General features: G+C 54.9%; 7 protein-coding genes and 2 long non-coding RNA genes across 84 annotated transcripts; 5 read left to right on the top strand and 4 right to left on the bottom strand.

Moving 5' to 3' along the window:
* Window positions 1-5306: 5306 nt before the first annotated feature.
* Window positions 5307-16096, top strand: COX19 (cytochrome c oxidase assembly factor COX19). Its single transcript, XM_004045002.5, has 3 exons — window positions 5307-5453; window positions 7375-7486; window positions 11213-16096. Exons 1-3 carry the CDS (start codon window positions 5372-5374, stop codon window positions 11289-11291), a joined length of 273 nt encoding a protein of 90 aa, XP_004045050.1. The 5' UTR covers window positions 5307-5371; the 3' UTR covers window positions 11292-16096.
* A 10371-nt stretch (window positions 16097-26467) lies between these two features.
* On the top strand, window positions 26468-90026 carry ADAP1 (ArfGAP with dual PH domains 1). Of its 2 annotated transcripts, XM_055346741.2 has the most exons (11): window positions 26583-26867; window positions 44882-45012; window positions 54083-54174; window positions 60230-60312; window positions 82180-82292; window positions 83094-83240; window positions 87236-87319; window positions 87695-87757; window positions 88419-88490; window positions 88657-88885; window positions 88969-90026. In XM_055346741.2, exons 1-11 carry the CDS (start codon window positions 26786-26788, stop codon window positions 88995-88997), a joined length of 1125 nt encoding a protein of 374 aa, XP_055202716.1. In that variant the 5' UTR covers window positions 26583-26785; the 3' UTR covers window positions 88998-90026. The 2 variants fall into 2 exon arrangements, with proteins under 2 accessions (XP_055202714.1, XP_055202716.1); XM_055346739.2 differs by lacking the exon at window positions 44882-45012 and having other exon boundaries at window positions 26468-26867.
* Window positions 90027-91982: 1956 nt separating this feature from the next.
* On the bottom strand, window positions 91983-111033 carry GET4 (guided entry of tail-anchored proteins factor 4). 7 transcript variants are annotated; one of them, XM_063708331.1, is made up of 10 exons: window positions 110733-110876; window positions 105317-105403; window positions 101624-101702; window positions 101106-101187; window positions 100235-100384; window positions 96707-96845; window positions 95399-95539; window positions 94612-94687; window positions 94456-94528; window positions 91983-93095 (listed from the first exon to the last, which is right to left on the bottom strand). In XM_063708331.1, exons 3-10 carry the CDS (start codon window positions 101696-101698, stop codon window positions 93007-93009), a joined length of 825 nt encoding a protein of 274 aa, XP_063564401.1. In that variant the 5' UTR covers window positions 101699-101702; window positions 105317-105403; window positions 110733-110876; the 3' UTR covers window positions 91983-93006. The 7 variants fall into 7 exon arrangements, with proteins under 7 accessions (XP_063564401.1, XP_063564400.1, XP_063564398.1 ...); XM_063708330.1 differs by having other exon boundaries at window positions 105317-105406; window positions 110733-110873; XM_063708328.1 differs by lacking the exon at window positions 110733-110876 and adding an exon at window positions 109387-110637 and having other exon boundaries at window positions 105351-105406.
* Window positions 111034-112478: 1445 nt separating this feature from the next.
* On the bottom strand, window positions 112479-169140 carry SUN1 (Sad1 and UNC84 domain containing 1). Of its 50 annotated transcripts, none has more exons than XM_055346675.2 (24): window positions 168987-169020; window positions 153652-153733; window positions 153152-153248; window positions 146766-146954; window positions 143628-143812; window positions 142541-142567; window positions 142253-142432; window positions 137643-137840; window positions 136657-136740; window positions 136227-136337; window positions 134781-134879; window positions 134217-134310; window positions 133594-133652; window positions 133309-133451; window positions 132643-132852; window positions 131253-131339; window positions 130007-130050; window positions 128391-128520; window positions 125971-126225; window positions 124889-124973; window positions 120766-120881; window positions 117752-117919; window positions 114707-114799; window positions 112479-114166 (listed from the first exon to the last, which is right to left on the bottom strand). In XM_055346675.2, the coding sequence occupies exons 3-24, from the start codon at window positions 153226-153228 to the stop codon at window positions 114050-114052; spliced, it is 2751 nt and encodes a 916-aa protein (XP_055202650.1). In that variant the 5' UTR covers window positions 153229-153248; window positions 153652-153733; window positions 168987-169020; the 3' UTR covers window positions 112479-114049. The 50 variants fall into 50 exon arrangements, with proteins under 50 accessions (XP_055202650.1, XP_063564390.1, XP_055202648.1 ...); XM_063708320.1 differs by lacking the exon at window positions 168987-169020 and adding an exon at window positions 154657-154837; XM_055346673.2 differs by lacking the exon at window positions 153652-153733 and having other exon boundaries at window positions 168987-169136.
* LOC134758889 (uncharacterized) lies at window positions 130026-140991 on the top strand. Its single transcript, XR_010134581.1, has 2 exons — window positions 130026-130083; window positions 139688-140991. It is a non-coding gene; the product is annotated as an uncharacterized lncRNA (long non-coding RNA).
* Window positions 169141-203023: 33883 nt separating the features above from the next.
* Window positions 203024-262292, bottom strand: DNAAF5 (dynein axonemal assembly factor 5). Of its 2 annotated transcripts, XM_055346668.2 has the most exons (14): window positions 261663-262292; window positions 259314-259523; window positions 259028-259212; window positions 247935-248059; window positions 247413-247531; window positions 234933-235165; window positions 232484-232696; window positions 227502-227645; window positions 225402-225570; window positions 218334-218481; window positions 214618-214768; window positions 213670-213826; window positions 208550-208741; window positions 203024-203980 (listed from the first exon to the last, which is right to left on the bottom strand). In XM_055346668.2, the coding sequence occupies exons 1-14, from the start codon at window positions 262255-262257 to the stop codon at window positions 203844-203846; spliced, it is 2778 nt and encodes a 925-aa protein (XP_055202643.1). In that variant the 5' UTR covers window positions 262258-262292; the 3' UTR covers window positions 203024-203843. The 2 variants fall into 2 exon arrangements, with proteins under 2 accessions (XP_055202643.1, XP_063564387.1); XM_063708317.1 differs by lacking the exon at window positions 259314-259523.
* PRKAR1B (protein kinase cAMP-dependent type I regulatory subunit beta) lies at window positions 261261-443321 on the top strand. Of its 6 annotated transcripts, none has more exons than XM_031013428.2 (11): window positions 261261-261388; window positions 277718-277916; window positions 308555-308725; window positions 311960-312051; window positions 382357-382418; window positions 383576-383622; window positions 394660-394818; window positions 408141-408201; window positions 413335-413456; window positions 441167-441248; window positions 441922-443321. In XM_031013428.2, exons 2-11 carry the CDS (start codon window positions 277740-277742, stop codon window positions 442092-442094), a joined length of 1146 nt encoding a protein of 381 aa, XP_030869288.1. In that variant the 5' UTR covers window positions 261261-261388; window positions 277718-277739; the 3' UTR covers window positions 442095-443321. The 6 variants fall into 6 exon arrangements, with proteins under 6 accessions (XP_030869288.1, XP_030869287.1, XP_055202644.1 ...); XM_031013427.2 differs by lacking the exon at window positions 261261-261388 and adding an exon at window positions 261672-261768; XM_055346669.1 differs by lacking the exon at window positions 261261-261388 and adding an exon at window positions 261946-261963.
* Window positions 443322-467452: 24131 nt separating this feature from the next.
* LOC109027843 (uncharacterized) lies at window positions 467453-471763 on the bottom strand. The gene is made up of 5 exons (XR_002006933.4): window positions 471681-471763; window positions 469959-471237; window positions 469020-469466; window positions 468401-468599; window positions 467453-467825 (listed from the first exon to the last, which is right to left on the bottom strand). It is a non-coding gene; the product is annotated as an uncharacterized lncRNA (long non-coding RNA).
* Window positions 471764-471966: 203 nt separating this feature from the next.
* On the top strand, window positions 471967-495140 carry PDGFA (platelet derived growth factor subunit A). 14 transcript variants are annotated; one of them, XM_055346659.2, is made up of 7 exons: window positions 472073-472264; window positions 473584-473713; window positions 475133-475225; window positions 480207-480311; window positions 481533-481720; window positions 491168-491294; window positions 493831-495140. In XM_055346659.2, exons 1-7 carry the CDS (start codon window positions 472193-472195, stop codon window positions 493839-493841), a joined length of 726 nt encoding a protein of 241 aa, XP_055202634.1. In that variant the 5' UTR covers window positions 472073-472192; the 3' UTR covers window positions 493842-495140. The 14 variants fall into 14 exon arrangements, with proteins under 14 accessions (XP_055202641.1, XP_030869282.1, XP_030869280.1 ...); XM_031013424.3 differs by having other exon boundaries at window positions 475133-475229; XM_055346667.2 differs by lacking the exon at window positions 472073-472264 and adding an exon at window positions 472372-472701 and having other exon boundaries at window positions 475133-475229.
* The last annotated feature ends 590 nt before the right edge of the window (window positions 495141-495730 follow it).

Below are 495730 nucleotides of genomic sequence, written 5' to 3'. Positions count from 1 at the left end.
AGCGAGACTCCATCTCAAAAAAAAAAAAAAAAGTAACTGTTACTGGGGAATTGACAGTACTCATCTAACGGCTGCCTGTACATGTTGCTTGCTCTGGGGGGCATGGCCGGGTGTGCATATTTGCATATTTACATTGTTTCCAATCTTAGGCTGTCACAGAACATCCTGATAAAAATATCTGTGTGCATACTTGCAAGGATGGGCACAGTTGCAAGGATATCTTAAAATAAATTCCTAGAAACCAGGTGGCTGAGCCAAGGCATTGTTGCTTTCTGATGTCTGGTGGACCTCCAGCGCCCTGCAGAGACATGTGCCAACTGCAGCCTGGCTGCTCAAGGGGAACTTGGGACTGTTCTGATCAGACCTGATTGGTCCAGGCCTGCCGGACAGATACTCAGGCCTGAGCCATCTCTGTGACTAGGAGGAATGCAGTGCTGTGATTGGCTGGCTCAGGTCCTGCCTGCCCCTGACATCAGAGGCAGGGTGGGTGAGGTGGGTGGGTAGGTGGGCTCCCCCGGAGGGGGTGGAGTCAGACAGACCTGGTTCCAAACTCAGGCCCGCACCTGTCAGCTGTGGCAGATGGCGGCTTCCAGAGATGGCCGCACAGATTCTCCCAACCACACTGTCTTTGCGTAACATAACACTGCGCTTCTCCCTCCACAGGAGGGCTTGTGGTCTTCCCCCTTTGTGACACAAAGTAGCAGAGGCCAGAAGCCGTGTTTGCTCATTCCACCTGTGGAGTTTCACGGGACGCTTTTGCAGTGTACTAGAGATCCACCAGACATCAAAAAGGAACTGTCCCTTGGCTCAGTGACCCGGTTTCCAGAAATTTAGTTTAAGGCATCCTTGCAACTGTGTGGAAAAAAGTGTGCGCCCTGCCTCAGTGACTGGGCGCACCCCCTGGAAGAATGTCCCAGAGACTGAGCAGGCATGGCGCAGGTGCCCATGGCTCTTGCTTGAATCCCTGCATTTTTTTTTTTTTTTTTTGAGACGGAGTTTCCCTCTCTGTTGCCCAGGCTGGAGTTCACTGCAACCTCCGCCTCCCAGGTTCAAGCGATTCTCCTGCCTCAGCCTCCAGAGTAGCTGGGATTACAGGTGCGTGCCACCACACCCAGCTAATTTTTTGCATTTTTAGTAGAGACAGGATTTCTCCATGTTGGCCAGGCTGGTCTTGAACTCCTGACCTCAGGTGATCCGCCTGCCTCGGCCTCCCAAAGTGCTGGGATTATAGGTGTGAGCCACCACACCCGGCCAAATCACTGCATTTTTTAAAAAGATAAGGTCAACGATCCTAGCCCTTGCCTCCTCCTGCACATAAGATAACGTCTGACAGGATCAGTGGCTGTAATCTATGACGAGATGGACTCTTGCACCGAAACTTTGACGATCGGATTTGGCTCTAAGATACCCCCTGAGCAGGTGCAGAGCCTCCGCCACCTGTTGATAAGCTGTGGCCCGAAACATTGCTTTGGAGCAGTCGAACTGAAACTCTGAAACACCCTCCCGGATTGCAGTGCTCAATAGGAATCTGAATAAAACTAACTTTACTTCTTCGAAAGCAAAATTTTCCTTTAGTTGACTCCTTGAATCTGAGTGGGCACTTGTGGCCACAGTGGAGGCTGGATCTCAAACAGTGATGCACCTTCCTCTTGGTTCCCCGGGACACCTGTGCCGTGGACCCAGCCGCCATGCTGTGGGGAAGCCCAGCAGCTCGTAGAGGGGCCCATGTGGAGGGGAACCCAGGCCCACGGAACCGTGGCCAGGCTTCCACACGACACTGAGCCCACCCGCCTGCCAGCCACGTGCGCCATCGTGAGTGGATCCTCCAGTCCGAAGTGGAGCTAACCCGGCCGAGGCCTCGTGGAGTGTCTCCACCAAGCCCTGCCCAAGTGCAAGTTCACAGGTAATGACTGCTGCTAAGCTTGGGGTGCTTTGTTATGCAGTGGCAGATAACGCGAACACGGCCATGTAAGCTTCAGCAAGGGCTGTGACCCCTTGAGTCTGTTGCTGTGTGTCAGATGAGGATAATAAGACCTACTTAGCTGGATTCATTCATCTTCGAGCTATAAACGGAGCATGTCCAGCATGCCAGGCACTGCTCCAGGCTCTGGGGATCCGGGTGGAAATGCCTGCAATACCTTGATTGCTGGGGCTCAAACAAGGTTCGTTCCCTCCTCTGAGCTTTTCCTTTTTTCTTGTAGACAAGGTCTCACTTTTTTGCCCAGGCTGCAGTGCAGTGGCATGATCTTGGTTCACTGCAGCCTCGACCTCCCAGGGCTCAGACGATCCTCCCACCTCAGCCTCCGGGGTAGCTGGGACCACAGGTGTGCGCCCCTACACCCGGCTAATTTTTGTATTTTTTGTTTGTTTGTTTGTTTTGAGACGGAGTCTTGCTCTGTCGCCCAGGCTGGAGTGCAGTGGCGCGATCTCGGCTCACTGCAAACCCCGCCTCCTGGGTTCACGGCATTCTCCTGCCTCAGCCTCCTGAGTAGCTGGGACTATAGGCGCCCACCACCACGCCCAGCTCAGTAGAGACGGGGTTTCAGTGTGTTAGCCAGGATGGTGTCAATCTCCTGACTTCATGATCTGCCCGCCTCAGCCTCCCAAAGTGCTGGGATTACAAGTGTGAGCCACTGTGCCCAGCCCAATTTTTGTATTTTTTATAGACATAGGGTTTCAGCACGTTGTAGCTGGGACCACAGGTGTGTGCCCCTACACCCGGCTAATTTTTGTATTTTTTATAGACGTAGGGTTTCAGCATGTTGCCAAGGCTGGTCTCAAACTCCTGGGCTCAAGTGGTCCGCCCACCTCGGCTTCCCAGAGCGTTGGGATTACAGGTGTGAGCCACCGCCCCCAGCCCCTTCCCCACTTTTTACACCGGTGAACTGCTCATAAAAATTCTTTCCTCTTCTCTCCCAGCTAAAGATCTCATATAAAGCAATAATCATTTGCCAGGTGACAGTCAATTAAAAGCCGGTTGTCACCTCCAGGCCACAGGTCCCTCGGGGCTCCCAGACAGAGAGGCTTAGGGCAGCCCCAAGGGAGGGGCTGTCCTTCCACTGCTAAGCGGCTGCTGCAGTCAAGTGAGTGAGCGCTTCTTTGCTGGGTAATAAAAGCTCCCATTGTTCACAGCCCTGGAAATGTATTAATGAGTAACCCAGTGTGTGGGCCCCTGGTTCTAACCGGGTAAAAAGAGTTGTTTATAGGACAGGAACAAGGTGCAGTTTTCCTTTTGTAGTTTTCAGTGGGCCCAGAGCCACAGGCCAATCAAGGCCCTGACAACTAGATTTCTGCAGCCCTGGGCCCTCCCTTGGGGCCTTGGCGTGAGGTCCCCACTGCCCTGCGGTTCAGAAACATTTAGTGCCAGACTTGCAGCTCAGCTCTGGGCACACGGAGCAGAGTCCGACCTTGGGCGCAGGAATCTAATGGTGTGCGTTGCAGAGGGGCAGGCTCACCAGGGCCCAGCAACGGGGAGAGCTGGGCCAGGCTTGAAGAAGGGCAGGCCCCGGGGTGGGGGCTGTTGGGCGGCCTTGACCAAGCCCTTGTCTGCAAACAACCCCTGGGAAGTTGCAGGAACTGGCTCCTAAGCAACAGTGGGTTCAGGTGTCACCAGGGTCCAGAGGGGGGGCCAGGCAGCGAACTCGGTGTTGCTGGGGACCCACTGTGCTTACCATGAGGGCCTGACCAGTGATTGTGAAATGGGTGGGATGGATGAGTGAGTGGAGGCTGGAGCTTGGGCCACCCATGGCGCTCTAAAAGGGCCAGTGTTCGACTTCCTCATGGCCAGGGCATGTGGGTACAGGTTCAGGGCTGGGAGAGACTCCGTGGGTGGAAGCTGGGGTCTTCACTGAGCCCTTTCCCACGACTGCTGTTGCCATGACAACATCGACACGCGAAGGCCGGGCCTTACCGCTTACAGTACACTTTCATTCTGCCCTAGGTTGAGCTGTAACTACCCTCCACCCCCATTCGTATGGTGAAGCCACTAGGACCTTAGGATGTGACCTTTGCTTTGGAAATAGGTGCCGGGTGCGGTGGCTCATGCCTAGTCATCCCAGCCCTTTGGGAGGCTGAGGTGGGCAGATCACCTGAGGTCAGGAGTTTGAGACCAGTCTGGGCAACATGGTGAAACCCCGTCTCTACTAAAAATACAAAAAATTAGCCGGGCGTGGTGGCGGGCGCCTGTAATCCCAGCTACTCGGGAGGCTGAGGCAAGAGAATTGCTTTAACCTGGGAGGTGGAGGTTGCAATGAGCCAGGATCGAGCCACTGTACTCCAGCCTGGGCAACAAGAGAGAGACTCCGTTTTAAAAAACAGAACAAAGAAATAGGGTTGCTGCTGATATAATTAGTTAAGATGAAGTTATTGGGACGGCCCCTAACCCAACATGACTGCTATCCTTATAAAAAGAGGAAATTTAGGTTGGGCATGGTGGCTCATGCCTATAATCCCAGCATTTTGGGAGGCTGAGGCAGGAGGATTGCCTGAGCCCAGGAGTTAAGGACCAGCCTGGGCAACATAGGGAGACTCCATCTCTATGAAAAATACAAAAATTAGCCTGGTGTGGTGGTGTGTGCCTGTGGTCGCAGCTACTCAGGAGGCTGGGGTGAGAGGATCGCTGAGCCCAGGAGGTCGAGGCTGCAGTGAGTCGTGATCATGCCACTGCACTCTAGTCTGGGCAACAGAGCAATACCCTGTCTCAAATAAATAAATAAAAATAGTAAATTTGGACATGCGCAGGACACCATGGGAACGTAGGGGCCGAGACCAGGTGGTGCTTCTGCAAGCCAAGGAACCTCACAGGCTGGCGGCCCCCAGAAGCTGGGAGGCTGGGACTGTCCCCAGGGCCCCCACTCTGCCCACTGCTTGGACTCCGGGCCCCAGGACTGAGAGCACATTCCTGTTGTTGAAGCTGCTCGGTGGTGGCACCTGGCTCCAGCAGCCGCAGGCAGCGAGTCCACAGGCTCTCCTGTCCCTCCTGTGCCGCCTTCCTCCCCGGATGGGCCCCGTGATGAGGTCTCTGTGCGATGGGGAAACCGAGGCCCCAGCAGACACCTGGGATGCAGAGACGCCGGCACCGCTATGTGTCCTCGGGCAATTCGCTGAACCTTTCTGGGCCTCGGTTTCTCACCCATTCCAAAAGCTGATTCTGCTACCGACTGCTGTGAGGGTCCCAGGGGACGGGAAAGCCCGGGCAGCGCCCACCGGCGCTCAGGAGCTTGCTGACTCCGAGGGGGTGGGGCCGGGCCTGGGCAAGGGGCGGGGACGGGGCCTGCTCGACGTGCTCGGCGCTCCCGGGTTGCCTGCTCGGCGCTCCGCTGGCCGCCCTGCGTACGCTCGCAGGGCGCTCGCAGACTCCGGAGTCGCCAACATGTCGACCGCCATGAATTTCGGGACCAAGAGCTTCCAGCCGCGGCCCCCGGACAAGGGCAGCTTCCCGCTGGATCACTTAGGTGAGCGGCGGAAGGTCGGCGGGCAGGGGTCTGGGATGGGGGGTCTGGGTCGCGGCCCAGCGCGGAGCCCTATGGGGTGTCGGCATCTAGCACGGTGCAGGCGGGGAAACTGAGGCACGGCGGCCCCGCCCCCCGCCCCACCCAGCCCTGGGTCACTGCTGCGGCATGGACCCTGCAGGTGGGAGCTGGCAGGACCGTGGCCCCCGTGACGAGGGCAGTGACACCGACTCCCTGCGTCAGGCTTCCGGGTCTCCGGCTCCGCCCTGACTCACCCGGCGGGCTGTCTGTGTCCCGGGTTTGCAGAGCGGGGCATTCGGCGGCCACGAAGCCCGCAGCTGCAGCCGAGGCTTAGACGGTGCCTAGCGATGTCTGCTGCAAAGCTCAAAAGTGCTGCTGATCTCCCACTGCTTCTGGCCGTATTCCAGTGTGGGGTTAGTCGTTAAATTGCCTCCGTGGACATGAAGGCTTCGAGAAAGGATCTGTGGGCCGGGCGCGGTGGCTCACGCCTGTGATCCCAGCCCTTTGGGAGGCCGAGGTGGGCGGATCATTTAAGATCAGGAGTTCGAGACCAGCCTGCCCAACATGGGGAAACCCCGTCTCTACTAAAAATACAAAAATTAGTCGGGTGTGATGTGGCTCGCCTGTAGTCCCAGCTACTCGGGAGGCTGAGGCAGGAGAATCGTTTGAACCGGGATACGGAGGTTGCAGTGAGCCGAGATCGGCCCACTGCACTGCAGCTTGGGCGACAGAGTGAGACAACTTCTCAAAAAAAAAAAAAAAAAAAAAAAACGATCTGTGAATTACTGTTTCTTTCCCAACATTTTATTGTGACATTTTCAAATAGCAAAAATGAAAGAATTTTTACCCTGAACTCTCCTGTGACCATCACCTAGATTGCACCTTAACCTTGTACTGGGCTGACTTTACCTCGTTGTGGGTTTTTTCCATTGTTGTTTTCAGCATGTTTATGAAGGAAACAAGTTTGGGTTTGATTGTTTTTGTTTTGAGACACGGTCTCACTCTGTTGCTTAGGCTGGAGTGCAGTGGTGCAATCATAGCTCACTGAAGCCTCGGCCTCCTTCCTTTCTGGGCTCAGGGGAGTCTCCCGTCTCATCCTCTAGAGTAGCTGGGACTATAGGCGTGCAGCGCCACACCCAGCTAATTTTTTTTTTTTTTTTTTTTTTTTAGAGATGGGGTTTCCCCATGTTGCCCAGGCTGGATTATTTATTTATTTATTTATTTATTTTTGAAATGGACTCTCACTGTGTCACCCAGGCTGGAGTGCAGTGGTGTGATCTCGACTCGCTGCAACCTCTGCTTCCTGGGTTCAAGCAATTCTCCTGCCTCAGCCTCCCGAGTAGCTGGGACTACAGACACCCGCCACCATGCCCGGCTAATTTTTGTATTTTTAATAGAGATGGGGTTTCACCAAGTTGGCCAAGCTGGTCTTGAACTCCTGACCTCAGGTGATCCGGCCATCTCTGCCTCCCAAAGTGCTAGGATTACAGGCGTGAGCCACCGCGCCCAGCCTGGATTATTTTTAGGAGACAAGGTCTTGATCTGTTGCCCAGGCTGGAGTGCAGTGGTGTGATCAAGCTCACTGCAGCCTCGAACTCCTTTGCTCAAGCGATCTTCCTGCCTCAGCCTCCTGAGTAGCTGGAACCACAGATGTGTGCCACACCTAGCTAACTTTTAAGGTTTTTTTTGGTAGAGATGGGGGTCTCACTGTGTTGCCCAGGCTGGTCTCAAACTCCTGGGGTCAGGTGATCCTCTCAGAGTGTTGGGATTACAAGTGTGAACCACTGCGCCCGGCCTGAGGAAACAAGTTTTGAAAGGAAAAGCAGCGCAGCTCTTAAGGCTGTTGTGTGGTTGCATCACATTTCACTCTGAAAAGAACATGCTGTTTTCTTTCTCGTTCTAGGTGAATGTAAAAGCTTTAAAGAGAAATTCATGAAGTGTCTTCATAACAACAATTTTGAAAATGCTTTGTGCAGAAATGAATCAAAAGAATATTTAGAATGCAGGATGGAGAGGTGAGTACAGCTAAGCGTTATGACTTCCACCTCCCACTACTCCAATTAAAACTTTTTTTTTCCTGAAAGGCCATTACAGTGTGTCTTTTTCAGGCCTGGGATTCAGCTTGTGTTTTTCAGGACTGTAGAATTGTTTGCCCTCGAAATGGAGGCTTATCAGATCAAATTGTACCAAAAGCTGTTTCACAATCTTGGGAACCTCTTCTTGAGTGATAGCGTTATACATGATTGCATTCCTGAGAGCATTTTCTTTCCACATTTGGTTGCTACCGACCTGTCATTAAGGTTTCCAAATCGTGCATCATAAAAATGCTAACTGAGTCAAAAGACTGAAGGTCGTGGGTACACAGTTTCTTTCTTTCGCATTCTCAGATGTTAAAAATATGCACTGGGTTGTTTTGCTCCACTTTGAGTTGTTGGGAATGTGACAGGGAGGACAATAGACTATTTAAGAAATGATGAAAGATGAATGATTCTTCCTGTCGTAACCAGAACTCACCAACGCTCACTTTTAAACAAAACAAATGCGTTCGTAGCTATGATCCCCACAGCTTTTACTTAAAATAAGAGCTATTCTAATCCCTTATGCAAAAAAAGCATGTAGCATATAATTATATGATGGTGGTGGGAGCTTTTATTTTTGCTTTTCGAGGCCATGATTAGCTCACTAAGCATTTCGGTCTTCAGACAGCTGTGTGTCTGGTGAAGACAGGTTGACAATTCACCCATCCACTTTGAGCTCTTTTCATTTTCCCATAACATACTCAGACATTTCCCTCAAGGCAAAAATCCCTTGTGCCTTTCCGGCCACACAGGTGTGTTCGGGGTTATTCGTGTGGACATTTGGGGCCATGAGGATGATGGGCCTTCTCAGCGGTGTGGACTTCAGTGAGGCCACGTTCTGCCTTTGGGGCTGTCGCTTAGGCTCTTCCAGGGCTCACATTTGTCCAAGGGCCACACTGAATCTGTCTCTTACCATCTCTGATTGTTTAAGTAGCACGCTGGCTGGAGCCACGTGTTTAAATTAGTCTTAAATTAATGCATCTTTAGAAAACTGGAACTGAGAATTTCTCCATGGCGCTGCCAAGCTTTAGAGATGGTGTGAATTGGGCTGTGTTCATGTGAGGGTGTGAGCAGGCCTCCTGCCTCATGCTCAGCTTCCACTTGAGACTCCTGAGGACAGCTAGGAGGAAGGGAGCCAGGGCCAGTGCCTCAGGTGCTCTCACAGATTGGCCAGGCAATGTTTAGGCAAATGTTCGGGGCATGTGTTCTGATTTCATTGTTTTTTTATTTTTATTTTTATTATTTTTTTGAGACGGAGTCTCACTCTGTCGCCCAGGCTGGAGCGCAGTGGCATGATCTCAGCTCACTGCAAGCTCCGCCTCCCGGGTTCACGCCATTCTCCCACCTCAGCCTCCCAAGTAGCTGGGACTACAGGCGCCTGCCACCATGCCCGGCTAATTTTTTGTATTTTTAGTAGAGACGGGGTTTCACCGTGTTAGCCGGGATGGTCTCGATCTCCTGACCTCATGGTCCACCCACCTCGGCCTCGCAAAGTGCTGGGATTACAGGCGTGAGCCACTACGCACAGGCTTTTGTTGTTTTTTGTTTTTGTTGTTGTTTTTTTTTTCTTTTTAAAAATTCTGCTCTTTCTATAAGGTCAGTTATTTTGACCGTAGAATTTTGATTGGTTATTTGTTCACGAAAATCATCAAACATACAGAAGTTGAGGATAGTCTACCTCCCATAACCAGCACCCAACCTGTTTTTAGCCATTTCTTTTCTTCCTTTTTCCTTCTGTGCTAAAATCCTAGACGTTACTTTACTCCCACCTCTGTGTGTGTCTGTTTTAGAAAATGGACCACAATGGAGTTTTTAAAGTTGTCTCTTGAGGACTTGGACCATGTTAGCCTGATGTGAAAATATAGGTGTGTTTCAGATGACCACCGTGGTCTGAGATCTCAAGCCTCTGCGGTGATTTAGAAGTTCGCGTCCTGTCCTGGGGATTAGTTTTAGGCACTGGGTGTCACACAGACACCCTGGTGGAGCAGCCTCACCCGCTGCCAGCAGCACAGAGAGTGTGGGGGCCTCAGGGGATGATGGCTGGGCCTCCTGGCTGGGTTGTGGGGAGGGTAAAGGAGGCCATCCCTGTAAAGCACACAGCAGGATCAGGGGGCATGTCACCATGTGTGAGTTCACATGATAGTAACTATTGTCCTGAAGAGTGTGGGGCCCATAAAGAGTCATGCCAAGTCGTGAATTTCACGCCTCTAAGATGGCTGCACTGCGATAAACAGCTGGGAATTATTTTGGCAAGAAGTGGTGGCTCACATCTGTAGCCCCAGCACTTTGGGAGGCCAAGCAGGAGATCACTTGAGCTCAGGAGTTCAAGACCAGCCTGGGCAACATAGTGAAACCCTGTATCTACAAAAAATTTCTTAAAAAATTAGCTGGCTGGGTGCAGTTGCTCACGCCCGTAATTCCAACACTTTGGGAGGCTGAGGTGGGCAGATCAGTTGAGGTCAGGAGTTCAAGGCCAGCATGGTGAGACCCCATCTCTACTAAAAATATAAAAATTAGCCAGGCATGGTGGCAGGCGCCTGTAATCCCAGCTACTTGGGAGGCTGAGGCAGGGAGAATTGCCTGAACCCGGGAGGTGGAGGTTGTAGTCAGCCGAGATCATGCCACTGCACTCCAGCCTAGGCAACAGAGTAGGACTCCGTCTCAAAAAAAAAAAAAAAAAAAAAAAAATTAGCTGGCCGGGCAGTGTGGCTCATGCATGTAATCCCAGCACTTTTGGAGACCAAGGCGGGTGATCACATGAGGTCAGGAGTTTGAGACCAGCCTGACCCATATGGTTAGACCCCGTCTCTACTAAAACTACAAGAATTAGCCGGGCGTGGTGATGTGCACCTGTAGTCCCAGCTACTCAGGAGGCTGAGGCACAAGAATCACTTGGACCTGGGAGGCGGAGGCTGCAGTGAGCCGAGATTGCACCACTGCACTCCAGCCTGGGCAATAGAGCGAGACTGTTTCTGGGAGAAAAAAAAAAAATCAGCCATGCATGGTGGCATACACCTGCAGTCTCAGCTACCCAGGAGGCCGAGGCGGGAGGATCACTTGAGCCCAGGAGTTCAAGGCTGCAGTGAACTTGAACCGCTGATCACACCACTGCATCCCAGCCTGGGAGACAAAGTGAGACCCTGTCTCTTAAAAAAAAAAAAAAGATCAGATAACTGTCGACCTGAGTCTCAGTTCCATCTGGGTGGATGGCAGCCTGAGGTCTCCTCTGCCAGGGTGCCGTGGACGGTGGCGGGCACAGGTTCCAAGGATTAGGGCGTGAACACCTTTTGGGGTCATTATCCTGCCAATCAAGGCAAGTCTGAGAGGTCAGCGTGAAGCTGTTGTCCAGATACATGTTTTAGCAGGATGTGGGGAAGTGTTGTGCGCTGGGGGCAGCGGGTGCAGCTGCCCCTCTTGGGCATCCCAAGAGGCCCCAGGCCTTAGGCCCTGGGACATCTCTAGGTGGTCATGTCCTCATTATCCTGTTGACTCTGCACAGTGGGGAAGGCACCAGCCACGGGGGCCGAGGCCGAGGGGCCACTCTCCCAGGACGTAGATGGAGGTGGCAGGACCCCCGGTGTGCACTGAGAAGCCGGGACCTGCAAGGGCCCCTCTTGTCCTCTCTGCACCTTCCGCCCTGACAGCTTTCTCTTTTTCTTTTAGAAAATTGATGCTACAAGAACCATTGGAGAAACTGGGATTTGGAGACTTGACTAGTGGAAAATCAGAGGCAAAAAAATGAATTTTGATGAGAAGACCCCTGGGCCGTGTTCAGTGGTCTCTCGGGACGGAGGGCATCATCCTGCCTCTTAGGTCGGCGAAGGCCTGCGTGTGGTGTCCTTAGAAATGGGCTTCAAATAGAAGCTCCAGCCCTGTGGGGGCGTCTCCTGGGTAGGGAGTGGCGTCCTGTTTTCCCTTAGGAGGGTGTTTCTGCATTGAACCCCTGAGTGGGACGGCATTCCCGGCAAAGCTGGGAGGGAGGCGAGCGTGGGGCAAGACCCTTGTCTTCGAGGCCGGGGCCCTCTTGTATGGGGCGGTTTTATGTTGCAGTCCTCTGATAACTTTCTGAGTTCAAAGAGGTAAATGCATAAATTTCAGTCCCTTCTGAACACATATCAGAAAATTACCATTCCCTAGCAGGATGTTTTCGTGTTTGTATTCGTATATGCCAGTTCATTTCCTTTAAAAAAAAAAAAAAAGTGGAACACAAAGTAGGAAGTGAGAACCTTCTGGCTAGGATGGATGGAACACAAAGTAGGAAGTGAGAACCTTCTGGCTAGGATGGATGGAACACAAAGTAGGAAGTGAGAACCTTCTGGCTAGGATGGATGGAACACAAAGTAGGAAGTGAGAACCTTCTGGCTAGGATGGATGGAACACAAAGTAGGAAGTGAGAGCCTTCTGGCTAGGATGGATGGAACACAAAGTAGGAAGTGAGAACCTTCTGGCTAGGATGGATGGAACACAAAGTAGGAAGTGAGAACCTTCTGGCTAGGATGGATGGAACACAAAGTAGGAAGTGAGAACCTTCTGGCTAGGATGGATGGAACACAAAGTAGGAAGTGAGAACCTTCTGGCTAGGATGGATGGAACACAAAGTAGGAAGTGAGAGCCTTCTGGCTAGGATGGATGGGAACACAAAGTAGGAAATGAGAGCCTTCTGGCTAGGATGGATGGAACACAAAGTAGGAAGTGAGAACCTTCTGGCTAGGATGGATGGAACACAAAGTAGGAAGTGAGAACCTTCTGGCTAGGATGGATGGAACACAAAGTAGGAAGTGAGAACCTTCTGGCTAGGATGGATGGAACACAAAGTAGGAAGTGAGAACCTTCTGGCTAGGATGGATGGAACACAAAGTAGGAAGTGAGAACCTTCTGGCTAGGATGGATGGAACACAAAGTAGGAAGTGAGAACCTTCTGGCTAGAATGGATGGACTTCTTGATTCTTTCTGGTTTTGCCTGAACACCAAGTAGCTTCATAATCAAAGGGTCATTTTCTGGTTTGTATCAGACCGTATTTATAAAGTTGGGTATTTAATTTCAGTAACTCCCGTATTTTAACAGAAAAAGAACCTGAGTCCATTTGCAGTTAGGCTCACACCAGCTGTCTTCTGTGCCAGCCAGCTCCGCCCGAGACCCCGGCACGTGTTCGCAGCACAGCCTGGCAGGGGCCCCGAGCGGAGTTCTCAGCCCGTCTGTGCCAAAGTTGCCTGTGGGTCACGGAAACCCGGCCCATGTCCACCCAGTGCGTCAGGCCAGCCGGGGCCCAAACCTGTGGATGGAACGCAGGTGCCTGCACATGTGGGGCCTCAGCCAGACCTGTCTCCTTCCCAGGCACTGTCGGAAAGGGGCTGGCTCCTGTCTGGTCAGTGGAGGACGGTGGCAGGAGACGGGGTGGGGAGATCCAGGTCACGTCCTCTCTGGCGACCCTGGCAGTGGCTGTCTCCAAGCCCTGGCAGGTGGGGCCACCAACCTGGCCGACCTCGTCCCTCTGCCTGTGGGTGGCTGAGGCTTCTCAGCCCATCTCCAGTTCTCTGCAGCAAAGGCCCTCTGTTTCTGTCCTGCAGTGGTGGCCCTTTCGTGGTTAAACCTGTCCCTCCCCTCCTCACAGAACTGAGTACCTATTGCGGCTGGGCCCGCCCAACCCTGTGTCCCTGCACCCATGGGTTCTACCACCTGATTCGGCTGCAGCTGTCACTGTCCCGTGTCTGCTCTCTGCCAGGCTTCTGAGTGCTGCAGACGTATTCACATATCACCGCTAGTTTATGGAAAGTCTTGTTTCTTATTAGAATATTTTGTGTAGGCACAGGGTTGCCCCAGCACTGTTTATAGCGACCCCAGTGTCCTCACAGTGCACGTGAGCCGTGACGCAGCCACCGTGGAGTCGGCGCTGATGCGGTGTGGCCACCTGCCGTGAGCTCACCAACGCAGTGCGGCTATATGGCGTGAGCTTACTGTGAAGTGGAGACAGGCAGGGACACAGGAAACTACAAACGAGAAATCCAGATGGAGGAGCTGGAGCTGATGGGCATAGCCGGCCGCGAGCCCCTCCCAGCACCCCTGGGGGTGGAGTTCTGGCTGTCATGGCAGAGGGATTCACATGCTCAAAAAGTAAACGAACCAGGATGTGAGGGGAGCACAACAGACCATGCCGACGGAGCTCCCGGGCCCGGGCCGGGGCCTCTTCCCACCGCACTCTGACCGGCCGTCGGGAGTGCCCGGGCCCGGGTCGGGCCTGCCTCTCCGCTCGCACCGCACTCTGACCCATCAGGAGTGTGGGGAAGACCGTTGACCAAAGGTGGGAAAGAGGAAAGATACTGTACTCTAAGTAGTAAATTTGTTTTTTGCGTGGACGATTCTGAAGCTGTATTCTGAGATGGAAAAAACTAGAAATACATCGTGGATGATGAGAGCCAGGTGTATCGAGCTCCTGCTTTTCTAACATACAAAGGTAACTGGATAGAGAAATGGAGTGATTGCCCTCACCTGGCCAGGGTGTGCTCCGAGACCCCAGCAGGTGCCTGAAGCCGCGGATAGTCCCGAATCCTGTCCAGGCGGTGTTTTTTCCTGTACGTACCTGTGATCAAGTCTGAGGTGTGACAGCAAAACTGACAGAACTTTGTGCTTCCCTCTTCAAAATGTCACAGATGGGCACTATGTTCTTACTGGAGATCTTAGCAACCTCGGCATCTGGCTGTTTTTCTTATAGGTCAGGAGTTTCCACCTTTTCCCTTAAAGGAAGCGCTTGGCAGCTTCTCTGGTGTGTCTGAGTCGCCAGCATCACCACTGTCGTGTTCTGGGGCCATTCTTAAGTAAAATAAAAGCTTCTTGGACCCAAGCGCCACATCACCGCGATGGCTGGTCTGATCACCGAGATGGCTGCTGAGTGCCTGGCAGGCAGGGTGGCGTGGACGGCCCGAAACGCTGGACGGAGGGAGGGTTGACATCCCGGCAGGACGGCTGCTCAGAACAGCACAGAATCAAAAACTCATGAATGGTTTATTTCTGGAATTTTCCACTTAGTATTTTTGGACTGTGGCTGACCATGGGTAACTGAAACCGTGTGTAAGGGGGACTGTTGTGAGGGGCTGTGCACAAATGCTTCCCAGCTCTGCCCTGAGGGCCTGGACGCAGTGACCCGTGCACTCAGGGTCTTGGCCCTGATACCATTCTGTAACCAGAAGGAACCAGGGCCAGGCCAGAGAAGGTATCAGATGAGCTAGAGAGTGAAGAATTGCTGGGATGAGGAGACGTTGAAATAACACGGGGGGATGGGAAGGAGCACACGGCCAACCTGGGGCAGTGTGAGTGTGAAAATAAACAGGCTGGGCGTGGCGGCTCACGCCTGCAATCCCAGCACTTTAGGAGGCCGAGGTGGGAGGATTGCTTGAGGCCAGGAGTTCAACACTAGCCTGGGCAACATGGGTGAAACCCTGTCTCTACAAAACAAGAAAAATCAGCCGTGCGTGGTGTCACCCGCCTGTAGTCCCAGATACTCAGGAAGCTGAGGCAGGAGGATCACTTGAGCCAGAGGTTAAGTCTGCAGTGAGCTGTGATTGTACCACTGCTCTCCAGCCTGGGCAACAGAGCCGGACCCTGTCTCACCAAAAAAAAAAAAAAAGAAAAAAAAAATTATTGTAATGGGCTGTAGCCCACAGAATAAATTGATATCCAGTAGTCTATACAACATAAGTAATTGGGTAAACATGTCAGTCGGGGGAGGGCCAGGTCTGTCTTATTAATTCTAATTTAGAAGAAATTTTGGGAACAGGAAATCGCTGTTGCAGAAACCACACTGGTGACAGGTGCAGATTACAACCCTCAGCGGGCCGGGCGCCGGTGGCTCACGCCTGTAATCCCAACACTTTGGGAGGCCGAGGCAGGCAGATCACTTGAGACCAGGAGTTCAAGACCAGCCTGGCCAACAGGGAGAAACCCTGTCTCTACTAAAAATACAAAAATTAGCCGGGGCTGGTGGCGCGTGTTTGTAATCCCAGCTATTCGGGAGGCCGAGGTGGGAGAATTGCCTAAACCAGGAGGCGGAGGTTGCAGTGAGCCGGGATTGTGCCACCACACTCCAGCCTGGGCGACAGAACCGTCTCAAAAAAAACCCTCAGTTGCCATGAAGTGAGTGGTGACGTGTGCTGTGAAGCCGGTGTCTGCTGTCTTGAGAAACCTCCCCTTGAGATGCACAGTGACCTCCGCGGAGACAGCAGTCACGTCACAGCAGAACGGCAGAGGCCCCCTTAACCCAGCAGCCACTGCCGGGAGCGAGCTGCACAGGCCGCACCGACCTGGGGGTGTCCCTGAGGGCACGGTATCACCTCTGGTTCTCTTGCCCAACTGCATGGCCTGAATGTAATCCCAAGGAGACAACAGACACAGACCCAAACCGAGGGGCCTTCTGCGAAGTGACTGGCAGCGCTGGCCCAGTGTTATGTAAGATGTTATTTGGGGAACTGGGTATACACACTGTCCTATTTTTGGAACTTTTTGGAAGTCTGAAATTATTTTGAAATGAAAAAAATGCTTTGTGTGAAACTGTAGTGGAATAGATTGAGTCGATTCTCGTTTCGAAATAACTTCAAAGAGTTTCCAATAGGCATGATGCCGGCATGAATGGTTTCAGCAGGTCACAGGCAGAGAAGCCGGAATCCCAAAATAGCGCCATTGTGTGGACAACCTGACTCCTTACAAACGCGCAGTGGCTTCCCAGCGCTGCCTTTGAGTTTCTGGGTCTGGCTGCTGAATGTGTTGTGCTTAAGAATCCAGACACCCTGCTGTTCCTGCCAGAGCTTCTCACAAGATATTTCGGGTAGTTCATCATCTGTCATGTGCAGAATGCATTTTATTTCTCATAGACGCTTGTCATGATAAGCCGGCCACATTATTAAAAGGCTCCCAAAGACAATTTCCAGAGTGTTTTCCAGGCGTTCCCCTTGGGCATGAGGTAAACCGGAGGTAGCGTGGTCGCAGGCCTGGCCCGGTGTGGCTTCCCAGGAGGGGAGGTCTGACCTGGAGGCCCAGAGCCCCCCAGGGTCGGGTCTGCAGCCCCAGGGCTGATGCGCGGGGTCTCGTTTGCACAGGCCATGTAGCCGGAGCTCAGCACTGGACCTGTTCCACCCAGGCCTCAGGAGCAAGGCAAACTGCCTTCCTGAAGCTTCCTGTATCGGTTCCTCTGGCCACACTAACAGATTACTGCAAGCCCAGCGGCTTAGAGCACCGCAAGCATTACTATTCCAGAGCAGAGTCCAAAAGGGCCCAGGCCAGACACGATGGCCCACGCCTGTCATCCCGGCAGTTTGGGAGGCCAAGGTGGGAGGATCACCTGAGGCCAGGAGTTTGAGACCAGCCCTGGCAACGTAGTGAAACCCTGTCTCTACAAAAAAAAAAAAAAAAAAAAAAATTGTTTTTAACTTACCCTGGTGTGGTGGCATGCACCTGTAGTCCCAGCTACTCAGGAGGCTGAGGCAGGAGGATCACTTGAGCCTGGGAAATAGAGGCTGCGGTGCATGATGAGGGCACCACTGCACTTAAGCCTGGGAGACAGAGCAAGACCCTGTCTCAAATTACAAATAGCCCAACAGGGCTGTGTCCTCTCGGCAGGCTCTGGGGGGAACCTTTTCCTGCCTCGGCAGGCTCTGGGGGGAACCGTTTCCCGCCTCGGCGGGCTCTGGGGGGAACGTTTCCCGCCTTCTCTGGAGTCAAGGCACCTCAGTCAGGGCTGGGACTTGGTCCAACCTCCAGCCAGCAGTGCAGCCCCTTCCGATCCCTCCGACCCCTGCCCCTGTGCTCCTGTCTCTCCGGCTCTGACCTCCTGCCTTCCTCTCAGGACCCTTGGAACTGCACCGGGTCCTGCTAATCCTGGACCATCCCCATCTTGGTCCCAAACAACCCGATCTGCCACGTAAGCACCATGTTCACAGGTCCCAGGGGCCAGGATGCAGACATCTTCAGGGACATTTTTCTGTCCCCACACCTGGTTGTGAGGCATGTGGGTGGCTCAGTCTTGGCCCGGGGCGGCAGCAGGTCCCTCTGGTCCCCTCGTGGCTCTGGACGGCTGTGCACCTTGACAGGTGTCCCCACTCAGAGGGGAGGCTGGGGGCTTACTCATCCACTCTGAAGAGCCAGGGAGCGGGGGTCATCCCTGAGGGCACCGGGGTTGGTCTGTGGGGCCACCTGCCAGACAGGGCCGGACAGAGCGTGGTGCTTTGGGGCGGGGGATGGGAGCCCACCCCCCTTAGCCTGCAGGGGCCGCGTGACCTTGGAGGAAGCAGAAGCGCTGTGGTGGGGGTGGCCCCTGCTGGACGGCGGCAGCACCACGGCACCCTCGAGGGCCACCTGCAGAGGTAGAGCCAGGTGCGTAGCTGTCGGCTGCGGCGGGGACGGTGGCTTGTGCAGCTAGGCCGGTGCTCCAGGAGCCACAGGCTAGGGCCAGGGTCGTGCGTCCTGAAGCCCCAGGCCTTCCTGACTGGGCAGCCCCCTCCTACCACCTGCCCCCGCTGACACCTGCCTGCCACCACCCTCAGACCCCCACTCACCCCCCACCGCTCCTGCCAGCTCAGTTTTCAGGGGATATGGAGACCCAGATGTGGCCCAGATCAGGGCAGCACAGGGCAGGTGCCTATGAAGTGTGGGGTTCAGTGAGGGGCTGCAGGGGCTGAGCCAGAGCCTGGGCGGGGCAGGGGTCTCCCCACTGGTGGGGGCTGCAATAGGGGCTGGGGGAGGATGGTCCAGGTAGGGGCCCTTTGGGCAGCAGAGCCACAGACCCTTCCTGGGGTCCCAGCTCTTCTCAAGGCAGACATGGGAAGGCACCAGCCCTCATGGGCGTCCACTGGGGTAGGGATCCTGCTTCACCGAGGCCTCTCTTTGAGGGGAGTGGCCTGGACGTGGAGCTGGCGGGGCTGGGATTCTCTGAGGCCACCAGTGCAGATACCAATCCCTGTGTCACAGACCACCCCAAACTCAGGGCCTCACAGCATCTTCCGGCTCCCACGCCTGTGGCTCTGGGGCTAGCTGGGCTCAGCCGGGTGGTTCATGTGCAGGTGTGAGGAGGCTGGAGTCACTGAGCTCTGCCCTTGAGGGGTGGGTTCCAGCCCCTGGGTGGGCAGGGCTGGGCCCAGCACCTCTGTTCCTGGGCTCTGTCCGCCTGGCCTCTGCAGCGTGGAGGCTGCAGGGGAGCCCGGCTGTGTATGTGGAGGTGGGGCAGGGGCGAGGGGCAAGGCAGAAGCTGCATTCTCCTGTGACCCCATGTCAGAGGTTACAGGCCACTGTCCTGCACGGGCCGGGACGGTCACGGCACCTCGCCCACATTGATCCTTCACGGGCCGGGACGGTCACGGCCCCTCGCCCACAGTGGTCCTGCACGGGCCGGTACGGTCACGGCCCCTCGCCCACGGTGGTCCTGCACGGGCCGGTACGGTCACGGCCCCTCGCCCACGGTGGTCCTGCACGGGCCGGTACGGTCACGGCCCCTCGCCCACGGTGGTCCTGCACGGGCTGGGACGGTCACGGCCCCTCGCCCACGGTGGTCCTGCACGGGCCGGTACGGTCACGGCCCCTCGCCCACAGTGGTCCTGCACGGGCTGGGACGGTCACGGCCCACATCGCAGGTGGGAGTGAGAGGAGTGTTACGTGTTAAACACACTGGGGAGGAGGGGTGGGAGGGGAGGGAAGCGCTGGGAGAGGATAGGTGTGTAGATGGTGGATAGAGATGATGGCAGTGATGGATGATTCTCAGATGGCAGATAAACAGATGACAGAGGTAGAGGACAGGGAGACTGCTTGATGATGGATAAACATAGAGATGACAGTTCATATAGACACAGATGACAGATCGCACAGATAGATGATGGACGGATGGACAGAGGGGGATGGTGAGTGGGGGGGGGGTGCACAGGCAGGGCCCCCTGGGAAAGGCAAGCCCCGTCTGAGACGGCCTCCGCCTTTCCTGACGCGCGTCCACGCCTCCCTCTCTGTGAGGCTGTGAGGCTTCTCCAGCCTGACTCTGCAGGGTGCTGTCTCGTGCCTGCCTCTGGCACAGACAGGCCTGTGGCTCATTCCCGCAAAAGCCCCCATGAGATGGGTGACTCAGCCTCAGTCTCCCTGTCTGCTAAAGGCATATGGTATCAGCCCGCCTGGGCACTGAGGGCTGGAGTGGACTCTGGTGTGGGTGGAGGATTGTGCCAAGGCAAGAGACTGAAGGCACAAACTGTTTCAGTATAATAAAGAAAATAGTTAGAATAAGAATAATCATAATACAAATTAGACATACAGATGACCATGGACAATTATCAATCATGATTATAAACATTATTAATCATTAGCTTTTAATGTTACTCTTTGTCGTATTACTAACATAACCTAGGAATAACCTGCGGGTATAGGGTCAGGTGCTGAAGGGACGTTGTGAGAAGTGACCTAGAAGGCAAGAGGTGAGCCCTCTGTCACGCCCGCATAAGGGCCGCTTGAGGGCTCCTTGGTCAAGTGGTAACGCCAGTGTCTGGGAAGGCACCCGTTACTTAGCAGACCGCGAAAGGGAGTCTCCTTTCCTTGGAGGAGTCAGGGAACACTCTGCTCCACCAGCTTCTTGTGGAAGGCTGGATATCATCCAGGCCTGCCCGCAGTCATCCGGAGGCCTAACCCCTCCCTGTGGTGCTTCAGTGGTCACGCTCCTTGTCCACTTTCACGTTCCTCCCGTACTCCTGGTTCCTCTTTGAAGTTCGTAGTAGATAGCGGTAGAAGAAATAGTGAAAGTCTTAAAGTCTTTGATCTTTCTTGTAAGTGCAGAGAAGAAAATGCTGACGTATGCTGCCTTCTCTCTCTGCTTCAGCTACCTAAAAGGGAAGGGACCCCTGTCCTGTGATCACGTAACTTGCTTCACCTTGTCAATCACTTAGAAGATTCGCCCTCCTTACCCTGCCCCCTTGTCTTGTATGCAGTAAATATCAGCACGCCCAGCCGTTCGGGGCCACTACCGGTCTCCGCGTCTTGATGGTAGTGGTCCCCCGGGCCCAGCTGTTTTCTCTTCATCTCTTTGTTTTGTGTCTTTATTTATTACAATCTCTTGTCTCTGCACACGGGGAGAACACCCGCTAAGCCCCGGAGCGCTGGACCCTACACTCTGGGGCAGAGTCAGCCTCGTGGGCTCAGCCCATGCAGCCAAGCAGGAAGAGCTGCTGGATTCTTATTTAAACACGAGAGAAATGGCCTTCAGAACGAGAACTTGCATGCACAGGGCTCACGTGAACGGCATGTCCTGCGTGTGACCGCCCCCGCCATCTGACCCTCTGTGCCTGGCTCCTGTCACTTCGCACAGTGTTTTCAAGCTTCGCCTGTGTCGTGGTGTGTTCATGGCTGAGTCGCACTCTGTGGTGGGCACAGACCACTCTTGGCTTATCCACCCATCAGCTGGTGGACGTTTGGGCTGTCTGCACTTGGGACTGTTCTGAGTAACGCTGGCTGGGCATGACGGCTCACGCCTGTAATCCCAGCACTTTGAGAGGCTGAGGCAGGTGGATCACCTGAAGCCAGGAGCTCAAGATCTGCCTGGGCAATGTAGCAAGATACAAAAACCCCCACAAAACTTAGCTGGGCATGGTGGCGCACACCTGTATTCCCAGCTACTCGGGAGGCTCAGGAGGGAGAATTGGCTTGAGCCTAAGAAGTTGAGGCTTCAGTGAGCTATGATTGCACCACTGTACTCCAGCCTGGGTGACAGAGCAATACCCTATCTTGAAAAAATAAATAATAAGGCTGGGCGCTCATGCCTGTAATCCCAGCATTTGGGGAGGCCGAGGCAGGCGGATCACGAAGTCAGGAGTTCGAGACCAGCCTGATCAACATGGTGAAACCCTCGTCTCTAGTAAAAATACACAAATCAGCCAGGCATGGTGGCTCGCACCTGTGATCCCAGCTACTCAGGAGGCTGAGGCAGGAGAATCGCTGGAACCCTGGAGCGGAGGTTGCAGTGAGCCGAGATCATGCCACTGCACTCCAGCCTGGGTGACAGAGCGAGACTCTATCTCAAAAAAAAAAAAAAAAAGAAAAGGGAAGATGCTGCTGAGAACACTCGTGTCCGAGTGCGTGTGGACGTGTTTTCTGCCGTCCTCGGGCGCATACCAGGGAGTGGGTTTCCAGGGTCCCACGGTAGCTCCATGCCAGCCCGTTTTCCAGGGCGAGTGCACCGTCTTACACCCACCAGCGCTGTGGGAGGGTCCAGCTTCCCCCATCCTCACCCGCACTGTCTGTAAATCCTAGCCTCCCTCCACCGGCCCCCCGCCAGGTCTTCACTGCATCCTGGTGTGATTGGCGTTTCCCTGACGACTAATGGTGCTGAATATTTCCGGTGCCTGTCGGCGGCTGTGTGTCTTCCTTGGGGAAGCATGTGTTCAGATTCTTTGCCCTTTTTTTAATTGGTTCACTTGCCTTTTTATTATTGAGTTGTATGAGTTCTTTATAAGTAACTATTTCTTGAGGCTGCACCAATTTGGGTGTGAACTTAAACACTACTGCCCGATGGTCACTGCTGAAAGGGGCCAGGGCTGGTGGGGGGAGAGCACCTCCCGGGGTCCCGCGTCGGGTCTGGGCCTCCTCCCCATGCCAAATGCGTGATTCCTGCCCCCGAGGACCCTGCTGGTCCCAGGCCTCAAGAGATGGCACCTGGGGAGACCTGGGCCGTGACTGGAGTGGTCAGGCCAACGCCAGCTGCCCAGCAGGGGAGGAAAAGATGGGGGATGGCAGGACCCCTGCCCGGGCGCAGTGCCCAGCTCCATACCTGCCACCAGCCCCTCGGTTATGGGGACGGCTCTCCACGACCCCCTTCTCCACTCCAGACCCCATCTGTGTTTGGAAAACCAAGCAAAAGATATGTTCAAATGCCCCAAAACCCAGTAAGCCAACCTGTGCACCCACCTCCCTGGCATGACATCTTGGGGAGGCCCCTAAGGACTCCAAAGGGGTTTCCGGATCTAGCCCCACTCCCAGAAAATCGTGCCGAGACCACCTCTGGTCCTGGGTGGTTCCCCCTCCCCTGCATTTTGGGGCGCAGTGGCTATTTCTGGGGAATCCCCGTGTCTCCTTTAAGCCCCTCCTGAGCAGAGCTCTTTAGGATCCGTATGCTGCTGAGCTCCTACTCCAGGTGCCCGAGGGGTGGCAGGGCCCCCACAGCAGTCAGAAGGCCCAGGAGGGTCTGCGCAGGGCCAAAGGCACGACGCAGAGGACAGGGTGGAGGCCGCAGACAGTGGGCTGCCCTGGAGGGGGCCGGCCACACGGGGGCCCAACATCACGACCTCCATCCCCACAGCTGAGGCAGGTAGAGCCAGGAGCTGCCCACCCCTGCGCTGAGCCTGGATGTTGAAGACCCCTCCTTGGCCTGCAGGGCGGCCTACTGAGCTCACGGCCATCGTGCCAGACGCTGTCCAAGCGCAGATAATTTGACCGAATTAGCCCCGGCCCCTGTGCGGGGTGGAGAGGGAAGTGAACCTCCACAACCTCCCCTCCCCTGAGGCAGCTCCTGGTTGAGCAAGCTCGGCTGATTGTTGGGCAAGACGGTCGCAGAGCGGGGCCCAGCCCAGCCTCAGTCCATTTGCCCCTTCCCTGGGGAGAGCCCCCCTCTGCCTGTGCTGAGAGGCTCACCCCGCAGCTGCAGGCCTCGGAGGGGCCAGCTTCCAATCAAAGTCGCCTGCAGGCCTACCATGCGCAGGCCCCATGCTCAGGGGACGCTGGAGGAGCTCGCCCTGCTCTCAGGAGCCCCCTGCCCAGGGCCTGCTGCGTGGCCGAGTGGTCCCAGGAGGCAGCTGCCTCTGGCTCTGGACTAGGGAGACGCTTGAGGAATGAGTGTCAGGGTCCCTGGTGCAGCCGTGCAGGTCAGTGACAAGCGGCAGGAGGCTCAGCAGAGCTTGTAGGCCACTGGGCGTGAGCAGGAGCAGGCACGCCGCCTGTCCAGGCCCCTCGCCAGCCGCTGCTGGCCGGAACAGCCTTTGACCAGCACTGGTCTGGGTCTGGCCTACCCTGAGCTACGCTGTTACCTTCCGGATTCTTCCTGAGTCCTGGGCTCCCCTACTGCCCCGCCCAGCCCTGACCACAGCCAGTCGGGGCAGCAGGATTTCAGGACGGCTGCGCTCTCAGGGGTCCAGGCAGGTACTTGCGGATCTCGGCCGAGCAGCCTCCTCTTTGGAAGAATCCCCCTCAGCCCCGACATCTCTTAGATCTGCGGGGCTCACCCACCTCTGTCTCATCCTCACGCCCTCCTGCCCCCTGAGCAATGCCACAGTTCCCTTAGCGGGTTGGAAGGACAGAGAAGGAAAGACACTCGCCTGCTGGAGCTGCCCCACGGAGGAGGCCCGGGAACAGCAGGCAATAGATGGCCTTGGCTTGTGCCAGAAGCTCTGGCCTGTTGGGCACCGGCTCCCCTGAGGCCTCCCTGCTCCCTTTTCTATGCTTTGTATGATGGCCTCCCCGTCTTTGGGGACCTTGGGTAACGGCTGTGTTAGGGTGTGTTGCTTTGTTATATTGTTTTATGTATATTCCAGTCCTGAGGTGTGTGGCGTCCAGCAAGGGATCGAACCTCCCCGTGCCTCAGTCTTCCCAGCTGAAAATGGGGCTTTAATAAGAAAATACATGTTGGCCGGGCGCAGTGGCTCACGCCCATAATACCAGCACTTTGGGAGGCCAAGGTAGGCGGATCACGAGGTCAGGAGATCGAGACCATCCTGGCTAACACGGTGAAACCCCGTCTCTACTAAAAATACAAAAAAATTAGCCGGGCGTGGTGGCATGCACCTGTGTCCCAGCTGCTGGGGAGGCTGAGGCAGGAGAATGGCGTGAACCTGGGAGGCGGAGCTTGCAGTGAGCCAAGATCGCACCACTGAACTCCAGCCTGGGTGACAGAGCAAGACTCTGTCTCAAAAAAAAAAAAAAAAAAAAGAAAAGAAAATACACGTCAAGCCAGGCGTGGTGGCTCAGGCCTGTAATCCCAGCACTTTCAGAGGCTAAGGCAGGCAGATCACATGAAGTCAGGTGTTCGAGACCAGCCTGGGCAACATGGTGAAACCCTGTCTCTACCAAAAAATAAAAATATACCTGGGCGTGGTGGCACCCATTTGTGGTCCCAGCTACTGAGGAGGCTGAGGCAGGAGAATCACCTGACCCCAGGAAGCAGAGGTTGCAGTGAGCTGAGATCGTGCCACTGCACTCCAGCCTGGGCGATAGACCAAGACCCTGTCTCAAAAAAAAAAAAAAAAAAAAAAAAAGGAAAAAAAGAAAAGAAAAGAAAATAGAAAATACAAGTCAGGCTATTTCTCCTAATACCTAGTGCAGAGCTGCTGCTATTAATGTTCGTCTGTCTTTATTAGGCGACATTCTCCAAGCTCATGCTGTGTGGTGGATTCCGAGCCTGGCACAGGGACCCAGAGATGAAAATGCCACCTGTCCCCACCCCAAAGCCTCTCGTCTGAGGGAGGAGAAAGACCCGTGTGAACGGTTACAGGGAAAGAGCACGTGATGCCACAGGGCACATGATCCCAGAGACACAGACCAAAACGGGCTGCCGCGTTCCGCTTCAGGTAGACAGAGCTTAAGCAGCTCCATGATTCCACGTCGGCTGGAGCAGGGGGACAGGTGCCTTTGGTGGCACTCTGGTCAGTGCAGCCTCAGTGGAGGCGATTCCACATCCCATACCATTGCCCCAGCGATGCCACTTTGAGAGCAAATCCACACAAAACTCTTGCAAAGATGAGGTTGTGTAGACCGTGATTCTGATGCATTCAGAACGCTCTAAATGCCCTTATGCCAGTGACTGGGTGAACAAGTCATGGTCCAGTTGAACTTTTTTTGAGTTTTTTGTTTGTTTGGGTTTTTTTTGTTTTTTTTTGTTTTTTTGTTTTTTTGTTTTTTTTTGAGACGGAGTTTCACTCTTGTTGCCCAGGCTGGAGTGCAATGGCGCAATCTCGGCTCGCTGCAACCTCTGCCTGCCAGGTTCATGCGATTCTCCTGCCTCAGCCTCCCAAGTAGCTGGGATTACAGGCATGCGCCACCACGCCTGGCTAATTTCTTTGTATTTAGTAGAGACGAGGTTTTACCATGTTGCCCAGGCTGGTCTCAAACTCCTGAGCTCAAGTGATCCACCCGCCCGGGTCTCCCAAAGTGCTGGGATTACAGCCGTTAGCCAAAACCCTGTCTCGATAAATGAATAAATAAATGAAAGGCTACAGGCCTCAGACGTTCGTTCCGGAAGGTGCTGAGGAATTTGTTAACAGTGGTTGCCTGGAAGGCAGTGGGGAGAGGCTTTCCTTTTTCAGTCTGGTATGTTCCAGTTTGTTTTCAGCCGGGTGTACTGCATTAACCGTGCAAGAAGAAAATGGAAAGAATTTGAAAAGACGCTGGGGTGTGCAGAGGAAGGGCACACGAGTCTGGGAAGAGGTGACATCAAAACCAGGTTTTTTGTTACCTGTCAGCCCCCATGTGAAGTCCCGGCGGGGCCCCTCAGCCTGCCTGAGTGGGAGGGGTGCCCAGAGGGTCCCATCTGTGGGTGGTGGGCGGCTGGGTGGGTCTCAGGGGGAGGCTCCGTCTGGGCCCTGTGTGGCCTCAGTGCCCTGGGACGCTGGCGTTTGTCACCTGCTGGCCGTCCCTCCCAGGCAGGGATGGTGTGAGCGCCCTGGTCCTGGTCCGTAGCGCAGGACACGCACACCTGCCTTCCACGAGCACCCCCATGCGCATGGTCTTGGGGGGCTCGGCAGGTGCCCTCTGCGCCCCCCACGGTAGGTGTGCAGGCTCCGTCCCACCGCGCGCGGCGGCACGAGGGTCCCACCCAGGCCGGCCAGGTTTTGGGGCGGCCTCGCGCCCAGGCAGGTGGGACGCTGCGCGCGGATGGGGGGCGGGCGGCGGGCGATTTCCCAGCGGGTCCCCGGGGCGCGCAGGCTGGGGGCGCCGGAGCGGCCGAGGGAGGAGGCCACACGCTCGCCTGCACCGCTGGGGGCCGCCCGCGGGCCTTGCCGGCCAGAGCGCAGCGTGCGCCCCGGGCCCCGCGCCGGCACTCGCTCAGCGACCGCGGCGGAGACACGAGCGGCGGCGGCGGAGCCCAGAGGGCGGCGGGAATGCGGAACCGGCGCGCCGGCTGAGGCCGCCCGGGATGGCGCAGGGGCGGCGGCGGCGGGCGGCCTGCGCGGGGCCCTAGCGAGCCGGGCTGACGCTCCCGGCCCCGGCCCCGGCATCGGCATCGCGGGCGCATCGCGGCCATGGCCAAGGAGCGGCGCAGGGCGGTCCTGGAGCTGCTGCAGCGGCCGGGGAACGCGCGCTGCGCGGACTGCGGCGCCCCGGGTAGGTGTGGGCCGGGTGGGCGCGGGGCCGGGTGGGTCCGGGGTGGGCGCGGGGTGCCGGGCGGGTCCTGGGTGGGCCCCGGAGACCGGGCGGGGGACCGCGGACGCCGCGGGGGTGGCGGCGCTGAACACCGGGCCGGATCGGCGCTCGGATGGGGCCCGGGCCCGGCTGCACCTGCGGGGACCCGGACGTCTTCCCGGGCGGGGCGGAGCGGGGGGCCCCCCCAGGACCCCCGGAAACCCCCCTGCCGCCGCCTCCCCTCCCCCGCCGGGCTGCGTGTCTGACGGTCACCGCGGACCGCCCGCCGCGTTGCGAAAGCTCGGGCTCCGCACAGAAAGAGGAAATCGGGGCTGGCTGCAGGGAGGGAACGGGCCGCCAGCCGGAGGTCTCTGCTGGGCTGTGGGGTCCGCCGGCTCCGGGGCCACCTCGCAGTGACGTCATGCCTCACTCCCTTCCCGCACCGGGGGTCCCTGGGTGTGAGCGGCGCCCCTCCCCCCGGCTCCCTGCACCTGGCTGCTCCGGGGCGGGCGCCAGGACAGGTGAGGCCTGGGAGAGGTGGGGCCGGACGCAGGTCCTCGTCCACCTGCCGCCCGCCCGTTCGTTCTCCCGGCCGGGCATCCCTGACTCGGTTCCCAGGTCTGTGGGATTTCAAGGCACTGGAGTCCAAAGGCGCGGAGTCCCTCCCTTCCAGGCCACTGGTCCTGTCATTGGCTGTGAACGGGGCCCAGTGCCCAGACCAGCCCTGCCCTGCTCGGGAGCTGTCAGCCCCAGGCCGGCTGCGCTGTGGAGAGAGGGCTCCGCCGGAGCAGTCCCGCCACCCCAGGCACACCAGGAATCTGGGGGCCAATAGTCTGAGCCCCTCGGAACAAACCTAAACTCACCAGCGGTGACTGAGGCCCCCCGGGAGGGAGCGGGGGAAGACCTTGCATTTGCCTCCAAGGCCCTGGTTCAATATGCAGCCTCTGGACACCCCGGAAAAAGGACCTGATTCCCTCTGGGATGGAGGGGTCTCTGCCAGCCCCAGGTCGTGGTGGCTGCTGTCCAGCCGCAGCTTGGCTGGAAAGGCCACATCAGGAGCTGGGGTGTCCCAGAGGGGAGATAGCGACAGGCTTTTCTGGAAAGACAGGCAGGACCCACGGCCTTTCCATGGTCTCCTGAGACAGGACGGCCACAGGGCCAGTGCAATGGTGCGGTGGGGGTGGCCCCCTGGGCTGGCTCACCCCAGACTCTCTCCCCACAGACCTTTATTTCCTCCTGTTCAGGAACGCTCCCCAGGAAAGCCAGTGGGAAAGGGCCTGGCCTGGGGTTGCTGTGGCCCACGGGGAGGGGAGCTGGGCTTGCCTCTGAACCTCTGCTCCCTGGCCACACAGCCTGGGAGCAGCTTCTCTGGACTCAGGGCCCCTCTCCAGCCACCCTCTGGGCCTCCCAGCCTGGCAGGAGGAAGAGGGGACTTCCTTGGCCTGTTGGGTCCTTCAGTGGCCCTCCCCTCCCAGTGGGTGCAGGTGTGCCCGGCCCACCTGCTAAGCTTCCAGCCTGGCCCACCCCTCCCAGTGGGTGCAGGTGTGCCCGGCCCACCTGCTAAGCTTCCAGCCTGGCCCACCCCAGAGCTGTTCTCTGCCCTCCCCATGCCCCACGCTGCCGGGTAGAGAGCCGCACCTCTGCCTTTTCAGAATCGGTCCATGACCTCAGTGACTTGTCTCCTCTGTCAGGTAGCGCCATGGAGGGGTTATGCTGTGAGGGGTCACTCTCATTTCACAGCCAGGGAGACTGATGCCTTGCAAAGGGAGCTGTCTTAGGGGACATGAGCCACACCTGGCCACTGTGCTTGTCCCCGCTCCCCAGGGCTGTGGCCACAGGGTGGAAAAGGCGGTGTCAGGAGGCAGGGGGCTGCCAGGCCCCCTTGACCCCATGGCACCTCCTCGAGGGCTCTATGCTTCTTTGCTGATGCCGGCTGCTCTGGGGCCTTGTGTTCCTGCTGTGGCCCAGCTGGGTGACAAGGAGCCACTCCAGTGTTGATGGGGGTTGGGGTGGCCGGCACATTCTGCTGTCCTCAGAACACTGTCCTGTGCACTGGCTCACAGCTGGTGCAGACCTGGACAGCAGGACATCAGACAGTCCCAGACCACCTCTAAACGCCAGGCCTGGGGCTGCTGGGGTGGACTTGAGCAGGCCCCACCCACTGGCCGTGTGAGGGAAGCAGTCTTGGGGTCTCTGCGGCCCCCACAGAAGCTCCTTCCAAACTCTCCCCATGACCTGTCCCAATAGTGGGTTCCCCTGACCTTGAACAGGGGGCCTCACCCAGCGGCTACCCAGAGAGCCTCTCATCACAGGCCTGGCAGGTGGGCGAGTTGGGGCATGCCTGGACCCACTGTCCTGCAAGACCTGGGTGGGGGTCTCCATCCTGGAAGGGGGCTTGGGGGAGGGAGGGGTGCCTCCGTACATCCTTGGAGCTGCCTGCCAAATCGCAACAGAGGACAGGGACTGGGCGTGGTGGCTCACGCCTGTCATCCCAGCGCTTTGGGAGGCCGAGGCCGGAGGATCGCTTGAGGCCGGGAGTTGGAAGCTGCAGTGAGTCGTGATCACACTCCAGCCTAGGCCAGAGTGAGACCCTGTCTCAAAAAAAAGAAAAACACACACATTGTCCTCTTTGAGTCTCAGCCCATCTGATGCCCCAGAAGGACTGGGGTGTCTGAGCTCTTTTGTTCTTTTTTATTTTAAGGTCTCGCTCTGTCACCCAGGCTGGAGTGCAGTGGCACAATCTCAACTCACTGCAGCCTCTGCCTCCAGGGCTCAAGCAATCCTCCCACCTCAGCCTCCTGAGTAGCTGGGACTACAGGTCCATGCCACCATGCCCGGCTAATTTTTTTTTTAAGACAGTTTCTCGATGTCACCCAAGCTACAGTGCAGTGGCACGATCTTTGCTCACTGCAACCTCCAACTCCCAGTTTCAGGAATTTGGCCGGCATGGGTGAGGGTGGGAAGAAGGCTGCTGAGTGTGGGCGGGGGCTGGGCAGACTCCCTTCACTCCCCAGCGGCCCAACTAGGTTGGATATTTTTTTTTTTTTTTTGAGACGGAGTCTCGCTCTGTCGCCCAGGCTGGAGTGCAGTGGTGCGATCTCGGCTCACTGCAAGCTCTGCCTCCCAGGTTCACACCATTCTCCTGCCTCAGCCTCCCGAGTAGCTGGGACTACAGGCACCCGCCACCACGCCCGGCTAATTTTTGTATTTTTAGTAGAGATGGGGTTTCACCATGTTAGCCAGGATGGTCTCCGTCTCCTGACCTTGTGATCTGCCTGACTCAGCCTCCCAAAGTGCTGGGATTACAGGCGTGAGCCACTGTGCCTGGCCTCAACTTTCTGTCTCTATGAATCTTATGACTCCAGGGACCTTGTAGGAGTGAAACCATGCGGTATTCTTTTTTTGTTTTTTTTTGAGGCAGAGTCTCGCTCTGTGGCCCAGGCTGGAGTGCAGTGGCACCTTCTCAGCTCACTGCAAGCTCCGCCTCCCAGGCTCACGCCATTCTCCTGCCTCAGCCTCCCGGGTAGCTGGGACTACAGGGGCACGCTGCCACGCCCGGCTAAGTTTTTTGTATTTTTAGTAGAGATGGGGTTTCACCGTGTTAGCCAGGACGGTCTCGATCTCCTGACCTTGTGATCCACCTGCCTCGGCCTCCCGAAGTGCTGGGATTACAGGTGTGAGCCACCATGCCCGGCTGGTATTCATTCTTTTGTGACTGGCCAGTTTCACTCAGTCTAACGTCTCCAGGTTTACAGATGCTGTGGCGAGTGCTGGGATTTCCCTGCGTGTGAAGACAGGATCATACCCTGTGTGGATGAACCACGTTGCGTGTGCCCGTTTGTCTGCAGGCGGACACTGGGCTGCTCCCACCTCTGGGCCATTGTGAATCGTGCTGCGTGAGCACGCGGGTGCAGATGTCTCTCTAAGACCCTGCTTCAGGTTGTTTGGGTCCCTACCCAGGACTGGAGTTGCTGGGTCCCATGGCGATTTTGTGCTTACCTGGTTGAGGAACTGCTAGACCGGTTTCCCCTACCTGGTTTTGCACTCAAGCCACAGGCCAGCAGGTCACACGTGCCCGCTTCCTGCCTGCCTGCCCTGCGGCCGGGTGTGGAGGGCTGGTGTGGGCGATGAGCTGGCACTCAGGGCTGGGAGGAGCTGGAGGCCTTTCCCTCTGTCCTGCGCCTGGTGCCCAGGCCCTGGCCAGGCTCCCCCCGACTTCAGCCTAGACTGGGCCCCCTCTCCAAATGCACCGGAGCTGTGGTGTGGGCCAAGGTTACTGCTTTGTGGACTCCTTGGGCCGCTGCGCCGGCCGTGACCGCAGCCAGCTTCCCCGACACACAGATGCTGTGAGCTAGACCTCAGCTCTGGACATATCTCAGGTTAGGTGTGGCACTGCCCCTGCCCCCAGGCCCTGTGCTCCTAGGCCACTGCCGTTTTAGACTCAGAGGCATTTGCCAAGCCTTGCTCTGTGGCAGTACCTGGCAGGCAGCCGCATCCCCCAACTGCTTCTCCTGTCACCCGTCAGGTGGCTGCGTGGCCCCATTTTGCAAATGAAAGAATGAGGAAACAGGAAGGGACTTGGCGGGGTCCAAGGTGGCTGAGGTGGCACGTGGCCGTGTGGCCAGGAGGTATGTGCTCATGTGCCCGGGGGAGGCAGAGGCCCACAAGGGCTGAACTCCAGTGGTGCCCTACCCTGGACTCCGGCGGGCAAGGCGCCTTCCCCCGCTCCGTACACGTGTACTGAGTGCCTTGCCCTGTGCAGTCACTGGGGCTCAGGGAGACCGGACCAGACCAGCCCTTCGCTCTCAGCATCTGCTGTTCCTTGGTGGGGAGACAAAGACAGACAGATGGTGATGGCACTCGGGGACAAGGAGGGCCGAGGGTGGAGTAAGAATTGTGAGTGAGGGCTGGGCACGGTGGCTCACGCCTGTAATCCCAGCACTTTGGGAGGCTGAGGCGGGAGGATCACGAGGTCAGGAGATCAGGACCATCCTGGCTAACATGGTGAAACCCCATCTCTACTAAAAATACAAAAATTAGTTGGGTGTGGTGGCGCACGCCTGAAATCCCGGCTACTCGGGAGGTTGAGGTGGGAGAATCGCTCGAACCTGGTAGGCAGAGGTTGCAGAGAGCCGAGATCATGCCACTGCACTCCAGCCTGGGCGACAGAGCGAGATTCTGTCTCAAGAAAAAAAAAAGGACGTAGAATCTTGGATGCCCCGTAAACGCGTTTTCAGGAAGGAGTACTGGGCACCTGTGGGCTGGGAGGTGGGTCAGGGAGGAGCAAACTGACACCAAGTCACTGTCCAGGTGGTGGTGGTGACAGCTTGGCAGGTGAATGAGAGGCCAGAGGGGGTTGTGGCACCTGGAGATGCATTTGGAGAAGTTCTGCTAAGACCGGGGCAGAGACGTGCAGTGGGAGCTCGGCCTGGCGTGCAGGGGAAGGCTTTGGAAGTGACTGTTTTCCTCATGGAGGACGAGGCCAGGCCATGGGCCGGCGGGGACGGAAGCTGAAACTCGGGCACCATGGAGCGCTTCTGCAGGGCGTGTTCCGTTCAGAAGCTCAGGCCTCGGTGGGTACAGAGGTGGGCTCCGTACTGAATGACGGAGGGAGGGGTGAGGGGCAGAGGGCATTGCACTGATGGACCTGGGATCCTACCCGGGCAAGGGGGCAGGGCAGACATGGGGTGAGGAGGGAGGGACAGACATGGCTGGGTCAGGTCCTGCAGATTCAGGATGGGGGCTGGGGCTCGGGGGTTGTGAGCGGGAAAGGCCCAGCTGGAATAGAGTGGGTTCAGGGCAGGCCGTGGGGTGGCCAAGGTGTGGGGTGAGGAGCAGGTCCCTGGCAGTGCTGGGTCCTAAGTGGAGGAGGGAGACGGCCCCTCCGGAAGAGGGAGTGGGGTAAAGGGGCTGGTGGTGTCGGGGATGGGGGCAGCCGTGCACCTCGCAGGTCAAAGGAGAAGCGAGGAGGCCAGTGTGCCCAGAGCCAGGGCGGGGAGACGGGGTCAGAGGTGGCTGTGAGGCCACACAGGGCTGGGGGACACTGTGAGGGCTGCGCTGTGACTCTGGGTGGGATGGGAACCATGGGAATTGTGTGAGCCGAGGAGTGTCCCAGCCCACGACGCGTCACAGGGTCCAGGGCAGGTAGGGCCAGCGCGGGAGCGGGAGGTGGGTGGGACGCTGCTGCAGTGACCGAGGCCGGGTGGCGGTGGCTAGGCCTAGGGTGGGGCATGAGTTTGGGGAGGGTCAAAGCCTGGATCATCTTGAAATATTTGCTGGTCAACGGGATGTCGGGGTGTGGTGGGTAGAGTAGAAATGAGGACACCCAGGCCTTTAGCCAGCACCTCACTCCCTGAGATGGGGACGTGGGAGCAGTGTCCAGGGAGATGGGAGGGACCTGCGATGTGAGGCTCTGTGAGAAGCCGCGGTGGCCGCCAAGGGGACAGCAGCCGCACGGGCAGCTCTGGAGGAAAGAGGCCCGAGGTAGAGACAGGGGTTGCCAGTGTGTGAATGTCTCTCTCTCTCCTTTTTTAAAAAATCAAGGTCAGGCGTGGTGGCTCACACCTGTGGTCCCAGCACTTTGGGAGGCTGAGGTGGGAGGATCACTTGAGCCCAGGAGTTCAAGGTCAGCCTGGCCAACATGGTGAGACCCCCATCTCTAAAAAAAAAAAAAAAAAAACCAAAAAATCAGCCAGATGTGGTGGTGCACACCTGTGGTCCCAGCTACTCAGGAAGCTGAGGTGGGAGGATTACCTGAGCCCAGGAGGCCGAGGCTGCAGTGAACTATGATTGCACCACTGCACTCCAGCCTGAGCGACAGAGACCCTCTCTTAAAAAAACAAAAAATGAAAAAAACCAAACCCCAAATCGAGGTGCAATTCATATGAAAAATTAACCTTTTATAGAGAATTTTTTCATAAGGATGGAGTCGCAGCGTCTCACTATGTTGCCCAGGCTGGTCTCGAGCTCCTGGGCTCCACCCGTTCACCTTGGCCTCTCAAGGTGCTGAGATTGCAGGCGTGAGCCGCCCCGCCCAGCCTCAAGTTAATCATTTCCAAGTGAAGATTCAGTGGCATTTAGAACGTTCTCCATGCTGTTCAACCACCACCTCTATCGAGTTCCAGAAATAGGGTTTGACAGCTGAGACCAGATGGGCCGCAGAGGAGTTGGCCCCGTGCGAGGGCCCTGGAGAGCCTGGAGGGGCGCGGGGTGGGGGCCCTAGAGAGTGGGCTCCGGGGCAGGGTGGGTCCAGGGAGGATTGGGGACGGCCTTCACCGTGGGGTTCCCGCCATGGGGCTGGAGCACCAGGAGGGAGAGGGGGTGGGAGGGCAGGGGCAGGGCAGAGCCTGGGGGGGGTCCTTGGGGGATTCTGAAAATGGACTGTGTCCGGGTGCTGCTGGGAGGGATCCAGGAGAGGGGCACGTGTCCCTGAACCGGGTAGGGGCCAGCGGATCTGGGTCCTGGGAGGGCCTGTTCCTAGGGCCAAAGGGCCCCATCCTCACAGTGGAATGGGACCAGGGCCGCCCGTGAGTGTGAGGGGGTGGGGGCCTGGGGCCTGGGCAGAGAGGAGGTGTGGGCTGCCAGCCCACCCAGGAGCTCCAGAGGTCACTGCCTCGCTGGCGGGGATCCACCGGCCGGCAGGAGCCTGGATCCCTGCAGGGGCCACGGGTAACTGGGAGACAATATGCGGAAAACACAGAGGTGGAGTTGGAGAGTGGCCTGGGTCTCGGCGTGGAGTGGGGCGCTGTGTGCCTGGGGCCTGGGTCTCGGCATGGGGCCGGGCGCTGTGTGCCTGGGGGACAGCCATGCATGCCCCACCTCACGTAGCTGTGAATGGTGGTGGGCACCGGAGCCCCTCCCACAAGGGCACCCTCCCACCTCGGCAGCCCCTTGCGTGCCTGGCCAGAGCCAGCTTCCAACCCAGCCTCGATCGCACCGGGATCTCTGCTGTGCATCAGCCTTGGGAGGGCAAAGGTCTCTGGAACCAGGGCCCCATGGACAGGCTTGGCTACTGCCCTTCCCCCGGCCCGTGCCCCAGCCTGGGCCTTGGCTTGGGGGACACGCCTGCCCCACCTAGCTCAGCCCAAGAATGTGGCTCACCTGCCCAGGTGCCCCAGACCAGCTCCGGAAATGGTGAGCGGCTGAGTCACCTCGGGCGTCCTGGGAGCAGGTAGGGCAGCGCGGGGCTGGGAGGAGGGAGGGAAAGAGGCTGGCGGCTGTGGGCAGAGTCTCCGAGGAGGAGGCAGCTCCTGGAGACGGTGCTGGCAGCCTGGATGTTTGTGGGGGCTGGAGCCTTGGGCCTGCCCCTCCCCGCCTGGCACTCAGGGCCTCCATCTCCACCACCACATCAGCCATGCTGCAGCCACCCTTGGGCCCAGTGTGCACCTGCTGGCCTTGTGGCCTGTCATGGGGGGAACACAGGCCGTGGGTGCTGACTCCAGGCATTTTGGAAGAAAATTCCACAGTCCTGGGAACCCAGAAGTGGTCCTGGGCAGTAGCAGGGCCGGCCCCACGGTTCGGTGTCCCGAGTGGGGGGCGCAGCTGGCGTGCAGCCCAGGCTTAGGGAGAGGCTCTCCTGCTTGGGCCTGTGGGGGCCCTGCTGCTGGGGCGTCAGACCAGCTCCCCTTCCACCCTGGAGGGTCTCTGAGAGTGCGTGCCCCGCCCCTTTTCGCTCCGATGGGCTGCGGGCATTTGCGGATGCAGGCAGGCCTGGCCATGCCCAGCAGCCTGAGAAGGAGGCCTGCCCAGCCCAGCCTCAGTCACTTGGAAAACAGAAGGGTCAGCCCGTCCCTTCTGCCTTGGGGACCAGCCAGGCTTTTTCCTTACTGGAAGCTGGGGGACTCTAGCTCCCCATCTCCCTGCACACACACACACACCTGCACACACACACGTGAGCCCACTCTGCAGAGCTTCAGCATACTCAAATCAGAAGGCCACCTTCTATTTCAGTGCCTTCAAGGGCTTGCGAGGTCACTGTCCCAGAGACCAGAGGCCTTAAGACATTGCCCAGAGTCACCCCACCCCCGGGCTCTTCCCTCCCAGGGTCTGAATCTTTCTTTGAAACAGAGTCTCAGGGTGGGTAGAGTGGGGATGGTTAATGGGTACAAAGAATAGAATAAGATCTAGTATTTGATATCACAACAGGGTGACGATTGTCAACAATAATTTATTGTACTTTTAAAAATGACTAAAAGAGTGTAATTGGATTGTTTGTAACACAAAGAAATGATACACGCTTGAGGTGATGGGTGCCGTGTTTGCCGTGATGTGATTATTTCACATTGCATGCCTGTAGCAAAATGTCTTGTGGACCCCATAAATATATACACCTCTTTTGTACCCACAAAAATTAAAGATTAAAAATTGTTAAAAATAGGCCGGGCTCGGTGGCTCAGGCCTATAATCCCAGAACTCTGGGAGGCCGAGGTGGGCGGATCACCTGAGGTCAGGAGTTTGAGACCAGCCTGGCCAACATGGTGAACCCCGTCTCTATTAAAAATACAAAAATTAGCCAGGCATGGTGGCGGGCGCCTGTAATCCCAGCTACTTGGGAGGCTGAGGCAGGAGAATTGCTTGAACCCGAGAGGCAAAGGTTGCAGTGAGCCAAGATTGCACCACTGCACTCCAGCCTGGGTGACAGAGTGAGATTCTGTCTCAAAAAAAAAAAATAAAATAAAGTTAAAAAAATAAAGAAAAGTAAATAAAACAGGGACTTGGTTAGGCGAAGTGGCTCATGCCTGTAATCCCAGCACTTTGGGAGGCTGAGGTGGAAGGACTGCTTGAGCCCAGGAGTTAGAGACCAGCCTGGGCAATATAGCAATACCTTGTTTCTACAAAAAGTTTTTTAAAGTAGCTGGGTATGGTGGTGCGCACCTGTAGTCCCAGCTACTCAGGAGGCTGAGGCGGGAGGATCACTTGAATCCAGGAGGTCGAGGCTGCAGTGAGCCATGATTGCCTCACTGCACTCAAGCCTGGGCAACAGAGCAAGACCCTGTCTCAATAATAATAATAATATAATAATAATAATAATAGTAATAATTCTGATGAGGTCAATTTCTCTTCCTCCTCTCTCCCTTCCTCCTCCTCTCTCCCTTCCTCCTCCTCTCTCCCTTCCTCCTCCTCTCTCCCTTCCTCCTCCTCTCTCTTCCTCCTCCTCACTCCCTTCCTCCTCCTCTCTCCCTTCCTCCTCCTCTCTCCCTTCCTCCTCCTCTCTCCCTTCCTCCTCCTCTCTCTTCCTCCTCCTCACTCCCTTCCTCCTCCTCTCTCCCTTCCTCCTCTCTCCCTTCCTCTCTCTTCCTCCTCCTCTCTGCCTTCCTCCTCCTCTCTCCCTTCCTCCTCTCTGCCTTCCTCCTCCTCTCTCCCTTCCTCCTCCTCTCTCCCTTCCTCCTCTCTTCCTCCTCCTCTCTCCCTTCCTCGTCCTCTCTCCCTTCCTCCTCCTCTCTGCCTTCCTCCTCCTCTCTGCCTTCCTCCTCCTCTCTGCCTTCCTCCTCTCTGCCTTCCTCCTCCTCTCTCCCTTCCTCCTCCTCTCTCCCTTCCTCCTCCTCTCTCCCTTCCTCCTCCTCTCTCCCTTCCTCCTCCTGCCTTCCTCTCTGCCTTCCTCCTCCTCTCTCCCTTCCTCCTCCTCTCTCCCTTCCTCCTCCTCTCTCCCTTCCTCCTCCTCTCTCCCTTCCTCCTCCTCTCTGCCTTCCTCCTCCTCTCTGCCTTCCTCCTCTCTGCCTTCCTCCTCCTCTCTCCCTTCCTCCTCCTCTCTCTTCCTCCTCCTCACTCCCTTCCTCCTCTCTCCCTTCCTCCTCCTCTCTGCCTTCCTCCTCTCTGCCTTCCTCCTCCTCTCTCCCTTCCTCCTCCTCTCTGCCTTCCTCCTCTCTGCCTTCCTCCTCCTCTCTCCCTTCCTCCTCCTCTCTGCCTTCCTCCTCTCTCCCTTCCTCCTCCTCTCTTCCTCCTCCTCTCTCCCTTCCTCCTCCTCTCTCCCTTCCTCCTCCTCTCTCCCTCCTCCTCTCTCCCTTCCTCCTCCTCTCTTCCTCCTCCTCTCTCCCTTCCTCCTCCTCTCTCCCTTCCTCCTCCTCTCTCCCTTCCTCCTCCTCTCTCCCTTCCTCCTCCTCTCTGCCTTCCTCCTCTCTCCCTTCCTCCTCCTCTCTCCCTTCCTCCTCCTCTCTCTTCCTCCTCCTCACTCCCTTCCTCCTCCTCTCTCCCTTACTCCTCCTCTCTGCCTTCCTCCTCTCTGCCTTCCTCCTCCTCTCTCCCTTCCTCCTCCTCTCTCCCTTCCTCCTCTCTGCCTTCCTCCTCCTCTCTCCCTTCCTCCTCCTCTCTCTTCCTCCTCCTCACTCCCTTCCTCATCCTCTCTCCCTTCCTCCTCCTCTCTCCCTTCCTCCTCCTCTCTCCCTTCCTCCTCCTCTCTCCCTTCCTCCTCCTCTCTCCCTTCCTCCTCCTCTCTCCCTTCCTCCTCCTCTCTCCCTTCCTCCTCCTCTCTCCCTTCCTCCTCCTCTCTCCCTTCCTCCTCCTCTCTCCCTTCCTCCTCCTCTCTCCCTTCCTCCTCCTCTCTCCCTTCCTCCTCCTCTCTCCCTTCCTCCTCCTCTCTCCCTTCCTCCTCCTCTCCCTTCCTCCTCCTCTCTCCCTTCCTCCTCCTCTCTGCCTTCCTCCTCCTCTCTTCCTCCTCCTCCTCTCTCTTCCTCTTCCTCTCTCTGTCAGTGGATTCTGCCTTTGGTGTTGTATCTGAAAAAAATCTTTGCCTAACCCAAAGTTACGGAGACTTTTCTCCTGTTTTCTTTTAAAATTGTATGGCTTTAGGTTTTACCTTTAGCACCATGATGCATTTTGGGATAATTTTTGGATATGGTGAGAGGGATGGTTGTTTACTGTGTTGTGGATGATACCGGATTGTTCCAGCACTGTTGGTAGGAAAGATTGTTTGCTCTCTCCAGAACTGGCTTTATATCTTTGCCGATAATTAGTTGTCCACATATGTGTGGGTTTATTTCTAGATTCCCGATTCTGTTCCATTGATCCATTCATCTGTTTTTGTGCCAACACCACCACACTGTCTTGATAACTGTAATTTTTTAATGAGTTCTGAAAACAAGTAGTGTTAGTTCCCCGTCCTTGTCTTTTTTCTAAGTTGTTTTAGCTATTCTAGGTCCTTTGCATTTACATATGAATTTTAGAATCAGCTTGTTCATTTCTATTTTTAAAATCCTGTTGAAATTCTGATTGGGATGGCATTGAATCTATAATTTGGAGAGAATATATGTGTTATTAATGTTGAGTCTCCCAACCCATGAAAACGTTATCTCTTTCCAAAATCTGTAGGTCTTCTTTAATTTCTCTGAGCAATATTTTGTAGTTTTCAGTGTCCTATGTTTCATTTCTCATCACATTTATCCCTCTTTCATACATTTTATGCTATTATAAATGGTATTTTTAAATGTTCAATTTCTGAATGCTTGTTGCTAGTGTATAGAAATACAATTGATTTTTGTATATTTATCTTGTATCCTTCAACCTTGCTAAACTTGTTAGTTCTCATAGTTGTTTTTAATAGAATCTTTTATATTTTCTACATAGACAATCATGTTGTCTGTTAATGAAGATAGTTTTAGCTCTTCCTTTCCAATCTATATGCTCTTTATTTCTTTATATTGCCTTATTGCACTGACTAGAATCTCTAGCTCAACGTTGACTAGGAGTGGTTAGAACAGACATTCTCGTCCTGTTCTTGATCTTGGGGGAAAGCAGTCAGTCATTCTCCCTTGAATATGACATTTGCTGTACATGTTTCATAGATCCTCTATATCAAATTGGGGAAATTACCCTCTATTCTTAGTTTTCTGAGAGTTTTATCAGGATGTTGCATTTTGCCAACATTTTTTGCATCTGTTGAATCCTCTATGTCAAATTGGGGAAATTCCCCTCTATTCTTAGTTTTCTGAGAGTTTTATCAGGATGTTGCATTTTGCCAGCATTTTTTGCATCTATTGAAACAATTGTATGTTTTTTCTTTTTTAACCTGTAAATATGGTGAATGACATTGATTGATGGTCAAATGTTAAACCAACCTTGCATTACTGGTAAAAACCCCTGTTGATCACGGTGTATTACTCTTTTTATATATTGTTGGATGTACATCTTTTTATGGACCTACATTTTGATTTCCCTTGGGTAAATTCCTAGGAGTAGAGTGGCTGTGTCATATGGGAGATATATCTTTATGTAAGAAACTGCCAAGCTGTTTTCAGAGTGGGTTGGACTAATTTGTACTTCTACCACCGTGGATGAGAGTTCTACTTGCTCTGTATCCTCATCAACACTTGGTAGTATCCATCTTTTAAATTTTAGTCATCCTAGTAAAACTCCACAAAAGCTTTTTAAAAATGGTACAAATTTCCTGCCCTTCCAGTGACAACCTTGTGTTGCTCCTGTCTCCAACACACTTGATTTAACTGGCTCTCGTCTTTTGATTCTTATGTAAAAGGTCTTCATGTCTCCATAGTGTGTGTGTGTGTATGTGTGTGTGTGTGTGTGTGTGTGTGTGTGTGTATGTGTGTATGAGAGACAGGGTCTGTGACACCCAGGCTGGAGTGTAGTCGTGCCATCTCGGCTCACTGCAACCTCCACCCCTGGGCTCAAGTGATCCTCCTACCTCAATCTCCCAAAATGCTGGGATGACAGGTGTGAGCACCCACACCTGGCTGGTGTCTCTATTTCTTCACATTTAACTCCCTGAGCCCTCCCCAGTAGGCTGTTCATGTTGTGTCTGTGGGTATGCACGCATGTATGTATATCCTCACACACGAATACCAAGGAGGATGTGACAGGTTTGCATCAGACAACCTCTAAGTTTACACTGGGGGACCTTGTGCCAGTTGCAAGAGGTCGGGACAGGTTGTAACCACTCCTTAGCCTCACTTGTATCTGGTTTGTCAAAGATAGGCTATATTAGTAATGGCTGTAAGCTATCAGTCCTACTTACAAGCCCTTCTTGGGCTCACTCATCTGTGCCACCCCCATTTTTCCCTCTAAGCAGACATTGGCAAACTTTTTTTTTTTTTTTTTGAGACAAAGTCTCACTCTGTTGCCCAGGCTGGAGTGCAGTGGCACGATCTCGGCTCACTGCAATCTCCATCTCCCGGGTTCAAGCGATTCTCCTGCCTCAGCCTCCCGAGTAGCTGGGATTACAGGCACCTGCCACCACGCCCGGCTAATTTTTGTATTTTTAGTAGAGACGGGGTTTCACTATGTTGGCCAGACTGGTCTCACACTCCTGACCTCAGGTGATCCACCCGCCTTGGCCTCCCAAAGTGCTGGGATTACAGGTGTGAGCCACCACACGCAGCCAGCAAACTTTTTCTTAAAAAGACAGATAGTAGGCCGGGCATGGTGGCTCACGCCTGTAATCCCAGCACTTTGGGAGGCCGAGGCGGGCGGATCACCTAAGGTCGGGAGTTCGAGACCAGCCTGGCCAACATGGTGAAACCACATCTCTACTAAAAATACAAAATTAGCCGGGCGTGGTGGTGCACACCTGTAATCCCAGCTACTCGGGAGGCTGAAGCAGGAGAATCACTTGAACCTGGGAGGCAGAAGTTGCAGTGAGCTGAGATCACACCATTGCACTCCAGCCTGGACAACAAGAGCGAAACTCTGTCTCAAAAAACAACAAAAAAGACAGTAAATATTTTAGGGCCGTAGAGTCTCCATCACAGCTAGTCAACGACCGCTCACAAAAGCAGCTGTAGACAGTTCATAAACAGGCATGGCTGAGTTCCAGTAACACCTTATTTACAACAACAGGCAGCTGGTCCACGCCGTAGAGTCCAGCTCCTGCTACAGGTTCCATGAACAGGCCTCCTTCCAGGCCCAGCTCCCTGGGTTCTGTGAACAGGCCTCCTTCTAGCTCAGCTCCTGCTGCGGGTTCTGTGAACAGGCCTCCTTCCAGGCCAGGAGAGGGACGGCCTGTCCCGGAGCACCCGAGTGAGGTTGGAGTTGGGCACAGGCATTCTGGACTCTGGGCTGGGCGGGAGCTGTTGGTGGCCGTTGCTCATCCTCCCTCAGGATTTCTAGGTGGGCAGATAAAGTCCATGAGACAGGAAGCCTGGGTCCGTGGTCCACACTGTGGGAGCAGAACCAACAGCATTGCCATGCGGTGAGAAGGAGGGCCCCCCACTGCACCCCGAGCGGTGATGTTCCCAGCTGGGCTCATGTTGCCTGCTACCCCTGTAAGTGGCTTCTGCTGTCCCATCCGACAGATGAGGAGACCGAGGCCCGGAGACTGGCGTGCCTGCTGGGCGCCCCGAGCACAGCCACGTACCGAGCATTTGCGGCATCTTTCACGAAGGCTTCGGGAGAAGACGGAGCCCGGGGGGAGGAGTCAGGTCTCTCTCTTCTGGGACTTCAGTGTGGTTCTTCCCCACCTGTTCTCCAGGGGTGTGTGTAACTAAATACTTTGCAGGCCAGACACGGCGTCACACATCTGTAATCCCAACACTTTGGGAGGCCAAGACAGGAGGATCGCTTGAGCCCAGGAGTTCAAGCCCAGGCTGGGCAACATAGAGAGACTTCATCTCTACCAAAAATTTTAAAAATTAGCTGGGTATGCTGGTGCATGCCTGCGGTCCCAGCTACTTGGAAGGCTGAGGCAGGAGGATCGCTTGAGCCCAGGCGTTGGAGGCTGCAGTGAGCTGTGATTGCACCACTGCACTCCACCTTGGGCATCAGGTCAAGACCCTGTCTCAAAACAAAACAAAACAATACAAAACAAAAAAAAACCCCGCAAAACCAAACAACGGCTGATCCTGTAACCGCATTCTTTCTCCCAAAAGCCGCCCTACTCAGCACAGGCAAAACTCCTGGTACCCGAGACGGGGTCACTTGGCAAATGTTTGACTGACTGAGGGGTGAGGAGAAAGCCTGTGGTCTCTCTTGAAGACAGGGGCTCTGCTAAAGTAGGGCTGTTGGTGGCTCCTTCATTCACGACTCCCGTGGAGACCTGCTCCGGACTGAGCTCTGTGCCAGATCCGGGGGTGCTGGGTCTGGGGTCCTCAAGAAGCCCACGTTAATGGGGAGACAGGCTTCATTAATCAGGGAGCCTAACAGCTGTGACAGAAAACCCCCAAATCCCAGAGGCCGGGCATGACCCCCAAATCCCAGATGTGCAGTGTGACCCCCAAATCCCAGAGGCCGGGCATGACCCCCAAATCGGAGGCCCGGTGTGACCCCCAAATCCCAGAGGCCGGGCGTGACCCCCAAATCCGAGGCCCGGTGTGACCCCCAAATCTGAGGCCCGGCGTGACCAAATCCCAGAGGCCAGGCGTGACCCCCAAATCCCAGAAGTCGGGCGTGACCCCCAAATCCCAGAGGTCGGGTGTGACCCCCAAATCCGAGGCCCAGTGTAACCCCCAAATCCCAGAGACTGGGCGTGACCCCCAAATCAGAGGTTCAGCCTGCTGGTTCTCACGCACCATCCCCGGCCGGGGGCTCGCTTGGGTGCCTCTCCTCCTGGCAGTGACTCGGAGCCCAGGCCCTGCCCCAGCCCCACTGGGCCTCCACCGCCTGGCATGGGAGTCCCCCACCAGCCAGGGGTGGGCCCCAATCAGTGTTGGGAGGGGGGCTATCTTCCGCCAGGCCTGAAGGATGGGGTCCTCTCCACTCATGATTCCCCAAACAGGCTTGGGTCCACAGCCGCACCTGCTTGTGGGGAAGTGCCTCGATTTCCACCAGCCTCACCCAGGAGAGCCTCCGCTTAAAAATAAAAGCATTTCAGAGATGACTCATCTCCCCCAGAGAGACTGTTCTCTCTAGGGTGCCTTTCAGCCATTCCACTCCCTTGACTTATTGTGAAGGGTCGTTGGGAGCCAGAAGAAAACAGGAGAGTCACACAGCAGCCCTCCTAGCCATCGCCCCAGGGCGGGGCTGGACGCTCCCCACAACTCATTTTGCCATTTCAGAACGAGACATTTCACACGTGCAGCAGCAGAAAGACTGCGCTGTGGCACCCACACCCTGGGCAGTGGCTCACGCCTGTCATCCCAGCACTTTGGGAGGCCGAGCAGGTGGATTACTTGAGGTGAAGACTTCGAGGCCAGCCTGGCCAACAAGATGAAACCCCATCTCCACTAAAAATACAAAAGTTAGCCGGGCATGGTGGTGCGTGCCTCGCTACTCGGGAGGCTAAGGCAGGAGAATCGCCTGAACCCGGGAGGCAGAGGTTGTAGCTAGCCGAGATCGTGCCATCATACTCCAGCCTGGGCAACAGACTATGTCTCAAACAAAAACAAAAACAAAAACAAGATTCTGCTCCCTCAGCCTCCCAAAGCGCTGGGATTACGGGCATGAACCACTGTGTCCAGCTTTGTTGGACCTTTTAAGGCAAACCAGACATCGAGACGTGGAATCCCTAGACAGGCCACATGCAGGGTGAAGCCACAGCGCCGTTGTCACACCTGCAAAGTTAGTGCCCGCCGGGCGCTGTCACCCCACGCAGGGTGCGTCGTCATCTGCGGCTACGGTCCGTCCGTCGGGGGTGTGCACCGCGTTGGGTGTGAGGCACCCCCTGCACTCAGATCCTATCTGAATTTCCCAATCTTGGCCCCATCACCCAGGAGGATTCGGGCCCACAGACTTCTCCCAGGGCAGCGGACACCAGGAAAGCATGTGGACCCATCCTCACGAGTGCCGGGTGCCCTCCAGCCCGGGGCATGGGCTCCTGTGGGGCCGGCCTCTGCTGGAGGTTCCCGGCACCCGCGGCGCAGAGCAGGTGCATGCAGATCAGCTTCCTCAGATGCTGTGGGGTGTCTGGGGAGAGCCCCGTCTGCACCGGGCAGAGGGCGGGGGGGAGCTGGGGTTAGGTGCCTGTGGGGCGCACGGAGCCTGGTGTACCCGGGGGTCTCCGCTGAAGCCCCCCCACTGCATGGCCGGGGGCTCCTGACCCTGACTCGAGGCTCCGTCCACCCTCCCTCCGGGGTCCCTGGGCTGAGCCTCCGTGAACGTCCGGCTTTCCCTTGCAGATCCCGACTGGGCCTCCTACACTCTGGGCGTCTTCATCTGCCTGAGCTGCTCGGGAATCCACCGGAATATCCCCCAGGTCAGCAAGGTGAAGTCCGTCCGCCTGGACGCCTGGGAGGAGGCCCAAGTGGAGGTACGGAGGGGGAGGGGCGGGGGGACCCACGCAGTCCCCGGGTGGCCTCAGCCCGGGCCTCTGGAGCCAGAGATGCCGGGCGGCCTGGCTGTGGCCCCTGGAGCCCTGGGCTACTCTGAGGGGCCCGGCTGGCTGGACCCGAGGACCCCGCCCCCTCTCCAGCGGCTCCTCCTGTGTGGCTGCTCCACCTGCCCCGTGCCGGGTCCAGCCTCTCTGTGAGCAGCTCCAGGTGTGTGTGGTGGGCCAGGGAGCGAAGGCGGGTGGCCGATTCCCGTGCCCTGGGAGCTCCGGCGTGCTCCCCTCAAATCCCCACACCTGGAACACTGGGCTCAGGGTAAAAGAGACCCTGTCTCTAAGGAAACAGAATGCAGCGTCCCAGGCCGGACGGCACGACCCAGAGTCAGGGTCGCATTTACACGGCAGTCCACGTGCACCCCGGCCCGCTGCCGTGTAGGGCACCATTACCTGTCCCCTGGGCGGCCTCTGAGGTGACACAGCCACTGCCCACCTCTCACCCATGCATCTGATGAAGCTTCATGGAGCACTTGGCATGGCCAGGCAGGGACACCAGCCAAAGATGCTTCGTGGGGCCCTAGAGACGCCCCTATGGGGAGGGAGACGGGTGTGAGCCAACCAGGAAGCTCTGGCGTGCAGGGAGGGGCCACGCATGCTGGAGGCGGCAGGAAGGGCCCCGTAGGGAGACCCCGAGGGAGGTGGAGAACGAACAAGGCCCCGGCTGGGAGCTGCAGGTCGGATGGAGCGTGGGGCCTGAAGACCCGGTGGGAGGGTCACCCCAGCCCCACTCGTGGGACTTGGGGTCTGGAAGCCATTGATCTTCCTGACTGCTGTGAGTGGGACCGTAGGGCCGCATGGAGGTGAGAGTGGTGGTCTGGGGACTGCTGTGGGGATGGGGAGGGTCGTAGAGGCTGGTGGCCTCCTGTGCATGTCTCCCCACTCTCCAGCACCATTGACCCTGGGCCCCCCCCCTCTAGCACCACTGACCCCAGTCCCCGGCTCTGCACCACCACTGACCCCGGCCCCCGGCTCTCCAGCACCACTGACCCCGGCCCCCGGCTCTGCACCACCAATGACCCCGGCCCCCGGCTCTCCAGCACCACTGACCCCGGCCCCCGGCTCTCCAGCACCACTGACCCCGGCCCCCGGCTCTGCACCACCACTGACCCCGGCCCCCGGCTCTCCAGCACCACTGACCCCGGCCCCCGGCTCTCCAGCACCACTGACCCCGGCCCCCGGCTCTCCAGCACCACTGACCCCGGCCCCCGGCTCTCCAGCACCACTGACCCCGGCCCCCGGCTCTCCAGCACCACTGACCCTGGCCCCCGGCTCTCCAGCACCACTGACCCCGGTCCCCGGCTCTGCACCACCACTGACCCCGGCCCCCGGCTCTCCAGCACCACTGACCCCGGCCCCCGGCTCTCCAGCACCACTGACCCCGGCCCCCGGCTCTCCAGCACCACTGAGCCCCGCCCCCGGCTCTCCAGCACCACTGACCCCCGCCCCTGGTTGGGAGTAGCTCATTTGCTTCTAACAGGCAGCCTTGGTGCATGGGTCACACCTGGAGGCTTGTTAGAAATCACAGCTGGGATCCCAGTGCCTTGACTGGGTGTGGGGGTGGTGCCTGTAATCCCAGCCACTCAGGAGGCTGAGGCAGGAGGATTGTTTGAGCCCAGGAATTCTTTTTTTTTTTTTTTGAGACGGAGTCTGGCTTCGTCGCCCAGGCTGGAGTGCAATAGCATGATCTCGGCTCACTGCAAGCTCTGCCTCCCGGGCTCAAGCAATTCTCCTGCCTCAGCCTCCCGAGTGGCTGGGATTGCAGGTGCACGCCACCATGCCCGGCTAATTTTTGTATTTTTAGTAGAGAAGGGTTTCACCGTGTTGGCCAGGCTGGTCTTGAACTCCTGACCGCAGGTGATCCACCCACCTCAGCCTCCCGAAGTGCTGGGATGACAGGCGTGAGCCACCATGCCTGGCTGAGCCAAGGAATTCGAGGCTGCAGTGAGTTGTGATTGCACCTTTGCACTCCAGCCTGGGAGACAGAAAAAGACCCAAGGACAGCAGAGTCCCTGACCCACCCAGGGCGACCCCAGATCAGCTTCTGCACTTAATGCCGTGATCCCCCACACCCTGAGTTGAGGGCATCCCTGCGAATCCCCTCAGGACCCCGGCCCACCTTGGGCTCACCGCCTTCGACCCACCTTCACTGACCCGGGTGGGGGACACTGGGATGTGATATCCATCCCTTTGCCCTTCGACCCACCTTCACTGACCCGGGGGGGGACACTGGGATGTGACATCCATCCCTTCGCCAGGCCGTGGGCTTGTCTGAGCCTCCGTTTCCTTCCCTAAAAAATGGGCAGGGTGGCCCCTGGACCGTCCCCCTCCCCAGACAACAGGGGACCAATGTCAGAAAGATGATGGGACGGGTGTCCCGTCTCCAAGTCGCTCTGCCATCACTCCTGGAGGAAACAGCCCTGAGTCCCTGGAGGGCCTCTGGGGGCACAGACTCCTTGGCTCGGGGAGAAGACGTGGCTATTGTCCCCATAATTCCAGGGCAAACGGGGCAAGGGCCCAGGGGTGGGGCGTTCACTGTTGTTGGAAAAACTCTAAATGTAATCAGCGGGAGAGGACAGGGGCCAACTTGGTGCTGTCCTGATCTGCCTGGGGTGATGGCCGGAGAGGAAGGCTGGAGAGGAAGGCTGGGGAGGGCCCACTATGGGTATTACCAAGAAACCCCTGATTCCTGCCGCAGAGGTCCGGTGCGATGGAGCCTTTGGGAGAGCACTGGGCTGGGGGCCACAAGGAGATTCCATCCCCATTCTGTTGTCTGCACGTTCACTCGTGCGATGAAAACCAAAGATGAATCTCAGGCAGGCTTGGGGGCTTGTCTCCTGAGAGCACCTGCACCCCGGCCCCCGGGCAGGGCTGGGTCTCAGCCCGGCTTCTTGCTGGGGACTCTGTGGGGCGGGAGCTGCACTGGGCTCCCCGTGGCTCCCTGCACTCAGGCCCCTTGGCCATTCCTGGGCTGGTGGTCAGCGGGGACAGCCGGGGGCTAAGCCTGCTCCCACCCCTAAGGGAGAAACGGGCCTGAGGTGGCCGTCGCTGAGGACCGGACCAAGGTTAAAGGGCCAGGAACCAAAGATTCTTCTCTTCTTTCCTCTTCTTCACATTTTATGTTTTTTTTTTTTCTCCCAACTTTCTATTCCTTGATAATACCTTTTAAAACAAATGCTTCCTAGAGATGCCGTTCACAGCCATACATTTCACCATGTAAAGGGCACAGTTGAAGGTTTTTTAGTAAATTCACAGGGTTGTGCAACCTTCGCTGAAGCCAATATTAGGACATTTTCATCACCCCAGAAAGGAAGTCCGTGCCTTTTGGCTCTTACCCCCGCCCAGCCCGAAGCAGCTGCAAATCCACTTTCTCTCTGTGTAGATTTGTGGGTTCTGGACTTTTAAAGACGGGATCGCACGGCGTGTGAGCTTCGGCGTCCGACTCCTTTCCTGCGGTGCCAGGTCCCCGAGGCCCATCATGCTGCAGCCTGTGTGACAGCTTCGTTCCTTTCAAGGCCGGAGAACGTGCCCTGTGTGGATGGAACACGTTTGCTTTATTCATTCACCCTCTGATGGACGCGTGGGTCGTCTCTACCTTATTTAATGTATTTCGACAATTTAGTGACACATTCAGCAGTTTCCAAGGACAGTCACAGAAGGGAGCTGTCTCCTTCCCTGTCTCCCACCTTTGAGCACCACCACCCCCAGCCAGGCAGCCAGGGGTCTGTGTGGGCCTCGCTCCCTCCCTCCCTCCTTCCTTCCCTCCTGTCTTCCTTTCTTCCCTCCCTCCCTCTGTCTCTCCGTCCCTCCATCCTTCCTTCCGTCCTTCCTTCCCTCCTGCCTTCCTTTCTTCCCTCCCTCCCTCCCCCGCCAGTCCCTCCGTCCCTCCCTACCCTCCTTCCTTCCTTCCTTTCTCTCTTTTTTTTTTTTTTTTTTTGAGACACAGTCTCACTCTGTCGCCCAGGCTGGAATGCAGTGGCACTATCATAGCTCACTAAAGCCTTGAACTTTTAGGCTCAAGTGATCCTCCTGCCTCAGCCTCCCAAGGAGTAGCTAGGACCACAGGCATACACCACCATGCCTGGCTACTTTTTTTTTTTTTTTTTAGAGACAGTCACTCTGTCTCCCAGGCTGGAGTGCAGTGGTGTGATCTCAGCTCACTGCAAGCTCCACCTCCCACATTCAAGCGATTCTCCTGCTTCAGCCTCCCGAGTAGCTGGGATCACAGGTGTGTGCCACCATGCCCAGCTAATTTTTGTATCTTTAATAGAGACGGGGTTTTGCCATGTTGGCCAGGCTGGCCTTGAACTCTTGGCCTCAGGTGATCCACCCCCCTCAGCCTCCCAAAGTTCTGGGATTACAGACGTGAGCCACCACGCCAGCCCTGGCTAATTAAAAAAAAAAAAATTTTGTAGTGATGGGGTCTTGCTATATTGGCCAGGCTGGTCTCAAACTCCTGGGCTCAAATGGTCCTCCTGAAATGCTGGGATGACAGGTATGCGCCTCGGTGCCGGGCCTAGTGTGTGCTTCTAAGAGACGTTCTTTGCCTGTTGAGTGCACGTGGAGCCCCTCGCCCTCCTGGGGGAACCACGGCCTGTTTGCCGCGTCCCTTGGGTGGGATGTGTCAGTCATTTCCAGACTGTTCCTGCCGTTCCCACCGGGCCGGCAAGCAGCCTCACTGGTGCGTCACTTCGCACATATGGAAGTGTGTTGATGGCCTAAATTCCTAGAAGTGAAAGAGCAGGTTCAAAAGTTACGTGGCTTGGTAATTTTGGAGAGATTTTTGCCAAACTCCCCACTGTAACTGCTCACATGCCCCCAGCACGCCGTGGGGGTGTTTGCCGCCTCCTCCCCAGCGCACTGGCTGCCCACGGCTTCTCCTTTGCTGCCCTGATGACTGAGAAGTTGTTCTCAGGATCTTTCTTTTTTTTTTTTTTTTTTTTTTGAGACAGAGTCTTGCTCTGCCACCCAGGCCAGGGTGCAGTGGTGCGATCTCAGCTCACTGCAAGCTCCGCCTCCCGGGTTCACGCCATTCTCCTGCCTCAGCCTCCTGAGTAGCTGGGACTACAGATGCCCACCACCACGCCCGGCTAATTTTTTTTGTATTTTTACTAGAGACGGGGTTTCACCATGTTGGTCAGGCTGCTCTCAAACTCCTGCCCTTGTGATCTGCCCGCCTTGGCCTCCCAAAGTGCTGGGACTACAGGTGTGAGCCACCACACCCAGCCCTGTGTTTTCTTGCCTGTGAACTCGCTTCACACCTTTGCCTGCCTTTCTACTGCAATGTTAGCTGTTTTCATCTTCTAGGGGTTGCTGGTATGTTAGAGAAATTAATCTGAGATACCAAAAACATTTTTTTCTAGGTTGTCTTTCGAATTTGCTCATGGTGGTTTTTGCCGTGGAAATTTTTACTTCGACATAGTCAAAGTGGTCAGCCTTTTATTTTGTGGTTTTAGGGTCTATAGCATACATAAATAGGCCTTCTCTGCCTGAGGGTTTTTTTGGTTTTTTGTTTTTTTTTTTTTTTGAGACAGAGTCTTGCTCTGTCACCCAGACTGGAGGGCAGTGGCTCAATCACAGCTCAGTGCAGCCTCAAGCTCCTGGGCTCAAACGATCCTCTCACCTCAGCCTCCTGAGTAGATGGAACTACAGACGTGCACCACCACACCTGGCTAATTTTTGTATTTTTTGTAGAGACGGGGGTCTCACTATGTTGCCCAGGCTGGTCTTGAACTCCTGGCCTCAAGTGATCCTCCCGCCTCAGTCTCCCAAGTGCTGGGATTACAGGCTTGAGCCACCGCACCCAACCCTGAAGGTTATTTTTTAATAACAGCTTTGTTGAGGTGTAATCCACATACAATTCACTCCTGTAAAGCGTACAGTTCAGTAGTTTTAGTGAAGCCACAGGGCTGCACAACCATCACCACTGTCTAACTTCAGGACATTTTAACGTCCCAACACAGCCCGTACTCACCACCCCTCCGTACTCACCACCCCTCCCATCACCACCGCCCCAGCCGTTACTGAATGTAGACAGAGCTGCTTCGTGTCTCTGTGGATTTGCTTGTTCTGAACATTTCAAACAGATGGAATCACGCAATATGTGGTCTTGGTTTTTTTTTTGTTTTTTTTTTATGAGACAAGGTGTCACTATGTTGCTTAAGCTGGTCCTGAACTCCCAGCTCAAGCAATCCTCCCACCTCAGCCTCCCAAAGTGCTGGGATCACAGATGTGAGCCACCAGGTGCGGCCGATTCGTGGTGTTTTGTGTCTGGTTTCCTTCATGGGCACTGTGTGTCCAAGGATCGCCTGGGTTGTAGCGTGTGTCAGAATTGTGTTGCTCTTTTTTTTTTTTTTTTTTTTTTGACATGGAATCTCGCTCTGTCAGCCACGCTGGAGTGCTGTGGCACGATCTCTGCTCACTGCAACCTCTGCCTCCCGGGTTCAAGCGATTCTCCTGCCTCAGCCTCCCAAGTAGCTGGGATTACGGGCGTGCACCACCACGCCTGGCTAATTTTTGTATTTTCAGTAGAGACGGTGTCTCACCGTGTTGCCCAGGCTGGTCTTGAACTCCTGACCTCGTGATCTGCCCACCTCCGCCTCCTGAAGTGCTGGGATGACAGGCGTGAGCCCCCGCGCCCGGCCGGCATTCCTCTTTATGGCCGAGGAACCCTCCATGGTGTGGCTCGATCACATTTAGTTTATCTGTGGTTCCGTTCACGGACCTGGGGCTTGTTCCCGTTCTCAGCTGTCACGAAGAATGTGCTGTGAACACTCATGTGCATGTCTCTGCGTCTTCGCGTCTCTTACGGTGCAGAGGAATCGCTGGACTCTATGGTAACTCTGTGTTTACCGTTTTGAGGAACTGCCAGACTGTTAGTCACCACAGCCGGAGGTTCCCACCAGCAGCGTGCGGGGGCTCTGATCACTCCACATTCTCTCCAGCTCACTCCCCTGTGCCACTTTGACCTTGCCATCCTAGTGGGGAGAGGTGGTAGCTCATCGAGGTTTTCATCTGCATTCCCCTGACGGCTAACAGTGTTGAGTGCCTTTGCGTGGCCGAGTGGCCATTTGTGCATCTTCTTTGGAGAAATGTCCGATCAAATCCTTCCCCATTTTTAGGCCGAGGTGGGACGATGGCTTGAGCCCAGGAGTTTGAGACCAGCCCGGGCAACAGAGTGGAACCCCATCTCCATTAAAACAAATTAAAAGTATACATATGTATGTAAAAGTAATTTAAAAACCCTTACCCATTTTTATTTATTTTTTATTTTTACCTTCCTTTTTTTGCAGAGATAGGGTCTTGCTCTTTTTCCCAAGCTGGAGTGCAGTGGTGTAACCATAGCTCATAGCCTTGACCTCTTGGGCTCAAGGGATCCTCCCGCCTCGGCCTCCCAAAGTGCTGGGATTACAGGTGTGAGCCGCTGTGTCCAGTGGAGACATGGTCTTGTTCTGCCGCCCAGGCTGGAGTTCAGTGGTGCGACCATAGCCCGCTGCAACCTCAAACTCCCAGGTTGAGGCCATCTTCCCACCTCGGCCTCCCTAGTAGCTGGGACTACAGGTGTGCGCCATCACACCTGGCTAATTTTTTTTTTTTGAGAGACAGGGTCTCACTATGTTGCCCAGGCTGGTCTTGAACTCCTGGGCTCAAGGGGTCCTCCCACCTTAGCTTCCCAAAGTGCTGGGACTACAGATGTGAGCCCCTGTTCCCGGCCGGCCCTTGTTAATTTTTTCAACTTTAGAACCATTTCTAGGTAAAAAAATATAATAAATTCTGTTGCTGTTTTTTGGAGATTATTATAAAAAACATGTAGACTCCCATAAGGAGACATTTTTCTACCTCCCTGTGTCTCGGGTTGAGGCTCTGCGTCCTCGGGAGCACACGCCAGTTTTCCCTTGGAGACCTGGGACATTTCTCATCCAGCGACTCAGGTGATTTGTCCTGTTGCTGTTGGTGACAGGATCTCTCCTTGTATTTGAGTTTTCTATGGAAAAGCCATTGGTTTTCGAATTTTAAATTGGTGCCAGCCTCTTGTTGCTTGTGATTTCTCCAGCTGCTCTGGGCCCTCCCTGTTTACTGCCATGTGATCCTCGGAGCAGGGTGATGTCAGGGGACTTCAGTCTGGCTGGGCCTGGCCGCGGCCTCAGGCGAGTGGCATTCAGGAGCTTGAAGGTGCAAACAGCAGCTGCCTTGGGGGCTTACAGCATAGCAAGCAGAACCTCTCCCATGCCCTCGGGGCTGGCGTGGGGTGTGGCGGCCCCTCCTGCTGCTCAAGGCTCACCACATCTGGCTGGCGGCAGGGTCATTGCCAGCGTCCACCCTGAGGGCCTTTGCACCTGCCAGGAGCACAGTCTGTGTGACAGCCTCCTGGAGCACCAGCCTCCTGGAACGCCAGCCTCCTGGAGCACCTCCCCTCCTTCACGGCGCCGTTTCCTTCTCCCTCAGCCTGTTTCGTAAACGTGTTCTGGGTCCCTGCAGTGTGTCCCTGCAGAGTCCCCTCAAAGACTGTCCTGGCCACATCTGGGTTCTCGCTCACCAGCCCATCTCCAGGCCCCGGTGTCTGGCGCCTGTTGGCTCTTTGCTAAATGTGAGCTGGGGAGCTGGGTGAACGCGGAAGCCCTCGCTCTCTGGGGCAGAGATGGGGGTCACAGGATGCAGCCAGCTCTCTCCCATGGGACACCCGGTGTGGGTGGACTTGGGGGTTGAAAGAGTGGGGCAAACCTCAGACCCATCCTCAAAAGTGGCCTGGCCCCTGGGCCCCCTTTGCCGGGACCCCGTCGTTAGGGACGCTGGCTCCTTCCCTGTCCCAGGGGAGGGTCGATCACTCAGAAATGGTGTCCCTGGGGCAGGAGGAGGTGGCGTTCCTGTCCTGGTGCTGGTGGAGCCCTCAGAGACTTGGGTCTGTGGGTCCTTGTGGTGACGGCCCCAAGGGCAGCTGGCACCTCCTAGGCTGCCCCTGGGACCCCAGGCCTCTGACCCAGCCCCTCCTCTCTTGCAGTTCATGGCCTCCCACGGGAACGACGCCGCGAGAGCCAGGTTTGAGTCCAAAGTACCCTCCTTCTACTACCGGCCCACGCCCTCCGACTGCCAGTGAGTACAAAGGGGCCTTGTCAGGGCCGTGGTCAACAGTGCTGGGTGGCTCCGAGATGGCCCCGGGAGGACCCAGCAGGGTGGGGAGTTGGGTGCCGCCCACAGGGTCGGGGAGAAGCCAGCTGCAGCTGCGTCCCCCAGACCCCGAGGTGCCGCCTGTGTCTGCTGGCCACCACTGGGCTTTGGTTCTGGGGCGGGGGGCGCTGGGGTGGGGCTGGGAAGGTCATTCTGCATCAGTAGCTGCAGCCCACCCGGGTTTGCTGGGGCCTTGGGGGTCTCGGGTGGATCTGAGGGGCCCTCCCAGGTGCTCCTGGCGGTCTGGGAGGGGAACGGGAGGGGCGGCTGTTGTTCGGGGCCTGCCCTGGCTCCTCAGGGCGGGAGCGGACGTGGGTACCGGTGGCCGGTTGGGGAAGCCTGAGACCCAGTCCTCTGAGCATCCTGGGATCGGGAGGTTGTGGAGAGAGAGGGAATGAGGCCTGCTCGGTATCCCATCAGCCGCCTCCACCAACACCCGCCCCTCCAAGCCTCAGTCTCCCCATCTGCCCGGACAGTGGGAATGAGAGGTGACAACCACACAGGGCCCAGCCTGACTGTTGGCACCGACCCCTCGCACCTGTCACAGGGGAAAGACGTGTGGCCCACTGGGTGCCCTCCCGGCCCCCCATGCTTCCTGCCCTGGTTCGATCCCAGCCTCACTGGGCACCGCCCAGCCTCTTGTTTGCTCAGCACCTCCCTCCGTTGACTCACGCCGTGAACCCACTCAGCAGAGGGCCCACCCCGCAGAGATACCCCGAGCTCGAGCTGGGTGCAGGGTTTGGGTGTGAGCCAACAGTGCTGCAGGAAAGCCGCGGGCGCCTGGCCTCCCAGCCCCTGAGGGGCCTACGTGCTGTTGCTGGCTCTGCCCTGACTCGAGGGCTGAGACAGCCTGGGCTCTGCCTGCCCAGGAGCTGCTGGTGGGGACTGCAGTGACCAGGGGGTCTTCCCCAGCATCCGGGGCCTGTGCCCCCTGCAGTGAGCTCCATGAAGGGGCAGTGGGATCAGGGGTCCTCACTGGATCCGAAGGCCCCTGGAAGGCGGGTGGGGGTTGGGGGATAGGGTGGAGGGGAGGCCAGAGGGAAGAGGGAGGAGGGAGAGGGGAGGAAGGACGGACTTCCCGGCTGCAACCCTACACACCATCCTGGGCCCTTTTTTTTTAAATATAGAGATGGGGTCTCCCTACATTGCCCACGCTGGTTGCAAATTCCTGGGCTCAAGCGATCCTCCTGCCTCAGCCTCCTAAAGTGCTGGGATTGCAGCGTGAACCGGCCCTCCCGGGGTCTTCGGGGAGCAGGGGCTGGAGGTGTGTTCAGGCCACGAGCGACTCAGTTTCTTTGGCTGCATGTTGATTTGTTATTGGGGTCACGGGGCCCCCGTCCAAGTGCTTGGCAGGCGTTTTCTTGATGAGCCTCCCGTGAGCCTGGAGACAGGTCCAGCCGCAATCCCCACATCGCCACTGAGAAGACTGAGGCTGGCGACTCAGCCCCGTGCACGCACCTCTCCCTTCCCACCTGGGCAGGCCTGGCGGCGCCCTGGCCCCGCATACTCTCATTCTGAGGCCCCAGGTGCCAGCTGCTGTCTCCCCCTGAGCCCTCACAGGGGAACCCTGCCCTGGCCCTGCCCCGGGCTCTCGGTATGAATCACGGAGCCCCAGCACAGCTATTTTTGAGACATTATTTTATCACCCCGCCCCCAGCTGCTCTGTGGCCTGGGTCACTGCCTCCAAGTTTCTCCCACTCCCTGGCTGTTCTGAGTCGGGACCAGGGGCTGACATGGGTGCGGGGGGCTGGGGGTGCTCGTGGACTCAGGGGCTGCTGCTGTTGGGTCCTGGGTGAGGAGACTCCCAGGGCTGACACCCACTATCTGGGGCAGGGTGTGAATCCCTGTATGAGCCATGGATGCTGGGGCATGGCGGGGGTGCAGTGTGGACCTGCTGTGTAACCTGGAGGGCGGGGGGTGGTGTGGACCTGCTATGTAACCTGGAGAGGGGGGGTTACTGCGTGGACCTGCTCTGTAACCTGGAGGTCGGGGGGCAGCGGGGAGTTACAGCGTGGACCTGCAGTGTAACCTGGAGGGCGGGGGGTGCCTACATCCTGCCATTCTGTGGTCCGGCTCTGTGGCTCGTGGGGCCCAAACGTCCAGCCTGGCGAGGTGGGCAGGGGACTTGTCCACCTTCCTCCCACGTCTGCCCCCACCGAGATTCTCCCAGCCCCAGCAGCCCTGGTGCCCACGGCCTCCGTGCAGCCCGGACAAGCCCGGGTCTGAGTTGAAGGTCTTCAGGGGAAAGCTCTGCTGCACAGATGTCTGGGTGGCGTCTTCGCAGGAGCTAGAGTGTCGGGCAGGGCCCGGAGCAGGGTCCTGGAAGGCCCCCCACGCCATGCCCTGCGGCCTCCCGGCACACACTGGGGTCCCTCCAGGCAGGTCGAGCACCGTGCCCACCTCCAGCTAAGCAGAGGCCCAGGGCCTCAGTTTGCCCAGCTATAAGAGGGGAGGCTGAGCCCGCAGGGGAGGGCAGAGGGTCCCGTGTGCCCTCCTTATCTTTAGCACCAGCCTGTGACTCAGAGGCCGGGACCCGTCTCTTCCTGTGTCACCCTCAGAGCTCTCCAGTTTCTATCTTGACATCGGGGAAAGAAAGTCGTGCGGCCGCTCTGCTTGGTTTTACTTCTGGGTGGAAACCGGCCCCTCCCTGCTTCCTGTGTGGTGAGGGGTGATCAGGGTGAGTGAGGGAAGCTGGGAGGAGCCCTTGGCTGCTGGCAGCACCGGCTGGAGGGCTCCTCTCTGCCCATCCCAGCAAAGCCCTGGAGCCCTCAGCCCCAGCAAGCCCCCCGTGGAGCAGGTGTCCGAGCTGGACAGGGCTCTGCATCCGTGTCTGGGGCTCCTGGATCACAGCACCACATGCCCGGCGGCCCAGAGCAACAGAAATCTACTTTCTCCCAGCTCTGGAGGCTGGAGGCTCAAGGCTGCTTCTCCAGAGGCCTCTCCGGGCTGCTTCCTCACATGGTGGGCCCTGTGTGCCTGTCTGTGTCCTAATTCCCCTTCCTAAGGACACCGGGCACATTGGATTGGGGGCCACCCTGCTCCTGTGTGGCCTCATCTTAACTAATCTGCAACCATGATATTTCCAAATACAGGCACACTCAGGCCCGGGGGTCAGGGCTCCCAGCAGGATGGGGTTGCAGTTCAGGTGGTAGCAGCCTCGGAAACGCCCAGGATAGACAATGGGGGCAGGGGTGGCGGGGGGGCGGGGGGGGGGCGTGCTGAGAGGCAGGTGCGTGGGCGGGGGCGTGAACACCACCCGGGCTATTTTCCTGTAATAAAAAGGGAAAAAACCCACCTGGGTGAGCCACTGGTCCACCATGTAGAAGCAAAGCCGGGGGCCCTGGGGGGTCACTTTCGCAAGAGGCAAAGCCTCCAGGAAGGGTGTTGATGGTGTCCTGAACTCCATGCGGTGGAAACCGGCAGAACTCGGGCAGAAGGCACACTCAGGAGTGGACCCTCAGGGATGGACATGCCAGCTGTGTGAACAGCACCCGCTATGGGGGCCACAGTGGCCACTGGGACCCGTCCTGGGGAAAGCGGGGAGGGGTCTCCCATGGCATCCTGGGCTGGGGGAGCCCTGTGGGGAAGTGGCTTCTGGGGCTCAGAGTGTCTTCCTCTGTGAGTCCACACCTAGGGGAGGCAGTCGCCCTGAGCACCTGCCCGGCCCCCTGCCCCCAGCTCACATTTTGCTCTGCGTTGAGGGGACCCACCTGACCCTGAGGCCCTGGCCTTGAAGGGGTGGCCTGGGGGTCCTTGAAGCCTGGCTCCCCTGAGCCCTGGAACTTGGGGCACTTCCTGGGGCGTGGGCTGAGGTGTGGCTGGAGCTTTCATGGTGGCTTTCCATCCCGGCTGCCAGGTGGCCCGAAGCCCACCTCCTCGTGACCACGTGGGGTGTCAGTGTGGCCCCTCCAGGGCTGTGGGAGTGGGGAGGGCTCCGGGCAGTACTGCTTTTCAGGCGATGAGGGGCTTCGGGAGGGCTCCGCTGGACAGGATGGGGTCCAGCCCCTGACTTCCTGGTGCTCACTCCCAGGCTTCCTCCTGCTGCTGCTGCTTCTGGAAGCTTCTGTGCCGGGCCCTGGGACGCCCTTGTGTGCGGGTGTGAGCCTTGGGGGCCCATTCTGCACCAGGGCAGGGCTGCCAACCCTGTGGGTGCCCCACCCTGAGGGCCGTTGCCAGGCATGGTTGTCAAAGCCGTCCCTGGCACCTGGCTCTCGTCCACAGGCCCCTGGCTTCCACACATGCGGCCTTCAGTCCTTCCGTGACTCTGAGAGGCCGCTGTGTGACCCTCGGGTCACAGGACGCTGGGTGCTAGGGGGCAACTCCTCCGTGGTCACACAGCCGGAGCGGCTCAGGCAGCTGCACGGTGTCCCCCAAAAAGACGTGTTAAAGTCCTAACCTGCCGCCCCTGTGAAGGTGAACTCATCTGGAAATAGGGGCCGGACACAAGGCTCACACCTGTAATCCCAGCCCTGTAGGAGGCCCAGGTGGGAGGATTGGCCTCAGGAGTTCCAGACCAGCTTGGGCAACAGAGTGAGCTCCCACCTCTACAAAAAATTTAAAAATTACCCAAGCCGTGGTGGTGCACACCTCTAGCCCAGCTACTCGGGAAGCCGAGGCAGGAGGATCCTTGAGTGCAGGTGCTGGAGGCTGCGTTGAGCTGTGATCGCACCACTGTGGCCCAGCCTGGGAGACACAGTGAGAGTCTGTCTCTAAAAGAAAGAAAAATAGGATCTTTGCAGATGTCTTCAGGTTAAGATAAGGTCGTGAGGTTGTCCTGGAGTAGGGTGGGCCCAAACCCCACAGGGAAGCCCAGGTGAGGACGGCGGCCGAGGTGGGGGCACTGGCGGCTTCCAGGGGTGGGAGGGACCCTGGAGGAGATTCTCCCCAGAACACCTGGAGGGACCAGCTCGGCCGACGCCTTGATCTCAGACGTTTGGCCTCTGTGACCGAGATGATACATTTGTGTTGCTTTCGGGGACCGAGTTTTGGGGTGATCGTTGTAGCAGGTGGGGGACACTCACACACCTGGGGCCAGGGGCCAGAGACCCAGCTGGGACCCATCACCCATCAGATCCTGTGGGCGAGGATTCCCGCCCAGTCTCCAAGGCTGTTCACGTGGGCCCAGCGGGAAGCCACAGGGTTCCTATTTGTTCTTTGCCGCGTAATTCCCTGGGAGTGGAAAAGGCTGGGGCGGCTGCCTGTGCCCCTGGGCCGTGCCGGGCCTGTGTGTGGGTCGTGGTTTCTGCAATGGTATCGGCTTCACTCGAGTGAGTCACGGTGGATGGGGAGGCCGTGGTGGGTGGCTCTGGGCAGAGATGTCTGGGCTCAGTGGGTGCCGTGGGGGGCCCTCATCCCGGGCCTTGCTCTCAGGGGCTTCTCCCCATCCCGGGTCTTCCTGGATTCTTGGGTATTTGCCGGTAGTTTCTCCTGATGCCCCGGACGCCTCCTGACCTCGACGGGTGCCCTGACAGCTCCGTCCTGTGTCTCAGAACCGGGTGGAGGGCGGCGGCACGGCGGGTGGAGGGCGGCACGGCGGGTGCAAGGCGTCGCCGCGGCCACTTCCCAGATCTGGTCCAACGAGGTGGGGAGGGTCAGGGAGGGCCCAGGGGCGTCTGACTCGGGGTGGGGAGCCTGGCTCGACCCCTGTACCCCAGCCCTGTGGGGCGTCAGCTGAGGCCAAGGTGGGAAGGAGAGGGGAGGCACCAGCCCGTCCACCGGGAACGCTTGTGCAGAACGTGAGGCCTGATGCTCCAGGGGCCGAACGCACCAGAAACCAATAAACTAATATCAGAGTGAGAAGCGTCCCATGCAGGAGGCTGACCCTGCAGTTCTTCCGGGATCTTGTGCCCAGAGGGGCAGCTGGAGTCCGCCGGGGGTCCCTATGAGCCTCTTGAGATGTCCAGGGTCCAGGCCAGAGAGCGGCGTGTGCTGGGTCGGAGGCCGCCTCCGCCCAGTGGCTCAGTCTCTCCTCTCCCTACAGGCTCCTTCGAGAGCAGTGGATCCGGGCCAAGTACGAGCGACAGGAGTTCATCTACCCGGAGAAGCAGGAGCCCTACTCGGCAGGTGAGGCCACCCGGGTGGGGTGGGGCCTCCTGGCTCCCTCTCCCCGGCTCTCTCCCTCCCTCTCTCCCTCCCCCCATCTCCCTCTCTCCCTCCCCCCATCTCCCTCTCTCCCTCCCCCCATCTCCCTCTCTCCCTCCCCCCATCTCCCTCTCTCCCTCCCCCCATCTCCCTCTCTCCCTCCCCCCATCTCCCTCTCTCCCTCCCCCCATCTCCCTCTCTCCCTCCCCCCATCTCCCTCTCTCCCTCCCCCCATCTCCCTCTCTCCCTCCCCCCATCTCCCTCCCTCCCTCCCCCATCTCCCTCCCTCCCCCATCTCCCTCCCTCCCTCCCCCATCTCCCTCCCTCCCTCCCCCATCTCCCTCCCTCCCTCCCCCATCTCCCTCCCTCCCTCCCCCATCTCCCTCTCTCCCTCCCTCCCTCCCCCCATCTCCCTCCCTCCCTCCCCCATCTCCCTCCCCATCTCCCTCCCCATCTCCCTCTCTTCCTCCCCCATCTCCCTCTCTCCCTCCCCCATCTCCCTCTCTCCCTCCCCCATCTCCCTCTCTCCCTCCCCCATCTCCCTCTCTCCCTCCCCCATCTCCCTCCCTCCCCCTATCTCCCTCCCTCCCTCCCCCATCTCCCTCCCTCTCCCCCCCATCTCCCTCCCTCTCCCCCCATCTCCCTCCCTCTCCCCCCCATTTCCCTCCCTCTCCCCCCCATCTCCCTCCCTCTCCCCGTCTCTCCTCCCCGGCTCTCCCACCCACCCCCACCTGTCTCTGTCTTTCTCCCCTGTCTTTATCTCTCTCTCTCTCCTTCTGTCTCTCTTTATCTCTCTGTGTCTGTTTCTCTTACTCTCTCTTTGTGTCTGTCTCTCATCCTCTGTCTCTCTTCCTCTCTCTTCATGTCTATCTCATCCTCTCTCTATCTCTGTCTCTCCCTCTCTCTCTCCTTCCCTCCCTCCCTCTCGTGTGGACAGAGTCATTATTAACCTGGGTAACACGCTCATGAGTTTGAACCCGCGTCCCTGGAACTCCCCGGACCTGTTTTGCCCTCTGACTCTGAGTGAGGTGACTGGGGGCATGGGGTCCCTACAGCTGTCTACAGTCCAGCCCTGAAGGAGTGGGGTGCATGGGGACCCCGTGGGGCCGTGGCTGGCCCCTCCTCTGCTGGTGGTGGCCACCCGCTTCCATTCAGGGGTGGCCTGCAGGGACCCCTGTCTCGAGCAGTGTGGGCAGGACCTGAAGGCCCGGGTGAGGGGCATGAGGGCGTCCTCTGTGTGGCAACACTGTGCTGCAGGTGGGGAGGGTGCAACCCCGGCCTGTGGCCTCCACCTCCTCTGGGCCTGCCTGGGTGCCGTTGGGGGCCCTCGGGGTGGCAGAGACATCCAGGCAGCGTCTTGGAGCTTCGTGGGCTGGCGGGGCTGTGGAGGTGGGCGCTGGGAGGCAGTGCCATGGGGGCCTGGGAGGCCAGCCCACCCCAGCCTCGGTCTCCCCACCCCAGCCTCGGTCTCCCCACCCCAGCCTCGGTCTCCCCACCCCAGCCTCGGTCTCCCCAGTGCTGCTCAGCTGGCCAAGCCTCCGGCTGTGCCCCCCAGCAGCCCCCAACTCCTGCTTCTCCTGGCATCTCATTTAAACCCTGGGGCTTTGAGTTGGAGCCCCCAGCCGGGTGGGCTGGCTTCCTCCTCCTGTCTGCTCTGTAGGAGGTGGGCTTGGGGACTGGGGGCCTTGAGTGGTTTTTTCCCCAGGGCAGCTGGGCGTCTGCACACTGGAGCTTCCTGAGTGCCCCTTCCTCCACCGTGTCGACAGGGAAACCGAGGCAAGCCTAGCCCTAGGGCCTGGTTCTGAACGTCAGCACAGGCGGGGCGGGGTCCAGAGGCTGGATGGGGATGTTTGGTGCTGCTGGTCATGGCCACATGAGGAAGGAAGCAGCCCCCAGGGCCCGGACCTGCAACCCCAGCACTGCCCCCACTGCCCTTGTGTAAGAGAGAGGCTGCCCTGGAATGGCGGAACACGAGGTCGGGAGCCGTGTCTCAGGCCTGTAATCCTAGCACTTTGGGAAGCCAAGGCAGGAGGATCGCTGGTGGTCAAACAAGCCTGGGCAACATCTAAGATGCCCTCCCTTTAAAAAAAAAAAGAAAAAATTAGCTGGATATGGTGGCACCACCTGTAGTCCCAGCTGCTCGGGAGGCTGAGGCAGAAGCAGCCCTTACGTGCAGAAATGTGAGGCTACGGTGAGCTGTGTTTGCACCACTGCACTCCAGCCCGGGTGACAGAGCAAGACTCTGTCTTAGAAACAAAAAAGGGGTCGGGCGCGGTGGCTCACGCCTGTGGTTGCAGCAGTTTGGGAGGCAGGTGGATCCGTTGCAGTCAGCAGTTTGAGACCAGCCTGGCCAACATGGTTGAAACCCCGTCTCTACTAAAAATACAAAAATTAGCTGTGCACGGTTGGCGCACACCTGTAATCCCAGCACTTTATGGAGGTCAAGGCGGGCAGATCTCCTGATCTCAGGAGTTCAAGACCAGCCTGAGCAACGTGGCGAAACCCCATGTTGCTCATTTTTTGGACTCTACCAAAAAATGCAAAATTAGCTGGGCGTGGTTGGTGCACATCTGTGGTTCCAGCTACTTGGGAGACTGAGGCGGGAGGATCTCTTGAGCCTGGGAGGCGGAGGCTGCAGTGAGCCAAGGTTGCACCACTACACTCCAGCCTGGACGTCAGAGTGAGAGTGTGTCTGTAACAAGAAAAAAGATGAATCGTATTTGTGAATCTCACCCCAAGAATAAAAGAGCACCTTGGGAGGCCGAGGCCGGCGGATGGATCACTTGAGACCACAAGTTCGAGACCAATCTGGTCAATGTGGCAAAACTGTTTCTACTAAAAAATAGAAAAATTAGCCAGGTGTGGTGGCAGGTGCCTGTAATCCCAGCTCCTCGGCAGGCTGATGCAGGAGAATCGCTTGAACCTGGAAGGCGGAGGTTGCAATGAGCCTAGATTGCGCCTCTGCACTCCAGCCTGGGCGGCAGAGCAAAAGTCTGTCTCAAAATTTGTGAAAGAGAGGCGGCCCTGAAATGGCTGAACACAGTCCTGGCGTTGTAGGTGGGGTCAGTGGAGAAGCCCCTGACCCCCAGTGCTCCAACCCCTCCCGGCCCTCCCTGGTAGAGCTGGCACTGCACCCCGCTCCCGTGCACCTCCCTGGGCTCTTTCAGGACCGTGGATTTTCTCCCGGGGGTGGCGTGGGGTGAGCAGGGGTGACTGCTGGGAGGCTGCCCCAGGCCTGAGCGAGGCACCTCCCCAGGTCAGGCTGGGGTCTCCTGCAGCGGCCCTGTCGGCTCTGCCCTCCTCCAGGGCGGCTCCTGCCCCCCACCAACCCCCACTTGGCACACAGCCGGCCTGTGCAGGCGCTGATTCAATTACTGTCCACCCAGACAGCAATTTCTTCCTCTCAAGAATCCCTGTGTGTGTGAGGGAGAGAGCAAGAAACGGTCGGGATGAACACGCGGGCACCTGGGCCTGCTCAGCACCCAGCACACCCCTCGCTCCACTCCTGCCTTAAACCCCCAAAGAATCACCCCAGAGCCCCTCTGTTTCCCTTGGCAGAAACATCTTAGCAATTTGTATCAAGGTGGCACGTGGCCTCATTTCAGAGGCAGGCATGGGCTGGGCTGGCGTGACCACAGGACTGAGTTTTGTGTCTGTTCTTGTATCAGAACCCTCTGGTTGTAAAGGATGGAAAATCCAACTTCACTGGGTGTCAGCAAAACTGGAAATGGATTGACTGGAATAACAGGGCACAGCTTGATCTAGGGGTTTAGCTGGTGTTGTTGGGACCTGGTTTCAGCACCTCCATCTCCTAGTTTTGCGTCTCTAGGTTGGCACCAATCCTCCTGGTGGCCACCTCCTTCGGCAAGTTTGGGTTTTACATCCCTGCTCTCCCGGGCTGCCGGGAAAGGTCAGGTGTGGCTCACAGAAGTGTTGGAAAAAGTCCCTGTCTCATCACCTCTGACTGGTCGGGCCGGGATGTGACTTGGGAGACGTGGCACCCTAGGTGGCGTGCCTGCCTCTGGCCCCTGGAGTGGCCCTTCTGGGGAAGATCGGGTCTGGGCTCCAGAAGTGGGGGTGCGTGCAGGTGGCAGACAGTGTCTCGTGGGCAGTGGGCGTGAGTTCTGCAGGCAGGTGGCAGACGGCATCTCGTGGAAATTGGGCGCAGGTTCTGCAGGCGGGTGGCAGACAGCGTCTCGTTGGCAGTGGGCATGGGTTCTGCAGGGGTATATGGGTGTCATTGGGCTCAGGGCCAGGAGGTGGTGACAGGCCTGGTGACCCAAGACGCCTCCTGCCCCAGGCCCGGGGCTGCCCAACTGGAATCCCGTTCCTGCCCCACTGGAATCCCGTTCCTGCCCCACTGGAATCCCGTTCCTGCCCCACTGGAATCCCATTCCTGCCCCACTGGAATCCCGTTCCTGCCCCACTGGAATCCCATTCCTGCCCCACTGGAATCCCATTCCTGCCTTTGCTGTTGTCTGAGATATTCCCTTGAGAGCATTTGAGATGAGCTAAAGCCTCCTGTGTGACCCTCGGGCAGGGGTTGGAGGGAGGGAGAGGCCTCCCAGCAGGGTAGAGTCGGGGCAGAGGTTTTCAGGCACATGCTTGCTCGTAGGGTCGGAGCCCAAGGCCTTGGCCTTGCCTGCCGGCCTCTGAAGCCCACGCTGAGGGAATGGCCGCTTCTCATACCAGGCCAGGCGGGGCGGCCACGTCCGCAGCGCCAGGCTCATGATCTGCCTGTGGAGACCAGGCCCCATGGGCTGCGCCGTCTGTTGTCTCCCCTGGACAGGTGTGAGGATGGTGGGGAGGTGCACAATGTGCATGCGGCACGGGTGAGGTGCACGGATGAGATGTACGGGTGAGTGCGGCACAGGTGAGATGCACAGGCGAGGTGTACAGGTGAGGTGTGCAGGTGTGAGTGCAGGGCCAGCCCTTTGTGAAGGTGCCGTGAGTGCCGTGGCCAGGTGTTACCTGGCAGCAGGGTGGCAGCCTCTTGCGGAGGGCATGGGGTCGTAGACTGCGGCTGCTCCAGAGTGTGTGGCTGCTGTCTCCCTATGCACAGGAAGACTCAGGCGAGGCTGGAGAGCTCTGAGGAGGGCCATGGAGGTGGGACCGGGGCCAAGGGTGTAAAGCTGCAGGGAGGGCATGAGGCACCCGAGCCGAGGGGAAGGCTCCTATCCCTCCAGAGCGGCTGCTGCCTGTGGCTCCCTCAGAGCCTGCTCAGGGTCCCGTGCATTGCTTTTGGAGGCTGCAGGCAGTCCTGGGAGCTGAAGCCTGAGGCTGGCAGCTGGGAGTGCTGGGGCCCCACCTGTCCCACCGGGTCTCCTCTCCACTGCAGGGTCATTGGTGTTGAAGGTGGTGTCTGGATATGCCGTCCCTGAAAGAGAAACCTCTCTCACACTGGAAGGGGTGCGTAGGAGACTTCCAGACCTTTCCTCGGCCTCCTTCCTCGGCCTCCTCCCTCCCAGGCAGGTGGGCGACCTTCAGTGCTGGCCTTGTCTCCAGAGGCCTCCTTATCTCTGAGCACCGGCTCCCCAGGCCTCTGGGGGCTCCTGTTGAGTGGATAAGACCCCAGGCCCTCACCTCTGCTCCCACTAAAGGTCCAGCAGCTGCAGCCACTGCTGGCATGGAGGCCTTTAACCCAGCATTCCTATTCCGTCCTGTTTTTTTTGTTTTTGTTTTTGTCTTGAGATGGAGTCTAGCTCTGTCGCCCAGGCTGCAGTGCAGTGGTGCAATCTCCGCTCACTGCAACCTCCACCTCCTGGGTTCAAGTGATTCTCCTACCTCATCCTCCTGTATAGCTGGATTACAGGTGCGCACCACCACGCCCAGCTAATTTTTCTATTTTTTTTCTTCTTTTTTTAATAGAGATGGGGTTTCACCATGTTGGCCAGGCTGGTCTCGAACTCCTGATCTCGTGATCCACCTGCCTCGGCCTCCCAAAGTGCTGGGATTGCAGGCGTGAGCCACCGCGCCTGGCACCATCCTGTTTCTTTAAGGCTGTTGCTACCCGGAATGCTACCACTGCCACCTCCTCACTTGCCTGTCCCACCCTTCCCCGCAGGGCCCGGAAAGTCATAGCAACAGAATCCCGGGTGTCTGCAGGCCCTGGGGGCGTGGGTCTGTCCCTGCCTCCACCGAGGCCTTTGACTAGCCACCCTTGGGCCACGGCACCTTCCAGGTCGCGCAGGAGGCACCAGGCACACCAGCCAGAGGGCCTCGGGCCCCAGAGCCCCGGCTGCAGGGAGGCTGCTGGGATCCCAGGGACCCAGAGGTGCCTGAGCCGTATGGCCCTGTGCTCAGGTCCCACTGACACCCACCTGCTCAGGGCAGGGCTCACCCCTCCTTGAAGCCTCCCCTCTACCCTGCCCCTGCAGCCTGGTCAGTAGGCACGAAGGCCTGGCCGCTTCAGACGGCCAAGTGCCTGGGGACCAGCAGGCGGTGACTGTCTGTGCTCCAGGCTGCTGTCTCTGGGTGCTGCGCAGGGCGGGGTTCCAGGGCCCTGTGAGACGCCCTGCCTGTCTCCTTGTGTGTTCAGGGGCTCCAGGGCACCTCTCCCACAGACCTAGCTGCCCGCTGCTATTTGGAACCCTAGGTCCTGCCTGCCCTTTGCTGGATGGATGAGGGAGCAGGTGTCCATCTGGTGCTCAGGGTTAGACCTCAGGGACCCCCCAAGCCTCCCCATGGCCCCCACCCTGAGCCCATGTCTGGGTGGGTGCAGCAGCAGGAGAGGGCGTGTCCTCCTCTCTGGGGCGGCCCTGTGGGCAGAGCCTCCTCCACAGGGCTCCAGCGCCAGTTGGCAGTTCCCGGGCCTCCCAACCCCTCCCAGAGTGCACTGGGGATTCCCGGCGGCGTTCCTGCCCTGCTCCCTGGCTTTGCCACCAGAGCCCTTTATCACGGCAGTGGCGACACCTCGCGACCACAGGGAAATATAGAAGTCCCTGCGGCAGGGCCCGGGAGGAAGGGGAAGCTTGGGGCTTGGGAAGGGCCTGCCATACCCCCAACCCCACGTTGGCCAGGTGAGGCCTGGGCCAGGCGGCTCCCGCTCTGCACAGAGGAGTGGCTGCAGGTCTGCCCCGGAATGAGCCGGAACCAAGAACTCCCAGAGGCTGTGCCACGCCCAGTGCCCACAGCCTGCACCTTGGCTGTGGGTGGAAATGGCCGGGTTGTTCTCACAGGGTGGGGGCCCCAGATGTCCTGTGTGTGGGCCACGCCACCCAGGACCATGGCTGAGGAAGGGGGAGCCCCACTCCATCCCTCTGTTAGGCCACCCAAAAGGAAGGATCACCACCGGGCTTTTCTGGAGGAGTTTGTTTTTGTTTGTTTTTTCCTGCTCTGTTGCCCAGGCTGTGGTGCAATGGTGCGGTCTCAGCTCACCGCAACGTCCACCTCCCGGGTTCCTGCCATTCTCCTGCCTCAGCCTCCTGAGTAGCTGGGACTACAGGCGCCCCCCACCATGCCCGGCTAATTTTTATATTTTTAGTAGAGACAGGATTTCATCATGTTGGCCAGGCTGGTCTGGAACTCCTGACCTCAGGTGACCCGCCCGCCTCGGCCTCCCAGAGTGCCGAGATTATAGGCATCAGCCACCACACCTGGCCTCTGAAGGAGCTTTTAATGGCTAAAGCTGGAGGAGTAATTTGAGCAACAAAAGGAAGATGGTATAAGGGGATTATAACCAGGGAGCAAGGTACACGCCCCCAAGTCCATAGACATATACATAAAGAATGGAACAAGTAAAGAGAAAGGGGAGGACCGGGCACGGTGTCTCACGCCTGTAATCCCAGCACTCTGGGAGGCCGAGGCAGGAGGATCACGAGGTCAGGAGATCAAGACCATCCTGGCTAACACGGTGAAACCCCGTCTCTACTAAAAATACAAAAAAATTAGCCGGGCATGGTGGCGGGCGCCTGTACTCCCTGCTACTCGGGAGGCTGAGGCAGGAGAATGGCGTGAACCCAGGTGGTGGAGCTTGCAGTGAGCCTAGATCGCGCCACTGCACTCCAGCCTGGGCGACAGAGCGAGACTCCGTCTCAAAAAAAAAAAAAAAAGGGAAGGGGAGAAGGCCAGCAGCCTTTGCACACGAATTCCAGTTAATACAAAAGAAGGCCGGGCACCGGGGCTCACGCCTGTCATTGCAGCACTCTGGGAGGCCAAGGTGGGAGGGTTGCTTGAGCCAGGAGTTCAAGACCAGCCTGGGCAACGTGGGGAGACTCCGTCTCAAGACAAAGTTTAATAATTAGCTTGGCATGGAGGCGCCTGTGGTCCCAGCTACTCAGGAGACTGAGGTGGGAGGATGGTCTGAGCCCAGCAGGTCAAGACTGTAGTGAGCTGTGATTGCACCACTGCACTCCAGCGTGGGCCACAGAGAGAGACCTTGTCTTAAAACATAAATAAATAGGCCTGGCATGGTAGCTCCAGCTACTCAGGAGGCTGAGACAGAATAACTTGAACCTGGGAAGCGGAGGTTGCAGGGAGCCAAGATCACGCCATTGCACTCCAGCCTGGGCAACAGCAAGACTCCGTATCAAAATATAATAAATGCAGGAGGAGTGAGGGAAGCGGAAACACCTCTCAAGGTGCACGTTGCGGTAACCTGTGGCAGGGAAGCCCTTCTGTGGCCGCTGTGTCTCCCCAAGATGCTCTTTGATGACAAAGGACCGGGGGAGAAGCCCTTGGTGTCGGTGCGTAGCGGAAGGTGCGTCGCTGTGGCCCCAGGTGAACCTCAGCCCGCTGAGCCAGCAGGGCTCCCCAACCCTCTGCGCCGCCTCCCTGAGCCAAGGTCACGGCGTGGGGATGCGCCACACCCCTCCCCCAGATGTGGGGGTTTATCCTTGTGTCTGAGCCAGCCTTACCCCCCGCCTGCCCCTGGGGGTGACCCTGGTGACAGCTGCTCCCACCGCGGGCTGGCCCCGCCTCGGGCCGCAGCCTCAATGGCGGCTTTCACAGGGGCCTGGACAATGCCTCATGTTGTCCTGAGGGCCAGGCCCTGGCCTCGCTGAGACGCGGGGCTTCCTGCTCTAGGCTCCGGACCCCGTGCTCCTGTCGGAGCTTCTGTGGTTCCCCTGTGGTTCAGGACGGCCCCTCCTGGTGGTACCAGGCAGGGATGGGCCAACCGTTGCCCTAAATATCACAGGGCAGACGGAGCCCAGGAGGGGGCTGGGGCTGTGCACGAGGTCTGGGGCCTCGGTTTCCCTGTCCATATAGTGGGGACGATGGTGTGCGGCACGAGGGCGCTACTGGGAACATCACCAGCCGTTCCTCGCAGGCATCGCGAGGCTTTAGGTGGCCCATGAGGGGACTGGTGTTTGGGGCCAGGCCAGAGCTGTGGGGCTGCCCCTCGGGGGGATGGGTGTTTGGGGCCTGGCCAGAGGTGGTAGGGCTGCCCCATTGCCCCTCTCTGGGTGGATGTCGGCTCCTGGCCCTCCGTGGGTCCGCCGCCCCCTTATTGGCCCTCTGTGGGTCCCCCGCCCCCTTCCTGGCCCTCCGTGGGTCCCCCGCCCCCTTCCTGGCCCTCCGTGGGTCCCCCGCCCCCTTCCTGGCCCTCCGTGGGTCCCCCGCCCCCTTCCTGGCCCTCCGTGGGACCCCCGCCCCCTTCCTGGCCCTCCGTGGGTCCCCCGCCCCCTTCCTGGCCCTCCGTGGGTCCCCCGCCCCCTTCCTGGCCCTCCGTGGGTCCCCCGCCCCCTTCCTGGCCCTCCGTGGGACCCCCGCCCCCTTCCTGGCCCTCTGTGGGACCCCCGCCCCCTTCCTGGCATGTTTGTCTTACAGGAGTCAGGGTTCGCTGTCCTTGGGCGCTGGGGCCCCTGTGTGGGGGCCTCAGGGTTTCGGGCTTGGGGAGGGGGGTACCCTGGGGCTGACTTGGCCCTGAGGGTGGCCCCTCCTGCCGCCTGGGCAGCCTGGCGGGGATGGGGGCATCCACACGTCACTCTGGGCAGGAAGGCGCTGTGGAAACTGTGAACCCGTGTGTGAGTCGGGGGGGTCTCTCCAGGCCTGTCGGGGGCCAGGCCCCGTGCTGGGGGCTGTATGAGAACAGGAACAGGGTGAGAGCTGACCCCAGGAGCCCTCGTCCACCCTCTGGCCTCACCCCTGGGAGCAGGGAAGCCTCCCTGTCCTGGCTGTTTGGAGAGAGAGCCCCACGCAGGGCGAAGCTGGGACCTGGAGCCCTCCGCAGGATACGGCCCAATGGTTCTCAGCCTCTGCCGGCCCCAGATGCACCAACCTGGAGAAGGTGCATTAATGGGTTGGAGAGCGTGGGTGGACGGGCTGGGCAGAGAGAGACGGAGCCCTGTTCGGGCTCACAGAGGAGGCCTTCAACTCTAAGGCCTTACCCAGTAAGGAGACGCTGCTCTGCCATGGGCTCCAGTGTTTGCCTCCTGGGGGAGGGCAGGAGCCACTAGGACCCAAAGGCCGGAAGCCAGGTCCAGGCCCTTCACAGGGACGGCCGGGGTGCAGTGATCAGGGCCTTGGCCCCGTTCTCAGAGGCCACCCATCCATGGTGCACCCCTCCCTGTGGAAGGCCAGAGGCCCCATGAGATATGGGGAACCAGTTCCCACCCCAGAGGGCCCACCACCCTGTGAGCTGTCACTCAGAGCAGGGCCATGTGCTTCCCTGCCCCAGTTTACAAGACAATTAGCATATAAATCACATACCTGAGGTGTGATTTACATCTACTTTGCATATCCTATTTAGAGTGCAGTTCCAGCTCTGACAAATCCAAGACCCAGCAGTCTCGGGCCAGGCGTGGGGCTCACGCTGCAACCCCAGTATGGTGGGAGTAGAGGCAGGAGGGTCACCTGAGGTCAGAAGTTCGAGACCAGCCTGGGCAACGCAGTGAGCTCCCATCTACAAAAAAATACAAAACTTAGCCAGGTGTGGTGGCGTGCATCTGTGGTCCCAGCTACTCGGGAGGCCAAGGCTGGAGGATCACTTGAGCCTGGAAGGTCAAGGCTGCAGTGAGCGGTGATAGCGCCCCTGCACTCCAGCCTGGGTGGGGGTGGGGGGGAAAAGCCTCGTAAACGGGTGTGGGCGTTATGTGAAGGCTGTTCCTGTTTCCTCGGATTTCACTTCTCTCTGAGGCACGTGATGTGCGTGCTTCACTGTGGTGGAAGAAACGGCCTGGCAGCTTTCCAGGGACTGGGGCACCTTACATCCCCACGGGCAGCGTGGAAGGGCCGGCGTCCCCGCCCACAGTCGGGCGCCTGTGTGTGTGCACTGGTTTGGTTTTGCCGTTCTCGTGGGTCAGGGCGATGCTGAGCATGTTTCCTGCTCTTAGCCGTGCGGTGGGCAGAAGGGCTCCTCAGAGGCGTCTGAGCAGGGCATGGGGTGTCGACTGGACCCAGCTCCCCACAGATGGGACAAGACCTGGCACACAGTGGGCCCGGCACGCAGTAGGTGTTTGATGAATGCTGGTCGAGTCCTGCCCCAGGAATCACGAGTCCTTTAAGAGAAAATGGCCATTTCTGGCCGCAGCCCACCCGGCTGTCCAGGACGCTGCCGTGTGAGGGGCTGCTCTGTGGGGAGAAGCCCCGTCTCACTGGCTGTTGTTGGCGCCGACAGGGGGCTGCAGGCCCCTGAGGTCCTGGCCCTCCCCAGCAAGGCCAAGGGGCTGGCCAGGCATGGGGTGAGCAGAGGCTCAGCCTGAGGTCTGGACTGGGCGTGGGGCGCGTCCGGGACCGTGGCCAGCACCGTCCTGAAATACACTCCTGCGCCGTGATTGCCCCTGGAACGCGGCGTCCTGGCGCCTGCTGTCGGGAGGACCGGGGTTCCCGCTGGCGTCTGGACCCCGAGAACACCGGAGCTGCCGCGCGCGTGCAGAGGGGCAGTGGCCTCCTGGACCCCGCGGCCTGCGCGCTTCCCGGAGCACTGCTGTCACCTGCTGGGCGCGGCGGGCATGGCAGGGGTGCGTCCCCACCCTGTGGCCTCTGGAGCCCAGTCGCTGAAAGGGGCCCCCGCTGTGTCCTGGGCAGGGGTCTGTGGAGCCGACACACTGGACCCAGCCAGCTCCAGCCCCCGTGGGCGAGGTGGCCCAAACTTGTCGTCTGCATTGGTGACACGGACACGCACGCCTTGGAGGCTCCCCGGGGTGCACACAAGGCCGTGAGCGGCAGGCCGGGAAGCGCCGCTGGGCCTGCTGCTGCGATGCCTCCCCGGGCACTTCTTGGCGTCCACCCTCAGCCACGAAGCGCCGCGTCCAAAGAGGTCCTGATGTTGGAGGCAGAGCCGTGGGGACACCCAGCTGTGCCTGGGCAGGGGCTCACTGAGTCAACAGGCGTTTTGAGCAGGCCCTACTTGGGTCTGAGGGACACTGGTGGCCTCGCTCTCACAGCGAGAAGCAGGAGAAGGGGGTTCTTCCATGGGAAGGGGGTTCCTGGCTGCTGCTGTGCGCACGGGGCTGGGGCGGCAGCCTTGCAGAGGCTTGGGAAGCGGGGAGCTCCGGGCAGTGCGGGGAGCAGGCCCCGTCTGGCACCATCCAAGATAGCCCAGGGCCCCCTCCCCGAGGGCACCAGCTGTCCCCTCCCCGAGGGCACCAGCTGTCCCCTCCCCGACGCCAGGCGTTTTATGGCTTGCATCTCAGCAGAGAAAATAGCCCCTGGTCTCTGGTGTCGGGATGGGGCTGTCTGAGCTGGGGAGGGGATGTCAGGGAGTAGGGGGCTTGGTGGTCAGGGCTGACGGGCGGTGTCTGGAATCTGAGCCTCTGTCTGGCCTGTTGGCTGCTGCAGGGGGCTGTTTAGCCCCGCCTGGAGCCCACAGCCCCCTCGCGTCCCTGTGGCTCAGGTCAGCAGCCCCTGCCCTCAGGTGACCGGGGCTCCCAGGCCACATGGCCAGCAGGACGGGATGCTGTCCCCAAGCAAGTGCTCTCTGAAGTCACTGAGGGGTCACGGACAGGCCCACGGATGCTCAGCAGACGGCCCCACGATCCCGGCAAGGGCCCACGGACACTCGGCAGACGGCCCCGCGACCCCAGGAGAGGCAGCGCCCACTGGGGATGCTTGGCAGACGGCCCCACGACCTCCGGAGAGGCAGCGCCCACTGGGGATGCTTGGCAGACGGCCCCGCGACCCCAGGAGAGGCAGCGCCCACTGGGGATGCTTGGCAGACGGCCCCGCGACCTCCGGAGAGGCAGCGCCCACTGGGGATGCTTGGCAGACGGCCCCGTGACCCCGGGAGAGGTGGCACCCACTGAGGACCCACTCAACCCTGGCCACGCAGCTGCTGCCAACGGCGGGACCTGCACGCGACCCAAGGCCTGGCAGACGGAGCCCAGGACACGGATGCTGCAAGCCACATGCTGTTGGGACGGGACAGCCAGGGCCATAGAAGAACCTGCATCTGAGTCCGCAGGACACAGAGTTCTAGAGCAGGAGAAAGGACGGGCAGCGATAGGAACCACGGACAGGGAGCAGAAGTGGGAGCGGGGCCTGGGGGGGATGGGAACGCCCCTCTGAGTGGCCACACGTGGGTCACTGACCGCAGCTTAGTGACGTGAAGCCACACGTGTTTATTCTCCCACAGCTCTGGCAGAGCTCCAGGACGATCCCACAGGCCCGAGACTCGGAGTGGGCAGAGCTGGTTCTGGGCTCAGGACAGGTCCTCTGGCCTCTCCCCGGCACTCCTGGGCTCTGGGGCCCCCTCTGGCCTCAGTTTCCACGGCCACGTCCCCTTCCCTCGTGTCCTCATATCTCTGCCTCTCTCCCCTGTGATCGTCTGCCATAGCAGTGTCTTAACCACGTGTGCACGGTGTGTTTTGCCACAGAAGGTGGCGTGTCCAGGTGCTTAGGCTCCCAGGGGGATGCCCGGGCTACTTTTCTGTGGCTGTGTGGTGTGCGTGAGGCCGCAGGCGGAGATGAGGGCTTGGGCTGGACTCCCCTTAGATGAGCTTTCCTGAAAAAAGAGGGGATGGCACCACCTGGACCCAGCAGCTATGGACGGAGGAGGGAGGAGGCCAGCCTGGTCCTCCTGGGCAGCACGAGGTTGGACCCAGCCCTGCCTCTGCCCATGGCGGCTCTGGCCATGTCCACCCAGGGTGGGGAGGGTCCCTGGGGGCTGTTAAAGGACAGGTGGAGTCCCGCTCATCCAGGCCGTCCTCAGGCTGGCTTGGGCCAGGGTTGCGGCCACCAGCCCTGGTCCACTGTCATAACCCCTCACCAACCATCCACCATCGCCATGTCCCCCATGTCCCCGTCCCCCGTGTCCCCCGTGTCCCCCGTCCCCCGTGTCCCCCGTCCCCCGTGTCCCCCGTCCCCGTGTCCCCCGTCCCCGTGTCCCCCGTCCCCCGTCCCCGTGTCCCCCGTCCCCCGTCCCCCATCCCCTTTCTTTCCCCTTTCCCCTTTCCCCTTTCCCCTTTCCCCTTTCCCCTTTCCCCTTTCCCCTTTCCTGTCCCCTTTCCCCTTTCCCCTTTCCCATTTCCCATCCCCTTTCCCCTTTCCCCTTTCCCCTTTCCCATCCCCTTTCCCATCCCCTTTCCCATCCCCTTTCCCCTTTCCCCTTTCCCCTTTCCCCTTTCCCATCCCCTTTCCCCTTTCCCCTTTCCCATCCCCTTTCCCCTTTCCCCTTTCCCATCCCCTTTCCCATCCCCTTTCCCATCCCCTTTCCCATCCCCTTTCCCCTTTCCCCTTTCCCCTTTCCCCTTTCCCGTCCCCTTTCCCTTTTCCCCTTTCCCCTTTCCCGTCCCCTTTCCCCTTTCCCCTTTCCCGTCCCCTTTCCCCTTTCCCGTCCCCTTTCCCCTTTCCCGTCCCCTTTCCCCTTTCCCCTTTCCCCTTTCCCCTTTCCCCTTTCCCCTTTCCCGTCCCCTTTCCCCTTTCCCCTTTCCCCTTTCCCGTCCCCTTTCCCCTTTCCCCTTTCCCGTCCCCTTTCCCCTTTCCCCTTTCCCCTTTCCCCTTTCCACTTTCCCCTTTCCCCTTTCCCCTTTCCCCTTTCCCGTCCCCCTTCCCCTTTCCCCTTTCCCCTTTCCCCTTTCCCGTCCCCCTTCCCCTTTCCCCTTTCCCGTCCCCTTTCCCGTCCCCTTTCCCGTCCCCTTTCCCGTCCCCTTTCCCGTCCCCTTGCCCCTTGCCCCTTGCCCCTTGCCCCTTGCCCGTCCCCTTGCCCGTCCCCTTGCCCGTTCCCTTGCCCGTCCCCTTGCCCCTTGCCCGTCCCCTTGCCCCTTGCCCGTCCCCTTGCCCGTCCCCTTGCCCGTCCCCTTGCCCCTTGCCCGTCCCCTTGCCCCTTGCCCGTCCCCTTGCCCGTCCCCTTGCCCGTCCCCTTGCCCGTCCCCTTGCCCCTTGCCCGTCCCCTTGCCCCTTGCCCGTCCCCTTGCCCCTTGCCCGTCCCCTTGCCCCTTGCCCGTCCCCTTGCCCCTTGCCCGTCCCCTTGCCCCTTGCCCGTCCCCTTGCCCGTCCCCTTGCCCGTCCCCTTGCCCGTCCCCTTGCCCCTTGCCCGTCCCCTTGCCCGTCCCCTTGCCCGTCCCCTTGCCCCTTGCCCGTCCCCTTGCCCATCCCCTTGCCCGTCCCCTTGCCCGTCCCCTTGCCCCTTGCCCGTCCCCTTGCCCCTTGCCCGTCCCCTTGCCCGTCCCCTTGCCCGTCCCCTAGCCCGTCCCCTTGCCCGTCCCCTTGCCCGTCCCCTTGCCCGTCCCCTAGCCCGTCCTCTTGCCCGTCCCCTAGCCCCTTGCCCATCCCCTTGCCCGTCCCCTTGCCCCTTGCCCGTCCCCTTGCCCCTTGCCCGTCCCCTTGCCCCTTGCCCGTCCCCTTGCCCCTTGCCCCTTGCCCGTCCCCTTGCCCCTGGCCCCTTGCCCGTCCCCTTGCCCCTGGCCCCTTGCCCGTCCCCTTGCCCCTTGCCCGTCCCCTTGCCCCTTGCCCGTCCCCTTGCCCGTCCCCTTGCCCCTTGCCCGTCCCCTTGCCCCTTGCCCCTTGCCCGTCCCCTTGCCCCTTGCCCCTTGCCCATCCCCTTGCCCCTTGCCCCTGTCCCCTTTCCCCTTGCCCCTGTCCCCTTTCCCCTTGCCCCTGTCCCCTTTCCCCTTGCCCCTGTCCCCTTTCCCCTTGCCCCTGTCCCCTTTCCCCTTGCCCGTCCCCTTTCCCCTTGCCCGTCCCCTTTCCCCTTTCCCCTTTCCCCTTTCCCCTTTCCCCTTTCCCCTTTCCCCTTTCCCCTTTCCCCTTTCACCTTTCCCCTTGCCCGTCCCCTTGCCCGTCCCCTTGCCCCTTGCCCGTCCCCTTGCCCCTTGCCCGTCCCCTTGCCCCTTGCCCGTCCCCTTTCCCCTTTCCCCTTTCCCCTTGCCCGTCCCCTTTCCCCTTTCCCCTTTCCCGTCCCCTTTCCCCTTTCCCCTTTCCCCTTTCCCGTCCCCTTTCCCCTTTCCCCTTGCCCCTTTCCCCTTGCCCCTTTCCCCTTGCCCCTTGCCCGTCCCCTTGCCCCTTGCCCGTCCCCTTGCCCCTTGCCCGTCCCCTTTCCCCTTGCCCGTCCCCTTGCCCCTTGCCCGTCCCCTTTCCCCTTGCCCCTTGCCCGTCCCCTTTCCCCTTGCCCCTTGCCCGTCCCCTTTCCCCTTGCCCCTTGCCCGTCCCCTTTCCCCTTGCCCGTCCCCTTTCCCCTTTCCCCTTGCCCGTCCCCTTTCCCCTTTCCCCTTGCCCGTCCCCTTTCCCCTTGCCCGTCCCCTTTCCCCTTGCCCGTCCCCTTGCCCCTTGCCCGTCCCCTTTCCCCTTGCCCGTCCCCTTGCCCCTTGCCCGTCCCCTTGCCCCTTGCCCGTCCCCTTGCCCCTTGCCCGTCCCCTTTCCCCTTGCCCCTTGCCCGTCCCCTTGCCCCTTGCCCGTCCCCTTGCCCCTTGCCCGTCCCCTTGCCCCTTGCCCGTCCCCTTGCCCCTTGCCGCTTGCCCCTTTCCCCTTGCCCGTCCCCTTTCCCCTTGCCCGTCCCCTTTCCCCTTGCCCGTTGCCCGTCCCCTTTCCCCTTTCCCCTTGCCCGTCCCCTTTCCCCTTTCCCCTTGCCCGTCCCCTTTCCCCTTGCCCCTTTCCCCTTGCCCGTCCCCTTTCCCCTTGCCCCTTGCCCGTCCCCTTTCCCCTTGCCCCTTGCCCGTCCCCTTTCCCCTTGCCCCTTGCCCGTCCCCTTTCCCCTTGCCCCTTGCCCGTCCCCTTTCCCCTTGCCCCTTGCCCGTCCCCTTTCCCCTTGCCCCTTGCCCGTCCCCTTTCCCCTTGCCCCTTGCCCGTCCCCTTTCCCCTTGCCCCTTGCCCGTCCCCTTTCCCCTTGCCCGTCCCCTTTCCCCTTGCCCCTTGCCCGTCCCCTTGCCCGTCCCCTTGCCCGTCCCCTTGCCCGTCCCCTTGCCCCTTGCCCGTCCCCTTGCCCCTTGCCCGTCCCCTTGCCCCTTGCCCGTCCCCTTGCCCCTTGCCCGTCCCCTTGCCCCTTGCCCGTCCCCTTGCCCGTCCCTTTGCCCCTTGCCCGTCCCCTTGCCCCTTGCCCGTCCCCTTGCCCCTTGCCCCTTGCCCGTCCCCTTGCCCCTTGCCCCTTGCCCGTCCCCTTGCCCCTTGCCCCTTGCCCGTCCCCTTGCCCCTTGCCCCATGCCCGTCCCCTTGCCCCTTGCCCCATGCCCGTCCCCTTGCCCCTTGCCCCTTGCCCGTCCCCTTGCCCCTTGCCCCTTGCCCGTCCCCTTTCCCCTTGCCCCTTGCCCGTCCCCTTTCCCCTTGCCCCTTGCCCGTCCCCTTTCCCCTTTCCCGTCCCCTTTCCCCTTTCCCCTTTCCCGTCCCCTTTCCCCTTTCCCCTTTCCCGTCCCCTTTCCCCTTTCCCCTTTCCCGTCCCCTTTCCCCTTTCCCCTTTCCCCTTTCCCCTTTGCCGTCCCCTTTCCCCTTTCCCCTTTCCCCTGTCCCCTTTCCCGTCCCCTGTCCCCTTTCCCGTCCCCTGTCCCCTTTCCCGTCCCCTGTCCCCTTTCCCGTCCCCTGTCCCCTTTCCCGTCCCCTGTCCCCTTTCCCCTTTCCTGTCCCCTTTCCCCTTTCCCCTTTCCCCTTTCCCGTCCCCTTTCCCCTTTCCCGTCCCCTTTCCCCTTTCCCCTTTCCCGTCCCCTTTCCCCTTTCCCGTCCCCTTTCCCCTTTCCCGTCCCCTTTCCCCTTTCCCGTCCCCCTTCCCCTTTCCCCTTTCCCCTTTCCCGTCCCCTTTCCCCTTTCCCCTTTCCCGTCCCCTTTCCCCTTTCCCCTTTCCCCTTTCCCGTCCCCTTTCCCGTCCCCTTTCCCGTCCCCTTTCCCGTCCCCTTTCCCGTCCCCTTTCCCCTTTCCCGTCCCCTTTCCCCTTTCCCCTTTCCCCTTTCCCCTTTCCCCTTTCCCCTTTCTCCTTTCCCCTTTCTCCTTGCCCCTTTCCCCTTGCCCCTTGCCCGTCCCCTTGCCCCTTGCCCGTCCCCTTGCCCCTTGCCCCTCCCCTTGCCCCTTGCCCCTCCCCTTCCCCCTTGCCCCTCCCCTTCCCCCTTGCCCCTCCCCTTCCCCCTTGCCCCTCCCCTTCCCCCTTGCCCCTCCCCTTCCCCCTTGCCCCTCCCCTTCCCCCTTGCCCCTCCCCTTCCCCCTTGCCCCTCCCCTTCCCCCTTGCCCCTCCCCTTCCCCCTTGCCCCTCCCCTTCCCCCTTGCCCCTCCCCTTCCCCCTTGCCCCTCCCCTTCCCCCTTGCCCCTCCCCTTCCCCCTTGCCCCTCCCCTTCCCCCTTGCCCCTCCCCTTCCCCCTTGCCCCTCCCCTTCCCCCTTGCCCCTCCCCTTCCCCCTTGCCCCTTGCCCCTTGCCCCTTGCCCCTTGCCCCTTGCCCCTTTCTCCTTTCCCCTTTCCCCTTTCCCTCCCCCTTTCCCCGTACATCTTCCTATCTCCCTGTCTCCCCCCGTGTCCCCTCCCCCCCGTGTCCCCTCCCCCCCCGTGTCCCCTCCCCCCCGTGTCCCCTCCCCCCCGTGTCCCCTCCCCCCCGTGTCCCCTCCCCCCCGTGTCCCCTCCCCCCCGTGTCCCCTCCCCCCCGTGTCCCCTCCCCCCCGTGTCCCCTCCCCCCCGTGTCCCCTCCCCCCCCGTGTCCCCTCCCCCCCCGTGTCCCCTCCCCCCCGTGTCCCCTCCCCCCCGTGTCCCCTCCCCCCCCGTGTCCCCTCCCCCCCCGTGTCCCCTCCCCCCCGTGTCTCCTCCCCCCCCGTGTCTCCTGTCCCCCCGTGTCTCCTGTCCCCCGTGTTCTCTCCCCCGTCCGTCTCCCCCGTCCGTCTCCCCTCTCCCCCGTCCGTCTCCCCTCTCCCCTCTCCCCCGTCCGTCTCCCCTCTCCCCCGTCCGTCTCCCCTCTCCCCTCTCCCCCGTCCGTCTCCCCTCTCCCCTCTCCCCCGTCCGTCTCCCCTCTCCCCTCTCCCCTCTCCCCCGTCCGTCTCCCCTCTCCCCTCTCCCCTCTCCCCTCTCCCCTCTCCCCCGTCCGTCTCCCCTCTCCCCTCTCCCCTCTCCCCCGTCCGTCTCCCCTCTCCCCTCTCCCCCGTCCGTCTCCCCTCTCCCCTCTCCCCCGTCCGTCTCCCCTCTCCCCTCTCCCCCGTCCGTCTCCCCTCTCCCCCGTCCGTCTCCCCTCTCCCCTCTCCCCTCTCCCCCGTCCGTCTCCCCTCTCCCCTCTCCCCCGTCCGTCTCCCCTCTCCCCCGTCCGTCTCCTCTCTCCCCCGTCCGTCTCCTCTCTCCCCTCTCCCCCGTCCGTCTCCCCTCTCCCCTCTCCCCTCTCCCCCGTCCGTCTCCCCTCTCCCCCGTCCGTCTCCCCTCTCCCCTCTCCCCTCTCCCCCGTCCGTCTCCCCTCTCCCCTCTCCCCCGTCCGTCTCCCCTCTCCCCTCTCCCCCGTCCGTCTCCCCTCTCCCCTCTCCCCCGTCCGTCTCCCCTCTCCCCTCTCCCCCGTCCGTCTCCCCTCTCCCCCGTCCGTCTCCCCTCTCCCCTCTCCCCCGTCCGTCTCCCCTCTCCCCTCTCCCCCGTCCGTCTCCCCTCTCCCCTCTCCCCTCTCCCCCGTCCGTCTCCCCTCTCCCCTCTCCCCTCTCCCCCGTCCGTCTCCCCTCTCCCCTCTCCCCCGTCCGTCTCCCCTCTCCCCTCTCCCCCGTCCGTCTCCCCTCTCCCCCGTCCGTCTCCCCTCTCCCCTCTCCCCCGTCCGTCTCCCCTCTCCCCTCTCCCCCGTCCGTCTCCCCTCTCCCCTCTCCCCCGTCCGTCTCCCCTCTCCCCTCTCCCCCGTCCGTCTCCCCTCTCCCCTCTCCCCCGTCCGTCTCCCCTCTCCCCCGTCCGTCTCCCCTCTCCCCTCTCCCCCGTCCGTCTCCCCTCTCCCCTGTCCGTCTCCCCTCTCCCCTCTCCCCCGTCCGTCTCCCCTCTCCCCTCTCCCCCGTCCGTCTCCCCTCTCCCCTCTCCCCCGTCCGTCTCCCCTCTCCCCCGTCCGTCTCCCCTCTCCCCTCTCCCCCGTCCGTCTCCCCTCTCCCCTCTCCCCCGTCCGTCTCCCCTCTCCCCTCTCCCCCGTCCGTCTCCCCTCTCCCCTCTCCCCCGTCCGTCTCCCCTCTCCCCTCTCCCCCGTCCGTCTCCCCTCTCCCCTCTCCCCCGTCCGTCTCCCCTCTCCCCTCTCCCCCGTCCGTCTCCCCTCTCCCCTCTCCCCCGTCCGTCTCCCCTCTCCCCCGTCCGTCTCCCCTCTCCCCCGTCCGTCTCCCCTCTCCCCTCTCCCCCGTCCGTCTCCCCTCTCCCCTCTCCCCCGTCCGTCTCCCCTCTCCCCTCTCCCCCGTCCATCTCCCCTCTCCCCTCTCCCCCGTCCGTCTCCCCTCTCCCCCCGTCCGTCTCCCCCCGTGTCCCCTCCCCCCGTCCGTCTCCCCCCGTGTCCCCTCCCCCCGTGTCCCCTCCCCCCGTCCGTCTCCCCCCGTGTCCCCTCCCCCCGTCCGTCTCCCCCCGTGTCCCCTCCCCCCGTCCGTCTCCCCCCGTGTCCCCTCCCCCCGTGTCCCCTCCCCCCGTCCGTCTCCCCCCGTGTCCCCTCCCCCCGTCCGTCTCCCCCCGTGTCCCCTCCCCCCGTCCGTCTCCCCCGTCCGTCTCCCCCCATGTCCCCTCCTCCCATCCGTCTCCCCCCATCCGTCTCCCCCCCGTGTCCCCTCCCCCGTCCGTCTCCCCCCGTGTCCCCTCCCCCGTCCGTCTCCCCCCGTGTCCCCTCCCCCGTCCGTCTCCCCCCGTGTCCCCTCCCCCGTCCGTCTCCCCCCGTGTCCCCTCCCCCGTCCGTCTCCCCCCGTGTCCCCTCCCCCCGTCCGTCTTCCCCCGTGTCCCCTCCCCCCGTGTCCCCTCCCCCCGTGTCCCCTCCCCCCATGTCCCCTCCCCCCGTGTCCCCTCCCCCGTCCGTCTTCCCCCGTGTCCCCTCCCCCCGTCCGTCTCCCCCGTCCGTCTTCCCCCGTGTCCCCTCCCCCGTCCGTCTTCCCCCGTGTCCCCTCTCCCCCCGTGTCCCCTCTCCCCCCGTGTCCCCTCTCCCCCCGTGTCCCCTCTCCCCCCGTGTCCCCTCTCCCCCCGTCTCCCCTCTCCCCCCGTCTCCCCTCTCCCCCCGTCTCCCCCCGTCTCCCCCCGTCTCCCCCCGTCTCCCCCCGTCTCCCCCCGTCTCCCCCCGTCTCCCCCCGTCTCCCCCCGTCTCCCCCCGTCTCCCCCCGTCTCCCCCCGTCTCCCCTCTCCCCCCGTCTCCCCTCTCCCCCCGTCTCCCCTCTCCCCCCGTCTCCCCTCTCCCCCCGTCTCCCCTCTCCCCCCGTCTCCCCTCTCCCCCCGTCCGTCTTCCCCAGTCTCCCCTCTCCCCCGTCCGTCTTCCCCAGTCTCCCCTCTCCCCCGTCTCCCCTCTCCTCTGTTCCGTCTCCCCTGTCCATTGTCACCCCTTGTGTTCCCTCTCCCCCATCCACTGTCACTGTCTGATCTGTGTCCCCTCTCCCCCACAGGGTACCGTGAGGGCTTTCTCTGGAAGCGTGGCCGGGACAACGGGCAGTTTTTGAGCCGGAAGTTTGTGCTGACAGAACGAGAGGGTGCTCTGAAGTATTTCAACAGAAATGATGTGAGCCAGAAACAGGGGTGGGGTGGGGGCCTGTCCCAGGGTGGCATCCTGGCTTCCCACACTGGGGCCTGTGGTGGCCGCGTCCATCCGCAGCTGCCCTCGCTGCTGCCCCCCCGATGGGGACGCTCCAGGAGAACGGGCCTGTGATGGGCTGAGCCTCTGTGTGCCAGACCCAGCGTCCCCCAGGGTGGGGCAGCTGAGGCTTTCCAGGAGCCTGGGCGGCCGGGCGGGGTCCCCTGAACTCAGGCCCAGCCGTGGGAGAGGGAGAACCTAGCCACTGGGCCCCTCTGGACCCAGCCAGGACCCCAGAAAGCCCCCAGTTTTCCTGGAGGTACCCTGGGGAGACTGGCCTGGGACAGGACAAACACATTGGCAAGAACAGTGGGGTCTTCACAAGGTGGCCCCAGAGCCGTGGGCTGATGGTCAGAAGCACCTGCCCTGAGCCGTGGCACACCCACCTGAGCCGTGTCAGGCACTGGCTGGAGGTGGGCTGGTGGCTGGGGCCTGCCCCTGTGGGAGGTGCCGTGTGGGGCCCAGGGCTGCCCCCGGGGAGGGAGGTGCAGTGTCTGATGTCAAATGCCACCTGCACAGTGTCGTTGAGGTCCCCATCACTCCTGGGAGGGAGGTGCTGTTACCTTCTGCTTACAGACCGGGAGGCTAAGGCTCAGAGAGCTTAAGTAACTTGCCCAAAGCCACACAGCACAGCAGGTGGGCCGCCAGCACCCACAGGGTCTGCCCTTCCTGCTCCCTCGAGGTTGGACGACGGCCCCTGTGAGGTGCTTAGACCCCACCCCTTCTCAGGCCAAGGAGCCCAAGGCCGTGATGAAGATCGAGCACCTGAACGCCACCTTCCAGCCAGCCAAGATCGGCCACCCCCACGGCCTGCAGGTCACCTACCTGAAGGACAACAGCACCCGCAACATCTTCATCTACCACGAGGACGGGAAGGTGGGTGCTGGCGAGCACTCGGGCCCGGGTGGCACAGGAGGGCGGGCACTCGGCTGGGTGGTACAGGAAGGTGGGTGCTTGGACGGTATGGGAGGGTAGGCACTTGGGCTGGACAGCGTGGGAAGGCGGGCACTCAGCCTGGTGCCGCGGAAGGGTAGGCACTTGGGCTAGGTGGCATGAGAAGGCAGGAACTCGGGCTGGGCAGCGTGGGAAGGCGGGTGCCTGGACGTGTGGGAGGGTGGGCACTTGCGCTGGGCAGCATGGGAAGACAGGTGCAGGAAGGCAGGTTCCCAGGGCCGGGCTGCCCAGGAGCCGGATCACCACGCTGTCTCTGGGGCCACCCAGCTTGGCCCTGTCAGTAGGGGCTGCCAGCTCGGGCTAGGGGATCCACCCACCCCCACAATGCCCAGAGGGGGCCTTGGGGGGGAACTGGGGTCCTACGGAGAGGAGATGCGGACAGTAGCCGGCTCTGGGGCTGGTTTGGGCAGTGTTCCTTTGGCTGCCCTTGGTGTGGCGGCGGGGAGGGCAGGTGCACCCCGCATCTCTGGAGGGCTTGGGGGGAACCCAGGTAAAACCCCCACAAAAGCTATCCTTTTGTCTTTGGGCCAGGCTGCAGGGGGCCCAGCGGTGGGCCCAGCCTCTTTCTTTGTTACTTAGGTTCTTGTTTCTGTTTCTCACACGTCTGTGTGCACACGGTCTAAAGCGCCATATCGTTCCTGTCTTGAGAAACAGAAGTTTGAGGCCCCTCCTAACCCCCATTGGGAATTGGTCCCCATATCCAAAAATAACCTGCCGGTGTCGCTGCAGATTTACACACTTTAGGCACCATCTGACAACTTCCCACGTGGAAGTAGAGGTTCCAGCTCTTTCCATCCCCTCCCACGTGCCCGTCCCCTGCCTGCCTTGCTCCACTGGCATCTGCCCCTGGGTTGGTTAGGGGGCCGAGTCGGGTGCAGCCCCTGGCCTCAGAGCACGCTGTGATCACTCTTCCCACAGTAAGCGGCTGTGTTCCTTGCCGCAGTTGACCGTGTGTTGCCACAGACTCTCCGCAGACTGTTGTCTCTGGAGGCAGTCGGGCACCGGGAGCCCGCGACTCCCACGGCCTGGAGATCTCGCTCCTACAGCCTCATCTGGTTCCTGGGTGGAGCCCTGCTGCCCGGGTCCTACGTCTTTCTCGTTTACTTATTCCTCTTGGTAGAAGTGATGTGCCTGGAGGGAAAGGGGTCACCTGGCACCTTGGACTGTTCTACCTCCTGCCTGGCTTAGACTGTGGCTAGATATAGAATTCTAGGTTGGAATTAATTTTCCTGCTAATTCTGAAGGCTTTGCACCACGGATTCCTCCCTCCTAGTACGTTTGTCCCGCGGTTTTGAAATTCTCCAATGCTGTGCGTGTGTTGGCAAGGGTCCTTCATTGGCAAGGGACCCTCATTGGCAAGGGTCCCTCGTCTTTTGATGTGCTGGGTGCAGGCCCAGGGTGGCCCTTCCAGTCCAGTTACTGGTTTCCATGAGGTCAGGGATTGCTTTCTTATCTAATGATTTCCTCCCTCCACTTTCCCTGTTCTCGATTTCTGAAACTCCTGTTACTGGTGCTCTTAAACTGGTCCATTTTTCTTCTACTTTCTGGGAAATTTCTTCAACTTTGTCTCCAACACTGTGTTGAGGGTTTTGTTTCTGCTCTCATGCATTTACTTTTTCAGAGAGCCTTTGGTTCTTGGAGTATTTATTTTTCTTTCTTTCTTTTTTTTTTTTTTTTTTTTTTTTTGAGATCGAGTCTTGCTGTGTTGCCCAGGCTGGAGTGCAATGGTGCAATCTCGGCTCACTGCAACCTCTGCCTCTGGGTTCAAGTGATTTTCTTGCCTCAGCCTCCCAACCCTCCCAAGTAGCTGGAACTATAGGCGCGCACCACCACGCCCAGGCATTTTTTTTTTTTTTTTTTTTTTTTTGAGGCAGAGTTTCGCCCTTGTCACCCGGGCTGGAGTGCAATGGTGCAATCTCGGCTCACTGCAACCTTTGCCTCCCTGGTTCAAGTGATTCTCCTGCCTCAGCCTCCCGAGTAGCTGGGATTACAGGCATGTGCCACCACACCCAGCTAATTTTGTATTTTTAGTGGAGACGGGGTTTCTTCATGTTGTTCAGGCTGGTCTCGAACTCCCGACCTCAGGTGATCCACCTGCCTCAGCCTCCCAAAGTGCTGGGATTACAGGTGTGAGCCACTGCGCCCAGCCGCAATTTTTGTATTTTTAGTAGAGACCGGGTTTCACCATGTTGGTCAGGCTGGTGTCCAACTCCTGACCTCAAGTGATCCACCCCGCCTCAGCCTCCCAAAGCGCTGGGATTACAGGAGCGAGCCGCCGTGCCTAGCTGAGTATTCCTTTTTGAAACGCTGTTTTTGGTTCGTGATTGTGGTGTCTTATTAACGTTAATTTTTGAAGCTTTCTTATCCCTGAAAAATGTTTTTGTCTTCTAAGTTGCTGCCCGTGTGATCTGCGGTGCTCCCTGTGAGAAATCTTTCCCAGGTGTCCTGGAATCTGGGCAGGTCGGATCCTCCAAAGATCATTCCCCCCGCCCAGGGCAGACGCTCGGCCCCCAGCTGTGGGAGCTGAGGGAGTTTCCGCTGCAGCCCGCAGGGTCACAGAGCTCCAGCGTGGAGTGCACCAGGCATGCCCCGTCTGCCCGGAGCCCCGGAGTCGGCTCCATCTCCTGCTGGGGGAAAAGGGGCTTAGAGCCCCCTGCATTTCCGGGGGACCCGGAGCTGTGAATTCCCAAGGCCTTTGGGGCAGTGTGGTGTGGACGGGTTCGGCTTCCTCTAGGCGGAGGGAGGGCGGGGCCGAATGGGACGGGGCGGGCCGGAGGAACGGGGTGGGCGGGGGAAGGAGGGGAGGCGGGGCCTCGGGCTGGTTGGGTGGCGTGGGTGTGGCTTGTGGGCGTGGCCTAGGAGGAAGGGCCACAGGAGAAAGCAGGGCTGGAGGCCGATGAGGGGCAGTCGGGGTGGGTGGGGCTTTGCTGGGCGGGGCCCCTGGAAGAGGACAGGGCAATCCCACTGCTGTGGGAGGAGCCTGGGGCTGCACCATCCTCCAGCTGGTGCTGGGCCAGGTGCCAGCTGGAGAAGCCGTGACTGGATTGGTCCAGTGCTGGGGGCTTTGCCTGTGGGACAAAAGTCAAGGCCAAAGGGGCTGGGGAGAAGTCTGAGGAGGGATGGGGCTCCCTGGCTCTTCCTGGGCAGGAGAGGGTGCAGCCAAGAGTGGAGATGGGCACCTTTGCAGAGGTCACCAGCTCCAGGCTGTAGGCTGAACAGGAGGCCCAGGGCCCAGGTTATAATGTCATGGGGCCAAGGGTCTGGGCAGACCCCAGGAGGGGCGCTGGGTCTGGGGGCAGGGGACAGCCAGGCTGAAGTCTAGACCCAGAGGGCACCCGACGTGGGGCTGGGTGCCAGGCCTGGGCTATGGGCCCTCTGTTCCAGGGTGCTGGCCCACCCCACGCTCTCCAGAGGACCAGGGCGGCTCCCTGGAGAGCAGTTTTGCTCTCTGCCCACTATCGGTAGGGGCCACAGCTCCAAGGGCGTTTATAAACAGATGATCCTCCCTTCTCCCACCACCCCAAGACTTGCATGAGCTACAAAATAAGGATCTTCATAAAAATAGCACCATCTGAAAGGAAGGCAAGTTGGCCCAGGCCCCAGCAGCACCAGGGCCACAGAGTGAGCTTGGATGGCAGCCCCCGACCCTGTCCAGCCCGGCCCAGCCCGGCCCAGCCCTTCGGCCCTTCTCAGGACTTCTCCGGGGGAGGCTGCACCTGCCCTCCCGCAGAGGGGCAGCCCCTGTGTAGCAGCCCCGGCCTCAGCGTGGGCACAGGGGCCAGGCCTGCGGCAGGACTGCTGGGAGCTGAGGTGCCAGGGAGGAGGAAGGGGCTGGGCTCTGGGGGAAGCGGCCCCTCTGTGGGGACCCCAGCCCTGCAGCCTCCTCAGCCCAAGCCTGTGCCCGCCTTTGCCCCTAGGAGATTGTGGACTGGTTCAATGCACTCCGAGCTGCCCGCTTCCACTACCTGCAGGTGGCATTCCCAGGGGCCAGCGACGCAGATGTGAGTGGCGGCCCTGCGATAAGCTCCAGGGCAGACAGGGGTGGTGGGGTGGTGGGGTGGGGGGTGGACGGAGCCCTCGTGCCCTGAGTCTGGGATGATGTTGAGCCCTAGGGTGGGCCTGGGACTGGCCAAGGGCTCACCCTGACGTGCCTGCAGCCCTCCTGCCTCACTCTAGAACTTCAGCTCAGCCAAAGGGGAAAGGGGGAGGGAAGGGGTGGCAAGCAGAGGCAGAAATGTGGATCCTGCGGAGGCTAAGCCAGGCCTGGGCCCTGTCCTGGTGGCCCGGGGTGAGGGGAGCACGGAGGGGCACAGCCAGGGAGGGGCTCGGCCTGAGCTGCACTTCTGAGGTCCCCCGCCTGGTGTGTCCTGCCCTAGCTGGTGCCAAAGCTCTCCAGGAACTACCTGAAGGAAGGCTACATGGAGAAGACGGGGCCCAAGGTGGGTGTGCCGCACGTGCGGCCTGGGGTGGCCTGGGGTACACCATGGTGGGTCTCGGACTGAAGTGCAGCAGCCTTGCCAGCTGCCGCCTGTGTTTTAAACTGCTGTCTGGTGGGTCCTCACGGCCCCTTGTCTGTGCCTGGCCGGGGTCCCCGCGGACCCGGGCCACTGTCCTAGGCTTTGGTTAGACCCTCCCTGCCCGCTCAGTCTGACCAGCTTCCTCACCCACGGGACCGTGCACCTGCGTGGCCAGGGGCCCACATCTTGCCATTCCCTGAGGCATAATGTGGGAGGGAGACACAAATCCCGGGAGTCTTGGTGGTCCCGGAGGAGAAGTGCAGGTGTGAGGGCTCGTAAGTGAGGCCTGGACCCCCATCTGGGGCCCATGGAGGGCTGGGGGACCTGGAGGAGCAAGAGGGAGGTGCCGTGTGGAGGCTGGAGGACAGGCGTGTGCAGAGGCCTCGTGTGGCGTGACTGACCCGGGCCGGGAGGACGGGCGTGTGCAGAGTCCTTCGTGCGGTGTGGCCAGCGGCAGGTGTGAGTGAATGGAGGTGACTGACCCGGGCCGGCCCGGGCCCTGCCCTCCGGGGTGTGCTGTGGTCAGCTGGATGTAGGGCCTGCCTTGGCGACCTGCCAGTCACGGGCCCTCTCCGACCCACAGCAAACGGAAGGCTTCCGGAAGCGCTGGTTCACCATGGATGACCGCAGGCTCATGTACTTCAAAGACCCCCTGGTAAGGAGGACCCCCTGGTAAGGACCCCCCAGCACGGGAGGGCAGCTCACTGGCTGGGGTTGCCAGATGCATGACCAGGAGGGTGGGTGGCCTCCCGAGTCCTGGCCTGAGTGAAGCAGGGATGGAAGGGACATGGCCCCGCCTCCAGTGCGGTCCCCACCCACAGGACGCCTTCGCCCGAGGGGAAGTCTTCATTGGCAGCAAGGAGAGTGGCTACACAGTGCTGCATGGGTTCCCGCCGTCCACCCAGGGCCACCACTGGCCACATGGCATCACCATCGTCACGCCCGACCGCAAGTTTCTGTTTGCCTGCGAGACTGAGTCCGACCAGAGGGAGTGGGTGGCGGCCTTCCAGAAGGCGGTGGACAGGCCCATGCTGCCCCAGGAGTACGCAGGTGAGGGGGGCGGGCGGCCGGTGGCCTGGAAGGGCTCCCAGCTCCCTGCGGCTGTGACAACGCTGGACCCTGTTCCGTTGCAGTGGAGGCGCACTTCAAGCATAAACCTTAGCGAGTGCGGCCGGAGGACCACGGACACTGGACTCACTGTGGCTGGACGGAGGGGACCCGTGGATGGGGGGGCTCCGGCGTCCTGAGGCCACCTGGCCCCACCTGCTCCTCAGGGCAGCCCGGCGCGGCCAGGTAGGGCCCGAACCTCAGCTTCCAGGATGCTTCTCTGGAACCTCAAGGCAGGCAGCCTAGGCCCTGGGCCTGATCTCTAACCCCGTCATGCTGCTGCTGACCACACCCAGCCAACCTGCCCCTCCCTGACCCGGGGCCCCCTTTTCTCCAGGGCCCAGTCTGGCTCCCGAGCTCAGACGCAGCCCCCAGGAGCCGCCCACCACGGCTGAGGGAACTTCCAGGCCTCAGCGCAGAGCCCTGCTTGGGGCCAGCACGGTGGGCAGCTGCCGGCCGCTGGGGACTGGGCCCTGCTCGCATGCCGCCCCGCCCTCCCCCCACCTCCACGACTATTTATTGAGCACCTGAGCGGCTGTTGTGTGTCACGGGGCTGTGAGGGCCATGGGGTGTTTGGGTGGATTATCCACACAGGTCCCGGCCCCTGCCCGGGCTGGAGTTGCCGCAGCCTGTGCTCCTGGTCCTCACCTGGAGGGGCCAGTAGGCTGCCGTCCCACCACACATGGCCTCTGTGCCCAGCACGGTGCTCGCCGACAGTGGTGTCTGAACCCTTGGGGACGATGGCCTGGGCCGCGGTGAGGCCACCAGAGGCAGGAGTGGCCCTGGGGGTTCCGGGCACTGTCGCGCTTGCTGCTGGCGGCCCAGCCGTGTATTTATTTTTCACCTATCTCCTTCCTGTCAAGGCAGGCCGGGCTCCAGGGCTCCCCTTGCGTGGGGCATGTAGGTGGGGGAGGCGTCTGCAGGTCACCTGGGGGGCCCAGCCCTCTCCCAGCCTTGCCTGGCTGAGCTGTGTTCCAGGGGAGCCCTGGACAAGCCCTCATAGGCAGGGAGGGGGTTTCCGAGGCCAGGCATCTGCCGCCCCGTGTCGCATCCTGGAATAAAGTGTGGCTCTGGCATGGTTCCAGCTGTGTGTCCGAGGATGGAGTGGGGTGGAAGTTGGGCTGGGGACACGTGGCCCTGCCTCCCTCGCTTCAGGAGAATCTCCGTCTGCTCCCAGGGACCTGACAGGGCCCTCGCTCCCTGAGGTTTGGAGGGAGGACACGGTGTCTGAGCTGGTCACAGCGCCATGCTCCTTGTACACGGGAGACGGTCCCTACCCGAGGTGCCCCCAGCACCCCTTCCCCAGGTGCCCCCCAGCACCCCTTCCCCAGGTGCCCCCCCAGCACCCCTTCCCCAGGTGCCCCCCAGCACCTCTTCCGCACCCCTTCAGCACCCCTTCCCCAGGTGCCCCCCAGCACCTCTTCCGCACCCCTTCAGCACCCCTTCCCCAGGTGCCCCCCAGCACCCCTTCCGCAGGTGACCCCCAGCACCCCTTCCGCAGGTGCCCCCCAGCACCCCTTCCGCAGGTGCCCCCCAGCACCCCTTCCGCAGGTGCCCCCCAGCACCCCTTCCGCAGGTGCCCCCCAGCACCCCTTCCGCACGTGCCCCCCAGCACCCCTTCTGCACCCCTTCCCCAGGTGCCCCCCAGCACCCCTTCCCCAGGTGCCCCCCAGCACCCCTTCCCCAGGTGCCCCCCAGCACCCCTTCCCCAGGTGCCCCCCAGCACCCCTTCCCCAGGTGCCCCCCAGCACCCCTTCCCCAGGTGCCCCCCAGCACCCCTTCCCCAGGTGCCTCCATCTGAGGCCCGCCAGGCAGTTCCTGGGCAGAGTCCACAGCCTGAAAGCCAAGCCAAGCTCAGCATGAAGGAGTGTGTGGGGGATGCATCCCGGGTCGGGGGTCCCCTGTGCCTGCCAGCCCACCCCCCCATGCTGGGCCCCTCAGCCCACCCCCCCATGCTGGGGCCCTCAGCCCTCACACAGAACATGCTGAATCCCACTTCTCCAATGAGGAGCTGGGACCCTAGGGCGGACTAGCGGTCTCCCAATCCCAGCCTAGGGGTCCCCAAGGCAGCTGTGCTGGTGACGAGGATGTGGGCGAGGTAACCCCACTTGGAGCTGAAACCCCAGACAAGTGCCCTGCAACCTCACCAGGTGCCACGGTCCTAACCCGAGGTGAGAGGAGTGGGCCTGGGTCAGGGAGAGCCCTGGGCTGTGCTGGACACACCCCCGGGGGAAACCAGCAGTGCCCACAGCCCTCCCCATGGCGTGGAAGTGTGGGCACATGCTCAGTGTGTGAGTGCGTGTCCCCGAATGTGCACGTGTCCATGTGTGCGCTGAGGACACTGATGACTGTCACATTTTAAAAACCACAGAACCACTTTCTAATGGGGGGAAAGAACTTTTCGAACCAGGCGAGGTGCGCAGGCACGGAAGGTGGTCGCCCACTCGCCGTCCACACCTCCCCGTGCGGACACAGCTGTGGGGAAGGGCATCCCCTCGCTGGCAGCATTCACAGCAGGCACAGGGACGGACCGTGGCTCCGCTGCGAAGTCCTGAGGCACGCAGACACAGACGCCGCGGCGCAGGCTCAGCACGGGCCACGAGGGGCCGCCTGCGGGGCTCCGGCCGGCTGTTCCTGCCGTCTCACGGTAAGCCTGAGTGACGCCGCACGCAAAATCCTCGGTCACTCCGGATCGAACTCGCTGTTCAAAGCAAGTGCCACACGGGAGGGACGGGTGTCCTGTCAGCACCCAGGACAGGGTAGGGGCTCTGCGCCACTGTCTCCCCTGCAGCCCAAGGTCCTGCTCTTTGAGGCTGTGACACCCAGACCTGGTGGATTTGATTTTTATGAATTTTGATGAAATTACACAAAACTTATTTCTAAAATCACAGCCGAGGGAATGTGACTTCCTGATAGCCCTCTGCTCCGTCCACGCACGGGCAGTCTGGCCACAGGGTACGCCGCCTCTGGGGGCTCCCAGGCACAGCCCCGAGAGCAGAGATCCCCACACCAGCGCCCGAGAAAGGACCAGCGTCGCACAGCCCGGTAGAAAGGGTTTATTTATGCGCAACGGTTCACACAAGCCTTCCTTAAATTCCACTTTACAGTAAATAAAGCTGTGCGTTTCCCCTTCCCATGCACAACTGCGTATCCATCTACAACTGTCATTTAACTGTGAAAAAATAGAGCGTCTCCCCTTTTGTCATTGTTCTGGTAACATTTGGAGTAGCATCTGTGACAGAACGGAGCTGCTCACTCCTGGACCGGTTATTTGGTTAAAACCTAAAATGTTAGGTCGAAAGAATCAATCATCATCACCCAATACAAATAAATATTGCGTCATGAAAGACACGGGCAGAGTCCCACGGTATCCCTTTTTAAAATGGCATTTCCAGCACAGCAGCGTGGCGCTCACAGAGACCAGCAGGGCGCAGCTCTGGGATGCCACATGGGACACAGCTGCAAGTACCCGTGGGCACCGTCCCGCCGCACGCGTCCCTCCACCGAGCGTGAGGATGTGGCTGGCGCAGGGCACGTGCGCTCCGTCTGCGACGGGGACCGGTTCGTCGTGACTGCAGAATGACCCCGTGTTCAAAAACAGCCGCTCCCATTTGCAGACCACATGGGCCCTGGCTGGGCTCTCAGGTCCGAGGGCCAGCACCTGCTTTGGTGACCGCAGCTGTGCTGGACGCCCGGCAAGGAGCGTGATGTGCGCAGCCCCCCTGAGGACGGGCCTCCTGTGCCGCCCATCAGCCCTCCCGAAAGGACCCAGAACAAAGGAGTGGGAGAGGGTGACGCCGCGGTAAGGCCTGTGCTTTATTGTGGGTCAATCTCGGGGGACGTGGCGGCCAGCAGGGGCGACGCCCCACTCTTGGGTCCCAGCAGCACAGCGAGCGGCAGCCGCGCCACCCTGAGCCGCCGCACAGAAACAGACACGCGCCGGCATGCGGCCACCGCCAGCCTCAGGGCCAGGAGCCCCCAAGGCGAGGAGCCACCCAGGACTCGCCTCTGAAACGTCCCTCGAGCCGTCGTCGACCGTGGTGTCTCCACGTGGCCCGGCCTGTTCAGTCCAGCTCGATGGGGCTGCCGTCGCTGGGGCTCTCCTCCCCCTCCTCCTGCTCTGAGGAGCCCATGAGGCTGGTCAGAAGGTTCCCTGCAAAGAAAAACACCATGGCAGTCAGGCCTGGGCAGCCTCCCACAGGCCCCCAAGCCCCTCCTTCCCACAAACGTCTCACAAGGTGTCCCAGTGTCCCATGGAACAAGCAAAAGCCTCACAACGCTACTGTCTACGACCCAGGAACCCCGGGACAGGACCTGGAGGACAGGGAGCTGACGACCACAGAGATACTCAAACACGGAGCAGCCACCGGGGACTCCACAGAACCGCCCTCCCACGTCCACCAACGGGGCCATGGAGCAGCCACGGGGGCCTACAGAACCACCCTCCACACCCACCAACAGGAGCCACGGAGGGACCTACAGAACCAACACAACCTCCCGGAAAGATATTTTTCAACAGAGAAGTGCGGCTGTAGAGCACACGTGCGCTGCACCCTACGGTGACACACGAATCGACTGGATGTGCCAAAGCTTCAATGGCTGCTCCCACAGGGGCCAACTGTGGTCACTGTCATCTGATTTTAATCCAATCAACAACTACTCTGTACGTACAAAGCCAAAGTTCCAAAAGTCTCCTGAACCCAAACGAGATGTTACACCGTGTTCTTTGAATACAAAGACACGACCGTGGCGGTGTCACCCTCTCTTATCCACGACGTCACCCCATCTCAGGACACGCCCTGACGGCGCTTCTGTTGAACGGGAGCTCAGGCTGCGGTTTCAACTGGAGAGTCAGAAGAGTCAGGGCGCTCCTGACGGGTGTCGGGGTGGAGGCGCCTGTGTCACGGGGCACGGTGAGGGCCAGGGTGTATGGCGGGGCATCCGGGGAGGACGGGGCCTGCCACAGGACGCAGCTGCACCAGGGCAGACATCTGTGGGAGAGGTCACCACCTCACACCTCCCACTAAAATAAACCCGGACAGGTGACGCTGGGAAGGCAGGCGGCTCAGTGAGGGGCCTCTCCCGTGGTGCCATGAACCACCACCCACAGTGAGACACCCGCCCCGCTGCGACCCCACAACCACAGCAGCACTGCCTGCCCCAGCACGACGGCCGGCAGCGTCCCAGGCACACCAGGCTCATGGAGGCCACATAGCATGGCGCACAGAGAGACGGGGGAGCATGCAGCCAGCCACGCGATGTGATCCCTGCCAGGAAATAGAAGACACCTCAGGGATGGGGAGCTCTGGAGTGGAGACGGGGCTGGGAGCCACCGTGCCAGAATTCTCAACTCTGAAATCTAATTTCCTACTAACAAAAGTAAACTGAGAAACAGTTAAAAGAGCAGAAAACCACTTCCACGTGAAGGACTGCACTGGACCTGCTTGGGCAGAGACGATGACCCCACACCGACCCAGGGCTGCAGTGGGCGTGACAAAGGCACCCCGGCTTACCGAGCAGGCCCCCGTAGGAAGACGTCTGCTTGGGCGGGACGCCAAAGAACAGCTGTCCTATGCGGTCGAGGTACTGTAAGGCACAGGCAGCGGGCTCAGAGTGGGCGGACCCAGACCGTGGGGTCCCCTCCTCCCTCCCCAGCCCCAAGCCCTCACCTCGTTGTACATCGGGTCCCGCCGGAGGGATGGCTGGTACTGCTCACACAGCACAGTGAACACCGTCAGCTTCCCACTGGGACAGAGAGACACAGGGATGTGCTGGGTGAGCAGGACAGGACCACACTCACCTGCACACACCACCACACCCGCGCCCAACACTCACCTGCACACACCACCACACCCGCGCCCAACACTCACCTGCACACACCACCACGCCCGCGCCCAAGACTCACCTGCACACACCACCACGCCCGCGCCCAACACTCACCTGCGCACACACCCAGCAACCCATGCCACGTCTATACCCAGTCCACACACCTGCACACCCCCACAGCTACCCACACGTCTACACACAACACACATACCTGCCCGCACCCCAACTACCCACACCAGACACGCAACACCTGCACATACGCCGTCTACACCTGCACTGACACCTGCATACACGTCTACACACACACACAGCTACCCCACACCCCTACACCTGCACACACCCCTACACCTGCACACACCCACACTACCAGAGGCCCAACACACCCCCACGCCATGTCTACACTTGCACATACACCCACACAGGTACCCACACTACCATGTCTACACCCAACAGACCACACACACCCATGCCACGTCTACACCCAGCACTCATACCCTATACATACACCCACACGGCTACCCACACCATGGCTACACTTGCACACACACCCACACAGCTATCACCACCACCACGTCTACACACAACCCGCACATTCACAGCCCCCTCCCCCTGCAGGATCCCAAGACGCACCCGTCCACAGCCAGCAGCAGGAACCAGATGAAGTTAAGCAGCGGCTCCACAAACGGAGGCCCGTCCTCGATGGATGGGTGCTTCTGGGTGTACGTCGTGAAGACCACCGATGCGCTACTTTTGTTTTTTAAACAGAGAAACCTGGAAATGAGAACATGCTGGTGGTGGAAGGACTGGAGGACACAGCTTCTGCCCGCACAGGCGCCGGCCTCTGACATGTCCTTCCTAAGCTCGTGCACCCACGGTCCCCGCGGCCCCAGGCCATGGAGGGACCCAATGCTTCACGCGTGTCTTCCCTCACGTGCAGGGCACACCAGGGAAGCCTGCAATTCACAGGTGAAGAGAATGAAGCTTGGGAAGGTGACCAGGCTCTGGAGCCGGACCCCAGCCTGAGCCCTGACTACGTGATGCACTGAGCAAGCTCTCCTCTCCTAAGGCTGCATGCACCCGTCAGGCGCTGGCCCGCACCAGAACACTCTGCCATGGCCCAGCAGCTGGCGGGTGCCGCACAGACCCTGGCTTCTGTTCGAGAACCCACGGGGAGGGCTCAGCGCCCCAGGGGCAGGGCTACTGTCAGCCCAGAGAAAACATGTACACGGTGTGGCGCAGAGCCAGGGAGCTCTGGGTTTGACCCAGCTTTTCACTTAAGTCACGGACGCCAGCTCCTGGCAAAGCTCCGCGGCGGGCAGCGCTGATGTCAGAGGATGTCTGTCCCCAAATCCTACATCAAATCCCCAACGCCCGCCTTGAAATCCGTATTTGTTCTGTGGGAAGAAACTGACGGGCACAAGTAAGGCTTTCGTGAGAAAGGAAGCGAAGGCCAGCCCCTGGAGCAGGCAGCGCCCGGAGCCTGGCCTGCAGGACGCCCCAGCGAGCTGGCGGGAGGGACCACGCAGGAGCAGACAGCGCCCGGAGCCCGGCCTGCAGGACGCCCCAGCGAGCTGGCAGGAGGGGCCGCAGAGCAGATGCTCACAATTCCACGCATTTCCAGATACTGCGGGAAAGAACCGGCCGAGGCAGGCCTGAGTACAGCAGAGACCACGGGGCCTCCCGGCAGTGGGTGAGAGGGGTGTGTGTAGGGCACTCCAGTGCCCGTCGGGAAAGGGGGAGTTTCTAAAATACTTCTTAAAATTGGTTAAACTTATGAAAAATCATGGGTCAGGCTGACAAGTGCACTGTGGGCTCTGCCCAGAGTGAACTCAGTTTATCCTGCAGCTCAGCTCGGACAGGGGACAAGGGGACCTGCTCTAAGGCCACCCGGCCAAGGCAGCAACGGAAGCCAAGACCCGAAGAGCCACAGACACCTACTGTAGCACGGCCTGGGCCACGAACATGTCCACCTCGCTGCGGAAGCCGCGGGACGTGGAATACTCCACCAGCATGTTGGCACAGCCCTCCCCGTCCGCTGAGTGCAGAAAATGATACCTCGACTCACAATAGTTTTGTTCTGCGAAGGAAAGACAGAAAAATGTAAACACATTTCAGGAATATAACACAGAACAGGAAAGGGAGAAAGACACTCCATGTTAATTCTAGCCCACCTGCCCACCCTGGAGGAGAGCCCAGCCAGAGCCCACAGGCAGAGGTCCTGATAGGGACTCAGAGCCAGCCCAGGCCTCACACGCAGCAGCAAATCAACAGATCCACGGGGAAAAGTCACTCAGCTATGCGACACCTTTACTCTCCAAGCTCTTGGAGCTGCTTAATCCAACCACACTAATGTGCGTTGTGATAACCAGTTAGTGTTACTGTGTGACCCTTCTCACCTACCAGAAGCAATGTGATCAGGGCCCAGGCCAGTGCACCTCGGCTGCAAACCAACAGCAGAAACCAGCCTGATGCCCTCACCACACGGACCCAACGACCAACCCTCAACATCTCATGAACACACACCACTCCCAGGCCCGTCCTAACACCCGCTCACGCTCCCTCCACTCCCAGGCCCGTCCTAACACCCGCTCTCGCTCCCTCCACTCCCAGGCCCGTCCTAACACCCGCTCACGCTCCCTCCACTCCCAGGCCCGTCCTAACACCCGCTCTCGCTCCCTCCACTCCCAGGCCCCATCGTAACACCCGCTCACACTCCCTCCACTCCCAGGCCCGTCCTAACACCCGCTCACACTCCCTCCACTCCCAGGCCCGTCCTAACACCCGCTCACACTCCCTCCACTCCCAGGCCCGTCCTAACACCCGCTCACACTCCCTCCACTCCCAGGCCCGTCCTAACACCCGCTCACACTCCCTCCACTCCCAGGCCCGTCCTAACACCCGCTCACACTCCCTCCACTCCCAGACCCCATCGTAACACCCACTCTCGCTCCCTCCACTCCCAGACCCGTCCTAACACCCGCTCACGCTCCCTCCACTCCCAGGCCCGTCCTAACACCCGCTCACGCTCCCTCCACTCCCAGGCCCGTCCTAACACCCGCTCACGCTCCCTCCACTCCCAGGCCCGTCCTAACACCCGCTCACGCTCCCTCCACTCCCAGACCCGTCCTAACACCCGCTCACACTCCCTCCACTCCCAGGCCCGTCCTAACACCCGCTCACACTCCCTCCACTCCCAGACCCGTCCTAACACCCGCTCACGCTCCCTCCACTCCCAGGCCCGTCCTAACACCCGCTCACACTCCCTCCACTCCCAGACCCGTCCTAACACCCGCTCACACTCCCTCCACTCCCAGGCCCGTCCTAACACCTGCTCACGCTCCCTCCACTCCCAGACCCCATGCATGCCTTGGGAGCCCAGCCCTTCTCGTGGTGCAGATCTCAGCACTCACCAGGCGCCTGCCTCTCTCACCTAGTGGGTCCTTTCCTGACTGCGCTGCCCAACAGGAGCCTCCAGGGCCCTCCCGCTGTCTTTGTGGCTGCCAGAGTCCTCGTCACCTTGCCTTGTCTCCTGTTGTCTCCCTCCACTCCCAAACCTTTACCTATGGGTGTGATTTCATCCCCAGGAGGGAAGCACCAGGGAAGCACATAGCCCAAGTGTCATGGAGCCCAGGCCTCAGGTCCCGTATGGAGCCTATGCTCAGGACTGCAGAGGCAGCGCGTGGCCACCTTGCCGTGGAGCAGGCCTGGGCTCCCCGGGTGAGGTCCATCAAAGTCCCACAGCACCGTCACGGTGTCGGGGACCTGGGCCCGCACCTACCCCACTGGGAGGCAGCCAGGGGCCCTCTTCAGGGGATCTCTGCAGATGCGCCGAGCGCAGCCCTCCCACGCACTCCCTGGACGGCCTCAACCTGATCCCGTGGTGGGTGGGGAGATAAGACACGTACATCCCTCCTTATGATCGCTTGTACCTATCTTAGGAGCTGCCATGCAGGTCTCCTGAGCACTGGGCATGGGCATCACCTGTCCCACACCACCCACTGCCTGGCTCTCCCCACAGGGCCCGTGCACAGGAGTGGCGAGGGCGACCACCCAGTGTTGATGCATTTGTTCCTGACTCATCCGAAAGACAGATGACAGCTCCCGGGCAGGGGGTGGGGGTGGGGGCAGCTCCTGCCTCCCTAACCCGACAGTGGGGCCCACGCAGAGCAGCGGTTCGCTATGCAGGACACAGGAGGGTTGTCTGCGGCCGTGTTCTGTGTGGAGCCATGCTGGCTTGGTGACAGGTGGAGTACGGGAGGCCTGCTGTCGCCAGAGGCCAGGGAAGGCGGCAGCAGGTATGCTCCAGGGGCCAAGGAGGCACCAGCCTGGGCCAGCCCCTTCTGAGGAAGGAGGCGACCACGGGGAGACTGAGGCGAGAGATAGGCACCGGCTCATCTCCCTGTGGGTGCCCCGCCACTCGGCACAGCCAGGACCGGGTTCCGCCAGGCTCCTCTGAGGAGAGCCTCCTAATTCTACTTGGATTTGCTCACTTCCCATTCCTGTCGCGAAGGGAGAAGGTCGGGAAAGCCTGCCAGGTGCCTGAGGGCGCCAAGCCTCCCGTCACAGCCCAGGTGGAACCTGCATGACCAGGAACAAGGTCGGAGGTTGGATGGGCGTGTGTTTTGCATGACCAGGGACAAGGTCGGACGGGCTGCTGACGTGTGCAGAGTACGTGGGCCCTCATGCAGCTGCTCCCGTGCCGCGCTGTGTCTAGGAGGAGCTGTTCCAAGCTCAGCAGCCCGGAACTCTAGAGCAAAGGCCTTCAGCCTAGATCCAAGTTCCTAGAGCTTCCAATGCGGGGGCTGCCCTGGGTGCCGCCTCCCCACCCGCCAAGCCCAGGCACATGCAGACCCGAGCAGGCCTCCTGACGGCAGGAAGGAAACCATCTCACAGCGCTGGGGCCACGTGCCATCCCAGGGAATGGCCTGGGGAGGACGCTTCTAAACCCCCATTAGCATCTCGTTCAAGTCACTCAATGAGCATCTACCCAGCACCACTCCCGCCTCAGAGCTGCAGATCTGGAACTAAAAACACCAACCACACCACGCAGACAGCAGACCCTACCACAGGGTGATCCATCCCCGCAAAGGCTTCATCAGAAGATGAGGTCAGCGTAAAGCAGAAACACAGGGCACAGCACCATCCCAGCGCTGGAAAGAACATTCCAGAAAGGAGCAGCAGCACGCACAGGCCCCGAGAAGGCACGGCTGCCTCCCTGAGGGTCAGAACGTCCCACGGGAAGGCCTGGAGAGGCGGCCGCCTGCCTCCCTTCTCGCAGCTTCTCGGGTGCAGTGGCTCTGATCCCGGGCTTAGCGTGGCGCATGGGCCTCCACGGACCGGCCCGCGAGACCACAGGGTGAAACCCCATCCCTGCCCTGGTGGGCGACCCTGATGTATTGGAACGCACGGTGCAAATCAACGCCGAGAGCAGAGAGGTGCCCACGCCTGCCCTGGCCCCAGGCCTACCTTTCCACAGGGTGAGGGCCAGCAGCTGGTGCAGCCGGGGGTGGCCCAGCTTCCCGGAGCCCCCACTGGACCACTTCAGGGCTCTGGACACAAAGGCCACGCGCTCAGGAGAGTTGGGGTCCATCAGGCTGAACACTTTAGCCAGATTTTCTGCAAACAGCACAGACCCTCATCAGAGGAATGCACGGCAACTCCGGCTCTCTGTCCCACATGCCTCACAGAAGTGGATTTCCATCCGCAACTACTTAACAGGGAGAGGAACCTGCGGGGCGTCCCTGAGTGAGCCGTGGACCACCACACTGAGCTGCCCACCGCAGTGCCAGCGCCATGTGCCCCAGAGCACAGCGAGGAAGGAAGGACAGATGCCCTGGCCGAGGCGGGGGCTGGGGAAGGTGCCGTGGGGAGCTGGAGTCCAGGAACAGCTGTGGCCGCCCTGGGTACCTGGCTCTGACCCGGAGCATCTCCCAGAGCAGCAGGGACTAGGAGTGGGACTCGCAGCCGGGCAGCTCACAGAAGGGCTCTGCCATCCGCACGTCACCCGACAGGACAGGCCGACAAGCCAAAGCGGTGCCCCACCTTGCCAGCTGGCGGGGAGGCCACTGTCCATCGGAGCAGTGGAGAGGACAGGACCCCAGTCATGCCCTGCCTACGAATCACAGCAGGTCCTGTTCAGCCTGCCGTGTGCTCGCGCGCCAGGGTCAGCCAGGGGGCCTGGCTCACTGGGACCGGGTGGGAACTGCCTCTGCAGCAGAGTTCACCCCACAGCACACAAGACCCCCAAACGCAGATACGAAACACAGCGCAGAGGCCCGGGGAGGGGCGTACTGGGGCCGCTGTCACAGGGTCCCGGGGTGAAGGGCCGGATGCTCACCCAGCAGCTCGTCAGCCACCTCCACTTCCGCCTTCTCCAGGGACTCCAGGACCAGCATGGACAAGTCTGCTGCACTGTTTTGCTACAAGAGAAAGCAACACACAAGAATCAAGAACAAAGCCCTGACCTGTTCAGGACAGCAAAGACAAGGCTGGGTTTCCAGCAGAAACCAGAGTGCGGCCGGTGCTGAGGAGTCTATTCTGAGCACCACGTCCCTCGGCAATGCCGCCGAAAAAGAGAGCTCCTGGCCGAGAATCAGATGAAAATGGACAGGGCCGTTTATACCAACACAACGCCCTCTCAGCCCCATCGTGCACAAAAGCAGCGCAGAGCCCCAGCCTTGAGAGTGGAGCAGCCAAGCCGGGGGGGGGACTCTGGGCCCCTCTGCCACCCACAGCCCCAGTGGCCGAGGCCCAGGGCAGCGCAAGGTTGCCCATCAGTGGAGGTGGGAGGTCATTCCCACCTCCACTTACCCGCCCGGAGCAGAAAGGGACGCAGGAGGAAGCAAGACAGCTTACCTGGCCATGGCTGAAGAAGAGCAGGGCTCCCGAGTACATGAGCTCCCGGGCCTCCGCGTGCTTGCTCTGGGACATGTACCTGCCACAGAGAGGAGACCATGAGCCGCGCCCATGTGCCCTCGCCACCGCGCTCCCCGCTCATCTTCAGGTCAGAAGCTAAAAACGAGGCGCCCAGGAACAGGTGGCATCCTAAAAGCAGCCGCTCCCAGGGCCCAGGTGCTGCGTGGAGGGGGTCTATCCTGGGTGTCCTGCTGACCATGAGGGCTGCGTGGGGCGCCTCTGGACACTAAGGGCCTATCTGTGTCCAAATACACCAGGAGCCAGAAAGCAGCCTCACCCTGGAGCAGCTCACCAGTTTCGGTAGCTGGGACCAGAAAGGCCACTGGGCAGGGCAGGGCGCAGGGAAGGAACAGGAGATGTGCATGTGGCCACCTGAGAGTTGAGCGGCCACAGGCAGGAGCCAAAGGATGGGGGGCTCCAGGCTGGGGTCCCACGGGGGACAGTAAAGGCTGTGACAGCACCTGCTTCCCCCACGGGGCCAGTGTCCCTGCCCTCTGCGGGCCACATCCCTCCCCCGACGGGAGGGAAGGGTCTGGGGTGCCCCGTTGCATCATGCTCGCCCTGCATCACGTCCCCACTCCCAGAGCCCCGCTGGCAGGGAAAGCTGGAGCTCCTCAGGCCGCACAGGGACAGAGGCATGGGGTGGCGAGAGGTATGGTGGGGACCAGCGCGTGACAGACGATGTGGAGAGAAGCCGAGATGGCCGCACTGATGTAAGCAGCAGAGCCCCTGCCTGCGAGAGCAGCAGGCGTGGAGGGCAGGAGGCAGCCTCTGCTGGGATGTGCTGCACCTCCCAGTCTAGTGGTGGGGCCCAGAACATGTTATTTCATCGGCTACACGTTTTTCTTAATTATCACTGCCTTATTATCAAAAGATACATAACGAGTTAATCAGCTCTGTGCCTGCGAGCCAAATGTCCTTGGACAAAGCCTTGTTTAAAAATACATCTAGTTAAAGAAAAATACTAAGTAAACAGCAGTGCACACCGGATTCGGGGGCTCACACCTGTAATCTCAGCCCTTTGGGAGGCTGAGGTGGGAGGATCGCTTGAGCTCATGAGTTTGAGACTGGCCTGGGCAACATAGTGAGACCTTGTCTCTACAAAAAACACAGAAATTAGCTGGGCATGGTGGTGTGCACCTGTGGTCCCAGCTGCTCGGGAGGCTGAGGTGGGAGGACTGCTTGAGTCCGGGTGGTCAAGGCTGCAGTAAGCCATGATTGCACCACTGCCTAGACGGATGACAGAGCGAGGCGCCATCCCCCCAAAACAAACAAACAAAAAACAATTGCAGTGGAGGTGATAAAGAGACACAGCAACGCCACTGAGGACCAGAATGACCTTGGTGTTGCCAGGACAGGAAGGCCAGCCGAGAACGCAAAGGGCTGGATGCTCAGTTAACCACAGAAAAGGGTTCCTCTTCAGAAGGCACCACAGCCAGGGACCCCAAACACAGACAGCCCCGCCACATCCGGGCATCTCATTAGCCTGGCACACAGGCCCTCCCCCCACAGGAGACCCCTTCGTGCTGCACAGAGGCAGGGCACCAGGAGGGAAAAGCCTGCACCCAAGAGAGAAAGTGCCCCCGCCCCCCGTCAGCCTGCAGGCCATCGGCAGGCCTCGGGTTTTGCTGTGCTCCCCGCACAGTGAAGGTTCTGGAGGGAGACCCACCCCAACACCACAGCAGGAGCCTCGACAGGACCACTGACTCTGTGACCGGCCGTCCTAGTTCCAGTCCCGCAGGGCCGTGACTGACTCAGAGGAGGCCGGGAGCTGTCTGGCACAGGGCACTCTGGAAAAACAAGCTCCCAGACACACCCGGCCTCACGATGCCGCCAGTGGGGCCATGGGCAGAACCGCATGCACCGACCCTGAGCAAGCACCACACCGGCTTCTGCTTTTGCCGATACTACAGCGTTCTGGATGCTTCTATCTGAGGTAAAGCAAGAGGTGGCCACTTAGAAACCAGAAGAAAAAAAGGACTCCCTGGAAGGCAGTGACCCATATTCCTGCATGAGAAACCTGCTCTGGGGGGCACTGCCAATGGTCACGGCCCCCGGCCTGGTTTGGACTGCGCCTTGCGGCCGGCTCCTTTCTTCCCTGGGCAGCTGGGAGCCGGGCAAGGGGAAAAAGGACGGGAGGAGAATTCTGGGCACACAGTGGTCCGCGGCCTGGCTGGGGGCACCCGTTTCCAGGTCCAGGAATGCCGGTGACAGGCAAACCGTCTAAGGCGGCTCTGAACGTGGACGGCTTCTCCTCCTGTACTGGAAAATTCTGGAAGCTGCAAAGGATTTTGGTTTCCAGGTGACTAAGCCAGGACAGGTACCCTCTCAAGCCCAAGGCCGGGGAGAGTGGGGGGCAGCTGGGCATGGCCGGGCCTTCTCCCGGCCCGGCTCTGCACGCTGCGCACTATTGGCCGTGCCGTGTGGACACCCAGACGTGCCTTCCAGATAGGGAAACGGCTTCTGCCTGCTGACAGGCGCTGAAAGCCAGCGAGCGCTGGTGCTCTCTGTCGGCCAAAACATCTGTATCCACAGAGCAAAGTGTCTGGGCAAACAAACTAGCTGATTTTGCTCTTCTCTTACAAAAACATTAAAAAGCAGAACACAGAAACGCAAGCATTAGAACTAGTGGCTGAGACTGTCAGTGTCAAATGAAGACAGACTGAGCTCATGGGGCGAATCCCGCCCTTCTCTCTCGGCAGACGGAAGCTGGCTTGCGCGTTCAGCTGTCAGGGACACGTGAAGGATGAAGAGGAAATACTCAAGACACACACAGGTGCCTCGGGACAGGGGGCCAGAGGAGATTTCACAAGGACCCCTCCGCCGACTGCCGCGAGCTAAAGCGCACTCACGCCCCGACGCAGGGCTGGCTGGACGCGCCTGTTAAGGAGGGCTGAGGACTGCTCTGCTCTGCCAGGAGTCACTCCGAGAAGGGACCTGAGCCAGCCAGTACCGCTCCTTCACAAGACGCTCCTCTTAGGCCCTGGGCTACGGTGTGCACAGCACACACTAGACCATTTTCCTTTTAAACATCTCTTTAGATGACTAAAGAGACAAAAGAAGGTCAGACGCCGCAATAAAAAAAATCACGCAAACACACTGCAGGAGGAACCAGACCCACGACCGTGCGGGCAGACAGGGGGGCGGCTGCCGCAGGTCACAGCCTCCTGGGCTGCGGTCTCAGCCACACCGAGTTTCTAAATGCCAGTCTACAAATACTACAGCCAAGGCTGAGGCTCCTCAAGACCTGCATGGTGGCTCCGAAGTGCCCCAATAATCCAATTGGCCTGGGAGCTGACTCCTCGTCCCAGCAGGGAGAAGTCTGGAGAAATCAGGTGACGACCACAACCCGCGCCCTCCCCGGGGCAAGGTCGGCCGCCCACAACCCGCGCCATCCCCGGGGCAAGGTCGGCCGCCCACAACCCGTGCCATCCCCGGGGCAAGGTCGGCCGCCCACAACCCGCGCCATCCCCGGGGTCAAGGTCGGCCGCCCATAACTCGCGCCATCCACGGGGCAAGGTCAGCTGCTCTCTAGCGTAACCAGATGAACCAGGTCGGCTTCTCTCTAGCGTAACCACACGAACCAGGAACTGCTGCCCGACTTCTGCGGGGCACACATCCAGGGACACCAACCTGCTGGGTTCCCAATTCCTTCCCTCTCCTTCACCTTCGACTGCTGTGGCTGTGAGTTAAAATGGCATCTCTTGGGAACGCTTGTACCTGCTGGTGGGAGTGTAAATTAGTTGAACCATCCTGGAAAGCAGTCTGGCAATTCTTAAAAGAACTACAAACAGAACTACCGTTCGACCCAGCAGCCCCACTCCTGGGTTATGCCTAGAGGACTCTAAATGGCTCTACCATGAAGACGCACGCACTCAAATGCCCACTGCAGCACCACTCACAACAGCACCTACATGGAATCAAGCTGGGGCCTGTCAGCGGCAGACGGATAAAGAGGATGTGGTCCACATACACCGCGGAATACTATGCAGCCATAAAAAGGAACGAGATCACGCCCTTTGCAGGAACTTGGATGGAGGCCATTATCCTTCGCAAACTAATGCGGGGACAGAATCCCAGGCACTGCACTTCCCCACTTACAAGTGGAAGCTGAATGATGAGAACACAGGGACAGAAACAGGCCAACAACACACACTGGGGCCGGCCTGAGGGAAGAGGGAGAGGCTCAGAAAACCATTTTAACAAAACTGTCAGGTACCCATGCTTGGTACCCGGTGCTGAAATGATCTGTACGACAAACCCAAGTCACGAGTTTACATATATACCAAGCCTGCACACAGACCTGAGGCTAAAATAAACATTAGCATATTTAAAAATAAATCAACAAAGGCTGCACACCTGCCCGAGGCTAAAATAAACATAAGAATATTTAAAAATAAGTCAACAAACAGTATCTTTTGGTAAATTTACCTGACAGCTGAAGGGATAAACGATTGTGCTGGAGACACACAGGGAAAACCACTCAGCGATAAAAGGAACTGCGGACGCTCCCGGAGGAGTCTCCCAGCCTCCGTGGTGAATGAATTCAAGCGGTTAGACAGAGAGTGCACACTGCGACTCCACATACGTAAAACTCCAGGAAACGCCACCTCACCTAAGTGCAGCCCGCAGATGCACGGGTGCCTGGGATGGGGTGGGGTGGGGTGGGGTGGGAGTGGGGGCGAGGATGCCTGGTTGCAGAGCCCCACAGAGCCGTGGTATCTTCCATGTCTTGACTGGTCATAGTTCATTCATGTCAGACCTCATCAAATTATACACTTTACATAAATATTTAAATGTAAATGTGCAATTACATATATTTATTGACAGAAAAGCATTTTAAAAAATGGCTGGGTGCTATGGCTCCCACCTATAATCCCCGCACTTTGGGAGGCTGGGGCGGGCGGATCACCTGAGGTCAGGAGTTCGAGACCAGCCTGGCCAACGTGGTGAAACTCCGTCTCTACAAAAAATACAAAAATTGGCCAGGCGTGGTGGCGGGCGCCTGTAGTCCCAGCTACTCATGAGGCTGAGGCACGAGAATTGCCTGAACCCAAGAGGCAGAGGCTGCAGTGAGCCGAGATCGCGCCACTGCTCTCCAGCCTGAGCGACAGAGCAAGACTCTGTCTCAAAAAACAAAAAGCGTTAACTTGGGGAATGTGACTTCTCTGGCAGCGACACACCCATGGAGTACTCTGAAGCAGAGCTGGGAATCCACACGGAATTCTACCCCGGAAAGACAAGGACGGTGTCTCAATGGGTGACAGCGAGGTGACAGCTGCCGCTGCTGACTCAGTCTTCATTCCTGGCTTGAAAGGCTCCAAGCCAAGGTTTGAGAGGTTCAGTAACGTGTCCCGGGCCCCTTAAGAGGTGGCGTGTGACCCCAAAGCCCAGGCTTTCCGAGCTAAGCCACACCGTGCCCCTGCCAGGTGACCTCACGATGTCACATGCGGCCAGCAGGGCCTGCTGTCTAGAGGGCTTAAGGGAGCAGAATGCTCATCACCCCCCGTTTCACTGTGAAAATTCACCCTTGACGAGGGGCTCATCACTGAAAACCAAAACTGACAAATCCCTCGTCACCACAGAAGTGGCTCAAAACAAGGAACACTGTGTTCATTTCGGGGGAGATCCATTTTTGCTGCTTAATCACTGGGCAAATATTTATTTATTTATCGAGACAGAGTTTCTCTCGACGCCCAGGCTGGAGCGCAGTGGCGTGATCTCGGCTCACCACAACCTCCGCCTCCTGGGTCCAAGCGATTCTCCTGCCTCAGCCTCCGGAGCAGCTGGGATTATAGGCATGCGCCACCACACCCAGCTAATTCTGTATTTTTAGTAGAGACAGGGTTTCTCCATGTTGGCCAGGCTGGTCTTGAACTCCCAACCTCAGGTGATCTGCCCGCCTCGGCCTCCCAGAGTGTTGGGATTACAGGCATGAGCCACTGCGCCCGGCAAATTGGGCAAAATTTACATACAAATTCCTAGGCACGGCAGGCATCAGGGTGAATCTTGAACAACATAAAAGTTCCCCATCACACAGCTCCATGGCTGGCCCCTCTACCCACGGGAAGGCTCGCGTTGTACGGTTTAGTGCCTCCTGACGCCTTTGCCTTGATCCCTGAAGAACAATCAGGTTGAAGGCGCTATCACAACCCGTGCCATTTGGGAACTGCTAAATGTTCAGTGACAAATTCAACCGGCATTAAAAACGTATTGCTATAAACGTCAGGCATCAAAGACTTGTTTCTTCCAGAGATAAAATTAGTAGCTCCATCTAAGGAGGAACGCCAATCTCTTTCTAAACCAATTAAACAGCTCAGTTTTCAAAGAAGAAAAGCATCTACAACACAACAGTAAAATGCGATGTAGCCTGGCTGGTGTGTATTTATACTATGTTGAGGTTAATAGAAAATTCTGGAAACAAGGCTGCCCTTCAGGTCATGTAAGATGTCTCCTCATAAGCCCACGATCAGGGGCCCACATGCACTGTCCTGAGCCCGGGCTGCTCAGTAGGCTCCGTACAAACAATGTGAACACTAAACACAGATGCCAGGACCTCATCCCAGCCCGTTCAGGTCACGTAAGATTGACAACTACCGACACAAACACTCCTCTTTTCTCATTTTCTGGCACAAACAAGTGTTTTAAGCAACGAAATGGCATCTACTCCGTGGCTGGGGCTGCTGAGTCCACCTTCGCTTGGGCTCACCAGCACGTGGCACCACTGCGTGCGGGCCACTAGCTTACCCAGGCTACATTCCAGCCAGCGGGGCGCAGGCACAGGCCGGGCACGACAGACGGTGTTTAATTCAAACATGAACTAGCAAACTACAACCAAAGTGGCACCTCCAGAGTTTTCCAGGTAACAATTCCACTTGCTATGGAAAGAAAGTATTTAAAATCTAGGCCCAGCAGAGGGTCTTCAGGGAGTGGAGCTGCACTGTGTGATGCTCTCATGGGGTTCCTCATCCCCCCCACACCAGGCATGCACCCCGATGTGGGTGATGGGTCCCTGAGGGACTCCACTCGGGAGGGGTGTCTGTGGGGTAGGAGGCTGTCCAAAGGGGGAATTCAGGACACACCACACTCCATTTTGCTGTAAACCAAAAACTGCTCTAAAAAGTAAAGTCTACTGGCCGGGCGCGGTGGCTCACGCCTGTAATCCCAGCACTTTGGGAGGCCGAGGTGGGCGGATCGCGAGGTCAGGAGTTCGAGACCAGCCTGGCCAACATGGTGAAACCCCGTCTCTACTAAAAATACAAAAATTAGCCGGGCGTGGTGGTGCGCACCAGTAATTCCAGCTACTCAGGAGGCTGAGGCAGGAGAATATAGCTTGAACTCGGGAGGTGAAGGTTGCAGTGAGCCGAGATCCCACCACTGCACTCCAGCCTGGGACAGAGGACAGACAGAGCGAGACTCCGTCGCAAAAAAAAAAAAAAAAAAAAAAAAAAGTTTATTAAAAGGAAAAAACCCCTGAAAACCAGGCCTAAACTGTATGAACGCCAGACCAACTGCCTTTAAATACAATATCAAAACATTCACGGTCCTGTGGCAGTTTAGAAGTAAAGGTACCCCATGGAAAAGACTAAATCCTCTGAAATGATCTTTAAAACAGACCCAATTCCCAGTGACTGGCCAGACTGTTCCCTGACCTGAACCATAAGAGATAATCTGATATGCATAATTTACAGAATGCCACACACAGAACAACTGAACATCCTCCAGTAACTGTATGACAGCAAAAATACTGGAACAGAGCAGTCCTGAAGAGAATCAACCAAGCCACGCAGCAGCCTGGAACTTCCAAGCGGTCACAGTCCCGAGGGGCGTGCAGTTAACCCAGCATAGCCAGCTCTGCTCGCGCTCGCCCTCCAGGCTACACCGGCCGTGCAGGTGTCACCGAGCCTAGGTCCAGAGGCGGCTGACTCGGTTCGGCAGGCCGGGCGGCGTCAACAGAGAAGCGGTTTCACCCTCAGCCTGGACCCTCGGTGAGAGGAACGCCAGCGACTTCCTACGGAGCCCGGTGTAGGGTCCGGCTGGAGAACCTGAAGGCCAGGAGGAGGGAGGCAGGGAGGTGGGGGAATGCGGAACAGGTGGAGGCCAGGGGAGAGGTGGGGGAGGCAAGGGGAGGCCCGGAGGGGTGGAGACAGAGGAAGGGGAGGGGGAGGCCGGGCAGGGAGGCCTGAGAGAGAAAGGCGGGGGGCCGGGGGGGGGAAGGTGAAGACCTGGGAAGGCCACGGGGAGGGGAACAGGTGGAGGCCAAGGGAGAGGTGGAGGGAGGTGGGGGAGGGGCGGTGGAGCCGGAGAATAGGGAGGTGGAGGCCGGGCAGGGAGATCTGGGACAGGGAGATATCGGGGTGGGGAGCAGGTGAAGGCCCGGCGGAAGGAAGCGGAGTGGGGGAGGCCACGGGAGAGGTGGGGGAGGCCACGGGAGAGGTGGGGGAGGTCCAGGGGCGGTGGAGGCTAGGAGAGGGAAGCCGAAAGGGACGAGGACAGGGGGAGGACGGCGAGAGAGAGACGAGGGGCAGGGGGAGGCCAGGGAGAGCGAGGCGGGGGGCAAGGAGAGGCCGAGGACAGAGAGACGAGGGGCCGGGAGAGGCCGGGGAGAGAGACGCAAAGGAAGGAGGAGAAGGCCAGAGAGAGCGAGCGAGACCAAGGTGGGGCGGGGGAGGCGGCCGGAGAGAGAGAGAGACCGAAGGACGAGGCGGGAGGCGGCCGAGGAGACAGAGGAAGGCCGAGGGGCGTGTGGGGACGGAGGAGGGAACAGGTGGAGGCTGGGAGTAGGGGAAGGCCGGGGAGGAACGCAGGGGAGGGAAAGGAAGCCGAGGCGGGAGTCAGAGGCCGAGGAAACGGGGGCGCCGGGCCACACAGGGCCAGACCCCGGAGACGCGGCCCAGACCCTCCGCCGGGCGACCCGCGGCCCCTGGCTCCAGCTCGCCCCCGCGACGGGCAGCGGCGCGGCCCAATGGGGGCGCGGGGCGAGGCGGCGCGGCCAATGGGAGGCGGCGGGGGCGGGCGCTGGGCTGCGGCGAGGGCCGGGCGCGGGTACCTGAAGAACAGGGTCCGGTACATCTGGTGCGCCTCGTAGTAGTCGCCCTTCTCGACGCTGGCGCGCAGCTTGCCCTCCACACGTTGGACGCCGCCGCGGTTGCGGCCGCCGTTCCGGGCGCTCTCCTGCTCGGCCATCGCCGCCGCCGCCGCCATCGGGCCGGCGCTCCGCGCAGGGCTGACGCTGTCGCAGGCGCGGTCGGCAGCGCCTCCCGGCTTCCGTCCCGATGGCCGCCCGACGCCCTTCTACGGTGGCCCGCGAGGAGTCGCGCGCAGTCGGGGGCGGGCGCGCCGGCTGGCTGCACGTGACCTGGGGCGGATCCGCAGGCAACACGTGACCCAGGGGCGGATCCGCAGGCAACACGTGGCCCAGGGGCGGGCCCGGGAGCGGCACGTGACCCGGGGCCAGGACTGGCTCGCGCCACAATGGCGGGTAGTACGAAACTGCCTGGCGGGGCGCGGCGCGGAAACTGAGGCTGCGGCGGCGGCTGACCCCGAGCAGGAAGCGTCCCGGGGTGGGACCCTCCCCACGCGCGCGGTGTAACAGCAGCCATTGAGCTATAGAGTTCAATGTATAAAATGTTTAAATTAAAAATACTTTTATAGGGCCGGGCGCCGCGGCTCACGCTTGTAAACCCAGCACTTTGGAAGGCCGAGGTGGGCGGATCACCTGATGTCAGGGGTTCGAGACCAGCCTGGCCAACATGGCGAAACCCCGTCTCTACTAAAAATACTAAAATGAGCTGGGCGTGGTGGCAGGCGCCTGTAATTCCAGCTACTCGGGAGGCTGAGGCAGGAGAATTGCTTGAACCCAGAAGGTGGAGGTTGCAGTGAGCCGAGATCCCACCACTGCCCTCCAGCCTGGGTAACAGAGCCAGACTGTGTCTCCAAACAAAAAAAACCTTTTAGGATCGCCGAGGGGCGTTCCTCCTCTTCGAAAGGCCACCTGCGGTCCTTCCCTGGCCGTGGCTGGGGACCTGCGGCTGTGCCTGGGTGGACGGCTCACTCCTCCAGGATCCAGCCCTGCTGGAAGGGGGAACTGGGTCGGCCTAGAGCTTCCAGCCCTGTCAGGCTGCGGAAACGGGGTCCAAACCCCAGTCAGAGTTAGAAACGGGGCCTGAGGCCCAGCCCTAGCCATGCAGGGTTGGAAACGGCTTGGCTCTAAGAATTGGGGTTTGAAAGCGGTTTGGTGGTTTGGTCCGAAGACTCCGTTGGATTTACAGGGTCAGCCCACTCTTATAGGTTAGCATTGTTTATAATAAAAAAGAGGAAACAAAGGCCTTTAAGCTGGGCCCTGCTTGAATCAACATGATCCAGCCGTGCCTACAATGGACAAAAACAGCTGTTAAAAAAAAAAAAAGGTTCTTACGGGACACACTTGGTAACTGGGGAAAAGCCAGGTGCAAAACAGTGTGGTGTGTGTGCTATCGTCTGTGACCTGGTGCCAGCACCTGCCTTCAGCTACAGAAGCAGCGATGAAAACTGTGTCCTGAGGAAAGGCATCAGTTTTCCTAATGTTCTGCCCATCAAGCAACTTGTAATTCAGTCCGTTTTCCAAGTGGAAATGGTGCCCTACAGAAAGAGGTGCCTGGCACACTTGAGGCCTCAAGGCCTTGGAGGACAGGTTACCATTCAAAGGCTGTGCTACAGAGCTTGTCAACAAGAACCAGCAAACCCAGTCCCTCCCCACATCCCAGGGACAGAAACAGACAAACTGAGAAAAGAAATAGACTGTTTATATCCCATGCACTTTTAAAAATTAAAACTCTTTATTTAAACCTCTTAATAGCATCTTATCAATTTGGTGGCAGCAGAAGAAGCACTACCAAAGACAGATATTTTGAAAAGCATTTACAAAAATACATTGCACAAAGTCCTATCTTGCATCTTTAAAAATAAATTAATATTCAAAATATTTCCACCCCAAATCCCAAATCAGTTTTATATAGGAAATTTTGATTTATATATGTAACCTGTAATATATGAAACATCTGTACATTTTATCTGCCCTAACTGCATAGTTCCAATTCTAAGGAGAGTGAAAAAAATGCTGCTTGATGTATGAATAGTTTCATACATCAGTGTATTTGAGGACTGTTGTGCAATATACAGAAAACCAGTCAGCACCATCGTTTTGTCTTTTTCTGAAAACACAACATTTACGGTACACTGAAAACTGTCTTAACCCAACACAACTTAAATAATTCTTAAGGTAAAACATCTGTAACACTTTAAGTGCCTTGTAGATATCTCATTTATAAAGTCTGCTCAGTAAAATAGTCTAAATATTAAATAGTAATTATAACCAAAAAGAGTCTCACAAGAATCACGTGAGAATGGTGACAGCTGTGATAAAAGGCAGATTCCAGCCACAGCCAGTAAGAAATGCTGCTGAAGGAAAAAGGTTCGTCCTGAAATGTAATGGGTTCGTGACCCTGACACACCAGACGGCTCCTCTTGTCACCACCAGTGAGACAGGCGCTCAGGGCATCTTGTGCTCCCAATTCAGCAAAACTCAAAACGAGCCCTGAAAACACCCAAGATGAGATTTTTGGGTTTCTGTTTACTGTGACTCCCAACAGGAAAAGCCTTGCTGAGACCAGAGAACCCCATCTGGGTGTTTGCTTAGATCCAAACCAGCCCCCTTCAAGTCAGACTGACTTCAGCCTACCAGGAGAGCGAAACGCTCCCATATTCCTCCATGGATATTGGTACAGCGAGTCATGACTGGAAACCTTCCTCAGAAGTAAGAGCGAACAAAGCAGAAAAACACATTTTAGTTATTTCCCCATCTGGAGACTTAGTACCTACTGGTGCTGAAAAAAGGAAAATCCCGGCTTGAAGGAAAGGAGTTTAGAACTCTGAAAATTTGGTGACATTGTTTTTCCCTGAAAGAAATGTGTGTTGGATTTAACAGATGAAATTATCTGCCCTCCAAAAGTCCTTTAGAAGAGCCAGTGCAAGGCTGAAGACCAAAGCGTCAAGAACACGCCAGACTCTCAGCTTCCTCTGCTTTGCTCCTTTGTCGAGGAAATGCAAATGCAAAGAGCTTCCCGTTAAAAACAAGGAGTGTCTGAGAGCCACGTGTTCAACACGCTTCTCCTGCTGCTGACCCCTCTGCACCTGCAGAGGCAGTGAGCACCCAACAGGTGGCGCCAAGACGCCCGTCACACGCTCACGTCCTCTGGCCAGCAGCCACGTTTATTGAAGGAGTGTGGCACTGTCCCATCATTGTATATGCCCTCGTCCATGAAGGATTCCAGTGTTTCAGGCTGTCCCAGTATATACAAAAATGTACAAAAATAATGAGTAGTGTCTTCACTTGACAGGTTCGCCATGAACTCTGAACCGATACAGACAGGTATACTCAGGATGGCCCCAGTTAGAAAAAATCCGAAGTTCCACTATTTGGAAAGCTGTGTCGTCGGGTCTTTTCTGAAATCAAGGTGGGGAAAAAAAAAAAAAAAAACATGTATTTCATATTAATAACCCACGCCCAATCACTTCCCCAAATATGACGTCTGACAGGAAGCAGCTAAGTTGGAAATTAACCTTTTGTTGTTGTTGAGACAGAGTCTTGCCCTGTCACCCAGGCTGGAGTACAATGGCACGATCTCAGCTCACTGCAAGCTCCACCTCCCGGGTTCAAGCGATTCTCCTGCCTCAGCCTCCTGAGTAGCTGGGATTACAGGCGTGCGCCACCACGCCCAGCCGGAAGTTAACTTTTTAAATATGATCCTTGCAAGTAATGTATCACAGGGCATGAAGCACGGGTAAAACTGAGAACTCTATTAGCCATGGAAAGGCTCATTAACGCAGAGCCAGGAAGCGCAGGTTAACATTTTTCAGCAGGTTAACATTTTTCAAAGGATGGTCCTCACGCTGCTTTCCAGTCTGTTGATGCCAGCTGGGCCCTGCTGTCACGAGAAGCTATGGGACTCAGAGACCCCAGGCAGTGCCAGTCCCAGTTCTTACCAGGGCCTGGAACATCTGGAGCGACTCCCCATCCTGATCATATGTGAACTGTCCCAGAAGCTGCCCTTCTTCCTGATACTCATTTTCTAATCCCTGAAAACAAGACCATACACAATTATGAACGAATGGAAAAATAACACTGAGCAGAGAGGACCGTTCCCTTCCACAGCCAACACTAAGCAAACAGGACCGTTTCCCTCCACATCAGTTAGAGAAGGTCATTCCTCCATGGCAGTCACGAGGCCTTCCCTGGAAGGAAGGGGTGTGTTTTGTTGAGGGCTTCATGTAACCCACGACATCTCCTGAGGTCAGCACGATTCCCCGTTATACACATTAGGAAAACTGAGGCCAAAACAGGACACACTAATGAGTGGCAGAGAAGTGACCCCGCCCGACACACAGACCATGCTCAGCGCTGCCCTCAGCACTCATGGTGGAAGCTCTGGAGCACCTGCTGAGCCCGGGGAGATGAGGCCTCACCAGCAGGAGGAGGGGCCACAGAAGACCAACTTTGGCAAGAGAGCAGGCAGAAGGGAGCGCCGGGCTAAGCTGGGGTGTGGGGAGTCAGGGTTCAATGGGGACAGAGATTCAGACTAGAAGATGGAGCAGCTCTGGAGATGACAGTGGTGATGGCTGCACAACAGTGTGACTGGACTTAACGCCACTGGACTGTGCACTTATTAAAACGGTAAGCTTTATGTTATATTTTATCAGAGTCAGAGAACTAGCAGAAGATACAAGGGACTATTTGCATATCTATTTTGAAATGGGAAAGGACTTCTAGGGATAAGAAATGCTATGGAAGAAGTTCCAGCGAGTGAGTAGATGTAACTACTGCCTCTGATAATCACCAGTGAAATAAAAATACAGGGCGGGGCACAGTGGCTCACGCCTGTAATCCCAGCACTTTGGGAGGCCGAGGTGGGTGGATCAGAAGGTCAGGAGATTGAGACCATCCTGGCCAACATGGTGAAACCCTGTCTCTACTAAAAACTACAAAAAGTTAGCCAGGTGTGGTCGCGGGCGCCTGTAGTCCCGGCTACTCGGGAGGCTGAGGCAGGAGAATCGCTTGAACCCGGGAAGCAGACATTGCAGTGAGCTGAGATCGTGCCACTGCACTCCAGCCTGGTGACAGAGCGAGACTCGGTCTCAAAAAATAAAAACCTCTGAAAGACTCAGGGCATCTGAGTGTTAACACAAAATTAAGAGCAACAATGGAAAGTATGTCTGTAACAGAATGACACATGATTATTATTTACATACTAAAAAGCTCAAATATTCATAAGGAAACTAAGATCCCAAAAGGTAAATGAACAAAAAGAAGACTAGAATTTACAAAAAAGGCAGCATGCATCTGAAATACAGAGAAATGCAGATTAAATAAAATAGTTTTTCACCTATCAAGTTAGCAGAAATTTTAAAAAGAGGGCTGAGGTCGGGAGTTCGAGACCAGCCAGAGCAACAAGGAGAAACCCTGTCTCTACTAAAAACACAAAAATTAGCCGGGCGTGGTGGCGCGCACCTGTAAGCCCAGCTACTTGGGAGGCTGAGGCAGGAGAATCGCTTGAACCCGGGAGGCGGAGATTGTGGTGAGCTGAAATCGCGCCACTGCATTCCAGCCTGGGCAACGAGACCAAGACTCCGTCACAAAAAAAAAAAAAAAAAAAAAAGAAAAGAAAAGAAAAAGAAAATGCTAGTAACACAGTGCACCAACTCGGCCGTACAACATGCTGCTGCCCTCTGAACCGTGACGCCACCTGTGAGTGTCTCGTCCACGGGAATTAATTAGTGAAGGTGTAAACGAGCGACGCTCACACAGGGAAGCGGAAAAGGGAAAGAAATACTCAGTGAGAGGAGAACCGGCCAGATAAACACGGGGGATTGATGCTACTCGAGGATGGCCATAAAGAGTGTACCTGCCATGGAAAAATGCTCGTAATACAATTTCCTCTTTTTTTTCCTTTCCTTTTTTGAGACAGTCTTGCTCTGTCACCCAGGCTGGAGTGCAGGGGCTCAATCTTGGCTCACTGTGACCTCCGCCTCCTGGGTTCAAGTGATCTTCATGCCTCAGCCTCCCGAATAGCTGGGATGACAGGCACACATAAGCCTGGCTAATTTTTGTATTTTTAGTAGAGACGGGGTTTCACCATTTTGGCCAGGCTGGTCTTGAACTCCCAACCTCAGGTGATCCACCCACCTCAGCCTCCCAAAGTGCTAGGATTACAGGCATGAGCCACAGGGCCTGGCCAATTTTCTTTAGAGGCAGAAATACTTTTATGAAATATTTTATGAAAATTTTAAAGCTTCATAAACACTACTGTCTCAACTGTAATTTTTTTTTTTTTTTTTTTTTTTTAAAGACAGGGTCTCACTCTGTTGCCCAGGCTGGAGTGCAGTGGTAGGATCTCAGCTCACGGCAACCTCCACCTCCTAGATCAAGTGATTCTTCTGCCTCAGCCTTCCAAGTATCTGGGATTACAGGTGTGCGCCACCAAGCCTGGTTCATTTTTTTTTTTTTTTTGGATATTTTAGTAGAGATGGGGTTTCACCACGTTGGCCAGGCTGGTCTCGAACTCCTGACCTCAGGTGATCCGCCCACCTTGGCCTCCCACAGTGCTGGGATTCCAGGCTCAACTGCATTTTTTAAAGGCATGGTGAAGAAACCAGAAAATACCACAGTATGAATGGTGGGTTTCTCTGGGGCTGGGATCATGGCAGTCCTCTTGTCAGCCAGCTGCTCCCACATCATCCAGTTGCCAGAACACCTTTCACAGGCAACTTGGCAAGGGCGGGGAGGAGCAAAATTCTTAGGCGTGTCTACCTTGGTCAGTGTAGTACTGTAGGTAAAGTGGACATCAGGTAATATGCCATTTCTAAGTTACCCTCCCTAGAAAAGCACTAGAATGTTCCCCTCAACACTGAATCTGAGAGAGGGCGGAGGGGCAGCGGGAGGCAGCCGTCCCCAGTGCGCTCACGTCACTTGCTTTCATCTGTGGGAACTCCCAGGAAGGTGTGGGAGGAGGAGGGTCGGCCAAGGGCACTCACATAGACGGCGAAGTCCTTGGGGGCGCTGCTGATGTTGCCTGTTGGCGACAGCGTCTTAGGGATGTGCTCCAGAGTGAAGGCGGCTGGGTGGATCATCATGGAGAGCCTCACCACCAGGTACCCCTGGGAGCCTTTAAATGCCCAGCAGTTACCGGGGTAAATGTCAGGCTGGGGAAAGGAAAAACATGAGGACTCAGAGTGTGAGCATGCTCTTACCCACTCAGCAGCAGGAAGAGGAAAGACTGATTATACTGAGATAAAAATAAGTTTTACATGGTAGAAACTGCCATGAGCAAAATCCGAAGATAAGCTGGGAAAGGCATTTGTAATTCACTCCTCAGAGGGCCACTATCTCCAACCCATATGTTGTATAAAACGACCAGAACCTTAAAGAAAAATGGGTGAGACATACAACATACTTCAAAGAAAAGGTGAAGGTCAATGGTCCTTGGTCGCGGGAAGATGCCCTCCACCCTGCACAGCAAGAAGGGACAACACCACAGGGAACCAGCACTGCCCCCCCATCCGACCAACACCACAGGGAACCAGCACTGCCCCTCCATCCGACCAACATCAAGGGTCAGCTGCTGACGCCCTGGGAAAACGCATGTTCTAACCAAACCCGGCCACGGTGCAGCCTGCAGCCCCAGAAGCACAGCTTGGCAAGGTCGGCCCGCTGCGCACACATCTGCCTCTGGCCTGCGATCCTCCAGGTGCCACCTCCAGGTGCAGGACAGATGTGACCGGAGAGCACGCTTCGCAGCACAGTGTCCCCAGGCACACACAGGGACGGACTGACAAGTTGCAGACACTGCGCCCAGGCAGCCATGTTGCTGTGCGCGCAGCCTGCCTTCGGCGTGTGAGGACGACACACGCATTTCATTCGTGTTTAGAAGAGATGGTGAACGATGGGCACATACCCACCGGCTTCTCCTCTATGCCAGCTGTGGATTTACTGCCCCTCAGCCCCCAAACCGTCTTCTGCTGCGCTGTGAAGATGGAGCTGAGCCTTGAACTGCTCTCCCTTTGCCAGCCCAGAGCCTAGCCCTTGCCAGCTCAGGGTGCTGGGTGGACACCGAGGTTCCCTGGTACCCCTCTTGGGGGTGTTGCAGCCAAACGCCCGATGAGTCACCCTGCTGTGCACAGGCTTTCCCAGCATGCTGGTACATTCCACCGTGTAGCACCACAGCAACCTCCCTGACGTTCAGTGAGCTGGGCCACACCCTCTGCCCAACGGTCTGGAGAGACGCTCTGGCGAGGCTCCACCTTGGTCCTGGGGTGGGAGCTGGTCCCTTATATCTGCTGTCCCTATGTTCTGTAAACATTCTCTTTACTTCCCAGGAGCCGACAGCTTCTCAGTCCAGTCCCATCACAGTGATTGGTGATTTATATGAAGTCTGCCCCTCCAGTGACCGTACACTTCCTTCTGAGAGAGAACTGTGCCAGGGGAGGGCTGAGCTCCACCCTCTCCCTCAGTCTCTAAGACACTGAAGCCATGCTGTGCTCTCACCACCAGATCCCCACCAGCATCACACTGACAACGCTGCAGGCCAGTGAGCTCCTCTGGGAGGGTCAGGATCACCAAGCCCTGAGAAGGACGTTACAGCCAGGAGCAGGACCGCCATGCAGGAACACTGTGGCAACCCTGTGCAGAAAACCTGTTGGCCCTGCCAGGTGACACAGACTATGCCGGTAGCACTCGTGAGCTGGCACAGAAAAAGCAGCCGTGTGCCAAGCGCAGGGCTGTGTGGCTTCGTGGCAGCAGAGGCTGCGTCTGCCTGCAGTGAGGAGGGGCTCCGGCTGTGCCCTCAGGAGCAAGGCGCTGGTGAGCCCGTGTGGTGCTGATGGCCGCAGAAAGCCAAACAGTCACGCTGACCGGACACTTCCGCCGGGGCAGCCTGGGGACGAGATCATGATGACGACGGTCCCACGGGATCCTCAACGTCAGGTCACAGGCACTTCATGAATTCTTTCAGGCTGGACTTGTGTTTTCCAAGTGAAAGACGTCTTGGCGTTGTTCCACATACAAGTAATTATTGGACTTTTCTTCAAAACATGTCATGAATATGAGGCAGGATTTGAGTACTGAGGCAAAATAAATCTATTTAAATTCTCCATCCTTTAGTGCTTTAAACTTGTACAGCCAATAGTATAAAGTATTAAATGAAGCCACAGAAAAGCAGTGCACAACGAGGACCACAGCAGAAGGTCCAGGAGACGGGGACTGAAGGCCCAGGGAGATGGGGGCGGGGAGGGGTGGGGGAAGGCCCAGGGAGACGGTGGGGGTGAAGGCCTGGTGGGATGGGGGGCGGGGCGGGGGGCAAAGGCCCACGGAGATGGTGGGGAGACAGTGGGGGCGAAGGCCCATGGAGATGATGGGGAGACAGTGGGGGCGAAGGCCCGGGGAGACGGGGGGTGAAGGCCGGGGAGACGGGGGGGCGAAGGCCGGGGAGATGGGGGGCGAAAGCCGGGGAGACGGGGGGCGAAGGCCGGGGAGACGGGGGGGCGAAGGCCGGGGAGATGGGGGGCGAAAGCCGGGGAGACAGGGGGCGAAGGCCGTGGAGACGGGGGGGCAAAGGCCCGGGAGACGGGGGGGCGAAGGCCCATGCCGAGGCCAGACAGCTAGGGCCTCCCCACCTATTGTCTCTCAACACCTGAGAAAGCACAGCTGCCACTCTCGTGACGGAAGACCCACGGCCCGAGCAGGAACAGCTGCCACTCACAACACCACGGCTAGAACACCCAAAAGAGGGAGGGAGGAAGGCTGACAGGACCAGCATGTGCCACACGGTCCCATCTGTGTGACGCTAAAGCCAAGCCAACAGATGTGTGGCGTGGAGGCTACACGGGGACACCGGGGACTCCTTGGTGTGGGAACACTGCCGCTTCTTGTGGTACCAGTTCCACAGACGTGTTCATCTTACGAAGTTCCCCGAGCTGTGGACCTACGACCCATGAACAGTAACAGAGTCCATGCTGAAGAGGAGCAGCTCCGGCCACCAGCGGCCACTCACCTGGATGACCACGCGCGGGGACTGCGAGAAGTACCACAGCGGGATCCCAAACAGACTCATCAGCGCCGTTTTGGTTTCGTAAGTTTCAGAACAGCGAGTACTCAAGATGCTGCCACCTTAAAGCAAAGTTCAGATCGGTCTCAGTGTCCAGTTCCACCATTTTGGAAGCAATAGCACTGCACCACTTCAGGATCTATTCAAAATGTTTCCAAGAAAAGTGCTCGACATCACTGATATTCAGAGAAACACAAGTAAAAACTACAGTGAGATCTCTTCTCCCCCCAGTTACAATGGCTTCTATCCTAAAGACAGGCAGCAACAAATGCTGGCGAGGATGTGGAGAAAGGGAACCCTCACGTACTGTTGGTGGGATGGAAATTAGTACAACCACCATGGAGAGTGGTTTGGAGGTCCCTGAGAAAACTAAAAACAGAGCTACCATATGATCCGGCAATGCCACTCCTGGGTGCACCCCCGACAGAAAGGAAGGCAGTCTACTGAAGGCAGACCTGCACTTCTATCTTTGTGCAGCACTGCTTGTTTACAGTAGCTCACATCTGGAAGCAACCTCAATGTCCATTAACAGATGAATGCATGAGGAAAATGGGGTACATATACACAGTGGAGTACTATTCAGCCATAAAAAACAGTGAGAGCAGGCCAGGTGCAGTGGCTCACGCTTGTAATCCCAGCACTTTGGGAGGCCGAGGCCAGTGGATCACTTGAGGTCAGGAGTTCCAGACCAGCCTGGCCAACCCCATAGCAAAACCCCATCTCTGCTAAAAATACACAAATTAGCCGGGCATGGTGGCGGGCACCTGTAATCCCAGCTACTCGGGAGGCCGAGGCAGGAGAATCGCTTGAAGCCAGGAGGCAGAGGTTGCGGCGAGCCGAGATTGCGCCATTGCACTCCAGCCTGGGCGACAGAGCGAGACTCTGTCTCTACGAAAAATGAATGCGTAAGACCTACTATATGAGAGCAGAACAGGGTGACTGTAGTGAACCTCATTGTGCTTTTTTTTTTTTTTTTGAGATAAAGTTTTGCTCTTGTTGCCCAGGCTGGAGTGCAATGGTGCGATCTCGGCTCAGCGCAACCTCCACCACCCAGGTTCAAGCGATTCTCCTGCCTCAGCCTCCCGAGTAGCTGGGATTACAGGCATGTGCCACCACACCCAGATAATTTTTTTTTGCATTTTTTTAGTAGAGACGGGGTTTCTCTATGTTGGTCAGGGTGGTCTCAAACTCCCAACCTCAGTTGATCTGCCCGCCTCAGCCTCCCAGAGTGCTGGGATTACAGGCATGAGCCTCTACACCTGGCCTAATTGTGCATTTTTAAATAACTTAGAGTATTTTTGTTTGTAACTCAAAGGATAAATGCTGGAGGGGATGGGTACCCCATTTTTCATGATGTACTTACTTCACATTGCATGCCTGTATCAAAATATATACCCCATAAATATGTGCACCTATGTACCCACAAAAATTAAAAAATAGATAATTAGTTAAGAAGCCATTAAAATATATAAGTTTGAAAATGATGAAGGATATTATCTAATACCAGCTAATAAATATTTTCGGATAAAAAAAGTGTTTTTAAACTTCTCAAGTTTTTACATTTACAAAGAACCTCCTACTTTTAGACTAGTCCTTTTCTTAATTAATTGTACTTTCTCAAATTGAGTGTTAAGAGTTTACAACTGCTTTAGGACACACAATTTTTACTTACTGAAACTGGGAAATTCTTAAAATACTGGCCTTCCCCCACTACTGCTAGAGAGACAGCTACTCCAAATGAACTTTTTGTTGGTTTTTCTCAATGAAGAATAAAGCATCCGATTGAGCCTGCTGTCACCCAGCAGGTGAGCTCTCAGGCCCTGAAGAGCAGACCTTCTGTCACAATAATTACCAATTACAGTGAAAAGGCTGGGGCTGTGAGGATGGCTGCTTGCGGCACAGGGTTTCTAGCTGGGGTGAGAAAGCTTCTGGGGTAAGGCAGTGGTGACGGCTGCACTGTGAATATGTTAATAACCACGGAGCTGTACATTTAAAAATGCTGAATTTTTGTGTGAATTACATCTCAATAATAAGAGGAAGCATAAATAACAAGTCCAGTTTGGCCCTTAGTAGGATACAGGACAGGCAGAATGTTGTTGTCAAAGCAGGACAAAAAACCCCCAAGAAACAAAAACCAAGTTGGCCCTGAAGGCAGCACACAACCCCGGGCAGCAAGGGTGAGCTCGGGAGGGTGGCACTCCAGGGGCCCTGGCGCTGGTGAATGCCGGGCAGCAAGGGCGAGCTCAGGAGGGCGGCACTGCAGGGGCCCTGGCGCTGGTGAATGCCGGGCAGCAAGGGCGAGCTCAGGAGGGCGGCACTCCAGGGGCCCTGGCGCTGGTGAACCACAGGCAGGAGAGGCAGAAACTGATGGGTTTTTTTTCTTTTTTGTTTTTGAGATGGAGTCTCGCTCTGTCACCCAGGCTGGAGTGCAGTGGCATGATCTCAGCTTACTGCAAGCTCCACCTCCCGGGTTCATGCCATTCTCTTGCCTCAGCCTACCGAGTAGCTGGGACTACAGGCGCCCACCACCACGCCCAGCTAATTTTTTGTATTTTTAGTAGAGAAGGGGTTTCACCGTGTTAGCCAGGATCTCCTGACCTTGTGATCTGCCTGCCTTGGTCTCCTAAAGTGCTGGGATTACAGACGTGAGCCACTGTGCCCGGCCGGAAACTGATGTTTTAAACAGGAAAACCAGGGGATTTTAATGTAGCTGATTGAGATCTGAATTTCTAAACCACTGAATTATCTTTTTAACTAACTCACAAGTGTCAATCAATGTTTTCTTCAATAATGGAACCGTCGGTGCAGCCTCATCAGGATTACCAGTGTTCTGAGGTACACATAAACCTGTAAGGATTCACTAGGGTTTTAAGAATAAATGACATCTCTCGGCCCAAACTGCATGGTTCATGTCAATTGATGCCTCTTAATGGAAAATAATTTCTTCCTAAATCACTGAACTTCAAAATATATAACTAAAAGCACTTAATATTCTAAAAAGGTCATTTTAAACAAACACACACCGATCACACCAGTAGCCTTGTTGATGTCTGTCTACCATTTGGAAGAATCCAGCCATTTTTATTACGACTTCAGTCTGCAGCCACCACAGAAAGAACTCAGAGGGTGGCAAATGACTGAAATCAAACCCAGCTGCTCCCGTACTAATGGGATTAGGATCCTGCACAACCACATGGCAGAGTCCCTACCCAGCCCTACATCATCGTGGGTTTTAGAAATCCCTCCTGCCCTGCAGGCTCTCCAGCCCCTCCACACACTAACGTGTACTGAACACAGCATCTTCTGAGTGATGTGAGTCCCCCAGCCCACATTTGCAAATCCTACGTTTAAAAAATTCAGAAAACCAAGATTTTGATTTCCATAACAGGTGTGGTGCACACCTTCCCTGAGCGGACGTGAAGCAGGTCTAGCTCTCCTCTCACGGTTCTTTCGGAAATGCTCGTGTCTGATCCAGGTGTGCTGCCCCACTCACCACGGAGTGGGCTGTGTGGACCCCAGGACTTTCCTTAGCTGCGATGCTGATTTTCAAATGCATCTGCCCCAAGAGGTCTGGCCTAGGCTTGTGCCCCTGCAGGGTTTCCCAGACCCCAACCACGGCGGCCTTTGTATTTCTCTGAGGTCCTGAAACACAGCCCCCATCATTCCATCTGCTTAGCCTGCTTCTGCTCTCGGTCTGTCTTGCTGCTGAGTGGACGCCTTCGGGGAGAGCTGTGTGGTCACTGCTGAGTCTCTCCTGAAGGCACTGAACAATCCCCGATCACAGCACAGGAGAGAGTGAACAGTCGAGCACACTTTCTGTGCTGTGAACCTTGACTTAGCCACAAGCATGCACCCCCAGCCCTTCCAGGGGAGAACTTGTGCCCCCCAAACACAACTGGCCAGGAAGAAAGAACACCAGGGTCATGCCCAGAATCATGCTCCCTTTCTCAGATGTTTAAAAGTTAGGAGTCCTTACTGCTGGAAGTGGGGTAGGCAACAGCCTCTCAGATGCACACCCCTGCTAACAGGTGATCATCTAACTTAGTAATCAGAACGTCTATTTACTCACCACCAGATTCCAGAGCAAAGTCCACCATCCCGGTCTTATCTTGGGAATACAGCTTCAAGGCGTTGTTCACGATGGCACGTGCTTGCTGGACAGACACGAGGGACGGAAGACCAAACACCAGAACAGGAGAGGAGAGACGTGGGTTTTAGTGCCATGGATGAGGACCAGACACTTACATTAGAGCATTTTCTCAATGGAAACTATGTAGGGTTCCTAGGCATGGCGGAAGTCAACTCCACACTCCAGTCCTGCGCCCGACTGCCAAGGCCATCAGATGGAGATGGGAGGGCACGAGGCCTCTTCCCCCAGGGCTCAGCCATGGCCACCATCAATCTTTGAACCAGAAAAATCCCCCAGATGCCATAAAACACGAATAAAGCAAGGATGAGAATTCCAGCCTGGAACACAGGAAATTCTGGGAATTTAGGTATTACTGAGTGATAGGGTTTGGCTGTGTCCCAACCAAATCTCATCTTGAATTGCAGCTCCCATAATTCCCACATTGTGGCAGGCAGCGGGTGGGGGTAACTGAGTCATGGTGGGGGTTTCTCCCATGCTGTTCTCGTGACAGTCTCGGAAGATCTGATGGTTTTATAAAGGGAGTTCCCTCGCATACACTCTCTTGTCTGCTGCCATGTAAGACACGACTTTGCTCCTCGTTCACCTTCCCCCATGATTGTGAGGCTTCTGTAGCCATGTGCAACTGTGAGTCAATGATCCTTTCTAAATTGCCCAGCGTGAGAACAGACTAATACACGGAGAGACTTTCATGGAACTGCAGAAGGTGTGGCCACCACACAGGCAGATGGGCTCTTTGGGACAAAAAGATTCACAAAGTATAAAGAACTCCCAAGAAGCAGCTCAGTAATGACACTGACAGCAAGAGCTGAAGCTCACCGCACAGGTGCCCCCTCCACACACGGCACTGCCCAGGCAGGTCTCATCTCACTTACGTCAGCTAAGCACACCCCAGCCAGACCACTCTTAAAACAAGACATCAACATCCACACCTCACAGCTGGGTCTTCAGTCTCAGCACAGAATGGACTGTAAGCATTTCCTGCCGCCGACTCGCCGACTCACCGCCTCTGTTATTCCAGACGCCCCCGCCTCGCTCACAGCAGACACCACGGCTTCCGAGGTTGGGAGCTGCTTGGTCACGGAAACGTGGTGGGTGACGTTCCGCAGGATCTGCAGCTGCAGGTCTCGCAGCATCGTGTGCAAGTCGCCTTTGCTCACAAACTGTGATGAGAACCTCTGCAGCAGCTGTTCCAGAGAACCGCCTTGCTGATCTTCGGAAAACAGGAGTTTCACCATTTCTCTGACTTGCACGTCCACCTAGTAAAACAGCAGACGGACACAAATGTCCTATTTTAACTAAATCACTTCCACTCTTCGGGTCCATTATCTTAGATACCTCAGAAGAATTATATATCCTCTCAAAATCTAGAATGTCATTGTGACAGTGTTTTCCTTCATATTAAATTTAATAACCCCTCCAATAATGCAGGACCACGTTAAAAAGAACAGAAATAGGTGAGCTCGTGGGATGTGTGCGACCTGCATCCTAGGAGCTGAAGGACATAGTGGGGCATGTCCACACCCTCTGGAGGTGCATGTCCATCCCGCAAGCACCCACCGGGCACCCTGCAGCGAGGCGCACAGGTGCATCGGAGAGGCCCTGCCATCAACAAACTTGGTCTGATAAGAAAACAGTCATATAAATGAACGTAAATTATAGCTTTATGTAAGCTAAATACACCCCATGTTATTTCTAAGCACACAAACACATATGTGTATACCTTCTCTTCTTGCTTCATAACAACAGACCGTGAAGGAGAGGGCAAAGCCTCCTAGGACACGACCGTTCATCACAGCTGCCCTCCCACATTCCACGTGTGGACACACCCTTCTCTAGCCCACACGCCCTAACAGTGGCACGTAGCTGCTTTCTACCCTCACTCCTCCCCACACTAACTTCCCAGCGCTGACCCTCCTGCCTGTGTGGCCTCTGTACTGGTGCCTTTATTTCTGTAGGATGATTCCCAAGGGCATGGTTGCTCATTTCAAAGAGTGCATGTTATTTGTCACTGGTTAATATCCTAAGATTTTCCCCCAGAGGCCGTAGTTGATGACAGTCCTCCTGGCCAGGGAAAAGCCCACTGCCTCAGCCAGCACTGATAGCAGCCATCGTCCTCATGGGCCTGCAGACTAAAGATGAGAGCCCGCTGTAATCTGCAAGTCCCATCAGTAGGACTCAGCTCCCTGATAGCACGGTGGCATGCTTTTTCTTTTTCTTTTTTTTTTTTTTTTGAGACGGAGTCTTGCTCTGTCGCCCAGGCTGGAGTGCAGTGGCGTGATCTTGGCTCACTGCAACCTCCACCTCCTGGGTTCAAGCGATTCTCCTGCCTCAGCCTCCCAAGTAGCAGAGATTACAGGCACCCACCACCACACCCGGCTAATTTTGTATTTTTAGTAGAGACGCGGTTTCACCATGTTGGCCAGGCTCTTCTTGAACTTCTGACCTCAGGTGATCCGCCCACCTCGGCCTCCAGAGTGCTGGAATCACAGGCGTGAGCCGCGGCGCCCGGCCTATCGCATGCTTTCTCTGTCATCACTGCTTCTCTTCCTACCCATTCTAGGGGCTCTCTGCACATCAGAGATAATCTTACCACACGTATTGCAAATACCTTTACCAATCTACTGCCTGACTTTGATGACTTTTGCCATTCAAATGATTGTGTTTTCATTCTTAAGCAACTCTAAATGTCTAGATTTTCTCCTCTGCCTAAGGATGATGGACTTGAAGCAATGTCTATGATATGTTTCGACACAAAACAGAGCAAGCAGCAGGTACAGCGTGGGTCTATCTAATGAAAGGTACACAGCAACAGCCCAGCCCCAAGTCAGTGCTGGCCCTGGGCCGCACGCACACCAAGGACGCACACCAAGGAGACTGGGAAGAGGCATGGCGGGTGCTGATGCACGGTGGTGCTGGAATGGGGAAGTCTACGGAGCACTGAATTAGTTATTTTGGAATATTTAAAAAGTTCACATATAGTAAAAAAAAAAGTTTTTAAAGGGAGTTGAAATTAAACAACTTAGGCCAGGCATGGTGGGTGGCTCAGGCCTGTAATCCCAGCACTTTGGGAGGCTGAGGCAGATGGATCACTGGAGTCAGGAGTTCGAGACCAGCCTGACCGTTGTGGTGAAACCCGCCTCTACTAAAAATACAAAAATTAGCCGGGCGTGGTGGCACATGCCTGTAGTCCCAGCTACTCGGGAGGCTAAGGTGGGAGAATCGCTTGAACCTGGCAGGTGGAGGTGGCCTGCAGTGAGCTGAGATCGCGCCACTGCAGTCTAGCCTGCGTGCCAAAGCAAGGCTCGGTTTCAAAAAAAAATAACTAAATAAAAAATTAAACAGCTAATAAACCTAAGTCATCAATTCAAATTTTCTTTTACTTTCTATTATAAAACAAAAAGTAAACATGCAGGAAGCTCACTCTTTCTTGTACGGCATCCACTGTCTCACAGCCGGTCTTCACGTGTTGCCAGCTGGACAGCTCTGACTTTAGCTGATCCAGCTCCAGCTGGAGGTGCTCGACCGTGGGCAGGAGCTGCTCACCAACCGCACTGGAATCCAACAGTGAGAATGGGTCACACACAAGCCTCCCAGCCTATACGCTTCCTACACTACACACAGGCTGAGGGGAACCCGATCCCACTCCTGGGTGTCACAACTGTACAGATGTCATCCTGTGCCACACTAACGTGGAAACTGGATGCCAGTTTCAAATACAGTTCCCAGAGAGGTTGTCTTCTGCATCAGTTTATGTCTGTAACATACAAATGTTCACACTGCACAAGGAGGCTATCTAAAAAGTGCTGCTAGCAGTGTTTCTCAGTGGCAAGTGAGCGCTCTCTCTGAAAACGATTTAAGCATTTAGAAACTTTATTTCTGGACTGGGTGCGGTGGCTCATGCTTGTAAGCCCAGTAGTTTGGGGCTGAGGCATGCAGATCACTTGAGGTCTTGATAGGCACACATACTTGTTGAGATACTAACAATTCATATCTCAAAAAGCCCATTCCCAGATCAACACTTTAGGATTGACATATTAACACGTTAAAGCAACTTTTTTACTGAAATAAAAGCTTTGGAAGGAGAGAAAACCGTGCTCCAGCTCTCACACCTGTCCTCACAGAAGAGGAACATGGGGCATGGGAGAGGATGGACCCTCCCGAGTGCAGACGCAGGGACCTCGGGAAACCACAACCAAGCCAAGGCTGCCGAATCTAGAGGTGGGGAGGGCTGTGGGGAATACGAGCTGCGTGCATAAAACGAAGGAAGAAAGACAAAGTTGCCATGTTGGGAACACCTGTGAGAGGGAAGCACGTGTAAAACGAAGGAAGAAAGACAAAGCTGCCATGTTGGGAACACCTGTGAGAGGGAAGCACCCCACTTAAGGGGACTTGGCAAATCAGTGGTCGTGTGGAAGAAAGCCGCCTGGAGTGAGGAGCAAAATGCCAGCTTCCCCAGGAACTGCAGAGGGACCCGGCTGTGCCACGGATTCCAAGGGCGGCAGGGCCGACAGCCATGCGGAGAGGCCCACCGTGACACGCCCAGCACAAATCCGGTGGTTCTGGAAGCAGGTGTCCTGTCCACCAGGGACTGCCCTCCAGGAGCAGCAGCAGAGATGAGGCTGAGCTGTAACCCCGCCCACCTAGATGCCAATGGTGCCAGCGGAGGCCCAGTGCAAAGCCCAACCTGACACTCACCATGGCACGGGCTGCAACATGGGCCTCGACCTACTCCCTGAGGGTGGCCCTGCAAGGACCCTGGAGATGAAGCCCTCCGGGTCACAGCAGGGGCGTGGGCAGCACCTTTGAGAGTGCTAACTACAGAGGTCCATGCCGCGTGGAGGGGGATGTGGCAAGCCCCGCAGGACCCCTCTGTCCTCACGCAGCCCAGCAGGAGTGTCTGTCGGCACGAACCTCAGGGCTTCAGGTGACCCTCGGGGGAGGCCGGCCCCGGGTCCCCCATTCATCACTCTGCTGCCACTCCACATAACCACACACACACACCAAAGACAAAAGTGAATGTTTTCCAAATCCTCCTACCTGACTGTTTTTTGCTTGGTCTGTTCTAGTTCCTTCTGGATGGCCTAAAAAGTATGAGAAATAGTCTACTGAAACACGTAAGTTATATATTAACTTTTCATAAAACCACATACTTAAAACTCCATTGATTTATCTGGAATACCCCCTTTAATTCAAAGTCCAGATCTGCCCGTGGGTGGCAGGTAGGAAGTGTTCATTGTACATTTCAAAGTAACCTTCATTACGTGTGCACAGAAAGGAGCACAAATCACATGAGAACAGCCTGGCGGGCTCAGAACATGCAGCTCCTGTAACCAGCACCCGGGTTGGGAGTCAGCTCCCTTCACGCCTCCAGAGTGTGTTCTAAACGTGAAGGACAGGGACACGGCAGAGGCACACATGAAGCTGAGCCGTGCTGGCCTGTGCCATCCGCAGCAGCACCATGCTAAGCGCCAGCGTCAGCCCCAAGTCTCACTCCACGGAGGTCTCCACAGCCCGGCCCAGGGCAGGCAGACGGAGGAGGCGCCCCGCAGACCCTCTCGGGCGGGTACATTCTCGCCTCTGCCTGCTCCTCTCAGCCCACCTCTCCCTCCCAGGTAAACCCGCCTGATCTCACAGGGTCCAAGGTCCAGCAGTGGGTCCCAAGATTCCCAAAAGGGTGTGCTAAATACAACCCTTAGGCTCACCACGCTTCTCAATGTCATTCAATACACACACGCACATGTGACACGCCAGGCTCTGTGTCAAGCACCAGAGACACAAAGAGCCGGAACCTGAGCCCGACCCGACTCCCCATGGCTGAGGGCAGCACAGAGGCCCAGTCCCTCCCCTGGCATTCCCAGCAACGCATGGTCCCGGCCTTCCCACCCAAAGCTAGTGCTGTCTGTCAAAAGGTTCAGGTCCTTTATTTCCCCTCTGAAGACACTGCAAGGCGGCTGTGTGGCAGCGAGGAAGCACCCTGGAGCCAGAAAGAGCTGGATGGGAACCCAGAGGCCGCCTGGAATCGGCAGAACCACCTCCTGGGGTGTGCAGCCCTGCTCTGTGCCCTCGAGAGACACAGGGATGCGTGAGTTACGCGCCCGATTCAATGTTAGAGCCCCAGAGCCGCTGCCACACCAGAGAGAGAACAAGTGTTTCTTTCCATTTTACACAAAACAACAGCAAATAGCCTAAAAAGAGGAACATTAAATGACCAAAGGGCTTTAAAATATTAGCCATAGTTGATTTTCTTTTTATTTTAAAAAAGCGTAAGGTCAAAAATAAATACCTCAGATTTTTCTCTCAGTTTTCCCAGAATATCTTCCAAGTGTGAGATACGCACTTCATGTTCTTGGTGAAAAGCCATAAAGTCAGTCTTAGGAAAGAGAAGGAGTGAACAAATGATGGAGAAAGTTAAGCAACAAAAACCGGGCAAGTCAGGCCAAGGCGTTTCTACACGGAATATCGACAATCAGAGAATCTGTGGTCGCAATGTGGCACAGACCCTAAAGGAATAATCCGCTTCATAACAACATCCTTATTTCAGCCCTGACTCTAGAGATCTTTATTTATATATATATTTACTTTAAGGTTGCACTCCAGCCTGGGCCACGGGTCTCCTCTGTGGTTCATTGCAACCTCCACCTCCTGGGCTCAGGTGACCCTCCCGCCTCGGCCTCCTGAGTAGCTGGGACCACAGGCCTGAGCCCAGTGCACTGACACACGAGACCACGTGAGAGCCCAAGGCCCTCGCCGTCTCCAGCATGCCATCCAGCACCCCTCGGGCCATCGTGGGACGTGCTGCATCTGTGCTGTCCAGCAGGGCAGCACCAGCCACTCATGGCTACTGAGCACCTGAAATGGGGCCATACGAGTGAGAACCTGCATTTTAAAATTCTGTGTGGTGTTAACATAAAGGTACACGGCCATATGCAAGTACTGGCATCCTCCACTAGGCAGTGCAGATGCAAACGTGAGCTAGAGGCTCAGGGGCTGAGCGTTTAACGCTGCGCGAACCGCCTCAGAGGGAAGCCCTGCTCTGCGTTCCAGTCGCCACCATGATCACACCCACAGGCACGTGCTGGAAGACGGCTTAAGAATAGGCTCAATCTGTGCTAAAGTGAGCTCAGGCCACATACAATTCAGTTTTCACGAAACGGTTCTGAACAGCTGTCGGCTGTTTTCTTCACAAGAGAAGGCATCCTCTGAAGCAGAGGTTCCTGGGTCCCCCCACGCGATCCCTGCAGTGGGTGGGAGCATCTCAGGCTGCCTCCGAGAAGAGCGTCTGGGACCCACGTGAGACGGTTTGTGTCCATCTCAGCGGCTGTCCTGTCTGCAGGGACAGAGCGCCATGACCTGCCACTAAGAGGGCAATCTGGAGAACAGGACAGGAAAGACCACGGTTCTCCACGACCGCCAGACTTCCCACTTGGGGTTATCACACGTCTCCCGCCCACCACTTCCATGTGCGCTATGGAACCCACAGCTCCTGGTCATCGGCAGACGACGGGAAACCCACTCCCTCTCCGGCACACTGCTCTCAACAACTAAGAACAGAAAGGGCAACCCCTTTTCACAACGGCACCTCTCCTGTCCCCTCTGTCTCCCAAAAGGAGAGAACATGGCACCCAGAAGCGTGTTGGTGTCACCGTGGAGCCTGGTAGCCCGGCAGCACCCACCTTCCTCGGGGGCTGTCCCACAGTGTCTCTGACCGATGCTGATGGCCCGGCAGCGCCGCCGTCCATCTGGTCCACCCGAGCCTGCAGCTTCTGAAGCAAAGTGGTCAGCTCTCGGAGATTCTCGCCATGGTGGTGGCACTGTCCAGACAGAGAGGCCACCTGCTGCTCCACGCCACTCATCCAATGCCATGGAAAAGCCTCACTGTCACCCTGAAATGGCAAGAGAGAAATGAAACCAGGTAGTCAAACAAGCATGAGCACAGAGTCAGTTAAACCTCCAAACAGTGTCCTACAGCAAGACACCAGCTCTGGGGCGCACGGCACACGAATGGAGGAATCCACAGAAACCTGGAGTACCAGGTTTGATCCTTACATGGCTGACTATGGGTGCTTCTCATTTTCTTCTCTATACTTTCTGTACTTTGTACAGTGATGAATACTATTATGTTTTTAAAATTAAAACTAACTGAATCATGAGAGTACTTTAAATGTGCATTTGAACTATCCTAGAACACTTAAGGAGCTCCAAAGACTTGCTTATCTGACATTTAAAAATACTTCTTACAACAGGACACCCAACTGAAGTGCCTGGCTCACAGCAGCGTGGAACGTCCCTGAAGACCTCACATGTGCAGTGCCAGCTGAGAGGCCTTTCTACCCTCTTACCTGCAGAGGCTGCTTCAGGCGAGAAGTCGTGGGTTTAAACACGTCCTGGGGGTCATCCACCCGCTGTGTTCTATGCATGCTTGCCCAGTTCAACACGGGCAAGAACGAAAAGAAATCGCCCTGGCCCCGTAAGGAGAGACCTGCTAAAAGAGAAGAACCACCACACACACACGGGTACACCACGCTGCTCAAGACATGGACTTACACGCTCATTTGTTTCCACTAAGTTACATGTATGTGTGTACCGCTTAGCCATCGGAGGCAACTCAGCCAGATCTGACTTACCTAGGAAAAGGAAGACTGGGATGAGCAAGACTAAAAACTTGCAGATGTTTCGAAGGCACCTGGGAGTAACAACGAAAACCTATGACTTAGAAAAAATGAAAGTCAGGGTTCACCAACCTGTTTTTCCCCTCTAGATAACTGTGTGCAAATCCACCCCCCGGTATTAGAAAAGCAGTTACGGTTTTATCTACAAGGCTTCTGATGCCTACAGGAGAACCTTCATGTAAAATGGTGTCCTTGAGACCTACGTTACCAACTCTCTGGTGCTGTGGGAATGGCCTGAGCTACCCTGAGTCGCTGCCCCTTCGGATCACCAGCCTTCTGAGGTGACTGATGCCACTGGGAACTGCAGCAGGGCAGAAGCCTGGACCTGGGTCCCCCAACCTGCCCAGGCCCTCCCAGCTGCCTCACCTCTGCACATTTGTTTTCCTTAATGATATCTGCTTTTCTTATCTCACAGGCTGGTTTGAAAAATAAGAATATAAAGGCACTTTTGTAAAATATACAAACACTATGTAAATATAAGCTAAATCCTTACAAAATAACAAATCAAATGAGAGCCTGCAATTGGCACAAAATTGGTTCCTTAAAGCACCACGCTGACATGATATCCATTTCCTTACCTGGTAAGAAGAAACACATTCAGCCAAGAAATCAAAGTAACAAACTGGTACCATCCAATCCCCAGCCACCAGAACACTCCAGAGGCTGCCTTCCCTACAAGAGAAAACACCAAACGTTCTAAGGAAATGTTTTTAGGAAAACCAAGCTCCTAAATGGACCATTTCTGTGAAGGCCAAGCTAGAAGCACATGAAGATGAAGCTGGAGGTGAAGAAGTTCGGTGATGCTAGTCACCACGGCAGGAAGCAAGGCAGTAACGCATCATGCTGATGAACACACAGGACAGAATGCAGGAGAGGAAGCCCCAGATCCACGCATTCTCCGCACCGGGCATTCAGGCAGCCGGACTTGCCCCAGACCCAACCCCAGAGAAACCAAGGGCGCTCATGCAGCAAGTACAGTCAGTTAACACGGCTACGTCATAAGGAACGAGACACGTCACGCCAAGGGTCAAAGCATGAGAGCCTAAATGAGATCTTTACTTGGTTAGGTAAATCATTGAGTGCAGGCGCTTAGCTGCCAGAAGCTCTGGAGAGAACGCAACACAGAAACCCAAAATAGCCACCTGGAGCAACCACGGCCAGCCAAACGGCCGACCACGCCGTCCTGGACACAGCCTGGCCCGCAGCTCCGATCCTGCGCAGAATCTGCAGCAAGAAGTAACCTGTGCAGAGAAGACGTGTGTGGCCTCAGACAGAAGCCAGGCACCAGCCTCCGCAGTGACAGCACGGTGGGGACGCCCAAGCCACACACTTCACCAAAGCCTGCATCGGTGGGTCAAGAGTCTCCTCAAAAAACACGAAAAGCCAAATAACTCTTGTAAGTGCTGGCAATATTGCACTGACATGACCATTTGAAAAGCTCAGTTCTATTTTTTAATAGTTTTCACTCACTTCTGCCTGCAGATACTTCAGGTGTAAAATGCAGATATCTCCTAAAAACCCCAGGGGGCGGAGGTTGGAAGCCGCCCTACAAATATTGGCCATTGGTGCCAGCACAATTTATATTGGGAAGATCATACCATATTTTAAAGCAGATTGAAATTCCATAGACACCTGCAGTTCATATGTGCTAGGCGAGAAAATAATTACTTAAAGACCAAAATTAACATTATTCTAAAGGCTAATATTTTCTAGTGAAACAGTGTTTCAGAATGGTAACACAGCACTGCCGGATGACGGAATGCGCCGCCATCAACTTGGTATCAAACCTCACATTACAAAAACCAGGAAACTGCTCATGAAATCCATTTTGTTCCAGTTTTTTTTTTTTTTTTTAATTTAAGAGACAGGGTTTTACTACGTTGGCCAGGCTGGTCTTGAACTCCCGGCCTCAAGTGATCCACCCGCCTCGGCCTCCCAAAGTAAGTTTTGTTCCAGTTCTCACTGTGGGTGGTTATCTCCTCACAGTGACTTAACACCTGCTTGTTAATTCCTGCAACTATGTAATTACAACATGGTTGACATGCAAAGAAATATGGCTTATGAGAATTTAAAAGAAAAATCAATGGCTTTATGTTTATTCATTAGCAGGTGAGACAATTATTTTTGAAACTAACTTTTTTTTTAAGATGCCAACAGCACTTTGGGAGGCCGAGGCAAGCAGATCACGAGGTCAGGAGATCGAGACCATCCTGGCTAACACAGTGAAACCCTGTCTCTACTAAAAATACAAAAAAATTATCTGGGTGTGGTGGTGTGCGCCTGTAGTCCCAGCTACTCAGGAGGCTGTGGCAGGAGAATTGCTTGAACTCTGGAGGTGGAGGCTGCAGTGAGCCAACATTGCACCACTGCACTCCAGCCTGGGCAACAGAGTGAGACTCCGCCTCCAAAAAAAATTTACAAGGGAGCTTTTTGAGAGAGATTCACCCTGTTTTAAACCAAAGTTAATTCTATTCCTGTCAGTTTTTACAGCAAGACTTTAAAGCACGTGAATTCCAAGCACAAACCACACAAGACACAAATAGCATGGTGACAGGGCGAGGTGAGACGGAGACGGGGCGAGAGACAACCTGCACATGCCCAGATGTGCCAGAGGGTCCCTGCCCGACCGGGCGGCCGTGGCGACTGCGAGTGGGCGGCTGTGTGTGCGTCAAGGTGCCTCTTGCCCTTACAGTCGTCGCCTGCGGGTGTGGTGACAGGCAGTGAGTGTGGCGGATTCACAAGCAAACTCTGTCCATCTCAACTGTGCATAGCAATGGCAGTCTGTAAAAACTGGGAAACTCAATTACACAGAAGACAGTTAACAATCAAAGCAAATGCGATCTCGTGGCTATGAGCTTCTGTGATGAGGGCTTAAGCAGCAGCTCCATCAGCCCGTCTTCATCAGTGAGGACCGCCATGTCACACGGGCCGTTCATTCTCTACCGCTAGTACCCAACATGACAGCGTGTGGGACCAACTCCACGACCGACGCCCACAGGAAAACGAAGCCATACTTACACAGCGCTTCCCCATTTACACTGAGGTGGCCATCCTCTCTGAGAACCTCTCTCACATTTATTCTCCCATAGTAACTGGCATGAGCTGCAACACACGCAAAAGAGGCTTAGGGAACTCACTGACGCCAAGCTCAAGTGCTTGTCGCACCCTGATGAAGTCAACATGATCAGAGGATGTGCAAGGCTAGCCACTTCCACAGAGTTCCCACAGCCAATGGCTCCTACCACGCAGGTGAATGCCGCTGACAGGGCCCGGGCCATGAGAAGAGACGTGAAAGGCCCCCCACCCCCTGGCTGAATCGTGTGTGGCCCAAACAATACAAAGATTGGCCTGCTTAAAATAGTTCTGGGTTGGGCGCAGTGGCTCAAGCCTGTAATCCCAGCACTTGGGAGGCTGAGGCAGGCGATCACGAGGTCAGGAGTTGGAGACCATCTTGGCTAACATGATGAAACCCCATCTCTACTTTAGTAAAAATGCAAAAAATTAGCCAGGCGTGGTGGCGTGCGCCTGTAGTCCCAGCTACTCAGGAGGCTGAGGCAGGAGAATCGCTTGAACCCAGGAGGCGGAGGTTGCGATGAGCCGAGATCACGCCACTGCACTCCAGCCTGGGCAACAAGAGTGAAACTCCGTCTCAAAAAGAAAAAAAGTTCTGAAAAAACAAGTTCTAAATACCACTCAGGTAAAGTTTTTGCTTTAAAAAGGTAATAAAAATCAAAAGTTGAGCACATTAACTTTTCGTTTAAGAAATAACTTTAAAGATGTTTCAACACTGATCAGCTCTGAGGGAACCGAACCACACACAGAACAAACGAAAAGTTCCACAAGCTCCCAGGGATGCAAGATCCAGAGGGGGAAGCCAGGAGAGGGCCAGCACCAAGACCGCAGGAGGAGGCAGAGAGGGAGGCGCCTGGCGAGGAAAGTCACAGCACTTTCTCCACCGCGAAAGTGTGATTGGTGGAAAAAGGAGGGAAAGAATATTTAAATACCTTTTGATTCATGGCTTTTTGACTTATAGCTTTCGGATTCACAATCTTTTGATTCATGAGTTTTCAATTTGTAATTTTCTGATTCATAACTGAGCTTCATTAAAACCACTTGAAAAAGTTGAACTAAAAATGATGAAAAAGATGACGCAGTGTATCTGGCCAGCCACAAAATCCTATTCACGTAGAAAGACGCACTGCCTATTAAAAAACCATGAACATGCGTTATTTCTTCCCATAAAGCCAATATCTACTTCCTGATAAGCCAGGTAGCCAAATTATTCATTTCAGGCACTTTTAGAATGGACACCAAAGATAATCACTTGGGGAAGAGCCCAGCTGGCAGTGGACAGGGGACCCTGGAGAGGGCGCTGCGGAGCAACCCCCAGGGGACCCCGAAGACTGGACTGCGGAGTAATCCCCAGGGGATCCCGGAGAGGGCGCTGCAGGGTAACCCCCAGGGGATCCTGGAGACTGGACTGCGGGAGTAACCCCCAGGGGACCCCGGAGACCGCGCTGTGGAGTAACCCCCAGGGGATCCCGGAGACTGGACTGCGGAGTAACCCCCAGGGCATCCAGAAGAGGGTGCTGCGGGGTAACCCCCAGGGGATCCCGGAGACTGGACTGCAGAGTGACCCCCCAGGGGACCCCGGAGAGGGCGCTGCGGGGTAACCCCCAGGGGACCCCAGAGAGGGCGCTGCGGGGTAACCCCCAGGGGACCCCGGAGAGGGCGCTGCGGGGTAACCCCCAGGGGCAGGGTTAGGGGACCCCGGAGAGGGTGCTGCGGGGTAACCCCCAGGGGACCCCGGAGACTGGACTGCGGAGTAACCCCCAGGGGAAGGCCGCCAACTCCGCTGACGCACTAGCAATCATCTATAGAGTACCCGAGCCGTGGCCACTTCACTCCAATGCTGTTTACACATACACTACGACATTCAGATACTGCCAAACAGCCATTTGCTTCGTACCTCTGACCCACCAGCTTAAGAATGGGACACTGGAGCACCAGAATCTCCTCCTTTGCTATTTATTATTTTTATTTTTAATTTTTTTTAGAGATAGGGTCTTGCTCTGTGGCCTAGCAGTGGCATGATCATAGCTCACTGCAGCCTTCAACTCTGGGCCTAAGTGATCCTCCTGCCTCAGCTGCCCAAGTAGCTGGGATTACAGGCGCTGGCCACCATGCCCAGCTGACGTTTTGTATTTTTTGTTGAGAAGAAGACTCACTGTGTTGCCCAGGCTGGTCTCAAGCCTCCTGAGCTCAAGCGATCCTCCCACCTCAGCCTCCTGAGTAGCTGGGAGTACAGGCACATGCCACCATGCCCAGCTAATTTGTTTCTCCTTTTTTAGAGATGGGGTCTTGCTATGTTGCCCAGGCTGGTCTCAAACTCCAGGCCTCATGTGATCCTCCCACCTCCGCCTCCCAAAGATCTGGGATTACAGGCATGAGCCACAGTACCCAGCCTATTTTTTAATTTATTTATTTGAGACAGGTCTCACTCTTGCCCAGGCTGAAGTGCAGTGGTATGATCTCAGCTCACTGTAGCCTCAACCTCCTGGGCTCAAGCAATCCTCCTGCCTCTCAGCCTCCCAAGTAGCTGGGACTACAGGTACGTGCCACCTCTCACTTTAAAAGATACAATGTGTGTTGGGCTGGGCATGGTGGCTCATCCCTGTAATCCCAGCACTTTGGGAGGCCAAGGTGGGCGGATCACGAGGTCAGGAGTTCAAGACCAGCTTGGCCAACATGGTGGAACCCCGTCTCTACTAAAAATACAAAAATTAGCCGGGCATGGTGGTGGGCGCCTGTAGTCCCAGCTACTCAGGAGGCTGAGGCAGGAGAATCGCTTGAGCCCAGGAGGTGGAGGTTGCAGTGAGCTGAGATCACACCACTGTACTCCAGCCTGGGCAACAGAGCAAGACTCCATCTCAAAAAACAAACAAACAAACAAAAAACTGTACAGGCATCAAAAAGAATAAAGTTAACCTCAATTAACATATAAAATGAAAAGAGATGCTAAACTGCATACACCGTGATGGCATTTCAGGAAAGACAAAGCCAGAACTGCACAGTTCTGCAGGTGCCTAGGAGAACTCCGGGACAGCCACGCAGCACCGGACAGGCTGACGAGAACCCCGGGACAGCCACGCAGCACCGGGGAGGCCGAGGAGAACCCCGGGACAGCCACGCAGCACCAGGGAGGCCGACGAGAACCCCGGGACAGCCACGCAGCACTGGGGAGGCCAACGACTCCCAAGCCGCACACGTTAATGGTTCATTTCATGTTATCTGAATTTTACCTCATTTTAAAAAGCGTAAGAATTCCCACTCAACTATTATCATTAGCAGTGGTTCCCCCAGGAGATGGATTGGTGGGGGAAAGGACTTATTTTATCTGTACTACTGAAAGACTTTACAGTGAGAATTACCATTAGTACATACATAAAAAACAAAAACAAACAAAATGTGGAGGGAAAATTTATACTTGAGGAAAGCTATACTTATTTTAAGTAAATATGATTATGCAAACAATTCATGCAATCTGACTATAAGTATGTAGAGGGGAAATTTCTGGAAGTGTTGTTTTTTTTTTCTGGTGTGGCAGCTTGTAGGTGATTTTTATTTTCTTCTTTGTGCCTGATTTTCCAATGTTCTTTGATAAACATGTTTTACTCTAATACAGGGGGATACACTAGTGTGGGCCGCACAAGTCCTGGCCTTCATCTGAGAGGGCAAGGCAGGCGTGAAGCCCAGAAACCCCGCGGGAAGGATGGGGCTTGTTTTCTCCCCCAAAACACCCAAGACCGACATCCGCGAGGAGGCGCCACGACACCGACGTCCGAGGGGAGGCGCCATGAGTTTCGGGAAGCTACAATCCACACCACACCAACGCCTTTTCCATCTAAAGATACACTCAACCGCAAGGCTAAGCTTGGGCCCTGACCGCCAGCATACTGTCAGTCACAGAGAGACACACATTTACTACAACATGTGTAGGGAGACCTTCGGAAAACAGCATGTTTCGGTAGCTTCTCTCAATTATCTGTGAATCTCCTTATTCTGCCATAGTAGAGTGTATGGAATGTGCTTTTATTCTAAGAAAAATGTTATGTTCGACCTATCAATGGCACGCTTCAAAACATGGCCTCAATAAACACTGAATACACGGAATCCTTCTGCGTGTCGATTAAGCTACGCCACGGCTCATGTGCAGCACCCGCGGGGCCCTGGGGTGCCAAGTGCTCATGGAGGCAGGTGGCTAAGGGGGAGCACCTGGGTCAGACGCCTGGGTTCAGCTCCAGGCTCCCCCACCTACCTGCGAGCCTCCTGAGCTGGCTAAGCCCCAGTTTGCTTGTCTGTAAAAAAGGGGGCTGCCGTGATCACCCATGAACAGTGCCTGGTGCAGAGTGGCCGCTCAGCGGTGCTGGTCCACATGGAGGAACCCAAGCAGGCACCGTGCACAGTGCTGTGAGGGAAACCCACGTGCCGCCCCGCTCCCGCCACCTTTCCCGGCCCCTTTCACACTTTCTTATTGTGCTGTATTAACACTAGCAGTGTCCATAACACCACAGCAGACACAACCACAAGTGAGGGCCACGAAGACAAGATGGTAAAAACGAGATGCGAGAAATCTTAGGGCAGAAGTCTTCGTCCTGTCGCCATCCTTCATTATGTCCAGTCATTTGAATAATACTGGACAAACGCCCCACGTCCCGGGCAATGCCAGGCTCGGAGTGGATAAGACAGACCCGGCCCTGCCCTCCTGAGGCTTCCAGCACCTCCAAGCACAGCAGAACGTGAGCTCGAAGGACAAGGTGCTAAGGGCTTGAGAACGAGGCAGCACCCGGCCCGGCCGAGGGTCCCAGCCTCTTCCTGCTGCAGGTGAGAGAGATCCTGGGCCAGGCAGTCACGAAGGGCACAGAATCCCAGCCCCCCAGGGAATCCCAGTCCCGCCTGGAAGCCGCAAAGAGGCCTGTGGTTCTGTCTCTCCTGCAGGCCCGGGAGGAGGCTCCCCGCGGTGACACCCACACTCTTGCCCAGTCACCTCTGAGGGAAGCCCATGTCCACATCAGGGGGTTCCCTGCAGTGACTGCTGCTGTCCCAGAACAAACCAGTCATGTGTGTCCTTCCCAGACCTACAGGTTCTCTGAAGGCCCCTCCATCACCATAAGCACAGGGCTAGCGACCACGGGAAATGTTTTCCCAACACGAACACTGGCATAACCACTCTTCACAGGACAGACCAGAGCAGCGTCCCAAAGCCACTCCTTCAGTATGTGTGAACATCTGTGCTGTTTTATAAAAATAAAGGTGTGCATCTGAAAGTGACTGTAGTTTTATTAGTTTCGCTTACGTAGAAATTTTCTTTTGCTCACGTCAAGTCCAAATTTATAGAATTTCAAATACTTTTAGGTACAAAATTACTAACCACATAAAATGTAAACTGGAAGAGGACAGGAAGGACAAAGCTGGTTTGGGGTGTACTTCTTATGCTTTCAAGGGATAATTTTAAGTCTCCAAGACAAATAGTGCAGACACTGAGACTTACAGAAAGGAAATATTAAATTTGGACAACACATCTTTTTCTGACTTTTAAAGGACTGAGACTTACATTTTTGATTCCTGTCCCTAGAATAAACTCTTGACACGGGCCCGGGGGCCGCGGGGTGCGCCGTGAGCACGTCCTTGCGCTCGGACAGCATGCTGCAGTTGCCGCAGGAGAAGCCGTTGTGCGCGGTGGCGGCGGCGGCTCCCACATCCCCGTTTCCCTGAATGGCAGCTTTATTTCCACCTAAAGTTTTCAAACAGTAGATGGAACCTGTTTATCACAGTCTGCAGATATTTAACTAAAACTTCTATTTTGAAAAGTGTATGAAGATAAAAGGACTAAAATAATTACCTTTAAGATCACCATCATCATCAAGACCTAAAAAAAAACACACACACACACACATTTTTGCTGTTGAGCTCAGCTTATCAAATAAGAACAAAACCCATTAAAAAATGTAAAGGTTACAATGGTTAATAAATCAGCATTATGGCACTGGTCACAGTTTATTTCCTAAAATGCCTCCAGATATATGCAGATACCATCTTCTGACTGAAGGTGAAAGCTTATCCTTGAAGAAAATACAGACAGACGGCAGCACACACAGCACCTGGCCTAAGGAGGAAAGCAGAACATGAGGGAAGGAGAGGAAAGCTCATCTATCTTCTCACAGCCCGCTCAGTGAGGCACAAGCCTCAGCAGCAGCAGATGCCTCTCTGTTGCCTGGTAACCACTCTCACTAGCTAAGCAAAACAGAACAAACACCAATACCAAGGCTTCCCAAAATTAGCACACGTGATCTCTGGAACTAATCTGGATCTTCTAATTGTCTCAAAAGGGCCAACCAGAACATAAACCGAATGCAGATGAGCGGCTGGGCGCCCCTTACCATGCTTCCCTCTCCATGCACAGCCTTGGGACCCCATGCTCTCGCCAGCCAGGCTGTGGCTCCCACTGCCCAGACTCCACGTCAGCCAAGTCTGAGCGCCAGTGCCTCACCCTGCAGCATTCTCTAACAACTCTCTAACCCTGGCTGCTTCACTGCTTAGAGCTTTCTTGGAAACACACTGGTAAGTGTTTGGATTGTCTTTGTTCAAATATCCTACAAAAGTAATGCATTTATAAAAACAGAGTTATAAGATTACTACCTGCTGCTTAATCTCCCCATTGTAACTAGTCACTACACGTCAGCATAACCCAATGACCACCCGACAAGGCGCACATGGAAGCAGCTTCCAAGGAGCGTCCTGATCAAGTCTGAGGACAAGCCTGGAACCTAACTGATGCTCCTACCAGCCAGTCACGCAGCAAACCCACAACGTGGCCACAGCCTCCCTCTCCCCAGCATAATCCGTGCAAACCGCCTCCCCTCTCCCCAGCATAATCTGAGAAACACCCCAGCTGTAGGCGGGACAATCTCTGTCTCCCAGGCACTCACCCCAGAAGTGGTCCACCGTGGTCTGTTCACGAATCCAAGACTCGTCCAATACAGGAGGCCGTCGAGTCACAGCATCCTGCAGGCTGACGGTGCTGCCGTGGCTGACGCCAGAGGACGTGACCTGCCTTGACACGTGGTTGATACTAAAAGCTGATTTGTTTGTGCTTCTGCGCTGTTTTGCTGTTCTAAGAAAAAAAAACAGCAAGTTTATAGATCTTTTCTAGCAACTACAAAATGATTACATTTGACCAACACAAACTCTTAATCTGGGAATAAACAGCATTTTAAGGCAAACCATTTTCCTATGCCTTTTCTGCTGTAATGAATCAATTGTTAATATAAAAAAGGAATTTTTGAGCTGGGATCCAAGAACTCCCTCTAAAATTGTAAACACAAAATAGTTTCCAGGTTATTTTGGGCACCATGATCCCAAGTGGTTAAAAGCTAAAATAAACTAGAAATAAAAAAGATCTGAAAATAAAAAAATCTGTGATTTATAAATTTAATCCTCCCCTTTTCTAAAAACGATTTCTAAGTCGCTGGTAAAGATGGAATTGTGTTAAGTACAACAAGAATAGGTAGTCATGGCCACACACGGTGGCTCTCACCTGGAATCCCAGTACTTTGGGAGGCCGAAATGGGCAAATCACGAGGTCAGGAGATCGAGACCATCCTGGCCAACATGGTGAAACCCCATCTCTACTAAAATACAAAAAATTAGCTGGGCGTGTTGGCGGGCGCCTGTAGTTTCAGCTACTCGGGAGGCTGAGGCAGGAGAATGGCGTGAACCTGGGAGACAGAGGTTGCAGTGATCTGAGATCACGCCACTGCACTCCAGCCTGGGTGACAGAGCCAGACTCCGGCTCAAAAAAAAACCAAAAAAAAAAAAAAAAAAAAAGAATAGGTGGTCATAGGCCAGGTGCGGCGGCTCACGCCTGTCATCCCAGCACTTTGGGAGGCTGGGGCAGGCAGATCACCTGAGGTCGGGAGTTCAAGACCAGCCTGACCAACATGGAGAAACCCCATCTCTACTAAAAATACAAAATTAGCTGGGCATGGTGGCACATGCCTGCAATCCCAGCTACTCGGGAGGCTGAGGCTGGAGAATCGCTTGAACCTGGAAGGCAGAGGTTGCGGTGAGCCAAGATCGCGCCATTGCACTCCAGCCTGGGCAACAAAAGCGAAACTCTGTCTCAAAATATAAGGGCCAGGCGCAGTGGCTCATGCCTGTAATCCCAGCACTTTGGGAGACCGAGACAGGTGGATCACGAGGTCAGGAGATCGAGACCATCCTGGCTAACATGGTGAAACCCCGTCTCTACTAAAAATACAAAAAATTAGCCAGGCATGGTGGCGGGCACCTGTAGTCCCAGCTACTTCGGAGGCTGAGGCAGGAGAATGGCGTAAACCCAGGAGGTGGAGCTTGCGGTGAGCCGAGATTGCACCACTGCACTCCAGCCTGGGAGACAGAGTGAGACTCCATTTCAAAAAAAGAAAAAACAATAGATAGTCAAAAAATAATTTCTGCATTCATATTGACCACAAATGACAACAGGAAAGCCGTCAGATGAAAACACCCTGTGAATGTTACCACCATCAGGTAGAGGGAACCCAGGACGATGAACAAGATCCTCCCCTTCGAGGGAAGCGCGGGAGGCCAAAGGCAGCAGTGACACCCGGCAGAGGGAGGATGACGGCCACAGGAGCGCGGCGTGGCAGTACACCTGCAGCACACTTGCTCTCCACGCCACTGGGAGACGGAGACCGGGCTGCTGTACGACCCTGGTAACTGGGTGCTTGACACGGAGCTACCCAATGGGATCTGCTTGTCCTCAGCTACATCATGAACTCACATCCTGCATCTCCAAGGGTGAGGCTGGGAATCGAACTCTTTGCACAGTGAACTCCCTAGATGATTGTGGTGCCTGTGGAAGCCACCGGCTGGGAGTGGCTGTTCAGATCCCAGGCAGTTCTCCACCCATCAACCATTTCGCCATCGCTCTTAACAGCCACCATCTTCCTTCTTGAGAGAAAGATGACTGGAACGGAAGCTCTTATTCTTACATGAGCAACATAAAGCTGTCACTTTTATTATCCCTAAATGGCACAAAGATCTTGTAGACTTTTGTTCCTTCTCTGCACAGAAGTGGGCACGTGGAGAGTTCAGAGATCAAATGAACTCGACAAACGCAAATATAGGTAAATAACCTAAACTTTATGTATTTGTCAGTTAACACACAGATTTTTAATAAAGACCTAAAGAATGAACTGGGCCGGGCGCAGTGGCTCACGCCTGTAATCGCAGCACTTTGGGAGGCTGCAACGGTCGGATCACCTGAGGCCAGGAGTTCGAGACCAGCCTGGCCAACATGGTGAAACCGCGTCTCTACTAAAAATACAAAAATTAGCTGGGCGTGGTGGTGGGTGCCTGTAGTCTCAGCTACTCGGGAGGCTGAGGCAGGAGAATCTCTTGAACCCGGGAGGCAGAGGCTGCAGTGAGCCAAGATCACGCCACCATTGTACTCCAGCCTGGACAATGAAGTGAGACTCTGTCTCAAAAAAAAAAGGAAAATTTGCCAGGCGTGGTGGCGGGCGCCTGTAATCCCAGCTACTCAGGAGGCTGCGTGCAGTAGAATCGCTTGAACCCGGGAGACAGAGGAGGCAGGGAGCTGAGATCGTGCCACTGCATTCCACCCTAGGCGACAGAGCGAGACTCCGTCTCCAGAAAAAAGAATGAACTGGACACGGAGATCGTCCACGACAGCATGTGTAATCTGTAAGATTCCTTCCTCTTTACACGTGTGGTAGGACAGCTGTAGCTGAGCTCCCACCACAGGGCCACAAAGCTTCCAGACCTGAGTGCTGGCACTGCACGTGGAGTGCACCAGCGAAGAGAACTTGAAACAAGAACAGCAGAACATCAATACTAGACAAGCCACAAAGATTCCAGAGTTCCTTTCAGTCTTTATTTGCAGCAAACTACCACTTTATATGGCAGGTTTGTGTGTCTGTACACGCACATACACACACATATCCTTAAGCTCGAGACAGGGTGTGGCTTTACAGACCAAAAAGTATGGAGGCTTGGTTTTAACTGGTGTTAGAGATCAGATGGAGAGGAAGCGCAGCGGTGCTCACCTGGCCGCTCGGTTCTTCAGGGAGACAGCGCTGCTGGTGCCGCTGTCGGCACCCACAGCCTCACCATCCCCCAGGGTGCATGCTGTCGTGGCCAGGCGCAAACTACGGCGGGACATCCGTGGAGAATCAAATACAGGGTCCAATTTGTGCTCCGTCTCAAAATCCAGAGCATCTGAAGAATAACTGGAACTAGAAGGAAAAAACTCATCAGAGGTAAGCAGTGCTTATAGCCTCCATTCTGAAACAAAATGAACAAACCATAAACTGAAGGTGCAATGTACTGTGGATTTTCAAGAGCAACTATTACTGGGTGACAACCCCACTCTAAAGCAAACGTATGGTGGCACACAGGTCAGCCAGCACCAGCTCCTGACATCTGCCCCAGCCACTCTTCCTTCACATCAGATGTAGGACAGCACATTCCCAGATGCTGGGGCCTAGCGTCTACAACTCACACTAAGAACTGCTTGAGGGCATATGCTAGAGCCCTGAGTCCCCACCCACGTCCTTGCTATGAACACGTCAGAGTGTGTTTCCTAGTCAGCACTATGCGGACGTGAGATTTCATCCAACACACCAGTGCACTGTAGAATGAATCCACGCAGGAGAGGAGGCCAAGTGATGAGCCGTCAATGCTCCCCTTCTAAATTTAGAATTTATCTAAAGGCTTGAGACAATTCACAACTGCTTTCAGCCTGTGACCAAAAGAAAGTCACTTCCAATACCTTCCATATAATTATTCAACCAATGTAATTAAATAAAAAGATGAGCCAGGCACGGTGGTTCACGCCTGCAATCCCAGCACTTTGGGAGGCCTAGGCAGGAGGATTGCGTAAGCCTGGGAGTTTGAAGCTGCAGTGAGCTATGACTGTGCCACCGCACTTCAGCCTGGGCAACAGAGCTAGACCCTGTCATACGTTCATGACCAACAGTAAGTTAATACAAACTGCTTTGAGTCACTATACACAATTTAAGAAAGAGGTTCTTCTTTAACTTAGAGGCTGAGGTGGGGACAAGAGAGAGACTGCACTAAGCTATGTTGAATGCTGATGACTGTTATGAAGCCAGACAGAATTTCAGTGTCATCTCAAGAAGGGTTTGTTTCTAGCAGAATATTTTACACAATTGTGATTCTAGTTTAAGAAAACCTGTGAACCCAGCCACCATCCGTAACATGGTTCCTACAGACAGGTATGCCCAGAGCCCTGCAGGAGGACACCAGTGTCCAGTGGAGACAGGAGGACACGGATGCTGGCCCAGCACCATCCCAGGAATCAACACAGCCCAGTAGGCTATCGTATTAAAGCACTTTATTACCTTTTCTGCAATGTTTGGGGGAACACAAAATTTCAAACGGAGGTCTCCAGTCTAGGATTAGAGAGAATTAAGTAACAGAACAAGGAGACAAGACTGACAAAAACTCTGAAGATAAGAGATCTCACCTTTAAGAGCACTAGGCTTTAACGTCTCTCTCTCATTAGTTATGCACTGTTCTTTTAAAAATGTGTTATTTAGATTTACTTTGTATCAAAAGATTGAAAACAATGGACTCCAATTGAAAACCAGAGACAGACACCAAGCATCCCTGGACCCACAGCACCCGACCGACAAAGGCACACGAGGTTAGCTCAGCTCAGGGGAGCCGGACCAAAAGGGGCACAGTCCACGTGTCTGAGACTGACGTGCTTCAGACCGCTGCTCAGAGTGTGGCGGCTGTGCCCCGACACCGACTCCAGCCACGGACCCCGGCTCGCCCCAGCTCTTCCAGCCACGGAACCCTGCTCACCCCAGCACTTCAGAGCCTCCGCGACCAGGGCTTCATCTCACGAGGGTTCCCCAGCCCACTGTCCTGCTGCCCCAGGGGCCTGGCACTCTCCCTGCCAGGACAGGGTGGGCCTAGACGCTTTCTCTCAAGCTCGCCATGTTGCAGGTGTGAGTGCGTCACGCAGTCCCCAGGTCCTCAGGCCATCCATGTGTCGGGGCCATGTGTGCCCAGCCCTCAACGGCCTTCTCAGACCCCTCCATCCGCCCCATGTCTGACGTCACCACCTCCTTCCCTCCAGCTCTCGGTCTCTGTCAGAAATGCCCTGCATTTTTCTTCCCAGAAAAGCCAGATGCCATCAGAAAACTGCCTCCTCCTTGACCGCGCCCATCCTTTCCCTCTGCAGGGGTTACCTGCATGTGTCAACTTGCCTGGGCCCTGGGCGCTCAGATATTTGCTCCAACATTATTCTGAGTGTATCTGTGAGGTTATTTCTGGATGACAGTAACATTTAAATTAAAACACTAGGAAAGCAGACTGCCCTCCAGTCAGCTGAAGGCCTGGACAGAACACGAAGGCTTCAGTAAGAAGGAGCTCCTCCTGCTGGACAGCCTGGAGCTGGAACGCCAGCTACGAACTGCCTTCAGACTCAAACCAGAACAGGAGCTCTTCCATGAGCCAGCTGACCTTCAAACTGGAACTACACCGTGGTTCTCCTGGGTCTTGGGCCTCTGGACTTGGCCTGGAACTCACACCATCGGCTGCCCTGAGTCTCCCCTTGCCAACTCAACCTGAAGATCTTGGGCCTTGCCAGCCTCCATGAGCCAATTCCGCATAATCAATCTATTCCTATGCACGTATTCATACGTTTACTCATGTTCTACCCTGACACACCCTTCCTGCCTGCTGCGATGGAAACGTAATCCCGAGCCAAGCCTGCGTGCTCTGGATGGAGTTCCTCCTTCCCTCCTCTCTCTGCAGGAGGCCCTTCCTCGTTCTCCTACATCTTCAGCTCCTCTACTGGCTCCTGGCCACCAGCATCTAGACACACGCTTGGCTCACCCCATGGTAAAAAACAAACAACTTCCCCTCAAAGCCACGCCTCTCCACCTCCCCCAGCAGCTGACAGGTTGCAGCGCCGGCTAGTTTCGGCTCGCTCCTTGCCCCGTGGAGGCTCTGAAGCGGCTTCTGCCAGGCCCCCCGGCCTCCATGGCTGAGTTGCCCCTTCTTCCCACCTGTCCAGCAGCATCTGCCCCTGCTGACAAGTCCCCCATTCTGGAAACTCTCTTCTTTCGGCTTCCACAGCCAACACCCCCATGAGAGGCTGGATGGTGGGACCCTCATGTCTCCAGCCCCCCTGGATCTGAGCATGGGCAGCGGCACGTTGGTTCCGAGGGCTCCGGGAAACACCCTCCTCTGACCCTGAAGTTCAAGGCAACCATCGCCAATGGCTGGATTTTACTGCGGGTGGGTCAAGCTGACAACATCCATCAGCCTCAGCGCTAACAGAGGAGACACGTCAGACAGCACGGACTCAAGCTGTGACAGGGAGCTACATCCCGTAACACCATCTGTCACAGAGTCACGCCAATAAAGAAAGAAACCAAAAAATGACTGCACTTCCAGACTTAACTACCAGTTGACAAGAACTACAGATTGAGACTTAAGAGGGAAATCACCCAATCTAACATGAGGATCCTGTTTAGGCTAATTTAAAAAAAAATTAATTGTGAAAGAGAAAATTCAAGGATCTGGGATATTGGAACACTGACTAAATACATTAAGAAGCCCTTTTAAATGACTGGGATGATAGTGGTATTTGGGTTATTTTAAATATATCATTATCTTTTAGAGACTGGCTTTAAAGAATCCAGTGAAGTTCCAGGGGAAGTTGAGAGTAAGTGTTTGGGCCCACCCTGTCCCAGTGAGGAGAGTGCCAGGCCACTGGTGCAGGACAGCGGGCTGGGGAACCCGTGAACTGAAGCACCAGTCGCAGAGGCTCCAAAGTGCTGGGTGGGGGCGGAAGACCTGCATGCATCACTCGCGAAGCCAGTGGCCGGCAAATGCGCTTGTCACTATTCTCTCAACCTGCATATTATCATTTTCCAAAAGAGAAAAAAAATTTTATTTTATTTACTTTTTGAGACAGAGTCCCACACCGTCTCCCAGGCTGGACTGCAATGGTGTGATCTCAGCTCACTGCAACCTCCACCTCCTGGGTTCAAGCGATTCTCCTGCCTCAGCCTACCAAGTAGCTGGGATTACAGGAGCCTACCACCACACCCAGCTAATTTTTGTATTTTTAGTAGAGACGGGGTTTCACCATGTTGGCCAGGCTGCTCTCGAACTCTTTACCTCAAGTGATCCACCCGCCTCAGCCTCCCAAAGTGCTGGGATTACAGGCGTGAGCCACTGCGCCTGGCCCCCAAAAGAGAAAAAAAATTTAATTAAAGAAAGTGAGTGGCCAGGATGCTGGACTATCCTTTCAGTGTTTACTGAAATTGCTAAGAATCAAGACAAGGGTAGTGATGGAGACAGAAAGCCATCAGGAACGGCCGCTCCACCTTCCAGCTGTGCGGGGAGGGCTGGAAGACAAGGGGAACTTTCAGAAAAGAGGCCAGGGCTACGAGGAGCCAAAGGAAAGGAAACAGAGAAGAGTGTAAGGACCCAGTGTAAGGCCGGCCAGCTGAGGCAGCAAGGGCTGCGGGAGGCCAGCCCAGGACCAGGAGGACCCAGGCACTGATGTCCAGACCAGCCCTGAGGCCCCCACCTCCAGTCTCCGGCTGTGCTCCACGGGCCTCCACTCATGTGAGGCGGCTGGTCCTTCCCTCTGGTCCTGATCCAGAGCTGGGCCTCCCCGAAGCACTCCGGCCATCTCCTGGACAGCCCCTGACCTCTATCCTGCAGCAACCTCAGAGAGCCCCCCACCTTTGAATCCTTTCAGGGGTTCCCAGGGCCCAAGAGTCCAAATTCCCAGCCCAGCCTACACCACTCCGGCCAGCCCCTGCCCACCAAGAGTCTAAATTCCCAGCCCAGCCCAGCCTACACCACTCCGGCCAGCCCCTGCCCACCAAGAGTCTAAATTCCCAGCCCAGCCTACAACATCCGGCCAGCCCCTGCCCACCAAGAGTCTAAATTCCCAGCCCAGCCTACACCACTCCGGCTAACCCCTGCCCACCTTCCCTCTGCATTTCCCACTCCAGCTGCCACAGAGGTCTGCCCACAGGTCTCACTGAAGGAAGGCTGTGAATTTCAGTGAAATTAAGTCTTGCTCTCCCAAGGTAAAGAAACAGAGGCATTTTTAAAACTCTATTAAAATAGGTCAGAAAAGCAAAAATAAGTGACCACAAATCACTGTTTCATGCTGCATGGTCTGAAGGAAGCAGCAGTCTCCCCTGAGCTGGCCTGCCCATTCTGTTCTCACCACACTACAGGACTCTTAGAAAACAGAGTGTGTTGCTATGGAAGTGTGATGGACCTAGAACTGTGAATTAAAAACTCGATCATCGAACGTGAGCTCTGACTAATGCTGGTAACAAGTATTTTTCTTAAAATATTTTCTAATTTTCTTACAGTTTCAATTACATTTTCACCCTTTAGAGGATAACCCACTGAGACCGGGCATGGTGGTTCACGCCTGGAATCCCAGCACTTTGGGAGGCCGAGGTGGGTGGATCACCTGAGGTCAGGAGCTCGAGACTGGCCTGGTCAACAGGGTGAAACCCCATCTCTATTAAAAATACAAAAATTAGCTGGGCGTGGTGGCACACGTCTGTAATCCCAGCTACTCCAGAGGCTGAGGCAGGAGAACTGCTTCAATCTGGGAGGCGGATGTTGCAGTGAGCCGAGATTGCACCACTGCACTCCAGCCTGGGCGACAGGGTGAGACTCTGTCTCCAAAAAAACGAAAAAAAAAAAAGGATAAGCCACTGAAAAAAATTACACAAGCATTTTCCTGGTGCCTTAAACATCTGCTGGGTGCACAAGTTTTCCAACCTGCTGATCAAATCCGGGCCTGTCTAGCTGTGTACCTTCCCTTGCTGCTAACCCGTAATGTCATCAAACGCAAGCTTCGTTTCAGTAGCCCTTTCTACTTGGTAAACTGAAAGCAGAAGGGGCAGGGCAGCGCCTCTTCAGACTCCAGTGTCTTGGTTCAGTGGATCGGAATATGAATAAAAGCAGAAAACTCCACCTCAGACAAAAGTTGTGTTCTCAAAACCCTGAGCTTCAACGCTGTTCTATGATGTTTCCTTTCAAATGGGAAATAATTTTCCAGGTTATTTCTGTTAACTTAAAAATACCAAGCCACTGATACGTTCTCACAAACACCAGGCATCACCACAGAGACATCTTCTCAAGATCACAACCACCTGGGTGGGGTCGAAGCCAGCAAGCCATGTGCGATGACTAACCACCCAGTCACCAGGATGAACAGATTCAGTTTACCTTAAAGCCGTAAGATAAAACCACCTCTAAAGCCATAAGATACAGTTTATTATTTTTTTTCACCTTCAAAATACAGCATGTAGTCGGTAGCACTATGGAGTTCCTGTTAAGGTCCAGGCCACCACGACAGCGAGTGGGCATTGCAAGGCCAGGACCCCACGTGCAGGTGCACACTCACCTGAGCGCATACGTGTAGCCCGTGTTCTCCGGCACACACTGGGGAGGACTGTACATGTGAAGCCGAGAAAAATCCATGTTCACCACTTCAAACCATACTGCAGAGGGCGGGAAAGAAATGCACAGTGTTTTAACGGGCAGGAAATCCAGCGCAGTCCTGTCTCAGTCAACCTGAACTGCCTACATGCAACTCAACTCAGGTCACCCTCAAAACTCACAGGAAACACGGCCAGCAGCAGTGTTTTCTAAACAGAGGAGACAAGTGTTTCCATAGTTACAAGCCCAGGGACACTTCTGTCGTAATCTAGTCCCCTCATATATCCTGAGAAAAAGACCAGGGGAACCCTAAAGTGGCTGACTCGTGAAACCAGGGGCACCTTCCAAGAAACACGGAGAGAAACTCAGAGCTCTCTTCAAGATGTGTTTTTAAATCCTCACTGTGTCAAAATGTTCTCGGTCTTCTGAAATCAGTTTTTATTTTACTAACTAAAATAGAACTACCTGCTACAGCATGGTCAAGCAGCAGCGTACGCGTTCCTAGATGGCTGGAGCTCTCACAAGCATCTCAGAATCAGAAAAGAAACTGCAGGGTGAATAACAAAAAAGCTTAAGGCACTATTTACACTTCTTTCCTCACCAAAAAACAGGATTTTTTAAGGTTAGAAAGTGTTGAGTATATTGTTTCTCAGGTTGTCATCTAGATTTATTTGGAATGACTCATACTTTCCTCTGGCTAAAAATACTCACATGCACACACCCTGACTTTCAAAAAGTCCTCGTAGCAGCAATGTGAATCACAGTCGGCTGCTGAAATATCTGAGGGAGATATAACTAAAAGAACCTCCTGGACAAAAGACACTTTTGTACAAATGACTGAGCTCCATAAACCAAGCCAAAAGTACTTTAATTCATGCTACTTTCTTTGAAATAAAGTACCACAGAAATAAAGACCACTGTTTACATATAAAAATTGTACTACACCTACAAGTATCGACAAGCATGATGAAACTCCTGCATTTTAAAACATGTTTCGGCCGGGCGCGGTGGCTCACGCCTGGAATCCCAGCACTTTGGGAGGCCGAGGTGGGCGGATCACGAGGTCAGGAGATCGAGACCATCCTCGCTAACACGGTGAAACCCCGTCTCTACTAAAAATACAAACATTAGCCGAGCGTGGTGGCGGGCACCTGTAGTCCCAGCTGCTTGGGAGGCTGAGGAAGGAGAATGGCGTGAACCCGGGAGGCGGAGCTTGCAGTGAGCCGAGATCGCGCCACTGCCCTCCAGCCTGGGTGACAGAGCGAGATTCCATCTCAAAAAAAAAAAAAAAAAAAAAAAGCACGTTTCAAAACTCTTGTTCTTTCCAGGGACACCCAGCCCAGCGTCCGACCCAGACACAGGCTCGGCAAGTCCAGTTCACACTTGCTCGGCATTCCACGAACTTACGCTTCAACGGCCTTTTGCAAATAAAACTAACTGTGATCGCTTAATCCACGTAATAGTTAATACCTGTTTAACTGTCTCTCTCCCACCTGTCTACCTACTTTAACCAACACCTAAATCTAGATTCAACCCACACGCAGAGGAGCCCGGCACAGGACAGGGCCTTGGCCTGGATCCAATGTAGGCTACCCTCCACCTATACACCATGCCCGGGCTCCTGAGGTGCGCAGGCCTGGTCCTGCAGCTTCTGCAGAACCCAGCCCCGCCCAGCAGCAATGCAACAATGGGCTCTGCCTGCACTGCCGAGCAACAACCCAAAGCTGGGCTCAGCGAACGCCCACTCCCGCTACACCCTGGGGGACACTGGGCTAACTCAGTAGTGCTATGGACATCCACTCCTGCTCCCACCCTGGGGGACACTGGGCTAACTCAGTAGTGCTATGGACATCCACTCCTGCTCCCACCCTGGGGGACACTGGGCTAACTTAGTAGTGCTATGGACGTCCACTCCTGCTCCCACCCTGGGGGACACTGGGCTAACTCAGTAGTGCTATGGACATCCACTCCTGCTCAGATGTTGGGCTAATTTAGCAATAAGGCCATTAGGGCAGCCAGGCCAGAGAAAAGGAAAGCAAGGAAGACGGGGATGGTAGGGAAAAGAGGTCATACTCCAGGTTCAGCAGGTGCTGAGGGAAGTGAGGACGTGGAGTCTGTGATTACAGACCCTTAATCTGTCTTCATCATTCTGATTTCACTTTCATAATCACGTGAATGTTAAGTTTATGTTCCCCAGTAAAATGCATCTATGTATAAAATATGCGGAATCTATCATTTTCTCTATTTCCTAATACTTTGAAATGAGGAAACAGGGTTCCTTACCCACCCTGATGCAGTCCCCGCCTAATGACACCCGTCCAGGATCCAGGGAAATGTCCTGGCCATTATCTCTCAGCCTAGAAAATAACCCCACCCTGACAAGCACCGAAGCCCAGGCTCATGCCAAGCAGAACCTTGCGAGGCAGCGGCAGCAGAGGCTGTGACAACGTGCCCCAGCGTCCCCAAGGCAGGTGCTCTGCGCTCTCCCACATGGGCCACAGGCCTGCTGCCAGGTGAGAGGCTCCCAGAGCTCCCCAACTCCCCTCCCCACCCTGCAGTCTCATTCACTCCCTCCTTCCTCCTTCCCCCTTAACAGACCACGACGCGGATCATTTTAAATTTGGAAATGGAAGATTTTAAATTTCATCCTTAGTCCTTTACGAAACCAAATATTAAATTATAGGATAAAATAAAATGAAGTCAAAAAAGGATTAAATGAAACTGTGTACCTCAGGCAATGCCTGACAGGTGACAAGCACTCAGGCGTCAGCTGCGGTTATTTTGAAGAGTAAAGCGATATGGCCGATGTTTTAAATTTTAAAAAAGAACAGTTATGGCCGGGCATGGTGGCTCACGCCTATAATCCCAGCACTTTGGGAGGCTGAGGAGGGCAGATCACGAGGTCGAGAGATCGATACCATCCTGGCTAACGCAGTGAAACACCGTCTCTACTAAAAATACAAAAAATTAGCTGGGCTTGGTGGCGGGTGCCTGTAGTCCCAGGTACTCGGGAGGCTGAGGCAGGAGAATGGCATGAACCTGGGAAGCCGAGATAGCGCCACTGCACTCCAGCCTGGGCGACAGAGCGAGACTCCATCTCACAAAAAAAAAAAAAAAAAAAAAAAGCCAGTTATTTTTCTTCTGGGTGTGCAATTCCTGAGACGAAAGATTTGTTCACCCTGCCCTAAATGAAAGGCAAAGGTCCACCGATGAGCCCCACAGCCAGGACTCAGCTAGCAGGCGGGAGCCCCCAGCCCTTGCACTGCTCGCTGGCACACCTGCAGGCAAAAGCATGGTTCTGAGACCAGCTCTACGGACCGCCAAAGAGTACTCAGCATTTTCACAACACCATTCCCAGTCTCCACTACGTCGCTGCTAATTAAAACTGAAATGTAACATTAGAGCCTTCCCATGTGAAGAGGAGGCTGCCTCGGTCACCTGTCTGAGAGACTCAAGGGAGATGTTTTTTGCATTTATAATCTGATCAGTAACCACACAGCAAGTGAAAAATGGATCCAGCATGTTTTCAATGGCATCAGAAAAACCTGGAAAGAATCTGAAGCTGACGTTCTGCATAGATGTGCTGTCTGCAGGCGTGATGCTCCTGCTGGCATCTGTGCCTCCCTGGCTGCCCTGCCCTGAGTGTCGTGCCTGGCATGGCTTTGGGAGAGTTGTGTTCCACACGAGTGTGTGTCCCTGGCCTGGTGGAAGGAAACGGACTAACTGGTACCCAGCTTTGTGCAGGATGCTGAGAATAGGAGCTGGGCCTCAGAAAGCCCTGGACGTGGGTTCTCAGGCTGGCCGGCTCAGCACAGGTGTGCACAGAGGGGACTGTGGGAAGATCCCTGCTGGTTCTCCTACGAGATGGCTTCTGGAGGATGGATGGGTGGAGAGCCATCGACATTAGAGAAGCACACAGCTCAGGAGACAGCGGCCAGGGATGCCTGTCACCCAGACAAAGTCTCTCCCTTTTATCTTGTGTTTGCTGGTGGCCAAGAGAGCTTACAAGCTGACAAAAACAGGAAAAGTAGAGGGCCTCTGTTAAGGTTGCAAACTTTGGTTTCAAACCTATGGCTTAGGTTTCTTTACAAATATATACATCCAGCCGGGCATGGTGGCTCACACCTGTAATCCCAGCACTTTGGGAGGCAGAGGCAGGCAGACCACCTGAAGTCAGGAGTTCGAGGCCAGCGGGGCCAACATGGTGAAACCCCGTCTCTACTAAAAATATAAAAATTAGCTGGGTGTGGTGGTGGGCGCCTGTAATCCCAGCTACTCAGGAGGCTGAGGCAGGAGAACTGATTGAACCCAGGAGATGGAGGTTGCAGTGAGCCAACACAGTACCACTGCACTCCAGCCTGGGTGACAAAAAACAAAACAAAACAAAACAAAAACAAAAAACAAAAACAAAAATATACATATATATTCTAGCAGGGTTTTAAAATTAGATAAGGCCAGGTGGGGTGGCTCATGCCTGTAATCCCAACACTTTGGGAGGGCGAGGTGGGTAGATCACCTAAGGTCAGGAGTTCGAGACCAGCCTGGGCAACATGGTGAAACCCCCCTCTACTAAAAATACAAAAATCAGCCGGGTGTGGTGGTGCATGCTTGTAATCCCAGCTACTCGGGAGGCTGAGGCATGAGAATCGCTTGAACCCAGGAGGCAGAGGTTGCAGTGAGCTGAGATCCGCCGCTGCACTCCAGCCTGGGTGACAGAGCGAGACTCCATCTCAAAAACAAAAACAAAAAACAAACCTTGAGTGTTCTGAAATAAAATCAACACACCATCTTTTCTCAGGAAATGCTATCAGCTCTAAAGAAAACTGGGAAAGGCAAACTTTAAAACCTGCAGGCAGCACTTCCCTTCAGCCTATAAACAGCAACCGTCAATACCGAGTGGATAATTATTTTCTACGAAATACTCATGAACAACGGGATCTGCTGCAAAGGCACCGTTTACAGACATTAGCACGATGCTACAGGCTGCATTTCCTGTGCCCCAGCATTGGTCACTGACGATGTGGACTAACACTGAGAGGGAGCCCAGTGAGACGCAGCGTTCCCATCAGAAACCGTGGGGAACCTGCCCACACGGAGCCCGCAAGCCTTGGTTTAAAATGGCAGCCTACCTCCAGAAACAACAGTCACACCTATGACTCAAACCTGCAAAACTCTGTCAGTCTATCACTGATCCACGGGGGGACACACAGGCCCCTCCTCCCAGAGCGCCATCTGCCACAAGCCCCACGTCCACAGGGACACCCGGAGCTGCAGCCCCCCGGCCTCGGCGGGGCCTACCAGCAGTGGACGCCTGCTCCACCCGGCTGGGCAGCAATGTTTCGCCAGATCCTTCCCTCAGGGACCTTCCTGAGAGACAGCGAGTGGGGCATGATGAGCACACAGGCACACACACACAGACACACACGCTCGCTCAATCCTCATCTTCGCTCATCCTTAAGCACCCCAGACCGGGGTTGTCAAACGGCAGCTAGCCTGACATCAGGCAGTTCGTTTCTTTCTTCTTTCTTTCTTATATATGTATTTTAAGAGACAGGGTCTCATTCTGTCGCCCAGGCTAGAGTGCCAGGGGCGTGATCACAGCTCACTGCAGCCTCCATCTCCTGGGCTGAAGCCTCAGCTTCCCAGTGCTGGGACCACAGGGGCGCGTCACAGCACCTGGTTAATCTTTTTATTTTCTTAGAGACAGGGTCTCCCTATGTTGCCCAGGCTGGTCTTGAACTCCTGGCCTCAAGCGATTTTCCTCAGCCTCCCAAAGTTCTGGGATCACAGGTGTGAGCTACCATGCCCAGCCCGGTTTGTTTCTTAAGTCCACTGTAAATAATTATTTAAAACTAAAATTCTGGAAAAAAAAATCAGTACTAAATGTTAACATAATTATCGTCCTTAGATCTTCGTATTATTGAAAGTAAATAATGCAGAGACTAATAAAAACATTATTTTTCCTGCAGATTCAAAAAATAAAAAGAAACTGTCTTAGAAATAGATGTTTTCCAAAGATCATGCTCATGTAATTACCTCTACAACATAATAAACAAAAATTGGCATTGCATCTCTAATTTCATTTAGAGGAAGAAAAACAACTGCTGGTTTATGAAAACCAGATGATTTACACTGACTGAGAATCCTTAAAAATGAACTGATTATTCAAAACAACAAATCAGAAATAAATGACTACAACCTAAAAATATGTGAAAGGGCTGTATGCCACATATTTTACACACGCATATACACACAAGTGAACACGCTTTTAGTACTTCTCGAAAAATAACACTAGATTTGAGTAAATTCGGGTGGATGGAACTTCTACTTGTCATTTAACCCCTTTCGGGCTGTTTGAAAATTTTTTTAAAGAGCAGGTATTGGTTTTATAATTTTTAAAATTAACATAATAGGCCAGGTGCGGTGGCTCATGTCTGTAATCCCAACACTTTGGGAGGCCGAGGTGGGCGGATCACAAGGTCAGGAGATCAAGACCAACCTGACTAACACAGTGAAACCCTGTCTCTACTGAAAATACAAAAACAAAATTAGCCGGGCGCGGTGGCGGGCACCTGTAGTCCCAGCTACTTGGGAGTCTGAGGCAGGAGAATGGCGTGAACCCGGGAGGTGGAGCTTGCAGTGAGCTGAGATCGTGCCACTGCACTCCAGCCTGGGTGACCGAGCAAGACTCCGCCTAAAAAAAAAAAAAAAAAAAAATTATCGTAATAAATATGACTTTCAAAAAGAAACAAATTTCATCTTCATTTGTGAGGCAGGACAGGCAGACAGTCCTCTGGGGTCCAATTCAAGGTCTCCCACTGCCTTAGCTGTGAGGTGTGGACACGTTCACAGGGGCTAGAAACAGAAGCTGCTCCTCCGAGCACCCCTGGAGCACCCAGCCAGCGGACGCCCCCTCCCCGCACCCGCCCTGCTCTGGACTGCCTCCCAGCATACCCCATCAGCAGCAAAGCCATATCAACAGATAGTTCCTAGCCAAGATGCAACGTTTCTTCACTTGTTTTGGAAAGGATGAAACAACAGGAAAAGGTAAGCAAGCCCATTTAGCCTGAACATCAAGAAAACAGCTGAGTGTCAAAGAAAACGACAACTTCTACCAGAAGACCGATGATCACGTGCGTACATCTCCTTACCATAAGGGCACTGAATCTTTTTAATACAAACCCCACAAAACGGCAGTCATCACAGTGTTTCAGCAAAAGACCAAGGCCAAGTTATTTAGTTTATACATATTACTGCAAAGCGTCTAGGAAGACAAAACTATTAAATAGTTTAAATAGTTTCATTGTGTTTGCTTCAAACCTAGAGTGCACAGAATTTCCTTATAACCAGTACGATGGGGACCGCCAACCAAATGTCTCCTGGAGAACGCATCTGCAGCCAGCGGCCCTCAAGCAGTGATGTGCTGCAGCCACACTCAGCATCCTCCTCCTGCAGAGCCCGTGCTGGGTCTGGACCCAGAGGCTCACACAGCTTTCATGTGCATTTCCTTAATTATCAGTGACGTGAAACATCTTTTCGTGTTTCTCAGCCAGGGGTATTTCTCATCCTGTGCGGACATCTGTCTTCTTCTGTTTTACAGGACCACATACACATAAGGATATGAATCCACTACTACATGGCTGGGATACTCCCGTCCTTAACTTCACCCAGGTGACTTTGGCCACACCATGTCTGGTCTTTCCCTTCCCTCACTCACGTCCCGCTTCTTAGAAAGACTTTCCCTAAGCCAAGAACACAAGCATGGTCTGCAACGGACTCTCCTACTCTTACTGTTTTGATGTTTATACTGCAAGCCATTAATAATTCATGTAACCCATCTGTAATTCCAGTTGGTACACAGGCATCGTTTTATTTCCTGCTGGGCATTTCCGCCTGGATGTCAGGCAGGCTCACAGGTCCAAATCACGCCCCAGGCCTGCTCCTCCCTCCCCAGGGCGCCTGCCCCATGCCCCCTCTCCATTCCCGCCCTGACGTGCCACCTCTGGCTGGCTCCCTGCAAGTGCCCCGACCGTCTCCCTGGCTCAGTCTTGCCTCTCAAGCCAATCCTTGAGAAAACCACCTGAATGATCCATCTACAGAAAAATCTGCCTACCTTGTTCGCACAGACTCCCCCCGTGGCTGCCTGCACACACGGCACTGGTGCAAATGCTGCTACTTCTCCCTCCTCACTTCCCATCCGTGCCTTAGAATCCACCGTGGCTCCAGGGAGCCCTCTCCTCCCCAACCATCTACACGCCGCTCCTCCACTCTTTCCTTGCAATGAATGTCCTCCTGCCTGAGGTGCCCTCCTACTTCCTGACCCCCTTCCGCATCTCCTTGGTCTAGTTACACCCCAAACTCTGCCTAGCTAACTTCTCCTCACACTTAATATTCAGCAGAGATACCACCACCAGGAAGCCCCCATGGGCCTCATCCTACCCCAGTTACTGTCAATTCTAGCACTCACTGGTGATCAGCAGGAACACAAATCACAATGATTATTTCTCAATGAGTCCTTCTCTCCAAGTGGCCCTTGAACTCTGTGAGGGCAGGAACTGTGCCTCATTCACCTTCAGTTCTAACCCTTGCTTGTAGAACAAGTGAACGCTGCACGTGATTGGAAGGGGGCGCTCTCCACACCACGCACCCTGCTCGCTTTGCCACTAAGCTGACAATCCTCCAGTCTCCACCACTCTCTACTCCTTACCTGACTACGCTCCGGAAAAATCCTGTACAGGAATTCATGCGTGGACACAGGGCCATGTGCAGGAATTCATGTGTGGTCACAGGGCCGTGTGTGTGTGGGAATTCACGCGTGGACACAGGGCCATGTGCAGGAATTCATGTGTGGTCACAGGGCCGTGTGCGTGTGGGAATTCATGCGTGGACACAGGGCCGTGTATGTGCGGGAATTCGCGTGTGGCCACAGTGCCGTGTGTGTGCAGGAATTCATGTGTGGTCACAGGGCCGTGTGTGTGTGGGAATTCATGCGTGGACACAGGGCCGTGTGTGTGCGGGAATTCATGCGTGGACACAGGGCCGTGTATGTGCGGGAATTCGCGTGTGGCCGCAGGGCCGTGTGTGTGCAGGAATTAATGTGTGGTCACAGGGCCGTGTATGTGCGGGAATTCGCGTGTGGCCGCAGGGCCGTGTGTGTGCAGGAATTAATGTGTGGTCACAGGGCCGTGTGTGTGTGGGAACTCGCGGGTGGCCACAGGGCCGTGTGCGTGTGGGAATTCATGCGTGGACACAGGGCCGTGTGTGTGCGGGAATTCATGCGTGGACACAGGGCCGTGTGCGTGCGGGAATTCGCGGGTGGCCGCAGGGCCGTGTACGTGTGGCAATTCATGCGTGGACACAGGGCCGTGTGCGTGCGGGAACTCGCGGGTGGCCGCAGGGCCGTGTACGTGTGGCAATTCATGCGTGGACACAGGGCCGTGTGCGTGCGGGAATTCGCGGGTGGCCACAGGGCCGTGTGCGTGCGGGAATTCGCGGGTGGCCGCAGGGCCGTGTGCGTGTGGCAATTCATGCGTGGGTGGACACAGGGCCGTGTGTGTGCGGGAATTCGCGTGTGGCCACAGGGCCGTGTGCGTGTGGGAATTCACGGGTGGCCACAGGGCTGTGTGCGCTGCGCTTGGGCCTCTCATTCTTCCTCCCGGCGTGTTCAGGCCTTCATATGCTTCCTCGTCTAACCGGTACAGGTATGTCAGCTGCTCCATTCCCAACAGTAATTGGCAACAGCAGTCTCACGGTCTTACATGTTCTGGAATACACATCCACACCACGTCCAGATCACCCTTCTAGCGCTCTGTTCTCCCCAGCACCAAGTACCAGGCTCAAGGTGAATACTTTTCCGTTTGTAGCAAGTAAAGACATAATAAAATCATCTGTTTTTCATACTGCAGATACAGCTCACATCTTACAATAATAATAAAAATCAAAATAAATAGAATGGCTGAGAACAAAGCGACCAAAGGGCTGCTCTGTGTTCAAAGTACGCATGCCCGAGGGGTGTCTCCCCACCGTAGGGACCCAGGGAACCCGGCACCTGGATGTGATGACATCCACGTTGCTTATCTGAGACCTACAGTTTAATTCTGCACAAATGTCAAAAGCGTCTGTCACACAGATGTTACCGCCTAAACTCACAACCTACAGCCATTCACTGTATGCCCCTAAGCAACTAAACGAAAACCAAAGTACCAACAGAACAAGCATGCTTAATTACAGATACAATTTAAACCGTAAAACTGACTAATAAATTACAAGAGATGCTTAATAAAGTAGCAACAATTAGAACATACAATTATATAAACAGTGTATTATAAGAAGCAACATCATGTTCTGTATTTTCATCTGACACTTCCTAGTTTATTTTATCCCAGTGGAAGCAAACTGCTTCAAATGTGATATAGCAGGCCTGGTCTCCTCTATCTATAAATCAGGTGGGTGAGCAGTCCAAAATAGCAACGAGCTCCACATTTAGGAAGCAAGGGGAAGAAGAAAATGAGGGCAGGCTTTAAATCAATGAAACAACACTGCAACCCTCTGGCAGCAACACAAGCACAACCACCCCACCAAATACACATAAGGAAAGGTGAGGCCGACGACACTGGGCCTACCGCCTAGATAGTCCTGTTTCCAATCTGCCTGACGAACCCCGATGTGGGAACTCCCTTTCCTGCTGTGTTCAGGACCGCTTAACTGGAATCACCAGCGGGCGTCAGGACATGCAATTCAACAGCCTCCAGGAGAGGTAATTCCAGGACTCTCACCTCACCCTGAAACGCTGCGGTAAGGGCAAGGGTTGGACGCTGAAGCATGCTTTCATCCCATCACTACTTCTCCCACAAAAAAACACTCCCTGGCATTTACTGTAAGCAGATTTGAATTGGATTTATTTTCAGAATCTGGAGACACTATAAAGCAGACTAGGAGACCATTCGATCATCATAAATTCAGGACCAGGAAACAATGGTTATGAGCTGACAACACACCCCATTAAATATCAGCATTCTTTGAAAACAGGTCACCAGGCCGGGTTCACGCCTATAATCCCAGCACTTTGGGAGGCTGAGGTGGGCGGATCACGAGGTCAAGAGATCAAGACCAGCCTGACCAACACGGTGAAACCTTGTCTCTACTAAAAATACAAAACTTTGCTGGGCGTGGTGGCGTGCGCCTGTAGTCCCACCTACTCAGGAGGCTAAGGCGGGAGAATCACTTGAACATGGGAGGCGGAGGTTGCAGTGAGCCGAGATCGCTCCACTGCACTCCAGCCTGGGCGACAGAGCAAGACTCTGTCTCAAAAAAAAAAAAAAAAAGATGTGCTGAATATAGATGTTAGCATCCACTCTCTTCCACATACCCCTTTAAGAAAGGGCTATTTTTTAAGGGCATATTTCATTGAGAACAAAATGAAAGGGAGAAAAGAAAATAGCAATACATTCTGGGGAGCTAGATAGATGAATAAAAACTGACTTAGGCCAGAAGAAGTTGAGTCATAAGCATGCAATGGAGAACATGGAAGAACAATCTAACTTTGATCATGGAATCCCCAGAAGGCTCCAAAAATAGTAGCACTAGTTTACAATTGGAAGTGAGGGTGTAAGATGGAACCAAAATACAGGAGAAACTGAATACTCACAATCTTTTCAAGAAGCAATTAGGCAAAGCCATGTGATCATCTCAATTGGTGCAGAAAAAGCACCTCACAAACTCCAACACCCTTCCATAGTAAAAACACTCAACAAGCCAGAAATGGAAGGGAACTTCCTCACATGATAAAGGGCATCTATGAAAAACTCAGTGAATGTCATATTCAAATTTTTCACCTAAGATGAGCAACAAGACAAGGGTGGCCACTTTCAGCACTGCTCTTCAACACTATACTGGAAGTTCTCCCCAGAGCAATCAGTCAAGAGGCATACTAATTGGAAAGGAAGATGTAAAACTATCTTTATTCTCAGATGACATGATCTCATATCTAGAAAATCCTAATGAATCAACAAAAAAACTGCTGTTAGAACTAACAAGCAAACTCAGCAAAGTTTCAGGATACAAGATCAATAAAAAGTCAGTTGCATTTCTACACACTAGTAATGAACAATCTGGAAGTGAAATTGGGAAAACAATTCATTTTACAATAGCACCAGAAAGTATTAAAAACTTAGGAATAAATTTAACCAAGGAAGTGCACCACTTGTACACTGAAAATCACAAAGCATTGTTGAAAGAATTAAAGACAACCTACATAAATGGGAAGACATTCCATGTACATGGATGGAAAGACTTACTACTGTTAGGATAGCAGTACTCCCACAGTGATGTACAGATTCAATACTATCTCTATCAAAACCCAATGGTCTTTTTTGCAAATATGGAAAAACTGATCTTTTAATTCATATGGAACTGCAATGGGTCCCAAATAGTAAAAAATCTTCCAGAAGAAAAGCAAAGTTGGAGGACCCCGACTTCCTAGCTTCAAAACTTACTACAAAATAGTGTGGCACTGGGAGGCCGAGGTGGGCAGATCATGAGGTCAGGAGTTCAAGGCCAGCCTGCCAACACGGTGAAACCCCGTCTCTACTAAAAATACAAAAATTAGCTGTGTGTGGTGGCGGGCGCCTGTAATCCCAGCTACTTGGGAGGCTGAGGCGGCAGAAGCGTTTGAACCTGGGACGCGGAGGTTGCAGTGAGCCGAGATCACGCCACTCCACTCCAGCCTGGGCGACAGGGCAAGACTCCATCTCAAAAAAAAAAAAAAAAAGGTGGCATTGGCATAAAAACATACAGACCTGCAGAACAGAACTGGGTCCAAAAATAAACCCACACATCTGATCAATTGATTTTGACAAGGGTGCCAAGACCACTCAATAGGGAAAAAGCAGTCTTGTCACAAATGATGCTTGAACAAAATCCACGTGCAAAAGAACGAAGTCAGAACCTACCACACATCATACACAAGAATGAACTCAAAATGGATCAAAAATCTAAATACAAGAGCTAAAATGATAAACTCTTAAAGGAAAACACAGGACAAATCCTCCTGACCTTGGATTTTGCAGAGTTCTTAGGTATGACATCAAAAGCATGAGCAACGAAAGAAAAAAACAGAAAAATTAGAGTTAATCAATTTAGAGTTCATCAATTTGTGCATCAAAGGACACCAACAAGAGAGTGAAGAGACAATCCAAAGACTGGGAGAAAGTATTTATTAATCATATGTCTAATGAGGGTCTAGTATACAGGATAAAGAATTCTGACAACTCAGAAAAAAAAAAAAAAAGAGGCAACCCAATTTAAAAATGGAGAAAGAGGCCAGGCACGGTGGCTCACACCTGTCATCCCCGCACTTTGCGAGGGCGAGGCGGGCGGATCACCTGAGGTCGGGAGTTTGAGACCAGCCTGACCAACATGGAGAAACCCCATCTCTACTAAAAATACAAAATTAGCCAGGTGTGGTGGTGGGCACCTGTAATCCCAGCTATTCGGGAGGCTGAGGCAGGAGAATCGCTTGAGCCCAGGAGGCGGCGGTTGCGGTGAGCTGAGTTCCTGTCATTGCACTCCAGCCTGGGCGACAGAGCCAAACTCCGTCTCAAAAAAAAAGGGGGGGGGAGGGGAGCAGGGAAGGACCTGAATGAGAATTTCTCCAAAAATACACAACGGCCAACATGAACATGAAACAATTCTCAACTTCACTGGTCATCAGGGACATGCAAATCACAGCCAAATGACACCACTTCAGATCCACTAGCATGGTCATCCTTTTTGGAAACTAAGTGTTGGGGGGATGTGGAGAAAGTGAACTCACATGTTGCCAATGGACATGTAAAATGGTGCGGCCACTGTGAAAAATAGTTTGGCAGTTCCTCAAAAAGCTAAACACAGAGTTACCATATGACCTGGCAACTCCATTCCTCGGTATATAACCAAGGAATTGAAAACAGATGCTCAAATAAAAACTCATCCACAAATGTTCATAGTAGCTGCATTACTCACAATAGCCAACAGGTGCAAACAGCCCAAGCGTCCATCAACAGACTAATGGATAAACATAATGTGGTATATCTATACAATGGACAATTATTCAGTCATAAAAAGGAATGGAATACTGATACAGTCTACAACATGCGTGAACTCTGAAGACATTATCTTAAGCGAAAGAGGCCAGACACAAGGGGCTGCATATTGTATGATTCCATTTACATGAAATGTCCAGAACACGCCAATTCAGAGAGACACAAAGCAGATTAGCGGTTGCCGGGGCCTGGGGAGACGGAAGAATGGGCAGTGGCTGCTTAACAGGTATAGGGTTTCCATCTGGGATGATGAAAAAGTTATGTAACTAGGTGGTGATGTTGTTTTACGTTACGTGTATTTTAGCACAATCAAAAACAAAAAGCAGGTGAATGAGAGGATACTCCATTTGTGAAGTAAGAACATATTACAAATTTTAAAGGAGGAAAAAAAAACAGCTCTGGGAAATTTAAAATACCATGGCCAAACTAAAACGCTAAATAGATATACTGGAAGAAAAAGAGGAAATCTAGAAAGTAGAACAAACATTAAATGGGAGAAAGATAAGACAATTATAAAACCAGCCCAAGCCTTCCAGCCCAAACAGTAGTATTTCCAGAACAGTCAGAAAAAAAGGGTAAACAAAGAAAAGGAAATTATTAGAGAAATAATTTGAGAAAACTAAAGCCTTCAAAAAACTATCAAGTGTCCAACAACAGATGAGAATAAACCAAAACACACGGTGTTTCTACACAGTGGAGATGCAGGGAGTAAAAACAGATTACACACAAAAGCCTTCATACAAAGCTTTAGCAATTAGAGCCGCAAGCACTTCATGGGCAATACTATTACTGAAGCTTAGACGACACAATTATGGGCAGCTTCCCACCTGGAATCAGAGCCAGGCGCAGCAACCACAAGCTGCAAAGCGAGAGCAGAGACCTCGGACCTCACCGCCCACCTGTCCTGGGGAGCCCTGGGGAGCCGGGAGAAATCCTCCCCATGACGGTGACAGTGGCAAGGTGTTCCCCGCCGCCGCTTATTTTGCACCAGACACCGTTCTGGGCACTTTGAAGGCGCAACAGGGCGCGGAGACCACGCGCGCGCCTCCAGGCAGGCTGGGGCGAGGGGATCGCTTGAGCCTAGGAGTCCGACCTGGGCAGCATAGAGAGACCACAACCCTACAAAAAACACGACTATCAGCCGGGCGCGGTGGCTCACGCCTGTGATCCCAGCGCTTCGGGAGGCGGAGGCGGGAGGATCGCTCGCGCTCAGGAGGTCGAGACCAGCCTGGGAAACACAGCGAGACCCCACCTCTTAAATAAAACCGTCTTCCCACCACCCCACCCACGGCCCCGCCGCTACTTCCAGGGGCTGGGACCCCGCAACGGGGTCCAGGCGGGCAGCCCGGGCCGAGGCCTCAGAACGCGGGGAGGACGCTCCTCCACGCCCAGCCCGGGCCGCCCGCCGCGGCCTCCCGCGCCTCTCCCCGCTCCGCCCCCGACCCACGACCCGGCTGGCGACACCCCGGGGAGGAGCAGGACCCCTGCGCCACGACCGCCAGGGTCTCCGGGCGTCTTCACCTGCGCGGGCCGGGGTAGCTGCGGGGCGCGGGACGGGCGGGGGCGGCAGCCGTTGGCCCAGGAGGCCCTGGCGCAGCCCGCGCTGAGGGCGCCCAGGCCGCGACCCCGCGTCCTCCCGGCCCCCGGGACCCCGCCCCGCGTCCCCGCAGCCCGGCGCCCGCCCCGGGGTGCCCTTGGCCCGGCCCGCCAGGAGCTCACCTGCCTCGCGCCGCCGCCTCAGGCCTCGTCTGCGCCGCCCAGGCCCGAGAAGACGCTCTGCCCGCGCCAGCCAATCGCGGGCCTCGCCCCGGGCCGAGGGCGGGAGCAACGCAGGCCTTCACCAGTCCCGAGCGCGCCACCTGAAGCGTTCTGGCCAATGACGAGGCGGCTACGGGCCGCGGGCGGAGGAGCGAGGCGGACTCCAGGCGGGGGAAGGGGAGGGGGAGGGGCCTGGATTCGTCACGGGGTGGGACGGGCGGGGCCGCGTCCCGGTATGGGGGCTGCACCTGGAGGAGGGGGACTGCATTCGGGGGAAAGGCCTGCATCTGAGGGAGGGCTCCGCATTTAGGGGAGGGGTCTGCACCTGCTGGGGGGGGGAAGGTTTGCATCTGGGGGAAGGGCCCGCATCTGGGGGAGGGGGTCTGCACCTGGGGGAGGGGTCTGCCCCTCAGATACGGGGTCTACGTTGGGGAGGGGTCTGCATCTGGGGGAAGGGTCTGCACCTTCGGAAAGGTGTGTGCATCTGGGGGAGAGCGTCCGCATCTTGAGGAGAGCTTTGGATCCGGGGGAGGGGTCTGCATCTCCATGAGAGGGTCTGAATCTCCAGGAGGGCGTCCGCGTCTTGGGGAGGGGCAGCTGCGGCTCCGGGAGGCAGCCCCCACTTCCCACGGGGCTCACCTCGGCCAGTGCCTCCTTGGCCTTCCGCACGTCTCCCATTGCTGGCCGCCGCCCCCACCCCAATTCCCCGCCGCTCCGGGCGTGCGCAGGCGCTCGCAGGCCGGGCTCCTCCCGCGGCCCCTCCTCCCCAGGCGCCCTTCTGGGGAATGTGTGGGGTCTGCACGCGCGGTCTCCTGCAGGGCTCCTGCTGATGGAAACGCCGGCTCTTCCCGCGTGGAATTCGCAGGTTCTCTTCTCCGTGCTGGGGACTGCACCGCGTCTTGGAAATACTGATTTGTTCTTTGCACTTTTAAAACGAAGTGTAATTTACATACAATCATGTTCACCTTTTTTGCTCTTTTGTTTTTTTTTTTTGAGACAAGGTCTCACTCCCGTTGTCCAGGCTGGAGTGCAGTGGCGCAGTCATAGCTCACTGTAACCTCAACCTCCCCGGCCCAGGTGATCCTCCCACCTCAGACTCCCGAGTAGCTGGGACTACAGGCGCGCCTGGCTAATTTTTTTTTTTTTTTTTGGAAGCAGAGTCTCTCACCGTCGCCTGGGCTGGAGTGCATTTCCGCGATCTTGGCTCATTGCAACTTCTGCCTCCCGGGTTCAAGCGATTCTCCTGCCTCAGTCTCCCCAGTAGCTGGGATTACAGACACCTGCCACCACCCCCAGCTAATTTTTTGTATTTTTAGTAGAGACGGGGTTACACCATGTTGGCCAGGCTGGTCTTGAACTCCTGATCTCGTGATTCGCCTGCCTCGGGCTCCCAAAGTGCTGGGATTACAGTTGTGAGCCACCGCACCCGGCCTTTTTTTGTATATTTTTGTAAACATGGGGGTCTCACTATGTTGTCCAGGCTGGTCTTGAACTCCTGACCTCAAGTGATCCTCCCACCTTCGCCCCCCAAAGTGCTGGGATAACAGGCATGAGCCACCGCACCCGGGCAATAATTTATTTATTTACTTATTTTTGAGACAGTTTCGCTCTTGTTATCCAGGCTGGAGTACAATGGCACGATCTCGGCTCACTGCAACCTCCACCTCCCGGGTTCAAGCAATTCTTGTGCCTCAGCCTCCTGAGTAGCTGGGATTACAGGTGCCCACCACCACATCCGGATAATTTTTGTATTTTTAGTAGAGACGGGGTTTCACCATGTTGGCCAGGCTGGACTGGAACTCCTGTTTTTTCCTTTTTGTTTTGCTTTTTGTTGTTGTTGTTTAGAGACAGGGTCTCGCTCTGTCATCCAGGCTGGAGTGATCACGCAGTGGTATGATCATAGCGCACTGCAGCCTCGCCGTCCCATATTCAAGCCATCCTCCCACGTCAGCCTCCTGAGTCACTGAGACTACAGGCACACACCACCATGTCTGGCTAATTTTAAATCTTTTTGTAGAGATGGGGTCTCACTACATTGCCCCGGCTGGTCTTTTTTTTTTTTTTGAGACGGAGTCTCTCTGTCACCCAGGCTGGAGTGCAGTGGTGCTATCTCGGCTCAATGCAAGCTCCGCCCCCCTGGGGTTCACGCCAGTCTCCTGCCTCAGCCTCCCAAGTAGCTGGGACTACAGGCGCCTGCCACCTCGCCTGGCTAATTTTTTGTATTTTCAGTAGAGATGGGATTTCACCGTGTTAGCCAGGATGGTCTCGATCTCCTGACGTGGTGATCCGCCAGCCTCGGTCTCCTAAAGTGCCGGGATTACAGGCGTGAGCCACCGCGCCCGGCCTCCCAGGCTGGTCTTGAACTCTTGGTCTGAAGCGATCCTCTGCCTCAGCGTCCCCCCGCACCCTCTACCACACCTGACTACTTTTTTTTTTTTTTTTAACCGAGCATTAACTCTGATGGCCCTTACACTGCTGCTAAAAGCCTGCATTAGATCTCCTTTTTAAACAGGCACATCTGTTTGGGGGAAAGATTTTGGCAGATGGCTGTGCCAGAACCCACCGCCTGGGTCTGTCACTAGAGAAGATGGACATTCAAATACTAGGATCGTGCCCCCAAAAAGGCTGGCCTCCACCCTGCCCACCCTGGGGCCAGTACGGCCCCCCCGTAAGGCCCCGGTCCATGGAGTGGGTTAAGGGAGGAACAAGAACAAGGAGGTAGGAGAGTCTGGGGGGGCTTCTGTGTCTCCCAAAACACAGCTTGGGTCTGTTTTCTTTGGCCTGGCCAACCGTCCTCATTTCAGAAGAGGACATTGGACAACAGGCTGGGCTTCAGTTCCTAAGGCTTTTCCCATCTTCCCAGCACTGCAGAGCAGGACGGAGCAGGTAGCGCAGACACTGACATTTCAAAGCAAGGGAAACGGAGGCAGGGGCCAGGCCGGCAGCCTGGCTGGAGTGAGACCGGACGCAGCGACCCCGTAGGCAGGCTCGCTGTCTTCAAGGCCACCATCTCTGCTGCAGAACTGAGGCAGCAACGGCCCGTTTTGTGAATCTCCCGGGGGAGCACAGTGCTTTTTTCTCGGTGAGCTCACACCTCAAATTTGGCAGCAGGCGTGCCTTTCAGCGGTAAACAGAAACCGGCTCCTGGGAGACGAGTCAGAAACCCGAACCCGGAGGCTTCGTGCCATCTGGATGAGGGTGGCTACGCAATGGCCAGAGAGAGAGTCAGATGAAGGAAAATTACCCAGCCGACCTCCTGGAGGCTCAGGAAATCCGTATCTCTCTCTCTTTTTTTTTTTTTTGAGACAGAGTTTTGCTCTTGTCGCCCAGGCTGGAGTGCAATGGCACGATCTTGGCTCACTGCAACTTCTGCCTCCCGTAAATCCCTTTCTCTTAAGGAAACAATTTGGCTTCTCCGCCAGCTGCTTCCCCATCCTGCCTGCTTCTGGTTCCTTCTTTGGGCGGGAAGCATCCGCAGAGGAAATGGTTTTTGGTGGGTGGTTGTCCCCTGCGGTGAGTGAGGGCGGCCCCTGCTGTGGTTTCAGGGCGTGAGTCTGTGGGGAGTGGTGAAAGGAACTTGCCGGAGAGCTGTAACAGATTTCAGCCAGATTTCCCAATACACAGAATCCAAAATCCACGTACAGACGCTCCCAGCATTGACAGAGAGTTTGAACTCAGCCAGATTTCCCAATACACAGAATCCAAAATCCACGCACAGACGCTCCCAGCATTGACAGAGAGTTTGAACTCAGCCAGATTTCCCAATACACAGAATCCAAAATCCACGCACAGACGCTCCCAGCATTGACAGAGAGTTTGAACTCAGCCAGATTTCCCAACACACAGAATCCAAAATCCACGCACAGACGCTCCAAGCATTGACAGAGAGTTTGAACTCAGCCAGATTTCCCAACACACAGAATCCAAAATCCACGCACAGACGCTCCCAGCATTGACAGAGAGTTTGAACTCAGCCAGATTTCCCAACACACAGAATCCAAAATCCACGCACAGACGCTCCCAGCATTGACAGAGAGTTTGAACTCAGCCAGATTTCCCAATACACAGAATCCAAAATCCACGCACAGACGCTCCCAGCATTGACAGAGAGTTTGAACTCAGCCAGATTTCCCAATACACAGAATCCAAAATCCACGCACAGACGCTCCCAGCATTGACAGAGAGTTTGAACTCAGCCAGATTTCCCAATACACAGAATCCAAAATCCACGCACAGACGCTCCCAGCATTGACAGAGAGTTTGAACTCAGCCAGATTTCCCAATACACAGAATCCAAAATCCACGCACAGACGCTCCCAGCATTGACAGAGAGTTTGAACTCAGCCAGATTTCCCAATACACAGAATCCAAAATCCACGCACAGACGCTCCCAGCATTGACAGAGAGTTTGAACTCAGCCAGATTTCCCAATACACAGAATCCAAAATCCACGCACAGATGCTCCCAGCATTGACAGAGGGTTTGAACTCACTGTAGACTGCAGACATGCATGCTGGGCCCTGAAGAGCGTTTCATTTACTTATGTATGTATTTATTTGCTTACTTAGTTTTGAGAGAGAGCCTTGCTCTGTCACCCAGGCTGGAATGCAGTGGCACAGTCACGGCTCATGGTAACCTCAAACTCCTGGGCTCAAGTGATTCTCTTGCCTCAGCCTCTCGAGTAGCTGGGACTACAGGTACCCACCACCATGCCCAGCTAATTTTATTAACTTTTTGTAGAGATAGGGTCTTGCCATGTTGCCCAGTCTGGTCTCAAACTCCTAGGCTGAAGCGATCCTCCCACCTTGGCCTCCCAAAGTGCTGGGATGACAGGTGTGAGCCACCTCACCTGGACTTCTCCTTTTTTTTTTTTTTTTTTTGAGACGGAGTCTCGCTCTGTCACCAGGCTGGAGTGCAGTGGTGCGATCTCGGCTCACTGCAACCTCCACCTCCCAGGTTCAAGTAATTCCCTCCCTCAGCCTCCCAAGTAGCTGGGATTTGTGGGGAGGATGGTGGGGGATGAGAGGGTGCAGGGTTGGGGAGGACGATAGGGGACAGGAGGGTGCAGCCTGGCCACAGAGCCATTGCTGGGCTTTAGTGAGGGCTTTAGTGAGTCACAGCGACAGCGGCCTTGGTGGGAGTTATTTTGGCAGGGTGGTGAGGATGGGTTCTGGAGAGAACAGGAGGAGGCAGGTAGAGCGAGGCAGGACAGACAGATCCTTCAAGAGAAACGAGGAAGCAGGGACAGGGATATGTGGGAGGCACCTTGTTTTGTTTTGTTTTAGGATGCCTGCTCTTTTACTTAGCTAATCCCTGGGGTTTAGGTCATCTCTCGGCAGGTCTGTTAAACAGTAGCAGGATGCATAGCGGCCCCCAGATGTGTCCACCTGCAGCCTCAGAATGCAATCTTATTTGGAATAAGGGTCTTTGCAGATATAATTAAGGTAAAGATCTAGAGATGCGACCATCCTGGCTTAGGGTGGGCCCTGAATCCAATATGTATCCTTATAAAAGGAGGCAGCTGGGCGCCGTGGCTCATGACTGTAATCCCAGCACTTTGAGAGGCCGAGGCAGTTGGATCACGTGGTCAGGAGATCGAGACCATCCTGGCCAACATGGTGAAACCCGTCTCTACTAAAATACAAAAAATTAGCCGGGCATGGTGGTATGCACCTGTATTCCCAACTACTCAGGAGGCTGAGGCAAGAGAATCACTTGAACCCGGGAGGCAGAGGTTGCAGTGAGCCAAGATTGCACCACTGCACTCCAGCCTGGGCAATAGTGAGAGACTCCTCTGTCTCCAAAAAAAAAAAAAAAAAAAAATTATCCGGGTGTGGTGGCGATGCCTGTAGTCCCAGCTACTTGAGAGGCTGAGGCAAGATAATTGCTTCAACTGGGGAAGCGGAGGTTGCAGTGAGCTGAGATCATGCCACTGCACTCTGGCCTGGGCAGCAGAGCAATAGTCCATCTCAAAAAAAGCAAAGCAAAACAAAAGAAACAAACAAACAGAAATAAATGAGTTGCCAATATTTAAAAATTAAAGGACTTGGCCAGGCGCAGTGGCTCACGCCTATAATCCCAGCACTTTGGGAGGCCGAGACGGGCGGATCACAAGGTCAGGAGATTGAGACCATCTTGGCTAACACGGTGAAACCCCGTCTCTACTAAAAAATACAAAAAAATTAGCCGGGCGTGGTGGCGGGCGCCTATAGTCCCAGCTACTTGGGAGGCTGAGGCAGGAGAATGGCATGAACCTGGGAGGCGGAGCTTGCAGTGAGCTGAGATTGCGCCACTGCACTCCAGCCTGGGTGATAGAGCGAGACTCCGTCTCAAAAAAAAAAAAAAAATTAAAGGACTTAAAAAATATATTTTTAAAATCTGGACTTCCAGCTTCTCTTGAAAAATCATCATATCTGGCAATGCTGGGCCTGCCCTGCCATGGCCACACCTGGGGGGCCCAGGAGAGAGGCGGATGTGGTTTGGATGTTTGTCCCCTACAGATCTCAGGTTGAAATGTGATCCCTGGTGCTGGAGGTGGGGCCTGCTGGGAGGTGTTGGATCATGGGGGCGGATCCCTCATGAATTGCCCAGTGTCATCCCCTTGGTGATAAGTGAATCCTCACTCAGTTCGTGCAAGATCTGGGACCTCCTCACCGCCTCTCTTGCTCCTGCTGTCATCATGTGATGCACCTGCCCCTTCACCTCTGCCATGAGTGGAAGCAGCCTGAGGCCTTGCTAGAAGCAGATGCTGCTGCCCTGCTTCCTGTACAGCCTGCAGAACTGTGGGCCACATAAACTGTATTAGGCTGTTTTCACACTGCTGTAAAGATACTACCCAAGACTGGGTCGTTTATAGAGAAAAGAGGTTTTTTTTTTTTTGAGATGGAGTCTCACTCTCTCGCCCAGGCTGGACTGCAGTGGCACGATCTCGGCTCACTGCAAGCTCCGCCTCCAAGGTTCACACCATTCTTCTGCCTCAGCCTCCCAAGTAGCTGGGACCACAGGCGCCCGCCACCATGCCCGGCTAAGTTTTTGTATTTTTAGTAGAGACGGGGTTTCACTGTGTTAGTCAGGATGGTCTCGATCTCCTGGCCTCGTGATCCACCCGCCTTGGCCTCCCAAAGTGCTGGGATTACAGGTGTGAGCCACCGTGACCAGCCGAGAAAAGAGGTTTAATCAACTCACAGTTCCATATGGCTGGGGAGGCCTCAGGAATCTTAGTCACAGGGGAGGGGGAAGCAGGCACTCTTACATGGCGGCAGGTGAGAGAGAGAAGTGCGTGAAGGAGGAACTTGCCAAACACTTATGAAACCATCAGATCTCTTTGTTTTGTTTTGTTTATTTGCTTGTTTTTGAGATGGAGTTTTGCTCTTGTTGCCCAGGCTAGAGTAAAATGGCACAATCTCGGCTCACTGCAACCTCCGCCTCCCGGGTTCAAGTGATTCTCCTGCCTCTGTTTCCCGAGTAGCTGGAATTACAGGCGCCCGCCACCATGCCCAGCTAATTTTTGTATTTTTAGCAGAGACGGGGTTTCATCATGTTGGCCAGGCTAGTCTTGAATTCCTGACCTCAGGTGACCACCCGCCTTGGCCTGCCAGAGTGCTGGGATTACAGGCGTGAGCCACCACGCCTGGCTTGAAACCATCAGATCTTGGCTGGTTGCGATGGCTTATGCCTGTAATCCCAGCACTCTGGGAGGCTGAGGCTGTCGGATCACCTGAGGTCAGGAGTTTCAGACCAGCCTGGCCAACATGATGAATTCCCGTCTTTGCTAAAAATAGAAAAATTAGCCAGATGTGGTGGGCACCTATAATCCCAGCTAATCGGGAGGCTGACGCAGGAGAATCGCTTGAACCCAGGAGGTGGAGGTTGCAGTGAGCAGAGATTGTGCCATTGCACACCAGCCTGGGCGACAGAGCCAGACTGTCTAAAAAAAAATCAAACAAAAAAACCCATCAGATCTTGTGAGAACTCAGTCACTATCAGAAGAACAGCATGGCAGAAACTGCCTCCATGATCTAATCACCTCCCACTAGGTGCCGCCCTCAACACATGGGGATTACAACTGAGATGAGATTTGGGTGGGGACACAGAGCCAAACCATATTGCAAACCTCTTTTCTTTATATGTTACCCAGCCTCAGGTCTGTCTTTTTTTTTTTTTGAGACAGAGTCTCGCTCTGTCACTCAGCCTGGAGTGCGGTGGCGCAATCTCGGCTCACTGCAACCTCCACCTCCCAGATTCAAGCAATTCTCCTGCCTCAGCCTCCTGAGTAGCTGGGACTACAGGTGCGCGCCACCATGCCCAGCTAATTTTTGTATTTTTAGTAGAGACAGGGTTTCACCATGTTGGTCAGGCTGGTCTCAAACTCCTGACCTTGTGATCCACCCACCTCGGCCTCCCAAAGTGCTGGGATTACAGGCGTGAGCCACCGCACCCGGCCAGGTCTTTCTTTATAGCAGTGCAAGAGCTGAGTAACACAGAGGGCCTTCCTCCAGGGTACACGTGTGGCTCCCACTCAGCGTGTCTCCCAGAGACGGAGGCTCACTCTTGTCCAGGATGCAGTGTGGACACCCCGATGCCCGAGACCCTCCAGGAAGGCCTCTGCAGCAGGTCAGCTGGGCTGCCCGAGCCATCTGGATGGCAGCCACCTCCAAGGTCTTCCTGTGGGCAAAATCCTCCCACTTGGTTGTAAAATCCACCTGTTTGAGCCTGTATGTACCCTGTTCAGAGGGAAAATGGCAGATTTGAAAATAGTGACTCCAGGGGCCGGAAGGGAGAGGGTGGCAAACTGCACCTGTGTCTTGATGAGAGGAGTGTCTCTGGGAGGGGGAGCCCAGAAGGCCCCCTGACCTGCCTGGGAATGTGCTGCTGGGAACCTGCCCAGGACAAGGGTGGAGGGAGGAGAGAGAGTGACAGAGCCCAGGACCCAGGAAAGGGACCCAGGAGAGCTGGGTCCCAGGGCAACACTGCTGGGCATCTGGAGCAGAGCTGTGCTAAAGAGAAAAGCAGCTGTCATCCTGGCAACTGGTTTTACGTTTTATTCTTTTTCCATTTGACCAGCAATACATACGTGTTGCTGAAAAAACATCAACAACAACAACCGTCAGTGTCAAGGGAAAAAAATTAACACTAAATAGAATTTTTTTTCTTCTTTTGAGACAGATTGTATTAGTCTGATCTCACGCTGCTAATAAAGACATACCCAAGACTGAGTAATTTATAATGAAAAGAGGTTTAATTGACTCAGAGTTCCACATGGCTGGGGAGGCCTCACAATCATGGTGGAAGGTGAAGGAGGAGCAAAGTCACATCTTACATGGCAGCAGCAAGAGAGCATGTGCAGAGAACCACCCTTTATAAAACCATCAGATCTCGGCTGGGAGCGGTGGCTCATGCCTGTAATCCCAGCACTTTGGGAGGCCAAGGCAGGCGGATCACGAGGTCAGGAGATCGAGACCATCCTGGCTAACACGGTGAAACCCCATCTCGACTAAAAATACAAAAAATTAGCCGGGCGTGGTAGCGGGCGCCTGTAGTCCCAGCTACTCCAGAGGCTAGGCAGGAAAATGGCATGAACCCAGGAGGCGGAGCTTGCAGTGAGCTGAGATCACGCCACTGCACTCCAGCCTGGGGGGTGACAGAGTAAGACTCCATCTAAAAAAAAAAATAAATAAACCCATCAGATCTCGTGAGACTTAGTCACTACCACTAGAACATCACAGGAGTATCCCACCCCCATGATTCAATTCCCTCCCACCGGGTCCCTCCCATGACACATGGGGATTATGGGAGCTACCATTCAAGATGAGATTTGGGTGGGGACACAGCCAAAGCATATCACAGGGTCTCACTCTGTTGCCCAGGCTGGAGTGCAGTAGCATGATTTTGGCTCACTGCAACCTTTGCCTTCAGAGTTCAAGCAATTCTTGTGTCTCATCCTCCCAAGGAGCTGAGATGACAGGTGTGCACACCATACCTGGCTACTTTTTAAATGTATTTTTAGTAGAGATGAGGTTTTTCCATGTTGGCCAGGCTGGCCTTAAGTGTTCCACCCAAAATGCTGTGATTATAATAACACTTTTTTTTCTTTGAGACGGAGTCTCGCTCCGTCACCCAGGCTGGAGGGCAGTGGCGCGATCTCGGCTCACTACAACCTCTGCCTCCCAGGTTCATGCCATTCTCCTGCCTCAGCCTCCTGAGTAGCTGGGATCACAGGCACATGGCACTCGCCCGGCTAATTTTTTTGTATTTTTAGTAGAGACAGGGTTTCACCATGTTAGCCGGAATGGTCTTGATCTCCTGACCTCGTGATCCGCCTGCCTTGGCCTCCCAAAGTGCTGGGATTACAGGCTTGAGCCACAGCGCCCAGCCCTGGCCTAATAACACTTTTAGACATCACTATGGTGGCCCATAAGAAATTGCCAGTGTTCATATTTTGCACTATGACCTCACATAATCCTTTTTCTTTTCTTTTTTCTTTCTTTTTTTTTTTTTTTTGAGACGGAGTCTCGCTCTATCGCCCAGGCGGGAGTGCAGTGGCGCAATCTCAGCTCACTCCAAGCTCTGCCTCCTGGGTTCACACCATTCTCCTGCCTCAGCCTCCTGAGTAGCTGGGACTAGAGGCGCCCGCCACCACGCCTGGCTAATTTTTTTTGTATTTTTAGTAGAGACGGGGTTTCACCATATTAGAGAGGATGGTCTCGATCTCCTGACCTCATGATCCACCTGCCTCAGCCTCCCAAAGTGCTGGGATTAGAGGCGTAAACCACCGCGCCCAGCCCTTTTTTTTTTTTTTTTCTGAGGCGGAGGCTCGCTCTGTCACCCAGGCTGGAGTGCAATGGCACGATCTCGGCTCACCGCAAGCTCCGCCTCCCGGGTTCATGCCATTTTCCTGCCTCAGCCTCCCAAGTAGCTGGGACTACAGGTGACCGCCACCACGCCTGGCTAATTTTTTTGTATTTTGTTAGTAGAGATGGGGTTTCACTGTATTAGCCAGGATGGTCTCGATCTCCTAACCTCGTGATCCACCCGCCTCGGCCTCCCAAATTGCTGGGATTACAGGTGTGAGCCACTGTACCTGGCCTTTTTTTTTTTTTTTTTTTTTTGAGACAGGGTCTTGCTCTGTTGCTCAGGCTGGAGTGCAGTGGTGCCATCATAGCTCACTGCAGCCTCGACCTCCTGGGCTCAATCAATCCTCCCACTTCAGCCTCCCAAGTAGCTGGGACTACAGGCACACACCACTATGCCCAGCTAATTTTTCTATTTTTTGTGGAGACGGGGTCTTGCTCTGTTGCCCAGGCTGGTCTCGAGCTCCTGACCTCGTGATCCACACGCCTTGGCCTCCCAAAGTGCTGGGATTACAGGCATGAGCCACCGCACCTGGCCTAATTTTTCTATTTTTTGTAGAGACGGGGTCTTGCTCTGCTGCCCAGGCTGGTCTCAAACTCCTGGCTCAAGGAATCTGCCTAGCTAGGTGTGGTGGGCACCTATAGCCTCCTTAGCCTCCCAAAGTGCTGTGATTACAGGCGTGAGCCACTTCACCTGGCCAACATACTTCTTTTTCTTAGACAAAAATGGAGTCACAACAGACTGACTTTTGTGACCAGGCTTTTTCATTTGTCTGAGTAAATTGGCCTTGCTGCCTTTCACTGTGACTGGAGACAGCTCTCCCCAGAATGAACACGCTCAGCCCCGTCCAGCTCGCCGTTAATCACGCTTCGAGAAACATCCCTGAACTCACCTTTGCCCTCTTGTCCTGGGGTTTCCTTAGAATAAATTGCCGGAAGTGGAACTGCTGGGTCAAGGGTGGGGACGTTTTTATGACTTGCGTCCTCCAGAAAGGTCCTCAGTGGAGGCAACGCCTTCTGGAAAACAAACCCCAGGCGGGGGCAGAGTGGCTCGGGCTGCCAGGAGCTCCGCTGACTCTGAGTGTCCTGACTCTGTTTTTGTTTTCTTTCTTTTTTTTTTTTTGTTTTTGAGACGGAGTTTCACTCTTGTTGCCAGGCTGGAATGCAATAGTGCGATCTCGGCTCACTGCAACCTCCACCTCCCAGAGTCAAGCTCAGTCTCCTGCCGCAGCCTCCCGAGTAGCTGGGATTACAGGCACGCGCCACCACGCCTGGCTGATTTTTTTGTATTTTTAGTAGAAATGGGGTTTCACATCCAGGCTGGTCTCCAACTCCCGACCTCAGGTGATCCGTCAGCCTTGGCCTCCCAAAGTGCTGGGATTACAGGCGTGAGCCACCACGTCCGGCCCTTTGTTTTAACAGTTTTCTTTTTTATTTTGTTATTATTTTGTTATTTTTATTTATTTTTCTTTGAGACAGAGTCTTGCTCTGTTGCCCAGGCTGGAGTGCAGTGGCACCATCTCAACTCACTGCAACCTCTGCCTCCCAGGTTCCAGCGATTCTCCTGCCTCAGCCCCGTGAGTAGTTGGAATTACTGGCACGCACCACCACACCCGGCTAATTTTTTGTATTTTTAGTAGAGATGGAGTTTCACCATGTCGGCCAGGCTGGTCTCGAACTCCTGACCTCAAGTGATCCATGTGCCTTGGCCTCCCAAAATGCTGAGATTACAGGTGTGAGCCACCGCACCCAGCCTGGCCAGCCTTATTTATTTCACGTTTTGTTTATTTGGGAGTTCAGAGGAAATTACATGACAAGGCTGAATATTAAAGTCTGAATATAAAGCCTGGCGTTTGTTGGGGCAAACACTGTCTTTTTTTTTTTTTTTTTTTGATACAGGGTCTCGCTGTCACGCAGGGTGGATTGCAGGGGTGTGATCATAGTTCACTGCAGCCTCAAACTCCTGGGCTCAGGCGATCCTCCTGCCTCAGCCTCCCAAAGTGCTGGGATTACAAGCACGAGCCACTGCGCCCGCCTGACCATTTGTTTTCTGTCTGAAGACGAAGAGTCGTCATTGCCGTGGTTTACTGGGCGCTTCCTATTGTGGGCCAGCAGTTTTCAGGGCTCATTGCACTGCAATCTTACTGAACAGTCAGGACAGCTCTGTGACACACGAGGACACTGAGGCCCGGAGAGACGATTTGTCTACACTCACTCTGCTCCTAAGTGGGAGGTAACACTCAAAAATCCAGATCCAGCCAGGTATGCAGGCTCATGCTTCCAATCCCAGCAGTTTGGGAGGCCGAGGTGGGAGGATTGCTTGAGCCCAGGAGTTCGAGACCAGCCTGGGCAACATGGCGAGACCCCATCTCTACTTAATCTGGATTAAGAAAATGTGGCATATATACACCATGGAATACTATGCAGCCATAAAAAATGATGAGTTCATGTCCTTTGTAGGGACATGGATGAAGCTGGAAACCATCATTCTCAGCAAACTATAGCAAGGACGAAAAACCAAACACCGCATGTTCTCACTCATAGGTGGGAACTGAACAATGAGAACACATGGACACAGGAAGGGGAACATCACACTCTGAGGACTGTTATGGGGTGGGGGGAGAGGGGAGGGATAGCACTGGGAGATATACCTAATGTAAATGATGAGTTAATGGGTGCAGCACACCAGCATGGCACATGTGTACATATGTAACAAACCTGCACGTTGTGCACATGTACCCTAAAACTTAAAGTGTAATAAAATATATATATATGAAAAGAAAAAATTAGCCAGGCGTCACGGCACACACCTGTGGCCTCGGCTATTCAGGAGGCTGAGATGAGAGGGTCACTCAAGCCCATGAGTTCAAGGCTGCAGTGAACCGTGATGGCAGCACTGCACTCCAGCCTGCAGTGACAGAGGGAAACCGTGTCACAAACAGACCAGATCCCAGTGATTCCACAACCCGATGCCTCAGCCACGATGCAAACTGCCACATTCCTAACAACAATGTTTATGTTTTGGCTCCTGAGAGGAAACAAAAAGTTTTTTTAGAAAACACACAGAAGTATTTAAAAAGTTTTAAACAAACACAGATCACTTCAACTCTACCACCGAGAGGTGACTTCTGTAAACATTTTTGTTTGTTCTGTGACTTTCCCATGAACATATATGTGTATTTTAACGAAAGTGGATGCTTTAGCTGCCTTGTTATCATCTGCCCTTTCCTTCTTTTTTCTCTTTTTCTTTTCTTTCTCTTTCATTTCTTTCTGTCTCCTTCCTTCCTTCTTTCCTGTCTTTCTCTTTTTCTTTCTTTCTCTTTCTTTCTCTCTCCTTCTCTTTCCTTCTTTCTCTGTCTCCTTCCTTCCTTCCTTCCGTCTTCCCTTCCTTCTCTTTCTTTCATTCCTCTGTCTCTCTCTCTCTTTCTCTCTCTCTTTTTTTCTTTCTTTCTAGGGAGTCTTGCTCTGTCACGCAGGCTGGAGTACAGTGGCGCGATCTTGGCTGACTGCAACCTCCACGTCCCAGGCTCAAGTGATTCTCCTGCCTCAGCCTCCCGAGTAGCTGAGGCTACAGGCACACGCCACCACGCCCAGCTAATTTTTGTATTTTTAGTAGAGGCGGGGTTTCACCACGTTGGCCAGGCTGGTCTTAGACAGGGTCTCACTGTGTTGCCCAGGCTGGCTTCAAAGTCCTAGGCTCAAGCGACCCTCCTGCCTTAGCCTCCCACGGTGTTGGGATTACAGGCGTGAGCCACTTCGTCCGGCCTGTAATCTGCTTTTTCTACCTAACAGCACACGTGGAGGTCTCGCCTGTCCACAGACAGAAGTTGAGATCTCAGCGGGAGAAGAACGGGGCCCAGGCAGCGTCTCTCCTCCCCACCCAGGGCCTCACGGCACTGACTGGTGGGTGGGGAGGGTGGGGGAGGGAATTCAGGGAATGGGGAAGCAGTAGAGTGTGGGGTGGGTGAAGGGGCCAGGCGGAAGCACCAGACAAGAATAGGCACCCCGGGGCTGAGTGGAGGCGGCCTCTGAGGCTGCGCGTGGCAAGTCTGGGGGTGGGGCTGGCACCGTGGGGATTAAACAAAGCTCCCGGCTGGAACCCATGATCCTCCATACCGAGGCCACGGGGCAACCGGCGGCTGGCCAGCGTCCCCAGTCAAGGAAGCAGATCCACGGAGCAACTGCTCCAGAGGGCTTTCGAGAGGGCCAGGCTCCCCAAGCCACTCCTTCCTCAGTCTGGCACCTGGCAAGGTTCCCAATGCCTCTTCCCTTTCCACGCCTCACAAGGCGGGACACCTGGAAACCCTCTGCTTGGACACGAGGCTTCCCGTCAACCTCTCTGTTTCCGAGAGAGGCCAGAGAGGAAGGTGAGCTACCTGGAAGATGAAGCAAGGTCTCCATTCGTAACTGGGAGACACCAGGAAAACCAGCAGCCCGGAAGAGAAGGACCAGAGACCAGGAGACGAAAGGACTCCTTCCAGCGAGAGCGAGGAGATTCAGAAATAGCGGAGAACGGCCGCGCGCGGTGGCTCACGCCTGTAATCCCAGCACTTTGGGAGGCTGAGGCGGGCAGATCACCTGAGGTCAGGAGTTCAAGACCAGCCTGGCCAACATGGCGAAACCCCATCTCTACTAAAAATACAAAAATTAGCCAGGTGTGGTGGTGCGCACCTGTAATCCCAGCTTCTTGGGAGGCTGAGGCAGGAAAATTGCTTGAACCTGGGAGGCAGAGCTTGCAGTGACTGGAGATGGCGCCACTGCACTCCAGCGTGGGCGACAGAGTAAGACTCCGTTTCAAAAAAAAAATTTTTTTTTTCATACTGTATGATTCCACTTACATAAAAAAAGACAACTAATCTACAGTGACAGAGGCAGGTCAGGGTTGCCAGAGCCGGGAGCGAGGGTGTGGTTTGACTTCGAAGGGGCTCAAGAAAACTTTTAGAGGTAACAGAAATGTTCTATATCTTGATGGTAATTGTGATGACATAACTATATATACTTGCGAAAACTCATCAAAATATATAATTACAATAGGCCAGGCGTGGTGGCTCACGCCTGTAAATCCCAGCACTTTGGGAGGCCAAGGCAGGTGGAGCACCTGAGGTCAGGAGTTCAAGACCAGCCTGGCCAATATGGTGAAACCCCGTCTCTACCAAAAATACAAAATTAGCCGGGTGTGGTGGCGCATGCCTGTAATCCCAGGTATTTGGGAGGCTGCGGCAGGAGAATCACTTGAACCCGGGAGGTGGAGGTTGCAGTGAGCCGAGATCGCACCACTGCCCTCCAGCCTGGACGACAGAGCCAGACTCTGTCTCAAAATATATATAGCCATAATCAGAAAATACTGCAGATTTATTTTTAGCCTTTGGCATCAATCTACATGTAAACCATGAAAAAGGTGAATATTTTCCATCTGTTCTAACTATAAATAGTAACCTTGGCTCTGGAACTGCAACTGTCCAGCTGTTATGAGTTGGGAGGTGGGTGGGAGGGACAGAAAGAGGAAAGGATGGGACCCTCATCTTCGGGGGAACAGAGGAAAGATACTGTCCAAAGTTGGTGGGACAAGAGACAGAGGTTTAAGTCCTGTAAATTATTATCATTATTTGAGGCAGAGTCTCATTCTGCTACCCACTGCAGCCTCGAACTCTCGAACTTCTGGGCTTAAGTGATGCTCCCACCTTGGCCCCATGAATAGCTGACACTACAGGTGTGTACCACCATGCCCAGCTCATTTTTTAACTTTTTGTAGAGACAGTCTTGCTATGTTACCCACAGTGGTCTTGAAATTCCTGGCCTTGCCAGGCGCGGTGCCTCACGCCTGTAATCCAGCACTTTGGGCGGCCAAGGCGGGAGGATCACGAGGTCAGGAGATCGAGACCATCCTGGCCAACACACGGTGAAACCCCATCTCCATTAAAAATAAAAAAATTAGCTGGGCATGGTGGTGGGCGCCTGTGGTACCAGCTACTTGGGAGGCTGAGGCAGGAGAATGGTGTGAACCCGGGAGGTGGAGCTTGCAGTGAGCCGAGATCGCGCCACTGCACTCCAGCCTGGGCGACAGAGCGAGACTCCGTCTCAAAAAAAAAAAAAAAGAAAAGAAAAGAAAAATTCCTGGCCTCAAGTGAGCATCCTGCCTCAGTCCCCCAAAGTGCTGGTATTACAGGCACATGCCACCACTGCCCAGCCAATGCCTGCTTTTCATATCTGTCCCACAGTCATGTAAAATGTTAACACCAGGAGAACCTGAGCAAAGTGTATATATGGGAACTGTACTATTTTTGCAATTTTTCTGTTAAAAAGTCTAAAGTTTCTTTCTGTCTTTCTTCCTTCCTTCCTTTCTTTCTTCTGTTTTTTTTTTTTTTTGGAGATGGAGTCTTGCTATGTCACCAGGCTGGAGTGCAGTGGCGCAATCTCGGCTCACTGCAATCTCCACCTCCTGGGTTCAAGCGATTCCCCTGCCTCAGCCTGCCAAGTAGCTGGGACTACAGGCACATGCCACCACGCCTGGCTAATTTTTTGTATTTTAATAGAGATGGGATTTCACCATGTTGGCCAGGATGGTCTCGATCTCTGGACCTCATGATCCGCCCGCCTCAGCCTCCCAAAGTGCTGGGATTACAGGTGTAAGCCACCGCGCCCAGCCCTAAAGTTATTTCAATAAAGAATTTAAAATATATGGCCAGCCGTGGTGGCTCACGCCTGTAACTCCAGCACTTTGGAAGGCCAAGACGGGAGGATCACTTGAGGTTAGAAGTTCGAAATCAGCCTGGACAACATGGCAAAACCCTGTCTCTACTAAATGCTGGGATTACAGGCATGAGCCACTGTACCTGGCCAATAATAAAATAATTCTACAACTTTGAAAATGTAAAGTCAGTTGGAGCCCTGAGCTTGTTTTCCTGCAACTAGACGGTCCCATCTGGGGGTGATGGGAGACAGCAACAGATCATCAGGCATTAGATTCTCATAAGGAGTGTGAAACCTAATCCCTCGCATGCACAGTTCACAATGGGGTTCATGCTTCTGTGAGAACTGAATGCTGATGCTGATCTGACAAGGTGGAGCTCAGGCGGTAACGTTGGCGATGGGAGCGGCTGTAAATACAAATGAAGCTTTACTGGCTGGCCCACTGCTCACCTCTGGCTGTGTGGCCTGGTTCCTAACAGGCCACGTTCTGTGGCCCAGGGGTTTGGGACCCCTGCTGTAAAGGACAGTCTTGGTGTGGTCAGGAGCAGAGGGCCCTGGGAGCTGGTGCTCCACCTCCTTCGAGGTGCTGGACCTCAGCGGGGCCTGTGCTCTATCCACAAGCCTGCTTGCTTCTGGGTCCCGATTTTGTCTGTTAGTGCTTGTCTTCTTGTTGGAAGCCATCTCTTCCCTGGTGGAATGAATGAGCTATTAACAAATTATTTATTTATTTATTTAATTTTTTTTGGAGATGGAGTCTCGCTCTGTCGCCCAGGCTGGAGTGCAGTGGCACCATCTCAGCTCTCTGCAACCTCCGCCTCCGAGGTTCAAGCGACTCTCCTGCCTCAGCCTCCCAAGTAGCAGGGATTACGGGTGCACACCACCATGAGCAGCTCGTTTTTTTGTATTTTTAGTAGAGACGGGGTTTCACCATGTTGGCCAGGCTGGTTTCGAACTCCTGACCTCAAGTGATCCACCCGTCTCAGCCTCCCAAAGTGCTAGGATTACAACGTGAGCCACTGCATCTGGCTATATTTACTAGAGACAGGCTTTCACCATGTTGGCCAGGCTGGTCTCAAATTCCTGACCTCAAGTGATCTGCCTGCCTCAGCCTCTCAAAATGCTCAGATTACAGGCATGAGCCCCTGCACATGGCCCCTTTGTTCCATTCTTTTATTTATTTATTTTAATTTTATTTTTTTAAGACAGAGTCTCGCTCTGTTGCCCAGGCTGGAGTGCAGTGGCGTGATCTCAGCTCACTGCAACCTCCTCCTTCCGAGTGCAAGCAATTCTCCTGCCTCAGCCTCCCAAGTAGCTGTGACTACAGGTGCACGCCGCCATACCTGGCTAATTTGTTGTATTTTAGTAGAGATGGAGCTTCATCGTGTTGCCCAGGCTGGTCTCAAACCCCTGAGCTCAGGCAATCCGCCCACCTCGGCCTCCCAAAGTGCTAGGATTACAGGCACGAGCCATTGTGCCCGGCCATCAAATACTGTAAATAAACATTCAGACATGCAGAGGCTGCTAGCCTGGAGCACCTGTCAGTGACGGCAAGTCTTCCAGTCTGGACGGGCACAAAGTGGCTGTTATGTGAGCACATCCCTGGAGGGGCGGGATCCACGGGTGGTGAACACGGGGCCGTGCTCCCAGCCCTGCCCCGGGAGGGAAAGAATCTGGGCTGGAAGGTTTCCTGGGCCGCAGGCAGATGGAGGAACCCCGCGGCCCTGTGCTGGCTGCATTCTCACCGGTCTTCAGACGGGATGCCCTCGCCTGTCCAGGTCGTTCACTGTCATACTGCAGCAGGACGAGCCGCAGACAAAACTTTTCAGACACTGGATTCAAGAAGGAAGAGGTTTTTATTCGGCCGGGAGCGTCGGCAGACTTGCGTTTTAAGAGCTGAGCTCCTCAAAAAAGAAATTTTTGGCCTTTTTAAAGGGTTACAACTTTAAGGGGTCCATGTAAAAGGGTCGTGTTACATCAAGCAAACATGGGAAACGTGAGTGGGGGCCACATCATCAGCTAACAGAACAGAAAGTCTTACAATGCTTTTTTCATAGTGTCTGGAATTTACAGATAACACAAGTAGTTTAGGTCAGGGGTTGATGTTATTATTATTACTTTTTTTTAACTCCTAGGGCCGGGTGGTGGTGCCAAGGTTGGCTGGCTATTTATCTTACTTTTGTTTTTTTTTCTAACTTTTTGCTTCTTCTCTCCTCCTGTCTTGTGAACTAGGCAAGATGCGGGGAGGAGGGCAGCAGGGGTAGTAGCGGTCTCCTTCCTTATCCCCCACTTTGAGAATTTTCACTAAGTAGTGGCAGTTCTCACTTTTATTTCTACTTTTTGAGTCTTTTTGTGAGACAGAGTGATCGTGTTTTATGTAATACACTTGCTCCTTCAAAACTTGACATCCAGAGCGGATCATCTGAAACTCCTTCTTCCTCTTATGAGAAGAAAGTAACAACTGAGGTCCCCAGTTCACTCTGCCAGAAGGAAAACATTAAGCTGAAAGCTGGGCCAAGCGAGAAACTGCCTTTCCTTTTGCTCCTCAGCAGGGTGCTACAGATAAAAGGTTAAACATCATTTATGCAGCCAAAAAACACATGAAAAAATGCTCACCATCACTGGCCATCAGAGAAATGCAAATCAAAACCACAGTGAGATACCATCTCACACCAGTTAGAATGGCGATCATTAAAAAGTCAGGAAACAACAGGTGCTGCAGAGGATGTGGAGAAATAGGAACACTTTCACACTGTTGGTGGGACTGTAAACCAGTTCAACCATTGTGGAAGTCAGTGTGGCAATTCCTCAGGGATCTAGAACTAGAAATACCATTTGACCCAGCCATCCCATTACCGGGTATATACCCAAAGGACTATAAATCATGCTGCTATAGACACATGCACATATGTGTTTATTGCAGCACTATTCACAATAACAAAGACTTGGAACCAACCCAAATGTCCAACAATGATAGACTGGATTAAGAAAATGTGGCACATATACACCATGTAATACTATGCAGCCATAAAAAATGATGAGTTCATGTCCTTTGTAGGGACATGGATGAAGTCGGAAACTATCATTCTCAGCAAACTATTGCAAGGACAAAAAACCAAACACCGCATGTTCTCACTCATAGGTGGGAATTGAACAGTGAGAACACATGGACACAGGAAGGGGAACATCACACTCTGGGGACTGTTGTGGGGTGGGGGAGGGGGGAGGGATAGCTTTAGGAGATATACCTAATGCTAAATGACGAGTTAATGGGTGCAGCGCACCAGCATGGCACATGTATACATATGTAACTAACCTGCACATTGTGCACATGTACCCTAAAACTAAAGTATAATAATAATAAAAAAATTAATAAAATTAAATTAAAAAAAGGTTAAATATCCACGGGTAAGGCACTCCAGGTTCACCTTCTCTTTTGTAAAGAGCGGATTTTTGGAGCACCGGCTCTTCCCCTGCCTGTTCCTTTTCTCTTGAAACTTGAGGATTCAACAATGTGACCACACCCTCCCTGTTTCCCCTCCAGCCCACTTTCCTCCTTTAAATACTGAAGGCCTAAAAGTCTTTTTTTTTTTTTTTTTTTCGGAGACAGAGTCTCACTCTGTCGCCCAGGCTGGAGTGCAGTGGCGCGATCTCGGCTCACTGCAACCTCCATCTCCTGGGTTCAAGCGATTCTCCTGCCTCAGCCTCCCAAGTAGCTGGGACTACAGGCGCCCGCCACCACGCCCAGCTAATTTTTTTCTATTTTTAGTAGAGATGGGGTTTCACCATGTTGGTCAGGATGGTCTCGATCTCTTGACCTCGTGATCCGCCCGCCTTGGCTTCCCAAAGTGCTGGGATTACAGGTGTGAGCCACTGCACCCGGCCTAAAAGTCATCTTTGGAAGGGTACAGACCACAGGCTGATTCTGTAATTCCATGTTTTATTTTTCTTCCTCCTGGTCATGTCCTTACCCTTGGTGAAATAGACTTCTAAATTGATTGAGACCTGTCTCAGATACATTTTGGTTTACACTTTGTATGTCAGATTTTTTATTTTTTATTTTTATTTCTTTATTTATTTTTGAGATGGAGTTTCACTCTTGTCGCCCAGGCTGGAGTGCAATGGCGCGATCTCAGCTCACCACATCCTCTATCTCCCGGGTTCAAGCAATTCTCCTGCTTCAGCCTCCCGAGTAGCTGGGATTACAGGCATGTGCCACCACGCCCGGCTAATTTTGTATTTTTAGAAGAGATGGAGTTTCTCCATGTTGGTCAGGCTGGTCTCGAACTCCCAACCTCAGGTGATCTGCCTGCCTTGGCCTCCCAAAGCACTGGGATTAACAGGCATGAGACACTGCGCCTGGCCTTATTTTTTATTTTTTTTAGAGACGGGGTTTCACCATGTTGCCCAAGCTGGTCTCGAACTCCCAACCTCAGGTGATCCTCCTGCCTTGACCTCCAAAAGTGCCGGGATTACAGGTGTGAGCCAGCCACCGTGCCTGGCCTCAAATGTATTTTATTTTATTATTTATTTATTTATTTATTTATTTTGAGACGGAGTCTTTGTTGCCCAGGCTGGAGTGTAGTAGCGAAATCTCAGCTCACTGCAACCTCCACCTTCTGGGTTCAAGTTATTCTCCTGCCCCAGCCTCCTGTGTAGCTGGGATTATGGGCGTGTGCCACCACGCCAGGCTAATTTTTATGTTTTTAGTAGCAATGGGGTCTCGCCATATTGGCCAAGCTGGTTTCGAACTTCTGATCTCAGGTGATCCACCTGCCTCGGCCTCCCAAAGTGCTGGATTACACGCATGAGCCACGATGCCCGGTCTCAAATTTATTTTAGAAAGAATCATGTAATAATATCTTATTATTTTCCTAATCTACTCTTTAGTTTTTAAGTAATCAACAATTTTAAGAGTCATTCTTTCACTGTTAAAGATATTATTCAAATTCCTCAAAATGTTTCATGATTAAACTAAAATCTGCACTTAGCAAACAATCACATTTTGCGGCTTGTATGTACTGTTCATTGTTTTAAAGCTTAAATGCAAGTAAAAATGTTATAAATGGTCACATAAGGGTAACATAATGGCTGGATGTGGTAGCTCACGCCTGTAATCCCAGCACTCTGGGAGGCTGAGGCAGGTGGATCACCTGAGGTCAGGAGTTTGAGACCAGCCTGGCCAACAAGGTGAAACCCCATCTCTACTAAAAATACAAAAATGAGCCCGGCGTGTGGCGTGCGCCTGTAATCTCAGCTACCCAGGAGGCTGAGGCAGAAGACTCGCTGGAACCTGGGAGGCAGAGGCTGCAGTGAGCCGAGATCGCGCCACCGCACTCCAGCCTGGGCGACAGAGTGAGACTCTGTCTCAAAAAAAAAAAACAAAAAAAAAAACAGTAACATAATTGGGCCAGGTACGGTGGCTCACTAATCCCAGCACGGTGGGAGGTTGAAGCGGGCGGATCACTCATGATCATGAGCTCGAGATCAGCCTGGGAGCCTGGGCAAGATGGTGAAACCTCGTTTCTACAAGAAATACAAAAAATTATCAGGGCATGGTAGTATGTGACTGTAGTTCCAGCTACTCGAGAGGCTGAGGCAGGAGAATCGCTTGAACCCGGGAGGGGGAGGTTGCAGTAAGCAGAGATCACACCACTGCACTCCAGCCTGGGCAACAGAGTGAGACCTTGTCTCAAAGAAAAAAAAAAAAAAAAGGCTGGGCGCGGTGGCTCACACCTGTAATCCCAGCACTTTGGGAGGCCGAGGTGGGCAGATCACAAGATCAGGAGTTCAAGACCAGCCTGGCCAAGATGGGGAAACCCCATCTCTACTAAAAATACAAAAATTAGCTGGGCGTGGTGGTGGGCACCTATAATCCCAGCTACTCGGGAGGCAGAGGCAGAGAATTGCTTGAACCCAGGAGGCGGCGCTTGCAGTGAGCTGGGATCGTGCCACTGCACTCCAGCCTGGGGGACAAGGCGAGACTCTGTTCCAAAAAAACAAAAACAACAACAACATAATTGAAGCACCTCGAGTTCTGTTTCTCTGTATTTACAATCACTGCATGTTAATTAGGTTTATTTTGCATTTAATGCTTAAACACAGAAATCTGAAGTCCCACAGGGGCTGGAGACATGGATTGTACCAAAAGCAAGCGCCAATGATTCCTAAATATTGGAGTAGTGTGCGCTGTGAGTCCGTGTGTGATGGGATCCCACTGCCTCACTGGACATTGTCTGAATTTACTTTCACTTAGAGCATGTTTATAAAGGGTAATTAAAATGTGCTCATCGGAAGCTGTATTAAAACTCACTGGCGATCGCAGCAACTGTTCAGCTTAGAATTTAGAGCAACAAAAGGTTTTTTTTAGGCGAGTGTTTTCTCACTGATATTGTACAGAAGGGTGACGCATGGTGTTAATAAAAGGCAGCAGGACTTTTAATTGGTGATGACTGTTTCTCAGTTCCCAGCACTCCCAGGCCTCTCGGGTCCTGCCAGCATGAGGCAGAGGGCGACGAGCCCGGGAACCCAGCGCTTGATCGTAAGCAACAGAAACCAGGTCTGGGAACAGTGCCCTCCCCGCCGTGAGGTCAGAACACTGCACCCACGCCTCAGGTGCACCCACCCCTCAGGTGCACCCACCCCTCAGGCTGGCTCTGTGGGAGACCCCACCCTTGTCCTCTGCAGATTAGACAGACTCTGCGGGTGTGGACCCTGCCCTGCCCAGGTCCAGGTTAGATTCTGCGGGTGTGGACGCTCCCAGGCTCTGGTCCAGGTTAGAGTCCGCGGGTGTGGACCCTTCCCCTGCCCGGGTCCAGGTTAGAGTCCACGGGTTTAGGCCCTGCCCCAGTCCAGGTTAGATTCTGTGGGTGTGGATGGACCCTGCCCTGCCCGGGTCCAGGTTACAGTCCGTGGGTGTGGACCCCGCCCTGCCCGGGTCCAGGTTACAGTCCGTGGGTGTGGACCCCGCCCTGCCCGGGTCCAGGTTAGAGTCCGCGGGTGTGGACCCCGCCCTGCCCGGGTCCGGGTTACAGTCCGCGGGTGTGGACCCCACCTGGGTCCAGGTTACAGTCTGTGGGTGTGGACCCCGCCCTGCCCGGGTCCAGGTTACAGTCCGCGGGTGTGGACTCCGCCCTGCCCGGGTCCAGGTTACAGTCCGCGGGTGTGGACCCCACCTGGGTCCAGGTTACAGTCTGTGGGTGTGGACCCCGCCCTGCCCGGGTCCAGGTTACAGTCCGCGGGTGTGGACCCTGCCCTGCCTGGGTCCAGGTTACAGTCCGCGGGTGTGGACCCCACCTGGGTCCAGGTTACAGTCTGTCGGTGTGGACCCTGCCCTGCCCGGGTCCAGGTTACAGTCTGTGGGTGTGGACTCCGCCCTGCCCGGGTCCAGGTTACAGTCTGTGGGTGTGGACCCCGCCCTGCCCGGGTCCAGGTTACAGTCTGTGGGTGTGGACCCTGCCCTGGCAGCGCAGGCGGCTGGCGTTGTGCTTGTCCCGGGCCACGCCTCTGGAGGCCTTTGGGTGATGGTGCCACCCTCTGGGCTCCTCCTGCCCCCAGACCTGGATCCCTGCGGGGAACCCTTCTGCATCCCACATCTCTGTCCTTCATCCCGGGATGGAGCCCACAGGGACCCCAGGAAAAGGCCCCGTAAAGGATTGGGGGCTCAGAGACGCCCCGTGGACCCGGATCCCCGCACTGCAGCCTGGGCAACAGAGCAAGACTCTCGTCTCCAGAAAAAAAAAAAAAAAGGAAAAGAAAAAAGAAAAGAAAACAAAATATAAGGAAACTAACGTAAGGATGACAGTGCCAGCAATGAGCTAGGAAGAGAACATGCAGACGCCTAATAATAGATTCTTCTGTCTACAGTTATCTTGTTGTCAGCCAAGAGTGAGCACTGCCTGGTCTCCTAAATGACACTTTCCAAGACATTAAGAGAAGCGTTGAGTAAATGCCTAAACACAAATGAGCAGGTGCTTTTCCCCTTGGGGCAGGTTCTAGGCCTCAGGGTCCAGGCCAGCTCCTGGAGCCATCATTTGCTTGTAAGAAGAGTCACAGGAGAGCGGCACAGACCCTTGGGTACAACATCAAGGACACGCCGAGGTCAAAGGAAGAAGGCGGAGAGGGTGAGGCCTGTGTGGAGGCTGCAGCCTCCTCTCTGTGAAAGGCACTGCCTGAGACCTCTTAAAATGCTTTTAAAAGGCTGGGCGCGGCGGCTCACGCCTGTAATCCCAGCATTTTGGGAGGCCCATGTGGGTGAATCATTTGAGGTCAGGAGTTTGAGACCAGCCTGGCCAATGTGGTGAAACCCCATCTCTACTAAAAATACAAAAATCAGTTGGGCATGGTGGTGGGCGCCTGTAGCCCTAGCTACTTGGGAGGCTGAGGCAGGAGAATCGCTTGAACCCAGGAGGGGGAGGTTGCAGTGAGCTGAGATTGCAGCACTGCCCTCCAGCCTGGGTGACAGAGCGAGACTCCATCTCAAAACAACAACAACAAACCATGGTATTCATAGCCCACCAGCCTGAGTAACATCCAGGGATTGTTTCTCTCTCTGACATCAGATGGACAATGCTATTTATAGAATTCTGGGCTGGGCGCGGTGGCTCATGCCTGTAATCCCAGCACTTTGGGAGGCCGAGGCGGGTGGATCACGAGGTCAGGAGTTCGAGACCAGCCTGACCAACATGGTGAAACTCCATTTCTACTAAACAAACAAAAAAAAAATACAAAAATTAGCCAGGTGTGGTGGCATGCACCTGTAATCCCAGCTACTCAGGAGGCTGAGGCAGGAGAATCGCTCGAACCCAGGAGGTGGAGGTAGCGGTGAGCCGAGATCGCACCACTGCACTCCAGCTTGGGTGACAGAGCGAGACTCTTTCTCAAAAAAAAAAAAAAAAAAAAAATAGAATTCTGGAAAAGGGGGAGAAGTCAGGAGAAATATTCTATCACTGTAAGAACGTGGGGTACAGTGCAGTTTTGTTACATGCATAGATTGCATTCTGGATACTGGTCAAGTCAGGGCTGTTGGGGATCCATTGCCCGAATATCGTATGTTGTACCCACTAAGTCGTTTTACATCATCCACTCCCTTTTCTCCCTTCACCCTTCTGAGTCTCCACTGTCTATCATTCTCTATGTCCATGTGTTCACATTTTCTAGCACCCACTCATGAGACAAAATATGTGGTATTTGACTTTCTGCACCTGGCTTTTTCCACTAAGGTCATGGCCTCCAGTTCCATCTATGTTGCTGCAAAAGTCAGGATCTCGTTCTTGTTTTTGAGACGGAGTCTGGCTCTGTCACCCAGGCTGGAGGGCAGCGGCGCGATCTCCGCTCACTGCAAGCTCCGCCTCCCGGGTTCACGCCATTCTCCTGCCTCAGCCTCCCGAGTAGCTGGGACTACAGGTGCCCAACACCAAGGCTGGCTAATTTTTTTTTTGTATTTTTAGTAGAGACGGGGTTTCACCGTGTTAGCCAGGATGGTCCCTATCTCCTGACCTCGTGATCCGCCCGCCTCGGCCTCCCAAAGTGCTGGGATTACAGGCGTGAGCCACCGCGCCTGGCCTTGTTGTTTTTTTTTTTACCCCTGGGCTCAAGCGATCCTCCTGCCTCAGCCTCTTGACTAGCTGAGACTACAGGAGCATGCAAAAGTGCCTGGCTAATTAAAAAAAATTTTTTTAGAGATGATGTCTCGCTGTGTTGCCCAGGCTAGTCTCAAACTCCTAGGCTCAAGCCATCCTGCCTCAGCCTCTCAAGTATCTGGGATTATAGGCATGAGGCACCGTGCCAGCCAATATGGACATTTCAACACTATTAATTCTTCTAATCCATGAGTATGGGATGTCTTTCCATTTGTTTGTGTCTTTCATTAGTGTTGGGTGGTTTTCCTCATAGAGATCTTTCACCTCCTAAACTTATTCCTTGGTATTTTATTTTATTTTATTATTATTATTTTTTTGAGACGGAGTCTTGCTCTGTCGCCCAGGCTGGAGTGCAATGGCGCGATCTCGGCTCACTGCAACCTCCGCCTCCCGGGTTCACGCCATTCTCCTGCCTCAGCCTCCCAAGTAGCTGGGACTACAGGCGCCCGCCACCACGCCAGGCTAATTTTTTTTTTGTATTTTTAGTAGAGATGGGATTTCACCCTGTTAGCCAGGATGGTCTCGATCTCCTGACCTCGTGATCTGCCCGCTTCAGCCTCCCAAAGTGCTGGGATTACAGGCGTGAGCCACGGCGCCCGGCTGGTGTTTTATTTTTTTGTAGCTATTATAAGTGTGGTTGCCTTGATTTCTTTCTCAACTAGATCATTATTGACGGACAGAAATACTACTGATCTGTGTATGTCAATTTTGTATTCTGCAGCTTACCTGCATTCATCCCATCTAAGAGCTTTTTGGTGGAAGGTTTTCTAGATATGTGATCATATCATCAGCAAATGGGGATAATTTGACTTATTTTCCAATTTAGATGCCTTTTATTTCTTTCTCTTGCCTGATTGCTCTGGCTAGGATGAAAGATTTATCTTTAGAGAAAATTTAACTAAGTTCTCAGGCTAGTGAGGATGCACCTCGTAGTGGAAAATCAAGTGCTCAGTAAAAGGGAGACCGCCCGGCCTGCTCCCACCTGGAGGAGAGCCTCCAAGAGCACTCAGGCTGAGCCTGTGTCTTCCACGCTTAGCCAGGTGACTGTTTTTGAAGTTTGATGTTTTTCATTATAAAAACTCATGCAGAATTCACACATACACAAGTAGAGAGAATAATATAATAAACATAAAGAGCCTCCATATAGTCATCATTGATTTGGTGATTTAAAAAGGAGTAGGCTGGGCACAGCGGCTCATGCCTGTCCTCCCAGCACTTTGGGAGGCTGAGTTAGGAGGTTCGTTTCAGCCGCAGAGTTCGAGACCAGTCTGGGCAACATAGTGAGAACTCATCTCTACTAAAAATAAAAAATTAGCTGGGGGTGGTGGTGTGCATCTGTAGTCCCAGTTACTCCGGAGGCTGAGGTGGGAGGATCGCTTGAGCTTGGGAGGTTGGGGCTGCAGTGAGCTGTGATGGCACCCTTGCGCTCCAGCCTGGGTGACAGAGTGAGACCCTGGCTCAAAGGAAAAAAAAAAGGACTATAGAACAGCTTTGCCTGTTCTCGAGTTCCACATAAATTATATGAGATACAGTCTTTTCTCACTGGCCTGGTATCTGTGAGAGCTGTCCCCGTTGCAGTGTGCCCTGTCATTCGATTGCAGAATCGTATTCTGTTGTCTGGATAGACTGTAGTTTGTTTATACTGCAGATGGACTGTTGATGGACATTTGGGTTTTTTCCAATTTGGGGCTAGAATAAAGCTGCTATGAGCACTTGGTTACAAGTCTCTGCATTTTCATTTCTCAATAAGACAAGTTTTGTTTGTTTGCTTTGAGATGGGGTCTTGTTCTGTCACCCAGGCTGGAGTGCCGTGATGCCATCAAGACCCACTGCAGCCTCCACTTTCAGGTTCAAGCAATCCTCCTGCCTCAGCCTCCCAAAGTGTTGCGATTACAGCCGTGGGCCACCACACCCCGCCCAAGACAACTTTCTGATAAAGCTTTTGCTTTGACATCCTGAACACCCTTCCCTGGGACAGGGGTTCACGATACAGAAGAAACAAGTGTGCTGACTTGTGAGCCGAGAACAGCATCAGGTGTCAGTGAGGCTTCGATTACAGGTTAGTCTCAGCAGAGTTGTTTTTGACTGGGTAATAAATACGTGCACTAAAAGTAAATTCCATGGTACCGAGAGGAGTAAATTCCATGGAACCGAGAGGAGTAAATTCCATGGTACCAAGAGGTAAAGACTGGACTCTCACTCCAGTCCCTGGGGCACTCAGGTCCCTTCTCCAGAGGCCTCACTGTTCAACTGGTTTCTTTTGTCCCCTCCAGAAATTTTTTATGCATAAGCAAAAGAGGCAGCTCCCTTTTTTTTTTCTTCAGACGGAGTCTCACTTTGTCACCCAGGCTGGAGTGCCGTGGCAAGATCTCGGCTCACCACAACCTCCACCTCCCAGGTTCAAGCAATTCTCCTGCCTCAGCCTCCTGAGTAGCTGGGATTACAGGTATGCGCCACCACACCCAGCTAATTTTTGTAGTTTTAGTAGAGATGGGGTTTCACTATGTTGGCCAGGCTGGTCTCGAACTGCTGACCTCGTGATCCGCCCGCCTCGGCCTCACAAAGTGCTGGGATTCCAGGTGTGAGCTACCGCGCCCAGCCTGTGCTCCTTGTTTTTTAAAATTAACAATGTGTTTTGGAGATCATCCCATACTGATATAGAAGGCTGTCTTTGGCTACAAAAAGGTGAGTGTTTTTTCTTCAACCAACCAGCTCCCACCCGCCAGTAACCTCAGCTCTTCATTTAGGTCACAGAAAGGGGATTACAAAGGGAAGTAGAAATTGCCTTTGAATCACAGTGTAGGTAAGAACAAATAGATGAGTTGTTTTTATTTATTTATTTTTTTGAGACAGAGTCTCACTGTCACCCAGGCTGGAGTGCAGTGGCGTGATCTGAGCTCACTGTAACGTCCGTCTCCTGGGTTCAAGCAATTCTCTCACCTCAGCTTTACTGAGTAGCTTTGATACAAGCGCCCACCACCACCCCTGGCTAATTTTTGTATTTTTAGTATAGATGAGGTTTCACTATCTTGGCCAGGCTGGTCTTGAACTCCTGACCTCAAGTGATCCACCAGCCTTTGGCTTCCCAAAGTGCTGGGATTACAGGCATAAGCAACCGTGCCTGGCCTATGACAACAGCTTTTTGTTTGTTTGTTTGAGATGGGGTCTCGCACGATCGCCCAGGTTGGAGTGCAGTGGTGCGATCGTAGCTCACTACAGCCTCAACATCCCAGGCCCACAGATCCTCCCGCCTCTGCCTCCCGAGTAGCTGGAATTACAGGTATGCACCAACATGCCAGGTTAGTTTTTTTTTTTTTTTTTTTTTTTTGGAGAGACAGGGTCTCCTTATGATTCCCAAGCTGGGCTCAAGCGACCCTCCCACCTTGGCCTCCCAAAGTGCTGGGATTACAGGCGTGAGCCACTGTGCCTGGCCACAACAGCTTTTTGAGCTTCAGGAACTGAAGACTTTGTGTCCTTGGGTTAGGCAAAGATTTCCTAGATACAACACCAAAAGCACAATCCATTAAAAAAGAAATTGATAAATTAGACTTCATTCAAAATAAAAAGCTTATCTTCTTCAAACGACATTGTTAAAATAATGAAAAGACAAGCTATGGAATGAGAGAAAATATTTGCAAATCATAGATATATGATAAAGGACTTGTACCTAGAATATATGAAGAATTCTCAATATTCAGGAAGAACACAACCCAGTTTTGTCTAAATGGGCAAGATATTTGTATTAGTCCGTTCTCACATTGCCATAAAGAACTACCTGAGACTGGCTTGTTTATGAAGAAAAGAGGTTTAATTGACTCACAGTTCTGCATGGGTGGGGAGGCCTCAGGAAACTTCCAATCATGGCAGAAGGTGAAGGGGAACCAGGCACATCTTCACATGGCGATGGGAGAGAGAAGGCACACTTTTAAACAACCAGATCTCGTAAGAACTCACTATCATGAGAACAGCAAGGGAGAAATCCACCCCCATGATCCAATCACCTCCCACCAGGTCCTTCCCTCAACACTGGGAATTAGAGTTCAACATGAGATTTGGGTGGGGACACTCAGCCAAACCATGTCAATATTCAAAAAGACTCCTCACCAAAAAAGATACACAGATGGCAAATAAGCATATGAAAAGATGCTCAGCATCATTAGACATTAGGGAAATGCAAACTAAAACCATAACGAGATACAACTACGTACCTATTAAAATGGCTAAAATTAAAAACTGATTAGCTAGTGTTGGCAAATATGGGAGGAACTGGAATTCTTGCACAGGGCTGGTGGAAATGGTCCCGCCACTCTGGAAAATAGAATGGTAGTTTCTTAAAAATTTAGTATACATCTACCATGACTGCCATTCTACTAGATGTTTATCCAAGAGAAATGAAAGTACCTATCCATACAAAGACATGTACACAAATGTTGGAAGGAGCTTTATTTGTAATAGCCAAAACCTGGAAAGACCTCAAACACATGTCAACAGCTGAGTGGGTGAACACACTGTGGCTTATCTATAGAAGGGAATATTACGCAGCAGCAAAAAGGAATGAACTATTGATGGACACCCCAACATAGATGGACATCAAAACTGCTGAGTGAAAGAGGCAAGACAAAAAAAGTACATGTTGTATTAATCCACTCATGTATGATTTACAAAAATTTTTTTTTTAAACAAGGTCTCACTTGTTTAAAAAAAGTGAGTGCAATCTTGGGTAACTGCAGCTTCAATTTCTCAGGCTCGGGTGATTCTCCCATCTCAGACTCCTGAGTAGCTCAGACTACAGGTGTGCGCTACCATGCCCACTCATTTTTAAAATTTTTTTGTAGAGACGGGGTTTCCCAATGCTGCCCAGGCTGGTCTTGAATTCCTGGCCTCAAGAGATCCGCCCGCCTTGGCCTCCCAAAGTGCTGGGATTACAGGCATGGGCCACCAACACGCTCGGCTCATTTTAAAAATTTTTGGTAGAGATGGGGTCTCCCTCTGTTCCCCAGGCTGGTCTCGAACTCCTGGGCTCAAGTGATCCTCTCCACTCAGCATCCCAAAGTGCTGGATTTTACAGGCATGAACCACCACACCCGGCCTATAAACATTTCAAAGAATTAAGTGGAGAGGGACGTAATGCCTCTTGGGTGTCTGTGAACCCTTGTAGGTTGGGTTTCCGTCTTTCTCTGAACACATGCACCTGTGGACGTGCCAGGTCCCTGGGAGCTCCCTTTACAGATGTGTAGAGACAGAGCGGCAGTGCTGATGTCTCTTCCCATGCTGTGGCCCCAGCATGCAGGGCAAGGGACGGCCCAGGGGTTGGTGCACCTGCGTCCGAGGGGTCGAGGGGCCCCTCACACGTGTGTCCTCTTGGGCAAGCTCCCTGCCATTCATTTCTGGGTCTTGTGACAGAGACAGACGACGGAGCCTCATGCTGGATGGGAGCTGGATGGGAGCTGCTTGGTGCACAGGTGGGGGTCCTCCCAGTCCGCAGCCTCAGAATCACCTGCAGGGCTGACTGTGGCTCACCCGACTCTGCCTCAGTAGGTCTGGCCTGAGGCCCTGCAATGTGCCTTTCTAACAAGCTTCCAAGTGAGGCTGCTGCCACTGGCTCCATCGCCACCGAGGACCACCGACCCAGGGGCTCTTGAGGGCCCTTCAAGGATGTGGCAGAAGCCACAGAGGTCAAAGGGCACACAAGGAAGAGGTGGAAGACCACCCCTGAGGGCCCCCGAAATCCCTGTGGCCACGAGTTACAGAAGCTGGCGCAGGGAGCAGCCATGACGGTGCAACTCTGAAGGGGACCAGAGGGTGGCGAGGGTGTCTAGGGCAGGGGATGTGAGTCCATGGGGCAGGCTCAGCCACACATGCTGACCTCCCAATCCGGATACTCCAGCCATCCCCAAGGCTGAACTCCCCCAACCCTGACACCCCCCAGGGGTGACCTCCCCTAACCCAGACACCCCCCAAGAGTGACCTCCCCCAACTCAGACACCCCCGAAGGCTGACCTCCCCCAACCCAGACACCCCCCAAGGCTGACCTCCCCCAACCCAGACACCACAAGGCTGACCACCCCCAAACCAGACACCCCCCAAGGCTGACCTCACCCAACCCTGACACCCTCCGAGGTTGACCTCCCTCAACCCAGACACCCCCCAAGGCTGACCTCTCCACCCCGGCGTCCCCCTCAGGCTGACCTCTCCACCCCGGAGTCCCCCCCAGGCTGGCCTCCCACAACCTGGACACCCCAGCCACCCCCAAGGCTGACCTCCCCCACCCAGACAATCCCAAAGGTGACCTTCGCCCACCCGGACAAAACACCCTCCATCAAGGTTGACGTCCCCCAACTCTGAAACCAGCCCCCATCCAGATTGACCTCTCTGCACCTGGACACCCCAGTTGCCAACCAGGCTGACCTCCCCCTACCCAGACACCCCCAAGGCTGGCCTGCCCTCACCCTGATGCCCCCCAAGGCTGACCTCACCCGACCCTGACACCCCCCAAGGCTGACCTCCCCAACCCTGACACCCCTCCCAACGCTGGCCTGCCCTCACCCTGATGATGCCCCCCAAGGCTGACCTCCCCCAACCCTGACACTCCCCCAAGGCTGGCCTGCCCTCACCCTGATGCCCCAGCCCCTCTCAAGGTGAGTCCTATGGGGCCCTCCTTACCAGGGGTGTTGCCCGAACGTGTTGGGAGCTCCTGCCCCCTGGTGTCCAGAGGGGGCACTACGACACCCCACAGAGGAACTCTAGAATTCTAGAGGCTGGGATCCCTGCCTGACATGTCGGTTAGTTACCAACCCACAAAGTCAGGCATACACAATCATTAAAACAAATATTTTTAATTAAATTTTCAAACATGAAAGTATAAATGTTAATATTTGTTGAAAAATATACACAGCATTTCCCCCGTGTGAACACAATGGCTTCCGGTAACACTACCCACTTACAATGAGATCTTTTAGGCACTTGGGTGTAGAATGTGCGAGAGGGAAATGCAACTTTCCTTTCCTGCTACCTACAGAGGCAACCACAATCAGATCTCATGAAACATTGTTTTCAACACTGTTAGCATTACCAACTTAAAACATACGGTGACCGGACACATAACCTTTAAAGTCCCAGTATATGTAAAACAGGAGAAATCTGATAAGTTGTTAGGATTCCAAATTCCTTTTAGTCTGTTCACTGAGATATTAAATTTCAGGAGACAGAACCCAAAAAGAGATTTCATTTCTTTCTAATCACTTTGGCTTCTTTCTTTTTTGTTAAATAGGTAAAAACCTTCTTGGTGGGCACCTAAGCAGGATGCAGCCAATAGTTCATGAACCCAGTTGCGCATGTGAGGCGTAAAATCTAAGATGCTGCTGATGTGGCTGCAGGAGGAGCGGCTGCGACTTACTTTTAATTTCAAATCAGCTGTAGACGTTTGGGAGCCCTCTCGATGAACAGAACAAATCACATAACATGCAGAATCCACTCAGAGGCTGTTATTCCAGGGAAAGAGCGGGCAGGTGTCCTGAGGAGTACATTCTTGCTGTCACAGTCTCACTGCTGGCACAGAGGTGCCTTGTTTATGAGATTTAAAGGCCACAAACTCTGGCTCAGGTGGGGACAAGGGTGTGCCGTGGCTCAAACCAGCGTGGTCACTGTGTGGCTGGCACGGCCTGCACATGCTGCAGGAGCTGCTCGCAGTAGGTGGCCGAGCGGTGCTTGCGGATGACGGCCTCCGTCTCCTTCACCAGGAGATCTGGGAACAGCCCGCTGCCCTCTTTGAGGACCTCTGTAAAACAGCAAAACACCTTGAACATGCCAGAAATAAACATGAAACCAATCTTACCTCTTGTGCAAATTGGCTTTGTAGTAAAGTTCAAGCAGCTGTAAAAGCATCTGCAAATGACCTGACATTGCTGGGTGGGTACCCAGTAGTCACAATGTGGATACGAGTGACCCGACTCACACTGTGGGGACGAATGACCTGACGCTGCTGGATGGGGACCCAGTAGTCACAATGTGGATACGAGTGACCCGACTCACAATGTGGGGACGAATGACCTGACGCTGCTGGATGGGGACCCAGTAGTCACAATGTGGATACGAATGACCTGATCCTGCTGGATGGGTGTCCAGCGGTCATAATGTGGATACAAGTGACCTGACGCTGCTGGCCACGTGCACGGCAGTCCCAGTGTGGACACGAGCGACCTGATGCAGCGGATGGGTGCATGGTAGTCATAACGTGGATATAAGTGAGCTGACACTCTGGACGGGTGGACGGCAGTCAGAATGTGGATACGAATGACCTGAGTCACAACGTGCACAAGTGACCTGATGCTGCATGGTGGTCACTATGTGAATATGAGGAACCTGATGCTGCTGGGTGGGTGCATGGCAGTCACAACGTGGGTTCAAAGAACTGAAAATCGCCTCCTGGCAGTTGTTGGCAGACCATGAAATGATGTCCTGCAGAGTCTTCAGGTGGCATTTTTGGGCTTAGAAACAGGTTTCACAGGAGCAAATGGGCTCAGAAAAACAGGCGACTTTCTTATCCAATTTGCTGATGCCAATTCACCTGCCGCAGTGACTGCAAACCTCCCATGGGCCAGGCACCACCGACACAGCCAGAAATGAACCCATGCTTACGGAGGATTCATCAGGAAGCAGTGGCCGATGATGAAAATCAGGAAGGCAAACGTGTCAGGGGCTCGTGGTGGTGTGTGTGATGGGGGCAGTGGGAGCTGCAGGGGTGGGGGCCAAAAAGGGTTGGGCGTGTCTAGCTGAGGCAGGAGGAGGATGGGGAGGTTGCTGCAGTGGCTGGGGAGTCTATCAGATTCTGCTGGGAGTTAAGAGGGGGTCCAGGAGGACCTCAAGGTCTCCGCCTTCAGTCTTGAGGACAGATGGCCACTGAGGGTGGGGGGACCCGGCAGGCAGTGAGGGAGGGGGGTAGCGGCCCAGGGTTCGGCACCAGGCAGCTGCACTCGTGTGTGGTGCTGAGGCCAGGAGAAGAGCTCTGAGAGAGCGGTGCAGACACAGCAGAGGAGCAGTGAGTGGCCCACACGGGCGAGGTAAAGACCAGGAGACTGAGCACGGGCGTCCCGCAGCCAGAGGAGGGTGCGTGGCCGCCAGCTGTGCCTGGCGCTGCTCAGAGGTGCAGGCAGGTGGACGGCTGCGGATGCCTGCCATGGGCCCAGGGCCTCGAGGAGGGGTAAGGCGGGCTGCTTCCAGGGAGCCTGCTGCCAGGCAGATGTGCGGTGGGGGAGGTGGGGGCGGCGTCCAAGGCATCTGTGTTTTGTTTTTTTAAAGACAGGAGAAAGAATGGCCTGGACCGTGCAGTGGGGAAGGGAGATGCCCTGTGCAGTCCTGGGGAGGCGAGAGGGCCGGGGCTGCAGGCTGAGCTGGTGCACAGGGGCACTGGTCTCCTCGGCCTAGAGCAAGGTCCTGAGGACGAGTGAGGCTGAGGGTGAGAGTAGGAGAAGCTCAGAACTCGGGTTGATGGTGCGTAGTGCAGGACAGGAGAGCTGGGAGGGCGTAGGCAGGGCTGGGATTTGCCAGGGAGTGTGGGGAGCTGGGGGCGTCGCGTGGATCTGGCAGGACGGGCTGTCCCAGCGAGGCCTGCACGTGAGCTGCTGTCCTTTTAAACAATTTCCAATTGGTCTCCAATTCGCAGCTTCTTTCCGTGACCTGGAGAGCGCACGGGCCCCGCCGTGGATCAATGGGCTCTGGGGCTCCCTCACTGGCTGACAACCTGATTCCACGACTCAAGGCAGGGGCTCCCGACATGGGCTCCAAGGCCCTCGGGGTCCCCAGGACCCTTCAGAGGGTCTGTGAGTCAAAGCCAGGTTTGTGGTCACACGCAGAGCACGCCCGGCCTGCCTGTCACTGTGCTCACACCTGCGCAGATGCTGGAGCAGCTGAGTCCCACGCCCCCTGCCACACTCACCCTTGAGCACACGGCTTCACCTGCCACACTCGCCCTCACGCACACGGCTTCCACCCGCGAGTGGGCACCAGGTGCACCGCTTCACACGGAGGACCAGGGTCGTGCGGCGGAGCTGCTTTTCCCAGGAAGAATGGCGGACGGACGGGCAGTGCACCCACCCTGGCTGTGCGGACGCGGGATCTGGCAGAGCGCGGCGGGTAAGTGAACGGCCTGAGTCCCTCACTCCCAGAACAACCGACAGGGTTTGTGGCCGAGGATACAAGTCAAGCTCTCACACAAAAAATCACCATTAGCCAAAGCCTGGCCCTGCCACCACAAGCCGGACTCTTCTGAGCCTGGTGCCCACGCAGGAGAGTTTCTGACGCTGCGTAACAAGAGCAGCCACCCCAGGACGACCCGAGTTTCTGATGCCGCCGGACGGGAGGCGGCCACGCCGGGAAGGTCCGACATCGCATAACCGGATGTAGCCACGCCGGGAAGCCGGACGCAGCTGCGCGGGGAAGGTCTAAGTATTTTCCAAAGGAGGCAAAAGGCAAAGTCAGCACATCCAGGCCCAAAGCTTCCACACAGCAAAGGGAAGAATGAGCAGAGTACAGCCGCAGGGGCAGCCCGCGGGTACGGGATGGGAGACTGTATCTTAGAACCGCCGCCTGACAAGGATTAATCACTGGAATATATGAGGAGCTCAGGCTCAATAGGAGACACTCTAATAATCCAACTAAAAACGGGTAAAAGACCTGAATAGACAGCTCTCAAAAGACAGCATGGAAATGACAAACAGGCGTCTGAAAAGGTGCCCGCCACCACCGCTCCTCAGAGAAATGCAGATGGAAACAAGTGAGACATCCTCTGACCCCAGTTAAAACGGCTGCTATCCAAAGACCGGCAGAAACAAGTCCCGGCGCCGATGCGGAGACAAGGGAGCCCTCACGCTGCTGGTGGGAATGTAAATGAGCACCGCTCCGAGAACAGTCTGGAGGTCCCTCCAAAACTAAAAAGAGAGCTCCACACAGCCCGGCAATCCCACTCCTGGGCAAATACCCAAAAGAGAGGAATTCAGCTATGGGGGAGAGCTGCACGCGCACGCCGAATGCCCCACTTCCGACAGCCAAGGTTTGGAAGCAACCGGGGTGTCCACGGACAGATGAACGGAGAAGGAAAACGTGGCGCACACACAGTGGAATATTATTCGGCCACAAAAGAAATGAGATCCAGTCATTGGATCAACATGGAGGGAAGTGGAGGTCGCTATGTTAAGTGAAATAAGTCAGCACAGAAGGGCAAATTCCTCACATTCTCATTTGTGGGAACTAAAACTAAAAATAATTCAACTCATGGAGATAGAGCAGAAGGATGGCTCCCAGAGGCTCGGAAGAGGAATGGGGCCGGGGGGAGAGGTGGGGATGGTTAATGGGTACAAAAACAGAATGAATAAGAGCTAGTATTTGATAGCACAACAGGGTGACTATGGTCAACAATAATTTATCACACATTTAAACATAACAAGTATCACTGAATTATCTGTAACACAAAGAAAGGGTAAGTGTTTGAAGTGACGGGGACCCCATTTCCCCAATGTGATTTACACACAGTACATGCCTGTATCACAGTATCACACATGCCTTATAAATATATACACCTACTGTGTACCCACAAAAATTAAAAATACAAATTTTATTAAAAAAAGCAAAGTCATTATATTCACCAACAACAAAACAAAACAAAACAAAAAAAGAAAACAAAGCAAATCATTACATTCCAAGTGCGAGATGGACCAGCGGATTTTAATGCACTGAGCGTGGAAGGCTCTGTGGTGTGGCCTCAGGCCCTGTGCTGTGAGTGACCTTCAAGGGACGGCCTGTGTCGCTGTTGGCGTGGTATTGAAGAAGTCCCACGCCTATCTGAAAAGGCTACTAAAATACTCTTCTTTTGTCCAACTACACCTGAAGCCACAGGCGAGGCCAGATTATTTTCCACGTATTTCAACCAGAGCCATACACATCATGACTGACTGTATGGAAGATGTGAAAGTCCAGTGTCTTCCATCAAGCTACACATTTAAGACATTTGCAAAAATTGTTCTTGCAGATGATTTTGTTTTGGAAAGTATATTTCAAAAACACAAGTCATCTGTGTCAATATATACTGGGCTTACTATTGTTATTTTAAACAATTAACAAGTATTCTAGAATACTCTCAATTTTGATTTCTGTTAGAGGAAATGTCAGCAGCTATCACCACAAAGACAGCCGCTCTCAGGGCTTGCCAAGAACTCAAGTGTGTGCCAGGCTGGAGCTGAGGCCCCTCCTGTGCCCCAGGGCCCTGTGGCCGGTCACACGGCTCAGCTACAGATGCCCGTGGCAGGCGCTGAAAGCAGGCATCGGAATGAAGGCCAAGCCGTCGGAGTCTCACCTAAAATTGCATCCTGGATGGCCCTCTCTGGATCGTCAAGGTGAACCAGCAACTCTCGGTACAGGTACTGGACACTGCTCTGATAGTAGGATTTTGCGTTGGCAGCCTTGACACACTGCAGCCAGGTGACCAAGGTGGAGGCGGCTGCAATCCTCACATCGTTGGAAACGTCATCTAGGCGTTTTAAGAGTTCTGGAAGGAGGGAGCGAGACAGGTGTGTGAGTCTACAGCAGACATTTCACGTCTAAACGTCCACAAAGGCATTTAGTTCACACTCCCATGGGACACCTGCCCTGGGGTCCTAGGAAACCCACACCTCACGGGAGACTCCGTGCATCTCGAGCCACATGCAAGGTGCTCCTGGCGACCTGGGACCCCTGAACCCCAGCCAACAGAGTGGAGGCGGCCCAGGCCCTGCTGCGGCCCCTGTAATAACCTGTCCTGCAGGCGCAGAGCCTCCCTGAAGCTGTAGCTGTGTGCTCACCTGGCCCTCCACCTCCCCGCAGCTGTGTGCTCACCTGGCCCTCCACCTCCCCGCAGCTGTGTGCTCACCTGGCCCTCCACCTCCCCGCAGCTGTGTGCTCACCTGGCCCTCCACCTCCCCGCAGCTGTGTGCTCACCTGGCCCTCCACCTCCCCGCAGCTGTGTGCTCACCTGGCCCTCCACCTCCCCGCAGCTGTGTGCTCACCTGGCCCTCCACCTCCTGCTCCCAGATGCTCAGATCCCCGAGCTGGCCACCCCGCCCAGCTCTGACCCTGCCCTCCCACCAGAGCTGAGGACTCGGTGACAGACAACCCCCTACTGTGGTCAGTTTTCTGCTGCTGAAAACAGAAGGATGATCCTTCCCGATGGGTAGAAACTTATGAGGTTAATGGACATAATTTTTATCAAATTTATGCTTTTTTTACATCATCTTAAAAAAATCTTTGGCACCCCCTTCTGTGCAGCATCCGGAAATTCGCAGATGACTGAGTCGTAAAACCACCCGGAGGCCCATCTTCCCGACGCTGGGAGGGGCAGCTGCCCGCGCCTGGCACCAGGCCCATCTTCCCGCTGCAGACGCGAGGGTGGGCTGGGTCTCTGCTGCTTTTGCAATGTGGAGGGCATGATCCACCCTCAGCAACAGGATCCTATGTAACGAAAGGCATGAAAAACATCCAAAGTTCAGGCCATCCTACCAAGTCAGGCTTTGAGACAAGTGGGACCCAGTGGGTTAACTCCTGGCAGATGTCCAGGCACTTCCCTGAGGGTTCTGGGCCTTCCAGCCAGCAAACACAGGCACCAAGGAGGAAGCCGCGGAGCACATCCAGGCATTATGGTGCCAAACCCTGAAGCAGCCCTGCACAGCAGGTGCCCTCACTAAACAGCGGGTATGCTCACTGCACAGCGGGAGCCCTCGCTGCACGGGGGGTGTTTTCGCTGCATGGGGGGTATGCTCACTGCACAGCAGGTACCCTTGCTGCACGGCAGGTGCTTTTGCTGCATGGGGGGTATGCTTGCTGCACGGCGGGAGCCCTCACTGCACGGGGGGTATGCTCACTGCACGGCAGGAACCCTCGCTGCACAGTGGGTGCCCTCGCTGCACGTGTCTCAGGAGGAAGGACGGAGTCAGATGCTCAACTCACCCAAGCTTGTCCCGCTAGCAAACATCTATGGGCCCGGACAGGATCCTCCGAGGCCTCCCGCTGGTGCGGTCGACTATGGAAGTGCACAGAGTGGCGTTGGCTATTGTGTTTTTATGATGGTCACTCCCTGGATGGCCTGCAGGTCCACTTTTGTACCAGTTTAGGGTTCCTTTCATGCACGACTAAGCCAGGCAGAATCGGCTCACGCTGGCCTGTCTGCTGTTCATGTTTGTGTCTGTCTGTCCTGGGAGGCCTGGGTGCCTGTGCTCCCAACTCAGGACATCCTTCCTTCCCCACCAAGGAGGCCACGATTCATCCAACACTTCACCCTGGGAAGCCCAGAGCTGGCACTAATGGGCAAGGGGCTTCTCAAGGAACCTTTTGTAGTGAAAATAAACAGGGGGCCGTGGCCCAGATGCCCAAATGCGCTCATATGCCCAAATGCGTGCAGCCTTTTCGCCAGCTCCTGTTTTAAAAAGTGAGTGAATTCCCAACAATCGCACGGACTGAACTTGTTCCAGAGTCAGTGGGAACAGGATGTTTGTTACTAAAGAATAAAAACAAAAAGCAAAGGTGAGAGGATGAGTGACAAAGGCCCCCGGACCTCAGAGTTCAGCAAGCGGCGGTTTTTCTGCCCAGCGCCATGTGTACTGTGCATCTGAAAATTCATGTCTGTCTCCAGTTCTGGAAGATTCTGAGGTACCATCTCTCCTCCATTCTCTTCTCCTGGGATTCAGAAAAGCCCGGGAGCCTCTTGGCCCACTCGGCACCTCTCTCCACCCCGTGTCCTCTGCCCGCTCCAGGCCCCGCGTCCCTCCCCGTCCCGTGTCCTTCGCCCACTCCAGGCCTTGCGCCCCTCTCTGTCTCGTGATCTTGGGGAATTCCACATTCCTGGCTTTCACGTCACTAACTTTGTTTTCAGCCACATTCAGTCTAGAGTTGACCCAATGCACAGAGCGTGAAGTTCCGATGACTCCATTCATTTCCGGGAATTAGCAACAACCATCTTTTAAAAACTGCTAAACATTTCTGGCATAAATACACAAAATATAGACAATCACATAAAGTAGAGCTAATCAGGAACGCCTGAGTGGCCGCTTCCCGCCCACCCCATCCCCTTCCTCCCTCGCTGGGTAACTCCTTTCCTCAAAGTAGCGCCAGCACACCACTCCGTGTCACTCCGGACTTCCCAGCGATCGCTTCCGTTTCCATCTGTTCTTTATTCCTGCTTGTCTTCTTGTTTCTCAACTTGTTTTTTAGTGGATGTTGTTCTTTTAGCTTTTTGAGGATCTTAAACACGCCTCAATAAAGGTAACTTTGAGGTGGTTCTATTATCGGCACTTCCTTCCCGGGCTGGGTGCGAGGCCGCCCTTAGCACCGGGTCTCCGGTGTTCTGAGGCAGCAGTCCCCAACCTTTTTGGCACCAGGGGCTGGTTTCATGGAAGACAATTTTCCATGGACCAGGGGGTGAGATGGTTTCAGGATGAGTCACGTGCGTTACATCTATTGTACACGTTATTTCTATGACTACATTGTAACATATAATGAGAGAATTCTACAACTCATCATCCTGTAGAATCAGTGGGGGCCTGAGCTTGTTTTCCTGCAACTAGATGGTCCCATGTGGGGACGATGGGAGACAGTGACGGATCATCAGGCATTAGTTTCATAAGGAGCGTCAGCCTGGATCCCTCGCGTGCACAGTTCACAATAGGATTTGTACTCCTATGAGAATCTAATGCCGTTGCCGATCTGACAGGAGGCAGAGCTCAGGTGGTAATGCGAAAGATGGGGAGCAGCCGTAAACACAGATGAAGCTTTGCTCGCCCACCTCTCACCTCCTGCTGTGCGGTGTGGTTCCTAACAGGACCCGGACAGGTAATGGCCCATGGCCTGGGTGGCGGGGGCCCTGTCCTGAGGGGTTTGTGTGCAGGCTGCCCTGAGTGAGGGGCTCTCTGAATTCATGACTATGTTCAGTGCTGCTGCTTTTTGGGGGCTTCAAGCCAACCACCCCATTCCCCTCCCCAGTGCTTGCTCTCACCTGGGGTTGGTCTGGGGTTTGGGCTCCAGGAGGCGGCGACACTGAGGCTGTGCCCCTGGTCCTGCTGCAGGGTGGCCTGGTCCCATCTCCCCACAGGCAGCTCCAGCCGCCCCACCCTGAGGGCACTGCTCTAGGGGGACCCTGCAACCCTTAAGGGCCCCCCTCCCGGCCGCGTGGAAGCTGAGCCTTGTCACCCTCACCCAGTGCTGGTTTGGAGACCTCTGCCTTGCTTCTTGCTGTGCCATTTAATTTGTGGTATTTCATCTGTCATTGCTGTTTGTTCTCATAGCACCAACTTGAACAGAAGTCAAAGAGGAGCATTTTCTATTTTTTTTTTTTTGAGATGGAGTCTGGCTCTGTCCCCCAGGCTGGAGTGCAATGGTGCGATCTTGGCTCATTGCAACCTCCACCTCCTGAGTTGAAGCGATTCTCTTGCCTCAGCCTCCTGAGTAGCTGGGACAACAGGCGCGCACCACCATGTCCAGCTAATTTATTTTTAGTAGAGACGGGGTCACCATTTTGGCCAGGATGGTTTCGATCTCTTGACTTTGTGATCCACCTGCCTCAGCCTTCCAAAGTGCTGGGATTACAGGCGTGAGCCACCGTGCCCGGCCACGTTTTCTGCTTTTTTTCTATAAAACAAGCCACCATCAAACTTAAATACAGTCGTCCCTTGGTATCTGTGGGGTTTGGTTCCAGGAATCCTCCTCCTCTAGGATACCAAAATCCTCAAATGCTCAAGTCTCTGATAAAAAAAGGCACAGTATTTGCACATGACTCACACACATCTTCCGGCACACCTTAAATTGTCTCTAGATTACGTTTAAGCTAAATATAACATCCACACGATGCTTCCTTCACGCGGGTTCAACGTTGTTTTAAGGCCGAATGCGACGTGTACACGATGCTTTCTTCATGCGGCTTCAACGTTGTACTTGGTGCTCAACAAATTCAAGCTTTGCTTTTTGGAACTGTGGAATTCTGCCCCCCAATACATACATATTTATATATGCAAATGTAAGTACAAATTTGTATTTGTATGTATAAATGCACAAACATGTATATATGTAGCCATACACACACACACACACACACACACACACACACCTACTTTTAAAGACAAGGTTTTGGTCTGTTGCCCAGGCTGGGCTCAAGCGATCCTCCTGCCTCAGCTTCCTGAGTAGCTGGGACTACAGATGTGTGCCACCAGCCCTGGCTAATTTTTAAATTTTTTGTTGAGATGGGGGTATGGCTATGTTGCCCAGGCTGGCCTCAAATTCCTGGGCTCAAGCAACCCTCCTGCCTAAAGTGCTGGAATTAAAGGTGTGAATCACCACACCCAGCCCGAGATAGTTTTGATCTGAGGTTGGGTGACTCCATGGATGCAAACGGAACCCAGGGACACGGAGGGCTGACTGCATATACACAGGCTGTGAACAACAGAAATGTCCTACCAGGATAAATCTTGATGAGTTTCTCTGGATCCGTCATGCCGCCCGAGGTTTTTAAGAACGTGTTGATAATATGGCACGAGATCAGTCGCGTCATCTGCGAATCCTCCTCCAGGGTGGTCAGGACCTGGGGCATCAGTGTTTCCTGCACGTCCCGTATCTGCAATCAGCAAACACATACGACGTGACTCACATCTGTCCTGGGGTGGGGGGGGGCGGGGCTCACCATCCGTGCACTCCTGCCTGGAAGGACTTAGGGGGCTTGAAAGCTTTATCTAAAAAGTAGGCTTGAATCTTCATTGTAAAATTTAGATTTTGAGCAATTTTTAACTTGCTTACTTGATTTTTAGAAAATACGCACTGTTCACAACTCCTAGGTGAGGCACTAACCCTAAACCAGGGTAATGGCTCGCCTGGGCCCCAGCTGGAGCACCGACCGCACCACCCTGCGTGCACCAGGAGGTGGCGCTGATGCTGCACGGGCGCACGGGGCAGCGCCTTCCCGCCGGGCGGCGACCAGGACGCGGGCGGGCATCAGTGTCTGTTTTCTGACACCTGGTACCAGCCGGAGGTGTTCATAGAAACGATGCGGAAAGCCCAGGCCTGTCCTCTGGCCTGGATCCTGGGATTCGACTCCTGGTCTTGCAGCCAGCATTGGGCCGGAAACCGAGAAACCCCACGCTCATGAGCGGCTGCAAAATCCCGCAGCACGACCGGGCTGGCTGGGCCCGCGGCCTGGCTCCCGCTCTCCCGCCTGCTGTCTGAACCGCAGCCCGGCCGCCGGCTCCTGCCCCTCTGCCGCCAGTGTGGGGAGAGCCTCTTGGAGTACGGGCCCCAGGTGGAGGTGCAGCTGCTGCCTGCCCACGTTCCTGCTGCGGGAGCTCTGCCGGGCGCCAGGAAGCCTGTGCAGTCCCCGGCCGGTGTCCACCGAGCACGCAGGGAGCCCCGTACCTGCTTTGCCGACAGGACCTCGCTGCTGATGAGCGCCCAGAGGCAGGACACGGCAGCCGTGCGGATGGCCGCGGCTGTCCTCCCCGCACGCCACTGCAGATTGGGGGCCAGGATGTCCTTTGTCACCGTCTCGAGGTAGCTGGGAAACTGCCTGAAACCGGAGTGGAGAGGGTGGATGAGGAGACTGGACAGGCGCTCGGAAGGAACGTTTCAGACTGGGGATGAATGGGGCTGAGGGGGAGCCAAACAGGAAAACGAACTCGACCCCAAAACGCGAGGCCCCTCCTCCTCTCAGGAGCTGCTTCTCAGTGCGAATTGGGAGGTTCCTCCAGGCCCAACCCTACCGGGGAGACAGGGGTGCCTGTGCCCCTGGCCTCTCCTGCGGCCCGCGTAGGTCCTATTCTCCAGAGGCGAGCCAGAGGCCCTGGGCCGAGGGTGCACTTTCAGCCTCCCGCCGCTCCTAGCTCCAAAAGGAGGCCTGAGTGACGCCTGGGCTAGGGCAGGTGCGGTGGTGTCGGCAGCACCCAGTGAGCCCCCTTCCCATCTGCATCCCTCCCCCAGAAAAAGGCCAAGTCTCTCCAGCCACAGAACCCTCCGTCCAGCAAGGACAGTCTCTACGGCTTCACAGAGGCGGGATGGGAGGGCCACAGACGCGGTCCGGGGACCCAAGGGCCACAGCTCAGAGAGACGGGCAGTTCCCACCCCATCGGCGACTTCGTTCTGATGGTGACCAGTCAGGTCAAAGTGCCACCAAGACAAACTCAAAGCAAAATGACACACTCATTAGTGACATCCCAACACCACGGTATGTTTCAAAGGTGGCTCTGGTCTCCAAGACCAGCTCCACAGCCCGCGGCCCTCCAGCATCCGTGAAGCCTGCACAGCGTCCCTTCCTCTTCTGGAGGTGCCACCAGCTTGCTCCCGGCAGGGGCCATGTTGGGACCAGCCAGGTAGATGAGCAGATGTGGAAAGTGACATTGGTGTGGTGTGATTTACACGCGTTCCGCGAGGTTTCCGGCGTGGGTTCGTTTTTAAGCAGAGCTGCCATTTTCGGCACCGTGACTTGCAAGAGGGCTCTCTGGAATGAACGAACCCAGCGCCTGCTCCACGGTGACCACATGAAATGGCCTGGAAGTCCTGGCCTTCAGGGTGTGGGGTCCAAGTGTGGGCCAGGTGTGCCACACGGGCGCCACCTAGGAGTGCTTAGGTTTTTTTAAAATTGTATTTTTTTTTTTTTAATTTTGGGGTGAAGGATACTCAGCCTGTGTCTGACAGAAGCTCCATCAGAACTTCTGGGCGTTGATCAGAACCACCATCGAACCACCGAACGAGGCACGTTCCTTTTTTTTGAGACAAAGTCTCGCTCTTGCTGCCCAGGCTGGAGTGAAATGGCGCAATCTCCGCTCACTGCAACCTCTGCCTCCCAGGTTCAAGTGATTCTCCTGCCTCAGCCTCCTGAGTAGCTGGGATCACAGGCACTTGCCACCATGCACTGGGGCTGGGTACAGCCAGGCCTGCGGGGCCCCAAGATGCTACAGTCCACGGGCACCAAGGCCGGGCACAGCTGGGCACAGCCAGGCCTGCAGGACCCCAAAATGCTACAGTCCACAGGCACCAGGGCTGGGCAGAGCTGGGCACAGCCAGGCCTGCAGGACCCCAAGACACTACAGTCCACAGGCACCAGGGCTGGGCACAGCCAGACCGATAGGACCCGAAGACGCTGCGGAGCCGGGGAGCGAGGGGCCCAGTGGCTGGTGCTCCGGGTTCCCTGCCCGAGCACATTCCTATTCGCAGAGGGACTCGAGGTCCACTGTGGGGCTCGACTTCCAGAAACAGTGCAGCCTCAAAGCCAGGAGCCTCTTGCCCTGAACTCGCAGCCACTTCTCTGGAGCTTCTGTCAGACGCAGGCTGAGCATCCTTCACTCCAGAATGCAAAGTGCTCCAGGGTCTGACCATTTCTGAGCACTGACATGACGCTCAAATGAAATACTCACTGGAGCATTTTGGATTTCTTAAGTTCGGATTAGGGATGCTCTACAATGCAATTACTACAGAATTTTAAGAAAACCTAAACACAACTAGTCCCGAGTGTCCCAGGTAAGACACAGAAAGCCTGTGGGAGGCAGCCCTGAGAACCTCTCATGATTCACGGTGTCCAAGGTGGAGACACCATGGCAGATGCAGCCCTCAGCCCTCTTGGGCACCCGCACAGCAGGGACCTGCGTACAGCCGGTGCTCACAGCTGCGGGCAGCAGGAAGGTGCTCTGTGCAGATGATGGTCAGTGGCGACTCCCTGCCCACCATTTCTACTTCAGCAGAGCCAACTCGCTATTTCATGATTCTAAAAATAAAAACCAAACGGATAAAAAGAAAATCTTTCCTATTAAAATAGCTAATAAGTTCATTAAAATCACTGCCATCTGAACACTTTACTTCTCTTGATGCCAACTGCCTTCCACAAGACGTTGTTAGGCGCACTTTCTTTGGGAACTCAGCCCAGATGTGGAAACTGTGCTCCGCAGAGTTAACTGTTCCTGGGCAGAACCTGCCCAGCGGTTCCTCCCAAAATACAGCTGAGTGTGAACTCCAGAGGGAATGGCCTGGACCCTGCTGTGTTATCTGCATGGCATCTACACAAATATCAGCCTGCAAGCTGGACGGCTGCCACAGCTCTCGGTTCATATCTTTCTATGGTCCGTTCTAAGCCCTGAAGTCTTTGAAGACAAGCAGGAAACAAAATTTCCTGCAGTACGACAGGCGGGCTGAGGCCCGCGAGCAGAGATGAGGGTCATGAAGGAGAAAAGTCTGAGCGCCTGGACTGTTTCCACATGAGGCTCCGGTGTGTGAACTGCTTTCCGCTTTGACAGATGTGCTGCCGGGGCGGGTCCCGGTGCTGATGCAGCCCAGATACAGCCGCACAGGCGGGGGTAGGACCCAGCTGACGGCACCTTTTGCTCTGAGCAAAGTTAAGCGGCAGGGCCCTAAGAGCTGCCTCAGCAGCGGCACCCGGGCAGGGCCTCTTCCTCCACTGCCCCTCCCAACGCTCCTAGAGGGCACCCATGCTTCTTGCCCTTACCTCAAAGCCGTACACTTGGAGGCCCTAGGCCCTCGGGGTCTTAATGCCACCTAAAAGTTGTCTGAGATAACAGAGAGGTATTCCTACCACTTTGACCATCAATAGAAATTCAATCAGTTCTTTGTTAGGTTTGAAAAGTGCCCAAAGGCTTCTAAAACAGAGAACAGCTAATACATAAGCCATTAACAGTTAATGTTCCCTAAAACTTTTTCATTCACTGGAATTTTAATGACCACACGGAGATGACTTTGACTTAGTGCTTCTCTGTGCATTCCCTGCTGAGAACTTGTGTTTACCCAGTGAGGATGGACTAGCTGCTTCTGGGCCAGTTAAGCTCAGGGGTCACTGCATATGCCCACCTCAGACTTGGTGTGGGGAACCCTCGCCCAGAGTGCTGTGGGGGAGGGAGGTGGGGACCCCCGGCCCACCTTTGACTCGGCGTGGGGGAGGGAGGTGGGGACCCCCGGCCCACCTTAGACTCGGCGTGGGGGAGGGAGGTGGGGACCCCCGGCCCACCTTAGACTCGGCGTGGGGGAGGGAGGTGGGGACCCCCTTGCTCAGTGAGCTGTTGGGGAGTGAGATGGGGACCCCTGGCCCAGGCCCCAGCTGGGGGCCGTGCAGAGGCAGAGCCCGGACCTACCCCTGGGAGTTGATGGTGTCCGCGGCTCTGAGCAGCACAGTGGACAGGATGGAGAACAGCTTCAGGCGCATCTGCGGGTCTTGGGAGGGCTGCAGACAGGCCCTGAGCGTGGGCACGACGTGTGGCAGGACTTCTCCCAGGGCAGGGCCTGTAAGACACAACAGAGGCTCCTGTGCACGGCCCTCAGGAGACGGGAGGCAGCCCCATCCAGCACAGGCCCAGCCTCGGGCGCTCCCACCTGGGAGAGGGCACTATCGGCCACCACCTCCCCGCTTCCTCTTCCTCAATCAGTAAGGTGATTATCACAGAAAACCAGCAGAAAATTTTAACCCCCCAAAATCACGCTTTTCCATACGAAAACCTATTTGGCCAGGCATGGTGGCTCATGCCTATAATCCCAGCACTTTGGGAGGCCAAGGAGGGAGGATCACCTAAGGTCCAGAGTTTGAGACCAGGCTGGTCAACATGGTGAAACCCCATCTCCACTAAAAATACAAAAATTACCCTAGCATGGTGGCATGTACCTGTAGTCCCATCTACTTGGGAGGCTGAGGCAGGAGAATCACTTGAACCTGGGAGGTGGAGGTTGCAGTGAGCCGAGATCGTGCCACTGCACTCCAGCCTGGCTGACAAAGTGAGACTGTCTCAAAAAAACAAAAACAAAAACAAAACAAAACCTGGATGTGGTGGCTCACGCCTATAATTCCAGCACTTTGGAAAGCCAAGATGGGTGACCTGAGGTCACCTGAGGTCGGGAGTTCGAGACCAGCCTGAGCAACATGGAGAAAAATCCCATCTCTACTAAAAATACAAAATTAGCTGGGCGTGGTGGTGGGTGCCTGTAATCCCAGCTGCTTGACTGCTTGAACCCATGAGGCGGAAGTTGCGGTGAGCTGAGATCGCACTATTGCACTCCAGCCGGGGCACCAAGAGCAAAACTCCGTCTCAAAAACAAAACAACCTTCCATTTTTCTTAAACTTTTCTAAATTTTTTTGAAAAATTAAAGTCAATCAATAGTTGAAACAACAACCAAAATCAATTGTTTCAGTGAAAGAAGTTGTTTAATATCTGCTTCTCAGCGTTGCAGCCCTCACCCCGCCCACACTCAGGGCCAAGCTCCTGCACTGTGGCTGCTCTCCGGTGGGCGCGAGGCTTGGGCGCCTGCACTGTGCATCCTACGCCCCAAGGGGTCCCCACTGCAGTAGGGCCGCCCCGCCTCCCTGTAAGCCTCCATGAATGACAGGGCAAGGACAGCTCTGAGAGTCCCTGCAGCGTCTCCTGCCAGGCTCAGCCTGCAGGCCCAGGAGCTGAAGGCTCAGGGTGGGGACTGGGTTGGGGCCGCAGAAAGAGGCGCTCTGGCCCCGGGCCAGTGTAGAGGGAGCGTCTGCTGGCTTATCCAAGCATCTGTGAGTCACCTTGAGCCGTTGCTGGGGACCTCGCGACGTGAGCCTTCTCCCTGGCGCCGCCAGTCATCAGAGCAGGCCGCTCGGTAGTGGACTGAGACCCCCACCTGCCCTTGCCACACGGAGACACAATGTACTCGCTGCTCTGGCTCGAAGTCAGGCCTCGCTCAGGCCTCGCGGTGAGACCAGCTGGTGTCTTGGAGGGCCTCCCCACGCAGCCGGGCAGGAGGAGTTGCACCGAAGCTGCTGGGACGCCTGACTTGAGCCTCCCGCCAGAGCAGGAGTCTCGGGCCAAGTGCCGCCCTGCCACGAAAACCACGCTGCTTCTGACCCAGTTTCTGACTGTTTCACCCTCTCTACATCTTAAACTGGAAACAAAACAGTGTTTCTGGCTTACAAACAAAAAGAAAACAGCCAAATGTCCACAGGTCACGTCCAACTCCTGGGATGGGAAAAAGAAGCACGCTGACGGGTGAGCCACTTGCTGTCAAGAACGTTCAAACCTGACGCCTGGGCCACGTGTCTGCCTTCCCAGCATGAGCGCTCCTGCTGGAGGTAGGCGTGGACACTTCCGCCTGGGCCACGTGTCTGCCCTCCCAGCACTAGCGCTCCTGCTTGCAGCACAGACACTTCCGCCCTAACCACGTGTGGTCTTCCCTCCCAGCGTAAGCCCCGGCTCGCAGCACGGACACTTCCGCCAGGATCACGTGTCTCCCCTCCCAGCGCGAGCTCCTGCTGGCAGCACGGACACTTCCGCCCAGACCACGTGTCTCCCCTCCCAGCGCTAGCTCCTCCTCGCAGCACGGACACTTCCGCCCAGATCACGTGTCTCCCCTCCCAGTGCGAGCTCCTGCTGGCAGCATGGACACTTCCGCCTGGACCACGTGTCTGCGCTCCCAGCGCCAGCTCCTGCTGCATGAACACTTCCGCCCGGATCACGTGTCTGCCCTCCCAGCTCGAGCTCCTGCTGCATGGACACCTCCGCCTGGACCACGTGTCTGCGCTCCCAGCCGCGAGCGCTGGCAGCACGGACACTTCCGCCCACATCACCTGTGTCCGCTCCCAGCGCGAGCTCCTGCTCGCAGCACGGACACCTCCTCCCGGACCACGTGTCTGCCCTCCCAGCGCCAGCTCCTGCTCGCAGCAGGGACACTTCCGCCCAGACCACGTGTCTCCCCTCCCAGCGCTAGCTCCTCCTCGCAGCACGGACACTTCCGCCCGGATCACGTGTCTCCCCTCCCAGTGCGAGCTCCTGCCGGCAGCATGGACACTTCCACCTGGACCACGTGTCTGCGCTCCCAGCCGCGAGCGCTAGCAGCACGGACACTTCCGCCCAGATCGCGTGTCTCCGCTCCCAGCGCGAGCTCCTGCTCGCAGCACGGACACTTCCTCCCGGACCACGTGTCTGCCCTCCCAGCGCCAGCTCCTGCTCGCTGCACGGACACTGCCGCCCGGGCCACGTGTCTGCCTTCCAAGCACGAGCGCTGCTGCTGGCGCACTTCCTCCCGGAGCCACGTGTCCGCCCTCCCAGCACTAGCGCTCCTGCTTGCAGCAGGGGCACTTCCAAGGGACCACGTGTCTGCCCTCCCAGGGTGAGCTCCTGGTCGCTGCACGGTCACTTCCGCCCGGACCACGTGTCTGCCCTTCCAGCGCGAGCTCCTGCTTGCAGCACGGACACTTCCGGCCGGATCACCTGTCTCCCCTCCCAGCGCGAGCTCTGCTCGCAGCACGGCCACTTCCGCCCAGATCACGTGTCTGCCCTCCCACCGCGAGCTCCTGCTCGCAGCACGGACACTTCCACCCGGACCACGTGTCTGCCCTCCCAGCGGGAGCTCCTGCTCGCAGCACGGACACTTCCGCCCGGATCACGTGTCTCCCCTCCCAGCGCCAGCTCCTGCTGGCAGCAGGGACACTTCCACCCGGACCACGTGTCTCCCCTCCCAGCGCGAGTTCCTGCTTGCAGCACGGACACTTCTGCACTGGCTTCAGTTTCCCTCCATATCACACCACACCTGTCTTCCCATTTTGCTATAAAGGCTTAGGATAATTGTTTTTAATGGTTGCCAGAGCATTTCTTCTATGGAAATATCATTATGTATTTAATTTCGTATGAGGTATTTGGGTCACTTACAATTTCTGCTATTAAATTATGCCCCGATGCATATTTTTGGGTGCATAGCTTTTTCCATAATTAGAATTGGAAGGATAGATTCTCATGAACGTGATTGCTGGATGAAAGGAGTGAAGACATTGGCAATTCCAGATGCGCACAGTCCCACGGCTTTCCAAAAGCACCTTGGCACTCCCAGCTCAGCCACCCTAGGCGGCAGCTGTTTATTTCGCTTAATTGGATAAATGAAGAAATGGGACCCTACAGTCTTTTTTTTTTTTTTTTTTTGAGACGGAGTCTCGCTCTGTCGCCTAGGCTGGAGGGCAGTGGCACAGTCTCGGCTCACTGCAAGCCCCGCCTCCTGGGTTCACGCCATTCTCCTGCCTCAGCCTCCCGAGTAGCTGGGACCACAAGCGCCTGCCACCGCACCCAGCTAATTTTTTGTATTTTTAGTAGAGACGGGGTTTCACTGTGTTAGCCAGGATGGTCTCGATCTCCTGACCTTGGGATCTGCCCACCTCGGCCTCCCAAAGTGCTGGGATTACAGGCGTGAGCCACCACGCCCAGCGGGACCCTACAGTCTTTAATTCATATTTCCTCATCACTAGAAGGGCTGGATAGTTCCCACTCTATTTGCTTAGTAGTTGTATTAATTCTTTTTTATAAAATGTGGATATTTTGCCTGTTTGTTTGGGAGTTAATGCTTTTTGTTTTTTGGAATCATGGTCTCTCCCTCTTGTCTGGGCTGGAGTGCAGTGGTACAATCACAGCTCCCTGAAGCCTCAATTTCTGGGCTCATGTGAGCCTCCTTGCCTCAGCCTCTATCATCAGAGCAGGCTGCTCAGTTATGGACTCAGAGTGCTGAGATTATAGGCGTGAGCCACCGTGCCCAACTCTTAATGCTTTTGTTCTTATTCTGTGTCAGCTTTATGTTAACAAAGATCTCACACTGTCATCCTTATTGCAAATATTTTCCTAAGTCTATGTTCCTTTTATTTTGGTTCAAATGTATATAGTCAAATCAATGTCTTTGTAGATCCCCCATCCTCTCAAAGTTTAGAAATTATCCCTTTCTGTATGTTTAAAATAATTAAAATTTAAAAGGTATCTTCCCATAGAACTTTTATAAATGAGAAATTTAAAAATTTCTCCTATTAAAAAATTGTTTTAATCCTTTTGTCTTCTGTTTATTACAGTAGTGCATGCTCATCAGAGAAAGCTTAGAAAAACATAGAAAAAAATAAAGAAGAAAATAAAAATCATCTGTATTCCAAGGACACGATGTTGGAAATATTGTATTATATTTGAGGCTGTGCCCCCGATTCCCAAGAGCACCACACATGTGTGCACTCAGATGGGGCTCAGAGAACATAATCATCATTGGGAAATGCAGTTTTAAACCAGGCATGGTGGCTCATGCCTGTAATCCCAGCACTTTGGGAGGGTGAGGTGGGAAGACTGTTCGAGCCTAGGAGTTTGAGATCAGCCTGGACAACATAAAGAGACCCCATGTCTACAAAAAATACAAAAATTAGCCAGGCGTGGTGGTGGGTGCCTGTGGTCCCAGCTACTCAGGAGGCTGAGGCAGGACGATGGCTTGAGCCCAGGAGTTCAAGACTAGTCTGGCAGCATATATGACCCCATTTCTAGAAAAAAATACAAAAGTAGCCAATGGCATGTGCCTACAATCCCATCTACTCAGGAGGCTAAGGCAGAAAAATCACTTGATCCCAGAAGTTTGAGGCTACAGTGAGCTGTGATCGTACCACTGCACTCCAGCCTGGGTGACAGCGTGAGACCCTGTCTCAAAAAACAAAAAACAAAAAAACCCATGCAGTTTTATACCCAGCTCTTGACACTGAACGGCATACTGCAGTCTTCCTGCCTTTCAGTGAATGACAGGAGATGTGGGCCCAAAGAGATGTGTGTTCCAAGCTGCCAGTCAGTTCCGCCAACACCATAAGAAATGCTTCTGCAAAGAGGAAGAACAGATGGTGGAGAAGCCACCAGAGCTGCAGTAAATGCAAGTCCTGGCTTCACTGCAAGCCAAGTCTCTTGGGGTTTGAGTGCCCAATTTTCTGGACTGTGAGGTGAAGGCTGGAGTAATTTGGTGCAAGAGGTTGTTAGGAGTAACATTCAGTAAAAATCTGAAATGGAACACCCTGGGCCCCCATCCAAGAGGCCCGTGGGAGAGGGGCTGAGGGAGGGTCTGGAGTCGCTGCCTCGGGAGTTCTCTGTGCTCTGCCTCCTTGTCTGTGAAACGGGGTTACAGTTCCCACCACACAGGCCGGCTGTGAGGGTAGATGAGCTGATGGCCCTAAGGCTTGCAGAGCAGCGTCTGGCATAAAGTGTTTCATGCCCCGAGTGCACGTCAGCAATCGCCAGCTTTGTTTTTTGTTTGGTTTTAGAGACAGGGCCTTGCTCTGTTGCCCAGGCTGGAGTGCAGTGGTGCAGTCACAGCTCACTGAAGCTTCGAACTCCTGGGCTCCAGGGATCCTCCCGCTTCAGCTTCCTGAGTAGCTGGGGCCACAGGCGCACACCACCACGCCTGGCTAATTGTATTTTATTTATTTTTAAATTTTAGATTCAGAGGTGCACGTGCGGTTTTTTTCTTCATCTTTTTGTAGAGATGAGGGCTTGCCGTGTTGGCCAGGCTGGTCTCGAGCTCCTGAGCTCAAGTGATCCTCCCACTTCAGCCTCCCAAAGTGCTGGGATTACAGGCGTGAGCCACCATGCCCAGCCAGTATTTTCTTTTCTAATTTGGAAACAGTTTTGAATGCAGCTGACAAAGAACAATTCTGGATATTTTTCCAAGTCTCAGGAAAAAAAAGGTGAGTCCCTACCAGGCACAGAGATTGCGTAAGAACGATCTTAGCATCCTCAGATGCAGAGCACGACCACCCTGGTGCACACATCCAACAGGAGGCGGGGGCACTCGGAGCTGCAGGCGGGAGCGGGAGGGCGGGGGAGGCAAACGAGGAAGAGCTACCGCGGCGAGTTCACGGCCCTTGGAGCAGCGCGGGCCGTGTGTCCCAAGGCACTATGGCTGCTGACCGGACGCCTCCTTAGGGTTCTGCAGCGGATCTTGCCCCACACTGAAGCCCCACTGGGCCACACTGTCCATCCCAGGAAAAGTGGCTGATCTGCAGGCTCAAAGAGAACCACAGAAATGCTGGTCTCAGCAATGCTGGGGCTAAGGCCCCCATGTCACACACAGCACCCATGCGGCTAGACATCTAGATTCTGCAACAAAATCCAGACGTATTTAAGAAGCCAGGCTACAAAACAGGCCACGGAAAAGCACACTTTGAAGGTTTCACATGAAAGCGTGTGCCCGGGCCAAGTGGAAGAGCTGCGTCCCACAGTCTTCAATACATTGCTCCTTAAAATGCTGGTTCTCCACAGGCAAGAGTGACTATTGGGTACTTTTAACAACACGCTTCAGTGAACCACAGCTCAGCTGGTCGGCGCTGGTACCTGCAGAGCACCTGGGGGAGCAGGTGTGTGGGCTGAGTGGGGCCAGGCACGGCTCGCCAGCTGTTGGGACGGCTCACCTGACTGCGCGACGATGACACTGAACTGCAGGAGCTCTGGCGAGTGTGCGGTCCAGTCGAGGTGTGACGCGGTCACCCGCTCCAGGAGGGGACCGATGTGCTTGCGGTAGAGGTCCTGGCAGCCGCTGACACCCTCCACCATGGCCAGTGAGTCCATCGTCTCCTGTGCCTGGAGGTTACAAGTCAGAGACTGAGACAATTCCAACACTCAGGGCTCAAGCCTGCCTGCCTGCTGGGACTCACTATCCCCCTCACGCGTAAGAACCACACAGGCCGGGCCTGCCAGGATCATCGGGAGGGAGGCTGCCACAGGGAGCCCCGCCCAGGGTGCAGGAGAGCGAGAGCCGCGGGTGCAGGGCGAGACCCTGATCCTGTTCACACCGACGCCGTCTCTGCAGCGAATCATGAAGCAGGCACTGTGCACGCTGGGATGCACACAGCACAGGTGGTCCTGGGGCTTACACGGATGCTGGGTGTCTGCCTGGGCAGGCAGGGTTCCTCTGAGGTGGTGAGGGGCAGAGAGGGGCGGGCAAGTGGCTTAAAGAGTTAAGCCCAGCAGACCTCCAGGTAAAAGTAACTGGGCAGACAGAGATGATAACCTTGGCCACCTTTTACTTTTAGCTGGCTGCTCTCCTTGGGGGCTTAGGAACAGAGGAAGGGCTGAGGCTCCCCAGTGGCCACTGCCCCAAGCCTGGAGTCTGAATCTGGGGCTGCCTGGCTTCCTCCCCCATGACCAGCAGGCAAAGACTTTGCTTTTGCTGGTACCTCAGGCCCTAACAGTGACAGCGTCTGCTGAGACACACGCCCCTTGGGAAGCTTGTTTTTAAAGAGGCCCCAAGAAGGAAGGGGAGGGCAGCAGCCTCCTCCACACCAGGTTCCCCGTGGTACATTCAGGCCGTGAATCTCCCAGAGAGAGAACCTGCTGAGAGGGGCTGTCCACAGAGACAGAACGGGAGGAGGAACTAAGTCTCAGCTTCCAGAGAGGCAGACAGACACTGGGGCCTCCAGGGGCCCTAGGAGCCCATTAGAAGGTTGGGGTTAAAAGATTTTTGGGCATAATGGCCAGGTGCGGTGGCTCATGCCTATGATCCCAGCCCTTTGGGAGGCTGAGGCAGGTGGATCACCTGCAGTCAGGAGCTTGAGACCAACCTGGCCAACATGGCAAAACCTTGTCTCTACTAAAAATATAAAAATTAGCCGGGTGTGGTGGTGCGTGCCTGTAATCCCGGCTACTCAGGAGGCTGAGGCAGGAGAATCACTTGAACCTGGGAGGCAGAAGTTGCAGTGAGCCGAGATCGCGCCACTGCACTCCAGCCTGGGTGACAGAGTGAGACTCCATTGAAGAAAAAAGATGATTTTTGGGCATAAACAGGGAGCCCATGGGCGAGAAGTACCTCTGAACGCTGTACTGCAATGAGAGCGGGAAATCACGGTATCTTCTCTCGACTCAGTCACACATGCACATGCACTTTTTTTTTTTTTTGACGGAGTCTCGCTCTGTTGCTCAGCCCAGGCTGGAGTGCAGTGGCACGATCTTGGCTCACTGCAACCTCTGCTTCCCTGGTTCAAGCGATTTTCCTGCCTCAGCCTCCTGAGTAGCTGGGACTACAGGCACATGCCAACACGCCTGGCTAATTTTTTGTATTTTTAGTAGAGACAGGGTTTCACCATGTTGGTCAGGCTGGTCTCAAACTCCTGACCTCAGGTGATCCGCCCACCTCGGCCTCGCAAAGTGCTGGGATTACAGGCGTGAGCCTCCACGCCTGGCGACATGTGCACTATTAAACCCCACTCAAGTGCGCAGGTTTAAAGGTTATGTCTTATTTCTTGTTTGCTTCTTTGCTGTAGACCCTAACATTAAACAGCTGTCTCCACTCCCTGATGCCAGAATACACTGGCAGCTGGAGGGCTGCCCTGAAGGCCGTTGCCCAGGGACTCACCCGCAAGGTTCACAATCCCTGGTCTTTGCTGGTCAGACATGTTTGAGGCCTGGGGCTCAAGCACAGAGGGGATGCATAGGAGACAGTTCACCTCACTTAGGGATGCCTTCCAGCTGTGAGCTCCACTAGGTCAAGCAGCAGCCACCGCCTTCAGCCTTACCTTGTCCCTCAGGCCGGTAGCACCTGCGAGGGCCACTATTGTCAGCAGCACGTCCATGAGCTGCAGGCTGGCCATGCCACAGTCCTCATGACACACAGACACCAGAGCCTGCACACACAGCAGCAGGTGCTCCAGGTAGAGGTCCTGGAAGACACCGGCGGCACCGTCAGAGCTTGGTACAATTTTGTCGTGTCCCCACCCAAATCCCATCTTGAACTGTAGCTCCCATAATCCCCACATGTCCTGGGAGGGACCCTGTGGGAGGGAACTGAATCATGGGGGTGGGTCTTTCCCGTGCTGTTCTCTTGATAGTAAGTCTCACGAGATCTGATGTTAGTATAAAGGGCAGTTCCCCTGCACACTCTCTCGCCTGCCGCCATGTAAGACGTGACTTTGCTCCTCTTTTGCCTTCCACCATGATGGTGAGGCCTGCACAGCCATGTGGAACTTTGAGTCCATTAAGCCTCTTTTTCTTTATGAATTACCTAGTCTGTGGTAGATCTTTATTAGCGACATGAGAATGGACTAATACAGGACTCCCGCTCCGGCCCCAGTGCCAGGGCCGACAGAGCCCGCCCGGGGCTCCTAGTCTATGGCTCACGAGGGGCAGCGGCCATGGGAGAGCCCTTGCAGGGAGAGCCCCCAGGCGCTGGAGGTAGGGTGCCGGCACGTCAACCATAAAAGGGCGTGCTTGTTGATGGGAAAACTGAACACAGACTGGGAGCTAAGGAATCTGTGCTTATTTTGTGAACTGTGAACAGGCACTTGAGCTATGTGGTCGAGAAGCTGCGTTAGTGATGCACACGGCACCTGTGAGGGAAATGACGGCGCACTGCATTATCTGCTTTGTAACACGCCCAAGTTCTCCTCGCCCTCCAAAGTTAAAAAGAAAAGTGGCCCCAGGCAGGCAGAACACGCATGCCAAGGGCTAGTCAACGCTGAAGCTGGCAGTCGTTCTGCTGCCTGCCCCTCTTCTGTGCATTTTTGAGCTCTTCTATAACACCAAGTTTTAAGACAAATAAAATTCTATGGTTTAACATGTTTCCTGATTGACGGGGAGGTGGAGTCTCAGCTCTGCACCTATGGCTGCGCTGGATGAATGGCTTCCCCTCCCGGCTCCAGCCTCATCCACTGTGAATCAGCCAGGCTCTGAAGCCCGCAACACAGCAGGCGCGTGCTGGACCCAAGAATTCCTAAGGCTTTGCGTGTGCTTACTTCTTTCTAAATAAATTTTAACTTATTTTTTAGAGACAGGGTCTTGCTCTGTCACCCAGGCTGGAGTGCAGTGGTGCAATCGCGGCTAACTGCAGTCTCAAACTCCTAGCCTTAAGTGATCCTCCTGTCGTGGCCTCCCAAAGTGCTGGGATTATAGATAAGAACCACCACACCTGGCCTGTATTTACTTCTTATAACGTCCCTCTAATGTCTATTTTATGTATGTTTCATAAAGTACAGAGTGAGTCAGGACCGTGGCCATGTAATATAAACACGTGATTTATCAACAGTGTACATATATTGGAGGCCTATGCTTAAAAACTGTTTTTACTAATGGGGGTGCAAGTTCAAAGAAGTTTGGTAATTATTTGGCTAGACAATGGGTTGATTCTAAATTTCCTAATCAGTTCTAAAACTCTAAGCCTCATTCCCCACTGACGTAAATCATGAAAGACTAAACAAAACACTCCCACTGTACTACAGCAGCGTTCTGTCCTTGCACCCCGGCCCCGCCCTGACCCACAGAAGACACGGAGCTGCATGGCTCCATCTCCCTCGGAGCTGGAGGAGCCGCGCGGCCCCGTCTCCCTCGGAGCTGGAGGAGCCGCGCGGCCCCGTCTCCCTCGGAGCTGGTGGAGCCGCGCGGCCCCGTCTCCCTCGGAGCTGGAGGAGCCGCGCGGCCCCGTCTCCCTCGGAGCTGGAGGAGCCGCGCGGCCCCGTCTCCCTCGGAGCTGGAGGAGCCGCGCGGCCCCGTCTACCTCGGAGCTGGTGGAGCTGTGTGGCCCTGTTGTGGCCCCAACTTCCACAGAAGCCACAGATTTGTTTTTATTCCATTCCTGATTTTTCCCACAGCCCAACTTCTCTAAGGCCTGTACTAACTGGCTGACTTCTGAGGACACTATCTGGCTAGTTTCTAGAATGACCTGTCATGTACATTTCAGGAGCGATCATCTTTTCGGTTAAAATCAAAAGGCAGGTGCGTTTAGAAGACACAGCCCCTCCTGGCTGACCACACCTCCAAGCACAGGAACAAACAGGGAATCAGGCATCCTTTGCAGCAAGCGCCACCCTCCTGCCACGAACGCAGCACCGTCTCTGAGGAAGTGACAAGACTTCACATTTATAGATTTCTCTATATTTGACCAGACAATTTTCAGTGTCTGCCTACATACAACGCGCACACACAGAAAGAAAAAGAAAAAAGATACAGCAGGAAATAATTCTCAGTATTTTTTGAAATACTGAGTATTTCAAACATTGTTTTCTGAAACAATGTTATCTAAGATTGCAAAACTTTTTAATTCAGAAAAGCACAAGAGACTCCTATTTCAACAATGGCAATGGCATCCCAGAACTGCTGGCTTCCCTGTGTCAGAAGCGAATCGGTGAGTTACCCATTTCCTCACTCTAGGCACCTGTCCTAAACTCCTTCCCAGGAGTCTCCAGTTCCCGTCTGTCAAGCTCCAGGGGCCCTATGGGGCCCGAGACACCTGGAAGTACCTACTGCTAAAGCCAGATTTCCTGTGAACCCCAGGGCAGGGAGTAAAGCCAGGCTCAGTTTAGAATACATTTACATGGACTTCTCTGTTTAAACACAAGCTTTTAAAACAATTTCAGTTTGTTCTTGAAAGACATTTTCAACCTGTTCTCATAGCTACTGGAGAATAGCTGTGGGAAACATAATCGACTTCCCAAATGACATGACACAAACAAAGCCCGGCCGGTCGCGGGAAGAGCACAGGGCCGCGGGAAGAGCACAGAACCGCGGGCCCGATTCTGACTGAGACCTGAGTACGTTCACCCTTTCTTGCCAAAAATTTAAGTCTGTTAAGGAGTAAAATGGGGCCAGGTGCGGTGGCTCACACCTGTAATCCCAGCACCTTGGGAGGCTGAGGTGGGCTGATCACTTGAAGTCAGGAGTTCAAGACCAGCCTGGTCAACATGGAGAAACCCCGTCTCTACTAAAAACACAAAAATTAGCCGGGCGTGGTGGTGCATGCCTGTAATCCCAGCTACTTGGGAGACTGAGGCAGGAGAATCGCTTGAACCCGGGAGGTGGAGGCTGCAGTGAGCCGAGATTGCACCACTGCACTCCAGCCTGGGTGACAGAGCAAGACTCTGTCCCAAAAAGTAAATAAATAAAAATAAATTAAAAAAAATTACCCAGGTGTGGTGGTGCACACCTGTAATCTCAGTGACTCAGGAGGCTGAGGTGGGAGGATCAACCTAAAACAAAAAAATAAAAACAAGAAAGGAGTGAAATGTACGTCTTGGGTTTTCACTGTGACTGGCTCCTTGGCCAAAGGGCCGACACACGTTCGCAGCCTGGAAGGTTGAGGCTGGCTTCCCAGGGGTCCCGTGTGACTGGACTTTGTCAGAAAGACGTCTCTGTTTGAAAGATCGTGATTAAATTTTTCCTCGATAAAACTGGAAGATGGGGAGCCAAACGCACAACCGTGGGATGACTTCTGTTTTCCTGTAACCAACATGGAGATGTGAAAACTACACTTTCTTTGCTATAAAGTTTGTGAGATAAGGATTTAGGCACCTGTGCATGTTTTCAAGTTATGCCCTTCTAGGAAAAAATGCTTCTGGCTTGCAAATCTATATACAGAAATCAAAGGCATCCTCATAACCCCTCGTGAGTGAAGGAAAGTGCAGAACTGACACACATTCGATGACGTGTTAAAAACGGGTTTTGGGAAAAGCTGGAGCATGGCTGAAATGCCATGAGCACGTGGCCCGGCCCCCTCCCCCGCTCCCTTCCTGACCCCAGCTCCGTTTCCTTCGCTCTGTGGATTCCAGGAACTGCTGACAGGTTTCTTAAAACAGTTTACAAAAATGACTGTCAACAGCCCCACCTCTCGTTCTGAGGATGGAGAGGGAGCCTGACACAGGACGGGCTGGGCTGAGAGCACAGTGGCAAGTCCCCGCGCCCCAGGCCAGCTTTGGGGCCATAGAAGCCGCCAGAATGATCGAGCCGGAGCAAGTGCCTCCAGGGGTGAGCTGAGGCCCGCCCTGCATGGGACGGCCGCCTGGTGGGGGCAGCCCTGTGTCCCAGAAAGATCTGGGGTGCTGAGTCCAACACACACACTGACAGGGACCACTCACCTTCAAACGAAAGCAAAGCCATCATCTCTTCTTCCATGGAATACAACTATGGATTATTCCAAACAATTGAGCCCAACTACCCAGGCTGTTCCAGCTTCTGAGCTCAAGGATTTGCTGCTCAATTTAAAATTAAACAAATGTCTCTGGCAAATCCTCAGCTGGGCTGTGTGAAGCACAGATCGGAACGCCAGTCAGGGCTGATGGGGAACAGGCTGCCAGTGCCCCCTGAGGACGTGCGATCTGTGCATGTACCGTGGGGACTGGGTGGGATGGTGGACGTGTGACCACGCTCCTCAGGGGTGGGATGACGTGGACCCCGCATCTACCCCCAGCAACATGGGCCAGAGGGTCCCGGCCATGGACGCCTCCTGAGTCATCGAACACGTGAGCTGTGGTCAGCGTGGCCAAGAAAGGGGCAGCAACGAATGTAAACGTGAGTGGCCGCCTGCAGCTGGGGCTAGGGCTGGAGCTCTGCACAGTGCAGGACGAGGCCCTGGAACAAGGGGTATCAGCGAGGGCACCCCAGCTACCGCAGGTGTTTCCGATGGCCCGGCCTGGCAGCACGGGGCGGACCCACAGACATGTCATTACGATGGCTGATGGCCAGGCAGGGGAGGCTCCTCCTCTCCACTCCCCCCTCTCCCAAGTGCTCTTACGTTTTCAGATGCCTGGCAGATGTGGGCCTGTGCCAGCTCCGTGGCGATGGCTGCCAGGTGCGGCTGGAGGGCTTCTCGGGGGCAACCCCGCATGGCGGAGGCCAGCACCAGGAGGCCGGAGGCGGAGGGCGTCTTCTTCAGCGTCGATAAGATCAGCTTCAGAAACACCTCAGGGCTGACAAACGTCCCGACGAGCTCTGCAGATCTGGTACACTGCGAGAAACAAACATGAGAAAACTCAGAGCCAAACCCAAGGGTCTCAGCCGGGCTCCTGCTCTTGGCGTCGTGGCCTCCCAGACACAGCCGTGCACCAGACAGAGCCCCGCGTTAGGCCGAGTGAGTCCTTGGCACATACTCAGAGCCCTCAGGAAAGGTACAAGAGTCCGGGTGTGGTCTCAGAACGTCCCTGAGGCCAGCAAGCTGGACACGCCTCCCAGGCAGTGAAGTCTGGCCCAAAGGATGCTGTGTCCCAGCTGCGGGGTTCACCACACACCCCTCATCGGATGCCAGTGACCCAACCTTCCCATCACTAAGCTGATCAATACACACCAGCCCCTCTACCGTGGAAGCCCACAGCGGATAACACACTCACCAGCCCCTCTGCACCATTGGATTCCACAGTGGACCACACACACCAGACCCTCTGCACCGTGGGATTCCATAGCGGATCACACATACACCAGCCCCTCTGCACCGTGGGATTCCATAGCGGATCACACACACACCAGCCCCTCTGCACCGTAGGATTCCACAGCGGATCACACACACACCAGCCCCTCTGCACCGTGGGATTCCACAGCGGATCACACACACACCAGCCCCTCTGCACCGTGGAAGCCCACAGCGGATCACACACACACCAGCCCCTCTGCACCGTGGGATTCCACAGCGGATCACACACACACCAGCCCCTCTGCACCGTGGGATTCCACAGCGGATCACACACACGCCAGCCCCTCTGCACCGTGGGATTCCACAGCGGATCACACACACGCCAGCCCCTCTGCACCGTGGGATTCCACAGCGGATCACACACACACCAGCCCCTCTGCACCGTGGGATTCCACAGCGGATCACACACACCAGCCCCTCTGCACCGTGGGATTCCACAGCGGATCACACACACACCAGCCCCTCTGCACCGTGGGATTCCACAGCGGATCACACACACACCAGCCCCTCTGCACCGTGGGATTCCACAGTGGATCACACACACACCAGCCCCTCTGCACCATGGGATTCCACAGCGGATCACACACACGTCTCTCGTCCTCTCAGCCTCACCCCCGTGTCTCTTGCTCTCCTGTAGATTCCACAGAGAACTATAGACAATTTTAAATTCACGGTAGTTTTTGAAAAGCAGAAACATGACATGTAAATAACATGGAACCTGGAACATTTACTTTAAATCAGTCACAACGATTTAGATTTTTTTGTTTTATCTGAGACAGTGTCTCATTCCGTCGCCCAGGCTGGAGAGTAGTGGCGCACTCATAGCTCACTGAGGCCTCAAACTCCCGGGCTCAAGCGATCCTCCCACCTCAGCCTCCCAGGAGCTGGAACCACAGGTGCACGCCACTACTCCGGGCTAGTAACAGTGACCTGGACCATGAGAAGTAAAAGCTGCCGCCAAGGCTTCCTTGCAATGGAATTTAAGGTTCAAGATGAGGATATTTTGAACTGAAATCTCAAGTCAAAGCTTTAGTTGTTCTCCTGAGCACTAGGAAGCATCCTTGTGGGGTGGGTGTGAAGTCCTCATGGTGGTGACTGTCAGCGCAGAGCGCGGCCCACGGTGGTGACTGTCAGCGCAGAGCACGGCCCATGGTGGTGACTGTCAGCGCAGAGCGCGGCCCACGGTGGTGACTGTCAGCGCAAGGCGTGGGCTGGCCTAGTGAGGAGGAGACGCCTGAGCATGGGACTCCCTCGTGCGTACCCACTGGTGCCGAGGCGATAACCAGCAGCCGAGTGTGGACAGGGAGTGAGAAAGAGGACGGCACCAGGGACGCCACTTGCAGGACACCCGAAGCTGTGCCATCATCCCCCGCCTGGGTGCTCCCACAGCCCCTGTGAGGCCTGGAAGGGCCCTCAGGACAGCCCGGATGTCAATGCTGAACGCTGGGCATCTCGGTCCTGTGTCAGCAGCCCGGGCCCTGTCTGTCTGGTGCACAGCACATCTACACAACACGTCTACACAACACGCACCTGGCACTGCACCCCCGAGTGTGCTTGAAAATGAGCATGAAGGGTTCACCCTCAACACACTGTTACCTACAGGTACAGAAAGCAGATCAGTTGTTCCCAGGGGCTGGGTGTGGGGAGGGCCTGTGGCCCGGGGGTGAGGGGAACGCTGTCTTGGCTGCAGTACAGCCTCGGGCCCTGCACACCACAGAGGTGGGATCTTAAGCTCGAGTTACAGCTCCGCGACCACGACTGGAACACGGCCACTTACACTGTGGACCACGGCTGCCTCCTCGTCGGTGCAGGCCTGGAACAGGGTCCGGAGGATGACCTCCAGGTGCTGCGTGATGTGCTCCTCGGCATGCAGCAGCAGCACTGGCAGCAGCTGTGCCGACTTCACTCGGGTCCCCACCACCCAGTCGGTGATGTCGTGGCACAGGGCAGGGAGGATCTTGGAGAGGTTCCTGAAGACGAGCTCCCGGCAGCCCAGCACAGGGCGGCGCTCTGGAACGAAAAAGAGAAAGAAGAGTGAGAAATTCACAAGCAAAACCTCAACAACTCAAGTTACCGCACATCACATTTAAGGGACACCTGTGAGTTTCAACCTCACCATTTCAAAACAAGTCTTGGGGTGGATGCAAAGCTGACAAATGCCCCTGTCGTTCAGAACATTCACAGAGGCGGTACACGGCTGCGGTCCTAGCACTGTGGAGGCCAAGGCAGGTGGATCACTAGAGCCCAGGAAGTCAAGACCAGCCTGGGCAACATGGCAAAGACCCCATCTCTATAAAAAACAGGAAGATTAGCCAGGTGCCGTGGTGCATGCCTGTGGTCCCAGCTACGCAGGAGTCTGAGGTGGGAGGATTGCGCCACAGCACTCCAGCCTGGATGACAGAGCAAGACCCTGTCTCAAAAAACAAACATTTAGAGCAACACAGAGATGCAAGCAACACACTTGCCACACGTGCTGACGTGTATGATCAGAGAGACATGCCTGCGAAGCCGTCACAATATGATCAGAGACACGCCTGCGAAGCCGTCGCCATATGATGAGAGAGACACGCCTGCGAAGCCGTCCCCATATGATCAGAGACATGCCTGCGAAGCCGTCCCCATATGATCAGAGAGAGACACGCCTGCGAAGCCGTCCCCATATGATCAGAGAGAACACGCCTGCGAAGCCATCACCATATGATCAGAGAGACACGCCTGTGAAGCCGTCCCCATATGATCAGAGAGACACACCTGTGAAGACATCCCCATATGATCAGACAGACACGCCTGTGAAGCCATCGCCATATGATCAGAGAGACACGCCTGCGAAGCCATCCCCTTATGATCAGAGAGACACGCCTGCGAAGCCATCGCCATATGATGAGAGAGACACGCCTGCGAAGCCGTCCCCATATGATCAGAGAGAGACACGCCTGCGAAGCCATCCCCTTATGATGAGAGAGACACGCCTAGGAAGCCGTCCCCATATGATCAGAGAGACACGCCTAGGAAGCCGTCCCCATATGATCAGAGAGACACGCCTGCGAAGCCATCGCCATATGATGAGAGAGACACGCCTGTGAAGCCGTCCCCATAAGATGAGAGAGACATGCCTGTGAAGCCATCAGCATGGTGGGAGTGACAGCCGCGTCCTTCGCCCGGCTTCCTCTGCTCCTCTGCACTGCAGCCCCCAAGACACCCCGGCACCCCTGGATCTGTCCGGTGACCGGGCTGCACTTTCTAGAGCCTGACACAAGTGGAAGCCTCTCGTTCACTCTCCTCCCTTCTCCGCTTCTTTCACTCTGCGTGGTTTTCTGAGGCCCGCCTGTGCCCGCTCCTTTCTGAAGCTGGGAAGTGGCCTGTTCTGGGGAGATGCCAGTTTAGTGCCCGCTCCTCTGTGGAGAAGCATTCAAATGGTGTCCAGGGCAAGTCTGTGTGGCCTGTGCTTTCACTGGGCCGGGACCAATACCAGCTGTGGAAGGGCTGGGCCACAGGGAAGGTGCACGTTTAACTGTTTTAGCAACCGTCCAACCATTTTCCAAAGTGTTGGAGCCAGTCCGCGCTCCTTCCCACTCTCAGCGGCACGCGGTACGCTCAGTCTTGAATTGAAAGCAGTCCTAGAGGCACAGTGGCATTTCCATGTGCTTTTCCTTTGCATTCCCCGATGACTAACGACGCTGAGCGTCTTCTTCACGGGCTTGTTTGCCGCCTGTGTTATCTTCCCTGGTAAAGGGTCTTTCCAAATTGTTTTCTGCCCATTTAAAAAAATGGATTGTTTTCCTGCTGAGTTTCAAGAGCTCTTTCTATACTCTGGAGACAAATCCTTACATACATCATCTCCAAACATCTCAGTCTTTGGTTTGTCTTTTCGTTTTCTCAACAGGCCTTTGAAAAAGCAGAAGTGTTCATTTTGATGAAGTCCAGCACATTGCTTTACCCTGTTACAGAGCGGTCTTTTGAGGATGCACCCAGGGAAGCGTGGCCCGGCCCGCAGTCACGAAGCCTTCGTCCTAGCTCTGCGGTCTTTTGAGGACGCACCCAGGGAAGTGTGGCCCGGCCTGCGGTGACAAAGGCTTCGTCGTCACTCTGCGGTCTTTTGAGGACGTATCCCGCGAAGTGTGGCCCGGCCCGCGGTGACAAAGGCTTCGTCGTCACTCTGCGGTCTTTTGGGGACGTATCCCGCGAAGTGTGGCCCGGTCCGCGGTGACAAAGGCTTCGTCGTCACTCTGCGGTCTTTTGAGGACGTATCCCGCGAAGTGTGGCCCGGTCCGCGGTGACAAAGGCTTCGTCGTCACTCTGCGGTCTTTTGAGGACGTATCCCGCGAAGTGTGGCCCGGCCCGCGGTGACAAAGGCTTCGTCGTCACTCTGCGGTCTTTTGAGGACATATCCCGCGAAGTGTGGCCCGGCCCGCGGTGACAAAGGCTTCGTCGTCACTCTGCGGTCTTTTGGGGACGTATCCCGCGAAGTGTGGCCCGGTCCGCGGTGACAAAGGCTTCGTCGTCACTCTGCGGTCTTTTGAGGACGTATCCCGCGAAGTGTGGCCTGGCCCGCAGTCACGAAGGCTTCGTCGTCACTCTGCAGTCTTTTGAGGATGCACCCAGGGAAGCGTGGCCCGGCCCGCGGTGACAAAGGCTTCATCATCACTCTGCAGTCTTTTGAGGACGTATCCTGCAAAGTGTGACCCGGCCCGCTGTCACAAAGGCTTCGCCCTAGCTCTGCGGTTCTGGGCTTTACCTTCAGGTCCCTGACGCATCTGGGGTTAATTTTTTGACTCCAAGTTCACTTTCTGGTGTATGAGTGATCCTATCATTACAGTATCCTTATTAAAAGATGCCATTAAATGGTCTTTGAGCCTTCATCAAGTCAGTGGTCCGCGTGCAAGCGCCTGTTTCTGGACGCTCTCGTTCTGCTCATCGGTCTGAAAGCCAACACCACGCGGCCCCATGACTGTGGTTTTGTGAGTCCTGCACCCAGGCCCTGCTGCCATTCAGCTTCACTCCTCCCCAGTGTTTCGGCAGCTGTGGGTCCTTTGCACGCCCACGAGAATTTCACAATCAGTTTGTCGATTTCTACAGAAAAGCCTTCAGGGACTTTGATGAAAAGATTTTGATCTTCAAAATTCAGGCCGGGCACGGTGGCTCATGCCTGTAATCCCAGCACTTTGCGAGGCCAAGGCAGGTGGGTCACCTGAGGTCAGGAGTTCAAGACCACCCTGACTAACATGGTGAAACCCCGTCTCTACTAAAAATAGAAAAAATAAGCCGGTCGTGCTGGCGAGCGCCTGTAATCCCAGCTACTCAGAGGCTGAGGCAGCAGAATCACTTGAACCCAGGAGGTGGGGGTTGCAGTGAGCCAAGATTACGCCATTGCACTCCAGCCTGGGTGACAGAGTGAGACTCCGTCTCAAAAAAAAAAAAAAAAAAAATTCAGAACAACTGTAAAGATAGAAATGAAACCATGATATGTCAGGATTTAAAGGGTCTTTTTCTATTTTTAGAGAAAGGGTCTCACTCTGTCACCCAGGCTGGAGTGCAGTGGTACGATCACAGCTCACTGCAGCACTGACCTTCTGGGCTTAAGCAACCCTCCTGCCTCGGCCTCTCAAAGTGCTAAGTTTACAGGTGTGAGCCACTGCATCCAGGCTAAAGGGTATGTTTTAATAATAAGAACAGCTTGTACCAGGACACCCCATTTTTAACCTTTTTCTGGTTATTTTTCTGTTTTTATGCTGTATTATGGAATTAGTTCCAAATAATTAAAATTCTGCTGGCTGTTTAAATGATCCTGTCATCATTTTGTAAAAAACAAAAAAGCAAGGGTGCAAACACACCTCTCTTCATTTTTTTTTTTTTTTTTTTGAAATGCAGTCTCGCTCTGTCATCCAGGCTGGAGTGCAATGGTGCGATCTCAGCTCACTGCAACCTTCACCTCCCAAGTTCAAGCAATTCTCCATTCTCATGTCTCAGCCTCCTGAGTAGCTGGTACTACAGGTGCATGCCACCACACCTGGCTAAGTTTTGTATTTTTAGTAGAGATGGGGTTTCACCATGTTGGCCAGCCTGGTCTTGAACTCTTGACCTCAGTATTACAGGCATGCGCCACCACGCCCAGCTGCACCTTTCTTCCTGATGACGATCCACTCTGGAAAGTTTGCAAAATGAGGGATGCGTGACCAGGAACAGCCGGGGAGGGGTCTGCTGACAGCTGAACAGAGCTTTGTGGGCACCTGGGCTTCTGGGTGTTTCCAAAGAAATACTGGCTGGTGCTGGGCAGGGGTATGCAAGGCCTGGACACAGGCCGGGACTGGTTTAAGGCCTGTTAGGAACTGGGCCCCATAGCAGGAGGTGAGCAGATGGTGAAGGAGTGTGACCGCCTGAGCTCCACCTCCTGTCAGATCAGTGGCGGCACGAGATTCTCAGGGGAGGGCAAACCCTCCTGTGAACTGTGCATGTGAGGGATCTGAAACCCTCCTGTGAACTGTGCGCGTGAGGGACCTGGGTTACGTGCTCCTTATGAGAACTGAATGCCTCATGATCTGAGGTAGAACAATTTCAACCTGAAACCACCCTGCTCCCTGCCCCACCCATGGAAAAATTGTCTTCCACAAAACCAGTCACTGGTGCCAAAATGGCAGGGGACCGCTGGTACAGTCAAGCGTTGCTGAACGGTGGGGGGTGCGTTCTGGGAAACACGTCACTGGGTGATTTCGTCGCTGTGTGAACGTACCACAGTGATGTACACAAGCCTAGATGGCACAGCCTCCTACGTGCCTGGCTGTGCGATGCCTGGGCTGTGCGATGTAGCCTGTGAGCCTCCTAGGCCACGAACCTGTGCAGCAGGTAACTGCACTCAACACGCAGAAACTGTAGCACAGACGGTGAGTGTTTGTTTCCAAACACAGAAAAAGGAGAAACACAATGTTACTATCTGAGGGGACCACCCTCCTCCACGTGGTCCTTATGGACTCAAACGCTGTGACTCCGCACATGCCTCTGAACACCGTTCTGAAGCATGTTTTTCTATACTTAATATTATAGCAGACATAGGCTGGGCACCGTGGCTCACACCTGTAATCCTAGCACTTTGGGAGGCCGAGGCGGGTGGATCACCTGAGGCCAGGAGTTGGAGACCAGCCTGACCGATATGGTGAAACCCTGTCTACTAAAAACACAAAAATTATCCAGGTGCGGTGGTGCGCGTCTGTAATCACAGCTACTCGGGAGGCTGAGGCAGGACAGTAGTTGCTTGAACCTGGGAGGCGGAGGTTGCAGTGAGCTGGGATCGCACCACTGCACTCCAGCCTGGGTGACAGAGCAAGTCTGCCTCAAAAAAAGAAAAAGAAGTTCCTTCTTCTGTAACACCCCCGGCTAACTCAGAGTGGGCCAATCAATGCTCGTGGGACCTTGCTGGCTTCAAACAATGTTAACCAGCTTTTCCAGCCCATTTGCACAATGTAACATTTCTGACAATTTCCATTCAAGCTTCCATCTTTCCAAACACATGGGTGAAACACACAAGCAAAGCAGAATGGGTGCGAACTCCAAGGCAGAACAGGAGAACGAAGGGGGAAGGCTGTCACATGGCAGCGTTCATCCACAGGGAACCCTGCTCACTTCTAAGTCAGGCTTTAAGAAGAGCCAACTCTGTCCTCCTGTGTGAAAAGCTCTGGCCGGCCACTCACCAGCATCGAGACGCTTTCCTTTACACTCAGGCATTGCCAAGGAAAACAATCTTAACAGAGGGATAATCTCAAAGCAGAAAGGACTCTGGAGCCGCTGTCACCAAGCCATCTGCTGCTGGCGGCTGGCAGTGTGATTGTCAGATACACACCAGGCGTGAACGTGTGCTTCCATGTGAGAAGGGCACTCTGTTCAGGGAAATGACCGACTTGAGGACGGTAAGTGATGCCCTCCCAACCCTCCCAGCACGAAGCTTGGTTTTTAAGGCGGAGGTTTCAGTGCTGTTAATGGAAACTTACGCTGTGTCTGCAAAGCTAACAACAAATTATATGGTACGAATTATATTTCCACATGGTGTGTACCTTATTTTCTTAGGTAACAGGAAAACTGGACTCTGATGAAACTTCAGATCCAGGCCCACGTGAATTCCTTGATAGGTCATTACCTCTGAGCACCGTCTGCATTAGCAGTGGTCTGAAAGTATTACCGAACTTTGCCTGTTCACGCTCTCGGCAACCCAACCACACGGTTGGACTGTCCGTTCTTGCTGGTAAGACAGGACATGCAGCCACTCATCAGCTCGCTGGGTGCTCACAGAGCCACTAAGCCTGGCTCACCGCCTCTGGGTGCAGAGGATGGCAGCAGACAGACTGGCCCCTGGAGCGAACGGTGAGGTGAGCACAGGGCCCGAGTCTACCGAGGAGAAGGAGCACCTCCACTGCGGTGGGGGGCAGGAGGAAACAGAGCAGGGGGGATGGGGGCGGCAGCTGCCAGAGCTCTGAGGAGAGGAGCGGGAGCTGGAGCTGAGGCCCGGCTGTGGAGTCTGAAACAGTCTGATGAGGGACCTGCATCCAGGGCACGGAAGGGGTCCTCAAACTCCGCACTCAGAAACACAGAACTCGATTTAATGGATGGCAGTTCTGAATGGCCACCAAAGACGTATGGGTGCGCAGAAGCACATCACAGCACAGGAAAAGGCCCCAATGTCCTCTCATTAGGGAATCGCAAACTAAAACACCATGGGCCACCATGCACACCAACTGGACACACTAAAAACAGCAAACCCCACCAACACTGTGTGACAACACTGCACACCAACCGACACACTAAAAACAGCAAACTCCACCCCACACGCTGGCCTGACTGCAGCACCTGGAAATCTCATCAAGTGCCTGTGGGGATGCGACATGGCGCGAAGGGTGTGGAAAACAGCGTGTGGTGAGTTTCTAACAAAGTAAGGACTGTACCTATGGCCCAGCAACCCCACGCCTGAGTGTTTATCCAATAAAACACTCTCACAAAAACCAGTCTGCAAGTGTTTACATCAGCTTTACCTGTGATGGCCAAAAACTATAAAGGACCCGAATAAGCCCCTGCTGGTGACCAGATGGTCCATCCACGGGAGGGAACGTGACTCACGCGAAGAAGGAAAGTGCTGCAGACACAGGGGCCATGCATGAGCCTCCAACACAGAGAGGAAGGAGCAGACGCCAGCGGCCACGCTCCCACAACCTCATGCACGTGACATCCTGGAAGGGACACACAGGACGCAGCCCACAGCAGCAGTGCCAGGGCCCATGAACAGTTCTGGGCGGTGGAGATGCCCACATGCAGGGGACAGAGGCGGTGCTGCTCAAAACTCACAGAGCTGCAGCCCTGAAGGGTGAATGCAGCGTGGTCCCGGGGGAAGGGATATCACAGACCCTGGGCAGGGTGGGCAGGGGGTGGCAGGATGGTAAGGAGGACATCACAGACCCTGGGCAAGGCGGGTGGGGGGCGGCAGGACGGTAAGGAGGGCGTCACAGTCCCTAGGCACGACGGGCGGGGGAAAGGGACAACACAGAGCCTGGGAACGGCGGGCGGGGGAAAGGGATGACACAGACCCTGGGCATGTTGGGTGGGGGGCAGCAGGACGGTAAGGAGGGCATCACAGGCCCTAGGCACGACAGGCGGGGGAAAGTGACAACACAGAGCCTGGGCCCGGCGGGTAGGGGGGCAAGACAGTAAAGAGAGCGTCACAGACCCTGGGCACGGCAGGCAGGGGGTGGCAGGACGGCAGGGAGGGCGTGTGCTTGGCAACACAAGGCCAGTGCAAACTTCTGAGGAAGAGACTCAAAAAATCTTCTGATCTGACATTTAAAATACTGTAGAAAAAAATCTGAGAAATCGTATTTAAAATTCAAATCTACAGACTGAAGAAAAGTAATTTGAGGAGAAAATGCCAAAAATCTAACACAACGTAGTGCTTATGCGACTGACTGACTGTCATTCAATTCTAAATTTACTCTGCTCCACTTGAAACAAAAGTTCTGTGCCTAACGACACTCTCCACGCCTCGGCACGGATAACTAACTGTGTTTTTGTAACTATCAGTCAGGAACATTCTCAAGTCCTTGAACCAATTCTAAATCAGGCAGCCTCCAAAGAGCCTGTGTTTCCACCACAGGGAGGAAGCCCCTTCTGGGAACCTACTAGCAGGGCCAGACAGTTGGCGGGGGTAGGGCAGGATATGTATGTACATGTGTACATGTATGTGCACACACGCGTACGTGTGACAATATGCATGTATACACGTGTGCAGATGTGTATACGTGTGTACACGTGTGTGAGGATGTGTGTACGTGTGCGAGGATATACATGTACACGTGTGTGCACAGGTGTGTATGTGTATGTGTGTGCACGTGTGCGAGGATGTGTACGCGTGTGATATGCATGTACACACGTGTGCATATGTGCACGTGTGTGCGATATGCATGTACATGTGTGCACAGGTGTGTGTGCGTACATGTGCATGCATGTGAATATGTGTATGGTTGTGTATGTGTGTGAGCCTCGCTCTGTCTTCTCCCTTACTGCATTCCAAGGATCGTAGATCGTACCTTCCAGAAACAGTCCCCCCGACCCCCCGCCTCCCTCTCCGGTGCACAGCGGGAGGGACTGGACCCTCCTGGGTCTTGGGGACTGCCATTCCTGCCCCACTGACACCTGAAGGGTCTTCCACTGGTTTCTCAGTGAGCACGTGGAGAACGATTTGCCACGCAGCCTGGGCTCCGTGTAGCATGAATTAGGCAGACAGGCTGGACCCTCTCTAAGGAGCAGCATTTCCTCATCGGTGAGGAGAGCCCAACTGAAGTCACCAGGAGCAAACAACCCACAGCTTAGCTTCTAGGTCCGACCAGCGCAGAAGCCCACCCCAGGCGGCTGGAGGGAGAGGCACTGACAGAGCACCACAGCACGCGTGGGATTCCACTCCCATCATTGGTGCAGAGACAAGAGTGTGAGTTCAACAGTGAGTTCATAAGCGGCCTCGTGTCTAAGTTCCACATTTTAAAACAGATTGAGTGGTCCAGGTGTGGTGGCTCACCTCTGTAATACCAGCACTTTGGGAGGCTGAGGCAGGCGGATCACCTGAGGTCTGGAGTTCGAGACCACCCTGGCCAACATGGCAAAACCCCGTCTCTATTAAAAATACAAAATTAGTTCTAGATCCCTGAGGAATCGCCACACTGACTTCCACAATGGTTGAACTAGTTTACAGTCCCACCAACAGTGTAAAAGTGTTCCTATTTCTCCACATCCTCTCCAGCACTTGTTGTTTCCTGACTTTTTAATGATTGCCATTCTAACTGGTATGAGATGGTATCTCATTGTGGTTTTGATTTGCATTTCTCTGATGGCCAGTGATGATGAGCATTTTTTCATGTGTTTTTTGGCTGCATAAATGTCTTCCTTTGAGAAGTGTCTGTTCATGTCCTTCGCCCACATACCATTTGACCCAGCCATCCCATTACTGGGTATATACCCAAACGACTATAAATCATGCTGCTATAAAGACACATGCACATATATGTTTATTGCAGCTCTATTCATAATAGCAAAGACTTGGAACCAACTCAAATGTCCAACAATGATAGACTGGATTAAGAAAACGTGGTACATATACACCATGGAATACTATGCAGCCATAAAAAATGATGAGTTCATGTCCTTTGTAGGGACGTGAATGAAATTCAAAATCATCATTCTCAGTAAACTATCGCAAGAACAAAAAACCAAACACCGCATATTCTCACTCATAGGTGGGAATTGAACAATGAGAACACACGGACACAGGAAGGGGAACATCACACTCTGAGGACTGTTGTGGGGTGGGGGGAGGGGGAGGGATAGCATTAGGAGATATACCTAATGCTAAATGACGAGTTAATGGGTGCAGCACACCAGTATGGCACATGTATACATATGTAACTAACCTGCACATTGTGCACATGTACCCTAAAACTTAAAGTATAATAATAATAAAATAAAATAAAAATAAAAAATAAATAAAAAAATAAAAAAAGAACTTATTTATGTAACCAAATACCACCTGTTCACCTGTTCACCAAAAACCTATTGAAACAAAAATAAATAAATAAACTAAAAATACAAAATTAGCTGGGCGTGGTGATGAGTGCCTGTAATCCCAGCTACTTGGGAGGCTGAGGCAGGAGAATCTCTTGAACCTGGGAGTTGGAGGTTGCAGTGAGCCGAGACTGAGTCATTGCACTCCAGCCTGGGAAACAAGAGTGAAACTCTGTCTCAAAAAAAAAAAAAAAAAAAAAAAAGATCGAGCGTTCTCACTGGCTTCACTCCATCAAAACAAACCTTGCTTGCAACTAATTTCTGTGCCTTTTCCAAACGTGTGCTTTCCCTGTACAGCAACTGTGCAGCGTGGGGTGGGGCTGCAAGGTGGAGAATGCCGACCGGGAGGAAAAGCAACCCTGTGATTCACAGGCTCGGGGAGGAGCCACGGCTCTGTAGGCGTGGATTTAACAGGACACCAAACATCAATACCAGACACGAGAAACTGTTTTTTGTTTGTTTGTTTGTTTTAAACGGGGTCTCACTCTGTCACCCAGGCTGGAGTGCAGGGGTGTGGTCATAGCTCACCACAGCCTCAACTTCCTGGACCCAAGCGATCCTCCCACCTCAGCCTCCGGAGCAGTTGGGATACAGGTGTGCACCACCACGCCCAGCTAATTTGTTTTGTTTTTGTTAAAATATTTGTAAAGTAGGAGTCTTGCTGTGTTGCCCAGGTTGGTCTCCAACTCCTGGGCTCAGGTGATCCTCCCATCCTGGCCCCCCGAGTAGTTGGGATACAGGTGTGAGCTACTGTGCCCAGCCAAGAAGCTGCTTTAATGCTGTATTTGACAGAGTACATTTCCCTCCAGGACCTGACCCCGGGCTACTTCAGCGCCTGAACTAGGCCAGGGAGGTGACATGGGAAGTAAGCTGAGACTGCAAATCTCTCAGGGCATCTGATTTGGGCTGTGCATCTGATTGATTTGGGCTGGGTGTCTGATTCGGGCTAGGCATGTGATTCAGGCTGGGCATGTGATTCGGGCTGGGCATGTGATTCGGGCTGGGCATGTGATTTGGGCTGGGCATGTGATTTGGGCTGGGCATCTGATTGATTTGAGCTGGGCATCTGATTTGGGCTGGGCATCTGATTGATTTGAGCTGGGCATCTGATTTGGGCTGGGCATCTGATTGATTTGAGCTGGGCGTCTGATTTGGACTGGGCATCTGATTGATTTGAGCTGGGCGTCTGATTTGAGTTGGGCGTCTGATTTGAGCTGGGCATCTGATTGATTTGACCTGGGCATCTGATTGATTTGAGCTGGGCGTCTGATTTGAGCTGGGCATCTGATTTGGGCTGGGCGTCTGAGCTGGGCATCTGATTTGGGCTGCGCTTCACCTACTTTTTGTCCTCGTCAGTGCGTATCTATTATTTACTTTTAAGAAGATGCCCTGCAGATAGACTCAAGTGATGAAAGCACTGGACCGCGTGCAAGTGGAAGACACTCAGCCCCGAGAGAGGAGGGCGGTTTCCAAACAGATGAAGCCCGAGGTGGGCCAGCGGCGTGGCAGAGCAAATGTGTTGGGGCCGGACCTGGGAGCCTCCACTCAGACTCAGCCAGACCTGCTGGGCTCTGTGGAGAGATGCACATGGGTGCCCGCAACATGGCCAGGGAGCAAATGTGGGAAGGGCGGGGAGGCCACGCAGCAGGGGACCCTGTTCCCAGGTTGGAAATCACGTGGAACCATGAAGAAGACCTCACCTCACCCGTGGCCCTCGTGCTGAGCTCTGTCTTGGTGAAATGATAAGCCCCTCATCCCACTGTTTCCAACACCCCCCAACCACCAGCAGAGCTGCCCAGGAACCCAGAGTTCAATGCACCCTTGTGTGCACAGCCAAGGGAGTGGCGCAGACACCATCTGGCAGTACGCTGGACACTTTCAGAAGCCCACAGCCTTTTTAAAATAAAGCTGGCCAGAGGAGGGGAGAGGTCACTGCAAGGCACATGGGGGCTCCCCAGATGCTGAGGAGAGACGTGCTCTGCCCAGGATGCAGGGAGGTCCCAGGTGCCCGGGATGCAGGAGCCCCAGCCCAGTGGGGAGATGCCTGCACCTTTCCGACGCGGCCGCCTGGGCTCAGAACTGCAAGAGCTGAAGCTTCCTTCAGGCTCAGAAGCCCCTTTCCCACCCAACAAGGGCTCGCCTCCTGGCGCTCCCCTCTGCCGCGGTCACTCACCATGTGGAGGGTAATGGGGTGGGGTGGGAGGGGCAAAGTCCAGCTTGTCCTTCAGGTCCTCCTCATTCTCCTTCTGCCACTGCAGGCCAACGTCCTCCCAGAGGCTGGCAGCCAGATGCCTGCGGCACAACAGACAGACAACAGTGGCTCAGGGCAGGGCACGCAGGGGAGGCCGCAGGGCTGCACCAGGACACGGGTCACCCAAAGACCCCATCGTGTGAGAGCGGGAAGCTCCCCAACCCCAGAAAAGGTGGACCAGAAATTCCACTTCATCTTGTGAGCACTCTACTGACAGTACACAAAGGGGGCCGTCTGATCTCTGTCCATAAACTCAGTCCAATGTTAAAAAGATGGGAAATGCCATTTACAAAACGAGACGCCTTCTGTACGGCACATCCCCTCGGAGCACAGGGACGAAGGGACACCAGCAGGTTTCTGTGACAGACTGGGAGCGAAGAGAAACCACCACTGCTACACATGACCGTTTAGGAAGACAAGTCCCGCGGCCGCCTGCCCACGTACCTGACCTCAGGCACCTCGTCGTTGAGGCTACTGAGCAGCAGAGGGATGAGCTTGTGGAAGAAGGAGTAACGGTCACGCAGACACAGCAGCCAGCCGCCCACCACGGAGGCCACCGCCCGCCGGACCTGCGCATGAGAAGAAGGGATAAGGATTCGTGTAGGCAAAGGGGATGCCGGGGCTGATGCCACGGTGCGGCTCTGAGTGCTGCCATACGGACGCTGCCTGAGGCAGAGGCACGGCCAGGTCCTGGGCCACCTACCACCACCTAGATGCCATCCCCAAGGCAGAGGCGCGTGGCCGGGGTCCTGGGCGCCACCAAGCCTGGGTCCCGGCCAGGTCCGCCAGTCCCTCCTGGCTGGGCTGGAGAGGAATGCTGCCGTCCTGCAGGCTCACACACACATGCCCCGTGCCCCAGCCTGGTCCTGTTGGCGAGAGCAGGCTCCCAGCTGCTACCTGAGCCGTGCCGCGTGTTCAAAGTCTTCTGCATGAAAACCTCCTGGCCGGGCTGGGCCTGTCTCACCCTGGGTGCTTGGTGAGCCGTGGCTGCAGCAAGTGTGGTGCACCGTGGCCATACCTCAAAGGCATCTGGTCCCAGAGCCCAGGGACTCTGGAGGAAACCAGTAGGGTCCCCAGTTCTGCTGCTGGGTGTCTGAAGAGGGGGCACGAGGGCCTCTGCCTACCTTGCCTATGCGGGCGGAAGAAAGCAGCTTCACACACACCAGGTGCTCTAGCCAAGCTCCCAAAGGCAATGCCTGACACGGGAACCAGCACCAACACTCCTTAAAGGGAAGCGGGAACGGCCAGGAAGAAGCCGGGTGAGGAAGCGGTGGGGCTGAAGCCAGCCGCAGACGGATCCTGGGAGCTCTGGGATGTGAACGAGCTACAGAGCCATCCCCGGTGAGGCCAGGGGCCGACTCTGTGGTGCCATCAGTCCTTGGCTGGGCCGTGGGGAGCAGGAGCCTCATCCCTCCTGACACTTTGGATGAAGCGTCTCTGCCCAGCCATGCACCATTAGCAATAGCGCTCACAGCCAGTCATAGGTGCAGGGGACCCGAGCAGCAGCTGTGCCCATGGCGTGGTCACTCGCTGGGACTCGGAGGAGGGGCTGCTCCGCCCCGGCTCCAACAAGGCCCAGAGCCAAGCAGATGCACCTAGGATCCGCCCCTGCCAGCCTGGGACCCGGGCCCTGGCCTGACTGCTCCGAAGTTCATTGCCACCTGGAAGATGGGCAAGAATGACTGACAGGGCTCGTCACTAAGGTCCCGTGAGGGGAGGGCAAGTTCACACAAGGAGAGGCCCGTTGCGCCTGACTCCCGCTGCCCGTGCGGTGCGCACAGGCGACTCTCGGCGTGCGAGCAGCAGGGAAGCACGCGAGGGGACACAGGAACATGTGGCACGTTTGCTGGGGTCATTAACTGACACAGGGCCTTACTAGCAACCACAAATACAAATGCCCAGATAACAACTAAGAGAAACCCAAATCAGCTCCACGGCCACTCCACCACCTGGCTAGAGAGGCCCCACAGAACAAACTGTCACTGTCGTCTTCATGCATGGCGCCGGCAGGTCTCGAGCAGAGACACCCCAGGGTTTAATGCAGTCGACACCTGCCACGGCCGCACCTGCCACGACGCTAATCCAGGTAAGCGGCAAACTCCAAGCTCACCCAGTGCCATGTGCTGAGATGCTGCAAAGCCTGTCAGGCAGAGGGCGTGGCTGAGACAAGCCAGACTGCAGCCAGCCCCGAGCCCAAACAGGTGTACAGTGATGGGGCAGAGGGCATGGCTGAGACAAGCCAGACTGCAGCCAGCCCCGAGACCAAACAGGTGTACAGTGATGGGGCAGAGAGCGTGGCTGAGACAAGCCAGACTGCAGCCAGACCCCAGCCCAAACAGGTGTACAGTGATGGGGCCCTCTCCGGGAGACGGGCAGGCGTCCAGGGCCACATGGCAAGGCCTGAGAACACTCTGCCCCAGGCCGGCAGCCAGGGAGCAGTCTGAACTCGCTGGGTTTGGCCTCGCTGCTTTCTCCTCCCTGACCTCCTGCATTGTGTGCCAGGGTCTCTGCGGGGCCCCACCCAGGACAGCCACCTGTCTGTCGGAACCCACAGATAGGCTTCTTTTGCAGAAAGGAGCTTCAAACATCTCACCTGATAGCAAGGATGGCTAGGGCCGGGATTTGGGGCTGCTCCTGAGTCTCACGGACTGCCACCTTTTCTATCAGTCTCTACTTAGTATCATAAGAAACCTGCAAATTCCAATTAGCATGAGACGAATTATCCCTTTTCTTTTAGTTCAAAAACAGCACTGAACACCAAACTACCATATAAGAGTTTAAAAAAGCAGGACGTTTTTCAATTTTTTTTTTCTAAAAAGCAAAATAAATGGATTAGAAGCCTTCCCAAGACGGATGGGTACAAACAAGCCCAGACTGCAAAGATGACAGTAAATACCTAGCGAGATCGACCAACAGCCACAAGCATCAGGAGCATCCAGGAAAACATGACCTCACCAAGTGAACTAAATAAGGCACCGGTGACCAATTCTGGGGTGACAGGGATAGGTGACCTTTCAGACAGAAAACTCAAAATAGCTATTTGAGGAAGCCCAGCAAAATCCAAGATAACATGGAGAAAGAATTCAGAATCCTATCAGAGAAATTAACAGAGATTGAAATAATTAAAACGCATCAAGCAGAAATTCTGGCATAGAAAAAAGGAATTAGCATACTGAAGAATGCATCGGAGCCTCTCAACAGCAGAACTGACTATGTGGAAGAAAGAATTAGTGAGCAGCTTGAAGACGGGCTATTTGAAAATACACAGAGAAGACAAAAGAAAAAAGAATAGAAAGAATGAAGCACATGTACGGGATCTGGAAAATAGCCTCAAAGGGGCAAATCTAAGAGTTCCTGGCCTTCAAGAGCACGTAGAGAGAAATCGGGGTAGAAAGTTTACTCAAAGGGATAATATCAAAGAATTTTCCAAACCTAGAAAAAGATACCAGCACTCAAGTACAAGAAGGCTACAGAACACCAACCAGATTTAACCCAATAAAACTACCTCAAGACATTTAACAATCAAACTCCCAAAGATCAAAGATGAAGAAAGGGTTCTAAAAGCAGCAAGAGAAAAAACAACAAATCACGTACAACGCAGCTCCAGTACGCCTGGCAACGACTTCTCAGAGGAGACCTCACTGGCCAGGAGACAGTGGCTTGGCATATTTAAAGTGCTGAAGGAAAGTAAACTTTTACCCTAGTGTATCCAGTGAAAAATCCTTCAAACATGAAGGAGACAGACTTTCCCAGACAAACAAAAGCTGAGGAATTTCATCAACATCAGACCTGTCCTAAGGAGATGTTAAAGAGGGTTCTTCAATCTGAAAAATAAGGATGCTGAGGAGCAATAAGAAATCATCTAAAAGGATAAAACTCCGTGGTAACAGTAAGCACACAGAACAACACAGAATGCTGTGACACTGTAACTGTGATGAGTAAACTACTCACATCTTGACTAGAAAGACTAAAAGATGAGCCTATGAAAAATAACTAACTGGCTGGGCGCAGTGGCTCACACCTGTAATCCCAGCACTTTGGGAGGCTGAGGTGGGCAGATCACCTGAGCTCAGGAGTTCAAGACAAGCCTGGCCAACATGATGAAACCTTGTCTCTACTAAAAATATAAAAATTAGCTGGGTGTGGTGGTGGGTGCCTGTAGTCCCAGCTACTCGGGAAGCTGAGGCAGGAGAATCGCTTGAACCTGGGAGGTGGAGGTTGCAGTGAGCTGAGATGGCGCCATTGCACTCCAGCCTGGGTGACAGAGTGAGACTCCATCTCAAAAATAAAACAATAAAAACAAATAAATGAATAAAAATAAAAATAACTACAATGACGTTTCAAGACAAAGATATAAGCAAAAACAACAAAAAGTTAAAAAGCAGAGGGGATAAAATTAAGGTGTAGCGTTTTTATTCATTTTTTTCTTGGCTTGCTTGTTTGTTTTTGGAATCAGTGTTCAGCTATCAGTTTAAAATAATGGGTTATGTTATTTGCAAGCCTCATGGTAACTTCAAATAAAAAACGCCACAACAGATACACACACACACAAAAAAAGAAATTAAAACATACCACCAGAGAAAATCATCTTCATAAAAAGGAAAACAAGAAGGCAAGAAGGAAGGAAGAGCAGACCACGAAACAACCAGAAAACAACAAAACGGCAGGAGTAAGTCCTTACTTATCAATAACAACATTGAACGTAACCAGACTAAACTCTCCATTCAAAAGACAGAGCGGCTGAATGGGTAAAGAAAAACAGGACCCAGCAATCTGTTGCCTACAAGAAATACACGTCACTAAAAAGGCACACGTAGGCTGAAAATAAAGGGATGCGAAAAAAGATATTCCAGACAAATGGAAAGCAAAAAAGAGCAGGAATAGCTACACTTAGACAAAACAGATTTCAAGACGAAAACTATACTAAGAGACAAAGGTCATCATATAATGATAAAGGGGTCAACTCAGCAAGAGGATATAACAACTTTAAATATATATGCACCCAACACTGGAGTATCCAGATATATAAACCAAATATTACTAGAGCTAAAGAGAGAGACAGACTCCAACACAGTAACAGCTAGAGGCTTCAATGCCCCACTTCCAGTACTGGACAAATCATCCAGAGAGAAAATCAACAAAGAAACATCAGACTTAATCTGTACTATAGATCTAATGGACCTCATAGGTATTTATAGAACATTGCATACAACAGCTACAGAATACACATTCTTCTCCTCAGCACACAGATCATTCTCAAGGACAGACCATATGTTAGGCCATGAAACAAGCCTTAAAACATGAAACTAGAAATTAATAACAAGAACTTTGGAAACTATACAAATACATAGAAATTAAATAATATGCTCCTGAATGACCGGTGGGTCAATGAAGAAATTAAGAAGGAAATTTTAAAAATTCTTAAATGAAAATGGAAACACAATATGCAAAAACAGCAAAAGGAGCACTAAGAGGCAAGTGTATAGCAATTAGCACCTACATCCAAAGAGCAGATAACTTCAAACAGCAACCTAACACTGCATCGTAAAGAACTAGGAAAGCAAGAGCAAACCAAACCCAAAATTAGAAGACGAGAAATAAGAGCAGAAATAAATGAAATTGAAATTAAAAAAAATACAAAAGACCAACAAAATGAACAGTTAGATTTTTGGACAAGCAAAATCAACACACCTTTAACCAGACTAAGAAAAAGAGAAGACCCAAGTAAATAAAATCAGAGATTGAAGAGGACATTACAAACAACTGATACTACAGAAATTCAAAGCATCATTAGAGACTGTGAGCAACTACACTGTGAACAATGACATCGTGAGCAGCGACACTGTGAGCAGCTACACCATGAAGAAAACCGTGAGCAACAATATGAGCAACTACAATATGAGCAACGACACCATGAGCAGCTACACCGTGAACAACTACACCGTGAGCAGCGACGTTGTAAGCAGCTACACCATGAAGAACAACACCATGAGCAATATGAGCAACTACAATATGAGCAACGACACCATGAGCAGCTACACCGTGAGCAGCTACACCATGAGCAGCTACACCATGAACTACACTGTGAGCAATGACATCGTGAGCGGCGGCACTGTGAGCAGCTACACCATGAAGAACAACACCATGAGCAACGGTATGAGCAATGACACCGTGAGCAGCTACACCGTGAGCAGCTACACCGTGAGCAGCTACACCATGAACTACACCGTGAGCAATGACATCGTGAGTGGCGACACTGTGAGCAGCTACACCATGAAGAACACCATGAGCAACAGTATGAGCAACTACAATATGAGCAACGACACCGTGAGCAGCTACACCGTGAGCAGCTACACCATGAACTACACCGTGAGCAATGACATCGTGAGCAGCGACACTGTGAGCAGCTATACCATGAAGAACAACACTGAGCAACAATATGAGCAACTACAATATGAGCAACGACACTGTGAGCAACACTGTGAGCAGCTACACTGTGAGCAACTATACTGTGAGCAACTATATGCCAATAAATTGGAAAACCTAGAAGAAATGGATAAATTCCTAGACACATATGACCTACACAGATTAAATCATAAATCCAAACCTTGAACAGACCAGTAACAAGTAATGATATTGAAACCGCAATGAAAAGCCACTGAGCAAAGAAAAGCCCGGGTCGCAATACTTCACTGCCAAATGTTATCAAACGTTTAAAGAACTAATGTCACTCCTACTCAAACTATTCCAAGAACTAGAAGAGGAAGGAATACCTCCAAACTTAATTTACAAGGCCAGTACTACCCTGATACCAGAACCAGCCAGATGCAATCGAAAAGGAAAACTACAGGACAATATCCCTGATGAACACTGATGCAAAGTTTCCACTGTTTCAACAGCACATGAGAAAGATCATTTGTCATGACCAAGTGAGATTTATTCCAGGAATGCAAGGATGGCTCAACATACACAAATCCATCAATGTGACACATCATATCGGCAGAATGAAGGACAAGAACTACGTGATTATTTCAAGAGACACTGAAAAGTATTGATAAAATTCAACATCCCTACATGATAAAAATCTTCAAAAAACTGGGTATAGAAGGAACACACCTCAGTACAATAAAAGCCATATACAAGACTCACAGCTAGTATCACACTGAATGGGGAAAAATTGAAAGCCTTTCTTCTAAATCTGGAGCAAGACAAGGATGCTCCCTTTCACCACTGTTAGTCAACACAGTACTGGAAGCTCTAGCTAGAACAATTAGACAAGAAAAATAAAGGGAATCCAAATTGAAAAGGAAGATAATTATTCTTGTTTGCAGATGATATAATCTTACATTTGGAAAAACCTAAAGATTCCACAAAAAAACCTATTAGAACAGATAAACAAATTCAGTAAAGTTGCAGGATACAAAATCACCAAAAAAGCCCCAGTAGCATTTCTACATGCCAACAGTGAACAAATCTGAAAAAGAAATCAAGAAAGTAATTCCATTTACAATAGCTACAAACAAAATAAGATACCTAGGAATTAACTTAACCAAAGAAGTGAAAGATCTCTACAGTGAAAACTATAAGGCCAGGCGCAGTGGCTCACACCTGTAATCCCAGCACTTTGGGAGGCTGAGGTGGTCGGATCACGAGGTCAGGAGATTGAGACCATCCTGGCTAACATGGTGAAACTGTCTCTACTAAAAACACAAAAAATTAGCCAGGTGCGGTGGCAGGCGCCTGTAGTCCCAGCTACTTGGGAGGCTGAGGAAGGAAAATGGCGTGAACCTGGGAGGCGGAGCTTGCAGTGAGCAGAGATCACACCACTGCACTCCACCCTGGATGACAGAGCGAGACTCTGTCTCAAACAAAAGAAAGAAAACTATAAACCACTGATGTGAGAAAACTGAAGAGGACACACACAAAAAACGGTAACATACTCCATGGACTGGAAGAATCAATATTGTCCATACTACCCAAAATGTCCATACTACCCAAAGCAATTTACAGACTCAACACAATCCCTATCAAAATACCAATGACATTCTTCACAGAAATAGAAAAAATAATCCTAAATTTATATGGAACCTCGAAAGACGCTGAATAGCCAAAGCCGTCCTGAGCAAAAAACAAAACAAGACAAAAACAAACAAAAAAATGGAGGGATCACATTACCTGACTTCAATTTATACTACAGAGCTACAGCGACCAGAACAGCTTGGCACTGGCATAAAAACAGACACACAGACCAATGGAACAGAATAGAGAAGCCAGAAATTAAATCCATACATTTACAGTGAACTTATTTTGACAAAGGTGCCAAGGACATATCTTGGGGAAAGGACAGTTTCTTCAATAAATGGTGCTGGGAAAACTGGAACTCCATATGTAGAAAAATGAAACTGGACCCCTATCTCTCACCATGTACAAAAATCAAATCAAAATAGATTAAAGACCTCAATCTAAGACCTCAAACTATGAAACCACTAAAAGAAAACATTGGGGAAACTCTCTGGGACATGGCCTGGGCAAATGGGATCACATCAAGTTAAAAAGCTTCTGCACAGCAAATAAAACAATCAACAGTGAGGAGACAACCCACAGGATGGGAGCAAACAGCTGCACAAATACCCATCTGACAAGGGACTGACAACCAGAATCCATAAGCAGCTCAAACTCAATAGAAAAAAATCTAATAACGCGATTTAAAAATGGACAGATCTGAATAGACATTTCTCAAAAGAAGCCATACAAATGGCAAACAGGTACTTGGCAGGAACTTGACAAACACTCATCTCTGAAAAGCTGTCCATGCATCCCCAGTCTCTCCTGTAACATCTGTTGTTCCTGGAAGGTCTCTCTTGACAAGAACAGGCCTGGTGGCCTCACCAGCAGCACACATTGAGCAGGAAAACTGCAGCAAAGCTGAGCAGCTGCCGACTGCAGGCCTGGCGACAACCAGGGCACCCCTGCAGGGCGAAGTCCATCAGTCACCCACCTGAGGGCGGCACAGGGCAGTTTGTTCAAGGCCTGCTTCACAACTGCACGGCCATACGTCCGTCCTGCCTGCCTCGCCGGGGTTCTGGGTGTGGTCAGTGTCCTGGGCTCGGAGCTGCAGTCATGTGAGCGTGGGGAGATGCATTAGCCCCTGCCGCACTGGGACACCCCCTTTCCACAACTTCAGACACCATCCCGGGGCCTAAGGCTCCAGGGCGGCTAGACCGCCCGTGTCCTGACCTTGCTCTGAGGCTCACCTGGTTGTGCTACCTGAGTGAGCTCTGAGGCCTCTGAGCCTTGTAAGGAGGAGATGAAGTTATTTCTGGGCCCTTCCAGTGAAGTTCAGTGATTTAAGCCGAGTCTAGCAGGCTGCTGGAAGGTTTCCTACGAGTCAGAAGGCAGTCAGGACCTTCTGTGCAGAGAGGATGGGGTCCCAGGGCACCAGTCCCTGGGTTGTTGAGGGGGTGGAGGTGTCTGCCAGGAGCCCACATGGAGCTCCAGGACGGGGTCGCAGGGCTGATCAGAGTAAAAGGGGCAGCACCGTGACTCCACACGAAACTCACGTGAAGGGCCGTGCAGGGTCTGCTAATAGGACGCAAACCCCATTGGGAAGAAACGGGCCATGCTGGAAGAATTGTCTTGGGCCACACATAAAATAACACTAACACTAATGATAGCTGACAAGCTAAAAGAAAAAAAAAAATCACAAAAAAAATCTCGTAACATTTTAAGAAAGTTTATGAATTGGTGTTGGGCAGCATTCAAAGCCGTCCCGGGCCGCATGTGGCCCACGGGCCGCAGGTTGGACAAGCTTGCTTTAGATCAACAATCTGATGTCAGCTTTCTAACAGACAGCTACTGATACAGAGTAGGCTGCTTATACATAGCTACCAATACAGTTATAGCATTTATAGGCAGCTATCGACACATAGTTATGGTATTTTTAGAGTTACGGTACAGTTATACTGAGTTACACCGTTTAGAGCTAGCAATAGAGTTCCAGTATTTACAGAGAGTGCTCCACAGAGTTCCAGTATTTACAGACAGCTATCGATACAGTGATGGTATTTTTAGACAGTGACGGTATTTTTAGACAGTGATGGTTATTTTTAGACAGTGACAGTAGGCTTACACCAACAGCTATCAGCTATGGAGCTTCAGTATTCACACAGAGCTCTCCATACAGAGTCATCACACTGTTTTGAGGAGTAAGACTTGGCCCATGACACAGACATCACTTTCCTTGTGGGCCATGCTCTGCCTCAGGCTTAAGGAAGGTGGGAGAGAAAAACCAGCCGGCTGCCTGCACTTCTTGCTGGGCTCTGTTCTTGCCCTGGCCCCTTGAACTGCCCTCCGCAGCCCAAGTATTTAGCCAGTGCCAGAAGTGCCTGCTGCAAGTGCCTGGCAGCATGGACACTGACCCCGCACTCTGCCCACTTTCTCCCCACTGGGCAGAGCCTAGTGTGCTCAGGGGCCCTCTGTGCTGCCCGGTGCTGAACCCACGCCAGCTCCAGGAGGGGCCGGCCAGCGTACACGGTGACTCAACTTCCGCTGGCCTGATGAGACCAAGGGGGTGAACAAAGGCTCCTGGTGGGAAAGGGTCCCCCTGTGTCTCTGCGCACAGCCCCTAGGCAGCCACACTGCTGCTGGAGGGAGAGAGCCTGAGAATGAAGCCTGGCCATGGAGGCAAAGCAGGGGTGTCCTGAGCAGGTGTTGTGTCACACCTGGAGCCGGCCCTACGGGTGGACCCCAGCAGCACAGACGAGGGAGCGAGTCAGGGCTTCCGTCCTGGCCCCAGAATACACCAAGTGACTCTTCAACTCACCACCTTCAAGCCACTTCTCATCAGGAAACCTACCTCTGCAAGGCTGAAACCTGGAACCATGCACAGTGAAGAAGCCACACACAAAAATCACATGTCTGACTACAATGACAGGTAACTCAGAGACAGAAAGATCAGAGGTCACTCAGCTTCCCCGGTGGCCACAGTGTGTAGCATTTTAGCAAGTCACTGGGGCCTCAGATCCAAGACATGCCCTCCAGGCCAGATTCTGCCAGCAGTAAAGCCAACACTCAGCCCCATCTGTAGGACTCCTGCCTGCCTGCCTGCCTGCCTGTCTCTTGGTGGGTTCCAAAGCCCAACGACATAATTATCCCCAACAAACCAACCCCGACTCCACTCTTCTCCCAGTCCAGGTCCACCAACCATGGTGGCTTTTCAGGAAAGTGCGTCTTGATGGATGGGAGCACTAAGGAAGCTTCTGCAACTGCTGCAGTGCACACTGTGCCTAAGAGACAATAACTACACAAGTCATCCTTTCTAACATCCTTGGAATTCATAACATCAAACATTAAAACAGTTCAGCTCTCTTCTAGTTTTTCCAAGATGTGAACAGGAACGTCCTGTGACTAGGAATAATGAAAGGACATTTGGTGCATGCAGCACTCTGAAAAAAGAACAAGTGAGTTAGTTAAAAACAGCACGTCAGCCCGCCTGTGGTGGAGAGAGGAACAGACTGTCCAGGAGAAACACCAGTTACCTGCGGGACGTCATCAAACAGTCGCTGAGCAAAATGGGAAAGCACGTCGTCCACGGACTTCCCGTTGCCACAATGGATCGCTGCGCCTGTGGCTTCAATGGCGGCCACACGGACCTTCCAGTGCTGGTGGGAGATGGTCTGCATCAGGGGCCCGATCAGAGACTCCGACTGCATGTGGAAGTGGTCTGAGGGACAGGGAGGCCCCCAGTTACCAGAGCTGCTCCCACACACCTCGCCCAGCTCTGTGGGCTTCCAGAGGACGGCTGCCTGCCTGTGAGTTCCTCACCTCCCTTCCTCTCCCACGCCAGGTCCTTGCTGCAGGAACAGTACACAATCCAGGCTGCCAAGCAGAGCTCTGTACCGCCCGGCACAGGAAGAGGCTCAGGGACAAGCGTCCCACCCTGATGACACCTGTGCAACCCAGGGACTAGGGAGGACCAGCGGTGAAAGGCTGGGGGTGCAAACCCATTGTGGCTGAAGACCGGAGAGCCTGGACCTGCTGAAGCCAAGGTGGAGGCCTGAGGGGGACACTGGCCAGAGGAAAGAAGCCGAGCCCAGAGGACAGAGGCGAGGCCACACTCCCAGCCGCACCCGAGACGAGACCCCAGGCTCCTCCAGGAAGCTGGGCCAGCACCACTCCAGGCAAAGCCACTGCACTTCCTATTTGTAAAGTCCCCGCAGAAAGTCAGAACAAGAGGTGGCAGGCGCCTGTAATCCCAGCTACTTGGGAGGCTGAGGCAGGAGAATCGCTTGAACTCAGGAGGCGGAGGTTGCAGTGAGCCGAGATCGCCCCACTGCACTCCAGCCTGGGAGACAGAGTGAAACTCTGTCTCAAAATAAAGAAAAAAAAAAAAAAAAAAAAGTCAGAACCAAAGGGTCTCTGGCATCCAGGCCGCCTCTTGCCTCAGCTCTGCACTACTTAGGGCCCGTATGGGAAACGGCTATTCCAATGGGACTTTGGGTGAGCGCCTCAACCTCTCTGCCGTTGCCCAGTGTGACCGAGGCCAGAGGTGAGGCCCCCCATCCAGGGGAGAGGAAGGCCAGAGGTGCTGGAGATGAGGGGATGCTCCAGGCAGAGGCACAGTCCCTCACCCCACAGCAACCAGTGAGCACGTACCCCGGCAGGGGACAGGAGGGCCAGAGGTGCTGGAGATGAGGGGATGCTCCAGGTAGACGCACAGTCCCTCACCCCACAGCAACCAGTGAGCACATACCCCAGCAGGCTGTGCTTGGGGCTGGGGCACAGGTGGGCACGGTGCTGTCCTGTGGAACTTACGGTCCAGGGAGGGAGCTCGTGGGGCTGATGCACAGACTGGGTAGGGAAGTGGTTGAGGTTGAAGAAGAAATACATTAAATGCCAGGAATTCTCAATGGCCATGTCCATCCAGCCCAAGGTTCTTCCCCAAGCTCCACAGGAGTTCTGGACCATGTGAAATCCAAAGTTAACCAACGTGGAAATCTCGGCATTTCCCCAAGTCCAGCTCTTCCTCTACTTCTGGAATCTATTCTCCACGCAGCTGCAGTGATCTTTTAACAACCTGAACTCGGGTCTGTTACTTCTATTGACACCCCCTGCACTTCCCACTACATTCAAACCATCACTGGGACATCACTGGGACGGCCTGAGCTGGCCAGATCCCTCACTGCTTTCCTGCTCCCTACGGATTACAGCATCAGTGTTCCCTCCTTCGGAAAGCCTTCCCGCCAGCAGGAAGCAGGCGCCTGCTATCATTCCACATCCCAGCCAGGGGAGGGAAAGGGCAAGACCCTGCAGGAATGGCCAGCTAAGGAAAGGGAACGACCGGATCAGATCAGAGCTCTAAAAAAGATGGGGAACGTTATAAAGTGGAGGGGAAAAGCGGCCTCTTTCCACTTAGGACAGTGGTCCAAGCCAGAGCGGGAAGGCAGGGGAGTAGGATGAATGGGACAGAAAGTGAAATGACCAGAGCAGAGTCTCAAAGCGCGTGCCCTCAACCACGTGCAAGTCCTGCAAGCCCCCGAGGAAAGGAAAGGGGGCAGCTATCAGGGCACACCCCACCCCAAACCGCCTAACAGGAATTTCTGCGGTGGTTTCCAGGTATCTGGACAGAAGCGCTGGCTCGTGGGCCCGGGTGGGGTGGGGGGGGGGGGCTCAGGCAGGGAGGAGGGTGGGAGGTGAGGGTCGCGGGAGGGCGGCGTGCAAGGAGGAGGATGGCACAGGATAGGCAGGTGGAGGGGGCACAGGGAGCAGGCAGGTGGGGGGCGGGGCTTGGGGCGTGGAGGGTGGAGGCGGGGAGCAAGGGGACAGGGGAGTGAGGTGAGTGAGGGCCAAGCAGGAACAGGGGTCACGGGGCAAGGAGCACGTGGCAGCGCAGGAAACAGGTACGTGGGGGTAGAGGACAAGGGAGCGGGTGAAGGGCGCGTTGGTGGCGGGACGTGAGGCAGGGGAAGCAGTGGTGGTGGGAGGAGGGGGCCGGGCGGGGGGCTTTGGGGCAGGCGGGTGGGGGAAGCGGCGCATGGGGGGTCCGGGATGTTGGGGGGTGCGGGCGTGGAGGGGGGCGGGGCCGAGCCGCGGGGGTTGTGAGAGGGGCCGCGGAGGTGGAGGTGGGGGTGAGAGTGTGGGGTGGGGTGTGGGAGCGGGGCCCGGGGTGCTCACCGGGCGTGGCCTGCGCCAGGGCGGCGGCGCAGCTGCAGCTCTCGCGGCGCACGGCGGCGAAGGGGTCGAGCAGGGAGCAGCGCAGCGCGCGCAGAGCGTCGTCCAGGTGGGGCGCGAGCGCGGCGCCGCACAGGTCCACGGCCAGGCCCAGCAGCTGCACAAGCGCCAGGCGCAGCTCCTCACAGGCCTCGGGCGGCCGGCGCGCGGGCTCGGGGCCGGCCAAGCGCGCGGCGAGCGCGGGCAGCAGGCGCGGCAGGGCATCGCGGGGCCGCGCGGCGCGGCGCAGGCCCAGATCCAGCAGGTGCACTGCCAGCGCGCGGCAGCCCTCGGCGGGGTCGCTCAGGCAGCGCAGCAAGCGCGGCAGCAGCAGGCGCGCCCAGGGGCCCTGGAAAGCGGTGGGGTCGGCGGCAGGGCCTGGCTCCTCCAGCGCGCGCCGCAGGGCCTCCAAGGCGCGCCGCCGGCCCGGCTTGCTGTCGGCCTCCAGCCCCGGCAGCAGGCGGCTCAGGGTGCGGCTCAGCTCCACCGCCTCGGCCGTCTCGGCCCCCTCAGCCGGGTGTGGGGCCGCCACGGCCTCCGCCACCCCTAGCGCCGCCATTTTGCCCGCGTCGCCGGTCACTAAGGGGAACGGCGCTTTCGCGACTCTCAGCGCAGATTACGGCAGCACTTCCGGTCCGCGCTGCGGGCGGGGCGCCGGGCTGCTTCCTCCCCGCCGGTGCGCACGTGGGCCTATCCCCTTGTATTGTCGTGCTCGCCCACTGTCCCGCTCTGTCGCCGGAGCCCCCGCCAGCCGGCCTGCTGGGCCTTGCCCTGTCCCCATTGTACAGATGGGGAAGGTCTCGGGAGGGTGCAGCTCGCCCGGGATGCGGCTCCTGGGCTATAGGCCTGGGCCTGCCCCTAGGGAAGCCTGCCCTGCAGCCTAGAGGGCTTGGAGAAGGAACCTGGGTGGTCCCGCTTGGGACCAGGGTAGCCGAGAAGCCCCTGTTTGAGCCGCCTAGAGCCCCTCTGGCTTTGGGAAGGTCCGTTCCAGGAGGGAAGGGCGCTGGTTCTGTGGACTGGATCCCCCTGTGGTGTAAGACAGGTGCCTGGTCTGGGCTTCACGTGCAGCCTGTGATTAGATCTCAGGCATAGCCGCCCAATAGGTTCGCCTTACTCGCTGCCCAGGTAGAGCCAATTTATCAAGACGGGAATTGCAATAGAGAGTTTAATGCATGCAGAAACTGGCTGCATGCAGAAACTGGCTAAAGGACACTGGAGCTTTATGGCTCAAACCAGGTTCTGAAAATCCTGAGACGGGTCATTTAAGGATAATTAGGCAGGTGGGGGCCAGGGAGAGGACAGTGCTTATTGGTCGGGTTGGAGATGAAACCATGGAGAGTCAAAGTTGATTGTCTTGCTGTCTTCTGTTCCTGGGTGGGATCACAGAACTGGTTGAGCCAGATTAGTGGTGTGGGTGGTGGCACCTGGTGCATCAGAATGCAGAGTCTGAAAAATACCTCGAGCACCAATCTTAGAGTTTATGATAGTGGTGTTATCCTAAGGAGCAATTGGGGAGGTTTGGAATCTTGTGGCCTCTAGCTGCATGACTCAAACCACAATTTCTAATCTTGTGGCTCATTACAAAAGCATTCTGGTCCCCAGGCAAGAAGGAGGTTGGCTTCAGGAAAGGGCTGTTATCATCTTTGTTTCAAAGTTAAACTATAAACTAAGTTCCTCCTAAAGTTAGCTTGGCCTACTCCCAAGAAATAACAAGGCAGCTTGGAAATTAAAAGCAAGACAGTGTTTCACAGTAGTGACCTTGACTATGGACTTGAGTGGAGACAGAGGCGCCTAAACAGCTTGGAGTCGGAGTTGCTGTGAGCCCAGCCTGGAACGCGAGTTTGACAGCACTCACTGCAAACCAGGAGTCCCCAAGTCTGGTTAGCCAGGCACTTCTCATCTGTGACCATGCACTGAGTTTTCTAAAGGCAGAATGTGTGTAATTTTAGGACAGAACTTCAAGTTTGACTTTCTTTTTTGTTGTTGATCTTCGTGTTGCAAAATGGTGGTGTTCGTCAGTACGTCTTTTTTCTTTTTTTTTTGAGATGGAATCTTGCTCTGTTGCCCAGGCTGGAGTGCAGTGGCGCGATCTCCACTCACTGCAGGCTCTGCCTCCCAGGTTCATGCCATTCTCCTGCCTCAGCCTCCCAAGTAGCTGGGACTGCAGGTGCCCACCACCACGCCCAGCTAATTTTTTGTATTTTTAGTAGAGACGGGGTTTCACTGTGTTAGCCAGGATGGTCTCCATCTCCTGACCTTGTGATCCGCCCACCTCAGCCTCCCAGAGTGCTGGGATTACAGGCGTGAGCCACCACGCCCGGCCCATCAGGACTTCTGAAAAGTTGTTATGTAGCATATTCAGTAACCTTCATTCATTGTTTCCTCCAACAGGCATTTGTTTGACCAGGCACTGTCTGCAACATGTGGGACAGGATGACAATAATGTAGAAACTGGCCATGGTCCCTGCTCTCCCAGATCTTAGGGTCTTGCAGGATGAGATAGCCCTTAATGGAAGGATAAATTAGTACGTGTTTAACCGTGGTGGTCCTGAGAGAATGAGTGTCAAGGGATGTTGAACTAGACTTGTAAGGCTTCCCTGAACAAATGGTAGCAGAGGTGAAATATGAAGAATAAGTAAACACAGTGTATTAGTCCATTTTCATGCTACTAATAAAGACATAGCCGAGACTGGGTAATTTATACAGGGAAAGGTTTAGTGGACTCACAGTTCCACATGGCTGGGGAGGCCTCACAATGATGGCCGAAGGCGGGAAGGAGCAAGTCACATCTTACATGATGGCAGCAGGCAAAGAGAAAATGAGAGAGCCTGTGCAGGGAAACTCCCCCTTATAAAACCGTCAGATCTCGTGAGACTTATTCACCATCATAGAAACAGCACAGGAAAGACCTGCCCCCATTATTCAGTTACCTCCCACTGGGTCCTTCCCACAACATGTGGGAATTGTGGGAGCTACAATTCAAGATGTGATTTGGGTGGGGACACAGCCAAACCATGTCACATAGCCAGGTGAAAGGGCAGAGGTGGGAGACGGGGAGTGTTGGAGAGAGAGGAAATAGCATGAGCAAAGGCCTCATGGGAGTGTTACGGGCTGAATGGCGTCTCCCCAAAATTCATATGCTGAAGTCCTAACCCCCATAGTTCAGGAAGTGATCCTGTTTGGAGACAAGGTCTTTGCAGACGTGATTGAGGTGAGATGAGGTCATGAGGTTGGGCACTCGTCCAATATGACTGCTGTCCTCATAAAAGGAGAAATTTTGGAGATAGACGTGCATACAGGGAGAATGCAGTATGAACATGAAGAGAGACCTCAGGAGGAGCCAGCCCGTACCCTGATCTTGAGAAATCAAGTTTGTTTCATTCAGCTGCCTAGCCGGGTGTGCTTTGTTACGGCAGCCTCAGGTAGCAAACAGGGAGGGAGGGTGACCCTGGTCACAGGGGAGCAGGCAGGGAGTGAGCAGATGGGTGGGGCCAGGCCATGGGGGCCTCTGTCCTAAAACATGGCGGACTGAGGATTTCAAGGTGGGAGCATTGGCAAGATCGAGTCTGCATTTTTCAAGGACCCCTTTGGCTTCCGTTGAACGGATTGGTCGGGAGCCCTCGGAAGGCTGTGGCAGTGAGTGCTGAAGACGAGAAAGAATAAGCGCTTGAATTACAGTGTGGGACTTCACTTTTCCTTGCTCCTCCCATTGAAATACAACAAAATACCCTGCACATAGCAGGCGATGAGGAAAGGAGCTTGAGAGTTGACAGACGGGCTGGAGACCTCTGGACTGGAGGAACAGCAAGGTGGTGGGTCCCCTGGGTATTCTTTTTCTCTCATGTGTTCCTGCACTAGTCCCCAGGAAAGCCTGTGGCCCAGAACAGCCAACAGGCACAGACAGAAATTCTCCAAGGAAAGCCTCCTCTCTCTGGCCAAAGCCCTGGGAAAGGGGACGCCCAACAGAGACCTAGAGGGTAGCTGCCACCTTCACCCCACAGTCTGCTTTCAGGGCCGATTTTAAAGCTGCTGCAGGTGCATTAACCTGTGCTGTGCAACTGGGGTTCGAGTGGACAGTCTGCACTGCACAGGTAGTGTCAGAGGAGCCTGAAATCTGCCCTTCCTCTCTTAGCACAAAGAGACCCAGAACGAGCATGTTCTGTCCTGACACAGCAAAAGGTAGCCCAGTGACACCAGGTGGCCCAGGGAGGTACCTTTCAGCCCTGCAGGCAGCACCATGGGAAATGAGCAGCAGTTCCAGGAGAGCCAGAAGAATAAAGCAGATGAGGAGGGCAGTGCCAGGGCTCTGAAGACGAAACTGCTGTTGGAATGACAGACCACAAAAATAGGCTGCAATCTACACCCTGGACCTGAACAGAGCAACTGCCTGGTAGAATAGAGTAGGACAAGGAGTCTGCAAACATCGTAACCCAAATGTCCAGGATACATCTGGAGATCACTTGTCATACCAAGAACCAGGAAAGCCACAACCTGAACATGATAAGGTAACGGATGTGAATTCCAAGATAGGTCACATGTTGGAATCATCTGCCAAGAATTTTAAAGCAGAGTCATAAGAACCAGCCGGGCGCGGGGGCTCATGCCTGTCATCCCAGCACTTTGTGAGGCCAAGGCGGGCAGATCACCTGAGGTCAGGAGTTTGAAACCAGCCTGGACAACATGGTGAAACCCCATCTCTACTAAAAATACAAAAATTAGCCAGGTGCGGTGGCTCACGCCTGTCATCCCAGCGCTTTGTGAGGCCGAGGCGGGCAGATCACCTGAGGTCAGGAGTTTGAAACCAGCCTGGACAACATGGTGAAACCCCATCTGTACTACAAATACAAAAATTAGCCAGGCGCGGTGGCTCACACCTGTCATCCCAGCACTTTGTGAGGCCAAGGCGGGCAGATCACCTGCGGTCAGGAGTTTGAAACCAGCCTGGATAACATGGTGAAACCCCATCTCTACTAAAAATACAAAAATTAGCCAGGCGCGGTGGCTCACACCTGTCATCCCAGCACTTTGTGAGGCCAAGGCGGGCAGATCACCTGCGGTCAGGAGTTTGAAACCAGCCTGGACAACATGGTGAAACCCCATCTCTACTAAAAATACAAAAATTAGCCAGGTGCGGTGGCTCACGCCTGTCATCCCAGCGCTTTGTGAGGCCGAGGCAGGCAGATCACCTGAGGTCAGGAGTTTGAAACCAGCCTGGACAACATGGTGAAACCCCATCTGTACTAAAAATACAAAAATTAGCCAGGTGTGGTGGTGGGTACCTGTAATCCCAGCTACTCAGGGAGGCTGAGGCATGAGAATTGCCTGAACCCAGGAGGTGGAGGTTGTAGTGAGCCGAGATCATGCTACTGCACTCCAGCCTGGGTGACAGAGCAAGACTCCATCTCAAAAAAAAAAAAAAAAAAAAGGCTGAAAACTCCCCCAATTCAATGAAAAACATGAATCCACAGATTCCAGAAGCTCAACAAGCCTTCATAGGACAAGCCCTCCAAAAACCCCATACTAAGACACATCACAATTAAACTCCTGGAAACTAAAGACAGAAGGAGGAAAAGTACTAACTGACAGAGAGAAATAATGCCTTGCCTAGAGAGGAACACCAGTTTGAATGAAGGCAGATTTCTTAACCAAAACCACAAAAGGCCAGAAGGAAGTGACCTGCCATTGTTCAACTGTAAAGGGGAAAGAGCTGTTGACTGTGAGTCCTCTACCCAGCAAAACTATCCTTCAGGAATGGAAGAGGAGTAAAGATATTCTCAGACAGGCAAACTAATAGAATTTATTGCTAGCAGACCTACCTTTAAGGAATGCATAAAGGATACCCTATAAACAGAAAGGTAATTTTTTTTTTTTTTTGAGACGGAGTTTCGCTCTTGTTGCCCAGGCTGGAGTGCAATGGCATGATCTCAGCTCACTGCAACCTCTGCCTCCCAGGTTCAAGCAATTCTCCTGCCTCAGCCTCCTGAGTAGCTGGGATTACAGGCATGTGCCACCACGCCCGAGTATTTTTTTATTTTTAGTAGAGACAGAGTTTCTCTGTGTTGTTCAGGCTGGTCTTGAACTCCTGACTTCAGGTGATCCGCCTGCCTCAATGCCTCCCAAAGTTCTGGGATTACAGGCGTGAGCCACCGTGCCCGGCCCAGAAAGATAATTTTAACAGAAGAGGGCTGGGGCCTCCAGAAAGTTGAGACAATGGACTGGATAAAAACAGAAGTCAATGTCACTGACCATCTTTCACCTTATGAGTTTCTTTAATCATATGTGATGATCGAAGCAAAAATTACAACACTGATGTGGTGTGTGATGTATGTGGAGGAAATATCTACAACTAGGTATTTAACAGTGAGAAGGGTTAGGGACTTAAGTGGAAGGAAGGTTTGTCCACTCACTCAAGGTGGAAAATCACAGATGCCGATAGACCGATGGGTTGCATATGTATATGGTGATATCCTCAAAAATATAATGTGGAATTCTAAAAAACATTAAGGTATCCCACAGTAAAGCATGAGAGAACAAACAGCTGATTAAATGGCAAGTGTAAGCTCTAATATATCACTAATTTAAATGTAAATGACCTAAACACACCAATTAGAAGACAGAGGTTCACCACGTGGATACAAAACCTGACCCAACTGTATGATGTCTACTATATGCTGAAGCTCACTTCAAACACAATAACATAGGCACATTGAAAGTAAAAGGACGGCAAAAGAGTATCATGTAAACATAAATTTTAAAAAGTAGGAGTGGCTGTTGAAATTCCTTGGGAAAAAGAGGGACATTACATAATGATAAAAGAACCCACTGGGAAGATAACAGCAATCCCAAATGTGTGTACAGCAAATAACAGACCTTCAACATGTATAAAGCAGAAACTGATAGAGCTGAAAGGAGGAAGAGACAAGCCTGCTGTTGCAGTTGACGACTTCAGCCCCCAACTCAGCAGCTGCTAGAATAACTAGGCAGATAGTCATTAAGGTATAGCAGAGCAACACCATCAACCAACAAGATCTAATTGACGTTTGCAGAACACACCACTCAACAATCGCAGAATTCACATTATTTTCTAGTGTCCTCAGAACAGAGATCAAGATATACCATATCCTGGGCCATAAGGCAAACCTTAGCAAATGTAGAAGACTTGCACAGAGGGCTGGGCGCGGTGGCTCACGCCTGTAATCCCAGCACTTTGGGAGGCCGAGGCGGGCGGATCACCTGAGGTCAGGAGTTCAAGACCAGCCTGGCCAACATGGAGAAATCCTGTCTCTACTAAAAATGCAAAAAATTAGCTGGGTGTGGTGGCACGCACCTGTAATCCCAGCTACTCTGGAGGCTGAGGCAGGAGAATCACTGGAACCCAGGAGGCGGAGGTTGAAGTGAGCCAAGATTGTGCCACCGCACTCCAGCCTGGGCAACAAGAGTGAAACTCCCTCTCAAAAAAAAAAAAAAAAAAAAAAGACTAGCACAGAATGCCTTCTCTGACAATAATGGAATCAAACTTACCATCGACAGCATATAGCAGGAAAATCTTCACACATATGGAGACTAGACAATTATTCTACTCAGAAATGGAAAGAATTGCTGCATGCAACTTGGACGAACCTCTAAAAGATTATGCAGATGAAAACCAATCCCAAAGGGATATTTTGTGTTTTGTTTGTATGACATCCATAAAGTAACAGAGATGGGGAACAGCTGACTGATCTCCAGGGGCTAGGGATGGGGTGGCGTGATTATTAAGGGTCACTAGGAGGGAGCCTTGTGGAGTTGGTACAGTTAAGTACCTGGATTGTGGTGGCAACTGCATGAATACCCAGAGGGGTCATGACCTCTCTCCTTTCCCCAGACACACTGCCAGACGGAATAGCTATAAACTGGATGACAGAAGCAGGGCAGTAGGACAGGAGGGCCAACACGTTACAACAAATGAAACAGGCCTTGGAATGCTGAGACGGGAGAATCGCTTGAGGCCAGGCATTCACGTCCACCTGGGCCAAATAGTGACACCTCATCTCTACAAAGAAATATTAAAACTTAGCTGGATGCAGTGACTCACACCTGTAGTCCCAGGTACTTGGGAGGCTGAGGTGGAAGGATTGCTTGAGTCCAAGAGCTTAAGACCAGCCTGGGCAACATAGTGAGACCCCCATCTCTACAAAAAGAATAAAAAATTATGGCCGGACACAATGGCTCATGCCTGTAATCCCAGCACTTTGGGAGGCTGAGGCGGGTGGATCACTTGAGCTCAGGAGTTTGAGACCAGCCTGGCCAAGAGGGTGAAACCCCGTCTCTACTAAAAATACAAAAATTAGTCGGGCGTGGTGGCAGGCACCTGTAGTCCCAGCTACTCGGGAGGCTGAGACAGGAGAATTGCTTAAGCCTGGGAGGAGGAGGTTGCAGGGAGCTGAGATCAGGCCACTGCACTCCAGCCTGGTGACAGAGCAAGACTCCTTCTCAAAAGAAAGAGAAAAAATAATAAGCTGGGTGTGATGGGGTGCACCTGTAATCCCAGCTACTCAGGAGGCCGGGGTGGGAGGATCACTTGGGCCAGGAAGGTTGAGGCTGCCAAGAGCTATGATCATGCCACCGCACTCCAGCCTGGACGACAGAGCGAGACCTTATCTCATCAAAAAAAAAAAAAAAAAGCCTATAAAAGAGATGAAGTTCTGTATGTTACCAAAATGAAACAGGAACAAGAAGTAGGTAAGAGAAAAGGTCAGGGATATGGAGAACAGAAGCAACAATGCTAGTATCTGTTGAATAGATGTCCCAGGAAGGCAGAAGAAAAGTGGGGAGTAGGAGGTATTTGAAGGGATAATGAAGGCACATTTTCTAGACTTAAAAATGGGTCAGGTCAGGTGCGGTGGCTCACGTCTGTAATCCCAGCACTTTAAGAGGCTGAGGCGGGTGGATCGCCTGAGGTCAGGAGTTCGAGACCAGCCTGGCCAACATGGTCAAACCCCATCTCTACTAAAAATACAAAAATTAGCTGGAAGTGGTGGTGCCCACCTGTAATCCCAGCTACTTGGGAGGCTAAGGCAGGAGAATTGCTTGAACCCAGGAGCCAGAGGTTGCAGTGAGCTGAGATTGTGCCACTGCACTCCATCCTGGGTGACAGAGCAAGACTCTGTCTGGAAAAAAAAAAAAAAAAAGAGGCTGAAGCAGGAGGAGATATATATATATATATACACATACATACATATATATGTATGTATATATGTATGTGTGTGTGTGTGTGTGTATCTATAAAGCTTCTCCCAGTGAAGGCCTGGGGCCGGCTGTCTGTGGGTCAGGAGTCCAGGCATGGCTTTACTGGGTCCTCTGAAGGCTGCAATCCATGCTGGGGCTGCATTCTCATCTGAGGCTTGACTGAGGAAGGGACCATTCCCAAGTGCACTTGGTTGTTTCCAGCATTCACTTTCTTAGCTGTGGACTGGAGGCCACCCTCAGCTCCTGGCCACGGGGTCCTCTTACAGCCACTGATGACACGGCAGCTGGCTTCCTCAAAGCCAGCAAGGGAGAGAGTCCCCCGGCAAGGCAGATGTTGCCATGAATCATATGTGATGCCCACTCCTCACCTTTGCTGTACCCCACCGGGCAGGGGTGAGCCTCAGGACCTACACACACTCAAGGGGAGGGTACCCCACAAGCCATGAGCACTGGGAGGTGGGGACCCTGTGGCCATATGAGAGTGCCCGCCACACCCAGGAGCCATGTGTAGAGAAGACTATTGAGGTTTGTGGCAAAATTTCCTGTGAAATTATGCATCCCTTACCTACATAGTGAACAATGCAAAACTTGAATATTAGAGAACATTGTGTGTGTGGGTGTGTGGTTTTGAGGCAAGGTCTCACTCTTGTTGCCCAGGCTGGAGTGCAGTGGCGCAATCATAGCTCACTGCAGCCTCGAACTCTTGCGTTCAGGTGATCCCGCCACCTTAGCCTCCTGTTCAGGTGATCCTGCCACCTTAGCCTCCTGAATAGCTGGGACTACAGGTGTGCACCACCATGCCTGGCTAATTTTTGTATTTTTTTGTAGAGACAGGGTCTTGCTCTGTTGCCCAGATTGGTCTTGAACTCCTGGACTCAAGTGATCCTCCTCTTTTGGCCCCGCAAAGTTCTGGGATTGCAGGCATGAGCCACGATGCCTGACCACATTGTTCTTTTCTTTTCTCTTTTCTTTTCTTTTTCCTTTCTTTCTTTCCTTCTCTCTCTTTCTCTTTCTTTCTTTTTTTGAGACTGGGTTTCACTCCTGTTGCCCAGGCTGGAATGGAGTGGCATGCTCTCAGCTCACTACGACCTCCGCCTGTTGGGTTCAAGTGATCTTCCTGCCTCAGCCTCCCAAGTAGCTGGGACTACAGGCACGGCACCACACCTGGCTAATTTTTGTATTTTTTGTAGAGATGGGGTTTCACTATGTTGCCCAGGCTGGTCTCGAACTCCTGGCCTCAGGTGATCTGCCTGCCTTGGCCTCCCAAAGTGCTGGGATTACAGGTGGGAGGCACCGCACCCGGCTGGAGAATAATTATTACTGTTCACGGTTCTTGGGCTCCTGCTACGTGCTGCATGCTCCACGCTCAGCCTCTCAGCCCTCATTCCTCATATATCCACCTAGATTTGAGGGTGAGTGGCCTCTCCCATCAGCCACTATCACATGCAGTTTCTCCTCTATCCTTAGCTCAGGGAGCATACGGACGTTGCGCAGTGAATGCAGCTGGCTTGGGAAGGCTCAGGAACCGCACCCAGGAAGCCCACCTACAGATCCCACCTCAAACCACGACACGCTGCAGCCTCCCCAGTGGCCAGAGCAGCTTAACAAAGCATCTTTGTTTCCTTTCTGCACCCCAGAAAATAGCTGTGTTGGTCTCTTTGCCATGCAGAGTGAATAAAGAATAAGACAAACACCATCCATGCATACTTGGTGCTTTTGACCTAGCAGGGGAGACAGCAATTAAGCTGGCAGCCTTGCCGTCATTATTCAATTGCACGTGTAATGAGAGCTACCAAGGAGAAGTCCTGGGAGCCCCGGGCCCTCCGGAGGCAGTGCTGGCGCCTTAGGGAATTTCCCTGTGTAACGTTTTGGTTGAATCTTGGAGGGTGAATTGGAGCTGACAGAGCAAAGTATAGAGGTGCGAGGTATGTGGTGATTGGGAAAAGAATGTGGCTTTGGACCGGGTGCCGTGGCTCATACCTGTAGTCCCAGCACTCTGGGAAGCTGGTGGGAGGATTGTTGGAGTCCAGGAGTTCGAGACTAGCCTAGGCAACATAGTGAGATTTTTTTTTTTCAAAAAGAAAAAAAAATGTTTTTAAGTACCAGGTGTGGCGGTGCGCACCTGTGATCCCAACTACTCTGGATGTTGAAGTGGGAGGATGGCTTGAGCCCAGGAATTTGAGGCTGCAGTGAGCTATGATCACACCACTGCACTCCAGCCTGGGTGACAGAGTGAGACCCTGTCTCAAAACAACAACAAAAAGATTAAAAAAAAAAAAAAAGCATAAAGAATGTGGCTTGGCCGGGTGCGGTGGCTCACGCCTGTAATCCCAGCACTTTGGGAGGCCAAGGCGGGCGGATCACGAGGTCAGGAGACCGAGACCATCCTGGCTAACACGGTGAAACCCCATCTCTACTAAAAATACAAAAAATTAGCCGGGCGCGGTGGCGGGCACCTGTAGTCCCAGCTACTCTGGAGGCTGAGGCAGGAGAATGGCGTGAACCCGGGAGGCGGAGCTTGCAGTGAGCGGAGATCACGCCACTGCATTGCAGCCTGGGTGACAGAATTAAACTCTGTCTCAAAAAAAAAAAAAATGTGGCTCTTTGGTTGGAGTTCTGCAAAGCATGGTCATTGTAAGTACATTTAGTCATGATGAATCCTACAGGCACATTCTATGGGTGAAGTAAGACCCCACAGGGCTTAGAAATGTGAATACCTTTGCTGAGAAAAATAACCTACCCCAGGGGGTAGGTCCTTCCCTATGGGGAGATACATGATTTACTGGGACTTCTGAATGGGTAACCTAGTCACCAGCAGCACATTTTCAGTTGAGGGCATAGCTGCTTGGGCACACTGTCACACGTCAGGGTTTGTCACCGCGTGGCAGGGTGGCGACCGACCTGTTGAGGTCCACGTGGTCTGATGACCAAGCACAGCTCCTCTGAGCTCACCAGACCCCTCTCTGTGTCTTCATCCAGGAGCATTTAATGGGGTTGTCAGTGTGTGTTTTGGGGGGATTGTGTCAGATCAGTGGTGTATTCACTTGGATGTTCTCAGTGGCGACTAGCAAAAAGCCAACGGGCTCAGGGAGTAGTAGGAGGCATTTATTTATTATTTATTTATTTTGAGATGGAGTTTCGTTCGCTCTTTTGCTGCCCAGGCTGGAGTGCAGTGGTACGATCTCGGCTCACTGGAGTTCAAGTGATTCTCCTGCTTCAGCTTTCTGAGTAGCTGGGGATTACAGGCGTGCACGACCATGCCCGGCTAATTTTGTATTTCTAGTCGAGACAGGGTTTCGCTATGTTGCCCAGGCTGGTCTTGAACTCCTGACCTCCAGTGATCCACCTGCCTCTGCCTCCCAAAGTGCTGGGATTACAGGTGTGAACCACCGCATCCGGCCAAAGGTATTTATTGATGAACATAATTGGGAAGTCCAGATACGGGAAGGGCCTCAGGTTTGGTTTGAGGACGGCCGTGGCTCCGTTTCTCTAGGATCCTGTTTCTTCCCACTTCTGTGTTGATTTCATCCTCTGGGAATGATCAGACAGTGAGCAGGACACTAAGGAAGCGTCTGTCCTTGGCTCAAGCCAGTAAGGCTGAAGCAAGAGAGGCCTGGGAGTCAGGCAGAAACTTGTCTGCAGGTTGGGATGGTGGGGGCCACGCCTCGCACTCCTACCTGAACCAGTCTGGAGAGGGAGTCCTTGTGAGGGGTGGGGGCCACTGGAACAGGGATCTGAGTGGCGGGGAGAAGTGTGAAAGTGAGAGGCAGTGGGAGCTGCCGTCGTGGCAATGAGGAGAGGAGCTCAGGAGACGTCACAGCTCAGTGGGGCCAGGGGCCGCATGTCTGGCGGGCTACGTGCATGCTGCCAGCCCCCAAACCTGGGAGATCCTTGTCTCAAAAGAACACAGGCAAGGAGGCTCAGCCTGAGGAGGTGTTGCAGCAGAAGGAGGGCTTGTGTGTGCGCCTCGGGATCAGAGGGCTGTCCTGTGAGGTCAGCCAGAGAGGTGCCTCCACTCTCCTCTAGAGGCACGGTGTGGGGGAAGTCTTTACAGGGAGTCTCCAGAGAACCCCAGGACAGCCCGGGAGAGAAGCAGCCAGGCCTGGAGCATCTGCCCCCCAAAGCGAGACGTCGCCTTGGTTAGGTGGCACCTGGGTCTTTTTTGCTGTCCTCACCAGTCTACCCTGGAGGAGCAGGAGTAATTGGAGGAGGAGGAGGAGGGAGTGGAGGGGCCGCGGGGAGCACGTGATGGTACTGCTGCTCAGCAGCAGCTCCAGGCAGGCCAGGGCTGGGAGAGCCAGAGGTCTGAGTGGGTTGTGGGATGGAGTTCTGATTCAGAGACCAGGCCTGGATCCCTAAGAAAGTCTCAGGACAAACGCAGGTCTGCCTGAGACGGGGCTGGGGCCAGTGGGTGCTGAGGGTGAGGGCTGAGGACCAAGGACCTTCGTGTTTGACCCCCGAGGGTGGCCTGCTTGGTTTACGTTCACCCTGGCAGGAAGAGGCTGAGGCAATGTCAGCCCTACTGGGGAGTGTGCTCGGCAGGGCTGGTGACCTGTGTAGTGCCTGTGCAGGCAGGTGAGTGGGAGACAGCTGAGCAATGAACAAGAAAGCTGGACAGGTGAGTGTGGACCAGGTGAGCATGGGAGGGCTGAGTGAGAGACGGTGTGTACAGGTGAGTGTGGACCAGGTGAGCATGGGAGGGCTGAGTGGGAGACAGTGAGTGTGTACACGTGAGTGTGGACCAGGAGAGCATGGGAGTGCTGAGTGGGAGACGGTGTCTGTGTACAGGTGAGTGTGGAAAAGGTGAGCAAGAGATGGGTGAGTGGGAGATGGTGTGTACGGGTGAGTGGGAGACAGGTGAAGATGGGGCAGCATAGTGGGAGACAGGTGAGTAGGCAACAGGGAAGCCGGGCAGGTGAGTGGAGGACCCGGGGGCTGGACAGGCGGGTGGAGGATCCAGGGGCTGGGCAGGTGGGTGGAGGACCCCGGGGGTAGACAGGTGAGTGTGCACAGGGAGGCAGGTATCATCTCCTTCACAGCTGGAACTGCCTACCCCTCTCCTGGCATTTGGAGCCTCTGGGGAGGGGAGATGGAGTTTCTGCCGCCACCCTGGCAGGATGGGGCAACGGTGTGCGGTAGGAGGATGAGGTTGATTCCCTTTCCTGCAGGGCTGGGCTTGTGGGTTAGGACAGTCACCAAGAGGCTCCTCCTAGGCCTCCGTGACCTCTGGATCCCCAAGAAAGGTGGGAAAGAATTTAGGAGGGTCCCGAGTTCCCACTGGGCATCGGGGTGAAGCTGGTGCGCCTAAGCGGTGGGAGTCACCTGGGGAAGCGGGGCTGGGCCCACCTGGCTACCCTCTCTGGCCGCTAAGGCAGAGTGAGACCCCAGGGAACGGGCGTGCTTGCTGGGTACGGGGTGTCCTGCAGAGGCAGGGATGTGATCCCCCAGGTGTGAGCAGCTCAGGCAGCCGCGGTGGTTGTGAACGGGGCGGGAGTGGGGGGTGCCCGGGCCATCACAGGCGGCCCCGCGGCCTGCACCAGCCGGAGTGGGCGACTCAGGGTCTGAGTGGAGGGGGCAGGGGGCGGCGAGAGCGGGGGGTCCTGGCAGCGATGGCCTGAACCTGCGCCGGTGGGGGATGGGGCGGGGGCGGGGAGAGCCGGGGGTGGGGGCCGGGGTTGGGGGGCCCGCGGGGAGGCGGTCGGGGGGAGACGGGCTGCAGGCCCGCGCGGGCGGCGTTGGGGGTGCAGCAGCTGCGCGCGGCGCGGGGGCGGGCGTGGAGGGCGGCGCCGCTGCAGTGCGGGGACCCGCTCGCTCGCTCGCCGGCCGTCCCCGCGCCCCGCGTCCCCGCGCAGCCGCCTCCTGGCCTCGGGCACCGCGCATCCAGGTACGCGGGGCTGGGCTGGGGTCTGCGCCGGGACCCCCAGTCCTGGGAGGCCCCCCGGGAATGCGAACATTTGGAAGGGTTCGGCCCCGCCGGGAGTGGGGCGCGCGGGGCGGGGCCGGGCCTGGGGCTCCCGGTCAGGGGTCCCGGGAGGGTCCTCGCCGGCGCTGAGGCCGGGTTTGGGGCGGGGGGCGCGGGGTCTCTGGGTGGGCGCCTTCCCGGCGGTCTGGGCACTCCGGGGGCGGCTCGGCGGGGGGCTGGGGTCCTGCGCCCCGCGGTGCGGTGCCGGCCTGGCCTGGCCATGGTGACTTCGCTGCGCGGCCGCCGCATTTGTTCTCCCACACCCCACCCCCCCCCGCCACCACCGCCAGCTTCCCTTGTTTACCTGCGTTTCTGTCTTTTCCTGTGCAGAGGCCCGCCCAGCCCATCCACAGTCTCACCCTCATCTCCCCCTCCCGTGAGGCCGCGCGCAGGGGCCCCCAGCATTCACATGTCACATAAGTGCCCCCAAAAAGGGGGGATGGAGGAGGGCGAGGCCCTGGAACCCCCCGGCTGGACCCTCAGGGCGCCGGGCCCCCCCACTCTTCCCACCCGGAATCCTCAGAACTGCAGAAGGGGCTTCTCAGCCGCGTGCACCCCTGTCTGAGCCCCCTTCACCCCTGCCTGAGCCCCCTCCACCCCTGCCTGAGCCCCCTCCACCCCTGACGGGGTCTGTGGGGAGGGAAGGCTCTGGGGGCCGTCACGTTTAACACCTCACCTGGCCCCACAGAATGAAAGATCTTTGACAAATGCAGAATCAGTGACTTTCTTCCACGCTCCTGGGAGAAGCCTGGTTCACGCCGCCTGCGTTTATCCGGCGCGCAACCCCGGGCAGCTCTCAGGCCTGGGGATCTGTGTGTTTTCTGGACAGGAAGGAAGCAGCCACCCTCGCCATGGCCTCCCCGCCCGCCTGCCCCTCGGAGGAGGACGAGAGCCTGAAGGGCTGTGAGCTGTATGTGCAGCTGCACGGGATCCAGCAGGTCCTCAAAGACTGTATCGTCCACCTCTGCATCTCCAAGCCCGAACGCCCCATGAAGTTCCTCCGGGAGCACTTCGAGAAGCTGGAGAAGGTGAGTGGCCCCCACCGCCCGCTGCTTCCCTTCGCAGGTGTCCTGGGGCAGAGGCGGCAGCCGGGGAAACCTTCCCTCCGTCCGGTGGTCCTCAAAGGCTGGGTGCCCCAGAGACTGTCTGCCGTCCTGCAGGCCCTTTCAGAAGCGCGGGGAGAGAGGCCGACCTGGGGCCCACCGTCCCTTGTTTGGTCTCCCGAGATTCATGCCCCCAGGCGGGGTCCTCTGAGCCACAGAATTCCCCCTTCGGCTTCCAGGGGGTTCCAGGTCTTCAGAGCTCTCCTGGAAGGAGGTGCAGGGTTTTAGGTCCAGGTGTTTCGGTAGCTTGTGGGGCTCACTGACAGTTTTCAGCCTAGTTACAGATGCTGTCACCACTTGGGATAAAATAGCTCCCACGGGGTAGCTCACACCTGTCATCCCAGCACTTTGGGAGGCCGAGGCGGGCAGATCACTTGAGGTCAGGAGTTTGAGACCATCCTGGCCAACATGGTGAAACCCCCTCTCTACCAAAAATACAAAAATTAGTTGGGTGTGGTGGCGGTGCCTGTATTCCCAGCTACTTGGGAGACTGAGGCAGGAGAATGGCGTGAACCCAGGAGGTGGAGCTTGCAGTGAGCCAAGATGGCACCACTGCACTCCAGCCTGGGCGACAGAGCGAGACTCCGTCTCAAAAAAAAAAAAAGGAAAAAGAAAATAGCTCCCATGGCTAAGGTGATGTGGGGTTTGAGGTCGAATTCCACATTGATCTTGCGGCAGTGGGAGAGGAAAGTACCCTTCGGCACGTGTGGTCGGGGAGAAGCTCAGGCCTGCTCAGGGTATTCTCTCCGGGAATGATGCCTCTCACCGCCTTCCTGGCCTCCTGCATCTGGGCTCTTTTCGTAGACGTGCGTGGCTGGGAAGTGGAGGCTGGGACAGGAGCCCCTGTGACACCCCCTGCTGCGTCCCCTCCCCCTCGCCGTGGGTTCCTCCTATCCTTGTTCTGGGCCCCACCCCAGGCTGTCTGCGTATCACCTAATGTTTCTCCTCTTGGTCCTTTTATCACAACCTAACTATCTCCTGTGCCCATCTCTCCTGGGGACCAAATGGGAACTTGGGAAGCCCAGTTCAGGCTAAGATCTGCCTTTGAGTGCCTGTGAGCCACCAGGTCCCCATCCGGCGGTGTTTATGCTTTCGACAGGGGCCTCCTGTGATCACATAGTCCTAACCCAGAGGAGTGAATGTAACTCTTCCCTTGGAAGCAGTCCATGCAAAAACATTTTAAAGTAATGCATATGCCTATTAAGGGAAATTTGAAAAGTTCGGAAGTGGAAAGAAGAGATAAAAACGCTCTGTAGTCCTCTCCACCGAATTCCCCCTCAAATGTTTTTATAAAAACGTAGTTGTAGGCCAGATACGGTGGCTTATACCTGTAATCCCAGCATTTGGAAGGTCGAGGTGGGAAGATCACTTGAGGTCAGGAATTCGACCTTGTCTCTCAAAAACATTTAAAAAGTTTGCTGGGTGTGGTGGCACCTGCCTGTGGTCCCAGCTACCCAGAGGCTGAGGTGGGAGGATCACTTGAGCCCAGGAGTTTGAGGCTGTGGTGAACCATGATCACACCACTGCACTCCAGCCTGGCCAACAGAGTGAAACCCTGTCCCAGAAATACATACGCATGGCTGGGTGCGGTGGCTCATGCCTGTAATCCCAGCACTTTGGGAGGCCGAGGTGGGCAGATCACGAGGTCAGGAGATCGAGACCATCCTGGCTAACACAGTGAAACCGCGTCTCTACTAAAAATACAAAAAATTAGCCGGGTGAGGTGGCAGGCGCCTGTAGTCCCAGCTACTCGGGAGGCTGAGGCAGGAGAATGGCGTGTACCTGGGAGGTGGAGCTTGCAGTGAGCCAGGATGGCGTCACTGCACTCTAGCCTGGGCGACAGCGAGACTCCGTCTCAAAAAAAAAAAAAAAGAAATACATACACACACACATGCATACACACATGCATACACACACATACATACATGCATACGTGGATACACATGTACATAAGTCTTAGTTGCAGTCACGTTATAGATGCAATTCGTATTTTGTATTTTTCATTTTTTATATATTGTTTAAAGACCTCTCTTTAAGTGACTGCATAATGTTATACTAAGGTTTTTCAACCTTTCCCCCGTGAGTGAATGGACAATTGAGTTGTTTCCTTTTTTTTTTTTTTTTTTTTTTAGTATTAAATATTGGGGCTGGTGGGTGCGGTGGCTCACACCTGTAATCCCAGCAATTTGGGAGGCCGAGGCAGGTGGATCATGAGGTCAGGAGTTTGAGACCAGCTTGACCAACACGGTGAAACCCCGTCTCTACTAAAAATACAAAAATTAGCCGGGTGTGGTGGCTGGCGCCTGTAATCCCAGCTACTCAGGAGGCTGAGGCAGGAGAATTGGCTTGAACCCGGGAGGTGGAGGTTGCAGTGAGCCAAGATGCGTCACTGCACTCTGGCCTGGGCGACAGAGGGAGACTCTGTCTCAGAAAAAAAAAAAAAAAAAAACTGGGGCCGGGCATGGTGACTCACACCTGTAATCCCAGCACTTTGGGAGGCCCAGGAGGGTGGATCGCTTGCACGCAGGAGTTGGAGACTGGCTTGGCCAACATGGTGAAACCCCATCTGTACTAAAAATACAAAAATTAACTGGGCATGGTGGCGTGTGCCTGTAATCCCAGCTACTTGGGAGGCTGAGGCGGGAGAATTGTTTGAACCGGGGAGGCGGAGGTTGCAGCGAGCTGATTGCAACATTGCCCTCCAGTCTGGGCAACAGAGCGAGAGTCTGTCTCAAAAATAAATAAATTTAAAAAAAAAGTATATGGGAGGATGTGTGTAGGTTACATGCAAATATGACACCATTTTATATCAGGGACTTCAGCATCCATGGGTTCTGGTTATCCTTGGAGATTCTAGAACCATCTCCCATGGATACCAGGGGATGACTGTACCACACACCGGGCATCTTAAACAGAAATGTCTCCTCCCACAGTTCTGGAGGCTGAAAGTCTGAGATCAAGGTGTAATGGGATGGCTTCTTCTGGGTCTGTGTGGGAGAAGGAGATCTTGGGTGGTCCAGGCTGGAAGTCCGAGATCGAGGTGTATTGGGATGGCTCCTTCTGGGTCTGTGTGGGAGAAGGTTCTGTGTCTCCCCCAGCTCTGGGTGGTGCTGGCGATCGTGGGTGGTCCAGGCTGGTAGACGCATCGCGGGTCCTGCCTTCATCTTCGCATGGTGTTCTGCCCCCTGACAGTGTCTGTGTCCAGATTTCCCCTTCTCATAGGGACACTAGTCATCCTGGACCAAGGCCACCCCAATGACCTCTTGTAACTTCCTCACCTCCGTCAACACCCTGCCTCCAAGTAAGGTCAACTTCTGAGGTTCTGAGGTTCTGAGGTTCTGAGGTTCTGAGGTTAGGACTCCAGAATGTCTATTTCTAGGGACACGATTCACGGATCCCAGCGGCCTTCTTGGGCGTAGGCAGGGCAATTTTTCTCAGGCCTTCCTCCAACAGCAAGCCTTTGCTAAGTGAAAATAGCAGGTTGCAAGACAGGATCTATGGTACAATTCCATTTTTGTCGAAAGGGTTGCCGACAATAATGTGTTATATGCAAAGAAAAAAATCTGAGGGGCGTCCACCAAAAAGTTGATAAGAGTGGTGTCTCAGGGCACGATTACAGGTGACTTTTGTTTGTTTTCTGCACTAGCTGATAGGGACAGGCCTTTGGGGAGCTTTAGTGAAGTCTTTGAAGTTGCATGCATGTTCTACATGTGGGTGCGTTTAACTGGGAAGAATTCCTCTTAGCTTGCGATGGATTCTCAAATGGAGCTGAGATCCCCAAATATAAACCAGCTAACAGGGCCCTAAAATTCCATGGAGTCTCATTTTCTGCTGCGTTCTCTGGACCAGTGAGGTGCTGTGGAATGTTTACAATAGAACCGGGAAGTGTGCCTCTGGGTAGGGCGGCAGCCCTGGTGGAGAGGGTGAGGTCTGAGCCACCCCCTCGAGGCCAGCCAGGGCTGAGTGGCGGGCAGAAGCCCCTGATGGAGGATTTTTCTTCGCTTGTATCCCAAGCAGGGTGCATGTTTGTGAGGCTTTCATAAAGCACCTGGGATAAAACACAGGCCGGCAGGGATGGCCCAGCTCTTGGAGTGCCGTCCGGGCTGGGCCTCTGGTGCTCTCTGGCCTTCGTGAGTGAGTTCTTCTATGGTGGAGACTTAAGCAGATAAAATATTCCTTATTTGGGCCGGGCGCAGTGGCTCATGCCTGTAATCCCAGCACTTTGGGAGGCCGAGGCGGGCGGATCACGAGGTCAGGAGATTGAGACCATTCTGGCTAAAACGGTGAAACCCTGTCTCTATTAAAAAAAAAAAAAAAAAAAAAAAATTAGCTGGGCATGGTGGCAGGTGCCTGTAGTCCCAGTGAGAGGCTGAGGTAGGAGAATTGCTAGAACCCAGGAGGTGGAGGTTGCAGTGAGCCCAGATCGTGCCACTGCACTCTAGCCTGGGTGACAGAGCGAGACTCCGTCTCAAAAAAAAAAAAAAAAAAAAAAAAATTCCTTATTTGATGGCAAAACACAGCATGGGAGTTTCCCCAGCAAGATGTGATCTTTCCGAAGATTATCCAAAATGACACCATCAATCTTCTTTTTTGAGACAGGGTCTGGCTCTGTTGTCCAGGCTAGAGTACAGTGGTATGATTTCAGCTCACTGCAACCTCCACCTCTCAGGCTCAAGCCATCTTCCCACCTCAGCCTCCTGAGTAGCTGGGAGTACTGGTGCCCACCACCATGCCTGGCTAATTTTTGTATTTTTTGTGGAGACGGGATTTCGCCATGTTGCCCAGGCTGGTCTTGAACTCCTGAGCTCAAGCGATCCTCCCCACTCGGCTTCCCAAAGTGCTGGGGTTATAGATGTGAGCCACCACGCCCGGCTCATCTGTTTTTCTTTTCTTTCTTTCTTTTTTTTTTTGAGACAGAGTTTTACTCTTGTTGCCCAGGCTGGAGAGCAGTGGCACAATCTCAGCTCACTGCAACCTCTGCCTCCTGGGTTCAAGCAATTCTCCTGTCTCAGCCTCCCGAGTAGCTGGGATTACAGGTGCCTGCCACCACGCCTGGCTAATTTTATATTTTCAGTAGAGACGGGGTTTCAGCACGTTGGTCAGTGTGGTCTTGAACTCCTGACCTCAGGTGATCCACCTGCCTCGGCCTCCCAGTGTGTTGGGATTAGAGACGTGAGCCACAGTGCCCGCCTCATCTGTGTTTTTCTGCGTCAACAGGTCCTGCATTTTTATTGCTGGCAGTGTTCTGTTGCATAGATGGATTGCAGCTTGTCTGTCCTGTACCCTGTCTAGGAACACTTGGATCCTTTCCAGTTTTTGCCAACTACAAATAAAGCTGCTATAAATATTCGTCTTACAGGTTTTTAATGTGGAAGCAGGTTTTTATTTCACTTGAGTAAATATTTAGTAGTGAGATTCCTGGGTCATAGGGTAAGTGTATGTTTATAAGAAACTGCCAAACTGTTTTCCAGAATGTCTGTCCTATCTCGTGTTCCAAGCAGCCATGATTCTTGTTCCTCAGTATCGGCAGTCTTTGATACTGTCAGTTTTAAAAAACGTTTAGCCATTCTAATAGGTATATGGTCGCACCTAAAATTTTTTTTTTTTTCTTTTTTCTTTTTTTTTTTTATTGAGACAGAGTCTTGCTCTGTCACCCAGGCTGGAGGGCAATGGCGTGATCTCGGTTTACTGCAGCCTCTGCTCCCCGCGTTCGGTGATTTTCAAGCGATTTTCCTGCCTCAGCCTCCCGGGTAGCTAGGATTACAGGCATGTGCCACCATGCCTAGCTAGTTTTTGTATTTTTAGTACAGATGGGGTTTCACCATGTTGGCCAGGTTGGTCTTGAACTCCTGACCTCAGGTGCTCCACCCGCCTCAGCCTCCCAAAGTGCTGGGATTACAGGACTGAGCCGCTGTGCCCAGCCCTAAAGTGGTTTTATTTTACATTTCCTGATGGCTAAAGTTGTTGAGGATGTTTTCATACGCTTATTTTCCACTCAAATATCTTCTTTGGTGAAGTGTCTGTTCATGTATTTTGTCCATTTTTCTTATTAGGTTGTCTGTTTTCTTACTACTGAGTTTCAGAATTTTTTTATAAACTGTCAGATAGTTAATTTACAAAATATTTTCTTCTAGTATGTGGCTTGTTTACTTATTTATTTACTCTGAGACAGTCTTGCTTTGTTGACCAGGCTGGAGTGCAGTGGTGCGATCTTAGCTCACTGCAACCCGCCCCTCCTGGGTTCAAGTGATTCTCCTGCCTTAGCCTCCGGAGTAGCTAGGATTACAGGCATCACGCCTGGCTCATTTTTGTATTTTTGGTGGGGACGGGATTTCACCATGTTGGACAGGCTGCTCTCGAACTCCTGACCTCAAGTGTTCCACCCGCCTCGGCCTCCCAAAGCGCTGGGATTACAGGCGTGAGCCACCGCACCTGGCCATAGTTTGTGTATTTCAAGGAATTGTTCCGTTTCACTTAAGTTGTTAAATTTATCAATATAGAGTAATATTACCTCATCCTTTTAATGTCTGTAGTGTTTGTATTATTTCATTCCTGAGATGGTTTTCTGAGATGGTTTTCATTCCTGAGACGGTAATTTCTGGCTTTTCTTCTTTGCTTGATCAGTCTGGCTAGAAGTTTATCAATTTTACTGATCTTTTCAAAGAGTTAGATTTTAATTTCATCGATTTTGTGTATTTTTGTTTAGATTTTATCTGTTTCTCCTCTTATTTTTATTATTTCATTTCGTCTTCAGTCTTTGGGTTTTATCTGTTCTTCGTAAAATTTCTTAAGGTGAAATTTTAGATGATTAAGGCTTTTTATCTGATAGAAATATATAATGCTACAGATTTTTTTCTAAAGCACTGTTCTAACTATATTTCACAGATTTTGATGTGCTGTATTTTCATTTTCTATTTAGCTCAAAATATTTTCCGTTTTACGTTGAGATTTCCTCTTTGGTTCATCTTATTTAGAAATTTGTTGTCTAATTTCCAAATATTTGGGGATTTTTTTGATATCTCTCTGTTATTTATTTCTAGTTTAATTTCATTATGGTCAGGGAACATAGCTTGTATGGTTTTGAATCTTTATTTTGTTAAGGTGTGGTTTATGGCTGATCATATGCTTTATCTTGGTGAATGTCACACGTGCCCTTAGAAACACTGTGTGCTGCTGTTGGGTGTTGTGTTCTGGAAATGTTGGTGAGGTCTGGTTGTTTGAGGGGTTGTTCAGGTTAGGGTCTTTTGCATTCCTGCTGATTTTTTTTTTTTTTTTTTGAGACAGAGTCTTGCTCTGTTGCCCAGGCTGGAGTGCAGTGACGTGATCTCGGCTCACTCCAAGCTCCACCTCCCGGGTTCGTGCCATTCTCCTGCCTCAGCCTCCCAAGTAGCTGGGACTACAGGCGTCTGCCACCACGCCCAGCTAATTTTTTGTGTGTTTTTAGTAGAGATGGGGTTTCACTGTGTTAGCCACAGGAGATCGATGGTCTCGATCTCTTGACCTCGTGATCCACCCACCTCAGCCTCCCAAAGTGGTGGGATTACAGGCATGAGCCACTGCACCCGGCCCATTCTTGCTGATTTTTTTTGGCCCCTTGCTATACCTACTACCAAAGAACAGCATTGAAACTTCCAATTATAATTTGTCTGTGTCTCCTTTAATTCTATCAGTTTTTGCTTTATGTGTTTTGGAGCTCTGTTATTAGTTGCAGATACATTTGGGATTGCTATGTTTTCATGTGAATAAACCCTCTTATCATTATTCGATGTTTCTCTTTGTTCCTGGTAATTTTCATTGTTCTGAAGTCTGCTTTATCTGATATTAATACAGCCACATTATTAGGATTTGTGTGATTAATCTTTTCTATCCTCTTATTTTAGCTATATCAGTAAAGTGTGTGTCTTATAGATAGCTATACTTGGTTTTCTTTTTTTATATGATTTGACAGTTTCTGTCTTTTAATTGGTGTGCTTAGATTATTCACTTTTTAAAAAGAAAATACTGTTTATTACTATATATATATGTAGTACATACAGTATATATAGTATAGTATATATTATGATGCATCTTTATTTATTTATTTACATATTTTTTTGAGATGGAGTCTTGCCCCGTTTGCCCAGGCTGGAGTGCAGTGGCGCAATCTCCGCTCACTGCGAGCTCCACCTCCTGGGTTCACGCCATTCTCCTGCCTCAGCCTCCCGAGTAGCTGGGACTACAGGCACCTGCCACCACACCTGGCAAATTTTTTGTATTTTTAGTAGAGATGGGGTTTCACTGTGTTAGCCAGGATGGTCTCGATCTCCTGACCTCGTGATCCGCCCACCTCAGCCTCCCAAAGTGCTGGGATTACAGGCGTGAGCCACCACGCCCGGCCTATGATGCATCTTAATACGATTTTCTTTGAGTTTGTCTGGTTTCCCTTTGCAAATCTTGATGCTAATTTATGTCCTTCAAGAAATTTGGCAAGTTTTCAACCATTATTTTTTAAGATGGTTACTTTTATATATCTTACCTCATTTATAGATCATGTACATTTAATGTAATTATTGATATGGTTGGATTTAGGTCTACCATTTAATTATTTTTCTATTTGTTTTCTCTTTTTTTCCTATGTTTCTTTTTTCCTTCCTTCTTTTAGATTATTTGATTATTTTTTAGTACTTATTGTCTTTTTTACTGTTTTTCTTTAAGTGATTGGTATAGGCATTATAATATACATACATAACTTTACACAGACTTTTTAGAGTTGATATTTTACCATTTCAAGTAAAACATACAAGTTTTCCATCACGTAGGCCCATTTACCTTCCCCTTATTATTTCTGGTTGTTGTATGTATCATCTTTACACATGTTGAACCTTCCCCCACTCCCTTGACAATGTTATAATTTTTACTTTTAACACTTTCACGTATTTTCAGTAATTTAAGAGGGGCAAATAGTCTAGAAGATGTACCTGGGTATTTCCCATTTCTGTCACTCTTTCGTGGTTCCTGAAGTGTTTTCTTTCCCTCTGTGATCATTTCCCCCACCAGCCTGAAGAACTCGCTTTAGCATTCCTCTTAGAGCAGGATTGCTGGTGACAGATTCTCAGTTTCCTTCATCTGAGAATCTCTCTGGTTTGCCTTCATTCCTGAAGGACAAGGACATGTTTACAGATACAGGATTCTGAGTGGAGAGTGATTTTATTTCAGCAGTTTAAAGATGTCTTCCCATTGTTCTTTATGGTTTCTGATGACAAATCAGCCTTTTGAACCCTCATTTGCTTTGTTTTATGTTTCTTTTCTCTGGCTTCTTTCATGATTTTCCCTGTGTATTTAGTTTGCCAGAGTTTGAGTACAATGTGTCTGAGTTTGATTTTCTTTGAGTTTCTCTTGTTTTCCTTTGATCTTGAATCTGAATATTTATACCTTTCAACATATTTGAGAAGTTTTCAACCATCATGTCTTCAAATATATTTTTCTGTACCAATCTCTTTTTCCTGTCTTTCAGGGACTCCAGTGACATAAATGTTAGATTTTAAAATATTTTCCCACAAGTCCCTGAGGCTCTGTTAAATCTCTTTTTCTTTCTTTCTTTCTTTCTTTCTTTCTTTCTTTCTTTCTTTCTTTCTTTCTTTCCTTCTCTTTCTTTTTTCCTTCTTTCTTTCCTTCCTTCCTTCCTTCCCTCCTTCTCTCTTTCCCTCCTTCTTTTCTTTTCTTTTTTTCAGAGTCTCGCTCTCTCGCCCAGGCTGGAGTGCAGTGGTGCGATCTCAGCTTACTGTAACCTCTGCCTCCTGGGTTCAGGCGATTCTCCTGCCTCAGCCTCCCGAGTAGCTGGGATTGCAGACGCGCACCACCATGCCCAGCTAATTTTTGTATCTTGCTTAGAGATGGGGTTCAGCCATGTTGGCCAGGCTGCTCTCGAACTCCTGACCTGAGGTGATCCATCCACCTCGGCCTCCCAAAGTGCTGGGATTACAGGCGTGAGCCACGATGCCCTGCCCACCTGTCCTTTTGGTGGGATGATTTCTGTTGATCTCTCTTCAAACTCACAAGGTCTTTCCTCTGTCATATCCATTCTGCAAATGATCCCATCTAGTGAATTTAAATTTTTCTGTTACTTTATTTTTCAGTTCTAAAATTTGTATTTATTTTTCGGTTCTAAATTTATTTGGTAGTTCCTCCTCTTCCTACTCCTCCTCCTGTTCTCCTTCTCCTCCTTTCTTCTTCCTTTTTTCTTTTTAAATAAATTTGATTTCTTTGCTGATTCCCCCACCAATTCCAAGAGTATTCACCTTCACTTCATGGCAAATAGTTAAAATTGCTGCTTTAGAGTGTTAACCTGATAATCCCGTCATCTCTAGCATCTGAAGCTTGTCAGCCATGGATTGTCTTTTCCTTTGAGAACTGGCCAGACTTTCCTAGTTCTTGATATGTTGAATAATTTGTCAAGGAACTGGATTATATCCTGGACATTTTCTATATTATGTTGTCAAGCTTTGAATCCCATTAAAATCCTATGGAGAGAGAATGTTGATATTTTTGTTTGTTTTGGCAGGAAATCAATTGACGAGGTCCATGCTGCAAGTTCTCTCTCATCCTTGGTGGGTGACGATGCCAATACAAGTTCCGTTTCCAAGCTTTTGGGGTGCTGCTTTGGCGCACCCTTGTGTGGGTCGCTTGGGGGCTGGTCTGGGACTTGGACATTGTTTTGCTTGCAGCTCAGTCCTCAGCACCTTTTCTGTGGTTCTCTGTGTTCTGTGCATATGAAACTTGGGGTTGAACCTCACACTCGTATCAGTTCATGGAATTTGGGGACCCCCATTTTGTCCTTTCTTCTCTGGGGTTTCTCTCACATTCTCCATGCAAGAGAGATCCTACCTCTGGCACACAGATATGCCTGTTTCTCTCCCTGCCACCCCGTCCCCCGCCCACGCCGCTGTCCCCTCGGCTGAATGACTGCAGCAGCCTCTCTGCTTCCCATCGGGCCTCGTGCTCCATTTTCCATATCAGTCACAGCTGGAGCCATCTTCCAGAAACACAAATTGAACTGCTCCCCCTTCTTAGAACCTTCCCAAACCTTTCCAGTGCTCTCCTAACAAATCTAAGCTCCTTCCTGCCTCACGGGGTCTGGCTCCTGCTTGCCTCTCCACTGCAGCCCGTGGCCACCCACGGGCTCCGGCCAGCACTGTCCTGTCACCTGGAACTTCCTCCCCACCCCTCCTGCAGCTGGCTGCTCTTCAGCACTTGCTTTAGGGCCACGGCTGCTTCCTCAGAGAGCCTCTCACCACGACCCTGTCTTGGGTGAGCTCAGAGGAGATCTTGGCTTGAGCTCCAACCCCAAGTCCCAGCTCTGCAGGGAGGGAGGGTCTTTAGTGTCTCTGGCCCTCCCAGCTCACTACTTGGTGAGCATGACAGTGTGTGATGGACTGAGGGGGTAACTGCCCACTCTTTCCTCCAGCTGTGACCTCTGCCCTTCCTACCCCGGGTGTTCCTGCGTTGGGAGGGGCCCTAACCGTCAGTGCCTTCCTGCTTTGGGACTCAGTGCCTCCCAGTGCAGGAACACCGAGATATGGCACGTGGTGCTTTGCATACTTTATCTCATCGAATTCTCATGCAGGCCTGGCCAGATGAGATATTTACATTCCCATCTTACAAATGAGAAAACGGGTGCTTGGAGAGAGAACGCGGGTTCCCCACCATCAGCCAGGGAGAGTCACGGAGCTGGGCACAAACCCAGGCATGCCTCTGAGGCCACACCCTTCCCGCCTTGCCTGTCGGCCCTGGCCCCTGGCATGCTGGGGCAGGGTGCAGGGTTCTCCTGGGGTTGGGTCTGATGGTGGAACCCCACCTTCTGCTTCTTTCTCATCCTCCGTCCTAGGAACTCAGGCTTCTCCGCCTTTGCCCTGCAAGGCAGGTGCCCCTGTGTGTGGCAGGCTGGAGCTGGGGTGCTGCCCTCCAGGAGGGAGAGGCTGAATCACCAGCTGCTGCTGCTGCGTGGGGAGAGGTGGGGTGGGGGGACAGCTGCCATGGTGGGTGAGGGAGTTAGTGCAAGTGTGTGTGAGTGACATGTACACACACTGGCCCAGATGCACACACAGGCACACACAGGCAAGGATGTACTGTTGCCACCGAGGAGGAGGGTACGTGGAGTCGTGTGTGCACATGCATTAAAACACACGCACTTACCCAGATGCATAGCTGTGCGCACACCTGGACATACTCAGTTTACTCCGAGAGTGGTGGATGTAAGGGGTGTGTTTGCATGCACGTGTACACGCTCACACACGTACTTAACTAGCTGTGCATATGGTCACATGCATGTACCTCTCTGGATGTGCACACACATGTACTTAGTTGGATATGTACATGTTCACACATATGTGCACACGCACACGCACTTACCTAGACACACGCTAACACATACGTACCTAGATATGCACACGCACACGCACTTACCTAGATGTGCACACATAGAGTCATGCCATCTGCTTCTGAGGGTGAGCAGGGCTCTCACCTGTGCTCACACCCTCCTGTGTACACTCTGCGCCTAGCCGCACTGGGACTTGCATCTTCATCTTCTATTTTTATTTTTATTTTATTTTATTTTTAATTTTCTTAATATTTTTATAGAGATGAGGTCTCCCTATGTGACCCAGGCTGGTCTCGAACTCCTGGCGTCAGGTGATCCACCCGCCTTGGCCTCCCAAAGTGCTGGGATTACAGGCATGAGCCATGGTGCCCTGCCCAGCCTGTTAATTTCTAATTCCCTTCCCTCCCCTCCCCTTCCCTCCGCTCCCTTCCCTCCACTCCCCTCTCCTCTGCTCTCTTCCCTTCCCTCCCCTCCCTTCCCCTCCCCTCCCCTCCGCTCCCTTCCCTTCCCTTCCCTCCCCTCCCCTCCCCTCCCCTCCCCTCCGCTCCCTTCCCTTCCCTTCCCTTCCCTTCCCTTCTCTTCCCTTCTCTTTTCTCATTTCCTTCCCCTTCCCTTGTTTGCTATACTCTCTATGTGAGGCCTGGTACACAATAGGTGCTCAGTAAATGATTGAAGACCTGCATTTCTCTTCCAACCTTGCCACTGAATGGTTGGGTTCCCCTGAACAAATCCTTTACCCTCTCTGGGCCTCAGTTTCCCCGCCTCATGGCTGGGGATGATTTGCCGCTGCTAGGTGGGCTTATGGGTCCTGGCCTGGGGTTGGTACCATGTGAGCCCTCTCCTGGAGACCGCTGGTCCTCAAATACAACTGGCGCTTGAGATTTAGGGTTTCACAGAGTGCAGAGGGCTGTCTTAGGGCTGCTCATGGAACTGCTCGGAGGAGGTGGTCCAGAAACACCACTCATGCCTGCCCGGCACGCAGTGGATGACCCCGTGGAAGCCTAGACGCCCTCCGTCGAAGGCATCAGGCGGGGTGGATCAGCCGCCTCTCAGAAAACCCTTTCAGTGGGAGGGGGCAGGCTGTGTCCCCACAGGAGCGAGAACCGGGCTGCAGGCAGGACCGAGGAATTCCGTCTGCCTGTAATCCCTGCGTGTAGGCTTCTCTCGGGAGGATAAACTTGGGTCTAGGAAATCTCTTTAGATTCCACCCCCACCCCAGGCCCCGCCCAGATATTTTCTTTTCTGGGCTGGGCGTCTGCACTTCATCCCCCTCTGTGGGACGGGATAGGAGCAGGACAATCCCCAGGGCCGGGTTCCTCGATTCTGGGGCACATTCTGGCCACGGAGCTTTCTGGAAACCCTGTTCCCACAGTGTTGTTACGAAGATGCCTTTGGCCTGGAAAGCCTGTCCTGGCCCCTCGACCTCGACCGTCCTGCAGCTCAGACAGTGCATCAGTAAGAAAACAGGAGACAGGAAGTGGGGGCTGCAGAATGAGAGGCTTTCCCGGAATCCCAAGAGGGGAAGGGGAAGAGCAGCCTGGCATGTGCGCAGGCAGAGCCCGTGAGAGGTCACCCCCATGCAGCCCTAGGGAGGGGCCCTGCTCGCCGTCCCCCTTTCTCCCGAGGCCTCCTGAAGCGGCCTGTGTGTATGGAACTACCTGTGTCCTGCCTAGTCTGATTCTTCACCTGCCAAAGATGGGAAGTCCCGTCGAGCCTGGACAGGCAAAGCTCTTTCAGCCAAGAGACTGGGACCTCAACCTCGTTCCTTGAAGAGAAGCGGCTTCTGGTTCCTGCAAAGGGAGAGCCCAGGGTCCTTGCCGGAGCCGTGAGGCCCTGGGCCAGTCTCTCCTCTATGAAGTAAACTGCTTTTAGCATGGATCTCAAAAGCTAAGTCCCATTGACACCGGGCGCGGTGGCTCACACCTGTCATCCCAGCACTTTGGGAGATGGAGACAGGTGGGTCACCTGAGGTCAGGAGTTTGAGAGGTCAGCCTTGCCAACATGGTGAAACCCTGTCTGTACTAAAAATACAAAAATTAGCCAGGTGTGGTGGCTGAGGTCTGTAATCCCAGCTACTCGGGAGGCTGAGGCAGGAGAATTGCTTGAAGCCTTGAGGCGGAGGCTGCAGTGAGCCAAGATTGTGACACTGCACTCCAGCCTGGGCAACAAGAGTGAAACTCCATCTTTCTTAAAGAAAAAAAAAAAGTTCCACTGGGGCCGGGTGCTGTGGCTCGTGCCTGTCATCCCAGCACTTTGGGAGGTCGAGACAGGAGGATCGCTTAAGACTAGCCTGGGCAACACAGCAAGACACCATTTCTACAAATAATAAAAAAAAAATTTAGCCAGGCATGCTGGTGGTGCACCTGTGGTCCCAGATACTCAGGAGGCTGAGATGGAAGGATTGCTTGAGCCTGGGTGGTCGAGGCTGCAGTGAGCTATGGTCACGCCACTATACTCCAGCCTGGGTGACGGAGAAAGACCCTATCTCAAAAAAAAAAAAAAAAAAAAAAAAGGGTCGGGCACAGTGGCTCACGCCTATAATCCCAGCACTTTGGGAGGCCAAGAGGGGTAAATAACGAGGTCAGGAGATCGAGACCATCATGGCTAACACGCTGAAACCCCATCTCTACTAAAAATACAAAAAAATTAGCCGGGCATGGTGGCAGGCACCTGTAGTCCCAGCTACTCGGGAAGCTGAGGCAGGAGAATGGCGTGAACCCAGGAGGCGGAGCTTGCAGTGAGCTGAGATCGCGCCACTACACTCCAGCCTGGGCGACAGAGCGAGACTCCGTCTCAAAAAAAAACAAAAAACAAAAAAAACAAGCCCTATTGACCCCACCGGTGGCTGGCTGAGGCGCTTTATTTGGTCACAATTCCTGTAGCTTGCAGACTCCAGTGGGCTCTGTCTTGTGACCTCGCCCATCTCACTTGAAACTGTTTCTGCCTCCACTGCAGTCTCCATCATGGAACATGAGGTCATCGTAATTCAGATGGTGCTTCCCAAGTCTAGGCTTGGGAAGGCGGCACCACTGACCCCTTCCTGACCGGCACGGGGCTCTCTCTTAGATTCCACCCCGACGCCAGGACCCGCCCAGATATTTTCTTTTCTGGGCTGGACGTCTGTACTTCATCCCCGTGTGGGACGGGACAGGACCAGGACAATCCCCAGGGCTGGGTTACTCGATTCTGGGGCACATTCTGGGCTGCGGTTGACAGATATCATCCTCCCTTTCTCGCCGGCCACCTCTGATCCCACGTTTTCAGCCCCAAAACCATCCCTGCACCTGCTGATCACAGAGCAACTGTGAGTAGCTGAGTGGTTGTCTGTGGTCATGACAGTTTATATGGCGTGAGGATGTGGGGCTCTCACTTCTGTCCCGACTACATTTTTGTTCATTCGCTCATTCATTTCTCGTTTGTTCGCTTGGTTCTTTTTTTTTTTTTTTTTTGAGGCGGAGTCTTGCTCTGTCCCCCAGGCTGGAGTGCAGTGGCACGAGCTCACTGCAACTTCCGCCTCCTGGGTTCAAGCGATTCTCCTGCCTCAGCCTCCCGAGTAGCTGGGATGACAGGTGCCCACCACCACGCCCGGCTAATTTTTGTATTTTTAATAGAGATGGGGTTTCACCATTTTGGCCAGGCTGGTCTCGAACTCCTGACCTCAGGTGATCCGCCCACCTTGGCCTCCCAAAGTGCTTGGGATTACAGGTGTGAGCCACCATGCCCGGCCCTTCACCTGGTTCTTGGGTGCACCTGGCACTGTGTCTCTGAGATGGGGGTGAGTAACGAGCTCGTGCAACACATCATCTTGGGGACACGTGATGTGAGCTCTCACAGAGGTCTGAGCAGAATGCACTGGAGGTGGGTGGGGGAAGGGGAAGGGGACCCAAAAGCTTCCTATGGAGGTGGCATTGAAACAGGCTTTAAAGTATACGTAGGAGTTCGCCAGGCACATCGCCTGGGGCCTGGGCATTAGGGGAAGGAGGCCCCACATCCTTCTCTCCTTGGCAAGCTACTCTGACTCCAGGCTAGTCTCTTTGGGGTTGGCTTTGTGGGATGTGTTGGAGCTGAGCGTCCAGACAAGACCTGATGTCTTGGTCCGGGGTCTAAACCCTGGAGCTTGTGTCTTGGTCCCGGGTCTAAACTCTAGTCCTCTGTGGGCCATTCCCGAGTCCGGGTCTCACTGTTTTTTCTTTTTTTTGAGATGGAGTCTCGCTCTCTCGCCCAGGCTGGAGTGCAGTGGCGCGATTTCGGCTCACTGCAAGCTGTGCCTCCTGGGTTCATGTGATTCTCCTGCCTCAGCCCCCCGAGTAGCTGGGACTACAGGCGCACACCACCAAGTCCAGTTAATTTTTTTGTATTTTTAGTAGAGACAGGGTTTCACTGTGTTAGCCAGGATGGTCTCGATCTCCTGACCTCGTGATCTGCCCACCTCGGCCTCCCAAAGTGCTGGGATTACAAGCGTGAGCCACCGCGCCCGGCCGAGTCCGGGTCTCGCTGTTATCGCAAAGGCAGTACATCCCAAACCCAATGCATGTTGTCCATATTAAAAACAAAACCAAAAATGAAACATAAGATGGATGTTGTGGGGGTGTGGGGGACATGGAACCCTTGTGCGCTGCTGTCGGGAATGTGAGTTGGTACAGCCACGGTGGAAGGAAGCTTGGCATTTCCCAGGAAAGTTAAACATGCAGTGACCACAGGACCCAGCAGTGCCACTCCCAGGTACACACCCCGAAGAATTGAGAACAGGTCTTCAAACACACACCTCTACATGAGCGTTCGGAGCAGCACAGCGTACAGGAGCCACGATGTGAAAACCTCGCACGTCCGTCAGCTCGAGAGGACAAACAGTGTGGCCTCTCCACACAAGGGAAGTCCCTCAGCTGCAGAAAGGAGTGAAGCACCTGACACGCGGCACAGCACGGACGAACCCGGGAGATGTAACGCCAGTGAAATGAGCCAGACGCAACAGGCCAAATGCTGCGCAATTCCGCTTCTGTGAAGTAGCGGGAACAGGCAGTTGCACAGAGACAGGAAGTCGATTCGGGGCTGTCGGGGGCTGGGACAGGTGTCGGGGGGCAGCTGCTGAATGGCACAGGGTCTGCAAAGGTCCTGGATCTGGATGGAGGTGGTGGTTGCACAGCATGGTGAATGTGTCGACGCGGCTGAATTGTGCACTTTAATACAGTTGATTGTTAACTTTAAGTTATGTGACTTTTACCTCAATTAAAAAAAAAAAAAAAAAGCTCGGCAGGGCCCACTGGCTCTCACCTGTAATCCCAGCACCTTGGGAGGCTGAGGCAGGAGGATCACTTGAGGTCAGGAGTTCGAGACCAGCTTGGCCAACATGGGGAAACCCCGTCTCTACTAAAAATACAAAAATTAGCTGGGTGTGGTGGTGGGTGCCTGTAGTCCCAGCTACTCGGGGGGCTGAGGCAGGAGAATTGCTTGAACCTAGGAGGCGGAGGTTGCAGTGAGCCGAGATCACGCCACAGCACCCCAGCCTGGGCGACAGAGTGAGACTCCATCTCAAAAAAAAAAATCGGCCGGACATGGTGGCTCAAGCCTGTAATCCCAGCACTTTGGGAGGCCGAGGTGGGCTGATCACGAGGTCAGGAGATGGAGGCCATCCTGGCTAACACGGTGAAACCCCATCTCTACTAAAAATAGAAAAAATTAGCTGGGTATGGTGGTGGGCGCCTGTGGTCCCAGCTACTCGGGAGGCTGAGGCAGGAGAAAGGCGTGAAACCAGGAGGCGGAGCTTGCAGTGAGCCGAGATCGCACCACTGCCCTCCAGCCTGGGCGACAGAGCGAGACTCCATCTCAAAAAAAAAAAAAAGTCCCACTCACCTGCTCAAACAAACTCCTCTTCTCAGCCCCCTCCAGCCTGCAGGGCGTCTGGGATGAAGCCCCAGGTTTTCCTACTATGGGGTTGAGAACCTGCCCTTCCCTGTCCAGGGCTGTCCTGCCTCTTGCCCTCTCCCTGACTGAACGTGCGTTGAGTGCCCGGGTCGGTCTCCGGCTGTGTTCCTGCCTCCCCAACCTTCAGGAGGCAATGTGAACTGCTGAAAAATTACTCTGGTATGAGCGCAATTTGGCCTGAGGTTTCTGTTTCTCCCGGGCGACTGCAGGGCTTCAGTGTTGATATAAACAATTTGCACTGCGGTCGGGGGAGCGGTCCCAACCAACCCCTCTCAACTCCCAGGCTTGAGGTTCCTGCCGACTCTATTATTGCTACTGTTTCTAGTAATTTCTGCAAACAAAGGCCCAGAGCCCCTCACTTGTGATGCACCTACCTTCTCTCTCTTCTCTTCTCCTCTTCTCTTCTCCTTCTCTCTCTCTCTTTCTCTCTCTCTCTCTCTGTCTCTCTGTCTCTCTGTTTCTTTTTTTGAGACAGAGCTTCGCCCTTGTTGCCCAGGCTGGAGTGCCATGGCGCGATCTCAGCTCACTGCAACCTCCACCTCCTGGGTTCAATCGATTCTCCTGCCTCAGCCTCCCAAGTAGCTGGGATTACAGGTGTGCGCCACCACATGTGGCTAATTTTTGTATTTTTAGTAGAGATGGGGTTTCACCATGTTGGTCAGGCTGGTCTCGAACTCCTGACCTCAGGTGATCTGCCTGCCTTGGCCTCCCAAAGTGCTGGGATGACAGGCATGAGCCACCGTGCCTGGCCCACCTGCCATTTCTAGTGAGACCTCCTGGTTTGTGTAGGAGCAGTGGATGACGATGTGATGATTTCCCTAAGAGCGGGTCCCATACAGCCGATCCCTGAGGTCGATTAGAAGGATGCAAAGGTTTGAGAAAGTATTTGCAGCATCTCACCCTTGATCTCCGTCTCCCAGTGATTCAGCCTGGGGATGGATGTGAGCAAGGGACTCGCAGCTCCAGGGAGGTGTCTGTGCCATTCTGAGAGACTGTGAGATGGCCCGTTGTCATGGTGACCGGAGAGTGATGAGGTGTTTACTTGGCAGGGAGTTCAGGGGATGCGCCGTCCTCCGCAGGAGGTGATTGCCGGTGTTTGTAGAGCCCTGTGGCCCATCCCCTCAGCACCCTGGATTCCCCTCCCTGGGGTTTTGTCCACGAGGAGCTGCTTTTGACCGTGTGAGGTCACAGCACTGGGTTTCCAACAGCTCCCTGGAGACCTGGACGGAGGCCACATGCCATTCAGCACACGGCAGGGCGTCCACCTCACTTTGGGCTGTCCGAAAGGACTGCGTGTAGGTGGAAGGGCGTGTGGACATGGATCCACTGGTAATGCCCAGCTCTCCTCTTCATTTGCTCTCCCTGGATGGCTGTGGTGTGCTGGGGGGCCCTGCCTGCATCTTCATCCGTGGGAGTGGAGGCACTCCCTCTCCATCAAAGCCACCCTCCTGCACCCCTCCTGACCAGGCAGGGGATTTGGAATCTCACTGCTTTTAGAGGAGATAGCTCTGTTGGCAGAGAGGTCCTGATCTTGGCCTGGCCGAGTTTCCCCATCACCTGCAGGCTCATTTCACGGATGGAAACCCATTTCCACTGGCGAGTTTGGGTGGGTGCGGGACCCTTCGGGTAGGATTTGCAGCGGACTGGCCAGTGTGGGTGGGCGCGGGACCCTTCGGGTAGGATTTGCAGCAGAGCCGATGGGCCACTGGGAAGAATTCCCAAGTGCAGGCTGAGAGGAGCCTGTGGTGGCTGGCAGTGGAGACTCCAGCCGCCAGGCCCGCTGAGGAGGATGCAGTGGAGACCGGTCAGCCTTGGAGCCGGCACCCATTTGTGCAGCTGGACACAGGACTGCTGGGTGTTGTGTTTTTGTTTTTGTTTTTGTTTGTTTTTTACAGCCCCAGGCATCAGGCCTCTGAGTGTCTGAGAAGCACCAGCCCCTTCCTGAGGTGCCCCGTCTTCTGGGTGTGCAGCTGGTGGGGGCATTCCTTCTGGGACTTGTTATTTATTTAGGTGGTTTTAGTGGTATTTATGTCTGCACAGTGGCACACAATAGTTTACTTTTATTATGACATAATTCCTTCCAATTTGTTTGTGTTATGTTAACATTACAACAACATGCACAAAGCTGAAGAAATTCCACCCTGATCCCAATAGCTCAGCACTTGAAATTTGTTGTTGTTGTTGTTAATGGCTTCTTATTTAATTTCTTTTTTTCCAACTTTTATTTTAGGTTTGGGGGTACGTGTGCAGGTTTGTTACATGGGGATGTGGCGTGATGCTGAGGTCTAGGGTGTGGATGACCCCACCAGCCGGGTAGTGAGCATAGCGTCTAGGGTGTGGATGACCCCACCAGCCGGGTAGTGAGCATAGCGTCTAGGGTGTGGATGACCCCACCAGCCGGGTAGTGAGCATAGCGTCTAGGGTGTGGATGACCCCACCAGCCGGGTAGTGAGCATAGCGTCTAGGGTGTGGATGACCCCACCAGCCGGGTAGTGAGCATAGCGTCTAGGGTGTGGATGACCCCACCAGCCGGGTAGTGAGCATAGCGTCTAGGGTGTGGATGACCCCACCAGCCGGGTAGTGAGCATAGCGTCTAGGGTGTGGATGACCCCACCAGCCGGGTAGTGAGCATAGCGTCTAGGGTGTGGATGACCCCACCAGCCGGGTAGTGAGCATAGCGTCTAGGGTGTGGATGACCCCACCAGCCGGGTAGTGAGCATAGCGTCTAGGGTGTGGATGACCCCACCAGCCGGGTAGTGAGCATAGCACCCAGCAGTCGTTTTTCAGCCCTCGCTCCCTTCCTCTCTCAGCTCTTCTTTTTTTTGGGACAGAGTCTCACTCTGTCACCCAGGCTGGAGTGCAATGGCATGATCTCAGCTCACTGCAACCTCTGCCTCCTGGGTTCAAGCGATTCTCCTGCCTCGGCCTCCAGAGTAGCTGGGATTACAGGAGCACACCACCACGCCCGGCTAATTTTTGTATTTTAGTAGAGACAGGGTTTCACCATGTTGCCCAAGGGTGGTCTCGAACTCCTGGCCTCAAGTGATCCTCCTGCCTTGGCCTCCCGAAGTGCTGGGATTACAGACGTGAGCCCACTGTGCCTGGCCTCCCTCCCTCAGCTCTTTAAAAACCGTGTTCTTGGCCAGGCGCGGTGGCTCATGCCTGTAATCGCAGCACTTTGGGAGGCCGAGGTGGGCGGATCACGAGGTCAGGAGATTGAGACCATCCTGGTTAACATGGTAAAACCCAGTTCTCTACTAAAAATACAAAAAAATTAGCCGGGCTTGGTGGTGGGTGCCTGTAGTCCCAGCTACTCGAGAGGCTGAGGCAGGAGAATGGCGTGAACCTGGGAGGCAGAGCTTGCAGTGAGCTGAGATTGCACCACTGCACTCCAGCCTGGGCAACAGAACGATACTCTGTCTCAAAAAAAAAGTGTTCTCTTTGGGTCTTTTTTTATATGCAGGCTCTCCTCCCCCTCCCCTCCTTATCCTCCCCATCTTTTTCTTTTGTTGCATGGTTGTAGTCAAAGTCTAGATAAAATACTAAGTAAGAAAAGAAGGAAAGTGTTTACAATTTTAATATATCCTGGGTTACTCTGTGATGTGAATTTCAAATTTTGTTTTCTTCAAAAATTGAAATAATTTTTTTGTTTATTATTATGTTTTTGGATTCTAGCATTTCCATTTGGCTTTAAAAACATTGCCAGGTGCGGTGGCTCACGCCTGTAATCCCAGCACTTTGGGAGGCTGAGGTGGGTGGATCACAAGGTCAGGAGATCGAGACCATCCTGGCTAATATGATGAAGCCCTGTCTCTACTAAAAATACAAAAAATTAGCCGGGCGTGGTGGTGGGCGCCTGTAGTCCCAGCTACTTGGGAGGCTGAGGCAGGAGAATGACATGAACCTGGGAGGCAGAGGCGGAGCTTGCAGTGAGCCGAGATCGCGCCACTGCACTCCAGCCTGGATGACAGAGCGAGACTCCGCCTCAAAAAAAAAAAATTTTTTTCTTTTTAGTTCTGTTCCAGTGTTCTCAATTTTGTCTTTTATTTCCTCAAACATACTGAGCAGAATTATTTTAAAGTCTTTGTCCACAAATTCCATGATCTGCTTCCCCTGGGGGGATCTCTTTGTATTGTCTGTTGCTTCTCTTGATTTTTGATCACATGGTCTTGTCTCTTTGATATTTATTTAACAAATATGTATTAAGCATTTACTGTATGCAGGCGCTGTTTTAAGCACCAGAGATTTAGCAGTGAATCAAGCCCAGGCAGTATTCTAGTGAGGGAGACAGACAATAACCATGGTTAAGATGCAAAATACTTCAGATAGGTAACTGTGAGATTGCTGCTCACAGCAATACGTAACTGCTGAGAGGACCGCAGAGCCCTGGAGGGGGAGGAGAGGCGTATTGGGAGGGTTTTCCTGCACTGAAAAGGTCACATTTCAGTGGAGACTTGGGGAGGGAAGGGAGGGAGCCCGAGACATTGAGGAAGGCTGTCCTTGGCAGATAATTGCAAGTGAAAGGCGAAAGTGTGTTTCGTGTGGGAGGACAGCAGAGAACCCTGGGGCAGGTGAGGGGTATGGGGCTGAGGGCAGATCATGCAGGGCCTTGCTGGCTGACATAAACAATTCTGTTTCAACTCAGATCGGAGGCCATTGGAGGGTTCCAGTGGGCAGGGGAGTGTGCAATCTGTCTTGTGTTTTTTTTTTTTTTTTTTTTTTGAGATGGAGTCTCACTCTGTTGCCCAGGCTGGAGTGCAGTGGCACAATCTTGGCTCACCGCAACCTCCACCTCCCGGATCAAGTGATTCTCCTGTCTCAGCCCCCTGCGTAACTGGGATTACAGGCACACGCCACCATGCCCAGCTACTTTTTTTGTATTTTTCTAGTAGAGATGGGGTTTCACCATGTTAACCAGGTTGGTCTCGAACTCCTGACCTCAGGTGATCCACCCGCCTTGGCCTCCCAAAGTGCTGGGGTTACAGGTGTGAGCCACCGTGCTCGGCTTTTTTTTTTTTTTTTTGAGGTGGAGTGTTGCTTTGTTGCCCAGGCTGGAGTGCAGTGGCATGATCTCGGCTCATTGCAACCTCTCCCTCCTGGGTTCAAATGATTCTCCTGCCTCAGCCTCCCGAGTAGCTGGGATTACAGGTGCCTGCCACCATGCCTGGCTAATTTTTGTATTTTTGGTAGAGATGAGGTTTCATCATATTGGCCAGGCTGGTCTTGAACTCCTGACCTCAGGTGATCCGCCCGCCTCGGCCTCCCAAAGTCCTGGGATTACAGGCATGAGCCACCATGCCCGGCCGGTAATGCCTTTCTTTTCTGGCTGCATTTTAGGTTCTTCTCTGTCTTTAGCTCCTGCGGTTTACCACGCTATGCTGGTTTATCCTGTGTGGGAGTTTGTGTTCTTGTTGAATCTGTGGCCTGATGTCTTTAATTAGTTTAGGAAAATTCTTCATCATGATCTCTTCAAACGTTGCTTCTGCCATATTCTCTCCCCTCCATCTGGAACTCGAATTCACATAAACTGGAGCTTTTTGCCATAGTCCACATGCTCTTCAGCACTTTTCTGTAGCTGCTTTCCTTTCCTGTCCTTGTACTGCAGTCTGGATATTTTCATCTATTTTCCAGGTTATTAATTTCTTCCCTTGTGTTTCTCATCTGCTGTTAAACCCATCCACCAAGTTCTTAGTTCCAATTTTTATGTTTTTTTGATTCTAGCATTTCCATGTGCCTTATAGTTTTTTTTCTTAGTTTCGTGCCAGTGTTCTCAATTTCATCTTTTATTTCCTTGAACATACTGAGCATAATTATTTTAAAGTCTGTGTCCGTTAACTCCATGATCTGCATCCCCTGAGGGGATCTTTTTATATTGTCTTTTGCTTGTCTTGGGTTTTGATTACATGATCTTGTCTCTTTGTATCTGAGTTGTTTTTGATTGAGTTCCCAACATTACATATGAAAAATTAAAGAGAAAATTTGAGGCTGATATATTCCTTTTGAGAGAATGTATAATCGCTTTGGAAAAATGGCTAGCCTAGGGGTGCTAGTAATCCTGGATCACCCTTATCCAATTAGGGACTGAGATGATTTGAGCTGAGATTCAGTCCCAGGGAGGCTGGCTTAATCCCAGCTCATCTTTCTTTCTAGTGTCCACACAAAATCTTCTGGGCCAAAGCACAAAATCTGGAGGATTTACTAGGATTTCTTTTCCTAGGCAGGCCATAAGTTCCAGTTTTGATCTTTCCTACCTCTGCAAATGTGTTGAAACCTCAGCCTGTCAGCTTCTCGGCTGCTTGCTGTAGACACTTCTTGTGGTTCCAACTGCTGTGTTCATCTCTCTGGGTTTCTGTCTTCTCCTTGAAATTGGCCTTGTAATTAATTCTTCTCTGCTGTGGTAGCTCTCTGATGCTTTCAAAAATATCTTTTTAACCTTTCATCAAGGTTTTCTAGTTGATCTCTCCAGAAAGCTCAATCTGAACAACCTAGTCAGTCATTAACAGGAGTAAAAACCTGATTTATACTTTAATAAAATCCATAACTGCAAGAACAACCATGTCAATATTCTAGATGAGAGATGAATGCTGGCTTGGGTCAGAGTGGTAGTAAATAATAACTAAAATTTTCAGCACCCTCTGTTGACTTTGGGCAATGCCAGATGACCCCACCTTCTCTCTCCATCTTCCCAGTATAGTTGTATCACCGTTTTAAAATCTTTTACTATTTCCTTTCTAAAATCCTAAATTTTAAATGATACACTAACCCCTTTACAATTTCATTGTGAACTGTATTCTTTAATTCTCCATTTTTTTTTTTTTTTTTGAGACGTAGTCTCGCTCTGTCGCCCAGGCTGGAGTACAGTGGTATGATTTCGGCTCACTGCAAGCTCCGCCTCCCATGTTCACACCATTCTTCTGCCTCAGCCTCCCGAGTAGCTGGGACTACAGGTGCCCACCACCACGCCCGGCTAATTTTTTTGTATTTTTAGTAGAGACGGGGTTTCACTGTGTTAGCCAGGATGGTCTCAATCTCCTGACCTTGTGATCTGCCCACCTTGGCCTCCCAAAGTGCTGGGATTACAGGCGTGAGCCACCATGCCCAGCCGATTCTCCATTTTAAAAGGCAAAGGTCTTCACATATCCACCCTGCTTAGCTTTCCTTTTCAAAATTTTATTATGTTTTTGTTATCTGAACTTTTCGTTTTGCATTGTCCATATTGATAATATTTATTTTTTTAAAAAAACTAGAATTATGCCTTTTATGCTTTGTAAGTAAATTCTGAAAGTTAAAAATTATTGATCAAGTATACTGGGGAAATGCCTTTGTTATAACTACAAACATGAATGCTAGTTTAGCTGGGTATAAAGGTCTAGGTTGAAAGGAAGTTTCCTTCAGAATGTTGGAGGCTTCGTTTCGTTGTCTTCTAGTATCTAGTGTTTCTTTTGAGAAGTTTGAGCCATTCTTATTGTCAGTCCTTTGTAGGTGACCTGACTTTTCTCTATGGGAGCTTTTGGAAAATTCTTATCCCTGGAAGTACAGTGTAAGAGATCCTTTTACTAGGACTGAAAATCTTGTGGGCTCTGTCAACCAAGACACTCATGTTCTTCAGTTTAGGGAAATTTTTCTTTTATTTCTGGCAAGTTTCTATTTTATTTTATTTTCTGGAACTTCTGTTAATCAGATATTGAACCTCCTGGAATGTTTTTGGTATATATATATATATATATATATATATATGACATGTTATATGTGTGTGTATATATATATATAACATGTTATATATATGTATATACAGACACATGTTTTTTCTCTGTCTTTTTGTCTCTTTTTAAGATATTTTCATGGTGTATCTTCCTACTGTTATGTGTATGTTATATGTGTAACATGAATTATATTAATTAATATAAAAAGTTACATTCATGAGCCTCCCAACATCACCACATTGAGGATCAAATTTCAGGAGGGACAAACCACATCTAACTCATGGAAGATGGTAGTGGGGATTGTGGTTATGTTTTAACAAGTGTATTTTAGAGCTAGATATTGAAGTATTTAAAATGAAATGCTGTATGTGAGATTTGCTTCCATCCTCTGTGTGTGTGTGTGTATGTGTGTCTGTGTGAAGTGGGTGGAGGTGAAATGAAATAGGACTGGCTCCATTTTGATAATGGTTGAGGGTGGGTGATGGGCGTTTGGTGATTCATTGTATTACTCTGTCTACTCTTGTGTAGTTTGGGAATTTCCACTGTAAAAGGGAAGAGAAGGAGCAGCCACAGGACACCTGGGCTCCTGGCCTTGGGGGGCTGCCCGGCTCCCAGGCTTCCGAGCTCCTGTGGTCCCGGGTCTGGATCTTGATGACTTTCACCACCTCTGTCCTCTGCTCTGTGGGGCTCTGCAGCAGAACCGTTCCCTCCCTGGATCCGGGAGAACCTGCTTCACGTACCCCGGGCTGCTGCGTACTTCGTCCGAATGTCAAATTCCGTGCTTCAGGTCATTGTCTGTTTTCCAGAAATCTCAGATAGCGTTCCTGCCATTCTGGTCACTGTGGTAGATGTATATATGCATATATTTTAATTTTGCTGTCATTCGAGAGGTCGCTAGAGGGAAAAGAGGAAACGTGCACTTTCCATCTGCCATTTTTTTGGGGGAAGCTCCATCAAGATATATTTAAATGATCGCATAAAGCTGCACCCGGCAATCCCCGTGTACTCAGCGTCTTCCCGGCTGGGCAATTAGCATCTGATAGGTGTTTGAGGAGACAGAATTGGCTGGCGAAGGCAGAGGTGGGCATTGGTGCATGTGGAGGTGGGCATTGGAGCACACAGAGGTGGGCATCAGTGTACACAGAGGTGGGCATCAGTGTACACAGAGGTGGGCATCAGCACACACTGGGAGGTGGGCATTGGTGCATGTGGAGGTGGGCATTGGAGCACATGGAGGTGGGCATCGGCATACACAGAGGGCATCAGCACACACATGGAGGTGGGCATTGGTGCATGTGGAGGTAGGTGTTGGCATATGCAGAAGTGGGCATTGGCACACAGAGGTGGGCATCAGTGCACGTGGAGGTGGGCATTGGCGCACATGGAGGTGGGCATCAGCTGCGGAAGAAGTGGGGGCCCCTGGGGAAACTGCCCTTGGCTGTGATTGACAGACAGCCACATCGGGCTGGGTGAGGAGCGGGTGGGATTGTTTCTGAGGGAGCAACAAGCAGCTCTCCAGGCTGTCCTTCCGTGGGGAGTGGGTGCCGTGCCTGGCATGTGGCAGGTGGGCCAGGAGTGGGGCTTGAGGCCGGTGTTGGTCAGGGCGTCTCTGTGACTGCATCCTGCTGCTCCATGTGGGTGCCGGCCAGGCCCACTCTGGTCTGTGGGGACCCTTCACTCATGTCTACCACCCACACGATGGATGGCGGCTGGCATTCAGCAGGAGCTCCCACCCATGTCCCAGTTTTAACAGGCTGGGGAGACACTCATTTGTTTGCTGGAGGTTCCTGGAGCAGGAGGAATGGCTACAGAGTCCACAGGAAGCCAGGGCGGGCTGGGGTCTCAGACTCCTCTCCTGCATCCTCTACCTTGGTGTGATCTGGTGATCACCTCACCCACCTGGACCGGTGCACCTGGCTGACTTTAAATGGCCAATTCTCAGAAATCCTTGGGTTCAATATTTGGAACCAATAAGCAAACCATTTGCTTAAAGGGATGGTTTTTGAAAGTCAAGGTAGGGGATACCCAGACATAGGGCTGGTGGCACCCCGGCCTTGGCATTCACGTGGTGTCTGCATCTGTCAGACCCCAGGACCCCAGAGCTCCTGTACCCCTGGAGAGTGGGCATCTCAGAGCTGTGGTCTCAGCCTTGTCACAGGTGGGCACATCTGGGTCTTGGGATGTCAGAAGGCATTGGTAGGGAAGGCATTGTCAGAAGGCATTGGCCTGGTTGCCCCTGAATTCCTCCTCCACCTCCTGGTCCATGACGCAAGGCCCTGCCTGATGGGGCCGCCATCTTTTTTCGGGAAGCTCCCGAGCTGTGGGGGACCAAAGCCCTCAGAGGACCTGCAGGAAAGCCAGGGGATGGATCAGGGTGAGGCTGGGAGGGAGAGCGAGGGCCTTGTGTGTCTGATCTGTGTGAGGGGTTGGGGGCCGCACCCACCTCGAGGCTGAATAGGGCATGAGTGACCAAGGTGAACACTCAGGACATGTGAGCCAGCATTGCTTCTGCACACAGAGCCGTTCATATCTGTTAGGATAGGTTGAAATCTCTTTTCCTTAAAACAATTTTTTTTTTTTTTTTGAGACGGAGTCTCGCTCTGTCATCCAGGCTGGAGTGCAGTGGCATGATCTCGGCTCACTGCAAGCTCCGCCTCCCAGGTTCACGCCATTCTCCTGCCTCAGCCTCCGGAGTAGCTGGGACTACAGGTGCCTGCCACCACACCCAGCTAATTTTTTGTATTTTTAGTAGAGACGGGGTTTCACCGTGTTAGCCAAGATGGTCTCGATCTCCTGACCTCGTGATCCACCCATCTCGGCCTCCCAAAGTGCTGGGGTTACAGGTGTGAACCACCATGCCTGGCCAACAAATTTTTTTTGAGATATGGTCTCACTATGTTGCCCAGGCTGGTCTTGAACTCCTGGGGCCAAACGATCCTCCCTAAGTGCAGGATTATAGGCGTGAGCCACCACACCCGGCCAGAAGCCACCACACCCAGCCTGAAGCCACCACACTTGGCCTGAAGTCTCTTCTTACTATGATGCCAGGGACATGTGTCTTCATTTCCCCTCACAGATGAGTCCCGGTGAGGTCAAGCAACTTACTCAGGGTCACACAGCACTCTAGGAAAGGAGTGTGCTCATCTGTGGTCCCTGTGAGCTGGGCTACCCGGTGTGGCCTTAGGATGAGGACTGAGCTCCTGGGCTCTCCAGGCTGCCTGGCCCTGCTGATTCCTGACTTCTCCTCTCCCTCCTCCCTGCTCCCTCCTCCCTTCCTCCTTCCTCCCTCCCTCCCCTTACTTCATTCACCCTTTTCCCAAAGAGGCAGAATTGCAGTGAGAAAAGGGCTCAGCTCAGGGCCTAGTGTGTCCTCAGACCACAGAACCCCCCGTCTCTGGTCCTAAGCCCACCTTTGAGGGTGGTGGAGGTCAGTGTTTAGGCTGCAGGTTATGCAAACACAGGTCCTCCAGGTGCAGGAGGAAAGGCACATTGGCCCTGGTGGGATTGAAATGCACAGGCTGGCTAAGACCATGCCGGATGCATGAGGTTTAGAGTGGCTGAAGAGCTGGGGACAGTGGTCGAAGCACTTGTCTGTGGGCAGGAGCAAGGTCTGCAGTGGTGGTGCATCCTGCCATCCACAGCTCAAGGCAGGGTGGGCTTTGGAGCAACCCCAGCCCACGTGGAGGACACAACCATGGTCGTTCCACGGTGACTCGGGGCTCAACTTCCAGTCCCCTCCTCCCAGCAGACCTCCAGATGCTTGTCATCTCAGCCTCCGTAAACCCCATGCCAGTTCAGCCTCTCACTCACTTTAAAAAGCAAATTAAAGTTTTAATTTTGAGATAATTGTGGATGTACAGGCAGTTATAAAAATTACCTGGAGAGCCTCACCCACTTTATTTTTTAATGTCTCACAAAACTGGTACATACACAGAAATGTTGACAGGTTCTTAGGAACTGCAACTTTAGGTGAAACCACTTACAGCTAATTCTTTTTTTTTTTTTTTTTGTAGAGACAGGGTGTATTAGTCCATTTTCATACTGCTATAAAGAACCACCCAAGACTTGGTAGTTTATAGAGAGGTTGAATTGACTCACAGTTCTGCATGGCTGGGGGGGCCTCAGGAAACTTATGATCATGGCAGAAGGCAGCAGGGGGGAAGCAGAGCCCCCTCCTCACAAGGCAGCAGGAAGGAGAAGTGCTGAGTGAAGGGGGAGGAGTCCCTTGGAAACCCATCAGATCTTGTGAAAACTCCCTCACTATCACGAGAACAGCAAGGGGGAAACCACCCCCATGATTCAGTCGCCTCCACCTGGTCTCTCCCTGGACAAGTGGGGATGATGGGGATGATGGGGATTACAATTCAAGATGAGATTTGGTGGGGGACACAAAATGAGATTTGGGTGGGGACACAAAGTGAAATTTGGGTGGGGACACAAAGCCTAACCGTATGTCCAACTCCTGAGTTCAAGCGATCCTCCCACTGGTCCTCCCACAGTGCTGGGATCACAGGCATGAGCCCTGTGCCTGGCCGGGACAGCCAGGTTCTTACTTCCTTTCTGTGTTTTCCTCTCCCACACAGGAAGAAAACAGGCAGATTTTGGCGCGGCAGAAGTCAAACTCACAGTCGGACTCCCATGATGAGGAGGTGTCGCCCACCCCCCCGAACCCTGTGGTGAAGGCCCGCCGCCGGCGAGGAGGCGTGAGCGCTGAGGTGTACACCGAGGAGGACGCCGTGTCCTACGTCAGGAAGGTGAGGCTCACGGGTCACGGGGTTCCTGTCCCCAGGCTTCGGCACGTGGCTGTCACCTGTGAGCTCCCTGGAACCCCACAGGGCACCCTCATCCTCCTGGGGGTCTCAGTGTCATCCTGGTTGGAGGGAGGACTATGTGGGTGATGGCAGAGGCAGTTCTGGGTGGGCTTGGTTTGCTACTGTTTTTGCCAGATGAGCTGAGCTCAAATTTATGGGAGCAGCTCTGTGTGGGGTCACTGCAGCCCCATGGCGGCTTTAGGTTCCTCACAGGCTCAGGGAAGGGAAGGGACTCGCTGGCATCCAGGTCCTTGGAGTCAGCAGAGGCTCTGTCCTGGGCTGTGTGCCTCTCATGCTCCTGCAGCCTCTCTGGTCTCTCTCTTTTTTTTTTTTTTTTTTTTTGAGACAGAGTCTTGCTCCGTCCCCTAGGCTGGAGTGCAGTGGTGCGATCTCAGCTCACTGCAAGCTCCGCCTCCCAGGTTCATGCCATTCTCCTGCCTCAGCCTCCCGAGTAGCTGGGACTATAGGCGCCCGCCACTACACCCAGCTAATTTTTTGTATTTTTAGTAAAGACGGGGTTTCACTGTGTTAGCCAGGATGGTCTCGATCTCCTGACCTTGTGATCTGCCCGTCTTGGCCTCCCAAAGTACTTGGGTTACAGGCGTGAGCCACCATGCCCAACATCTCTGGTCTCTTCTTATACAGGCACGAATCCCATTATTCAGGGCCCTTCTGTCATGACCCCATCCAACCCCAGCCACCTCCCAAAGGCCTCTCTCCAAATACCATAGCATGGCTGGTTAGGGCTTCCATATGTGAATTTCTGGGGAGACACAAGTCAGTCCCCAGTACCCTCTTAGCCATTTCTGAGTGCACGGTTGAGTGGCGTTAAGCACATTCTCGTTGTGTAATCGTCACCACCACCATCTCCAGAACCTTCTTACCTTGCAGAACTGAGACTCTATTCCCTAAACACGCACACCCCATTCCTTTCCCCAGTACTTAATACTTTTATAATCAGCTAATTAAAGCTAGCACAAGCATTGTTAAAAATTTATTAGGGCACTCCACCTCTGGGGTCTTCCTCCCCAAGACCCAGAACTTCAGTCTAACCACGAGAAGAACCTCAAATAAACCTAAATTGCGGGACGCTCTGCGGAATGCCTGACCAGCCCTGCTCACGGCACACGAGGAGAGTGTGAAGAACTGTCGCAGACCGGAGGCCATGGGGGAGACAGGACGGGGTCCTGGGACAGAAAAAGGCCATTCAGGCCAAACAAAGGAAGAACAGATTGGGTGTGGAGCTCAGTGTCTGTCATGTATCGACATGGCCTCCCCAGTTGTGATAAATGCATCATAGGATGTAAGGTAGTAACATCAGGGAACCTGCAAGGTGCACGAGAATGATCTTTGCAATTTCTCTGTAAATAGAAAGTATTTGAAAACAAGACATTTATATATATTTTTTTGAGACGGAGTTTCACTCTTGTTGTCCAGGCTGGAGTGCAATGGCATGATCTCAGCTCACCACAACCTCTGCCTCCCAGGTTCATGTGATTCTCCTGTCTCAGCCTCCTGACTGGCTGGGATTACAGGTGCCTGTCATCATGCCTGGCTAATTTTTTTGTATTTTTAGTAGAGATGGGGTTTCACCATGTTGGCCAGGCGGGTCTTGAACTTCTGACCTCTGGTGATCCGCCCGCCTCAGCCTCCCAAAGTGCTGGGATTACAGGTGTGAGCCACCACGCCCAGCCAACACTTACATTTTTAAAAGTCTGTTAGAACTGGAGTGGCTTTTTAGGAGATTTCATTGCTGTCTCTCAAAGACGTCTGCACAGGGGCTCTCTGCATTAAACGCAGCACGCCTAAGCCTGCGTGGTCCGCAGTTGCACCTGGACAGACGGGGACTTCCCGGGTGGCCCAGGCACCACAGGAGGTCTCATTGTGGCCCAAATGACCTTCCTGCATGGTTTTATTTTAAGGGGGGGATATCCTGGCATCTGAAATGTTCGTAGTTCTTCTCATTCATCCGGAGAGGGAGTGGGGAATTGTTGATCAAAGGGTGCAGAGTTTCAGACAGACAGACAGACAGACGAGAGGAATGGGTTTTGAGATCTTTGCACGGTGGGGTGACTGCAGCCAGTAACAGTGTACTGCATACAGGCACACACTACATGACCACGTTTTGGTTGTTGACAGATTGCATATATGTGGTCCCGTAAGATTATGATACCGTATTTTTTACTGTAGTTTTTCTCTGTGTAGATATGTTTATTTGTTTATTTTTTTGAGACAAATTCTCCCTCTGTCACTCAGGCTGAAGTGCAGTGGCACGATCTTGCCTCATGGCAACCCCCACCTCCCGGGTTTAGGTGATTCTCCTGCCTCAGCCTCCTAAGTGGCTGATTACAGGTGCCCACCACCTTGCCCAGCTAATTTTTGTATTTTTAGTAGAGACAGGGTTTCACCATGTTGGGCAGGCTGGTCTCGAACTCTTGACCTCAGGCGATTCGCCTGCCTCGGCCTCTCAAAGTGCTGGGATTACAGGCGTGAGCCACCGTGCCCGGGCTGTGTAGATATGTTTAGATACGCCTAGCATTGTGTTACAGCTGCCTGCAGTGTTGAGGATGGCCACATCCTGTACAGATTTGTAGCCTAGAGCGATAGGCTCTATCATGTTATAACCTCAGTGGATAGTTAGGCTATACCAGCTAGGCTTGTGTCTGTTGCTCTGTGATGTTCGCATGATGATGAAATTGCCTCATGATGAATTTCTCAGAACGCTTCCCCATCATTACGTGACACGTGACTGCATTTCAAAAGTAACGAGAGCCTGGGTGCGGTGGCTCACACCTGTAATCCCAGCACTTTGGGAGGCTGAGATGGGAGGATTGCTTGAGCTGAGATGTTTGAGACCAGCCTGGGCAACATAGTAAGACCTCATCTCCACTAAAAATAAAAAAGTTAGCCAAGTGTGGTGGTGCATACCTGTGGTCCCAGCTACTTGGGAGGCTGAAGCAGGAGGAGCACCTGAGCCCAGGAGGTTGAGGCTGCAGTGAGCTGTGATCAAGACTCTGTTTAGAAAAAAAAAGTGGTGAAATACACATTAAACTTCAAATTGCATATTTGTACCATTGCCTGATAACAGCAGGCTGAGGGTGGAGTAGGGAGATTTCAGGCCGCGTCACAGCATCAGGCCAGGGTGGCTCACGCGGTGATGTGTTGGCTCCGCTTCAGGTGATTCCCAAGGACTACAAAACCATGACTGCGCTGGCCAAGGCCATCTCCAAGAACGTGCTCTTCGCTCACCTGGATGACAACGAGAGGAGGTAGGCAGACTCGTCCCCCGCCCCGGCATCACCGCCGCCCTCCTCGGCCTCCGGGAGGTGGGCAGGTCCCGCCACTTGCCTGGGCATCACTGCCTCTCTCCCCGGCCTCCAGGAGGTGGGCAGCCCCCGTTGCTCGCCCGGGAATCACCGCTGCCCTCCCCGGCCTCCGGGAGGTGGGCAGGCCCCGTTGCTTGCGCAGGAATCACCACCACCCTCCTTGCCCTCCGGGAGGTGGGCAGGCCCCGTTGCTTGCCCGGGAATCACCACCGCCCTCCTTGACCTCCGGGAGGTGGGCAGCCCCCGTTACTCCCGGGAATCACCGCCGCCCTCCCCGGCCTCCAGGGAGGCTTTGCCATTTCTCTGACTCACGGGCCATGGAATACGGAACGCTCGGCGCCAGGAGAAGTGTGTCACAGCTCTTGGGAAACGTGGGCTCACCACGCAGGGGTGGCTTCCCGAAATACTATGCTGCGTGCACCTGCCCTGCTGCCGAGCTGAGTCCCTGCTCTGGGAAGGCCCGGCTGCCTTCCTCAAATACCGGGTCTGGATCTGCAGTTCCCCCGCGCGCTATACCTAGGCAGGCACAGGTGGTGTGATTACCGTGGGCTTCGTGTTCCGGCCTCTTCTGCATGCATGGATGTACCTTGCCGTTGCTAAGCTCACAGCCTCGTGGGGGAGATGGGGCCGGGATGTACCTTTCCTGCGGCTCCTGCCTGTGCCGGGAGCTCGGAGGCCTGAGGCAGGAGGTGACAGCAGATGAGGTCTGCAGGGTCGCAGTGAGGGGACAGAGGAGGTCAGGGTTATTCAGGGAGAGGGCCAAGCGTGAAGGGGCTTGGACGCCATGTGTGGGAATGTTGATCATAGACATAATTGGAAAAATTGGAAAATTTTGAAAAGATTGAAAGCAAAAATGTCTCCATCTGGTGCCTAGAGATGATCCTTGGGGATATTTGGGGGACAGGCGTTAAGGATTGACCTTGTGCACAGATCCCGTCTGTAACAGCATCTCATTCTACACTGTTTTCTCATACTTGGGGCGTCCTCAATACCTTTCCATGCCAGTAAGCGTGCTGCAGTTGTCTGTGCTGTCAATTTCTATGTGAATTAGCTGTTTTCCTACTGCGGCTGTTTGCATTTTTTAAATCTCTATTATTATTATTATTTTAGACAGAGTCTTGCTCTGTTGCCCAGGCTGGACTGCAGTCGTATGATCTTGGCTCACTTCAACCTCCGCCTCCTGGGTTCAAGCGATTCTCCTGCCTCAGCCTCCTGAGCATCTGGGATTACAGGATCCCACCACCACGCCCGGCTAATTTTTGCATTTTTAATAGAGATGGGTTTTCACCATGTTGGCCAGGCTGGTCTCAAACTCCTGACCTCATGATCCACCTGCCTCGGCCTCCCAAAGTGCTGGGATTACAGGCGTGAGCCGCCGCGCCCAGCCTGCATTTTTAACTTTATGAACATTTGGTGGTCATCCTTGTGTTCTCATCTTGGAGTACTTGTTCGTTTCTTTCTTTGAGATAAATTCCTTGATGTGATCAAAGGATGTGTCACACATTGAAAATTCTCTCTTTTAAAACAATTTTTTGACAAATTATAATTCTTTATTAGATTAACTGAGCATATTTTGATACTAGTCCTATATAAAATCTAAATGACCTCCATATGTATAAAATACAAAGAGAAAGTGTCTTTTTCTCCCCCTCCCGGAGGGCAACCGTGTGCTGGTCTGGTGGGGGCTCCAGCCGCCCTGTGTGTTTGCAGGCGTGTGCCCATGCGTGCAGGTGGGGACCCTGGGAACACACTAGACACGTTCTCTGCTGTGCTCCTCGCTGGTAATAGGGTGATAGGTCTAAGAAGTCCTTCCATATAAGTACAGATCTAATTGTTGTGCGTATCTGCACAGTGTTCCATTGTAAGAATGAATCAGAGTTTATTAACTGCTGCCTTTGCCAAGGTCACGTGGGAGGCTTCTAATTTCTCCGCGCTACAATGCTTCTGTGAGTAGTAACGCTGTGGTTAGGCAGGAGACTCCTGGTATTCAGGTTGCTGGGTCAGAGATTGGCCTGTTAAGATCCTGATGGGTGTTGGTGTGCGTGTTTTTGACAGGCTTTTGATACATTTTGCTGGAATCTCACTCAGAAAGGGTGGCAGGGGCTATGCAGAGGAGTGGCCTTCAAGGGCCTTGGCACCCAGCCACTCACATCATGCTGAAATACCCTATCTTATCCAGAGCATGTGGCTGGTTCAGGCTGGATACTTTGGGTCCAGGGTGCCCAGTTACCCCAAGCAGGAACACCTGTTGCTTCTGTGGTTGAGCAGTGGTTAGAGTAGCTGAGGATGGCTGGGATAGCTGTGTGTGGCTGGAGTATCTGGGTGTGGCTAGAGTAGCTAGGCATGGATAAAGTTAGCTGGGCATGACGAGTGGCTAGATGTGGCTAGAGTAGCTGGGTGTGGCTGGAATAGCTGGGTGTTGCTGGAGTAGCTGGGTGTGGCTAGAGTAGCTAGGCATGGATGGAGTAGCTAGATGTGGCCAGAGTAGCTGGGTGTGGCTGGAATAGCTGGGTTTGGCTGGAGTAGCTGGACATGGCTGGAATATCTGGGTGTGGCTAGAGTAGCTAGGTATACATGGAGTAGCTGGGCATGACTGGAGTAGTTAGATGTGGCTAGAGTAGCTGGGTGTGGCTGGAATAGCTGGGCATGGCTGGATTATCTAAGCATGGATGGAGTAGCTGGGCATGACTAGAGTACCTGGATGTGACTAGAGTAGCTGGGTGTGGCTGGAATTCAGGATTAGCCTGGACATGGTTGGAGTAGCTGGGTGTGGCTGGAGTAGCTGGGCATGGCTACTCCATCCTGGGAGGTGTCCAGGCCCCCCAGGATACCCACGACCTAGTCTCTGGGACCTGGATGTGTCATCTTGAGTGGCAGAGAGGGACTTTGCAGATGTGATGAACTGAGATTCGAGGTGGGCGGGTGGCCCTGGGTTTCCCAGGAGGGCCCCGATGCCATCACTTGTGCCTTCTAAGGGGAGGCAGGAGGAGATGCCACACACAGAAGGGGAAGAGGCCATGCAACACAAGGCAGGAGTTGGTGAGATGTGGCACAGGCCGAGGAGGGCCGCAGCCACCTGAAGAGGCGAGGAGGGGCCTGCCTGGGGCCTCTGGAGGGCGTGGTCCTGTAGCACCTTGATTTCCACCTGCTGATCCTGGATCTGGACTTCTGGCCCCAGAACTGCAGAGACAATACATTTCTGTTGTTTCAGGACCTGCTGTACTTGCTCACAGCGGCCCTGGGATACGTGCACAGAGGTGTCTGCCTGGCAGTGGTGAACCTGGTCACCAGGAAGAGCCAGATACTGAAGAGCTGAAGACTATTTTTTTTTTTTTTTTGAGATGGAGTCTCACTCTGTTGCCCAGGCTTCAGTGCAGTGGAGTGATCTCGGCTCACTGCAAGCTCCGCCTCACGGGTTCACGTCATTCTCCTGCCTCAGCCTCCCAGGTAGCTGGGACTACAGGCGCCCGCCACCACACCTGGCTAATTTTTTGTATTTTTAGTAGAGATGGGGTTTCATCGTGTTGGCCAGGATGGTCTCGATCTCCTGACCTTGTGATCCACTCTCCTCGGCCTCCCAAAGTGCTGGGGTTACAGGCATGAGCCACCGCGCCCGGCCGAGCTGAAGACTATTTTAACTTGAATTTATTTTAACTTGAATTTAAACATCAATTTACAATGCAATTGAAATGTCGTTTTTGAACGGATATTACGTTCACCCGGTTGAAAATTCAGTTTGGAAGATCACGAAGGGACCCTGAGGAAGAGAGAGCCCTTTCTGGTCCCAGCCGCGCCTTGCTAGAGCCTCTGCAGCTCCCTCTTTGCAGACGGAGTCAGCTCTGAAGCAGGAGGTCCCTAGTCCAGGGCTGCTGGCCACACAGACCAGCTGTCCATTCTGTGTGTGTTTTTTTTTTTTTTAAAGACAAGGCCTTACTCTCTCACCCAGGCTGGAGTGCAGGGGCACCATCATAGCTCACTGCAGCCTCGACCTTCTGTGCTCAAGTGATTCTCCTACCTCGACTTCCTGAATAACTGGGACTGCAGGTGTGCACCACCATGCCTGGCTAATTAAAAAAAAAAATTATTTTTTCTTTTTTTGAGATGGAGTTTCACTCTTGTTGCCCAGGCTGGAGTGCAGTCGTGCAATCTTGGCTCACTGCAATCTCCGCCTCCGGGTTCAAGCGATTCCCCTGCCTCAGCCTTCCAAGTAGCTGGGATTATAGGGGTGTGCCACCACACCCAGCTAATTTTTGTATATTTAGTAGAGATGGGGTTTCACCATGTTGGCCAGGCTGGTCTCGAACTCCTGACCTCAAGTGATCCGCCCGCCTTGGCCTCCCAAAGCTCTGGGGTTACAGGTGTGAGCCACCACGCCCAGCCTTAAAACTTTTTGTAGAGACAGGGTTTTGCCATGTTGCTCAGACTGGTCTCGAACTCCTGTCCTCAAGCGATCCTCCTCCCTTAGCCTCTCAAAGCGTTGAGGTTACAGGTGTGAGCTACTGTGCCCGGCCAAGCTCTTCATTCCTAATGCAGCTTCACGTCCTCAGGAAAGGATGATGACTGATGAGGCCGGAGTCCAGTGTGGCCCTGCGAACCGCTCTTTTGTACCGACTGGAAGGGGGTTCTTTTGTTAGACAAAGCACTGTGGACATACAGCTGGGCTTCAGCCATGCTCACCTTTCATAACTATGGGTAGCAAGTCCTGGTCCTGTCATCTGTAGGCAGGAAACAGGAGACAGATCACAGACCCATGACACTCTTGAATGGTGGGGAGGGAGTTCCAAGGCAGAGTGGTTGTGATTTGGGCAGCCACCCTAAACATCGGCTGCTGTGCTTACAAGATTTATGTCTGTGTTCTGGGCCTCAGTTTCCAGATAGGGCCCAGCAGGCGGCTGGTCTGCATTCAGCTCTTTCAGGAATGGGCTGCAGGACCAGGAGTCCGGTCTGGGTGGGCACATTATTATTATTACTATTATTTTGAGGCGGAGTCTCGCTCTGTCACCCTCGCTGGAGTGCAGTGGTGTGATCTCGGCTCACTGCAACATCCACCTCCCGGGTTCAAGCGATTCTCCTGCCTCAGCCTCCCCAGTAGCTGGGATTACAGGAACACACCACCATATCCGGCTAATTTTTGTATTTTTAGTAGAGATGGGGTTTCCCCATGTTGGCCAGGCTGGTCTCGAACTCCTGACCTCAAGTGATCCTCCCGCCTCGGCCCCCCAAAGTGCTAGGATTATAGACATGAGTCATCGCGCCTGGCTATTATTTTTATTTCTAGCAACGGTAATGATGACCATCCAACGTTTTCTTTTTCTGGCTCAAATATTCCCACATGTGGGAACAGTGCGGTGGGTGGAGCACAGCTTTGCACCTGAATTCAAAATTGGTTCAACAAGGCCGGGTGCGGTGGCTCATGCCTGTAATCCCAACACTTTGGGAGGCTGAGGTGGGCAGATCACTTGAGGCCAGGAGTTCAAGACCAGCCTGGCCAACATGGTGAATCCCCATCTCTACTAAAAATACAAAAATTAGGCTGAGCACAGTAGCGCATGCCTGTAATCCCAGCTACTCAGGAGACTGAGGCGGGAGAATTGCTTGAACCCGGGTGGTGGAGATTGCAATGAGCCGAGATCATGCCACTGCACTCCAGCCTGGGCGACAGAGCGAGACTCCGTCTTAAAAAAAAAAACAAATTCGGTTCCACAGAATTCCACAGAATTTAAGACGACAAATACTTCCAGAGCATTCATTGTGTGCCAGGCTCCGTGCAGGGTTCTGGGAACATAGTGGGGGTGGGGAACGGGTGCTGTCCTCATGGGGCTGGCTTTTCCGGGGAGCAGGCAGCACACAGTCATGAAGCACATACATTTCTAAAGATGGTGTGTGGTGAAGGACATTGAGAGAGGCCTGCACATCATAGAGTGGGATGGCTTCATTCAGGATGGGCAGAAAGGTGAGAGCCAGCACGGCTGTTCCAGGCATGGCACAGCTGCAGCAAAGGGCCTGGGGCCTGTTCCAGGCATGGCTGGGGCAGGGGAGAGCTGGTGAACACATGGTAGGACAGCTTTGTTCATTTCAGCAGGAATCTGCTGCCTGTGGGGGTGCTGGGGCCACAGGGAACAAGGCATCACTTGGAGGGTAGCCAGGAAAATGGAGATCTCAATATCCTCCTGGGATTCAAATATGTGTCTTAACCTGGGCAACATAGTGAGACCCCATCTCTTAAAAAAATTACCCAGGCCTGGTGGTACACGCCTATAATCCCAGCTTCTCTGGAGGCTGAGGTGGGAGGAGTGCTCGAGCTCAGGAGTTCAAGGCTACAGTGAGCCGAGATTGCGTCGCTACACTCTAGCCTGGGCAACAGAGCGAGATCCTGTCTCAAAACTAAAGCAGAAACAAAAAATCCCCCAAAACCCCACCCAAACACCCAGATATGTGCTTGGAGTTCCCAAGGGTTCTGGTGCTTCTTGGAACTCACCCATCCCTCTGCGTGGCTCGTTCCTCTTGAAGTAGCCACAGTGAGAGGCAAATGTTTGGGTGTGGGGAGCCCCCTGAGCTGTTCCCTCCAGAGGCAGCCCGTGAGCTTAGAGCTTATCAAAAGCCCGGCTCCGGCCAAATGACATCCACGCCCACCTTCAGAATCTGAATTCTGCGGAGCTCGGTGAAGGCAGCGGAGGGACTGAGAAGCGGTGGGTGGGTGGGGCGGTGGTGTTCAGGGCCCTTTAGAAACCCTCAAGTCCTCAACCTGAGGAAGAAGGAGGTGGACGGTCACTTCAGTTCTTGACCCATTTGTCAGACAGAACCACTCACACGAAATCTGTGTGTCCCCATCTTCTGGCTGATGAGCCTGGGGTCACTGAGAGTGCCGAGGTCGGGAAAGCTCTGGCTGAAGATGGGCTGGGATGTGCTGCAGCCATGATCATCTCCGGTATCTGGGGCTGATGCTGTGTCCTCGGTCCTGAGCCCCTCTGCCCGACGCTGTGGCATGGGGGAGCTCGGAGGCTGTCCTCGGTCCTGAGCCCCTCTGCCGGACGCCGTGGCGTGGGGAGCTCAGAGGCCGTCCTCGGTCCTGAGCCCCTCTGCCGGATGCCGTGGCGTGGGGGAGCTCGGAGGCCGTCCTCGGTCCTGAGCCCCTCTGCTGGATGCCGTGGCGTAGGGGAGCTCGGAGGCCGTCCTCGGTCCTGAGCCCCTCTGCTGGATGCCGTGGCGTGGGGGAGCTCGGAGGCCGTCCTCGGTCCTGAGCCCCTCTGCTGGATGCCGTGGCGTGGGGGAGCTCGGAGGCCGTCCTCGGTCCTGAGCCCCTCTGCTGGACGCTGTGGCGTGGGGGAGCTCAGAGGCCCAGGCCGCCTAGCTCTTGGGCTCAGCTATCAACACGGGCTTCCATGTTCATGGAGGCACAGGCTTGTCACCGCCTCTGCCCAGAACTGTCACATGTCACAGGTGAGCATGGGCCATGGACTGGTCCCCTGGCCTGGCGTGGTTGCAGGGACGCTGGGCAGAGTCATTCCCTGGGTGCCTAGGGAGGAGGAATATGAAGTGGGGTTTCATGAACTTGTAGCTCCATCTCATTTCCAACATCTGTCCTCCCTGCATGTGCAATGTTTACATCCAAACCCTAAAAAAATGGCACGTGGGGCTGGGCGCGGTGGCTCACGTCCATAATTCCAGCACTTTGGGAGGCCGAGGCGGGTGGATCACGAGGTCAGGAGATTGAGACCATCCTGGCTAACACAGTGAAACCCCGTCTCTACTAAAATACAAAAAAAATTAGCTGGGTGTGGTGGCAGGAGCCTGTAGTCCCAGCTGCTAAGGAGGCTGAGGCAGGAGAATGGCGTGAACCTGGGAGGCGGAGCTTGCAGTGAGCTGAGATCGTGCCACTGCACTCCAGCCTGGGTGACAGAGCGAGACTCCGTCTCAAAAAAAAAAAAAAAAAAAAATATGGCACGTGGACCTGCCCACCAGCCTTCTCTCTCGCTCTTGTTTTCATTGTGGCAAATATATATCACATAAAGTTTGCCATCTTCACCTTTTCTTTTTTTTTTGAGATGGAGTCTCACTCTGTCACCCAGGCTGGAGTGCAGTGGCACGATCTCAGCTCACTGCAAGCTCCGTCTCCTGGGTTCAAGCGATTCTCCTGCCTCAGCCTCCTGAGTAGCTGAGATTACAGGTGTGCACCACCACACCTGGCTAATTTTTGTATTTTTAGTAGAGACGGGGTTTCAGCATGTTGGCCAGGCTGGGCTTGAACTCCTGACCTCAGGTGATCCACCCGCCTCAGCCTCCCAAAGTGCTGGGATTACAGGCGTGAGCCACCGCACCCAGCCCATTTTAGCCATTTTTAAGTGTTTAATTCAGTGGCATTAGTTACATTCACAATGGTGTGCTGCCATCACCACTCTTTGTTTCCAAAATTTTCATCATTCCAAATGGAAGCCCCACACTTATTCAGCAGTCAGTCCTATCACCCCCTACTGGGCCCCTGATAACCCCAATCTACTTTCTCTTTCTATGAGCTTGCCTATTCTAAATATTTCATGTAAGTCATTATGGGACTTAAATGAACCATGATATATGACCTTTCGTGATGGGCTCTTTCACTGAGCACAGTGTTTTCAAGGTGCATCCACAGCATAGCATGTATCAATGCTCTCTTCCTTTTTCAGGGCCGAGTAATATTCCGCTCCATGGCCACACCCCATTTGTGTATCCACTTGTCTGCTGATGGACACTTGGGTTGTTTCCACCTTTTGGTTGTTGTGATTAGTGCTGCTGTGAACATGGGTGTGCAGGTGTCTGTTTGAGTCTCCTGGGCAGATGCTGATGGATGGAATTGCCGGGTCGTATGGTAGTTCCATGTTTAGCTTTTTGAGGAACCACAGATTGTGCTTCCCTTCCAGCCTGACTGAACTCAGAGCCTCCCATTCCTTTCTGTGCCCTCTTGGTGGCAACTGCGTTTCAGCTAAACTCCTCAAATCCTTTCTGGGCTCCTCCCCAGCTCCCAGGCTCTAGGTAGGTTCAGTAAAGCTCTTATTTTAGAGCCAGCCTGGACCCTGAGTGTGAGCTGAGTCAAATGATATCTCTGGGCCATCCCAGCTGTTTATGTCCAGTGCTGGGTCCCGTGCCCTTGGCCCTGAAAATCAGAACGACATGCGCCCTCCATCTCTGACCCCTCTGGATCCGAGAGCTACGCGGAGAAGAAACAGAGGAAGCAGATGGTTGGCTTAAAAACTCCTCTTTGTAAGGCTGGCTTGAAAAGGAAGCTTTTGCACAGGGTGTGTGTGTCGGTTTCAGCTCTTTTGTTTTGCACACAGGAAAACTCACTTTCCATATCGAAGCCCCAGTGGGCTCCTTTTTCTGGCCACGGTCTCTAAAGAAACAGGCTGATGGCTCAGGAAACCGGTTCCAGAGGGAGTGGGCAGGGGAGGGATTGTCTCTGGACCTTTCACGTGATGTCTCCCCTGTGCAGCATCCAGATAGTTTGCTTTTTCCAGTTTACTAGAAGCTGAGCTTCATAGCTTTGCCTCTGCTCAGCTGTGGTTTGGCGAGCAAAGCCAAATTCCTTCCAAGTTTACAGGGCGTCTGGCACACCCCTGACTTTGAGGCTGCCTGCTCTTCTTCTCTCTGCTTCCCCGCTTAGGAAGAGTGCGGCAGAGAATCCTTTGCAGATGCATCCACCTGCAGGGTGTGCACACCTGCTGGCCTAATGACCCCTCCGTCCAAGTTCAGGTTCAAGACAGATATCCCCATCGTCACAGGCTGTGTGACTTTGCTCTTGTCGATTGGTAACAGTGTGGGAGATACGTAAGGTTGGAGAAGGGTAGAAATTATGTTTAAGACCTTTGATTTAAAGGAAGATAGTGCAATGTGGTTGTGAGGGAGGCTGCAACTCCCCCAGACCGCCTGCCCGTCCTTCTAGGATGGTGGTGTTGCTAGTTGGCCTTGATCAAAGGGTTTCCCTGGGCCTTTGCACAGGATCCTGTGAGAGGCATAGTGTCAACCTCACAGCCTCAGTTTCCTTCCCTGTCCTTGTCCAAGGCCCCACAACTCCTCAGGAGCAGAGCTAGGGTTCGAGCTCGAGTTCTTGGGCACCTAAGCCTGTGCTCCCTCCCCTGTGAGGACACATCACCTGCACCTGCCGCTACCCTGCCTGCATGGTGAAGGAAGATTGAGAATGCGTGATTTAGGCATTGCCAGTGAGCGGGGTCCATAGTGTCCTGTGGTGAACTGCAGCTGCAGGGAGACGGCTCAGGGGTGAGACAGGACCAGGAGTTCCCATCACACAGGTGTTGGGCTGGAGTGGTCTTATTCCCAGGCACGCCTATGCACACAGTCATGCACACACAATCTCACTCAGATACCACAGAATTTAAGGTGTGTTTAAAACATCTTTTGGAAGGAGAGAGTTGTGGATGTCATTTATAAGTAATAACATTCTCTGAGCCTCAGTTTCCTCAGGTGTCAAATGAAGATAATAAAACCTACTTTGAGGTTGTTGTGAGAATATAAAGCAAGAATATCTATGTGTGTACTATTATCACCACCATCATTATCATCACCATCATAGTCATCACCATTACCATCATCACCATCATCACTGTCATCATCACCATCATTATCATCATCACCATCACCACCACCATCCTCACACCACCATTGCCATCATCATTGTTATCACCACCATCATCATCATCACCATCCCCACCATCACCATCATCACTGTCATCATCACCATCATTATCATCATCACCATCATTATCATCATCACCATCACCACCACCATCCTCACACCACCATTGCCATCATCATCGTTATCACCATCATCATCATCATCACCATCCCCACCAACACCATCATCACTGTCATCACCATCATTATCATCATCACCACCCTCATCATCATCATCACCACCACCATCACCATCATAGTCATCATCACCATAGTCACCATCCCCATCACCACCATCACCGTCATCACCATCTTCACCGTCATCACCATCACCATCATCTTCATCACCATTATTTTCATCACCATATCTTCATCTTCATCTTCACCATCACCATCATCTTCACCTTCATCATCATCATCACCACCATCATCATCACTGTTGTGGTCATTGTCATCACCATCTTTCTGTGGCCCTTTGGCTGTGTGGCAGTGGAGTCCATGAAGGTACTTCTTCTGGATGGTGCCTTGCCGCTTGGAGGCTGGCCCGGCTATCCAGACAGACCCCGCAGTCAGGCCCCACTCAGTACTTGGTCTGAGAAAGAGGCTGGGGTAGCCTTGAGTCATTCTCTGCTCCACCCTGGGCCTGAGTTGGTGAATAGGCCGCTCCGGGCCTCCCAGCACCCACAGTCAGCAGGAAGATCCCTAGGAGGCCACCTTGTCCCCACCTTACTGTACTGAACAGAGCTCTGAGACCCAGTGAGAGGGGGCCTTGGCCTGTTGCACTGACCCACACAGTAATTGTCCAGCTGGGGCTGGAGTGGGATGTCCTTATCCCCTGGGACGGCACCTGCACAGCCCCTCTGCAGAGTTGAGTAGCTCCCAGGGCAGGCCCCGGGGTGGTGGTAGGTGCAGCCTTCTCACCTTGTGTCAGCTATTGGAGCGAAGCAGATTCCTCATCCTACCTGGGGTGCCCGGGGCAGTTACGCCTCGGCCAGGGACCTCAGCAGCCTCAGGAAGCAGCCCCGCGTGCTCCGGAGCTCTCTGATGTGCCAGGACCATGAAGGCTGTCCCTGGAGGGTGTGTCCCAGGCCTTGGGGAGCGAGGTGGAGGCCCTTGGGTTCTATCCCGGTCCCTTCCTGGCTTTCCCTGATTAGGGCGCCTGTAGGGGGAGCATCGCTGAGCTCCTGGGAGCCGAGAAACGTGATAATTGGGCGGCACTGTGTGTGTTTGTGTTGTGTGTTGGGCCTCCGGCGGGGACCTCATTACTGGAGCTGCCAGACGGGCACAGGCGAGGGCACTTCACCCTTGAGGCGGCCTTCCTGGCAGCGGCTCCAGCTCTCTGCTGCTTTAATTAAAACAGGCCTCTGGCTTGAGCAGCACCGCTGGCCTGCGCGGCTGTCTCTGTTATCTGTCGCTGTTTCTCTTCCTCCCACCCGCGTATCTCTGCAGTCTGTTTTTCCACAAATTGGCTCGGATCCTCAGGTGATGGGAAAAACAAGCCCTTCTGCCGAATTCACGGGCGGCTGAAGGGAGCTGTCTCCTGGCTTCTCCGAGCCTTCACGGCCCCCTCTCCCCATTCTGGCTTGGGCTTTGGGACTTTCTGCTTCCCTTTCGGGCAACATTAAAAAAACAAAATTAGCATTTTGGAAAATGCAGGGCCTCATCCGAGGAGATGCTTAATGGCTTGAACATGCAAAGAATTTGATTTCCATTTGCAGAAAGCCCAGCTGGATCTCAGCAGAGGAGACCTTGAGGTTAGCAAATCAGGGGCCACGTGAGCCCGGGAGGCTTTAGAAGCTGAATTCAACGGAGGCTGAAGCCTGGGGTTTGAAGCTTGCATCAGATGATGTATGCAATGGCCAGTCCCTGGGCCATGGGCCTCAGGCATGTTGTCTTTCTAAACTCCCCAGTGGCCCCTGAGGCTGCCGTTTGGCAGGGGAGGCAGAGAGAGGTTAAGCAGGCTGCGTTGGGCCACCCAGCTTGGAGTAGAAGCTGGGACTTTGACCTGGCTGGGATGTGGCTGCCTGGGGCTGACTTGCCCACCGTGAATGCACACACAGCTCATTAACCTGCCAGGAAAAGACAACAACCTTTTTAAGAGAACAGTCATTTTCCACACGCCTAGCATTTTCCAGCTAATAACAAGTCTCGTGGCCTGCGCCTGGAGCTGCGGGGCAGTTGCAGCTCTCCGTGGAGCCTGTTTCAAAGGGTCTCCAGGCCTGGTGCTATCTAATACCACAGTGACAACAAGCCCTCTTGCTTTGTCTGATTTGTGAGTGGAGAGAAGAACCTCAGGTCTTTCTTACCACTTCCCCCAGGTGATCGTGGCCTGCGTGGATCTTGCCTGTGGTCCTGGCTGTTTGGTGCCCTAAGATTTTTGTTTTTGTTTTTTTGAGACAGTCTTGCTCTGTTGCTCAGGCTGGAGTGTAGTGGCATGATCTTGGCTCACTGCAGCCTCGACTTCCTGGGCTCAAGCGATCCTCCTGCCTCAGCCTCCCAAGTAGCTGGGGCCACAGGCGTGCACCACCACACCCAGCTATTTTTTTTTTTTAGTTTTTGTAGAGACAGAGTCTCACTATGTTGCCCAGGCTGGACTTGAGCCTCCTGGGCTCAAGCGATCCTCTGGCCTCAGCCTCCCAAAGTGTTGGGATTGCAGGAATGAGCCACCACACCCAGCAGCTGCTGTAACATTTTGAAACTTGTGGAATTTGGTGGTGTGTGGTCTCCGGTACCACAGCTCCTGACCCCTAGCCAGTTCACGTTTTGTCATCACTGACAAGCCCCTGCAGACCTGGGGGCTGAGATGCTGCACGTGGCCTCTGCCTCCAGCACCCAGTATGTGGATGGGGACCCAAGGCCCAGAGAAGGTGCAGGAAGGCCCACTGCCCTGGGCAGGGAATGGGGCTGTCCTTCAGATGGAGGGTGCCAGGGCAGAGGCTGTGTTCATGCAGGCCTGAGGCTAAGCCCTGGTGCAGCACTGGCCACTGTGTTGTGTCGGGGACCACATAGCGACCAGGAGGGATGCACCAGCTTTCACACCCCGACGGACGCCATGGGTCCTGGCATGGCTCCATTCTTGAGCCCTGGTCACTAAAAATAGCCCCGTCGCCTGCCAGCGGGTGTGAGGAATTCACCAGCTGGCTGGGGATGGGGGTCTGTGGAGAGAGGCCAGGCGAAGGGAAGGTTGCGTGGGGAGGGCCCTCCATGGAGGGGAATGTAACCGTCGAGCTGGTCCTGGCCCTGTGGGGCTCCTTGTAATACGAAGCATCTTGTCAGCAATTTGGTGACCCTGTTCCCACTTGTCAGGGGGGCACCCTGAGGCTCAGAGACAGCGGGGGGCTTGCCCAGGTCACACGGTTTCCGTGAGAAAGATCAGCCCTCCTGAGACGAGGCCCTACACGCCTACCTGTCTGCTCCCTGCAGAATGAGGAAGCCACTCCGATTCGGGAGGCAGTTGTAACTCACGCTCCCTGAGTTCTGCTTGGGGTCAGGTGTGTGGCTGAGAGCTGTGAGTGTGCTGTCTCACTGTCCTGATGGCAGCCCTGAGGGCACGTGGTAACACTGTCCCCAAGTTCCAGGTGAGGATCTGACACATGGAGAGCTGTGGCCACCTGCTTCGGGCCACTGCTGCTGCCCAGACCACCACATGCACCCTGGTTTGACCACGGTCTGTGTAGGGCCAGGACCCTGGGACACAGCGGTCCCCTCCCCTCCTGACCGAGAGCCTTTTCTTTTCTAGTAGGGACCAGTATTTTAAAAGTGAATGGGCTGGGCACGGTGGCTCACGCCTGTAATCCCAGCACTTTGGGAGGCTGAGGCAGGGGGATTGCTTGAGCCCAGGAGTTTGAGACTAGCCTGGGCAGCATAGCAAGACCCCATCTCTACCCTCCTCCTAAAAATTAAAAAATTAGCTGGGCATGGTGGCATGCACCTGTAGTTGCAGCTACTCAGGAAGCTGAGGTGGGAGGATCGCTTGAGGCTGGGAGGTTGAAGCTACGGTGAGCTGTGATTGCACCACTGCTCTCTCCAGCCTGGGTGACAGGGCAAGACCCTGTCTCAAAAAGAAAAATAAGTAAAAATAAACACACATAAATAAAAAGTGGATTATTGTCCAGTTGTCTCATGGGTGTGATAGTTGCTGCTGGACCACTGAGGAAGTGACCGATTCTTCCCGCGGGTGGGCCCTTGTTCATCAGACCCAGTGAAACTTCAGCCACATCCACGAGGGTGGGCGGGATTTTCCAGGCAAAGAAGAGGGGGGACTAAGTTCCTGAGTGTCTTGGGGCGGCTTTCAGGACTCTGTCCTGTCTGTTCATTGAACACTCTTAGATCTTTTCTGGGTTTCAGTCTGTTTGAAAGCATCAGAAAATGTTAGGAAGGAAGAGGGTGATGAACTGGGTGGTGCTTCTGGAAGGCCCCTGCTGTGGCCGCTCCGAGGGTGAGAGCCTGGGCCCCAGGTCGTGGGGGGAGCTTTGGAGGCTGGGGCCCAGGACTCAGCATTGCTTGGAGGGTGTCCCAGGAGACTTGCTCAGACTCTGCCGTGGGTGCCCGTGGGACTGGAGGGGAGCTCAGACATGGGGAGAGTAGGTATTTGGATCTGTTGGGGTGGGGACCTGTGCCATGGAGGGGAGAGTAGGTATTTGGATCTGTTGGGGTGGGGACCTGTGCCATGGAGGGGAGAGTAGGTATTTGGACCTGTTGGGGTGGGGACCTGTGCCATGGGGGGGAGAGTAGGTATTTGGATCTGTTGGGGTGGGGACCTGTGCCATGGCGGGGAGAGTAGGTATTTGGATCCGTTGGAGTGGGGACCTGTGCCATGGGGGGGAGAGTAGGTATTTGGATCTGTTGGGGTGGGGACCTGTGCCATGGGGGGGAGAGTAGGTATTTGGATCTGTTGGGGTGGGGACCTGTGCCATGGGGGGGAGAGTAGGTATTTGGATCTGTTGGAGTAGAGACCTGTGCCATGGGGGGGAGAGTAGGTATTTGCATCTGTTGGGGTGGGGACCTGTGCCATGGAGGGGAGAGTAGGTATTTGGACCTGTTGGGGTGGGGACCTGTGCCATGGGGGGGAGAGTAGGTATTTGGATCTGTTGGGGTGGGGACCTGTGCCATGGCGGGGAGAGTAGGTATTTGGATCCGTTGGAGTGGGGACCTGTGCCATGGGGGGGAGAGTAGGTATTTGGATCTGTTGGGGTGGGGACCTGTGCCATGGGGGGGAGAGTAGGTATTTGCATCTGTTGGGGTGGGGACCTGTGCCATGGGGGGGAGAGTAGGTATTTGCATCTGTTGGAGTGGGGACCTGTGGCATGGGGGGGAGAGTAGGTATTTGGACCCGTTGGGGTGGGGACCTGTGCCATGGGGGGGAGAGTAGGTATTTGGATCCGTTGGAATGGGGACCTGTGCCATGGTGGGGAGAGTAGGTATTTGGATCTGTTGGGGTGGGAACCTGTGCCATGGGGGGGAGAGTAGGTATTTGCATCTGTTGGGGTGGGGACCTGTGGCATAGGGGGGAGAGTAGGTATTTGGATCTGTTGGGGTGGGGACCTGTGCCATGGGGGGGAGAGTAGGTATTTGCATCTGTTGGGGTGGGGACCTGTGGCATAGGGGGGAGAGTAGGTATTTGCATCTGTTGGGTTGGGGACCTGTGCCATGGGGGGCAGAGTAGGTATTTGGATCTGTTGGGGTGGGTACCTGTGCTATGGGGGGGAGAGTAGGTATTTGGATCCGTTGGAGTGGGGACCTGTGCCATGGTGGGGAGAGTAGGTATTTGGACCTGTTGGGGTAGGGACCTGTGCCATGGGGGGGAGAGTAGGTATTTGCATCTGTTGGGGTGGGGACCTGTGCTATGGGGGGGAGAGTAGGTATTTGGACCTTTTGGGGTGGGGACCTGTGCCATGGGGGGGAGAGTAGGTATTTGCATCTGTTGGGGTGGGTACCTGTGCTATGGGGGGGAGAGTAGGTATTTGCATCTGTTGGGGTGGGGACCTGTGCTATGGGGGGGAGAGTAGGTATTTGGACCCGTTGGGGTGGGGACCTGTGGCATGGGGGGGAGAGTAGGTATTTGGACCTTTTGGGGTGGGGACCTGTGCCATGGGGGGGAGAGTAGGTATTTGCATCTGTTGGGGTGGGTACCTGTGCTATGGGGGGGAGAGTAGGTATTTGCATCTGTTGGGGTGGGGACCTGTGCTATGGGGGGGAGAGTAGGTATTTGGATCCGTTTGGGTGGGGACCTGTGCCATGGGGGGCAGAGTAGGTATTTGGACCCGTTGGGGTGGGGACCTGTGCCATGGCAGGGAGAATAGGTATTTGGACCCGTTGGGGTGGGGACCTGTGGCATGGGGGGGAGAGTAGGTATTTGCATCTGTTGGGGTGGGGACCTGTGCCATGGGGGGGAGAGTAGGTATTTGCATCTGTTGGGGTGGTGACCTGTGCTATGGGGGGGAGAGTAGGTATCTGGACCTGTTGGAGCGGGGCCTGTGGCACCCGGGGAGGTGTCGAGAGGCAGCAGGCTCACAGACTTCGGCCCCATCGAGCTATGGTAGACGGGAACTCGGTGGGCCCATGTTCCCAGGGAGACTGAGCAGGGAGGTGACGCCAGGCCTGGGTGGAACCAGAACCCGGAACGTGGAGCCGGGAGAAGGCTGGGATGGGCTCATGGGCTCCTCCCCTCTCTGCAGGAGGGAACTGTCCTGGGGAGGGGAGTCGCTTCCCCAATGACTCCGAGTATGGGATGGAGAGCCCAAGGCGGCCGCACCTCTCTCCTGCTGGGAGAGCCTAGAGCCTTTGTCACTAAAGGGAGAGAGGCCACTGGCTCCTCGTGCCTCAAGGCCTCAAACATTTTTTGCTCACTGGGGAGATCTACAGGACTGGGGGCAGCTCCTCCTCCCCCTTCTCTTCCTTAACATTACATTTTTTCATTGTAATAAAAATCTGGGAGTCTGGGCCAGGCACAGTAGCACAAACCTGTGGTCCCAGCTACTCCAGAGGCTGAGGTGGGAGGTCGCTTAAGCCCGGGAGGTGGAGACTGCAGTGAGCCGAGATCGCGCCACTGCACTGGGCGACAGAGCGAGACTCCGTCTCAAAAACAAAAACAAAAGCCCTCACAAGGCCCGTGCGTCTGGACGTGCAGAGCTGTGGAGGAAGCAGCCTCTTGCTGTCCTGCCGGTGTCCATGGTCGCGGCCTGGGGTTTCCTCCCTGGGCTGGTTTTTGCACCCGTCGTCTTCTTGCCTCACCAGTGTTGTTGTCTGTCCTCTCCCCGTTGGCTCCCAGCTCCCTTCCTCACAGCTGCCTGCATGCGCAGAATGTTCCGGCTCGGGACGGCGTGTGCGGCCACCATGTGGGTGCCCTCCTGTCCCCCTTTCGTGGTCACTTCGGTGCCTGTGGGCTGAATCATACGTGGCAGCTGGAGGTGCTCCAGTAGGATGGAAGCTACACTCACTCGCTCAGTCATTCAACAGGTGTTTAGTGAGCATCTCCTTCAGGCCAGGCCCTGCCCGAGGGGTTGAAGATACTGCATGCGCAACACAGACCACCCCCTACCATACCTGGCTTTACTGAGCTTTTTTCTAATGGAAGAGACTATGAGTAAATCAAATAAATTGTTAGAATATAGGATGAGGCAGTGAGACGTGCCGAAAAGAAACACAAGGTGGTGCAGGGGGTGGGGATGCAGTTTTGGTAGAGACCAGCGTCTTAGGATTGTGTCATCCTCATGGTTTGTGAGCCGTCCTGCACATCTCCGCAGAGTGTCTGTGCTGTGTGTGTGAGGTTTTTATTTGCCCGGTGTCATGAGACCCATGTTGGTGACTCTTTCTTAGCTTACAAATGACTGCGAGATAATATTTTTTTAAAAACATTAGGCCAGGCACGGTGGCTCGCGTCTATAACCCCAGCATTTTGGGAGGCTGAGGTGGGTGGATCACTTGAGGCCAGGAGTTTGAGACCAGCCTGTCCAACATGACAAAACCCTGGCTCTACTAAAAATACAAAAATTAGCCTGGCATGATGGTGGGTGCCTGTAGTCCCAGCTACTCAGGAGGCTGAGGCAGGAGAATCACTTGAACCAGGGAGGTGGAGGTTGCAGTGAGCTGAGATTGCACCACTGCACTCCAGCCTGGGCAACAGAGTAAAACTCTATCTCAAAAAAACCCAAAAAACAAAAAACATTTTATCGTGGAAAACTTCAAAAGTATATGAAAGAAGAGTGGCTTTCGTGAGCCGCCGGCTTCCATAGCACGAGGTCATGTTCAGGCTGCTCTCATCTCTCTTCCCTCCCACTTTCTCCTGACCCTGATCTATTTTGAAGCAAACCTCAGCCATCAGATCATTTTGTCTGTGAATATTTCAGTGTAAGATGCTAACTTTGTTTTTTTCTGAGACAAGGTCTCACTCTATTGCCCAGGCTGGAGCACAGTGGTGCAGTCATAAATCACAGCAGCCCCCACCTCATGGGCTCCAGTGATCCTCCTGCCTCAGCCTCCCTAGTAGCTGGAACTACAGGTGTGCACCACCATGCCTGGCTAATTTTTATTTTTATTTTGTAGAGATGGGGGTCTCGCCCAGGCTGGTCTTGAACTCCTGTCCTCAAGCAGTGCTCCCTCGTTGGCATCTCAAAGTGCTGGGATTACAGGTGTGAGCCACCGGACCCCGCCAAGTTGCTAATTTTTGATCTAGTTTCTTGTCTTCATAATCACATCACTGTGGATAGGTGAGGTTGGGGTAGCACATTCGCCGTCCATATGCTGGCTCATGGAGCTGCTGTCTCGGCCTGTGTTTCTGACGTGGGCCTTGCTTGTCGGGTTTGCATTTCTCTCTGCATTTAATTGGGAGCCTCTTTAGAAGGTGGGTCTGCTTCTGAGCTTCTTTCTGCTGCTGCAAAGCTGGGCTCAGTGGGAATTACGCAAGCCTCGCTGGTTCATGAGGAGGTGGAGGCTGTGAGAAGAAATGAAAGCACCCCTGAGCCCAGACAATGATTTTCTTCTTGTTTTACAAGCCTGTTGCTGAAGACTCGACATTTTCTGCTTTACGTCTTGTGTGGTGACAGCTGGTTCATGCTTCTCCTTCAAAAAAAGCAACAGTTGCTAAGAGTCCCACAAACAAAGATGTGCTTTGACTCCCAGGAACAGCTGTGGAAGGACAGGGTGTCCTGTCAGCTGCTACGTCCAAATATTCAGACTGCCCAAAACGGCGCCTCAGCCCCTGGCGCCGCTGGGTACTGCCCCCCATTCCTGTCCACCACCCCCATAGCTTTGTATTTTCTAACGGTGAAAAAATGCCTTCTTACTTCTTGACCAGAGACACGAAGTCCTCTGAGTTAATTGAGTCTAAATATGGGGTATTGAGGGAGAAGAGGTCAGCATGAATCATTCACACATTCATTCATCCATCCATCCATCCATCCATCCATCCATCCATCCATCCATGCATACATTCACTCATGCATCAATTCCTTCATTCACCCATCCACACATTCACTCATGCATCCATTCATTTGTTCACTCATTCATTCATTCATCCATCCATCCATCCATCCATCCATCCATTCATCCATCCATTCATTTATCCATCCATGCACACATTCACTCATGCATCAATTCCTTCATTCACCCATCCACACATTCACTCATGCATCCATTCATTTGTTCACTCATTCATTCATCCATCTATCCATCCATCCATCCGTCCATCCACACATTCACTCATGCATCCATTCATTTGTTCACTCATTCATTCATTCATCCATCCATCCATCCGTCCGTCCATCCACGCATTCACTCATGCATCCTTTCATTCATTCACCCATCCATGCATTCACTCATGCATCCATTCATTCGTTCACTCATTCATTCATTCATCCATCCATCCATCCATCCATGCATCCATTGATTCGTTCACTCATTCATTCATTCATTCATCCATCCGTCCGTCCATCCATGCATTCACTCGTGCATCCATTCATTTGTTCACCCATTCATTCATTCACCCATCCATGCATTCACTCATGCATCCACTCATTCATTCATCTATCCACACATTCACTCATGCATCCATTCCTTTGTTCAGACATTTATCCATTCATTCATTCATCCATCCATGCATTTACACATCCATCCACTCATTTGTTCACCCATTTATCCATCCATTCACTCATGAATCCATTAATTCATCCACCCACTTATTCATCCGTTCACTCATTCATTCATCTACGCATTCACTTATGCATCCATTCCTTTCTTCCCCCATTTATCCATTCATCCATCCATCCATCCATCCATCCATCCATCCATTCCCTCACTCATCCATTAATTCCCCCCTTATCCATACATTTAGTCATCCATCCACACATTCACTCATACATCCATCCAGTCATCCATTCACTCATTTATCCACTCATTCATTCACCCACTTATCCATTCATTTATCTATCCATTCATACATTCAGTTCTTCATCTATTCATCTAGCCAGTCATCCATTCATTCATGCATCCATACATTCCGCCATGCATCATCCATTCATTCACCCATTCATTCACCCATTCATTCATTTATTAGCTCATTTATCCACTCATTAATTCATCCATCCATGCATTCACCCACCCATCCACTAATTCACCTATTTATCCATCCATTCAGTCACTCATTTATCCATTCATTCATTTTTCCATTCATTCATTCACCCCTCCACACATTCACTCAGGCACTCATCCATTCATTCACCCATCCAGTAAATCCTGGTTGGATCTTCTCTGTGCCCAGTGCTGGAAATCGTGCTCACAGATGTAGACACAAGTGGGAGGAGAGCCCAAGGAGAAAATGACTCTCTGGGGAGGTGGAGGTGGATCTTTGTCTTTCAAAGGCTCATAAATGGATTTTTCTGACTCAGTGAGAAACCCAACCACTCAGGCAGGGGCAGACCTTGTATCCCAGAGAGCAGCCTCACATGCTGTCTCATGTAACTCCTCAATGGACCCAGGAAGTAGGGGCATCATTTGCTCTGTTTCACCCAGAGGGAAACTGAGGTTGGAGAGACTCACTCGGGGCATGCTCTCATCAATCCGGGAACCAACTCTGAATCATACGTGGCAGCTGGAGGTGCTCCACTAGGATGGAAGCTACACTCACTCATTCATTCAACAAATGTTTAGTGAGGATCTCCCTCAGGCCAGGCCCTGCCCGAGGGGCTGCAGATACAAGATGCGCAACACAGACCACCCCCTACCATACCTGGCTTTACTCAACTCTTTTCTAATGGAAGAGACAATGAGTAAATGAAATAAATTGTTAGAATATAGGATGAGGCAGTAAGAAGTGCCAAAAAGAAACACAAGATGGTGCAGGGGATGGGGATGCAGTTTTAGAGGGGGGCCTGGAAAAGCCATGCTGAGAAGGGAAGATTGAGGAAATACCTGGGGGAAAGAGGAAGTGAAGCAGGAATTTATCTGGGGAAACAGCATTGCCAGCAGCAGGAGGGCAGGTGCAAAGGCCCTGTGGTCAGGGGCATGCCTGGTTGTCCAAGAATTAACAAGGAGGCCAGTGAAGCCAGAGCAGGGCCTGGGAAGAGGCCAGTGACAGGTGATGAAAACACAGAGGAACAGGCGCCAGATCTTGTAGGGCATTCTGGGTCACTGCAAGGACTTTGGCTTTTATTCTGAGATGGGAGGCCCTAGAAGGCATAGCATGTCGGCTCTTACATGTTTTATTTAGCAGGGTCTGTCTGGCTCTCCGCTAAGAATATAAGGTAGGGGGACAAGGGCAGAAGTGGAAAACCCAGTTAAGAGGTTGTTTTGCTAATTCCAGGCAGGAGATGCTGATGTCTGGGATCAGGGCAGTACCACTGGCAGTGGTAAGTGGTTAGTTGATTCTAAAGAAAGGGGCTGTGTCTAGCCTGAGATGGTTCAGCTATGAGGTTTGCTTCCAGTGCTGGGCTCCTCTCTTGGTTATGAGATTCCTTGGAGGCAACGGCAATGATAACAATGATGTTGATGGTGGTGATGGTGATAATGAGTGTTGGTGGTGATGATGATGGTGATGTTAAAGTTGATGGTGATGATGATGGTAATGGTGATAAAAATGGTGATGGTGATGGTGATGGCGATGAAGATGGTGATGGTGAAGGTGATAAGAATGGTGGTGACGGTGATGAGGATGGTGATGATGATGTAGATGGTGATGATGGTGATGGTGAAGGTGATGAGGATGGTGATGGGGAAGATATTGATGGTGATGAAAATGGCAGTGATGGTGATGATGAAGGTGATGAGGATGGTGATGATGGTGATGGTGAAGGTGATGAAGATGGTGATGGTGATGTAGATGGTGATGATGGTGATGGTGAAGGTGATAAGGATGGTGATGATGGTGAAGATGGTGATGAAGATAGCAGTGATGGTGATAGGGGATGAAGATGGGGATTATGGTGATGGTAGTGATGAAGATGGTGATGATGATGGTGATAGTAGCGAAGATGGTGATGGTGATGAAGATGGCAATGATGGTTATTGTGAAGAAATGATGATGGTGATGACAGTGATGGAGATGAAGATGGTGGTGAGGATAGTGATGAGGATGGTGATGATGGTGATAAAGATGGTGATGATGGTGATGGTGGTGAAGATGGTGATGAGGATGGTGATGATGGTGATGAGGATGGTGATGATGGTGATGAAGATAGTGATAATGATGGTGATGGTGAAGATGGTGATGGTGATCAAGATGGCAATGATAGTGATTGTGAAGAAATGATGATGGTGATGATGGTGATGGCGATGAAGATGGTGAGGAGGATGGTGAGGATCGTGATGAAGATGGTGATGGTGATGAAGATGGTGATGATGGTGATTGTGAAGTGATAAGGATGGTGATGATGATGGTGATGGTGGTGAAGATAGCGATGGTGATGAAGATGGCAATGATGATGATCATGAAGGGATGATGATGGTGATGATGGAGATGAAGATAGTGATGGTGAAGGTGATGGTGATGATGGTAGTGATGGTGATGAAGGTGATGATGGTGATGAAGGTGATGATGGTTATGTTGGTGATGATGGTGACAGTGATGATGATAATCATCATGGTAATAAGGGTGATGAGCACTAGTTATAACACCACATTAAGTGTATATAACCCATTTGGCCTCTTGTTGTGCTTTCCTAGAAATCATCTGCAATGGATGTTGGAGTTGATTCTCCATTATTCCCGCCCCTCCCCAGCTATGTAGCACCATGTGGTTTGGGAGGGGATTGAATCTACCATGAGCTTTTGGAGTAGACCTTTTTTTAGCCCATTCTGGATGAGTCCATCCATCAACGACTGTGACTGGATCAGGTAACCCAAGACCAAGCCAACCAGCTCAGGACAGTTCCTGAGGCCCCTGCCCAGTGGCCAGGTGGCCTTGCTTAGCAGTGGTCCCATGAGAAGCAAAGAGAGTTTACTAAAGGCTTCTTGGAAAGGGACCTTGCTCCCTGGGGATAACTACACTTCTGGAAGCCAGCCCTCACTTTCCTTCTGAACGATAAGGTAGGTGAATGGGAAGCTTGGGAGGCAGTGTTGGGAAGAGGCTGCTGCTGCAAAGTACAGAAATGGACAGAACCTGGATCTTTGAAGGCCTCGTTGAATTCCTGAATTCAACCCACCCCAAGGTTCCCTATGGTGTACTTGACATTGGTGGCCCCCAAAGAGCCTCAGACACTGGCCTGGCTCCCCACTTGTGTAGTTCCTTCTGCATTGGCTCTGGGCCTGGCTGTGTGGCTGGGTTTGGCCAATGGTACATTAGCAAGTGTGATGCCAGCAGAGGCTGGAGAAGCACTTGTCCACTGGGAGCGGGTCCTTCTTGGCGCCCAGCTACCATGCAGTGGGGAAGCCCAAGCAGTCATGTGGAGGGACTCCTGGGGGTGGAGCTGGGACTCCTGGCCAGTGGCACCCCTGGCCAGTGGCACCCCTGAGTACCAGGCCGGTGGCCACCACCAACCACCCTGTGTGGAAATCAGCCATCCCAGCCAACACCATGGGAGGGAGGAGGCCTGCCCCATCAACCCACAGAACCATGAGGAAGGGTGAATTATTTTGTCAAAGCACTCTATTTGAGGTGGTTTGTTTTGTAACAATAAATAACCAAAATACCCTAGTACCAGTTATTGGAGCCAAGAAATCCTTATTGAATGGGTTGAGAATTGTCTCTGGCTCCAAATCTCTATCCCTTCCAGTGACCCTGGACAGCAAGCTGGGAAAACGAGACCCTCCCACGTCACAAATGGTGAGCCTGGACTGCCAGTCCCTAGGGCAGAACCTCCAGATTTACAAAATAGTCTCCTGTGTGAGCATGAACTGTCTTCCAAGAGGGGTTTCCCCAGGTTCCTAGCGCTGCGTGGGTGTGAACTGTCTTCCGAGAGGGGTTTCCCCAGGTTCCTAGGGCCGTTTGGGTGTGAACTGTCTTCCGAGAGGGGTTTCCCCAGGTTCCTAGCACTGTGTGGATGTGAACTGTGTTCCGAGAGGGGTTTCCCCAGGTTCCTAGCGCTGTGTGGGTGTGAACTGTCTTCCGAGAGGGGGTTTCCCAGGTCTTAGCGGGAGTGTTTTGTTGACATGTGAAGTCTGTGTGATAAATAACACAGGGCCCTGGGAGTCGGAGATTGCTAAAGCCTCGTGGAAGAGCTCTGTAAGGCATCATGTGTTTCGGGGTCCCCTCCGAGGAACATGGAACTCGTATGAATTTTCAGGCTGGCTTTGTCAGTCAACATGGATCATGCTTCCTCCATGGCACGTCCCTATAGGCATGCTACATGCACAGCCTGGTTTGCCCCTTGCAATCACCCCTGATGGCAGGTCCCTGTGGACTTGAGGGCCAGAGGCCCCTGGGAGCCTGGCTGTATGCTGGGTCCTGTCTGGGTGCCTGTAGGAGGCGGAGACAGGGCAGAGTAGATTTGGCACCTGCTCTTGAGCAGCCCCCAAATTCCAGACCTGAGGGAGTTTCAGCACCAAAGCAGGAACCCGGGGAAGCTTCCAGAAGGCAGCAGGGCTTGAACGGCTTGGACTAGCCTCTGTGCCTCTGAGCTTCCTGGTCCAGAGAGGTGATGATGCTTAGGACTGTTTTGCTGCACAGAAGAAGCTGAGTCAGGGCTCTCAGTGGCCGGTGAGCCAGGGGTGCTCCAGGATGAGTCCCGCAGGCATCCGCCAGCACGGGTAGGGAGGGAGGCAGCAGCTTTGCCTCAGATGCCTCTGGGCTCGGTCCCAGCCTGCTGCCTGCTGGCCGCGTGACCTTGGCAAATGACGTGACGTCTCTGAGGTGCCTGCTGGCCGCGTGACCTTTGCAAATGACATGACCTCTCTGAGCTTCAGGCCTGTTCCCTCTGTCCTTGAATTTGGCGCAGTCGAAGGCAGAAAAGGGGCTGTCCCCAGGCAGAGCCCCCACCCACTGCCATTGCGCCTCCATTCCACAGGTGCCCCACGCTGTTCGGGTGGCAATGGCGGGACGTGTGCACGGGCGGGAGGCTGTGCCAGAAGTGCACCAGGCAGGCAGTGGATGAGGGCACCGCAGCCAGGAATGGCTCCCAGAGGAGGGGGTGTTTACAGCCCAGAGCTGGAGTTTCGGAGGTGCAGCCAGTGTGAAGGCTGGAGGGCTGGAAAGAGCCTTTCGTGGTTGGAACTGACCAGGTGGAGTGAGCAGGGAGGGAGGGAGGGGCTGAGTTGGGGTGGCAGTGGCTCTGGGGGCTGTGGTTTTCCAGCAGGGCACACAGACCCTTGGGATGCAGACCCTCCAGGGTCCCTCAGACAGGGTCCAGGGTCCCAGGTCTGCATTCTCAGAACTGCCATTGAGGCCACCTGTCCTCTTCATCAGAGAAGGCACACTCACTCACACACCTGGGTCCTGCCTGCACGGATTGCAGTCACCTCACAACGGCATGGCCAGATGCTTCTTATAAACAAGGCACTACAGGCTGGGCATGATGGCTGATGCCTGTAATCCCAGAGCTTTGGGAGGCTGAGGCAGGAGGATCACTTGAGCATAGGAGTTTGAGACCAGCCTGGGCTGCATAGCAAGACCCTAATCTCTACAAAAAAAAAAAAAAAAGAAATTAGCTGGGCCTGGTGGGTCATGCAGCTACTCAGGAGGCTGAGGCAGGAGGATCACTTGAGCATAGGAGTTTGAGACCAGCCTGGGCCGCATAGCAAGACCCTAATCTCTACAAAAAAAAAAAAAAATTAGCTGGGCCTGGTGGCTCATGCAGCTACTCAGGAGGCTGAGGCAGGAGGATCACTTGAGCATAGCCTGGGCAGCATAGCAAGACCTTAAGCTCTACAAAAAAACAGAAAATTAGCCAGGTGTGGTGGTGCGTGCCTGTGGTCCCAGCTACTCAGGAGGCTGAGGTGGGGGGATCGCTTCAGTCCAGGACTTTGAGAGCAGCCTGGGCAACATAGCAAGACACTAATCTCTGCAAAGAACAAAAAATTGGCCAGGCCTGGTGGCTCATGCAGCTATTCAGGAGGCTGAGATGGGAGGATCGCTTGGGTCTGGGAGGTGGAGGCTACAGTGACCCAGGGTCATCACTTCAATCCAGCCTGGACAACACAGCAAGACCCTGTCTCAAAAAATAAAAATCAATCAATCAATAAATAAGGCACTACATATAAATCAGTGTAAATATAAAACACACTAAATGATGTATTTCGAAAATAGTTTTACTTCTTCAATTGAATAATTACTTACCAAAAATGTTAATGTATAAACGTTTAGTTAACTGTCTGCTAACACTAAAAAGAAATCCTGAAGAAAAATATAATGCTTATAACCTTGTGTTCACAGGGAAAATAATTCCAAACATTCAACGTGTCTTTTACAAGGAAGCATGATAGGGAGATCAAAAAATATTAAGATACGTTTTAAATTAAAACATTTTTACGTTGGGATAAATTCTGTGGGAAATGGGCTAGAAATACTCATTCGAGGAGAAAAGGAGCAGTGGAAACATTCTAAATGTTAAAAGCTTTTAAATTTTTATTTATTTATTTATTTTGAGACGGAGTCTCACTCTGTCGCCCAGACTGGAGTGCAGTGGCACGATCTCAGCTCACTGCAACCTCCACCTCCCAGATTCAAATGATGCTCCTGCCTCAGCCTCCCGAGTAGCTGAGATTATAGGTACCCACCACCATGCCAGGCTAATTTTTGTATTTTTAGCAGAGACCAGGTTTTACCATGTTGGCTAGGCTGGCCTTGAACCCCTGACCTCAGGCGATCCACCTGCCTCGGCCTCCCAAAGTGCTGGGATTACAGGTGTGAGCCACCGTGCCTGGCCAAATGTTAAAAGTTTTTAAATTTTCTCTGTGATATCTTGTTTTGGTGAGTGTCCAGTCCCTATGGGTTTATATTTCATTTATTTATTTATTTATTTATTTTTTCAGATGGAGTCTCACTCTTGTCACCCAGGCTGGAGTGCAATGGTGCAGTCTTAGCTCACTGCAACCTCCGCCTTCTGGGTTCAAGTGACTCTTCTGCCTCAGCTTCGTGAGTAGCTGGGATTACAGGCACTGCCACCACGCCTGGCTAATTTTTTTGTTTGTTTTTTTTGAGATGGAGTCTCATTCTGTTGTCCAGGCTGGAGTGCAGTGGCGTGATCTCGGCTCACTGCAACCTCCGCCTCCTGGGTTCAAGTGATTCTCCCGCCTCAGCCTCCTGAGTAGCTGGGATTACGGGCACGCACCACCATGCCCAGCTAATTTTTGTATTTTTGTAGAGATGGAGTTTTGCCATGTTGGCCAGGCTGGTCTCGAACTCCTGACCTCAGGTGATCTGCCTGCCTCAGCCTCCCACAGTGCTGGGATGACAGATGTGAGCCACCATGCCTGGCCTATGGGTTTATATTTCATTGGCTATGTTTAAAAGAGAGGGCAGTTAAAATACCAACTTTCACAATAGGCCAGAAATTACTCCTTTTTACAACTACCTAAACTTGTAATGAAACATTATAGATGCTAACTTAAAAACAAGTGAAGAGGTACGTAGGTTAAGATTTTTTTTTTTTTTAATTTTGGAGATAGAGTCTCAATATGTGGCCCAGGCTGGGGTTCAGTGGTGTGATCATAGCTCACTGCAGCCTCAACCTCCCAGGCTCAAGCAATCCTCCCACCTCAGCCTCCCAAGTACCTGGGACCACAGGTGTGCACCACCACACCCGGCTAATTTTTAAATTTTTTGTAGAGCTGGGGTCTTGATGTGTTGCTCAGGCTGGTCGCAAACGTCTGGCCTCAAGCGGCCTCTCAAAGCACCAGATTACAGGTGTGAGCCACCATGCCCGGCCATAATGAAGCATTTTAGGTGCTAACTTAAAAACATGCGAGGAGGTTTTTTTTTTTTTTTTTTTTTTTTGGAGACGAAGTCTCGCTGTTGCCCAGGCTAGAGTGCAGTGGTGCGATCTCGGCTCACTGCAGGCTCCGCCCCCCCAGGTTCATGCCATTCTCCTGCCTCAGCCTCCCGAGTAGCTGGGACTACAGGCGCCCGCCACCTCGCCTGGCTAATTTTTTGTATTTTTAGTAGAGACGGGGTTTCACCGTGTTAGCCAGGATGGTCTTGATCTCCTGATCTTGTGATCCACTCGTCTCGGTCCCCCAAAGTGCTGCGATTACAGGCGTAAGCCACCGCGCCCGGCCTGGAGGTACGTGTTTTAAGAAAACTCTTTGGGTAGCAAATGGGTGGTTATTCATGGTTATGGGATTAAAGACTGGGCGGAGTGGGAGCTGCTGGGGGTGTTGGGATCATAGAGGGGGCATGGATGGGAGAGGACGAGGAGGCTACGGGGCACCAGGAGAGGCCAGGAGAGTTGTCCCAGCCACAGGTGATGCTGGCTTGGGTGGGCTGGAGACGGGACAGTGCACAGACTGGGCGATGGCCCTTGGTTAGACCAACGGGTTTTGCTGAGGAGCTGACATGGGAGGGTGAGAACGAGAGTGAGGAAGGCTGATCCGCAGGTTGGGGGTTGCTGGTGCCCCCAACCCCGGAGGAGGTGGGCAGGCAGGCTGGTTTTGGCCACAAGAGTTTGGGCGCCCTGTGGGACGTGGGAGAGAGGGGACGGGTGGTCGGCCGTGTGGCTCTGGCCGGCCATGTTGCGCCCCATGCCCGTTTCTTCCCCACCTCTGGGTGGCCCCTTTGGTCTTTCACTTTTGGGGAAGCCGAGCAGCCTGGGCCAGGAGTGGGGGGCAATGTCACCCCTGCCAGGGCCCCTGGCTCCCCGCCGGGTGTACCGCTGCCGCCCTCAGCCCAGGGCCCTTCGCCTCTGATCCTGCCGGGTGTGACCTCAGCTAATGGCCTTTTTGGATTTGGACCCTCTTCCTGTTACGATCGGGCGGATGGCCAGTTTAAGCATTTAAATCTTGGTTTTAATTTAGTTTGGTTAACATGGCTTAGTCTTAATTACCTGTGCAGTAGCAGCCCCGTCATAAGATGCTGAACACTGAGCCATTTCCTCATCGTGCGATTTTATGCATCTCATTGTGAGTTCAGGGGTTCGGAGGGAGAAGCGTGAAGCCGTTTCTAAGTGATGTTTTTATGGGAAACAAGGTTTAATTGTGTGGAATAGCCATGATTCTGCACGCAGCCCCATTAGGAAAAGAGCTCCGCTCTTCCTTCATTTACTCCAGAGCTGTCATTAGCTCGGGTCCAAGAAGAAGGAGGAAACATTTTCTGTGTCTTCCTGCCCCACCATCGAGCTGCTTGGCACTTGGAATTGCAGAAGCAGAAAAGTTCATGAATTTGGATTTCCCCAGGTTTAGAATTTATGCACCGTCCTTCTAGAATCACTGAAATTGTTCTCTTAAAATGCAGCACTCAGGACAGGCGCGGTGGCTCACGCCTGTAACCCCAGCACTTTGGGAGACCAAGGCAGGAGGATCGCTTGAATCCAGGAGTTTGAGACCAGCCTGGGGAACATAGGAAGACCCTGTCTCTACAGTAGATTCAAAAATCAGCTGAGCATGGTGGTGCACCTGTGGTCCCAGCTACTTGGGAGGCCAAGGTAGAAGGATTGCTTGAGCCCAGGAGGTTGAGGTTTCAGTGAGCTATGATTGCACCTCTGCACTTCAGCCTGGGAGGTAGAGCAAGACTCTGCCTCTTAAAAAAAAAAATAGCGTGCAGTTGGGGTTACCGAGCAACGTGCTGGTGACGAAGGAGCTGGAATCTCAGCTGTGGGCCTCGTGGGGTCAGGTGCACACTTGGACGTTGCTGTCAGCTCCTGCCCTTTCTGGGTACCCTGGCATCGCTGCTCTGAAAACAGGGACCAGATCAGGGCTGGGCCACAGAGCCCCAGAGGGATCTGACTGGCGAGTGGATGGCAACCTGCCTGTACCCCCTGGGGCTCAGGGAGCACCCCCCATGCCGACCTCACGGTTCCCTCCCGGTAGACGCACATCCCAGGGTCCCCTGAGAGCCCCAGGCCTCTCCCCAGGGCACTGGAACACAGGCCTGGAGGCTGGAGGGCTTGGAACTCGTCTCACTGCCTCCCAGGCTCTCCCAGACTTTGTTCCCTGAACAGCTTCAGAGAAACAGCCTGTCCGTGACGGCTGTGGGACTGGCTTTGAGTCTTGACCTCCGAGGCTTGAGTGATCCTCCCATCTTAGCCTCTTGAGTAGCTGGGACCACAGGGGCTCGCCATCACACCCGGCTAATTATTTTAATTTTTAGTAGAGACAGGGTCTTGCTATGTTGCTTGGGCTGGTCTTGAACCCCTGGGCTCAAGCAGTCCTCCTGCCTCAGCCTCCCAAAGTGCTGGGATTACAGGCTTGAGCCACAACGCCCAAGTAGACTGAGATTGATCTTTCTTCTAAGAAATCTGCATAGGTGAGATGTTAGAAGCATTGCAGCCTGGCTCAGAAACACCTGGGTCTCGCCTGTACCTGGATCCCTCCTGCCGCGTCTTCGGCTCTCTCTGCTCCTTTCTGTAGGAGGGAGAGGACTGGACTTGGGCGCTGCAGGCCGGGTTCTCATGCTGTGCCTGCTGCCTGCCGAGTGACCTTGGGTGGGCGCTGCCCTCTCTGGCCTCCGCGGGGGGCGTGAGGGGAGGATGTGGTGGAGGAGGCATCCCTGCCAGATTTCTCTTCCGCATTTCTAAATCAGGGATCTGCAGTGAATCACGGGGCCCTTTGCCGTCACTGGTCCACACTGCGCCTTATTTATAGAGGCTGAAGAGATGGCTCATTACGGAGAAGAGGCTTGTCCTGGGTCACCTCTTCAGGGTCTCACATCCCCCCATCGTGAGACGGGGTGGCCTGGGCGGCCTCTGAGCAGGCCCAGGACTCAGCTCTGCAGCACACGGGACCCTTTGGCCGGCGGCACTGCCCGGTCCAGCCTCTTTGGGGCCGGCTTCCCTGGAAGGCTATGGGAGGTGTCTGGGGGAAGGGTCTGGCCCTGGTGCCTGCCCTCTGGGAGGGAGAGCTGGGGTTTGCCCTTTGCTGGGCTGTGGTCCGGCCACCCAGGCCCTGGTGGGTTGAAAGTCTCCCTGTCCGGGGGCCTGGGGGTGGACGCTCAGCTGCTGAGGCTGAGAACGGCCCTGCATTGCTTCCTTCCGGTGGTGGGCACTCGCATGGCCAGACTGGTGCCCCCTCAGTGCTGGGAGGGCTCCCTGGCAGCGGGGAGCGGAGGGTGGGCCCTCAGGGAGGGATGCTGGACCCCGGGGTGGCGTCCGAGTGGGGCTTCACTCCTGATGCAAGAGCCTGCAGGCAGAGAGGGCTTCCCGTGGAGACCCCCTCAGCCTCTGCACACCCAAGGAGGAGCAAAACCCCGTTCCGAATGTGCGCGCCTCAGTTTCCCCACCTCAGTGTGTACCTCCAGCTCCTCACAGTGTGGGGTGGAGCAGGAGCCGGGAGTGAGTGATTCCAGCAGGATTTTAAGAGCATCACGGACATTTCAATGATGCCTTGAACAGGGGAGTCGTTCTGTACTATGAGGGTTCATCCTGACGCAGGTTGAACATCCCGCCTGTCGGTGCCCTGTGCCACCTGCCTGTGTAGGTGAGGGCACAGGAGAGGGTGCATGTGGCCCGTGACTTAGCACCTCTGTTTGTCTGCAAGATAAAGACTTAGGGCTTAGCGTGGCGGGCCGTGTAGCAGCCGCCCCTAGCTTCGTAGCACTGGGCAGCTGGCATTTCGTCATGCTCGCGGGTTTGTGGGTGGGAATTCGAATGGCACAGTGTGGATGGCTTGTCCCTGCCCCGTGATGTCTGGGACCTCAGCTGGAAAGGCTGGTGTGACTTGGGGTGTGGCTGGGGGTTGGATAATATGGAGGTGCCACTGGGCACCCTGAACCCTGTGCGTCTGTGCAAGGCCTCACGGGGGCTTGAGCTCCCTCACAACATGGCCGCCTCAGCTGTCAGACCCCCTGCCTGGCAGCTCTGGGCTTTAATAGCTGGTGTTCCAGGAAGCTGTGACTTTTTTTTTTTCAAGATGGAGTCTCGCTTTGTCGCCCAGGCTGGAGTGCAATGGCGCAATCTTGGCTCACCGCAACCTCCGCCTCCCCAGTTCAAGTGATTCTCCTGCCTCAGCCTCCCGAGTAGCTGGGATTACAGGCCTGCGCCACCATGCCCAGCTAATTTTGTATTTTTATTAGAGACTGGGTTTCTTCATGTTGGTCAGACTGGTCTCGAACTCCCAACCTCTGGTGATCTGCCTGCCTCGGCCTCCCAAAGTGCTGGGATTACAGGCGTGAGCCACTGTGCCTGTCCAAAGCTGTGACTTTTTATGAGTGAACTGCGAAGGATCGTCCAATTGTTCTCATGCTTTCCTCCCTGAAGGACGCAGGGTCCAGGTCTTATTCCTTTAGGGATTCCCCGTGCCATGTGCTGCCTAAGCTCATGGTTTTAAAGTGTGTCCTGGGAGGTGGAAGGTGTGAGTAAATCTTGCGGTGTTTCTCATCCAAAATTGTAAATGTAAATTGTCATGCCAATGCAGTTTGAAGGTGGCATGAAAGAGTGACTGAATATAGTATCAGGAAGTTTAAAATTAAAGACTGTTGTCTTTCTGTTTTGCAATGGCAGAGTCTGATTATTTTCAAGCTAATTATAGCATTCATACCAACAGCCAATGTGCTCAGCACTTGATGGAATACCGGCTATGTGCCAGGCTCTGCTGTACACAGAATTCCAGGTACTACTCCACATCCCAGTGAAGTGCGGGGTTAGCACCATCCATCCTTTACAGAAGGGGAAACTGAGGCTCAGAGTGGCAAAATCACTGCTCAAGACAAGGTGGCGGGACGGGGATTTGAACCCAGGACAGATGACTGTGACCCACGGTCTCACTGCCCCCTCCACGCCCTGCTGTGGTGAACCGAGTGTGCTGCCTGATAAACCAGCTGGTTTTTAGGAAATGGGGTTGACTGGGGTCTTGCGGCAGGGGGCAGAGTTTGTTTGTTTCTTAAACAGCTTTACAGAGGTAGAATTCATATATGATAAAATTCACCGACTGTAAGTAGCCTATTCAGTGACTTTGAACGAATTTACAGAATTATGCCACCATCATCATGATCCAATTTTAGAGCGTTTCCATCATCCCAGAACGTTCCCTTGTGCCTGTTTATGGTTAATCCTCACTTCCACCCCCGTCCACCATGAATCTGCCTGCATTTTCTGGACATTTGAAATAAACGGAGTCAGGTGGGTGCGGTGGCTCATGCCTGTCATCCTAACATTTTGGGAGGCTGAGGTGGGTGGATCGCTTGAGCTCAGGAGTTCAAGACCAGCCTAGCCAACATAGCAAGACCCGATCTCTACAAAAAATAGCTGGGTGTGGTGGTGCGTGCCTGGAGTCCCAGCCACTTGGGGAGGAGGGAGGAGGGCGGATCCCTTGAACCCAGGAGGTTGAGCCTGCAGTGAGCTGGATTGTGCCACTGTGCCCTAATCTGGGTGACAGAGTGAGACCCTGTCTCAAAAAAAGTGACAAAAGTAAATACATACATAAATAAATGGAGTCATTCAATATGTGACTCTAAAAATAAATAAAAAATAGTGATAATAAAAGTAAATAAATACATAAATAAATGGAGTCATTCAATGCGTGACTAAAAATAACACAGTGATAATAGTAAATAAACACATAAATAGAGTCATTCACTATGTGGTCTTTTGTGTCTGGCTTCTTTCACTCAGGGTGTTTTTTGAGGTTCATCCATATTTTAGCACATATATGTACTTTATTGACAATATCCCATTGTATGGATCTACTGTAATTTGATCACCGCCCGCTCCCTGCCATGGACATGTGGGTTGTTGTCAGTTTGGAGCTATTATGAACAATACAGCGTCATTTGGGTTGTTTTCAGTTTGGAGCTATTATGAACAATACGGCACCATTTGGGTTGTTTTCGCTTTGGAGCTATTATGAACAATACGGCGTCATTTGGGTTGTTTGCTGTTCGGAGCTATTATAAACAATGCAGCATCATTTGTGTTGTTTTCTGTTTGGGGCTATTATGAACAATACGGCGTGAACAGCCTTATGCATGTCTGTGTGAACGTATGTTTTCACTTCTCTGGAGTAGATTCCTAGGAGTGGAATTGCTGGGTCTTTTCCCGGCCTTTAAAGAATTCTCTTTTCCGGCCGGGCGCAGTGGCTCACGCCTGTAATCCCAGCACTTTGGGAGGCCGCGGCGGGCGGATCATGAGGTCGGGAGATCGAGACCATCCTGGCCAACATGGTGAAACGCCGTCTCTACGAAAAATACAAAATATTAGCCGGGCGTGGTGGCGGGCGCCTGTAGTCCCAGCTACTCGGAAGGCAGAGGCAGGAGAATGGGGTGAACCCGGGAGGTGGAGCTTGCAGTGAGCCAGATGGCGCCACTGCACTCCAGCCTGGGCGACAGAGCAAGACTCAAAACAAAAAAAAAAAGAATTGTCTCTTTTCCAAAGTGGCTGCACCATTTTGCATTTCCACCAGCAACGTATGAGGGTTCTCATTTCTCCACATCCTTGCTGGCATTTGGTATTGTCTGTCTTTTATTGTAGTCATTCTAGTGGATGCAAAGTGGTATTTCATTGTGTGTGTGTGTGTGTGTGTGTGTGTGTGTGTGTGTGTGTGTGTGTGTGTGTTTGAGACAGAGTGTTGCTCTTGTTGCCCAGGCTGGAGTGCAGTGGTGGGATCTCTGCTCACTGCAACCTCCGCCTTATGGGTTCAGGTGATTCCCCTGCCTCAGCCTCCCGAGTAGCTGGGATTACAGGCAGCTGCCACCACACCCGGCTAATTTTTGTATTTTTAGTAGAGATGGGGTTTCACCATGTTAGCCAGGTTGGTCTCGAACTCCTGACCTCAGGTGGTCCGCCCGCCTCGGCCTCCCGAAGTGCTGGGATTACAGGCGTGAGCCACCGCGCCCAGCCTCTTTGTGGTTTTGATTCACATTTCCTGAATGACTAACGGGGTTGAACAGCTTTTCAGGTGTTTCTTAGCCAGTCGTTTAACTTCTTTGGTAAAATGTCTGTCCGAATCGTATGTCTATTTTAAGATTGAGTTCTTGGTCTTATTATGGAGTTGTAAGTGTTCTTTATATGTTCTGGATACAAGTCCTTTACCAGACACAGGGTTTACAGATATTTTCTCTCAGTCTGTGGTTTGCTGTCTTCATTTTCTTAATGGTGTTTTTTGAAGTGCAAAAATTTTTATTTTGATGAAGTTCAATTTATCTTTTTTTTTTTTTTCGAGACGGAGTCTCGCTCTGTCGCCCAGGCTGGAGTGCAATAGTACGATCTCGGCTCACTGCAACCTGCGCCTCCCGAGTTTAAGCGATTCTCCTTCCTCAGCCTCCTGAGTAGCTGGGACTACAGGCGCATGCCACCACGCCTGGCTAACTTTTTGTATTTTTAGTAGAGATGGGGTTTCACCATGTTGGCCAGGCTGGTCTCAAACTCCTGACCTTGTGATCCGCCCACCTTGACCTCCCAAAGTGCTGGGATTACAGGTGTGAGCCACTGCACCTGGCCAGTTTTTCTTTCTTTTTTTCTTTTTAAAGATGGATTCTTGCTCCGTTGCCCAGGCTGGAGTGCAGTGGCGCGATGATCATGGCTCACCGCAGCCTCGAATTCCTGGGCTTGAGCAGTTCTCTGCCTCAGCCTCCTGAATAGCTGGGACTACACGCTTGGACCACCATGCCAGGCTAATTAATTTTTTAATCTTTTTGTAGAGATGGGGTCCCACTCTGTTGCCCAGGCAGGCCGAGAGCTCCTGGCCTCAAGCGATCCTCCCGCCTTGGCCTCTCAAAGTGCTGGGATTACAGGCGTGAGCCGGTACGCCTGGCAGTTTTTTCTTTTTTCAATTATGCTTTTGTGGTTACATCTAAAATCTCTTTGCCTAACCCACATTAATGAAGATTTTCTCTGATTTTGTCTTCTTTTATAGTTTCAGCTCTTACATTTAGGAGTGTCATCCATTTTGAGTTACTTTCTGTGTGCAGAGTGAGTAAGTGTCCAAGTTCATTGTTCTTAGTGGGTATCCAGTTGTCCCAGCACGATTTGTTGGAAGCACTCTTTCTTTCCCCATTGACTTGCCTTGGCACCCTGGTTGGAAATCAGTTGACCACAAATGTAAGGGTGGATTTCTGGCCTCTCAGTACAAATCCGTTTTACTAATACCACCACCGTCTTGATTACGGTGGTTTTGTAGTAGGTTTTCAGATCAGGTAGTCAAAGTCCCCCTGTTCCGTTCCTTTTCAAAACTGTCTCGGCTATTTCCAAGTGCCCTTACATTTCTGTATGAATTTCATTTTTTAAAATTTTTATTTATTTATCTTTTTGAGACAGAGTCTCGCTCTGTCACCCAGGCTGGAGTGCAGTGGCGCAATTTTGGCTCAACACAACCTTCACATCCCAGGCTCAAGCGATTCTCCTGCCTCAGTCTCCCGAGTAGCTGGGATTACAGGTGCCCACCACCACATCTGGATAATTTTTGTATTTGTAATAGAGACGGGGTTTCACCACGTTGGCCAGGATGGTCTCGAACTCCTGACCTCAAGTGATCCGCCCGCTTCAGCCTCCCAAAGTGCTGGGACTACAGGCGTGAGCCCCCGTGCCCGGCCGCATGTGAATTTTAGGGTCAGCTTAGCAGTTGTAAGAGTGTGTGTTGAATTGATAGATCAGTTTGGTGTCATCTTGTCAATATTGAATCTTCTCAATAAAGATTGTATTTAGATCTTTAACTTCTCAGCGGTATTTCGAAGTCCTGCCCGTCTTCTCGTAAATGTTTCCCCTGCATTTCATTCCTTTCAATGTCATTACGAGGAAGACAGTGTTCTTAGCAGGGCTGGCTGGCATTGAGGAAGGGTCGCCAGTAGGCAAGAATGTCTAGGCCTGGCGAGGAGAGAGCCCTGTGCCCCGTGATGTATCTAGGAGAGACCCTCGGGGAGAGGCAGGTGGCTGAGTGCACAGAGGAGTTGCTGAGCCGACTTCACCTGTCCCGAGGCCCCCAGGGGATGATCTGTCAGCCCCAGTGAAGGGAGCTGGGGGAGCTCTCCAGACTGGTTTTTAATTATGTGAGGTGTGTTCACCACCAACTTCAGTAGGATGCCTCCGGGACCTGTTTAGGGGAAAAGCAATTCCACAGCTAAACATTCGTTGCCCTGTTTATCCGGGCATGGGGCTGAAATTCAAATTAAAATGTGCCAAGTCGAGGAGCTCACAGGGGTTTCCAAAGATATTTTAGGCTTTCAGTCCCAGGCTCATTCCAAGGTGTTTATTAAGTGCCTGCTGGGTGCCTGCGCGGGCCTGGGCCAGGCACACAGACAACACTGAACACTGGTGCTTGCCAGCTAGGTGGGCACAGGGTCCTGCCCCGCGTCTTCTCTGCCGGGGGGGGGGCAGGATGAGAATAAGGGGCACGATAGGAAGAGGACACACTCCTCTATGTCATGCACTTCAGAGGCTGCAGAAGACAATCTGGGCGTCCACACGGAGCTGCCCCCATGCAGGTTCTCATTGTCCAGCACAAGCTTTGTGCTGCCTGTTTTAGCCCCCATCTTCCCTGTTGTTTATTTATGTATTAATTTTTTTAGATGGAGTCTCGCTCTTGTTGTCAGGCTGGAGTGCAGTGGTGCGATCTTGGCTCACTGCAACCTCCACCTCTCAGGTTCAAGCGATTCTCCTGCCTCAGTCTCCTCAGTAGCTGGGATTACAGGCACCTGCCACCACACGTGGCTAATTTTTTGTATTTTTAGTAGAGATGGAGTTTCACTATGTTGGCCAGGCTGGTCTCGATCTCCTGACCTCAGGTGATCCACCCGCCTCGGCCTCCCAAAGTGCTGGGATCACAGGCGTGAGCCGCCACGCCCGGCCCATTATTTGCTCTTGATTCTTTTAAAGGTGCACTGAAGATTTACAAATATCGGGAAATGAACATTTTATTTTTTCCTTAGTTTTAAAGACTGTATAAAGCATTTTAATAAAAATGATTTGTTTGTTTGTTTTTTTGAGACAGAGTCTTACTCCTTCACCCAGGCTGGAGTGCAGTGGCGCAATCTCGGCTCATTGCAATCTCCACCTCCCTGGTTCAAGCGATTCTCCCGCCTCAGCCTCCCAGGTAGCTGGGATTACAGGTGTGCCACCATGCCCAGCAAATTTTTGTATTTTTAGTTAGAGATGGGCTTTCACCATGTAGGCTAGACCTCTGCCTCCAAAGCTCAAGCGATCCTCCCACCTCAGCCTCCCGAGGAGCCGGGACTACAGGTGTGCACCACGCCCGGCTAATTTTTGTATGTTTTTTTTTTTTTTTTTTTTTTGAGACGGAGTCTCGCTGTGTCTCCCAGGTTGGAGTGCAGTGGCGCGATCTCGGCTCACTGCAAGCTCCGCCTCCCAGGTTCATGCCATTCTCCTGCCTCAGCCTCCCAAGTAGCTGGGACTACAGGCGCCCGCCAACACGCCTGGCTAATTTTTTGTATTTTTAGTAGAAACGGGGTTTCACCGTGTTAGCCAAGATGGTCTCGATCTCCTGACCTCGTGATCCGCCCGTCTCGGCCTCCCAAAGTGCTAGGATTGCAGGCGTGAGCCACCGTGCCCGGCCATTTTTGTATGTTTTTGTAGAGATGGGGTTTCGCGGTGTGGCCCAGGCTGGTCTCAAAGTCCTGAGCTCAAACCGTCCACCCGCCTTAGCCTCCCAAAGTGCTGGGATTAGGCGTGAACCACCACACCTCACCTCCTTCAAGGTTTCTGACTGGTCCTGGAGCTTGGCCTGTCCCGGTGCTCCCCACCCCCCACCTTCAGCACCTGGCCCCTTCCCTCACAGCCGTTCTTTCCCACTCGCCGTGGTTTGGGGGTCACAGTTGTTGAGGAAGTTGCAGACACCTGGGAGCTGCTCTTGATAGCGGGGAGTTTGGCGTGTGATACCCATTCCTCACCCAGGAGGGAGGGGCGTGCAGGTGCAGAGACAGAGAGATGGACCCGACCCGTCAGGTCCCACCAGCCCCCTCCCCAGCAGGCTTCTACAGCACAGCCTCTGTGAGGGTGGAAATGCTTCTGTCTGAGCTGCTGTCCTCACAGTGGCCACGGGCTGGGGAGGTGCTGGCCACCTGGGGTCACTGTGTTCCAGCAGTTGAGAGAGGCAGAGCATTGGCTGTCAGAAAGGACCATTCTGGGTGGGGCAGGAGGGGCCCCAGGACCAGCCCTCATTGGCAGGGCTGGCAGGAAACCCCCCACCCCTGGTGAAGGAGCCCCAGCATCCGGTGGGCACAGTGGGCCCAGTCTGGTGGAGGACGTGAGGGCGCGGCTGGTGGAGGATGTGTGGGCGCGGTGCTGGTACTTTTACAATGCTTCGTGAACCTGCTGTCTGTAGCTCTGTTTCACAGATGGGGAAACTGAGGCCTGGCGATTAAGTGGCCTGCTGAAATCATCCAGCTAGTAAGTGTCAGAGCTGTGATTTGGACCAACTCCTGCCTCCAAAGCTCATTCACCTCCTTACCTTTGCACTGAGCTCCAGAAGACCTGAGGCTTCCCCGTCTCCCTCGCTGTGCCTTCTCTCCCCTGCTCAAAGACCGTCCTGCAGCCATCATGGAGGGAGAAGCCCTTTTTCCTAAGCTGTTCACAGGATAGTCTGGGAGGGTCTGGCAGGCAGTGGAGGAGTCCCAAGCCTTCCGGGCTCCAGGCCTGGGTTCCAGTGCCCTGGGGAGAGGCCTGGGGCTGCCAAGGGGCCCTCGGGTCCCAGCTGTGCGTCTGCCAGGAAAGGACTGTGGAGTCAGTGTTGGGGGCGCTCCCTGAGCCCCAGGGGGGTGCAGGCAGGTTGCTGTCCACTCTGATCCTTCTGAGGCTCTGTGGCCCAGGCCTGCTGCTCTGACCCCTGTTTTCAGAGCAGCGATGCCACAGTCTGCCTGGGCGCGAACATGACATCTGGCCCAGATCCGGAACATTCAGGGCCAGTCTGGTCCTGAGATGTGGAAGCTGCCAGGTGAGGGCTGGGCCTTGGGGCCCACAGGGACCCCTGCTCAGCTGGTTTCCAGCCTGTGGAATGTGGGTCCCAGGGTGTCAGATCTTGATTTTTCCAGAGAAGCTGGAAGTCCGGTTTTTTGGTGAAATCTCCTAATTTTATTTATTGTTTTAAATTGTACCTTGAAAATAGTTCACACAGAAATGTTGCAAGGAGAGTATTGTGAAGCCCTGTGTACCCTTCACCACTCAGCATTTTGGGACGTATTTGTGCTGCATTTGCTTCATCAGTTCTGTGTTCTACATTCACATACTGTTATTTTTACTCTTTTTATTATTTGGATCATTTGAGAGTAAGTTGCAGGCTGGGCGCGGTGGCTCACACCTGTGATCCCAGCACTTTGGGAGGCTGAGGTGGGCGGATTGCTTGAGGTCAGGAGTTCGAGACCAGCCTGGCCAACGTGGTGAAACCTCGACTCTACTAAAAACACAAAAATTAGCCAGACATGGTGGCGGGTGCCTGTAATCCCAGCTACTCGGGAGGCTGAGGCAGGGGAATCACTGGAACCCTGAAGGCAGGGGTTGCAGTGAGCCAAGATCGCTCCATTGCACTCTAGCCTGGGTGAAAGAGTGAGACTCCACCTTAAAAAAAAAAAAAAACAGAGAGTAAGTTGCAGACACCAGGACCCCACGCCTTAAATGCTTCATTGGGTGTCTCCTAAGAACAAGCAGGAAAATCATCACAGGCACAGAGCTCACCCTGCACGCAGCACCCTGAGCTGACCCCCACCCAAATTCAAACTCTGTCCCAGTTCTTTTTTTTTTTTTTTTTTTGGAGACAGGGTCTTGCTCTGTTGCCCAGGCTGGAGTGCAGTCATGAGATCACAGCTCACTGCATCCCCAACCTGCTGGGCTCAAGTGATCCTCCCGCCTTAGCCTCCCGAGTAGCTGAGCCACTGCACCTGGCTAAGTTGAAAAATGTTTTTTTTTGGGCCGGGTGCAGTGGCTCACGCCTGTAATCCCAGCACATTGGGAGGCTGAGGCGGGCGGATCACAAGGTCGGGAGTTCGAGACCAGCCTGGCCAACACATTTGAAACCCCGTCTCTACTAAAAATACAAAAATTAGCCGGGCATGGTGGCAGGTGCCTGTAATCCTAGCTACTGGGGAGGCTGAGGCAGGAGAATGGCGTGAACCTGGGAGGCAGAGGTTGCAGTGAGCTGAGATCACACCATTGCACTGCAGCCTGGGAGACAGAACTAGACTCCCTTTAAAAAAATAAAATTTATTTATTTTTTCTTGTAGAGATGGGGTCTCATTATGTTGCCCAAGCTGGTCTCAAACTCCTGGGCTCAAGCAGTTCCCCTGCCTCAGTCTCCCAAAGTGCTGCGATTACAGGTGTGAGCCACTGTGCCTGGTCCAAATCCCTGAGGAGCCCAAGGCAGGTGGTTTACAAGGTCTCGGGTCTGCCTGTTTCCCGTGATTACACACAGCCTCCTTACTTTTGCTGGGAAGGCCGTGAACAGGAGCTGTGTCCTCGCTGCTCCCCTCCCCGACTTTTTCCAAGGTGGGCAGCTCCTTTAAATCACCTCAGGAACCTGGGAGGCCAGGTGGGCCCAACCTGCATCCCAGCATTCAGCTGCCTTATTAAGCACAGAGTCTGAGCTCAATAAAATCAGGACCACAGGCGTGCACCACCACACCCAGCTAATTTTGAAATTTTTTGTAGAGATGGGGTCTTGCTGTATTGCCCAGACTGGTCTTGAACTCCTGGCCTGAAGTGATCCTCCCGCCTCGGCCTCCCAAAATGTTGGGACTACAGGTGTAAGCCACCACGCCCAGCCTGTATTACTTTTTAAATCTGAATTTGGTTTGTATAATTACATGAAATACTAATATGGCTCCCAAGTCGTGGGATATTACAGAAGTCTTGCCGCCTCCCTGGGTCCCGTCTCCTGTGCACAGAGCCCCTTCCTTTCACCTGTGGGTGACTATTTTAATATTTTCTGTGTCGATTTGCCTATGTGTGGTTTAAATAAGCAAATACGCACATAGAGTCACGGCCCCTCCTGCCTGTGTTAGATAGATGTTTGCACACGAGACACACTTTTCTCCACTTGGTGTTTTTCATTTGACATCATGTCCTGGAGATCACGTCTTTGCTGTTTATAGCGATATCTGGGGGAGGATTTTGACAGCGTGAAGGGTTTGTTTCTGAGCGTATTCCAGAGTCGGAGCAGTGGTGGGAGCAGAGAATGAATTCACACGCATGGCGTCGGCACGACAGGACTCCATCGAGCTGATCTCACTACGACCCGCGCGCCTGGCTTCCCTCTGCCCGTGATTTAGAGGAGAAAGTGGAGGCTTGCCGGAGCCGGCCGGGACCTGGTGTCTGCTTCCCGGACAGGCACTGTGTGGCCCCAGGTCCAGGAGGGCTGACGGGTGCCGGCCGTCGGGGGCTCCTTGAGGCTGTGCCTGTGGCTGGGCACACAGCCCTGTAGAGTCCCAGGCCTGTTGCGGGTGTGGCCCACGGAATCCTCCTGATGGCTCTGTAGCTTGTATCACGTGTGGCTGGCAGTGCCGGGGGCTCAGGAACATCCGGTAGAGAGTGCAGCCTCCGTGGCATTTCTGTGTGAGGATGAACCGGAGTGAGCTCAGCCTCGCCCTGTGCCCTGCAGAGCAGACACACAGCAGCATCATGAGGGCCGCAGTGTCCTGAAGGCCTGGGTCCAGCTGTACCAAGGCAGCCCCACCCAGTGTGCTCGGAACAAGGGAATCCCCACAGAAGAGAATGGCTCCTGGGAGTACCAGTGCCATGACCCGGCAGCGGGGACACTGGTGGTCTTCAGACGCAGTGGCCGTCCTGAGCTGAGCCAGGGGCAGTGGGAAGACCCCCCCGGTGGAGCCTGCGGCTCAGGGGCCTGTGTTGGGGGGCAGTGGACGGGAGAGACAGCAGCAGGAGGATTCGTCTCGAGTCCGGGTCTCTGCGAAGCCGGTGCCGGCTTCGGCGAGGTGGGTGGTCTCCACACCCCTTGAAGTTGAGAAGACGTGCGCCCTTCTGCAGGGGCCGAGCTGCTGGGCGTCTGGCAGAATTTCACAGTGTTTAAAAGGAATGATTTTTAATGAGGCAACAGAGACACAGGGTTCACACAGACAAGGCAGAGAGAGATAAACAGACCGTGGCCAGCACCTGCTCCCCCCAGGCTCTGTTCCGTGTGCGCAGGAGGGTCACACGGAGACGTTGGCTCACATGTGAGCTCGGTCTTCCTGGGGGCTATACACGGCTGTGCCAGTTGCCTTTTTCTCTTTACGGTTTCTCTTGGAGATTTTTCCAGACCAGGACACAAGGTGCTCTCCTCCCGCTGCTTTTTTTTTTGAGACAGGGTCTTGCTGTGTCACTCAGGCTGGAGGGCAGTGGTGCCATCACAGCTCAATGCAGCCTCAATCTCCTGGGCTTAAGCAGTCCTCCCACCTCAGCCTCCCGAGTAGCTGGGACTACAGGCGCATGGCATCATGCCTGGCTAATTTCTAATTTTTTTTTTTTTAGAGATGGGGGTCTCTCTATGTTGGCCAGGCTGGTCTGGAACTCCTGGGCTCAAGCGAACCTCTCCTCGGACTCCCAACGTGCGGGGATGACAGGCATGAGGCACCGCGTCTGGCATCCGCCTTCTTTTGGAGTCTCACAGGATCCCCAGTGTGCTCGGAGGACAGTGGGCTGGGTTCGCGTGGTGGGCCTGCACACCGTGCCCCGGCTTTTCCATGCAGCACCTTCGTGGGGCCGTGTTTTCTCCCCCTCGGGCTGTGTGTACTGGGCTGTGAGACTGGCTTCTGTCTGGGTGCTGGCTCACCCTGGAACTGGCCTGGCCAAGGTGACCGGCTTCTGCCTGTTTTCCTTCCTGAGTCATCCCAGGTTAGGTGCTGAGTGGCTTTGGGCCGGTGACCACCCCTCTCTGGGCCTGAGGGTGCCGTATCTGTAAGGCCTATGGCATGATATGGCGAGAGAGGGGCCGCTGTCCACACCTGGCCACTGTCACCTTCCATCTTGCTGTTTGAACAACTGCTCTTGAAAACCAGTTTGAATCAAGCTGGTGCGGCGGCTCACGCCTGTCATCCCAACACTTCGGGAGGTCAAGGTGGGCGGATCACTTGAGGTCAGGAGTTTGAGACCAGCTTGGCCAACATGGTGAAACCTCGTCTCTACTAAAAATACAAAAATTACCCGGGATTGGTGGGGGTGCCTGTAATCCCAGCTACTCGGGAGGCTGAGGCAGGAAAATCGCTTGAACCAGGAGGTGGAGGTTGCAGTGAGCCGAGATTGTGCCACTGCACTCCAGCCTGGGTGACAGAGTGAGACTCTGTCTTAAAAAAAAAAAAAAAAAAATCCGAATCAGCTGCAAGCCCTCTGTTGAAACCAGGCGATGGTCAGGGAGCTTCTGAGTTTCCATCTTATCTGAAAGCTGGAAGGTCACACGTGTGGGCCCTGCTCCACCTGGGTGATGGTGCTCCCTGCAGCCGGGGGGTGGGTGTGCTCCCCATCGCTGCACCTGACTGGGCCTGGGGGTGGCTGAGTTTGCAATCCCTGTCTGTCTCCCTGGTCCTGAGGGAGCCTCCAGCTTTGGAGATGCAGTGCCTATGGCACATCCCCTGGGCGTCTTTAACATGAGCCTGGCAGTGAGGCCAGGAGGGAGGCATTTGATCCCCCCGGGGCCAGCCTCACCCGTCTGGCCTTTGGAAAGCTATGCCTCTTCACTTAGAACAAAGGTTCAGACCAAATTAAAACAATAATAACAAAATCAAGTGCATCTGAGTTTGTACAGGGAGCCGTGGGACCCCCAGGGCAATGGGATAGGCCACTCCCTGGGTACCCACAGGCCTCAGATGCAGGCTGACCTTGCACCCCCAGCCAGGACCCCAGCCCCTGCCCGCTGCCTGCCTGCCACCTGCCAGCACAGGCGCAGTTTGGGCCTGTTTTCCAGCTCCCGGCCGGCCAGTTTTGACAACAGGACCACCTGCCTGGGGGTTTGCCTCTCCGATGGGGCTGGCCGAGCCCTCAGGTACATCTCAGCTGCTCACCTGCTAGGAGCCACGGTCACCTTCGCCTGGCCTGGCCCAGCCCCCTCCACACCTTTCAAGTGCCCTGGTCCTGGCAGAGGGAGGTGGGGGTGTGCCTGGCTCTTCCACTGCGCTCTACTTCCGAGGCCCGGCCTGTGCTTTGAAGCAGCAGCCGTGGAAAGAAAACAAGTATCGCAGCCCACAGAGCCCTGGGAGGCCGTGGCCCCGCTCCTGCAGCGTTTTCCAGCCCTGGGGTGGTGGCGCCCTGGGAGGCTGTGGCCCCGCATCTGCAGCGTTTTCCAGCCCTGGGGTGGTGGCGGCCTCGGAGGCCGTGGCCCCGCTCCTGCAGCGTTTTCCAGCCCTGGGGTGGTGGCGCCCTGGGAGGCTGTGGCCTCGCTCCTGCAGCGTTTTCCAGCCCTGGGGTGGTGGCGCCCTGGGAGGCCGTGGCCCCGCTCCTGCAGCGTTTTCCAGCCCTGGGGTGGTGGCGCCCTGGGAGGCTGTGGCCCCGCTCCTGCAGCGTTTTCCAGCCCTGGGGTGGTGGCGCCCTGGGAGGCTGTGGCCCCGCATCTGCAGCGTTTTCCAGGCCTAGGATGGTGGCGCCCTCGGAGGCCGTGGCCCCGCTCCTGCAGCGTTTTCCAGCCCTGGGGTGGTGGCGCCCTGGGAGGCTGTGGCCCCGCATCTGCAGCGTTTTCCAGCCCTGGGGTGGTGGCGCCCTGGGAGGCTGTGGCCCCGCTCCTGCAGCGTTTTCCAGCCCTGGGGTGGTGGCGCCCTGGGAGGCTGTGGCCCCGCTCCTGCAGCATTTTCCAGCCCTGGGGTGGTGGCGCCCTGGGAGGCCGTGGCCCCGCTCCTGCAGCGTTTTCCAGCCCTCGCGCTTGGAGCCAGGGTCTGAGGGCTACAGTGGCACCGGCTGCCTGGAATCCTGTCGCTGCGCCATGAGCCTGGTGCCTTTCACTCTGGAAAACGTGCCCTGTCCTGGGAGGTGATGGCTGAGGAAGGCAGCCAGGCTTGGGAATGTCTCCAGGGCCTCTCATCTTCTGCACGGAGTGGGCTCTGTCACCGTCGGCTGTAACGTCTGACACACCGGTGGTGTAGCGATGGCGTCCCGCGGTGGCGGAGCGGCACGGGCTCACAGGACGTTGTAAGCACCTTGGTGTCAGAACACGAGTGCCTGCCGTGGGCTGCAGAGCAGGCACCTCCACCGCGTCCCCGACGAACCCTGAGGGGTCCTTGAGCCTGACGTGGGGGGTCCTTGGGCCTGACTTGGGGGGTCCTTGAACCTGACTTGGGGGTGGGCGAGGAATTTCAGAGGATTTCTTGGAAAAGGCGAGGGAGGGAGATGGTCAGGGGGGTGAAATGGACAAGGCCGTGGGCTCTGCCATCTCTACCCGGGATAGGCAGGGTTGCCCCACTGTGCACCTGAGACATTGAGGTCTGCAGAGTGGGCCTGCTTTGCCCGCCATCGCCTGGCCAGCCTGACCCAGGTCCAATCCTGACAGCCCCCAGCTGTGTGGTTTTCCTGGGCCTGAGCGAGCGACTGGTCCCATTGAAGAGCCCCTGCCGGCCTTTGCTCTTCCTCACACGGGCCTGGGAGGAGCTCCAGCCCGGCAACCCGGTTTGATGGCAGAGAGCTGGGGCTCTTTTCTTCCTCCAGGAATGAAATCCTTGGAGAAGAAAGATCCTGCATCCCAGTCTGGAGAGAGGCCTCTGGAGGAGACCCCGCCTGCCCTCTGCTGACCTGAGCACGCCTTGGCTGTTGGCGGCTCCCGCCTCGCGCCCGCCTTCGCCTTGGCTCCACGTCCCCGATTTTGACTTGCTCGGCACAGAGAGGTTCTGATGAGGTTTCCAGCTCTGGGCTGGGTCCAGCCTGTGGGATGCAGAGGTGGATCCGGTGCCCGCAGAGCCCATCGCTGAGTCTGGTTGAGCAAATAACAAAACCTGTTTGCTGCCCGAGGGGTGCCTGATGTGGCTGAGCACAGGAAGCCGCGTGGCCGTGGATGGCTGGTTATGAGGCAGTACAGGTCCCTTTCGCATGGTCTTTGGGGAGAAGAGTTTGGGGGGCCTTCAGTCCCACTCTCCCCACCGCTGTCCCCCCGTGATGAGGCCTCAGCCTGTGTTTGTTCTGTGAGTGACAGTCAGAAGGGCCCCACCCGTTCGGTGTTCACCCGTTTTGCCGGTGCCTTTATGAGACAGGGGCTGTGTGTGCCCCATTTCCCGGCAACCTGGCGCCCAGCACAGACCTGTCTGTACGTAGCGGGCACTCGGAAAATACCGGTGAGGGCCGAGTGGAGTTGAGCGCTGGCGGTCGTGGCCTGGATCTTCCAGGCTGCTTGAGCCTGAGTGGCGGGTGCTCACCTCCTCCCCCAGTGCCCGGGGAGGGTGGGCGTGAGCTGGGCGGGGGGCTCTGGATGGAGAGCGCCCGAGCCCCTGCCCACCCTGGGGGGTGTTGGTGCCCTCCTTAGAAAGGGACGATTGGAAGTGCCCCCTGCTGTCAAGCTCAGTACTGGGGTGCCCCGGACGGCGTGATATTTGGCCTTGCGCTCCTGATGGATTGGGGGTGTCAGCCGTGTAGAGTGCCGGGTGGCGTTGGCCGTGGCTGTCCGACCATCTGGGTCCGCACCTGGCTCTGTCCTTTGCACACCCTCAGGCGTGGGGGAGTCATGAGTTAGTCTCGGCCTCAGTGTCCCATCTGTAAAATGGGTGTTGTAAAAGTTCCAGGTGAGAGTGAAGTCCTCAGAAGGACCCTGTGGGCTCTTAGGGAACCCCGGATCCCTCGGCCCCCACCGCTACCCTCTGCCAGTGCTGATTAAAATGTTATCTTTTGGGGCCAGGCCCTGTGGCTCATGCCTGGAATCCCAGCACTTTGAGAGGCTGAGGCGGGATGATTGCTTGAGCCCAGGAGTTTGAGACCAGCCTGGGCAATGCGACGAGACCCCATCTCTACAAATAAATAAATAAAAATGCCTGTAATCCCTGCACTTTGGGAGGCCGAGGTGGGCGGATCACGAGGTCAAGAGATCGAGACCATCCTGGCCAACATGGTGAAACCCTGTCTCTACTAAAAATACAAAAATTAGTTGGGCGTGGTGGTGGGTGCCTGTAGTCCCAGCTATTCGGGAGGCTGAGGCAAGAGAATCGCTTGAACCCGGGAGGCAGAGCTTGCAGTGAGCTGAGATCATGCCACTGCACAGCCTGGGTGATAGAGTGAGACTCCATCTTAATAAATAAATAAATAAAAATTAGCTGAGCATGGTGCTGTACCTGTAGTCCCAGCTACTTGAGAGGCTGAGGCGGGAGGACCACTCGTGTCCAGGAGGTCAAGGCTGCAGTGAGCTATGATCATGCCACTGGAATCCAGCTTAGGTGACAGAGACCCTGTTTCTAAAAAAAAAAAGTTCACTTTATCTTTCCTTTTTTTTTTCCTCCAAGATCAGATTAATTTTTTTCTTTACCTTGTTTTTATTTATTTATTTATTTGAGATGGAGTCTCACTCTGTCACCCAGTCTGGAGTGCAGTGGCACAATGTTGGCCCATTGCAACCTCCCCGTCCTGTGTTCAAGTGATTCTCCTGCCTCAGCCTCCTGAGTAGCTGAGATTACAGGCATGTACCACCACACCTGGCTATTTTTTAAAAAATTTTATTAGATACATGGTTTCACCGTGTTGGTCAGGCTGTTTCGAACTCCTGACCTCAAATGATCCACCTGCCTCAGCCTCCCAAAGTGCTGGGATTACAGTTGTGAGCCACCGTGCGCAGCCAGATTAATTTTTTTCTAATTACAAAAGTAATACATGCCAATCATAAGAAAAATCAGAGAGTACATTATTCATTCTACTTCGTGGGCAAAAAAAATATAAAATGTACCATGATTCCCAGGCCACCCTCTATGCCCAGTGCTGGCCACACCATGGTGAATAAATTTCCATTTACCACAGCTGCATATTTATTTAGGAAAATCTGAGTGTACCACTGTATTAGTCAGTTGCATTGGGTAATTTATAAGAAGATTAGTTTAATTGGCTCACAGTTCTGCGGGCTGTACAGGAAACATGGTGCTTTTTTTTGTTTGTTTGTTTCATTGATTGTGCTTTTGATGTTGTATTTAAAAAGTCATCACCCAGGTCAGGTGTGGTGGCTCATGCCTGTAATCCCAGCACTTTGGGAGGCTGATGTGGGAGGACTGCTTGAGCCCAGAAGTTTGAGACCAACCTGGGCAATATTGTGTGAGATCCATTGCTAAGTAAATGAATAAATAAGTATAATTGTCACCAAACTCGAGGTAATCAAGATTTTCTCCTACGTTGTCTTCTAGGAGCTTTATTGTATTTAGTTATGTCTGAGATCCATTTTGAATTAGTTTTTTGTAAGGTCTGTATCTAGATCTCCCCCCGTCCTGTGGATATCCAGTTGTTCCAGCATTGTTGAAGAGACTTTCTTTTCTTTGCTAATTTGCTTTTGCTCTTATGTCAAAGAACAGCTTACTAGATTTGTGTGGATCTACTTTTGGGCTCTCTGTTCTGTTATATTGATTTATTTGTGTATTTTCTCATCAATATCATGCTGTCTTGATGACTATAGCTTTATAGTAAGTCTTGAAGTCTTTTTTTTTTTTTAATTGTAATAGCTATTCCAGGTCTTTTGCCTTTCCATATAAGCTTTAGAATTAGCTTGTTGATATCCACAAAATAACTTTCTGGGATTTTGATTGGGATTGTGTTGACTCTCTAGAGAAATTGGAAAGAATTGACATTTTGACAATATTGAGTCTTTCTATCCATGAACATAGAATATCTCATTTACTTAGATCCTTGGTTCCTTTCAGCGGAGTAGTTTTGTAGTTTTCCTCATACACATCTTTTGTATATTCTGTTAGATTTCTAACTATTTCTCTTTTCTGGTGCCAATATAAATAGTGTTATGTTTTTAATTTCCAATTTTAACTGTTCATTGCTTTCATGGGAAGGCAATTGGCTTTTGTGTATTAACCTTGTATCCGTAAACTTGCTATAATTACTCATAAGTTTCAGGAGGTTTTTTTTTGTTTTTTTGTTGATTCTTTTGGATTTTCTACATAGAGAATCATGTCATCTGTGAAGAAAGACACTTTTATTTCTTCCTTCCCAATCTGTATGCCTTTTACTTCCTTTTCTTGTGTTACTGCATTAGCTAGGACTTCCAATATTGATACTGAATAGGAGTGGTGAGAGAGGACATCCTTACTTTGTTCCTGATCTTAGCAGGAAAGCCTTGAGTTCTCACCATTAAGTATAATGTTCCCCTATAATCCTAGTTTGCTAATTTTTTTTTTATCATGAATGGGTATTAGATTTTGTCAAATGCTTTGTCTGCGTCTATTGGTATGATCATATGGTTTTCTTTCTTCAGCTTGTTGATGTGGTGGATCATGTTAATTGATTATTTATTTACTTTTAGAGATGGAGGCTTGCTGTATCACCCAGGCTGGAGTACAGTGGTGTGATCTCGGCTCACTGGAACCTCCGCCTCCCAGGTTCAAGTGACTCTTCTGTCTCAGCCTCCCAAGTAGCTGGGATTACAGGCGTGTGCCACCATGCCAGGCTAATTTTTGTATTTTTAGTAGAGATGAGGTTTCACCATGTTAGCCAGGCTGATCTCAAACTCCTGACCTGAGGTGATCCGCCCACCTCAGCCTCCCAAAGTGCTGGGATGATAGGCATGCATCACCATGCCCGGCTGATAATTTTTCAAACGTTCTGTCAGCCTTGTATACCTGGAATAAATCCCACTTGTCCATGTTATATAATTCTTTCTATACATTGTGAGATTCAATTTGTGAATACTTTGTTGAAAATTTTGCATCTGTGTTAATGAGAGATATTTGCTCTATAATTTTTCTTTCTTGTAATGTCTTTGTTTTGTTTTCTTGTTAAAGCTGTCCTTATAGAATTATTTAGGAAGTGTTTCATCTGCTTCTATTTTCTGAAGCTAATGTAGAGAATTGGTATTATTTCTTCCTAAATATTTGGTAGAATTAACTAGTGAACACATCTGTGCTTAGTCCTTTTTTGTTTTTATTTTTATTTTTTGTTTCTAAGAGACAAGGTCTGTCTCTGTCATCCAGGCTGGAGTGCAGTGGAACAATCATAGCTCACTGCAGTTGCCAGCTCCTGGACTCAAGTGATTCTCTGGCCTCATCCTTCCAAGTAGTTGGGAATACAGGTGTGCACCACCAGGCCTGATTAATTTTTTAAAAATTTTTAGTAGAGATGAGGTATTGCTATGTTGCCCAGGTTGCTCTTGAATGCCTGGCCTCAAGTGATCTTCCTGCCTCAGCCTCTAAAAGTGCTGGGATTACAGATGTGAGCTGCTGTGCCCAGCCTGGGCTTGACGCTTTTTGTTTTGAAAGGTTAATAATTAGTGATTCAACTTCTTTAGTAGATACAAGCTTGTTCAGATTATCTATTGCTTCTTGTGTGAATTGTAGTAGATTGTGTATTTCAAGGAACTGGCTCATTTTATCTGAGTTATCAAATGTGTAGTCATAGAGTTTTTCTTTCTTTCTTTTTTTTTTTTTTTTGAGATGGAGTTTTGCTCTTGTCACCCAGGCTGGAGTGCAATGGCGTGATCTCGGCTCACTGCAACCTCTGCCTCCTGGGTTCAAGTGATTCTTCTGCCTCAGCCTCCCCAGTAGCTGGGATTACAGGTGCCTGCCACCATGCCCAGCTAATTTTGTGTATTTTTTACTAGAGATGGGGTTTCACCATCTTGGCCAGGTTGGGCTCGAACTCCTGACCTCAGGTGATCTCCTGCCTCGGCCTCCCAAAGTGCTGGGATTACAGGCATGAGCCACCGTGCCTGGTCTCATAGAGTTTTTCATAATATTATTTTATTTTTAATGTCCATAGGACCTGTAGTGGTGTCCCTTGTCCATAGGACCCGTAGTGATGCCCCTTGTCCATGGGACCCGTAGTGATGCCCCTTGTCCATAGGACCTGTAGTGATGCCCCTTGTCCATAGGACCTGTAGTTATGCCCCTTGTCCATGGGACCTGTAGTGATGTCTCTTGTCCATGGGACCTGTAGTGATGTCCCTTCTTTCATTTCTGAAGTTAGAGATGCTTTGGCTGCATCAATTTTCTTTAGTATTTTCCTATTTTCAATTCCATTTATTTCTGTCTTAATTTTTATTCTTACTTTTCTTTTTGTTGCTTTGGATTTAATTTCCTCTTCTTGTTGTAGTTTCCCAAGATGGACGCTTAGGTTGTTGATTTTGGATCTTTTCCTAATATATGCATTCAGTGCTATAGATTTCCCTCTAAGTGTTGCTTTTGCTACCTCCTGCATATTATGATAAGCTCTATTTTCATTTTCATTTCGTTCAAAATATTTTTCAACTTCTCTTGAGCCTTCTTTTTTGACCCATGCATTATTTAGAAGTATGTTATTTAATCTCCAAATATTGTGGGATTTCCTATCTATCTTTCTGTTACTGACTTCTAGTTTAATTCACTTCCGGTGTGAGAGCATGCACTATATGATTTCTGTTCTTTTACATTTGTTCAGGGATATTTTATGGCCCAGAATGTTTTCTCTCTTGGTAAATGTTTCATGTGAGCTTGAGAAGAATGTGTAGTCTGCTCTTGTTTGATGAAGTCTGTAAATGTCAATTATTTCCTGTTAACTGATGGTGCCATTCAGTTAATCTATGTTCTTACTGATTCTCTTTTTTTATTTCCTGTGTGTAATTTTTCAAACTAGATTACTGATTTTCTGCCTGCTGGATCTGTCAATAACTAGCTGAGGGGTGTTAAAGTCTTAAACTATAATCGTGCATTTGTCTGTTTCTCCTTGCAGTTTGATCAGATTTTGCCTTATGACCCATTTTTAAATTTAATAGGCCTATAGTGACCATCATCCAGTCTCCGTGGTTGTGTCTCCACATCACTGTTTTTTAATACCTCCTTGTGTTCCATTCTGTAACTTAATTAACCAATCACCAACTACTGCATATTTCAAACCTTCATGGCTACAAGCAGCTCTGTGATAAACAGCCTGCTAGCCACATCTTATATATTTTTAAAATTGCTTCTATAGAGGAAATGCTAGGGGAAAGAAAAACCCATTCAAAGAGCATGCACTTTTTTTTTCTTTTTGAGACGGAGTCTTGCTCTGTTGCCCAGGCTGGAGTGCAGTGGCACAATCTCACTCAATGCAACCCCCACCTCCTGGATTCAAGCGATTCTCCTGCCTCAGTCTCCTGAGTAGCTGGGATTACAGGCACATGTCACCAAGCCTGGCTAATTTTTGTATTTTTAGTAGAGATGGGGTTTCCCCATGTTGGCCAGGCTGGTCTCGAACTCCTGACCTCAGGTGATCCGCCTGCCTCAGCTTCCCAAAGTGCTGAGATTACAGGTGTGAGCTACCGTGCTTGGTCAGCATGCATATTTTTAAGATAAAAGTTTGCTGTCACCAACCTAAACCTGCAGGTGCTGGTCTTCATCCAAAGTGGATTCTGATTCAGAAGCTCAGGGCTGGCGTGGGTATCTGGGGATACTGTGAACATCCAGGGCTGGACGCCATGGCCAGTGGCATGGACTGGCAATTCTGGTTGGAAGCCCAAGAATGTACAGAAGGAATTTGCCATCCTCCACCTCCTTCCCTAGATCCACAGGGTAGAGCGGACACTTGGCTTGTACCTCCCTTCTGGGACTCCATAGGTTCATTCCATACCCTGAACCCTGGCCATTCATGCACTTCTCTCTCCAATGCCAAGAAAACGTTATTCAGTGACGTGTGTTAAAGCATGGTATGGAAGACTTCATTCTGGACCATTGCACTAGGTACAGGGATCACTGCAATGGGGTCTTGCGGTGGAGGAAGGAGCTTGGGCTTGCCTCCGAATATGAGATGAGAACGTGAGAATTTCCACCCAAGTGGCAGTGGATGGAAAATGACCGAGAGGAAACACCAGGGGCTGGGGGGTTCTGGCTACACTGACCTAACAGGATTGTTGCTGAAGAGAGGCCAGGGTGACCAGACATCCCCCATGGGGTGGTGGGTGTGAGGAGCCTGATCAGACACTGAGGATGATCAGATATCAAAGATGATCACATATTGATTATGGTGGGTGATCGGTTCTGGCTGAACTGATTTGGCAGGATTATTTTACAAGGAAGTACAGATGGGCCTAGAAGAAGGTTCTGGAACCTGACTAAAGTTTGGCCAAGGAGAGAATTGTTGTTACCACACATTTGTGGTTGGGAACCAGACCCATAGTCAAGAGTGTGGCTGAGGATCCCAGGGGATTTGAGAACACCGTGCTGTTGGCACCCCAGCTGGGAGCAGGAGCTCTGCTTTCCATGATGCCAGGACTGAGTTATTGCTATTTAGAGAGAATTTTTTGGAAACTTGTAGTCAACAGAGACACGGAACAAGCCTTCACCTAAACAGTGGAAGAGGCTAAACACAAGCCAGGATGCTGTGTCTGGGGCGCTGGGATCCCAGCAGATGGGAACCCTGGGTCTTGGGCTGGGACAGAAGAGATAGGACCGTGATGCCAGCACCCAGGGTCTGCCCAAGGGTTTAGGCCACTTCCTTTCCTTAAATAACATTGACCTAAGGTTTAAATCAGCAATGGAGAGAGGTTCTTCCCCAGCGAGGGCAGCATGTCTAGGTCTTTCAGAACCACTTCTAAAGGAGGACAGACTGAGCAGGCCACTCTTTCCCCCTGGATAGCGTCATGTTGAAAAACATAAGAAGTCAGAAAAACATATTAGTATGTGCTGGAACAAGTGTTCTGCCTTCGGCGGGGTCCTTTTTGGTAAATGTTCTGTTTTCTTCACTCATCATTCCCGTCTGCTCCTTGTCAATACACATATGCACATTCTCTGCAGACCTACTGTTGGTGCATATGTGCCTCTGTGTGTTCTGCTCTTTGACATCATGGGAGGGGGAATAACAACCCGTGTCCTGACTCTGACATCCCCCTTCCATCCCTAGGAAAGTTCAAAGATTTTCAAAATAGAGAGTTGAAAAAAACTAAAGATCAGACATGTTGGAAGTGCTAATAACTCAGTTTGCCTTCTTTATTACTGGATACGATCCTAGCACATTCATGTTCTCCCAGGTCAATGTCATGATGCTTTTGTTTAAAAGTCACAAAAATTCTTTATTTCTTTTAGCCTCAGGCAGACATTTCTAACATACAGAAATGCAGATTGTTGGAGTGGGAGGAGTGAGCGGGAGGCCCTGTGTGGCGCGGGGGTCCTTGCTGCCACCCCTCACCTCGCTGCTCTTCTGAATGCATGCCCAGCCTTGGCAGGCACCTGGTGCTCGGGTCTGAGGTGCAGCTTTGAGGGGCTGTGGGTGCCCATCCTTTCTGTTGTCCCCCTTAGGTGGCCTCGGCCCTGAGAACTGGCTGAACCTGTTTGCTTCAGCAGGTTTCTTTGCATGGGTGAGGGCGGGGAGGTGTTTACCTGTCAGGCCACCTCTGGCTGCAGTTCCACAATATATTAGCAATGTAAGCCAACAAAAAGGAATAAAAAAGCCAGAGTGGTGAAGAGACTGGCTGAGATCGGGGCATGGGCCGCTCCATTTGCATCACTCCTGGGGGTTTCTGGGACATGTGTGACCCTTCTAGCAGCACTGGGGGAGCGGCTGCATGGGGTTTGGAACCAGCAGAGACTATGGCAGCGGCTGCTGACCATGGGAGCCCCTTATTCTGCTGAGTGCTTCACAAGCCTCATGATCACTGAGTCCTCCCTGCTGCTTTAGAGGCTGAGAGTGTTACTGTGCCCATTTTACAGATGGCTTAACTCTTCAGAAACTCAGTCCCCTGGGTCCCTCCAGGCAAGGTTGGGACTTGTACCAGACATGATGAGGTGATGGCCAGGAAGCATCTGTCATGGGGATGACCCCACCTGCTGTGATGTCACCCCTCACAAGCATCTGTCACCACTGCTCAGTAGTGAGCCCCTTAGGGAAGGGTTGCAAACTCGGGATCCTGGGGGTTCAGGAATTAAGTGGAAAACGTGGAGTCCTTGGGAATTGTGGCAGATTGGAGACGGTCATGCTCCTTCCAAAGTGGGGGTGAGCTGAATTCTTGCTTTGGGAGTACAAGGTCCCTGTGTTGTCAGACTTTTCTTTTTATTTTCTTTTTTCAAAGGAAAGCCAACAATTTGGATTTTATGAATTTTGTAAATTTTTAAAAGTTGGGAGATGATTTTGAAAATAGCATCAACATTGGCACATGAATAAATAGAAAACCTGAAGAGATCTAGAAGCTTTAAGTAAGTTGAAATGGTAACCAAAGATCTTTTCTCCCAAAGGGTTCTTTCTGATGGTTTCACTGGTTGAGTTCTTTCAAATATCAGCAAACTGTCTATTCTTACTTCTCAAATTGCTACAGAAAATAGAAAACAAGAGGAAGCTGCTAGATCATTGTATGTACTGTACTGTGATCAGGTGGAGATTATCCAGAATTCAAGGATGGTTCGACCTCAGAATACTCTATCCATGTAAATCACCATATTAGTAGATTGTAGAGAAAGAGCATGTGACATGTCACATAGGTGTTGGAAAAGGTTTTGACAAAGCTGAACAACTATTGCATAAATTCTTAGCAAACTAAGAATAGGGTCACTTCTTAACTTGGTAAAAGTCATACATACCCAACACAGAGCAAACATGCTAATGGAGAATCTTTGGCTACATGCTCTTTAAGGGAGGGACCACAATGAGGCTCTGATGGCTTTCATGGTTTAACTGTGCTTGGGAGGTCCCGGCAATGCTATAAAGAAAGAAAAATAAGAGGAGTCATAATTGGAAGGGAAGAGAGAAGACCAATTTGATCATGTCTATGGAAACCAGCATAGAATACACAGAACAACTCTTACATTCTTATGAGTGTTCAGCAGGGTTGGTGCAAGCTCAACTTACGAAAATCATCATTAAGAAGCCAAAGGGATCCATAAATAAATATACACAGTTTTTCTTTGTCAATTTAAAGAAAATTTAAAAATATGGATTCCTTCCCATCACAATGAAGATATTAAATCTGTCTCAACAGAAAGAAAGAGAGAGAGAAAAAAAAAGAGCCCAAGGGGCTGGGTGGGTGCAGGGAATGAGAAAAGAGACACAGGTGAGAAGTAACTGGAGAATAGAATTTGAAAGGATGCCATTCATGAGGGCAACAGCCACTGAGAAGTGGAATGTGCTTGATACAGATTACAGGAGACTCTAGGGAGAAAGTTTTAAACCTCTATAAGGACATAAAACACGATCTGAATAGGGAGAGGCGGTCTGTATTCTTGGGTGGAATGACTCAACGTGATGATGTCATTTCTCCCTCACATTAATCTCTACCTTCAAAGCAGCTCCACTTCAAATTGCAGCTGGAATATTGTGAGGCAGTAAACACATTCGGAAATGTGAATGAGCTGGGTGCGGTGGCTTATGCCTGTAATCCCAGCACTTTGGGAGGCTGAGGTGGGAGGATTGCTTGAGCCCAGGAGTTTGAGACCAGCCTGGGCAACACAGAGAAACCCCATCTCTTAAAAAAAAAAAATAGTAGCTGGGTATGATGGCATGTGCCTGTAGGCCCAGCTACTCAGGAGGCTGAGGCAGGAGGATCACTGGAGCCCAGGAGTTCGAGGCTACAGTGAGCTATGATCGCACCACTGCACTCTAGCCTGGGTGACAGAGTGAGACCTTGTCTCTAAAAAACAACAAAACAAAAAACAAAACAACAAAAAGAAAAAGGAAAGGAAAGAATAAAAATTTGCAAATAACTAAGTCATCTTTGAAACAGAAGCACAAAGAAGAGGGACTTCTCCTACCAAGAGCTGAGGCTCAGCAGGAGGCCCTGGTCATAAATGGAACCAGGTGCCCTGCAGGAAGGGGCGGCAGAACAATGGCGTGGGGCTGAGAGCTGAGAGGAGGTGCAGGCACACATGGGAGCTCCATATTTAACAGATGCAAAAGGTAGTTTAGTGCAGTGGTTAAGACAAGGACTCTGGAGCCAGATCACCTGGTTTTGAATCCCAGCACCACCATTCCTGAGCTGTGTGACCTTGGGCAGGTTCCTTAACCTCTCTGTGCTTCTGTCCTGCTCCCACTTGTATGTGAGGATGAGGGGAGTAATGATCATATATGCCACAAGGTTGTTGTGAGAATTAAATGAGCAACTGTGCGTAAAACACTGTATTAGTTTCTAGGGCTGCCATAACAGAATGACAAACTTGGCCTTAACAACAGTGATCAAGTGTCTCATGCTTCTGGAGGCCAGAAGTCCAAGCTCAAGATGTGGGCAGGGCTGGTTCCCCCTGAGGGCTGTGTGTGGGGATCTGGCCTGGCCTCTCCTTGGCTTGTAGGTGCCGTGTTGCCTTCCTGCTGTGCTTTCGTCCGACTCTTCGCTCTGCATGGACACTGTGTTTTCCCTGTGTGTGTCCAAGTCTCCTCTTTTTATAAGGACACCAATCATATTGAGTTACGGCCAACCCTACTCCAGTAGGAACTCACTTTTTTTGAGACAGGGTGTTGCTGCCAGTCTGTGGTGCTCTGTGATGGCAGCCCAGGCAGACATGTCAGAGAGTATTTCATTACTTGGTTGTGGGGAAACACTTTCTTAAACAAAACCCATGAAGCACAAACCATAAAGCAAAAAAGAGGTTACATCAGATGAAAGATGTCTACTTAATTAAGGACATCATGAAAAAGTTAACAGGTGACTGCATGTGAGAAGATAGTTGCAATATCTAAACCCGACAAGCAACCAGTATCTAAAACACACAAGGAATTTCTGCAAATCAGCAGGAAAGAAGGTACCAACCCTTCTATCAAGATGGGCACAGGATATGAACAGGAAGTTTACAGAAGAGGAAACACAACCAGAGGAGAAGCCCTTGAAGAGCAGCTCAGAGCTTAGAGATCAGGGAAATGGAAATGCAAACAAAACAGCAGTTCAAAGCCGCAGCCCCAACGTGTCAGGCAATGTGGTGACGTGGGTAGATCTAGAGTATGTGGACTCCTTGAAGAAAAAGAAGAAACAGCATGAAATCTGCAGCAGGATACCAATTTTTGGTTAAATGCACATAGCTTAAGATTCTATGTTTTAAGAGAAAACATACAAACGGGAGGGGAGACCTCAAGTATCTTATAGCAATTGCCCACAGACCGAGAGGGCTATGGGAAGAGAGGAATAAATGTATAGGCAAAACAAGAACAGATCACAGAGCGTCATGAACTGAGGGCTCCATATTTACATCTGAGGTTTAAAGAAAAGATGCTGGAATAGGATGTCCCACGAAACACAGGTGTTGCCAAATGCATGGTCTGTAGGCCTGTCGGGAACGGCGGGGTTTGCTGCCCTGTGGCCCCAGCAGGACCCAGTCTGAGTGTTGTGGCCGCCTGTGAGCTGAGTGCAGGGATATGGGTCTGCGGGCTGTGTTCCTGGACCTTGCCCTGCCTCCACCTCTCCCACCCTCACTCCGGCACTTACCACTGGTGGGGAGGAGCCTGCACTGGTCCTGGGTTGGGTGGGGGTGGTGAGGGGGTCCCAGGCGGAGGGTGGGGGAAAGTGGGTGGGGCCTCTGCTTCCCTGGAGCCCTCCAGGCTTGGGGAAAGTGAACACAGCTCAAGAGTCTGTGTTTTAAGAGAAACTGGAGGTGTCTGTGCAGGGGCGGGGTGTCTAGGCTTTCCCATACAGCCCTTTGCCCGGATAGAGGCTGCGAGTTCCAGCTGGGTGAGTGCTACGCGGGGCCCAGGAGGGGTTTGCTTTCCGTCCGACCTGCCACGTCCTGGGCTCTGCTCCGGGAGGGGCCTAGTGCCTGCTGCCACCCCTTGGGTTCACAGGCCCAGGCTCTGCCTCCTGCCAGGACGGGGGAAGCAGATGGAAAGCTGGGGCCAGGAGAGCATCTGGAATGGACCAGAGTGACAGTCGGTGACAAGGACCCATCACCCAGTGTGACTGTTCTTAACCTACAGGGCTGGGTGGGACTTGACCAGGTGGCCCGATGTTAGTGTGGGTCTGAGCAAGTGACTAAGCAATAGGTTGTGCCCAACACATTTATTTGCACACCAAAAATTAGCTTGCTTTTAAAATGGCACTTGGTTAGTTGGGGGTGGTGGTTCCGGCTGGTGGTCCCATCTACTTGGGAGGCTGAGGCAGGAGGATCGCTTGAGCTCAGAAGGTCGAGCCTGAAGTGAGCTGTGATGCTACCACTGCACTCCAGCCTGGGTGGCAGAGTGAGACTCAGTCTCTTTAAAAAAAAAAAAAAAAAAAGGCACTTGGTCCTGCGCGGTGCCTCACACCTGTAATCCCAGCACTTTGGGAGGCCAAGGCAGGTGGATCATGAGGTCAGGAGTTCGAGACCAGCCTGGCCAACATGGTGAAACCCCTGTCTCTACTGAAAACACAAAAATTAGCTGGGCATGGCAGCATGCCCTTGTAATCCCAGCTACTCGGGAGGCTGAGGCAGGAGAATAGCTTGAACCTGGGAGGTGGAGGTTGCAGTGAGCCAGGATCGTGCCTTTATACTCCAGCCTGGTCGACAGGGCGAGACTCTGTCTCAAAAAAAAAAAAAAAAAAAGCACTTGGGTGTTGGGGTTTAGATTTTAAAATAAACAAGAAAACCCCAAACTTTCCTTGTTGTTTAAATTACCCGGGATGAGCACTTGGCTGTTTTTATTGGATGGAGAATAAAGGGCCCGAGGCGCTTCACCCCATTTGTACTTTTTTTTCCCAAAAATACATGAGGTTGGGATTCATGGGTGGCTTTTGGCTTCAAGGGTCAGATCTTGTCCTGAATGTGTCTTTGAAAACATCGATGCCGCGGGCACGACTGGGAACCACACCTTAGAGCTGGGTGTGGAGGGAAAAGGCTGGGCTGTGAAGTTGTAGCCGTCAGCAGGGAGCGAGGCCGACGGACCCTCAGCCAAGGCGGTGTGCGGCACTGGGGTCTGGTGGCCGGTGAGGAGCCGCTGTGCGATGGCTGCCACAGCAGAACTGGGTGGAGCGTGCTCCTGGGACCGCAGCCTGAGGAAGCCAGGCCTGCCTAGCTTGGATGAGCCCCGCCGGCTGGCAGGACGCGGCTCCGGAGAGACCCTGGGCTCCATCACTGTTTCCCAGCTGGTCCCCTGGTCCCCCGGATCAGTGAGGACAAAGTGAGCCAGGCAGGCCTGGCGGGCACAGGTGGTGGCTGCGTTTGGCCAGAGGTGGAAGCGTGACTCTGGGCAGGTGGAGGAAAAGGAAGGCCCCCCATCTGCAGTGGTCTGTGGTTAATGGAGATCTCTGACCTCTCCAGGCCCTGAGAGTCTGTCCTGAGAGACCTCAGTTTGCCAGTGAGAGCCGGGGGGCTGCCTCCAGCACAGGGGGCCAGGACCTGTGGCGAGGACTCACTACACCAGACAGGGCCTGTACCTGAGGAGCCGAGACCCACCCACTGTGTTCTGCGTGTGCACCCGCGGGCAGGGCTGGGCCTGGGAGGGTCTCGGCGGTGGTGAGAGCGCACCCCCCGCCTGGGCTCGGCCTCAGCCTCAGCTGCTTGCTTGCTCTCTCTCTCTTCCTCCTTCTTCCTCTCTCTCTCTTCCTTTTTCTTTCTCTCTCCCTCTTTCTCTTTCTTTTTTCTTTCTCTTTCTCTTTTTCTGCCTCTCTTTCTCTCTGCCTTTTTTCTCTTTCTCTCTGCCTTTTTCTTTCTCTCTCTCTTTCTCTCTCCCTTTCCCTCCCTCCCTCTCTCTCTCCTTCTTTCCTTTCTCTTTCTTTCTCTCTTTCTCTTTCCTTTCTTGCTTTCCCTTCCTTCCTTCTTTTCTTTCTTTCCTTCTTCTTTTCTTTCTCGCTTTCTTTCTTTCATTTTTTTATTTTTATTTATTTATGTTTTTTGAGACGGAGTCTCGCTCTGTCACCCAGGCTGGAGTGCAGTGGCGCGATCTCCACTCACTGCAAGCTCCACCTCCCGGGTTCCAGCAGTTCTCCTGCCTCAGCCTCCCAAGTAGCTGGGACCACAGGCGCCCGCCACCACGCCCGGTTAATTTTTTGTATTTTTAGTAGAGACGGGGTTTCACCGTGTTAGCCAGGATGGTCTCGATCTCCTGACCTCATGATCCACCCGCCTCGGCCTTCCAAAGTGCTGGGATTACAAGAGTGAGCCACCGCGCCCGGCCTTCTTTCTCTCTTTCTTTGTCTCGCTCTTTCTCTCTCTTTCTGCCTCTCTTTCTCTCCTTCTTTCTGTTTTTAGAGACAGGGTCTTGCTCTGTCACCCAGGGTGGAGTACAGCGGTGCAATCTCAGCTCCCTGCAGCCTCAACCTCCCGGGCTCAAGCAAAATCCTCCTGCCTCAGCCTCCCCAGTAGCTGGAACCACAGGTGCATGCCGCCATGCCCAGCTGAATTTTTTACCTTTTTTTTTTTTTGAGACAAAGTCTTGCTCTGTCGCCCAGGTTGGAGTGCAGTGGCATGATCTCAGCTCACGGCAACCTCCGCCTCCTGGGTTCAAGCAATTCTCCTGCCTCAGCCTCCCGAGTAGCTAGGATTACAGGCACGCACCACCACGCCCAGCTAATTTTGTATTTTTAGTAGAGACGGGGTTTCTCCATGTTGGTCAGGCTGGTCTCGAACTCCTGACCTCAGGTGATCCGCCTGCTTCGGCCTCCCAAAGTGCTGGGATTGCAGGCATGAGCCACGGCTCCCGGCCACGCCCAGCCATTTTTTTTACTTTTTATAGAGACAGGGTCTTGTTGTGTTGCCCAAGCTGGTCTCAAACTCCTGGGCCCAGTGATCCTTTCACCTCCTTATGGTGCCGGTCTCCCAAAGTGCTGGGATGACAGGCATGAGCCACCCACCACATCTGGCCCACGTCAGCTTCCTAAGCCTCAGCTTCCTTGTCTGTGAACTGGGGCAGTAATGGGGCCTGTGGCGGTGAAGTTCAGAGGAGGGGATGTAAACGGGGCATTCTCTCAGGTGAAAGGCATTCAACCCAGCCTTTTGTCAGAAGACCTGGGTCTTAGCCGTGTTCCACCGTCTTGGAGCTGATGAGGCAGGTTAAATCTGTCATTCTGCGCATCCTGTTGTATATGCTGCTGAGTGTTTTGTGTACAGACAGTCCTGAGTGGCTGAGGTTGGGCAGATGTAGCCGGACTATGGACAGAGGCTTCCTGTGAGTCCGAAGAAGTGCCCAGCCCTGCGTCGGCCTGTCCTGGTCGGGCGTGCGGGGCGCAGAGTCTGCAGGCGTCTGTCATCTGGGCCTGGCTCCCCTCCCCTCTGTGGGCACCGCGCCTCCCGCCCTCCAGGCTGACCTGAACCTCACAGTCAGGTTCCCTGGGTGGTGGACGAGTCCTTGGGTGTCTCCCACCCGCTTGGTGGCAGCCCTGCTTGCCCCTGCGGGGACCTCACAGCACTGCACCCTCTTGGCTCCGCAGGCTTCCCTGTCCTGGGGCCGGGAGAGGTCTCTGCAGGCTGGGGAGGGGTTTCTGGAAACATTCTCAGGTGAGCATTCCCGTGCAAGTCCCAACCTGCGCTTGTCTTGGCTCGGGAGGCCCGGAGCAACTGGAGGAGGAAGAAGTGGCATTTCTAGGAGCTGATGGTGTTTTCCAGGCGGGCCTGGTCGTGGCTTTTTCATCCTCGGTGTACCATGTTGGTCGGTGGGCCCTCGTAGCAGGAGCTGGACCTGTCTCTGCAGGTATTGGAGTGGATTCACAGCGCAGAACGATGGGCTGAGTTACTCACGTTCAACCCCGCGTGTGTGATTTCAGGGGCTGAGCTTGGCGCGCCGTCTCCTTGCCTTTTGAAGGCGAGTTTGGCCGTGAATGGAGCTGCTGGTTCCGATCCCGCACGCTTCCTCAGGCGTTGTGGGCTTGGAGTCTGTGCCCCACTCAGAAAAGCACATTTTTGTGTTTTAAAGTCTACATTTTGCCTCTTTTGGTTGCTTTAAAAATGTCAAGAGCCTTAAGTCTGCCCTTAAGCGTACGTGTCGTGTTTTCTCCAATGATGAACGGCCTCATTTTTAAAATTACACAGATTTACAATGTAATTATAGAAAATTAGAAAATACATGTCAGTACAAGTAATCAAAAAAAAAGAAAGGAAGAAAAGAAAAAGAAAAACCACATGAAAATGACCCCAACCCCACCCCCTCTCCACCCCACAGTTGCTGTTAGCCTTACGGTGCATAGCCTCTAGGTTATTTACTTTATGGTTGTGTTTTTAGATTGTGCAGTTTTGTCGACACCCTATTTTCACTGGCAACACTGTGAACACCTTTATTCCTTGTTACATGTATCTACACCACCATTTTTAATGACTACACAGTGTTAGGTTGTTGAGAAGGACTGTGATTTATTTAATAAAGCCTGTATTGCTGATAGTGCTTTGGTGAATATTATTACACACACACATCTTTTCATTGTCGTTTATTTAATAAAGCCTCTGTTGCTGACCGTGCTTCGGTGAATATTATTACAATATTTTTACATCTTTTCATAGTCATCCCATTGTTTCTTCAAGTTCCTAAATGTGGAACTGAGGGTCCCAAGGGTGGCCACTCCAACAGCTTTTGATATTTGTTGCAATGCCCTTAAAGAGGCAGTGCCATCCTTCCATTCATCCTTCCAGGCATCCGTTTTTTCATTCACTTTTCCCTTCCTTCCTCTCCTCTAATAGCCACCCATCCATCATCTGTCGGTCCACCCACCTGTCCATCCATCCATCTATCCATCCACCCACCCACTTGTTCATCCACCCACCTGTCCGTCCATCCATCTATCCATCCATCCATCCATCCGTTGATCTACTCACCCACCTGTTCATCCACTCACCTGTCCATCCATCCATCCATCCATCCATCCGTTGATCTACTCACCCACCTGTTCATCCACTCACCTGTCCATCCATCCATCGATTCATCTACTCACCCATTTGTCCATCCATCCATCCATCCGCTCACCCACCTGTTCAATCCACCCACCTGTCAATCCATCCATCCATCCATCCATCCATCCATTCATTCATCTACTCACCCACCTGTACATCCATGTGTCCATTCACTCATCCATTCATCCACCCACCCATCCAACCATCCATATTGTGCTGAGGACCTTCTGCGTCAGACCTGGGCTGGGCACTAGAGCCTGCAGTGAACATGTGGTCTCCATCTGAGAGCTCAGTCAGCTGTGGGAGGCAGGGAGTCAGCTGTGGGAGGTGGAAGCCATCCGTGGAGTGAGAAGCACAGGAACTGAGGTGTTGCAGGAGGGGGAGGCATCAGGATCGGGAGTGGTGTGGGTGGAGGCTTTCAAAAGGTTTGTGATCTCTGAGCCACAGGCCAGGTGGGACTGGAACCCGAGACAGGCCGTTTCCTGGAAACTGTCCTGACCCAGCACCACCGGCCAGCCCTGACCCAAATAGCAGGGGCTCCTTACTGGACGCCTGCCCAGAGAGAGCTGGGGGTGGCCGTCCCAGACGCTCAGGCCCTCAATCCCCAGCTGAGAGACCAGTCCAGGGCACAGATGGAGAGAGAGACAGAGAGAGGGAGGGGTGGACGAGAGGGAGGCACATGCTCTGCTCGGAGGAGGGCTCTGCCCCTATAGGGAAGCCAGACCGTGGAGGAGCATTGATGATAGGGGCTTCAGCCTGACTTCACCTCTTCCTGGCTTCTTGACCTTGGGTGAAGTTACTTTGTGTCTTGTTTCCTTATCTGGAAACTGGACGGAACAGCAGTGCTGACCTCATAGGGGCGGGTGAGGATGGAGCAAGAGACAGACCAGGGGCTCTGCCCTCGGCCCCCGCAGGAAGGGCCGGCTGGAATGTCTTCGTGTTTTTCTTTCTCTTACCAGGCCTGAGAGCTGGGGGCCTTCCGTGTCCCCAGAACCCAGCACAGCCTCTGATGCAGAAGTGCTAAGCTGTGTTTGTTGATGGGGTAGGTGGGGCAACCCACATGTGAGACGATTTAAAATCTGAGCCAGCAGCTTCACGTAACCTTCCAGAGTGACTGCTGGATGAGAAGAGAAAACTGTTTTTTACAGACAGAAGAGGCCAGGGCCTTTTAATGCCATTAAGTGCTGAGAGAGAGAGGAAGCCATGGGGGTTTTGTGTGAAAGGGGCAGACAGTGGAAAAAGAGGGTGAAGCCGTTCGGGGGGGGACATGGACAGAGCCGACCTCACCTCGGGGCTGTTGCCTGGAGACGTCTGTGTTCAGGCGTTTGTCGGCGATGAGCTGGTGACATTCGGGCATTAACGTTTCCTCTGAAGAAAAATGGGGCTCCCAGACCTTTTTGGTACACGAGGCTGGGCTCTCTGGGCTCTGCTGATCACAGAGAGTTGGGGACTGTGTTCCTCTGTCCCTGGGGAGATGAGGGACACCTGTGTGGCCAACGGAGCAACCCAGTGAGGCTCATTTAAGAGGCACTCCAGGAGGGGCTGCTCTGAACGGGGCCACGCCCAGGCACCCCAGGCACGCCCAGGCTTTCATTGATACCAAGGACTGAACAGCCCCCTCTGGAGACCGAAACCTCCCAGGAAGGGTTTCAGCTGACCCCTGTCTTTGCTTAGGCTCCAATAGAAGCACGTGAGTGGAACGTGAGCCTCGAGTCACCGGGGTGCAGCCACATTGACCTGCCCCCTGTTCATGGGGAGTTCTGTCATGTCCGTCGTGGCCCAGCGTGTGATGGCAGGAACCAGAAGCACTGGAAATGTCCATCTGGGCAGGAAAGGGTGAAGGAGCGAGGGTTTTCATATAGAGAATGCCAGGCAGGGCGGGTGCAGTGGCTCATGCCTGTAATCCCAGCACTTTGGGAGGCCAAGGTAGGAGGATTGCTTGAGGTCAGGAGTTGGAGACCAGCCTGGGCAACATAGCGAGACCCATCTATTAAAAAATAAAAAATAAAAATAAGCAGGTGTGGCGTCACGTGCCTGTAGTCCCAGCTACTTGGGAGGCTCAGGTGAGAGAACACCTTAAGCCCAGAAGTTCGAGGCTGCGGTGAGCTGTGATCGCACCCCTATACTCCAGCCTGGGCAACAAAATGAGACCCCATCTCTTAAAAGAAAAGAAAGAATACTAGGCAGCTGTAAAAGGAGCAAAGAAGCTTCCAGATTTGTGCTTTCACCCAGGTACATTTCAGAAAATATGGGTCAGGTGGGAGAATAGAATTGTGAAAGGGTATCTTTCTGTCAGTGATATGCAAATGATGCAGACACCACTGGAAATGCACGCTTTTCACGGGTGCACACGTGTGGTCACGGATGCCCATGTGTGAAGTGGAGACGCATAGCAAAGGTGGTGGAGGCAGCACTTGCCCTCCACACTCGGGCCCGGAGGAGGCTGGAGCCGCAGCTGTGATGCTGGACAGTTTTCCAGGAGAGAGCGGTGGAGGCAGCAGGGTCCTGAGCCGGGTGGTGGGGGGTACACAGTGTCCATTTGATTACTTAAGGCATTTAATGGAATACTTTACCATTATAAGTTGAAATATTTTTTTAAAAAAGAGGGAGGAGTTGTAAAATGATTTCTTAAAGGTCTGTTCATTCTGAGAACCCATACTTTGTGGTTTTGAAGAAATGCAGTTTAGAGCACAGTGCCAGGGCGGCTCCTGCAGATGCTCACCAGGGAGGCCGTGGCCAGGAGATGTCCCCACTGGGGCCAGGTGCCCGGACTGGGGCTGGGGCAGCATGGCCAAGCCCCACCACCCATGGGCGGACAGTGGAGGCCCCCCGGCCCTCCCTACAGCCCTGCCACCCACTGACCCCTCCCCAGGTGGGAGGACAGTGGAGGCTTCAGCTCTCCCTACAGCCCTGCCACCCACTGACCCCTCCCCAGGTAGGACAGTGGAGGCTTCAGCCCTCCCTACAGCCCTGCCACACACTGACCCCTCCCCAGCTGGGAGGACAGTGGAGGCCCCCCAGCCCTCCCTACAGCCCTGCCACACACTGACCCCTCCCCAGGTGGGAGGACAGTGGAGGCTTCAGCCCTCCCCCAGCCCTGCCACACACTGACCCCTCCCCAGCTGGGAGGACAGTGGAGGCCCCCCAGCCCTCCCTACAGCCCTGCCACACACTGACCCCTCCTGCAGTTGTGCCCCCCTCCCGGAGGAAACAGGAAACTGAGTTGCCAGGGAAGTTGGGTACAAGGACTCAAAAAAGAAGCACTTCTTAAATAGAGAGAAAACAACCACTATTTTAAGAATGACTTATTTATGGACCCTGGAATCAGGAGGGTCAGGGCTGTCTGGATCTTTGATTTCATATTTGTTTCCTGGGTGGCTCAGCCCCCATCCCTGGGAGTCAGGGTGCACCTGTGGGCCTGCAAAGGTTTCCAAGAATCTCCTTTTTAAGTAATCAGGGCAGGCAGGAGGCCGCCCTCGGAGTGTCCCCGTGGGTGCACTCCCTGCCTGGGTCTCTGGTTTCTCTGCGTCACATTGTGGGCTGAGTGCTCTTTGAGGGGTCCGGTCTCTGAAGGTGGTTATTGCATCTATTAATAAGAGTGTGACGCTGGCACCGTGTTCTGGGGTAGGTGCCTCTCTACCTTCCTGGCCGACAGGTGCTTCCCCACTTTTCCCGGGTGCCTCTGCCAGCTCCCCCATGCCCCTTGGGTCCTGTCTGCATGGTCCATTTCACATCCAGATTTGGAACATTGGACAGCCAGGCTTCCTGATTGGCGCAGCCCTGAGACTCGGCCTCACCGGCTTCGAGTTTGCGTGTCATGAAGGGTCTGTGTTTTCCACAGAGAGGTTCCGAATGCACATGTCACTTCTGTGTCGAGGGTCCCAGGCTTCTCCTTCGACTGAAAGTGTTCTCCCTGAAAGGAAAAAAATGCAGAAAACACGTCATCAAGATTGCTGGTTGTATTCTAGTAGAATTGTATTTACTGACGGGAGAATGTTCACAATCTATTGTTACTTTTGTTTTTCTAAATGGAGTTCAAAATGCATGTATGGTGTGACCCCATTTTTGTAAAAACCAAAACAGCAAACTGCGTCTGTGCACAGAACAGAAATGGGGCTGGGAGGTTGTGTGCCCAGGGCTCGCGGTGCCATCTCCAGCCCTCAGGTCATGAAGGATTTCAATTTTCTTCTTTGAACTCTCATGGATTTTCTCATTTTCCCCGATGACGGTGAAGCGATTTACACAAGACTGTGAAATGAGGGGAGGAAGGGTTTAAATGTCCCTGTGCTGCCTGCAGCCCTAATTTGGCGTGTTTTGCTTTTCAGTGACATATTCGATGCCATGTTCCCTGTCACTCACATCGCTGGGGAGACCGTTATACAGCAAGGTACGTTCTGCCTGCTCCTCGGAGCCAAAGTCCAGAGGGGAAAAATGGACTATGCACTTAAAAAAAAATAGTATAAGGGCAGGCACTATGGCCCATGCCTGTAATCCCAGCACTGTGGGAGGCCGAGGTGGGCAGATCACCTGAAGTCAGGGGTTCGAGACCAGCCTGGTGGTCCAGGTGACCAGCATGGTGAAACCCTGTCTCTACTAAAAATAAAAATTAGCTGGGCGTGGTGGCGGGTGCCTGTAATCCCAGCTACTCCAGAGGCTGAGGCAGGAGAATCGCTTGAACCTGGGAGGCGGAGGTTGCAGTGGGCTGAGATCACGCCATTGCACTCTAGCCTAGGTGATAGAGTAAGACTCTGTCTCAAATTTCAAAAGTATATATATAGACTTGTACATACATACACACATATAATATGCATATATGTGTACATATATATGCATGTATATGTGCACACATATGTGTGTACATGTATACATATATGTACACATATATACATATGTGTGTATGTATAAAATAGATACATATATGTATAAAACTAAGTAAATATAAAATAAAATATATACATATGTATAAAACTAAAGTAATATAAAATTATATATATATATATATACACACACACAAGTATAAAATTCTCATTGTTAGGCCAGGCGCAGTGGCTCACGCCTGTAATCCCAGCATTTTGGGAGGCCGAGGCGGGTGGATCACCTGAGGTCAGGAGTTCGAAACCAGCCTGGCCAACATGGTGAAATTCCATCTCTACTAAAACTACAAAAAAATTAGCTGGGCGTGGTGGCAGGTGCCTGTAATCCCAGGTACTCCAGAGGCTGAGGCAGGAGAATCGCTTGAACCTGGGAGGTGGAGGTTGCAGTGAGCCGAGAGCCTGACTCCGTCTCAAAAAAAAAACAAAAAACAAACAAAAAGAAAAACACCTCTCATTGTTTAGAGAAAGTTCACTAATGAAACTTAAGAACAGGCTCTTTAACAAGTTATCTCAATGTTTCCATAATCTTGTCATTAAAAAGAATTGGTAGCACCCAGGATGTTGCCGGGAGGGTCTCTGCAACAGTGTTGCAAAAGTCGTTTGCAAGAGAAACTGTAACTTGTATGTCTGGATGTACTTCGTATCTGTTGACTTTCTTCTTTTGTTACAGGGAATGAAGGAGACAACTTCTATGTCATTGATCAAGGGGAAGTGGATGTGAGTGTCGCTAACTTGTCTTTGGAAAATAGCGCGTCTTTGCATGTCCGGTGTGAAGACTTGCCCTCCAGGCAGCACCAGGCCCCCAACAAACACTGCGTTGAGTGCCGTATTCCTAGTGTTTTCATCCAGAAATGCAACTGCTGTCTCTTAGAAGAGAATATGGGAATATGAGAAGTGCAGAGGGAAACGAGGGTGATGCTGGCAGGTGCCGGCAGCGACCTCAGGTCTTCCAGGGCCGCTGTCTTCCGCTTGCCCCCCGGGGCTGGGACTGCTGGGTGCTGGCCAGGGCGGTTCTGTTTGACCCAGTGCCGTCTCCAGATCCGAGGCTGGTGAATACACCAGGCTCACCCACCACATGGGATGTTAACATCTCAAAGTGGGTGGGAGAGCGATGTGCTTAGAGACCCCCTAGGACCGACGACTTCATGATCAAACAACGGCTGCCTTTAGCGCCTGCGTTCGGCTCCCAGCTTGGAACGTCCCAGCCGTGAGTCGGGTCTCACTGTGTCATCTTCCCACGCTTGTCTCAAGAGCATCTTTTACGAGATGCTCCCACTGTTTTGGAAGGAGAAGCTTCCCCTTCGCTGGAGACCCCGTCTTGTGCCCCATGGCCAGGCCATGTGTATGTGTATGTATAAAATAGATACATGTATGTATAAAACTAAGTAGATAAACACATACACACGGCATATGACGTCACCCCTGGCCCCGCAGCCCAGTCTTGCCCAGAGCCTCTGGTTCCCATCTCTTCTGTCCGGTTTAGAGCCTGGGTGCTCTGGTATGAAGGCTTTGAGGCCCCCTCATCCCCCGCTGGGCTCCTGTTCTGCAGGCCGCCCCCTGCACGGCAGCCTGACCTTGCTGGGGTGGAGCTGATGGTGCAGCCTCTGGGAAAACACCCGCTAGGAGTTTGTTTCCCTTTGAATCAGGCCCGAGCCCCTACGGAGTCAGTGGGAAGGACCTCAGTGACGCCATCCTCCCTCGGTTCCTGGAATCCGCCTGCACTGGCGGCCCCAGGGCCTTGGTGTGTGTCCCCCGCTCTGCTGGGAACCCCGTTAGCTCCTGCTTCTCCTTCTGCTCTCTGCTAAATGTCACTTCCCAGTGGGCATCAGCAGACATGTCCCACGCCTCCCTCGTAGGACCCTCTGCGGCTCGTGGTGATGACATCTCGTGAGACCGTCTCTTTACGGCCTTTCTGCACACAGACTGGAAGGCCCCACAGTGCAGGACGCTTTGGGGGTTCTGCTACCCGAGACGGTCACTGCTTCCCAGGCTGGCTGAGTCTTCTCTGGGTCTGGGATGCCTGCCTGCCCTTCTCCTTGTCCGCCTGCCCTTCTCCTTGTCCACCTGCCCCGGGAGGTGGCCTCCGCACTCTTCCGTGCAGGCAACGCCACCTCCGGCTGCCCAGCACGAGCTATTTCGAGGTCTGGCCTCCGGTGGCTGTGCCTCTGTCCCGGCCACGCTATTCTGGGGAGGGCATTTACTCATTTGTTTCCGTGGCAGCCGCGGAGTCTGTCCCCCATCGCGCCGTGTTTCTGGGAACCTGAGCAGGCCCACTCTGCTTCCGGAGCTGATAGCACAGGAAATGACTCAGGGGTCCCGCCTCCCTGCGAGGGGCACGTGCCTCGGGCCTGGCCCACGCAGGCGGAGAAAGAGCCGGTTTCTCTTCTCCCTGGTGTGCTCTGTCCTGAGCCGGAACCCACGGGCTGGGCCCCTAGACAGGGCCTCTGGGGCAGACCTTTGTGTCAGGGAGTGGGGGTGCTCCTGTCTCCCCTAGAGATGGAAACTGAGGCAGGTGCCAAAGGTCCCGGGTACTGCCCGGCCTCAGAGGAAGTGTGGAGGGGGAAGGCTGGAGGGCGGCACTGGCGGGTCAACCCTGGGCTCAGCTGCCAGGCCGCAGAGTCATCTCCTGCTGGCTTTGCTTCGAGTTTAAAAAAAGCCTAGCCCAGGAAATAGAGAAGACAGAGGAGGATGCGGCCAGCATCCCAGCCGGGCATCGTCTTGGGGCCTGGGCCCGTCCCAGGAGGTGGCCCCGTTGTGCCTGGTATCCAGACACCAGGGCCTGATGGGGGGCTGCAGGGAATGGGGCTCAGCCCCCAGCAGATGGGGCAGGGCTGATCCCAGAGAGACCCTGGCAGCCCAGGCCTGCCCAGTGGTCAGCAGTGCTGAGGGCAGAGCCACCTCTGCGGGAGGTATGGGATGGGCAGGTTCCTGACTGGACCCACCGCTTTATCCCAGCCCCAAATCTCATGCTACTTATAGCCCCTCTTCCAGTTCACACTCTGGGTCCTGGTGTCACCTCCTCCCCCATCCCCTCCACTCTGGGTCCCAGTGTCACCTCCTTCCCCATCCCCTCCACTCTGGGTCCTGGTGTCACCTCCTCCCCCACCCTCTCCACTCTGGGTCCTGGTGTCACCTCCTTCCCCATCCCCTCCACTCTGGGTCCTGGTGTCACCTCCTTCCCCATCCCCTCCACTCTGGGTCCTGGTGTCACCTCCTCCCCCACCCTCTCCACTCTGGGTCCTGGTGTCACCGTGTCACCTCCTCCCCCACCCTCTCCACTCTGGGTCCTGGTGTCACCGTGTCACCTCCTCCCCCATCCCCTCCACTGTGGGTCCTGGTGTCACCTCCTCCCCCACCCTCTCCACTCTGGGTCCTGGTGTCACCTCCTCCCCCATCCCCTCCACTCTGGGTCCTGGTGTCACCTCCTTCCCCATCCCCTCCACTCTGGGTCCTGGTGTCACCTCCTCCCCCACCCTCTCCACTCTGGGTCCTGGTGTCACCTCCTCCCCCATCCCCTCCACTCTGGGTCCTGGTGTCACCTCCTTCCCCATCCCCTCCACTCTGGGTCCTGGTGTCACCTCCTCCCCCACCCTCTCCACTCTGGGTCCTGGTGTCACCTCCTCCCCCATCCCCTCCACTCTGGGTCCTGGTGTCACCTCCTCCCCCATCCCCTCCACTCTGGGTCCTGTTGTCCCCGTGTCACCTCCTCCCCTGCCCTCTCCACTCTGGATCCTGGTGTCACCTCCTCCCCCATCCCCTCCACTCTGGGTCCTGGAGTCATCATGTTGCCTCCTCCCCTGCCGTCTCCTTCCTGGATGTTTATTGAGTGCCTGCTTTATGCCTGGCACTTGTGACGGGGAGGACCTGGTGCCTGCTCTGGTGTGGGGGAGGTTGTGGCTTAATGGGGGAGAGGGACTAAGAACAGGAAATTAGCCAGTGAATGTCCTGACTCTGGTTCTGCCCCTCCTGTCCCCTCTGCTTTCATTCCTGCTCTGCCTCACGAACTCCTACACATCCCACAAGACCCCGCCAGGCCCAGCTCATCTATCTGCAGCTGGGCTTTGATAGATACTGACCTCGGCAGATGACCAAGGACCTGCCTCCCTGCAGTGGGCCTGGGAGCCCCATAGGTCCCCACTGAGGCCTTTCCTCCCCTGTGGAATGCCTCTCCCTCTTCTATGTCTGCCCATGTCATTCAAATCTTCCAATTAAATTCCAAAGGCATCTTCAAGGTGCCGGTTTGCATCGGCAGGGCTTGGGGTTGAGGCCACCCCCAGGAATTCTGCTTTCCACGTTCTTTGCTTCTCCGAAATGAACAGATGTGGAAGAGACAAACCCTTTACCCAGAGATCCCTTGTGGAGCCTGAAACCAACATGGGGCTCCCAGGTTATGTTCCCGCCTAACTTGTCGTGTCTCGAGAAGGGTGGTGGACGGGTCAGGATCGCGTGGACTCGGGACTCAGAGGACCCAGGCTGTGTTCCTTGCTGGCCGTGACCTTTGCCCAGGCCCTTGTGTGGCTGAGCCGTGCCATTTCCATATTACTCAGAAAAACGAACAGAGCTCACTGCTGCCGGGAAGACTGAGATAACCCTCCTGGGGTTCTGCTCTTGGCACCTGGTGTGGAAGCCATTGGCCGCCTGGCAGCTGCCCCGCCCCGTCTCATGTCCCCAACACACGCACCGCAGGAGCCTCATCCACCCCACAGAGGAAACGCCCACCACCCACGCCCCAGGCTTGCCTCATCTTCAGGTGGCCACCCTCCTGCCCCAGCGCCAGGCCCCAGCCAGCAGCATGCTGAGGACTTCCTGGGAGAGGTGAGGGTGTGAGGGGCCGGCAGCTGGGACTGCTGGAGGGATCAGGTCCCTGTCTTTCCGCTGTTGGCCTCCAGGCTCCCGGGAGCCCCACCTGGGCCAGGACCTCGGCAAAGGGGCCGGGAGGTGTTGCTGCCCCAGCTGACCTTGGCGGGACCTCCTCCTCCTCCTCATCCTCGCAGAATCCCCACCCACCCCTCGACCTCTGGACTCAGTGAGGCATCTCCCTTCCCTCCGTCCTTCCAGCAGGACAGACCCCCCTCCCCCCGCCACCGTCTGTAACTCCTTCATACATGACAGGGCGGTGGGAGAGGCCGGTGCCGGAGCCACTTCAAAGCAGGGACCGTTTCCTCCAGCCCTGAGCTCACTGGGTCCCCTCCCAGCCCAGCCCCTGCCCTGGCCCAGTTAGCGTGGGGTCGGGGCTGAAGCCTGAGTGGAGGGGAGACGGTTTTCTCTCAGACACGACGCGTCGTGGTGTCCTGCCTGGCTTCTCGCCAGGCCCGGGGATGTTGGGAGGCAATTTTGAGAAAGGAAAGAGTGAGGTCACCCTCGTGTAACTGGAGTTCCCCAAATATATTGTCCTGGCAAATCCCTCCCCTTCCCCCTCCCCATCCCCCTGCCCGTCCCTGCGCCTCCCCGTGCCCGTCCTTGCCCCTCCCCCTGCCTGTCCCTGCCCCTCCCCAGCCCCCCGGGTCAGGCACAAAGGCAGCTTTAAGGCCTCTGCTGGACCCGGCCCTCCAGAGCCAGGATGTCTGAGCCCCGTGGGTGGATGCCCGCTTCCTGGCTACAGGCTCACGTGGGATGGCCGGGCCCCCTGCGGGAACCGGCTGTGACTTATGGGGCTGTCCCGTGAGTCCCAGGCGGCTGTGCACGAGCACCAAGCACCTCCATCAACTTCAGATTTTCCAGCCAGGACAGGGGTGGGCGTCAGGGAGTGCCCGGCGGGGCCGGGCGGAGCCGGGCGCAGGAGCTGCCTGCAGGGGCCCTCCTGTGATGTGGGAGGCCCTTCGCATGCAGGGTAAATCCGCAGGGCCCGTGTGGGTGAAGGCCACATTTAAGGGAATCAAAGGATGCTCAGTAAGGAATCTGGAATGAAAAAGTGGCATGTTGGGTAGCCCGGGTGAGTTATGGGCATATGTATTATAATAATTACTGTTATTACAGCGCCCGGGGGAACGGCTGCACGGCAGCCCCAGGCAGCCCCGTCCAGCTGCTGTGTGAACCCTGGGTGCTGCATGTTGTTTGCTGGTTTCTGTAAATCGCCTCCCTGGGGCAATGGGATGGATGTACCCTGGGTTCGGGGAGGCAGGACTAGGGCTACCCAGGGTCCGAGTGGGTTCCTGAGGCTAGCGGTTTTCCCTGGTTTTATTCTGCGTGGCGGGAAGGGACGGCCGTTTGCCGTGGGTATTTAACTGCGCTGGCCAAGTGCCCGAGGCCCATCAGGAAGCCGTCCCCTCAAGGACCTGGCCCTGGCCCTTTAAGCCAGCAGAGCTTGGAGGTGGACATCACCCACTTCTGCAGGGTGGACACTGCCCTCTGACCAGCGGCGTCCAGGGGGACGGCCAGGTGACAAAATGCCAAGAGCACCAGGTTCAGTTTGAATTACGGTTTTCCAGAGACTCCGAAAGTGCCTGCTGCCATCCGTGTGTTGCCAAGAGCTATAATCCATTTTTCTAAGTATAAAAATATCTTCCAATGTATTTTATTCATGGAACATAGCATTTCTATTTAAAAGGACACTCAGCTGCTGACTTTGTAGGCCGGGGAACATAGCTCCCTTCCAAGCCCTGTTTGGGGCTCGACTCTTCCCCTGATTGTTTTTGGGCCCCTGTTATCCCGACTCCCTCTTTTTGCTCCGCGTCCCAGGTGTCATGACGTCCCCACTGACGCTGGCCGTTCCGGGCTTCCCTTGGTTTCACACAACACGTCTGTGGGAAGAGCTCTTTCTGGGGGGCTGGGGAGCACCGCCAGGCAGCTTGGGTGTACCCGGAGCAGGGCGCCTCGGCTTGGTGATCTGATCAGATGTTATTCAGCTTGTGTCTTGTGTTCTGTGTGTTTTTAAAATTCGTTTTTTAATTTTTTGAGATGGGGTCTCGCTCTGTCGCCCAGGCTGGAGTGCAGTGGCGTGATCATAGCTCATTGCAGCCTTGAACTCCTGGGCTCAAGCGATCCTCCCAAGAAGCTGGGACTACCGCTGTGCACCACCATGTCCAGCTAATTTTAAAGTTTTTCATAGAGATGGGGTCTTGCTATGTTGCCCAGGCTGGTCTCAGACTCCTGGCTTCAAGCAATCCTCCCGCCTGGGCTTCCCAAAGTGCTGTGATGACAGGTATGAGCCACTGCCCTCGGCCCTACTTTAATTGTAGTAAAAGACACACCACACTGACCATTCTAACCATTTTGTGCAGTTTGGTGGCATTAAGCATATTCACGTTGTTTTACAACTGTCACCACTGTCCATTTCCCGAATGTTCTTGTCTTCTTAAACTGAAGCTCTGTCCGCATTACACACTCCCTGCCGGTGCGCCTCCCCCAGCTCCTGACACCCCTGTCCCACCATTGACTTCTAAACACAGAGGGTGAGCGAGTGAAGGTGGGTGGGGGGCCTGCCCCTGTGCCTCCCCCAGCTACTGACACCCCTGTCCCACCATTGACTTCTAAACACAGAGGGTGAGCGAGTGAAGGTGGGTGGGGGGCCTGCCCGTGCGCCTCCCCCAGCTACTGACACCCCTGTCCCACCATTGACTTCTAAACACAGAGGGTGAGCGAGTGAAGGTGGGTGGGGGGCCTGCCCGTGCGCCTCCCCCAGCTACTGACACCCCTGTCCCACCATCGACTTCTAAACACAGAGGGTGAGCGAGTGAAGGTGGGTGGGGGGCAGGGCAGAGCCAGGTGTGAGCTCGGCGCCAGAGAAGCTGCAGTGATGGTGGGGTGTAAATGCTGCCCTGCGGGGGACCCGCATTGTTTTTTCTTTTAAAAGAAGAGAAGCTGGGCGTGGTGGCTCACACCTGTAATCCCAGCACTTTGGGAGGCCGAGGTGGGTGGATCACCTGAGGTCAGGAGTTTGAGACCAGCCTGACCAACATGGAGAAACCCTGTCTCTACTAAAAATACAAAATTAGCTGGGCGTGGTGGCAGATGCCTGTAATCCGGGAGGCTGAGGCGGGAGAGTCGCTTGAACCTGGGAGGCAGAGGTTGCAGTGAGCTGAGATCGCACCATTGCACTCCAGCCTGAGGAACAAGAGCGAAACTCCGTCTCAAAAGAAAAAAAGAGAGAAAACAAAAAAATGAAACACAACAAGAAGTAGCCCCTTTGCGTACCAGCTGGGGTGGGGCCCGCACTGCGCCGGGAGTGGTGACAGTGGCCAGTGTCCTGAGAAGGATGGCCCCTTTGTCCTCTGGGTGGCCGAGCACAGTGTGGCCCTGGCCGTCTGTGGGACCCGCACAATGGCTTCCTCTGAGGCTGCGGAGGGAGCTCTCGGAGGCCTTGGGCTTCTCCAGGCCTCATGGGCAGCGCATCCTGGTCCAGCTTCCCTGCGTCCTGCCTGCAGCAGCAGCAGCCACGGATCCCCGCTTTGAGACAGAATCCCAGAAACCTGGGAGGTGCGGCCATCCCGGGCTAGCTCTGTGGAGACTCACCCTTCTCTGCTCCCAGGGCCCCCATCCTCTTTGCCAAGGCAGGGGGATGTCATGCCACTTGCCTGGGCAGCCATTCGAGGGGGTGGTGGCCTCATTCCCTGAAGGGGCCAAGAGGCTCACTCACCTCCTTGGGCACAAGATGTCACCCGCCTCCCTGGCTCTCCCACGTCAAGCAAACCCCTCCCGACCTCAGATTCACATCTTCTGAGTCCACACAGCTTTCGTGGCTCAGCAAGAGTCCCCTGCATTGGAACAGAAGTGCAGAGGGTGCTGGAGGGAGGGTGATGGTGTTTAGTGTGGAGGGTGCTGGAGGGTGATAGTGTTTAGTGTGGAGGGTGCTGGAGGGAGGGTGATGGTGTTTAGTGTGGAGGGTGCTGGAGGGTGATGGTGTTTAGTGTGGAGGGTGCTGGAGGGTGATGGTGTTTAGTGTGGAGGGTGCTGGAGGGTGATGGTGTTTAGTGCGGAGGGTGCTGGAGGGAGGGTGATGGTGTTTAGTGTGGAGGGTGCTGGAGGGAGGGTGATGGTGTTTAGTGTGGAGGGTGCTGGAGGGTGATGGTGTTTAGTGTGGAGGGTGCTGGAAGGTGATGGTGTTTAGTGCGGAGGGTGCTGGGGGGAGGGTGATGGTATTTAGTGTGGAGGGTGCTGGAAGGTGATGGTGTTTAGTGTGGAGGGTGCTGGAGGGTGATGGTGTTTAGTGTGGAGGGTGCTGGAGGGAGGGTGATGGTGTTTAGTGTGGAGGGTGCTGGAGGGTGATGGTGTTTAGTGTGGAGGGTGCTGGAGGGAGGGTGATGGTGTTTAGTGTGGAGGGTGCTGGAGGGTGATGGTGTTTAGTGCGGAGGGTGCTGGAGGGAGGGTGATGGTATTTAGTGTGGAGGGTGCTGGAGGGTGATGGTGTTTAGTGCGGAGGGTGCTGGAGGGTGATGGTGTTTAGTGCGGAGGGTGCTGGAGGGTGATGGTGTTTAGTGTGGAGGGTGCTGGAGGGAGGGTGATGGTGTTTAGTGTGGAGGGTGCTGGAGGGTGATGGTGTTTAGTGTGGAGGGTGCTGGAGGGTGATGGTGTTTAGTGTGGAGGGTGCTGGAGGGTGATGGTGTTTAGTGTGGAGGGTGCTGGAGGGTGATGGTGTTTAGTGTGGAGGGTGCTGGAGGGTGATGGTGTTTAGTGTGGAGGGTGCTGGAGGGAGGGTGATGGTATTTAGTGTGGAGGGTGCTGGAGGGTGATGGTGTTTAGTGTGGAGGGTGCTGGAGGGTGATGGTGTTTAGTGCGGAGGGTGCTGGAGGGAGGGTGATGGTATTTAGTGTGGAGGGTGCTGGAGGGTGATGGTGTTTAGTGTGGAGGGTGCTGGAGGGTGATGGTGTTTAGTGTGGAGGGTGCTGGAGGGTGATGGTGTTTAGTCTGGAGGGTGCTGGAGGGTGATGGTGTTTAGTGTGGAGGGTGCTGGAGGGTGATGGTGTTTAGTGTGGAGGGTGCTGGAGGGAGGGTGATGGTGTTTAGTCTGGAGGGTGCTGGAGGGTGATGGTGTTTAGTGCAGAGTGCCTCCTGAAGCTGTGCCAGTGGCGAGTGCCACCCCGGGCGTGCATGTCACGTACAGGGATGCTCCTGGCAGCACGACGTGCTGTGGACCCTGGAGTCCGTGACCCGCAGCGTGGATAGACACGGTGAGACCCACAGGGTGAGCTCCGGATCCCTCTGGGGAAGAGTCCCCTGGGAGTTTTTGAGGCCCCGATCTGAGCGATGTGAAACTCACTGTGCTGCAAGAGTTGGTCACGTTCCTATTTGCAAGTTCTGCCTCCATAAACTGGTTTTGACAAAACCTTAGGCAAAGTGGGAGTGTCCGCTGCGAGGCGGAAGGCCAGGCTGTGCCCGGCCATCGCAGGCCCTTCCCCCGGCTTCATCGCCAGTCCTCCCCTAGCTCTGGGTCCCCTTTGAGAAGCAAGAGGCAGAGGTTCTGGAGGGCATTCTCTGAGGTCCCCTCGCCCCTGAAACGCTGGAGTTGCTGCCTCCTCCACGTATCCCTGCATGCGCGGGTGGGTACTCTCTGGCTCTGTGGAAGGACGGCCGTCTTCTGATTCCTGGAGGGGATCACTGGGGGGAAGCTGGTGTTTCTTCTGCCCCGTAATCCTGCTCCAGCCTCCCTCCAGGAACTGGGGAGCCTGGTGGGCCAGGTGGAGATGATCCCCACATCCCCGCCAAGCGGAGTCTGCCTTTGCACAGCGGTCGCCCCTGTGCCCCTGAAAGCTTGTGGTCGACCAGTTCTCCCCAGCGCTCGCTTGCACCTAATTGTGGAGTTACACCTGCGTGGCCTTTTCTTTCAGATAGAAGACTCTGTGCCTCAGTTATTATCCAGATAATGAGTCATTGATTTCAGTAAGAATTGATTCCATGATTCATCGCAATCCATTCTTTCCCGATATGCAACCAATGGGAACTGCTTTGCCAATGGGAACCATTCTTTAAGCTCATTGACACCCAGAGGGGATAAAGCATGTATTGTGTCAATTTATAGTAACCGAATCTGCATAATCACTGCATAATAAACAATCTGCACCATTCTTGCACGGACCCGACTGTGATGCTCAGTGCATGGTAGGCACCCTGTGCGGGGGCGGCGGCCCACCCGGGCTGAAAGGGAATCTTGTCTGGGCTCCTTCCCAGGCGCAGCTCGGCCGCAGCGCCCAGCCATAGGGCGCCCATTCAGACTCCGGCCCGAGGAGCTCAGGCGCTGCCTGTAGGGAGGGAGGCCGTGGCAGGAGAGGTCTGCACTTGAGGCCGCCCGGCTCCTTCGGGGCCCAGTGGTGTGTGCCGGTGGAGGTGGGGACAGAGGAATGGCCTGGGGTGGAGAGGAAGCACACAGGTCCCCAGAGCAGAGCCCCGTGGGGATCACAGGCTCCAGCTCATCACGGTGCAGCTAGGGAAACTGAGGCCCAGAGAGGCTGAGTGAGAAGTTGACGGATTGAATCAGACACTGCCTGGGAGGCAGGCTGGGGCCGCTGTGCCGCAGAGCGGGGGCCGGGTGCTTCCGCCTCTGCTGTGATTGTCTCATTGGCACTGGCGGCTCGGCCCTCCTGCTGTGGAGGTCTGATGCTGTCCCACCGTGGCTCTCAGCAGGGCTGGGGGTGGGGTGGGCACTGGGGTCCACAGGCCCATTGCTGGGGAACGCAGGGCTCTGCCCACAAGCGAAAGGGTTTGTGCCCCGCCCTGCAGGGACCCTCTTCTGGAGAGAGCTAAGGGGGACTTTCTGTATGGGATGCAGAGGAGGTCACCCTGCCTGGCCCCAGTGACACTTCTCTCTCTTGCTCCCCAAAGGTGTACGTGAATGGAGAGTGGGTGACCAACATCAGCGAGGGAGGCAGCTTCGGGGAGCTGGCGCTCATCTACGGCACCCCCAGGGCTGCGACCGTGAAAGCCAAGACGGACCTCAAGCTCTGGGGGATCGACCGGGACAGCTACCGGCGCATCCTTATGGTGAGTTGGTGCCCAAGCACAGAGAAGGCCAACACCCACCCTTGGCCAGGCGTCCCTGGGAACCCTAGCTCTATTCAAGGTGGGGACGCACCTGGAGAAAAGACACTTCCAACCTCCCTGACAGATCTGGCCTGTGAGAGGAGTGGAAAGGGGTGGAGGGATTCTGGAAGCTTCTTAGAAGACAGGTGGCTGGGGAGGCCCCTTCACCGTCCTCCCTTTTCTCCTTCCCACTGTCTGGACTGTGGTTGTGATGGCTGGTGCTCCAGCTGCCACATTGGGCCAGGAGGTGACTATGAGCGTGAAACCCACTCACCATGGTGATGGAGCAAAGAGGTGTGAGGAGCGTGGTTCCCTGCCGACACGGTGGCTGCTCACCCACGGGCTTCCTGTGTGTGGGGACTGACTCTTGGGCTTTTAGCTTCTTTACTTATATGTGGCCAGATCTACTCTGAGCCACATACCCTGTACTGTGTGTGTTGTGTGCACACGCATCTGTATGCCTGTGCTTGCTGTGGGCGGCAGGGGCGCTATGGGCCGATTCAGCTGCCACGGCTGGTGTTTGTAGGGGCTCCTGGAGGTGAGCTCGTGGGGAGCCCGGGGAGGACCCTTTCCAGGGAGAGGAGACCCTCCACGCCCTCCCCGCACACACCCCACCTGCCAGGCCCTGTTCTGGGTGCAGGTCTGTGGGGAACACAGGCAAGGCAGCCGGAGTCTTGTCCTGGTGGAGGCGGCCGTGAACACCCAGCCCCAGAGGGTGATTCCTGTGGAGAAGGACCAAGCCGAGAAGCAGGTGGAGGCAGACGGAGTGGTGGTGGTTGGGGGGGGGACTGCTGTTCCGTGGAGGGGCCTCAGAGACCCCCCGATAAGGTGGCGTTGAGCAGAGCCTCAGGGCAGGATGCCTGGGTGCCGGAAGCAGCCCAGGAGCGTGAGGGCCAAGGAACAGCAGCACAGGGCTGGGCCAGGACTGTGGGGCCTGTGTGGATGAGGCGGCCTTCCCGCGTGGGGCAGCAGCACAGGGCTGGGCCAGGGCTGAGGGGCCTGTGTGGATGAGGAGGCCTTCCCGCGTTGGGCAGCAGCACAGGGCTGGGCCAGGGCTGAGGGGCCTGTGTGGATGAGGCGGCCTTCCCGCGTGGGGCAGCAGCACAGGGCTGGGCCAGGGCTGTGGGGCCTGTGTGGATGAGGCGGCCTTCCCGCGTGGGGCAGCAGCACAGGGCTGGGCCAGGGCTGAGGGGCCTGTGTGGATGAGGAGGCCTTCCCGCGTGGGGCAGCAGCACAGGGCTGGGCCAGGGCTGAGGGGCCTGTGTGGATGAGGCGGCCTTCCCGCGTGGGGCAGCAGCACAGGGCTGGGCCAGGGCTGAGGGGCCTGTGTGGATGAGGCGGCCTTCCCGCGTGGGGCAGCAGCACAGGGCTGGGCCAGGGCTGTGGGGCCTGTGTGGATGAGGCGGCCTTCCCGCGTGGGGCAGCAGCACAGGGCTGGGCCAGGGCTGAGGGGCCTGTGTGGATGAGGCGGCCTTCCCGCGTGGGGCAGCAGCACAGGGCTGGGCCAGGGCTGTGGGGCCTGTGTGGATGAGGAGGCCTTCCCGCGTGGGGCAGCAGCACAGGGCTGGGCCAGGGCTGAGGGGCCTGTGTGGATGAGGCGGCCTTCCCGCGTGGGGCAGTGAGGCGCTGTCCAGAGAGGGCGGGGAGGGCTCCAGGCTGAGGACCCGCAGCTTCTGCAGGAACCTGTCAGAGTGCTCAGGAGCCACGGTGGGAGCTTGAGGGCAGCTGTGACCAGAGCCGATGTGGACCCGGCTCCCCGGGCCGGTTTGGGGCCATCCAGTGAGCGTAGACAGCAGCCCGTGCGGCCATTCGTCCTGGGAAGCTCTGGGTCTGCCACAGTGTCTGGGGTCCCTTGGTGGTCTGGGGACCCTCATAGTTTGGAGTCCCCTTGTGGTTTGGGTGGTCTCCTCATGATCTGGGGGGGACTCCTCATGGTCTAGGGGAGCCTCTCATGGTCTTGGGGTCCCCTCATAATTTGGGGTCCTCTCATGGTCTGGGGGAGTCCCCTCATGGTCTAGGGGTCCCTTTATGGTTTGGGATTTCCCTTGTGGTCTGGGGAGTCCCCTCATGGTCTTGGGGTCCCCTTGTGGTCTAGGGGATCCCCTCATGGTCTTGGGGTTCCTTCATAGTTTGGGGGTGTCCCCTTATGGCCTCAGGTCTCCTCCTCAGCTCCTTCTGTCCCATCGCTGGGCAGAGGCTTCCAGGAGCCAGCGCCTGTGGTTTGGGTGGCCGCACCCCTCCACTCTGTCCTTACCCAGCCGTGACCGCTGGGCCAGGGGCTCCTCTGAGCTGGTTGGGGGTGACACAGCAGAACCTGGTGGCGGTGGGCTTGTTGCCAAGGCAGCCCCGGACAGCGTCTGCTCCGAGCCCTCTCCTTCGGGGCCTGGGGTCCCGGGGTCCAGCCCGGCCGAGGAGGGGGTGAGCCAGGTGGGTGTTGCTGGGGTCCTCGGCCTCTCCTCCATCCCCTCCTTGGGATGGTTCCCTCCACTCCATGCCCGAGGCCAGCCTGGTTGCTATGGCAGGAGGTGAATGGCCTGGTGTCTTCTAGGGGGCTTGGCTGACTCCTGGAAGGCCAGCCTGGGTGGGTGTGATTCCTAAGGAGGGAGCCACAGTTCCAGGACGCCCGAGGGCAGGCCTGGGGAGAGTCCTGGGGGATGGTTTAGGATGGAGCCCCGTGAGCTGGGAGAGCAAGTTCAACCCTGGGTTTCCCTCTCGGAAGTGCATCGTCTGATTGGGGAACAAGGATTTGATGGCCATGGGCCAGCTGAGAGACGGTGTCCTGCTGGCGCTGGCCTGTCCCGGCCCCACGGCGATGCCGGCTCTTGTGTTTTGTGGATGGCGCGTTCGCACGGTCTTTGGGGCGGCTGTTTCATCAGATTCTGCACCCCATGAGCTTCTCATTTATGCACCTGTGGGGCATTGCTGGGGTGCCCACCCTGGGTCTGGGGCTCCTGTGCTGCTGGGGATACTCCAGTACACAGAGCAGATGATGTGCAGCCTCCTGGGAGGAGTTGCACGCTCCCTCTCTTCTGTCTGAACCCGCTCACTCCTGCCTTCACTGGGAGGCCTCTGTCGCCGCGTGGGAGGGGTCCCCTGAGACACCCTCCCCCTGAGAGGGGCTGGAGTGGTTTTGGGGCAGGAAGAGGGCACAGCGGTTCCCGTCTCCTCTGGGCGCACCTGGCCCGGCGTTGCATAAGCCGTTTCCCCGCCATCCTTGACGCCCTGTCGCTCCCGGCTGTGGGATTTTTGTGGCTGGAACCTTATATTCAGGGAAGTTCCCAAACCACCGAGGGAGCTGGCGCTTCCTCTGTTTTAATTTTGGGTCCCTGTGCGCTAAGAATAGCTGGCCGCGCCGGGCTGGTTTGGACGGGAGCATTTGCAGGATGGTGTCTGTTTCTGTATTGGCCCCGAGCTCCTCACACTGCTCCTGTTTCTGCCTCAGTCCCGAGCTGGGACATGCTGGGACCCGGGGGATGCGGGAGACCCGGTCCGGTGTCTCCAGGAAGCGGACCACCGCCCAAAATGTGAACGCTGACTCCAGTTTAGGACCCCAGAGTGTCTGATCTGGGAGACTCCCTGATGCCCGTCTCTTTCCTCCACCGCTTCACGTTTTATCCGAGGAAGGATGGGGTGACCCCACCTCTAGGCTCCCAGGCAGGGGCCCAGCCCGGGGCCAGCACTCCCCAAACTTGCTTTTTCTTTCTTACCTTTTTGTTTTTTTTAAATTTTTTTTGAAACAGTGTCTCACTGTCACGCAGGATGGAGTGCAGTGGCGCAATCTCGGCTCACTGTAGCCTCCGCCTCCCAGGCTCAAGCCATCCTCCCTCCTCAGCCTCCCGAGTAGCTGGGACTACAGGCGTGTGCTACCGCGCCCGACTAATTAAACAAATTGTTTTTTGTGGAGACCGGGTCTCACTATGCCACCTAGGCTGGTCTCAGACTCCTGGGCTCAAGTGATCCTCCCGCCTCAGCCTCCCACAGTGCTGGGTCTATAGGTGTGAGGTGTGAGCCACCGTGTCCGGCCTGGTTTTTCTTTCTTGTAAGCTTTGGGGTCCCCTGTTCACCCTGATCCTTACCGGGGACCTCAGCGTTTGGAAGCAATGGATGTAGAATTCTGTGGTGGAGGCTGTGCTGGGGTATCCAGAGCCCAAGACCCCCTTGGAACCTGAGTCTTTGGTGGAGGTTGGACCCTCCCCGCCCCTCAGCCCCCGCTGACCAGTGTCCGGAGTGACTCGGCACAGCCAGTGGGGCCGGGAGGGGACCAGTGTCCGGAGTGACTCGGCACAGCCAGTGGGGCCGGGAGGGGACCCGTGTCTGGAGTGACTCGGCACAGCCGGTGGGGCCGGGAGGGGACCAGTGTCCGGAGTGACTCCACACAGCCGGTGGGGCCGGGAGGGGACCGGTGTCCGGAGTGACTCTGCACAGCCGGTGGGGCCGGGAGGGGACCAGTGTCCAGAGTGACTCCACACAGCCGGTGGGGCCGGGAGGGGACCAGTGTCCGGAGTGACTCGGCACAGCCGGTGGGGCCGGGAGGGGACCAGTGTCCAGAGTGACTCGGCACAGCCGGTGGGGCCGGGAGGGGACCAGTGTCCGGAGTGACTCCACACAGCCGGTGGGGCCGGGAGGGGACCAGTGTCCAGAGTGACTCCACACAGCCGGTGGGGCCGGGAGGGGACCGGTGTCCGGAGTGACTCTGCACAGCCAGTGGGGCCGGGAGGGGACGCGGCTTCTCCATTTCTCAGCACAAGCAGTTTGTCACTTGTAGCCTCGAGGACGCTGCTAGGGTCACGGAGGGTCCCCAAGCCTCGACCGGGGCTAAGTGCCCTGCAGTGTCCACGTGAGGCCACGGCAGCCGGGAGGGCCCGTGTGCACCCTCACTCTGGCGGGACGGCGGGCTCAGGAGCTCTGAGGCAGCCGTGATGTGCCGAGGGTCCCCCAGTGTGCACGTAGGGACCCTGATCCATGGGGGGACCAGAGCCGGAACCTGCCTGGCAAGTCCACCTCACGGAGGCCCTGGCGGGAGGAAAAGTGGGCACCATTCACAGCTGGCGACCCCTGCTCCGCCTGCCTGGGTCTCTTTCTTTTCTCATTGGCCCTGGGGTCTGTCACGCTGGGTTCCACAGCGGTGCCTTCAGACTGAAGTTGCCAACCCCACAGCCGTGCGTGGGAGCCGGGGCTGGCTTTCTGGTGGGCCTCACCTCACGACTTTGGGGGTGCATGGCTGTGGTGTGAATCTGCTCCTCCTGGCTTTGAAGCGTGAGGGGATGAGGCCGTGTTGCAGCCCTCTGGGGCCATTGTGGGGAGGGTCAGGCATCACCAGCCATTTCACCCCACTGTCAGTGCGTCTCCAGGCTGGAGAAGTGGCTGCTGTATATATTTTTCTTTTCCTTTTTTTTTTCTGTTAGTAGAGGTAAAGTCTTGATATGTTGCCCAAGCTGGTCTCAAACTCATGAGCTCAAGTGACCCTCCCGCCTTGGCCTCCCAGAGTGCTGGAATTACAGGCGTGAGCTGCTGCACCTGGCAGCCGCTATCAACGCTCCAGTTTTCCAGGCTTTCTGTGTGTAGGTGCTGGCAAGACGGGGCAGAGTTGAGGCCGGGACCCAGGCCCCGTGCCCCCCGGGCCAACTCATGGGAAGTGGGTGAGACCAGTGTTAAGAAGCCACTTCTAGCGCTCCCGCCCTCCCTGTGCCGTGGGCTTGAGGAAGCCCTGCACCTGGAAATGGGGGTCACCTGCCTTCTCCCACACAAAGCCCCCCTTGGGGATGCCGGCGGACACACTGCAGAGCCCCCACGTGGGGGTCCCAGTGCCCACCGGCCTGCTTGGAGGCCAGCTCCCAGCCCTGCCTCACCGACCGTCTCGGCCACAGAAGGAACATGATCCCAAAAGGGGCAGCCTTTGGGGCTGGGCCCTCCCCCGGGGGCCCCTGGCAGCCTTCAGCTGTCACCCCGCCGCGAGAGATGGATGGGCACACGAGGCTTTAATGTCTGAGGTTCCCCGGGCAAAACACGCTTGCATTCCTCCGGCTGGGCGTAATTGCTGGGCAGTCAGTGTGAATTATAAATTATTTTTCAAAAGAAGTGCTTTTTTTATGGCTGGCGGAAATCTAAAATGGCCTGGGCTGGGTCATTGCCCCTGCCACTGCCCCGGGCGTCCGGCCCGCTCTCCGCTCTCAGGGGCAGACACGCGGCACTTTCTGCTGCCGACGGGCCTGGGCTCGGCGTTTCTGAAAAGACCGTTGTCACTGAGGAAGCCGGTCCGTTCAGGCACCCGCAGTGGGTGGAGAAGTGCTGTCTGCACCGTCTTGGTCTCGGGCCAAGTTCCTGAGGTTTTTCTGGACCTGCTGGGCTGTGCGCTTTTGCCAGAAAGAGGGGACCTTGGGGAGGGCTTTGGCAGAAGATAGGACACCCCCTGGACTCTAAAATCGGGGCTTGCAGCCATTTTAGTGCTGCTCTGACCCAGAGCTGATGGAGAAACTGAGACCTGGGTATCGGGGAGGGCTGGGTTCCCACCTGCATCTCCTGTGTCTGCGTCTGCTGTGACTTGCAAGGCCTGGGGCTGTTTTCTCCCCAGATGCCAGCCTCTTGGGCTCCAAGTGCCAGCCTCTCGGGGCCCCGCCCCCACCCTGCTGGTCTCTCGGTCCCCTGGACTGGGCACGTGAGGGCCACACGTTGGAGTGGCGAGGTCGGTGCCGCCAGGCCAGGATTCCAGTGGCTGCACGGGCAGCTGTGCCCACCAGGCCTGCAGCCATGTTCAGCTCTGTGCTCTCAGCTGCAGCTCTTCTCACTGGTGCGTGCCTTGGGCGACAGAGTCCTGCCATGCTGTGCTGATGTGCACGTATTTTGGAGCAGAGTCCCCTTATGGTTCCACACCCTTTGCTGGGCCGGTGGTGCTCAGGGCTGTGGGAGCCACACCCCTCTTGGAGTGTCCTGAAGGGCGTGGGGCTGCACAGCAGGGTGCCAGAGCACCCTCTGTCTTCTGGTCTCCAGGCACCGGGGGAGGCAGGGCCCAGGGAGCCAGGCCACCGACGTTTCCGGTTCTCTCTGCATGGTGTTGAGCCCCCTCTCCCTGCAGCAGATTCTGTCTGAAAGTGGCCCCGTGCCATTGAACATGTCCAGAGCTGCCCCAGCTGCCTGACCCTCACAGGGCCGTGGGCTTGGTGTTGGCAGCATGAAAGCAACACCCAGGGGCTGGATCGTCCCGGCTCCTCTCTCTGTCCCGGGCAGCCTGGGCACGTTGCATGTCTCATGTGAGGGTGCAGCGTGATGATGTGGTGCCATGCACACAGTAGGCGCTCTGTGGATGCCACTTCTGTTCTTCCAGAGCAGATAAGATGCTGAGTGTGTGAGTGGAGGTTCAGGACGACCTTGTTGTCTCCAGGACAGTGTGGGGCCTGGCCATGCGAGCATCCATTCTGGAACAAGATTGTCCTGTTTCAGTTCTCGGCCTCAGCACTTAGCAGCTCGGTGGGCATAGGCAGGCCACACCGACCCTGAGCCTCTGTTTCTTCCATAGAGTGGAGATAATAGTAGGCTCAGCTGAAAGTGTGGATCTCGGGAGGTGCCTGATTGCTGGGGAGCATTCAGCATAGTGAGCCGTGCTTATCGTCATCACCTTCTGGGAGGAGGAGGAATCTTGGCAGTGGTGGGGGCTGCTGAGGACGAGGGCTGGGTCAGCAGCTGTTTGCAGGGGTGTCTGACCCCATTTCTGAGCTCAGGCACCTGACATCCCCCTGCTAGTCAATGGGAAGCAGACAAGGACCAAGGTGGACATGGCACCCATGGAGCGGTGGTGAGGAATTTGGGAGGACAGAGAAGGAGCCCAGGCCAGAGACACACGGAACAGCTGCTCATTTCAATCACTCTTCTCATGGAGAAACTGAATAACAGAGGGGACAAGACTAGTCCAAGGGCATGGGGAGTCATGGGTAGGCTGGGGTTGGAATTGCTATGTCCTGACTTTCCCCATCAGCACACTTTTGTGTACCCGCTAAAAACCACTACCACCATCATCATTGCCACCATCACTACCATCATCAGCACTATAATCATCACTACCACTATCATCACCATCATCACCATCACTACCACCGTCATCACCATTATCACCATCATCATCACCATTATCACCATCATCACTATCACTACTACCATCATCACCACCATCATTATCACCATCACCATCACCATCATCACCACCACTCTCATCACCATCATCACCATCACTATCACCATCATCACCACCATTATCACCACCATCACTATCACTATCACCATCATCACCACCATCATTATCACCATCACCATCACCATCATCACCACCACTCTCATCACCATCATCACCATCACTATCACCCTCATCACCACCATTATCACCATCATCACTATCACTATCACCATCATCACCACCATCATTATCACCATCACCATCACCATCATCACCACCACTATCATCACCATCATCACCATTACTATCACCCTCATCACCACCATCACCATCACCACCATCACTATCATCACCACCATTATCAGCATCATAATCATCACTATCACCACTGCCATCACTATAATCATTGCCAACATCACTACTATTATTACCATCACCACCATTATCACCATCACTATCACCATCATCATCACCACCGTTATCACCATCACCATCATCATCACTGTTATCACCATCCTCACCATCACCATCATCATCACCATCACCATGCTCACTACCATCACAACTATTCTCATCATTACCACCATTCTCACCACCATGAATATCACCATCATCACCATCACCATCATTATCATCACCACCATCAGCACCATCATCATCACCATCCTCACCACCATCACCATCATCACCATCACCACCATAATCACTACCAGTATCACCATCACCATCCTCACTACCACCGTCATCATTATCACCATCAACATCCCCAATACCATCACCACCAATGTCATCACCATCAGTATCATCATAACCACCATCACCATCATCATCACCACCATCATCACCACCGTCATCATCACTATCCATCACTATCACTGTCCTCACCATCACCATCATCATCGTCATCACTACTTTAATCACTGTCACCATCCTCACTACCACCATCATTATCACCATCAACATCCTCAATACCATCACCACCATTATCACCATCAGTATCATAACCACCGTCACCATCACTATCACCACCATTATCATCACCATCAGTATCATCAAACCGCCATCACCATCATCACCATCAGCACCATCACCATCACTATCACCATCATCACCACTGTCACCATCACTATCCGTCACTATTGCTGTCCTCACCATCACCACCATCACCATCACCACCACCGTCATCACCACTGTCACTATCCTCACCAACATCACCACCATCACCACCATCATCGTCATCACCACTGTCACTATCCTCACCAATATCACCACCACCAGCATTAGCAGCAACATAACATTTGTTGATAATCAGTTCTCATAATGACTCAGTGAGGCAGGGATTTTTAAGGTCTCATTTCACCAAAGCCCAATGATGCAGGTGACACATTCAAACCTGTACTTGTCCACGTTGAGTGGACTGCCCACTGTGTCCTCCATGCTGAGGCTCTGGAAGGCAGGGGAGGGTGGGTGTCCTTAGGGTCCTTGTCCCCATCATGGAAGTTGGGCTCAAGCCACACCTTCGCTGGGCTCAGTCGTCTGATCTGTGAGTGGGAAGCTTGGTGCAGCTCCAGGAGCCTGTTTCTGGACATTGAGGGAGGCTTGGGAGCGAGTGGGGAGGGCCACGCTACCGGAAATGGCCTGTGCCCATGGGAAAGGTCAGCCTGGCCACCAGGGTCCAGAATAAGCAACTGTGGAAAAAACCTGGCCTGAGCCCCACACAAGTCACCGCTGTGCCTCGGGGACTTGCGCGCCATTCCTCCCCCATTTCACTGGAGCTTGCATTTTTGTCATAGTTTTCCAGGGACAGGCATTTAGCATCACGTGCCTTTCCTCCAGCCCTTCCCCCTTGAGCTGTTTTCCTTCCGCAGCAATCCATCTCCCTTCCTTCATCCTCTGCTCCACTCCTACAGGGCCTCCTGCCCCAGTAGCTGGAGTCCCGCTCCATCCCAGCCAGGAGGGCTGCACAGGAGGGCTGCGGGCTGCCTCCCCTATGCTCACTCTGTGTCCCCAGGGCTGCTCTTTCCCACCCCCAACTGTGGAAGGGGCTGTGTGGTGGTCCCTCATTTTCCCATGTGGTGGGGCCACCTTTGGTGTGCTCAAGGGGTCCCTTTTTAAGGGAGACACAAGTGAGTTTGCATCTGGCTGTGGGTGGCATTGAGAGATAGGAGAGGGGGCAGTGGGTAGGCGCAGGCCCTGGAGGCGGGGCCAGGGCAGACCCCCACTTCACCACGGCAGTGGGTAACTTCAGACACACACCTCCGAAGCACTCACCTCCACTTTCTCCTCCTCCTTGGCCCTCTGAGTTGTGACAATGTGATGGGCACAGCCCTGAACACAGCCCCCACCCCTGTCCAGGGCACTCAGTAAACACCACGTGGTGCCTGATTGTGATTTCCATTCCTGTGAGTGATTGGAGTGGATGGGAAGATGCTTTGAACAGCACCCCTCAGGAGAAGAAAGTTTGGGGAGACTGACAGGCATTTGGGGGGCTCCTCTGAGTGTCAGGGGTCTTGCTTCTCCTGTCCAGTCCATCTCTCTTTCCTGACATCTCCTTCCTACGTACGTTGCTTAGAAGGTGGGATAAATTCCTGGTTAACACAGTGAAACCCTGTTTCTACTAAAAATACAAAAAAATTAGCCGGGCATGGTGGCGGGTGCCTGTAGTCCCAGCTACTCCAGAGGCTGAGGCAGGAGAATGGCGTGAACCCGGGAGGTGGAGCTTGCAGTGAGCTGAGATCGCACCACTGCACTCCAGCCTGGGCGACAGAGTGAGACTGTCTCAAAAAAAAAAAAAAAAAAAAGAAGGTGGGATAAATGACCCTCCTTCACCATTGCCCCCAGGCGTTGTGGCAGCTGGGAGGGTCCCTGGCAGCAGGGTGTTATGCCAGCCACCTGCAGGACTCAGAAGAGTTTATAGTTTTCTATCTTAATCTAGGTTTCCTAGCCTATCCTTACCCTTAGGATTAAATTTTGCTGGATGTATTAGTTAGCTGTGGCTGTGTAACAAATTCCCCTCAAACTTAGTGGCCTCTGTCAACAGTGTTACATTTGTTCCATTTCCTGTGGGTCATAGAGGAAGCAGCTGCTCGGCTCTGGCCTGGAACCCTCCTCGGGCTGTGGGGATCAGAAGGTCTTATGGGGCAGAGGAGATTTCTGTGGTGGCTTCCCCCCAACAGGGCTGGAGGGTGGCGGGAAGGTGCTGCTCCTCCTCTGAGCTTCTCTGCAGCTGAGCCATCCAGGAGAGAGCAGGGCAGGAGCCACGGTATCTTTTACAACCTGGCTTTGCAAATCTCAGACTCATTTCCTTAGCATTCTCTAGTTGGATCCATCAGCCCTATTCATCGTGGTCTTAGTTGCATCCGTCAGCCCTATTCATCGTGGAACAGAGCACACAGGGTGTGGACACCAGCAGGCGAGTGAGGATCATTGGGGACCGGCTGCTGCCATGCCAGGTGTAACAGAAATACTCAAAATAACAGTGTCTTAAACCACACGGCTGTTTCTCACGCTCTGGGAGTCTGTCTAGGGTGGGTGTGTTGTTCCATGGGGCCCGAGAACCAGCTTTCTCTTACTGATGCTCCTCAGGGGCCCAGGATGGCTGCTGCAGCCCCAGCCATCATCTCCACATGCCAGTCAGCAGGAAGGAGGAGAGGGGAGGGACATGTTCAGAAACTGCACATGCCACTGTGTCTGTGTGCCCCTGGTCAGCACGTGGTCAGTTGCACAGGTGGGAGGCACCTGGTAAATGCTGCTCACTGTGGTTTTCTGTCTCAGGGCGTTACGGGAATTTGCGAAACAGCATGTCAGGAAGGGGTAAAATACGTCCCCGTTCAAGTTGAGAGGCGGGGGCAGCTTTGGGGCTTTTAGGGCCCAGTCTAGGCTTTCCTTCTTGGTTCCGTGGTTCCTATCTAGGGTGGTCACTCAGCCCTGCGGAGCCGCAGTTTCTGCCTCTGGAAAATAAGGATAAAAGTATGTTCCCCTCTCAGGGTTATCTGTTGCGAGGTCGATGTGGGTCAGTGTGTCCAAGAGCCCCTCTCCCTGACCTGGAGTGGGCGTTCAACACAGCAAGTTCCCTCCTCCCTCCTTTCTCCACACCCCAGGGGACTTATCTAGGGTCACGGAAAAACCTCATCACTAGCATGTCATCTCTCGGTCCGACTCACATCCCGGCGTACACCCTACTCGAACGCGTGGCCTCTGTCAGTGGATGATACCATTTGAATTTTAGCAAAGTCGAGCTTGCTGCTGTCCGGGTGGACTGTGTGTCTCTGTTTTCGGAATGTGTGGTGCTGAATCGTACCCACCGTGCGGCTGCTCTGTACAGTTGTGGAGTTCGTGCACTGTACAAAGGCCCAGGCAGAGGGCTGAGAGGGGCTGAGACCCAGGCTGCTTTCTGCGCACCGGGCTGGAGCCGACTGCCTAGAGCAGGGGCCTCATTCCTGTTTGCACCAGGGCCCATCAGCTTGATGGGATGTGTGTGCTTAAAGAAGGGGTGTGTTTTTCTAATTCACATTTATAATCCTAGTTTCTAGAATGAATTCTAATTTCTAATTCACATAACGCTGACAGGGCCCTGTTTGTTGGTATTGTATGATTCAGCATGCTTTTCCCAGGGTTGAGGGAAGTCAAGTATCGGCTTTTAACGGGTAAGGAGGCAGCTTCAGGCATGGCTGGATCCAGGGTCTTAGCTGACGTCAGCCGCACTCTCCCTTCTACGTCATGTGCTTGAGTCTCTGTGTTGGCCTCAGTTTCTCCAGATGTGTTTATGAGCTCCCTGCCCTTCATGGCTAGAAACCCGGGTTCAGGCTCTGGCTGGCTGTGTGCTGACCGTGTGGAACTACCACGGGTCCCGGCTGGGTGGGGAACTCTGCTGCCAGCCAGGACACTTAGCAACCATGCCAGGAGCTTCTCCAGAAGCCCCCCAGGAGGAGGGAGGTGGGGGGCATAGGACACCGTGGCAGCTCACACAGACTCCGAGTCATCGAGGGCTTTGGGGACTTGGAATGCTTGGAGGGTCTCCTTTAAAAGTTGAGAGTCATTTGGGGAAATCTGGAAACGTCAGGATGATCCAGGTATGAAGATTCACCTTCTTGTCTGTTTTTTCCTTTCTCCCAAACAGGGCAGCACGCTGAGGAAACGCAAGATGTACGAGGAGTTCCTCAGCAAGGTCTCCATCCTAGGTCAGTGGCTGCGCCCCTGCACGGCTGTGTGTCCCGACATCTGGGCGCCTGCCGGCCACCCCGGCCTCTTCCCCATTCCCTGCGTGGCTGGCAGTTGAGTGTTGTTGATATTATGGAGGTTTGGGGTGCAACACACAGGCGTGCTTACGCACAAACACGTGCACAGATGACACACACTGTCACTTGTTGGCAAACCCCAAGAGCCTGCCTCCTCTCTCGTGGGCGGGGCTGCCCTGCTTCTCAACGTCTCTGCCATCCTGTGCATTTCCTGTCTGCTTCTGCCTTTGCTGTCAGAGCCGCGCCCCCAGCCTTCCCTCCACACCAGTCCGTGTAGAGCTGAAAGCCAGTGTTGGCTCCCGGTACACGTGTGAGCTGGGTCGAGCTGCTTTCCCTGACCTGTTCTAGTTCCCTTCTAAGCGCGGTTTCTCTGGGAGCCGTCTCTGCCCTTTCTACGCCGCCATCATCGCTCTCAGCTCCGGGAAGGATAACGGCAGGCTGGGGTTTCAGGTGTGCCCAGGGCCCTTTCACCTTTGGGTGAGCCTGCTTAACGGCCTGGCAGGAAAGACGCTGCTGAAGCCTGAGTTATACGCGATGGCGCCAGCTGGGCCAGTGGGGGCTCCTTGGGCTAGAGCAGGCAGAAGCGTGCACTGTGTGTGGGTGAGTGTGCACATGGGGGGTGTGCGTGTGTGCATGAGTGTGTGCATGTGAGTGCACATGGGTGTACACGTGTGAGTGTGCATATGGGTGCGAGTGCACATGCATGGGTGTGCATGTGTGTCAAATGCGTGTGAATTGCACGTGTGTGAGAGGGTGTGAGTGCACTGTGTGGGTTGTGTGGGTGTGTGTGCATGGGTGTGCATGCATGTGAGTGTGGGGGTTTGAGTGTGCATGTGTGAGAATAGGTGTGTGTGCACCTGGGAGTGTGCATGTGTGTGTGCATGGGTGTGCACGCATGTGTTTGGGAGTGCACGTGTGTGTGGGTGTATGCACGTGTGTGGGTGTGTGTGTGGGTGTGCACACATGTGAGTGTGTGCGTGGGTGTGAGTGCACGTGTGTGAGTGTGCATGTGTGGGTGTGAGTGTGTGCGTGGGTGTGAGTGTGTGCGTGGGTGTGCACACGTGTGGGGGGTGTGAGTATGCACATGTGTGAGTGGGTGTGTGCACCTGTGTGTGTGCACGTGTGTGTGTGCAGTGTGGCTGTGCCTGTGTTCCTTCTTGGGGAGGACTTTGACCCCTGTTCTCTCTGAAATTCTTCTGTGAAATGTCAAGAAAGGAGCGTGCGGTTCTTTCCATTGTGGTAAAATGCACGTCACAGCACGCCGACCATTCTGACCTTTCCCGGAAGCACATTTCAGAGCCGTTGAGTCTACACACGACGTTGTCGGCACCGCTCCCATCCCAGAGCCCCGTCCTCACCCGAGACAGAGCCCCGTCCCTGTGAGCCGTCACCCTCCCTGCCCTCCCAGCCCTGGCGGCCCCCGGACCCTCCTGGTCTCTGTGGATTATTTGCCTGCTCGGGACGTTTCGTGGGAATGGAATCACCTATGTGGCTTTGTGTCTGGTTTTAATTCTAGTGCCTTTTTGAAAATGTCATACTTGGAAAAACAAAACGAGTTGGTCCGCCAGATTTTATAGGGGCCGAGAGGGGGACATTTGCTCCCTACGCAAAATCCCAAACGCAGGGCCTCTGCCGCCCTTCTGGGTGTCCCGCTGCCTTTCAGCCAGACCTGGGTGGTCTGGCCCCTGGTGCCCACCAGGCACTGAATAGTCAGCCCTGTCCCCACAGATTCCTTCATTCACCAGCGCTGTCGAGACAACGGTTGCTGCAGGCCGTGAAGGGCGAGACCCTCTCCCTGCTCCGGGCGAGGGCTGGTGACCCCCCGGCTGGAGGTGGCTTCTTGCTTCCTGCGTCCCGGGCTCTTAGGGGCCGTCGGACACCCTTGCCGCGTGGCCTCCGTCTGCCCATTTATGTTCCTCTGATTAATGCAGCAGCCAGCAATGTGACCGGCTTCTCCGTGGCCTCCCAGAAGAGTAACCACAAGGCACCATTCCCTTTTCCTGCCCAGTCAGCATCGGCACAAAGTCCTCCAAAAAGTGGCTGGTGGGGCGGTGCCTCCGCAGGCAGCTTGGCCGGAGGGATGGCCCTGGATGAGCCTGAAGCCGTGGGCTTCGGCATTTCTGTCCCCACACCAGAAACCTGGGAACGGCGTTTGTGCCTGGATGCTCCTGGGACCCCGCTTTCTCCTCCTGAACGCACAGGGCTCGGCCCCTAGGACAGGAGACCCCGTAGAATCAGCATGGCCCACATGGGAGCTGCAAGTCTGCAGAATTCCAGCACAGAGCTTGGCGATGGGTTTCCCCCCTGGGCAGGTGCACGCAGCCTTACGACGTCTCGTCCTGTGGCTGCAGGCTGCCCTTGTGAGGTGCTTTTTGGGACACGTGACTGCGTTTATTCTGTAGCTTACATGGTGAATGGAGATGGATCCCATCTGTGCAAAATAAAAAATTAGTTGGACATGATGGTACATGCCTGCAGTCCCAGCTACTTGGGAGGCTGAGGTGGGAGGATCACTTGAGGCCATGAACTCCAGACCAGCCTCGATAACATAGCGAGTTCCTGTCTCTCCAAAAAATTTTAAAAAAATTAGCCGGGTATGGTGGCTCATGTCTATAATTCCAGCACTTTGGGAGGCTGAGGTGGGAGGATCGCTTGAGCCCAGGAGTTCAAGGCTGTGGTGAGCCGTGATCACACCACTGCACTCCAGCCTGGGTGACAGAGCGAGACCCTGTCTCTTGAAAAAAAAAAAATGGGGCCAAAAGTGCCATCTCCCTGTGGTTTCTTCTGTCAGTTTTCATCCAAGATTAATGTAGCCAGGAGATAATTTTTGTTTTCAGAACTCAGAATACTACAGGTTTCAAATGTAATAGAGTAAGCATTTGCTAATCAAATATGTGGAAATGAACTTCCTAACTGCAGCTGACTTCTGAAATGAAATGCCTCGTATTACTGTCCTTGTAAGGAAACCAGTAAACAAAACACTCCAAATTCATATGCTGGTCTCATTCTGCACCCTGAACACAAACCATAATTGCTCTAAAAAATCACCTGCATCATTTAGTTGTCAGGTGTGCACTGATGTGTTGGCCTGCTTGGGAGCACGCCCGGGTTCTGAATTATTCAGCAGCTTCTGTCCGGTACAGACCTTTTTTTTTTTGAGATGGAGTCTCGCTCTGCCGCCCAGGCTGGAGTGCAGTGGCGCTATCTCGGCTCACTGCAAGCTCCGCCTCCCGGGTTCATGCCATTCTCCTGCCTTAGCCTCCGGAGTAGCTGGGACTACAGGCGCCCACCACCAAGCCCGGCTAATTTTTTGTATTTTTAGTAGAGACGGAGTTTCACCGTGTCAGCCAGGATGGTCTCGATCTCCTGACCTCGTGATCCGCCTGCCTCGGCCTCCCAAAGTGCTGGGATTACAGGCGTGAGCCACCGCGCCCAGCTGGTACGGACCCTGTTTTTAGGAAGCTGGTCAAACAGCTCTGGTTGTGGGGTCCTCACCCCCCTTCCCTATGCTGCAGAATCTGCCCCGGCCCTGGGGTTCGTGGGAAGCATTTTCCTTTGCAACCTGCGGCGCCGACAGGGATTTTTAAGGAGAGAAATCTCCCTCCTAACCTAGATGTAAAATAAACGCTTTGCTTTTTATTTTTAGCTTCTGACCTACATAGGTAGCATCTGATTTGTATAGGCCAGGAAACGTTTTTTTTTTTTTTTTGGTCAAAAAAGAAATCGTTAATCAGGTGATCATTATTTTCTTATAAAATCTGACGTTAGTAATTTTTTTTTCCTTCCAAGGGTTAGGGATGAATAAAGACAGGGAAGGGAAGACCTTGTGAGAAGGGCGGAAAGATAACATTGAATTTGCAAGCATTTAAAGATAAACTTGGCATGGGAATTAAGCATTTTGACCTAAAATAGTAGAACGTATACTGTGCCTTAATGTTGCAACATAAATGCAGTTCCATGTTGTTTGATCAGTCCCCTGATGAACAGTGTTTCTTTTCGATGGGCAGTTACCATTCTGAATTATTTTGTTATTCATGTATTATTATTTTTTTTTTGTATTTTAGTAGAGATGGGGTTTTGCCATGTTGACCAGGCTGGTCTCGAACTCCTGAGCTCAGGCAATCTGCCCACCTCAGCCTCCCAAAGTGCTGGGATTACAGGCTTGAGCCACTGCACCCGGCCAATTTTTCTATTTTTTTCTTTTTTCTTTTTTTTTTTTTTTTGAGACAGGGTGTTGCTCTGTCTCCCAAGCTGGAGTGCAGTGACGTGATCATAGCTCACTGCAGCCTCGACCTCCTGTGCTCAAGTGATCCTTTTGCCTCATCCTTCCGAGGAGCTGGGACCATAGGTGTATACCACCACGCCTGGCTAATTTTTTAATTTTTGTAGAGACGAGATCTCACTGTGTTGCCCAGGCTGGTCTTGAACTCTGGCCTCAAGCGATCCTCCCACCTTAGCATCCTGAGTAGCTGAGACTACAGGTACACACCACCATGCCTGGCTAATTTAAAACATTTTTTGTAGAGATGGGGTCTCATTATGTTGGCCAGGCTGGTCTTGAACTCCTGGCCTCAAGCGATCCTCCTGCCTCAGCCTCCCAAAGTCTTGGGATTTACAGGCATGAGCCCACTGTGCCTGGCTTCTGAGTTATTTTAAACCACTTAGTAGGCTTTGTGCTTAGCTGGGACTCCATTGTTTGCAAAAATGTAGGCAGCTCTATTCTTTTGAAGTAACAAAAGTATTTTCATACTGAGTTAACCTGGAGTCAGTTTTCACTGCTGGGTATTTACGTTAAGCCAGGGATAAGTGTCAGAATAGTTCCCTCTGCACCTGGTGAAGAGGGCACATGAGCTGCATGCATCCGGGACCCACTGATTGCAAGAAAACCCAGGCCCCCTGGCACGGAGGTGCAGAGGGACGGCGTCACGGCCTCATCTCATGCAGCTTACTGGTCACGGAGCTGGTGTTGTGGGTGCTTCTGAGGACACCTTTCGGGAAGAGTGGTGGCCCTTGTCTTGGACTGTGGCTGGGGGGGCGTGGGCCCCGGGATGACCTGTCCTCCTCCTCCCCCGACAGAGTCCCTGGAGAAGTGGGAGCGTCTGACCGTGGCGGATGCGCTGGAGCCCGTCCAGTTTGAAGATGGAGAGAAAATTGTGGTCCAGGGAGAGCCTGGGGACGACTTTTACATCATCACGGAGGTGAGACGTGCTTCCCACGTGGGCGCTCTGGGTGTGCGCTGGGGCAGGGGCACTTCCTACCTTCTCCTCTTCCACTGCCCGCCTCACCCTCCCTCTGGAGTCAGTGCTGCTCTGTGACCGCACGCCCGTCCGGGGCCTCCATGGGGTGGGTGGTCTGTGGCCTCACATTCCTGCCACTGAGATTCCTCCTGCCCTCTAGCATCAAAAGCCTCCCTTCTTAGAAAGATGGCTAGTGCCTGATCTGCATGTGTGATAAAACTGCATGAAACTGGCCGGGCGCGGCGGCTCACGCCTGTCATCCCAGCACTTTGGGAGGCTGAGGCAGGTGGATCACCTGAGGTCAGGAGTTCGAGACCAGCCTGTCCAACATGGTGAAACCCCGTCTCTACTAAAAATACAAAAATTAGCCGGGTGTGGTGGCGGGCGCCTGTAATCCCAGCTACTTGGGAGGCTGAAGCAGGAGAATCACTTGAACCCGGGAGGTGGAGGTTGCAGTGAGCCGAGATCACACCACTGCACTCCAGCATGGACAACAGAGTGAGATTCCGTCTCAAAAAAAAAAAAAGTAAAATAAAAAACCTGCACGAAACCTGCACACAGGGCGTGCGAGGGCAGGTAGAGCTGAGGAGGGAGTGGGGTGGGGGATGGCACTGCGTCCGCATCCCGGCCATGGCGTGGCACTGTGTGTACACAGCAGGTCACTGTTGGGGGCATCGCATACATTCAGGGTACGCAGGATCTCTCTATATTATTTCTAACAACGCACTCAAATGTACGATGATGGCAACATTAAAAGTTTAATTTTAAAAAGACAGTGGCAGCTTCTCTATCTGGACGTGTGTGTGAGTCATTTTTGCCGTGTCACGCCACGGCCCCACCACGGGCAGGCGACAGGTGGCTCCGTGGAGCTCCCGGGATGTGCTGGGGCCGCAGTCTGTGGTGGCCGCACACAGACTGTTGGGTGGGCCGAGCAGCTGTCCTGAGGACACGGCAGGAATTCGCGTGTGAACTCCCATTCTGGGTGCCGGCGAGGGACTCCGTGCCTGAGAGTTAGCAGGTGGGACTCGACTCCAGAGGTGGGGCTGGGACACTGGACCTAATTGAGGACTGGCTAAAACAGGGCCAGGGTGCAAGCCACTCTCCGTAAGGCACACCCACCCGTGCACCAGTGTCAGTTTACCGTTACCATGACAACACCCGGGCGCTTCCGCCCCTTTCCATGGCAATGTGGTCCGATGACCCGGAAAATTACGACCCTTAACCAGAGAGCTCTGTATAACCCACCCCTTAATGTGCACATAATTTAAAGTGTGTATAAATGGGACTGCAAAAGCGCCCTGAGCCGCTACCCTCAGCGCACTGCCTAGCGGGAGCGGCTCCGATCTGTAACACCAAACACTGCCACCTCAGTAAAGCTGTTCATTCCACCTCCTGCTGGCCCTTGAATCCTGTCCTGGGCAAAGTCAAGAACCCTCACAGGCTAAGCCCCACTTTGGGGCCCACATGCATCACCTGTGCCCCATGGTTGTTTGAACTGTGGCCTGCCCGGCGATCTGAAGCCCCCTCCCTTCAGATTCATGCTGGAGGAACTGGGCCGGAACCCCAGGGCCGGCAGTGCGTCCGTCGTCCGGAGGCTCTGCCTGGGGCCTCCCTGAGAGGAACCCCCTCCCCAGGTGGCCCCGGGCAGGAATGAGTGACCTGTCCAGGCTGTGTGGTGACCTGCCCGGCTCTACAGAGCCACACGTATGCTCCTGTGTGTCTGACATGTTCCCCATGTCTCTGGCCCTCAAGGGTGAGCAGGATCTCACGCTTGCATGCTCCCTAAGCACACGCCCCAACTCTGTACCTGCCATCGGGAAATGCGTGCGTCAGGGTGGCGGAGTTTAAGGTCCCGTCCTCGCCGAAACACCCGCAGCTGTGGGCAGTGACGAGGATCATTTCGGGTCCAGAAGGAGGGCACCTCTCTGCCCTGGGGGCTGCTGGAAAGAAACAGGAGGTCAGCAAAGAGCTCAAGTCCCAGTGGATGTTTGGCAACTTCGGCAAATTCGGGACCCAGTGTCTTGGTTCAAAACAACAGAAGCCCAGCAATGCGGCTGGGGCCGCTGATGGAGTTGGGCGAGGCCGTTGATGGCGTTGGACGAGGCCGCTGATGGCGTTGGAAGATGCTCACCACCGCTGGAACACAGGCCAAAAAGCAGGAGTCTGGAGTAAGAGCCTGCGGGAAGGAAGTGTGTGTTTCGCTGGAGACCCAGGCTCGGGCCCCTGCACCTGCAAATCCTCACTACCCTTCCTTGAGGGGCACATTCAGGGCCTCTCCCGCCCCTCATTCCCGGTGCTTCCCACTGCGGCTCTACCATAAGGAAAGATCTGGAAGGCTGGGGTAGAGCAGGAGAAACAGCAGAGGCCAGAGGGCGCCAGGCCGGCTGGGGCATCCGAGATGCCGGGAGATTTCTGCTGACCTGGAAGAAGCACCAAGGCAGGTCTTGACAGGGCAGCCAGCTTCACGGAGCTCCACACGGTGGATTTGGGGTTCCGGGACCTGAGTCACTTCCGTCTCCACGTCCCAGAATGCTCATTGTGTGAATGAATTAATGAATGCATGAAGGAATGATGCTTGTCTCCAACCTAAAAGTACAGCAGGCTGCATGGACATTCACGAAGGGGATCCTTGCGGGGGAGCCGTTCTCAGGCAGTATTTCCGGTCGGTAGAGTAGAGGACCTGTTCAACAGTGATGCTTCTTTAAAAGGAGAGAAGGAGGAGGGAAAGCGTGAAACCACAGGCAGCCCAGTGATTATTCTGGCCAGCGTTGAAGGAGGCCCTGGTGGGCCCCGAGAGGGGAGTGACCCCAGCCGTGATTCCAGAGTGCACGCCCGCCCATGAGCAGAGGAGACGATGCCAGCGTGCACGCCCGCCCGTGAGCAGAGGAGAGGATGCCAGCATGCACGCCCGCCCGTGAGCAGAGGAGAGGATGCCAGCGTGCACGCCCGCCCGTGAGCAGAGGAGAGGATGCCAGCGTGCACGCCCGCCCGTGAGCAGAGGAGAGGATGCCAGCGTGCACACCCGCCCGTGAGCAGAGGATGCCAGCGTGCACGCCCGCCCGTGTGCAGAGGAGAGGATGCCAGTGTGCACATTTGCCCATGTGCAGAGGAGAGGATGCCAGCGTGCACGCCCACCTGTGTGCAGAGGAGAGGATACCTGTGTGCACATTTGCCCGTGTGCAGAGGAGAGGATGCCAGCGTCATGTTTGCCCGTGAGCAGAGGAGAGGATTGCAAACCCACAGCTGAAATCTGGTGTATTAAAGGCGGCTGTTGGGCATGGTGGCTCATGCTGTAATCCCAGCACTTTGGGAGGCCAAGGTAGGAAGAGGATCACTTGAGCCCAGGCATTCAAGACCAGCCTGGGCAACATAGTGAGACCCTATCTCTACCAAAAATTTAAAAATTATCAGCACCATAAGACAGGTGAAAAAATTAGCTGGGTGTGGTGGTGCACACCTGTAGTCCCAGCTACTTGGGAGGCAGAGGCGGGAGGATCGCTTGAGCTCAGGAGTTCAAGGCTACAGTGAGCTATGATTGCGCCATTGCACTCCAGCCTGGGCAACAGAGAGAGACCCTGTCTCAAAACAAAAACCAAAACCAAAAACAAAAAAAGATGGCTTCAAATTCTTGGCTGTCTTTCCTGTGGAAAAGGGGAGTCTAACCCCCTCCCCTTGATGCTGTGCTGGCTTAGGTACACACTTGGTGGACAGAATGCAGTGGAATGATGTTGTAGGTTACCCAAGACTGGGTGCTCCAAAGCCTTACAGCTTCCACCACAGCCTCTGGGAACCTTGCTCCCGGGATGCTCTTCTTGGGGCCCAGCAGCTGTGCTCTGAGACGCCCACCCAGCCAGCGCAGCCCCAGCCTCAGCCAGCGCAGCCGTGAATGCCCAGTGTCAACAGCTGCCATATGACTGTGCCATCTTGGACGTCCCGCCAGCTGGGTCTTCCAATGAGGTCACCCCCGCCTCCATCTGGATGCAACCCCAGGGGAGACCCCGAGTGAGAACCGCCCGGCTGAGCCCCTCCAACCCCCGAACTGTGAAGGGTAACAACAAATTGTGGTTTAAGTCGCTGACTTCAGGAATGGCTTCTCAGTTCTCACCGGTTATTGCTACTGAAATTAGTACGTAAGTAGAGCCCTTCCTTGCCTAGACAACAGAGCAATGGCGGTGGCTCTCCCGGCCGCTCCACTGCCAGCAGGACGACTGTGGTGACAGGTGGAAAGGCAGATATCTTTAGTTGCTCTAGGTTTTACAACCATTGACAAGAAACTGGTGCTTACAGGCTGAATCTGGCCCAGAGACAAATTTGTGTTGGCCTGTGCAGTGTTTTTTTAAACATTTGGATTACTTGTTGATATTTTACAGCCAGGAGATTTCACATAAAAATCTGGGTCTCTGGCCAGGCGTGGTGGCTCACGCCTGTAATCCCAGCACTTTGGGAGGCTGAGGCAGATGGATCACTTGAGGTCAGGACTTCAAGATCAGCCTGGCCAACATGGTGAAACCCCATCTCTACTGAAAATACAAAAATTAGCCGGGTGTGGTAGCAGGTGCCTGTAATCCCGGCTACTGGGAGGCTGAGGCATAAGAATCACTTGAACCCAGGAGGCAGAGGTTGCAGTGAGCTGAGATCATGCCATTGTACTCCAGCCTGGGCCACAGAGCAAGAGCCTGTCTCCAAAAAAAAAAAAAAAACAAATCTGGATCTGTTAATTCTCTTTAAAAATCTGACATCCAGCCACACTGGACCTGCAGCCCCGTCTGGCCCTACCAAGCTGGAGCTGAGAGGCAGATGCCCCTTCTGGCGTGAAAGGCTTCCCAGCTTTCTCAGCCCCTGCCCGGCCCTGCTCTCGGCTTCTCAGCCGTCTCTGCAGGCACTCGGGGGCTTCTGAGCTGGCAGCCTCGGCTTTAATGGTCTTGAAACTGAGAGAATGGGTAGCTGTGGCTGATTCAGACAATCACCCATTATTCTCTGCAGAGCAAGGCCCCCTCCCAGCTGAGCCCAAGGCCCCGTGTAGGAAAATCATGAAAATGTGTGTGGGGGGCGTGGATCGTGGGTGCGTCTTCACAGAGAGCAGATCAAGGCCGCACGCGCAGTGTTCTCACCCCAGAACAGAGGAGATGGTGTCACCGAGTCGCGCGGCGTGTTCTGAGTGTTGAGTATGTGCTGGGCGTCCTGGGAGCCCTCCACGCACACCGCGTGTGACCCAACCGCACCCCGGCGGGGGGATTCTGCCAGCCACGCCCTCCACATCCACGCCGGGGTCATCGGCCGAGGACAGGTGCGGGGACCGGCGAGGGGCAGACGCTGCCTCCCGCAGCGGGGAGGCTCTGCCAGCTGTGCCTCCACCATGGGTGTGCCCGACTCCGCGATCCCAGTCTTGCGAGCACAACTTCGGTGTTTTCCGCTTTCTGACCGTCTGTCCACTCCCTGGCTGACGACTCGGATTTTATCTTCTTGTGTATTTTGCGGGCTGTGGGAGCCAGGCCCCGCGGTGGCACATCTGCTGAAGGCTGTTACGGCTGATTTTCGTGATCTTGGGGGGCTCACCCGGCTCTGCAGCAGTGTGGTTTTGTGTTGGGAACAGCTGCTTCCCGGAGGTTCTACAGGCTCCCTGCAGAGTCCCCAGGAGGGGTGCTGGGGTCAGATGCTGGCTGCCCCTCCGCAGGAGCCCCCAAGCGCTCCTGCACAGGCTTCCCGGAAAGGCTCTGAGGAGGGGCATGTGGGGAGGGGCCTGCTGGTGTCTGTGGGGAGAGCAGAGCACTGCGCAGGGTGCCCTGACCACTGACAGAGTGTGTGTGGGGGTCGGGAGGGGAGGTGAGGGGGGCTGTGCAGATTCACATAAAACAGTGCCTTGCACGGTCTCTGGGACGAAACTCAACCCGAGGGAAGGTATCGCTTTCATAGCGCCGTAAAATGTATTTGAAAGGGTCTCCTTGGCAACCTGGATCTTTTTCACTTTTCCTCTGTGATCAGCCAAATTTGGTAAGTCACAGTGCGACCCCGGGGTGCAGGGATCAGAGGCTCGGAACCGACGTGCTTCGGAGCCTTTTGCGGTTTCCAGCTGTGGACCGCGCGTCCAGGGCGGCCACCGACAGCATCAGACAGGTGCGGCGGCGCCCGGCCGGTGGGGCAGCTTCTCGGCAGGCGCCGGAGGCTCAGTGGCTGCCCTCGTGGCCGCCGTTTGTTTTCCTTGAAGCAGCGCGTGGAGGAGATGCCGGTCCCTCGCTCTCCCTGGGGCCGGCGTCCTGCCCTGTCTGCTCACTGTCATTCTTCCTCCAGCAGTTTCTAAAGCACATTGTTTTGTAAATCACGGCCTTGGTGGGTCGCAGACGCCCTGTGCATGAGGCCTCATCCCTGTAGGGCCACGGAGCTCCCGCCTCACCTTTCTCTCCTCCCGCCTACCCTCCACCTGGGGCCTCCTGCTCCCCTTGGCTCTCCAGGGTGGACGCCAGTGAGGGCTGGCCCAGTCTGCAATGGCAGCCTGCTGTGCCTTGCTCCCACTCTGCCCGAAGAGGTGATTGTTTTGGGAGCTGATTTCCCTCAGGTGTGGGGACCCCAGCCCCGCACAGGTGTGGAAAACAGCCCCTGCTCACACCTGTGAGGCATGAATACCTGCAGGCCTCGGGGGCAACTCCACGGCAGAGCTGAGCTGGGCGCGTGGAGGCAGCTGGGAAGGCAGGGCCGGGCTGCAGGACCCCCAACTCCCGAGACCCCCGCGGGTCTCTCTGCAGGAGCAGGGCCCCTCCTGGGTGGAGGCTGCTTTTCCTTGTCCCCAACCCCACGGGGTCACACTCGCTGTCTCTGAAGCTGTGGGGAGCTGCCAGCCCCTCAGACACCCGATCCCCACAGCTGTTGGAAAATATTCTCAGCAGACTGGAGCGGTCACTCCTCCGCAGGCCTGTGGGTTGTGAACCTGGGAGCTGCAGACATGGAGATGGAAAGCTACGGTACCCACCGCACCCTGTGCGTCAGCGGGAGCCCTGAGCCCCAGGGCCTGGGCGTCCTGCGTCCTTGTGAGGCCTACACCTGCCGTCAGCCTCGGGGTGAGGGAGCTGGATATTTCTAGGGGCTCTTACCAAAGGTTGGGGGCAGCCCCAGGACCCAGGAGCTCTAAATGGGGACAGAGTCCTCGGTCCTGTGGCAATGGGAGCAGAAGTGTTATCTCTGTGCCCTGCCTCTGGCGGACACCCGGCTCACTCCCCAGTGAGAGCGGCATCCAAGGCCTAGCGGAGAGGTGGCAGTGTGTGCCAGGGCTGCGCGGGCTCCCGGAGGCGGGGACCGTCCAGCTGTTCCGTCACCTCACCGCGGACGGGAAAGTGGAGCGGCATTCGGCCAGAGCTGGGTGGGGCGGTGCCCGCCCGGGCACCAGCTCAGGTTCCCTGCGCGCATTCCTCCATCTGGGGCCGCACGCCTGCTTTTCCAGGTCCCTGGAGTTCTCCTCCCGGAGACCTCCCCACAGCCTGGGGGCAGCTGGACCCTGGGAGCCGGTTCCACGTAAAAATCCCGAGACCGAAATTCCCCAGCTTCCTCCTATACGGGGCGGCAGTGGCCTGGGAGGCGTTGCTATGGGAATGCTAGAGTGGATTTATCTCCTCTCTTAGCAAATTAATTTTATGAATGTCCACAACGTTGAAACAACTGCAAAACAACACACGTTGCAAAGCTGCCCTTGGGCCTGGGAACTTTTCCTGGCTCATCAGAGCCCCGCGCCTCCTCCCCGCCGATGCCTGAACCAGGGGACGGCCCATTGTTCAAAATCCACGGGTCGCTGCTGGATGCTTTTAGGAAAGGGACCCCTGCAAAACAGGACCCCTGGAGGACCCCGTGCACACCCCCTCGTCGGGTGGGGTCAGCTGGGACCCGGCCTGCGCCGTGAGGCTCCCGGTTGGGGTCTCGGACAGACCCGGCCTGCGCCGCGAGGCTCCCGGTTGGGGTCTCGGACAGACCCGGCCTGCGCCACAGGGCTCCTGGCTGGGGTCTCGGACAGTGCCGGTGCCACATTTTGAAGCGTTGCTGCTTACTGGTGGTGCTGCTTACTTGTGGTGGCCCTTTCACTTCCTACTTGTCGCTCTTTTGGGGCCGCCTTCTGGAGGAGGCTCTGCTGGAGTGCCGGAGCCATGGGGGTCTGAGCCATACGTGTTTCCCAGGCATCAGCTCCGGTCCCGGGGCTGGAGAGGTGCCGTGGGCCGCAGACACGCCCTGTGCTCTCTCCGGCTGGCGTTCTAGGGGCGTGAGATGCATTGGAAGGACATGAGGGCTTGGAAGAGACATGAAGCAGGACCCGACACAGAGAGTGCTGGGAGTGGTGTCGCTTGGGCTGCAGGGAGGGTGGGGGGGCCGTGGGGCAGGGGCCTGGATACCGCGAGGGAGGGGGCTGCAGGCAGCGGTCCAAGGTGGGAGAGCGGGCAGGGCGAGTCTGGGGAGCTCCGGTTGCAGAGCTCTGCTGACCGGGGTTGGAACACCAGCGTTACTCTGGGTGTGACGGCCGCAATGGCAGGAGTTGGGGGCTGATTTGCAGAGGAGGGAGATAGTCCAGCTGCTTTGCCGAGGGCCGTGCAGCGTGGAGAATAAACCAGACAGGAGCAGGCCGGCCACAGCACAGGGCAGTCACCCTGAGGGGACGGCGGGGGATGAGGGAGGGCTCGGGGACTGCTGGGCAGGCAGTGGGGGGACGGGTATTGAAGTAGGAGTAGGAGTCTGCCAGATGGAGGGCATCCTGACAGCTCGGGGACACAGGAGCGCGGGAGGGTGGGGCGAGGCTACGAGAGAGCGGAGCTGCAAACCCCAGGCAGGGAAGGCTCCCACGCCCCCCGAGCTCCTTGACGAGGGGTGTGAAAGTCGCTTTATAACATCCTGCCCGGACACCACAGCCTCTTCTGAGAGCCAAATGAGAAGTGCTCAGAACCACATCCCTGGCCCACCCTTGGCCTCAGGGCCCCGCCAGGAGCCTGCGGTCGACCTTCAGGAGGCCTAGGAGTATCTGCCTGTGGGGGAACCTGCACCGGCCGCGCGTCCTCCCTCCTCTGGCGGGTCAGGGCAGGTGAGACCCACCGAGGCGCCGGGCTTGGCCTCTGCCCAGTGGTCACTGTGGGTGGGTGCCAAGTCTTCCCTGTCTGAGGGAAATCTCAGCGCATCTTGAAAGGGGGCCCATTTGGCCTGGCCTCTAGCAGGAAAATAAAAACATTCCTTCTGGGCTGGACTGGAAGAAACGCTTTTCCAGAACCCCGGGGCTGGGCTCTGAGCCCTCCACCTGGGCCCCGTGTGGACTGTGTGCACGCGGACATCTGTGCGGGGACCGTGACGGTTCCAGGGCCCTCGGGGTCTGGCCCTGGGGTGGCCCTATCCATGGGGTCTGCGGGCTCGCCGGCCGGGGTCATTACAGGTGTGAGAGCTTCCTCGGGGCTTAGAGGGACTCCGGCCTCACTCTGCCTGCTGTCCACCAGGTGCCAGCATCCCTCCCCTGGGCTGCGAGTGCCCCTGCTCCGCTCAGACCCTGCTGGGGCAGGCTCCTGAGTGCTCCAGCGACCACAACCGACCGAGAGGGACACACAGGTCTGACCGAGAGGGACACACAGGTCCACCTGGCTCTGTCATTGCAGGGCAGCCTCGTCATCCCAGGAGCAGGGGAGGGGCTGCATGCCCCCTAGCCCCCCTTTGTAGGCAAAGCTCCCCCAGGGCCTTGGGCACAACAGGCTGTGTCCCGGGCAGGTCGCGGCTGCCCTCTCCCAGTGAGCTGGACGTTCGGCCCAGCAGCTTGGGGGCCGGGGAGAGCTTCCCAGCACCCGGCTGAACTGTGAGATGGCTCCAGGGGACAACTGTTTTCCCAAAGGCATGGGACGTCTTCACTTGCCTTTCAGCGTAAGTGAGTTTCGATGTGAATTGGGGCAGCCGGCAGGCTGTTCTCTGTGTGGATAGAGGGCCAGGTGTGAGGCTGAGGCCTTGGTCAGCTCACGCTCAGGGTTTCTGCTTTGGGAGACAAGAACCTTCACAGTAATTTCTTCAAGTAAAATGCCGCTTGCGGACGGAGACAGGGACGCTGAGGCGTCTTCAGCAAAGGATGGTCCCATTTGTGTGGTTCCTTTGACAAGTGCCTTTGCCTTGATATTTTCTGATTTTTTTTTTTGTTAATGTAAGTAACATTATACAAAGTTTAACACCCTCTCCCCCACCAAAAAAAAACCAACAACTCTAAAAAGCACCGTCTTCCTCCCTCCCTCAACCCTCCCCTCCCAGAGACCGAACCACCCCCCGCGGGCCCCGGCTTTCCATTGCAGACATTTCCAGATCTTGTTTCCCACCCGTATCTCGGGGCACCGCCGCGCAGGCGTTCCCAGACGAGACAGATGTGGAATGCAGTGGCTGGTTCCAAGGTCCCGGATTACCCTGACCAGATTCCTGGCAGCAAAGCGAGGAGACTTAAGCACCATGCAAAGACTATTGCCATAAAGACGGATGTTTTGGCTGGGAAAATCCTAACAGATGTGCAGTTCTGGACAAATCAATTTGCAGCACCCCACGGTCGTCCACCCCCCGAAGCGGGGGCTGGCCGTGGCAGCTGTGGTCCTGCAGGCAGTGCGTTGTGGACATCCCCTGCCTTGTGGGGGGTGGTCTGCTCCCCTCCTCCCAGACCTTCTGATGATGTTGAGTGAAGCCGGGGCCCTTGGGCACTTGGTGCTTCTGGGAAGTCCACATGCCCGGGGTGGGCCAGCTCCAGGTGGTGAACAATGGTCTCTGGGAGGAAGTTGTCCTCCTGTGTTCTAAATTTGGCCACGCATGTCTCTCTGATTCAACAGCCAGGTTCTCAGTCCCACAGCTGTGGCCTCCTGGCCCTGCTGTCCCTCCCCAGAGTCAGCTGCCAGAGGAACTTGGTGAAAAGGCTCCTGAGGGGGCAGCTTCCCCAGGAGCAGGACACAAGGTCACCTACCTTGTGGCTCGGCCATGCCTCCAGGACAGGGGTGGGAAACATGTGGGGCCAGACCAAGGGGGTGCTTAGCAGCACGGGGGGCTGTGACCTCACCCTGGCCATGACCCCCAAGCATGGGTGAGACTGTGGGGCTGTATGAGCTGAGGCCATAGGGGGAGTGAGTTGAGGTTCCAGTGGCCAGGCCATTTTAAAAACGTTTTGTTTTTAAAAATTGTGATAAAATACAGGTAACGTGAAATTTACCATCATGACCATTTCTAGGTGTACAGTTCAGTGGCATTAAGCAGGTCATTTTGCTGTGTGGCTGTCACCACCATCATCTCCAGAATGTCTCATCTTCCCAGGCTGAAGCTCTGTCCCCACCAAACACAGACTCCCCACCCCCCTCTCCCAGCCCTTCTAGAAAGTAGAACCACCCTTCTCCTTTCTGTCTCTATGAGTTTGAACTCTACTGCCTGCTATAAGGGAGATCCGACAGGATTTGTCCCTCTGTGACTAGCTTATTTCACTTGCATAGTGTCCTCAAGGGCCATCCGTGTTGTAGCTAGCAGGTGTCAGAATGTCCTTCCTTTTCAAGGCTGAATAATATTCCGTTGTTTGAGTGGCCCACATTGTGTTTATCCAGCCAAGCCTGTTTTTTATTTTGCTTCTGCTGCTGCTGCTGCCACCGCTGATGGTGATGATGATGGTGGTGATGATGGTGATGGTGATGAAGGTGATGGTGATGATGATGGCGGTGATGGTGATGATGATGGAGGTGATGGTGATGATGATGGAGGTGATGGTGATGATGGTGGAGGTGATGATGATGGTGATGATGATGGAGGTGATGGTGATGATGGTGGAGGTGATGGTGATGATGATGGTGATGGTGATGAAGGTGATGGTGATGGTGATGAAGGTGATGGTGATGATGATGGTGATGGTGATGAAGGTGATGGTGATGATGATGGAGGTGATGGTGATGATGATGGCGGTGATGGTGGTGATGATGGTGATGGTGATGATGATGGCGATGATGATGAAGGTGATGGTGATGGTGATGGCGGTGATGGTGATGATGAAGGTGATGAAAGTGATGGTGATGATGATGGTGATGGTGATGGCGGTGATGGTGGTGATGATGGTGATGGTGATGATGATGGTGATGGTGATGAAGGTGATGGTGATGATTATGGTGATGGTGATGAAGGTGATGGTGATAGTGATGATGGAGGTGATGGTGATGATGGAGGTGATGGTGATGATGGAGGTGATGGTGATGATGATGGAGGTGATGATGGTGATGAAGGTGATGTGATGACAATAGTGATGAAGGTAATGGTGGTGATGGTGAAGGTGATAACAGTGATAGTGATGGTGGAGGTGATGGTGGTGTTGATAATGGTGAAGATGAAGATGATGGTGATAATGAAGGTGATGATCATGATGGTCATGGTGAAAATGGTGATGATGGTAGTGGTGATGGTGATAATGGTGATAATGATGGTGGAGGTGATGAGATGGTGATGATGGTGATGAAGGTGATGGTGATGATGAGATGGTGAAGATGGTGATAATGTGATATGATGATGGTGGTGATGATGAAGGTGGTAGTGATAATGGTGGTTGTGGTGATGAAGGTGATAGTGATGATCATTATGGTCATGGTGATGATGAAGGTGATAGTGATGATGAAGGTGATGGTGATGATGGTGATCAAGGTGCTGATGATGGTGATGATAGTGATGAAGGTGATGTGATGACAATGGTGATGAAGGTAATGGTGGTAATGGTGATGTGAAGGTGATGACAGTGATAGTGATGGTGATGGTGGAGGCGATGATGATGGTGGTGATCATGATGGTGATGAAGATGATAGTGATGATGATGATGATGGTCATGGTGAAGATGGTGATGATGGTTGTGGTGATGGTGATGCTGGTGGTGATGGTGATAACGATGGAGGCGCTGAGATGGTGAAGATGGTGATGATGGTGATGAAGGTGATGGTGATGAGATGGTGAAGATGATGATAATGTGATAGTGATGATGGTGGTGATGATGAAGGTGATGGTGGTGAAGGTGATGATGGTGATCAAGGTGCTGATGATGGTGATGATAGTGATGAAGGTGATGTGATGACAATGGTGATGAAGGTAATGGTGGTGGTAATGGTGATGTGAAGGTGATGACAATGATGGTGATGGTGGTGGCAATGATGGTGATGATCATGATGGTGATGAAGGTGATGATAGTGATGATGACGATGGTCATGGTGAAGATGGTGATGATGGTTGTGGTGATGGTGATGTTGGTGGTGATGGTGATAATGATGGTGGAGGTGGTGATGATGGTGGAGGTGATGAGGTGATGAAATGGTGAATATGGTGATGATGATAATGGTGATGATGAAGATGATGAGTTGGTGAATATGGTGATGATGATGGTGATGATGAAGGTGAAGATGAGTTGGTGAAGATGGTGATGATGATGTCATGGTGATGTCATGGTGATGATGATAGTGATGATGACCATGATGGTCATGGTGAAGATGGCCATGGTGGTTGTGGTGATGGTTATGATGGTGGTGGCGGTGATGGTGGAGGTGATGATGATATGGTGAAGGTGGTGATGATGAAGGTGATGGTGAGGATGGTGATGATGGTGATAGTGATGGTGATGATGGTGATAGTGATGATGGTGATGGTAATGATAAAGGTGGCAGTGGTGGTGACTAACACTTTTTTAGCTTTTACTCTGTTTCAAACATTTCCATATTTAACTCATTTAATCCTTATGAGTCTCTGAGGTAATGACCATTATCCTCCCAATATGTCTGATGAGAAAATGCACCGAGAGGAAAATTCCATGAGTTCAGACCTCACCAGCTGATAACCCCCAGCCTTTTGCAGAGGTAAAGCCCTTGGCAGTGTTCCAGGGGTACCCACATCCTTGCCTAAATCTCCTCAGAACCTGGTGGATTCTGGATAGGTTTATATTATTTTACAGGGGGGAAACTGAGACTTGGAGAAGTGAGGTAGCACGTCCTCAGCCACCCAGCTGAGCCAAGTCTGAAGTCCAGACCCTCACGAAGCCTGAGCTACCCCAGTCAAGCACCGCAGCTGCGCAGGGGCCCAGAAAACGTCCCGTGTGCCTCATCTGTCCTGCTGAGTCCTTCAGAAACTCCCCACAATCACCAGACCAGTTTTAAATAGCAATTCAGGCAAGATAAAAATCAATTAATTTGCAGCCACGGGATGTTTATTTCACCTTTTGCTCAGCTCTTCTGTTGGCGACGGAAACTCTTGACCGTCCGGCGTATATTTATAGCCTCTCTGAGCACGAGACTCTCCCTGGGCAGACGGGCAGTGTCCAAGGAGCTGGTGCAGTGTTGGGCCTGGTCTTTGAAGGGGGCTGAGGCAGCAATGGATTCTGCCCTGAATGCATTGCTTCATGAGGGACTCCAGGGAGGTGGCAGCTGGCTGTGGCTGCACCCAGGTCACCTGCTCTCCTTCGGATCCGAGGGACATATTGCTTAGTAGTAAGACCAGCGTTTGTGCTCCCCCTTGGTGTCCCAGATTTCCAGAAAGATCTGCTGCTGGAGACATCCAAGCTGGACATCTTTGGGGTCCCAAGAGCCCCTAAAGGCTGCCCCAGACCCCAGCCTGCTCTTCAGTATCCAAGAGTGCGTGTGGTCCATGAGGGATGGTTGGAGCATCTGTTGGAATTATTCCGATCTTATTCCCGTCTCCTGCGAAACCCTGAAGGAATGAAGTGAAGCCTGTGGTTAGGTTTACCCTCCTTCCGCTCCTGGCTGAGCAAGTTCCAATCACCCCTCCTTGGGTGGAAGCCCAGGAAGTCGCCAGGCACGTGAATGTGAACACCTGTCAGTTGTCACTCCTGGGTTCCCAGACAGTGGCTCCCAGAATGGGCAGCTCAATAAATCTCCACTCAGGGATGGTGGAAAAATACCCCTGGGCTCCCCTCCCAGATGCAAGGTTGGGGGGCATCCGCCTGCAACACTTCCTCCCTCCAAAGCTGACGTGTTCGTCTCGGGAGTTCACTCTGGAAGCGCTTTCGGGGGCCAGTGCCCTGGGCCCTGGGCCTGTTGGTCCTGGCCGGCCGATCCCCCCTCCCCTGAGCTGTGAGGATTTATAGATGCATCTGGGCACTGCTGGAGTCAGTGCTGGCACCCTGGGCAGTTTCTGGGGATGCTGCAGGAAGAGGCCTAGGAATGCCCTCCAGGCTGAGGGAACATTTGTGTGCAGAGGCACAGAGGTGTCACTGTGGCTGGAGTTGAGGGCCTGAGTGTGGTGGGGCGGGGACCTGAGTGTGTGACTGCCCACATGGAGAGGACGTGGGCTTGCCTGGAAGGCGGTGCAAAGCTTCGAGCCACGGGCTTGCCTGGAAGGTGGTGCAAAGCTTCGAGCCACGGGCTTGCCTGGAAGGTAGTGCAAAGCTTCGAGCCACGGAGACAGGGCCAGGATTGCTGGGAACACAGAGTCCTCCCAGAGGGAGCAAGGGCGGAGGTTGAGGCTGGCTGTGGAGGTTGAGGCTGGCCACGGAGCCACGGGAGAACCTGGGAGGAGGCCTGAGGCTGGATGGGCTGACGCTGGGGGCGGTGGCCTGTGTCCCACCCTGGTCCCACCTCCCGTCCATCCAGATTCCAAGTCTCAGGTTCCCACAGGGGTGTCCAGGAGCCACAGCTCTGGCTGGACCCAGAGGGGCCCACTGGGCTGAGGGGCAGGTCCAGAATGATGGGGTGGTGGCTGCGTGGGGTATGGTCTCTGTGGGGAGACTGAACAGGGAGGGAGGAGACCCTTTGGGAACACCAGGATCAGAATGGGAAGTGGGGAGCGGGCAGAGGGGGGCTGCTGAATTGTCAATGGAGGAGGCTGGAGCCAGGCCAGGCTCGAAAGTGCTTTCTGCCTCTTTAGAACATAATCAGCAAGTGTGCACGCATGCACACCAACGCACATACTAACCCATGCACACGTGCACACACATGCACATATACACACCCACAACCCATGCACACACACAACCCATGCACACACACTGATCCATGCGCACATGGACACAGGCACACCTGTGCACACACGTACACACATAGTGCACACACACACGTACATACAGACATGCATGCACACCTGAACACACACAACGTACATACACACTCCAAGCAGACCCATGCACACACACACATGCACACAACGCACAGATATGCATGTATGCACATGTGCACACATGCTCACACAGACTTCTGTGCTGCCACACATGCACACACACATCAGCGCATACACATACCTGTGCACACAATAACACACACCTGTGCACACACTCACACGTGCACACATGCATGCACACACACACCCAGCGTGCAGAGGTTGCAGAGGCTGAAGCAGCTTGGGGCCCCCTGGGGCTGGGACATTGTGGATCTTGGCCCACCCAAGCCGGGGGGCTGTTGGACGCCTGCTGAGTGGACAGTGCACAGCCTGGGCTCTCAGCAGCAGCACCCCTTCCTTTCCTTTTCCTTCTGGCATAGGGAATGGTGTCTGCAGAGGCAGCCTGTGGAGGGTTTTTAGGCTCATTGGAAAAGAAAACTGGGGTATCCCGTGGAGGGGGTCCTGGGGCGGACTTGCAGCCTGACCTGGCAGGTGCTCTCAGAGGACCCTCAGGGTGGGGGCCGAGGGCACGGGGCATCAGCTCCGGGTTGGGTCTAGGTGCCTGCCCACCTGCACCTGCCCTGGTGGCTGCCTGGAGGGCTGGGGGCACGTTTGATCCCAGGAAGCAGAAGCCGTGTCCGTTCCGGGCCCAGGCTCTCGTGGGATGAGAGGTGCTGGTGTGTGGAAGGGTCGGGGTTGCTGCGAAGTCACAGTGGAGATTTCATCAGCGCCCGTTAGGTTTCTGGTGTCCAGCACCCTGGTCAGTACCTGGAAGGACTCAATGTCTGTTCATCCAAAGATTGAGACTTGGCTGAGAAAGCAACAGCTGAAATGGCGGGCTGGGGTCAGGGCATCTCAGCTGGGGTCAGGGCGTCTCGGCTGGGGTCAGGGCGTCTCGGCTGGGGTCAGGGCGTCTCAGCTGGGGTCAGGGCGTCTCGGCTGGGGTCAGGGCACCTCCACTGGTGTCTGGGCTTCTCAGCTGGGGTCTGGGCATCTCAGCTGGGGTCTGGGTATCTCTGCTGGGGTCTGGGCATCTCTGCTGGTGTCTGGGCGTCTCAGCTGGGGTCAGGACATCCTGGCCGGGGGTCAGCATGGTGGGGGGAGTCATGGTTGGGGGGCATGGACCCCATGGCCTTGCAAAGAAGATCCAGGGAGGAAGAGAACAGCTGGAGGGAAGATGAAATGCTGCTGGCCGCGAAGCTATGATGGGCAGATTGGTTGTGATCTGTGTGTGACAGAGACCCTTTAAGAGCTCTTTCTGGAACCTGGTGTGACCAGGCAGATGGAGGGGCAGTAATGGAGGAAAGGGTGTGAGAGGCCCTGGAGGCCGGGGCTTGGCCCACCTGCAGGTGATGAGTCCAGGCCTGGTGGAGAGGGCTGGAAGGGACGTGTTCCAGGCTCTGCAGGGGGCAGAATCCTCAGTGCTGGTGACCCCTGGCTGGGAGGTGAGGCCGAGGGAGGTGTCTGCCGTCGTCTGGGAGGAGTCCTGTGGACAGAGATGCCTAACGGGGGCAGATGAGGAGTTGGGCTGGGCCTGTGGAGCTGGAGGCGACAGGGCCCTCACTGGGACGCTTGGGGTTGAAGCCACACAAACCACAGGCAGTGAGCACTCCCACCCACCCTGAGAGGTGCCTGGGGCTGGAGCAGGAATGGCTGCCCCCACCTCCCCGCCTGGCAGGCAGCAGGAGCCTCTGTAGCCCGGGGCCTGTGCTCACCCTGGTTCCCCCGAACCTGCAGAGACTCCCACACAGATGGCCGGGAGTAACTGGGCCACAGAAGGGCATTGAGGGCAAGGCCCGAGCAGCCACATGCCCCTTTCCTTCCACGCTTCTCACCTAACCGTGGGAGCTGGCGCAGCCACAGGCATCTCGCCCCCCTCCTGGCCGCGCCGGGAGCACCCACCGGAGCTTCCATGGCAGCCACGTAGGTCCCGGGACGGACAGTGCCTGGCTGCAGAGACAACCGAGGGGATAACTGGGTTTGCAGAAGGAAAGGCTCGTCTCACACGGGGCCAGGACTGCCTCACTCTGGCATGCAGGCGGGGGCGGACGCAGCCCCGCACCTGTTCCCACCCCAAGCCCTGGCGCCGACGTCCGCGGGAACGGCTTGTTTCCCACAGAAGCTGCTGGGCCGTGCCTTTGCCGGGCCCCAGACCTCATGGATGATCCATTAAACGTTGGCACAGGAGCTGACCTTGGGCGGGTCGCCCTCTTAAGTGTGTTTTCGCTGTCGTCCCGAGGACAGTTTGCAGCCCAGAGTGTGTGACGTACATCAGTTCCGTCTCGGCCGGCCGGGCCTGAGGAGCGGGCAGGGGACAATCGCGGGGAAGTGGCTCAGGCTCCGGAAACAAACAGCAGAGGGACAGCTCGGTCACCTCCAAGACACCCGGAGCCCGCACGCAGCTCAGGAGCGCTCCGAGGAGTCACCGCCTGAGGGAGCAGAAAGGGATTTGGGTGGAAGGGAGCTTCAGGTGAAATTGCCTTCCATGTGGAAAAACAGTTATTGCAACGGTTGCTTAAAAAAACATAAAAATGCATCCATGGGGCTTATTTATCCAGGAGAAATCACAGAGCACCTGGGAGTGCTTTAGAGGCAGGGGCTGGTTCCATCCTCTGTGGATGTGTGTGTGTGTGCACAGGCGTGTGTGTCTGTGTGTTTGTGCCTAGGTGTGTGCGCACAGGTTTGTGTGCCTGTGTGTGCGTGTGTATGGGATGTGTGTGCGTGTGTGTATGCACGTACCAGTGTGTGTGTGCACAGGCGTGTGTGCCTGTGTGTTTGTGCCTAGATGTGTGCGCACAGGTTTGTGTGCCTGTGTGTGCGTGTGTGGGGTGTGTGTGCATGTGTGTATGCACGTACCAGTGTGTGTGTGCACAGGTGTGTGTGCGTGTGTTTGTATGCCTGTGTGTACCTGTGTGTGGGGTGTGTGTGTATGTGTGTATGCACGTACCAGTGTGTGTGTGCACAGGTGTGTGTGCACAGGTGTTTGCATGCACAAATATGCATCTGTGTGTATGTGTGTGTGTTCACACGTGTGTGTGTATGTATAGGATTCTGCTTCTGCCTAAGTCCAGAAGCACACAGGCAGGAAATGTGTGCACAGGAAACGTAAAGGCACTGGAGTGAGCCTGAATTTTCCAGGCTCTGAGGAGTCTCACTGGAGGGAGGAACGTGTCGTGGCCCCCGTGGCCTTGAGAAGGCATTTGGTGTCTGTCCACTCTTACGTTCACTCACGGCCGCCGCCCTCATGATGACTGTCTCATTTGACGTGCTGGAACTCCTGGAGCTGGGGTAATCTGGCCTCACCGCCGCTCTGTGACATTGGTTGGCGTTGTCCCATTTAACAGATGAGGCAGCTGAGGCTGGAGCAGTTACGGGCCTTGCCTGAGACTGGCTGGTGCATTGCAGAGCTGAGGCTGGACCCAGACTCTTCGACTCTTGGTCTGTGGCCCGATTTTGGTGCTGATGACGTGGCCCAAGGTGCAGGACAGGAGCCTCCTCAGTCCCATTTGTTCCTGGCCAGGTCAGGGGGAAGCCTGGGTTAAGCTCGTGTGTTGAACACCTTTCCAGCTGTGCTTAATCTTTTAGTTACTTTTTAATTTATGGAAAGTGATAGCAGTTTCCATTTATGGTAGTGATACTAAGTTTCTTTTAAAATATATTTATTATTATTATTATTATTTGTATTAGTTCGTTCTCACACTGCTATGAAGAAATGCCCGAGACTGGGTAATTTATAAAGAAAAGAGGTTTAATCGCTTGTGATTCTGCCTGGCTGGGGAGGTCTCAGGAAACTTACAATCATGGTGGAAGGTACCTCTTCACAGGGCAGCAGGAAAGAGAATGAAAGCTGAGCAAAGCGGGGAAAGCCCCTTATAAAACCGTCACCCCGTGCCATGATTCACTTACTGCCCCCTGGGTCCCTCCCACAACACGTGGGGATTATGGGAGCTACAACTCAAGATGAGATTTGGGTGGGGACACGGCCAAACCTTGTCATTATTAGAGACAGAGTCCTGCTTTGCCAGCCAGGCTGGTCTCCAACTCCTGGGCTGCAGTGATCCTCCTGCCTCAGCCTCCTGAGTAGCTGGGACCACAGGTACCACCACGTCCAGCTAATTTACTTTTTGTAGAGATGGGCTCTTGCCATGTTGCCCAGGCTGACCTTGAACACCTGGGCTCAAGGAATCTTCCTTCTTTGGCCTCCCAAACTATTGGGATTACAGGTGTGAGCCACCGTGCCCAGCTTAAAATATTTATTTAAGTAAAATGAATATATTTGTCTCTTGTAGAACTTCACATAAGGGACTTGGGGTGTATGTGCCTTTTCCTGGCCTCCCTGACTCCACAGCGAGCCTCAAGACTCCGGCTCACTGCCCGCACACGCGTGTGACGTCCCGCATAGGAAGAGATGGGCTTCCTCACGTGTCTCCTCCTGGGGGGTGTCCAGACGGTCTCTGATCTGGGCTATGAGCACAGCGGGCCTGGGCTCCGGTGCTTCCCTGGCGTCAGCCCCAGATCAGGGACCCCTCGTATTGGGGAGCCATTCCTGCACCACTCGGGGCTCCTGCCAGGCATGGGGAAGTGCGACCACCAGCCCTGAGATGGAGCAGATCCCTTCTGACTGCCCTGAGCCCCCGTCCTGGCCCTGCCCCCTGCTGCAGCCTCTTCTCCCAGCCATGGCACCAGCCCCTCTCTCGGCCTGGGATGCGGCCCCCAGGTCTTCTCCGGCTGGCTCCTCCTGCCCTCGAGGTCTCAGCTCAGAAGCCACTTTGCTGGTGGCTGGACCTTCACTGGCCGCCCCCTGAACTGATTCTCAGGTCTCCTGGCGTCAGGTACCTGTGGCCTTGTGGGTTGCGTCTGCCTCCCCTCTGGGTGCCGAGTCCTGGTCCGGGCAGGGATGTGGCCTCCTCGTTCACGGCCGTAGTCCCAGCCCTAATGCAGTAGACGAGTGACTGAAGGCGAGCCTGGGAGAATAAACAGAAGGGAGATGCATCGGCAGCTCCGAGGAAGGCAAATGGTCTGTGTCCATGGGAACCTGGCTGGGACGGGGCCGCCGTCCACGCTTGTGGCACCAGGTTCTCCCTGGAGCACTGGACCCAAAGGGAGGGACCCTGTCTCCCCGTCTGCCCCCAGTTCTGTGATCCGACTGACCTCTGAGCCGAAGCGTTGGAGGCTCACGGCCGGGCAAGGGAGGCTGTGACATGGGACAGGAAGCCGGGGCCCCTTCCAAGGGGGCTGATGCTAAGACCTTGGCTGGTTTTCCTTCTTCTTTTGTTTTGTTTTTTTGAGATGGACTTTCGCTCTTGTTGCCCAAGCTGGAGTGCAGTGGCGCGATCTCGGCTCACTGCAACCTCCCCTCTCGGTTCATTCAGTCCTCCTGCCTCAGCCTCCCTAGTAGCTGGGATTACAGGCGCGCACCATGCCTGGCTAATTTTTGTATTTTTAGTAGAGACAGAGTTTCACCATGTTGGCCAGGCTGGCCTCGAACTACTGACCTCAGGTGATCTGCCCTCCTCGGCCTCCCAAAATGCTGGGATTACAGGAGTGAGCCACCACGCCTGGCCTGGTTTTCCTTCTGATCAAAGTCATACCTGCCCATTGTAGAAAATAAAAAAGTTGATTTTGGTTTTGATTTTATAGGAAATTTTACTCTTATTATTTCTTCTTCTTCTTCTCCTCCTCCTCCTCCTCCTTCTCCTTCTCCTCCTTCCTTTTTTTTCTTTTTTTTCCTGAGACAGGGTCTCGCTCTGTCACCCAGGCTGGAGTGCAGTGGTACAATCATGGCTCACTGCAGCCTTGACCTCCTGGGCTCCAGCGATCCTCGCACCTCAGCCTCCTGAGTAGTTGGGACCACAGGCACATGCCAGCACACCCCAGCATTTTTGTGTTTTTTTTTCTTTTTTCTTTTTTTTAAGAGATGGGGTCTCACTATGTTGCCCAGGCTGGTCTCAAACTCCTGGCCTCAAGCCGTCCTCCCACCTCGGCATCCCAAAGTGCTGGGATTACAGGCGTGAGCCACTACGTCTGAGCTGATTTTGCAGGAAATTTTAAAAAATCAAAATAGTTGCAAGGAAAATGAATCCTTTGTGATTCCCCTGCTGCGGACAACGGCCAGGGCAGGACAAAATAGCCAGGGCAGGACGTTCTGCGGTGTCTCCTCCCAGGTTTGTGCCACTGGGTTATTTTTAGAGTCGGGTTAGAATCAATAGTGAGAAAATTTGGGGAGTATGACCTAGAGTTTTGGCAAGCATGTTTTTCCAGCCCAAAAAAACCCAGACTCTCAATCCTCCTGAGAGCGTCTGTGCTGCCTCGTGGCAGTCTGGGAAGTGGAGTTGGACAGGAGTGTCTATTTCCAGAGCTTTCGACGGCTTGAGAGACCATGGTGCGTCTCAAGCTGGGCCTCCCGGAAACTGAGGGCACGTGGTGGTTGCGGCGGCCGCCCATGTCGTGGGAGTGCTGGATTCTGCCAGCTGGAGGTCGGCACCCCTGCCCCTCCTGGTCTATGTCCATCCTGTTTCTCCCTCCTCTGCTGTTCCCTGTCTTTCTGCTGTCGGACTCAGGCATCTGGCACAGATGTCCATGGGTGCGCAGGCACAGGACGGGGACTGTCGCCACCGTCAGTGTGCAGGGTGGTGCATCAGCTAGGGAGAGAGGCCGAGCTGCCGTAACAAACAGTCCCTGCAACAGTGCGGTGGAAAGAACGGAGAAATGTCTCCCTTTCTTGAGAAGTGATGGTTGTGTGTCAGGTGGGCGGGTGTCTGTCCCATGTGGCCCTCCCGAGTCGTGGCTCCACCAGGGGCCTGGTCACGGGTGTCACACGGCTGAGACGTGGGGAAGGGATTTGAACCCAGGTCTGCTGGGCTCTGAGGGTCCTGCCTCTTTCCCTCCTTGGCTGCTGAGCCTGGTGGAGATGGGAGGGCAGGAGGAGGGAGTCCCGGGGCCACCAGACTCCGCTGAGGAGACCGCGCTCCCCTCCTCCCAGTTCCTCCCGGCCTCTGGTTGGAAACAGAAGCTGCCCGGCCCAGGCCAGGGGTTGGGGGTGGGGGTCGGCTGTGGGAGGGCAAGGGGCAGCTGAGTGGCCGCGTCTAGTTCACGTGAACTTGGTAGCTTTGCACGGGGACCCTTCAGTACCCTGGGAGCCGGGGGAGGCACCTGTGTCTTTTATGACTCAGACTTTCCCAACCCCAGGGACAGAGGCAGCGTCTCCCTCTCCATTCCAGAAACATGGCATCTGAGCTCAAGACACAGCTCTACTGGGGTGTGTTTGGAGAAGGTGAAAGGATGAGCTTGACCTTAAAGGCAGGGGGTTGACATGCCGGAGGTGCGTGGGGAACTGTTCCTGATCCACAGGCACCAAACACCTTCCTCTGGCCTCGGCCCCTCCTGTCCAGCCGCGCCACAGCCCCTTCCGGGAGGGATGAATGCGGACGCCTCGGGGACCGATCCCTTTGCCTCACGGGTGGGGCCTCTGCCGGCCATCTCGGCAGTGACTCCTAAGAATACAAATTCCAAAAGCAGAATGACTCCGTGCGGAAGACTGTTCTGCGTTATTGACGGCGTTTTACCCCTTTATGTATGTGACTGCGTTCCTGGACATCCCCAGAGGCCCTTCTAATTACCTGAAGGCCGCCTGTTGCAGGGTTGCATTCACATCAGGCAAACCCATGTCGCAGTGGAAACTCAGTGAAGCTGTGTTTGGGGGTGACTGGGGTCAGGGTGGGTGGGTTTGCTTTGGTGGCCTCTGGGATGCCTCTGAGTGGTCGGTTTCCAGAAGTTTCCTCCGTGGCCTAAAATGGTGCCTGGCACATGGTGGGCGTCCAGTCACTCTTGGTGGGAAGCACGAATGCCCCCACCTGAGCTGTGTTCTGGTCAGGGGCTTCATGGTAGTTCTCACAAAGGCTTCAGGGGTGCAGGGTGGCCTGGGGGTGCCTGGGAGCTTGGAGACAGCCAGGAGCCGAGCGTCCTTGAAGCAAAATTCGTGCTGGCCACTCCCGGGGCATATGCAAGAGGGAGACAGGGGCCCGGAGGGAGCCGCACTGCTGGGATGAGCACAGGAGGGATGAAGACGGCTTGTACCTGGCTGAGTCCCCAGAGCGGGGACATCTGGTCGTGCATTGAGGTGGGGGGCCTGGCTGCAAGGCCACGCCGCCTGGGTCTGCCTCCCAGGCTCCCGTCTGCCAATCCGCAGCACCCCTCCTGCAACAGGGCCTGTGAGCCAGGTGTGCTGGCCACCACCACGGGTGACTGCAGCCTTCGGGTAGGGCTGGACGTCATCTGCTTGTGGAGGCGGCGGGACTCTGACTGTGTGGCCTTGGCCAAGTTGCTCAACCTCTCTGGGTTTCCATCTGCGAAGTGGAGAAATTCATGCCCCCCACAACATGCTGGGGCCCTGAAAGAGGGGGCATGTGAAGGTCTGGGGTGCAGCAGCTGCCCAGACAGTGGTCAGTCCCTCCCTGGCTGGGCTGGAGGGAAAGACAGCAGAGGTTTACAAACCACATCTCTCCAGAGCCTCAGAGAAGGGTCCAGCCTGAAGGTACCTGTGCATCCTTTCCTATCAGGGCATGTGAAGAGTGAGAATGCCTCCAATTTAAAAAGTCATCCGTGTGGTAATTATGCTGCCGATTTCCAGATGGCCTCTAGGAGATGCCGCCACTTAGAACCGGATTCCGGAGACGACCGAGCACGGCCAGTGTGCTCTTGCATCCAGACAGCGTGACGAGTGACAAAGTGTGGTGTGTCCAGGAGCAGTCGGCACAGCAGCCCCGTGGGGGCTCCCCGGACCCATCCCTGCCCCTTCGTTGCCGGCAGAATCCCAATTCTCAGCCCCTCCCCAGAGCGGGGCACGTCCAGTCCCATGGGTCATATTCCCCAGCAACTGGTTTAGGGCATGCGTGAGACCCTCTCTGGCCAATGAGGAGTGAGGGGATGTTTCCAGGAGTTTCTGGAAGGGTTTCTCACTGCTGAGGGGAGAAGTGCAGGAGAAAGAGGCAGGTTCTGTCTTTCTGCTGATGGTGTAGGGGTGGCCTGTGGTGACTCCCGGAGCCACGGCAGCCTCTGTGCCCCCATGAGGGACCTGACTGAGGACCTCGCACCTCCCCGAGGTCCCAGAGCAGGAGGCAAGAGCAAGGCTGGGTCCCTGCCGCCTCCAAGCCACGGAATGGGCCTGGGAGCCCTCCCCTATCTTCCGGCTCTGCGGGATCCGTGGCCTCCCCTGTCTTCTGGCTCTGTGGGATCCGTGGCCTCCCCTGTCTTCCGGCTCTGTGGGATCTGTGGCCCCCCCGTCTTCTGGCTCTGTGGGATCTGTGGCCCCCCGTCTTCTGTCTCTGTGGGATCTGTGGCCTCCCCTGTCTTCTGGCTCTGTGGGATCCGTGGCCTTTATTAGACCTTAGCAGCCTCAATTTGGGTTTTCCACTATTTGGGGTCAAAAGCACCTGAACATTGCTCCACACCCAGGTTTCACCAAGTAATCCTGTGAACCAGAGGCTGTCAGATTCATCGCCTGGATTCTGAGAGAGGAAAATAATCCCAGCTGTGAAACAGAAAGCGTTAAAAATGGCCACAAAGGGAGCATCGATGACGTCTGTCCGCAAGGTCAGCGTGATGGGCTGTCCAGACAAATAACGCCGCTCACAGCGGCTCTCCTGTGTGGGGGCTTGGCCTGCTCCAGACCCCAGCTAACTAAGTTTTCTCGCCTGCTCCAGACCCCGTCTAACCAAATTTTCTCGCACCGAATTCTCAGAGTGGCCACAGCTTCGAAGACCAGGAAGCAGAGAGTTCTCACCTATGGGAAGGCTGGGGCCGGTGGCTTCAGAGCCCGCGAGTTTGACCCTCCGCCATCTGCCCCCACATGGGCCTCAGAGCCCAGAGCTGTGCCCGGGTCTGGCCTGAGCCAGTGCCAGGACCGGGAGGAGGGCTGGGAGCTGTTCCTGTGGGTGGGAGCCCATGGAGTCTTCCCTGTCTCCAGCGCCTGGGGTCTGAGTCTGTGGGCACCCGGCTGAGGGCACGCTCCCTGTCTCCCCCTGTCCACGGTGGCGGCACTCGGCCGCCCGGTCTGTTGTTTACACGTCCTGCTCATCCATCAGCTGGATTCATAAACACGGCAGAGGCCTGGGAGCCGAGTGGCCCCACGGCCGGATCAGGGGCCAGGGCAGGGGTCTGGCTCTCAGAGGGGCTGCCAATCGGTGCCTGGAGATTCCAGGCGTGGCGGGCACCAGCAGGGTCTCCTGACCCACATCTCTCCCAGACTGTGATGAGGTGGGGAGTTACTCATTAACCCAGGCACAGCCTGGCTGGCATTTGATGAGGCTGGGTCTGGGTGAGCCAGGGTGAACCGAGCCCACCTTGAAATGAAGTGTTTGTTTTCCAAGAGCGGCTGCTCTGAGAGGGCCGCCGTCTGCCAGGCTGGCTGGGGCTGTGGGGACGTGATCCCTGGGTACCCAGATGGTGCCGTCTCCGGACCCTGGAGGGCCAGGCTGCAGGTGCTGCCACCTTCCTGGGCCTCAGCTTCCCCAGCTGTAAAATGGGATGGTGACATTCCTCACGCAGGTGCACTCTTCTGCGGCAGACGCGGGGCCCTGCCTCCGGGGACTAGGGACGGGTCGGAGCGTGGTGCAGAGAGAGCTGCTCAGAGTGGAATTCGGGGAGTGTCTGAGGCCGGCGGCGTGCAGGGCCAGCGACAGAGCTACATTCATCAACACCTGCTGGGGGTGTTTGGTGTTGAGGACGGACCGTTTCCCCGGCTGTTCAGAGGAAGCCTCTCTCGTGTGTCTTCACAGCGGTTCTAGTGTTGAGGAGATTCCTAGGTTCCCGGCAGGCGGAGTCTCCGGGGGGACGGGGACACGGCAGCCCCGTCTGGCCACACAGCCCACGCTTTCCCTGTGCCAGGCCGCGGTTTCCACACCTGGGGCCCTGGAGGGACCAGAGTCCAGGGGACATTCAGCTAGCCCAGCCCCGCCGTCCGCAGGCTGGATCTGTGCGTAGCACGTGCTGCGGCGGTGCCCTGTGATATTCTGCCCACGGCCTCTGTGTTAATCATTGATCTGGGCAACCCGCAGCCCCCTCCCCACTTCCCCGTGTTGGGGGTCAGGAGGGAGCTTAGTGGGCGTGTGACCCTGAGACAGCGCCCCCCCTTCCCCCGGGGAGGCCGGGATGCCTGGATGAGCTCCCAGTCCTTGAGAGTTGGTCCAAGGTCAGCTTGGAGCCCGGCAGCCCTGTGACAAAGATACCGACCCCCAGGGAAGGTCCCAGCGCGTCCCCTCCCGGCTCCTCCACTCGCCTCGGCAAAGGTGCGGGGGGCCAGTGAGTTCCATTTCGAGGAGCTGTCTGTGTGTCTGAACAAAAATGGGAGCTGGGCCAGGCCGGACGGTGGTCTCTGGGCAGGTCCCGTGGTGCTCAGACGCCCTGGTCGCAGGTGCTGGGAACGGGAGAAGCAGCAGCATTGGATGTGGTGGTGGCAGTGGCTCTGGGGAAGGACCTGGGCGGGAGGTGGGGGTTTGGGTGGTGACCCCCTGCGGGGTGACCCCTCACGTGCGTCCCACCCTGCACCCGCCTGGCTGGCACTCACGTCCCTCCACCTCCACCTCCACCCACAGGGCACCGCGTCCGTGCTGCAGCGCCGGTCCCCCAATGAGGAGTACGTGGAGGTGGGGCGCCTGGGACCCTCTGACTACTTCGGTGAGTCCAGTGGGCATCCCCTCCCTCGCACGGCTGTGGCCATCTCATTTGGGGTCTTGGGAGGGGCCTCACCTGGAGGTGAGGAGCTGCTGGGGGGCTTCCCTGGGGCCTTGTAGTGGGGCTTGGCTGAGCCCCAGTGGGGCTGCAACAGAAGGCTCAGTCCTGTTCCCCCAAATTGAAGTCCCAGGGCCAGGCCTGGGTCCCCAGGAGCAACCAGCCCTGGATGTGGGGTCCCCCAGAGGGCATGACCTTGGGGGAGGCAGCCTCCTGCTTCTGGGATGAGGGGGCACAGTGTAGCCATCAGCCACCAGCATTCCTGCAGCTGGGGGTGGGTGGGCTTGAGGGAGGCCCAGGCATACCTGGGCATTCCTGCAGCTGGGGGTCGGGGTCCTGAGGGAGGCCTGGGCACACCTGGGCATTCCTGCAGGATTGCCCAAAAAAGTGCAGGACAATGGCTAGCTGAAGGTGAATTTCAGATAATAAACAATTCATTAGCATAAGTATATCCCAAATAGTTCTCGGGCTATACTTATGCTACAAGTTTGTTTGAAATTCACGTGTGCCTGGCACATCCTATCCTTGAAAGGGAGCCGCTTCCAGGGTCCTGGGCATAACCTTTCCCTGCTGCGGCCTCAGGACCCCCAGGCCCTGACCTCTCTCTTCACCCCCCCAGGGGAGATTGCGCTGCTGCTGAACCGGCCCCGGGCGGCCACCGTCGTGGCCCGGGGGCCCCTCAAGTGTGTGAAGCTGGACCGGCCCCGCTTCGAGCGTGTGCTGGGGCCCTGCTCTGAGATCCTCAAGAGGAACATTCAGCGTTACAACAGCTTCATCTCCCTCACCGTCTGAGCACAGCTCCCGCCCTGCAGCCCCAGCTCCCCAGTGTGGTGGCCGTGCCCTGCTCGTCTGTGTCGGGGGCCTGGGAGCCGCTGTGTGAGGTGTGGGCCGGGTGGGGCTGGGTCCCGGCAGCGTGAGGACTGCCCCTTCCCCGGACTCACTTTTTGGAATAAATGATCACCTTGTGCATTTCCAAATCAAAGGACAAGCGGACAAAACGCATCCCAAGATCAAGGAAGGGACAGGCCAGCTTCCTCCCCACACGCCTCCCCGGCCGCCTCTGCGGGCTTGTCCTGGGGGGCCCACCCCACCCCTGCCAGTCTCCTGGAGATGCTTGAGGATCGGTCCTCCCCAGAACCAGGCCAGGACGTTGCCCCTGGGGCCTGGCGACCCTGCGAGGTCAGGTCCCCCAGATTGAGGTCCGAGTGTGGGCAAGTGTGTCAAAAGGGGCTGCCCCCCAGGGGAGATGAGGCTGAGAGCAGGGAGTCGAGGCTGAAGAAGTCAAGGCCCCTCCCGCAAATGTGTTCCCCTGCCCACGCCATTGCACCCCACCACACCCCCACCTCCCCCCGGGGGCCCTGCTGTGGATGCCGGAGTGGGAGAGTCTCTGGGCTGTGAGATTGATCTTGCCCCTAACTGGAGAGGAAGCCGGGCGCCAAGACACACAGGGCTCCTGCCTTGGGAGCCAGGGCCGCGGCCGCAGGTAGACCCCAGTAGGGGGGCCGGGCTCGAAGTTCCGTTGGGAGGGGCTGGCGGGACTCCAGCAGGCCGTCCTCAGCTTCCTTGGAAAGTCCACCCAGGGCAAGTTGATGTTAGGGAAAAACAGAAGTCAAGCCAGCCGCGAGCCCCACACCTGACCCGCTCAACCGACTTGTCCCTTAAATGTGTCTTGGGTCCCGCAGTGATGACGTGAGCCAGCCAGGCCCGAAGGGGTGAGGCCAGTGCAGAGAAGCTTCCCAGGGGATTCCTGGGTTCCCCGAAAGACAAGTGAGGCCATTGCAGTTCACCCGATGTTGCTCCCGTCCCGTGCGTCCCGGGGAGGCTGTCCTTGGTCCGAGGCTGCTCGTTGCAGCCCCTCCCCTGCTGGCGGTTACGATGCGTGGGGTCCCCCTCCCCGCCCAGCCCCGGCCACGTCGCCGTGTCCCGCCTGTGCCTGTGACGTCCCTGTGGACCTGTGAGCCGTCCCCCCCTTATCTCTGCTCTGAATACTGCATGAAGCATTAAACGTGCAATGAAGTACCTCTTCCCGGCTCGGGAGGCCTTGGTCTGAAGTCTTTTGTAGATAAGGGCTTTTCTTTTTTTTATGGTGGTAAAATACACATAACACAAAAGTTACCATTTTAACCACTTTTAAGCGTGCAGTGCAGTGGCGTTATCCACACCACGGTGCAGCCATCACCACCGTCCACGTCCAGCCCTTTCATCTTCCTAAACAGAAACTCTGCACCCGTTAAACAACAGCTCCTGCTTCCAGCCCAAGGAGCCACCCGTCCACCCCCTGTAGCCCTGTGTATCCAGACGTTCTCATTTGATCGTTGTCAGTATACAGGAGGGTCTGTGCTGCCCACGCCGTATTCCGGGGTGGCTAAGTAGACGGGGCCCAGCTCCCTGTCTGCACTGTGAGGTTCCACGTCTCACCGTGGTCCTGGGTGGCTCTGTTCCTTGTGGCTGTTTCGTGGGCCCTGACGTGAACACCCAGATTCCAAGGCTGCCCCGGGAGGGGTTGGGGTGTATCCAGGACCAGGGTGCCCTCAACCTCTGGATGGGATGGTAAACTCGGGGTCCAAGGGCAGGCACAGCTCACTCATGCACCTCAGGCCCCCGGGATCTCTTGCAGGCTGGGCACTGGATAGGCCTGCAGGAAATATTTCAATAAATAAACAACAGTGAATAAGGGTTGCAGGAGAGAAACTTTGGGAGATTCAGGCTCTGACATCCATAGGCCAAACACAAAGGAACTTTGACCCAAGTCTCACACCTTATGCAAAAATTAACTCAAAATGGATCACAGACTTAAATATGAAACTATAGGGAAATTGCTCTTAGACTTGACACCGGTTCATGAAAGGGAGATTTGATAAATTGGAATTCATCAAAATTAAAAACTGGTGCCCGCAACAGACCTTGTGAAGAAGATGAAAATACGAACCACGGACTGGGAGAAAAGATTTTCAAACCACGTGTATCGCAGAGAGACCAATACATAGAATCCTTCAAGAACTCTCAGAACTCGGCCGGGCGCGGCGGCTCATGCCTGTAATCCCAGCACTTTGGGAGGCCAAGACGGGTGGATCACCTAGGTTGGGAGTTCGAGACCAGCCTGGCCCACATGGGGAAACCCCATCTCTACTAAAAATATAAAAACTAGCTGGGCATGTTTTGGTGGGTGCCTGTAATCCCAGCTACTCGGGAGGCTGAGGCAGGAGAACTGCTTGAACCCAGGAGAAGGAGGTTGCAGTGAGCCGACACGGTGCCACTGCACTCCTGTCTCGGTGACAGAGTAAGACTCCGTCTCAAAAAAAAAAAAAAAAAAAAAAAAACCCTCTCAAAACTCAACCATAAAATGCAAACAATCCAACCAGGCTATGAAGAGGCACTTCCCCATGAGGACGTGCGGACGGCAGTGAACACAGGGAAAGATGTCAGACCACCAGCCAGTAGGAAAATGCAAATTAAAGCCACGGTAAGACACCCCCACACACCTATTATCAGAACGGCTAGAATGAAAAACAGCAGGCCGGGCGCGGTGGCCCATGCCTGAAATCCCAGCACTTTGGGAGGCCGAGGCAGGCGGATTACAAGGTCAGGAGATCGAAACCAGCCTGGCCAATATGGTGAAACCCTGTCTCTACTAAAAATACAAAAAAAATTAGCCAGGTGTGGTGGCAGACGCCTGTAATCCCAGGTACTTGGGAGGCTGAGGCAGGGAGAATCGCTTGAACCCAGGAGGCGGAGGTTGCAGTGAGCTGAGATCATGCCACTGCACTCCAGCCTGGGTGACAGAGTGAGATCCTGCCTTAAAAAGAAAACAAACAAAAAAAACACACACAGCAGCACTCTGTCCTGTAGAGAAACAGGATCACTCAGACATTGCTTCTGGGAACATAAGATGGGGCAGTCACTCTGGAAAATAGTTCGTAGTTTCTTAACAACACAAAAATCCAAACTAAGCATGCAATTACCATACAACACATCACATGGCATTCTTGGGCATTTATCCCAGAGAGTGAAGACACAGACCCGCACACTCATGAACACAGCAGCTTGACTCAGGGAGGCTCAAGCTGGAACCAACCGTGGCATCCTTCAGCGGGGGGAGCAAACCGTGGTACATCCATGCTCCGAAATGCTACTCGGCACCGAAAAGGAACTAGCAGTGTGCCCAGCAACCAGGATGGAATTGTCAGGAATGATGCTGAGGGAAAGAAGCCGTGCACTCTGCAATTCCGTTTACGTGACATTCTGCGGATGCCAAAATCAGGGCCAGCAGTTGAGGAGGAGGCAATGTGGCTATAAAAAGGCAGCTGGGGCCGGGCGCGGCGGCTCACGCCTATCATCTCAGCACTTTGGGAGGCTGAGGTGGGCGCATCACTTGAGGTCAGGAGTTTGAGACCAGCCTGGGCAACATGGTGAAACCCTGTCTCTACTATAAGTACAAAAATTAGCTGGGGGTGGTGGTGAGCACCTGTAATCCCAGGACTTTGGGAGAGGCAGGCAGATCACCTGAGGTCAGGAGTTCGAGACCAGCCTGGCCAACATGGCGAAACCTCATCTCTACTAAATACAAAATTAGCCAGGCGTGGCGGTGCATGCCTGTAATCCCAGCTACTTGGGAGGCTGAGGTAGGGGAATCGGTTGAACTCCGGAGGCAGAGGTTGCAGTGAGCCAAGATCCCGCCACTGCACTCCAGCCTGGGCGACAGAGCGAGACTCCGTCTCAAAAAAAAAATAAATAAATAAAAAATAAAAAAAAATAAAAATAAAAATAAAAAGGCAGCCGTAGCTGTTCTGTGGCTCGGGCATCCGTGTTGAGATCTGGCTGTGATATGCTGGGGTAGCTTAGCAAGATGTTAAACCACTGGGGGAAACTGGGTGAAGGGTGTACCCATCTCTCTCTATTTTGGGGTGGTTTTTTATGAGACAGGGTCTCCATTTGCCACCCAGGCTGGAATGCACTGGCGTGATGACAGCTCACTGCAACCTCCACTGCCTGGGCTCAAGTGATCCTCCTACCTCAGCCTCTCAAGCAGCTGGGACTACAGGCAGTCACCACCATGCCCAGCTAATTTTTAAATTTTTTGTAGAGTCAGGGTCTCACTATGTTGCCCAGGCTGATCTCAAACTTCTGGCCTCAAGCAATCCTCCCACCTCGGCCTCCTGAGTAGCTGGGACCACAGGCATGTGCCACCATGCCCAGCTTAATTTTTTTTTTTTAATGATCATTTGTAGAGACAGAGTCTAACCATGTTGCCCAGGCTGGTCTCAACCTCCTGGGCTCAAGTGATCCTCCCCCCTCGGCCTCTCAAAGTGCTGGAATTACAGGCATGAGCCACTGCGCCCAGCCAGGACATATGTTTTCACTTGTCTTGGGTCAATACTGAGGCATGGAAGGGCTGGATCGCACAGTAAGTGTGTGTTTCACTTACGAGAAATTGCCGAACCCTTCTCCAAAGTGGCCCCATCACATTGCCTTCCCGCCAGCAGTGTGGGGGTGTCGCAGGTGCCCCGCATCCTCACCAGCACTTGATGTAATCAGGCTTTCTAATTTTGGCAGTTCTGATGGGTGTAGTCGTATCTCGCCGTGGTTGTAATTGCATTTCCTGATGACGGACGACGTGAAGCATCTCTTCATGTCTGTATTGACTGCAGATCTTCTTTCGTGAAATGTCTGCTCAAAATCTTTTGCCCATTTACAGAAATTGGGCTGTCTTCTTATCACTGGGCTGGAGGAGGTGTTTGTGTATTCTAGACATAGCTCCTTCGTCAGACGCACACATTGCAAATACTTTCTCCCAGCCTGCAGCTGGCCTTTTCATGTTCTTAAATGATGTCTTCTAAATAGCAAAAGTGTTTAGTTTTTATAGAGTCCAATTTGTCCACCTTTTTTTGTGGTTCAACGTCCTATTTTAAAAATTGCCAGGCGAGGTGGCTCATGCCCGTAATCCCAGCACTTTAGGAGTCGGAGGTGGGAAGACTGCATGAGGCCAGGAGTTCGAGCCTGGGCAACATAGTGAGACCCTATGCCCCCCCAAAAAAAATTTTGTTTAAAATAGCCAGGCGTGGTGGTGCATACCTGTAGTCTCAGCTACTCAGGAGGCTTAGGCAGGAGGATTGCTGGAGTCCAGGTGGTCGAGGCTGTGGTGAGCTATGATCATGTCACCGCACTCCCGGGTGACAGAGTGAAATCCTGTCTCAGAAAAGTAAATAAATAAAAATAAAAAATCATTGCCTGCTCCAAGGTGGCCAGGCAGTGTTTACAGAACTCCTGATGTGCGCCTGGCACTGAACTCAGCCCTAGAGATATAGCAGAAAACAGCCGTCTTGGTGCTAACGTTCTAGCGGGGGCACCCCCTTCTCTGTCCTGAAGCCCCGTGGAGGCCCCTTTCCAGCCCCTGTTCCCCAACACCACCCAGACAGAAGCCCTGCAGTCCCCGCCAAGTTTCCCTCTGCCCTTGCTGTGTGAGCTTGGGCAAACCCCTTGGCCTCTCTGTGCCTCGCCCTCTCTGCTCTGATATAGCCTGGGAATGCACATCCCCCCTCCAGTGTGTCGGGAAGAGAACGAAGTGGGAACCTTACCTTACCCAGGAAGTCTTACCACCCAGGAGCTCAGGTGGGGCCCAGGCAAGGGCTGGGTCTGGGGGCTGTGGTGTGGGGAGAAATGAGTGACCTGAGGCAGGCCCAGCCCCAGAGAGAGTCAGAGGCTGCCCTGCCTGGGGGAGGCCGCCCGGAAGCCTCGGACCCCTTGCCTGCCCTGCACAGGCTGACTCCCAGCGTCCTGTGGGCCTGATGGGAGGCTGCTAAATAGCAAAAGGCCCCGTGCAAGGAACAGATGAGGAAACAGAGGTTCCAGCGCGCAGAGGTTGGCCTAGGGCCACCCAGAAGGCAGGTGCAACTGGAAACGCTGCTCCTCGGCCAGCCTGGGCCCCACCTGCCTGTCTGGTGCCACCAGCCAAGTCTCTGACGGACACAGCAGACACTGGGCCCTCGGGTGGGTCCCCAGGACTCAGCCTGGAACCACTGAGAACATCCAGGATGGATAACCTCGCTGGCCTCTGCCCCTTGCTGGCCATGGGGGCAGGAGGCAGAGCGGTGGGGACTCATACGCCTGCTGTCCTGACAAAGCACTGGCTCATTTGTTTATCTGTTGACTCATTCATTCATTCATGTTTGTCCATTCATTCCTTTAGCCATTCGTTCATTTCTTCATTCATTAGTTCATTCCTTCATTTGTTCACTCATTCCGATTCCTTTTACAGTCTGAGCCCATTTCACACATTCCTGGCAGTTGGGAGGTGGCCTAGCTTTCCGCAGAAAGACAGTTTCCCAGAGGCTGGAATTGTGGCCAAAGGATTCCAAGGAGGATGGACTTTCTGTTGGGTCCAGAAGCCAGCAGGTGACTGTAGGCTCCTGTCACTATTCTAGACGCAGGGGCTTTGCCTGGGACTGCCCAGCCCTGCCCGATATGGACCCCAAGCCTGGACCTCTCAGGGCCTCAGCTTTCCCGTCTGTAAGATGGGTGTCACAACCCATCCAGGCTGTTGGTGGAATGAGCTAATTACTGGCAGTAAGAGGCTCGGCAGGGGTCCCAAGCTGAACAGTGGCACCGGCCCACGCACCCTGCTGGGGTGAGCTGGCCTCTGGGGACTGGGCTTGGCCGAGGCCCCTCCAGACCATGGACAGTCCCGGCCTCACCTCCCCTGGCTCAGGGTGGCTGAATCAGCCGGCGGGGGTGACTCACTTTGAGGCCAGGCAGTTTCCTCCCGGGCCCCCCAGCTGCCACGCTGGGGAGACAGGCAGGCCCCGCCATATGGGGCCTGGGACTTGGGGGTGATTTCATGTCTGGAGGTCGGGCCAGGAGGCCCTTGGCAGGGGTGGCTCCGGGATCCTGGGCGCCACCCTTCAGAGCTTCATTCGGCCACAAGTGCTCTGGCCTAGGAGACTCCCCGGTCCAGATGGGCCCTGGGCCTGCCCTGGCCTCGTCAGAGTCCAGCTCATCCTTGCCCCTTCCAGAGCCACCAGCCACGCTGACCTCTCTCTCCCCTCTTGGGCCGCTCTTGCCTCCTGGAATGTGACCAAATTAGGCGGCTGGTGACTAACTTTCCTACCCGAGCTCCACCTCCAGTTGGTCAAAGGATTTCCCTTCCTCGAGGGTTCCTCTCGTCTGGTTCTAACTTCTCCCCCAAGTGCAGGGAGGCCTTCCCCTCGCCCCTCGATCTGGGCCTGCCCCTGGCCTGCTTGGGGGCCACCGAGGCTCTCAGAAGCTGCTCATGGGAACAGCTCTACAGTCAGAACTTGCAGGCACGCAGCGGGTTTTTAATCCACCTATAGGGCTTTTCTTCAGCCAGGTAGAAGGTCACTGGGTCGGGTTCCACTGATCCCAGCAGGGGGTCTGCTTGGAGACGTCCCTTAGAATTTAGACCGTCAGCCCCTCACCAGCCTCCTTAGCCAAACATTGTTTTTACTTGCGCAGCTGGGGAAATTGGCTGTTGTATTTCAGGAATGCACTTGAAAAGGAGCCTGGCGATCCCCGGCCTGGGATGCTGCGGCCCTGCCCGGGCTGGCTGGCGTGCGCTGTGCCGGGTAAAGCAGAGAATGACACGGTCACCTAACGTGCCTCAAACCCTGGTCCCAGCTCTTCCTCGCTGCGTGGCCCCAAGCTCGTTCCTTAACTCCTCTGAGACTGCTCATCTCTACAGTGGGGTCATAATGTTTGCCCCGTGGGGTTGGAAGTGAGGGTGAAGCAAGATTGCACAGGTGAAGCTGGTTGCGTGGGGTTGGGGGTGAGCTGACGCGAGACTGCGCAGGTGGAGCTGGTTGCAGGGGGTTGGAGGCGAGCTGACGCGAGACTGCGCAGGTGGAGCTGGTTGCAGGGGGTTGGGGGCGAGCTGACGCGAGACTGCGCAGGTGGAGCTGGTTGCAGGGGGTTGGGGGCGAGCGTGAAGCGAGACTGCGCAGGTGAAGCTGGTTGCAGGGGGTTGGGGGTGAGCGTGAAGCGAGACTGCGCAGGTGGAGCTGGTTGCGTGGGGTTGGGGGCGAGCTGACGCGAGACTGCGCAGGTGAAGCTGGTTGCAGGGGGTTGGAGGTGAGGGTGACGCGAGACTGCGCAGGTGGAGCTGGTCGAATGGCGTTTGGTGCAGAGGACATTCACGGCTGTGGAGCTGCTGTCGCGTATGACGTCTCTGTCACACCCAAGAGTGATGGGAACTGGGCCCTCCCCACGTCCGGCATGTGCCGCCTGGAGCTTCTGCTGTGTGCGCCATGTCCTTCGGCTCCCAGTGGGCCCGGTGGGCCTGCAGTCATCCTGGAATACTGCCTCCTCCTTCCCTTCAAGGCCTCTGCGTGCCCCACTCTGAGCACAGCGGCTGGAAGTGAGGCCTCCTCTCTTATCCTCCTATTCCCTAAGCCAAGCGTCTCCCCACCTGTGGCTGGCCCCGAGAACTCCCTGACGAGGGACGCCCAGGTGCCTCTCAGCAGCCCCCAGTTTTGGAAAAGCGGCAAACGTCTCCATGGACGCAGCCTGCCCTGTGGCCCTCCCTCGTTCTGTTGGATGATTGCTGTGTGCATCACACTCCAAAACGTGGTGGCACGAAACAGACGCCTCATGTTCACCATGGATGCTGCCCTGCAGACCTCAGACGGGGCCCGGTGAGTGCTCCGTGATGCTTGCGGTCTGGGCTCAGCGGGCTCCCTGGGGGTCGGGGTGGGTGGGGGGGCTCAGCGGGCTCCCTGGGGGTGGGGGAGGGGGCTCAGCGGGCTCCCTGGAGGTGGGGGTGGGTGGGGGGCTCAGCGGGCTCCGTGGGGCTGGGGCTGGGGCTGGGGGTGGGTGGGTGGGGCGGCGCCTACATCCTGTGTGGCTTGGGCTTCCTCCCAGCATGGTGGCTCTAGTGGAGCTAGACTTCCCTTGAGACGTCTGAGGGCTCCAAAAGCCAGTTGGTTCCAGCCATCCGGGTGTAAGCTGCGTGGCCTTTTGCGACCAAGTCTCAGAGGCCACAGAGCGTTGTTTCCAGCACAGTCTATGGTTGATGACGAGCCAGCCTGCCTGGATCCAGGGGGACACAGACCCCTACTTGCTGATGTGAGAGATCAAGGGACTGGTGGTCCTGTTTTAAAACCACCACACTCTCCAGGGTCCAGGAACTCTTTTGACCCAGGTGGGCTCTGGCTGGGGGTCAGCAGGCATCAAGCTAGTTATGCTGTGTACAGCGCCTGATTTGTTGTCTAGTCCCAGGGACAGGCTACGGTGTTCACGATATGGGCACAGGCCAGCTAGTTCCTCTACACCAGAGTGTGTGTCTGGCCACACTGTGCGCCATGCACACAGTGGGCACTCAGATGTTGGATGAATGAATGTACGACCAACTCTAAACCCAGACAGGACTCTTGCAGAGGCAGCCTGGGTCAGAAGGAATGGAATCGCTGCATGGAGGAGCCCCAGAGACCTTAGGTGGGGTGGGGAAACTGAGTCTGGGAGACAGCGGGTCTGGCTGGGGTATCAGAGCTGAGGCTGGAGCCCCGCTGGGCCTCTCACACTTTGCTCCTCCGAGCAACCCGAGCGAGAAGGAGTCTTGTCATTTTGCTTTTGGTCTGATTATTGCTGCTGTTAATACACTCAAGCAAACTTTACACGCTTTGGAAGGACGAGGTCCTGGTCATGTGCTGGTGCTCCTAGGAACCCACGTTTACGTTTTTCTGTAGGCCGAAGAAATCGCAACAGGAAACTTTCACGAAGGTAGACAACCCTGGTATCAACTCTCCGCATTGATGGAGAGCAGAGATGCTGCTCCCACCCCGAGGTGGTGAGGGGTCGCTCTGGAGGGGGGTGAGGCTTGGCCAGGGACGGGGTGGGGGTGGCCCCTGGGTGCTCTGGGACTGGGGCCTGGGTCCCTGAGATAGGGTGGAGGAGGCCCGTAGGGAGCAGGGGAGCAGGCTGGTTCCACGGACCCCTGCCTTCCTGCTCCCACTCTGGGATCCTCTTGTCCCTGGCTCAGGGTTGGGATCTAGCCTGGGCTTGCCCCACCAGTCTTGCCTGTCGCTGGGCCATAAACCCGTCCTGTTTACGGGCCGGGCCACCACCCCACTGGAACCTGGCCAGGCTCCTCCTAGGAGGGCGGGCTCACTCCCTCTGGGAGTCCCCCCCACACCACACAGGGCAGCCGCCTGGAGGCCCGATGAGGTGGCTAGAGGTGTGGGCGGCCCTGTGAGCAGTGGGCGGCACCCCTTGGGGAGCGGTGGCTGGAATTCTCAGGCCCCAGGCTCTTCCCGGGCCGTTAGGAGGCCGAGTGCATCCAGGCAGCCCTGCACACCCTCTCACCAGCCACCCAACCCCACCCCTGGTGTAGGGGAGGCCTGTGCAGGAGGCCACGTGCCTGTTCACCTCCACGTCTAGGCTCAGAACGCAGGACAGCAGGGGCAGGGACCCCAGTGGAGGGGGCCTGGGCCTGTGTCCGCTAAACGTGAGACGCTCCCTGGTGCCTCCTGCGTCAGCGCTGGGGACTCGGGCCCTCAGGGAGCCCCTGTTCCAGCAGGCAGGTGGGGACTGAAGCTCCCTTGGAGCGTGTGGGCAGGTAGAGGAGGGCACCGCCCTGAGCCCCAGGAATCTACTCGCCGGCCTCAGGAGGCAGCTGCACACCCGGTCCCCTCCCGGCCCCCTCCCGGCCCCCTCCCGGTTCCCTCCTGGTTCTACTGGCCCCTGGGACAGGCTGCAGGGCTGGCTAGGAGTCTGGCTTCACACCGGCCCCCAGAGGTGGTGCCTTTGCCCGCAGTGAGTGGGGTCACAGGGGCTCCTCACCAAGGCTCCACCGGCGTAGCCGAGGCACTTGTCCCCAAACGGGAGCCCCCCGCCAGCTGGAAGGGGCCTTGCAAGTCCAGGGGAGGCAGACAGGACCCCCTGTGCAGGCGACAGAGGGCAACTGCTCTGAGCTCAGGGCCTGGGGAGGTGACTGTGTGGCAGGCGGGGTCCCGTGTGGCAGGCGGGGTCCCGTGTGGCAGGCGGGGTCCCGTGTGGCAGGCAGGGTCCCGTGTGGGGAATGCTCAGAGCCCTGCTGACTCCACTGGGTTCTGGGCATTCCTGGTCTGACCTCCAGGCCGGCTCCTGGGACCCCACCAGTCTGAGGGATGGGGAAGGATGGGGAAGGAAGGGGTAGGGCGGGCAACTGTGCCCGAGAGGGGACCCCAGCCCTGGACTCTGGCTGGCTTGAAACACCTTGGGGCCACACCCATCTGTCCAGTCGGGCTGTAGAGAGGCTTGGAGGAGCCACCCGAGTGAAGGGGGGTCGCCAGCGTCTTTAGAAACCGCAGGATGCTGACGCCCCCAGAGCCCCCATTGGGTTGGTGAGGAAGTGGGGGCCCTGGGGGGATGTGTGAGCTGTGTCCCTCTCAGGAAGTCTGGCTTCCTTGGGGGCCTAGGAGGGGACACTGAGGGCTTGCTGTCTCCATGGGGGGGTTGTAAGGTGAGACTCTCAGGAGCTCCTTCCTCCTGTCTAGGGGGTACCCCCTTCCTCCTCCCACGTTTCTGGGGTGACAGGCCCGGGGGGGGCCCCCAGATTTTCTGAGGCCTGGGGGCTGGCCTGGCCAGCTGGGTCAGGAAGTGAAGGGCTGGCATGGGGGAGGGAGGGGAGGACTGGAAAGTGCATTCCAGGCGGGTGACACAGCCTGCGGCCTTGGGGTGGGGCGGGGCCAGGCTGGGCTGCTCTTCTCGGGAAGGTCCCTGGGATCCAGCTCCCCGAGGAGGCAGATAAGAGGGGTGGGGCCTGGCTGCATGGGAAGAGGAAATTCCAGGCCTGGGACAGCTGCTGCTGTCCTTCAAGGCTGGATTCAAATGCCACCTCCTCCTGGAAGCCGCCTCAGATTCCTCTGCAGCCCCTGGACCAGGGGCGCCCTCCTCCAGGGACCCCGGCTCCCCTGGGCTCTGGTCAGGTCAGCCCCAGGCTGGGCCCTCCATGGCCCTGATCCATCGCAGCGCACCCCTGCTGTGCACCCCTGCTGTGCACCCCTGCTGTGCACCCCTGCTGTGCACCCCTGCTGTGCACCCCTGCTGTGCACCCCTGCTGTGCACCCCAGAACCTAAGCAGGGCCTGGCGGGGCCGCCCACAACCACGGAGCTGGGGTGGGTGTGTTCCCTGCACCCAAGGCCGGCGGCCAGGCGTGGAGGGAGGGGGGCGTGTGAGTGAGGGCCACAGCCTGGTGGGGGAGTCGATTTCCTGGTACTTCCTGTGCCCAGCGCTGTTCCGAGCCCTCACTCTCTCTATTCCTGATTTCCCTGGAGTGTAGGCAAATCAGCCCCACTTCACAGCCAAGGACACTGAGGGCAGTCGTGGTAAGGCCAGGTCCCTGGCAGGCTGGCCCCGGAGGTGGATCAGGTCCCTCTCCCACCTGGGAGCTGGGTGGGCTGATGTCTTTTTTTGGGGGGGACCAGGAGAGTGAAAGCCTGGGAGCTGGGTAGGCCAATGTCTTTTTTGGGGGGGACCCTTCAGAAGGGTGAAAGCCAGGCTCACCATTCCTGAGGGCTTCCAGCACCATGAAGGTGAGTGCCCCCTGGCCCCTGAACAAGGTCCCCCTCTGCCACACCCAGGCCCCCTCCGCCACACCCAGGCCCCCTCCGCCACACCCAGGCCCCCTCCGCCACACCCAGGCCCCCTCCGCCACACCCAGGCCCCCTCCGCCACACCCAGGCCCCCTCCGCCACACCCAGGCCCCCTCTGTCGCTGCTTCCCCGGCTCGGCAAGGCTTCACGGAGCCCACTTCTTGGAAGTGAATATGGATGAGTTTAGGCCCCTGCAAGTCTCCCGAGGAGAGGCTGGGGGTGCCCAGTGGTGAGAAAACTCCCCCATGTGCCAGGCACTGGCATTGGCTCATTTCATCCTCACTGCAGCACTAAGTCAAGGGTGGCTGCCAGCCTCCAGGTGGGCCCCGAGGCCCCACCTCCCCATGTCTGTGCCCTCCCATAGCCCTTCCTGCATTGACAGGGCCTGTGCTGGGGTGGGGCTTCCCAGGAGTGGTCAGAGAAGACACAGTGGCTTTGGCCTTGCTGTTTGGGCCTCTTGCTCCCCGGGATGCCAGCCACCATGTTGTGAGGACACTCAAGCAGCTGCAGGGCGAGAAACCGACACCTCCTAACAACCACGGCCTGGTCCACAGGATCCCGGGGAAGCTGTTTCTGAATTCCTGAACTACAGACACCGTGAAGTCATGAATTTGTTTTGTTTTTGGTTTTTGAGGCAGGGTCTCGCTCTGTTGCCCAGGCTGGAGTACAGTGGTGCGATCACGGCTCACTTGCAGCCTCAACCCCCCGGGCCCAAGCCATCTTCCCGCCTCAGCCTGCCAAGTAGCTGAGACTATAGGCACGCACCACCACGCCTGGCTAACTTTGTAATTTTTTGTAGAAATGAGGTCTGTGTTGCCCAAGCTGGACTCAACCTCCTGGGCTCAAATGATCTCCCGCCTTGGCCTCCCAGAGTGCTGGGATCACAGGTGTGGGCCATGGTGCCTGTCATGAGGTCTTCACTGTTGGGTTGAGACTCTGCATTTGGAGGTGGTTTGTTAGGCAGCAGTAGAGAACCATGGCAACAAATGTTATCATTTCTGGGATACTGAGGATAAGCGTGGTTGTCATCCAGGAACAGGCTAGAAGGAGACTCTGGACCCCGGGCCGTCAGGGCTGAGTGACCCTCATCCGTGGTACCTCACGGCCTCTCTGGAATTCTGGGGTCTCTGTTGGACACTCTGGGTGACACCCTGTGGTTCCTGGAGACCCCTCCTGCTGGGTTTCACACAGGGCCTGGCTGACGGGCCAGAAGACCGCAATGGCTTTGAAAAGCAAGAGCCGGCGGTGTTGCCTCCTAGGAGCTCCCTAGGGACCAGGCAGGGCTGGCTTGGGCCCAGGCCAGACCTAGCCCCTGAGGTTTGCTAATGGAAAGTGGGTCTGGGTTCTGCCCCCATCAGCTCCTCCAACAAGAGCCCGGGCGGGGAGGACAGAATTATTTATAACCTGTGATCTGCCAGGGAAGTGCTCCGTAACTCAGGGGAGGGCCCCAGACTTGGCAAGGGCGGTGCCTTCAGGAGCCAAGCCCCTCACCTCTCCTGCCAGGGGTTCCTTTTACCATCTTACGGTGGATTTCCCTTTTCCTTGGGCTTTTGGGGTATCCACGGAGCAGAGCTGTGACCTGGCTGGCTTAGGGGTTTTTTTTTTTTTTTTTTTTTGAGACAGAGTCTCACTCTTGTTGCCCAGGCTGGAATGCAGTGGCGCGATCTTGGCTCACTGCAACCTCCCCCTCCCGGGTTCAAGCGATTCTCCTGCCTCAGCCTCCCAAGTAGGTGGGTTTACAGGCATGCATCACCATGCCCGGCTAATTTTGTATTTTTAGTAGAGACGTGGTTTCTCCATGTTGATCAGGCTGGTCTCGAACTCCCAACCTCGTGATCCGCCCGCCTCGACCTCCCAAAGTGCTGGGATTACAGGGATGAGCCACCGCGCCCAGCCGGCTGGCTTAGGTTTTAAAATTAAGGCTCACTCTAGGACCATAGGGGATCCAGGGAGAAGGCTGAAGGGAGGCCACAGTTATCCCTGGAGAAGAGGTGGGGCCAGGTGGAGGTTCTACCTGGTTAGGTTTGGGAGAGGCTCAGAGGTTGAGTCAACAGGGGTTCCCCCAGACCAGAGGCACCAGGTGAGGGGGAAGGTGCAGGCCGGGTGCCCCTTGCTGGCCTGGGTGGCTGGGAGGTGGTGTCATTGTTGCCTGGGGGACGAAGCTGGGGCTGTGGGTTCAGGGCTCTGTTTGGGCCATGTTGAGATCAGCTTGTCTTTAGACACCCATGCAGAGGTGTTGGGGCAGAGCTGGACCCGAGTCCAGTTGTCAGGACGGAGGCAACGTTGCCCCCATGAGAAGACGGTGAAGAGTGAGCTCTGGACTCTCCAGGGTGAAGAGGAGGAGCCGGGCCAGGCATGGTGGGTCACGCCTGGAATCTCAGTACTGTGGGAGGCCAAGGCGGGAGGATCACTTGAGCCCAGGAATTTGAGACCAGCCTGGGCAACACAGTGAGACCCTAACTTTACAGAACATACAAAAATTAGCCAGGTGTGGTGGCTTGCACCTGTAGTCCCAGCTACTCGGGGGGCTGAGGTGGGAGCATCACCTACGCCTGGGAGGTGGAAATTGCAGTGAGCTGTGATTGCAGTCGAAGACCCTGTCTCACAAGATAAAGATAAAACAATAAAGAAAAGAGGAGCCCAGGAAGGAGTAGCCGGGGTTGACTCCAGAACACAGGGCCGGGGGCCCTGTAACAGGAGAAGGCGGCACATTGGGGGCAGGTGTGCAATGCTGCAGCGATGTCCTGTCAGATAAGAGAACTGACCAGAGGGGTCAGCGCTGGCGAGGCCGTGGCGCTCTTCACAACGGGCGATCTGTGGGTTGGACGGCAGTTCAGGAGTGGGCATCTCAGCCCCCTGGCCAAGGACTGCGTTCTGAGAAACAGCTTCATTGATCTTACCGGTAGGCAGACGGGTGGTTCGCACTCTTTCTTGCTGACGAGAACCAGGGCTCTCCAGCCGCTCCTGTCAGCCGTCTTGTCACCATGAGGGAACCCAAGAGGAGGACCAAGATGCGGACCTGGACCCTTGATCAGACCTCTCCTGAATCCCGCCTCTGGGCTTCCCAGTAAGATCCCTGACTGTGTTTGGGCTGAGTTTCTATTTTCTGGAGCTGAACGCATCGGCTGAAATAGCCAGACTGTCCAACAGGCAGGTTAAGCCCCTGGTTCACATGTTTGTCACCCATCCTAACCTTCTAGATGTCCAGTCCTATGAGGGCAGGACCGTGTCCCTGCTGTGTCCCCTGACTAGAACGGGGTGCACACAGAGTGCACAGTACGTGCAAAATAAAGACTGTTGAATGCAGCCGGGCACAGTGGCTCACCCCTGTAATCCCAGCACCTTGGGAGGCTGAGGCAGGAGGATAGCTTGAGGCCAGAAATTGGAGACCAGCCTGGGCAACTTAGCAAGATCCTGTTGCTACAAAAACTTAAAATACTGTTGAATGGAAGTGTCTTAAATCACACTATCAAAGCAAGGGGCAGAGAGAGCGAGCGAGAGAGAGAAATGGAGAGATGGAGAGAGACAGAGACATGGGGAGAGGTGGAGAGAGGGAGACAGAGACCGGGGAGAGAGACCAGAACAGAAACAGCAATACAGAGATAGCAAGATGAGTGGGGAGACAGAGTGACAGGCCCTCTCTGGTAATCCCACCCAGAAGTTTACAGTCAGCACATCTGGGGATCATTTTGGACACCACAGTTTGCTGTGTGGATTATTTTGGATTTCGAGGATGAGGGGTGCGCTGTGGTCCTGGCTGCAGCTGAGGGCCTGGAAGGTCTGGCTTGTGCTAGGTGGGGTCACCGGGCACCTGCGGCTCAGGGGGCTGCCTGCTGTCCAGCCCAACAGACAAGGCTGTGAAGAGCAGGGCGCTGACCGGGCTCCTGTCCACTGGGCACCTGCTGTATGCCAGGCAGTGGGTCTGTGCACCCCTCATCTCACACAGCCCTCTCCCCCAGGCCAGGACGAGTGCCAGCTGCCCTGGGCTATGCACCATGTCTGTGCTGAGCCTGTTGTGATATTCCCGTAAACAGTCCTCACTAGCAGCCACGTAGGCTGCATTGCGCCTTATCACCTTTAGGCCGCCGGGGCTCAGAGACGAAAGCAACCCATCCAAGGTGCACAGCAGCCAGCGGCGGAGCTGCCACCTCCCTCCTTCCCTCCACCCACGTCTGGCGCCCAGCGGGACTGGACGTCGCGGGTGCTGGGGGAAGCCTGGTTTCTGCTATTTCCACTCAGGAGCAGGGGGATGCTATCCCACCAGAGGGGAGCCTGTACCACAGCCCAGAGGTGCACCTCGGGTCACAGCGAGGCGAGGATAAGATTATCTGATGTATTTTGCTCTCTCCTGTCCAGAAAAACAGCCCCAGGCCAAAATGGCTTCTCCAGTGGTCCAGACAGGGAGGGTCCTCAGAGCTCACCCACTGCTCACCAGAATCCTCGCCCAACGGCCAGGGGGCGAGACCCCAAGGAGGAAGAGTGTGCCGAGGTCACTCAGAGGGGAGGTTTGAGCCCCAGGTCTCTCCCACCCCACGCCCCAGTGCTCCAGCTAAGTGCTTGCCAGCTATGTCTGGGGTTACAGTTGCCAGGGGTCACAGGTCGCCCAGCCAGGACAGTGCGGGAGCTGCAGCTGGGTGAGGACAGAGAAGTCCCCTCACGCAGGCCTGGGAAGGGAGGGGCGTGGTGTTCTCTTCTGCCTGGAGGGCCGGGGGCCATTTCTCACTGGTGACCCTAGGGGTCCTGGGTGCTGTGTCCAGATCTGACCAATCAGAGCATTGTCCCCAACCATGGTCACTGACCTGGGGCAGCACGAGCCCAGACTTAGCCGGTGAGATGCAGCTTTGCAGCTCTGAGTCTGGGGCAGTGAGTGTGAGGCTGAGTGTCAGTCTGCTGTCCTGCTGCTGTGAAAGGGAGACGAGGGCCCAGTGCCTGATCCAGCCACTCCAAGAGTCTGGGGCAGCGAGGGTGTTAGTCTGCTTTCCTGCCGCCGTGAAAGGGAGATGAGGGCCGGAGACAGCTCTGAAGACACAGGCCGAGTGCCCTGATACAGCCATGGCTGAAGTTGCTCTCTCCTGAGCCCGACAGGTACGTGGACCAATGCATTCTCTTGCTGTCTTGGGCCAGAATGCATTGGGTTCTTGTCATTACAGCCAAGGGTCACCCAGGTGGGGTGGGCTGTGGCTTTCTCTCTTCCTCTATGGAAACTCACAGGTGGGAGATGACGGGCAGCCGGATCCTCCTGCAGGAGGCTAAGCAGTCAGGCCATCAGCCCCCAATGCAGAACTTCAGCAAGGACACAGGAGTTCCCCCGCCTGGCCTCGCCCCCTGAGCTCCCAGGTCAGGGCCACCGTGGGCGTGGACGTCATTGGGTCTCCTCACCCGCAAACCGGAGCTCGATCTTGCACCTGCAGGGCCGACTGGGGAGTCCTGTCTGGTTTAGAACACCTGCGCACGTCAGGTCCTGCCTGGGGGTCAGAGAGATGGTGTCTCCACGTCCCACTGGTTGGCACCATGCTGTACGTACGCAGTCCCGTCTGCTGCAGTGACGTGAGCGTGGTCCTGACGGGCACTGGGGTGGGAGGACCAGCTTCCCCCTGCTCTCTGCGTGGGCTGAGGGGAAAGACCAGGTAGCCATGGAGTGGGCATGGGGCTGGGGACTTCCCTCCCTGACTCTGACCTCCTCTCTCTCTCACCTTCTCTTGCTCTTTTACTTCCTCTTTCTCTCACCCCCTCTCCTCTCTGTCTCACCCCCTCTCTTCTCTGTCTGACCCCCTCTCCTCTCTGTCTCACCCCCTCTCCTCTCTGTCTCACCCCCTCTCCTCTCTGTCTCACCCCCCACCCTGTGGCTTACTTCCCCCATCTCCTCCTCTCTGTCTGTTTCACCCTCCACCTCGTGGCTCCCCTGTCTCCCTCACCTCCCCTGTCTCCCTCACCTCCCCTGTCTCCCTCACCTCCCCTGTCTCCCTCACCTCCCCTGTCTCCCTCACCTCCCCTGTCTCCCTCACCTCCCCTGTCTCCCTCACCTCCCCTGTCTCCCTCACCTCCCCTGTCTCCCTCACCTCCCCTGTCTCCCTCACCTCCCCTGTCTCCCTCACCTCCCCTGTCTCCTCTCTCACCCCACCCTGGGGCTCACCTCCTCCCTCACCTCCTCTCTCTCTCTTTCACCCCCCACCTCGTGGCTCACCTCCCTGCTCACCTCCCTGCTCACCTCCCTGCTCACCTCCTTGCTCACCTCCTTTTCCTCCTCCTTCCTATTCTCCTTTAGTTTACTGTCTCCCTCCCACTTCTCAGCTCCTTATTCCTCAGCGTGGTTTGGTGCCCACCCCAGGGTGTTCGGAGTCTGTTTCACAAGAAAGCCATTTGCCCCCACACCTCACTTGGCCCCTAAGGGCAGTGTGGGTGAAGCAGTCTCTCTCAGCCAGGAAGAGGAGTCACCCAGACCCTCCAGCCTCCCCTTGAGGCCAGCCCACTGAGCCACGGCACCGTCACAGGGCAGCCATGCCCCCAACCAGCCCACCCGCTGAGCACTGCCCCCTCCCCCCGGCCCCCGCCCCCGCCCCCGCCCCCGCCCCCGCCCCTGCCCCTGCCCGGCCCCACTCCCAGGCTTGGCGGAACAGGGACCAGGCTGGTGGCAAGTCTGCAGGGGCCGGGAGGGTCTTCAGCACAGCTTCTGTTTTTCCCATCACAGCAGCACTGGAGTGGCAGTCATCGCATCCCAGACGGGTAAACTGAGGCTCAGGGCGTCAGCGTGAGTTGCTTGAGGTCACACAGTCAGCAGGAGGTCAACTCTGAAGCCCAGCTCTGCTGGCCCAGTGGCGGGGGCTGGCCTGTGTGGCCAGGGGCGTCCCCAGGCAGCACTGTCCGTTCAGAGGGCACCTGGGGGCCAGAGCCGGGCAGGACCCGCCGGGCACACAGCCCCATCAGAGATATAGCTTCTCATGCCCCAGTGCCTCTTATAAAACAGAAGCAACAGCATTTCTGGGGCCAGGCGCGGTGGCTCACGCCTGTAATCCCAACACTTTGGGAGGCTGAGGCGGGCAGATCATGAGGTCAGGAGTTCGAGACCATCCTGGCTAACATGGTGAAACCCCGTCTCTACTGAAAAACACAAAAAAATTAGCCGGGCGTGGTGGCGGGCGCCTGTAGTCCCAGCTACTCCGGGAGGCTGAGGCAGGAGAATGGCGTGAACCCGGGAGGCAGAGGTTGCAGTGAGCCGAGACTGCACCACTGCACTCCAGCCTGGGCGACAGAGCGAGACTCCATCTCGAAACAAAAACAGAAACAAAAAAACCCCAGAAGCGACGGTGATTCTTAGAGAAGTAACATTAACACATCACAGAGCATCCGGACGCTGGGTGTGGAGGAAACGTGACAAGCAGCCCCCAAGCTCTGATGCCTCAGCGGGCAGCGTCGTGTCGCGCACAGAGGACCGGGCAGCGCCGGGCGAGGGCTTGGAGAAGAACAGGGCGTGGAAGCTATAAGCCCGGTGCTAGGAGGCTGTCTTTCTGTCCACCCATAAATGGAGCCGCAATTTCCAACAGTGAGAGAAGGGGTAAGAACACGAGGGCCGTTTGCGCCTGGGATTTGATTTGATTTGATTTGATTTGATTTTTTTCTGGCATCTTGATCTCGGAGCACCTAGGATCTTAGGTTGTTCCTAGTTGCTGTTTTAAATCCTGGTGCTCTGAGCCCTTGAAGCAAACGTGTCGTTTTCTTAGGCTGGGTGCCTGATGTGGGATTACAGGGTCAGGAGCTGTGGCCACACTGGTGGCTCCTGGTGCCGAATTGCCGCCAGGTTGACCTGCAACTTCCGGAAGCTCAGAAAGTAGCCTGTGCTCCCCCGGCCTCTCCCTCGGGGCGGGGGTGGAGGCTGTGGGGGGCATGGTTGGTGATGAAGGAAAACGTCCTCCTGTGTTTCTTCCCAGCTGTGATTCTCCTGCACATCATCAGTGGTTTTCTGAGCATGAGCAGAGACCCCCGATAGATAAATGTGCTTTAAAAATTTGGCAAATATATTGTTCTGTACATGCAGATAAGAACACAGGGACACTGGAAATTAAGTGTAACGCAAAACTAAAGGATTCCATTTGTTTAGATTTTAAATTTTTTACGAGATCTTTCGATTGTCTACACTGTCAAACCCAACGGTCTTTTTTTTAAACTTAAAACTTGAAACGCCGGGTGCGGTGGCTCATGCCTGTAATCCCAGCACTTTGGGAGGCCGAGGCGGGCGGGTCATCTGAGGTCAGGAGTTCCAGACCAGCCTGACCAACATGGAGAAAGCCCATCTCTACTAAAAATACAAAATTAGCTAGGTGTGGCGGTGGGCACCTGTAATCCCAGCTACTTGGGAGGCTGAGGCAGGAGAATCACTTGAACCTGGGAAGTGGAGGTTGCAGTGAGCCGAGATCGTGCCACTGCACTCCAGCCTGGGCAACAAGAGTGAAACTCCATCTCAAAAAATAAAATAAAAAAATAAAGGTTTGGAGAGCCTTTTAAAAATAATAATAAAACACGAAACATAACACTCCTTCTAGTCTTTTATTTGGGGTTTGCTCTGGCTTTCTGAGTTCTGAATGTTCTCTCCATTTTAGAAGTTTGATAAACTATGGGAAAACTAGGAAATAGGAATTAGCTTTTTTTCACCACTGTTTGTTTTGAAAACTTCAATTTTACAGAAAAGTCATAAGAATAATACAATGAACAGCTGTATACCCCTCACCTCATTCACCTGTTGTCCCCATTTTATCTCTCATTTCTATCCACATCTATCTCTATATTTATCTACCTATATCTATCACTCTACCATCCATCCATCCACTCATCCATCTGTCCATCCATCCATCATATATCCATCCATCTTCTGTCCATTCATCTACCTATCTATCCATCATCTATCTATCCCTCCATCCAGCTACCCATCTATCACCTATCCATCCGTCTATTCATCCATTATCACCTATCCATCCATCCATCATCTATCTATATCCATCAATCCATCTTCTATCCATTCATCCACCCATCTACCCATCATGTATCCATCCCTCCATTGTCTATCCATCCATTCATCCATCATGTGTCTGTCCATCCATCATCCACCCATCCATCATCTATCAATCTCTCCATTCATCATGTATCCATCCATCCATTATCCATCCATCCATCATCTATCTATTCATCCATCATCTATCCATTCATCCATCCATCATCTACCCATCTGTCCATCATCTATTCCGTCATCACCTATCCATCTATAATCCCTCCATTCATTCGTCTATGCGTCCATTCATCTACCATGTATCCATTCATCATCTATCCATCCATCATCCATCATCTATCCATCCATTATCTATCCATCAATCCATCATCTTTCTATTCATCCATTCATCATCTATACATCATCTACCCATCTGTCCATTATCTATTCCTTCATCTATCCATCCATAATCCATCTATCCATCCATTCATCTATGCATCCATTCATCCACCATGTATCCATCCATCCATCCATTATCTATCCATCAATCATCTATCTATTCATCATTTATCTGTCTATCCATCATCTATATTCCCCTCCCAACCATTTGAAAATAAGCTGCAAACATCATGACACTTTACCCCAACTGCCACGGCATCACCCAAGAACAAGGAGGTCCTCCTGCACCACCATCACACCATCAGCACACCCAAAGGACTCAACAATGATACAATAAAGTAATCTAGTATTTCCCCAGTGGTCCCAATCAGCTTTTGAGCTGCCTGCTGGTTTGAATGTGGGAGTCCGTCAAGAATGGAACATGGCATTGAGTTGTCAGGTCTTTTAAGTTCCTGTTAGTCCAGAATGGTTGCCCTCTGGTGCTTTTCTCATGGCAATGATGTTTTTGCAGGTCAGGCCAGGTGTTAAGTGGAATGTGTCTCAGTCTGGGTTGTCTCCTTGTTTCCTTGATGTCCGATCAGGGCTAAACATCTTTGGCAGGAACGTGGCAGGGGATGTGTGCCTATCCTTGCTTCACGTGGTACAAGTTTATCCCTGAACCTTTTAATATATATATATATAAACTTAATTTTTAATACATCTGAAGTTATCTAGTGTGGGGTAAAATGAGGATTTCATCAGATTGTTTTTTTTTTTTTTTTAGAACAGCTTCAACTGCATTTAATCCACAATCCTTTCAATGTCTTTTAAAATTCTTCATCTACAACAGAGCCTTTTCTGGGGTCTCTGGTCACATGGGTGCCACACTGTTCTGATTATTGTGGCTCTAAGATATGGTTGGCCTTGTGGGGGCTCACGCCTGTAATCCCAGCACTTTAGGAGGCCAAGACAGGCAGATCACTTGAGGCCAGGAGTTCAAGACCAGCCTGGCCAACATGGCAAAACCTTGTTTCTACTAAAAATACAAAAATTAGCCAGGCGTAGTGGCACCCTCCTGTAGTCCCAGCTACTCAGGAGGTTGAGGTGGGAGAATCGCTTGAACCTGGGAGGTGGGCATTGCAGTGAGCTGAGATTGTGCCCCTGCATTCCAGCCTGGGTGACAGAGAGATACCCTGTCTCAATAAATAAAAATACAATATGCTTAACCTTCCTCCTCCCCCTCCCACCCCCATACTTTCTTTGTTCTAGAAGTTTCTGTGCTTCCCATGCATACATGCATGTGGCTTTCCGGCTGCCCCTCTCTCTGGCCTCGACAGGCCACTTCCTTTCTCTGCCCCATGAGCTCGGGTCCCCTCCACCTCAGCCCTGCTGGTGAAGGTCAGATTTGTGCTTCTGCTCAAGGGAGGGACTGGTCACCCCGATGTGGGGTCTTTTCCATGGGGCAGGGCCGGCGTCTCATCCTCTTCCCTCAGCAGAGGCCGAGGAAGGTCAGGGGCACGGGGGCTTGGCCTGGCTCCTTCGCCTCTCCCGATGTCTAACCTGCACCTTTTGACGAGGGTGAGGCCCTCAAAACCGGATGGAATGAGGGACCACAGGCTGCTCCCAACCATCCACGGTCACAAGAGGAACAGAAGCTGTGGGCAGCGCCCAGGGGAAGCGCTCTGGGGTTGGCCTGGGCTTTAACCGGGTGACCCCAGTGACCCCAGTGACCTGCCGGATGACTCAGGCCCACGCCTGCCCCACCTTGGAACTCGGAATTCACATCCAACATGCAGGAACTTGGGCCTTGAGTCTGAAGCCCTTGGGGATGGGAGGGGTTTGCGGCTTTGGCCTGGGAGGGGCAGTGGTCACTAAAGTTCAGGCTCCCCAACGCCCTCACTCCCTAGCCCCGCTCGGCCTGGCTGCTTCTCAAAGCTCAGTCTGCCCAGCCAAAACATCTACTCAGAAAACGTCTCTTCCCAGCCAGGCCTCCCGCTGCAGGGGTTGGACAGAGGAAGGGAGAGGACACGGTGAGGCGGGGAGGGAAGTGGAGAGCAGAGGCCCTTGAGGACCTGTCCTCCCCCACTCCCTTCCAGCTGCCCTGGGGGGTGACTCTGTTTCTATGGGAGCCATCTGGGTCTGTACTTCTGTGACTCCACGCAGAGTCCGCAGCTCCCAGGGAAACGGCAGGCCCCAGAGAACAGGGGCCTGGGTTCAAATGTCACCACCACCACTACTTGTAATGTCAGCCTCCTCACCTGTAAAATGCAGGTATTGGATGTGATGGCCTTAATTTCTAGGTGAGATCAAGACACTTCCCTGGTTCTCTCTGACTGCACAGGACTGGAGATGCCCCCTGAGAAGCCCAGCTGGCTGCCAACGGGAGCCCTGGAACAGGGAAGGATCTGTGGGCACGGTGGGGAGACGGGGCTGACTCAGCTTCCGAGTTGCTTTCTTGCTGTTTTAAGAGCCAGACCCAGTGGAGGCAAGGAGCATAGCCCGAAATAGCGACGGCGGGAGTGTTTACACCCCAGCTATTGGCAAGTGCTAAGAATTGAGTTGTCTGCAGCTGCCAGGAACCTGCTGGGTGTTTCAGAAGCCTTACCTCGTGCACTCTTCTTACGGTCTCCACTGCAGCCATCTGGAAGCCCAGCCACCCTCATATCTCACCCAGACGACTGCACACCTCCCTGTCCTCCTCCAGCCCCTTCTCCATGAGGGAGCCGTGTGAAACCACGAAGCAGTGTTAGAAGCCGCCTGTGCACACACTGGCTCTCCCTCTGTCCGGGATGGAGTTTCTGCGTCCCCTCCTCCAGAGTCCAGGAGGGCTGGGGACAGCTTAGGCTGAGAGCGTACAGAGGTGTGGTGCTGCACACATGTACTGCTAGGTCTGGAAAGGGTGTATTGCCTCCACTGTGGGCGTGGGAGCACGAACACAAAGCCCTCTGCCATCCCAGAGACAGCTTGACCCTGGAGGCCTCCATGCTGTGAGGAAGCCCACGCTGGCCCTCAATAGGCCACGAGATGGAGTTGAGCCCACCTGAAAGTGGGAGATGCAGGCCAGCACCCCCGTTCCCCCAACCCCACCGCTCCCCAGGACAGCTGCAGCCACCAACCCTGACTGTAGCTGCAGGACAGACCCTGAGCCTGAACCTGCTGGCTGAGTCCACCTTAAATTCAGGATGCGAGAAATGGAGACAGAATAACAGGATTATTGTTCCTTTATTTATTTAGTTTTGAGACAGAGTCACTGTGTCACCCAGGCTGAGTGCAGTGGTGTGATAATAATTAACTGCAGCCTCAAACTCTTGGGCTTAAGCAATCCTCCTGCCTTAGTCTCCCGAGGACCTGGCACCTTAGGCACATGCCACCAAGCCTGGCTAAGTTTTAGGGTTTTAGTAGAGACGGGGTCTTGCTGTGTTGCCCAGGCTGATCTTGAACTCCTGGGCTGAAGCGATCCTCCTGCCTTGGCCTCCCTCCCAAAGTGCTGGGATGATGGGTGTGGGCCACCGTGCCCGGCCCCTTCTTCCTTTATGCCACGACACCTTGTGTTCCTGCCTGAGGCCCTCCAACGGCTTCCACTGCCCCTAGAATAAAATCCAGAGCCTTCCTTTGGTCCCAAGGCCAAGCGATCTACCTCCTTGTTCTGTGAACAAGCCACGCTGGTTCCCGCCCTGGGGCCTTTGCACCTGCTTTGTCGTGTCGGCCTGGAGTGCCTGACCTAGATGTTCTAGCTGTTCTCAATCGGCTTCTTCTCAGACTCCTCAGACAAGGCCTTCCTGACCTGGGCCTGAAATCCTTTACCTGAAAGGCTGCACCCGAGGCACTCTCTGACTTACTGTTCCTCCTCAGAGACTGAGAGCTCCGTAAGGGCCTGGTCTTAACGCCGTGTCCCCAGCACTTAATACAGTGCCTGGCACATAAACCTGTGCTTCAAGAATGTGTAGCTATTTCCTAGAGCAACCCTCTGAGCTGGCTGTGGCCCAGGGAAGCAAGACGAGCCTCCGGGAGGCTGACAGCAAAAGTCATTGTAATCATGTTTATTTAACTCCATATATCCAAAATGTTTTTTTTCAACCTGAAATTCATACAAAAATTCCCAATTGAGAAATTTTGCATTCTTTACTAAGCCTTCGAAAGCTGGCGTGTGTTCTGCCCTTACCGCACTGTGCAGTTTGGACCGGCCACGTCTCGTGTCCAGCGGCCACACGTGGCCATCGCTCCTGGGCTGGATGGCTCTGGTCTAGCTAGACTCTCGGCTTTCGTTTCTTGAAGCCTCCAAACATCCTTTCATACGTGTCTTCATTCACAAAATGTTCACACAATGATAGTGGGCTCGTGTGCTATTTTCAACTTCATTTCTGTTTGTGTATTTAAAAGAAAATAAAATGATTTAATAGGGAGTTAACATGGAGAGACAGCCTTCCCACCCTGCTGGCGGGGCAGTTATCTCCCTTTCTGGAGAGTGTGAACTGGAAAGGCCTGATCCCTAGTCGCTGGAGGCCTGAGATAATGACTTAATTAACGCCTGCACTGGGCAGTTTTGATCTTCAAGGAGTCCAGCCCACTCGGCTGGTGTTGCTTTTGGATTAATTGCCTAGAACGAAGAAAGCCTTGCCCAGAGATAAAGGGAAACGTGGGGTTTCGTCATTACAAATTGTTCTGAAATCTGCTCTGGCACTGGGGGCAGAGGCCAGGATTTGGGTGCTCAGCTGGTCCCCCCCACCCCCGACCCAGGCACAGGCAGGTGGCCAGCAGTGCGCTTGCCCAGGGCACGCTACCGCAGCTTTTCCTGGGCAGGTGGGCTGGAGGGAGGCTTCCCGACAGTGGAGGCAGCTGTGCGCAGTGACGGCTGTCGGCCTCACGCTTTTCAGATGAGGGAACAGACACCCAGGGCAGTCTAGGGACAGAGCTCACCAAGGCCAAGGTCAAGGGGCAGAGAGCGGAGGGAACTGGCCTCTGCCCCCCTCCCTGCACCTTGGAACTCGGGATCCAGGGGGTGTTTGCTGCCACCCCTACTCCTGGGTGGCCACAGCGTCTTTCCTGTTCCTGCCTGTACACCCCACGTACAAATGCCCCTGCGAATTGAGGATAGTCTATATTTACCGAGGTTGCAGAGGTACCCCGGGGGTGCTGAGCCCCGCTCCAAGTCTTCGCTTAGAGTTGATGTGTGAGTGTCCATGAAATTATACAAGGAAAGAGCTTGGCACCTGGCGCCATCGACGTAGCTGTAAATGTCAGCCGTTACTACTACTACTAAATAACAACGACGGCGATCGCTGCGTGCCTGCTGGTGCCAAGCCCCGGAGGGGCCCCGGACACGCAGCCTGGGTGGGGATGGGTATGAGGGGGCAGCGCCGGGCTCGGCGAAAGTTTCTTCCCCTCTCCAGTCCCCTACCCAGAGGAATGGCCAAGGCCTTTCCCGCCCTCCCTGGGTGCCAGGGTCTTGGGGAGGGGCGGGAGGCAACCAGTCCCGGGCAGACGTCCGGCCACCCGCCCCTGCTGCGCGACGGCCCCCCCTCGCTCGGCCTATTTGGGGCACCTGACTCACGGTAATTATGGGCCCGCGGGCACGTCGGGGCGCGCCGGGAGAGGCCGGATGCACCGGCTCCGGGGGCGACCGGACATCCCAGGCCGCCAGGTGCACCTTGCTTCCCACCAGCACCTCCCCGCACCCGCCGGGAGCTCCCCGCTGCTTCCGCCAGGGGCCCCGGGCTCACCTCGGGGCGCCCACGGACTCCCAGACGCGCGCCTCAGCATGGGGTGCGAATGTTTCGGGGGCGGCGCGCGGGGCGCGTCTGCCTCCCGCACAAAGCCAGGCTCCGTCCCGGGGTCCGCGCCTCTGTCTCCCGGGCCTGGGCGGGGACGCCCACGCCTCCTCCGACGCGGGAGTATATTTAGCCTCATTATCAAATGTTTGCAGTGAACTGTGTGAACCGACTAATAGCGGCTGGAAGTGAAACTCGATTCCTGGCCAGAAAGAAGCATGTGACCGCCCCCATCTGCAAGGATCGCGGCAGGGCGGGCGGGGCAGGTGCTGCAGCCTCCGCGCGCAAAACCCGCCGGCAGGGCCCGGGTCGCACCGTCCCCTCCTGGGCCGAGCACCTGAAACCCACCTCGTCCCTCCGTCCCCCTCCCCAGGGGCTGCAATGAGGACGCTGGGAGTCTGAATGGAAACGAAGGCCGGGGAGGGGGGTCCGCGCGGGCGTGGGATTTTTATCCAAGTCGGTGACCTCTTGGTTAAGTCAGCCCTGCGGTTTCAACGCCCAATCCCCCCAAAAAGCCTGTGGGGGTCCACGTCTCCTTGTTTCTTCCGGGGATCCGGCGGAGAATGTGGCGGGGCCGGGCAGGGGGGTCCCATTCCCACGCCGGGTGCGCCGTGCCCCGAGTCTCCCCAGAAGGCGGCTGTCGCGCGGCTGCACAAGTTTTCGCCTCCCTCGCGCGGCCGCTGTTGTTGTGGTCGCCATGGCGACGGGTCGCGGTTTTATTTTTAATAGCGGCCGGCGATTAGAGAGATGCCTGCACCGCTTTCGCCTAAGCTCTGCGTCCCCCGCGGGTGAAGCACCCACGCCCCGCCCCAGCCCCCGCCTCGCTCCAGCGCCCCTTGCACGTCCCCAGGTGGCCCTAAACTCTAGCTGGGCGCACCCGTAGCTCCAGGCCGGGCAGGGGAGCCGAGGGAAGCAGCCACCTAGGCCCTCAGAGGCGGCGAGGACCCCGAGGATCCCTCAAGCTGGGAGGAACGGGTACCCCAACCCCAATACAACGCGACCCTCCTCCTTGCCTTCCACACCGTCATACCGAGTCCTCTAACCCCACAGAGGTGTCCTCGGGCCCCCTCTGCCCGCGAGCAGTCCGAGGCCCAGGAAGACAGGATGCGCGCCACTCCGGGATAACTGGCCGAAGAATGAGGCCGGGGTCCGGCCTGCGTCCTGGCCCTGCGAGTCCGGCTGTTTCCAGAAGCCATCCAGTGGGTGTCCCCTCCCAAGCCGCAAGTTCCCCCTGGAGGGACAAGGCCTGGCTTTAAGGGGCTCCTCCACGTTTCCAAGGCTCCCCTGGTTCTGTCCCGGTCCCGCTTGGTCCTGACCACCCAGAGGGCATGCTTGACCGCGGGGGTCGTGGTGTGGGGCTGCGGCCAACGGAAGGGAGAGACGCGGGGAGGGGGCCTGCAGGTGTGTGGAAGGGCGCGTGTAGACGCGACCCACTGGGAGCGGAGGGAGAGGCCTCGCCCCCCAAATATTTGGGGGAAGGGGAGAGCCCCCGAAGCGCTCTCCGGATTCGGCCTTTGAAATGCTAGAGCTGGCCTAGCTGGGGATGAAAGACCGCCCGCGGGGCTGCGCCTTAACGGCCTTTGTCTGGAGGGAGGGCGACCGCGACGGGGGCAGGGGTTTAATCCACAGGGTTGGGGGTGACGGCTGGGGCGGGCGGGATTCTCCCCTGCTCACCCAAGGAAGCGTCTCTTGGGCTCCAGGGGCCTAGGCCGTCTAGCCTCGGGGTCTGCACAGCACGCCACCCCGCTGGACCCGGTACCAGGACGCGTAGACCCTCTGGCAGGGCACTGACGAGCACCTGGACCTGTAGTCAGGGTCCAATCCCTCCTGGTCTAGGGAGGCGAAATCCATCCAGCCCAGGCGCACCCGCCCTTTCTCGGCGTGGGAGCCGTCTAGCCACGCTCAGACCTCGGCCTCCGCGCGCGTTCCTCCCCCGCATCGCGCTCTGAGCTGCGCCTCGGCCGGAGGTGGCGCTCTGTGCGCCCCACGGATCCCGATGCGGGAGGCTCAGAACCCGGGGGACCCTCACCGGTGGCTCCTTTCCCCTCCATCCCCTCGACTTCCCAGCTCAGGGCGCGGCCCTGCCTTCGGCGCGGGAGTGGGGGACTGGGGGGCGCGGGGTCCCAGGGTGGGGACGAGGCGGGCTGCAGGCCCTTCCCCCGACTGGAGCTCGCTCCCAAGTGGAAATGTGGGTGGAGGGTCCTCATTCAGATGCCCCAGGCTTCGGATCCTGGGCGGGGGCGCGTGGCAGCCGCCAGGTGAGTGCCCCAAACCCGCCCCCCTCCTTCCCCAAAGACTGACTCCCCCTCCTTTTATGGAGAGAGGAAGGCTGGGGCCCTGGATCCGAACCGTGAAGAGCGGCCGGAGCGCCGGGGCGGGGGCGGGGACCGGCTCTCTCGCCCTTTTTGGCGCAGCAGCTCTGGGCGCTGCCCGCTGCCGCCGCTGGGGCCCAAGAGAGGCGAGCCGGCGACGGCGGCGCTTCTGCGGCGGCCTCCTCCCTCCCCACCCGGTGCCGCAGGATTGCAGCTGGCACTGGAGGGTGGGCAAGCTCGAGGGAGGGGCGCGGAGCCCCGGCGCGGAGCCGGGCGCGGGGCTTTGATGGATTTAGCTGCTTGCGCGAGCGCGTGTGTGCTCCCTGCCGCGGCGGCGGCGCCCGGGCCCTGCCGGGTCCGCACGAACCCCGAGCGCTTCCGAGGTGCGGGTCCCAGGCCCGGAATCCGGGGGAGGCGGGGTGGGGGGGCGGGGGCGGGGGAGGGGCGCGGCGGCGGCGCTATAACCCTCTCCCCGCCGCCGGCCGGATCCACACGCGCGCCCTGCGGAGCCCGCCCAACTCCGGCGAGCCGGGCCTGCGCCTACTCCTCCTCCTCCTCTCCCGGCGGCGGCTGCGGCGGAGGCGCCGACTCGGCCTTGCGCCCGCCCTCAGGCCCGCGCGGGCGGCGCAGCGAGGCCCCGGGCGGGTGGTAGCTGCTAGGCGGCTCGGCCGCGGGCGCTGCCCGGCCCCGGCGAGCGGAGGGCGGAGCGCGGCGCCGGAGCCGAGGGCGCGCCGCGGAGGGGGTGCTGGGCCGCGCTGTGCCCGGCCGGGCGGCGGCTGCAAGAGGAGGCCGGAGGCGAGCGCGGGGCCGGCGGTGGGCGCGCAGGGCGGCTCGCAGCTCGCAGCCGGGGCCGGGCCAGGCGTCCAGGCAGGTGATCGGTGTGGCGGCGGCGGCGGCGGCGGCCCCAGACTCCCTCCGGAGTTCTTCTTGGGGCTGATGTCCGCAAATATGCAGAATTACCGGCCGGGTCGCTCCTGAAGCCAGCGCGGGGAGCGAGCGCGGCGGCGGCCAGCACCGGGAACGCACCGAGGAAGAAGCCCAGCCCCCGCCCTCCGCCCCTTCCGTCCCCACCCCCTACCCGGCGGCCCAGGAGGCTCCCCGCGCTGCGGGCGCGCACTCCCTGTTTCTCCTCCTCCTGGCTGGCGCTGCCTGCCTCTCCGCACTCACTGCTCGCGCCGGGCGCGCTCCGCCAGCTCCGTGCTCCCCGCGCCACCCTCCTCCGGGCCGCGCTCCCTGAGGGATGGTACTGAATTTCGCCGCCACAGGAGACCGGCTGGAGCGCCCGCCCCGCGGCCTCGCCTCTCCGCCGAGCAGCCAGCGCCTCGGGACGCGATGAGGACCTTGGCTTGCCTGCTGCTCCTCGGCTGCGGATACCTCGCCCATGTTCTGGCCGAGGTTGGTGCCGCCCCCGCGCCCCGTTCCTGCGCCGGCTCCTCCGGCGCACACCCCCCGCCGGCTGGGGCGCCACGGGCTCTGCAGAGAGCGTTTTGGTTCCTGCCAGGGTGGTCGATGTTTAGATTTTCCCAACTGGGTTCTATTTTCTGCCATGCCTAAGTGTGTGTGGGGAGTTTCCAGCGTGTTGCGTCGCTCGCTCTGCCTCGGGGGGACCGGGGAGCAGCGAGGTGGACGAGTGGGGAGAAACTTCGGGGGGCGCAGTGTCCTCTCCGGGGAAGGGGAGCTGGGGCGCAGCGGGCCCTGCAGCAGCGGGGTGCGGGGAGCGGGGAAGGGGGTGTGTGTGAGCCGGCGGAGCCTGGGGAGGAGAGAAGGGCGGCGGATAAACAGGTAGGGGCGGCTGCTGCGGAAGCCCCTGGCCGGGCAGGGTGGGCAGCGCCAAGCTGCAGCCCTCGGTTCCCAGTCCCCAAGCCCGGCGGGGCTAAGGGCCGGCGCAGTCCCTCCCGCCCGGGCCTGCTTACAGGTGGCTGAGCGAGGCGAGCTGGGGCTGGGCCAGGCGTCCGCACCCTCCCACCGCGGCGTCCCCGCCCCCCCATCCCCATCCCCATCCCCGGGAGCTTTGCTGTGATGAATGACTTTCCACAGCCCCCGTCGTGGGAACTTAGTGCTTCAGGCTCCCCAGCGACCCCCGACTCTCCTTAAAAATCGGGGAGGGGAGTGGGGGAGGCCAGAGGTGAGGGTGGGCTCCGCAGGGCACGGAGAGCTGCGCGAGGTGGAAGTTTAACCCTCGCTTTCCCTGGAGGCTTCTTCTCCCGGCCGCCGGCTGGATTTGGGCGTCTTAGTCGGCGCTAGGGCCGCGGCTGGGCCGGAGCCCGGGGTGGGGCGAGTGTGTGAGTGAGATGTGTGTGCGCGTGTGTGTGTCTGCGCGCGCGTGCGTGTGTTTGTGAGACGGAGAGACCTCTCCACGGGTTCGGCCCGGGATTCCGGGGCGTGAAATTTAAGCCCTGCCTGGATTAAAGTGTTAGGGCTGCCGTGACTCTCGCCGACCCGTGACGCATTTTAACTTGATCTTTCTAGATGTTGATCTCACTATTAAATCAGAAACTCTCGGCCCCCTCGCTGCCCCCCAGACCTTCTGTAACTGACACCCCGGGTGGAGGGGCCGGAGTGCGGGGGCTTTTGTCTGAAAATATAAAGGGGGGGGGCTTTGATTTTGCAAAGGGCGGAACATGGATGGGGGTGGAGAATTTGGGGTCTCTTCCAGCCCCACCCCCGGCTTCTGGTTCCAGGGCCGGGGCGAGGGCTCCGCGGGGGCTGGGGCGGGGTCTCCTCGGGCCCGGGGCGGCGGCGCTCCTGGCGGCCGGGGGCGCGTGCCGGCGGGGTCGGGGCCGCGGGCGCTGACCGTGTGGCCTCTGCTTGCAGGAAGCCGAGATCCCCCGCGAGGTGATCGAGAGGCTGGCCCGCAGTCAGATCCACAGCATCCGGGACCTCCAGCGACTCCTGGAGATAGACTCCGTAGGTAAATCGCGCCCCTTCCCTCCGCGCGCGGGGAGGGCGCGGGCGGGCGGCCTGTGCGCCCCGAGCTGAGGCCGGGCGGGGCGCCGCGCAGGAGCGCACCGAAAGGTCAGAATCCAATCCCCAGCCATAAGCGCCCGGGCGGATGAGTCAGGAGTTTCTCTTCCAGTCTCCACTTTCTCTCCCAGCGGCGGCCGAGGGCTGCTCGCTCGCCCCGGGATTGTTTTCGCCTTTAAGGAAAACGCCGCGTGTGTCACACAAAGTTCAGCCGCGGCCTCCGCCAGGTGTGCGGGCCCCGCGCCTGCCCTCGGGCCGGGGGAGCGGCAGGATCCGGCCCAGACCCTGGGCGCAGAGCCCTGGCCCGTGCGCCGGGCGGGCAGCCCGCGGAGCGAGGCCCCAAGGGCAGGAGCGGCTCCCGGTCCGACGGGAGGGCGGGCGGAGCCGGTCCCCGGGTCAGGGCCCGGCCCCCTGTGTAATCCCTGCGAGCTGGTGCCGCGTTCTTGCCGCAGGGCTGGGCCTCTGTGGCTGCAGAAGCCGGTGTCTTTCTGTTTTCACGACCCAATGAAAAGCCTTGGACGCATCTGCTGCCTGGGGGCTATTTTTGCGGCTCACCCTCGGGCCCTGGGGCCGGGCCGCTAGAGAACACAGCTTGTTTGCAAGCACAGAGTTTTGCTGCGGGTTGGCAAGGGTTAAAGGGGCTTCTCACCCCGGGGGACCCCGGTGGACCACGGGTGGGTGGGAGGGGCGAGGGTGTAGGGTGGCCGCCCGCCCCCTCGGGGCTAGAGAGCCCCTTCCTAGAAGACGAGGCCTCTCTTCCAGGCCTGTGTGGCGCTCTTTTCAAAATGAGCACTCGGCCTGGGAGCTCCAATCTGAGCCTTAACCTGGTTTAAAAAGGGGGTCTGCGATAAACTTGTTAAAAAGAGTAACTGAAGGCAGCAGAATTGGAAGAAGTTACGGGACGTGAAGATTCTTCTCTCCCTGCAAAGGACTCTGAAAAAGGGGGGGCATGGGATTAAGTGAAATCACATGGTCTAGTCATTTGGAAATTTGTACCTAATTATGGTGGTGGAGAGGCCTGAACTATTTTCGTTTCATGCCAAAACCATTTTCTAACAAGGCCGATGGTTTCTGTAGTTTCTTGACCCAGGAAATCCCTGGGCTGATCCTTATCAGGGGCGGAGGGTGGGGGGTGCGGTAGAGTTTCACTCCCACAGCACAGCTGGGCGGGGGGTTTTGACCGGATCCCTCAATGGATAACTCTAGGGAAAAGGATCTGACTCTGGTTTATGGGGGGGAATCCCTTGCCTGAATCTCGCTGGTCCTGGATGGGTTTGGAAAAGTGGGGGGGGGGGGCTGCTTCCTGGGGAAGGTTTCAGGGCTTTTTCTGGGGAGGGTGCTAGCAGAAGGGGAGGCTTGTGGAGAGCTGGGCCTCCTCGTGGGACTGGCTTTGGAAGCTGCAGGGAAATGGGCCATTCACTTTCTGCTGGGACTATTCTTATTCTGGTCTTGGCGCCCCGCCTCCTCCACCCCCACCCATTATCGCCTTTAGCATTGCAGCTTCGTGGGGTATGCTGATGGCATTCCTCACCCGGGGGCTTCTAGGTCGTAGGGTCCAAACAGAAAAAAACAAGGATGCCCCTAAGCTAGTCCTCCTGGCCGGTTTCAAATTCCCTCTGCAGTCCTGTCCCAGGAGCTCTCTCCTCCTGCCCCAGGGAATGCAGAGAGTGGATCTCAGCCCTCCTGTGTCCGTGAGAGATTTTGGGGTCTGAATAGAATTCTCCCAGTGTCTGGGAGGCTTTGTGTGTGAGAATATGGGGGTGGCATCTACCTCCTCTCTTGCCCCTGGTGGGGGACCTTTTGTAACATAGGGGGGCCTCCTTGGTCCTGTCCAGCCCCTCTCCAGGTGTGGCTGAAAACAGAACCAGAGACACCCACAGTCTCTCGCCTGAGGACAGGAGAGGCACCGGCTGCTTCTCCAGCTTGTAGGGGGTGTCTTTTCCTCAACTCCCGTTCTCTGTCGTGGGGAGGGTTGTAAACTGGTTGAGGTCAGTTCTCATTGGGTAAGCGTCCCTCCGGGTCCTGGGCTCCCTTTTCAATCCAGAGGTGCTTCTGGTCTGTTAGGGGCAGGGGACAGTGCAGGGGCTCATGAGGAAGGGGCTGCGTGCTGGGAGAAACCCAACGTAACGATCTTTCCCTCGGAGTCCCTTTATAACCCTTCCAGGCTGATGTTCTTGGCATTAGGTGCCTCTAAGGCCCACGCTGTAGGAAGTAGAAAAGAGGCTTTGAGGAATCCCAGGTGTGCGCCCCAGCTATGCTGACTCCTCCTCCAGGTGGGTGGGGCTTTGTGACTGGCATTTGGCTCCTCCCGGCATGCAGGCTGCGTCCCACTGTACGGTTGGGGAGACTGAGCCAGGCACCGTCTGGGGTCTTGGCCGCTCCTTGGCTGTGGCTGGAGGAGCACGGGTAGTGGGATTCCTCACCATCCTCCCGGAGCCCGAGCGTTTCATTCGGAGGGTGTGCTGGAGTGAAGAGTGAAGGCTTTTCACCTGTGGCTTTTAGATCCAGAGGCCGGCATGTGGTCTTTTAATGACCGGCAGCCGGCGTTTAGGGCCTGTTTGTCCTGTGTGCAGTGGCAGCTGGGGAGCTTTGTTCCCCAAAGTGGTCTGGCCTGGCGCCCGTGGTTCATTGAGCGGCTGATAACGTAAATAGCCCCATCTCGGGCCAGTAATGCCAGACCAGGACTGATGGTTGGGAGATTGTCCCTGTCCTGGAGTTGTCCTTGGGACATCTGTGCCTAAAAGACAAAAGGGAAAGCCTCCCGATTAACTGTTCTGGGAGCAGTTTTAAGGGTGATTCTTGCTGGCCAGGCCACCTGGGCCTGGGCTGCTCAGAGCTGTGTTTGGTGAGCTGTGGGCGGCTGCTGCCATGAGCCACGTCTCAGCCAGTGCAGATTGGAAGGGCGGCTTTGGTGAGCGTGGTCCACTCTCGGCATCTTGAGCTGGGAGCAAAGGGTGGGCTTGGTAGACTGGGAGCTATTCCCTCTCTGTCCCTTGTCTCAAGAAATTCGCCAGCTCAGGCTTTCTGGGGGTCAATGAACTAGCACAGCTGCCGTCTTCTCTGTTTATTAAACCAGGGCTAGAGGGTGGTGGGGCACGGGGACTGTGCTCTGTGGACGCAGACCACATGAGTCTCCTGTGAGCCACTTCTCCTGGTCTTGTTATATTTCTCTGGGCCTCAGTTTTCTCGGATGTGAAGAAGTGATAGCACCCACCGCACACTCAGAAGCTAAGTCATTGGTAAAGCAGCTAATGCAAACGTGTCTATCACAAGGCATCGGAAAATGGGAGCTGGTGTTACTGAATTTTCTCCTACGAGTGGAGGATGGACCCGTTACTCTTTGGTTTGGCCATGGCAAGATGGCTACCACCAGGATGTGACTCATAAGTGTCACTTTTTCATGAAAAGAAATGCTGCTTGTGACAGTTGGTTGATGGGAAATTCTTACTGCATGAGTAGTTCTGTTCTGATCTTATTTTGGGTCTCAAAAAAAATTAGTGTCATTGGAACATTGAGTCATTTTCGGTAAAAAGTTGGGCTCCGGGCGAGCTTCGTCTTTGACACCTTCTGTGAGGTTTGCGGGCTTCATTTTAAATCCGCAGGCTCCTCGGGGGTGCGGAGGAAGCTGAGGTTTCTCTGGTTGGTTTGTGGATAGTCACGGATGCCTCGGTGGGCTGGGGAGAGACACTTTGGGCTGCTAGTCCTGAACCCAGGAGGTGCAGAGCCCATTAGCCGTCTGGGCTGCTGACCGGGACTTCTGGAGCTTCCCAGGAGGGGGCGGGGAGATCTCTGTGCCTCTGGAGCATCCTGGCTGTGAGGCTCACTGTCTCCGCGCCTGTTCACCCTTGGTTATATGGTGGGGGGGGCAGGATGGAGGGAGATGGGAAGAGACCCCCCAGCTGGGACCAGGGGGCCAAGGCAAGGAGGCCCAGAGCCACCTGTGGTGCCCAGGTGCGGGCAGTGTCCATGGGCAGGACAGTGGGTCCTCTCCCTGCTGCGGGATTTGGAGAGACCTGAGACTCCCCCAGCCTGTCTGCCGTAGCCGTCAGCGCCTGTGAAGGGGTGGTGTGTGCGCTGGGTGGGGTGGCGGGGATAGGTTCTCAGTTCTGCTCCCCGGTCAGTGCTGGTCTTGGCTCTGGGCCACTGCCCTACCTGCACCTGGCCACCTGGCTGTAAACACGGCTCGCAGATGCCAGCTTCTCTCAACCCCTCTCCGCAGGCCGCCTCCCTCTGTCAGGCTGCGGGAACTCCTCGGTGTAGCCTCCACGAGGCCACGTGCCCTCCTGACTCTCCTCATGGCCGCTGGCCCTAGAGTAGACTCATTTCAGGAATGAGTGGGGTCTGGCCTGCAGCCCAGTCTGGCGGCTTCCAGTGCCCCTCAGAGGTTAGGCCACTTCTTCCAGGAGTGTTTTAGCGAGGGGGAGGGAGGGAGACGTACAGGCACCTGCAGAAATCTCAGCGGCCTCTGCTTCTCCCTCGCTCCAGCCCCCAGACAGAGGTGGGGCCTGGCTTAGCCCTGTGCCCCTCAGGGAGGTGCACGGAGCTGGGCGGCCTCAGGCCCCTCCTGCCCCGGGGCAGCCCTCACCTGGGCTACCTTGGAGGAGGCACCGTAGGGGAGACCACCTGCAACCTCTTCCCCGAAGGGCCCTGCGCTTCGTCACAGGCCCCTGAATTTGGGGACCTCTGTGCTAATGGGGCGTTTTCTGCGGTTTCCAGTGTTTCATCCCCTGCATCTCTGGAAAGCCTTGGTGGGAATCGAGGTTCTCCTGGGGGGCCCCTGATGGCGGGAGCTGTGAGGGGCTGTGCCGCCAGGTGCCTGTTCCCCAGTGGCTCCCAAAGCTGGTCTGTGGGAAGTGCGGCTGGACAGGCCCAGGGCACAGCGCACGGGCCTGGAGCAGTCACGGTGCTCTCCTTCTGCCTGCAGGGAGTGAGGATTCTTTGGATACCAGCCTGAGAGTTCACGGGGTCCACGCCACTAAGCATGCGCCCGAGAAGCGGCCCCTGCCCATTCGAAGGAAGAGAAGCATCGGTGAGTCCAGGAGGCCGCGATGGGCAGGGCAGGGCCGGGTCGGGGTGAGTCCAGGAGGCTGTGATGGGCAGGGCAGGGCCGGGTGGGGAGGACTGCCCGCTCTCCCAACGTAGTGGCCTCAGGCAAGCCACCCGTTCCCTCCTCCCTAAAATAGGCCTGGCCCTGGTGCCTCTGGCTCTGGCCTCTCCCGAGGCCTCCCTCCTTCGGGGGTGTCTCCTGCCCCAGCCCGCCTGCTCCTCCTGGAGTCCTGGTCTGGGCCAAGAGAGCTTCCAGGAGAGAAGAGCCATCATAAATTCCTTAAGCGCCCTGTCTTGTCGGGGCCTGTCCCCAGGAGCCTTGCTGGAAACGTGGTCGCGCCTAATTTCCAATTCGCAGTGTGGGCATCGTGCTCCTGCGCCGGCTGCTGAACTGGTGGGGACGCGCGTGCTGTGTCCAGCGGCTGCCCCCCGGACGCCCTCACCACACCCGTGTGCCCCGCCTCACTCACACCTGGCTCCAGGGCTCCACCCCCGCGTCCATTTGGGGGATATTTTGTCCCTTCTTACAGGACAGCCCCATGGCCCTCCAGCCCCCTGAGGAGGAACTAGCAGGTTTGGGGAGTTCCGGGGCCAGTCCCTGCTTTCTACCCAAGTCCCGCGTCCTCGGGGGTCCCACCTGATGGGTTTGAGCCCTGGTACTGCTCATGGCTCTGGGGCCCTGAGTAGGTGGACCCCCACTCTCTGAGCTGTGGTTTCGTCCATGAAGATGGATTTTGTATCTTCCACCTTAAAGTGTGATGTGTGGCTGGCTAGTCCCAGCTGATGCAAGCAGGCCCTCCCCAGGTGACATTTGCTGTGGGGGTCTGCATTTTGCACCCTTCAGACCAGTCTCCAAGGCCAGAGCATGCAGCAAGTGCTGTAGGATTCGCTATTAAGGCCCCCTCTGCCCTCCCAGCCACTGGCCGCACCTGGACTAAGTTCCCTTCCCCTCCGAGCCACTGGCCCCACCTGTCCAGGTCCCTCCAGCCTGCAGGCACCGGGCTGGGCTCCTCTGGATGTGTGGTGCTCCTGCCCACCCAGCCCCTGAGCGTCTGCTCCCAGCTCAGCCTCTGCTGCCTGGGGGGAATCCTGGCCTGTGGCTCACCCTGGTTGCCCCCCAGGCCCAGCTGGAGCCGCCTCAGCCCTGGGGTGGGGCCGTGGTCGCGGAGGCCGGTCCCCGCTTACTGTGCCCCCGCCGTTGCAGAGGAAGCTGTCCCCGCTGTCTGCAAGACCAGGACGGTCATTTACGAGATTCCTCGGAGTCAGGTCGACCCCACATCCGCCAACTTCCTGATCTGGCCCCCGTGTGTGGAGGTGAAACGCTGCACTGGCTGCTGCAACACGAGCAGTGTCAAGTGCCAGCCCTCCCGCGTCCACCACCGCAGCGTCAAGGTGAGCCCTGCCCCTCCCCTCCCCTCCCCTCCCCTCCTCTCCCCTCCCCACCTGAGCCCGGGGCCGCCCCTACCTAGCAGCCAGGGTCCCTCCCGCATCCACCACCACAGCGTCAAGGTGAGCCCTGCCCCTCCCCTCCCCTCCCCACCTCTCCCATCCCCACCCGAGCCCGGGGCCGCCCCTACCAAGCAGCCAGGGTCCCTCCCGCATCCACCACCGCAGCATCCAGGTGAGCCGTGCCCCACGCAGGCCCGAGGGTCGCCCCTACCGGGTTGCCAGGGTCCCTCCTGGGAGGCCTCAAGGTGCCCCTGGCGTGGCTGGTGGGGGTGCACAGCTGCGCTTCCATCTCCCTGGCAGGTACACTGAGGCCCAGGGAGGAGAAGGAGCACCTGGGGGTGCGGGAAAGGCAGGGCCGGCCGGGGCTTCTGCTCTGCTGCTCTGGCGATGAGCCTGGCCTCCTTGCCACGCTCTAGACCACAGTGCAGGGGCCGTTTTGGGCCTTGCAAGGTGTCGAGCTGCTTAGCCGGAAGCTGTCTGGCGTCCCCGGGCCCCGGAGGGTCCTGTGCGGGCTCTTCAGTGGGGGCCGAGGTGCATGGCAGGAGGAGTAGGGGGTGGATATTCAGAGCCTGCATTGCCTCTTGAAGCGCCTGACCTTTGGAGGGCCCCCCCACCGGCTTCCCCCCTAAAGCAGCCCAGGAGAAGGAGGAGGAGTGCTTGGGGTGGGCTTGAGGCCAGACAGCAGACTTCCCTCTGTAGAATCCCAGGGTGAGCCCCTCTTTCTTTAAGTTGGGGGTGGTGCCTGCCTTCTTCAGGCTGCTTTAGCAGAATTCCATCCACTAGGAGCTGATTAGCAACAAATATATTTCTCAAAGTTCTGGAGGCTGGAAGTCCAAGATCAGGGCGCCGGCAGACTGTGTCTCCGCTGGAGCCGTGTTTTCTGGGTTCATAGATGACGCCTTCTCGCTCTGCCGTCAGTGTGAGGGGCGGGGGATGAACATGCTCCCTAGGCTGCTTTCGAAGGGCACTAATTCCATTCATGAAGCCTCTACCCTAGAAACTAATCGGGCCAGGCGAGGCGGCTCACACCTGCAGTCCCAGCCACCGTGGAAGGCTGAGGCTGGAGGATCGCTGAGCCTAGGAGCTCAAGACCAGCCTGGGTAACATGGCAGGACCCCGTCTCCACAAAAAATACAAAAATTAGCCGGGCGTGGTGGCACGTGCCTGTTGTCCCAGCTACTCTGGAGGCTGAGGTGGGAGGATCCCTTGAGTCGGGAGGTTGAGGCTGCAGTGAGCTGTGATGGCATCACTGCATTCCAGCCTGGACAATAGAGCAAGACTCCGTCTCTAAGAAAAAAAAGAAAAAAGGACTTAATGGCTACCTTAAGACACCCCACTTCCTAACGCCATCCCCTTGATCTGGGATTTCAGCGTAAGAATCCTGGGGGCGCTGGCGTTCCTGCCACAGCAGGGCCTTCCTCCCTGGGGTTGCCCTGGGGGAGGAACGGCACCTGGGTGAACTTGCTGAAGGTCTTCTTGCGTTGCTGAGGCCCTGGGGCCAGGGCTGCATGGCTGGGCCCCTTCTCCCTGCTTTCAGGGAAGTGTGCCCAGAGACCTGCAGGATGCAGCGCCCTGGGTGGGCTGGCTTTGGCCTGTGTTTGCGCCTCTCTGGCCTCATTTTCCTCACCTGTGCAATGGGTCTGAGGCAGGGCCTGGCCCTTCTGAGAGAGCCGAGGCTGCTGCCATCTTGTTTGCAAGGGAGGTTTCCTGCCTGTTGGGGCATCAGTCTCCCGTTTTCGGGATGGGGTTGCAGGGTGAGTGTCTAAGGTATCTTGTAGCTTCTGTGAGGCCTGGCTGGGGCTGGCACTTCCCTGGGGCTCCCGTATGTGAGGGATGGGCTCTCTTAGGGCTCTTCTCCCTGGAAACTGGCTTCAGTTGTGTTAAAGTGCTGTTGATGCTCGCACCTGACCTGCAGGACCCATGAGTTTGAGCAGTGGGCGCAGGCGGGTGCGGCCCCTAGTCCAGGAGGCTGTTGCTTTGACTCAGAGCCTCCTGGCTTGGCCTCAGCTGAGGACTTTTTTTTTTTTTTTTGAGACAGCATCTTGCTCTGTTGCCCAGGCTGGAGTGTGGTGGTGCGATCGTGGTTTGCTGCAGCCTCGGACTCCCAGGCTGAAGCTATCCTCCCACCTAAGCCTCCTGAATGCTACAGGTGCATGCCACCATGCCTGGCTAATTTTTAAATTCTTTGCAGAGTCGGGGATCTCGCTGTGTTGCCCAGCCTGCTCTGGACCCCCTGGGCTCAAGTCAGCTGAGGATTTGGTGACAGCTGAGCCTGCTTTTCCTGGAATATGGGGTCACTGAAATGATGTTTGAGGATTTGAGTTTTGGGGCTACATTAGTAACCATTCTTTAACTTTAGAAAAGAACTATTTCACACCCCCACCCCCAACTGTTGTGACTCCTAGGCCCCGGAGGGAGATGGGGCGGGGGGAGAAGGTTCTCCCCCCCCGGAAGGACTTTGCAGCCAGCCGGGTCGTTTCCTCGTCACACGACCGGGCACTTTAGACCCATAGCTGGGACTTATCTTGGCCTCTGGGGACTTGGTCCTCTGAGGTGCTGGGTATTGAGTAAGCAGATTCCACATCTTACTACCCGGGATCTCCAAGGCCACTCACTCCCCTTTTGAAGCCCCAAGATTTTTCCAGGGCCCTGCGAGTGCTTGTCTGCGGCACTCTTCTGTCCTCAGGATATTTACCGCCGGGGGTCAGGGAAGGAGGGGAGGGGAGGGGAGGGCCTAACTCGGGCCTCCAGGTCCAGGTGTGGCTAGGTCCCCCTGGCATGAGCCCAGCACCATCCCCTCTGTCCTGTGTGCCTCCCTGGGGCGCAGTTTCTGCCTTTCTGTGGGCCTCGGCATCCTCCCTGGTTATATTTTGGAGGCCCTTGTGAGCTCTGAGTCCGGGATGCCTGTGGTCTTGTTCTGATTAGAGATTCTCATGTCAGTTCTGGGTGCTGGGGGAGGCTTGGAGGTACGGGGAGAGGCGCTCAGCCTTGGGCAGCCCCTGCCCTTCCCACCCTGGCCTGTCATGGGGTGAGGATAGGAGGGCTTGGCCCTACAGGGCAGTGTTCTCTCCCTCCCCCGGCCCCCTGAGGAGGTTGGGTGGGGTCTAGAGGCTTCCAGCACCCTCTGGCCAGTGCAGTGTTGGGGGTGAGGGCCAGTTCCCCGCCGGGAGTGGCCCCTGCTTTGCTCTGTGCAGTGGTGGAGCCAGGACCAGGGCTCTGCCTCTGGGTCTCATCTGCCGGGACAGGGTCCTGGTCAGCCCAAGGGGGGACAGGGTGTCCTAAGGCCTCAGGGCTGTGTCCTGCAGCAGAGCCGGGTGGCCCAGTTCCCACCTCCGCAGACCCAGGCCCCCCTTATGTTCCCGCTTCTGGGAGGCGTCTTCTCCCTGCCCACCCATCCGAGGGTTGGAGGAAAACATCCGGCTTTGGACACAGGGGGCTTTGGCTGAGGGGACAAAGGTCAGAGGGAACAGGAGGCCCATTGTGGAGGCTGAGCCAAGAGGCCGGTCCTGCCGCTGCGGATGGAGGCGGCTGTCAGCCTGGCGAGGAGATGGGCCCCAGAGCCTCAGACTCTGTGCCTGTGAGGGGGCATGGATGGGGTCAGCTGAGGTCAACGGGGTTGGGGCTGGCCGGGAGGGGCCCCCAAAGCCTGTCCACCCAGGATGGGCATGGCACCCCCCATTTCCAGTTTTTATGCCTTTCCGGTCTACATTCAGAGGTCTCTTGTTAGAAGATGGTAGTGAAGCTAGGAGTGGTCACTGCCCGGCACAGACCCTGCTGGGATCACCAGGGTGTGACTGACCGGCAGCCCTGGGGGAGTGACTGGCCGGGGTCCCTAGCTGGATGGGTGTTTCCTTGCACTCTGCCTGGCACAGTTAGCTCTTGGTGCCTGGACGCCCGACTCTCCCCCAGACCCAAGCCTCGGGGGTAGGACAGGAGTGTGGGCCTGAAGGTGGACCATGGGGATGAGATGCCAGCCCGAGGACTGCAGGGGTCTAGCCTGGATGGAGCTGGCTCTGAGCCCACCTTGCTGGGCTGGAGGCTTCCAGAAGGTGTGTGCTCACCTGGTGCTCGGGATGGGCCTCTGCTCCCTGGAACAGAGTGGCTGGGGTGTTACGGGTGAGAAGCTCCCAGCCACAACTCTGTCCACTCTCTGGGGTCTGGTGCAGGAGTCTCTAGGTGGGCGGAGTGGGGGTCCTCTTGAGCCATGCTGGGCAGGGGCCTCTTACACGAGCTTGAGGTCTGGGCATTGCTTCCATTCTTAATGGATATGGGGGCAGTGCTGAAGGAGGCAGGATCTTTTTTTTTTTTCTTTGTTATAAAGACAGGGTCTTGCTTTGTTGGCCAGGCTGGTGTCAAATTCCTGGGATCACAGGTATGAACCTCCTCCACGCCCGACTTGAGGGATTTTTTTTTTTTTTTTTTTGAGACGGAGTCTCACTCTGTTGCCCAGGCTGGAGTGCAGTGGCCCGATCTCAGCTCACTGCAACCTCCACCTCCCGGGTTCAGGCAATTCTTCTGCCTTAGCCTCTCGAGTAGCTGGGATTACAGGCACTCACCACCACGCCTGGCTATTTTTTGTATTTTTTAGTAGAGATGGGGTTTCGCCATATTGGTCAGGCCGGTCTTGAACTCCTGACCTCAGGTGATCTGCCCACCTCGACCTCCCAAAGTGCTGGGATTACAGGCGTGAGCCACCGCACCCAGCTGGGGTCCTCATGACCCAAGTCAGCATCTGGATTGAGTGACATTCCAAGTCTCTGTCGAGAGACACCCAGGTTGGGCTGTGGGGCGGTGGGGCCAGGGCTCTGGAGTCTAGGCTTTCTTTCCGTGAAAGAGGTGAGAAGGAGTGCAGGCTAGGGATGGAGATTCAGCGCTGTGTAACTCTGGGCAAGGGGCTTCCCTTGTCTGTGCTGTGTGTTCTCATCTCTAGAATGGACCACGATGGTGTCCTCACAGGGTAGCTGTGAGGGTTACAGTGACGGGCACGTGCGGTCCAGTCAGGTGTCTTTCATGGCCAATACTCTCTCTTGGAGCCTTGAAAGGGTCAGGCTGTAACCTGGAGTTGGGGTGGGGTCCCCCGCAGGGAGTGGCTGTCCCAAGCCCTCCTCAGGGAATCTCTGCAGCCTCTGGGCTTTGTAGCAGTAGGGACTCGGCATCCCAGGTCTAGAGGGGTGACGGCATCCCTGGGTTTTGTAGTCTTGGGTGAGTTCGCACCGGGAGTGTTGAGGTGGGGCGGCTTACGACGCAGATGAACTCAGCCGTGGGGAATCGGAATGTCTGGTGTGATAAGGTGCAGCCCACATCTCTGGGACGGAAAAAGGGGAGGGACATGGGGACCACCCCATCACTTGGGCTTCGGCTTGGGGCCTGGGGGCCGGGGTACCCCCCGTGGGGGTCCTGAGGACATTGTAGTCTCTGTTCTTTGGACTTGGCCTTCTTTTATGGAGGAGGTTTTTGTGAGAATCCAATATTCATTTTGTGTTCTTGGGAGAAAAATGTAGCTATTTCCTGGCCAGACAGAGGTGGCGGAATGGCCCGGAATCCTGGCATACTCAGAAACAGGTGCAATCATCGCTGTTTGTTTTTGTTTGATAAAAACGGGCTTGTCTGAGGAGGCAGTGGGTTCCCAGATGAGCGGCCGTGCCATGTGCCTTTTGCACGGTGCCCAGAGGGGTGGCATTTCTGTTGTGTCCTGGGAGCCCACGCGCCTGCGGCGGCCGGCCATCTCGAGTGGTTGAGAGCGAGCCTGCCCCTCGCCTGGGCGTCTGGTGTCTGGCCAGACGGGCCTGCGGTCTCTGCCGAGCCGGGCCCTGGTATCTGCCCTGCCGAGGGAACTAGGTGAGGCTGCTTGTTGACCAAAGAGGCTGTGCCATCCGGAGGGTCAGGGCCGGGAGCACAACAGGGCGCCCTGCCCGAGCCCATCCCCACGAACCCAGATTTCAGAGCCCACCTGCCCCATGCCTCACTTGGCCACCCCTGCAGAGGCTGGGGGTGGGTGGGAGCAGCACAGTATGGGTGCTTCGAGCCTCGGAGATGGCAGGGTGTGAGGCTGGTGCTGTTTCTCCTGCCGGGACCTGTGTCCAGGGCCTCCAGGGGAGGGGAGGAAGGAACTCGGCCCCTGCTGAGGCAGGAGGGGGCTGGGCCTGGTTTTGCGCACTGGGATCCCTAGTTACTTACTACCTGGGCAGTTCTTGACTCAGGGAGGGCTGAGGACATGCTTGGAGGGCTGGGGGTGGCTGAGGTCCCAGGTGGCCCTGCTGCTCCTCTTGGGGCTTTGCTGCAGTTCATCCTCGGGCCGGGCCTCTCCCACCCCAGGCCCTCAACAGGAGGGTGGCTCTAGACCCACTCTCTGCCTGTGGCGGGTGGGGGGTGGTACTGTGCTGAGCTTGGGGACCAGGGTCAGGTTGGTTTTGGGGCTCTGGATTAGAATCCACGCCAGTGGCAGCCCACTCTTGAAGGCTGGCTTTGTCCTCGTTTCTGGGGCCTTCTGCATGTGCAGCCTCATTTATTCCTCAACTCCTGGGTGGGTGTGATTGGTCTCCGTTTTACAGATGGGAGGTGGAAGTGTGTGCACGGCCTGCAGAGGCCTCTCTCTGGAGGATTCTGTCCTGGGGAAAGGGGCAGATTGCCGCGGGAGTGTGGGGGCTGATCTGAGGCCTCCTGAGTGGAACGGAGCCCCATGTAGGAAGCGGCAGTGTCCTGGCCGCTTTCTCTCACGCTTTGTGACGTAGCGAAACCTCCCAGGCCAGGTCCAGTTTCTGAGCTGGCTCCTGACCCCAGGCGCCCCACGCCCTGCACCTGTTGAGCTCATACTTGGCTGTCTGCTCACGCCCCAGGCAGCCCAGACCACTTCACACGCCTGCAGGCACCCTTTGCACTGTGGGTTAACCATTAACTCAGCCTCGGACAAGCCTGGTCCCCAGCGCCTTAGGGACCGGCTTACCTTCGGAGCCTGCCTGGTCCCAGGGTGCAGAGCTGACCTTCTCCCTGGGGGCCCTGCTGATGCCCAGTCTCCAGAGTCTGGAGTCCCCCCTTCCCCCGAAGAAGGTTGGGAAACATTCCCCTCCTCCCTCCTTCGCCCTCCTGACTGCCTGGGAGGCAGGGCCACTGGGCTGGGGGCATCTGGTCTTGGGCTGAGGTCTCCTCATTCACCCAGCAGCGTGCATTCCCCCACGCCCCTGTGCTCAGGGGGTGACCCGGCTTCTGTTTCCTTTCTAGCCTCAGTTTCCCCATGAACCGTGAGGGGTGACGTGGGTGATCCGTAGTGGCTGTTCTTGCATTTAGACCCTGCATGCGGCAGGGCTGGTTCCGTGGGCGCAGATGGAGCGCCTGCTGGGTGCTCAGCTCCCCAGGGCCTGGGAGGGCAGGAAGGTGGTGGCTATTCCCTGGCGTGTGCTCCAGGGGGCAGGTGGGACAGCCTAGCAGTTAGGGACAGGCTTAGTTAGGGCTTGCCTGTGCCTCAGTTTGTTCTGTAAATGGAGGTGCCAGTCTTGCCTCCTTATAGCATGGTTGGGAGGATGAAATGAGTGCTGGGGTTTCGGCTGGGAGGGCCAATACTCTACTCACGCAGTCCCTGGCTGCATATTAGGGGTCTGTTGATGCCAGGCGTGTGCGTGCTTGCACTCTGTGTGTAGTAAGATTCCCACGATGGGGCCCCTGTGTACATTATGCATGCATGACTGTGGGGGGGTGGAGTTGCCTCCCCATGACAGGGTATGTGTGTGCATTATACGCGTGTGTGTGGGGTGGAGTTGTGTTCCCATGACAGGGCCTATATGTGCATTATGCGTGTGTGTGTGTGTGTGTGTGTGTGTGTGTGTGTGTGTGTGATTTCTTGCCTCTCTTATTGAATGCCCGAAGCTCCGCTCTCTGGCCTGGACTGTGCCATTGTCTGCCTGCAGCTCCGCGGGGAAGGGGCTGTGGAGGCAGGACCCCCATGTTGTGGTTCTGTGCCTGGAGAATTGAGGGCAGGCGTGGCTCGCAGACAGGCAGAGTCCAGTCCGGAGAGGGGAACCCAGCTGAGGTCTGGTTCGCTTTTGAGCTGCCTGTGCCTGACAGCCACGGCCTGCTGGCCTGTGCTCCTCCTGGATCATCTTGTGTAGCCTCGGTGATGGCCCAGGGTCCCTGGCCCTGGTTTCCGAGGTCAGGCCTCTCCGAGCCCAAGGAGAGCCTCGGACCTGGGGGAGCCATGAGGGAACCCTGGGTATGGGTCTGCTGGCCCTGCTGCCTGGGGGCCGGCGGCGAGGTGGGGCCCTCATCAGGCCAGCAGCTGGGATTATCATCTGGACGCTCAAGTCCACAACAACCTTGGGCTAGGATACAGCCACGAACCCCCCATTCCTAGGCCATGGCTTTAAATTTTTTTTAATATTAATAATAGAGACAGGGTCTTGGTGTATTGCCCAGGCTGGAGTGCAGTGGTGTGATAACAGCTCACTGCAGCCTCAAACTCCTGGGCTCAAGCGATCCTCCTACCTCAGCCTCCCAAGTAGGCTGGGACTGCAGGTGCCACCATGGCTGGCTAATTTTTAAATTGTTTTTAGAGGCAGGGTCTTACTATGTTGCCCAGGCTGGTCTTGAACCCCTGGAGTTAAGTGATCCTCCCGCCTTGAACCCCTGGAGTTAAGTGATCCTCCCATCTTGGCCTTCCAAAGTGCTGGGATTACAGGCGTGAGCCACCATGCTCAGCCTGGCTTTTAAAATGTATTTAAAAACAACGTGATCATTTGAAAACATTTCCCAGCTGCACATCCACACACAAGCAAACACTTTCCCTGGCCACCAGCACCCCAGAACTCCCAAACTCCCACACCTTAGCAGTGTGCATCCTTCAGCCCCCCCAGGCACACGTGAACCTTTGGGTTTATTTTAAACAAAAATAGGATGAATCTACTAAATACCATGCTCCAACACCAGGCGTGGTGGCTCTCACTTGAAGTTCCAGCACTTTGGGAGGCTGAGGCAGGAGGATCACTTGAGTCCAGGAGTTCAACATCAACCTCGGCAACATAGCGAGATCTCATCTCTTCCACAAAAAAAAAATATTTTAAATCAGCTGGGTATGGTGGCCTGTGCTTACAGGTGGGAGGCTGAGGTGGAAGGATCACTTGAGCCCAAGAGCTTGAGGCTGCAGAGGCTATGATTGGCCTAGGTGACAGGGTGAGACCCTACTCAGAAAAAACTAAAACACACACACACAAAACTGCACTGCAGCTTGTAGGTTTTTCACCTGGTACTCCTACACTCCCCACCACAAGGTAGTGTTTCTGGGAGGAGGTCAGGGGTCAGGCTGCTGTCTCCTCCCTCTCAGCCTGTCCCCGGCTCCCAGCACGTCGTGATGTCCGAAGCTCCATGCAGGCATTCATGGCTGGGCTCTGTTCTCTCTGGCAGGTGGCCAAGGTGGAATACGTCAGGAAGAAGCCAAAATTAAAAGAAGTCCAGGTGAGGTTAGAGGAGCATTTGGAGTGCGCCTGCGCGACCACCAGCCTGAATCCGGATTATCGGGAAGAGGACACGGGTGAGTGGCTGCCTTCATCGGCATCGGTGTTGGAGAACAGGTCTTCAGAGCCTTGCTTTTGGGGTGTTAGGTGGCCCCCTTGAGCGCAACGCTTACTGCTGTGTGCATCTGGGCTGCTGTTGAAGGATTCGTTGCCCTGCTCCCGGGCCAGATGCCTGCGGGGGAGACGGATCCCGCACCTGCAGGTGTCCGGTGGGGAGGGTGGCCCAAGCTGCGGCACTGGCAGGAGAGGAGGTTCAGGTCTCACTGAGAGGGGCTGGGAGTGCATAAGACACCCAGCTCATTAGTGGGCTGCGGGGCTGAGCTGAGAAGAATCTGCAGAAGGGCCTCCTGCCAGGGTGGGCGGGAGGAGCAGGTTCGAGGACTGCAGTTGCCCTGGCTGGCTGGGGTCTCTCCTTCACCCCGCCACGCGGACTCCACCCAGGAGCAGAATGGCTTCTGTGCTCTGCTATGGCTGGGCCCTGGGAGCACGAGGGGACTCAGAAGTTCCTCTGTGCCAGGGTGCTGGCCTTCTCTTCTGGAAAGATAAACAAATGCCGTAGGTATTTGTTGCTTCAGTTCTTCACCCCGACGGCCATCCCTCGGCCCACTCACCGCCCTGCCCTTTTGTTAACAGGAAGGCCTAGGGAGTCAGGTAAAAAACGGAAAAGAAAAAGGTTAAAACCCACCTAAAGCAGCCAACCAGGTAGGACCTGTCTGCCGGACACACTGAGTCCTGCAGGGCGGGGAGGTGCAACTGACTGATCACACCAGCAAATCACGCTTCCTGTCTCGCCGGGTGCGGCGGGGATGTGGCCCTGATTGGCCTTGATGGTGTCTGCTGGGCTTGGGTCTCCTTGCTCCCCGTCCGCTCCTGCCTCGCAGAACGCCCTGGCCAGTGGCTCACTCCCGCTTGGGAGCCTGCCTCCAGCTTTGTCCTTCTCTTTGTCGTTGATTGGGGATGCAGGAGCATTGCACATGAATGGAACAGGTTGGGCGACCTGAGCAGCGGTGGGGCAGCTCTGAGCGCCTGGCCACTCTGGGATCACCCACCCCATTTGACAGATGAAAAAACTGAGGCTTAACTGAGATTACAGATAAGGACTGTTGGAGGCTGAATATATCCGGAAATCCTTTATAAACGTGCAGGGCTGTTGGCTACTGTGTTGGAAATTGCATTTGGCTGCTAGTAACACCAGACAGCACAGGGATTGAGATAAGGTCGAGCTTCATGACTTTCATCTAAGGGTGGGATTGCAGAGCAGGGAGGGTAGTCTCGAGGTATCATCAGGGTCCCCCTTCTGTCTGGCTAGTGGCATCCATCTGCAGTTGCCTCATGGCCCAAGGTGGCTGCTAAAGCTCCAGAAACCACATCTGTGCTCCAGGCTGGAAGAAGGAGTGAGGCGGGGGAAAGGGCAAAATAACACCCTTAGAGAGCTATCCTGGAAATCCCACCCAGTGACTTTTGTGTTTTTCTCAGCTGCCATCCCTCCACTGCAAGGGAGCTTGGGAAATGTCTCCTAGCAAGACATGTCGCTTCCCAGATGGAGGTGGGACCTGAGCAGCCGCCATCATCACGGAGGAGGCAGTTTCAAGCCTTCCTGGTCCTTGGCATTGGCCCGTCTGGCTTGGAAAAGTTGGAGCCCTGTCTGGCCTGGTTCCTCCTCCTGGCACGTGGGACTCCATGGCGGCCAAAACAAATAGTTTCTTTAGAAGAGAGGAGGATCTCAGAGATAGGGTGTCGGAGAACCCTGGCTCCTGTTTGCAATGTGGGACTTGGGCCTGCGCGTGAGGTCCATTCATGAGGAGCCTCTTGGGAGGAAATTGTCCACTTGGGCAGGTCTTTGAAGCAGTCCAGGACTGTTGGTCAGCCTTGGCTTTGTTTGCTGAAAGTGTGGCGTGGTGGGTGCTTTTGTGCCTGCCTGTGGGTCCCATTTCTACAGAGCGTTAGGCTCTGGCCTCCATGGGCCTGCTGGTGACAGACCCCATGGTGAGAGGCTGGCACTCCTGTTGTCCCATGCCTGGCTGGTACTCGTGTTCAGCCTATAGGCAGCCCACGTGTTGGAGTGTGCGATGGAGAGGCCACATGGGATGCGGAAGAATTGTTCTTAAACGATCAGCATAGGTCTGCCTAGGTGCAGACTCTTCTGTCTGGCTGGTGGCCTCCATCCTCAGGGTTGTCTCATGGCCCAAGGTGGCTGCCAGAGCTCCAGAAATCACATCTAAGCCCTAGGCTGGAAGAAAGGAAGGCAGGGAGAAGGGCAAATGAACCATTCTTGGCCTCAGTTTCCCCCATCTGTACAATGGGAGAATGGGGCTTGGTCTCTAGACATGTTCTGTGAGATGCTGTGAGCCTAATCCCAATTCCTGTCAGGGTACTGCAACGTGGCCAATGTGGCAAATGTGATTCTGGAAATTTCATGAAAACTTGAAATCCCTGTGTGCCCCTGATTGGGTTAAATGTTTTCACCCTGTTTTCCTCTTATGCAGCGATGTGTGTGCTGGGTGGTTCACTTGGTCGGTGGTCTCAGTGTCTGTCTTTCCCTTCTCCCTGCAGATGTGAGGTGAGGATGAGCCGCAGCCCTTTCCTGGGACATGGATGTACATGGCGTGTTACATTCCTGAACCTACTATGTACGGTGCTTTATTGCCATTGTGCGGTCTTTGTTCTCCTCCGTGAAAAACTGTGTCCGAGAACACTCGGGAGAACAAAGAGACAGTGCACATTTGTTTAATGTGACATCAAAGCGAGTATTGTAGCACTCGGTGAAGCAGTAAGAAGCTTCCTTGTCAAAAAGAGAGAGAGAGAGAGAGAGAAAACAAAACCACAAATGACAAAAACAAAACGGACTCACAAAAATATCTAAACTCGATGAGATGGAGGGTCGCCCCGTGGGATGGAAGTGCAGAGGTCTCAGCAGACTGGATTTCTGTCCGGGTGGTCACAGGTGCTTTTTTGCCGAGGATGCAGAGCCTGCTTTGGGAACGACTCCAGAGGGGTGCCGGTGGGCTCTGCAGGGGCCCGCAGGAAGCAGGAATGTCTTGGAAACCGCCACGCGAACTTTAGAAACCACACCTCCTCGCTGTAGTATTTAAGCCCATACAGAAACCTTCCTGAGAGCCTTAAGTGGTTTTTTTTTGTTTTTTTGTTTTTGTTTTTGTTTTGTTTTGTTTTGTTTTTTTACACCATAAAGTGATTATTAAGCTTTCCTTTTTACTCTTTGGCTAGCTTTTTTTTTTTTTTTTTTTTTTTTTTAATTATCTCTTGGATGACATTTACACCGATAACACACAGGCTGCTGTAACTGTCAGGACAGTGCGACGGTATTTTTCCTAGCAAGATGCAAACTAATGAGATGTATTAAAATAAACATGGTATACCTACCTATGCATCATTTCCTAAATGTTTCTGGCTTTGTGTTTCCCCCTTACCCTGCTTTATTTGTTAATTTAAGCCATTTTGAAAGAACTATGCGTCAACCAATCGTATGCCGTCCCTGCGGCACCTGCCCCAGAGCCCGTTTGTGGCTGAGTGACACCTTGTTCCCCGCAGTGCACACCTAGAATGCTGTGTTCCCACACGGCACGTGAGACGCATTGCCGCTTCTGTCTGTGTTGTTGGTGTGCCCTGGTGCCGTGGTGGCGGTCACTCCCTCTGCTGCCAGTGTTTGGACAGAACCCAAATTCTTTATTTTTGGTAAGATATTGTGCTTTACGTGTATTAACAGAAATGTGTGTGTGTGGTTTGTTTTTTTGTAAAGGTGAAGTTTGTATGTTTACCTAATATTACCTGTTTTGTATACCTGAGAGCCTGCTATGTTCTTTTTTTGTTGATCCAAAATTAAAAAAAAAATACCACCAACAAAACCCGTGGACGTGAGAAGCGTTTTGTGGTACATTTTTCTAGCACTGAGTCTAGACCCTGGTTGCCAGGTCATGCGGTGCTCTGTTGGGTGGAAACGGAGGTCAGAGCTTTCTGGGTGGGGTCCCTGGACCTGCCTCCATGGTGGCACCCGTGGGATGCCTGCCTACCTCGGACTTCAGCACCTATGGGGGTTAGGCCGAGGACATCCTCCTGCAGGCTCCGCTCCCTGGAGCGGATGAGGAGTGTCAGAGTAGCCAGAAGACCATGAAGAGTTTCATCCAAGAAGGGAGCCCACCTGACTTGGTGTGTCCATGTGCAGCACTCACCATACCCTGCCCAGGCTGGCCCCTCCACCACCTCCAGGCCCACGAGACAAACCATCGAGGTTGCTTTCAATCTTGACTCCGCGTTCTCCGAGGACCATCTGTGAGCTGGCGGCCGGCTGGCGTCTGTTGTCCATGTGCTGATGGAAGGTTCTTACGAAGGATTGTCTTCAACAACTCATCTTCATGGTGCTGTTTTCAGCCTCGTCAGGGCAGCCTGGAGGCTGGAGGGGAAGTGCAGGGCCAGGTGGTTGCAAGCTGGTTCCTGT

This window comes from Gorilla gorilla, chromosome 6, assembly GCF_029281585.2.
Source record: "Gorilla gorilla gorilla isolate KB3781 chromosome 6, NHGRI_mGorGor1-v2.1_pri, whole genome shotgun sequence".
NCBI classification, from domain to species: Eukaryota; Metazoa; Chordata; class Mammalia; order Primates; family Hominidae; genus Gorilla; species Gorilla gorilla.
The sequence above is the reverse complement of the archived record's forward strand: the minus strand, read 5'-3'. Positions and strand labels throughout refer to the sequence as shown.

What these genes read in the sequence shown, in the direction of transcription:
- COX19 (XM_004045002.5), top strand. Translation starts at nt 5,372, where the DNA reads ATGTCGACCGCCATGAATTTCGGGACCAAGAGCTTCCAGCCGCGGCCC. An exon ending in CTTCCCGCTGGATCACTTAG is followed by an intron (nt 5,454 to 7,374) that starts GTGAGCGGCGGA and finishes TTCTCGTTCTAG; the next exon opens with GTGAATGTAAAAGCTTTAAA. An exon ending in TTAGAATGCAGGATGGAGAG is followed by an intron (nt 7,487 to 11,212) that starts GTGAGTACAGCT and finishes TTTTTCTTTTAG; the next exon opens with AAAATTGATGCTACAAGAAC.
- ADAP1 (XM_055346741.2), top strand. Translation starts at nt 26,786, where the DNA reads ATGGCCAAGGAGCGGCGCAGGGCGGTCCTGGAGCTGCTGCAGCGGCCG. An exon ending in AGTATTTCAACAGAAATGAT is followed by an intron (nt 82,293 to 83,093) that starts GTGAGCCAGAAA and finishes ACCCCTTCTCAG; the next exon opens with GCCAAGGAGCCCAAGGCCGT. An exon ending in CAGGGGCCAGCGACGCAGAT is followed by an intron (nt 87,320 to 87,694) that starts GTGAGTGGCGGC and finishes GTCCTGCCCTAG; the next exon opens with CTGGTGCCAAAGCTCTCCAG.
- GET4 (XM_055346727.2), bottom strand. Translation starts at nt 103,543, where the DNA reads ATGCGGTTCTGCCCATGGCCCCACTGGCGGCATCGTGAGGCCGGGTGT. An exon ending in GCTCCTGCTGTGGTGTTGGG is followed by an intron (nt 101,703 to 103,352) that starts GTGGGTCTCCCT and finishes TCTCTGTGGCAG; the next exon opens with GTACATGTCCCAGAGCAAGC. An exon ending in GGTGGCTGACGAGCTGCTGG is followed by an intron (nt 100,385 to 101,105) that starts GTGAGCATCCGG and finishes TGCTGTTTGCAG; the next exon opens with AAAATCTGGCTAAAGTGTTC.
- SUN1 (XM_055346673.2), bottom strand. Translation starts at nt 153,228, where the DNA reads ATGGATTTTTCTCGGCTTCACATGTACAGTCCTCCCCAGTGTGTGCCG. An exon ending in AATGTGTTTCTTCTTACCAG is followed by an intron (nt 133,653 to 134,216) that starts GTAAGGAAATGG and finishes TGTTACTCCCAG; the next exon opens with GTGCCTTCGAAACATCTGCA. An exon ending in TGGATGCCGTACAAGAAAGA is followed by an intron (nt 126,226 to 128,390) that starts GTGAGCTTCCTG and finishes CTGTTTTACTAG; the next exon opens with GTGGACGTGCAAGTCAGAGA.
- DNAAF5 (XM_055346668.2), bottom strand. Translation starts at nt 262,257, where the DNA reads ATGGCGGCGCTAGGGGTGGCGGAGGCCGTGGCGGCCCCACACCCGGCT. An exon ending in CCTGGCGCAGGCCACGCCCG is followed by an intron (nt 259,524 to 261,662) that starts GTGAGCACCCCG and finishes TGGCTTCAGCAG; the next exon opens with GTCCAGGCTCTCCGGTCTTC. An exon ending in GACACCATCAACTCCCAGGG is followed by an intron (nt 214,769 to 218,333) that starts GTAGGTCCGGGC and finishes CTCCGGTTTCAG; the next exon opens with GCAGTTTCCCAGCTACCTCG.
- PRKAR1B (XM_031013428.2), top strand. Translation starts at nt 277,740, where the DNA reads ATGGCCTCCCCGCCCGCCTGCCCCTCGGAGGAGGACGAGAGCCTGAAG. An exon ending in ACTTCGAGAAGCTGGAGAAG is followed by an intron (nt 277,917 to 308,554) that starts GTGAGTGGCCCC and finishes TCTCCCACACAG; the next exon opens with GAAGAAAACAGGCAGATTTT. An exon ending in GGGACCCTCTGACTACTTCG is followed by an intron (nt 441,249 to 441,921) that starts GTGAGTCCAGTG and finishes TCACCCCCCCAG; the next exon opens with GGGAGATTGCGCTGCTGCTG.
- PDGFA (XM_031013420.3), top strand. Translation starts at nt 472,003, where the DNA reads ATGCGGGAGGCTCAGAACCCGGGGGACCCTCACCGGTGGCTCCTTTCC. An exon ending in GACTCCTGGAGATAGACTCC is followed by an intron (nt 475,226 to 480,206) that starts GTAGGTAAATCG and finishes TTCTGCCTGCAG; the next exon opens with GGAGTGAGGATTCTTTGGAT. An exon ending in TCGAAGGAAGAGAAGCATCG is followed by an intron (nt 480,312 to 481,532) that starts GTGAGTCCAGGA and finishes CCGCCGTTGCAG; the next exon opens with AGGAAGCTGTCCCCGCTGTC.